The 557684-nt window shown below is 36.7% G+C and overlaps 8 protein-coding genes and 3 long non-coding RNA genes across 82 annotated transcripts in view; 2 read left to right on the forward strand and 9 right to left on the reverse strand.

Annotated features, from left to right (window-relative positions):
- Positions 1–1075: 1075 nt before the first annotated feature.
- On the reverse strand, positions 1076–3424 carry fkbp7 (FKBP prolyl isomerase 7). The gene is given in 4 exon segments (NM_001004506.1): positions 1076–1444; positions 1565–1692; positions 2886–3037; positions 3207–3424. Coding segments are annotated over 4 exon segments (660 nt in total). The 3' UTR covers positions 1076–1282.
- A 2376-nt stretch (positions 3425–5800) lies between these two features.
- ttn.1 (titin, tandem duplicate 1) lies at positions 5801–146735 on the reverse strand. 50 transcript variants are annotated; one of them, XM_087268323.1, is made up of 207 exons: positions 146512–146735; positions 144533–144636; positions 144156–144359; positions 143783–144070; positions 143588–143676; positions 143299–143507; positions 142774–143020; positions 139757–139819; positions 139330–139588; positions 139167–139242; positions 138862–139080; positions 137958–138100; positions 137688–137875; positions 137370–137600; positions 137031–137269; positions 136741–136949; positions 136492–136656; positions 136224–136392; positions 134415–136117; positions 134048–134329; positions 133686–133952; positions 133226–133498; positions 132829–133092; positions 132472–132732; positions 132094–132354; positions 131747–132010; positions 131394–131654; positions 131055–131315; positions 130708–130968; positions 130488–130629; positions 129132–129300; positions 128820–129048; positions 128047–128331; positions 127829–127954; positions 127553–127741; positions 126571–127032; positions 125789–126283; positions 125374–125418; positions 120760–121038; positions 118564–118833; positions 110910–111200; positions 110397–110684; positions 109839–109955; positions 109461–109734; positions 109191–109374; positions 109014–109076; positions 108651–108918; positions 108539–108571; positions 108027–108236; positions 107876–107953; positions 107763–107789; positions 107543–107599; positions 107403–107447; positions 106994–107050; positions 106602–106673; positions 106173–106235; positions 105882–105962; positions 105332–105559; positions 105034–105135; positions 104433–104840; positions 104203–104289; positions 103166–103792; positions 102920–102976; positions 102698–102784; positions 102471–102530; positions 102195–102281; positions 101950–102033; positions 101271–101315; positions 99101–100891; positions 98551–98601; positions 98065–98460; positions 97668–97937; positions 97307–97582; positions 97078–97217; positions 95312–95438; positions 94940–95206; positions 94437–94703; positions 93936–94199; positions 92662–92801; positions 92438–92564; positions 92074–92340; positions 91707–91973; positions 91351–91617; positions 91106–91245; positions 90268–90394; positions 89634–89776; positions 88428–88551; positions 87840–88106; positions 87656–87753; positions 87300–87468; positions 86960–87226; positions 85383–85649; positions 84987–85265; positions 84499–84907; positions 84293–84417; positions 83928–84194; positions 83574–83843; positions 83197–83496; positions 82345–82647; positions 82047–82234; positions 81837–81951; positions 81469–81753; positions 81234–81385; positions 81004–81151; positions 79835–80012; positions 79613–79734; positions 79238–79525; positions 78855–79151; positions 78581–78767; positions 78374–78489; positions 77994–78293; positions 77277–77576; positions 77092–77197; positions 76783–76979; positions 76365–76670; positions 75992–76270; positions 75597–75896; positions 75160–75462; positions 74682–75059; positions 74284–74586; positions 73899–74198; positions 73414–73710; positions 72969–73253; positions 72556–72849; positions 72178–72477; positions 71782–72090; positions 71382–71572; positions 70847–71276; positions 70451–70759; positions 70160–70341; positions 69942–70071; positions 69515–69814; positions 69113–69430; positions 68729–69025; positions 68331–68630; positions 67614–67928; positions 67143–67529; positions 66744–67025; positions 66322–66624; positions 65861–66163; positions 65488–65769; positions 65097–65396; positions 64707–65009; positions 64293–64601; positions 63811–64092; positions 63413–63712; positions 63029–63322; positions 59951–62920; positions 59547–59867; positions 58921–59205; positions 58438–58737; positions 57924–58346; positions 57017–57292; positions 56629–56928; positions 56223–56525; positions 55829–56128; positions 55454–55741; positions 55053–55355; positions 54669–54971; positions 54280–54585; positions 53896–54183; positions 53523–53813; positions 53108–53395; positions 52406–52996; positions 52191–52295; positions 51904–52101; positions 51509–51805; positions 50815–51402; positions 50394–50696; positions 32948–50113; positions 32556–32852; positions 31873–32460; positions 31482–31784; positions 31071–31367; positions 30703–30990; positions 30288–30587; positions 29894–30196; positions 29488–29793; positions 27616–29382; positions 27231–27524; positions 26844–27128; positions 26435–26734; positions 24289–26355; positions 23895–24197; positions 23476–23781; positions 23085–23375; positions 22695–22991; positions 22313–22618; positions 21918–22220; positions 21527–21808; positions 20807–21400; positions 20436–20723; positions 20048–20347; positions 19640–19942; positions 19229–19531; positions 18554–19138; positions 18162–18464; positions 17739–18038; positions 17019–17588; positions 16614–16919; positions 15934–16527; positions 10637–15831; positions 10390–10546; positions 8441–8937; positions 8143–8296; positions 7240–7524; positions 5801–7124 (listed from the first exon to the last, which is right to left on the reverse strand). In XM_087268323.1, exons 137-207 carry the CDS (start codon positions 67156–67158, stop codon positions 6826–6828), a joined length of 50283 nt encoding a protein of 16760 aa, XP_087124449.1. In that variant the 5' UTR covers positions 67159–67529; positions 67614–67928; positions 68331–68630; positions 68729–69025; positions 69113–69430; positions 69515–69814; positions 69942–70071; positions 70160–70341; positions 70451–70759; positions 70847–71276; positions 71382–71572; positions 71782–72090; positions 72178–72477; positions 72556–72849; positions 72969–73253; positions 73414–73710; positions 73899–74198; positions 74284–74586; positions 74682–75059; positions 75160–75462; positions 75597–75896; positions 75992–76270; positions 76365–76670; positions 76783–76979; positions 77092–77197; positions 77277–77576; positions 77994–78293; positions 78374–78489; positions 78581–78767; positions 78855–79151; positions 79238–79525; positions 79613–79734; positions 79835–80012; positions 81004–81151; positions 81234–81385; positions 81469–81753; positions 81837–81951; positions 82047–82234; positions 82345–82647; positions 83197–83496; positions 83574–83843; positions 83928–84194; positions 84293–84417; positions 84499–84907; positions 84987–85265; positions 85383–85649; positions 86960–87226; positions 87300–87468; positions 87656–87753; positions 87840–88106; positions 88428–88551; positions 89634–89776; positions 90268–90394; positions 91106–91245; positions 91351–91617; positions 91707–91973; positions 92074–92340; positions 92438–92564; positions 92662–92801; positions 93936–94199; positions 94437–94703; positions 94940–95206; positions 95312–95438; positions 97078–97217; positions 97307–97582; positions 97668–97937; positions 98065–98460; positions 98551–98601; positions 99101–100891; positions 101271–101315; positions 101950–102033; positions 102195–102281; positions 102471–102530; positions 102698–102784; positions 102920–102976; positions 103166–103792; positions 104203–104289; positions 104433–104840; positions 105034–105135; positions 105332–105559; positions 105882–105962; positions 106173–106235; positions 106602–106673; positions 106994–107050; positions 107403–107447; positions 107543–107599; positions 107763–107789; positions 107876–107953; positions 108027–108236; positions 108539–108571; positions 108651–108918; positions 109014–109076; positions 109191–109374; positions 109461–109734; positions 109839–109955; positions 110397–110684; positions 110910–111200; positions 118564–118833; positions 120760–121038; positions 125374–125418; positions 125789–126283; positions 126571–127032; positions 127553–127741; positions 127829–127954; positions 128047–128331; positions 128820–129048; positions 129132–129300; positions 130488–130629; positions 130708–130968; positions 131055–131315; positions 131394–131654; positions 131747–132010; positions 132094–132354; positions 132472–132732; positions 132829–133092; positions 133226–133498; positions 133686–133952; positions 134048–134329; positions 134415–136117; positions 136224–136392; positions 136492–136656; positions 136741–136949; positions 137031–137269; positions 137370–137600; positions 137688–137875; positions 137958–138100; positions 138862–139080; positions 139167–139242; positions 139330–139588; positions 139757–139819; positions 142774–143020; positions 143299–143507; positions 143588–143676; positions 143783–144070; positions 144156–144359; positions 144533–144636; positions 146512–146735; the 3' UTR covers positions 5801–6825. The 50 variants fall into 50 exon arrangements, with proteins under 50 accessions (XP_087124449.1, XP_087124453.1, XP_087124450.1 ...); XM_087268327.1 differs by lacking the exon at positions 118564–118833; XM_087268324.1 differs by lacking the exon at positions 108539–108571.
- Positions 116151–117697, reverse strand: spegnb (SPEG neighbor). Its single transcript, XM_087268375.1, has 2 exons — positions 116761–117697; positions 116151–116563 (listed from the first exon to the last, which is right to left on the reverse strand). The coding sequence occupies exons 1-2, from the start codon at positions 117212–117214 to the stop codon at positions 116271–116273; spliced, it is 747 nt and encodes a 248-aa protein (XP_087124501.1). The 5' UTR covers positions 117215–117697; the 3' UTR covers positions 116151–116270.
- Positions 146736–151813: 5078 nt separating the features above from the next.
- Positions 151814–161896, reverse strand: LOC141376192 (uncharacterized). The gene is made up of 3 exons (XR_015499820.1): positions 161827–161896; positions 153028–153140; positions 151814–152623 (listed from the first exon to the last, which is right to left on the reverse strand). It is a non-coding gene; the product is annotated as an uncharacterized LOC141376192 (long non-coding RNA).
- Positions 161897–167760: 5864 nt separating this feature from the next.
- Positions 167761–346967, reverse strand: ttn.2 (titin, tandem duplicate 2). The gene is made up of 240 exons (XM_087268376.1): positions 346740–346967; positions 344361–344464; positions 343616–343819; positions 340046–340333; positions 339884–339972; positions 339554–339768; positions 336407–336641; positions 336089–336244; positions 335765–335887; positions 332743–332970; positions 332529–332642; positions 330482–330721; positions 330101–330166; positions 328496–328754; positions 328112–328160; positions 327782–327994; positions 327554–327696; positions 327270–327451; positions 326947–327177; positions 326624–326862; positions 326282–326523; positions 325994–326158; positions 325738–325906; positions 323959–325655; positions 323595–323876; positions 323229–323495; positions 322862–323134; positions 322505–322768; positions 322149–322409; positions 321807–322067; positions 321460–321723; positions 321108–321368; positions 320765–321025; positions 320356–320616; positions 320120–320261; positions 319855–320023; positions 319522–319753; positions 318982–319266; positions 318773–318898; positions 317950–318138; positions 315210–315599; positions 314802–314852; positions 302077–305847; positions 300879–301157; positions 300182–300745; positions 299643–299924; positions 299273–299551; positions 298896–299177; positions 298520–298798; positions 298147–298434; positions 297689–297967; positions 297316–297597; positions 296944–297222; positions 296571–296849; positions 295821–296099; positions 295435–295722; positions 295034–295312; positions 294660–294941; positions 294291–294572; positions 293916–294194; positions 293554–293832; positions 293179–293466; positions 292786–293064; positions 292229–292510; positions 291554–291832; positions 291185–291466; positions 290819–291097; positions 290437–290724; positions 290064–290342; positions 289680–289958; positions 289311–289589; positions 288927–289214; positions 288523–288810; positions 287982–288272; positions 286452–286739; positions 285879–285992; positions 285484–285757; positions 283678–283861; positions 282266–282349; positions 280691–280958; positions 280334–280594; positions 279878–280087; positions 279714–279791; positions 279593–279619; positions 277677–277730; positions 277532–277582; positions 277203–277253; positions 276735–276806; positions 276234–276293; positions 276001–276072; positions 275436–275588; positions 275145–275255; positions 274707–274817; positions 274292–274402; positions 273842–273952; positions 273431–273538; positions 273087–273197; positions 272842–272946; positions 271246–272520; positions 266259–266339; positions 265979–266059; positions 265273–265347; positions 265104–265181; positions 264658–264702; positions 262672–264303; positions 262167–262211; positions 261604–262002; positions 261220–261489; positions 260862–261137; positions 260633–260772; positions 260422–260548; positions 260044–260310; positions 259662–259928; positions 259219–259482; positions 258941–259080; positions 258730–258856; positions 256982–257248; positions 256585–256851; positions 256233–256499; positions 256004–256143; positions 254132–254258; positions 253196–253338; positions 251850–251973; positions 251046–251312; positions 250871–250968; positions 250570–250738; positions 250218–250484; positions 249864–250130; positions 249476–249754; positions 247175–247583; positions 246958–247082; positions 246575–246841; positions 246210–246479; positions 245827–246126; positions 245438–245740; positions 245165–245352; positions 244924–245038; positions 244550–244834; positions 244318–244469; positions 244079–244226; positions 243811–243988; positions 243594–243715; positions 243209–243496; positions 242807–243103; positions 242519–242705; positions 242317–242432; positions 241904–242203; positions 241368–241667; positions 241175–241280; positions 239317–239513; positions 238769–239080; positions 238392–238670; positions 237937–238236; positions 237542–237844; positions 236929–237450; positions 236478–236780; positions 236088–236387; positions 235680–235976; positions 235285–235569; positions 234903–235196; positions 234506–234805; positions 234111–234419; positions 233751–233950; positions 233183–233612; positions 232785–233093; positions 232512–232693; positions 232296–232425; positions 231236–231535; positions 230811–231128; positions 230431–230727; positions 230033–230332; positions 228007–228321; positions 227742–227890; positions 227511–227661; positions 227131–227412; positions 226728–227030; positions 226328–226633; positions 225946–226227; positions 225538–225837; positions 225111–225413; positions 224712–225020; positions 224323–224604; positions 223884–224183; positions 223421–223714; positions 220362–223316; positions 219927–220262; positions 219563–219847; positions 219177–219476; positions 218791–219093; positions 218439–218714; positions 218056–218352; positions 217669–217971; positions 217270–217569; positions 216892–217179; positions 216490–216792; positions 215163–215465; positions 214745–215050; positions 214363–214650; positions 213991–214281; positions 213619–213906; positions 212737–213324; positions 212427–212531; positions 212134–212331; positions 211626–211922; positions 210945–211532; positions 210515–210817; positions 193284–210386; positions 192876–193172; positions 192184–192771; positions 191790–192092; positions 191047–191631; positions 190539–190838; positions 190144–190446; positions 189746–190051; positions 187887–189653; positions 187503–187796; positions 186935–187213; positions 186546–186845; positions 184396–186462; positions 183988–184290; positions 183598–183903; positions 183214–183504; positions 182823–183122; positions 182384–182689; positions 181993–182295; positions 181593–181874; positions 180908–181501; positions 180510–180800; positions 179486–179785; positions 179068–179370; positions 178654–178956; positions 177951–178535; positions 177554–177859; positions 177174–177473; positions 176509–177084; positions 176084–176389; positions 175390–175983; positions 169560–175277; positions 169174–169470; positions 167761–169088 (listed from the first exon to the last, which is right to left on the reverse strand). Exons 2-240 carry the CDS (start codon positions 344449–344451, stop codon positions 168790–168792), a joined length of 95364 nt encoding a protein of 31787 aa, XP_087124502.1. The 5' UTR covers positions 344452–344464; positions 346740–346967; the 3' UTR covers positions 167761–168789.
- LOC147835387 (uncharacterized) lies at positions 308999–314439 on the reverse strand. The gene is given in 3 exon segments (XM_087268410.1): positions 308999–309192; positions 309194–313797; positions 314364–314439. Coding segments are annotated over 3 exon segments (4725 nt in total). The 5' UTR covers positions 314425–314439; the 3' UTR covers positions 308999–309132.
- A 618-nt stretch (positions 346968–347585) lies between the features above and the next one.
- Positions 347586–415909, reverse strand: ccdc141 (coiled-coil domain containing 141). Of its 3 annotated transcripts, none has more exons than XM_087268377.1 (28): positions 415529–415909; positions 410955–411077; positions 406775–406966; positions 402141–402249; positions 400357–400610; positions 397776–397892; positions 391235–391429; positions 389573–389745; positions 389287–389428; positions 387262–387381; positions 386602–386793; positions 386322–386501; positions 383859–384038; positions 383620–383745; positions 383335–383523; positions 380725–380886; positions 380224–380373; positions 365238–365378; positions 364904–365101; positions 364450–364633; positions 363784–363896; positions 363615–363677; positions 361754–362299; positions 358172–359001; positions 355827–355999; positions 349688–349827; positions 348072–348182; positions 347586–347970 (listed from the first exon to the last, which is right to left on the reverse strand). In XM_087268377.1, the coding sequence occupies exons 1-28, from the start codon at positions 415628–415630 to the stop codon at positions 347959–347961; spliced, it is 5217 nt and encodes a 1738-aa protein (XP_087124503.1). In that variant the 5' UTR covers positions 415631–415909; the 3' UTR covers positions 347586–347958. The 3 variants fall into 3 exon arrangements, with proteins under 3 accessions (XP_087124503.1, XP_087124504.1, XP_087124505.1); XM_087268378.1 differs by having other exon boundaries at positions 347810–347967; XM_087268379.1 differs by lacking the exons at positions 347586–347970; positions 348072–348182; positions 349688–349827 and having other exon boundaries at positions 355056–355999.
- Positions 415910–423122: 7213 nt separating this feature from the next.
- On the reverse strand, positions 423123–487083 carry sestd1 (SEC14 and spectrin domains 1). Of its 5 annotated transcripts, none has more exons than XR_015498759.1 (19): positions 486976–487083; positions 481103–481166; positions 475436–475520; positions 470350–470458; positions 467011–467101; positions 465446–465559; positions 451418–451531; positions 449154–449248; positions 448881–448936; positions 445565–445788; positions 440473–440595; positions 435328–435522; positions 431925–432242; positions 429671–429878; positions 429500–429581; positions 428113–428235; positions 426494–426685; positions 425781–425902; positions 423123–424230 (listed from the first exon to the last, which is right to left on the reverse strand). XR_015498759.1 is itself a non-coding variant. In XM_087266047.1 (19 exons), the coding sequence occupies exons 3-19, from the start codon at positions 475488–475490 to the stop codon at positions 424056–424058; spliced, it is 2145 nt and encodes a 714-aa protein (XP_087122173.1). In that variant the 5' UTR covers positions 475491–475520; positions 481103–481166; positions 486976–487083; the 3' UTR covers positions 423123–424055. The 5 variants fall into 5 exon arrangements, 4 of the variants coding, with proteins under 4 accessions (XP_087122173.1, XP_087122175.1, XP_087122174.1 ...); XM_087266047.1 differs by having other exon boundaries at positions 429671–429830; positions 432128–432242; XM_087266049.1 differs by having other exon boundaries at positions 429671–429830; positions 432128–432242; positions 475436–475561; positions 481075–481166.
- Positions 478335–480278, forward strand: LOC137496430 (uncharacterized). Its single transcript, XR_015499851.1, has 4 exons — positions 478335–478430; positions 479109–479166; positions 479282–479350; positions 479465–480278. It is a non-coding gene; the product is annotated as an uncharacterized LOC137496430 (long non-coding RNA).
- A 22869-nt stretch (positions 487084–509952) lies between the features above and the next one.
- On the forward strand, positions 509953–514882 carry LOC141376191 (uncharacterized). The gene is made up of 2 exons (XR_015499867.1): positions 509953–512364; positions 513812–514882. It is a non-coding gene; the product is annotated as an uncharacterized LOC141376191 (long non-coding RNA).
- The window catches only part of znf385b (zinc finger protein 385B), a 299871-nt gene continuing 256606 nt past the window's right edge, over positions 514420–557684 (reverse strand). For 9 of the 17 annotated variants that reach the window (XM_087266091.1, XM_087266084.1, XM_087266085.1 and 6 more), the window contains 5 exons: positions 536078–536276; positions 527259–527570; positions 524302–524486; positions 520316–520417; positions 514420–517775 (listed from right to left, as the gene is read on the reverse strand). In XM_087266091.1, the coding sequence (XP_087122217.1) occupies positions 517563–517775; positions 520316–520417; positions 524302–524486; positions 527259–527570; positions 536078–536276 (1011 nt within the window). In that variant the 3' untranslated portion in view covers positions 514420–517562. Of the gene's footprint in view, positions 517776–520315; positions 522567–522696; positions 524487–527258; positions 527571–536077; positions 536277–557684 lie in introns of those variants that run through there. The other 8 variants (XR_015498761.1, XR_015498762.1, XR_015498760.1 and 5 more) reach the window with 3 other exon arrangements.

The following is a 557684-nucleotide window of genomic DNA, read 5'->3' on the forward strand; positions in this document are numbered from 1 at the left end:
TGACTGATAAAGTTTATAAATGTGTGTGTGTGTGTGTGCGTGTGTGTGTGTGTGTGTGTGTGTGTGTGTGTGTGTGTGTGTGTGTGTGTGTGTGTGTGTGTGTGTGTGTGCGTGCGTGGTTTAACATTGTGTGCTGTCTTAAAAATGCAAGCTAAAGTAAAAGAAAAGATATTTGCAGTGATGCAATAGAAAAATTTCTACCATAAATATAATCTTTAAACTAATGTTTAGGTTTCTTAGTAAAAATACACTTGCTTGTGAGGATTGTTTATTTTTTAAAGATGTAGGTATGTATCAGTAACTGTCAAGATCAAAATAGTTTTTTGAAATCATAATTTGTAGATGGCATGAAATTAATTTCAGTAATTTTAAAATGTCTATACAAAACATTAGTTGCATATTTCTGTACTTAATTTAAATTAGGGCTGCGCAATATACATTTTAGTGTTGATATGATAATGTGATCATTTAGTGACATTGTGAGTATAAATGTTGACTCTGGATTATAACTGATCATTTCGCAAGTGTTTTTTGAGGCATGTGCCTGTGTTCAGTCTTTTTATTATCTTTATGTAAGAAAGTTTATGTTGGGGAAAAAACTGTTTAAACTTGCTTGTTTTTACACAGTATATTTTAAATATTTTGCTAAAGAAAAATCTAAAATATTGTAATTTTTTATTATTTAATTGTTATTGTAATTATAAATGTATTAAATTATAATTTTTATTTCATAAGGCAAATAAAAATATTTTTCATCTGGGGCATTTGAAAATTTCCTTGGCATTTAGCCCTTTATAAGTCTAAAATTTCATTCATAACGGTCTTAATTTCATTTGTATATTTTTCTTTTTCGAAAATATCTATGCTTGTAGATTGTTTATTATATTTTGTGCATTACACTACAGAATCATCCCAATCAATCTAAGAATGATCAATTCTTTCCAAATATAGTAGGTATTCTCATCTAGTAAAATTGTAGTCGGATTGCAATATACTGTTTATCGCAGAGTAAAAAAATATTGCAATGTTAGATTTTTCCAATATTGTGCAGCTCTACTTCAAAAAGAATCTGTGGTGCAATGTAAAACATTTTAATAATACACTGAAGCAGATACAACTTGTTTTTTGTTACATGTATAAACAATTAGCATGACACATTTTGTACAAGTATTTAAGTCAACTTTATTCAAAATTTAGTGGTGTAAGATCTTCAATCACGATGTGAAAAGCATCTTGTGGAGATTGTCAAGTGCACTGATGGTGTGATAATGTCTCTGTCTGTTTACAGTTCATCATGGTTGTAAATATTGTATTCCTTTAGTGATAAGGTCCCATCAGCATCGTGATCATTTTTAAGAAACACATCTGCCACAACATCATCAAAATAGGATTCATCTTTGTGGGTCTGCAATTTCTTGGCTTCCATTTTCAGGTACTCTTTAATCTGCAAATCCAAAATGAAAATAAATGTAACAAAAATGTAAACGCTAAAGGAACATTTATTAATAAGACAAATATGAACACTTCAATTTTATCTATAAGCATTGTTAAATGTGTACTATACCTCTTCTTTTGTCAGTTCCTTGTTGTTGTCAACATCCATTTCCTTGAAGGCTTCTATGCTGCGTGGTCCTCTGCTTATGTGCAACAGCTCCACCTCAAAGATCACTGTTGCATTTGGAGGAACAGGACCTGCTCCACCACAAAAAGGTTAAACGCTCAATTCAAGTCTGAACGTCTCAATTATAAATATATACATCTATATTTATCTACATTCTATATATATTTTTTTGGATTGTGTGTTGAAATAATGAAGAAAGATCTAAACAAGTTAATGTGATCTGAAATGGTTTAAAGAACTTTAAAATGTTTCTATAACATATTAAATAGATATGTATAGCAATGGACTGTTTCAGAAAATATTTTACTACAGGGTATCCGCGGGGTCTTAAAAACTCCTAAATAAACTAAAATCTCAAAATCTAAACTTTAGACTTTAAAAAGTCCTAAATTTACTGAAATATTGTGTTGTAGGTCGTTTTTAAACAGGTCTTAATTTTCATTTGTTCATGTATTGCTTCCCAATCTGACCAACACCTATACAATTACCAACAATCCATCTCAATAAAACTTTATTTATTTAAAAAGGTCATTTTTAAATCTATTTATCATAATGGTTTAATTATTTCCTTACAATAACATTTGTTTAAAAGTACTCCATGTATTTACTACTGGGGACACTGACCTGGACAGATAGTTGTGCATAGATTTAGTTTTGTTCATTCTTTTTATTATATATTTTTAAAGAAAGTTTATGTTGTTTGTTGGTTGTTGCTTCTTTTTACACAATATGTTTAAATATTTTGCTATGGAAATATCTAAAATATTCTAAGTTTTTGTTATTAAATTATAATTGTAATAATAAATGTATTAAATAATTTTTTTTATCTGATAGGGCAAATAAAAATCTTTTCCATCTGGGGCATTTGAAAAATTCTTTGGCATTTACCCATTTATCTGTAAATTTAGTCTTAAAAATGTCTTAAATTTAATATGGTGAAACCTGCAGAAGCTCTGTACTATTAATCATAATTATTGAACATTTGATGTTTTTGAAATGTATTTGATCAAATAAAATACAGTGGGAACAGCAGTACTGTGAAATAATATTTACATGTAAAATAACTGTTTTTATGGGACTAAAATGTAGCCAGTGCATTTCCATGGTTTTCAATTTTCAGTAACACAATAACCTTTAGAAATCATTCTAGTAGCTGATTGCTGCTCTAGTTTAATAATGTATTGTTGGGGCTCAAGCAGACACTCTATTATTTTCCATCTGCCTATTATAGGCCGAGATAAAACCATTGGGTAAAACGACCTACCGTTTCCCTTCTCGCCGTACGCCAGAGAAGGAGGAATTGTAACTTTTCTCTTCTCGCCTGGACACATGTCTTGGAGCGCCACATCGAGACCTTTAATAATGTTTCCTACGCCTAACACAAACCAGTGTGGGTGACCCTTCTCTGTCGTTCGACTGGAGAATGAAAAAGAACAACTTTAAAGTTACTTAAATGCAAACGAAACGACTTTTTTCATCTGTTAGCCTAAGTTACGCAACTACTGCTAGAATCATCTTTATAACGTTGCCTGGAGCAAATTAATATCAGCTGAATTATATATTAAACCCAACAAAACATGTTTACCTGCAATAGAACTGAGATCCGTCTTTTGCCAGAAATCCATCATAATGCGCGTTAAGCATGTCTCCTCTTTTGGCTTTCTGGCTGCAGTTTTCTGGCAGAAACGTAACCTCAATTTTGACATCTTCATTTGTTTCATTTGCACGAATTATTGTGATGAAGGGATAGAGCGCTTGTAAAGACAAAATCAAGCAAAAATAAAATAAAAAGCGCAGGAACATCTTGCACATCTGTCGGCGTGGCGCCGGGCCGGGCAGCTGATGACGCGGCAGTACCGCCCACTGCTCAGATTTGGGGTGTTGGGTTTATAGGAGTTAAAGCAAACTCTACATTTGAAAGATTTGAGCTTTGAGTGAGAGTGTAATTGGATAGTTAACCCTTAATACGTGTGTTTTTAAGTACACAAGACACGAACGGGGTACAAAAAATATCCCATTAAGAACTGCATTTATTTATTTATTTTTGCGTTATTCAAAAATGTTAAATATGCAAATTATTAATAAATATTAGCCTATTTCTAACACAAAAATCTAGACAAGTCAGCTGAAAAAAAAAAACTCGTAAAACTTTGGTAAAACTTTAAACATTTATATTATTTAAAAAAATAGAAAGAAAAATGGAGACTTAAATAATATTTAAATCACTATACAATACTGTTCATATTATTATTATTATTATTATACAAAGTATATTTCTGCCTTAAGTCAGTAACTTAGGCAGTAATTCATTCATTTATTTTATTTTCAGCTTAGTCCCTTTATTAATCCGGTGTCACCACAGTGGAATGAACCGCAAACTTATCCAGCACATGTTTTACGCAGCGGATGCCTTTCCAGCTGCAACCCATCCCTGGGAAACATCCATACACACTCATAAACTGCAAACAATTTAGCCTACCCAATTCAGCTGCACTGCATGTCTTTGGACTGTGGGGGAAACTGGAACAGCAGGAGGAAACCCATGTGGACACGGGGGGAGCATGCAAACTCCACACAGAAATGTCAACTGACCCAGCTAAGGCTTGAACCAGCAACCTTCTTGCTGTGTGGCGACAGCACTACTGACTGCACCACCGTGTCATTAGGCAGTAATGCAAAATAATAATAAATAAGTGAATAAATAGACTAAATGAAAGAAACAAGCAGGACCAAAATCAGTCAGCAGGTCTAATTTAAGCTGCTAAAGTGATTCAAGAAGAAGAAAAAAAAACTACATTTGAGAAACGGTCTTTTAAATCATAAACTATATGTAAAATCAGCAAAAATAAAGTGCAACTAAATAAACACTTAAAAGTGTTTTGGCTTTATTACAAGCCAAAAGGCTTTCACTGTCATGAAAAAAAAGAAAGTTTAGCTTTTTAAAAAAGTTATGTAACGACCATATGAACATATTTTGTTTGAACAGTCATGCAGTCAGACAACATTAATATTTATGGTTTTTACATTAATACTCAGTTGTTAATATATATTCATTTCCATATTGTCACATTAGAGAGAAACTCAGATGTGACTCATAAGGTTTTTAACTCTTGCTAGTATCCTGCAAATTTTAACTGACAAAAAGAGATGTTTGTTTTCAAGGCTTAAAATAGTGATTTTGGAATGTCAAAATATGAATCTGAATGTAGAATGTTAGCATTATTGTTAGGAATAATAGGGCTACAAATGGGAAATATAGGCCAATAAGTAATCCTCTACAGCCATCGACTGGTTACAGTGGTAACAATTTAAAAGTATTGTTTTCCATGTGGCAAAAATCTTTCACTTATGGATAGCACGAGGATTTATCTAACTTTTTAATTAATCTTTTTTTGTAGAAATGTACAAAAATATAAACTGTAAGGCAAATATTTAAAATAATAACAACATAAAACAAAGCATGTCCTTTTGGCTGCAGTCAACAGCTGCTAACAGGTTAAAGGTGCTGTTAACACCATGTGGTATCCACAAATTCTGGAGGTGTGATTATATTACTTTAGAACCGTTTGCAAATAAGCAGTTGCGCCCCTGATTTAAATCACAGGACTGCTTGGGCACCAATGAAAAATAATATTCTACACTACTTTTATTTTTATTCTATCCAAGCATCTGACAATCTGGGAACCTCTCTGCTCACATTTTGGTTGTTACTACATTTACATTTTTACTGTTTACGTAGCGTTTTTTGTGCAATAATACATTGTATTTTAAGTAAACACCTAATAAATAACTATCAGTAAACAATATGCAATTTGATTAATCACATTTTTAGATATTTAACTATCTTTATGAGACTAACAGTATTGCGTCAACACACCATTGAAAAAAAAATGCGAATGAAGCTTTGATTTTTGTCTGGTACGTAACTACAGAGCTACAGTCTGCGTTTATGTTTTCAAAGAAAAAAAATCGTATGTAAAACTTCCAACTGTACTGTTGGATAAAGCACAGAAACGAAGTAGGCTGACAGTATATGCTAATTCAGCATTCTCATTAATAACAAAGGAGCATTTGTAATAGCTATGTGTCTGTAAGCACCTCATTATTACTGTAAAAACCATGGGCTGGGCCAATCCATCAAGTACAACTGTGTTGTGGAAATCAAAAGAACCAGGCGACTTATAGTGCTGAAAACATGCTTTATTAAATCAGTCATTCATAAAACTCAAGGAGGCTGAATATATGGGTAATACTACATAAATTAATTCTAATCAATCAATGTGCAGGGTATTACATTCATGTATCTCTCTTTTCTTTGCACAGCACATGAAGTCTACTATACTAGCACACACAAAAACACACACAATAGAATCTAACAATCCTCCAAGAGCTGGCACAGTTTCTGCAAATGAGTACTTGAATTGAGTTTACAATTAATGGCCAGGTGATGGTAGTTTTGTAAAAGCTAAATTCAAACAGTCTTTCGACAGAAACAGTGCACATACATTATTATGAACTCAGTGTGCAGGCCGCTCGCACATCGAGTTTGTCATTAAAATGGCGGTATGACTTTGTCGCCCTGAACACAAGACCCAGTTGTCCTGCTTACATGAGGGTAAAATGCAAACAGCACTCAAGGTCTTACATTCAAGTCATAAATTCTTGTGTACTGCATTACTGCACACAAATGTGCAGCGCATGGCTTAGTCTCTCTGATTTTAGTAAACGTCAACAGGGAGCCTCTCTACCTGTTGAGGCAATCTTAAGACTTCAACTTATTGTTGAGGCACATAGTTTCGTTTCGTTTCAGGTTTTACAGGGTATTCGTTCCATGTGAAACTTTCTCCTGTTAAACATTTAGTTCCTTTTGTTTCATTTGTTAATATTGTCATAAATAACATTGCATACATTTTTTCATAACCGTTAAATTCGGCTATATACATTATGTACATGTCACAAAATGGTGCAGAACTTATGGTCATAATTATCCAATATGGCACATTTTATAACAGCTTTAGACTTTAGTCTAGTTTGGCATAAATGAATGTCAAGTTTGGTATAAAAATAGTTCATATTTACAAGAACAGAAATCCAGGTCTTTATCAAGAACGGAGTATTACTTATTATTTTTTTCTCATTCTACAAATAAAAAGGTTTTGAATGAGGGAAATAGGGTGAGGACTGTATTACTATTATATAATTTTTTACATAGATCGAATGCTGACATTGACGGTAGTGGTATCAGATCCAAACTCGTTAGAAAGTTTCAAGGTGTATGCACCAGCATCAGTCTCTTTCACTGCACTTATAAAAAGAGTTGTGACATCCTGAGAATTCTCAATCTGCAATCGTCCACTCTCCTCCTTGCTGGAAAGTGTTTTCCCTGAATGTGACCACTCTATGCAGGGAGTTGGGTCTCCAGTGAAGGCACAAGCTACAGAAAGGACCTTTCCTGGCTCAATGCTGATATCTCGAGGGGCAGCCTCAATCTTTGGTGGTACACCTGGTTAAAAGACAAAAGAACGTCTGTCATTATGGTGATAGATGGCCTCGTTGATATTTGGTTTCTTGCACTGTAAATGCTTTTTGGGAAGGATGCACAGATTTTTCCATCTCACCTTTGCGGCCATGAGAAATGGCTTTGATGGATGATCCCTCAACATGCGAGTGACTGGACATTGCCATCATACTGCTGGAGCTCATAGCTAGCATACTCTCAGAAGTCATGGAGGTCATGCTAGACGCGGACATGCTCTCAAATGAAACCTCAGACATGCTGGAACTGCTGAAGGACGATTCTTGCATTTTTGAAACCACGTGCTTGGCAGAAAAACTGCCCTGCATGCTTGTAGCATCAGAGGCTTTCTCCATAATTATCATTCTTGCAGGTTCCTCAACCAGAGCTGTGAGAGTACAGTAAATAACGACCATGTAATTGAAGTAGATTATTAATATATATATATAATAAACTGAATTAATGTTACTATAGCGAATAGTGCTGTAGTTGCACTAGCTTTGTACCTTTAAGGAAAAACAATTGGTCAAGGCTAATCAAATACGCAAAATTTTAATATTCTTAATATGATGTTATTTTTTTGTCACATAAACATAAAATGAGTTGATGTTATGCTATGTGATGGCATGGCTAAAGGCTAATTCATAAAATGGTTTGGGCATTTAAACCTTTAAAAATTCATGCAGTAGCACATCATTGCTTTGTAAGTGCATTCACTTTATGCAGTGCTTTATCATCATATGTTGGGATTGATAAATCAGTAGGCAACTAAGAGTGCAAATAAAGCCAAAAAAGGCAAAACAAACTCAAAAGAGCAGTTTTTTGCTAAAAAAAATTGTTAGATTTTGTTAACTTGATTAGTGAGCACTGATTGTTATTGTGTGTAAAAGTTTTGCTTTGAGATAATGAACATACTGTTTGAGTCTGGTCTGATCATGCGTTTAATGTACTGAACAGGATGCTCAGACAGAAGTATTGTAAACATGTTAGGAATGGAAACACTTACTGAGGACATTCAGTGATGCTGTTGCTGAGCACTGTCCAAATTTGTTCTTAGCTTTAACTGTAAATTTTCCACTGTCTTCAATGGTAGCGTTGTGAATCTCAAGTGTGTAAACATTTTTAGACCGGCTCAATTTCATGTTTGATGTGATAGATATCTGCAAAGATAACAGGAAATGAACAAAGTTACCAGACTGTTATTAGGGAAACAGTTGTTTGATTTTTTTTTTTACTCCCACAACCCAGCCCCAGATAAGCGGTTGAAGATGATAATGATGAAAATACAATTTTAAGCTACTTACAACTGCATTATCCTTGAGCCACTCAACTTCAGGAGAAGGTTCACCAGTGATTTCGCATGTGAATGTGACATTTTGTCCCTCATTAACGTTCTGGGAGTGTGGCTGCACAAGGAAACTTGGTGAACCAGAATGCGTTGCACTGACAGTCATGTCAAACTGGCACTTAACCACACCCTGTTCGGTTCTGGCTTCACATGTGAGAATTCCCTGGTCATGGTGGCTTATGCTTTTAATTGTCAGGGTGTGATCACTTCCTGACACGCCATATCTGTAGCTCTCTGAATTTGAAAGCTCAGCTCCATTCAGGATCCATTTTACATCAGAGGCTTCAGGGATGCTTGCTCGTAGTGTAACAGTTTGACCTTGACTTATTGTCATTTGAGTTTTTGATGCTTTAATTTCTGTATAGGACTGCACTTCCTCATAGGTATTCTCCTTTTTCACAATTTCTTCTGTCAACTCTGATTTTCCTTCCAGGGCAGCTGCTGTTGTTCGTGCTGTATCAGGAAAAAAATAATCTTTTTATTATTTAGATGTATTTCCTTATTCATTAAATAGCTTTTAACCTTTAACTTTAATTGTACGTGTAGGTTGAAACAATATATGAAGAGTTCTTATGCAAAACGCCACTTCCGCCAAAAATTAGATAATGATATTGACTAAATGCTTAAGGCACGTAGTACATGTTCAACAAAAAGATCTGCTTCAAATCATCTAAATCCCAGGGTCAGCTCATTCAGAAATAACAGTTTGTCGGCAAAAGCTGCTAAACGCCACTTGCCTTTGACAGCAAAAGACACTCTATCCCGGGAACCAATCAGAAGGAGCGAATTGAATCATATATTTTCAATGTAACGGCAATGTTTTTAAGAAAACACACTGTACAGTCGGAAGTGTAACATGCATTCATAATGTTTTTTATTTTTTTTGCGTATTGTCGATACTTTGAATGAGTCTGATTTACTATACAATAAACGGCAACTGCGTTTCACGAAAGACAGAGTTAAGATGCCGTTCTTTTATCCCACATGGATGCTATGAGGATAAACAAGGGACCAAGACTCTAAGTATGGTGAGAATGAATGAATGACAGCTTCTAAAATTGTCTGAGACACATCCCCTTTTTGCCCAGTAGGCCTACCTTGTGTTTTATTTGCTAATTTAAGATATTTTTTAAATGATAAATATAAAGTATAAAACTATACATTACTTTATTACTTCATAATACCTATACATGTGATAAGCTTTTTATATTTATGGACAATGCACAGATATCGATGTTTCGTAATGTTTTAGACTACATTATTTGAATCTACCAAGCTTAGTTTACAATGTTTACACTGATCTACTTATGTTAAATATAAATCCCAAATATCAGAAATGACAGCAGATTGTTAAGATTTTATTATAGTCAGTTTTAATGTTATTGATTAATGCACTTACCTGACAGTATTCATTCATTCACTTTCCTTCTGCTTTTTCCCTGGTTTATCACAGTTGAATGAACCGCCACTTACTTGTCAGATTTATGTATTTTAGGTGGTTTGTGTAATGTATTTTATGTTTGGTAAAATATTTAGCTTTAGTTATTTTTTAACTAATTATACTGTCTTGTCCTAATAAGAGGATTTAGAGGTTTTTACAAAAAAAGCACAAGTGGACTTAGCTGGTTTTGGCGCAAAAGAAAATCTACCTTGTTAAAAACCAAAGAATTGTCTAAAGTTTAGACATTTAAAAAAAAAAAAGGTATTTTATTTACTAGCTAATAACCTTATCATTGCATATCAAATGAAACTTCTGAACCTAATCAGAGGAGCCTGATAGAAAATGCTCATTTATAAAAAAAAAGAGGTCTGATGAATTTAGAAGGTTTTGCATCTGAACTCTTTATATATTATTATGTACAGTATGTAAATGTTATTTACAGTACTGTTAATGCAGTATAATACCTTGAATGGTTAGAGTGCAGTTTGTAGAAACAGATCCAACACTGTTTTGGGCTGTACATGTGTATACTCCACTATCTGAGAGATCAGCATCATAGATTTCAAGATGTGCTGAACCATGTTCTTCAAAGATTTCATATTTTCCACCTTGAGAGAGGTTCTAGGTGAAAATGTTCAAATAAATTTGTGAATCTATTTGTATAAAAACAAACTAAATCAACTAACTAAAATATATATAAATTTTTTTTACCTTTCCATCCTTCATCCAGGAGATTGATGGTTTAAGGTCACCTGAGAGTTTCACTGTCAGCTTTACAATAGTATCTGCAGAGGCTGAGATGTCTTTTAGTTCTGTTGAGAAGCTCGGCTTGGATGTTTTATCCTTTGGAGTAGGAGATTTTACCATGGGTGGAGACTTAACTCTTGTTGGAGATTTGATTGGTTCAGGCGATTTAATCCTCTGTGGAGACCTAATTCCAAATGGTGACTTTATACGGGGAGACTCTGGAGACTTTACTCTTGGAGGTGAAGCAACAACCTTCTGTACAGGTGTTGGTTTACGGATAGTTAGACTGAACTGTGCCTCCTGTTTACCTTCAGAGTTCTCTACCACTACAGTGTAATTACCCCCATCTGACATTTCTACCTTGTTAATCTCAAAGGTAGATTTATATTCAGTTGATGTAATAAGGTGACGTTGAGATGATACAATAATCTGTGCCTCTCGCATCCATGTTACAGAGGGTGCAGGTTCACCATCAACGTCACATGTGAATTTGACAGATTCTCCCTCTGATACTGTGAGTGACTGTGGTTTAGTCAAAATTGTAGCTGGAAGAGTTGGCTTCTTTTTCTCAACTACTTCTTCAACAACAGTAGTAGTAGTTGTTGTTGTTGTTACTTCTGTTGCTTCAAGCCTTGTCTCAGACATTTTCTCAACCACAACTTCCTTAATGGCTGTCACTTCCATGGCTTCCAGTTTAATCTCAGATGTTGCCTGCTTCTCATGAACAGCAGTCTCTGTTGTCTCTTCTATCTTTTCTGTTTTAGTTTCAGATACTTCCACTTGTGTTTCTGAAACGGTTGCTGCTTTTGTGGATGAAATGTGATAAACATCTGTTTTAGTCATCTCTGGAACAAAGGGAGTTGGTGGCTCCTCATCTTTGCGTTGTGAGGCATATGCAGAAAATCCACCCCCAGCAACATCAAGAGTGGCATAATCAGAGGCTTCTCCCTTTTCATTTGTGCAGACGACACGGTAAGTGCCACTGTCCTCTTCCTGGCAATCAATGATTTGAAGAGACAAAACACCACTCATGTTAAACATACGGTATTTTCTGCTTTCTTCAATCTGCTGTCCATTGTGGTACCATTTAATATGTGCTTCTGGCTTAGATTGGACATTCAGTGTGAACTTAGTGTTTTGACCAATAGGCACTCGGTGAGAACGCATTCTTACAGTCACCCTGGGAGCATGGTCAAGAGTAAAAGGCTGCTGGGTCACCATTTCAAACTTCCTCTCAGTTTTTAGGGCTTTCTTCCTTGACTCATACCTTGACATATAGTCAATTTTTGTTGACAAGTCTGGTGAAGTGACTGCTTTTTCGGTGAAATCAAGGCTGGGGGAACGTGGGCGTGTCTTTTCAGGTGAAGCTTTTCTGACCACTTCTTTTTCTGCCACAGTTGCAGAAGGTTTCTTAGGAACAGTTACTGGAGCATAGCCAAGAGAGAATGATGAAGGTATATCAGTTGTAACTGTACTCCCAGTCACTCTTGTTTTCTCTTTTCTTTTGACCTTTGTTTTCTCCTCAAACTCAATGTGTTGCAGCTTGCTCTTGTAGGAAGTTAACTTTGTTGTGGTAGATACTGACCTAAGCAGTTCCTGGTCCTCTTTTTCCTCATACAGTCTTTGCTTTTCTCTTGGAGGTCTGTAAGTTGCCTTGTCGTGACGTTGACGCAAGTCAATATAGCTTGGACCAGCCTCATATTTTGATGGAATACGATAGGAGTCGTATGTTGGAACTTCCTCCCCTTCTTCCTCATCATGTGCAACTCTCTTAGGTGATGGGTGACGCAGTGCAGAAAGCTCAAACCTTACTGGACTCAGACTTGGTGGAGAAGCAGAATAGCCCAGCTCGAGTTCATCTTCAAGTTTAAGCCTTTCTTCCTCTGTTATCTTCATTGAGAGGTATTCTTTAACAGGCAAAAGCAGTTCCTCATCAGAAAGATCACCAAGAGAGCGTCTCCTAATTCTGTAGTAAGCCTCCACTTCTGGAGAAGGTGTTCGGTGTCTTGCTGGTCTTACAGTCTCGAGGTCATCCTGTGAAACAGGAATATGCCACTTTGGCTTGTATTGGTCTTTAATTCTTGGCAGGGGTACTTCATAGAACTTATCCCACCTTGACAAACGTATGCGCTTGAGCCTTTTCTGGGGAAACTTTTCTATTGGCTCTGGGAACTCATACTGATCACGGAGTTTTTTGTACCACTTCATATCAGAGAATGGCACAAAGTGTTTGATTTCATTGTCCTCTTCAAGAGCAGTAGGAGCAACAACACGAGGTGGAGGAACAACATAAGGCATTCTCAGCCTCTTTTCTTCTGCTCTCTTCTTTTTCTCTTCTTTCTCTTTGGCTTCCTCAGCTTCACTCTTTCCTTTCTTGGTAGTGATTGCTGGCTTGAACATAGTTGCAGCTTCTCTAAGTGCCTGTTGTGCAACGGGAGTAAGTGGGGTAACATCTGCCCCTGCCAGTATCTGGCTTAGCCTTACTTTCTTGTCCATCTCTTGCTGTTCAAGATCGTGCTTCTTCTTCTTTTCCTCCTCACTCTCGTCCTTCCTGACATGTGTCACACGTTCAACCTTGAGTGTGGCTTGACAACTTGCAGACCCAGCTGTATTAGTTGCAGTGACTCTGTATATGCCAGAATCCTCTGGAAGAGTGCCCCTTACGTGTAAGACATAGTAATCTAAGCCTTCATGCACAACTTCAATTTGTGGACCAAATGCTAAAGGCATACCATCTTTCTCCCATTTCAATGAAGGATGTCCGGACACTCGCATTTCAAAACGTACACTCTGGCCTTCTTTGCATTCCAAGTTAGCAAGAAGGCGTTTGAACATAGGTCTCAAGGTGTTATCGGCAGGAGAAGGACGAGGGACTACTGTGAGACGAGCCTTGCAACTGTCATCACCAAATCTGTTGCGTGCAACAACAGAATATTCTGCATCATCATCTGGGTCAAGTTTGCGAATCACTAACTGATACAGGCCTTTGTCACTAACTAATGTGTACTTCTTGTCATCATCATCTGGCATAATCTTTTGTCCGTTTTTCAACCATATTACACGGGGTTCAGGATGTACTGTGATGGTGACACCAAAGCGCACATCCTCTCCAATGTAAGCAGTGCGGTTACACAATGGCAAAGTAAACTCAGGAGGTCTTTGGAGTAGTCTTGCTGTGTCAACTCTGCGTTTGACTTTCTTTACTACACGCGCAGTGTAGAACTCACGATAGGATCTTACCCCTTCGACAAAGAGCTCAGCATATGCGCTGTCTTCACCGTACTCATTGACAACTTTACATCTGTATGTTCCATCATCTGTTCTGGTGATTCCCTTGATAGTTATGGTAGCAAGTCCATCTTCATAAGTGATTTCACATTTAGCGCCTTCTTCTAGTTGTCTTACTCCACAGTACCATGTAACTTCTGTAGTGCTGTCATAATTGTCAATATTGCAAATCAATTTGATATCATCACCTTCATTGGCGATGCTGTGTTTAATTTGTCCTGCAACTGGTCCATGTTCAAATGGTGCAATCTTCACTTTAGAGATTGTTACTCCTCGCTGACTTCTGATAGATCCACCACTGGCAACACGAGCAGATGAGACAACAGTGTTCCATTCTTTCTTCACCATGGCCTGGTAATATCTCTTATGACGTGTAATCTTGATGGACCTAGAGCTTAGCTGCTCGGAGCCCATTGTCAGCCAAGGATGATTTAATGCCTCAGTAGCTGTCATACGATGCTTGCGCTCTTTGGTTAGTAGGCGGTCAATAAAGTCTAATGCTTCAACACTTACATGCTTGAAGGCTTCATCTTCAAAACTGTACTCAGCATTGCAAATGCTCTCAATCATTCTCTGATTGGTTTCAGCAGCAAATGGGTTAAGTCCGCTGAGAAGCACATAGACAAGGACACCAACAGACCACATATCTGTCACTGTGCTAACCATCTCATTTTGATGAATCTCAGGTGCTGCAAACTCAGCTGTTGTGTACTGAATCTTAATTTGGTCCCCAGGTATTAGGTGCCTAGATTGCCCAAGCTCAATAATCTTGACATTATTTCCCTTTCTTGTGGTGTACACTATATTTTCAGGCCTAATGTCAAAATGGCCATAACTCTTGCTGTGAAGGAATTCAAGAGCTTCACACACTTGTCGAATATAGTTAACAATTTCGCACTCACTGAGCTCAAAGTTGGCTGTGCCAAGGCGCTCAAATATGTCCACTCCAGAGATGAATTCATAAATCATAACTAGTTCTTCAGGGCTGTCAAATGACTCGTGCAGTAACAAGAAGTTCTTGTGGCGTGCCACATTCAGTGTGGCAATTTCTTTTTTCACTAGTGCCTGATCTGCACCTTTAACTTTGACAAATTTAGCCATGTAAGTTTTCTCAGAGCTGGTCTCAATACACCGGTGAACAATACCAAACTGTCCACGGCCAAGTTCTTCAGCAATCATGTATTTGTTGTGAACATTTTTAGCCTCTGAATGAGGAGCTTTGCCTTTGGATACTGGCCTGGTGTCATCAACCTCCTCATCATAGTTAAGAACTCTTGATTTGTCTTCCTTAGTTACAACAGGGCCACTTGGCTCAGATGGTCCGCTCTGGCCAAATTTATTCTCAGCTATGACACGGAATTGGTAACTTGTCTTTCCAAACAGATTGACAACAGTATAATGGGTGTCCCGAGACTGGCCAACACGAATCCATCTTTCTGCTGTGGTTGCACACTTTTCTATGATGTAGTTTGTTACTTTACTTCCACCATCATTAGCAGGTGCTACCCAGTTGAGTGTTACAGAATCTCTTGAAACATCAGTGGCTTTAATACCACGTGGTGGATCAGGCACATCTGCAACGTCAAGTTCAACTGTTTGCTGGTCAATTCCAAATCTGTTTTTGGCACAGACAATGTAGAAACCAGCATCATTCCTTTCTACTCCGTTTGCAAATACAAGAGACGTAAAGGATCGTGTAACAATAACTTGATAGTGTCCATCATTATCAAGAAGGTCTTGTCCTTTCTGCCAAGTGATAACTGGATCTGGTTTTCCACTGAATGGGATCTTGATGTTCACCACTTCACCACGAAGGGCAGGGATAGCCTCCTTTCCTTGCAGATTTTTGGGTAGATGAATCTTAGCAGGGACTGAAAAATAAATAAAAAATGTGGATTATCTTTCTAAAATTTTCCAACAAATTAGTTATTATGTGTAGCCAAGTAAAATCTATAAAAGCTTAAATTACTTACTTTCAACATCTAGAGAAACAGTAGCAGAAATGGATCCACCCTGGTTGGTTGCTCTGATCTGATATACAGTTGAGTCTTCTGCTTCGCAATCAGCAATAACAAGCTGATGGTAGCCCCCCTTAAATTCTTGAATCTTAATTTTGGTGCCATCAGCTTGAATTTCCTTACCACGCTTAAACCATTTTATTACAGGTTTAGGCTGTCCGGTTATCTTGCAGACAAATGTTGCATTGCTCTTGAATTTTACACTCAGGTTTCTGAGGTCTTCCTTGAATGCCGGTGCACGCACATCAACATCAGTCTTTGGAATGGCAGGGTCAGATATTTCACTATAATCACTTTCTCCACCAAGATTTTCACATTTCACTCGGAATTCATATTCTACACCCTCTGTCAGGCCCTTGACAGAATAGACAGTCTGGTGAATTTCATCTGTTGTAACTGCAACCCATTCACCCTTCTTCCTATCTCGCTTTTCAAGACAGTAGTTCTTAATTTTAGAACCTCCATCACTGAGTGGTGGCTTCCAAGACACAACAAAAGAGTTTTTGGTAATGCCTGAAACAACTGGTTTTAATGGAGCTCCTGGTCGCTCTGTAAAATATAAATGTGAATATCATTAACGTTACAAAATAACAACAATATTGTAGTTATGTCAGTAATCATGTTACATTACTTACCTAGCTGACTCTTTATGAGGATGGCAGATGGAGTTTCCAGTGATTCACTGTTGCCGTAACGATTTTGTGCTGAAACACGGAAGTGATAACCCTCATTTTCAACAAGGTTAGGAATTCTGCATGAAGTGCCTGTGATGGATGATGAAACTAATTCCCACTCTGCTCCTTCTTTGTCTTCACGCTTTTCCACTATGTAATTTGTGATCATAGATCCTCCATCATCTTTAGGTGCTTTCCAACTAATAATCACAGAATTCTTCAACAGAGCATCAAGAACAAGTGGACCTTCTGGCATAGCAGGTTTATCTGTAAACAAAGAAATTTTTAATTACTCTTATTTTCTCTCTCTTAACTACTACTCATTCAAAATTTAATAAATCATGAGTCAAATTCTGAAGCATATACCTAAAATTTCAACTTGAGTTACAGTATCTGCAGCCCCGAAATGGTTGTTGATCCTGATTCTGTATTTTCCTCCATTTATTCTGCGCTGTACATTCTTGAGAATCAAATGAGTGTATTGCTCTGTATTTTCAATTATCACATTCTCAGAGGGCTCCAATGCTTTGGTTCCATAAAGCCACATGATCTTAGGTTGAGGTCGACCAATGTAAACAACATGTATGCGTACTGTGCTACCACATGTTGCAAAGATTTTATCTTTCAGTGGTACTGGGAACAGCGGTGCTGCTTCAAGGACCAGAGCTCCACTGGTCTCACATTCACCGGCTTCATTCACAGCTTTGCATGTGTAAAGACCCTCATCCTCCTGTTGATCTGTTGAAATGGTTAGAGTGTGGTTGCGGCCATCAGAGGTTGCTGCATATTTGCGACCTTCTTTGATTTCCTTTCCACCTTTGTACCATTTAATTTCTGGAACAGGTCTTCCAATGATCTGACATTTGAGAGTTGCGGTCTGTCCAAGTTTGGCAGTGACTTCATCCATTTCCTTCCTGAGAGCTGGTTTAGTTCCAGCTGAAAAAAAAACAGCAGGAATAGTGGTATTAAAATTGATTTCATTTACACAGGTAAAAATGCACTGAAATAAATTGGCCATATTTTATTGTACTGACAAATCAAAACAGACAACACATTCATTCTAATGTTATTTCATACTGTATTTACCACTCAGTTTAGTTTTGATGCCAGTTGCTGTTCTGCGTGGTCTGCTGATTCCAGTTTCATTTTCAGCAAATACTCTGAATTCATATTCAGTTGCCTCTTGTAGTCCACCCTGCGTGTACTGTTTGTCCTTTGTACGCTCCTTATTGCATTTTTTCCAAGCACTGTCTCCAGACTTTCGGTATTCAATCCAGTAGCCTAGGACTGGTTTTCCACCATCACATGATGGAGCCTCCCAGTTAATTGTAATGTAATCTCTGGTTACAGTCATAGTGTCAATTTCTCCTGGTTGGCTTGGTTTATCTAAATAAATGGAATATGAAAGTGTTATTTTAATTTAAATCAAGGATACTTTAAGTCCATCATCTATCACTTTATGAACAGATGACTATTAAATAGATGGACAAATTAAGAGTGAGGACATACCAAATGGATCTTTGCATATTACTGAATCCGATGCTGGTCCTGGTTCACTCTCTCCAATGTCATTGACAACAATTACACGGAATTGATACTCAGCATCAGCAGTGAGCTGACTAAGCGTATACATTGTTGAGATAATCTTTGTCTCATGACGAATCCACTTATCAGATGACACTTCTTTGTACTCAATAAAATAACCTGTAATACGAGATCCGCCATCATCTTTAGGCTTAGTCCAAGCCAAAGCAGCAGAACTCTTAGTAACGTCCATGATTTCTGGTGGAGTGCCTGAAGCCTCTGGGACACCTATTAGTAACAGATTATTATTATTATTATTATTATCAGTAAATAAATAAAAAAAATCATGTTTAATTACTAAATAAATAATCACTTACAGATGGGAGTCTTTGGTGCAATAGTTCCCTCTGATTTCAGGGAGCTGCTGATTCCAAATTGATTCTCTGCTGTCACCTTAAAGTGGTATTCAATATTCTCTTCTAGTCCTTTAACCACAAGAGAAGTGTCAACCACCCGCGAGTCAACAGTGTACCAAGCTGCTTTTGTTGATTCACGTCTCTCCACAATGTAGCCAACAATTTCCGAACCCCCATCTTCCAGGGGTTGCTTCCAGCTAACTCTTACAGAATGTGCTTGTATATCGTCAAATCTAAGAGGACCTTCGGGTGCAGATGGGCGGCCAATAACCTTGACCTTTATAGGAAGCATCTTTTTACCACACTTGTTTTCCAGGTGGAGATAGTAAACACCAGAATCAGATCTTTCAGCCTGTTTAATTACAAGCTCAGATACATCTTCATTGGAGGCAATCATTGCACGGCTGGTCACCTCTGATCCATCCTTGGTCCATTTGCTCGTAGGAGTAGGTTTTCCTTTGATGGGCACTGAAAGTTTTATTACTCCTCCAGATCTGACTACAAGGACATCTTTGTATTTTGCCTCAAGATCATAACTTGGAGGATCTGAAAGACATTACAATTTATAAATTTTTTCCACACATATAACATTTCATACATGACAAGGGAGCCAATGACTGGGTCAAGAGATCTTACCAAGCATCTCTGTTATAGTCACAGCTGCTGGAACTTCAGCTGGTTCACCTGGTCCACCAGCATTACAAGCCATGACACGGAATTTGAACTCCTCTCCTTGTGGCATTTGTGTCAAAGTATATTCACAGATCAGTGAAGGTGTTGTGTTGCATTTCATCCATGTTACAGAACCAGCCTTTTGCATCTCAATTAGATAGCCTGTAACTTTAGAACCACCCTCCTCATCGGGAGGACTCCAGGCCAAGGACACAGAAGATTTAGTGGTTTCGGTGACTCTTGGATTTTGAGGTGAACCAGGTGGATCTGTAGGGGTTTATTAGGCAATAGTTTAATAACTATTAATGATTAAATCCACCAACCATTGGATTCTGTTTAAGAAAAAAAGTGCATTATTGGCAAAGGTTTGCTCACCAACTGGATCAGTTGCTACTGCTGGTTTTGAAAGAAGGCTAGGTTTTCCAACACCACGAGCATTGATGGCAGTCACTCTGTGCTCATATTCCAGGCCTTCAATTAAATCAGTGGATCTGTATCTTGTCATTGTCACTGGATTTTTATTAGCACGGATCCACCTATCAGCTCTGACCTCCTTGCGTTCAATAATGTAGCCAGAAACCTCTAAGCCTCCATCCTCATCTGGTGGCTCCCATGCAACAGTCATGCCGTCACGTGATACATCAAAGACAATGGGTCTTCCAGGTGGCCCAGGAATGGCTGTAACAGCAATTCAACATTGTAATAATGTCTGTCTAGGATATACATCTATACAGAAGTATTTATAAGCAGATGACTTTTTTTTTTCAAACTTGTTTTTCTTACATTTAGAGCTCTTGCACATTACGACTTCTGATTGTAAGTACTCTCCAGTACCATACCGATTGGCTGCTGCTACACGGAACACATATTCATCACCTTCTGTCAGTCTGTTAAATTTGAATGTTGGTCTGCTAACTGATTCTGACACTGGTACCCATCCTGGCCGATGAGCATCACGTTGTTCAACCACATAGTTGCTAATTGGTGCACCACCATCTCTTGCAGGTGGATCCCAGCTTATTGTGACTGATGTTGCATCAATTTCGTCAAATCGGATTGGTCCTTGAGGCTCATCAGGTTTAGCTTCAGTGAAAGAACAGACATAACAATTGTATTACTACTCAGTCTCTTGAAACATGTATCTGTTTTCATGTAAATAGTGTGTACTTACAAAGAATGATGACTTTAATGTTTTCAGTAATTACACCTGTAACGTTTTTCACCTCAAGAGTATACACTCCACTGTCATCAATGGTGGTGTCAAGAATAGTTAACTTGGAGAATTTTCCAGTTGACTTTATCTTCACACGCTCTACAATCTTTAACCTGTTGTCATTGAAAAACCATGAGCAAACTGGTGGTGGTCTTCCTATGATTGGCAAGTCAAGGTCAAGGGGTTTGCCTGCCAAAACACTGATCATCTTCTGTGGAATAGCTGAGAAATCTACTTTCGGCATGACTGAAAGAGGGGGAAAGGGAATATACAGTGAGACATAGCTAACAAATAGCAAAATATTTTATAATTATTATTATAATACATACCTCTTTGTTCTTGAACTGTCACAGCTGTCACAATTTCTTTTGGCTCACCAGGTCCTCTGCTGTTGACAGCACGTACCCTGAAGAGGTACTGCTCAGTTTCATTCAGTGACACAACAGTGAACTCAAAGTCTGTAAGTTTCAATGTTGCCACCTTCATCCACTTGTCAGTACCAGCCTTACAAGCCTCAATAATGTAGCCAGTGATTCTGCTACCTCCGTCATGTAGAGGTTTCTCCCAAGCAAGCGATACAGTGGACTTGGTTACATCTACAACTTCAAGTTTGGCTGGTGGTAATGGAACTTCACACACCAACACAACATCACCTGTCTCACAAGGTTCTCCAATTCCATAGATATTCTCTGGAAGTACCCGGAAGTAATAGAGCATTCCTTCTGTCAGACCAGTAATTTTATATGATGTCTTGCTGCATTTGGATGTGACAGTTTTGTATGCTCTCATTGATGCCTCTCGTCTTTCAATAATGTAGTTGTTGACAGGTGCTCCACCATCGACCTCAGGAGCATCCCATGTAATATGAGCAGAATCTTTTGTGAGTTCTTTCATCTTAATTGGACCAGGTGGACCAGGTGTATCTAAGAAAAAAAGCATAAGCATGCTGGTTAGACCAAATTTCATGGCATGCTGTTATATGCATCATATGCTTGGATAATTTTATTAAGTTATCAAGACAAAAAAATAAATAAATACATAAAACATACCATAGATTTTGACAAGAATGCTTGCATCTTTCTTTCCAGCTGAATTTGATGCTTCAATTGTATATCTGCCAGCATCATACCGGTGCACCTTGTCAATAATGAGAGTTGTTGCAGTATTGGTCACTTCAATAAAGCCACGATTTTGCAGGTCCACACCAGGTTTGCTCCAGGTTACAGTTGGGATCGGTCTACCAGTGACTGTAACATGCAGGCGCAGTGAACTTCCTGCTCTCAGGCAAATTGTCTTTGTAAGTTCATCAGACAGCTCAAGGTCAGGCATTTCTGAAATGAAGAACAATTGGAATAAAATATTTTAGACACAAGACATTGGGCATTACTTTTTTCTTGCATTCAAAGATATATTTATGTAAGTACATTTGCTTTAACATACCGATTCTCTCTACAGGCTCAGTCTCTGCGCAAGGATCACTGAAGTCACCTATTCCGTTTACATTGACTGCTGCAACTCTGAAATAGTACTTTTTGCCAGATAAAAGACCTGTGACTGTGTGTTCTGTCACCCTAAGGTTCTTCTCATGCACCTTTGTCCATTCTTCTGCACCAGCTTCTTGCATCTCAAGAACATAACCAATAACATCAGCACCACCATCTTCAATTGGTCGTGTCCAGGCAAGACTAATACTTTCTTTGTGTGTGTCTATTACCCGTGGAATTGTAGGTGGATCTGGAGCGCCTAAAAATGTAATTTTACATCATTAAGTGATTTTTTTCTACAGTTGTATACAGTTTAAGATGTTTACATTTTAAAATATTTTATAAACACACCTGTAGGTTCTTTGCATACTGCATACATTGACAATTCACTAGGTTCACTATCACCAGCAGCATTCATGGCTGTAATGCGGAACTGGTAAATGTTGCCTTCATGGAGACCTGTGACTTTAAAGGAGGTGTCCTTGAGAATAGAATCTCTGTTAACCTTGATCCATCTAACACTCTTTCTTTCACGGAATTCAATCAAATAGTTAGTGATTTCACTGCCACCGTCGTTCTCAGGCTTCAGCCACTCAATTGTTGCAAAGTCTTTTCCAACTGCAAGGATCTCTGGTGCTCCAGGGGGTGATGGGACAGCTGTAATTGGAAATAAAGGTGCAATACTGTACCTTGAAATAATGCAAAATATTTTAAAATTAACCATGGTACTTACTGAATGTGTTTCTGGCAAAGATGGGATTGGACTGTACAAGTACACCAGGTCCATACTTGTTCACACCTCTCACGCGGAAGATATATTCATTATTTTTGAAAAGTCTTCTAATTTCACACGTTAGGGCTTTGCATTCAGCTTCCATGATAACCCAGTTAAGTCTGTTGGTATCCCTTCTTTCAACAATGTAATGTGTGATGGGGTCACCACCATCTTCTTGTGGCACTTTCCAAGAAACTGTGCATTTTTCTTCAGATACATTGCTTACTGTAATCTCTTGACAGGGACCAGGTGTATCTTATAAAAATAGAAAAAGAAAGGGTATTGGATGAATGCCAAATTTAAGACTGTGTCTTGTTTATTTATGTTATGGCAGTTTAGCACACTTACCAAGTACTTTAACATTGACCTCAGCTGTCTTTGTTCCACTTGCATTCTTAACTGTCAGAACATATTTGCCAGTATCATCTCTGTCACAGAACTTGATTATTGCCATTGCACGAGTACTAGAGTACTGGAGAGCATATTTTTCACAAAGTTCTAGCTCTTTGGTACCCTTGGCCCAGCTGACCTTTGGCTCAGGTTTTCCACCAACAGCAGCATCCAGGACCAAATCAGATCCAGCTCTGACTGTAACTGTGTCAACGAGGAGTTTGCTGTCCAGCTCTGCTTTAGGAGGAGCTACAAGACAATTTAATTGCCATGAATATTTACATTCTTGTCAATAAAAAACAAATATTAGTCTTATAAACAATGTGTAAGAACCATGCATGATACATACTGTATTCTGCTTTGCAGGTCACTGGCCCTGTTGAAACTGATGGCAGGCTCAACACACAATTGGCATTTTTTGCAATGACACGGAATTCATATTCCTCTCCCTCTCCCAATGCAGTTATTGTGAAATTTGTGTCAGTGACATTAGTGTAGTTACACTTAAGCCAGCGACCCTCTCCAGTGACAGTATATGGCTTGCGCTCAACAATGTAGCCAGTGATTGGGCTTCCACCATCATTTAGGGGAACAGACCATTTGATTGAGACTGTTGATCTTGATACATTTGTAACTTCTGGTTTTCCTGGAGGATCTATATATTTGCATCATCAAAGAACAGAAGTAATTTTTAATATCAAACACTTATCAGCATTGTTTTTGCTTATTTAAAAAGTATGAATTACAATTTGATTGCAATGAACTTACCAACTGGATTTTGTGCCACAGCTCTCTTTGATGCTTCACTGGCTTTGCTGAGGCCAGCACTGTTCATTGCATACACTCTGAATTGGTATTCAAGTCCCTCAGCAAGACCTTCCACCTTGTAGTAGCATTCAAAGCAGGGAATCTTGTTTTCTCTCACCCAGAGAATTGTGTTACGCTCCTTCTTTTCAATCCAGTATCCAGTGACCTTGCTGCCTCCATCATGGTACGGTTCTTCCCAACGAATGCTCATGCTGTTAGCGGTTACAGAGAACACTTCCGGGCTTGTTGGAGGGCCTGGAGGAACTGTTAAATTGATAACATACAGCAAAATGTTTAATATTTTACAGGCATACATTATCACAAATATAGTAATTTCTTATTAGTTCCTACATACCAAATGGATGCTCTGCAACAATCGTCTCAGATTCTGTTGGTTTGCTCACCCCAAAACGATTTTCAGCACAGATACGGAAAGTGTACTGCATATATTTAGTTAGATGTGACACATGGAAAGTGGTATTCTTTACGCTTGAGTTAATAAGTTGCCAAGCAGTGGATCCAGATTCACGCTTCTCAACAATGTAATTTGTGATGTCTGTTCCACCATCATCATCAGGTGGATTCCATGAGATTACACATGATTCTGATGTAATTGAGGAAATCTCAATAGGACCCTCTGGAGGGCTTGGTCTGCCAATAACATTAACAGTTATGGTGAAAGTCTTTGAGCCAGCTACATTCTCAAGACTGAGGAAATATCTGCCTCCATCACCCCGCATGCTTTCTTTAACTGTAAGAGTGGTCCTGTTTTTTGTAGACTTGATGGACACCCTGTCAGTATTTTTCAGCTTCATTTCCTCAAGCTTCCAGGATATTTTTGGCGTTGGTCTTCCACTAATTGGAACATCAATCTCAAAAGATTCACCAATCCTGCTAGTAACAAGCTGATTGGTGATGCCACTGAGATCAGCAGTCGGTTCAATTCGTGGCTCTTTAATGATGACTGAAGAGAAAGCTTCCCTCGGTACACTGAACCCAGCATCATTCTTTGCCTTGACACGGAATTCATACTCACTGTTCTCAACAAGTTTTTCAATTACAAGGCTTAGATTTTTTGTTGTGCCACATACAACCCATTTATCAGTGTCTTTAGCCTTTCCCTCCACACAGTAGCCAGTGACACGGCTTCCTCCATCATGCTCCGGCTTAAGCCAGGCCAAGGTTACAGATGTGTCAGTTGTATCAATGATATCAAGTCTCTTTGGAGCAGCAGGTTCAGCTGTGGCAATAACTGGGTCAGGTATTTCATATGCTTCACCTATACCATACTGATTCTCAGCCATGACTTTAAAGAAATAAGGTACACCTTCCAGAAGGTCAGCAACTCTCAAGCTTGTTTGAGTAGACTTGGGAGCAGCCTCTGTCCATGTTCGACGGCTTGCCTCACGCTTTTCAACAACATAATGATGAACACGTGCACCACCATCATTGGTAGGAGGTTCCCAAACAATTGTGAGTGCACCTCTCATGACTTCTTTGATAGAGACAGCCTGTGGGATACCGGGTGTGTCTAGCACTTTAACTGCCACAGAAATAGACTTATTGCCACTACTATTTTCAAGAGTGAGAGTATATTTTCCAGTATCATTTCTAGTGCAGTTTTCCAGTGTCAAAGCTGTAAATGTATCAGTGGTGGTAATGTCTGCCATAACACCAAGTTCCCCATCAACTTTTGTCCAGGAAGCTGTAGGTATTGGCTTTCCCTTAAAGCCTATACGGATGCATACACTTTCTCCACTTTTTACAACATGTGTTTGTTTGAAGGATGCATCTATGTCTATTTCTGGTGCCAAGAACCTGTCTACTGCCTGCACAGGCTCTGGAATTTCTTTGGCTTCACCTTTTCCAACAGAATTGACTGCACAAATACGGAACTTGTACTCTTCACTAGTTTTTAAACCAGTAACTGTGTATTTTGTTACAGCACAGAGATCTTCATTGACTCTGTGCCATTCTTCTTCAGATCCCTTGCACATTTCAATAATGTAGCCATGGACTTCCATGCCACCATCATAAGCAGGTCTGGTCCATTCCAAGCTGACAGATGTATTTGTAGTGTCAGTAACATTGATGATAGATGGGGGATCAGGTTCTTCAGTTGGCTCTGCACATTTAATTGCCATTGAAATGTTGCTTGGTGCTCCAATTCCAGCATCGTTTACAGCATACACACGGAATTCATACTCCACATTCTCAGTTAGATGTGTTATTCTGTGCGCAGCCTCAGTAATGGGCTTCCTTGTTAGGACTTTCAGCCAGCGACCTGTCTTCTTTTCACGTCTTTCCACAATGTAATATTTTATTGGGTTTCCACCATCGTGTGTTGGAGGAGCCCAGTTGATTGTGATGCTCTCTCCATCAACATCTGTTGCATCTGGAGTTCCAGGAGAATCTGGAACAGCTGCATGATAAAAAAACAATGAGAAAAGTTTGTACAGAAATATGGAGGGTAATAGTAAATTCTTTTTGTAATATCTTACTGTATTGCATCTGTGCAATCACAGGAGCTGAATCCAGTGGTCTGCTGACTCCAAACCTATTGACTGCAGAAACACGGAACTGATATTCATTTGTCTTGATCAGTTTGGTGGCAGTGTAGGAAGATTCCAAGCACTCATCCGTAACAAGTGCCCATGAAATTTTTGAAGTTTCACGCTTCTCAAGAATGTAATGAGTGACTTCAGAACAGCCATCATTCTCAGGTGGATTCCATGATAGCGTTACTTTGCCCTCAGAGATATCAGAGAATGTAATAGGACCAACGGGTTCTCCAGGTGAATCTGAAAGATAGGAATTATACAAGCAAAGCTTAACGATCGGGAAGAAGGTCTAGTAGTTTAAGGGTGAGATAAATAAATAAGAGTTATAAGGTATACAAATTATTCATACCAAAGACTTCAACTTTTATAGATTCCTTTTTAGTTCCTGAGGGATTTTTGGCTTCAACAGAATAAAGACCACGGTGACTACGGTCAGCATCTCTGATAAAGAGGGTACTTGATCCAGAAATTGTTGTGATATCAACCATTTTCTTGGTTAATTCAACATCACCTCTGTACCAGGTAACTTTTGGCGCTGGTCTTCCAGAGATTGATACTTTCAACCTGATGTTTTCTCCAGCTTTAATTGAGACTCCCTCAAAGTACTCCTTGCCAAACTCAATGTTTGGAGCAACTGAAAGTGAAAACATTTTTAATTTTTTATCACATACACCCCAGCATAAAATATATTAAAATGTTAACATTCAGAAACACAATATAAACTGAAGGTACTCACAGCTCTCATCTCTGATTACAACATATCCAGAAGACTGAGAGGGTGGGCTTACTGTCCCAATAGCATTCCTTGCTATGACTCTAAATTCATAGCGTTCACCACAAGCAAGACCAGTCACTGTAAATTCTGTGTCAGTCACATTTGAAAAATTACTTTTCAACCACCTTCCTTTGCCCTGTCGTTTCTCCACGTTATAGGCCACAATTTTGCTTCCACCATCACGCTTGGGTGCTTCCCATTTTAATTTAACTGATTCACTTGTTACATCAACATAGTCAGGGGTTCCAGGAGGATCTGAAATTACAATATGTCATTAAGTTAGATTACATTTAGCAACAACTGTTTGCTGTCTAAAAAAAAAAAAACACGTTAAAGATGAACTTACCAACTGGAGACACAGCCGTAACAGGTTTGCTTGCATCACTCATGCGACTGTATCCAGCATCATTTTGGGCATAGACTCTGAACTCATATGCCAAGCCTTCAATAAGACCATTAATTCTGTACTCCATTTCTTTGATCAAGATGGTGTTAACCTTTTGCCACATTATGCTGTTTTTCTCCTTCTTTTCAACATGGAACCCAAGAACTGGACAACCTCCATCAAAGATAGGTGCATCCCACTGAATAGTCATGCCATCATTTGTTACATTGTAAACAAATGGCATGCCTGGTGGACCAGGTGGTCTGAACTCATGCTTGGCAATGACATTTTGTGAAACCAAAGGTTCGCTTACACCATATCTATTTTCTGCACAGACTCTAAACTGATACTGAGTTCCTTTGATAAGGTTGGGTACCTTGAACGATGTTCCAATCACACTTGAACAAGCCATTTTCCAGTCTGTCTGAGAAGTGTCATGTTTCTCAACAGTGTAGCAAGTGATTTCTCCACCTCCATCATCATTTGGTTCATCCCAAGATATAGTTATACTTTCTGCTCTGACCTCATCCAAGCGAATGGGACCAATAGGTTTAGAAGGCGGTCCGAGGGTAATAACCTGTACATGAAATGATTTTCTGAAGAATGTGTTGTCAAGTGTAAGTGTGTATTTTCCTTCATTTTCCTTCTCCACATTTTTAATCATAAGAGTGGCCTTGTTTTCTGTCTTTTTGAAGCGGACTTTTTCACTCTCCTTTAGTGGCAAGTTGTCCTTTAACCAAAGAAGTGTTGGTCTAGGTTTACCCTTGTAGGGCAATTCAAGGTGAACATTGTGTCCCAAACGCACACTGATTTGTCCGTTAGGATAATCTTCAAGGTTTGCCTCAGGTGGAATTATGAAGTCCTTTACTTTAATTGGTCCAATTTCAACAAAATCACTAGTTCCCTTTTCATTTTTAGAACAAACTCTGAAAAACATTTCAGTGAGTTCTTTAAGCTTTGTAACTTCATGTTCGCAATGCTTGTTTGTACCAGCAGGAGCCCATTCTTCTTGACCTTGGAGTTTCTTGTCAATTATGTAGTCTGTAATAATGCTACCACCATCATAATCTGGTTTGTTCCATTGTATTGTTACTGAAGTCTTTGTGGAGTCTTTCATAGAGAGGTCTTTGACTGGACCTGGTGTCTCAGTGGCTTTAACTGGCTCTGCAGTTTCACATGGATCTCCAACTCCATTCTCATTTTCTGCTAATACACGGAAGAAGAATGATGACTTCTCAGACAGTTCTTCAATTGCACATGTGGTTTCTTTGCATTTATTTGTTACACAAGCATAGGTTCGCTTTGAAGAGTCTCTTTTCTCAACAACATAATTGGTGATTTCAGCACCACCATCCTGCAGAGGTGGTTCCCAACAAAGCGTAACTTTCCCACGAGTGACTTCTTTCAGAATTAAATTCCTACAAGCAGCTGGAGTGTCCTGTACTTTAACAGATAAAGTTAGTGACTTTGGTTCTCCTACACCATTTGATATATTGATGGTGTATTTGCCAGTGTCCTTTCGAGTAACTTGTGTAATTATGAGACACGATGAAGTGTCTGTGCTGTGAATATTATATTGAGGATCGTTGTCAATATTTTGGTCTTCCTTCTTCCATGTAACACTTGGGGCTGGTCTGCCTTTGAGGGGCACCATGATTTCAACATCTTTACCAGCTTTCACAATGTAGTGTGTTCTCATTGCAACATCCGTATCAACCTGGGCTTCCTCTGCAAAATATCAATCAAAAATAATTAATTTTGTTGGTAAAATCAGAAAAAATAATAATATCAAGTACACAAAGATATCTAAAACTTTACAACATGAATAAATACCAAGTATGTCCTTGGCTTGGACTGGTTCTTCCATTTCCATTGGGTCTCCACGACCAGCACAATTTACAGCAGATACGCGGAAGTAGTAGTCAACATCTGGTTTAAGATCTGAAGCAACATATTCTGTGGTTCTTACTTCTCCCTTTTGGCTAATTACTGTCCATTCTCCATCTTCACCAACTCTTTTTTCTACAACATAACTGGTGATTTCACTGCCTCCATCATACTCTGGTTTTGACCATCCAAGTGTGATTGATGTTTTAGTTGAATCAACCACCTTCATCTTAGTTGGTTCATATGGAGGGTCTAGGAAAAACGTACAAAACTTAATTAGAATTTTCAAAACCATTGGACTCAAAATTACACACAATGTATGTAAAATTAACAGCTTAGTGAAAATACACACCGACTGGATCAGCAGCTTTGTAGAAGTCAGAGGCATCTGTGTATGGACCTTCCCCAGCTTTATTGATTGCACATACACGATACTGATATTCATTTCCCTCTGTGAGATGATGGACCTTTGCTTTGGTGTCACTAATGGGGTCCTTGTACACTTTTACCCAACGCAGGCTTTTCTTGTCACGTCTCTCTAAATAGTACCCTGTAACCATGCTACCACCATCCACACCAGGTTTATTCCAAATGACCTGCATTGAAGTTCTGGTGATATCCGTTGCTTCAGGTGTAGAAGGTTGTCCAGGAGTCACTGAAAAGCATGTTGTTGAGTGGTTATTCTTAAATGCAAAATCTAGATTACTGAAACATATGTGAACTATTTCAGTTTATGATTTCCTTACCAAATGCATTTTTGGCAATAACAGGCTCAGACTCCAGAGGATCCCCAACTCCAAATTTGTTGACACCTCTGACACGGAATACATATTCATTTCCTCTGATCAGCTTTTGCACAGTGACCATACGTGATTCCATTGCCTCCGAAATGACTGACCACACTACTCTACTTGTTTCTCGTTTTTCTACAATGTAATGAGTTACTTTGGCACCTCCATCATCAGTCACTGGTTCCCATGCAATTGTTATCTTGTCAGCAGAAACTGATTTGAATTCAATGTGTCCAGCTGGTGGTCCAGGTTTGTCTGTTTACAGAATGAAAATGTATTTTAATTTACAATTAGGAAATGAAGAGACATTGAAAAATCATTCACATTGAAATTGCATTTAAATATTTATCGACCAAAATGAATTACTTACCTAAAATCTGTACTCTGATAGAAGCAGATGCAGTGCCAAACGAATTCTTGATTTTAAGCTCATATGTTCCAGTATTAAGACGTGTAGAATCTTTAATCAGGATGGCCGATGAGTCAGTTGTGTTCTCAACTGACACAATAGAGCTTGTCACCAATTCTTTTTCATCTTTGAGCCATTCAAACATGGGTAAGGGTTTAGCAGATATTCCCAGTCTGATTTTAAATGATTCACCAGCTTTGTATTGCACAACATCCAAATACTCTGGAGGCAGATCAATAACTGGAGCACCTAATAATAGGACAGAAAGGTAAATTGTAATAAAATTGCTGTCCATTTTAACACAACATAACCAGAAGCAGCAAACTTACCAGAAATGTCTACACATGTTACTGGTCCTGCAATTAGAGATGGGTTGCTAACTGAGCCAACCACATTCTTTGCAAAAATCCTGAATTCATATGACTGATCCTGAGTCAAGCCTGACACAGTGAAGTTAGTATCAATGACATTGGTAAAGTTTGCCTTTGTCCATCTGCCATTTGGAGCATCTCTTCGCTCAACCATGTAGCCTGTGATTTTGCTGCCACCATCAAAAGGTGGTTTTTGCCATACAAGGCTAACTGAATTTTTTGTAACCTCTGAAATTCTCACATTTGCTGGTGGGTCTGAAATAAAACAAGATTTTTTTTATTCAGTGAAGAAATTTATAGACACTACATTTGGTTAGACTCATACTTCATTTGCACAATATTTTGAAACAGAACAATAATTAAGCTTACCACAGGCATCAATCGCTAACACTTCTTCTGATGTCTTGCTGAATTTTCCAATACCAGCTGCATTTTCTGCAGCTACCTTGAATTCATAAATCATTCCAGGGCATATATTTGTCACTCTAATTTGAGTTGCAGAGATTGCTGTTTTGTTCAATGTCTGCCAAAGGATGCTGCTTCGTTCTTTCATTTGGACATGGTATCCAAATACTGGATTTCCTCCATCAACAACTGGATCATTCCAGCAAACAGTGAGGCTTTCTCTTGATACAAAGCCAACCCATGGTGTTGATGGTGGTCCAGGCACAGCTAAAACAGACAACAGAACAGCAGACATTTAACAAAAATGTAAACACAACTAGAAATAATTTTGAGTGTGTATTATCGAAATACTCACTGTATGGAAGCTTCACTGTAACTGACTGACAATCAAGGTGGTCACTTATGCCAAAACGATTCTCAGCTTTAATCCTAAACTGGTACTCTTCTCCTTTTGTAAGTTTGGTGACTTTAAATGCATTTCTTGTGACTAAAGATGACACTTCAATCCAAGCTGGAGTACTTGTTTCACGTTTAAGAACAACATAGTTAGTGACAGGACTGCCACCATCATACAAAGGAGGGAGCCATTTGAGACACAAGCTTGTCTCTCCCACATCGCTAACCTCAACAGGACCAACTGGTGGGCCTGGTCTATCCAAAACCAATATGATTACAAACATCTTGGTGGTTCCACTTGTGTTTGAGGCAACAATGTCATATCTTCCAGCATCACTTGCAATACTTTCCTTGAGATTGATATTAAGACTTTCAGGAGTTACTTCAAAACTAAATCGCTTGCCACACTTAACTGGAGCATTGCCTCTAGTCATTGTGACCTTTGGCATTGGTTTGCCAGAGAGAGGAAGCTCAAACGACAGATTTGATCCTGCTCTCACATAAACAGTGTTATGTGGAAAATTTTTCATATCAAATTCAGGGGGATCTGTAAACCAAATTAAACAAAAAAGTAATCATTTATGATAAATAGATCATTCAAATATGATACATTTTAAAGTAATTAAATGAATTAAGACTCACCAAGTTGTTCTTTCACAACCACAGGGATTATCATTTCTTTGGGCTCACTGAGTCCAGCATGATTCTCAGCCCGAACTCTGAAAAAGTACTCTCCATTTTCTCTTAGGCTCTTAATGATGTGCATGTTTGTTTTTACTGTGGCACATTTAACCCACTTCTGTTGACCCTTTTCGAGGGCATCAATGAGGTAGCTAGTTATTCGGCTTCCACCATCAAACTCTGGTTTTGACCATGCAATGGTGATGCTATTCTTTGTTACTGCAGTAACGCCCAGTCTAGCAGGTGGACTTGGTTTTTCTGTAGGTGCAAATGTAAAATCATTTAAGTAAAATATAAATGAAAAATTATGATTAACAATCAAAATACTAGGCTATAAAAGTTAATGATTTTACCTGCAATCTTGGTTCCATCTTTAGTGTCAGCAGGTACACCTGTACCAAACTCATTTTCACCACTAACTCTGAAGTAGTAGATTGCACCTTCTTGTAAGTCTTCAACCTTGTATGTCAGACTGTGACAGTTGCTTGATACACATACCCAGGCCTTTTTGCTTGCTTCACGTTTCTCAACATGATAAGCCTTAACAGCATCTCCTCCATCATTTTCTGGAGGTTGCCAAGTAACTGTAGCAGAATCTTTGGTGACTTCTGTAATTTTCACATTAGTTGGTGGTCCAGGGGTATCAAGGACTTTGACCACCATTGGCAAAGACGCAGTTCCAACACCATTGTCCAAAGTAACAATGTACTGTCCAGAGTCATTTCTTGTTGCATTCTCAATAGTAATGGATGTGTACGTTTCTGTTGATTCTATGCTTGCTCTTGCTTTGAGATCAACTTCCTCTTTATTCCATGTAACTGAAGGTACTGGCTTTCCCTTAAATGGTGCCATCAAGGTAAATGAACTTCCGTGCTTGACAATTAAAGTCTTTCGCATCTCAATGTCAACATCAAACTCAGGTTCCTCCTTTCTCTCTGTTGCTGACTGCGGCTCAGAGGTAGGTGACTGTTCACTGACACCAACTTTGTTAATTGCTTTAACAGCAAATACATACTCAACATCAGTTGTAAGACCAGAAACGATGAATTCATTGCTTTTTGTCATTTGAATAGCCACAATCCATTCCTCATCCTCAGATTTCTTGTATTCAACGCTGTATCCAAGGATTTGGGCACCACCATCTGATAATGGTTTTTTCCAGGCAATAGTAATAGAATTTTTGTTATAATCCAGAATCTTCGGTTTAGTTGGTGGGGATGGTGCCAAAAGTGCATCCTCCGCCCTTGCTGAAGGTGATGGGTCACTGGCTAGACTTAAACCTGCTGCATTTTCAGCATAAACTCTAAACTCATACTCACATCCTCGTCTTACTTTTGAAATCTCAGCTGTGGTGTCTTTCACAAGCTCTCTGTTCACACGAACCCAGTGAAGACCAGATTTCTCTCGTCTTTCAATTATATACCCCAGGATCTCACTGCCTCCATCAGATGTAGGCTTTGCCCAAGATAGAGTCATTTCCTCACTTGTTACACTTGTAATTTCAACATTTGTTGGAGCTGTTGGGATAGTGTATGGATCAGTGACCCTGACGATTTCACTTTCTAGGGCTTCACCAAGTCCAAACTTGTTGACTGCTAATACTCTGAATATGTACTCATTTCCTTTCAGGAGCTTAGTAACCTTTAATGTTCTGGTTTTAACCTCTCCGTGTACAAGAGTCCATGCCAATCGACTGGTTTCTCGTTTCTCAACAACATAGTGTGTTATTTCAGCACCCCCAATTTCTTGTGGTGGTCCCCATGATAATGTGCACTCCTCTGCTGTGAGTCCTGTAACTGACAGTGGTCCCGCTGAAGGCCCAGGTTTATCAAGAATAACACAGTTTACTGGTGTGGTGACACTTCCTACAACATTCTGTAAAGTCAAAGCATACAGTCCAGAATCGCTCCTTTTGCAGTCTTTAATTACTATTACAGTACTAGTATCTGTTCCAGTTATCTGTATTCTAGCTTTGCGTTCAATTTCATGTCCATCCTTTGTCCAAGATGCAACAGGAAGAGGGCGTCCTGCAATGTCAGCATTAATCTTCAGGATTTCCCCAGATTTTATTAAAACAACATCTCTGAACTTGACATCCATCATAATACGAGGTGGATCTACATTATCCTTAACAGTTATGGGACCAGTGTTATCAGATGGTTCACTAAACAGTCCAGCAGCATTCTTTGCGGTGACACGGAAATCATATTTTTCATCTACTGTAAGGCCAGTTACATCAAAGTAAGTCTCCACAACATTGGTAAAATTGCATCTTATCCAGCGGCCCTCTGGGAGATCTCTACGTTCAATTATGTAACCAGTGACTTTGGCTCCACCATCATATTCAGGCTTTGTCCAAGAAAGAGAGACAGATGATTTGGTAATGCTTGTTATCACTGGTTGGCCAGGAGGATCACAGGGATCACGTGCAGCTATGGGCTCACTTGCTTTGCTTGCTTTGCCAATTCCAGCAATATTTTCTGCATAGATTCGGAATTCATACATCATGCCTTCCTCAATGCCAGTCACCTTAAATTCAGTATCTTTGATGAGTGTCCTGTTAACCTTTGTCCAAAGAATACTGGTTCTCTCCTTGCGTTCTAAATGATATCCGATGACTGTACTACCACCATCATTAACTGGCTCATTCCATGTTACAAGCATAAAGGCCTTGGTGGCATGAGCTACTCGAGGTGTAGAAGGTGGACCAGGCTGTTTGAATGTGTACTCTGCAGTAATGCCTGGAGAGTCAATTTGCTTACCCTTTCCATAGCGATTCACTGCATAAATGCGGAATTGGTACTCAGAACCCTGTGTCAATCGAGGTACCTTGATTGAGGTTCTGGCAACATTTGTTGAAACAATCTGCCACTCTGTTGTGTTGGTATCTCTCTTCTCAACTATGTAATTGCTGATAGAGCATCCACCATCATATTCTGGGGGGGCCCATGACAATGTAATACTGTCAGAAGTCACAGCATCAACCTTCACTGAAGCTGGTGGGCTAGGTTTATCAAGAACAACTATGGCAATATCTGTGGACTTGGTGCCTGCCGTATTAGCTAGAGTGATTTCATATTTCCCAACATGTTCAATTGCGGCTTCTTTGATTACAATTTTGCTGGATACCATAGTATTGATAATCGATAAAGAGGTTGTTTGCCTTAAAGGAAGGCCGTCCTTCTTCCAAGACACAACTGGCTTTGGTCTGCCTCTCAAAGGAACCTCCACAGTAAGATCATCTCCAGCCTTAACACTGTATGTGTTGAACAGCAAATGAACAGAGGGTTCAATCTCAATATTTTTAGCTACTACAGGTACACCAAGCTCTTGAGGCTCACTCTTGCCTTTCTCATTCATTGCAATAATCCTGAATGAGTATGTTTCATTAGGTGTGAGGTTGCTTACAGTAGCCTCTGGGACTTTAACTGTACAACTTACACCCCATTTATCACTACTCTTGGGTTGCATTTCTACATTGTAGCAGATGATTTTACTGCCTCCATCATGGGCAGGCTTTACCCAAGTAAGTGTCACACTACTCTTTGTGACATCCACAAGAGTTATTTTTCCTGGAGGCATAGGTACCTGTGCAACCTTTATAGGATTCTTTGTTTCTGCCATTACACCAAAGCCATACTCATTTACAGCACATACACGGAAGTAGAAAATGCCTCCTTCTTGCAGTTCATCAACTTTAAAGGATGTCTGTGTGCAGTTGCTGGTAACAGTCGTATAAGCTTTCCTTGTTGACTCTCGCTTTTCAACAACATAATTGGTTATTTTAGCCCCACCATCTGTAAGTGGTGGGTCCCAGTAGAGAGTCACTGAATCTTTTTTCACATCTTTCACTTCAAACTTCTGTGGAGAACTTGGTGTATCAAGCACCCTCACATTCACAAATGCAGATTTTGTGCCACTCTTATTCTCAAGAGTTAACACATACTTTCCACTGTCAAATCTATTGACATTGTCAATTACAAGCATGGTATATGAACTAGTGGACTCAATCTGAGCACGTTCAGTTAGAGTCCCATCCTCTTTTTCCCATTTGACAGATGGCTCAGGTCGACCTCTAATTGTGATGAAAAGACGAAGTGATCCTCCTGCACGTACAGAGACAACCTTTCTGAGGTCAGCATCAAGTTCAATCTCAGGGGCTTCTATCTTTTCAGATGCAGTTACCGATCCATGAACATCTGAAGGTTCACCAACTCCCTCAGAATTAATTGCGCAAACACGGAAGTTATATTCAGCGTTTTCCTTCAGGTTTTCAATTGTGAGGCGTGATGCTTGAATACCAGCTGGAGGTGTGCATATTATCCATTCCTCTGAAGAAACCTCTTTCATCTCTACAATATAACCCTTAATATACGCACCACCATCAGAAGCAGGTTTTGCCCAAGACAGGGAGACAGAAGAGCTTGAGTAATCTGTCACTTTAGGATGATGAGGTGGGCCTGGGGGGGTTGTAGCATTTATTGCCCTATAAAACAGAGATAAATCACTACATTCTCCCACGCCAGTTTCATTCTCAGCAGACACACGGAACTCATAGAAATGTCCCTCTGACAGACCAGTTACTTTGAAGTGCAGATCAGTCAGCTTCTGACGGTTGCATTTAGTCCACCTTACTCCATCTTTGTCACGCTTCTCCAAGTGATAGCAGGTAATTTCTGCTCCTCCATCACTCTCTGGGGCGTTCCATGATAGAGTTATTGAATCCTTTGTTATTTCACTTGCTTCTGGTGCAGATGGTGCACTTGGTGGTTTGTATGGATTGCGTGCAGTAATTGCCTCTGAAAACAGAGGTTCACCAATACCGTATTTGTTAACAGCCATAACTCTAAAGATGTACTCATCACCTGACAGAAGTTTGGTCACTTTATAAGTCACAGTAGGAATGTTGGAATCAACAACAGTCCATGAGAGCCTGCTAGTGTCCTTTTTCTCAAGAATGTAATGAGAAATATTAGCGCCACCATTCTGAGAAGGCTCAGACCAAGACAGATGGCATTTATCAGACATGATGCCAGCAACTCGTAGTGGTCCTGTTGGGGGACCTGGTCTGTCAAGAACTTTTACTGCTATTGGAACTGTTTTTGTTCCTCCACTGTTACTTAAAATGAGGTCATAGTGTCCACCATCCAATCTTGTACAGTCTTTTATTGTAATAGAAGCATATTTTTGTGTGCTTCGTCTTTCAATGCGCAGTGTCTTATCCATTTCCTTTCCCTCTTTTAGCCATTGAATATCAGGTGTGGGTTTTCCATGTATATCTGCATCTAAAACCAAGTTGTCTCCAGCATTGACAACAATGACATCTTTGTACTTCGGATCCATTGAAACACTAGGAGGTTCAATTTCATCTGTAGCAGTAATTGGTCCAGTGCTGTCTGAGGGCTCGCTAAAAACACCCACTGCATTTCTTGCAATTACTCTAAATTCATACTGATTGTTTACTGTTATGCCTGTTACTGTAAATTCTGTCTCAATTACATTGGTGAAGTTAGCCCTCATCCATCGACCCTCAGGCAAATCTCTTCTTTCAACAATATATCCAGTCACTTTGCTGCCACCATCATATTGTGGCTTTGTCCACTGAATTTTAATGTGGTCCTTTGATATTGCAACAGCCTCAGGCGTTCCGGGTGGATCACATGGGTCACGGGCCACAAAGCTCTCTGAAACTTTGCTTGCTCTACCAATACCAACGATGTTTTCAGCATATACCCTAAATTCATATCCAATGCCTTCTTCAAGATTGCATATTTTGAAAACTGTATCAGTAATAAGGGTTTTGTTTAATTTTGTCCATAGAATGCTTGTTCTTTCTTTACTCTCTAGGTGGTATCCAATCACTGAACTGCCACCATCAATCACAGGTTCATTCCACTCAATTGTCATTTGATCCTTAGTGGCAGATTTCACGTATGGAGTACCAGGTGGCCCAGGTGGTTTATAAGGATATTGCACAACAATGGATTTTGAATCCAAAGGTGCACCCTTACCATATCTGTTTTCCGCAACAACTCTAAACTGATACTCAGCACCAGTTTTCAGCTTGGTAACTTTGAGGGATGTTCTGGCAACTGATCCAGCAACAGTCTGCCAAGTACTTTCTGTGGTATCTCGCTTTTCAACAATGTAATGCTTGACTTGGCAGCCTCCTGTATACTCTGGTGGTTCCCATGAGATGGAAACAGAGTTGTTGCTTACTTCATTTACTTTTATTGGTCCTGTGGGTGGACCAGGTTTATCCAGGATAACGATATTGATATCTTCTGTTATGGCACAAACGCTGTTTGTTGCAGTAACTGCATACTTTCCAAGGTCATCTTTACAGGCCTCTGTTATTTGCAGGATTGTTGATGTTGGTGTGTTGGATGTTGTAACTCTAGATGTTACTTTAAGTTGTTGTCCATCCTTTGACCAAGTGATCTTTGGTTTTGGACGTCCAAAAATGGGTATTTCAAGTTTGAAATCTTTTCCAGACTTGACACTGTATGTGTTAAACTGTAACTTTAGACTTGGCTCAATTGTGAGGTCATTGGCAATAACAGGAGCAGCAAGAGGCTTTGGCTCACTTTTTCCTTTCTCATTGTATGCCAGCACACGGAACAAATATTCATGACCACTAGTCAGTCCAGTGACTGTTCCTTCACATGTTTTAACATTTGTTGCTACGCCCCATTTGTCAGTTCCTTTGGGCTGCATTTCAATCAAGTATCCTGCAATCCTACTACCTCCATCATCCTCTGGTTTATCCCAGGCAAGAGATGCACTTATTTTTGTCACATCAGTCAACATCACTTTTCGAACAGGCAGAGGGACTTCAGATGCTTTTGAAGCAGTTTTTGTTTCAACTGGCACACCAACACCATATTCATTTTCAGCCATAACTCTAAAGTAATACATAGCCCCCTCTGCAAGGTTTTCCACCTTGTACGTTGTCTTACTGCACTTGGTTGTTACATTTGCATAGGCTTTTCTTGTAGATTCACGCTTGTCAACAACATAATTCTTAATCTTTGCTCCTCCATCAATGAGTGGTGGTTCCCAAACAAGTGTGACAGAGTCTTTCTTGATATCCTTAACTACAAGGTTTAATGGTGCTCCAGGTGTGTCTAACACTTTAACTGTCACAAATTCAGATACAGAGCCACTGCTATTCTGCAGAGTCACAGTATATTTTCCAGAATCCCTCCTATCACATGAGTCAATAGAAAGATGGGTGAAGTTAAGGCCCTTTTCAAGCACAGTTTTTTCTGACAATTCACCTTCATCTTTAGTCCATTTGATATCTGGTGTTGGTCTACCTCTGAATGGTACATTTATTCTTACTGACCCTCCAGCACGAACAACAATACCTTTTCTTAACTCTGAATCTAGGTGAATTTCAGGGGTCTCCAGTTTGTCCTCAGGCTTTACAGTTCCTGGAATAACCACAGGTTCTCCGACACCTAGTTTATTAATGGCACATATTTGAATCTTATATTCTTGTTGTTCTACAAGCTTAGTGATTTCAAATTTATTAACACGTAAGCCAGTAGGGGGGGTGCACATAGTCCATTCTTCTTCTTCAGCCTTGCAAATCTCAACAATATATCCTTGAATTGCGCACCCTCCATCATTAAGAGGTTTACCCCAAGCCACTGTTATTGAATTCTTGGTGGTATCAACAACATTGGCATGCATGGGTGATCCAGGTTTATATTTGGGATCACAAGCCTTGTAGTAGGAAGTTGGCAAGCTTGGTTCTCCAATTCCAGATGCATTTTCAGCTGACACTCTAAATTCATACTCATGATCCTCAATTAGGCCATGCACCCTGAAGCACACATCAGTTACTTTTTGCCTGTTGCATCTTGTCCATCTAATTCCAGATCGGTCTCTCTTCTCAATGATGTAGCCAATAATTTCACTGCCACCATCACTATCCGGTGCACTCCAGCAAACAGTCATGGAGTCTTTTGCAATATTTGTTACCTCAATAATTTGGGGGGATCCTGGATGAATAAATGGATCTTTCATTATTATAGATGGTGCATCAATTGGCTCACCAATCCCATAACTGTTGGCAGCCATGACACGGAATATATATTCGTTGCCTTCCAAGAGCTTTGTCACTTTGTATGTTGTTGTTTTGCAATCATTACAGACCACAGCCCAAGCAAGTCGACTTGTCTCACGCCTCTCAATTATGTAATGAGTGATAGTGTTTCCTCCATCATCAAGTGGTGGACGCCATATCAGTGTGCATTTATCACTCGACACACCTGTGACACGGAGAGGCCCTTCTGGTGGACCTGGTTTATCAAGCACTTTCACACTGAATTGAACAGTTTGAGAGCCAGCAATATTATTGAGCTGGAGAATGTAATTTCCACCATCTTGCCTAACTGCATCTTTTACTATAATCAGTGCTCTGTTGTCTGTATTCTTGATGTCACATCTAATAGTGTTTTCAAGCTCCTTGTCATTTTTAAACCACTGGATTGTAGGTACTGGCTTACCATGTACATCAGCATCAAGTTTGAATGTATCACCAGCATTCACAACAAGAGCCTGAGTATATTCTGGGTCAATTGAGAACTTTGGTGGCTCTACCTCATCCAATGCAGCAATAGGTCCACTGTTGTATGATGGTTTGCTGATTGTACCAACTGCATTCTTTGCGATTACCCTGAAATCATACTTGGCACCTTCTGTTAACCCAGTGACAGTAAAATCAGTTTCAATCACATTTGTAAAGCTTGCTTTCATCCAGCGTCCTTCTGGGAGATCACGTTTCTCAACAGTATAACCAGTAATAACACTTCCACCATCATACTCTGGCTTAGTCCATTGGATAGTAATAGCATTTTTGCTCACGCGGACAGCTTCTGGGGTTCCAGGAGGGTCACATGGATCACGAGCAACAAAGCCTTCAGAGATTTTACTGCACCTTCCAATGCCAACAATATTTTCAGCATAAACTCTGAACTCATATTCGATACCTTCCTCTAAGGGACCAGTTTTGAATTGTGTTTCTTGAATCAGTGTCTTGTTTATCTTTGTCCAGAGAATACTGTTTCTCTCCTTACGTTCAAGATGATATCCAATAATGCTACTGCCTCCGTCTGACACTGGCTCATGCCATTCAACAATCATGTGGTCCTTTGATAGGCATGACACAAATGGAGTTCCTGGTGGTCCTGGTTCTCTATATGGATACTGAATAACAACGGCTGAAGAGTCCAAGGCATAGCTCTTGCCATACCTGTTTTGAGCAATAATTCTGAATTGATATTCAGCACCAGTTTTCAGTCGTAGTACTTTAAGTGTTGTTCTTGCCAATGAAATTGCAACATTCTCCCATGTTGTAGTAGTTGTATCTCTCTTTTGCACAATGTAATTTGAAATTGGGCAACCACCAGTAAACTTTGGAGGATCCCATGACAATGTAACACTTGTCACAGTTACCTCATCGAATCGCACAGGGCCAGTTGGTGGACCAGGTTTATCAAGAGTGATAATTTCAATAGTTGCATCCTTTTGTCCAACAGCATTGGACACATTGATACCATACATCCCTCCGTCTTCTCTAGCTGCTTCTTTGATGCTAAGAACGGTGCTGCGTGCTGTGTTAGAAATGTTAACCCTTGTTGTGAACTTCAGGGCTGCACCATCCTTTGTCCATTGGACCTTTGGCTTTGGACGACCAAAAACTGGGATTTCAACTTGAAGGTCTTTTCCAACAAGAACACTGTAGCTGCTAAATGTAGGTCTTGCATCAGGCCCGAAGACAAGATCCTTTGCTTGCACTGGGACAGCAAGTGTTCTTGGATCACTCTTTCCTTTTTCATTGACAGCAATTACTCTGAAAGTGTATTCTTCTCCTGGATTCAAATTACTGATTACAGCTTCCAATGTTTTTACATTAGCACAGCCAGACCATTTTTCATTACCCTTGACTTGCATTTCAACAAGGTATTGTAGTATTCTACTGCCACCATCATGAATGGGCTTCTCCCAAGAAAGAGATACACTTGTTTTGGTTACATCTACAACGCTTAATTTTCCAGGACACTGTGGCACCTCTGAAATCTTCAAAGGATCAGCAATATCTGCAGGTAGCCCTACACCATGTTCATTTTCTGCAAGCACTCTAAAATAATAACTGCAGCCCTCTTGAAGCGGTTCAACTTTCCATGAGAGTTTATGGCAGTTTGTGACAACTGCAGCGAATGTTTTTCTTGTGCTCTCACGTTTTTCAATAATGTAATTTTTTATTTTTGCTCCACCATCCAAAGATGGAGGCTCCCATGTAAGAGTAACAGATTCCTTTGTGATTTCTTTAACTTTGAAGTTAAGTGGAGCACTTGGTGTATCAAGGACTTTAACCATAATTGTTTCAGATTTAGCACCGGTAGAGTTTTCTGCAGTGACAGTATATTTACCACTGTTGACCCTACTGACTTTGTCAATCACAAGAGAAGTGTAACTGCTGCTGGTCTCAATCTGTGCTGATTCCTTAATCTGCTCACCATCCTTTTCCCATTTAATTTGTGGGGTTGGTCTTCCTTTGAAAGGAATGAACATCCTAAGAGAACCTCCTGCTTTAATACGTACAAGCTTTCTAAACTCAGCATCAATATCAAGATCTGGCTCCTCTGTTTTGTCCTCTGGACAAATGGGCCCTGCAACATCAGCATGTTCCCCAACACCAAGCTTGTTAACTGCACAAACTCTGAATTTGTATTCCTGCTTTTCTTTCAGATTTTCCACTGTAAACCGTGTCAGTTTAACACCTGTTGGCGGAGTGCACATTGTCCATTGTTCTTGTATTTCTTCGGCTGCCTTTCCTTCCTCTACTGAAGTTTTTGTCTCTTCTGGTGCTGCTCTTGCTTCACATGCTTCGACAACATATCCCTGGATTTCACAGCCTCCATCATAAATCGGTTTTCCCCATGCTAGTACAACAGATGATTTGGTCATGTCTAACACTTTTGGATTATGCGGTGGACCTGGCTTGAAAACAGGATCCAGGGCTTTATAGAACACAGTTGCAGAACTTGCCTCACTAACCCCAGCAGCATTCTCAGCAGAAACTCTGAATTCATATAGGTGGTTCTCCATGAGACTGGTAACTTTAAATGTAAGGTTAGTGACTGATTTCATGTTGCATCTGGTCCATCTAACACCTTCCTTGTCATGTTTCTCAATAATATAACCAGTGATGGTTGTACCGCCATCATTTGTTGGGGCCTCCCAGGTTAAGACCATTGAATCTTTCTTCACATTAGACACTTCCAGTCCTTTCGGTGCATCTGGGGGTGTGAATGGATTCTTGATAACAACTGCACCTGATTGGAGGGGCTCTCCAACACCAAATTTGTTGACTGCTAAAACTCTGAAAATATATTCATTTCCTTCCAGGAGTTTTGTTATTTTAAGACTTACAGCTTGGACTTTTGGTTCAACAACTGTCCAAAGAAGTCTGCTAGTTTCTCTTCTTTCCACAATATAATGAGTGATTTTGCTTCCACCATCTTGTTTAGGGGGTTTCCAAGCAAGGCAGCACTGCTCATTGGTTACACCTGTGATAGAGATAGGTCCCTCTGGTGCTCCAGGTTTATCTAGGACACAAATGTTGACTTGTACAGCTTTCTCTCCTCCAGGGTTTTGCAGCAGTAAAGTATATTGACCTCCATCAGCAAGTTTGGCCTCCTTTACAGTCAAACAGGTATAGCTATCTGTGCTTTTAATTTCACGATATATGGTGTTTCCAAGTTCCTGCTCACCCTTCTGCCAAGAAATTGTTGGTATTGGTTTTCCATGCACATCTGCATCTATCTTGAAGTTGTCTCCTGCATTTACAACAATTGTTTGAGTGTATTCTGGATTTATGCTGATGCGTGGTGGTTCAATCTCATCTTTTGCCATGATAGGTCCAGTACTATATGAGGGATCACTAAAAACTCCAGCAGCATTTCTCGCAATGACACGGAACTCATATTTCTCATTCTCTGTAAGACCTGTTGCCGTATACTCAGTCTCTATGACATTGGTGAAATTTGCTTTCATCCAACGTCCTGCAGGTAATTCCTTCTTTTCTACAATGTACCCAGTGACTTTGCTTCCACCATCATACTCTGGCTTGGTCCATACAATTGTAATAGAATTCTTAGTGATTGTAAGTGCTTCTGGTGTTCCAGGAGGATCACAAGGATCTCTGGCAACAAAGCCCTCCGAGAGCTTACTAGCCTTCCCAGTGCCAACAATGTTTTCAGCATAAACTCTGTATTCATACTCCATGCCTTCTTCAAGGCCTGTGGTTTTGTAAGTTGTATCTTGAATTAGGCTTTTGTTTAATTTCATCCAAAGAATGCTATTTCTCTCTTTTCTCTCAAGGTGATATCCCAAGATTGTGCATCCACCATCAATGACAGGTTCATTCCATACTATAATCATACTATCTTTTGTGGAAGACTGCAAGAAAGGGGTTCCTGGAGGTCCCGGTAGTTTGTATGGGTACTGTGCAACAATACATTCAGATACAAGAATAGGGCTTTTGCCATATCTGTTCTCTGCTGATATTCTGAATTGATATTCAGAGCCTGTCTTCAGCCTTCCTGCCTTAATTTGAGTTCTTGCTAGATTCCCTGCTACAATCTGCCAATTTGTAGTGGATGTGTCCCTCTTTTCTACTATGTAATTATTAATGGTGCAGCCACCATCATACTCTGGTGGTTTCCAAGAGACTGTAATACTATCAGATGTTACTTCATCAACATTAACAGGGCCGGTTGGGGGACCAGGTTTGTCAAGAACAACAATTCCAATATCCACTGTTGTTTCCCCAGCTGTATTTGATAGTTTGATGCTATACTGCCCAACATCATCTCTACATGCCTCTTTAATAACCAAATTTAGCTCTTTATCGGTGGAGGAAAAATTGACCCTGGTTGTTCGTTTAAGTGGTACTGCATCCTTAATCCATGAAATGGTAGCTTTGGGACGGGCATTATATGGAATATCTATGGTCAAATCCTCTCCTGCAAGTACAGTGAAGGTGGAAAACAGCATCTTAACAGAGGGAGCAATTACAAGGTCTTTGGCAATCACAGGTACACCAATTTGACGAGGATCACTGGTTCCCTTTTCATTTCTTGCAGAAACACGGAACATATACTCTTCACCAGGTGATAGACCACTAATGACTGCTTCAGGTACTTTGACAATCACAGCTTGTGACCATTTTTCACTTCCTTTGCTCTGCATCTCTACAACATATGCAACCACTCTACTTCCTCCGTCATGTTCTGGTTTTTCCCATGACAATGTCACAGTTGTCTTTGTAACATCCTGAAGTGTTATCTTGCCTGGTGGAAGTGGCTTCTCAGACACTTTAACAGATTCACCAGTCTCAATAGGAAGTCCAATGCCATATTCATTTTCTGCTAAAACTCTGAAGTAGTAGTTGCATCCTTCTTGGAGCTGGTCAACTGTCCAATTAGTTTTATGACAATTGGAATTTACTGTAGCATATGCCTTCCTTGTAGCCTCCCGCTTCTCAACAATATAATTCTTAATTTTTGTGCCCCCATCATTAATTGGAGGATCCCAAATAAGTGAAACAGATTCTTTAGTAACCTGGCTTATTTTTAGGTTCTGTGGTGCTCCAGGTGTGTCTAAAACCCTAACTATTACTGAGACTGTCTTTGTTCCAGAACTGTTTTCTACAGTTAAATTGTATTTACCACTGTCAAATCTGTTAACATTGCCAACAACCAGTGATGTAAAAGATGATGTAGTTTCAATGGTAGCCCTGTCTAATGGTTCATCATTCTCTCTTGACCATTTTACCTCTGGTGTTGGTCTACCTTTAATTGGCACAAAAAGTCTTAGTGTATTGCAAGCTCTAATATTCACAATCTTACGAAGATCAGCATCAAGGTCAGCTTCTGGTGCTATGAGTCGTTCTTCTGCTTTGGGTGAACCTGGTACAGGTGCTGCTTCCCCAACACCTTCACTATTTAGAGCTGACACATTGATTTTATATTCTTGGTTTTCTTTAAGATTTGTGATTGTAAATGATGTCCCTTTTACACCATCCTTAGGGGAGACAATTGTCCATTCCTCCTCTTCAGTTCCAGGAATACAGGTTTCGACCATATATCCAGTAATTTCAGAGCCACCATCATAAATTGGTTTGTTCCAAGCAAGTGTGATGGAAGAACTTGTTGTGTCCAGGATTCTTGGATTACCAGGTGGACCTGGTTTGAAAAGTGCATCTGTGGCCTTAACAAATGGTGACGAAGGACTTGGTTCACTTATTCCAGCAGCATTTTCAGCAAAAACCCTGAATTCATATTCATGGCCTGGAACAAGAGCTGTAATCTTAAAATGCAAGTCAGTAACTTTCTTTTTGTTGCATTTTACCCAGCGTAAACTTATCCTGTCTCTTCTCTCAATACGATAGTTGGTGATTTCACTTCCACCATTGCTAGCTGGTGCACCCCAACAGATGACTACAGAATCTTTGGTGACCGCTGTTATCTCTGGTGTTTGTGGAGGACCTGGTGGTAAATATGGATTTTCTGCAATTATCGCTTCAGATTCAATAGGCTCTCCAACACCATACTTGTTAACAGCCATAACTCGGAATATGTATTCATTTCCTTTGAGCAACTTTGTCACTTGGTACTGATTAACCTGCAATTCTGATGCCACATTTGTCCAAGCAAGTCTGCTTGACTCACGTTTTTCAATAACATATTGTTCGATATTTGCACCACCATCATCTGTAGGTGGTTTCCAGGTGAGCACACATTTTTCTGCTGTAATGTCAGAAACAGCCAGTGGTCCTTGTGGGGGCCCTGGTCTATCAAGAACCTTTACATTGAAGACATGCTTAGCAAAGCCACCAACATTTGTTGCAGTCAGAATAAATTCCCCACCATCCTTTCTGATAGAATCTTTGTTTATCAATGCTGCTGTAAGTTCTGTCATTTTGATCTGTAGTTTGGATGTGTTTTCAACATCTTTTCCATCTTTTGTCCAAACCATGGATGGTAATGGCTGACCTGCAACATCAGCTTCAAGTTTGAACAACTCTCCAGCTTTGACAAGGACAACGTCTTTAAATTTAGCATCAACCATTATTCTTGGTTCTACAACATCATCTTTGCAAATAATTGGATCTGATGGTTCTGATGGATTACTAACAGCACCTGCTGAATTTCTTGCAATGACACGGAATTCATAAGATGCCTCTTGTGTAAGACCACTTATTGTGAATGTAGTTTCAATGATATTTGTAAAGTTAGCTTTCATCCAGCGACCAGCTGGAAGATCTCTTTTTTCAACAGTATAGCCAGTAATTTTGAATCCACCATCATACTCTGGCTTTGTCCACTGAATAGTGATGGCATTTTTGGACACAAGGACTGGGACAGGTTGACCAGGTGGATCCACTGGATCAAGAGCTAGCAAAGGTTCAGATGCTTTGCTTGGTTTTCCAATTCCAGCTATGTTTTCAGCAAACACACGGAATTCATATGCTACACCATCCTCTAGTCCTGTGGATTTGAACAGATTTCCAACCACCATTGTCTTGCTGATTCTATGCCAAACAATGCTGTTCCTTTCCTTTCTTTCAACATAGTAACCAATAACTTCACTTCCACCATCAGAAACGGGCTCATTCCAGCCAATTGTCATTGTGTCCTTAGTAAATGCAACAACTTTAGGTGTTCCAGGTGGTCCAGGTGCCTTAAATGGATATGCAGCAACCACTGCCTCTGAGGTTATTGGAGGCCCTGTACCATATCTGTTTTTGGCCCTTACCCGGAATTGATATTCAACTCCTGTAGTTAAACGTGTTGCTTTGAATGTTGTACGAATAATCAATGAGGACAACTCTACCCATGACTGGCTAGTAGTTTCCCTAATTTCTACTACATAGTTATTGATTGGTACACCTCCATCATTTTCAGGAGTTTCCCATGAAAATTCAATAAATGTACGTGTTATTTTGTCCAGTTTAATTGGTCCCTTTGGTGGTCCAGGCACATCATGCACCTTTACTGTTATGTTCTCTGTGACTGAGCCAACAATGTTCTTTCCTGTCATTGAGTATATTCCACTGTCACTTCTTAAACATTCATTTATGATCAAGATATTTGAGGTGGCAGTATTTTCAATCATTGTCCGTTGTGTTAATTTGAGGGCTTGATTATCTTTCTGCCAGGAAACTGTTGGTTTAGGACGACCAGAAACAGGCACCTCAACTTTTATATTTTCACCGGCCTTGGCGATAACTGTCTTCTGACACACACCTCGGAGGTCAAATTCTGGTTCTGAATTTTGTTCTCTGATAACAACATGCTTGCTTACACGAGGATGACTTCGCCCAGAACTATTTACAGCCATCACACGGAATACATATTCTTCATTTTCATTAAGATTTTTCACAGTTAAGTCCAAATTCTTAATGGTTGTCACGTGGGACCACTGATCTGTTCCTTTCTTTTGTGCCTCAATTACATACCCAGTTACTCTACTTCCGCCATCATGCTTTGGTTTAGTCCATGTAAGTCCAACTGTGTGCTTTGTGACATCAGTAATGGTGACATTTTCTGGAGGAGTTGGTGCTTGAGATACTCTGATCGGGTCTGGGGTTTCAACTGCTTCACCAATGCCATATTCATTTTCAGCAGAAACTCTGAAATAATATTCCAAACCCTCTCCTAGATCTGAAACTCTGACAGAGCATTTCTCGCATTTTGTGATAACAGCAGCATATGCCTTGCGGGTAGACTCTCTCTTTTCAATGATGTAATTAGTGATCTTGGCACCGCCATCAATAAGAGGCATTTCCCATGCCAATGTAATGCTTTCTTTGTCAATAGCTGTAGTTTTCAGATTGAGAGGAGGCCCAGGTGAGTCCAAAACCCTAACAACCACAGAAGTAGTCTTCTTTCCAGCTGCATTCTCTAATGTTAAATCATATTTTCCAGCATCACGTCTATTGCAGTCAGGAATAACCAACAGGGTGTATGATTCAGTATTGTCAATAATTGCACGGGTCTTCAATGGTGAATCCTCTTTTGTCCATGTCACTGTAGGGGTTGGACGTCCTTTAATAGGAATAAATATACGAATTGAAGCACCTGCCCTAACAACTAAAGTTCTTCTTAGTTCTACATCAAGTTCTAAATCAGGGATTTCTTCACGTTCTACTATTTGAACAGCATCCGCTGTTTGTGCTGGTTCACCTACACCCATTGCATTCATTGCACTTATTCTAAAATGATACTTCAGTCCAGCTTCCAAATTTGGGACAACAAACTCAGTGATTCTCAAAGGTACAGATGTATCTTTTATCCATTCTTCTTCTCCCTCCTTTTTGTGCTCAACAAAGTATCCAGTGACTTCCATGCCACCATCACTTAGTGGTTTGCCCCAATGCAGTTCAGCTGTTGTCTTTGTTGTGTCTGTGACTCTTGGGTTGACTGGAGGAGCAGGTACATCTATAAAGTATACATGAATGTGAGCAACATCTTTGCTATTACATAAAACATACAATTAATAAAAAGTGATACATTGATATTGAATAGTGCCTTTAAAAGTAACTTTCTTAATTTCTCTAAAATACAATTAAGCATGACACATAGCACTGCACAATGCGAATACAACAAAATAAACATAAAAACAGAATTTAAAGCAGTCGCAAAATAACATTGAAAGCAAACATTTAATGTGTTTAATGAATTTGCTTCCCCGGTGTGTAAATGATAATCTTTTACTTACATGCAACAAGCTTTGTCATCACAGGAATTGAGGGTTCACTAGGCTCACCAAATCCAGCCTTATTCTCAGCAGCTACTCTAAATTCATATTCAACTCCCTCTTTGAGCCCTTTCACTTCAAAGTGAAGGTCAGCAATTGTTTTCTTTGATGCTCGTGTCCATCTCATTCCCTTCTTTTCTTTCTTTTCAACCATGTAGCCTGTTATATCACTTCCTCCATCATCAGCTGGTCGTTTCCAAGCAATTGTAACAGAATTTCCTGCCACATTTTCAACTTCTGGTTTAGCTGGTGGGCCTGGGGGACCTGAAAGAAGTAAAATATATTTTTAACCGTATTGCATGCACATATCCAGCTTTCCAGAAGCATACACCTAATTTTCAAATAATAATTACTATCAATAATATCAAAATTATAAACATACCATAGCTATCCACCATTTTCACTGGCCCAGAGTGAGAGGCATCACCAGCTCCAGAATTGTTGACAGCAGAAACCCGGAATATGTACTCATTTCCTTGGATTAGCTTATTGGCAACAAAATGGCAGTCAATAACATTTTCTGCAAGAATGGTCCAAAGCAGGCGGCTTGTTTCTCTCTTCTCCAGTATGTAGGATTTAATTGGAGATCCTCCATCTTCGTGAGGAGCTGTCCATGTCAAAGTGACCTTTTCAGATGAAATTCCACTTGCTTCAACTGGCCCTGGTGGACCAGGAACATCTAAAATTGTAACTTTCACATTTTCCTCTTTCACACCAAATGGGTTGCTTGCTGTAATTGTGTACTCTCCTGAGTCCTTCCTACTTGCGTACTTGATAAAAAGTGTAGAAGAAGAAGGAGTAGTTTCTATCTGACACACATCTGATGGCTTGAAATACTTTCCCCCCTTTGACCACACTGAGGTTGGTTGTGGTTTTCCCAGGATGCTTGTTGCAGTAATCACAATTGTATCTCCAGATTTAACAGTAAGCCCTTCCTTGACTGTTGGATCGATTATAATGGTTGGTGCCGCTGCAAGATAGTCAGTAAAACTAATTAGCACAATAATTAAGGGTAAGATAACATGGAACATAATATTCTCAAGATGCATGGGATTGAAAAAGTAAAAGAGTCTTACCATATTCATCTGTGCACATAAGGGTATCAGTTTGTTCAGAGGGTTGACTTATGGCTCCAGCTGCATTCTTTGCTCTTATTCTAAATTCATATTTGCATCCTTCTTGCAAGTCTGCTACAGTATATGCACAGTCTATAACATTTACTGTATTAGCCTTCACCCAGACCTTGGCTGGAAGGTCACGTCTTTCAACAATATAGCCTGTAAGCCTGTGTCCTCCATCATATTGAGGTTCAGTCCATTGAAGTGTTACAGTACTTCTAGTGATGCAAATCACATCGGGTTTGCCAGGTGCATCTATAACATATTGTGTTCAAGCAAATGATTAAAAACCAAACTTCAACAAAACAGTGTGTATTAATACTCAGGACTCAGGATACTCAGGCTGTTCTTACCTATAGCATCCAAAGCAACCAGAGGCTCAGTTGGAGGGCTAGGTCTACCAACACCAGCCAGATTAATAGCCATAACCCTGAATTCATATTCTAAACCCTCTGTTAAGCCTGTTACTTTGAAATCTCTCATCTTCAAAGGTGCTGAGTTCGCTCTTTTCCATAACATGCTGTTTCTTTCCTTGAATTCAACATGGTAGCCTGTAAGCAAAAGAAAAATATTAAAATATCCTATTTTAATTTTTTTTACTTGTAGCTTAGCTAATGTCTTATTTTCATTTTTTCAGTACCTGTGATTGGTGAGCCTCCAGTTTTTCTTGGATCAAACCATGTAAGAGTTGCTGAATCATGGCGCATACTCATGACTTGTGGGGGAGGAGGTGAATCTGGTACATCTGGTGAAATGCGAATAAGAAATTGAGATTTTTTACACATGATATTATTTTTAATACATGTTTAGTACGTACTTTTGACTCTGATAACAAAAGTTTTAAAATTTACTCACTGAAAGGATGCTTGGCGACCATAGGTTCTGATTTGAGGCCTTCACCAATTCCATATTTGTTTTCTGCACTAACTCTAAAAATGTATTCTGTTCCCTCATGGAGTCCAGTCACTCTGAAACTGTTTGTGACTACAGATGAGGACACAGTAACCCACATGTTAGTAATGGAGTCACGTTTCTCAAGAATATAGTTGATGACTTCAGATCCACCATCATCTTTAGGAGCACTCCATTTTAATGTTGCACCATCTGCAGTCACCTCCTTGAACTTTATTGGTCCATTTGGAATTCCAGGTTTACCAACAACTCTGACAAAAATTGTGGACTCTTTTGTTCCAGCAGAATTGCGAAGAGTGATCGTGTATTTTGAGGCATCTGTTCTTTGGCAGTCACGTATCAAGAGAGTTGTGTTTACAGCCGTTGATTCTACACACACTCTTCCTGTGTCTGTGAGATTTTCATCTTCTCCCTTCTTCCATGATACAGCAGGGGTGGGCTTTCCAATAATAGGAATCTTGAGACGAACATTGCTTCCTTCTTTTGCAATGTAATTTAAGTTAGGCAAATCCCGTAAGTCACAGCTTGGAAGAACTAAAACAATATAAAAAAATAATCTTTAAGGAGGGCAGTTTAAAGCACAATACACTCAATGTATCTCAAGAGCATTTCTTATCCATGTACAAACTAAATTAGAAATCTCACCATTGATATCTTTTGCCAGTACAGAGAGTTCTTTCACAGGACCATCACCAGAATCATTTGTTGCAAATACTCTATACTTGTACTCCCTTCCTTCTACAAGATCCTTTGCACTATATTGCATGTTTTTTGATCGGAGAAGCTCCTTCCATTTGTCTTCGCCATTAAGGACCTCAAGCACGTATGCAATGATGCGGCTTCCTCCATCACTGATGGGTTTTTTCCATGAAAGTGTACAAGAGTCCTTGGTTACCAGTAAGGTCTTGAAGTCCATAACTGGTCCAGGTTGTTCTAGAAGACATTTATTAAGTTAATTATATAGAAGATATAAGAAGATAAGACTTTTCTAAAAATACACAGTGGCAATTTTTTGTCTGCAAATAAAAACTAAATGACCAATATTTATCTCTTTACTCACCAGAAGCTCTGACAGCATCCACTGTTTCACATGGCTCACCAATACCATACTGATTTTGAGCCAGAACCCTGAAGCAATATGATCTGCCAGGCTCTAAATCTTCGATCTTGAAAGATGTCTTTGTGCAGGAAGTTGTAACATTTGACCATGCTTTCCTTTCTGCATCTCTTTTGTCAACAATGTAACCTGTGATTTCACTTCCACCATCAATTAGAGGTTCATCCCATAGGATGGAGGCACTGTCCTTTGATGTTTCTTTTATCATCAAATTCAGTGGAGGTCCAGGAGTATCTGTATTTTAGAGTTACAATATACTTTAGTTAATATGAAATATTACATACATTTTAAATCTGGTTAATTTCACAGAACTTACCGAGGACCTTGACAATGACAGTGTACATCTTCATTCCGCTAACACTGTCAAGATTCAGAATGTATTTCCCTGCGTCATATCTGTTTACTTTCTCAACACAAACCAGGGTATCTGTGTCAGTCGTCTTGATTATGATTCCTTGTCTGTCCTTAATGTTTGTGTTCATCTTGGCCCAGGTCACCCTGGGGATTGGTCGACCCTTAATTTTGGCATGAAGTTTCATTTTGCTGCCAGCTGTAAGCACCAAAGTATCCTTCAGCTCTGCATCAAGCTCAGCCTCAGGAGTAACTGGAACAACATAGGAAAAAAAATCACCAATAGTATTTGAACAAATAAAATATATATATACCATTAATTATTTTAAAATTAGAAATATATTTGTACCAAAAACGTCCTTCGCAATGTGTTTTTCAGGAACTTCGCAAGGCTGGCTGAATCCAATTTTATTTACAGCACTAACACGAAGTTGGTACTCTGAGTTCTCCAAGAGTCCAGTCACAACATAATTTGTATCCTGAAGGTTCTTTGGTACATTGCATCTTATCCAGTCTGTTGTGTTAATTCTCTTGCATTCAACAAGGTATCCCAAAATGTCACTTCCACCGTCATTTGCAGGTTTAGTCCAAGTTAGTTTTATGGTGCTGTTGGTGGTATCTATTGCCTTGGGAGAAATTGGTGGGCCTGGAGGATCTGTAAACAAGATAAATCAGAGTTATTAATAAATTCTCTCACATATTAGGGCATATAACACATATTGTACTTCTGATGCGTACATAAAGGATCAAGAGCTGAGGCAGCATTGGATGGATCACTGGGCTTGCCAAGGCCAGCTTTATTAACAGCAATAACTCTGAACTCATACTGAGCTCCCTCAGAAAGACCTCCAACCTCAAGGGTTCTCTCCAGCAAGGGTTTTCTGTTTATTTTCGTCCAGTTCACTTCCTTGGTTTCACGTTTCTCAACTAAATATCCAAGAATAGGTGATTTTCCATCATCAGAAGGTTCCTTCCAGCTCACAGTCATATGTTCCTTTGTGATATTTGTGAGGACAGGTGGGTCACACGCTCCAGGAACAGCTATAAATGACAAGTAGATTACAACAAAGAAATTTTACAATACTTTACGATAATAACAATTTAAGAATAGAAAAGCCTTACTGAAGGGATTTCTTGCAACAACTGGTTCTGATATGATGGCATCACCAGTACCATAGTGGTTTTCAGCACGAACACGGAACTGGTACTCATGCCCCTCTATCAGTCTCTCTACTGAACATTCTGTTGTATCACGGCTGATTTTAGCAGAAACTTGGGCCCACTCAGCCCTACTTGTTTCACGTTTATCAACAACATAATTTGTGATTGGAGAGCCACCATCAACAAGTGGAGCCTCCCAGCTCAGCTTGACCCGATCTGAAAGTATCTCATCAAGCTTGACAGAGGCAGGCGGGCCAGGTATATCTGTGTTAGGGAAAAGTGTGATAAGTTATGCCAAAAATATTTTGTTATATCTGTTGTTTTTTAAATCAGCAAAACAATACAAATACAATAAAACTCACCTAAAATTTTGAGTTGTATTTCTGCAGTTGTATTACCACTTGCATTTGCAGCATGAATTCCATAATTTCCAGCATGAAGTTTAGTAACTGCATCAAGGCTGAGAGAAAAGAGATGTCTCTTTTGAGACATCTTGAATTCTTTGTCAGCTTTCAACGTTTCTCCATTTTTGCTCCAAGTAACCTTGGGCATTGGTTTACCAAAAACTTCAGCTTCTAGGCAAACATCTGACCCAGCTTTCACTGGCAACATCTTCTTCATCTGTACTGAAAGCTCAATTCTTGGAGGAACTAAAGACAAGCAAACATGACAAACACAGTTAGGCAAATTACATTTAGAAAACATTTAAATGATATTTTAAAACATAAAAAACTTACCATTTTCTGCAGACACCAGAATGGGATCAGTGATTTCAGAAGGTCTACTAATGTTAACTGCTGTCTTGGCAATTACCCTAAACTGATAATTAGCACCCTCTTCTAAGCCAGTTGCAGTGTACTCCTCACGAGGCACATTTTGACTACTTGTGTTGCAACGCACCCAAGTGTCTCCTGGAAGTCTCATCGCTTCAACATAGTAACCAATAATCTTGCTACCACCATCATTTTTTGGTTTGGTCCAAACCAGTGAAACTGCATTCTTAGTCACATCCAGCACCTCTGGTTTTCCAGGAGCATCTAGAAATAAATAAAAAAACAAAAGAAAAACAGTGAATGTAAACATCTTATATGCAAATATTTATAGATGGCAATGTGTATTACATGGACATACCAACAGGTGTTCTTGCGGTGATGAAATCAGTTTTCTTGCTTGGTTTGCCCTGTCCAGCTCGGTTTATAGCTGACACTCTAAACGTGTATTCAAGACCCTCAATCAGGCCAGCACAAGGATATTCAGTTGTGCGGACAACAGAATCATTAGCCTTAACCCAGAGGAGACTGTTTCTCTCTTTGCGTTCAATGTAGTATCCAGTAACTGGACTGCCACCATCAGACTCTGGCTTATCCCAAGCCACAAACATGCAGTCCTTGTTCACTTTATTGATGCGGCAGTTCAAAGGTTCACCAGGAACATCTTAAAGAAAATTAAATTGTTAAACAGTGACACATAGGCTGCATAACTATTTTTCATCAGTTGCAAATTGACAGCTACTGCACATGCTAAAATGTCAACTCACCGAAGGGGAACTTGGCAACCATTCTTTCAGATGCAAGGGGATCTGAAATACCAAATCTGTTCTCAGCACGGACACGGAAGATATATTCCTTTCCAGGAATAAGCTTTCCTATTCTGCAGCCAGCTTTGCCACAGCTGGAAAGAGCAGTAACCCAGTCACCTCTGCTGACATCGCATTTCTCAACCACATAATTTGTGATATTGCTACCCCCATCTTCAGTAGGTTTGTTCCAGGATAGGGTACAGGCATCAGAATCAATGTCACTGATCTCAAATGGTGGCTCAGGTGGTCCAGGAATATCTGATACAAAGAATGTTACAAACATTTAACTACATGATGACACAGGCATTTTTGTTGGATGGTGATGATAAAAATGATAGGCTCTAACCTCTGATGATGATTTTCAATGTCTGCTCAATTTTTCCACTGGAATTCTCAGCAACAAGGCTATATTCACCACTGTCTTGTCTTGAAACATCCTTAATGATGAGCACACACATGTTCTGAGATTTGTGCACAGCAAGACGACTTGATGAGACAACATTATTTTCTCCTCGTTTCCACTGGCACGCTGGTGCTGGCTTTCCAGATACAAGAGCCTCAACCCTCAGTTTTGCCCCTGCTTTTGCAGTGACAAGTTCTGTCATAATAATTTTGGGTTCAACTGGGAAGAAAACACAAAATTAAATAATTTTAGTTAGAGTCTAATTCAAAATATGTTCTGAAGATTACACACGCACACACACGCACACGCACACACACACACACACACACACACACACACACACACATATATATATATATATATAGTTAGAGTGAGAATTTTTTTCTTTCGGAGAAAGTCTTATTTGTTTCAGCTAGTATAAAAGCAGTTTTTAAGTTTTTAAACCCATTTTAAGGTCAAAGATATTAGCCCCTTCAAGCTATATTTTTTCGATAGTCCACAGAACAAACCATCCTAATACATCACTTGCCTACTTACCCTGACCTGCCTAGTTAACCGAACTATGTTACGAAAAACGTCACTTTAAGCTGCATAGAAGTGTCTTGAAAAATATCTAGGAAAATATTATGTACTGTCAAAGATAAAATAAATCAGTTATCAGAAATGAGTTATTAAAACTATTATTTTTAAAAAAGTCTTCTCTCCGTTAAACAGAAATTGGAAAAGAAAAAAAAAATACACGGGGGCTAATAATTTAGGGGGGCTCATAATTCTGACTTCAACTGTATGTATGTGTGTGTGTGTGTGTGTGTGTGTGTGTGTGTGTGTGTATATATATTCTGTAACTTACACATCTGCTCCTTTATCTCATAAGCTTCTCTGGTCTCTGTAGGAAGACTGGATCCCATGGAATTTCTTGCTGCCACTCTGAAGCGGTATTTTCTTCCCTCCTTTAGTCCAGCAATGGAGATGCTCAAACCTTTTACAACTGTATATGGTGTCCATTCCTCTTTTTTCTCCTCTTTCTCCTCTTTCTCCTCTTCAGCAGCCACAGGTTCAGGTGGTGGCTGAACCACAGGCTCTACACCAGGTTCAGCCTCACCTTCAACCTCCACTGGTTGTTTGGGAGGTTTAGGCATTGGGAGTTCAAGATAGTCAATAACATAGCCATCTATTTTAGCTCCTCCATCACGCATTGGTTTTACCCATCCAACAGTGGCACTGTTCTTAGAAATCTCCAGAACATCAACTTTTTGTGGTGGATCAGGCTTACCTTAATAAAAGAAAAACAATTGTCATATTAATACACTTTCAAAAAGAATTTCAAAGCATTGAAAATTTATTGAGCTAAGAATTGCACTTACTGACTGGATCAGAGGCCAGATAGGATTTTGGTGTAACTCTTGGGACACCAGGACCATACTCGTTTACAGCTACTACACGGAAGTAATACTCTGTTCCTGGGACAAGATTGCTAATTTTAAATGTGGTCTTTTCAACGTTAGCTTTCACTGTTGCCCATGTCTTGCGATCAATTTCTCGTTTCTCTACAATGTAATGAGTTACGTTACTGCCACCATCAGTTTCAGGTGGAGACCATGTGAGGTTACAAGACGACATTGTCATGTCAGTAACTTCAAGACCATCAACAGGCCCAGGTGTATCTATTTATGAAAAAGAAAAAATAAATAAATGTATGATTAATACATATTTGGAAAGTTTAAGTATTGCTGTGGTTTAAGTTTTCCAATATCTTATTTAAAGTTAATTCAAATGTTTTGGTTGTTATTTTTTGTTATCAGAAATCATATGACAAAGTGATACATAATGCATTTTTTTTTACTTACCAAGTACTTTGACATTCACAAACACAGCTTTCTCTCCAGCTGGACTGGATACATTCAATGAATATTTGCCTGAATCATCACGAGTACTATCAGAGATAACAAGGAATGTCATGGTGTCAATGAGATCGACGTGGCCCTTCTGAACAACATTATCTTTTCCCATTCTCCTCCATAAAACTTTCGGAGCAGGTCTGCCTCTGATTGTTGCAACTAATCTTATTGGGCATCCTGCCCTAACAGTAAGTCCTTTCTTCAGTTCTGCATCCAAATCAATCTCAGGGGCCTCTGAAATGGCGGAAAAGCATCAAGACAGGGAATTAGGAACACACATGCACACAGAGAGAGCATACACAGAGAAGTGGGCAGCAATTGCAGCATTCCAGAACCCAGGGAGCAATTTCAGTACCTCATGATCAATTAGCCTTGCTTGAGAACAACTCAGCTGGGTATTGAAGATGGAGAGAGTGTGGTTTCATGCACTCCCCCATCTTCAATTCCCGCCAGGACCAGGAATGAAAACTGCAACCTTTCCATTACAAGTCCAACTCCCTGACCATTAATTCCCCACAACTGAACTAGAAATTAATGTTGAGTAAAAATGTGAAAAAAAAGTCAAGTAAACTCACCCAAGACTTCTTTTGGTGTGACAGCTCCTTCAAGATTAGTTGGCTGACTCATGCCAACCTGATTTTGTGCTGACACACGGAATTCATATTCAAGCTTCTCGTCCAGGCTAGAGACTGTGAATTCTGTACCAATCAACTGCGCAGCAACGTTGCATCTTTTCCAGCCCTCATCCCCCTTCTTTCCTGTACCCTTGACTCTGATCTCAACAACATATCCAATAAGAGGAGCACCTCCGTCATATGTAGGCTTTGTCCATGCAAGAGTAATTGATGTCTTTGAGCTGTCAGTAACCTTTAAGTTACTAACAGGACCAGGAGGCTCTGCAAAAAAGAAAAAATGAAAATGGGACTGCAAAGAAAAAACAAGCCAATATTTGACCAAATATTTTACTGACTGGACATACCAACTGGATCTCTTGCAGTGAATGTTCTGGATGGCTTGCTTGCATCACCAACTCCAATTTCATTTTCAGCCTTGACACGGAACTGGTATTCATGATTTGGCAGTAAACTTGTAACTGTCATTTGTGTTCCTGCATATGGAGATTTAACAACAGGAGCCCACCGAATGGCATGTTCTTCTTTTTTCTCAAGAATATAACCAGTGATAGGTTTGCCTCCATCATTATCAGGGGAGCACCACATTACAACCATTGTGTCTTTTGTAATTTTTGTCACTTCTGGAGCATCAGGAGCACCTGGTCTACTGAACTGGGTCCTTGCAATAATAGACTCGGATTCAACAGCAGGGCCAGCACCCATCTTGTTTTCAGCTCTCACACGGAATATGTATTCATTGCCTTCAATAAGTCGTGTAACTTTAGCTGAGTTGGTAATTATAGCAGCAGAATGAATTGACCATACTCCTCTCTTTGCCTCACATTTTTCAATAATGTAGTTGTAAATCTCACAACCGCCATCATCTTCTGGTATCTCCCATGCAAGCTTGCATCTGTCAATAGAAATATCTGAAACTTTTAGGTCTCTAATAGGGCCTGGTCTATCAAGAACATTCACCTTGGCCTCAGCAGAACAGGTTCCAGCAGCGTTTGTTGCAGTGATTATGTATTTTCCAGTATCCCCACGTCTTGAATTTGAGAGTTGTAATTTTGTGAAGTTGGTGCCCGTTTCAACCTGCACTCTTAGACCTTTGCTGATATCTCTAGTGTCACCTTCTTTAGACCATTTAACCTCAGGTTGAGGTTTTCCTAGAAGCTCTGCCTCAATTGAAACTGCATCTCCTGCTTTAACAACAAGAGTACCAACCATTTTGACTTTAAGCTCTGGCTGAACAAGTTCCTCTTTTACAAGAACTTCAGCTGTTGTCACCCAGTTACTCTCTCCACCCTCATTCTTTGTTTGAACTCTAAATTGATAAATTTGGTTCTCAATACATCTGTCAGCCATGAAATAGGTTTCTTTGATAGCGCCTTTGTGTAATCTTTCCCATTCATCTGCTTCTTTAGGCTTCTTTTCAACATGGTAGGCAAGGTTACGGCTACCACCATCATATTCTGGTTTCTTCCATTTAAGGAAGACAAATGTTTTGCCAATTTCAGTGATTTGGAAGTTCTCTGGTTCACCAGGTTTCTCAACTGGGTCAACAGCAAGAACTGGTGTTTTGGATTCTGTTGGTGGACCAGCTCCAATTTTATTCTCTGCACTCACACGGAAGAAATATTCACAATTCTGAACGAGTGGAGCTTTGACAAGTCGTTTGGTGCAGTCAGAAGATACAACTGTCCACCCCCTTTGACTTGGTTGTCGGCACTCAATTTTGTAGTTAGTAATTTCAGTGCCACCATTATCCTCAGGATTTTCCCAGGACACCATACATGAATCTTTAGTCACATAAGCAACCTTCAAATTCTGACAGGCTCCAGGAATATCAAGCACATTGACTATAATTGTAGCTTGTGCTTGACCACTGCTGTTCTTTGCCTGAATTGCATATTTCCCATAATCAGCTCTAACCGCGTCCTGAATTACCAGCTCAACAAGAGGGAAGTTATTGTTCATTTCAGTGCGTTTATCTCTGCCTAAAACTCTTGCATCTTTAGTCCAAGTGATTTCAGGATCAGGTCTGCCCTTAACACGGGTCACAAGGTTGATGATCTGGCCTGCTCTTACTGTTAAGAGGTCACGACAAGCAACATCAACCGTCACCTCAGGAGGAACAAGAATGTCCTTGGCGAGCACAGTTTCAGTGAGTTCTCTTGGCTCACCATCTCCAACTTTGTTTGACGCTTTTATACGGAATCTGTATTCTATGCCTTCATTAAGACCAGGTACTCTAAATGCACAGAATTTAATCAGATCCTTGTTTATTTTATCCCATTGTGCAGAACCTGATCTTTGGATTTCGACAACATAGCCAAGGATAGGGCTGCCACCATCTCGGGAAGGTTTGGTCCATACCAAATCTGCATATGACTTACTCCAGTCCTTCAGCTTAATGTTACTGGGAGGCCCCGGAGGAGTAATTGGACGTTTTGCTTTCATTGGGTCTGATGGATATGAAGGCTGGCTCACACCAGCAACATTTTCAGCAAATATTCTGAATTCATAGCTGTTGCCCTCAAACAGACCGCAAACCCTGTATCTAATATCCAACACTGGTGTTTTATTTACACGAATCCATTTTCCGGTCATCTCCCTGCGCTCAACTATATAGCCACTTACAGGACTTCCACCATCTGTTTCTGGTTCAGCCCATGATACTGTTACAGCATTTTCTGTAATATCAGAACATGTTGGTTGGCCAGGAGGACCTGGTGGATCAAACATTTGCTTGGCAATAGTAGGGGGACTTTCAAGACCAGCACCAATGCCAATTTTGTTCTCAGCACGTACACGCACAATATATTCACGTCCTTTTTCCAAACGGGGAACTTTAGCCTTTGTGCTGGTACTTCCAGAACTTACTACTGACCATGGTTCCCAAGGCTTTTTGACATCCTTCTTCTCTACAACATAGCTCATCAAAGGTGAACCACCATCATCTTTTGGTGCACGCCACTGGATTATCATATGATCAGGAGTAACTTCAAGGATATTTACAGGACCAACTGGAGCAGATGGAACATCAAGGACTGTGACATGTAGAGCAACAGACTTGCTTCCAGCAGGGTTTGATACAGTAAGACTATACTCTCCGCTGTCAGTTCTGGCACATTCACTAATGGTCAATGTTGTTGAATTTCCTTCAGTAACAATCTTAAATTTGCCTTCCGTTTTAAGCTCATTTCCTTCACTTTGCCACTTGGCTGTTGGAGTTGGGATTCCTAACATAACTGCTGGGAGGAGGATTGTACTGCCTGCCTTCACAACAAGGCCTTCAATAAGTTTCACATCAACTTCAATAGTTGGAGCCACTGAAAAATAAAATAGTTCATGTATTATTGTAACATAAAATCTAATTATATGTTTTCAATATTTATTTTTACAATTTAAAAAAAGATGATATAATAACATTATCTTACAGGTTTTCTCCTGACACGTTATTGGCACACTGGTGTCTGGTCGACTAATGCCGATTGCATTTTGTGATTTTACTCGGAATCTGTAGGTTTTGCCCTCCACAAGACCAGTAACATGGCATTGAGGATTGCTGACAGTCTTGAAAGTCACCCAGTCAGTGGCACCTTCTTCTTGATGTTCAACAATGAATCCAGTGATCTCACTTCCACCTGTGCGATCAGGCCACTCCCACTGAAGCCACACTTCAGTTTTGTCTGCATCCACATGATGCAGATTCTTAGGTGGACCAGGGGGATCTTTAGATGCAAATAAAAAATGTAAATACATTTTAATATTTATTTAAAAAGTCAAAAATACATGTTAAATACTAAAAAATAAATACTTACATAGAGGATCAACTGCCTTGATAGGTTTGTTAGTTTCAACAAATGCACTCCTGCCAAATTGATTCTCAGCTGCAACTCTGAAGAGATACTGAGTTCCCTCCATCAGATACTGAGCCATGAGGCTAAGTTTCTTAGACGCAGCACATACTGGAACCCAGTTCTCAGCTGCTACATCTTTCTTTTGCACAATGTAGTGGGAAATTACAGCCCCACCATCATCTTCTGGCTTTTGCCATGTCAAGTAAGCTGATTCACTTGTGATTTCAGAGATGGCAAGATTCCTTGGAGGTCCAGGTTTATCTAGATCAAAAAGAGAAACAGTCATCATGGTGCCACGATTGTTTAAACATGCACTTTACACACTGTGTGTACTTTAAAAGTATGATTTTTAAAAATACCAAGAGCAAGAACAGCGCATGTAGCAGATTTTGATCCAGCTGCATTCTGAATAGTGATGGTATAATTGCCACTGTCCGCACGGGTACATTTCTTAATGTGAAGTTTGCTTCCGGTTGCTGTGACCTCAATAAGGCAATGGGCAGGAACTTCACCATCGTTCTTTTTCCAAGAGACAGTGGGAATTGGCATGCCTTTAAGTGTAGCACTGAGTGTAATATCTGTCCCAACCATGGCAAGGTGGTCACGTGACATATTGGCATGTAACAACAACTCTGGCTCCTCTGCATAAAAATTCAGATTAGAAAGTTAGAAAAATAAATGATAAATTATGCAACTATGATTTTTAAATATGACTGGTTCCAATTACATTCATAGGTAATTGCTTTTATTTAATATCATAAAACAGCTACCCTTCAGTATTCATATTATGTGTATTAATATGTAAAAATTAAAATTATAAACAAAATAAGGAAGAAATTACCAAGTCTGTCATGAACTTTTACTGGTTCCTTGACATATGCAGGCTCAGATTTTCCAGCTGCATTTACTGCCATAATTCTGAACTGAAACTCTTCACCTTCTGGTAGATTGGTCACAACAAACTTGGTGTCGGGGCATGATTCAGGAGTTTCATTTGCCTTGACCCATTCGATTGCACCTGGCTTCTGATACTCGATCAAGTAACCAAAAATTTTGCCTTTACCATCATGACGGGGAACTCGCCATGACAAACTCACAGAATCTTTAGTCTTGTCAACAGCTTCAGGCAAAACAGGTGGGCTTGGCAGCACTAGTAAAGAATTGATTTGAATGAATGAATGAATGAATAAAGAATGATGAAATTATTTCCTGATTTGCATTTACAAAATGAAGTCGTCAATACTTTAAGACTTACCAATGGGATCCTTAGCAAGAATAGGTTTACTTGGAACACTAGGATCTCCGGTGCCAATTTCATTTTCTGCTGTTACACGGAATTCATATTCACAGCCTTCAACAAGTTCTTGTACCCTGTACTGTGTAGCAGGGTAGATTGGATCTCTCGTTGCACGAGACCATCTCTTTGCAGAGGGCTCCTTCTTTTCCAAAATATAATTTGTGATGGGCTTTCCACCATCACGAGGACGGTTCCAAATAACCAGTGCTGAATCATTATAAACATCCTTTACAGTGGGTTGCTCAGGTGCCTCAGGTACTCCTGTAATTATGTGAAGGATATTAGGAACAGTGAAGGATGATAGGAAAAAAATACAGCTTTAATGTTTGATGTTTTGTTTTTACTTACTGAATAAATCTTTAGCTTTCATCTCCTCTGATTCCAGTGGGTCACTTATGCCGTACATGTTCTCGGCACTTATTCTTAAAATGTATTCACGGCCCTCTACAAGCTTGGGCACCTTGCAGTGGGTTTTTGTAGTGGCAGATGTTACAGTTGTCCACATGTCCCTGTTTACATCTCTCTTCTCAATGATGTAATTAGAAATTTCAGATCCACCATCATCAAGAGGGGGCTTCCAAGAAATGACCATGTGATCTCTGTGAACTTCATCAAAGACAACTGGGCCTTCTGGAGGCAACGGTCGATCTAAAATAATGCACAGAATTGTGTTGTACGATGTTTATTCATATTATATTTTATTTTTCAGTAAACATTTTCCTAATTTTATGACACTTACCTGCAACTATGACATTACAGATGCCTTTGCGAGCACCAGTACAGTTTTCAACTGTCACACAATATTTGCCACTGTGTCCACGTTGAGCTTTCACAATACCCAGGCACATTGTGGTAAGAGTATTTTTAAACTTTATGTGATTGTCTGCTTTCAGTTCTTTGTCATCCCTTGACCAGGTGATAGATGGGGCTGGTTTTCCAGTGTACCGGCCTTGGAGTGCAAAGCTTTCACCAACTCGCACAACCACTTTATCACGGAAGTCCAGTTCAATTGTAGGGGGTTCTAAAATCGGAAAAAAAATTAAAAATCATTATTAATTTAGATGAGTGAAAAAGAGTTGTGGATTTAAAAATAAATAAATAACATAACATACCAAGTTCATCTTTGCATGTAATTGGCTTAGTGGAGAATGATGGTTTGCCTGGTCCAACTTCATTCACTGCACTGACACGGAATTCATATGTTTCGCCTTCACGGAGACCATCGTAAGTGTATCTCCTCTCCATCAGTTTGTCTTTAGTAAGTCTGACAAACTTGTCCTTGCCAATCGTGCGTGCTTCAAGAATGTATGATATCACTTCAGATCCTCCATCATTTTTAGGTGGTTTCCAAGTCAGACTAATATGGTCTTTAGTAATGGCAGTCACCTCAAGCTCTTCTGGGCGGTCTGGAACATCTAATCACAAAGAGGTCAAATGTTGATTTACCACAATCAATGCTGAATATTATTTTAGAGCTGTGTAACTTAGTCATATACTTTATTTTAGAACCAAAGAAATGATTTAGAAAGGCTTACTGATACTGAAAAGGCTTACTGATTTAGAAAATACTTACTGATGCGATCTTTAATCACAATTTCACATGCTGTTTGGTTGAAAGGACCGACTCCAATTGCATTTACAGCTGCAACTCTGAAGAAATATGCCTTTTTAAGCACCAGATTATTTACTACAGCATTTTGTCTTCCAGCTGTGTAGGAGCAAGAGGTCCAAGCCTTGCGCTCAGCTTCACGTTTCTCAATTATGTAGTTGGAGATGGCAGATCCACCATCATCATCAGGGAAAAACCAGTTCAACTTGCATGATTCACTTGTAAGATTTTCTGCTGTGAATGGAACACCCACTGGACCAGGGACATCTGAAGAAGCAAAATAAAATAAGGAAATGTCATTTTTGTAATGCCCCTTTTTCAATGTAATGTGTGGACTATTTGTACTTAAGTGATTATGTACCTTTTACTGTATCATTCTCACTTACCAAGTACTTCAACAATGACAGATTTCTTCACCTCTCCTCCATCATTTTTGGCTGTTATTGTATAAACACCTCGTTGTGCTCTAGTACAGTCTTTAATTACCATGGAGCAGCTAATTGAGGTCGTTTCAATGACAGCTTCTGATGGAACTGGATATTCATCTCTGCTCCATGTTATCACAGGGGGAGGTTGGCCTGACACGTAAGCCAGGATACGAATAACACCTCCAGCATGAATAACCATCTTCTCCTTTACTGAAACGTCCAGCTCAAGGACCGGCAAAACTGAAAAAACAATTGATAAATTAAATTCAAAATGTATCTAAATCATTAGGCTTTTGTTCTTACACAAGCAAATAAACAAGACTTAGTTGAGTTTAATATTGAATAACTGAGACTTACTTGTACGGTCCTTCATTTCAAGAGCATCAGCAACTTCACCTGGTTCACCCAGACCAGCAGCATTCAATGCAATGACTCTGAACTTAAACAATGCATTCTCTTTCAGTCCAGTGATCACAAATTTAGTTCCTCTAACTTCCTTGTCTTTGGCCTGTAACAGAGTTTTTTTATTTATTGTGCAACTATAAAAAAAGTATACCTTTTTGCCAAAATGTTAATATTCAGCTCTAAAACAAACCTTAACCCATGCTTCTGTGCCCTCCTCTTTGTATTCAACAAAGTATCCAATTATCTTTGAGCCTCCATCCTTCAAAGGTGGAATCCATTCCAAGTCTGCTGTAGTCTTTGTCCAGTCTGTGACCTTAGGAGTTGGAGGAGAAGGAGGAGCTGCAAAAAAACAGTTTGTCATAGTGTGAGAGCACATTTTTTTTAAATATTTAAGCTACTCTGAATCCTGAATGCTTCTCCTACCTATAGGTTCTCTGGCAAATGTTGGTTCAGATGGCTCACTTGGAGGTCCAACTCCTGCTGCATTAATCGCACTTACACGGAACAAATACTGAGAACCCTCAATGAGTCCCGTGACTCTGTGAGACACACCCATTGGCATGGGTCGGACTGGATCACGGGTTACTCTGCTCCAGCGTTTAGATGTAGTTTCTTTACGCTCAAGCCAATAGCCTGTGATTGGACTGCCTCCATCTGACTCTGGCTCTTCCCAATTCACAGTCATGGAGTCTATTGTGACGCTAGAAATTGTTGGCTTTTCGCATTGGCCAGGTGGCACTTTAAAAACACATAACATAATCAATGTTATGAAGTCAATGTAATTTTAACATACAGAATATTTTTAGAGGGATAGTTCATCCAAAAATAAAAAATGTTCTCCCTATTTTCTAACACTTTTGTATTCTGTAGAACACTAAAGATGATTTGGAAGAAAGTTAGAATCATGTAACAATGTAATCAATAATCCAATAACTTCCTTAGTAGGAAAATCAAATAATTTGAAAGTGAATGGTTTTATATTTCCAGCTTTATTTTTTCTACTGAATACAAAAGAAGATCATTTAAATAAAGCCAAGCATGTTTGAAACATGAAGGGTAAGTAAATAATGAAACTATTTTGATCTTTTTGAATGAACTGTTCCATTAATAGCACCTTTAATGGTCTGAATGAATACTTACTAAACACATTTCTGGCTACTTCAGGTTCACTATCAAGAGGATCACCAACACCATATTTGTTTTGAGCCCTAATCCGGAAAATGTACTCATGGCCTGGCATTAGATTCTCAATTGTATATAATCTCTCTTTGGGTTCACTAGTGACAGGTATCCAAGTCTTTCTGTTGACAACACGCCTCTCAATAGTGTAGTTTGTAATTTTAGAGCCACCATCATCTTTTGGAGGCAACCATGACAGTGTAATCTGTTCAGCACGAATTTCCTCAAATTTGATGGGTGCAGATGGAGCTCCAGGACGTCCTGTTTTAAAAGAAGAGAGTGATGTTATGTCTTCATATATATATATATAAAAAACAATTGTGTCTACATATATAAACAAAATAGTGACTGCCATTTACCTAGAACATTAAGCCTCATTTCCTTTGAAACAGTGCCAAGGCTATTGCTAGCAGTAAGTGTGTAGAGGCCAGTATCTGAGCGTTTGCCTTGCTGGATCAACAGTGTGCAGCTATCGTCAGCAACAAGCTTGTTGATGTGCTCATCATATTCAACGTCAACCTTGTTTTCACCCTTGTGAGGTGGAGCCTTCTGCCATGTGAGAGTTGGGAATGGGCATCCCTTAATCTTGGCAACAATATGGGCGTCTGTACCCTGTTCAATCTCCATGAATTCTGGAAGCTCAATGAAAGGTGCCCCTGAAAGTGAAAGGAAGGAAGATGATTGGTATCAAATGCAACTCTAAGACTCATTCAATTAGTTTGCTTGTGTTGTTCTGTACATACTGTTTTGATCCTTTACAATGATTGGCCCTGCTGTAGAGGATGGTCTGCTTGCACCAACTTCATTCACAGCCTTAACACGGAATTCATATTCAGCACCTTCATGAAGATCCTCCACTTTAAAAGTAGTGGTATCAATATCACGGCGGTTACACTGTCTCCAGGACTCTTGTTGGTTTCCACTGCTATCCCACCACAAACGCTCAATATTATAGTGAGTCACAGGTGCACCACCATCATTCTTAGGTGGCTTCCATGTCAGAGTTACAATGCCCTTGGATACATCAATGATTTTGACTCTTGTGGGAGGATCAGGAGGATCTGCAAAAATATGTATTTTTTTTATAATCCGGATAAAATATTTTTAAACATTTTTATTGAGACTTATTTACAAAATATACTTACGAATAGGATCCCTGGCCTTAGTCCCCTCAATAGTTGTGGTATGGGGCCCATAACCAAAGCGGTTCTCAGCTCTTATGCGGAACAAGTATTCTTGCCCTTCAATAAGGTCTGGCACAACTAAGGACTGTGTTGTGCAAGCTGGGTTGACCTTTGTCCAAGCCTTTCCTTCAACAGTCTTTTTCTCTATAAAGTAGCTCTTAATTCTGTCACCACCATCACAGTCTGGAGGCTTCCAACTTAGTCTACATGTACCACGTGTGATGTCACTTATTGTGATGTCTTTAGGAGCTCCAGGCAAATCTAGACAAATGAGACACATTAGGTGACATATTGTGATACATAATTCTAGGATGTGCATTGTAAGGATTTTGCTGCTGTTTTAGGTTTTGATGTTTTCAGAATTTGAGGAAAATTTAATGCTGCTTACCAAGCACATTCACGCGAACTTTAACAATTTTAGTGCCAGCCTGGTTATTGGCAGTGATGATGTATCGTCCAGAGTGGTGTAATTTACTCTCAGGGATTGTCACTACTGATGTTGTATCACTGGATGATATCTGCAAAGTTTAAATGACAATATATATTGTTTAAAATGCAAGTTTGTATGAGCTCTGTGTTTTGAAAAAAAAAAGAGACTTCTCCTACATCTGAATCCACTGGCAGAGTGTGACGCTCATTCTTTTTCTCTGATGGGGCAGTTCCATCAAACTCCCAGGTCACATTTGGAAGAGGTTTACCAGAAATAGTGGCTGGAATCTTGAGGGTTGTTCCAGCACGACAATTCAAAAGCTCCTGAGATGTGACATCGATGGTAATGACAGGTTCCTCTGTGAACATATCAAGTCAAATATATATTTAATCAAATATTACTTTCTACATGTATGCTTTAAATATTTTTATGTAATACTGAAACACATGTAGACAGCAGTACATTACCCAGAATATCCTGTACAATTATATCAGAAGTTCTGGGACTTGGCTCAGATTCACCAGCAGCATTGACGGCAACAATCCTGAACCTGCATTTCTTATTCTCTTTAAGACCAGGCACAGTGTAGGAATTAGTCAGGATCAGCTTGTCTGGTGTATTGATCCTTTTCCACTCATGTGAACCCTCATCCTGAACTTCAACAATGTAACCCTTGATTGGACTTCCTCCATCTCTATCTGGTGGGGTCCAAGAAAGACTCACGCTGCTTGGAGATTTGTCTGTTACTACAGGTGCTGGTGGTTGACTTGGTGGGTCTACAGGTAATATTTAAACATGCAGAATTTAAATTATTACTATGATCTGGAACTCATATTCAGAACAGCATCAGAGTGATTACTTACTTCTTGGATCAAGTGCAAACACACACTCTGTGGCTTCGCTGGGAGGTCCAACACCAGCTGCATTTTGAGCCATCACTCGAAACTTGTACTCTGCACCCTCAATAAGGTGCAGCACATTGTATTCCAGGCCCTTCACTGCTGGTTTTGTTACTGGAGCCCTATTAACACGACTCCAGTATACAGCTCCACGCTCTCTCTTTTCAAGCCAGTAGCCTTGAATGGTTGAGCCACCATTGTCTTTTGGAGGCTCCCAAGTGACCACCATGGATGAGCGAGTGTGACTAATAATCCTTGGCCTCTGAGGTGGCCCAGGAAGACCAAATGGATCTTTGAGGACAACCTTTTCTGATTCACAACCATCACTTATGCCGTATTTGTTCTCGGCTTTGATCTGGAACTGGTAAGTACCATAGGCCTCCAACTTGTACACCTTCAAAAACGGATAGAATAAAAAAAAATATGAGAATTGCAAGTACATAGCACAGTCTTGTTTCGAAAGGCAAACTCTCATATAAACAAGATTAATATTATTTACCCCATATCGTCTGTCCATGATGCAGCATGTCAGCTGATCCCAGTCAGACTTCTTTTTACTGGCATCTCTTTTCTCAACGATGTAGTTCGTAAGATCGCTTCCACCATTGTCCTCTGGAGCATCCCAGGTAAGGTAGCAAGACTCAGCTTTGATGTCAGACACCACAATGTTTCTTGGTGGCAACGGACGATCTGGAAAAACAGCAATACTATATTTAAGACATCCCATCAATGGATCATAACGATAATCTAATACAATCACTTTAGGTAGATTTGTTCCCTCAGCAACGTAATTACAAGAAGTATGATACAAGTACAGTACAATGAAACATCTAATACTTCCCCTATCATAGAAAATTAGCAAGCTTAAGTAAATACGGATACTGAGTGAAAAGCCTTACCCAAGATATCCACTCGCATTGTGCGTTGCCCAACTCCACGGGTATTTGTAGCAGTTAGCTTGTACATGCCTGTATCTTGTCTTACAGATTCAGGAATGCCAATTTTAGTAGTAATAGTTTGCCTGTTAATCTCCTCTGATTCCAAGGTCATTGCCTCAGTGGGTTGGTCAATAACTACTCCATTCTTTGTCCATTCAAAAGTAGGCAAAGGTAGGCCAACAATTTCAGCAGGAATTTCAATAGCTGCTCCTTTCCTGACAATAATTGCATCACTCTTGAAGAATTTCATCCACTTAACAGTTGGTGAATCTAAAATAAAAGACATTATAAAAACTAATTGTATATACATACGTTTAAAAGTTATAAATGATTTGTATTATATGGAGTGATACGTACTTTCATCTTCCTGAATATTGACACTGATTGCTTTGGATGGTTCTCCATTACCAACCTCATTGACAGCTTTCACTCTGAAGTCAAACATCATGTTCTCAGTCAGATTTTCCAATGTTATCGTGAGGTCTTTGCAAAGATTGCGGTTAGCAACATCGTATTCATTGCTGTCTTGTCTCATCTTTTCAATATAGTAGCCTATGATTGGAGAACCACCATCGCTACGTGGAGCTTCCCATGTCAGAGTAATAGTATTCTTGGTCCTTTCAGTGTAGCGCAATTTCTCAGGGGCAGATGGAACTCCTAAAATGTAATAAAATAAATAATTTGAAAATATTTCGGTGCAAGATATGAATTCTATAAACACTTTGTTGTATATACCTTTGGGGTCCACTGCTAAAACAGGGCCAAGTTCAACAGGAGCACCAAGGCCAAACTTGTTCCTTGCAACCACACGGAACATGTATTCTTCTCCATCAAGAAGGCCAACAATGTCACATTTGCAAGCAGCCACTTCCAGGGGTTGTCTGTATATGTGCATTTTGGCATCCTTTCTCTCAACAACATAACCCATGATGTCACTTCCACCATTATCCAAAGGATCTGACCAGGTCAGTGAAATCATCTTCTTGCTCACATTAACTGTTTTAAGATCAACCACTGGTCCAGGAACATCTTTAGTACAAAAATAATAAGAAAACACCCCAACGATTACATTTGAGGAATAAAAAGTAAATAATTTGACTTAAACAGGAATAAAGCAGGAATAACAGGAGAAATAAAAAAAAACTTACCCATCACATCCACCTTAACAGAGACAGACTTGGTTCCGCTAGGGTTTGTACCAGTGATCTGGTATATGCCATGGTCAGTTCTTAAAGCTTTTTTGATGCTTAATGTGCTGCTTTTAATTTCTGCCTCAATAACTACATGTTCCTTGTCTGGCTCTGCACCATCCTTTGTCCACTTAACCTCTGGTACAGGTCGTCCAGTAACAACAGCAGGGAGACGCAATGTTTCTCCAGCTCTAATGATGACTCCATTCCTTACAGAGATATCAAACTCAACTCCTGGAGCCTCTGTTAAATTAATTCAGATATACAATTTTTGTGAACTTCCTTTACAACAGGTATAACATTATCTCAAGTAACATAAAAAATATTGAAAAAGAATAACATTTAATAACTATAGTCAGTTCCTCTATTAGACGTTATATTTAGATGCTTTTTTTCAACAAACCTTCAGGTTCTTTAGCCTGAACAGGTTCAGTCATGCCTGGGGCTCCATGTCCACCTTCATTTACAGCATATACACGAAGGTTATAATCAGCTCCCTCAGTTAGTCCAGTTACAGTATACTTGCGGTCTTTGCATCTAAACTCAGTGCAGCGAACCCAGTCCTTCTCTCCAACCAGACAGCGCTCGACATGATATCCAAGGATTTCTCCACCACCATTGTACAATGGAGGTTGCCAACTGATATCAATAGTTGTATTTGTGACATCAACAATTTTTGGTACAGGTGGGCCAGGGGGCACTGCAAAAAAGGTACATTTATGAATATAATTCCGATATAATTAATTTGATTCACGAGTTTTAATTAGACTTCTATAAACCCAGAATATGCTATGCATATGCTATGCTAATGTTTTGATAATACAAAAATGATAAAATCACAAATAAACATTTACATCAATTTTGACAATGAAAAAAAATCATGCTTACATATTGGATCCATTGCTGCTTGAGGGTCAGTTGGTACGCTGAATTCTCCTGGGCCAGCTAAGTTTTCAGCACAGACCCTGAAGACATAGACAAGGCCTTCCATAAGACCCTCAACCTTAACATTCAATGCACTCAGAAGATTGCTGTTCACTCTGATCCAGTATTTGCTGTTGACTTCACGTCTCTCAACCCAATAGCCCAAGATAGGGCTGCCATTGTCCTTTGGCTCATGCCAGCTAAGAGCAACTGTGCTAGATGTGACCTCTCCAATTCTTGGCACGTTGGGAGCATCAGGTGGTTCTAAAAAACAACAACATAAAAACATCAATAAACTGCAACATAGGCCAGCTACTGTTACGAATAGAGAGCTAAAATACAGTTTTACCAAATTGATTCTTCGCAACAAGTGGTTCAGAGTAGCATGGATGTCCACAGCCGAATTTATTTTCTGCGGTGACTCTGAAGATGTACTCTTTTCCTTCAATAAGCTTGGTTACAGGATAATTGTATCCCTTGTGGGTCGAGGTCACAGTTACCCATCCAATATCATCACTAGTGTTGTCTTTCTTTTCCAGTATGTAGTTGATGATCTCACTACCTCCATCATCAAGAGGTGCATCCCAAGTGCAAACAACTGAGGTGTTCCTGATCTCATCAAATCCAAAGTTGACAGGGGGGCCGGGCTTATCTGTAAGTTTTAACAAATATTGATATATAAATATAAATATATTGGTTGAATACATGGTTCAGGGGAAATTCATAGTTGTTTCACAAGTCACTTACCAAGAACATTGACATCACAAGATGCTGTTGCAAAACCATGGGCATTCTCAACTCTAATAGTGAAATTTCCATGGTCAGTTCTGATGGCATCACGCACCATCAGTGCAGTCTCACCCTTTTTGGTTTGTTCATATGACAAGCGATCTACAAGTGGTGGATGGAATTCTTCTTCAGGTTCAGGTTGAACAGTCTTCTTTTTCTTCTTCACAATTTCTGGTTTCTTTTTAGCTGGTGGCTGCCTGACATTCTCATCATTTCTGAGCCATGTCACAGTTGGGTAGGGAGATCCAGATATGTAAGCATCCAATCTAATCTCTTCTCCCTTTTTGATACTAAGGCCAGATGCAATGCGTGCAAAGAGTGTTACTTGTGGTGGATCTAAAGCAGAGACACGAAACAAAATATATAATGTTTTACTTGACATAAGCAAAACAAAACATCTGCACACTCAAAATGGAACTCTAATTTTGTGACGTACCAACAGGATCAGCAGCCATAATCAGTGGTGTACTGCGAGATGGGTCACTTGCGCCAGCAATGTTTTCTGCACGGACACGGAACTGGTATTCTTTTCCTTCTGTCAAGCCAGTGACGGTATAGGAGAACCCTGGTACCAGATTTGGAACACACCTCTCAAATCGGTCACCATCTTTTTCAATCTTCTCAATAATGTACCCTGTGATTGGGCATCCACCATCATATGGTGGTGCCATCCAAGTAACTGTGATCGAATTTGAGGTCGGATTGAGTCCTGCAACCTCAATTGGTGGGTCTGGATGTTCTGTATTACAATAATAATAATAAAATATAGCTTATTCAAAATATAAAAGAAATAGTAAGACAATGTAATCATAGAGAATGTACAAAATACAACTGCACATAATTTATTAATAATAATTAAAAAATAATACTCACGTTTTTGTTCTTCTATTATGACAGGATTGCGAAGTTCTAGAAATTCACCACTGCCAATTTTATTAACAGCCTTCACTCTGAAGTGATATTCACTATTAAGCATAAGATCTTTGACCACAAAGCTTAAAACATTTTCTCCAGACATCACAGGCAAAAATGTCTTCTTCTGAGCTTCTCTACGCTCCAGAACATAGTGCAAGATTGGGCTACCACCATCATTCTCTGGAGGCTCCCAGGAGATCTTGCAAGAGTTCTTGGTGAGCTCACTGGGAGAGATGTCTTTACATTGTCCAGGCAGGCCTGTTAATGGAAAAAATAATGAGGCGCAGAGCTCAATTTTGAACTGTTCAAATGATAAGTGTGACTTCAGCTCATATAGTTACAAGGTCTCTTACCAATCACTGTTACACTGACAGTACCAGTTACTGAACCCAGACTATTCTCAAGTGTAACCGTGTACACTCCAGCATCTTCATGTTTGCACTTGAGAAGCTCAAGGTGAACACGATTAAGTTCACATGTTAATGTCAGCCTGTCTTCAGTCTTTAATTCAGTATCACCCTTTTTCCAGACCATTGATGGTTTTGGTATTGCTCTGTATGGGATTTTAATATCCATCTTCTCACCCTCAACAACTACAATGTCCTGGGTCGCAACATCAATGGTTGGTGCACCTTTAAAATATTTTTAAAAATAATAATGAATAAATACCAGTACCAGATCAGAGACAAAACATGTATGTACATATATTAATTGTATTGTCCTTACTATCTGGGTCTTTGGCAAAGACACCATCTGAAATTTCAGAGGGATCACTGACTCCAATAGCATTGATAGCACGAACTCTCAGAACATATTTTTTCTCAGGAATTATGCCTTCCTCAGCCTTAAACCTGAGCTCTTTAACAGGGCGAGGATTAATCCTCATCCACTTCTCAGTTTCAGCTTCAGACAGCTCAACATGGTAGCCTGTGATTGGACTTCCTCCATTCTTTTCTGGAGCTTTCCATGTAATGTTGATATGCTCTCTGCTGGCATCAACAATCTTGACTTCAAGTGGAGGAGAAGGTGGACCTAAACAAAAGCCATATTAATTAATCCAAATTTTGTGGTGCATATACAAATGTATCACAACTTGAGCAATATTATTATTTGTTGCATGTCGTGTGATTAACAATCAACATACTTATGGCATCCTCAATGGTCATAATAACAGTTGGTTCACTTGGGTGGCCGACTCCAGCTTCATTCTCAGCACGGACCTGGAACTGCACCTCAGTGCCTTCATCAACATCAGTCACCCTGTACTTGGATTCAGGGCCGGATGTCTTTCCAGACTTTACCCAACGTGTGCCTACCTTCTCCTTCTTCTCAATAACATACCTATGAAAAGAACAATTCATGAGTTTTTTTGTTTAACATTAAACACCACAAACTCTTCCTTTTATTTGCATTTAATAAAACTATTTCTCTACTACTTTAAATATATCCTTACTTTGTGATGGGTCTTCCACCATCACTGTTGGGTGGCTCCCATTTCAGATCAACATGTCTCTTGGACACTTCAACAACAGTCAAAGCATATGGTGGTCCAGGGGTTGCTAGAGAAAAAGATAATAATGAATGATTGTAATAAAACATATTATATATACACATTAAGAAGCATGTAGTTTAACTTACTGAAAGTATCCTTGGCCAAAACACTGTCCTCTAATTCACAGAACTCACTTATACCAACTGCATTCTCAGCAGCAACACGGAACACGTAAAGAGAGCCTTCACTTAGTGGAGTGACAGTATACTTGGTATCTTTCACAGTGGTGTCCACAGCCTGCCAGGTTCTGCGTCTAACGTCTCTTTTCTCAACAACATAGTTGGTGATTGGAGAGCCACCATCACTATCTGGTTCAGTCCACTTGAGGTCACAGTTGATTTTAGTTATGTTAACCACCTCAAGCCAGCGTGGAGGATTTGGAACATCTATTGGAATGAAAATAGCAAAAATAATAGAATTGTGTGCAGTTTAAATATATAAAAAAAGAGTTGTAAGTTGTATCAAAAATTTAAATTAAGATCGAATGTAATTACACTATATAAATCTAAGTATGTACTTTGACCACAGGCACTGAGTATACTGTCTAACTACTATTCTGGTCAATTTAGAACAAAGAAAAAACATATATATGCTTTAAAATATATGATGCACATAATTTTTTTATAAGCAGATGTATTTTAATTTATTTGAACAATAAATTAAATGTAGTCTGAATAAGATAAATATGCACCTAGATAAAAATGTCTAGATGTGCTCTTAATTAAATTATCTTTACATATAATTAGTTAACTATGACAATTCAATTTGGACATCACTTTTTAAAATGTTCTTTCAACACTCACAAAGTCTCTCTTTGCAGACAACCGGGTCACTTGGGTCACTAGGTTCACTCTCTCCAGCAACATTGATGGCCTTCACTCTAAAAGAATACTCCTGTTTCTCCATCAGACCCTTCAATGAATGCTCTGTTGTTGGCACATCCTCAGCTACACGGACCCATTCCTCAGTTCCAGTCTTTTGAAGCTCAATTATGTAGGACTCGATCTTGGCGCCACCATCGTGCTCAGGCCTAGTCCACTGCAGGTCTGCTGAAGTCTTCGCAATGTCCTTGACAAATGGTTTTCCAGGGGCCCAGGGTGGATCTAAACAACATTTCAGATTCATTGAGATAATGAAATGTAATTATAAAACAATAACAATAAATAATAAAGCCATAACATACCAATTGGATCCTTGATCAAAACTGGATCAGTCTCAACACTGGGCTTTCCTTGTCCTGCAAGATTCTCAGCTAAAACACGGAACTTGTACTTCTTCTTTGTAGGCAAACCTTTCACCCTGAAAAGGAAACATTATTTTAAGACTTTCTACTCTTTTTAATATTCCTTCATCATTTAATTGCATATACAATTTAATACAATTACTTTACCTGAATGTTGTGTCCTTAATTGGCAGTTTATTACTCTTGATCCACTTGTCAGTTTCAGGATCAAACCTCTCAACCCAGTAACCAGTGATGGGGCTTCCACCATCTTCATCGGGCTCATACCAAGTCAAAGTTACAGCATCTCTTGTGATATCAGAAGGCTGAACCCTGGTTGGTGCCCCAGGAGTATCTAAGCCAAGAAAAAAGATTAGTTATTAGTTTTGTTCCTAAAGGTATATAAATTGATTAATAATAATTTACTGAAGTGTACTCTTACCAAATGAATACTTTGCAACAATAGGCACATGCTCCGCTGGAGTACCAATGCCATACTGGTTTTCAGCTGAAACTCTGAAGACATATTCTTTCAAAGGCACCAGTTTGGTTGCTTTAAAAGCAGTTTGTTTGATAGTAGCAGACAGTTTCTGCCATTCCTCCTTATCTGTGGGCCTCATTTCTACAATGTAATTAGCAACTGGGGAGCCACCATCATCTCTGGGGGCATTCCAGGCCAGACAGCAGGATTCGTTGGTAATTTCAGAAATATCAAAAGCAGCTGGAGGACCAGGTTTGTCTGTAAGATAAGATATGAATTAAACTAACTGTAGAGGATTTGTTAGATTATGTTGAAATGACAGGTAATGTTAGGCAACGCCATACCAAGAATGTTGACGTCAACAGTTGCAGTAGCACGGCCACTAGTGTTGACTGCCTCAATAATGTAGGTGGCTGTGTCAGATCTGGTTGTATTTGCAATGGAAAGTGTGGAATGACCAGGTTTTGTGTCAATAGTAATTCTTTCTTCTGGTTTCAAAACAAGGTCTGCTTTTGTCCATTTCACTCTTGGCTCTGGTTTGCCAAGCACATCAGCAGGTAGGTCAATCTTAGTGCCAGCCCTGGCAGTTAAACCAGCCAGAAGTTTTGCATCTAACTGGATCTCTGGTGGCTCTGTAATATAACAAAAAAAATAAATACATCAGATAGTGTGAATGTACAGTATACTGTTATTGACTAATGTATTGATGGGTCACCAACCTTTAGGATCTACTGCAAGGATCTCATCTGTAGCCTTGCATGGTCGGCTGGCTCCCAGTCTATTTACTGCTCTCACACGGTAGGCATACCACTGACCTTCAATAAGACCAGTCACCTGGAACCTGAGATACATGTGTTTCAGATTATAATTAATAAATACAATTGCAGGTTTAGTTATCGTGTGTTCCACTATAAAAATGCACATGCAGAATCCACACTCACTTAAGCTCAGGTATGGGATCTCCACAGGCCTCCCATTTGTCAGTTCCACGCTGGCATTTATCAACAATGTAACCCTTTACAGCTGCACCACCATCATATCTGGGAGGTTCCCAGAGCAGGAAGATGCTCTTTGCTGATTTGTCCCTCCATTTTAGGAGCTCAGGAGGGTCAGGCACAGCTGTATTTCAAAAAATGTATTTAAAAACCATCATACTAATGGAATGACACCGTCAAGTAAGAATTATTAAAAGTGACATATACTGCACTGATTCAATAAGTTAAATTGTTCTCTGATGTATGCATAGAAGGTATGTGGCTTAGGTAAGTTTAAAATTTCTCCAGAAATGAATTATATGCTCTTTTCTCGCTTCAAAAAATGCCCCTAAAATCAGAAGGTCTTTATTGACCGTATTTGGATCAGTCATAAATATTAATGAGCTCAGCTCTGATACTGTTCTCAGTGCTTGCTCGCTCTCTCTCACACAGCATGAGATATTGTCTGAAATATTCATGGGCAAAATAATATCATTCTTCATTTGTCCAAAAACATTTTCAAAAAATTGAGTAGATGCCCTGTTAATTTTTTTTTTTTAATTTAGGTGGTGGAGAGGTGTATTTTAGCATGGAGTGAGGCATCTAATTTAAACCCCCAGACAGAATAACCTAAAATGAAATATCGGCTAAATTATAATTAAACTCAACCAAAGAGACAGGGAGAGATGTATTATGTTGTATTTAGAAGCTATAATGTAAATGTAAACACAGCCAAAAATAAATATCAACCTCTACATAAACAAATAATTTTTAATTAAATGTATTGCCTTCTTTCCCTTCTGAAAAATGACAGTAAGACCTGAGTGACAAGACACGTGCATTAAACACAATACTCAGCAGTCTATATGTGTTTGTTGGTGTGCATACTAATGATCCTATGTGCAATATATCAGTCTGTGTTTTGGCTGGTGATCTCCTGATGACACTGCTGCTCATCATGTCTGGATGTGACTTAAAGTACATTCTAATTAGCAGGACGTACCCTGTTACTCTACTGGGTTCTGATAGGCGTTTTGTCTACCAGGGTTTTGCACTTGTGGAATTTACATTAAACAAACAGTGTATATATGTATATATATATATATATATTGTGAGTAAAAATTTTGAAATCTTACTTGCAGGGGAGGACACATTCACAGGTTCATCAATGTATGCTGGCTCTCCTGGTCCACATTTATTGCAAGCAATAACACTGAACAGGTATTCCTTGCCCTCAATGACATCTGTGACAGTGTACTCAAGGTCCTGTACACCAGATATCACCTAAAGAACAGATGTTGTTAGAGCCTAGATGTTTTAATAAGTATACAAATACTGAGAAAAAAGGTTCTAAAGAACAGCTTACCTTGACCCATGTCTTGCGGGAGACCTCTCTTTTCTCAACATTGTACCCACTTACAGGGCTGCCTCCATCATGTTCTGGTGCTTCCCACATTAGATGCACATGATGTCTTGTCACCTCTGCGACTTTGAAGTCTTTGGGTGCACTTGGGCATGCTGAAAGTTGCAAAAATGGGATTGTACATTAATTATTGTGCAAAGACAATAATGAAATAGTAAAGATAGTTGGTATTGCATACCAATAACATTGACTTCAATCTCTCCAGATACAGATGTCACATCGTTTTCCAATTGTAGGGTGTATGTTCCTTTGTCTGGACGAACACTCGGAGCAACAACCAGTTCAGTGTATGTAGGCTTTGTGACCATGGAAACACGATCACCAGCAGTGAGCTCTTTGTCACCAAATGTCCACTTGGGTTTGGGTACGGGATATCCCGTAATAGGAACTTTGATGATAAGGGCATTGGGCACAATGACTTCCAAACCATTTTTGAATCCACTGAGATCAATGGTTGGACCAACTAAGGATGGAATAGAAAATACACAACACATTAATGCGTACACATGTTATTTTCAAACTTTGAGTCATTTTAAATTAGCTTACCATGAGGATCATCAGCCAGAAGTGGCCCAATTGCATCAGCTGGTTCAGACACACCAGCAGCATTTTCTGCACATACTCTGTAGTGATACTTCTGACCAAACTTCAGTCCAGAAACCTTAACACAGGTAAACAAACAACCCATTAGAAAACAGTCTATTCACAAACTAATACAATTACAAATTTAACACAAAATTTAACAAAAGGACTTACCCTATAATACAGGTCAGGGCAAAGTCTAGCATTACATCTTAGCCACTTGTCAGTGCCATCTTCACATTTCTCAATGATGTAACCTGTAATCATACTGCCCCCATTGCTGATGGGAGTTTCCCATGACAGCTGAACTGAGTCTCTGGTTTGATTTGTGTAATTGAAGTTCAGAGGTGGACTTGGTCTCTCTGTAATTGAAAATAAGAGTTTAAAATTTGCTGCTTTTTTGCCCAGGACATAAAATACATACACAACACTAAAAAAACACTAACATTAAAAAAACATAAACTCTACTAACCAATTGGATCCATAATCTTGACTGGATCTGTGGCAGCACTTGGCTGGCCAATTCCAGCTTTGTTCTCAGCTCTAACCCTGAAGATGTACTCCTTGTTTTCAACAACATCACTGAGTGTAGCTGTGAGATCCTCAGCTTTAACAACCATTGCAGGCTCCCATTTCACAGAGGTTCTGTCTCTGAGCTCAATTATGTAAGATGTGACCTCAGATCCTCCATCAAAAAGTGGTGGTTCCCAAGACACTGTGGCACCAAACCTATTGACAACTCCAACCATAAACTTCTGAGGTGCATCTGGCACATCTGTTTGAAGCAGAAAAATTTACAAAACATTTATGACAATGTGATCGGAAGTATGTAATATATGGAAACTGACTCAATTATAACAATTTATATAAATCATGTATTTTTGGAACACACTCAAGCTAAACTTTTTGAATGTGCAATGTTCCAGACACCAACACAGACACACACAGAAATAAAAAAAACAAAAAACTGCTGTCTGGCCATCTGAGTTTTGGGTTCAGAGATAAAGGTTATAATATTTTTTTGTAGTTTTTCTTTTCTGTTTTCATTTTACTTTTCTTTTTAGCGTTTTAATAATGTAGTTGCTAATTTCTATTTTATTTGTAGTTATTTTAGCTTTGGGTTTTATCATATCAATATAAAAGCATTGAGCTTTTTAATTCAAAGTGTTTATTTTATTTCGAGTAATAAAATGTACTTTAATTTAATAATTTAAGCTCAAGTTAACTTAATCCCTGATTGGCACATTGTTCATTGTTTGAATTTGGACCCAAAAATTAGATCTGCATCATATAGTATTTGATAAGTTTGATAAGATTATCTCACCAAATTTGTTCTTGGCTTGAACTGCCTCATCTGTTGTAACGGTCTCTCCATTTCCAACTCTATTGCGAGCACAGACACGGAAGAAATACATGTTGTCCCTGTGCAATCCACCAACACAGTACTCTGGAATGTCTGCACGGTCTGTGGCCATTGTCCAGGTCTTGCGCTTGACATCTCGTCTTTCAACTACATAAGCCAAGATCTTACTTCCACCATCACTTTCCGGTTCTTCCCAAGCGAGGCTGACCTCACCATCCGCAGTATCAACAACATGAAGGTTCTTCACAGGTCCCGGAACATCTACAAAACACATTTTTATTAGATATGCAGAAGACTTAAAACTGTCTATAAATCTGAAAGTATGATTTTCTACTCACCAATCACATCCAAATTAATAAAAGCCTCTCCAGTTCCATGCTTGTTCTTGATGACTATCTTGTAACGACCCTGGTCTGACTTCTTAGGTTCCTTTAGCCTATACTCTGTCCGTTCATTGGATGTATCAATGTTTTGCCCTGGTAGGCTTATGTCATCAAAAAACCATTCAGCCTCAGCACGAGGATAAGCATCATAGGGAACAGCCATGACAAAAGGTTTCCCGGCATCTGTTACAAGATTTTGATCTGTAGTCTTGATCTTTGGAATAGCTGTAATGAGAAGTATAAAACATTAGGATAGATATTTCACTTTCTATGAAAAGCATAATAGCGTTAGTGCATACTCTATGATACCTGCAAGCTCAAGCTTGGCTCTGGCATCTTTCTCCTTAGCAACTATTCTGTATTCTCCCTGATCACGAGGTCTGATCTCACAGACCTGCAGCCTGTGAACTTTGCCCTCACTGATCATCTGGTATTTGTCACCCTGGACAATGATCATGTTGTTCCTCATCCATTTGACCTCAACTCTGTCCTTATTTAATTCAGCTTCAAACACAATATCTGATCCTGGGGGCTCAAACACATCTGTAGGTGGCCTGACAATCTCAACTGGAATCTCTGTTGAAGAAAAAAGAAAGAGTAAGCATAAGCAAATCAAATAACTTGGCTATACTATTTGATTGTGGATACAGGTAACAGGTTGTGAGAAAAATTACCTTCAACAAAGAGACGTGCCCTTGACCTTTTGTCTTCCACTCCACAGGCATATTCACATTCATCGTCTGGTCTGCACTCCTTGACTACGAGCTTGCATTCTTTTCCATCTCTTTCCAAATGATATCTGGAAAAAGTGAGTATAAACTTTAGCAAATGTTTTCACATTATCACAAAGTAATAAAATTGATAAAAAGTTCAAATTCACCTTGGTCCTTCTCTGATTTCACGTCCGTTCCTGTACCATTTAACGTGAGCTTTTTCCTTAGACAATTTACAAGTGAATTCAGCATCCTCAAACTCAGTGATGGTTTGGTCTCTGAGCTGAGCGGCGAAGTCAGCGGGGGCTTCACTGATGATCAGTTCGGCTGTGGCCTTGTCAGTACCAGCAACTACAGTGTATTCACCTTCATCTGCAAGACTGCAGTCCTTAATGGTCAGAGTGTGCTTGTCCTTGTCCACACGATACAGAATGCGTTTGCTTAAAGTGATCTCTTGACCAGCCTTCATCCACTGAACTGTCACATTTGGTCTGTTCACTTTGCAAGTGAAAGTAATGGTTTTCTTTTCCTCTATTTCACAGTCCTCCAGTGGCTCAATGATCTTGAGGGCTTCCTCTGTGAAAGCAAAAAAAAGTATGCAGTATGTGTAGAATTAAACATTGTATAAAAAGGTAGACATATAACAATGACATACCATGTACGCTGATGTTAGCAGAACACTTGGCTTGCTCTCCGCGTTGGTTTGTCAGTGTGATGGTGTAACTGGCTTCATCTGATTTTTCTGCAGCTTTGATTCTCAGCGAGAACACAGTGTCTCTTTGAGCCATCACAAACTTGCTACTCTCAAACATTGTCTCATTGTTCTTCAGCCATTTGGCTTTAGCTCCCTCTGAGTTCACCTCGCAGTTGAGAACAATCTCTTGTCCTTCCTTTACTTGGGTATCCTTGAGGGGAGTGATAATCCTCAGTTTTTCTAAAGAGACAAGTAAAGATACACATTTTTAGGCAAATGCTTCAACAGAAACATTATAGAAAAATACAAAACAGAAAGAAAGACAGCAAACAAACAAAACAAAACAAAAAAACTTACCTATTACCAACAAGTTTGCTGAAGCCTTTACAGAGCCAATGTTGGCAGTGAACGCACCCTCATCTTTCAGCTCACAGTTTTTAATGATGAGGGCCCTCCTCTTGCCATCAACGACGATTTCATACTTATCATCAGTTGTAAGTTCTTTGTCTCCTTTAAACCATTTGACTTCATAGTTGTCTTTTGACACCGAGCAAACAAACTCAGCCTTTTCACCTTCAACGGTCTCTTGGTTTTGGGGTCTGGCAATGAATTCAGCTGCCAACTCTGAAAAAATTAGTTTTAAGTACATCAATAAATAATTCAATCATTGCTATGATTATTTAGTACATCATGATTTACATCACACACATTTATGAGTGAGCTTTGACTTTTTCCACAGTCATTTGAGATGGGTGTGGATTAAAAAATAAATAAATAAAAAATTTATAAAGATTGCAATAAAATGGCACTAGGATGCTAGACAATTCATACTACAATTCATTCTTTTTTTTTTTTTACTTTTCCAGCCATGAAAATAAATTTTACTTTGCAGTTGCAGAACTTTGGTTCTTTTTATTTTTACTTCCAAATAAAACAAAATTTAGGTTTTAAATATTGCTATGTGAAAAAAATAAAATAATGAATGTTATTTTAAAAGATTAATCTTACAAAATACATTCCATTATACTGGAAGCACATGGATGCTCCATCCATAGAATTGTGGAAAAAAGAAATATTGAACTGTATTGAACTGGAGAGACTAACATATATCATCATTGGCAAGCAGAACTTTGACTATCTTTGGGATCTATCTATCTATCTATCTATCTATCTATCTATCTATCTATCTATCTATCTATCTATCTATCTATCTATCTATCTATCTATCTATCATCTATCTATCTATCTATCTATCTATCTATCTATCTATCTATCTATCTATCTATCTATCTATCTATCATCTATCTATCTATCTATCTATCTATCTATCTATCTATCTATCTATCTATCTATCTATCTATCTATCTATCTATCTATCCATCCATCCATCCATCCATCCATATATATATATATATATATATATATATATATATATATATATATATATATATATATATATATATATAACTTTATGTAGATTGTGTTTGCAAACATGCATTTTTATTTTTTACTGTATTATTGTTTCTATTTTGTCATTACTTTTCGATTTATTATTTATATTTATTTATTATTAGTTCATTTACTTATTTTATTTCTTCCTTTTTTGTTGTGTTATTTGAACAGTACAGTGTACAGTGCTCAGCATAATTGAGTACACCCCATTTTGAAAATGAATACTTCGATCCATTTCTCAGTGAATATAGGCAATGCATTTTGGTGGATTTAAACAAAACAGATTTCTTAAACAGATATATTTATCATAATACTATTTTAATCACCAATAATATTTAGAAATCGAAAGATAATACAATCAAAAATGTAAAAAAAAATGTAACTGTTACATGTATTTTGCTTCTTTTCATTTTACCTATTTTTTCAATATAAAAGCTTATAATTTTATTATAAAAGTGAATTTGAAAGAATCTAAGCTTTACCACTGATCTTTAGAGTTCCTGTTGTTTCCGAAGCAGGGAGCTTGCAATGGTACTCTCCAGCATCATCCATACGAAGGTCCTGTATGATGAGAATTCTCTTTTTTCCATCAGCAACATGTTCATATCGACCACCCTCAGGGATCTCCTGGTCACCTTTGTGCCATGTGACCTCTGCACTTGGTTTTGAGACCTCACAAACCATCTTAATGCTGTCAGTTTCTGTACCCTCAACATTGGCAAGGTTCTTTGTGAATCTAGCTTCCTCCTCTGCACAGTGAAAGAAACTGTCATTAATGCTTGACTTCAGCTTGGCTACTATAATAAATGAAACAAAACTCACCAACAACTGTCAGCATTCCAGAGGATTTGGATGTCCTTGCATCACATTCATATTCTGCTTCATCATCAAACACTGCCTTGCTAATGATGAGAATACGCTGTAATCCCTTGGCAATAATCTCATATTTTTTGCCTTTTCTGATTTCAGCGCCGTCTTTGAACCAGCGAACCTGTGCAACAAAAAATTAGGAATTCATCCTGTCTTTATCATGAGTTTGGGTTAGTGCTGTTGTTAAAATAAAAATAAATTTTGAAACTTCAAATTATATTGCTATGCTAATTATATAATTTACAATTAAAACAAATGCATTTGTTTCATTAGTCTTTTAAACTCCACACAGATTCTGTTGTAAATACCTTGGCACTTTCACGGGACACTTCGCATTCAAACTTAGCAGATTCCTTCTCCTTAACCTCAACATCATGAAGAGGCTTAGAGAATTCCACAAATGGAGCTAAAAATAGATGTACACATTTGTTACACAAATTCATTGTTTCACTCAAATGTTTACATGCCAGATTTTTTTTTCTGAAGACTTACGTTCAACATTTAGGAAAGCAGATGTCTTAAACTCCTTTGCATCACAGGTATATGTCTTGGAATCATCAAGGCTACAGTCTTTAATGATCAGTCTTCTTATGCGTCCCTCAGCCACCATCTCATGCTTCTTAGTTTTACGGATTTCCTGTCCATCTCTGAACCACTTCACGTCAGCCTTTTCCCTGGATAGTTCACACTCCAGAATGGCAGTGGCTTCCTCCTCAACAGTCTGGTCTTCCAAGGGCTTAGAAAACTCCACTGGTGGCTCTGTGATATGAAACATGATAAATGTTAAAAACCCACTGAGAATAAACTATTATTAACATCAAAGACTAAATTAACAATATATGATAAAATAACAATAATTACCAAGGCAACATTTTATAAAATAAATAAAACTTAAATGCAATTAAAATGTTCAAAATCTAAAGGCTAACAGAAAGGATAACACAATTTCTACAATTTAAAATTAAAACAAAAACAAACAATTCAATTAACAACTTATTCAAAATATTGCTAAAAATTTCTCTTAATTTTACTCACATAAAACAGATGTGTAAATATTTTTATTTATTTATTTAATCATACCATTGACGGTAAGTTTGGCCTGGGTCACAAAGTCTTTAGCAGTAAGTTTTACTTCCCCAGCCTCTGTCATTATGACATCTCTCAGGGTCAGGGAGTGCAGTCTTCCTTCAGCCCTGGTTACCACCTGCAAATAGCATAGTACTTTATTTAATTTTTTGTTTGCTCCTTTACTGGTTGCTTCATCGAAATGATCTTTTTACTGTTTTACTACAAAAGCAAATTACTATTAAGCAACTGGTATGTGTATGTATATATATATAGATAGAATAGAAGTGAGAATTATTAGCCACACTGTTTATTTTTTCCCCAATTTCTGATTAATGGAGATTTTTTTCAACACATTTCTAAACATTTAGTTTTAATAACTCATTTCTAACAACTGATTTATTTTATCTTTGCCATGATGACAGTAAATAATATTTGGCAAGATATTTTTCAAGACACTTTTATACAGCTTAAAGTGACATTTAAAGGCTTAACTAGGTTAATTAGGATAACTAGGCAGGTTATGGTAATTAGGCAAGTTATTGTATAACAATGGTTTATTCTGTAGACTATCAGAAAAAAATTTAAAAATTAGCTTAAAGAGGCTGATAATTTAAAAAAATAAATAATTTTAATAATTAAAAACAGCTTTTTTCTAACCAAAATAAAACAAATAAGACTTTCTTTATAGGAAAAAATATTATCAGATATGCTGTAAAAAAATTCCCTGCTCTGTTAAACATAATTTGGAAAATATTTAAAAAAGAAAAAATAAATTCAAAGGGGGGCTAATAATTCTGACTTCAACTGTATATATATGCATGAAAAATATCACTGCCTTTATATTTTAAACATATTTCATCGAATGTCTATAACTAACCCTATACCACCTCCACTTCAACAGCACTTTTGAAGAAGTTAAAAATAACCAGAAAGGCGCCTACAGGGCAGACTGGACCAGTGTTATCATAAAAACTCCAGCAAGTACTGCCAGAAATCCATATATGCCAACAAATATTTATGAAACGCTTTTCACTAAGAATTGTCAACCTTGACCAACAAAATATACATTGTATGTACACTGGTAATCTACAGTCTATTATAATATTCAGATGCTAAAGAAGATACAGTTACTTAAAAAAGGTAAAGATGCTGCAATTAGCCAAAAATAAATAAATAAATAAATAAATAAAAAGTTTAATCTTAAGAAAAGGAACTTACCCTATCACTTGGCTCCATTTTTGTTGAGCCCACAAACCATTCAACAGGAATGTCTTCATATGAGAGCTCACAGTCAAAGGTGGCAGTTTCTCCCGCAGTGACAGTGACATCACGTAGAGGTCGGAGAAGGCCAATTGTGCGTGCTTTAGAAGCAGAAAAAGCCATCCTTAGTATTACCAAGAGACAATTCTACTACAAACTGTCATAGTGCTCTAGTATTAAGCTACAATTAGCAAGACAGAAGTACTACTCAGATTTTCGGTTTATCACACAGGTCCCTGGATCATTAGCAGGTTGAAATTCCTTGCACTGCCTGTGTTCAGATAAACTAGGAGGCATGGTTCAGTTCTGCCTATAACCCCCATCCTCTCCTGATAAGGTATGGGGTTGCTAAAATAGTCTTGACTTCTGATTGGCTGCTTACTCATTCCCACTATGTTATCTGTTGCTGTCCTTCAGCATATATTGTTTTACTAACTAAACAAGAACAAACTTTATTAGAATCAAACTTATAACAATTATTAATAACTGAAACAATTGTTTTTTTCCCCGCTAATAATAGTAATAAGAATAATAATAATAAAGAATAATTTCGGAAAAGAGCTCATTTCTTTTAATTTTTTGGTTAACTCACCTTTCACTCTAAGCTGAGCAGTTGATTTAGCATTAGCAGCACTGAAGTCCACAGCACCAGCCATGTCCATGCGAACATTGTAAAGGATAAGCATGTGTTTGGTGCCTTCCTCCTTAATTTCGCAGTCCTAATAAATAAACAAAAACATGCTTGAAAAATAATTTAGCACAGAGACCAATTAACTGTAAATGAGGTTTAACTGCAAAATGTATTGAATAAGAAAACATTCAACCAAAATGAAAACTGTAATGATTAAAGGTCCCATGAAGTTCTTTGAAACCTGCATTTTTTTTGCGAAGTTTAAACTAATCTTAACTAAAACATGAAGATATATTAGCTCCTCTCTTTTTTAAAAGCAGCCAATAGCATTTTATTTTTATCACAGCTGTGGCAGAGAGAGTTGTTGAGTTTAAACGCATAAAATAAAAAGCAAACAAGATATGTCAAATACTAAAGAGCATTTTATTGGTCAGAAAATCTGATGAGAAGCTCAAGTAAAAAAAATCATTGATCCATTCATGTGTCAATGTTTATATTTTCTAAATGTGTATTTTGTCACTGTTTTGGAGCACACTAGCTTATAGATATCCTTAAATCTAACCTAGTGATTCAAACATCTAAAAAAAAGACATATATGTATTTAAATTCCACAGGACCTTTAATACAAAACATACATTCAAAATTATATTTAGAAATGATTATTATGAAATTCATTGTTACAAATATAATTCTATTTAAATTATTCTAATTATTCCAACACCGATAAACAGCAAAACGCATCTGTGCTAAACTGCTATTGAGAAATAACTATTTGGTATTTTTGAGTAACAGAAATTACAGGTGACTGGTGCAGGGCGTCTCCTTTGAGTTTCCAGTGACCGTGAACATCTTCCTCAGAGATTTCAGTCTCAAAGCGAGCAGTCTCTGTCTCTGTGACCTCCACACTATACAGTGGGCGTGATATCTTAATATCACGTTCTGCAAGAGAATAGGAGTGGATAAGGAACCAGGTTATGGAATTTCTATCTATATTTCTGTATATACAAAGACTTAACGAATAAATACATGAATAAAGTTACAAACCTTCAATGTTAAGTTTGGCTGCGGTTTTGTCAGAGCCACAGTCACACACATATTCGCCAATGTTTCCCTTTTCTGCCTTCTTTACTGTCAGGATGCGTTTCTTTCCATCAGCCTTGATGAGGACGTTCTTGGAGGGAGTGATCTCATTGGTGTCTTTGAACCATTTCACCTGAGCAGATGATTTGCTCACTTCACACATCAGGACAACCTCATCCTTCTCTACCGCGGTGTAATCCTGCAACTTGGTGGTAAAGTAGGGTTCTCCCTCTGTTGAAATTCAAGGGAAAATTAAGTTAATCCATTATTTATCAGTATTGGAGAATGCTGTAGGAGAGTCTATGTTTTTTTAAGCATACCAAGTACAGTGAGCATTGCCTCAGAGGTTTTTCCAAGAGCCTCAACTTTAATGAGAGATGTGTCGTCAATAGACACCTCTTTGAAGGACAGAGTATGAATCTTGCCATGCTCAGACATGTGCACCACTTTGCTTGGATGCAGACGAACATCGTTCTTGTACCAGGTGACTTGGATCTTCTCATGAGAGAGTTCAATACTGAACTCTGCAGTTTCACGCTCTTTAACGGTGACATCTTTAATGGGTCTGACAAATTCCAGACGAATTCCTGAGTAGAACAATAAATGCAGATCAGAAAAGTTTTTAAAAATAATGACTGCTGTTCATCACGCAGCAGATAACAATGTGTAATATAGTATTATAATTACCCTGAATAACAAGTTTGGCAGATGTTCTCTTGTCCTCGGCTTCAAACATGTACTTGGCCTCATCCTCATAGGCAACGGATTTGACCACTAAAATATGTCTTTTCCCTTCTGCGAGGATTTCAAACTTTTCATCGACTTTCAACTCCTGAGATCCCTTTAGCCAGCGGACAGTTTTAGCTTCTCTTGACAATTCAATCTCAAATCTTGCTTCATCTTTCTCATACACTTGTACATCGCTCAAAGGCATGACAAAAGAAATAGGCAACTCTATGACAGAGAAGAACGGAAAGATTAGATTACAAAACTAAAATAATCTATATAACATTAAAGACATTTTCAGTAGTAAGTTTACAAATTTAAATACCTTTAACTTTAAGGTTTGCAGAACACTTAGCGTTTGCTCCCTGGAAGGTAACCTCTCCAGACTGGGAGACTCTGCAGTTGTAGAGTGTTAATGTGTGTTTTGCCCCATCCTCAATAATTTCAACATCCTGTTGACAAAATAAAAGTTAGAAAAAAAAGACCTCTTTTTAAGTTGCAAGTTTAGTATGTCCATGTAAAAAGACTTGTTAATGCAAATATACTCACAGGTGATGCAGATAAGACATCGCCCTTCAGTTTCCACTGGCCATGGACATCATCTTCGGAGATTTCCACCTCAAAACGTGCCGTCTCACCATCAAAGAGCTCAACACCATAAATTGGTTTGACTACTTTGATGTCACGAGCTTGAATAAAATAAAATTTGTTTAAAATAAATCGCTATTTTGCATTTAAAAAAAATAGCAAATATAACACAATACAATTTTCAGTCTTTGTACTGCAGATAGGATTAAGATATAGTATGGGTGTACAGATCCCAACTCAGGAACACACATGACCCGCAGATGAATAACTTTTTTGAACTTGTAGGTTAATCCAACATTTATAGCAATTGCAGATAGATTGCCTCCGACACCATTCAAATCATGTGTATGAAAGCATTTTGGCTTCCCTGTAAAATATAATGATGATGAAAAAAACTGTGGTTAAACCTAAATGGTTTCTTAGGCTATTAATTAAAGGGGTTTCTGTCACTGCTTGTTTATCCTGCATTAACACATTCAGTGTAAATGCTGCACAATTAAACATTAAAAGATCGTGATCTCAATTCAAACCCGCACAACATGAATGATAGATGATTAAGATTTGCATATGTTTATTAATCCTTTGAAGCGCTCCATTCAAATCTGATTTTGATCGAGAGAGATTTAGTTTTTACAGTTTTTTAGTTGGTTACAAACAATTTAAAGTTCAGATATAAGCACTGATGTTTATGGTAAAGATTAAAATCACCATTTAATGGGACTTGACGCTGGTGAATGTTGCAGCAATTTCATAGTTTGCCCAATAGGTGGCGACAAACAACTATTAGAATTATGTCACTGAATAGGTTTTCAAAATGATACACTTATAATGCAACATTAAGTTTTATGTGTGAATTGTTGAGTCATTTATTTAAAATAAATATGATATGTTGTACAAGATGTTATTTTTCTATATTTAGCATTATCAGCAACAGTAAACAAAGATCATATTTTATATTGAATATTTTCCTTTTTTTCAGCTGGTTCTTTTTTTAAATATATGTTTTTTTATTAAAATTACAAGTTCTAAGTTCTGTTTGCTAAAACCAATGGTTTTTGCAGTAATATTTTTGTATAAATGGAAAGCAATTGACTTCTCCCTTTTTGCTGATCCAAAAAATGGTCCGATCAGTGATTCAAAAACCATAGTGTGATTTGAATCGTGAGATTTGTACACCACTAAAGGATTGTATCTAGCTATTACCCAGTTAACTATGAGAAACCCTGATTACATACCTTCAATGTTTAGGTTGGATGAAGTCTTGTCTGTTCCACAGTCGCAAACATATACTCCTTTGTCTTTGTTCTCAACTTTCTTCAGATTAAGGATTCTTCGTTTGCCTTCGACTTTTATGGTAACCATCTTGGAGGCTTTAATTTCAATTTCATTGTGGAACCACTTCACAGGAACATCCCTACTCAGCTCACAGTCAAACGTGACTTCATCTTTCTCAACTGCAGTGTAATCTTGTAACTTGACGGAAAAAAATGCATCGCCCTCTGTAAAAACAGATTGCCATGTTAAAATTCAGAAACTGGAACATGAAAAATGATCTACGCAATATATATATATATATATATATATATATATATATATATATATATATATATATATATATATATATATATATATATATATATTGGTTAAAAACAAAAATAGGGTTGAGAATAAGGGAATAGGGGACAAGAATTTGTTCATTTGATGAAATAAATATGATAAAATAAAAATACAATTACCTATCACCAGCAGATTAGCCGTTGTGAATATTCCTTTAGCTTCTGCTTTTATTTGGCAAGTATCATCTAGTGATACTTCTTTTATTTCTAGTGTATGTTTCTTTCCCACCACACTGGTGAACACAGTTCTGCTTGGATGCACTTTTATTTCATTTTTGTACCATGTCACGGGGACATTCTCATGAGAGAGCTCAAGCTCAAATACAGCTGTTTTACCTTCCTTCACTGTTAGGTCCTTTAATGTTGAAGTGAAGTTCAGCCTCATACCTATGACATTAGTTTATTGCATAAAAAATTTACTATGGGCGCAATAAATGGTTATACAATAAACTTGGAAAATGAGTGAATTTATTAGTGAGTTTATTAGAAAAGTAATTTTATTAGCATTTTTGTTTATTATTTGTTATTTGTTAGGCTACTCATTAATAAACACGCTTGGTTAAATTTTGTCAGAAAATAATTTGACCAACAGTTCACTAACCAAGATGATAACCAAGACTTACCCTCTACTATCATTTTTGCTTTTGACGATTTTCCCAAGACCTCAATACTGTATTCTCCCTCATCCTCAAAGGCACAGTTATTTATAATGAGTATGTGTTTCTTTCCATCATCAATGATTTCATACTTATTTCCTTGTGTAATAATATCAGAACCTTTAAACCAAATCACTTTAGATACATCCTTATTGATGGTGGACTCAAACTTTGCCTGTTTCTTTTCATGCACAGTAACGTCTTTCAGTGGGACTGTGAACTCCATTTCCAACTCTGGTAGGCATGAATGAACATTGTCCATAGCAATCACTCATCCACATTTGAAACACAGAATTTGTCTTTTATTTTGTTTAAGAAAAACATTCATTGTTCTCTTACCTTTCACGTTGAGCATAGCACTTGTCACAGCATTAAGAGCTTGATATGTAACTTCGCCAGCCTGGTCCAGCTGAACATTCTTGATTGTGAGGAATCGTTTTGTTCCCTCAGATCTGATGTCGCATGTCTAAAATAGATTTTAAAATTACATTTAAAATAAAAATAATTCTTATATTCATACTGCTAGCTGGTACATTTCTCAGATGAGAATTTAAATTCTCAAAACTACCTGTTCAATCTTCACATCATTAGTTTATCCTACTCAGTTTTGCGCGTATGTTTTTTTATGCACATTTTTAAAATGTATGTGCATCTTGGCATTTCCATCCAGCTATTTTTATACACATAAAAAACTGGTTGATGGAATCGCCAAGATGCGCATAAATTTTGAAAAACATATGCGCAAAACTGAGTAGGATAAACTTTTTATTCCATAAGAAAAGATATGCATAAACTACGACAAAAACACTTTTACCAAACAAATTCCAGTAAGCGTATTAAAAAAAGTCGATTTTAAAAAATGTGATTTTGTTATAAAAGATTGTGTGATGATTAAAATGTGTGTGAATGGAAAAACCAGCAGGTGGAGCACATTGTAAAATATCTGAAATGTTATTTTGGTCATTCTAAAATGTCTTAACCATTTCAGTATTAGTGTTTACTATATCATTAATTACATTCACAATTGTCAAGATCGCCTGTGCTTCTAGTCTGATGCCTTTAAACACCACCGCGCATTCATTGCAAGTCAGGATTGTCTTCTGAGGTGCAAGTCATTTACTAAATAAAGAAAAGATTGACCCAGCTTCTCCTACTGCAGCAAATTCAGTTTTTACTTTTGATATAGGTGACCGTTAATCAGAAAGTGACAATTTTTTTCTCTTTGGCTACTTATTATATGCGATATTCCAGTTATGCACATACATTTAATTAGCATCTTTGGATGGAAACACAGCTATTATCACTTGTGCACATTAAAAAACAGCTTCTCAGTTTTTTTGAACAAGTTACAAATGCTTTGGTACTACCATGCAAATGATGATGAGGTTTCCTACATTATAAGTAGCTTATGTCATGTTGATCAAAATGTTTTATAATAGTTCTCTGTTGAATAGTCTAATTCCCCACAACTGCACTGCATGATGGATTAGCGAAAAAGGGTTTCACACTGCATGACTTAACAATAGGAGAATTGCAGACAACTGTGTCTCGTTCTACAAACACAAGTGACATGGAAACAACCCGAGTTCACGTAGTATATCTTTAGTAATTAACTACATAATAAGAAAAAAGCCTTTATTGGGGTAGAACATGAGCTTATTTTGCTCACATGGCCTTTGAGAGGAATTAGCAATTTCTCCTCAACTTTATTCTTTTTTGACCCAGTTGTAATATTGCTCAGATGACAAGTCAAACAGGCACAGCTGCTCCTGCCAAATTTCCACTAGTTTTCCTCCATTTCTCAGGTCCAAATACAGCGAAAAGAAGCACTTTTAACTTCTCCCCCAACCACAATGACATAAAGGCTTCTCATTCTGATGGCACTGACATGCTCATTGACACAAATATTTATTTTTGAGAGATTATCTAATGATTTTGATCTAGATACTAATGCATGTTGTTTTGAGAAATTCACTTACTGTTTTGCAAATTTCAATTCTGATCTGAGAAACGTACCAAAGTGTTTGAGAAAAACTGTAAAGTAAATTCCCCAACATGGCGAATAACTATTGGAGCACACCTTTGGAGTTTAAATGGAGTCTTACCGGTGATCTTGTCAGAACCTGTCCTTGAAGTTTCCATTCTCCAGGCACATCATCCTCCGAAATTTCAGTTTCAAAGTTGGCTTCAGTTTTCTCAACCACCTCCACACTAGCAAGAGGCTTCAGGATCTCAGCTTCGCGCTCTGAACAGGTAGAAGTTGTATACAACCTTTTTAGTTGGTAGAACAGTCCACAGTCATTGTTTATATTTATTTATATATTATTTACATACCTCCAAGCGTTAGCTTTGCTGCATATCTGCGGCCTTCAACCTCTACAGCATACTCAGCAACATCATCAGGCTGGGCATTTTTAATTGTAAGGGTGATCTCTTTACCCTCCTTCTTCACCTCAGTCTTGTCTGTAGGCTCATTAGGGATTTCGTCATTACCCTTGTACCACTTCCAGTTCGGGGTTTCCTTAAAGAGCTCGCCCTTGAATGTAGCAGTGGACTTGGGTTTCACATGCTGATCCCGCAATGGTTTCACTAACCAGTCCCTAACGATCTCTGTTGAATACATGCATGGGTGAATTCAAAAGGGCTGTGAATTCACCAAAAGAAATTGCCAAAATAGATTAAATCAAATACATACCAATAACCTTGACATTTGTTTCAGTTTTGATGTTTTCACACTCGCATGTGTAAACACCAGCATCATCATCGTTCATGTCCTGGATTGTGACGGCACGCTGCAGGCCAATAATATTGATTTGAATTTTGCCAGGAATCTCCTTCAACTCTTTTCCGTTCTTCTTCCAGACCACATCTTTGTCCTTGCTCAATTCACAGGTCAAATACATTGGCTGTCCCTTGAGCACGGAGGTCTCTTCTTCCAGATTCTTTGTGAATTTCACAGGTAATTCTATATAAGAATAAATAAGAAATGCAACATTAACGATAATACATTTTTTCTAGACTTTACAGAGCGCCACAACATCAATGTTAGAAAGAACAGAAATTACACATGGAAAAATATCAGTTGCAAATACCTTCAACTACAAGTTTAGCTGTTGAGGTCTTCTCCTTGTTGCCAAGCTTTGCAACACACGTGTACTCTCCAGTGTCTGAAAGCTGTACATCAATGATTTGCAGCTTGCGATCTTTGCCATCAGATGTGAATTTGTGCTTTGGACTCTCCCTGATATTGCTCCCGTCTTTCATCCAAGTGGTGATAGCAGTAGATGGAGAGATCTGGCACTCAAATACAGCAGAAGATCCAATAGACTCAGCCTCTTGCAACACAATATCTTGAAGCTCCTTCACAAACTTCAAGGGGACAGCTTTGAGCTGGAACCCAAATGGTGATTCTCCAGGTGGCTTATCACCACCACCACCAGGTTTCCCTCTACCCCGTCCAGCATCACCAGGAGATGGAGTTTGTCTTGCTACAATAATAATAATAATACAATTTAACAATTTTGGGCCAGCGACAAGTTATTAAATTATGAACATCTCAATGCACATTATGAACATACGTCTCAGTCCTCTGCCTCTGCCTGGGGCTGGTTCCTCCTTTGGCTTTCCATCTATTATTGAAACAATGTTATTCTAGTAATTAAAGCTTAAAATGTTAAATTCAAGATGTCTGCTTTGTTGGTAGACTATGAATACATTTCAATGATTAAATAAATGGGATTAATGACAATTATTTAAACAAAAAAAGCTCAGGACAAATGAAAGCCATGAAAATGACAAATGAAGATGAAGGAACGAATGACAGAGAATGACAGTGAAACACATATTTGACAGACAAACGGATACATTACAGAACAGGACTTATCAACATATAACATTACATCAAGAGGGTACGATGAATCAAGAATGAAAGAAATTCAACAAACAAGAACAAACAACATCAAAGGAATGACATGAACAAACGAAAGGAAGGACAAACAAAAGACAAACATTAGAAAAATGAAGATGTGTTAAAGGGTATGTTTGAAGTTGGGTTGAGTGGATATTATTTGGAATAATTGTAAGGAGCGATGAGAGACCAGTTGTGAGCATTTGGTGTCACCATCTCACCTTTCTTGTCACCCATTCCTGGGGTTTCCACAACCCCATCCTCCAAGATGTCATCATAGGTTTCAGACCCATAACTATCCTGAGGAGTAAGTTCCCATCCCCAAGTTTCTTCCTCTTCATTATCCTCTGCATCCTGCTCATGTTCATAAACTACCTCCTCTTGCTGTGTAGGAATCTTTTGTAGCTCCAAAACACTAGGTGACAACTCCTTCACCACTGGCACCTTGCCTTTGTTTGTTTTCAAAGGAGGTTCATTGATCGTCTTTTCTTCTTTGGGGGAGACTGCCTTTGGGACCTTCTTCAGAATTACTGACTCAACTGAATCTTTTGGTGAAGTTTTCTGGGGTAATTTTGCACTAGATTTTCTTTCCATTGCAATTTTTTCAGTGGGTTTAGGTTTTGAAATCTCAGCTTTTGGCGAGGGAGTCTTTTTAAGTTCCACAGGTTTTAATAATATTTCCTTCTTATCCTCCATTTTCTTTGGTGTAACACCAATCTTTTTTGACATTTCTGGTTTATCATCACTTCTTGGACTCTTTTTAATCAGTGATGTGACTTGAGGACTTGGTTTATCTACCTTTGGCGATGGAGTTTTTTCTGCAGTTCTTCCTTCTACAGGTTTTAATGATACCTCTTCTTTTTTTGCTTTATCTACTGGAATACTTCCATGTTTTTTGATCATTTCTTTCTCTTCTTCCTTGGGTCCTTCCTGTGTCGTCTTTTCTGGAGTAGACATGCTCTTCATTGGGAGATACTCATGTGGTGGCTCTAGCTGTTTGATCTTTTCAGTCTCTTCCTTTAATTTGTCACTTTTTCCTGGTTCTTTTACCTGAATGTGAGGTTCCTTTAATTTTTGATGTGGTACTAATTTCTCGAGCTGTTTATCATCAATTTTCTCTTTTTGTTCATTAGGAACTTTTTCAGCAGTTACATTAGCCTGTGATTCTTTGGAAAATGGTTTTAATGTAAAAGTTTCTGGCTTCTGATCTTGTGGTGGAATTCCCCTTCCTTTCTTTGGAAATTTCATAGGTTCTTCAGAAATTTCATCTTTAGCAACAGATAATTTTGGCATTACAGATTCTTCAGCTTTTTGGTCTGTAGCTGCCACTTCTATTTTCTTCTTTGAAAGAGGCTCGTCTTTTAAAAGTCTTTCATGTTTTTGAACACCAATACTGTCTTTGCTTCTGTCAATGTTGCTGTCTTTCTGTGGACCAGCAACAGCTTTATCTGGTTTTTCAACTGGTTTTAATTTCACAGCCTCCTTTTCTTTCTCAGCTGGTATTGATCTGATAACCTTTTTTAGAGTTGGTTGAGGTATCTCAGGTTCCTTTTCTTTTGGAATTTTAGTTTCCTTTTTACTTTTGAATTTATCTTCTTTTACTCCCATTTCAAGAGTCATTTCTTTCTTCTCCCTCACATCCTTGTACTCCTTTTTCTTTTCTTCACACTTAGACAGTTTCTCAGCTTCTGTAGATGTTTCATAAGACCAAGTATCTTCTGTGACTTCATAACTGCTGCTAAGTTTGACTTCAGTAACAGCTTCTGAATACTTCATCTCATCTGCAACTATCTCAGCTTTCTTAACATTTCGTAGAAGTGCTTCTTCTTCTGTTGATGGTTCTTCATGGTGAATTTTGATAGCTTTCTTAAGTGATATAAGATCACGATCTTCCTGATGTTCCTTGGATCTTTTGGTTACTTTCTTTAGAGTTGCCATTTCAATTTTTCCATCTTCCTGAATGTGAATTTTACTTTGCTGCTTAAGAAGTGCTTGTGTGGTGCTAGTTGTTTCTGAGACGATAAATGTCACAATATCACATAACATGGACAGTACAATCAAGACATAAGACACATGTACACCCAAAAGGGTTGAAGCTAAAGTAATCAATGTAATCCTCTTTTTATCAATTTGTAATTAAGATGACATTAACTTCAACCCTGAAAACGACACTGACTTAAATGTACAGCATACAAATAAACTGCAAAAACTAATCAAAATAATTGGTAAAAATAAATAAACATATACCAAAAATTAAAAATAAAAGCGACAAAACATACATAACACCAAGCTGACATGTGAACTGTGATGCCTGAAAAGCTGAGTTAAATATGTTTGAGAAATAAACCTTGGACGATTGATTTCTGGAATGTCAGTCACAATGTAACATACCTTTGGGAGCAGGTCCAGGAGCTGAAACGGGGCCCTTGCCTGCATCTGTTTCAGAAATCATTTCAGATTAATACGATAACCACAAACATAAAAGATATAAAAGGTATATTTCAATCGCATCACCATTTACTCTCCTATTTTTTTTTCTAAGTCTTTGCATAACTTCACAGTATGTCTATGGAATTCAGAAAAAAATACCTGAAGCGAAATATCCAAATATCTATTTTTCAATGAAAATGAATATTCTGTCATTGTGTCATGTGCAATTTTGTTTGAGTATTTTGTGTCTTGACAGTCCCTGGTCTTTATCTAATTTCATTTTTATAAAAGACAGTATATCAGCCATTCTACTAATATCTCCTTCAAGGTTTTTAAAATACAAAAGAAAGTAATGGAGGTTTGAAAAGACATTAAGGTAAGATCAACTTTGAATGTACACATTAACTTATGGTACATTTTTAAACATCATTAGCCACTTCACAAACATAACTGTGAATAAGAAACATAAAACATTGCCAATGTCAAGTAATTATATTCGGACAAACATGTAATCACACAACAAGATTTAAAAGATAAATATTAAACACATAAGACATTGAAGAGCACAAAGACACGTTAAAGCTATGGAACACCAAAACAATAACATTTGGTAAAGATGACATGAAAACAGGCACTCTACCTGTGGGAGGAGAGACTTTTTGTTCAACTGGAGTTGCTGTTGGCTTTGGTGCCTCGGGAGATGGTTTCTTTTCAACAGCTGGCTCTTTAAATAAAACAATACCACAATCAAAACCAACAACAGTGAAATAAGCAGAATAAGAAGTTATCTGACTGGACAGGGAACACTTAAAGATGAACACAAATAAGAACAATCTCACATACTAAAGGTGAAGACCAGCAAAATGCTTTCCAGTTTTGCTTTACCTTTAGGGGGAGATATTATTTTCTTTTCGACCAGAGCCACAGTTGGCTTTGATTCTTCAGGAACTGAGGTCTTTTCAACAGTTGGCTCTTTAAATAAAACAGTGACATAATCACATGTACGGACAACATCGAAAAATGTGGAATAAGATGTTATTTGACTTGACAAAGACCATGTAAAGATGTGCAAAGAAAAAGATTGTTAGACTAACATCAAACAACACATAAACACATAACAAAGACAAACAGTTCAGAAAATAACTTTGCCACAATGAATACCTTTTGAAGCCACACTTGGCTTTGGTGCCTCGGGAGATGGTTTCCTTTCAACAATTGGCTCTTCAATTAAAACAATACCATAAGCACAATTAAAAAAAAAAAAAAAAACAAGCACATGTTGAAAAGGTGTAACTGGAGTGACCAAAGAAAATATAAGTATTATGACAAGAGAAGAGAAAAAAGACAGTGACTTTTATCACAGGCTTTCTTTCAGTTTTGTTGAATACCTTTTTGTGGGAGTGATGTGTTCTGTTCAACTGGAGCCACAGCTGGCTTAAGAACATCTGGTTCAGGTTTCCTCACTATTTCTGATTCTTTAAATAAAATAAGTAAACCATGGTCACAATCAAGAAATAAAATGTATAGATAATTTTACAAACACATTATCACACACTGATTTAAGAACTAAAGAGAAATAGCACCAATTCTCACAGCCCTCCGTTATGTACCTTTTTTAGCTGATACAACTTCTGAAACAAGTTCTGACACAGCCTGGGTCTTCTCATCTAATTAAGAATTTTGACATATTTAAGATAAAAGACACTAAAGAAGAACTTGCTAATGCAAGTGCAATGTATAAAGACAGATAAAACTAAATCACAATTGCCTATTCGGCAAATACCTGAAGGCAAATAAAATCAAGTAAAGACTGCAATATACCATTTGAGGCATTTGCTGAAGATTATAATCTTTACCTCTTTCAAGTGCGTTACGCTCTTCCTTCAACTTTGTTTCAGTTTCCTTTGGCATCACTACCGGTGATGTCTGAGGGGTTTCTTCCTGGTATCTCTTGTTTTCATGAACATATTCTTGCATATGAACTTCTATTTCTCTCTGAATGGCCATTTCTTTTCTTGGGCTATCGTCTATGTTTTGCAAAGAGACATTTTTAGCCATTTTCTTTTTATCTGCCACAGTGTCATGCTTTTTTAATGGTGCCTTAATGTTGGGTTTCACCACAGTTTCTGGAGAGGTTTCAATAGTAGATGTCTCTAATTTCCTTTCCTTTTTCTCAATGAGGATTTCTTGTTTGGTCTGTTTCATCTCAGAAATCTCTTCTGTTTTTATTAGTTCAAAAGAAGGTTCTGGCTTCTGGCGAAGCTCTGTTTCAACTATCCTCAAATTGTCAGATGGTGATTCTGTACTGTGATGACTTGCATCCACCTTTACAACATGCTCATGATGAAAAAATAAATCCTCAAGTTGAGAAGGCATGTCTTCTACAATTCCCTCCTTCAACAGCCTTTCCTCCATGCAAGTCTTCTTTGTAACTTCCACAGTACAGGGAATTTGGTCAATTTTCTTCTCAGAAGCTGAAAAGACTTTAAAGATGAAAGATTTTCAAGATTGCACCATGCAACGGTGGCAGAAGAGATTTTTAACAAATCATGCACGCCAACATTGAAGCAAGCAAAGCATTATAAAAACAAATCTCATATTAATATTCTATTAATTTGCTTATTTTAACCTGGGGTAGTCTTTAATTTTACAAATGAATAGCCATAACGCACACTTTTCTATAATTATTGATTGAAGGCACTTAAAATCATTTATCTACTGCTTATTAATATATTAATGATACTAAACATAATTCTCCAGATAACTTTGATTAAAATGTTAATAATTGTTATGCTGGAAAAAAAAATGGGAGATCTGTTTTTGTAATGCAAACAGATCTAGTAATCCAGAGATACAAAAATAATTTGTATCTCTCATGACCAACCAAGCATACCTTTGGCTGGGGGCATCTCTGTCTCCATTTTTGCTTTAGTCACAGGCTTTTTCTCAGATGGTTGTACTGCAGCCTTTACTTCAACCACTTTGTAAATATAAAGGTAATACCAGACAAAGAACATTACAAAAACAAGAGTAAGCAAGATCATACACCAAAAAGTGTGTACTGATTACTGCCCCAATATTGCAGGACATATTAAAAAGCATAACTTGAAGTTTTAATAATACCTTTCTCTGGATGAGCAGGTTTTGGCTCACTGATTTTGGGGGTTGGTTCACTCTTCGGTGTAACTTGCTTTTTAGGTAACTCTGAAGTTTTAGATGAAGGCTCAACCATTCTGGCTGGTTCTTCTTTGGAAACTTCTTGGGTTGGAGGCTTTCTTGTTGGTTCAATTTTAGCTTCTGGTGAACTTGTCATAACCTCTTGTTTAACTGGCTCAGGTAGTGTGGGTTTAGGTCGACTAGCAGGCTGTACACTTGAAGACTCGTAGAGAATTGAAGAATTATCTTTGATAGATTCATTGAGTATTAGTCCAGAGACTTCTTTTTTTGGAGGCTCAGCGGCAACAACTGCAGGTTGTGGTTTTCTATCTAGCTTTTCTTGAGGTATTTCTATTTCTTTCATCTCCACAAGAGCTTCAAAAGAACACATTTGTTAAAAAGATACTGCAATCATGGTATAATGCAGAAGATAAAAAAGAAGATCAAGAGTTTCACATGCATTCCAAGAGCACCATTTACAGACAACAGCCAAAATAGATTTTTAAGACCGCTCACAAGAATTATACTCAATAATGATGCTTTTTAACTATCAAGATTTAAGAGTTACCTTTTATTTGAGCAGTGTCTGGCTTTGCAGTTAAAGCCACATCTTTTTTAATAGCTAAAGATGATTGAAGTGCAACTTCTGGCTTCTTTGGAACTTCAGGAACTTTTAAAGAACATCAAAAAACAAAGTAGCATGAAGTATAACCCCAAAGTAAAAAGCAAACAAGACTTTAAATAATTAAGTTAAGAAAGAGATTGATCCTATAAGTTGAGGACAACACATATTTTGCAAAAACACGTCCGTAAAACATAAAGACATGCTGACTCACAAAACCAATAATAATAATCACACACAATACCTTTGACAGATGGTGCAAAAGCAGGCTTTGGTTCAGGCTTAAGTTCAGGCTTTGGCTCTGGCTTTGGAGTAGCTTTAGGTTCAGGCTTGGGCTCAGGCTTTGGTGTAGCTTTAGGTTCAGGTTTGGGCTCTGACTGAGGTTGTGGTAAGGCTTTTGGCTCAGATTTGGGTTCAGGCTTTGATTCAGTCACTGAAGCCTTTGGTTCTGCTGTCATCTGAGGTTTAGGCTCTGAGGGTGTAGGTTTTAAAACACCGTAAAGTAACACTGACACTGCATTCAGTTCTCAAAGAAGAATGACAACAAAACAACATAGGAATAGTAACACAAGAGTCTTTTTGATTAGTATATTAAATCTCAAGATGTTAAGATTATTTGACATATTACAATAAAAATGACAACAACAACATCAACAACATTTTACAAATGCAAATCACAGTTACACATAAACAAACACAAATAATACACAAACAATTAAACTCAACATATTTAGATGTGCAATCAAAGTATATAACACAGTATACACACTGAAAAGACATACTGGTGATAATACCTTGCTGTGTGGGTTGTTCTTTTTGCTCTGTCACCTTGACAGTAGAGACTTTTTCCTCAACAGGTTTCTTGACTTCAGGTTCTTTAAAATATTATGTCATCAGGAAAAGTTATTCGTGAATTTAGCATCTTCAAACCAAAGAACTACATTTATAAAAGCACATAAAGACATGGTAACATACAGACATACATCTCACAAATAAGAAAACAAATTTGATCTAAATTATTTCATACAAAATACAAAGATTATAGCAGAGGACAATGTTTTTTCCAAGCAAAGACACATTAATACCTTTCTCTGGAACTGTAGGCTTTACAAAGGTTGTTTCAGGTTTCTCTTCTGCTTCCATCATAACTTTAGATACATAAAAGACATCAGCTTTGTTAAAAAAACAAAAACTGCAAGGCTTAAGCAGAGTTCATGTAGCCAAAGCATCTATGCTCTGAGCATGATTGCACAAGCAATAAGAAAGAACATTCATGATATATAACAAAACTACAATCACAAAAAAACAATAACTGTACAACACACAACTGCACAATGACACATACACAAAGAATGAACCAAAAAACATTTTTGGTTTAGCACAGACAATATGTTGTAAGTAAACAAATGAAGGAGAAAAAATAAGCAGCTGGCTTGGCACACGTAAATGTTAAGAGATAATCGAGGACAGCCATAAGCAAAATCTGCCACAAGCATTTTGCCTTTGGTCAATACCTTGTTTAGGTGCCTCTTCTGTTCTTTCCACAACACGTTTTGTTACAGTCTCCTCAATGGGTTTCTTCATTTCTAATGAGAAACAAGAACATACTTTGGCATGAACATAGACAAATAAATTCTGTTTCGAACATACTGACAGACAGACAGAGTTTACAGCACAATACCTGTGAATTAAACATGTTAATGATAAAGGATGGGTGGTGATGATGTTTAATATAGTCAGTATACATATTCATACAAATAAAAAAAGAAGGAATACACAAAACAAAAGACAAAATATAGAGAAAAAAGAATATTAAAAGATGAAGATGAGTGAAGGAAGTTCACACAAGATGAGCAAAATGTTATGCTCTTAGTTAAAGAATCTAAGACTGTTAGGCACAGTATACCTTGCAATGAAGATGCATAAGTAACGCTCTCCTCTTGAAATGTCCAGTTCTGACACTCTACCATACCATAAAAAAAACATTTGCTTTTAACAGCAATGTTGGACAATATCCTATTAAGATCTAATGTTAGTGTAAAGACAAAGACTACAAAAAGAAAGAAGGAAACTAACACACACAAACACAATTATGATGGGACTATTAAATTAGTTTCATTTTAATTAAGCATCTTTTTAGGTTTTGTTAGGGTAAGCTCAAGGTGGGGTGCTAATTATATGGTAATATTAGTTTATCAATCCAATCTAGAGTTGAAATTATGAACACTTAGTATATTTTAGGGACTTAGTGCACTTTGCAAGATCATTTTAATTGTTAAGAAACATCAGAAAGTATTTTTAATTTGAAATAGTACCTGTAGTTTCAAACGTCTCTTCATAGTGAAATTCTGAGGATTCATCTTTTAAGTAGAAGGTAACAATTAAATTGTTATCAGGTGAAGTGAAACAGCAGGACTTTGTGGACTTCTCTGATATATATTTAGTTTAGTCTTACCTTTTAAACTAATCACGGATGATACATCAGGCACATGTATCGATGTATCAGGAACATCTGCATAGGTCGAGATCAGTCTTAGTTTAGTTTTAATGTTTTCAGTTTAGTTTCTAAAATCTTTAAATAAATGTAGTTTTTGTTAAACTTAGCAGATATTAATTGGGGTAGGGAACAAAAGGATGATTAATCCTCAGAAATATTTTCGTGCACAACCACTTACCAAATGAACGTGTTCTTATTTCAAATTCTGCAAAAGAAGGTCAAATATAATTGCCGTTGACTAAACTCTAGCAAACAAGCCACAAAGTGATGCTGCTGATTTTTTAGATTTACCTTTTCCTGACAGATAAAGCTCAGCTGTACTTTTAGTTTCACCAACGGGCTCCAGGCGCGCAATCACAGAGTACACGCCTAAAAGATTTTCACTTAGGTTAGTTTAAATTGGTTTTATTCTGTATTTACAGACAAGGGCTAATGTACAAACCTTCATCATCAGCTGTTACATTACGGATGATCATAAAGTGCCTTCGTCCCTCACACTTGAAGGTATATTTCAGGCTCTCTTTGAGCTCCCATGCATCTTTATACCAGGTGACGACTGCGTTGTCAAAAGACAACTCGCACTCAAAAGTGGCAGACTGACGCTCATTCACCACAATATTTTGAATGCGCTTGGTGAATTGAATTTGATCAGCTAGAAATAAAATAATTGGAATGATTAAATGTCTCAAAATAAATAAACAAGAAAAATAAGGACATAAGAAGAAATATACATGTGCTTAAAATAAGCACACACTCACACATTATACCCAAGCGATTTTTAAAGTATTAAGAGAGCATTTGCTAGTAGAAAAACAAGAGGTTAGTCACTTCTAGTCCTTACATAAATGAAAATTCTATTGGCCGTTCCTTCTCATTCTGACATACTGTCAATCTGTTGTTTAATATCTGTCAATATACACAGCACTACACTACAATGCATCTACACCCTCTTACCAGGTGATGGTTTTTGCACACGATCTTGACTCTCTGTAGAAGAGGTAAACGTGCCTTAATGTGTAATATGCTAATTTAAATAAAAAGTTTAAGGTCTTTAAAATGGACTTACCCAAAACTGTCAATCTGGCACTGGATATATGTGGTCCGCAAACGACACGGTAATTTCCTTGGTCACTGGTCTGACAGTTCTTGATCTTCAATATTTGACGGTCTCCCACAAGTTTAATGTCGTACTTATCATTAGTTTCTAGCTTCTGTGTATCTTTATACCAAGCCAGTGTAATTTCTGGATAGTTTACTTTAATCTCACACTCAAACACTGCCTCTTTGTTAAGTTGTGTTGTCTGATCTGTGATGTCTTTAAGCAGGGTAACAGGCTGCGAAAGCAAAAATATGATAAATTTAGGTCATTAATATATTTAGAGTGAAAACTGAAGCAGTGGTTTTTGAACTTCCCGAAGAAGGAACATACTTCACTGTTTTCCATTCTCCTTTGCAAATCAGACACAAGCTTAGCCAAATCCTCATCCTCTTCCTAATTCAGAAAACAAGAGTACTGATTAAAGCTATTTGTAGTAAATGTGTACCTCAATAAGGTGTACAAAAACACAAGATTAAGATCATCAATTAAGGCAAAAAATGTATATACCGGTCTTCCACTTTCTTCACCCTTCTCCTTCTTCAGAAACTCGATAGCTTGAAGCAGACCCCGGAAGTCTGTGATGCCGTACATGCGAGCATATTTTTCATACTCTTTTGGATCTACATTTCTTAGTAACTCAACAATGTCAATGTCTTTATCTTCCTTAGGACTTTTCTGCTTTGAAGGAGTCCTGAATGTAACGAAAAAGAGTGCAAGGTTATAATTATTACACAGTAGAGATTCTGAGCCTTTCTTGCTGAAGAAAATCCCACTCACTTCTTCAGTTTGACCACCTCTGGCCCAGACTCTTTCTTCTCATCAACATTCAAGTCAGTGCTGCACTCAATTTCTCCATGTTTGTTGGAGGCGACACATCTGTACTGACCAGAGTCAGATTTGGTCACCTCTTTGATTTCCAGCTTAGACTCTTGACCTTTTTGTTGAATGTTGATGCGGCCACCGTGAGTCATCTGCCTCCATTTGCCCTTCATCCATTTCACATTGGGAATGGGATCACCACCGACTTTAGCAATAAAGGTAGCTGTACCCTCTGTAATCCAGAATATGATGTGATTCCATCAAGTAAATCAGCATTTAGCTCTTATCTACTGCATAAATGACATATCTACACTGTTGTAAAGAAGCAGAACTTACTTTCAACAATATGAATGCTCTTGGGCTCCTCAATGAAGAACAAGTTATCCAGTTTTTTAGTTGCCTGAGGTGTTGTGGGAGCTGCCGGGGCAGCTGCAGGTGCTACACCTGCTTTATCTGAGCAATTCCAGCAATGAATAACACATTAATATATATTTATATAAATGTATAAACAATTTGCGCATTGCTTTAAACCATCATAAATGTGAAAAACAACAAACAACGATTATCTAAAAAGATCCTTCGACAACTCAAGAATAAATGCACATGGAAAAATGAAAATACTATTAAGACCAGAGTAAAACATAGCAACTGAGTAATAAAACTTTACAAGAAACAGCAAGATCCTTATGATTCATAGGATTTAAAAAGATTTGGAAATTAAGATGATAAAGATGTTACTTTGTACCACTTGAAAGGTTGTGAATACTACAGGACACCCAAAAGTAGAAAATGAAACGCTAATGAAGTCTTCAAACCAAGAATTATGTTTAAATAAAACATTTTCTTTAACTGAATGCATTCACAATGTCAGATTCATAGTAACCTTCTAATTACCTTTGATTGTGACTTTGGTCTTTGAGAATTCACTGCCAGCGTTGTTGGTTGCCTTGCACAGATAATCTCCTGCATCAGTTTTGGATGCCTGGTTTATTTCCAGGGTGGCTGTGCCATCTACAAATGTCATCTTGGTGCTAGCAGAGGATGTAACCTCCCTCCTGTCCTTCATCCACTGAATCTTCACTGGGGGAGACCCGCACACATGACAGCTAAGGTTTAGCCTTTCACCCTCACTCACTGTCATTGGTTTGAGGGGAATGTCAAAGGTTGGAGGCCTTTTTTGCTCTAGATATCAAAAAAGTGAATAATTTTAGTATTTCATCTGTGCTTTAAAGTAATAACCAGGAATCATTTCAGTTTTTGATCTGTGCTTTATAGTGAAAATGTTTATGCAATAAAACATGATGCACAACAGAAATAAGTACAATCACAGAAAGAGAATTTCCCAAAATAAACATGCAAAGAGGAAAAGAGAAATAAGAAATCATGCAAAAAGATTTTATTGACTACCTGTGATGTTAACCACCACCTGGAAGGAGGCAGTGCCAGCTTCATTAGAAGCGCTGCATGTATAAACGCCACTGTCAGTGACTGTGGCTTTCCTGAGACACATCACAGCCACGTTGCTCTTGAAGGAAACGTCATAGATGTCAGAAGTGTTGATTTCTTTGTTGTCTTTATACCAGATTACAGATAGAGGTTGTGACCCAGATACTCGACTCTCAAGCTTCACCAATTTTCCCTCTGCATCCTCAATGTGCTCTGAGGGTTTCTTGGTGAAGGTTGGTGGAATTTTGCGCTCTGAAAGCAAAACACATTACATACACAAGGTCACTCAATTTGAATGCAAAACTCTTTTTTAATGTAACATTTTTTTTGTTTCCATTAAAAAAGTATAATTATTTGCATGACATGACAAGCATCTGACATGACAAGCATCATACATTCTGTTTACAAAATTGCAGGACGTGCAGTTGTATCCACAGTTGCAATTTCTCTTGTATTAATTGTTGTGCTCCATTTTGCTAAATGCCCCTGCCATTGCACTTTTAATCTAGCCTTTCAGACTTGATGCCTCTTAAATGTACAGCAGAGAAGTGGACTAGGAGATCTTAAAGTAGAAATGCTGATTAAAATATGCATATTAGACTAGTCACAATTTGTTAATTTGATTACACATATTACATGTTTAATATTTATTAAATATGTAATATTACATGTCAGATTAAACATTCAAATATTACAATTTAAGCCATAAGTGTAAGCAGTGCACTACAAGAAGCAGTCAGTTCTACTAAATGGATTATTGAATGCATTTTTGCTAAATGTTTGGGTTTGCACTGGGGTGTTACGGATCATGATTGATCCATGACTCGTACGGATCACAACCCATGGTTTGTGACTCGTGGTTTAATAATTTTCTTTTACTTACAGATTAATATTTAATTTGTAATGAACAAAGAGAGATTGTTTCTCGCATCGTTTAAATCACATGTATGAAAGCATTTAGGCTATCCTGTAAAATATAACGATGACAGAGGAAGTCGTGGTAGGTTATTCTGGTTGTGGCGGGTTTCTTAGGTTATTAAATGCGTTTTCTGTTACTACTCATTTAGTCTGCATTAATGCATTCAGTTTAAGCTGCACGATTAGTTAGACCGTGATCTCAACACCCACGTAACATAAATTATAAATGATGGCATCCTTCAAATCGCTGCATTCAAATATGTTTTGAAAAATGCAAAAATCAAGAAAGAGATTCAGTCTTTACTCTTTTGAGTTATGAAGTAACAGTCAAATAACACAGAAGTGCTGGGATAACAGTTTATAGTTTAGATAGAACCACTGATGTTTATGGTAAAGATTAAAATCACCATCATGAAAGTTGTAGGCAGAAATTATATTATTTTACCAAAAGGTGTTGACAACCAGCCATAAAAAATATGCCACTGAATAATTCTTTACAAATTCAATGCTTCTATCAATAAAAAAGCTTTGAGTGCATTACTAAATCAGCATTCATACATTCATTTTCTTTTCAGCTTAGTCCCTTTATTAATCTAGGGTCGCCACAGCGGAATGAACCGCCAACTTATCCAGCATATGTTTTACGCAGTGGATGTCCTTCCAGCTGCAACCCATCTCTGGGAAACATCCACACACACTCATTCACTCATACACTACGGACAATTTAGCCTGCCCAATTCACCTGTTCTGCATGTCTTTGGACTGTTGGGGAAACCGCAGCACCCGGAGGAAACATGCAAACTTCATACAGAAACACCAACCAACCCAGCCGAGGCTTAAACCAGCAACCTTCTTGCTTTGAGGCGACATTTTATTTTATGAAACCAAAAGTGTCTTGCAGTATTGTTTTTTAATAAATGGAAAGCAAATTACATTTGTCTCCTCCCCTTTGTGGCTGATCCGAAAAAAGGTCAGATCACTGATTATAAACCATAATGTGATCCAAACCGTAAGCTTTGTGATATATTACACTACTAGTTTGCACTAGTGCTTTTATTGTAAATTAAAAATGTATAAAATTAAAAATAAAATAAAAATCTTAAGTGAGCAAGTGCTGCTTTGAAAATTAGTTAAAATGTAAAACAATAAAAATGAAAAATAAATAAATAAATAAAAACTAAGCTAATTCAGTATGGATAAATATTAGTTATAAAAAAATATGATAATATTATTAACCAAATATTAAATGTTTTCATTCATTTGGAATGATTTCCTCTGTTAATGACTCCAGTGTTTCATTTGGATTTTACATCTAGAAAAAAAATTTCTTTATGGGATTAAAGAAGTCTTTGAGGACGAAACGGAGCATCTAGAAAGTTATGGTAAAAAATAGAAAAACTGATTACTGATTTGCAAACACTCAAATTAATAGCATCCAACGAACCTGTCCCAAGGGTAACCAGCGCATGACAAATATCCGAACCATCTTCATTCATAACCTCACAAGAGTATTTTCCAGGAGTATTCTCATCACACTCATGAAGATATTCCAAAACGCAAGTGTTTCCGATAACTTTTGTGTTGCATCTATATGAAGCATAGGCCTGTTTGCCATCCTTGTACCAAGTGACAAAGATTTTTCCAATTCCTTTGAAGGAGGCCTCAAGCCTCAGCTTTTGTCCCTGCTGAAGACTCTGGTCAGTGAGTGTCTTCACAAAACGAGCAGGTCCTAAGAGGAACAACACCATATGAACATCCTTGCAAAATACTGCCTTCTTTTAAGGAAACAACATGAAACCGTCCAACACTAATTATCTTTTTGGATAAAGAGCCTTTTAAAAATGTACTAACCGGAAAAAGTGGTCACTTCAGCATGACAAATATCCTTTCCATAAGAATTAGACACCTCGCATGAGTATTTTCCAGGAGTTTCTTTAGTGCATTCATGTAGACACTCTAGAGTGCAGGTGTTTCCAACAACTGTAGTATTATATCTATAAGAGGCATAGAGTTGTTTGCCATCCTTGTACCAGGTGACAAAAATTTTAGGAGCTCCGGTAAATGTGCACTCAAGCTTCAGGTTTTTGCTCATGGCGACTTGTTTGTCCTTAAGCTTCAATTCAAATCGGGCAGGTTCTGAGAATATTAAATAAGCGAAATTATATTTATCCCATGTCTGCCAGATCATGCAAGAAATCTGTAACTATGTAGACCATGATGGTATACCAACCTGTAAATGTAGTTATATTGGCATGACAGATATCAGTGCCAATGGAATTTGATACTTCACAAGAATATTTTCCAGGAGTAGCATCGTTACATTCATGGAGGCATTCCAAAATACAAGTGTCCCCAATGACCTTTGTGTTGTATCTGTATGATGCATATAGCTGCTTTCCATCTTTGTACCATGTGACAAAGATCTTTGGCGCTCCTGTGAATGTACACTCAAGTCTCAGTTTCTGAGTGACTGGGATTGCCACATCTGTCAACTTCTTCACAAAGCGGGCAGGCTCTAAGATAAGGAGAGCATCAAATCCATTTAAATGACTTCCTTCACGACAACGACAAAACATATCAACCTTTACAACATGCAGATTGCTCTTCAGAAATGTAAAACTTCTCAAATTTGGCGAAGTATGCAATATCTTTCAAGCGTGCCTCAAAAAACTTGCAGATGCAAAAGCAAGTTGATGAATATCCCACAACAAGCACTCAAAAAACATGCCAGCTCTCATTATAGCCTTGATACAGATCAAGATAAACTTCAATAAAGACAATTCAACAGAGCTACTTCAAGGAACGTGCAAAATTTCACAGCCGCACAAACTATTGTTGCTTAAAAAACCTATAACCAACCAAATATACACCATTCCAGATGACATGCGGTCCAACGCTGCAATATCAAACTATTCCTTTCATATCCATGGGCAAAATCTATGGGTATGGAACTTTTGAAGACGGGCAGGCAAGAGTCCAGTACAAATTACAAACCTGTGACTGCCACTACTTGAGCATGACATTTATCCGTTCCATAAATGTTTGAAACTTCACATGAGTATCGTCCTGTAGTCTCATTGTTGCACTCATGAAGACACTCCAGAATACAAGAGTTTGATGTAACTTTGGTGTTGTATCGATAGGATGCATAGAGCTGTTTGCCATCCTTGTACCAAGTGACAAACAATTTTGGAGCTCCAGTGAATGTGCATTCAAGCCTTAGTTTTTGGCTCATTGGAATAGACATATCTGTCAATTTCTTCACAAAGCGGGCAGGTTCTGAAGTGAAGAGGATTAAGATGTTTTAGTCAAGGAATGATATATAAGCCTATATACTGGAGAAGTGTCATTTGCAATTCAGTGCATATAATTATTGGTATCCTTAAATTAAACTGTGAAGGCCAAAATTAGTAGTCTAAATGGATAGATCACCCAAAAAAATTACATTTACTCACTATGTGCTCATTCGCAAATGGTTTCAAAATATTTTCCGTTTTGATATTTTGAAAAATGCTAGTAAACTGTAACCACTGAAATCCAAAGTAGAAAAAAATAAAAGTATGGAATCCAATGGTTTCAGATTATTTAGAAGTTTGCTCTAGAAAAACAACCTCAAACAGGTTTGTGAAAAGGGAGATAGAGTAAATGATAACATAATTAAAATTTCCATCGAACAATCCCTTTATATTTACATTTTTTAAATAAAAATTTTATATAAGAATAAATGACTAAATACACTATCCCAGGTGACAAACAGTCTAAATTGGTATTGCCTTGTTTTCACTGAGCGGGATGATTCAGATCAGTATAGTGCTGTGCTGGTCGCTATGGGTCACACTGATAAGGTTTGCTTTTCTACTTCCAACAGTGCCCTTACTCGGTAGGCATGATGTGTGGCAGAAAGTTGTGAATTGACATCATTCTGGCTCAAAGAAGAAAACTGAATAGGCCATTTACATATCGTGTCTGTTGCACATTTAAGTTTATTATATAAATTCAAGAAGTGTGGCAAATAGAGAGGAACAGCACCCTGTGTGATTTCCACATGTTTATATATGAAGAGAACAGCCACAAAAACAACAATGGAGGACATAATGTAGATGTGTTTGCTTCATGGCATGTGGCATGTTTGTCACAAGAAGTTGGCAAGTTTTTTCAGTATGGATTTTTGCTGCATGGTATCATTGTATTAAGGTGTCAAAAATTACACTTCCTGTGTTGCCATTCAACAGCATGTCTAGTTCCACCATTATGAGGCATCTTGGCACCTCTGACTCTGTGGACCTCTGTTGAAACGAATGGAAATGCTTTCCATACTTGAATATTTTGAACCAAACAGCTCAGTGGAAATGGGCCAAATGAGTATAAATGTTTGAAAGACTAGCAGGCAAGTGTGCAGCATAATTACAAACCTGTGACTGCCACTACTTGAGCATCACATTTATCCGTTCCATAAATGTTTGAAATTTCACATGAGTATCTTCCTGTAGTCTCATTGTTGCACTCATGAAGACACTCCAGGATGCAGGAGTTTGCTGTAACTCTGGTGTTGTATCGATAGGATGCATAGAGCTGTTTGCCATCCTTGTACCAAGTAACAAACAATTTTGGAGCTCCAGTGAATGTGCATTCAAGCCTTAGTTTTTGGCTCATTGGAATAGATAAATCTGTCAACTTCTTCACAAAGCGGGCAGGTTCTGAAGTGAAGAGGATTAAGAGGCTTTAGTCTAGGAAATAATTTACAACCCTGTTTCTGTTTCATTTACAGTCTGATTTCCATTTTTGAGGTTATAATTACTAATAACTTTCTTTAAAATTGAAAAGCTCAAAATAATTACCTAAAGAATCATCAAATAAAATATATACAGCATTACCGAAATCCTAGTATACAAACCAGTCACTGCAGTCACAGTAGCATGGCAAATTTCTCTTCCGAAGGCATTTGAAACTTCACACGAATATATCCCTGTGGTGGTGTTGTCACATTCTTGAAGGCTTTCCAGTGTGCAGGAGTTATCTGTGACTGTTGTATTGTATCTGTACGATGCATAGAGTTGTTTGCCATCTTTGTACCAGGTCACAAACAATTTCCGGTCTCCAGTGAATTTGCACTCAAGTCTCAACTTTTGGCTCATTGGGATGGAAATGTTGCTCAGTTTCCTCAAAAAGCGGGCTGGTTCTGATGCTGTGAGAAACAGTACAGCTGAGGTTATATTTCTAAAAATGGGAGATTGAAGATATAAAATTTTGTTTCCGAAGGCATTATATCTGTTCACCATAATGAGCCTAAAGTATTTCAATGCAAGGTCATGATTACAGAAATGCATGTTCAACAAAGTAACCATCATGTGATTTAAAGGATGACAGTTTTTTTTTTTTGAAGAACACTGACATCCACATTTCTATTGCTCTTGAGGACATTTTAGTACAAACATAGTTTTCCATTCCTCTGCCATTTTCATAAAATTTCTTCATTACATTTAAGAGGTAAAGCTTTGAAGAACAACATGAGGTTGTGTCACTTGAGCAGTGCATGTGGCTGGTGACATCCAAGAATCCAAGATCCAAGAAGTGCCAAGACAATTTGTGAGTCATATTTCATGTATTCATCCTTCAAGAAATTGTAGAAGTTCCGGTAAAGTCAAGATGTCAAGAAGTTGACAATTAGCCGACTAAGACAAAGAAACAGACTAAAAGCTGTTTTCCATGATCAATGGCACAAGATTGAATGACTCTATTTTGAAGGTTTTCTTCCATTGAAGTTTCTTCGAAATGCAAGATTCTCTTGAATTCTCTTCAATTTCAAGACCATTTCAATGAAGTTGGGTAGTTTCCTCAAAAAGACAAAGAACATTTTTAAGAAGATAAAAATATTTTTATGGTGTTCCAAGAGTGATACCAAGGGGCATTTCCATTAGGTTTTACCAGAATCCACGGTCAAGACAACCATTATTCATAAACCAAGAAAACCACCATTGTTTCCAACATCCACAACAAGATGATGAAGCAAATCCGGATCAAGAGAAAACAAATTTTTCAACAATCATATACCATGTATTGCCAATGTATCTCTTGACAGAGGCAAACACAAATAAAACAATACAAACTGTGATATTCAGATATACAATGAAAGAGTGAACAAAAATGTTTAGATAGCAAAGAGCCTGCACCCTTGTGCCAACCTTTAACAACAAGAGAAGCTAAACAACTAACTATAATCCAGACAAATTCAACACAAATTACAGTACAAACCTAAAAACTGATTTCTACGGAAATCCACTGGCCTTGAAAATTTAATGCAATAAATACTGTCAAAATGTTTACAAAATAGCCAAGTCTAATCCAGTGTCCGCAAAAAGAAAGTTATTTACAATATTATGTGGTCTCCTGACGTGATGTATAAGTTGATTGAAAAGTCAAATCTTATAAAAATTCTGAAGTTGTACTGTACTTTTACCCTTAACTATATTGCACTGGAGTTTTTAATCTCAGATTGTTAAAAATAGTGATATTGCAGGTCAACCATGAAAATGTAAAAGTGAAAATAAGTCATGGCAACAGCAACTGCTTAATTGTCTGAAAGCACTGTTAACAGTTTTAGCTAGCTTTTTTAGCCCGCGCTGCCTGTTAGTATCACACATGTTAGTGCTTGGAACCTGAAGCGATTATTCTTCTTGTCTTTCTCAAGCATACTAACCTTTTACGATTGCAACTGATTTTGAGGCAATTTTTCCAACTTCGTTTGATAGGGTACATTGGTACTTCCCAAAATCAGAACTTTCAAGAGGACGTTCCTCCAAACACTCAATTAAATCTTCAAATATTGTTTTGTCAGGATTGGCAAATCTTTTACTCTTCAACACATTTATTTCAAATGGGGCAGTACCAATGAGCTCACTTCCAAATAAAGCATTGGTCACCTTCTCTACATCCAGCATTGGTAATTCTTTTGTGATGGAGGGGGTTTCTGAGAATAAAAATTAAACGGATTTCAGCAAAACCATATTTAAAACCTCTCTGTTACTATCAAAAGTACTGATCGTCTTGATAACAATAACTATAATAACTTCACTAGCTATCTTTATTCAGACTATGATTTTCATTATCTAACAAAAAATGTTTCACATATTTTTTTTTTTATATTTTTTTATGGGGCCCATCCTTCACTAAAACTTACTGTATACATAAAAATCTGCATATAAAGCTCAAGAGCTTGCAATGGTATAAATATGGCTGCTTTATTGTTGGCAAGTCATAAGCCGTTTTGATTCTAAGAAATGCAAAGTGTGTGGAAATAATTTAGTGGGTAGGTGGTGAAGTGCTGAATAACCAGCATTGTCATCATCCATACCATTTTACATACACACACACACATACACTAAAGCACATGACAAATAAAGTAACACACAACACATATTTTCGTAATGTATGTTTTTCTGCACAGGACTAATTTCCTGTCACAAAAGAAGAGTTTAGTCCAAAATCTTTATAAGAAAAGCAGTAAAGTCCCCAAAATTTACAGAATACTATTTGTAATTTTTTACAGTCTTTTTATCAGTCTTCTTTCCTTCCTACTTGCATCTTTCCATGCTGATCTTATTCTAGTTTCCAAGTTTCTCATTTACTCTTGTGACCTGTTCAATTTCAGCTCATTTTCCATATTTATGACAATCAGTTGGCTGAACTTATGTCACTGATACAAAAGGAAAAAAAACCTTTTATGCCAACTTGCAAAAAAATGTTTTGGGACTTGAATATGGATCAAAACCATATATATTCTCTATATATAGAGTTGAAATCAGAAATATTAACACCCCCCCCCCCCTTCCCTGTTTTTTTTTCCAATTTCTGTTTAACGGAGAGAAGATTTTCTCAACACATTTCTAAACATAATAGTTTTAATAACTCATTTCTAATAACTGATTTATTTTATCTGTCATGATGACAGTAAACAATGACAGTAAACAATATTTTACTAGATATTTTTCAAGACATTTCTACACAGCTTAAAGTGACATTTAAAGGCTTAACTGGGTAAATTAGGTTAACTAGGCAGGTAAGGGTAATTAGGCAAGTTATTGTATAATGATGGTTTGCTCTGTAGATCGAAAAAAATAAATAGCTTAATGGGGCTAATAATTTTAACTATAAAGTGGTTTTAAAACAATTAAAAACTGCCTTTGTTGCAGCCAAAATAAAACAAGTAAGACTTTCTCCAGAAGAAAAAAATATTATATGTGAAAATTGCCTTGCTCTGTTAAACATAATTTGGGAAATATTTGAAAAAACAAAAAAATATTTCAAACAGGGTTTAATAATTCTGATTTGAACTGTACTTTGCCTAACCAACGGCATAAATTTAGTAAATGAGCAGGAAAATGTCACATCACAACAAACAGATGAATCCCCAATTATAATCCAATGTGCACTCTGAGTATTTGCTAATCTGTATTAAATATGAATTACAAATATTTACAGCTAGTTCACATATGAGAAAAGACAATATCTGCCCTTTTCAGAAGTGATTTACAATTGGGGAAAATCTAAAAAGTGTCATTTAAATTTCTGGTTCAGCAGAAATTATGTTCCACAAGTGATTGGATGAATTAATTAAGGCAAAACAAAGACAACAATATTCAAAAGAAGAGCTTGAAAGATTGGAAGATTTCTATCTTTAGTGATCTAATAATCACTACACACACTAAAAGAATTAAAGACGCATCATATATTGCTTATATATGATTACAAAACGTACACAACTCAAACAGACGAGTGCAGATTGGATTTCAACAAGAACGTCAAACAAACACTGAACCGTGAAATCTGAAACTTTTGTTAAAAGAGTTGTAAGCAACAAAAGCAAAGCATATAAATTTAAAACCAGTTCACTCACCAGTGATGTTCAGCTGAGCAGAACAGGTGTCACTACCGTGTTTGTTTGAGGCGCGACAGCTGTATTCACCAGAGTCATCTTTTGTTGGGCTGGGGAGCTCCAGGGATGATGTGGTTTGCCTGCTGATGATCCTGACCTTGTCGCTCTGTTTAATCTCTGAGCCAGCCTTGAACCACTTGAAGGTGACATTGGGTGTCTCTTCTATCTCACATTCAAACTTCACTGGGTTGCCAATGTTGCTCTCCATGTTACAAATCTTCTTCTTGAAAACCGGAGGCACTGGATTTTAAGAGATAAACAAAAACAAATAACTACAATGACAATAACATGACAACTGTTTTAAGTGATATCAGAATGCATCAAAGGCGGAAAGGGAGGAACGATGGTTATCCTAGGATGACATGGGGGGAAAAAAAGAGTAATGTGAACATAAGCAAAGTTGTAAAGAAGAGTCACACATGACAAGGTCATGCTTGAAGAAGATGAAAAATGTGCCGTTACATTAAAAGAGGATGGAAAGAGGGTTGAGCACACATAGTGTACTGTATGCTGAAAAAATCTTGGTGAGAAACAGGGAGATGATATTGCAGGTGCCCGCTAGTTAATTAGTCATGGTCTGAATGGAATTGTTAAGAATTATTTATCGTGTCAAATATGACAAAATCCACACAGTCCAACCTCTTGAGAAAACCGTGAGCCTTGATGATGATGAAATCTTGCCAGCTTCACTCACAGCTTCACAGGTATATTCGCCTTCATGTTTTGTCCTTATAACTTTGTTGATTACGAGTGTGTAAGAGTCATTGTCCTTTAAACATTTGAACTCTTTGCCAGACTTGATTAATACTCCATTGAAAAGCCAGTTCACACTTTTTACACCTTTTATTCTTACAGAAAATGTAACCTTCGAATTCTCCTCTGCGGTAATGTTGTTTAATGTTTTTTCAAAAAACAGCTCTTTAGGTTGTTGCTTAATTGAAACATCCTCTGTTAAACCCCATCCTCCTTTGTCTTCCTGATCAAGAACATTTATTGACTCTTCAACAGTGATCTGACTGGGATGAACATCAACTGTTAAATCTGAAACACACACATCTCTCTTAAAATATTCGACTGATCCTAATTTCATTTCACTTTTATGTTCAGTTTCAATGATACTGTAGCTCTCCATTTTGGATTCAGCAGTCTTCTGAGTTTCATGGTGACTTGACTCAATAATAGAAGTAGGCTTTTGAACCAATGCAGATTGGGACAATATTTCAGATTCTGTTTGTAGAACAGCAGATTGCATCTTCGGTGTTGCAAATACTTCTACCTTCTCTGATATAACAGCTGAGGATAAAGGATATGAAGATGCTTTGTTAACATGCAGTCTCTCAGGTCTGTCAAGTGTTAAGATGTTTGAATCTTCAGACATGAAGATGGGCCTCTCTTCATTAAGCATAGAGTAAAATGCAGCATGAAGCTCATTTTTAAGAGTTGCCATCTGAGGGTATTCTCCCTCCAAGGCAATTGTAATTTCCATGGGTGGGCCAGCTGTTGTGATAAGGTAAGTGAACATCATAGATTTCAATTCCATCCGCACCTTGACCTCCATTACTTCAACAACTCCTAAACTTTGCACAACATCTGCCAAAATTAAAGGCTGATCACAAGCTACGGCAGACTTAAGCGTCATTTTCAACTGTTGTTTGATGTCCAAGCTGTGAGATTTTGGTGCAGGAATTACAAAAGTAAGCTCCTTTGGAAGAGTTCTGCTTTCCTGAGATTCGCTTACCAAAATAGGTTCTAATGGCTGACTTGTAATGTTTATTTTACCCTCCTCTGATCTGGTAAATCCCTGAGACGTTTCACCTGTCAGGGTATGTTTTTCCTCCACATGTATTGACTGCCTTACAGATTGACCTTCTTGAATCTGAACTGCAAAGTCTTGCTCTGCAGCCTCAAGAGCAAGACAACTTTCTGTTGAAATGGCTTTTTCTTCTACATGAATAGGCTGAACCGGTATTTTTGGCTCTACATCTGCCATACAATTGAATTTATCAACTGCTTGGAAACTGTCTGTAAGACCCTCTTCTATAGCATGAGACACAGACATAGATGCTGCATGCATGTTATTCCACCAATCCTCTTTCTGCACAACTGCACTATGCGGTTTGACTTTACTGACAATAGGGCTTTCCTTTAAGAGCAAAACAGGCTGCGAGACAACCTGAAGAACACTCAAGGGTTTAGCTTCTGTTTTGTGATCAATCTTAAGACCTTCTACCATCATATCAAGGTCTTTGACATGATCTGAAGTTAGTTCTACTCGCTCTTCTTTGATTGCTAGACATTTACGGTCTTTTTCTTGTCTCTGGATGGCTTTCCGTTCATCTGGCTTTTCAATTGAAAGTATCCCCTCTTTACTTAACATTATTTTTGACTGTGCAAAGGGAAGATGTAATTGTGCAGGAAGCTCTTCCTTGGGCATTCCAACCATTGTGCTATCATTGGATGCAAACTGTGTTACATGTTCACAACTAGCGGTTTTCTGGTCATCAGTGGAAACTGCGTGCAAATGAAGTGCCACTTTTCTGACATCTGTATGCTCCAATCCAAGCTTCTCACTTGTAAATCTTCCCTCAGACAGAAAAGTCTCTTGGTCACTGATAAGCTGTAAATGAAGTACCTGATTCAATTGCTTCTGGGAACAGACTGAGATTGGTTGCTCCAGGACAGGTATTTCAGTGGCTTTGTCAGCTTGAAACTCTTTATTTTCTTGAGAAATCAGAGCTGATTTTATTATTGGATCTTTAGATAGCTTAGCAGTTTCCTCTACTGGTCTATGCATTTCAAAGATTTCCTCTTTTAAAAGAGTGTGCTTAGTATCACTGACTGATGCAAGCACTGGTTTGGTTTGTTCCTTTTCTACCAAACATTGAGTGGAATTCACGGTTGCTAGCTCTGAAGTATGAACTTCTGCAAGCACTACATTCTCTGACGAGGTTGCAGTATATAATAACTTAACTCCTTCGGTGACACTGTAGCTTTTCTCCTCTTCGGGACTTTTAATTTGTATGCATTGCTCTTGTGGAATTGGCAACTTCATTTCAACTTGAGGACCACTAACTATAACCTCCTGCTCAAAAGTTGCGTGCAGCTTTTCTTTCTCACTTTTTATCAGATCCTCAGATTTTACTATACAAAGAGGTGTAATACTTTCTGAAACGGCAGACATAAGATTTGAGGACTCCTCAACACTCAATTCGAGCTGCCTGACTTCTGGACTAGCGATCCTATAACAGTGCTGTTCAGTAAATCCTTGGTTTTCTTGAACGGCAGAGGTCATTGCAGTCATATGCAGCTGTTTTAGAGAAGTTGCCAATGTTGGTGTTGTCTGTGCAGAGGCAGGTTTTACATCCTCCTGAACATAGTGAGATTGCAACACTGCTGCTTGGTGAGTCACCTGCTCTGTGCGCACACTGGCTGCAGATATGTCAAAAGCATGCAATGTATCTATTTGCTCACTTATAAGAGTTTGCCTGTCTTCAGCGACAACGGCAAGAGCCATTTTGTGTTCCTGCTGAAAGGTAGTTGTGACTTCAGAAGGGCTGACACTATATGATTCAATCTCTAAGAATGCTATAAGTTTTGCACAGCAAGATGTTTCTCCATAAGGATTAGTTGCTTTACAAGAGTAAGTACCACTGTCACTTTGCTGAATGTCCAACATCTTTAAATAGCCAGATCCATCTGCATTGTTCACAATGATGCAGTACTCACTAGGCTGCATATGATTGCTGCCTCTGTACCAATGAACATCAGGAAGTGGAGAGCCTGCTACAGTGTATTCAAAGAGAGCCTGGCTCCCGACTGCACATTGAATATGCTCAATTTCTTTGATGAAATATGGAGGCTGCCCGATAGTCTCTCCTTGTTTCTTTATGTCTTTCACCTTTACATGGAGATATGATGTACATGTTGACTTGCCAAATCGGTTGCTTGCTGTGCAAGAGTACTCTCCCTCCAGTTCTTTAGTAATCTGAGTTATAACAAGACTGTGTTCTTCCTTCTCTTGGACAAATGTATAAAATGAAGAGGAATTTATGAGATTTCCATTGTGGTACCATTGAATAATTGGCTTAGGAAATCCAGACACAATCACAGTAAACTTAGCTGTCTCTCCTAGAGCTGCACATTCTGATGACAATTTAGTTATAAAAATTGGCTTTTCTGGCTTTTTCTTTATAGACTCTGAAAATAATTGAGACTCTGGCTGGAGTTCAAATGTTTGGTATTTTAAACGAAGACTTGTTGCGTAAGAGTCCTCCTCTGTTGGGATAGGCAAGGTAGAAAACGCTGAATAAAAAATGAAAGATTCAAAAAAAATTGACATAACATATGCACAACATATAAATAAATTACTTTGTCAGGATTGGAAAAGCTTTGGAAAAGATGTTTATATATATATATATATATATATATATATATATATATATATATATATATATATATATATATATATATATATATATATATATATATATATATATTCTTTTTTTTTGCAGCAAAAAAATCTCAGAACCAAATCAAATCAAGTAAAGAAGTGATTAAAAAGTCAGCATAATTTACCTTTGGCTTCCTCTTCATAACTGGCCTCTTCATCCACTGTAGATACTGTGAAAACACAAATCAATATTAGATATGTGACAGCAAGGTTTCAGAAGTAGCATTTTGCATCTCTGCTATCTTAATGTATAAAACTATTTAAATAAAACCATTGTCTACTTTAAACATAATGAAAATGGACCACATCTACCTAGTAGGAAACCCATGACAGGTGTACAGTAAACTGTAGTCACTGTCAAATTCCATTAAAAACAACATTTGCATGTTGTGATTTTCTGTATTTTTTTGAGAGAGAGAGAGATGACCCATTTCTTATTTTATGTCTCTTATTATAAAAGTGAAAAAATATAAGAGAAAAAAAAAGTGTGCCCTGGGCTATCATATAAGGTGGTAATGACCAAAGCATGCAAATGCCAACCTGTCTTCATTTTCAGATGAGTGCTGCAAGTTTTGTCCCCTGCAGCATTGATAACTTTGCAAGAATTTGAGCCCCCTTGCTCAGTATTGACATTCTTAACATTTAAGCAGCACAAAGGCCCGTCATGTTTCAAGGAATACGACCTTGGCTCTTCAACATTCAACTGGTTGTATAGCCATACAATGAATGGAGAGGGGCTCCCTTTGTTTATATAATAAATAGAATCAATTTCCCTTTGTTTGGCAAGGAATTCTGGGGACAGTTTCACAAGGAACTCTGGCTGTATTGCATCATATTTGTCACGCTCCAACAAAGTCGTTACATCAGGATTGTAATGATGGCTTATCTGCCACTTTGTTGTCAGGGCTCCGACATTCTGTAAGGACTCCACCTTTTCTTGGTCAGTGGCCTTTTTACTTGATTCACTTTCAGTTTTAGCAGATTTACTGATAGAATCAGAGGGTACAGGGGTTTCTTTGGGGTTCGCTTCTTTAGCTGAGTGAGAATAAAGTTAAGGACATTTATTAGGGATTATTCAGTAATTCAGCAAGATTTTTTAGCATTGATAAGAACAAAAAGTTAGTAAGATGGAGGATGATGTTAGGCCAGCCTTGTGAAGGATTAAACTATTTAAAGTATTAAAATAGATTACATGGGATATTACATTGTAAATTAAATTCAAATAAAGTTGGTTAAAACCACATGGAACATATTTTAGACAAAACACCAGCAGGAAGCAGATGGGATGAAATGAGCATCAAAGACATAAAATCTATAACCACCTTCCACTGTGAGCTGTGCAGATGTTCGGCTCTCGCCATTTCTATTTTTAACAGTACAGCAGTAACTTCCCTGGTCCCCAAGATGGACATTGAGTATGATGAGAGAAATGAGCCCGGCCTCATGTGCATACTGCACCCTTTCTGTATTTGTGATTGTCCTTCCATTATGATCCCATACAATTTCAGTAAATGGCTGTCCACTGAAGGAACAGTTAAATTGAGCCACGTCACCCAGGCTGACAATGACATCGCTCATTTTCAGGGTCAAAACAGGGCTTGTTGAATATTCTTCCTCAGAGGTCACTTGTTGGACCTCTATGCTTTTAACAGACGTCGAGGACATCATCACCGTAGAGACACTTTCAAAACTTTCCATAGTGGAAGAACGAGTCTCAGTCATGGTCTGGGAGGTGACCATCTCTGAATGAGTAGAAACACTAGCTACTGTGCTCACACTGTGATCTGAGCGATAAAAAGAATAACATTAGACATTTAGAATTGCCAAATTGTTAATTAAAGATTAAAAATAATTATTGTAGGTCAAAGGTAGTGAGAGATTTCACAGAAATCCGTAAGGATGATGGCACACAAATGTGCTTTTTGAAATGTTGTTAATATAATAAAAAACTATTTGATGGAAATTAGTTTGGTTATTAATGTTAGTTATCCCAATGTGGCGATGCAATTTTAACATTTGATCTTCATTGTTTTTGAATGAATTACAATATTCTGATGCTTTTTGACATGCACAGTAAGTAATCATGGGATATGGACTTATGGATATGGAACTATTTTATTATGAAATCCATAATATAATGAGTTCCTTATTAAAAAAAAAAGTCCCGGGTTAATTCCTTGAAGAACAATAAAGATATTTAAAACCTGCATTAAGCAATGGAGCATGCCAAAAACAAAGAAAAAGTTAGGTTGATGAAGTCTTCAAAGAAAAAGAGGGTCAAGAACCTAAAATGTTGCCACGTACCATTGACAGTCAAAACTGCTGAACAAGAGACCATTCCTCCAGAATTGCGTGCAACACATGTGTATTCTCCAGCATCTGCAACATATGCTCTGGAGATATCGAGCTGGCACGTATCACCAAACTGAGTCATTTGGAAGTTGTCAGACATCACAATTTCCTTATCTCTGCGATACCAGGTAATTTTCAAATCTGCAAGAAAACAAATGAATGTTTGTTAACTTCACAAAATAATCAAATGCATTCTATACATATTTTATCCATGGGATTGAGCCTTACCATCTCCAGAAACACGGCACTGGAATCGGGCTGATTCTCCCTCTTCAACAGAGGTATCTTGCAGTGAGGTAATGATTACAGGTGCAGACACTGGAGCCACTGTTTCTGGCGAAACCACTTCTGAAACTGTATTACCAGCATTTTAATGCAATTGTTCACAAACAAACACATTTTAACCAGTCTTTAATACATAAATGTCTAAAAGAAAATAAGCTCACCTTCCACATTAAGCGAAGCTGAGCTTGTGGCAACTCCATAGTCATTCTTAGCTTCACAGTTATACTGAGCTGCATCTTCTGGGAAGACTTCGATGAGCAGCAATGTATGCTCATTTCCCTCTCTCTGGAACTTACATTTGAATCCAGAGGACAGGGCCTGAGAGTTCTTATACCAAGACACTTGAGGCTGAGGAATTCCAGTCACCTCCACAGAGAAGCGTGCAGGTTTGCCAGCTTCAACAGACAAGGGCTGCATGTGCCTGATGATCTGAGGAGCCTCAGGGACTGGATTAAATAAAAACATATATTAAAAAAAATACTTCATAACTGTAAATAAAACACCGCTGTGATATTGTGGTACAATGGAAATCGAATAAACTGGTCTGTCATGTGCAAAGTTGAAGAAATGTATCCAGATGAAGTATTCTATACTATTTAATGGTCAGTATGTATCAAATAGTTCAGAAGTGACATTAAAGAGATTCTTATAAACGGTCTATTCAATATGTACGCAGTTTTTTTGCAGAACTTTCTATTTAGATTTGATTATAATGGTTTCGACCAAAAATTCGCATTTTTATATTAAGAAATTATTTTATATCTGTGTATTTATTTCAATGTATATCTGATCAAATAGCCTCAGTAAGCAAAATAGATTTTGTCTGGAAACTATTTTAAAGTGACGAATTTGAAATGCACTTTACATACGCATGTACAAAAATCCCCAATATTCTGTGTGTATTAATATATAGGCATTTCAAATGTATACTCACTCTGGACATGCAGACTGACTGTGCTCCTGTTCTTTCCGGCAATGAAAGTATATTCTCCAGCATCACTTCTGTATGTTTCTGTGATTGTTAAGCGATGTGTCTTTCTAACTGTCACATAGTTGAAGCGCTGATCAAAAGATTGAATTTCAACACCATTTTTCTGCCAGCGGCCGTCAATTTCATCCTCATTAACTTCAAATTCAAATGTAGCTCTCTGTTTTTCAACCACCTGCAAAGCACAAAAAAGGGTTCTTATTATGGCACATATAAAGCTTTTAAACAGTTGACTGTAAAAAGGCTAAATGTAGTTACAGTGATGTCCTTCTCAGCAGGCTCAGAGATGTGGACATCCTTGCCCTCCACTACGAGGTTTGCCTTTGAAACACTTGCACCAGCAACCACAGAGTATTCACCAGCGTCAGACATACGCACTGTCTGGATCATCAAACGTTGCAGGAATTTGTCGGTGGTGGCTCTGAACCTAAAACAATGAGGTCAAGTTTTTTAGGACTGCAAAAAACATTGTTTTACAGTAGTAATAATTAAACACTCATAAAACAAGATCAAAAGTGTATAAAGTTAATGAAATTTTAAGGGTTTTATAATTAGTAGTAGTATTCCCAGTACTGGGTTGTGGCTGGAAGGGCATCCGCTGCATAAAATATATGCTGTAATAGTTGGCGGATCATTCCGCTGTGGTGACCCTAGATAAATAGGAGACTAAGCTGAAGAAAAATAATTGAATGAATAAATTATTATTACTGTTATTTGTTTTAGCTTTGAAAGGATATTTCACCCACCCTACATTTTCCAAGCCATTGTGAATTACCTTCTTCTACAGAACACGAAAAAAGATATTTTGAAAAATGTTAAAAACCTGTAACCACTGACCTCTACAGTACTTGTTTTTTTTTCCTACTTTATAAGTCTATGGTTAATGGTCAATGGCTCCTAAAGGTTTGGAAGCACTTTATTTTGCGTGAATTTTCCCTTTAAGTGTTAATCAATCAAAACTTTAATTTTAATTTAAAATTAAATATGTATAATATTTATTTAAATTAGGGGTGGCCAAAGTTTTTTACATGAAGGGCAAAACTAAATAGGATTAAGAGCCATGGGCCTAAGGTAAATAAACCAAAGTATATTAAATTAAATTAAATTTCCTAACTTATTTTATAATATTTACAAAAATAAATTGAAAACATTTCAAATTGTGTTACCTATTGCAGTAAAATATTTAATTTTATTATAACTTATTGCAAATCTTTATTTTTTTTTAATCACATTTAAAGCACAGTAGAGTTCAATGCTGAATACATTAGTCAAGTAGAATCTGCCTTTGCCTACATTTGCTCACTGATATCTCTGGATTGTCCTCTATTTATAGGGTGACAGTATGTACATTGAGAAAAAATCGGATTCATTTAATTTAAGCATTAATTTACATTCTATTTTTAAGCAATTAGCAATAAAACTCTTCTCAGATGGGATGGTGGGCCAACTTTGCATCTCTGATTTAAATAAATGTATTTAAACAATAAAATTGTCTTATGGCAGTCTTAATATTTAAAGCTGAAATCATAAAATTTGTGATACGGATTAACAAATGTTTTTGGTTTAGCTAATTTAATTTATAAATGACAGATAACACTAAAATAAAAAAGCTACCTTTCAGACAATTCCAGTTCTTGCCCATCCTTCATCCACATCACAGGCACGTTGGGTTCAGAAAGCTCACATTCAAATGTAGCCTTCTTCTTCTCAGTAACCTTGATATCTTTAATGTGCTTGGTGAATTCAATCACACGAGCTGCAGAAAGCACAGGATTTTGTTAGCCGCTCTATTAGGTCACAATAATCAAGATGTGAATATATTAAAAAAACTAACCATCAACAAAGAGTTTTGCAGATGTTTCAGCAGATCCAGCCACAAATTTGTACTCTCCAACATCCCCAAAGTGTACATTTCGGATAGTGAGAGAGTGAGTGAATTGTTTGGTGCGAGTTTGGCATCTGTCACTGGATCGGATTTCTACTCCATTTTTCAGCCATTTGTAGGTGATGCCTTCGTAGTTGACGTTTAGCTCAAATGAAATGGTGTCTTTTTCTTTAGCATTGAGGTCTTGAAGCATGGATGTGATCAGAATTGCTGAAAATATTTGAAAATGCATTCATGAGTATGCTGTGGATTGTAACGTTTTACAATATTTTATTTGTACACAAAGTATTACTTACGTTTTACAGTCAGATTAGCAGAAACTTTGTCATTTCCACATATAAATGTGTATTCTGAAACATCCTCCTGGCTGACGTTCATGACTTTCAGCTGATGAATTTTGCCCTGCACCACAATTCCAAACTTCTCGCTCATCTCAATCTCAACTCCATTTTTCAGCCAGGCAGATGGAACATTGAAATGTGAAACTTCACACTCAAACGTGGCCACATGGGTCTCTGGAACCTCAATGTTCTTCAGAGGTCTGGTGACTCTCAGATCTGAATGCGAGAGAGATTACACCACTTTAGAAAGTCAAATTTAGGTCAACACTACTTAAAAAGGTTGCTTATACTTACGTTCAACTTGAAGATGTGCACTGCACTGCAGGTGTCCAATCACAGCAATGTATTCACCTGCCAAGTCACTTTCAACACTCTGAATAATAAGTTTGTGGGCTTTTCTCTCAGACAGTATTTTAATATTTGAACTTGTTGTGAGCTCCTGATTGTTTAACATCCATTTAACTGGAATGTCATCGTGGGACAAACTGAGCTCAAATGAGGCAGTGGCACCCAGCAGAGAAGTCACATCCTTTGGTTTCTTCACAATTTTGATAGCTACAAAAAAAGGTAAGAGAGTATTAATATGCATCTAATAAAAAGAAACAAATTTATGTAACTATATATTTGACAGATAAATTAAAACATACTTTCAACATTCAGTCTGGCGTTAGCAGAGAGTTTTCCAAGTTTAAACCCATAAACTGATTCATCTTGAGTGTTGCAGTTCTTGATCTTCAAGGTGTGAACCATGCCATCGATTGTTATATCAAATTTGTCACTTGGATGAATCTCAACACCATTCTTGATCCATTGGGATCCTTTTACATCTGAATGGGTGAGTTCAATACTGAATACTGCCTCCTGGGTCTCAGTCACGGTTTGGTTCTTCATTGTCTTCCTGATTTTCACAGCTTGAAAACAAAATTACAAATTAATATCTACACCTCTAATAAGTGAGGAAGATAAATCTTTTTGCAAAGGCCAAGCAGTTTACCTTCAACCTTCAGATTGCCAGATGTCTTGGAATTTGCCACCTGGTAGGTGTACTCTCCAACATCCTGTGGCCTGGTGATGACAATCACAAGCTGTCTGACAGCACCATTATTTTCACTTAGGATATTATCGCTGAAGTCAACAGGGTTGCCATCTTTAAGCCATTTGCCTTCTGTTGTAGGATTAGCAACTTCACATTCCAGAACAGAAGTCTGGGATTCGGCTACTGTCACATCATGAAGTGGCCTGTTTATAGCACCGCCTAGTGGAGCAAAGAAAATTCAACATAAAAACTCCAGTCTGTGACATGATTCCCATATTATGCATGGAAAAACAGAAAGTACTTTGGTGTTAAAATTAAGTTTGAATGCCTGCTTACCTGATACAATCAGCCTTGCTCTGGATTCCTTCTCACCAGCCATAAACACGTACTCCCCTTCTTCATCCTTCATGGCATTCAAAACAGTAAGACTATAGTGTGTACCTTTGCTCTCGATCTTGTATTTTGGGCCTGCCTTTAAAGCTTGACCCTTGAAAGTCCAGAGAGCGTCAATGCCAGGATGAGAAACCTCTACTTCAAAAGTCACATTCTGGGTCTCAGTGCAAACGCAGTCTTCCATGTGCTTAATGATAGCTACAGCTATAAAACATAATTAACAATACAATCATTACCACCCATTTTAAAATTCATTTAACCAAAACTAAGGAAATGCAAGTATTTTGAAATGATACTCACGCTCGACAGAAAGTTTACATGTTGAGTCTACTTTTCCAGCAATCAGTTTATACTGTCCTTCATCTGATGCATAAGTTCGATTAATGGCCAGTCTCTGTTTGGATCCTTTGACAACCATCTGGACTCTATCACTAGCTGTCACCAGCTTGTCATTTTGGAACCATTTTATTGAAGTGATATCAGTTGCAGAGATTTTAGCCTCAAGGACAGCTTTAGTCCCTTCCACAGTGGATACATCTTTTAATGGTGTCAAGAAGCCAATAGCTGTGTATGAAACAAAGTGATTACTAACCAGTCACTGTCCTCACAATGTAGCATGTACTTTAAAAATGTAAGAATTCAAAATAAACTTTAAAAATCCATTGAATATTCATTGATAGATGTAAAGCTGGCTTACTCTGAACTATCAGTTTTCCGTTTGTAGAAATGTCCTGAGCAGGAACAACAAATGAGTACATTCCTCCATCATCCTTAGTAGCATCCTCAATGAGAAGCTTATGGGTAACTTTGTCAATGACCATGTGAATCTTATTGGAAGCAGAGATGGCCTGACCATTCTTCATCCATGAGCCCTCAACATTTTCCTGAGAGAATCGCACCTCAAGTTGTGCGATATCACCCTCACAGATTGTCAAGTCAGAAAGACCTTGCAGCAGAGTAACAGGACGCACTGGAGTGATAGAAAAACATGCAAATAAGATTAAAATGACTTGTAATATTAAACTATTTGCGTTGATTATCCAATGATGTTATACATTCTCTGGCGATCAGTGGGAATGACATAGAACAAATAATTTTAGATAGAAAAGCCAGAGCTTAACACCTTTAAACATGGTAATCAGTTGCCTCATACTCACATTTCATCTTCAGTGAGGCGCTTGTCTTAAGATCTCCTGTTTTGAAGGTGTACTTTCCTTGGTCTTCCTTTTTGACATCTTTCACAGAAAGACTATGACGACCACGACGTGCAGACACAACATATTTGAGGCTAGGGGTGATTTCTTTGTTCTCAAAATACCAGGTGCCTTCAGCATCCTCGCGGGACAATACACATTCAAACTCTCCAGAGTATGTCTCAGGTACTTCTGTATTCTCAAGATTCTTTACTATTTCAAGTGGTGCACCTGATTAAAACATCAAATGACCAAATAATTAAGTATGTGTCTCTTTACCAGATAACCAAGAAGTTACAACATTGTAGTGTATGTGTTGTACAAACCTTCAACATAGAGTGACGCACTGGTTCTTATTTGGTCATCATCAACAACCACACAACTGTATTCTGCTTCGTCATTCATAGTAATAATCAGCACTGACAGGAAGTGCACCTTTCGGTCGGAGTGCATTCTGTATTTGTCACCAGAGAAAATCTCTGCGTTGTTCTTCATCCATTTGACCTTGACAAATGGTTCGTTTGTCTCACACTCAAAAGTCACCATGGTGTCCTTCTCTTTAGCACTCTGATCTTCTAAAAGTTGTGTGAATGTAACAACTTGTTTGCCTAAAAAACAGAAGAAAAAAATAATGACTGAAATCTATGTAGGACACAAATACTATACAAACAACAAGTAAGAAAAAGCTTTTACCTTGAACCAGCAAGAAAGCATGGCTTGAGGTCTCTCCAACAATGTTCATGGCTTTGACCATTACACTAGCAGAATCCTCAGCTAAGACATTTTTGATTACTAATTCACAGACATGGTCCTCTGGCCAATACCAGTAAACCCGGTCTGACTTCTCCAATAGAATACCATTCTTAAACCATTGACATTCAGGGTCTGGTTTACCAGTGACTCTACAACGAAAGTGTACTTCATCTCCAAGACCAACTGTCTGGCTCTGGATCCGTTCAATGATCTTTGGAGCTTCCATGCTTGGAGAGAGCACAATTTTCTCTGGTTTGGGTTTGGAAATAGAGAGTTTAGCCTCCTCCTCTTTCTTCTTCTCAGCTTCGGGACCAAGTTCTTTGGTGTGATGGAGAAGTTTTTCTTTTCTCTTCTTTAGCATACCCTCATAAGACTCATCCTTCTTACGGGACTTCAGCTCCACAGCAGTAATTGCTTCATAGTAGCCCTCTTGGGTCCTACGCTTAAATTTGCTTCTTAGTTCCTCTGTTTCTTCTGTTAATTTCTCATGGATCACTCTCTCAGTTTTCTTCAGCTTAACCACCTCTTTGGGTTCTTTAGAGGTGTCAGCTGATTTCTCAGCTTTGACAACCTCAAATGAAACTCTACCATGCTCTTGTGATGGTGCAGGAGCAGGAGCTTTAAATTCAGGAGCACGGCGCAGGATTGATCTGAAGTCCTCTTTCTGCTGGATCTCAAATTTCACAACATGCTCAGTAACCCCTTCAGGGTTTTCAGCAGAAACTTTGACATCTCCTGAATCATAAGACTTGGTGTCTACAATTTCCAAGTAGTGAATACCATCAAATTGAAGCCTAAATCTTTTACTTTTGCGGATAAGCAGTCCATTGAGATACCAGTTGACTTTCGGAGTAGGGTATCCAGTCACCCTACAGCGGAATTTAGCTGTCTCCCCCTCCATAACTCTTACTGGTTCTGGAAGTAACACAATTTCTGGTTTAGTCTTCTCAAGGTTATCATCTCCAGTGACTCCAGAAGGACCACCCTCATGAGCAATACGCTCTATTTCATCTATTCTTTGCCCTCGCCTTCCCTCTGGCAATTGAGTTTCCTCAACAAGGCTTTTCTCATCTTTAACAATTAGTGTAGCAGAGGTCTGGTCAACTCCAAACTTATTGGTGGCTCTGCAAGTGATGACACCACTATCTCTTGAATAAGCAGCTTCATAATCAAGACTGCAATAGCCAAACTCATTGACCATGCGTAGCCTGTTAGCAGCTGCCAATGGCTTGCCATCATGCAGCCACTCAACAATCATGGTCGGGTCACCAATAGGGGTCAATCTACACTCAAAGTGTGCAGGTCCAAATCGCTTCAGCCTGACTGATGTAAGCTTCTTTTTGAAGTGTGGCTTCTGTTGCTTCTCCTTATCATAGAGGTCACCGTCTTCCCACTGTTCCTGACCATAGCGAAGATGTAGTGGTTCTAATTCTGGTGCAGCAATTTCTTTAGCCTTGTAGGTTCCCTTTGGAATGACAAGCTTTTTCTCAGGCTGAGGCTTTACTGCATCCACCTCAACATTAACTCTGCAACGTGTGGTGTCTCTACCAGCTTTGTTGATAGCTGTAGCAGTATACCATGCACTGTCAGAACCTGCACTTGATGGTATCTTGAAATTAGCTTCTCCTTTACCACCCTCAATCCTAATAAATAAATAGATTCAGTTAGCTAAAACACAGTTTTTCAGTTTTTCATTACTGGGAGCAATATTTATCATAAACCTGTTTATTTTAATGACTGAAAACATACCTAATATGTGGATGTTTGTGTGGGGAGATGATATCACTATTCTTCAGCCAAACAATGTCAGGAAGAGGATTGCCAATGGCTTTAACAGCTAGCTCAACCAAAGTACCCTCTTTAACGCTGATGTTTCGTAGCTTCTCAACAAACTGTGGTCTCACCAAGTTTTCCTTGGCTGAAAATTACAACAATGTAAGATTTAATTAGAATTATTTCATCACATTTGCCTGAAGTGACTGTCACACAAAACATTATTCTTCAAACTAAACAATACCTTCAACAGTGAGAGTCATAGAAACAGTTGTCTTTCCAGCTCTGTTTTGAGCAACAACTGTCCATTCTCCAGAGTCCAGAGGCATGGCAGGAACCACAATCATTGACTGAGTTCCATCCTCCTTGACCACGATCTTGTGAGTGTAGTCATTGACCACTTGTTGTCCTGAAATGAAAAATATATATAGTTGCCACTATATTGCAATAAAATTGTAATGCAGCTAAAAAAACTGAGTTGCAGAACACTAACCATTGTGGAACCAGTAAGTTTCTGGCATGGGTCTTCCAACTACTTTCAGATCAAATCTTGCTGTCTGTCCCTCAGAGCACTTAACGGATGAGGGCTTCTGTACAAACACTGGCTTGTAGAGTCTTTCTAGCTGCGCCTCATCTGTCTCGTCAAGCCTACGAGAAGGAGAACGGCCAGGAGAACGACTTGTGGAGCGTGGTGATGTAGACCTGAGAAGAGCAACAGAATAAAATTTGCTGTGGCAGTATTGCAACCTAATATTAATATACCTAATATTTTTCAGAACCTACCTGATTCTTTGAACTGCCCCTGGCTGAGAAAGCTGTGTTTGTGCTACACCAGCTGACTCCACATACAGCTTTCCAGAGCTGACAGCATTACCCTTTATGTTACTGATCAAAGCAGTGTAGACAGCCTCATCTTCTGCAAGCACAGTAGGAAGGCGCAGACTGGCTCTACCATCCCGCAGAACCTCCATCTGATAGCGGCCTCCATGTATGATGCGCTTGCCATCTTTGTACCACACAATCTATTGTTCAAATAATATAATGATAGGTCAGGTTTGCTAATTGGTTTGGCCAAGTATTGATGATTTTAATAAATGTAAATATATCATGATTCAAGCTTACCTTAGGTAGGGGGGTTCCTGACATCCTACAATGGAATGTTGCACTCATTCCCTCCCTAAGTCTGTAACCTTTAACCGGAGTATTAAAGACAGGAGAAACAGCATCATGTTCAGGAACACTCATATCCAGCTGTTCCCCATCCTCAGTCACCAGCTCCTGATAGGTAATCTTGAGTAGGTGAAACTCAACTTCTTGGATGAATCTCTGCTCCAAGCTAGACATCTGTAACTCCTTCAAGAAAAGCCATTGTAAGGCTCATATAAATCTTTTCAATTTAACATTTTAACAGGAGGTTGAGCAGCTTAAAGAATTTCATACCTGTTCTGAAATGAAAGACTGCATCATCTGGGTTTGTTGAGCCATTCTCCTCTGCATGAGCAATTGGTCTTTCTCGGTTACTGTTTCAAAAGCAGCAGGTACATCAGCAACTTTTGGCTCCTCTGCAATAGTAGGCACTTCTGTCTTGAAATGATCTTCCTGTTTCTTCACATATTGGTCATATGACTCTAAACATTTCGAAAAGAATACATACATTAACATTTCTATTCTTCTAATGTCTCAAAACATTGATCACCAAAAAAATACAACCTTCATCAAGCAGTATGGCTGAAGCAGAGGATTCTCCAAGTGGGTTTCTAGCAAAAACGGTGTACTCTCCTGCATCATCAGCAAATGTCATGGAGATCTCAAGCTTGCATGCTCCTGTGTCCTTATTATAGGCTACTCTGTACCTAGATGACACAAGATTCATACAAAATCATATTAATATATTTTCTTACAAGAAACTTAATGTAAAGTTTGAAAACTTTGTAAACCAAATAGACACAATATTACCACATAATATTATTAGTTTACTATCCAATAAATGGTAATTAATTTAAAATCATACAAAAAGTGCTAAGGGGTAGCTTAAATAATGTGTTGGTGCTCTTAGGGTAAGGGATTCATCAGCATAAACAGCAAAAATCAGTCCAAGCCACTCGAAAAATGTAAAAAAATATAAAAAATCCTTTTTTATTTCTCAAATAGGGCAACGCGGCGGCACAGTAGGTAGTGCTGTCGCTTCACAGCAAGAAGGTTGCTGGTTCGAGCCTCGGCTGTGTCAGTTGACGTTTCTGTGTGGAGTTTGCTTGTTTAACCCCGCATTCACATGGATTTCCTCTGGGTGCTTTGGTTTCCCTCAAGTCCAAAGACATGCAGTTGCAGGTGTATTGGGTAGGCTAAACTGTCCGTAGTGTATGAGTGTAAAATGTGTGTATGGATGTTTCCCAGAGATGGGTTGCAGCTAGAAGGGCATCCGCTGCGTAAAACATATGCTTGGCGGTTCATTCCGCTGTGGCAACCCCAGATAAATAAAGGGACTAAGCCGAAAAGAAAATGAGAAAAATTTTAGAGTGCCTTGGGCTGATTTTTGCTGTTTATTCTGATAATTAGTTTGTCAAATATTGACTTGAGTTTAAAATGTGCAAAATATGTACTATATAAAACGTACCTGTATCCAGTAGTAAGAGGAATTCCACTCTTTTTCCAGTAAATATGAGGCTTAGGGGTACCTCCGACCTGGCAATCAAAGACTACTCTATCTCCCTCCACAAGCTTTTGCACTGTGGGTTTCTTCACAAAGAATGGAGCAGCACCAGCACCAGCCTCCACAGGTTCAGAGACAGCACTTATTTCAGACATGGTCTCCTCTTTGGCTTCAATTGCACCCCTGTTTGTTAAACATCAATACGTAAGATTGCAAATTCCTATATTAATTATTATAATACTACAATACCAAGAATTTGATCAACTTACTGTCTTTGTTGAGCAGACATTTCAACGTGCTCAGGGACATTAGAGAAATCTTCACGACTTTCAATTTCTTCTGAGACTGAAGATGAAAATAGGTAAAAAAAATTAATCTGTAATTGCAGAGATAGTTTTGTTTAAAGCCAAATCATATTTTATGATTTGTTACCTTTGACAAGCAGGTAGCAGGAGGTGCTGATAGTTCCAGCCTCACTTGTAGCAGTGCAAGTGAAGCGGCCACTATCTTCAGCAAAGGCCTCACGAATCATCAAGCGGGCATAACTTTTTTCATAAGTGATCTGGAAGTCAATGGAGTTCTCGATTCTGTAATCTTCTCTGAACCACATAATGGCTGGAGTGGGGTAACCTGAAATCTGGCATTCCAGAGCAACAGTTTCCCCCTCTGTGACAGTCACATTCTTCAAAGCCTGGACAAAGCAGAAAATAATTTCAAAATGCAAGGAAATTACTTGCAGGATATCTGAGATCTATTACAAATAGTAAATACTGAAAGAGTACTCTGTAATTTGCAAATCTTTGAAACAACACATTTTATGTGTAGTAAATGAATGAGGAAATAGTGATAATTTACTCACAGCTACTATAGTTGGCGGCATCACTTGCTCTTTTGTGATAGATGGGATTGCTGCAGTCTCAAACTGTATAGCAAAAAGAAACAATCACATGAAAAACAACAGACAAAAGGCAGGGGGCGATATTACATCTGGATTCATTCAGGGTGATTGCAGTCAAATAATAATAATAAATAATAAAAGCACTGTAAACAATGCAATGACCCCATAAATAAATCAGCATATTTTGTAGCAACCACACATTATACTTTTATAGCAAATTATCAATTCATCTGCAATAAAAGTATAGCATTTTACATAAGAAACATCCAAATTATCCAGGTGAAGTTGAATCCAAAAATTAAATAAAAAAAATATTTAGTTAGTACACTGGTAAAACTGGTCATGTAAACAGTGACTGATTTTAGGGACTCTTATATTATCATTCTATTATAAGACCATCACATGACACGAGCTATGTCTAGAGCTCGGCATCTGTGCACATCCATCACAGTCAGCTTAAAAACTCCCACTAAATTCGTATCACTTTTTGCTCAGACACTTAATTACATGTAACTACTGTTGGCTTCTCAACAAAGCAATATTTTTTCAGTTGCTCCATATTATGACAAAATATTTTGTGCTACAGTTTTTTAAACTATGCCTAATTAACTTAGAGAAACCATTTATCAAATAGGCCTTGATTTTTTTCAAAAAAACATTTCCAAAAGAACATACAAACAAAAAAGACATCCAATAATAGAGTTAAAAGTCAATGAATACAATCTTATTTACATTTGGATTTATGGTTGATAAAATGTTGCTATATAAAATTTTGTTAAGAGTTACATGTCAAAGACCAACATGCTCCAGATACACTGTAGGTGACACTTTAATATGGTCATTACCTCACACCTTCTACCGTCACCACTCTAAAGGAGTAAGAATGTGCTTTTTAGGTATGAACGCAGTTTGCGACTATGCCGCCAGGGGGGACAAAGGGATGGGATGCAAACTGACAGAAATTATCTATACATTAGCTGTAAATTCTCTGCTACTTATAAATAAAAATAAACAATAAAACTAAGCATTTTAATTCCTTCATTAATTATTAAAAAGACAAATAGGCTACATTATTTAAAGGCACCTGTTATGACATTGATAGGATCAACTTATGATTTCTTTTTAATATTAAGAAGTTTCTTTGAAATCTAAATGAATATTTTCCTGCCAATGTTGCTATTAAACACTTCGCCTGAACATGCTGCCAGCAGCTGTGAAGCAGTGAAGCATTAATTAAATGCTTATTTTCCAAATCTTTGTCGCACAGTTGAACGGGCACAAACAAAAATATAATCTGTATATTTTGCTTGGAAAAAATATCTTTTTGAAATGAATTAATTTCATTGGATATAATTTGTATCTTAATTTTAATTTAGTATTCTTTGGTCAGTGAACTACTAGATAAAAATGAATAACGAATAAACTTTGAGGTGAAGTGCTTCAAAACAAGTCCGCTATATGCTTCAGCACCAAAACACGAGTTGCAGTGAGATTATGTTGGTTTGTTAAATAAAATAATAATCTAGCCTAAATAAAATTAAGGTGAAATATTCACAGATTCAGAGAAGCCTATAATAACTGTTTTCACTGTTAATTACAAATTTGAATAAGCAGGACAGGCTTTTACAATGTATTACAACAAACTCTGTTGGAAGGATGAGAGCAGTGGTGCCTGCAGCCATATGTCTGTATGCATTGTGCGTACCTGCCATGAGAGGGCGTGAATTAATGCACCTTTTTATTTACTTCTTTATTTTTTTTTACATACATCTGTTTTTCCCAAACAGTTAAACACCCCTCTTTTGTTATAATTATATTGGCTTTCTTTTCCCATTTCAGTTTTACATACATTGTTGAGTTAATGTCAGACAGGAATAAATTCTTGATACTAGTTTCTTATTTATCTTCTTTTTGTATCTATAAATACCTGCACTACAGTTGTTTTTATGTCTTCTGAATCTCTTATGTTTTTATTGAAATAATCTCTAACTTGAAAAAAACAGAAAAAGTCTTCATTTGGAACTTTCTGATTTAAAAAAAATGTCAAAGTGGTTGTGCAGCAATCATAAATCTATCCATATGAGTAAAATATTTGCATGCATACAAACAACTAAAACTATAAAATGGAAAGATAGTTACACAAAATTACAAATAAATCCATTTAAACAGACAAATGTGTGAAAACAAGTGTAAAAACAAACATTCCTGCCCTCGTTGCGTATAATATGCTTTCCTTTGCACGTTAGGTAGCAAAAACGCAATGTACAGTTGAGGTCAAAATTATTAGCCCCTCTTTGAATTTTCTTTTCTTTTTTAAATAAGGAAAGCAAGGAAATTTTTACAGTATGTCTGATAATATTTTTTCTTCTGGAGAAAGTCTTATTTGTTTTATTTTGACTAGAATAAAAAACACTTTTTAAACCATTTTAAGGTCAAAATTATTGGACCCTTTAAGCTATATTTAATTCAACTGTCTACAGAAAAAAACATTGTTATACAAAACCTTACCTAATTACCCTAAACTGCCTAGTTAACCTAACGAACATAGTTAAGCCTTTAAATGTCACTTTAAGCTGTATAGAAGTGTCTTGAAAAATATCTAGTAAAATATTATTTACTGTAATCATGGCAAAGATAAAATAAATCAGTTATTAGAAATGAGTAATTAAACTATTATGTTTAGAAATGTGTTGAAAAAATCTGCTCTCCGTAAAACAGAAATTGGGGAAAAAATAAACAGGGGCGCTAATAATTCTGGGGGGCTAATAATTCTGATGTCAACTGTATATGTGTGTATGTGGTCTCCTTTCAGTAAGGCTCTTTTTTCAGTAGAAAACATATAATTTGATCTGAAATTACTATATTTGATTATTCATTAACTTTAAAATGCAAGTAATTATTATTTGTTGGAAAATTATCACAAAGACAAAATGCAACTTTCTACCCACTAGAGGTCATAGTAGCAAAAATAGACCTACTTCTTTGACTCCGTTGGGTTGTTGCTGCAAATGACCTTCCCACTGCTGTTCCTTGTGAACAAATGTAGAGGAGGACTGGACATAAGAGCTTTCAGTAGTCATGCTGGTATAGCTGGACTCTCCAACATAACCCTCCTGCTTCCATGGAGGAGGAACTTCTGCACCCTGGGCTGCTTGTTTGTATGTAGCCACTGGAGACTTCACTGGTCTGATAGGAGACACAGACAGTCTTGAAGGGGAAGCAGGCCTAAATATAAACAATAGAAAATTAAATGGGGACAATCCTACATAAAAAAATACAAACAGTATAGTTTTTAAAGTTTATAGTTTTTAAAGTTAGTATAAACACCGGATCCTTGGAAAAGAGGTTCAATACATCCTCTTTGTACTTATACTTTCAATAAGAAAGATATTACTCTCCATTATCAATACTTTTTCTTATTTGCAAAATGTGCACTCGTGCAAGTCTTGGTAGCTTAAGGTATCAACTAATAAATTGTATTCACAATGAAAAATATACTTCACCTGTGAGGTGTGTGAGCAGGAGCTTTAACAGGCCTCACAGGAGAGGGTGACTGATGGCGTGGAGCTGCGACCTTTGACACTCCTATTGGTGGAGTTGGGGACTTGGAGGTTGGCTTTGGAGGCACACGAGGTGGTGCCTTATGAGCCAAATCACCATCCTCTATCAGCATTTCCATTGAGGTTGTGGACTCAAAGGAGGCCTCCACTCTCTGTGAAGAACACATTAAACTAAGTAACCATGGTCTTTGGCTGTCAGTTTCAAGTGTAATTGTGTGTGGATGTTGACTACCTTTTCAACCCTAGCCTGGCGAGTCTGTGAAATTTCAGAAGTTGAAACAAAAGTCTTAGTCTTCTTTGCAGGCACTGCAACTTCCTCACCTGAAATGAAAAGAAAGTAACAATAAACATATAGAAATTGAATATGTTTATATTATGAACTTTATTATAAAATGACAAGTGAAATTTGGGTGAAACCAAATCAAACCTTGAACCAGAAGTTCAGCGTTAGAGGTAGTGCGTCCGCTGCTGTTAGAAGCACTGACAGAATAGGTTCCAGAATCCTCTGGAAAGGCCTCAGCAATCAACAAACTGTAAAGGTCTCCATCTTGAACAATCTGAAAGTCAGCGGAGCTCTGAATCTCGGCTCCCTCTCTGTAGAACTTCACCACAGGTGTAGGGATTCCTGTAACTCGAACATCCAATCTCACTTGGCTCCCTTGTGTAACAGTTACACTCTGAAGTCTCTGAATGAAGTTTGGTGGAGCAGTTTCCGCTGTGAGGCAAGCAAAGAAATAGCGTTTGCATGATAGAAACTGGCAGAAAAGTACACAGATTTACTTTATTAAACGGCTGCTTACCTGTAGCCAGCAGTTCAGCAGTGCTAGTGGCTTGTCCAGCACCATTGGTGGCTCTGACAGAAAATCTTCCACTGTGTGCGGCTGTCACGGCGGGGATCATCAGAACAGCGCGGCCATCGCTGAACGAGATCTGAGCGCCGGGCAGAGCGGCAGCAGTAAGAACCTGGCCATCACGAAACCAGCTCACCTCTGGAACTGGATTACCTGTGGGAAAACCAAATTTTAGGTGCGTGTTTTATTGCTGAATGCTTGCTCTTATATGCCCCTAAATCATCAATGTTCAAGTAGTTATTCATAAATGCCAAAGCAGATCTTTTACAGGGCTAAACAAAGCCAAATCAATGTATGCATTTGTAATTGTTTTCTTCTGTCCTTACCACTAACTTGAGCCTCGAACGTTGCAGCACTACCCTCAAGTGCCACAACGCTCTGAAGCGGCTGTGTAAATGTTGGAGCTTGCGTTGACATGATAGAAGGCACCCTATAAAAAAAAATCAAGTTAGGAATTTCACATTACAGACAGATTTTTTTTAATGCCCACTGAATTGAATATAAATATAATAGCAATACTGGCTGTTTCTTGACAAACTAAGAGGGCTAATAAAAGAACTGAACTGACTAATCACTTGCACCCCCAGCCCCCATCCGCACCTGGCCATCAGAAGCCTGTCATTTGTGAGAACTGCACAGCAAAGCTGTTGAGTGTCAGGTCAAGCACCCAATTGAATATGTTAGAAATGTGTGAACAGCAACTGTGAGGTGTAAGATAAGGCTGAATAAAACTCCTAAGTAACTTAACTACAAAGTCATGATAAAAGTCATGTTTTGCTTTTATTATTAAAACCACTGGCAGAACAGAATAAAGTGATTTTTGCTGTTTACAGCTTACAAATGAACATAAGACTTTTAAATCTGCTCCATAAGACCTTCATGTTTCTTTTGATAGTTGACATAGGGTATAACAGTGAAACTTAACACTGAAACTAAAATCAAATAGTTTGCATAAATGCCTCTATATTAAGTCAATTTATTTTGATATATTCACCATCACATTATTGTGTGTTGATCTCCAAACATGATACAATCTATTTAAAATGACTAACTACAAGATAGTAACATTTAAAAGCTGAATTAAAACATCACACAGGTAGTTTGCAAATGATTACAGGTAAAACAGACAAGTATCTGAAATTTGAGGTTACTATAAGAACAACTCTGGATCATTTTCAAGTCACTGCGTTTGTCTATTACACGTTTGTTTGCTACACAATGTAAATTTAAATATATATCTAAGAAGATAATTTAGTCATTTAAATTAAAGCCTTCAGCAACAAATATGTTGTAAACCAAATAATTTGTATTGTATTTTTCTTTACCTGAAAAATTATCAAATAAATGTTGGATTAGTTTAATAAATCAACAAAATTACGCTAACCAACCTCAGGTTTAATCTATCCAAAATGTTGCAATGAGAAAATTTGAAATGTTGTCAAGTACTTAATTATAAAAAAATCCATAAAAATACATAATAGTCTTAATAAAAATGTGATGTGAACAAAAAATTAACATAAAATTGAACTAATAAATCTCATACCAGCATTGCAAACAGGTTCACATGTGCATAACAAATGTTATATCCATGTATTGTAAAAAATTACTAAATCGGCTGTATTTTACAACACCACAATCGATATTGTCTTTATTAAAAGGTTTAGCTCAGAAAATAACCAATACAGACATAAAGATAAATCATCCCCATCATAAAGCATATAAAAGAAACCAACAGGTGAGAATAGATTCAATGACACATTCATTGACACATTGCCCACAGCATGACTTGAAGTCAGAGTCTACGTATTTTATCCAATAAATTTCAAAAACAGACCAGAAACGCCAATATAAATGCATTTCAGACTAAATGGCATCATGTTTGAAGGCTGATATTCAGTATGACAGAAATGGCAGTCTCCAAAAATAATCTGTCCCTTGTTTGATTGACAGTCACCATGTGGCACATAGCTGGAGGTGCAACTGATATCTCTGCTGCCCATTCCCTTAAAAAGACATCATGGCCCTGCTGGGTCACCACTCTAATGCTATCACCGGCTATTCTTGGCTATTCTGAAATCATTGCACCATTTAATAACCTTGACAATATTTATATTTTAAACATTTATTCAAAAGCTACATAGAATGACTACTCAATCTCATCATACTCGTAAAACCTGAATCGCATAGCACATTGCAAGAAACAGCACTTTTATTTTGCTTTAAAAAAGTGTGCAAGCATGTATCATTGTAGCTTATCGAAAGACTTGCTTTAACTGCTGTGTTTTACAGAGGAAATGGCACTTACTTGTATCACAAGGTTGCCTACACTTGATGGGACTGTGCCCAGGTGTCTAGCGCCTCAGCAACAATCCTCTTATCCAAAATGTTTCCAGAAAATCCAAGGTGAGAACGGTTGGGCCCCGTTATAACCCAAAAAACAAAACTACACAGGGTCTACACCGTGTAGTTTTGCTTTTCCCTTGCAATCCCTACACCCGAGGCAAGGCTGGGAATGCTCCAACTGCTCAGAACTGCTAACATAGTTGTTTTAGTTTATATACCTCGAGCCTAGTCTGCATCATCACTTCCAAGCCACTCCCAATTGGTCTCCAAGCACAAAGCATCATGGGAAAGTGATGCATTTTATGCAACTTCACACCTGTTTGTCAGTGGTCCCCCCTCTCTGAAGTTAATGCTAGCTTGATATCCCTTAGCCTCACTGTGGAGTTTTCTACGGTTGATTTGTGCTTACATTGTTCATGCAAGTAAATGCCAGTGCTCATGCCCCATTCAATGATATGCCATGCTGAAAACTCTAATGGCTGGCATTAACCTGTTGATGACCAAAAGGAGAGACTGGCTGTCCCTGTCACTCAAAGGAAGGGCAAGGCAACCCCCACTGTAAGGGAAAGATATACCGGTTACAGAACGCTTGCTAACTGTGACTATTTTTGCTATTTGGTACAATCATCCACATTTCTAGTGTCTTCATGAACAGAACATTACTTTGTTTTAATGGAGAACAACTTTTAAAAGTGCAACGCTTTTGCAAAATTAACAGTTTGGGGTCACTTTTTGAGGTGTAAAATCTAACGCAACTAAAGCCTTAAGTACTTTTACTCATAGGCCCATTTAGCCTACTCTTTATACTGTAAATGATTTTACTTTTGTATTCATGTCTAAATATGTTCTGTTTTTAGCTTAGAGTGTTAATGCTACTCTGGGATGGGATATTGAGGGTAACTGCTTTATCTCCTTAACATCCTAGCTGACTTCAGAACTTACTCTTTAATTATTAAAGGCTAGTATAATAGTTATAATAAATCTTACTCTAGGAAGAATTGGTCAAATTTCTAGCACCAATTCTTTCTATTAAATAGTGGCTTATTATAGTCATATTAGTAAGATATTGACTGTTTATTTGTACTTAAAGTATATACTCTGCATGATCTCGTTCTACACCCCTAATCCGACCTATTGCCCAAACCCAACTACTACAGTAAGAACTATCAATTTACAACATATAAGGAGTTGAGAACTTTACAAATTTGCAGCTTTGTAAAGGCAACATTTTGGTCAAACTAAAGCATACTTTCTAGTTAGAGTGGTAAACAGCTGCCTAGTGCTCTTGGTGGTAAACTAATGATGCACAAAGGTCCAGAAATATGACATGAAAAGAGATCAGTGGGGGGAAATGGTGGGATAAAACATACAAGGGATACGAATTATACCAGATTTTTGATTGCCTTTTAGGTATCCTTATTGTACCACAGAGTTCAACCTAGTTTTGCAGCAAATAATACAAAATCAAAAGCTGCTGCACACAGTTTTTTCTGGTGTATCACTTCATGCTCATTCATTCATTCACTTTCTTTTCGGCTTGGTCCCTTTATTAATCCGGAGTCGCCACAGCAGAATGAACCACCAACTTATCCAGCACATTTTTACGCAGCGAATGCCCTTCCAGCCACAACCCATCTCTGGGAAACATCCACACACACTCATTCACACACACAATCTTACACTACAGACAATTTAGCCTACCCAAGTCACCTGTACCGCATGTCTTTGGACTGTGGGGGAAACCGGAGCACCCGGAGGAAAACTCTACACAGAAACGCCAACTGACCCAGCCGAGGCTCGAACCAGCGACCCAGCAACCTTCCCACTGTGAGGCGACAGCACTACCTATTGCGCCACTGCGTTACCTCTTTTCATGCTCAAATGCTCTTAAATAAACAATTATTTGTCATCGCCAACACCACAACAACAAATAAATCAGCAATCTTAGTAAAATCTCTGAATATCATTTAAGGCACAATCCCAATTCTTTCCCTTAGCCCTTGCCCTTAACCCTACCCCTCGTTTTGGGTGTTCATATGAAGGGTTAGGGGTGTCCCAATTCTCTTTAGCTTGAAGGCGTTGGCCTAACGCCCCATTCACATGGGGCTTCAGCGCCAACGCTTGAATGAAGGCGTGTCTGAAGTTGGGGCTGACGCGATCGTCATAGCAGCGTCAGCCAATGAAAATCAGTCAGCAATAGGCCACTGTCTAGCTGGTGTATTTGCATACAGCGATCTGATTGGCTGACGCTTTCGTCAATCCGCCGGATCTACAATGCAGTTCGGCAACGCCTGACGTCACCCATTCAAAGTGAGTGGGAAGCGTTGACGCTGACGCCCCGTGTGAATCGAGCGCAAGGGGAAGGGGTACATACTCCTTCGAACTGAGATTTTTCAGGACCACACTCAAAACCAAGTGGTATGAAAATTTCCCAGAATACACCAGCCACAAAGGCAGGATAGCTGCACCCAAAAGTAAGGAGATCCACAAAATTTGTATTTTTTTGCCATCATTAAGAATTTTTACATCAAAAAAGCACGTTTTAATATATTCATAACCGCTTTCATGTTTTTACCGTCATGCTTTTAAAAAACTCCTAAATTTCGCGACCTATAATTCATAATAAAAACTCCTGTATAGCAGTCCCACAACATTCTGACACTCGATGACACTCAAATGCCCTGTCTAGTGGCTGATAATGATCTTTTTACAGTGCCTGCTATAATGTTAGTGCTTTCAATGATTTCCTCAAGATTAATACCAAAAAATAACACATATGGAAAAACTACAGTAGTCACGATCGTCTGATCTCGTATGAATCATGAGATCGCGATGACATATGATAACTTGTGCAGCTGCTGTAGTGGTGTCTCACTTCTTAGAGGTAAATTTTGAAGCTCTTAACCTTAACACTCAGTTTTAAGGGCCAAGAGGAAGGGGAAGGGGTAGGGGTACAAAAACAGAATTGGGATTGGGCCTAATTGTTGTGAAAAGAAATAATTTTGTCCTAAATTTACAGCTGTAATTAAAATTTTCTTTGTCTACAGATCAGATTTAAAAAAAAAAAAAAGAACTAGAAGAACTGGCCTCAGAGATCTTTCAAAACAATCCAATAGGTACGTTGTGACCGAAATAATCAAAGGAATAAAGTGACTAAAAAAGTTTGCACACTCCTAAATTCAAAAAGACACCAGCATGATGCAGTGATATAAGCAATTTACAAAAAAATATATACATCGATTTTTGAGAGTGCAGACTTTTTTCAGTCACTTTATTCTTAAAAATGCAGGGGTTCGATTTCAGTAAAATTTCAGCACGATTTCGAAACAAGTGTTTGTATTTTCCCTTATTACATTTATCCTGATGCCTTGCCTAAAATTAATGTTTTTATTCAAAGAAAGACACTCTTTCAAGACATTCTGGTTTTCTTTGATGTCCTAAAATATTTGTTTTAAATATATAAAAATGCATATTCTTAGAACACGGTGTAAATGCTATTTTGGGAAATGTACCCATTTCATTGAAAGATACCAAACCATAGTCCTTCTTTTAAATAAACATGATCAAAAGTGGAAAATAAGGACAGATTAAAACATCTACTTGTGATTAAAGGGTAACAAAGAAGCATGAAAGATTATTACTCAAAATGAGAGTAATTGATTGCAGAAAGGAAAATAATTGTATTAGTAATAATTGTGTGTCTTAGAAAATTTATTTACACCAAAGAAGTGAAATGTTTATTAAAATTAAAATAACTGATAGACAGTTCTACAGTGGCTGAGGGAGCTTAACATGCTGCAATTTAAGAAAACACAAGCAATTACAAAAAACGTCAGTAAATTGAGAAAAGATCGTCATCCGTTTGACAGTATATGTACAGCAAATCCTCATAACGCAAGCACATTAAAAACATGCTGCATTTTCCCACAACACAAACAAATGAATAGACCACACTGCATTATGTCGCAACGCAAATTTCAAAAAGAACAGAACACAACAGAAATGTTTCAAGAGGACCCTAAAATGTGACAGATGCTGCTGTGCCATGACTATTGCTCAGTGAAGTTGTAGGTGATGTTTGAAAGGCGAGTTTTTTGTGTGTTTATTTTAACCTCCTGATTCCTTTGTCTTTTGTATTTCATTAGCCGAAATAACCATAACCTAAATAGCCAGGTATGTCACATTTTAGGGTCCTCTTGTTCTGTGTTATTTAAAAGAATTGGGAGAATTTGCATGCGTTTTCATTATTTGTTTGCGTTGTAAGAAAATGCAGCGCATATTATTAATTTGTTTGCATTGTGAGAAAATGTAGGGCGTTTTTTTAAAATGTGTTTGCTTTGTGAGACTTTGCAACACGTGCTGTCAAACAGATTAAGATTATTAAACAGATTATTCTTTCCTTTGCAGTCATTTTTTGTAATGGGGTATATACCGAAGCATGCTAATAGGACTTTTAATTTGCCAGTGACCTGGGTTAAGCGATTCCGGCGAATTGAATGCCAATGCAAAATCCGGTGCGTTTAAGGTCTGTTTTCTTTAAAAATCAGCGATCTCCACTAGCTGAGTGATATCTGATTTAAAGTGTCTCAGATTGTACAAGAAGCACTGCATTAAATTACATTTCCCCCGCCATATCCTCATAATATGAGCATTTATTTTACCCCAGTATATTCAATGGAGCTTCTGCGTTAGCCTGCCGATTCTGACGGGCGCGTGCGAGTAAACAGCTTTTTGTCTCGTTTTACCCTTGAGCAACCAAATAAATGCGAAAGTTTATTTAACTGAATGTATTTTAATGACATTACAACATCGATGCTGTATAAGGAACCGTATTAAATGGAAAAAAGTTCACAATAACAGGTCACCGGAAGTGTATCAGCATGGAAACAGCACTAGCTCGGCATATATCCTATTGTATGTGTTTTCTTAAATTGCAGCATGTTGGGCTACAATTCAGCTCTGGATGAGAATAATCAGTTTATAATGGACCATTACATCCTCAGTTAGACCTTTGAGTAAATTACAGTTTAATGTCCACAGGCAAAAGGAAAGACTGTCCAAAACAAAACAACAAAACAGTGAACAAGAAAACTTACTTTTACGGTGTAGCTCTATCAACACATTTAACACAGAGAGACATCAAGAATAAGGATATGAACCTCAAACTGGGTTCCTAAAAAAAAAAAAAAAACTGCATATTTTTTTCATGCCACAGTATGTTTTTAAGTGTTGCCATAGTTCAAACGTTTTCATTGTGAATGTAATGTGTGTATTTATATAGTGCATTTATTGTGTATGGCCAAACACCCAAAGCGCTTCACAATCATCGTTTCTCTTCACCACCACCAGTGTGCAGCATCCACTTGGATGATGCGAAGGCAGTCACAGGACAACGGCGCCAGTGTGCTCACCAAACACCAGCTATAGGGCGTGTGGAGAAACAGTGATAGAGCCAATTCCATGGATGGGGGATGATTGGGAGGCCATGATCGATAAGGGCCAATGGAGGGAATTTGGCCACGACACCAGGGTTACACATCCTCTCTTTACAAGAAGTGCCATGGGATTTTTAAGGACCACATTGAGTCAGAACCTATGTTTAACGTCTTAGATTTGGTGAGTTACCAGGAATGGTGTATTTATGTTTTGTCAGTCTCTGAAGCCCCAGTGGTATATATAATTGAACTATTTTAGTAATTTTTTACACATAACTAACAAGATATTAAATAAGTACTCAAGCAAGTGGGAATGGTTATAACATAAACATAGTCATTCTCATCTGACTGATTTGTCATCTGACTCTGCTTGTTAAAAGAAATTTAACAAGCTCACTTTTTCCCAATCCAATATTAATGTTGAGTGTCTCTAGAGTAGCACCATCTTTTCTCTGAAAATGATTTAGTTTTTGGATACTTTAAAGACAAATTTACAGCTTTCAGATTTTCTCCAAAAGAAAATTAGTGTCTGGAGGCATCCCATGAATAGAGATATGGAGTCAAAAGGGAGCAAGCACAGCAGCTTCACAGACACGAATCAGAACTCGAAATCAGCCCTCGCAGTGGCTAGAGCTGAGCCTAAGAAAAGAAACACATGTTGCAGCACTTGTCAAAGATCAAAACTAATAGTCTTTTCAATAAAATAATGTTTACTTAGGTTGCAGACATTTAATACAGAGGTTTACTTGCTAAAAAATAACATTTAATTTAAAGAGCTTTTTAAAATGTCAATGGAATTCAGCAACAAAATCATTTTACACATAACTCTACACTGTGTTGCTCAAAACAAACACTGTTTGGATAACTAGATCATTTACTTTATTCTTCTGCTAATTAAACTGCCACTAACTTCAGTGTAGATAAACAGACATTGACTGACATGTACTAGTAAATCCAGCAGTTCTGATCTCTTCTGAAATTATTAAAAGCTAAATTAAAATGAACCCTTTCCCTGCCATTGAGAGAGAAAAGAAAATGATTACCTGCCATTGATGAGTTTTTACGGCAATCCATATTTTAGGTACTGTAAGAAAAGCCATAACGTACATCCTGGGCATATACCGTAGTGAGGTAAACATGCTCTGGAGAGTGAAATCTGAGAAAGAGAAAGTTTGAAAAACATTTTACTGACAAAGACATTAGGCAAGTATTTAATGATAAAAGTTATGCCAAGAGGGACATTTTTATTGGAATTCTTTATTATGGGGGATGAACTGGAGAAAAGCATAGCTGCTACCATGCAAAGTTTGCATTTAAAAAAGTAAGAGAAATTAATTTTACAAAGATTTTACATAAAATAAACCCAACCAACTTGTTAATCTATACATTTGTTAGATACTGAGAAAGAATATTTGTTTTACAAAAACACTGAGGAATCCTTATGTCACTGATTTGTGGATTGTCAGAATGTGCAATTATTTTGGAAAGACTTTCTAATTATTCTGCTAAAAATAATATGTTGATGACATTGAATGCAAAAGAAATTATTTCTTATTTTGAAAATGTAACAATTTTGTTAATTATATTATTTTAAATGGTAAATTCTTTATCCACAAATGTAGACTTTCAAAAAAAAAAACTTATACAAGGTCTTTGTCAACAAACTTATTCTTTTAATGAAGTCTCTCAAATCTCTAAAAAATCTAAAAGCTCTTGTCTTTTGTAAGTTATTATGAATCTGTATTTGGCATCTTGTGAATGTTTTTTTTTTTTTACTTTTTTATTTGAATTTCAATTATCTTTGGAATTTTTTTGTTGCCTGTTTTTGCTGTTTAAAAATTACTAATGCACAATAATAAAAAAGAGAGACAGAGAAAGTAAGATCTTAGGTAAAAATGAGTTATACAACCTGCATGAGGTTATACATTTGTTTCACACATATACTCTCTTCCTTGAATGTATGCATGTATGTATGTGTGTGTGTATGTGTGTGTGTGTGTGTGTGTGTGTGTGTGTGTGTGTGTGTGTGTGTGTGTGTGTGTGTGTGTGTGTGTGTGTGTGTGTGTGTGCACATTTACTGCAGGGAAATGTGTTTACCTAATAAAAGAGACAGATATATTGTGTTGAATTTATGCTAAAATGTCAAAGAAAACATAGCCAAGAATTAATATCAACCTCTGCATAAACATGACTGGAGCTGAGTGATACAACACCATTCAATCTAACTGTAACATGTGTTTGTTAAAACACGAGTACTGTATCAAATTTCACAATAAACACGATAAATTTTCAGAAGATACAATTATTATAACGTTACCTTATGGCTCTTCGGAGTGGAGCTGAATAAATAAATATATATATATATATATATATATATATATATATATATATATATATATATATATATATATATATATATATATATATATATATATATTCTGTAAATCCTGCATTTTGTATCCTGACTCGAGTTTGAACTTGTCTCAATAGTTGTGAACAAATATTGCCTTTAGATATAACCTAAACACATAAGTGTTTAGATGGAAGGGCATCAGCTGCGTAAAACATGTGCTGGATAAGTTGGCGGTTCATTCTGCTCTGGCGACCCCAGATTAATAAAGGGACTAAGCTGAAAAAAAAATGAATGAATGAATAAATAAAATAGAGTCAGAGGTGTGCTCTCGGTGGGCAATATGACAAGCGATGCCTACTGACACTCTGAAAGTCCAAACTCAGAAAATATGCAAACATATTAAATAGGCACTATCCCTATAAATAAACCTATTAATAATTTGCAAACTACGTTCTTACATAAAAAGTCTCAAAATTAAATTATGTTCTCCAACATTTGTCAGACTGTGGTATTTAGTCCTTTGCTTTCCATTCAATGTGGCTGGCAGAGTAAAAAAACAAGGGTGAAAAGGATGGAACAGTCATGACACTAGTGGAATATTACATTATCAATCAGATTCATGAATACACACACAGTGGTGGGAAAAAATGTGTTTGCCTCAATGATTTCTCTTTGCATGTTTGAACATATCCGAAAAAATCTAAAACTGAACCATGGTTTTACAAATTAACATTCCAAGAGAAAACTTTCTTAAGAACTTTCTCTAAAGAGGAAAGAACGGACATGTCTCTCACAGCACAAACAACTAAATACAATACACCTTTGCCTAAAATGTATCACTGCAAAATTTGCAAATCTAAAAAACAGACCTTCTATTCACACTTGTCTATAAGAAACTTTAGTTTTTATCTTTTTTTTTTTAGGACAAATGTTCAGTAAATCTAATTTTCCTTAAATGCATACGAAATATCTGAAAACAAATGGGAGGAAATAGAAAGTTTTGTTTTCCATTCGGCGAGAGAGAGATCTTGCTCTTCTAAGGCAGAGGGGTTTATTTTGGTAGATCATCACTGTAGTCTAAAGATGTGATTTAAACAGCAGCCATTTCTGTCCCCCACACCAAGCGTTTGCAATGGTATCATGTCTCCAAGAGGGGAGCTCATGTGTCACCAACGAACAGCTGCGGCCTTCTAAATTCAAGTTTGGGAAACTTAGAACTGTAACTTTGTTTTTTTTTTTCCTTCAGCAAAACAGAGAAGCATTTTTCAAAGACAGCAAAGCAACTTCATTTACATTTACAAGCTGACTTTTGTACTCTGTGTTCAAAGATAGTGGAGCTAAATGTGTACCAAAAAATCCACCAAGATTGCAGTCTTGGACTCTGGAGCAAAGGGGGCCACTGCAGTGCCTCATTACACATAGCACAAACATGAAGGCTTCGGATAGGCCCTACGTAGTGTTGTTGTTTTTTGTCAAAATAAGATCATTAGGCGTTTACCACCTGGGCAAGACATTTGGTGATAGGCTGACATAAATGGCAGCTGTGTGGACAATCACTTCAGAGTGATTAAGGTTAGAGCATTTATATTTAATGACTGAAAAGAGTTTTTATACCAAAGACATATAAAGAAAATACTTTTCTGCACTGTGTACAAAACATTTGCAAAAACAACAGTCTAATGTAATTTCTTCCTAGCAAACATTCTCAAAAAATATCTTCTCATCCTGTCAAAATAGCACGCCATATCACCTGACAGGCAGCAGCAACTGCACCTCCTGGGTGTCAGCATGTTTATGCATGCATATTCAAAAGGTAGCTCCAGTAGGAGTAAATCAAGAGACCTGCCACATTGCTAAATTAGAAAGCTGTTACACAAAGATTAAGCTTATGCATTGTCATTACTACTACTTTAATTGACTTAATTGTGTACTATGTTTCTATTTAATCTAAATAAATCAAAAAAAAAAAATACTTGAAATGAATGCGTACTACATTGCATTACACATTCTCTTGCTTAGTGTGGTAAATCTAATGTTTTCAGAAGTTTAATTACAGTTTTTTTACTGTCAACTTGGGGACAACCAGTTGAATTTCTTTTAATATGATGTCTTTAATAGTAGACATTCTATTAAAAGAAAATCAACTGGTTGTCTTCTGCCTTGCGTACATGAAAAAAAAATCAGATGTAAACTAGACATACACTTCCAAAAGCTGCAAGTTTATAACAGGTATCTGCTCTGCTCATGAGTCTGCATTATTAGATCAAAATATGATACAAACTGTGCAATATATTTCTAAAAATATAAAAGTTGCTAAGACTTCAAATTCTTTTACCATATCATGTATTCTTATAGACTCATCATCATTGTTCCAGCTTTCAGTGTGATGTTTGATGCATGAAGTTGTCTTTCTTTTAGGCAGATTTGCTGCTTAATAAAAAAACAAAAACAGTAATGCAAATCAATGAATGCTGTTATTTTGGACCTTCTAATGATAAAATTATCCTGAAAAGTAAAAACACTGTTTCCACAAACATATGAGACATGTTATTTCAATTAAAAAATTAACTATTATTATTAAGGCCTTAGCACCATTACAGTTATTCTTGTTTGCTTTGACCTGGTTAAAGAAACTAGGTTCCACTTCATTTTCATTATCACTATCCCAGCAGAGCAGAAGGCAGGTCTTGCAAATGAGTAAACCCTTTCTCATTAGATTCACATTTTCCCCACCATTTTTCAAAACAGTTAACACGGATGTCATTCAAGCAGTCCAAACTCCATTGTTTTATCTGTGGTAACCAAATAGAAACCATTTATTACTAACCATTAGAAACTACCAAGATCAGTATGAATTCCCCGAAGCACCAGTTTGACACTCCTTCACACAAATCTTCAGTTATTAATCAGTCTGCAAACATTAAAAATGGTGAAAGGTCTGTGTTGTTCTGTGCCAGCATGGATGGAGGAGGTCATTAGCTATGTCCTTTACTCCCAATAAATTTGACTGTATATTGGTTTACATGTGTTTTCTCTAATATTTACAGTATTTTATTACTTTTGTCTGTTTTTTTTTTCCTTTACAGTAGTTCAGTTTTCAGCCACAGTTTGAAAAATGTAATGAATTTAATATAAATTTAATCAAAGCATTTCTTATTTTGGATCCAATTCTTTGCAAAAAAGACAAATTTGACAGCCCAAATAGAAAGACAACAAATGACATTGGCAGTAGACTACAATGGTAAGCAATGGTGCACTGATTCACACGGTTCAGATTTTGTATTTTGTAGTCCATTGTGTGATGATTAATTGAAAGAGCTCATATACTTGTTTGCAAGTTGTGTTGTTTAAAGGTAAAACTAGCTTTTATTGCATATTTTAAATGTTTTGACATGTTATGTGCATTTTGCCAGCAAAATGTGTCATTTTGACCATGAGTGCCGCTGTTCAGGCCTGTCTTTTAACTGTTCTGAAAATGTGGAATTTCAGTTGACGGCTGCATCAATGCAATCAAGAAAAACTGTAATAATATAAATATTATTATTATTTACCACTATAATATTTAATTATCTTTTATTTCTAGCATTATTATCATTATTATTATTATTATTATTATTATTAGCTCTACTGTATGGTCTGCTTTTTTAATTTTAAAAAAAGTTGGTTGACTTGAGAGTATGGCTGTATATTACAGTTTTTCTCAGTGGCTTTGGTGCATTTCTTACAGGACTATTTACATTTGCACAACAGTTCATGCTTTTCTCAAAACAATCAGGCTTCTGTGCTCATCATAGTAGCAGTTTTGCTATTTGCATTTGCTTATGTCATGTCAGCCAAAATTAACTACACTTGTGAATGCAGAATAGTCAATCCATATAAAACTAATAGTCCTCATTTCATTACTTGAGTCATTACATACAAAAGTGTTGAACTAGTTGTCAAAATCTGCCAAGATAATTTTATAAAGATTTTTAATCTTTTTTTTTTCCTGTAAATGTCTTGTAAATTGAACAATTTCATGAATGATTTACAGACCTGTGTATGTTGTAGGTTCAGTTCCAATATGTACTGCAATATTGTTAACAGTTGTGCACAGCTCTGCCTAAACGAGGTTTATGTGTAATGTATTGTTGTGAATAAGGGTGTGTTTATTGTTTTGCACAATGCTGTGAATAAATAGAATTGCAAAGAGCATCTGCAGTAAAAATGTGGAACATACATATTCAGTGTCTTGTACTCAGATACCTCACGAAATGCAGTGATGCCTAACTTTACTGTAGTTTTTAAACCGCTGTGCAAATATAGTACTGTCTTGAGCATTTTCAGGAAGTGTCACCAAAATTAAAAAAATATATAATTATAAAGACTTTTTTTTACATTAGAAAAAATGTACAGAGTAAACTGCCATAATGAAAACATGACCATATGACTATCTTGTTCATAAACAATGGTGTCAGGAGTTTTCATCCTGATGACACTGACATTGACATCAATACTTGCTTTTGGGGAATGAACTTTTTTGAACTTTTGCGGGTTATCAGGTTTTGCAGTTTGCACTAATTGTTTCGAGAAATGCATTAACTGTTGTGCAAATGTAAATAGTGTTGTGAAAAATGCACCAAAGTGACTGAGAAAAACTGTAAAATAGTGCGTCATCTAGTGGTAATATAAAGTAACAGCACCAATGGCCCACAAATCTGTTCTGACTGAAAATCTATTGCTATTGGTCTACCTAATATTACAGTTACTAAGCCACATTTCTTTCTGCTCTCCTTTCCTCTAAACTGTAAACCCAAAACCCAATTTTCAAGCTACATTTACAAAACCTCTGACTCTTCTTGCAAAACCTCAAAACAGTTCAGTCTGTGGTCAAAACAGAACTGTGCCCTGAGTCAATCAAAATTAAAAATACTACTGAACAGTCACTAAACACTACGTAGAAAAATAGAATAGAAATATATAAATAAACAGAAAGCTCAGGACATGAAGCTGGAGAAACAAAACTCTTATTGTTCACTGTAGGCTAAATGCAGAAAAGCTGTGCATTTTGCACTTGTACAAAAAGACAAATCCAAAATCTTGTGCATTTACAAAAACAAACACAAATCTTATGTTTTTGCCACTTGTGTACAGTAAGCCCATGTAAAAATAAAGTACAAAAATATCATGGACAAGAACATGATCAATCACAGTAGCTCTGATTTCATCAGATATTACTGTACTGTCTTCGCTGATCACCTCTCACAAAAACTCTTCCTCTCAGATTTCTATCCAATGTACATTCTGAGAAATAAAAATACGCACTCTGTTGCTGGGGTGGTACCTTTTCAAAAGGTACACATTTGTACTTAAAGGGTCTATATTGGTACATCAAAAATACATATTAGTACCTACAAATTTTAAGGGGAACACTTTTGTACTTTTCAGGTACTAATATATACACTTGAGGTATTAATATGGACCTTTTAGGTACAAATTTGTACCTTTCGAAAAGGTACCAACCCAGTGAAAGATTGTGTACCTTTATTTCTGAGAGTGCAAGGCCTCACAAACCAGTGCTCTCTGAACCTGCTTACTGTATATGTTCCCTCACAACAACAAACCACAAGTGTGATCAGATTTGAGTTGTTGTGTTCAAGTGGTGACACATGTGCTTTAATTGTGTTTGACTTTTGTCAACTGTGCTCACCAATATGCGGCCTTGGTGCATCACAACATGTTGGCAAGTTGTGTCTAAACAGGTGAAAAGTGCTTATGGTTTTGCCAAGAGAGATTGATTCAATTAGTGGGTTCAGGCAACTGAGCATTTGGTTCAGACAATAGAGTTTAGTGTTTTAGCAATTGAGGAAAAATTGTAATTTCTATTAAACATTATTTACTTATTTTTTTATATACTTATTACTTATTATTTTTAAGTAGGTCTTCGAATACAGTATTTACTAAAAGTGTATGAAACAAACTATTACCACCAAGAAAACAACATGCTCTTTATCAAGGCGAACTTTATTATCTTTAAGCAATGGCTGGAAGACATAATTTGTTTCGTTCACAAAGTTCATACAGATTTGAAGTGCAATAATATTGTTTAATAATAAACATTTGCTCCAGCTGAATGGTTGATACTCTTTAGCATTCCAACACATTCTAGTAAGTAAAGACAAATGATTAGAATATGAGTTTCTCATTGTAAAGCAATTGAAAAGCACTGAAAATTACACACACTGTCCCAATATGTGCGTACAGGAGTAGAGGTGAACAAGGTGGCAGAGAAGCTTGATCAGAGAAAAGCTGTTGCTATCAGTTTAATGGGAAAGGGGTTGATTGAATAGGTTTGTGCAGAAAAACCATGTTCGCCTTGGTAAAGTATTTTGATACATGTTTGGCTGCTGTATTTTGTAGTAATTTTGAAAATGCTGTTTTATATATATATATATATATATATATATATATATATATATATATATATATATATATATATATATATATATATATATATATATATATATATATATTACTTAAAAATAAATGTTAACCTATTTTTGTCCAACTTTGATCTCTATGCGTGCAACTAATATTCCCAAAGATTTAATAAAGATATTATGAGTGCATTTTTAGTAAAAAGCTATGAGTTTTCAAATAACAATCGGGTAAAACCACTATCAAAAGAACAACTTAATAACATTAAAGATGGGAACATACGATAACACTGGATTTAAGTATTTTCAGTATTTTTATTTATTTTTTGACATGGACATCACAATTACACTGGACAACCAAATGCATTTGTTTAAGTGTTTTAGCAAACTTGCTAATTCTCAACACCTGTCCACAGGAGGTTAAAAATTGACAAATATGAAATAAAATAAAAACACAACCTTACAATTCTTTAACGTTACATAAAATTACTGAAGGCAAAAGCAAAGGCGACATGATCCAACCAACCAACAGTAGACTAACACTGCTGTTATGTTTTTAACCACTTTTCAAGGACGCTACCAAAAATATTTATATTACTTTCTGATTTTAAGCTAACTGGTAAATCATTCCAGTGTGGCTTGCTTTACAGAGAACACAGATTGATAAAGATTTCTGTCTTTATTCACAGTGGGTGTCCCTCCCCAAAAAGTATTAAGCCGATTGGGGTATAAAGTATCAGATTAAAGTAATTTTATTTACAAAAATATATTGCTGAAAGCGTAGGCCTAGTTGTTAATGTGAGTTTGCAAACGAAAAAGCATTATCGACTAAAGCTACCTGGTTCAAAGGGCATTGGTGTATGTGATTGGCTGTCACAGCTGTGAGGTGCCTCACGTGATCCAAGTACACCTTAAGGCTTAAGTAGTATCCCTCATTTCTAGAACACATGAAGAGTGTTTTACAAACGTTTTTATGCGCAAATAATCCCACATCGTTTTCTAGACCTGTTATATTGTACTCAGAGAACAACAATTCTGCAGAATAGAAGATTACTTAGTTTGTTTACGCCTACCTTGATACCGGCGTATCATAGCTTGCCTTGCAATTCTACACGTGCAGCTGTGCGCCCCACGCGGCCAAGTAATCAATCTCGCAGCGCCCTCTGTTGGTAAAGGTAATCAGTTGCTCCGGTGGTCAAAAGCACCATTACAATGCCCTTTTGTTAAATATGAGCATAGTTAACTTATTTTTTAATGTTTTGTCTAAAACCTTTCTGCACAATAGCAGAGTAAACGAATATATTTGCTAAATATGCTGTATGTGTGCCTCAAATATAGGCCTGTAAAATGATATGAGCAAATTATTTTCTATGTATATTTCAACTTATATTTTACATTTTATCGCTGTAAGAAAAAAAAATTTACCTCTTAGATATTGTTTTAGGAGGCCTCTGATGTAGGAATTAAAGATTTATTATTATTATTATTATTATTATTATTATTATTATTATTTTACATTTTGGTAATACTCCAGTGGGGTGAGGGAGGTGGCAACATTGGCGATTTCTGCACAAGAAAAATGAGTATTGAGACTGAAAAACTTCTTTTCAACCAGCAAAACATTTCATGTGGCATGGTGTGTTTATTTGGTTGGGGCTTGATGTCCATATTATCATTGGCAGAGCAGTCAATGGGTTGGTGGTTTTATATGTTTATTTCACCTGCATCTTTTTTCTCCGAGTCGCTTTCATCCATTTCAAAATCCCTTTGTCCATTTTGAACTGTAGAAATCACATCCTGCACACTGCATAGATGGCCTTTCTGCACCGATGGCATTCTGAAACTGAAAGAGTTTGGGAAAGTTTTATTAAATATGTGAATAACACATAATAGCCTATTTGTATTGTAGTAGATTTACATTTAGCAGATAATTTCAATACAAATGCTGATCAAAATTCCACTACATTCAAACAATACTGTCTAAATGGCCTATTATGGTCTCTACTTATCATATTAAAAGGGACACATGCATATCCCCAGAGCACTAACAGGTTTACATTCAAGACTATTCACACGGTTCCTGAACAATGCAGCAGGCTACCACTCTGACCCAACGTTGCAGAATTACATTCATTCATTCATTTTCTTTTCAGCTTAGTCTCTTTATTAATCTGGGGTCGCCACAGCAGAATGAACCGCCAACTTATCCAGTAAATGTTTTACGCAGCAGATGCCCTTCCAGCTGCAACCCATTACTGAAAAAAAAATCCATACACACTCATTCACAAACACTACAGACAGTTTTAGCTTACCCAATTTACCAATACCATGTTCGAAACATTGTAATAAACACACACAAAATGTAAAGAATTTTACTTACTTAAATCTTGACAAATCCTGATGTGCAACAAAAGGAGATCAGCTCTGTGCAAAAATTGGAGGTGAAGTAAGTTTGTGGCAGGATTACCAGACCTGTAAACACTCTTTCTAACCAATTTCATTGTGAGGACAAACAATCTTCTTCCTTTTCTTTGGCCTTAGTCCCGTATGGTTGCGGGGTCGGCTCTTTATAACAAGCCATTTTAGACTTGTCCATATGATAATGACTTTTTTTTACACATTCCGGCCGGCCTGTCGTCTGGGCCTGTCACTGTGAGGACATAGAATAAGCCACATTAATCATGTTAAAAAAAATGCTTGCATTTGTTTGGAATTGTTTAAAGTGATGTTGTAATTCTGCAACAGTGGGCTTTCTAGGGTTAATACATGTGAATAGAAACAGGAATTTGATCAGCCAATGATCTCATGTATAAAGGTACATACATTTGAAACATCACAACCTATAAGACCACAGATCAAAGCTGTGATTTCTGGCCTAAGGTTTAGCCTCAAAAAATGGGACTATGATAAATATTTGAGTGGCTATAAAAAAAATAGCTGAAACTCTGAAAAGGAATGGTTCCAAAACTCCCAGTCAAATGGATGATGTTTTAAAATGTAATAATTTCCACAACTGGAAACTAAAACTATCTGAGGCCCCGAATACACTAATACGTTATAGTTTTATAATGCAAGTTTTGCTACGGTTACGCTATCCCTCCACTCTATGCTGGAGTTTTCACGTGCTGAAAAAGGAGCGTTTTAGGCCCCGTGGCGTTCACACTAATACATTTTAGTTTTTGGTTGAAAGTTTGTAGTTAGTTTGGTTAAAACGATCCATGTCCAGGCGACGCAGTGCGCAGTAGGTAGTGCTGTCGCCTCACAGCAGGAAGGTTGCTGGTTTGAGCTTTTGCTGGATCAGCTCCTGTGTGGAGTTTGCATGTTCTCCCCGTGTTCATGTAGGTTTCCTCTGGGTGCTCCGGTTTCCCCCACAGTCAAAGACATGTGGTACAGGTGAATTGGTTAGGCTAAATTGTCTGTAGTGTATGAGTGTGAATGGATGTTACCCAGAGATGGGTTGCAGCTGGAAGGGCATCCGCTGCTTAAAACATATGCTGGATAAGTTGGCGGTTCATTCCGCTATGGCGACCCCAGATTAATAAAGGGAATAGGCTGAAAAGAAAATGAATAAATGAACGATCCACGTTTCTAAACAACTCTGTGTCTACATTACACAGCAGAAAACTTGCATCACGTGACCACACACGCACGCACACACACACACACAACGGCATGCACTGCAGCGTGCTTTAAGCACATCTACCCATATGAGAGCTGTGCATGTTGGACTACACGTCTACTGCTGGATCTAATCTCACTTTATTTGTTAAAGATGATATTTAATTCATCGTGTTGTCTATATCTAACGACATATTCCCAGACTTTGGGCTTTTGAATCCATTGCTTGTTCTCAGGTAACGTGTTTTGGCTGAGCGCAAAGATAAGTGAAGTTAATATATTAATTAATGTAACCGCGGACACTGACTCTGCATATTAACTTTGCTTGCCTGTATTTCCTATATTGTATAAACTTATTGTACATTACTCTTTTATAATGGCCATATTGATTATTAAACTGATATTCAATGAAAGAGAAGGGGTAGGCTATGTTTTGCATTTTCAATGAAAATTAAAGGAGGCAGTAATGTTTTAGGCTCTGCTTTGTTGTAAATATGCATGAAGATGACGGTCATATAAATGTGCAGCTACACGATGCCTCAACATTTTTGATGTCTGTTAAGTTGCTAATATCAAAATGAAAATAGGCAGTTCCTTATATCATGTTTTTCATTTTATTGTTAACGGCCTCTTCATATTAAAATTTCTAATATCTGATATCACCTACATCACCACACGTTGTTTTACTGGGAAAGAAAAAGAAAGAAAAATACTCATCCAAAAACAAACTCAAGCATCTTTAGTTTTTTTGTTTAACATTTGGAGTAAAATATCAAAAGTTTAAACAATAAAGACATATTTCCAGACTTTTTAAAAAAATTTTTATTAATCGTTATATTGTGGGTTGTTTCTATAAAGCATGGTTTTTATAGTAAATTGTGATCACTCAGTGGAAGAGCAGTGACTGTGGTTTGGGCTGATTGAAGTATATTTGCAGGGTGTTTGCTTGGAATCAGTGTGGAAATTTAGACACTTCCAGTCTGGGAAAGAACAACAAATCTAAATGAAAATGTATGCTGATGTAATTTGAGAGGCACTTTTTGTCTCTAATCGCTAGGCTGCTTGTGTAACAACAAACAATGAGGCTGTTAGTTAAGCTAAATCAAAACTTCCTACTTCTTGCTGAAACAATGTAGTTATTCTGTATCAAATGCATTTTAATAATAATGATCAAAAGTATATGTGCTGCTAAATGCTTCATTGTGTGTTCTGCACAATCTGTGCTAGTGACGATTCTTTTCTCATGTCCTAAAATCTGTACCCAAACCAGAGGCATACATTTAATCAGAGGGAATATAAATGAACATTTTTAAAAGGACCCATATACAATACAGTTACTATTGTAATTTACTTACCACGATATTTTTTTTTCTGTGTGCAACAGCTGTCAGAGTAGACCAAAATATTATTCAAGCTTATGTAGTAATGCCGTGACAATGGTAGTGTCTGTGCTAGGGATAAGTTGTTATTGCTAACATAGAAGGTTCCAAGTAAGAATAAATTGTGTGTGTGTCGTCTGGGCCGGTCACTGTGAGGACATAGAATAAGCCACATTAATCATGTTAAAAAAATGCTTGCATTTGTTTGGAATTGTTTAAAGTGATGTTGTAAATCTGCAACAGTGGGCTTTCTAGGGTTAATACATGTGAATAGAAACAGGAATTTGATCAGCCAATGATCTCACACACACACACACACACACACACACACAGCTGAAGTCAGAATTATTAGCCCCCTTTGAATTTTTTCTTTTTTTTTAAAATATTTCCCAAATGATGTTTAACAGATCAAGGAAATTTTCACAGTATGTCTGATAATATTTTTTCTTCTGGAGAAAGTCTTATTTGATTTATTTCAGCTAGAATAAAAAGTTTTTTTTTTAAATGTATGAACCATTTTAAGGTCAAAATTATTAGCCCCTTTAAGCTATATATTTTTTGATAGTCTACAGAACAAACCATTGTTATAACCTGATTAGTTAACCTAATTAACTTAGTTAAGCCTTTAAATGTCCCTTTAAGCTGTATAGAAGTGTCTTGAAAAATAAAGTAAAATATTATGTACTGTCATCATGGCAAAGATAAAATAAATCAGTTATTAGAGATGAGTTATTAAAACTATTATGTTTAGAAATGTGTTGAAAAAATATCTCTGTTAAACATAAATATCTCTGTTAAACATGGAAAAAACTCTGTATGTCCCAGATCACAGTTTTTTGTGGACATACCTTATAATTGTAAAAGTATAATTTTCTTACAGTCATAAATTATATATTTCAAGTAACAGGAAAATAAAACAAATATGAAAATATATATTTTCTCACTCAGCCTCTCGCATGCTGCATGTGCCCCATTAGTGAAAGGTTTGTTGGCCAGGGCCACTTTTTTACATATTATTTTTATGGTAGACATTTTGTTCTGCGGTTACGATATATACCGTCACACCGCCCAGCCCTAATACAGACTATTTCAGAGTTTGGACATTAGTCAGGTTCATTTCACAAAAAAGGTGGTAATTTCTGAAAAGTATGCTCACTTAACATTACCACTTTATCCCAAATGTAGATTGTGGTTATACAGGGAGAATGATTTATGTCTTTTTTCCTTCAAAAAAGGGGATACAGGGGCTGGCATTCAAATTGAGCCCTGTATATGATAGTCAAGTAACAAGTAACACAAGTTACGTAATATTACTTTTCTAAGTAACAAGTAAACTTTTTTTTTTTACATTTCAAAAATAGGTGATAATATTTGCATTTAAAATTAGTCATGATGAATCACGCAGTCAATGAGAGAATGTGTTCATTATTTTGAACGTATCGAAGAAGAGGAAAAAGGGATTGTCTCAATGGACAGTGATTTTACCTAGGGAAAATAGCACAATGGTAGCAAACACATTGCTTTAAACTTTCAATAATCTGTATATACGGCATGTACCGCTCTGGGGTCAGAAAGTTCTCAAATAACATTATCCAAAATGTCTTTTTAAAGGTAAATGTAGGTGTAGGTTATACAGTGCGTTGTTAATTGCAAAACTCTGTCAAAAAAGAAAGAAAAAAAAGTTCTGAAAGAGATTAAGCCTCAGCCAGGTAAAAAGTAAAAAAATAAATAAAAAGTAATGTAATGCATTACTTTAAGTAACTAACTAATGTAACTAGTTACTTTTTAGGGAGTATTTTAACATTGTAATGCATTACTTTCAAAAGTAACTTTCCCCAACACTTGTCATATATTCTTGAATAAAGTGTGCACATGCCCACAGGATTTAGTCAGAAATGCATTTCAGTACTGTTCCGTCTCTGTCAACTGTACATTTGTAAGAAAAATTATCACTGTGTCATCCATAAATGACACACACAGGGAACGTTAAATGAAAGCAAGACAACAATCTTTTGTGCTGAGAACATGCTTTATTGAATCATTAATACTCGAGGAGGTTGCATATATAGATAAGACTACAATTCTACATAAAATCAAACCAAAGTGCAGGGCATCTAAACCGTTTCTTCCCATTGCACAGCAGGTGGTGTTGCTGCGGCACACTGTCTTGATGTTTGCCCAACAACTTACAAGATGAATTCTAAACTAACACACAAACACGCAATGCATCAAAGCAATCCTCCAAGAGGAGGCTCTGTTTCTGCAAGGGAGTGCAAGACATACTTTCCTTATTGGCCAGGAGATGTTAATTTTTCAAGTTTATTCAAGCAGTCCCTTGCCAGAAAGAGAGCACATTAAACATTTTTTGCTCATATTGTGCAGGCCGCTCGCACCTTGAGCATGTCATTAAAATGGTGGTATGACATAGTCAGTCTGAACACAAGGCCTAGTTGCCCAGCTTACATGAGGGTAAATGCAAACAGCGCTCAGGGCCTTACATTCAAGTAACAATGCATAAGAGTATGGTTGTAATATCGCTGCACATGTAAACATGCAGGTATAACTTAGTCTCTCAGAGTTAAAGTAACGTCAACAGGGAGCCTCTCTACCTGTTGAGGCAATCTTAAAGACTTCAACTTATTGTTGAGGCACAGAGTTTAGTTTCAGATTCATCAGGGTATTCGTTCCATGTGAAACTTTCTCCTGATAAATATTTAGTTCCTTTTGTTTCAGTTAATATTGTTATAAATAACAATTCATACATTTTCCATAACCGTTAACTTCGGCTATATACATTATGTACACGTCACAGAAAAATGGATCAAAAATCCTAAGTCATAATTATCCAATATGGCACATTTTATAATAACTTTAGACTTTAGTCTAGTTTGGCATAAATTAATGTCAAGTTTGGTATAAAAATAGTTTATATTTACAGGAACAGATATCCAGGTACGTATCAAGATTTTCTTTTCTCTCTCTCATTTAATAAAAACAAAGTTGCTTAACGTAGGAAGGGGTGGGGTATAAATTATGGCTTTACTTTGATCGAATACTGATGGTAACAGTTGCCAAGTCAGATCCATGCTCATTAGAAAGTTTGAGTGTGTATGCCCCAGCATCGGTCTCTTTCACACCAGTGATAATGAGTGTGGTGAGGTCCTCGGTTGTCTCAATATGGAACCTACTGCTATCTTCTTCTCCAGGCAGTTTCTTTCCACCTCGAGACCACTCAATATGAGGTGCTGGTTCTCCGGAGAAGGCACAAGCCACGGTAAGAACCTTTCCAGTTTCAACGCTGATATCTTCAGGAAGAGCTTCAATTCTCGGAGCTAAGCCTATAAAATATAAATTAGTTTGAAATGATAATAAGCCATCATGTAATAATTGTGCATATTTGTTTAGAGTCAAATTGGTTCTTACCTTGAGCACTGTGAAGGGCTGCTCTGACTGAAGTTTCTTCAGCATGTGAATGACTTGACATTATACTGCTTGAGCTCATTGCATACACTGACTCTGATGTCATGGATGACATGCTAGACATTGACATAGTTTCAAATTTCATCTCAGCCATTGCTGAACTGCTGAATGATGCCTCTTGCATTGTGCTCTCCATGTGGATGGATTTTGAGGTAAAACTTTCATGCATGCTGCTAACTGCAGCACTTTCCCTCTTAATAACCATTTCACTTCCTCCTTGGATTTTGGAAGACACGGATTCTGGAAGAAAAAATATTTAAAGTACTGACATTAAGAAGAGCAGAAAACAAAAGGAAAACTAATCTAATTTAGGTCAGATAAAACGTTACCTTGAACAGCCTTATGTGCAGCGACGAATGCAGTAACTTTTGTGTAAATTGCTTGAAACACTTGCCCAACAAAAGAGAATGATGTTCTTGACACTGCTCCTCCCTCACTTATGATTTCACATGAATATTCACCTTGATCGTCCTCTGAAACATCGGATATATAGAGACAGCAAGTTCCATCTGCAGATGAATGAATCTGGTAGTGACTGCTTTGGCTTAGTTTTCTGCTGTCTTTGTACCACACAACTTCTCTCAGTGAGCTCTCAGCAACAAAGATCATCCTAATTTTGTCTTCAAAAGCCTCAGCTTTGAGTTGCTGAATGATCTTTGGTGGTGCTTCCTTTGATGGGGTTGGGGACTTCACTGTAAGTGGTGATTTCATTCTTTTAGGTGACATAATTGGTTCAGGAGATTTGACTGTTGGTGGGGATTTGGCTCTTTGAGGTTCAGGAGACTTAAGTCCTGTAGGGGATTTTACTCTCAGAGGCGAAGCAATTGGCTCAGGAGACTTAATAGGAGGAGGAGATTTTACCCTGGGAGGTGAAGCTATTGGAGACTTCACTCCTTGAGGTGTGGTTGGTTCTGGAGATTTAAGAGGAGGTGGAGATTTAACTCTCTGAAGAGAGGTGGCTGGCTCTGGTGATTTTACTCTGAATGGTGACTTGATGCCCTCTGGAGATTTAATTCGAGGTTCAGGAGACTTAATGCCAGTGGGTTCTGGTGATTTAATTTGGGGTTCTGGAGACTTTACGGAAGGCACAGGGGATTTGACTGAAGGCTCTGGAGATTTCAGTGATGGTACAGGGGATTTTACCAAAGGTTCTGGAGACTTTACCGATGGCACTGGAGATTTCACAGAGGGCTCTGGGGACTTTACAGATGGCACTGGAGAAGTAACTGATGACTCTGGAGATTTAATTGGTGGCACCGGAGATGCCACTGAGGGCTCTGGTGACTTCACTTGTGTTGGTGTTACTTCCTCTTTAAGTATTGGTTTATTAATAGCCAAGGTACATCTTGCCTCTTGCTTTCCTTCTGAATTTTCCACAACTACAGTATAGTTGCCCTCATCTGAATATTCAACTGATGAAATTTCCAAAGTAGACTTATACTGTGTGGTAGACACATGAATACGATGTGAAGAGACAACTGTTCTTCCCTCATGCATCCATGTGACAGTTGGTGCTGGCTCTCCATCAATATCACACACGAATCGTGCAGAGTCACCCTCAGACACAATCAGAGAATGTGGTTTTGTGAGTATTTTGGCTGAAAGGGTAGCTTTAATTTTCTTTACCGATACTTCAGCAGATGTTTCTGATTCTTTTAACTTTGATTCAGATGACACATGCTTTTCTGATGTTGTATGTCTCTCAGAGGATGAATATGAAGCTGATGATAGGTATTCAGTTGATGCATATCTAATTGGAGATGATGCAAGCCTCTGAGATTCATACTTTTCAAAGGAAGAAACTTCATGTCTCTCGGTTAACTTTGTTTTGAATTCTTGAATCTCCAAGTGAGTTCTTGAGGCAGAGGAAGCTCTGATTGTTGTTGAATGATAATAATCTGTTTTTGTTATATCAGGTACAATTTGTGTCGGGGCCTCCTCATCTCGACGTCTTGAAGAGTATGTAGTAAATGCTCCACCTGAAACATCAAGAGTTGCATAGTCTGATGCCTCACCCTTTGAATTTGTGCAAAGAGCACGGTATGTGCCAGTGTCCTCAGCCTGACAGTCATTAATCTGGAGAGATAGGACTCCACTCATATTTGTAAACTGGTATTTGTGGCTCTCTTGTATTTGTTGTCCATTGTGGAACCACTGGATATTGGCATCAGGCTTGGACTGAACATTCAAAGTGAATTTAGTGTTTTGACCACATGGTACACGGTGAGAGCGCATTCTTACAGTGATACGTGGAGCATGGTCAAGACTGAATGGTTGCTGTGTTACAACCTGGTATTTGCGCTCAGATTTAAGAGCAGCTTTCCTTGCTTCATATCTAGACATGATGTCAAATCTTGCAGACCTTTCAAATCTAGAAGAGGATCTGGAGGATCTTCTTTCTGGGGATACAGGACTTGGTGATCGAGGACGAGTTCTCTCAGGGGTGGGTGATCTTCTTTCAATTATTTCAACTTCAGCCTCTGTTGGGATGCGTGCACGAGGTTGCCTGATGAGTTCAGAGACAGGGCGCATCAGTTCAATGTATGTTGGAGACAAGGATCTTCTCCTTCTCAAGAAATGTGATATAGGAGGAGGAGAGCCTCGAGCTTGCTCCGTTGTTACATGTTTTGTCTCTTCTACACGTCTCACTTCAGCTCTGTGAACAGGTCTTGGTGAGGCACGTCGCAGTGCAGACAACTCAAAGCGCACAGGGCTTCCACTAGGTGGGGAGGCAGAGAAGCCCAGTTCTAGTTCTTCTTCAAGCTCTCGTCTTTCTTTTTCTGATAATTTTGTTGCCAGATACTCCTCTTCCTTAAGCAGCTCCTCATCTGAAATATCACCAAGTGAGCGTCTTCTCAGTCTGAATGATGCCTCTGATTCAGGGGATGGTGAACGCCTGGCTGGTCGAACAGTCTCCAAATCATCTTGTGTAAGTTTTGGAATGCGCCATTTCGGTCTGTACTGATCAGTTATTCTAGGCAGTGGCATAACATAAAATTGCTCCCATCTGGAAAGACGAATCCGCCTTTGTCTCTTCTGAACTATTCTTTCCATTCTCTCAGGAATTTCATACTGGTCACGCAACTTTTTATACCATTTCATGTCAGATAGGGGCACAAAGTGTTTAATCATTTTATCTTCATCAAGAACTGTTGGATCATGTGCACGGGCTTCAGGGATTTCATAAGGCATACGTATCTTCTTCTCTTCCTCTATAATTTTCTTTATTTCTTGATCCTCTTTATCAGAGATATCAAACTCACCCTGCACATGCTTGGTGCTAACTGCCGGTTTATATAATTCCGCAGCTTCTTTCAAAGCCTCTTGTGCTACAGGATTGAGTGCAACAACTTCAGCTTTTGAGAACTCTTGTGCCATTTTCAGTGTCTTTTCTATTTGGTTTCTTACATATATATGTCTTTCTTCCTCGCTCTTGAACTCCCTCCTTGTGTATGTTAGTCGTTCAACTTTGAGAGTAGCTTGACAGCTTGCTGATCCAGCTGTATTTGTTGCAGTGACTCTGTATGTTCCTGAATCCTCTATGAGAGTTTCTCTAATATGTAGAATGAAATAGTCTACATCCTCTTGAACAACTTCAACTTGTGGTCTGAACTCAAGAGGTTTGCCATTTTTCTCCCATTTCAAAGTTGGTGCTGGGGTTCCTGATACTCTCAAGTCAAAGCGGACGCTCTGCCCCTCAACACAATCAATATTGGCTAAGAGACGTTTAAACATTGGTCTCATAGTATCCTCAGCAACAGCATGTGGTGCTACATTGAGACGGGCTTTGCAACTGTCTTCGCCAAACTTGTTGTTTGCTACAACAGTGTATTCAGCATCATCACTGAGGTCAACATTGTGTATCATGAGCTGATAAAGACCCTTGTCACTTGTGAATGTGTATTTTTTAGGATCTGGCTTGATTCTGTGCCCAGCCTTTAACCATGTAACACTTGGCTCTGGATGGACAGTTATGGTCACACCAAAGCGCACATCTTCACCAATGTATGCTGAACGATTGAATAAAGGCAAAGTAAACTCTGGTGGCCTCTGCAAAATTTTGCTTTTGTCAATTCTACGCCTGGGTTTCTTCAGCGAGCGTCCAAGGTAGTACTCACGGAAGGACCTGACAGTCTCAACAAATAACTCAGCATATGCATTGTCCTCCCTGTCTTCACTGACAACCTTGCATCTATATAATCCATCATCACATTCTTCAATGTCTTTAACATAGATGCTAGCAACACCATTAGCATATGTAATTTCATATTTGTGGCTTGCAGTTAATTTGCGGGAACCAAAGTACCAGGTCACTTCAGTGTTTCGATCATAGTTTTCAATGCAGCACACAAACCTGACATGTCCTCCCTCTTCAGCAGATCCATGCATGATAGGTCCTGCTCTCAAGCCTTGTTGAGGATGTCCAATTTTCACTCTTCCAATGGAAACATTTTTCTGGTTTCTGTAGCCACCACCATAGGCAACACGTGCTGATGAAACAACAGTGCTCCATTCCTTTTTCACAAGTGACTGGTAGTATCTTTTGTGTCTCAAAGTCTTGATGACTTTTGAACTAACATGTTCCAATTTCATCCTGAGCCAAGGGTGCTCCAAAGCTTCTGAGGCAGTCATACGTAGCTTGGAGTCTTTAGTTAACAGTCTGTCAACAAAGTCCATAGCCTCAAGGCTGGTCTCTTTAAAGGCTTCACTATCAAACATATACTCTGCATTTGAAATGTGCTCAATCATTTTCTGGTTTGATTCAGAAGCAAACGGATTAAGTCCACTTAAGAGGACGTAAGCAAGAACACCTACAGACCACATGTCAGTGGCAGTTGTTACAAAATCACTGGTGTGGATTTCAGGTGCATAGTACTCTGGGGCAGTAAACTGAATCCTAATGTTTTCTCCAGGTGTAAGCAACCGAGCCTGGCCCATTTCAATGATCTTGATTGTATTGCTTTTCCTTGTGGAATAAATAATGTTGTCAGGTCTGATATCAAAATGACAATAGTTTTTGCTATGCAAGAACTTCAGGGCTCCACAGACTTGTCTCAGATACTGAACAATTTCTTGCTCAGTGAGGTCAAAGTTTATACCAAGACGCTCAAAGATGTCCATACCAGAAAGGAATTCATAAATAAGAACGTATTCTTCCAAGCTATCAAAGGATTCATGAAGATACAGAAAGTTTTTATGTCTTGCAATATTGAGTGTCTCAATTTCTCTTGCAACCAGCTCTCGATCAGCACCTTTAACTTTGATGAATTTTGCCAAGAATGTTTTCTTAGAGCTAATTTCAATACTGCGATGGACAATGCCAAACTGTCCATTACGTGCAAGTTCCTCAGAAACTGTGTACAGTGATGGTACGTGTTTGACTTTTGAATGTGGTGCCTCTTCCTTTGTAACTTCTCTTGTTTCGTCCACTTCTTCATCATAGTTTCGAATTGCTAACTTGTCTTCTTTGGTAGTCACAGGGTCAGTTGGTGCAGATGGATCACTCACCCCAAACCTGTTTTCTGCAATCACTCTAAACTGGTACTTTGTTTTGCCAAAGAGACTCATGACGGTATATTGGGATTCAGATGTCTGTGCAACACGAATCCATCGGTCTCCAGTGGTAGGACACTTTTCAATAATGTAATTAATAATTTCACTTCCACCATCATTGCCAGGACTCCAAGTGAGAGTGAGTGTATCTCTGCCAATATCACTGACTTTAACATCTTTTGGTGGATCAGGCACATCTGCAACATCGAGTTCAACTGTCTGCTTATCCATGCCAAAGCGATTTTTGGCACAAATAATGTAGTAGCCAGAATCCTTCCTTTGTACTCCCTTTAGGAACACCAGGGAGGTGAATGACCTTGTGATAATAACCTGATGGTAAGCTGTGTTGTTAATAATCTCTTGTCCCTTTTGCCACGTGACTACCGGATCAGGTTTGCCACTAATTGGAATCTTGATGGTAACCACTTCACCACGAATGGCATGAACAGCTCCCATGCCTTGGAGGTGTAATGGTAAGTAAATCTTGGCAGGAACTGGAAGAAAAAAATGCTGATTAGACAAGTCATGATATCAAATAGAAAAAAAACAATAGTTTGGAAAAGGAAAAGAAGGCTAGGAAAACCATAAACCATCAGAAACATTTACCTTCAACATCTAGGTTCATACTTGTCGAGATTGATCCAAGCTGGTTAGTAGCTCTAATTTGGTAAGCAGCTGCATCATTTTCATCAGCGTTGCTGATAACTAGTTGGAAGTAACCTCCTTTGAATTCTTGGACCTTTATTTTCGCTCCATCAGCTAAAATTTCTTTGCCATTTTTGTACCATTTAACCACTGGCTTGGGATGCCCGACAACCTTTGTGACAAAGGTTGCGTTTGCCTTGTATTTTACACACATGTCTCTCAATTCATCCTTGAAGAATGGGGCACGGAGAGCTGTATCTGATTTTGGAATGACTGGTTCTGAAATCTCACTCCAGTCACTCTCTCCGCCAATATTTTCACACTTGACACGGAATTCATATTCAAATCCTTCAAGAAGACCTTTAGCAGTATAAGATGTCTCATGGATTTCTCCTGTAGTAACTGCAATCCATTTGTTCTGTTTCTTCTCTCTTTTTTCAAGGAAATAGTTCTTAATTTTGGCACCTCCATCACTTGTTGGTGGTTTCCAAGAAACAACACATGAATCCTTGGTTACAGATGAAACAAATGGCCGTTGTGGGACTCCAGGTTTCTCTGTTGAATTAAATAATGGATTTGGTTATGTTGAAACACACACACACACACACACACAAACATATATACAGTGTAAAACAAATTAATGCATGACACTCACCGAATGGACTCTTGATAATGACAACAGATGGAATCTCAAGAGATTCACTAATTCCGTACTGATTCTGTGCAGAAACCCGGAAGTAATATCCAGAGCTTTCAATGAGGTTTGGAACACGACATGTGGTTCCTGAGACAGCCGATGATACAAGATGCCATTGCTCACCCTCTTTCGCTTCACGTTTCTCTACAATGTAATTTGTGATCATTGATCCACCATCATCCTTTGGTGGTTTCCAACTAATGATCACAGAACTCTTCAATAGAGCATCAACAACGACTGGTCCTTCAGGCAAGAGAGGTTTATCTAAAAGACAAGGAGTTTTTAAACTTTGTAACATTTGTAAACACATTGTATGCATAATAAACATTTGTAATGCCAGTTCAGGTTTTTTTTGTTTTTCATTAAAACAGACTCTGATTTACCTTGGATTTCAACACGGAGGACAGTGTCAACTGTGCCAAATTTGTTGCTGAGTTGCACCTTATATCTTCCAGCATTTGTTTTACGCTGGACATTTCTGATAACTAAGTGAGTGTAACTTTCCGTGTTTTCAATGATAACATTCTCTGATGGATTGAGGGGCTTCTTGCCATAGAACCACATGATTTGTGGAATAGGGCGACCAATGTAAACAACATGAAGACGTAGGCTAGTTCCACAGCCTGCATAGTATTTTTCTTTCAATGGGAATCCTGGATGGAATTGTGGTGCAGCCTGCAATAAAAGTTTTCCACTGGTCTCAATTTCACCTGCCTCATTGACGGCTCTACAAGTATACAAGCCTTCATCCTCTTGTTCATCTGTCATTACTGATAAAGAGTGGTTTCGGCCATCAGAGCTCATCTTGTATTTTCGGCTCTGGATCAACTCCTTTCCATACCTATACCACTTAATTTCAGGAAGAGGTCTTCCAATAATCTGGCATGTTAATATTCCAGACTCTCCTAATTTAGTGGTAGTATCTTTGATATCCTCCTTCAGGCATGGAGCCTCTCCAACTAGAAGACAATTTAAACATGTTAGTTACTTCGCATTTGTGAATTTGTTTCAGAAAAAAAAAAATCTAAGTGGCATTGCATTAACTTACCACTCAGTTTGGTTTTAATGCCCATTGCTGTTCTTCTTGGTCTACTCAGTCCAGTTTCATTCTCAGCAAACACTCTGAACTCATACTCTGTTGCTTCCATGAGTCCACCTATGGTAAACTGCCTGTCCTTTGAACGTTCTTTATTGCACTTTTTCCAGGCACTTTCACCTGCTTGCCTGAATTCAATCCAGTACCCAAGGATCTCTTTTCCACCATCAGATTCAGGACGCAACCAGTGAATGGTTATGCTGTCCTTGGTTATAGAGATAATATCAAACTCACCAGGCTGCCCTGGTTTATCTGTTGAACACAAAGAATAAGTTAAGGATGCAAACAAAAAGAACATTATATATATATATGGGGGGGGGGGGTGTACATACCAAATGGATCTTTGCAAACAACTGACTCGGACACAGGACCAGGCTCACTTTGACCAATATCGTTTTGAGCAACCACACGGAACTGGTACTCTGCATCTGGGATTAGGCCAGTGAGAGTATACATTGTTGTTGTGATATGAGTCTTATTATGACGCACCCACTTTTCAGTGGAAATCTCTCTTCTTTCAACATAGTATCCAGTGACACGAGAGCCTCCATCATCCTTTGGTCTTGACCAGGACAGACCAATCGTTGTCTTTGTAACATCCATAATTTCTGGAGGGAAACTAGGAGGTTCTGGTGGACCTTGAAAAGCAAGCAACAAAATAATATTCATGCAATTATTTAAAAATAATTATTGTAAAACTATAAAAAATACAAATGATAAAATGCTTACAAAGAGGTGTCTTTGGTGTGACAGATTCATCAGATTTGAGAGATTTGCTAATGCCGAACTGGTTCTCTGCTGTGATCTTGAAGTGATATTCAACATTTTCCTTCAGTCCCTTCACCACAAGTGATGTATCAACCACACGTGAGTCCACAGTGTACCAAGCTGCTTTAGGTACTTCACGCCTCTCCACAATGTAACCAAATATATCAGAGCCACCATCATCTGATGGGGGTCTCCAGCTTACTCTGACTGAACGTGCCTGAATATCATCAAATTCAAGAGGACCCTCAGGTGGATCTGGGCGACCTATAACTTTTACTTTAATATAGACAGCCTTCCTTCCACATTTATTTTCCAACACAAGATCGTAGGTACCGGTGTCATCTCTATGGGCTTCCTTGATTACAAGCTCAGTACGTTCTTCACTGGTTGCAATCATAGCTCTGTGAGAAATGTCACGACCTTCTTTTGTCCACTTGCATGTTGGTAAGGGTTTGCCTTTGATGGGCACTGATAGCCTGATGACGCCACCTTGTCTGACAACATAGCCTTCCTGGTAGATTTTTTCCAGCTCATAGTCAGGGTATTCTGAAAAGAAAATACATTTGTTGCATAACAAACAGATAATGCAATGTATACGACATACTAATATAAGTTTACATTCTTATTCTCGGGATTTAGAATTTTTCTCTGAATTTTAGCTTACCAAGCATTTCTGTAACTTTTACCACTCCTGGAATCTCAGCTGGCTCACCAGCTCCACCAGCATTGCAAGCCATAACACGGAACTTGTATTCAGCTCCTTGGGGCATATGTGTCAAAGTGTATTCACAAATCTTTGTTGGGGTTGTATTGCATTTTGTCCATTCAACCTGGTCAACTTTTTGCATCTCAATGAGATAACCAGTTACAGCAGCACCTCCCTCCTCTTCTGGAGGAGACCAAGCAAGAGAAACTGATGTTCTTGTGGTATCTGTAACTCTCGGATTTAGTGGAATACCAGGAGGCTCTGTTAAAAGAAAAAGAAAGAAAATCACAACCACATGTTTAGTCTACTAACAAAACAGTTCCTTCTATAAAATTTTTATAAATTTGTACATTTTTACTCCTTTGTACGTACCAATAGGATCCATTGCAATAGTTGGTTTAGAATTTGCACTTGGTTTTCCAGTGCCTCTAGAGTTTATAGCTGTCACTCTATACTCATATTCAAGACCCTCGATAAGTCCTGTGGCTCTGTATCTTGTCATAGTCACTGGATTCTTATTGATGCTAAGCCACCTGTCAGATCCAGCCTCTTTGCGTTCAATAATATAGCCAGCAATAGTAGAACCACCATTATCCTCGGGTGGTGTCCAAGTAAGAGTCATGCCATCATGAGACACATCAAGTATTTCAGGTGTGCTGGGTGCTCCAGGTACAGCTTTAAAAAGAGGATTGATAACAATTTTATTTGAATTTGAATATTTGAATATTTTAAAGGTAAATTTGAATAAATGAAAATAGAAAGCATTTGGATTATGAAAAAAAAAACATACTTTTGACACTCTTGCACTCAACGACCTCAGATTGCAAGAACCCGCCGATACCAAAGCGATTTGTTGCTGCAACACGGAATACATATTCAGTTCCCTCCACAAGTCTTGTAAATTTGAACACGGGTCTTGTGACCGATTCAGAAACAGACATCCATCCTGGTCGATGTGCGTCACGTTGCTCAACAATGTAGCCACTGACATTTGCACCTCCGTCTTTTTGTGGTGGTTCCCAGCTGCATGTCACAGATGTGGCATCAACCTCTTCAATTTTCATAGGCCCAACAGGTACTCCAGGTTTATCTTGAGAAGAAATACATATAAAAAATAATTTAGTTTTCACCAAAATAGACAAACCGTTTCTACATTTTTTGTGTTAGCAAGTATTTTACAGTACTTTAAAAATACTCGTAAATGTATCTGTCAGTATTTCAAACTATTATATTTAATTTGCCAAAATCACACAAGTGGCTATTTTACAGCTGTCACATCCATAACGGAAATGTGTCACATCCATAACGACACTTTTTCTTCATAAATGCAAAAATCTCAAATAAAATAAAATCAATCATTTTAATTTTATAGTGAGCCGACTCATACCTGTTTGATGAGCATTGTTTCTTTTGGGTTGTGCAGTTTAACTGTCAGAATTCCTAAATAATCTGTTGTCGACTATAAATTCGCAAACTTTTTTTGTCATATCCATAACGCATGTTTATTTTTCTAATTTAAAATATAAAACATGTTTACATATTGATATTTTTCTGCTCCCATAACTCTGTGGTGAGCTATTTTGGAAAATATAAACAGAAATTTCAATATAATGTCAACATATACTTTCTGTGTGAAATTATGTTTTGAGTTTTTACCGCAAATGTCACATCCATAACGCTGGAATTGCTCATATATTTATATATATATATATATATATATATATATATATATATATATATATATATATAATAAAAAACATAGCTTATAGCTGTGGACCTATAAAACTGGGATAAAAAAATAAAATGTTTCTTACCAAGAATGATAACTCTGATGACCTCCGTTGCTGTTCCGGACACATTTTTCACATTAAGAGTGTAGTCACCAGTATCATCAATTGTGGTTTCACGGACTGTCAGTTTGGTGAATTTCGCAGTTGTTTCAATCTTAATGCGGTCAAGCTTGTCTTTCATTTTAACTCCACCAAATGACCATGAACAGACTGGTGCAGGTCTTCCTTTAATGGGAATGTTGAGCACAATTGGCTTACCAGCTGGCACATTGACAATCTTTTGTGGGATACCAGTCAAGTCAATCTTTGGCATTTCTGTAATGACAATAGAAATACTCATATTCAAACATTCAAACAAGCAACACATTATGTGAAACTTTCATTTTGACTTTCTTGTGTCATTTAAGTTTCTAATACCTTACCTCTCTGTTCTTGAATTGTTACAGGTGTCATGAGATCTCTGGGCTCACTGACACCTCTGCTATTTTCAGCTCTGATTCTGAAGAGATATTGCTCATTTTCAGTCAGTGAGACAATTGTGTGTTGCAGCACAGATGATTTCACATGTGCAACATTCATCCATCGATCAGTTCCAGTTTTGCAAGCTTCAATGACAAAGCCTGAAAGTCTGCTACCACCATCATGAAGTGGTTTTTCCCATCCAAGAATGACAGTAGACTTTGTTGTATCAATGAGATATAGATCTTGAGGAACAGATGGAACTTCACAAACCAGTACTGGTTCAGGTGTTTCACAAGGTTCTCCGACACCATATATATTCTCAGGCAACACTCTAAAGAAGTACTGTGTTCCCTCTTCTAGTCCAGTGATTCTGTATAATGTCTTTTTGCACTCTGTTGTCACTGTTTTGTAAGATTTCATTGAAGCTTCACGCTTCTCAATTATGTAGTTGTTGATGTGAGCACCACCATCAATAGTAGGCACATCCCATGTGATGACAACTGACTCTTTAGTGTAATCTTTAACATTTACTGCACCACATGGTCCAGGAGTATCTACAGGAGACAAGAATACATTAAAATTATATTTCGAATACAGTAATGTTAAGAATACAGTATTCATTATTAATAGTACTCAATTACTTACCATAAATCTTGACGAGAATGGTAATAGTTTTCTTGCCAGAGGGATTTTCTGCCTCAATTGTGTATTTTCCAGCATCATAGCGATGTACCTTCTCCACTATTAATGATGTAGAGTTTTCTGTGGTATCTATGAAACCACGGGACTGTAGGTCAATTCCAGTCTTTCTCCAGGTTATAACTGGTGCAGGTCTTCCAGATACAGTTACATTAAGACGTAAAGTGTTGCCAGCTCTGATGCAAACAGTCTTCTTAAGTTCATCAGGTAGCTCAATATCAGGGATTTCTGAGAACATAGCAATAAAAAATTATGCAGAATTTCTATATGCAAAAAATAGTGTTTAGGAGCAAGAATTAGCTTGATGATGGCTTTTAACCATGTGGATCCATATATAAGAACTTACCAACTCTTTCAGAAGGTGCAGTTTCCATACTGCCTTCACTGAATTCCCCAGTACCCATAGCATTGACAGCAGCCACTCTAAAGCTGTATTTTTTATTACTTGCCAGACCAGTTACTGTGTACTGAGTACTGGTCAATGTCTTCTGTGTGGCTCTATACCACTGCTCTGTTCCCTCCTCCAGAATCTCAACAATATAGCCTGTGACATCAGATCCACCATCATACATTGGTCGGGTCCATGTCATACTAATACTGTGCTTTGTGGTATCTGTAATACGAGGAACTGATGGTGGTGCTGGGGTATCTGTAAAATAAAATGGCAGGTTATTAGCATGTTTCCAAAATATCTAAGCCTTTAAATATTTGAAACCACGCTGGTCAGTTTTACTCACATGTTGGGTCTTTACAGTGAGCATACTGAGATGCGTCACTTGGAGCACTGGTGCCAGCAGCATTGACGGCTGAAACGCGGAACTGATAATCACTACCCTCAAGGAGACCAGTGATTTTCAGGCGTGTATCATAAATGGTGTAGGTTTTGTTTACTCTTGTCCATCTAACACTGCTCTTCTCACGTTTATCCACAAGGTAGTTTTTGATTTCACTTCCACCATCATTCTCTGGCTTAAACCACTCAATAATAACGTGTTCTTTTCCAATAGCAGTAATATCTGGAGTTCCCGGAGGTGTTGGAACAGCTATAATTTAAATTATAAACAAATATTAATACTTAGATTTTAAAATTCTAGATTATTAACAGAAATGTTAATAATAATATTATAATAATAATTTTATAATTTTATATGTTATAATAATTTTAACCATACTTACTGTATGCATTTCTTGCAATAACTGGTTCAGACTCCAGGGGTACACCAGGCCCATATTTATTTACACCTCTGACACGGAAAATGTACTCATTGTTCTTGATCAGTTTTGTGCTGACACAAGACAGAGTCTTGCATTCAGTTTCCATAATGACCCAGTTGAGTCTGCTTGTCTCGCGTCTTTCAACAATATAGTGACTGACATGATCTCCACCATCCTCTAAAGGAATCTTCCAGGAAACTGTGCATTTCTCGTCTGTGACCCTGCTGATTGTTATTGTACCCGCAGGTGGACCAGGTGTATCTTAAACAAAAAATATATTATCATGAAATATGCAGTAAAAATTTATTTTTTAATAAAACACTATGAAGACTGTTATTTATTATGTTCTTACCAAGTACTTTAACATTGACAGCAGATGTTTTGATTCCACTTGCATTCTTTACAGTAAGGATGTATCTTCCAGTATCGTTTCTGTCACATGATTTAATGATTGCCATCGCTCTTGTGCTTGTGTATGTCAGAGAGTATTTCTCTCCAGGATCCAGCTCCTTGTCGCCCTTAGCCCAAAAGACTTTAGGTTCTGGTTTTCCACCAACAGCAGCATCAAGAACAAGGTCTGATCCAGCTCTAATGGAGATTGTCTCACCCACAAGTTTACTGTCCAGCTCGGCCTTTGGTGGTGCTGCAATTAATTAATAAAATGTATTAATAAATATTCGTATCAGCACATATTTATGTTGTACACAACTGTAAATATTAAGAAATCCCATCTTACTATATTCATCTTTGCATGTTATAAGTCCTGATGATGCAGATGGCATACTGTGAACTCCAGCACCATTTCTGGCAATAACACGGAATTCATACTGCTCTCCCTCGACGAGCGATGTAACAGTGAAGAAGTTTTCTGTGATTGTGGTGTAGTTGCACTTCAACCAGCGAGCTTCTTCGTCATCACTGGATGCCTTGCGTTCAACCACATATCCAACAATCTTGCTGCCACCATCATTAAATGGCACAGACCATCTAATAGACACTGAGGTCTTGGTTACATCATAAACTTCTGGTGTGCCAGGTGGATCTAAAATGCACATAAAAGCACTGGATAAATATTAAGCCACAAACAAATATATAAATTATAGGAGAAAGTAAAACAAAAACTTACCAACTGGATTTAGAGCCAATACTGGTCTTGATGGTTCACTTGCTTTACTCAAACCAGCAATATTCATTGCATATACTCTGAACTGATACTCAAGACCCTCAATAAGGGTGGAGACCTTGTAATGGCACTCAACACAAGGAATCTTGTTCTCCCTCACCCAAAGAATGGTATTACGCTCTTTCTTTTCAATCCAGTATCCAGTTACTTGGCTTCCACCATCATGATATGGCACATCCCAACGAATAGAAATTGCATTAGCACACACAGAAACTACATCAGGACGAGTTGGTGGGCTTGGTGAGACTGAAAACACATTAGAAATGTTACATGTATTAGAATAAAAACAAGAGAATAATAAAAAAAAATCAGTTAAAAGTCAGCTAATATTATATCATGCTAAATACTCACTGAATGGATGTTCAGCAACAATAGCTTGAGATTCAATGGACTTGCTAACACCAAACTTGTTCTCAGCAGAGACTCTGAAAGTGTACTCCATGTACTTGGTGAGATGAGTTACTTTGATGGTGGTCCGTTTCACACTTGAATTCACAACCTGCCATGTTGTGGAGCCAGACTCACGTTTCTCAACAATATAGTTGGTTATGTCTGTTCCACCATCATCACTAGGTTCTCCCCAAGTCAACACACAGGATTCTGATGATACTCCTGAAATTTCAACAGGTCCAGTTGGTGGGGTTGGTCTACCAATGACAATAACCGTAACAGTGAATGTCTTTGATCCAGCTGCATTTTCAAGCGTGAGATAATACTTTCCACTGTCGCCCCTCTTGGCATCCTTAACCAGCAGAGTGGTTCTGTCTTTAGAGATCTTAATCGAGACTCTGTCTGTTTCTTTAAGTTTCATTTCTTCAAGCTTCCATGTTACCTTGGGGGCTGGTCTGCCACTTATTGGAATATCAATGGCAAAAGAATTTCCAGTTTTGCAAGTAATGAGTTGTTTATCTATACTACTCAGATCTGCGGTTGGCTCTATACGTGGCTCCTTTATAATGACAGAGGCTAGTGCATCTCGTGGTTGACTTATGCCAGCATCATTCTGAGCCTTTACACGGAACTCATATTCAGTGTTCTCAACCAGGCCTTCAAGAACCATTTTCAGAGATTTAGTTTGACCTCCAAAAACCCAGTTAGCAGAGCCCTTCTTTCTAGTCTCAACAATGTATCCAGTAATTCGGCTTCCGCCATCATGCTCAGGTTTCATCCACACTAGGCTAGCTGTTGTGGATGTTGTATCAATGACATCCAGTCGCTTGGGAGATGCAGGCTCTTCTGTGGCTATAATAGGCTCTGTCATTTCATATGGCTCACCTTTGCCGTATTGATTTTCAGCTGTAACTCTAAAAAAGTATGCCACACCAATATCAAGGTTGATGACTCGCAGGATTTGACGTGTGCACCTTTCACTGACCTCCTGCCAACTTAATCGACTTGCCTCTCGCTTTTCAACAATGTAGTGATGAACACGTGCCCCTCCATCATTTGATGGTGCATCCCACATAAGTGTCAGAGCACCCCTTGTCACATCCTTGAATGAAAGAGGTCCTGGAGGTCCAGGTGTGTCCAACACTTTGACTGTTAGTGTAATGGTTTTACGGCCACTGTTGTTTTCAAGAGAGAGTGTATATTTGCCAGCATCATATCTAGTGCAATTTTCAATTGTCAAGGTGCTGAATGTATCGGTTGTATTTATATCCACCATTACACCAAGATCTCCATCTGCCTTTGTCCATGTGGCAAGTGGAACTGGTTTTCCACGGAAAGGAATATGAAGTTTGACAGTTCCACCATTCTTTACAATATGTGTTTGCTTGAAGTCTGCATCTATATCAATTTCTGGCGAGGTCAGTCTGTCAACTGCTTGTACTATATGTGGAGTCTCAGAGAATTCTCCCTTGCCAGCACCATTGACAGCACAAACACGGAATTTATATTCTTCACCTGATTCTAACTCTGTTACTCTGTAATGTGTCTGGATGCACGTCTGATTGTTGACTCGGTGCCATTCCTCAAGGCTTGCCTTGCACATCTCTATAATGTAACCAATGATTTCCAAACCACCGTCAAACACTGGTTTGGTCCATGCCAGGGTAACAGACGTCTTGGTGGAATCAATGACCTTCACCAAAGTTGGTGCACTGGGTGCACTTGTTGGCTCTCTGCACTTGAACAATCTGGATATACCACTTGCAGGTCCAATTCCAGCACCATTTTCAGCCATAACACGGAATTCATATTCATTCCCTTCTGTAAGGTTTGTTACTCTGTGCCTAAGCTCAGTTATTGGTCTTTTAGCTGAAACCTTCACCCATCTTAAACTCTTCTTTTCCCGTCTTTCAAGGATGTATTGTTTAATTTCATTTCCACCATCATGTCTTGGTCTTGTCCAGCACAGAGTAATACTGTTTCCTGTCACATGAGTACAGTCAGGTGTTCCAGGTGCATCTGGCACAGCTGTGAGATATAAAAATGTGTTAAAGAAAAGAACAATCAATACTAAATAAGCAAAGAACTAGATCAAGAACAACTTTACTTACTGTACTGCATCTGAGCAATGATTGGATCAGACTCTAGTGGCTTGCCAACTCCAAATTTATTGACAGCGGATACACGGAACTGATATTCATTTCCTTTAATCAGTTTTGTGGCATTGAAGGAGCAGGCTTCACACTTGGATGTTACAAGTGCCCATGAAATTCTGGAAGTCTCACGCTTCTCAATCACATAATTACTGATGGCTGCACAGCCATCATTTTCAGGTGGGCTCCACCAAAGAGTTGCTTTCTCTGCAGAAATATTTGTAAAGCGAAGTGGGCCTTCGGGTGGTCCAGGAGTATCTGAAGAACACAGAATACATATAAGCAATGAAAAAGATGAAGACCTTTCTTTGTAATTTTTATAAATCCAAACTTTTTTCAGACCATACCTTGTACTCTAACAAGAACATCCACTTTTGTTGTGCCGGAACTGTTCTTGGCCTCAACTGTGTAGATACCACGATGGTTACGGTCAGCATCTCTGATGAACAGTGAGCTTGATCCAATAACAGTTGTGATGTCAACAAGCATTTTGTCAACTTCCTTTCCATCTTTATACCAAGTAACTTGAGGTACAGGACGTCCACTTATACTGCAGCTGAGTTTAATATTTTCTCCTGCCTTGATGGTGAGGGATTTCTCAGCTTCAAATTCAATCTGAGGGATGACTAAAAAGAAATTAAAAGTTATTTATTTATTACTAAATAACTCCTTTGGGAAAATTCGCACTTATTAGAATATGTTTAATTCTTAACAATCAGAACATTCACAACTTTTAGCAGTCCTTTACATTATACAGAACTGAACTAAACTGAAATTCAACTGTGAAAACTGGACAGAAGCAGTTTCAATTTACTAGAACTTCATCTATGTTAAGCCGCTTTGACAAAATCTACATTGATGAATTGCAATAAAAATGTTGATCAATATGCACTCGATGCCTTTGCCAGTACATACCACTTTCATCCTTGGTCATGATGTAGCCAGAGGACTGGGATGGTGGACTAACTGTTCCAACAGCATTTCTGGCAATTACCCTGAATTCGAAGCGATCTCCAGCAGCAAGGCCTGTTACTGTAAACTGACATTCGCTAACATCAATGAAATTGCATCTCAACCAACGTGCTCTTCCTTGACGTCTTTCAACACTGTATGCTACAATCCTACTGCCTCCATCACGTTTTGGTGGTTCCCATTGAAGTGTTACAGAGTCTCTTGTAACATCAATGCAGTTAGGTGTGCCAGGAGGATCTAATAAGAGAAAAATGGCACAATTACAAACCTAAACATTGTAAAATATCATCACGGATTGATGTGACAATAAAAATTATTAAAACTTACCAACAGGAGAAATTGCCAGTTTGTGTTTGCTCTGTTCACTGACTGGACTCATTCCAGCATTGTTTTGTGCATACACTCTGAATGAATATTCCAGACCTTCAATAAGTCCAATGACTCTGTATTCTCTTCCAGAAATAACACTGGTATTCACTTTCATCCACAATAAGCTGTTCCTGTCTTTCTTCTCAAGGTGGTATCCAGTGATTGGAGAACCACCATCAAAACCTGGGGCATCCCACTGAACAGTCATGCCATCACTTGTAACATTGAATACTACAGGTTTTCCTGGTGGACCTGGTGGCTTATATTGGTGTTGAGCGACCACATCTGGTGAGGTTAGAGGATCACTTACTCCATATTTGTTCTCTGCACGCACCCTAAATTGGTATTCTGTACCCTTAACTAAATTTGGTATCTTGAATGTTGTCCTGACCACACTAGAGCAAACTATCTTCCATGCTGCTTGAGATGTCTCTCGCTTTTCTACACTGTAGCAGGTGATCTCTCCTCCGCCATCTTCTTGGGGTACATCCCATGAGATAATAATACTCTGGGCTTTAATTTCATCAAAACGGATTGGGCCTATGGGCTGAGATGGTGGCCCAAGTGTAATGACTTTGATGTCAAAGAAGTTCTTGACAAGTTTGTTATCAAGTACCAAGGTGTATTTTCCTGCATTTTCCTTTCTTGCATTTCTTACAATGAGACTTGCCTTGTTCTCTGTTTGCCTGAAACGAACTTGTTCACTTTCCTTGAGTATAACATCGTCTTTCATCCACTGAATAATTGGTTTGGGTTTACCTTTGTAGGGTAAGTCAATATTCACATTTTGTCCAATGCGAACACTTAATTCTCCATTAGGATAATCAATAAGGTTTGCCTCAGGAGGTATAAGGAATTCCTTTACAGTGATTGGCCCGATTTGAGAGAAGTCACTGCGACCCTTCTCATTTTTTGCAAAAACTCTAAAGTAAACTTCAGAAAGCTCTTTAAGTTCAGTTACTTCACACTGGCAACGTCTGCATGTGCCACCAGAGCTCCATGTTTCTTCATCCTTTGTTTTTTTCTCAATAATGTACTCATTAATGTGACTTCCACCATCATGATCTGGCTTTGTCCATGCCAGTGATACAGATGTATTAGTTGAGTCCACCAGTACAAGATCTTTTATAGCACCAGGCATCTCTGTTGCTCTCACAGGCTGCTCAGTCTCACAAGGATCGCCAACACCATATTCATTTTCAGCAGAAACACGGAAGAAATAAGAAATTTCTTCAGACAGTCCATCAACTTTATAGGTTGTATTGGCACATTCATTTGTCACAATAGTGAATGCCTTCATTTTAGCATCCTTCTTTTCAACAACGTAATTTGTGATTGGAGAGCCACCATCAATATAAGGTGGTTCCCAGCTTAGAGTAAGTTTACCTCTTGTCACATTCTTCACTATCAACCTGTTACAGGCAGATGGTGTGTCCAATACTTTAACAGAAACTGTGATGGTTTTTGGCTCCCCAACTCCATTTTCAATTTCAAGAAGATATTTGCCAGTGTCATCCCTTGTGACTTTTGGAATGATCAGTGTAGTTGAGTATTCTGTGTTTCTGATGGCATATCTTGCATCACCACTAATGTTTTTGTCTCCCTTTCGCCATGTAACATTTGGGGCAGGTCTACCCTTAAGAGGAATTACAATTTCAACATCTCTACCAGCCTTAGCTATGTACTGAGTTGACATTGAGATGTCAAGATCCACATCAGCTTCCTCTGTTAAATTGAAAAAGAAACATATTTGATTAGGCTATTGTAAGAAAAATCAGTAAAACATTTTATAATTTTGACCGTTAAAAAGTACAAACCCAGAATATCTTTGGCCTGCACTGGCTGCACAATCTCAATCGAACGTCCAGTTCCAACACAATTCACAGCAGAGACACGGTAGTAGTAGTAAACTCCAGGTTTTAAATGGGACACAACAAACTCAGTAGTTCTTACTTCTCCTTTAGAACTTATAGTGACCCATTCTGTCTCATCAGCTATTCTTTGTTCAATAACGTAGCTTGTGATTTCGCTCCCACCATCATAAACAGGCTTCACCCATCCAAGAGTAATTGATGTCTTTGTTGAATCAACAACTCTGAGCTTGGTAGGCTCACTTGGTGGATCTAAAACAGCAATTTATATGTTTATGATTGCATACATTATACTCATTTATATTCACATTCTTAAAAACAGTCTAGAGAAAAAAAAAACATACCAATTGGGTCATAAGCTTTGTAGAAGATGGAGACATCAGAATATGGACCTGCACCAGCTTTGTTGATTGCACAGACACGATACTGATATTCATTTCCTTCTGTGAGGTTGTGGACTTTTTGTCTGGTATCACGGATTGGATCTTTTATAACCTTGAACCACTGTAGACTTTTCTTCTCTCGTTTCTCTAAGTAATATCCATCAATGTCACTGCCACCATCCAAACTTGGTCTTTCCCACACCACAGTCATTGTTGACCTTGTAATCATGGTGACTTGAGGTTTAGAAGGCTGACTAGGATGAACTGTGAAAAGAAAAAAAAAATACATTAAATCACAATAGATAACAAATGTAATAATAAATAAATAAATAAACAGTAAAAAAAAAACTTCTTACCAAAGGAATTCTGTGCAATTACTGGTCTAGATTCCAAAGGATCACCAACTCCATGTTTGTTTACGCCACGAACACGGAAGATGTATTCATTGCCCTTAATTAGCCTTGGGACTGTGACAATGCAGTCTTGTAATTTTTCTGAGATTATGGACCACATAATTCTGCTTGTCTCACGTTTCTCCACAATGTAGTGGGTGACCATTGCGCCACCTTCATCAGCTGGAGGATCCCACATGATGGTCATAGTATCAGCTGTGATTTTCTTAAACTGTATCTCTCCAGCAGGGGGTCCAGGTTTGTCTGAAAAAGTGAGCAAAAAGTCAGAGTAATTCAGATTAGGGCTTTTAAAGTTGATGCATCGAGGCATACAATTTATTAAATGTTTTATACATCCACTTTTTAATTAAATTAAAAACATGTTATTCAAAAAACAGAATTATTATTAGATGTGATGATAAATATGATGCAAGTTATGAAAAGTTATTTAGCAGTAAAAATTTAAACTTACCTTGAACAAGTACTCTAACCGCAGCATATGCAGAGCCTAAAGAGTTCTTGATCTTGAGTTCGTATGTTCCAGTATTCAGACGAGTGGCTTCCCTGACTGAAATGCATGTAAACTCAGTGGTGTTGGAAATAGAAATCTGTGCTCCAGACTCAAGTTCTTTTCCGTCCTTGTACCATTCAATTGTTGGTTGAGGTTTAGCAACAATACCAATTTTAAGCTGAACCGTAGCACCAGCTTTGTATTTCACAACATCGAGATATTCCTGAGGAAGATCAACCTCAGGGGCACCATAAGTGTCCACACATGTGACTGGTCCAACAATTTCAGATGGGTTACTGACTGAACCAACTGCATTTTTAGCCATGACTCGGAATTCATAAGATTCATTCTGAGTCAAGCCTGATACAGTAAACTTGGTGTCAGTAACATTTGTCAAATTAGCTTTTGACCATCTGCCTTTTGGACCATCTTTCATTTCAATTAAATATCCAGTAATTTTACTTCCACCATCATATGAAGGTTTCTGCCAGGCTAGACTAATAGAGTTCTTTGTGATATCAGTGACTCTAACACTGTTGGGAGGTTCTGTAAAGAAAAAAAAAATGGTTAAGAATAATTTGTATTTTATACATATACATATATATATATATATATATATATATATATATATATATATATATATATATAAACTAAAATTAATTATATAACAATATTAATTCAAATTAATATGCAAAAATACTTACCACAAGCATCGATTGCAAGCACAGGATCTGAGGACTTGCTAATTGGACCAATACCAGCAGCATTTTCAGCTGCAACCTTGAACTCGTAGATCAAACCAGCATTCACATTTGTTACTTTAAAGTGTGTAGCACGAATAACAGTTGTGTTAACTTTCTGCCAAAGAATACTGTTTCTGTCTTTCATTTGAAGGTGATATCCGAAGACATGGCTTCCACCATCTGAGGATGGCTCCTTCCAGTTTACAACGATACTTTCCTTTGTTACAGCTGACACCCATGGTTGTGAAGGTGCCACAGGAAGTGCTGAAACAAAATGGAGTAGTTTTTCATTAGTGCTTAATAGCCATGAATTTGTACTTGTCAGTTTGTATATGAAGATATATATTTTACTCACTGTATGGAAGACTGACTGTCACAGTTTGTGAATCAATGTGCTCACTGATGCCAAAGCGATTCTCAGCCTTGATTCTGAACTGGTACTCAACGCCAGTATTCAGCTTCATGATCTTGATTGTGCACCTTGCAACAGCAGATGAAACTTCTATCCAGTTGGCAGTAGTGGTCTCACGTTTGAGAACAATGTAGTTGGTGATTGGGCTTCCACCATCATATGCAGGAGGCAACCACTTCAGACTCACACTGTCCTCTGTGATATCACACATTTCAACAGGCCCAACCGCTGGACCTGGTCTATCAAGAACCACAACATTCACAAAAGATTTTGTGGTTCCATTAGAGTTAGAGGCTGTGATATCATATCTGCCTGCATCTGAAGCAACACTCTCACGCAAATAAATTATAAGGGAGTCAGTTGTCACATCAAAGTTGAATCTCATGGTAGACTTTAGAACCTGTCCATCTTTAGACAGGGAAACTTTTGGTAAAGGTTTACCAGTAAGGGGGATCTCAATCTTGAGATTTGAACCTGCCTTAACATAGGCAGTATTGTGTTGGAAGTCCTTCATATTAATTTCTGGCGCCTCTGTTGATTACAGAAAGCAACAGCATTAGATAATAATTCAACAAGTGGTATTTAAATATTACATATGTTCAAAAATAAAAAACAATCCATAATAAATAACTTGCCCAGCTGGTCTTTAACAAGCACAGGTAAAACCATGTCTTTGGGGTCGCTTAGCCCAGCATGGTTTTCAGCACGAACTCTGAAGTAGTATTCAGCATTTTCTCTCAAACCATCAACAACGAAATGAGTGGATTTGGTGGAACCACACTTTATCCACTTTTGTTGTCCTTTTTCAAGGGCCTCAACCAGGTAGTTTGTTATTCTGCTTCCTCCATCATGTTCTGGTTTAAGCCATGCTAGTGAGACACTTTCTTTTGTGACATCAGTTACCCCAAGCTTGGGTGGTGGGCTTGGTTTTTCTAAAAGTAAAAGTAGCATATGAGGAAAAAAATATTCATTAAAGGTTTGAGGAAATCAACAGATATTTGTGCTGTAGTAAAGGCTCAGTTAATATAATTATTTAATTTTACCTGTAATCTTTGTTCCTTCCTTGGTCTCAAGTGGCACTCCTACGCCATACTCATTCTCACCAGTAACTCTGAAATAATATACACCCCCCTCTTGTAGATTAGTCACTTTATAAGTCAATCTGGGACAACTGTTTGAAATCCTGCTCCAGCCCATCTTAGTTGCCTCGCGGAGATCAACAAGGTAGTTTTTGACTGGAGCACCACCTTCGTTGTCAGGAGTATCCCATGTAATAGTTGCTGAACTCTTGGTGACTTCTTTTACTTCAATGTGAGCTGGTGGGCCTGGAGAATCAAGGACCTTTACACTCAGCGTCAGTGTAGCAGTTCCAGCAACATTTTGGAGAGTTACAGTGTATTTCCCAGAGTCATCTCTTGTAGCTTGCTCAATTGTGACCGATGTGCAGGTATCAGTTGTGTCAATAGATGCCCTCACTCTCAGATCAACATCTGGTTTGTTCCACATTACATGTGGGACAGGCTTCCCTTTGAATGGGACTCTAAGGGTAAATGAGCTTCCGTCTTTCACAACCAGTGTCTTCCTCATTTCATTACTGATTAAGAAAACTGGCTCATCTTCTCTTTCCTTTGCTACCTGTGGATCAGTTTCAGGGCTTGGCTCACTTGGGCCAATTTTGTTAATTGATCTGACTACAAAGACATACTCTGTTCCTGATGTGAGTCCCACAACAGTGAACTCTGTGCTCTTGGTGTTATTGACACCAACTGTCCAATCATCATCATTGGTATTTCTGTATTCCACCATGTATCCAGTTACTGGTGAACCACCATCAAATAATGGCTTGTTCCAAGACAGTGTTACTGATGTTTTAGTAGAATCAATTATTTTAGGTTTAGCTGGAGGTGATGGCAGGAACAATGGATCCTCTGCCTTTGTCAGTGGGCAAGGCACACTTGGTGCACTCAAACCAGCAGCATTTTCAGCAAATACTCTGTATTCATACTCACAGCCTTCACGGAGATTAGAAGCTTTTACTCTTAGGTCATACACAGGCTTTTTGTTCACACGTACCCAACGAAGACCAGATTTCTCACGTTTCTCAATTACATAACCAGAAATACTACTGCCTCCATCAGAGATGGGTCTTTCCCAGCAAATTGTCATTGCTTCACTTGTAACACTTGTGACTTCAACATCTGTTGGTGCAGCAGGGACTGTGAACGGATCCATTGCCTTTGCTGGATCACTCTCCAGAGCTTCACCAGTTCCATACTTATTAACTCCTCGAACTCTAAATATATACTCATTACCTTTGAGCAATTTTGTTACTTTACATGTTGTGGCCTTCATGTCTGCATAGACCAGAGTCCAGGCAAGCCGGCTAGTCTCACGTTTCTCAACAATGTAGTGTTGAATTTCAGCGCCTCCATTTTCCTGAGGTGGTCCCCAGGTCAATGTACATTTTTCTGCAGTCAAACCAGTTATATCCAATGGTCCAGATGATGGACCAGGCCTGTCCAGGACCTTACAATTTACTGCCAAAGATCTGGTGCCTGCAACATTCTGTAACGTTAGAACATACTGTCCTGAATCACGTCTAATGGCATCTCTCACAATTAGCGTTGTACTAGTAAGTGTTGAAGAAATCTCAAATCTGGCCTTGGCTTCAATTTCTTTTCCATCCTTTGCCCATGAAATCACAGGAATTGGACGTCCTGATATTTCAGCATCAATTCTCAGTATTTCACCAGCTTTTATTACAACAAGTTGTCTTAGCTTGTCCTCAATTGTTATGCGTGGTGGATCAACATCATCTTTTACTGTTACAGGTCCAGTGCTTTCTGATGGTTCACTGAATAAGCCAGCTGCATTTTTAGCAATGATTCGGAAATCATATCTTTGATCTTCAATCAGACCAGTCACATCAAAATATGTTTCTTGAAGATTGGTGAAATTACACTTTAACCAACGTCCATCTGGAAGTTCACTACGCTCAACAATATAGCCAGTAACCTTAGCTCCACCGTCAAACTCCGGTTTTGTCCAAGAAAGAGAAACAGATGTTCTTGTGATGTTCATAACGCGTGGCTGACTGGGTGGTGCACATGGATCTCGGGCAGAAACAGGATCACATGCCTTTGTGCATGGTCCAATGCCAGCTATATTTTCTGCATATACTCTATACTGATACTGTAGGCCTTCTTCCAAGCCAGTTACTTTGAACTGAGTTTCTGTTATAAGTCCTCTGTTCATCTTTGTCCAAAGAATGCTGCTCTGATCTTTGCACTCTATGTGATATCCAACAATAGGACTCCCACCATCACTTGCTGGTCTGTTCCATGTAACTAACATTCCTGATTTAGTGGCATGAGAAACCTGAAGACTGGTTGGAGGGCCTGGAGGTGTAAAGGGGTATTGTGCTACAATTGGGGCTGAGTCAATAGCATGGCTTTTACCATAACGATTCTCTGCTGCAATACGGAACTGATATTCTGTTCCTTGTGTCAAACGAGATACTTTGATTGATGTTCTTGCAACTGTTGCTGAAACAATTTGCCATGCTGTAGTAGTCGTATCTCTTTTTTCAACTACATAATTATTAATTTGACAGCCACCATCATATATCGGAGGGTCCCATGAAAGTGAAATAAAATCAGCGCTTATTTCCTCTACCTTGATTGCACCTGGTGGGCCTGGTTTATCAAGAACGATGACCGATATTTCTGCAGACTTGACCCCAAATGTATTGGTTAAAGTAATTTCATATTTTCCAGCATCTTCTCGTGTAGCATCCTTGATGGTGATCTTGGATAATGTCTTTGATGTCAAAACATTAACTCTGGTTGTTTGCTTTAGCGAGTGACCATCCTTCTTCCATGTAACCTCTGGAGAAGGTCTGCCTCTGAACGGAACATCTATTTTGAGATCATCTCCAGCTTTTACACTGTAGGTATTGAACATCAAATCAATAATGGGTTCAATAGTAATATCTCTTGCCACAACAGGTGCTCCCAGTGGTTTAGGATCGCTCTTTCCTTTGTCATTAATTGCTGTAATTCTGAAGCTGTATTCCTCTCCTGTTGTAAGTCCTTCAATTGTGGCTTCCAGTGCCTTTATTGTGACACATGCAGTCCATTTATCTGATCCCTTAGTCATCATTTCCACCATATAGCCTGTGATTTTGCTGCCACCATCATGATCTGGCTTTTCCCATGACAAAGTAACAGTGTGTCGAGTTACATCAATAACTGTAATTTTACCAGGTGGTAAGGGTGCTTGGGAAATTTTGACAGCCTCTGTAGTCTCTGCAGGCAAACCAACACCAAGTTCATTGACAGCCAATACACGGAAGTGGTAAAGACCTCCTTCTTGGAGATCATCAACCCTGATTGAATTTCTGACACAGTTGTTTGTTATAGATGTGAATGCTAGTCTCTTGGATTCACGCTTTTCTACAATGTAATGGGTTATCTTGGCTCCACCATCAATTTGTGGAGGCTCCCATTGTAGCTGGACAGAATCTCTCTTTACATCCTTAACTTCAAAGTTGACTGGAGCACTTGGAGAGTCAAGAACTTTGACATTAACAAATGCAGATTTTGAGCCAATATTGTTTTCAAGTGTTAAAACATACTTGCCAGTGTCAAACCGGTTAACATTGTCAATAACAAGCCCAGTGTAAGAGCCTGTAACCTCAATTTGAGCACGCTCTGGTAAGGTGCCATCTGCCTTTTTCCACTTTACCTCAGGCTCTGGTCTACCCCTTATTGTGACAAATAACCGAAGTGTTGCACTGGCACGCACAGTAACACATTTTCTAAGATCTGCATCAAGTTCTATTTCAGGAGCTTCAAGTTTTTCAGCTGCAATTACAGATCCTGGAACATCAACATGTTCTCCAGCCCCCTCTATATTAACTGCACAAATACGGAAGTTGTATTCTGCATTTTCCTTTAATTTTTTAACGGTGAAGTGAGTTGCTTGGACACCAGTTGGAGGTGTACACACAGTCCATTCATCTTCGTTAATGTCCTTTGCCTCAACAATGTATCCTGAGACAGGTGCTCCACCATCATAAATTGGTCTACTCCATGCCAAAGAAACAGTTGTGCTGGAATGATCTGTCACTTTAGGATTATTAGGAGGACCAGGAGGATAGGTTGCATCACAAGCTTTGTAATATTCAGATGGTTCACTTGGTGTGCCCACACCAGCAGCATTTTCAGCAGATACTCTGAATTCATAGAAGTGTCCCTCTGTAAGCCCAGTGGCTCTGAATCTCAGGTCATTTAGTCTTTTCTTGTTACACTTTGTCCATCGAATACCCTCTTTATCACGTTTTTCAAGAACAAAGCCATCAATTTGTGATCCACCATCATCCTCTGGTCGTTCCCATGTGAGGACTATGGAGTCTCTGGTGATTGCACTTGCTTCTGGAGTTGAAGGGGGTCCCGGTTTATTAAAAGGATTTTTTGCAAGAACGGGTTCAGATTCAAGTGGTTCACCAATACCATACTTGTTCACTGCCATTACTCTGAAAATATACTCATTACCAGGTAGGAGTTTAGTAACTTTGTAACTGATTGCTTGAATTTTAGGTTCCACTACTGTCCAAGACAGCCTGCTAGTTTCTCTTTTTTCAATAATGTAATGTGAAATACTAGCTCCACCATCATGTGAAGGGTGGCTCCAGTGCAAATAACATTTTTCTGCAGCGACACCAGTTACTTTTAGAGGGCCATCAGGCGGACCAGGTCTATCAAGAACCTTGACATTAATGGGTACCTGCTTTGTTCCACCAACGTTACTGAGACTTAAGACAAAATGACCACCATCTACTCTGATGCAGTCTTTAACAGTCAAAACTGTTCGGGTAATGGTGGATTTAATCTCCATTCTGGGTGTAGCACTATCAATTTCCTTTCCATCCTTAAGCCACACAATATCAGGTAGAGGTTTGCCAGCAATGTCAGAGTCAATACTAAAGGAGTCACCAGCCTTTACAATAATAACATCTTTAAATCTTGAATCCATGGAGACAGATGGAGCTTCAATCTCATCCTGAGCAGTAATTGGTCCAGTACTTTCAGATGGAACACTTAAAATACCAGCTGCATTTCTGGCTATTACCCTGAATTCATATCTTTGTTCTTCATGTAATCCAGTTATTGTAAATTGTGTGTCTATAATATTTGTAAAACTGGCCTTCATCCAACGACCATCAGGCAACTTCTTCCTTTCAATTATGTATCCTGTAATTACACTGCCACCATCATACTGTGGTTTAGTCCATTGAAGAGTTATGAGGTTTCTTGTGATAACAATAGCTTCAGGAGTTCCAGGTGGATCACATGGGTCACGTGCAACAACACTTTCTGACACTTTGCTTGATGGACTGATTCCTGCAATATTTTCAGCAAAAACCCTATATTCATATTCAATTCCCTCCTCCAGACCATTTGTTCTCAATCGAGTGTCAGTGATAAGAAGTTTGTTAAGTTTGGTCCATAAGATGCTGTTCTTTTCTTTACGCTCCAGGTGATATCCAATAATAGGGCTGCCTCCATTATTGCTGGGGGGTTTCCATTCAATTGTCATGTGGTCTTTTGTGACTGATGAAACAAATGGTGCACCAGGAGCTGCAGGCTCAGTGAAAGGATAACTGACCACAACTGGCGTTGAATCTATTGATCCGCTCTTTCCATATCTGTTCTCAGCAAACACTCTAAACTGATATTCAGAACCAGTCTTCAGCTTTGAGATTTTGATTGTGGTTCGAGCAATTGTTGCAGAAACGGTCTGCCAGTTAGTCGTGGTTGTATCACGTTTTTCCACTACATAGTTGTTTATCTGACAACCTCCTGTGTAAACTGGTGGCTCCCAGGAAATGACAACATAGGTGGCACTTACTTCATCGATTTTGACTGGTCCAGTTGGTGGACCTGGTTTATCAAGAATGATTATGGCAACCTCTTCTGTGACTGTACCTATATTGTTTGTAGCTGTGATTGTGTACTTGCCAGAGTCCTCTCTATTTGCTTCTTTAATTTTAAGAACCGTTGACGTTGCAGTGCTTGAGACATTTAATCTGGTTGTCTCTTTAAGTGCTTGTCCATCTTTCATCCATCCAATCTTTGGAGTTGGACGCCCTTTAAATGGTATTTCCACTTTGAGATCTTCGCCAGATTGAACACTGTATGTGTTGAAAGTTAGTTTGAAGCTTGGTTCAATAGTAACATCTTTGGCAATGACAGGAGAAGCTAATGGCCTGGGATCACTTTTTCCCTTCTCATTGTAAGCTAAAACTCTTAAGAGATATTCTTGTCCTGAACTAAGTCCAGCCACTGTACCCTCACATGTTTTGCAGACTGTGGCAACAATCCATTCCTCTGATCCTTTTGGCTGCATTTCAATGTAATAACCCAATATTCTGCTGCCACCATCATGATCTGGTTTATCCCAGGATAGTGATGCTGTGGTTTTTGTGACATCAGTCAAAGTGACCTTGCCAACTGATAAAGGGGGGTCTGCTGTCTTAACAGATTCTTCTGTTTCTACAGGCAGGCCAATTCCAAATTCATTTTCTGCCATGACTCTGAAGTAATAAATACCACCCTCTGTCAGATCACCAACACGGAAGCTGGTCTTCGAGCACTTAGTAGTAATGTTTGTAAATCCTTGTCTAGTTGATTCCCTCTTGTCAATAATGTAATTTTTGATTTTTGAACCACCATCAATAAGTGGAGGTTCCCAAACAAGTGTAACATAGTTTCTTGTTATATCCTTTACAAAAAGGTTCTGTGGAGCACCTGGTGTGTCAAGTACTTTTACTGAGACAAATGCTGATTTGGTGCCAGCACTATTTTGCAAAGTCAATGTATATTTTCCAGCATCATTTCGGTCGCATATATTAATTGTCAGATGGGTGAAATCTGGTCCCTTGTCTATTTGGGCTTTATCTGGTAAATCTCCGTCATCCTTGGTCCAGTTTATCTCAGGAATAGGCCGTCCTTTGAATGGTATGTTGATTCTCATAGATCCTCCAGCATGCACAACAATGCCTTTCCTTAACTCAGAGTCAAGTTCAATTTCAGGTGCATCCATTTTATCCACTGGTTTGACACTGCCTTGGATGGGCACTGGCTCACCAACACCTAGTTTATTTAAGGCACATATGCGGACTTTGTATTCTTGGTGTTCAGTGAGTTTAGTTATCGAAAATTTAGTATCATTTAATCCAGTTGGTGGAGTACATGTGATCCATTCTTCTTCATCAGCTTTAGATATCTCAACAACGTAGCCTTGAATATCTAAGCCACCATCATATATTGGCCTACTCCATGCAACTGTGACTGAATTCTTTGTAGTGTCAACAAGGTGTGCATTAGTTGGCTGGCCAGGCTTGAATGTTGGATCGCAGGCTTTGTAATAAACTGTTGGTTGACTTGGTTGTCCAACTCCAGCAGCATTTTCTGCTGATAACCTGAATTCATATTCATGATCCTCTGTCAAACCTGTGACTCTGAAACGTAGGTCTGTGACTCTGCGTTTGTTACATTTTGTCCATCGAATTCCAGCTCTGTCTCTTTTCTCTACAATGTAACCAACAATCTCATTTCCGCCATCACTCTCAGGACGAGTCCAGCATACAGTCATAGAGTCTCTTGAAATATTTGTTATTTCTAGATCTTGAGGTGGGCCAGGTGCAACAAAAGGATTTCTCATAATCACTGCTCTAGATTCAAGTGGTTCACCAACTCCATATTTGTTGACAGCCATGACACGGAATATATATTCATTTCCTTTTAGAAGCTTTGTAACTTTGAACATGGTTGCTCCACAATCACCTGAAACTACAGTCCAAGCAAGACGACTTGTTTCTCTCTTTTGTATAACATAATAAGAAATGCTACTGCCACCATCATGTCTGGGAGGCAGCCATGACAATGAACATTTTTCATTTGTCACACCAGAAACAGTCAATGGACCTTCTGGAGGTCCAGGTCTATCAAGCACTCTCACATTGAAGGAAACAGATTTTGATCCAGCCACATTGGAAAGGTGCAATGTGTATTGTCCTCCATCAATTCGAATGGCATCTTTGACAACAAGAACTGCTTTAAAGTCAGTGTTCTTGATCTCAGCTCTTGCTGAGTTTTCAACCTCCACGTCACCCTTAAACCACTGCATTGCTGGAATTGGCTTTCCCAGCACAGATGCTTCAAGGGAAAATGTGTCTCCAGCATTCACTGTCAAAATCTGACTATACTCTGAAGCAACCTCATAGGTTGGTGGTTCAACTTCATCCTTAGCTGTAACTGAGCCTGTGCTCTCAGAGGGTCTACTGACCGATCCAGCTCCATTTCTTGCTATTACTCTGAAATCATATTTGCAGTCTTCTATAAGACCTGTGACTGTAAATTCAGTTTCAAGAATGTTTGCAAAACTGGCTTTCATCCAACGGCCCTCTGGCAGGTCTCGTTTCTCTACAACATATCCAGTTACAAGGCTGCCTCCATCATATTCTGGTGGTGTCCATCTAAGTTTCACTGAGTGTCTTGTCACAATGACTGGCACAGGGGTACCTGGTGGGTCACAGGGATCACGTGCAATGCAACCCTCAGAGGTTTTGCTGCATTTTCCAATTCCAACTATGTTTTCAGCATATACCCTAAACTCATATTCAATGCCCTCTTCCAATGGAGATGTTTTATATCGTGTGTCTTGAATGAGTATTTTGTTAATCTTTGTCCAAAGAATGCTATTTTTCTCTTTTCTCTCAAGATGATATCCGAGAATAGCACTTCCACCATCTGAGACTGGTTTGTGCCATTCAACAACCATAGACTCTTTATTGAAAGCAGACACAAATGGAGTTCCTGGAGGCCCGGGCTCTTTGAAAGGATACTGGGCAAGAACTGGATCAGAGTCAATGCCATAGCTTTTACCATATCTATTTTCAGCAAAGATTCTAAACTGGTATTCAGCTCCAGTTTTTAAATTACCAACTTTGAGTGTAGTTCTTGCTACTGTGGCAGAAACAACTACCCAGTTTGTGGTGGTTGTGTCTCTCTTTTGAACAATATAATTTGAAATCTGGCAGCCTCCAGTGTATGTTGGTGGATCCCAAGACAATGTAATACTCTCTGCACTTACTTCATCAATTCTTACTGGGCCTGTTGGTGGGCCAGGTTTTTCCAGGATGATTATTTCAACAGTAGCTTCTTGTTGTCCAAGTACATTAGCCACAACAATGTTATACATACCACCATCTTCTCTTGTTGCATCTTTTATGGTAAGAGTGGTATGATGTGCAGTGTCAGCAACATTTACTCTTGTGGTCTGTTTCAAAGCTGAACCATCTTTGTTCCATGTAATAGTTGGTTTTGGATGACCAGAAATTCGTGCTTCAATTTTCAAATCATATCCAACCTGTACACTGTATGTACTTAGTTTTGTTCTTACTGTGGGCTCAATAGCGAGGTCCTTTGCAACAACAGGACTTGCCAGAAGTCTGGGATCACTCTTTCCTTTGTCATTGACAGCAATGACTCTGAAGATGTACTCCCCACCCTGTGCTAAATTAGTTACAACAGTATCAAGGGCTTTTACTTGAGCACAAAGAGACCATTTATCTTGATCCTTTGCTTGCATTTCAACTTCATAATAAGTGATTCTGCTGCCTCCATCATGCTCTGGCTTTTCCCATTTTAGAGAAACACTCTTCCGTGTTACATCCACTACAGAAACTTTGCCAGGGGGTTGTGGCACCTCTGAAATTTTCAGTGGTTCTGGAGTCTCTGCGGGCAATCCAATGCCATGCTCATTTTCAGCAAGAACTCTGAAGAAGTAGATACTTCCCTCTTCAAGTGGTTCAATTTTCCATGTCATCTTGTTGCAAGTAGTAACAGCAGAATATACCTTTCGTGTACTCTCTCGTTTTTCAACAATGTAGCTTTTTATTTTAGCACCACCATCCAGCAAAGGAGGCTCCCAGGTAAGAGTAACCGAGTTCTTTGTTATTTCCTTCACACGGAAGTTCGCAGGCATATCAGGAGTATCTAATACTCTGACGCTAATAAATGCAGATTTTGTTCCACTAGCATTTTCCAGGGTCAAAGTGTATTTTCCACTGTCAAACCTGTTAACATTTTCAATTACAAGTGAGGTAAAACTGCTTGTAATATCAATCTGTGCTGCCTCATTGATTTCACCTTCAGTTTTTCCCCATTTGACTTCAGGAGTTGGTCGTCCCCGGATAGGAACAAACAATCTAAGAGAACCTCCAGCTCTGACAGTGATCATCTTTCTCAGGTCAGCATCAAGATCAATATCTGGTGCCTCAAGTTTATCCTCAATGATAACAGATCCTGGGATATCAGCAGTTTCTCCGACGCCAATCTTATTAACAGCACAAATTCGGAATTTGTACTCATGCTTTTCAAGCAGTTTTTTAGCTTCAAATCTTGTTTCAGTTATTCCTGATGGTGGTGTACACATCACCCATTCATCTGAAGTGACTTCACATGCCTCAACAATATAACTTTGAATCTCACAGCCACCATCGTAAATTGGCTTGCTCCAATGCAGTACAACAGATGCTCTTGACACATAAGCTACTTTAGGGTTGTTGGGTGGGCCAGGCTTAAAGACTGGATCCGCTGCTTTGAAGTACACTGTGGGTGGACTTGGCTTACCAACTCCAGCTGCGTTTTCAGCAGACACACGGAATTCATAACTTCTCATTTCAAGAAGTCCTGTTACTCTAAATCGTAGTTCACTCACTACACGTTTGTTGCACCTTGTCCACCTAACACCTTCTTTGTCTCTTTTTTCAACAATATATCCCGTAATTGCACTGCCACCATCATTAGTGGGTCTTTCCCATGTGATAACCATGGAATCCTTTGTTATGTTTGACACTTCAACATTACTTGGTGCTTCAGGTGTGACAAACGGATTTGCTGCAATCACTGGATCAGATTCCAAAGGCTCACCAATTCCATATTTGTTCACAGGTATTACTCTAAAAATATACTCATTTCCAGGAAGAAGTTTTGTAATTTTGAGATTAAGGGTTTGTACCTTTAATTCTACAACAGTCCAAACCAATCGACTGGTTTCTCTTCTTTCCACAATGTAATGAGACACCTCTGCACCTCCATCATGCAATGGAGTTTTCCAGGAAATGCAACACTTTTCACTTGTAACTCCATAGATTGAAATTGGACCATCTGGAGGCCCAGGCCTGTCCAGAACCTTGACATTGATGATTACTGATTTCTCTCCACCAACATTTTTCAGTAATAATGTATACTGGCCTCCATCAACACGGATAGCCTCCTTGACACTTAAAGTTGTCGTGAAGTCAGTATTCTTGATTTCAAGCCTTGCAGTATTTGTAAGTTCTTCGCCAGATTTTATCCAGTGCACTGAAGGAATAGGTTTGCCAAGTATCCCTGCATCAATTCTGAATGATTCACCAGCATTAACAACAACATTTTGAGAGTATTTGGCATCCAAGTCAATTTGGGGTGGATCAACTTCATCCTTTGCTGTTATTGCACCAGTGCTGTCTGATGGAACACTAGAGACACCTGCAGCATTTCTTGCAATGACACGGAACTCATATTGTTGCTCCTCTACCAACCCACTGACAACAAATTCAGTCTCAATAATGTTAGCAAAAGAGGCTTTCATCCATCGACCATTAGGCAGTTCTTTCTTTTCAACAACATATCCAGTAATTTTGATTCCACCATCAAACTGTGGGGGTGTCCACCTGAGTGTTACAGAGCTTCTTTTCACGATAACTGCTTCAGGTTTGCCTGGAGGATCACATGGATCTCTAGCCACTTGAATTTCAGACACTTTGCTTGCTTTGCTTAGACCAACTATATTCTCAGCATACACTCTAAATTCATATTCAATGCCTTCTTCAAGACCACCTATCTTGAATCGTGTGTCTGGAATGATTGTTTTGTTTTGTTTCACCCACAGCAAGCTGTTTTTTTCTTTACTTTCAATGTGATATCCCAAAATCTTGCTTCCACCATCACTGCTGGGTTTGTTCCATACAACAACCATGCTTTCTTTAGTAGCAGACTGAACAGCTGGAATTCCGGGTGGATGTGGAATTTCAAAGGGATACTGCGCCACAACATGCTCAGACACAATAACTGAACTCTTTCCATATCTGTTTTCCGCAGCAATCCTAAATTGATACTCACAGCCAGTCTTGAGTCTTGCCGCTTTAGTTGTTGTTCTTGCCACTGTTGCAGAAACAATCTGCCAATTTGTGGTGGATGTGTCTCGCTTTTCAACAATGTAGTTATTAATGCTGCATCCTCCTTCATACTCTGGAGGCTGCCATGACAATGTAACACTGTCTGCAGTTACCTCCTCTATTTTGATTGGGCCAGTTGGTGGTCCAGGTTTATCAAGTACAATAACATTGATGTCTGCTGTTGCTTCACCAGCTGAGTTTGTAATTTTAATAGTATATTTACCCACATCATCCCTTGTTGCCTCCTTTAATAAAAGGTAAAGATGTCTCTCTGCTACTTCAGTATTTACTCTTGTTGTCTCCTTCAAAGAAATGCCATCTTTTTGCCAAACAACTGCTGCCTTGGGCTGAGCAACATAAGGCACGTCAATTTTCAGATCATCACCTGCCAGAACACTGAATGTGCTAAATAACAGTTTGAAGGCAGGGGCAATAACAACATCCTTAGCAATGACAGGGACGCTAAGTGGACGCGGATCACTTATTCCTTTTTCATTGGTTGCAGAAATGCGGAAGGAGTATTCTTCACCTTGTGTAAGGCCAACAACAACTGCTTCTGTTACTTTAACAGTCATTACCTGGGTCCATTTGTCACTGTTTTTTCCTTGCATTTCAACAATATAACCGGTAATTCTGCTTCCTCCATCATGGTCTGGCTTCTCCCAAGAAAGTGTAACACTGTTGCTAGTTACTTCTTTTAGAGTAACTTTTCCTGGAGGAAGAGGTCTCTCAGAGATTTTTATAGCTTCCATTGTCTCTACTGGAAGACCTACACCATACTCATTTTCTGCCAAAATTCTGAAGAAATACAAATTTCCTTCTTGTAAATCTCCAATTCTCCAACTTGTTTTAGGACAAGAGGCATTGACAATGGAATATGCTTTTCTTGTAGATTCACGTTTTTCCACAATGTAATGCCTGATTCTTGATCCACCATCAATGACTGGAGGGTCCCAGATGAGTGAAACAGAATCTTTTGTGATTTCTTTGATGGTAAGGTTTTGTGGTGCACCAGGAGTGTCAAGAACTCGGACATTGATAAATGCTGTTTTTGTTCCTGAACTGTTTTCCACTGTTAACATATATTTTCCACCATCAAATCTATCTACATTTTCAATGAGCAGTGTGGTAAAAGAAGGTGTAATTTCAATGGATGCTCTATCAAGGGGTTCTCCTTTCTCCCTTGACCATCTGATTTCTGGCGCAGGTCTTCCTTTAACTGGTACAAATAATCTTAAGGTACTGCATGCTCTGATGTTCACAACTTTGCGAAGGTCTGAGTCAAGCTCAATTTCAGGTGGAAGGAGTCTGTCCTCTGCTTTAGGCGAACCAGGCACAGAAGCTGGCTCTCCAACACCTTCACAGTTAAGTGCTGAAATGTTTATCTTATATTCCTGGTTTTCAGTAAGGTTGGTTATGGTGAATGATGTTGCTGTCAGTCCCGCCATTGGGGTAACAATTGTCCATTCATCTTCCTCTGGGAGGCATGTCTCAACAATATAGCCTGTAATATCTGAGCCACCATCATAAACTGGTTTATTCCAAGCAATAGTAATAGATGATTTAGTTGTATCCAAAACCCTGGGGTTTCCAGGTGGTCCAGGTTGGAATATCGTGTCACAGGCTTTGTAGAATGGACTTGAAGGGCTTGGAGCACTTAAGCCAGCAGCATTTTCAGCTAGGATTCTGTATTCATACTCATGTCCAGGTGTTAATCCTGACACTTTGAAGCGCAGATCAGTAACAGTCCTTTTGTTGCATTTTACCCAACGAAGACCAGTTTTATCTCTCCTCTCAATGATGTAGGTATTAATGCTACTTCCACCATTGTACTCAGGATGTCCCCAACATACCACCATTGAATCCTTTGTGATAGCAGTTACTTCTGGTGCCTGTGGAGGATCAGATGGCACATACGGATTAGTAGCAACAGCAGGTTCAGATTCAAGAGGTTCTCCCACTCCATACTTGTTCACAGCCATGACTCTGAAGATATATTCATTTCCCTTCAGCAATTTGGTAACTTTATAGCGGTTTACTTGTAAATCTGTAGCTACATTTGTCCATGTAAGTCTACTTGTTTCACGTCTTTGAATGATGTAATATTCAATCTTTCCTCCTCCATCATGAAGTGGTGGTAGCCATGACAGAACGCATTTCTCTACTGTCATGTCTGTGACATGCAATGGGCCCTCAGGAGGACCAGGTCTGTCAAGAACTTTAACATTGAAGACAAATTTAGCAAATCCTCCAGGATTGCTAGCAGTTAGAGTGTATGCACCACCATCTCTACGCAAAGAATCTTTGTTGATCAAACAACTGTAGAAATCTAATGTTTTGATCTCCATTTTTGCAGTGTCCTCGAGTTCCTTGCCATCTTTTGTCCAAACTATGGAAGGTATTGGTCGGCCTGTAACATGTGCATCTAGCTTAAAGATATCTCCTGCTTTCACAACCACAACACTACTGAAACTTGCATCTGCATCAATCTTTGGTTCTTCAATGTCATCTCTGCACACAATAACTTCTGAAGGTTTAGATGGTTTGCTGACAGCTCCAGCTGAGTTTCTTGCTAACACACGGAATTCATAAGAAACATCTTCTGTGAGACCACTCACAGTAAAATTTGTTTCAAGAATGTTGCTGAAGTTGGCCTTGAGCCAACGACCATTAGGTAGTTCTCTTTTTTCAACTGTATATCCGGTTATAGAGAAACCACCATCACCTTCTGGTTTTGTCCACTGAAGTGTAACTTCATGTCTAGTTATGTTAAGTGCTACTGGTTGACTTGGAGGGTCTACAGGATCAAGTGCATATGTCATCTCAGATGGCTTGCTTGCTTTGCTGAGACCAGCCAAATTTTCTGCAATAACACGGAATTCATATGCTATACCATCCATTAGACCTGATGATTTAAACATATTGCCAACAACCACAGCTTTGCTTATCCTCTGCCAGAGTATGCTGTTCTTCTCTTTCCTCTCAATGTGGTATCCTAAAATTGGGCTTCCTCCATCTGAAGAGGGTTCATTCCAGCTGATTGTCATTGCATCCTTGGTAAAGGCAACTATCTGTGGAATTCCAGGCTGTCCTGGAACATCAAATGGATAAGCAGCCACCACTGGTCCTGATGTTATGTAGGGACCAACACCATATCTGTTTTGAGCTTTAACTCGGAATTGATATTCGATACCAGTTGTAAGACGAGCAGCTTTGAATGTTGTACGGATAACAGTAGCTGCCAGTTCCATCCAGGAAGTACCCGTGGTCTCACGCATCTCAACAATGTAGTTATTAATAGGTACTCCTCCATCATTTTCAGGAGCTTCCCATGATATGAGAACATAGTCACAAGAAACTTCATCCAGCTTAATTGGTCCAGTTGGAGGTCCTGGGATATCATGTACTTGAACAGTAATGTTTTCAGTCACAGTTCCTAAGATATTCTTTCCTGTCATAGAATACTGTCCACCATCTTTTCTCTTAATTTCATTAATGTTAAGAATTGTAGAACTTGCAGTATTTTCAATGTTTATCCTCTGAGTTTGCTTCAGTTCCTGATCTTCTTTCTTCCATACAACAAGTGGTCTAGGACGACCAAGAACAGGGATCTCAACTTTAAGATTATCACCTGCTTTAGCTACCACTGTCTTTTGATATATACTTCTGAGGTCAAATTCTGGAGCTGTGGTTTGCTCCTTTATTACAACTGGTCGACTTTCTCGAGGTTCACTTCTGCCTGAGCTATTTACAGCAAATATGCGGAACACATATTCTGCATTTTCCACCAATTCTGTTGCAATGTAGTCCAAAGCTTTTATTGTTGTCACATGGGCCCATTGATCAGAGTCTTTCAGTTGAGCCTCAATTACATACCCAGTGATTCGACTACCACCATCATGTTTAGGTTTTGTCCATGCAAGAGTTGCAGTGTCCTTGGAAACATCAGTGACAATAAGATCATCTGGTGCAGAAGGAGCCTGGGAAGCTCTTATTGGATCAGGTGTCTCTGCTGGTTCACCGATGCCCATTTCATTTTCAGCTGAAACTCTAAAGTAATATTCAGCAGCCTCTTCTAAGTCTGGAATCTTGTATGAGCATTTCTGCCAGTTTGTTGTGATAACTGAGTAGGCTTTTCGCGTTGCCTCACGCTTCTCAATAATATAATTTTTTATCTTTGAGCCACCATCAATAAGAGGAATTTCCCACTGGAGAGTAATGCTATGCTTTGTGATTTCTCTTGGTTTTAAATTTACTGGAGGTCCTGGGGTGTCCACAACACGGACATTGACAAATCCTGTCTTCTTTCCAGCAACATTTTCTAATGTTAAGACATATTTACCTGCATCATATCGTGTACATTCCGGGATGACTACTAAAGTGTATGATTCCGTAGTATCAATGTGAGCACGCCCTTTAAGAGGTACATTTTCCTTATACCATACTACTTCAGGAGCTGGCCGGCCCTTAATTGGCACAAATATACGGATTGAAGCACCCGACTTCACAACAAGTGTTTTTCTCAGCTCTGCATCAAGCTCAAAGTCAGGAACCTCCTCTCGATCCACCAGTTCAACAACTTGCTCTACTTCAGATGGTTCACCAAGCCCTTCAGAATTAAGCGCACTGACTCTGAAGTGATATTTTCCTCCTGACTGTAGATTTGATACCACAAATTCTGTTATTCTCAAGGGAATAGTTGTGTCTTGAACCCAGTCATCATCACCTTCCTTTTTATGCTCAACAATGTATCCTGTCACATCAAGTCCACCATCATAAAAGGGTCTACCCCAGTTAAATGTTGCTGTTGTTTTAGTGGTGTCAGTAATCCGTGGGTTTGATGGAGGCCCTGGTGGATCTGAAAAACAATCAAATAATACTGTTATCTAAATATAAAATGTAACAGAAAATAATGAGTAGCTAAAAATTTTCAAACAAAAATGTGTGTGAATTACTATCTGGAAATGTTGGCAATGATCATCTTACATGCAATATCCTTTGTCATTACAGGTTGTGATGGCTCACTGGGTTCACCAAAACCAGCTTTATTCTCTGCAGTCACTCTGAATTCATATTCAATTTCCTCTGACAAGCCTGAGACCTTAAAACGTAGATCAGAAACAGTCTTCTTTGAAGCTCTGACCCATCTCATTCCTCTTCTCTCTTTTCTCTCAACAATATAGCCTCTAATGTCACTTCCTCCATCTACAGTTGGTCTTTTCCAGGAAATTGTTACAGCATTTTTGCTGACATTATCAATTTCTGGTTTTGATGGCGGCCCTGGGGGTCCTGCAAAGAATGTTAAAAAGTTAGAAATAATAATAATAATAATATATTTTCACATTTGTGTGTTAGATTTCACAATAAAAACTGCTTGAAAGTAAATTAATATAATAAAATATAAAGATAACCTCACCAAAGCTATCAACCATTTTGACTGGTCCAGACTGTGTCACATCGCCAGTGCCATACTGATTGACAGCTGAAACACGGAATATGTATTCATTTCCCTTTATCAGCTTGCTGGCAACATAGCGGCAATCCATAACATTTTCAGCAAGCTTTGTCCAGAGAAGGCGGCTGGTTTCTCTCTTTTCTAAGATATATGATTTTATACTGCAACCACCATCTTCTTCAGGTGGCAACCATGTCAATGTGCATTTTTCAGCTGAGACACTGCTGGCTTCAATAGGACCTGGAGGTCCTGGAACATCCAGAACTTTCACTTTAACTTTTTCGTCTTTGATACCAAATGGATTGCTTGCTGTAATTGTGTACTCTCCAGTATTCTTTCGGCTGGCATATTTGATCGACAAAGTTGAAGATGTCGGAGTGCTACTAATTTGGACAATATCTGAGGACTTGAATTCTCTTCCAGCCTTAGACCACACAGCAGTGGGAGGAGGTTTTCCTAGAATACTAGATGCTGTGATGACAATTGTTCCACCAGCTTTCACAGTCACTCCATCCTTCATTTCTGGGTCAATTGTGATTGTTGGTGGTTCTGTAGAAAAAAAGGTTGCGATATAAACCTTGACAATGTTTGCCAAAAACAAAAAAGTTCACAAAAACTTGACACCAAAGCTTTAAAGCTTACCATATTCATCTTTGCAAACAAGAGGCTCAGTTGTCTCTGAGGGAGCACTGATAGCTCCAGCTGCATTTTTAGCCCTGATTCTGAATTCACAAGTGCATCCCTCCTGTAGATCTGTAACAGTGTAGGCACAGCTTTGGACATTCACATGGTTGGCCTTCATCCATGTCTTTCCAGGGTGCTCTAATTTCTCTACCATGTAGCCAGTAAGTTTGTGGCCACCGTCATACTTTGGTGCAGTCCACATAAGTGTCACACTGTTCCTTGTGACATTGATCACATCAGGTTTGCCAGGTGGATCTACAAAATAATAATAACAATAATGATTTGTTATCTCTAAAATCGTTATCTCCTTCTTGTATATGTATGTATATATACACACACACACATACATATATATATATATATATATATATATATATATATATATATATATATATATATATATATATATATATATATATATATATAATATATATATCAAAATGACAAAAAGTACATTTAGACTCACCAATTGGATCAAGAGCAACAAGTGATTCAGTTGTTCGGCTTGGTTTTCCAAGTCCAGCCACATTTATAGCTATGACCCTAAATTCATATTCAAGGCCTTCAACCAAGCCAGTCACTCTGCATTCCTTCACTCTCAACTGGGTTTTGCTGGCTCTTTTCCACATCAAGCTATTTCTATCTTTGAATTCCACGTAATATCCTGTGAGCATTTTTTAACAGATAAAAAATATATATATTTTTGATGTGATCCAACAGAAACAATCATTATAATTAATGGTGGTAGAAATGTTTAACCTGTGATGGGTGAGCCTCCAGTATCATTTGGATCAGACCATGTTAACATAGCACACTCGTGACGTATGCTCACAACTACAGGTGGTGCTGGAGCCCCCGGTGCATCTTGTAATGGAGAAAAGAGCAGATTTAATGTGAAAAAATGTAAAGAAGTACTTTTAACCATATTTTTAGCATATTTATTTCAATCCAAGATTTATTTTTTTTCCAGCATATTTATTCCCCTGGACTGTTTTATTTCATAAAATAAATGTATATTTAATATAATACAATGCAATAATACAAATACAAGTTACTAGTAAAAACTTACTGAATGGATGTTTAGCAAGCACTGGATCAGATCTGAGAAACTCTCCAATTCCATATTTATTTTCAGCACAAACTCTGAAGATGTATTCTGTTCCATCATGAAGTCTGGTAACTCTCATAGAGTTCTTCTGAATTGCAGAGGCAACTGTGACCCACTTGTTAGCAGTAGAATGTCTTTTCTCCAAAAAGTAGTTGGTAACTTCTGATCCACCATCATCTTTGGGTGGACCCCATTCTACAGTAATTGCTTCGGCTGTGATTTCATCAAATTTGATTGGCCCAGAGCAGATTCCAGGCTTTCCAACCACTTTAATGTCAATGGCTGCTTCTTTAGTTCCAGCACTATTTCTTAAAATGATAGTAAACTTGCCAGCATCTCCTCTATGGCAATCCCGAATCAGCAAGACTGTGTTTGTTGTGGTTGATTCAACTGAGATTCTTCCACTGTCTGATAAAGTAACATCACCCTTTTTCCATATGACTGCTGGAGCTGGGATTCCAGTAATAGGGATATTAAGACGAACAGTGGTCCCCTCTTTTGCCACATAGCTAGAATCTGGCAAGCCTTTAAGGTCACAGTTTGGAGGGACTGTAAAAAGATAAGAAAAATAGACTTTTTACTGTACTTCCATATGATGTATAACCACTAGGACACAAATGCAACTATTGGGTAGACCAGGTATTATCAAGGTAAACAGAGCATAGAGTTATTGTAGAAACAATTCATGGAAACTTGGAATGGAATGCTTAATATCATGTTATATAAATGTAATCATTGAATATAGAATTGCTTACAATGACATGTTAAAGTGATGATAAAAATGTAAGTGAATCAGAAAATGAAAAGCATTTTGAAAACATCTGCGGGAGACTATATGAATACCTATTTGATCTTTAGCCAAGATAGTGAGCTCAGTCGGGGGTCCTTCAGCTGATTCATTAATGGCCTTGACCCTGAAGCTGTACTCCTTTCCTTCTACTAGATCACCAATTGTGTACTGTGTGACCTTAGACTTCATTAGCAACTTCCATTTGTCCTCCCCTTCACAGATCTCTAAAGCATATGCAACAACATGGCTTCCACCATCACTAATTGGTTTCTTCCAGCCAAGAGTGCAGGAATTCTTGGTGATCTCCATTGATTTAAATTCTGCAACTGGTCCAGGTTGTTCTGCAATAGACATCAAAGTTAGAATATGGCTATATGCATATTTAAACGTTTAGCTAAATTATAACATTATTAAAGAAGTCCCACCTGAGGCTTTGACTGGCCCAGCTGTCTCACAACCTTCCCCAATTCCATATATATTTTCAGCAAGGACTCTGAAGCAGTAAGCTTGACCAGCTTCAAGATTAGTAATCCTAAAAGATGTCTTGGGACACTCAGGAGCAACACAAGTCCATGCCTTTCTCTCAGCCAGACGTTTTTCAACCACATAGCTCTTCACTGGACTTCCACCATCAATTAATGGAGCATCCCAAGTAATGGATACATGGTCCTTTGAGGTCTCCTTAACAATCAGATTGACTGGAGGTCCAGGTGTGTCTGTGCACATTATTGAATACAGTTAGGTACAGCAAAGATTAAAACTCAAATGGCATGTTTTTTAAGAGAAGAGAGTCTTACCTAGTACTTTGACAACAATGGTGTATGACTTGGTACCACTACTGTTTTCTAAAGTTAGAACATATTTGCCAGCATCATATCTGTTGATATCCTCACAATAAAGGAAGGTATCCCATTCAGTTGTCTTAATCATAAGACCTTGCCTCTCTTTCAAATTTGCATTGACCTTAGTCCATGTTGCCTTTGGAGCAGGACGCCCTCTTAGAGGCACGTAAATTCTCATTGTTACTCCAGCACGTAAAACAAGTGCTTTTCTGAGATCAGCATCAAGTTCAGCCTCAGGGGCAACTAAAAGAAAATTAACATTAAAATAATGTAAGTGTAATCTACATTGTACTCCTTTTAATAAAAATAAAAAAAATCAGTTGTTAGATTTACTTACGTAAGATATCCTTTGCCAAATGTTTTTCAGGAACTTCACTTGGCTCACCAAATCCTATCTTGTTTACGGCACTAACACGGAACTGGTACTCAGTATTATCTATTAGACCAGTAACATTAAATTTTGTTGCCTGGAGATTCTTTGGCACATTGCACTTCATCCATTCTTCTGCATCTGCTCGCTTGAATTCAACAAGGTAGCCCAGAATTTCACATCCACCGTCATATGCGGGCTTGGTCCAGGACAAACTGATTGAACTGTGTGTAGAGTCAACAACCTTTGGAAAAGCAGGTGGTCCAGGAGGATCTATGATGAAAGCACAGAAATGCATGGATTACAATGCACAAACTGTAAAACGCCATTATTTTTTGTCAAACAGGTTGTTAATAATAATTAATGGAGTAATGTTAGTACTTACACACTGGGTCTAAAGCAAGAACACCAGATGATGGATCACTTGGTTTACCAAGACCAGCTTTATTTAGTGCAATGACTCTGAATTCATACTCTGTTCCCTCAGTGAGGCCTCCGGCTTTAATTGTTCTGTCAATAACTGGTCTTCTATTCACTTTAACCCAATTGAGGTCTTGAGTTTCACGCTTCTCAACCATGTATCCAAGAATAGTGGCTTTGCCATCATTAGCAGGAGCTTTCCAAGTAACAGTCATGTGATCTCTGGTGACATTGGTGATAACTGGAGGTTCACATGGTCCTGGGACATCTAAATTGTAAGATACAGGGCAGAGTTTTTAATAACAATTGATATACATGGATTTAAAAATATTATACATTGATATATACAATGGTGTAAAAAAGTAATTATCCCCTTACTGATTTCTTATTTTCTTTTGCATGTTTTTGACTTTAATCATCATCAAATTATCAAAGATCATCAAACCAGTTTACATATTAGTAAGATAACACAAGTAAACACATTATGCAGTTTTGAAATAAAGTCTTATTTATTTAGAAGTAAGTTTATTAAGGGAAAACTAAATACAAAACTACATAGCCCTGCTTGAATTTTTTTTTACTTTTAAACTACAATCAAGTGTTTTCAATAACTTGCAATGAGTCTATAACGGTGTTATGGAGGAATTTTGGACCAGTCATTTTTGCAGAAGTGTTGTAATTCAGCCCTATTGGAGGGTTTTTGAGCATGAACCATATTTTTAGGGTCATGACACAGTATCTCAATGCAAACAAACATCTTTTCACCTTGCACCTTTTGCAAGCAAACACCTTTTTACACATGGCTAGTAGTTTTGTATTTTGTTTTCCCTTAATAATAAAAACCTGCATTTTAAAATTGCATGATGTGTTAACTTGTGTTATCTTTGACTAATATTTACATTTGTTTGATGATCTGAAATATAATAAGCAAAAACAAAAAGGAAATCAGTGAAGGGCAACACTTTATTATATATATATATATATATATATATATATATATATATATATATATATATATATATATATATATATATATATATATATAAAAAGAATATTAACAATTAAACTATTGGTCATTACATGCTAGAACAGTGTTTTTATCTAGCAAAGCAAGCTTTAGCCTTAATTTAGGAATTCTGGTTTCTTCTGTTATTTCACTAAGCACTGGCATTAGGAAAGAAAATTCAAATAAATAAATCAATATTTTTTAAATTCTATATTGTTGATTTAAAAATAAAGAATATCAGTACTGCTATGATACATAAATGCAAAAGAATGAAGAAAAAGGTTACCAAATGGATTCTTGGCCATCACAGAGCTAGTCACAATTGGGTCTCCAACACCATACTTGTTCTCAGCACTGATGCGAAACTCATATTCATGGCCTTCAATCAATTTCTCCACAGAACAGTCAGTTATCTGACCATTAATATTAGCAGTAACTTGTGCCCAGTTTGCTCTGCTTGTTTCACGTTTGTCAACGATGTAATTTGTGATTTCAGAACCACCATCCGCAAGAGGTGGCTCCCACCTAAGTTTCACTCTGTCAGCAAACACATGGCTTATCCTCACTGATGCTGGGGGTCCAGGTTTGTCTGCAAAACAAATCATGAATTTTTCACAAAACAAATACACTTTGTAAAATGTTTTAAATACAAGCCATGATAAGTCTTGTTTTTGGCATATTTACTTACCCAGAACCTTTAATTTTATGTTGGCAGACTTTGATCCACTTGGGTTCTCAGCAGTAATTGTGTACTCTCCAGACTCCTTTCTTGTAACAGAGAAAAGTTCCAGGGAGAGGTGATGCACCTTTTGAGTCATTTTCATACCTTCAGCCAATTTCAGTGGAGCACCATCTTTTTTCCAAACAACCTTTGGCATTGGTTTGCCATAAACCTCAGCCTCCAGGCAGACATTTGCTCCAGCTTTGACAACAATTAAGTTTTTCATTTCAAGACTAATCTCCACTCTGGGTGGAACTGAAAAAAACCCAAAAGAGAAACATTAAATAAGATTTAAAATCCACCTAGTAGGAAATAATTTTATTGACATTGGATCATTAGACTTACCATGCTCTGCAATAATTGGGATAACATCAGATTCCTCTGATGGCACACTAACATTAATTGCTGTCTTTGCAATTATTCTGAACTTGTACTGGGCTCCCTCCTCAAGTCCAGGAACAATGTATTCTTCCTTTGGTACATTTTGGCTGTTTGAGTTGACACGCACCCATTTGTCTTCTTTAAGCTTGAGAAATTCAACATAATAACCAATGAGTTTGCTTCCACCATCATGTTTTGGACGGCTCCAGACAAGGGAGACAGAACTTTTGGTCACATCAATAATTTCCGGTTTTCCAGGTGGATCTGAAAAAACATTATAATAATGTAATTTTTAATGTTTGATTTTATTTTAACTTCCATTATAAGTGACAGCAGTACTTTGTTTCCTCCCAGAACACATACCAACTGGACTTCTTGCAGTGATAAAATCTGTCTGCTTGCTTGGTTTTCCTTGTCCTGCCTTGTTGACAGCAGACACTCTGAATGTGTACTCCAGACCCTCAATGAGACCAGAGCATGTGTATTCAGTTGACCGAACAAGAACTTCATTTGTCCTGACCCACAGGAGGCTATTTCTTTCTTTACGTTCTATGAAGTATCCAGTGAGGGCACTGCCACCATCATTTACAGGTTTCTCCCATGACAACACAACAAACTCCTTGCTGACTTTGTTAACACAACAGTTCAATGGTTCACTGGGTGGATCTGAAATCATAACATTTGTATTAGTATAACATAAGCCTAATTATTTTGCTTGACAGATCAACCATGTTAATTTATAATACTTACCAAATGGATGTCTTGCAATCATTTTCTCTGAGTAAATTGGTTCTGAAATGCCAAAACGGTTTTCAGCACGGACACGGAACCCATACTCCTTGCCACATGTGAGCTTCCCAACTCTGCAGCTGGTCTTGGTGCAAGATACAGCTGTGACCCAATCACCTCTGGTCACATCACACTTCTCAACAATGTAGTTTGTAATGTTGCTGCCACCATCTTCAGCAGGTGTATCCCATGCAAGTGTGCAGGCATCTACATCCACCTCAAGAATTTGTAGAGGACCCTGTGGGGGACCAGGAATGTCTAAAAAGAGATAAAATGTTTTATTTAGCATTACAATATAAAATAATCATGCATGTGATGTATGGTAATATATTTAACAAACTCACCCATAATGATTATTCTGATGATCTGGTTGACCTTAGCTGTGCTGTTTTCAGCAGACAAACTGTAATAACCACTATCCTTCCTTGTGACATCTTTGACCATGAGTAAACTTGTGGTTGGTGTCTTTTGTATGACGACACGATCAGAAGTAACTATGTCATCACTTCCTCTTTTCCATTTTGTTACTGGTGCAGGTTTTCCAGACACAAGAGCATCAACAATAAGTTTTGATCCTGCTCTTGCAGTAACCACATCAGACACGATAATCTTTGGAGCCACTACAAAAAAAAAAAAAGGATTTAGAGTGGAATTCACAGCATGAACTGAAATTTTATGAAAAAAATATATACATACTTAGCTGTTCCTTGACCTCAAATATGCCTTCAGCTTCTCTTGCCAAACTGCATCCTATTGCATTTCTTGCTGCAACCCTGAACCTGTATTTAGTGTTTTCTTTCAGTCCAGCAACAACAATTGTTAAGTCTTTCACAACAGAGTATGATGTCCACTTGTCTTCAGGTTGGCCATCCTGCTGGTATTCAACAATGTAGCCATTAATTTTTGATCCACCATCTCTGAGTGGTTTCAACCACCCAAGGGTTGCGCTGTTTTTAGTAATTTCTAATACATCCATCTTCTTTGGAGGATCAGGCTCACCTTTGAAGAGTAGAAATATATGCATTATTTACTGAAAGTATTATAATCCAATGCAATATATTACAATACTGTGGTGGACTTACTCTTAGGATCTGTAGCCAAGTATGATTTCGGTGAGTCTTGAGGTAACCCAATACCATACTTGTTAACTGCCATGACTCGGAAGTAGTACTCTATTCCTGGAGTCAGATTTGTGATTTTGAAACTTGTCTTCTTCAAATCGTTTGTGCAATTTGTCCATGTTTTCCTGTCAACTTCACGCTTCTCAACAATATAGTTTAGGATTGGACTACCACCATCATTTTCTGGAGGCAACCATGCAAGCTGGCAGGATGTCTTTGTGATATCAGTTGCGTCCAGTCCACCAACAGGTCCAGGAGTATCTGTTGATTAATTTCAGAAACAACTTTGTAGAAGATACACACAATGTCTATCTTAATTGTAAAATGCATTTTAATTTGAAGATTACCTAAGACTTTGACACGGACAAACACAGCCTTCTCTCCAGAGGGATTTGAAAGAGTCAAAGAGTATTTGCCAGAGTCTTCTCGTGAGGATTCGGGAATGACGAGGAAGGTCATTGTATCAATCTGATCCACGTGACCCCTCCTTATGACATTGTCAACACCAATGCGCTTCCAAGTAACTTTAGGTGCTGGCCTTCCTCTTATTGTAGCAAAAAGTCTGATAGGACATCCTGCTCTGACACTAAGACCCTTTCTTAGACTGGCATCAAGATCAATCTCTGGATGTTCTGTTGTAAAAGAAGAAAAAAAGAATATATGTACTGAACTTCAAGGGCAGTCATACATGTGACTCTTGTCAAAACTTACCATGGACCTCCTTTGGAGATACAGCATCCTTGACATTTGCAGGACGGCCCATACCAACTTGGTTTTGAGCAGACACACGGAATTCATATTCCTGTCTCTCATCCAAGTTACTGATTGTGTATTCAGTTAAGACAAGCTGTCCAGAAGTATTGCATTTCTTCCAGCCTTCCTCTGGATCACGTACTTGTTCACCTTCCATTTCCACCTTATCCCTCATTTCAACCAAATATCCAATAACTGGAGCTCCACCATCATACACAGGCTTTGCCCAGCTAAGTGTAATCGATGTCTTTGTGCTGTCAACTACTTTAAGGCTACCAGGAGGGCCAGGAGGCTCTAAAAATGAAACAAAATGTTGTTTTAGTTTAAAACACAATAAAATTATTATCTAATAAAACAAAATACATACATATATATAACCCAACCTACACATACCAATTGGATCTTTTGCAGTGATGGGTCTAGATGCTTTGCTTGGTTCTCCCAATCCAACTTCATTTTCAGCTTTGACACGGAACTGATAATCGTGGTTAGGGATCAGATTAGTAACCTTCATACGTCTCTCAGAAATAGGGCTCTTTGTGACTGGGACCCAGCGAACGGCACGTTTTTCTTTTCTTTCCAGAATGTAACCAGTAATAGACTTTCCACCATCATTTTCAGGTGGAGCCCATACCACTGTCATCTCATCCTTACCAATTTTGGTTACCTCAGGTGCATCAGGTGGACCAGGCCTGTTGTATTGTGTCTTAGCAATAATAGGCCTGCTCTCCATTGGTGGCCCAGTTCCCATCTTGTTTTCTGCTCTGACCCTGAATATGTACTCATTTCCTTCAACAAGGCGTGTTACATTACAGTAGTTTGTGACGAGAGATGCAGAGTAAGTGGACCAAACCATTCTTCTGGTCTCACATTTTTCTATTATATAGCTGTCCACTTCACAACCACCATCATCCTCTGGAGGATCCCATGCAACTCTGCACTTGTCTGTGGAAATGCCAGAAATTTTCATATCTCTGACAGGTCCTGGTATATCTAGCACTGTAACGTTGGCATATGCTGTGAATGAACCAGCTGGGTTTGTAGCAGTAACTACATATTTTCCAGTGTCACTACGCTTGGTTTTAGTCAGAAGGAATTTGGAGTAATCATGTCCGGTGTCAATGCTGATCCTTGGATTATCACCCGTAGCCTTGTCCTTCACCCAAGTAACCGTGGGCTGTGGTTTTCCTCTAAGTCCAGCTTCAAGTCTAACTGATTCACCTGCTTTGACCACAATAGTGCCAACAAATTTCATGTCAAGAACTGGTTTCTGAATTTCTTCTTTGACGACAATATCAGAAGTGCTAACCCATGCACTTTCTCCTCCATCATTGGTTGACTGGACTCTAAATTGATAGATGTGGTTCTCAACACATTTGTCTACCATGAAGAATGTCTCTTTCAGAACTCCTTCATGTAACTTCTCCCATGCTTCAGCGTCTTTTGCTTTTCTCTCCAGATAGTAGCCAAGGTTAGGACTGCCACCATCATAATCTGGTTTTCTCCATTTAAGGAAAACAAAGTTTTTACCAATATCACCGACATGGAAATTCTCTGGCTCGCCTGGCTTCTGAAGTGGGTCAATTGCAAGGATAGGAGTTTTGGTTTCTGTAGCTGGTCCTGGACCGCACTTGTTCTCAGCAGACACACGGAATAAATATTCATGGTTTTCCATGAGCTTGGCTTTTACCATGCGATTTGTGCAGTCAGATGAGATCATTGCCCAGGTTCGTATACTTGGCTCTCGGCATTCCACAATGTAATTTGTTATCTCACTACCTCCATTATCCTCAGGAGCATCCCAGGACACCATGCAAGAATTCTTAGTTACATATGTCATCTTTAGATTCTGGCAGTGACCAGGTCTATCCAGAACATTTACTGTAATAGTTGCTGAGGCCTCTCCAGCTTCATTAACAGCCTTTAGTACATACTTTCCATGGTCTGCTCTGGTTGCTTCCTTGATACGCATTTGCACGACTGGGAAGTTGTTTGTAAGCATGGTGCGCTTGTCCCTTTCCAAAATGCTTTCACCTTTGCTCCAAGTGATTTCTGGATCAGGTCTTGCTTTTACATATCCTACAACATTAATGTTATGACCAACACGAACAGTCACACGTTCATGGCATGTGGCATCCATCTCAATTTCCGGAGGAATGATGATATCCTTAGCAATAACGGACTCTGGGATTTCTCTGGTCTCACCTTCTCCAATCATGTTCACAGCTTTAACACGGAACCTGTACTCAGTGTCTTCAGTCAGTCCTTTCACCCTATAAGCACACTGTTTAATCAGATCATCCTTATTGACTTTCTCCCACTCAGCACCTCCTTTCTGGCATTCAACAATATATCCCAAGACTGGACTGCCTCCATCTTTTGTGGGTTTGATCCAGACTAAGTCAGCATATGTGCAGCTGTAGTCTTTTACCTTAGGGTTAACTGGAGGTCCTGGAACAGTTATTGGTCTGCAAGGTTTGGCAGGATCTGAGACAGGTGAAGGTCCACTAAAGCCAGCAATATTTTCAGCAAATACTCTGAACTCATATTCATTACCTTCAAAAAGACCAAGCACTCTATATCTAAGTTCTTTGCAAGGAGTTTTATTCACTCTAATCCATTTGCCACCTTTATGTCTTCGCTCAATAATGTAACCACTGATTGGACTGCCACCATCAAACAGAGGCATTGTCCATCCAAGTGTAAGCGCATCTTCAGACAAATCAGAAGCTACAGGTTTTCCAGGATGGCCAGGGGCCTCAAACTGGTGCCGAGCTACAGTTGGTGCACTTTCAAGAGCTGCACCAATTCCCATTTTATTTTCAGCACGAATTCTCACAACATATTCAACTCCCTGCTGCAGACGAGAAATCTTCAGCCTTGTAGAAGTGCTGCCAGAACTTACTCCTCCCCAAGTTTCCTTATTTGATTCCCTCTTCTCAACAATATAATTCATGACAGGACTTCCACCATCATCTTTGGGAGGGCGCCAGTCAATAACCATGGAGTCAGGAGTTACCTCAAGAATATTAACAGGGCCTATAGGTGCAGCTGGTACGTCAAGCACAGTGACGTTCAGAGAAACAGTTTTACTTCCTGCAGAGTTAGATACTGTGAGTATATATATTCCAGTGTGATTTCTTGTGCAGTCTGCAATGCTCAAAACAGTGGAGAAGTTGTCAGTGTCAATTTTGGTATTGCCTTCACTCTTGATTTCCTCTCCATCAATGACCCATTTAGCAGTGGGAACAGGAAGGCCTCTCATTAAAGCAGGCAATCTAATTGTGCTTCCAGCTTTCACAATGATTCCCTCAATCAACTTAACATCCACCTCAACAATGGGCGGTACTAAAAAGAATTAAAACAGACAATAAAAAAAAGGTTTAACACATACAAATCATAATCATATTTCCTTTAAATAAACATATTAGATGTTAAAATGTGAATGTCACCTAGTTTTTCCTGACAAAGAACTGGCACAGTGGTGTCTGGTCTACTTAGACCAATTGCATTTTCCGTCTTAACACGGAACCTGTAGGTCTTTCCCTCTTCCAGTCCTGTCACATGGCACTCAGGAATGCTGACAGTCTTAAAAACTATCCAATCCTTTTCACCTTCTTCCTGATACTCAACCAAGAACCCTGTGATGTCACTTCCTCCTGTGCGATCAGGCCAGTTCCACTGAAGCCACACCTCAGTCTTGTCAGCATCTACATGATGAAGGTCTTTTGGTGGACCAGGTGGGACTGAAATTTGTAAGTGAATAATAAATATTATTATTAGTTTTTTTTATTATGATCCTTTTTATAAATTAAACATTATCAATATATATATATATATATATATATATATATATATATATATATATATATATATATATATATATATATATAATTTTTAATAGACCATACATACACAGTGGATTCATTGCTTTGATAGCTTTTGTTGTCTCGACATATTCACTCCTTCCAAACTGATTTTCAGCTGCCACGCGGAACATGTACGACGTTCCTTCAATCAAATGTTTAGCCATCATGCTACGTTTTTTAGATGATGAGCAGATTGGCACCCATTGAGGAGATGCTGCATCCTTTTTCTCAACAACAAAATTGGTGATGCGTGCACCACCATTGTCTTCTGGATCTTTCCAAGACAGTTGGGCAGAATCACTTCTGACATCAGATACTCTGAGGTGCTGAACTGGTCCAGGCTTGTCTATAAAAATAAACAAAGGTACCACCAACTTAATACTGGCTTAAAAAGAATGGCATATTCATATTTTTTATGTTATTTGTTATTAATGGTTTAAAACACAACAATGTCTCATTGCTCAAAGTCCTTGAGATATTCATACCAAGTACAAGAACAGTGCATGTGGCTATCTTTGACCCAGCTGGATTTTCAACAGTAAGTGTGTAATCTCCACAATCAGTACGGTTGCAATAGCGCATCTCTAGTTTAGTTGTAGTTCCAGATGTCTCAATCTCTGCTCTTGTGGGAACATCCGCCTCATTTTTCTTCCAGGTGACTTTAGGGAAAGGCATCCCTTTGATTCCAGCCATGATATTAATATGGGTTCCAGCCATTGCTTTCAACTCACGAGGCATGCCCAAATCCAGTTGAAGTTCTGGGGGCTCTATGGTCAAATGTACAAAAAATATTGTTACATTTTACACATTCTTGGTTAATTGCAAAAGCATGCATAAATAATTATAACGATAGATATATGAGTACACAAAGTACCAAATCTGTCTTGTGCTCGAACAGGCTCTGGAACATATGCAGGCTCTGATTCACCAGCAGCATTCACTGCCTTCACTCTAAATCTATAAAGTGCACCATCCTCAAGGTTGATAACCTTAAATGTAGTGCTCGGGCAGGAGTCAGGTGTCTGATTAACTTGAAGCCATTCCTCATCACCAGCTTTCTGATACTCTAGCAGATAACCAAAGATTTTGCCTCTGCCACAGTCTTTTGGAGGCTGCCAAGAAAGAGTAACAGACTCTTTTGTCTTATCAATTGCAACTGGAAGTACAGGTGGGCTTGGAATCACTGTGACATGAAAAGAGAAAAAAAGAGGATTAATATTTTAACTTAGCAGAAATTGTTATTCTTCAATGAGAATCCTCATTAAACACATACCTATAGGATCTTTAGCATAGATTGGCTTTGAAGATGGACTGGGGTCCCCAATGCCAATCACATTCTCTGCCATGACACGGAATTCATATTCGCAACCCTTGAGAAGATCAGGAACCCAGTATTCTGTGTTGGGGAAAATGCGATCTTTTCCAGCTCTAGCCCACATGTTGGCCTTGGTTTCCTTCTTTTCTACAATGTAGTTTGTGATTGGTTTGCCACCATCAGCTGGTTGAAGCCATGAAATCAGAGCTGTATCTTTATAGATTTCTTTTACTACAGGTGCCTGTGGAGCATCTGGAACCTCTGTGTGACAGAAATGTGTTAAAAAATTGAGAACATGAGTCACATTTCTTATCTTTAATTAAATGATTCTAGTTCAAATAATTTCTTTACTATTTTATAACATTACAAATAAAAATGTTCTTACTGAAAACATCCTTTGCCTTTGTCTCAGCAGAGAGCAATGGATCACTAATACCATGAATATTCTGAGCACAGATTCTAATAATGTATTCTCTTCCCTCAATCAGTTTTGGAACTTTGCATGATGTCCTTGTGCAAGATTCTGTAACAGGCATCCACAGATCCCTGTTGGTGTCTCTCTTTTCAACAATGTAGTTAGAAATAGCAGCTCCACCATCATCTAGTGGAGGATTCCAAGAAATGACCATATAATTCCTGTAGATTTCATCAAAGATAACAGGGCCTTCTGGAGGTTGTGGACGGTCTAAAAAAGGTGAAAAATAAAATAAATAATGATATGTTATTAAGTTTGAAAAAAATATTAGTTAGAAAACAAAATAAAGTTTTTGACAAAACGCATAGTTTCACTTACCGACAACATTGACAGTACATATTCCCTTGCGTGTCCCAATAGAGTTTTCCAAAACCACCATGTATTTTCCACTGTGATCACGTTTTGCCTTTTCGATAGTCAGGCTCAATCTGTTCTTTGCAGTGGTAAGAGCAATTTCTTCATTTGCCTGAAGCTCTTCATCATTTTTGAACCACTTAATAGTTGGTTCCGGTTTGCCTGTGTATCGGCTTTGAATGATGCAAGTTTCCCCAACACGAACAACAAGCTTGTCACGGAACTCCAAATCAAGGTTTGGTGGTTCTAGTAAAGATTATAGTATACAATATATGATCTCGATCACAGTTAATAAAAATGTGCTTTAATTTTATGAAATCACTTCTGCTTTAAAGTAATTACTTACCAAACTCTTTTTTGCATGTAACTGGTTTTGTGCTGAATGACGGTTTGCCTTGACCAATTTGATTAACAGCACTAACACGGAATTCATAAGAAGAACCCTCTTTAAGACCAGCATGGGTGAATTTACGATCCATGAGTTTGTCCTCTTTGGCAATGCGGCTGAAGTTGTCCTGCCCGATTAGACGAACCTCAAGAACATAGCTTGTAATGTCTGACCCTCCATCATATTTTGGAGATCTCCATGCGACACTGATTGAATCATTTGTGATGGCTGTCACCTCAACATCCTCAGGGCGCTCGGGTACAGCTTGAGTTAAAAAACATAAGATATGATATAAGGTAATGATATTTCGAAATAAAATAAAAAAAAACTGTTCAAAAACAAAACAAAAAAGGCTTACAGAGTGGATCCTTGATGACGACTGGAGCTGCAGTCTCAGTGAATGGACCCATTCCAATTATATTTTCAGCTGCAATTCTGAAGAAGTAACCCTTTCCATCAATGAGACCCTGGACAACAGCATTATGTCTTGTGACAGTATATGTCACTGAAGTCCAGCCTCTGCGGTCAGCTTCTCTCTTCTCAATTATATAGTTGGTGATAGCTGAGCCACCATCATCTTCAGGGGAGTACCATGTCAATTTACAAGAGTCATTGGTAAGATTCTCACCAGAGAAGGGTAGACCAACAGGACCAGGAACATCTGTGAATAAATAAAAGAGGCAATTTTAAATATTTTATTGATATATACACATATTAATCAGCCAACATATTATTGGCCTATCGATAAATAAAACACTCACCCAATACTTCAACAATGACTGCTTTTTTCCTTTCTCCACCTGCATTCTTAGCAGTTAATGTATAAATGCCTTGGTGTTGTCTCAGGCAACTTTTGATAACTAAAGCTGAACTTATAGAAGTTGTCTCAACAGCAGCCTCCTTTGGCAATTCGGCATCATCTCTATTCCAAATAATCTCTGGTGCAGGCTTTCCAGAAACATAAGCTAGGATGCGGATTACCCCACCAGCATGAACAACTATCTTTTCCTTGACAGTTGCATCCAGGTCTACCTCTGGGGGGACTAAAACAGATGATAAATTAAATAAAAACGTGAAAACATTTGCTAAAAATTTAAAAAGAAGCAGATAAAAGGAATTGAAAATGTGAACTGATGCTTACTTGTCCTGTCCTTGACTTCAATCACATCAGCAACTTCACCAGGTTCTCCAACACCGGCAGCATTTACAGCTCTCACTCTAAATCTATAAAGTCCAAGCTCTTTAAGTCCAGGAACAACAAATTTGGTGCCTCTGATTTCCTTGTCTTTAACCTAAAAAAATAAAAATGAAGTTGAAACAAACTACAAAAAAAAATAAACAAACAATTGCAGACACACACTTATGGAAATACCTTCTCCCATTCCTCTTGCCCCTCTTGTTTGTACTCTACAAAATAACCGGTGATCATAGATCCACCATCATTAAGAGGAGGAATCCATTCAAGATCAACAGTTGACTTGGTACAGTCTGTTACTTTTGGCGTTGGAGGACCTGGAGGTGCTGTTAGGAAATGTTAATAAAAATGTTAATTAACAATATAAAATGTTAATAAAAAGACATAGGCAACAAAAAGAGAACAAAGCATTCCTATAGTGATTGAATAAAGCACAACATACCTATGGGGTCTCTACATGCAACAATATCTGAAGGCAAACTAGGTAGGCCACATCCAGCTGCATTAATTGCAATAACACGGAACTGGTAGATCGCTCCCTCCAAGAGTCCTGTCACAATATGTGAAACACCTAGAGTCCTAATTCGGATAGGCTCACGATTCACTCTTGTCCAGCGCTTGCCTGTAGTTTCCTTGCGCTCTAGCCAGTAGCCAGTTACAGGAGAGCCACCATCATATTCAGGCTCATCCCAGTTAACTGTCATTGATTCAGCTGAAACATCTGTTACAGTTGGCTTCTCACATTGGCCAGGCACAGCTGTTAGGGGAAGAGTAAAGTCAGAATAGATTAAAACAATACTTTTTTAAGGAACTCAGGGTGTTTAATAAGCATAATTACAGAATTTGACATTGTTATGGTTTCATTCCACTTTCCAAAGTCTGGAAATCAGAAATCATTTAATTAGGACTGCCCCCTAATTGTCAACTAGTCGATAGTCAACCAGGACAGGCTTGATTGACCAAGTTTTATTTAGTTAAAAAATAACTACATATTGAGTGGCACAGCCAGTGTGCACTGCAAAAAGGCCTTATTCACAAGCATTTACTGTATATGCAAATGTGTGTTGCATCTCATAATATGAAACAATGAGATCAAGAGAGACAGTCAGTAATAATTAATAGTTATTAATTTTTGCAATATTTCAGTGTCCTGATAGCCTATATTTTATTTAACGTATATGATTTATGATTTTTTTTGTTTTGTTTGGCAACTTATTAAAACTATAACTTATTTTTAATTTGATGTTTCATTTGCAGGATCATGCTTAGGCCGAGTTGCAGGTATTATTGTCCATAACGAGTGTTGTTATTTTGTTTTCAGTGTTTCATTTTAAGTTTCGTTCTTCGGGCTGTGTTTGCAGTTTTCAACGTTATTTTCTTTAGTCTTTTCAATTTGCAGTATATTCCTCTAGCCCCTTTATATATTTGACCTACATAAATATGTAAGAGCTAGAGAAAGACTTTAAGATTTTGCCAACGTTGTTTTTAGATGACTTTACCTGTAGACCTAGTAGTCTATCAAAGTTACACTTTGTGATATATTTATTTGTTTTGGTTTCTGTGTTTTGTTGTTAGCAAGTTCATAAGTTCTAACTTGTGTGAATGTTATCCTTTTATTTTATTAACAAATAATAAAAATTTAGTAAAGCTCTATGCTGTTTTCCCCCACACATAATTATATAATTTGTCTATGCCATTTTATGTACTGTCAAGTTCTTAATATTGAATATTAATTATGGTATTTCTGTACAATGTAAAACAATTGACAATTGTAAAACAAAATTACATTCTCAGCCCTCAAACTCAAACCGTTTCCCCATATTTTTTGAGGCAAAATTAAATTAACTTAATAAACAACCCTAATAAAAAAATTACTTGTTGACTAAGAAAATATAACTACGTATTATTCATTCATTTTCCTTTGGCTTAGTACCTGAATGATCAAGTGTCGCCACAGTGCAATTAACTGATATAGTGAAACTAACCCATATGTTTTACGCAACCAATACAATTCCAGTCGCAACCCAGCACCACGCTAGGAAACACCCATACACTCTCTCATTCACACTCACACACACACACACTTTTTAATTACAATTTAGACCATCCAATTTACCTATGTCACATGTCTTTGGACTGTGGGGGAAACTAGAGGAAACCCACACGAACAGGGAGAACATGCAATCTGGCCCAGCCTGAATTCAAACCAGTAACTTTTTTTGCTGTGAGGCAACAGCAATAATAATAATAATATTAATAATAATAATAATAATATATTTTATTTATAACGCGCTTTTCTAAAACCCAAAGCGCAGTACTAACCACTGAGCTGGTCCATAAACAATTATTGTATGATTTTTCAAGCTTAATGGTCTCCTCGCACTGTATACAATGAACCATTTATATCATACATGCATAAACACACGGTCCACAAGGCAAATTTAGAGGTTTTGGTGAATAAAACTTACTGAAGAGATTTCGTGCTTTCTCGGGTTCACTGTACAAAGGTGGTCCAACTCCATATTTATTCTGAGCCATAACACGGAACTCATATTCATGGCCCTCTGTTAGCCTTTGTACTATGTACTGGCATTCCTTTGGATCACTAGAGACATGGACCCATGTTTTTCTGTTTTCCTCACGCTTTTCAACAACATAGTTTGTGATCTTGGAACCACCATCATCTGCTGGTGGATTCCAGGAGAGGCCAATCCTTTCAGCAAAAACTTCCCCAATCTTAATTGGTCCTACAGGTACACCAGGACGTCCTAAGAAAAGAAAAACAGAATATTATTTATTTTGACCTTTGAAATAGATTAATTAAGAAATTAGGGGAAAATGAAACCCATGACAATTAAGAACTTACCCAAAATGCTGAGCTTAATGCTCTTGGTGGCTGTGCCCAAGCTGTTGGTTGCTGTGAGTGTGTACATTGCGCTGTCATCTCTCTTTGACTGCTGGATAAACAGGCTGCATTTTTCATCAGAGACAAGTTTATTGACATGTTTGTCATACTGTACAGGAACTTTGTCATCAGGCTTGTCTTGTGGAGCTTTGTGCCAGACAAGAGATGGGAATGGACAGCCTTGAATCCTGGCAACAATGTTGACATCAAATCCTTCTGCGCCTTCCAAAGCCTCTCTGAGATCAATACTTGGAGCACCTAAAACGTTTCAAAGAAAAAGCAAATAAATAAAACATAACTTTTTTAAAATAGCAAAACAATAACATGACCCATTTACTCACATGTCTGGTCCTTAATGACAATTGGTCCAGCGGTAACAGAAGGTCTGCTTGCACCAGCTTCATTTACAGCTTTAACACGGAACTCATACTCGCCACCCTCTTTAAGGTCTTCAATGATGAAGGTAGTCTCTTCAACATCTCTCTTGTTGCACTGTTTCCAAGTCTCTTTCTGTGGACCACTTGTGTCCCAGCTCAGACGTTCAATAATGTAATGCTTTACTGGTGCACCACCATCATTCTTGGGAGGCACCCATGTAAGGGTAACAGTATTTTTGGTAACAAGGTTAATTTTAACTTTGGTTGGAGGATCGGGAGGATCTTTATTTCAAAAGAAAAAATATATATTGTTAATAACAAATTTAATTATAAAATTAAACAAAAATGCATGTGTAAAAATGTTGAAAACATTGGGTAAACCAACTTACAAATAGGATCCCTAGCCCGAACAGGTTCTGTAGTCTCTGTAAATGGTCCAAATCCAAGGCGATTCTCCGCACGAACACGGAAAAAGTAGTCCTGTCCCTCAAGGAGGTTGGACACGACAAAGGCCATGCTGGCACAAGTAGCATTGGCAACCGTCCAAGCCTTTCCATTAACAGCCTTCTTCTCAATAAAGTAACTCTTGATTCTCTCACCACCATCGTTATCCGGCAACTTCCAAATGAGTCTCATTGTGGTTCTGGTGACATCAGTAACTTTAAGCTCTTTAGGTGCTCCAGGAACATCTGAAATGACATTATCAGTTTAAATCATATATTTTATCATATCATATATCGTGTTTTGTGTAAAGTTTAAATAAATAGACCATGTTATATGCCACAATGACAAACGTGTGTGTATTAATTATTATGTATACCACAATACTCAAAACAATACCGAACCATTCGGTTTGACCTCAGCAGTTCAATAGGCATATGTAATTGCCATTTATTACTCTCTGAACTCTAATATCACATCACTGTCAAATATATATAAAAAAAAAAACTTTACAAGCAAGATACAACACAAAATGAATACAATATAGAAAAGATATCACTGAGATAAACAGCACTTTTCAGTTTTTACATGTATCTAACAGTAGTTTTCAGTTAAATAAACTGGAAAATATAATCAATTATAACACAGCATACTGTATCTTCAATGTATGAATTAAATTAAAGGTTAATGATTATTCCTGAGCTATAGTAGCTTATATAGCTACTTAGTCAAGAGGAGAGTGAGTGATTTCATTATTATGTTGTTTGATAAATATTAAAAACCCAGACAGCAGGAATAAGATGTTTTACTTTAAGATGCATCACAATGAAAAACACTTGATATTTACCATTTGCCATGATTTAGCTGTTTATGCATTTTTTTTTTGTATATTTATGCATTCTAACAAGCATAGAGCCAGTTCAGAGAGTAATTAAATAAGAGAGGAAAAATGCAAAATACATTTTTTATGTATAATTTATGTTTTAAGCATTTAAGGTGCAGACTCACCTAGCACATTTACTCTGACGTTGACATGTTTCTGTCCTGATTTGTTCTTTGCTGTAATTGTATACCTGCCAGAATGACTTCTCAAACTCACAGGAACTGTAACAACTGAAGTGGTATCTGTAGATTCAACCTGTTGGCCAAGAAAAATCATAGTCATAAATGAAATCAAAGATTAAAATCTATTTATTTGTGTCTAAAATTAGGGAAATATGTTACCTGTGAATCTACTGGTAAAATATGGAGACGATCCTTCTTTTCTGTCTTTGCTTTTCCATCAAATTCCCATGTAACTTTAGGAGCGGGACGTCCTGTGATGGTAGCTGGAATCTTAAATGGAGTTCCAGCCCGAACACACAGCAGTTCATCAGCACTGATATCCATGAAGATCTTTGGTGCAGCTGTGAATTTAAGAGAGAGCATAAGGTCAAGAAAATGACTCTGGAAGATGCTTAATTACATTTACGTTTTAAAAAAAAGTGAGACATTTACTTTTAATATCTTCTATGCGAACTTCGCTGGTTCTGGGACTAGGCTCAGACTCTCCAATTTCATTGACTGCAATGATTCTGAATCTGTATTTCTTAAGTTCTGGGAGGTTTGGAATGGTGAACACAGTAGAAGGATGTAGATTTTCAGCATCATTGACCCTGGCCCACTCAGAAGTACCTTCATCTTGAATCTCAATAATGTAACCCTTGATGGGGCGGCCACCATCTTTAGCTGGTGGGGTCCATGCAAGGGTGACACTATGCTTGGTTTTGTCAGCAATCTCAGGAGCTGCAGGCATGCTAGGTGGAGCTGTACACACACAAACATAGACCATGATGTACAATTAAAAAAAGCCTTCAATACAAAATTTAAAAAATGCATTTAAATTATGCTCTTACTCAGGGGATCGTCAGCAACAGCAGACTCAGAGATGGCACTAGGTGGCCCAATACCAGCAGAATTGCAAGCCATTGCACGGAATTCATACTCTACTCCCTCAAAGAGACGTGTAACCTGGTATTCCCAGCCTTTCATGCCACGTTTTGAAACCAGGATCTTATTCACACGAGACCAATACGAAGTGCCTTTTTCACGCTTCTCAAGCCAGTAGCCAGTAATCATAGAACCACCACTGTCCTTAGGTGGTTCCCATGTCAATAGCATATGTGTCTTGGAGCGCTCTGCAATTGTGACCTTCTCAGGCGGGCCAGGCAGAGCAGAAGGATCTTTAATCTCAACCTCCTCTGTTTCACATGCCTCACTTATTCCATACTTGTTCTCAGCTTTAACTCTGAACTTATAGTTGCCACCAGTTACCAGGTTCCACACCTGCAAAAACCACAATTTTTATGTAACTTAAAATATAAACAACACCATAGCACAACTTGTGTTGTACAATAAATATCCATTTTGATATAATTTGAATGACAAAATACAAAAAGGATTTGAAATATATCTTTTTCTTACCCCATATCTCTTTTCAATAATAGACTTAGTAACTTGCACCCACTCAGCCTTTTCAGGATCTTCAACATTAAGGTCTTTCATCTCAACAATGTAGTTGGTAAGCTCACTGCCACCTATATCCAATGGGGCATCCCAACTAAGGTTGCAAGACTCAGCTTTGATGCTTGAAACAGCAACATTTCTTGGTGGCGTTGGGCGATCTAGGAAAAGAGACATGATCAAGTGATTAAGACAATGTAAAATAAGCAAACACTCTAAACTTACAGCAAGACATTGATTAAGAAAATATTATGTCATCATTTAAAATGGTTTTAAATGTGAGTTATAATACTTATTGTTGTACAGTATATCATAACTTACCCAACACTTCCACTGTGACCGAATGACTCAGCGTTCCCAAACGATTGGAGGCAGTAACAGTGTATGTGCCCTTGTCTAGTCTTGTAACACCAGGAATGGACAGTTTTGTATGTGACGTCACTCTGTCAATCTCTTTGGTTTCAAATAGAAGTTTCTCAGTAGGCTTTTCAATAACAACATCATCCTTCAGCCATTCAATCTTTGGCATTGGCAAACCAGTGACTTCTGCAGGCATCTCAATAGGCTCATTTTTCCTTACTCGAATCAAATCACCCTTGAAGTGTTTCAGCATACGCAAACTTGGAGCCACTATATTCATTAAAAGACACATGAAATGCATGTAGTAAGACATCTGAAAACTGTGTGAGGAATAGTGGTGTTCAACAAGGACATACCTTCATCATCCTGAATGACAACAGTCATGGTTATTGAAGGCTCACTTTCACCAAATGCATTGACAGCCTTTGCACGGAACTCATACATATGAAGCTCATCTAGATTGTCAACTGTCATAATTTGAACAGTGCACAGCTCTGGGTTGACCCGCTGGAAGGCCGGTTGATCTTGTCGCTTTTTCTCAATGATGTAGCCAATGATTGGACTACCACCATCATTACGGGGAGGCCTCCATTCAATTGTAACAGAGGACTTGGTTCTCTCTGTATAGTGGAACTTTTCAGGAGAAGTTGGTGGACCTGTCATTCAATAAACATTTGGCAGTGAGCACATGGGAACAGTCATAATACTGAGTGCTTTTAATACAGCAAAACAAATTGTGTATGTAAAGCTTACCTTGTGGATCCACAGCACGGATGGGTCCAAGATCGACTGGAGGTCCACATCCATACTTGTTCTTAGCCACAACACGGAAAATGTATTCCTGTCCTTCAATAATACCTACAATCTCACATTTGGATGAAGGCGTCTCAATGGGCTGTCTCCATGTGTGCATCTTTGGTTCCCTCCTTTCAATGATAAACCCTGTCACATCACTACCACCATCATCGTCAGGATCTGACCAATTTAACATCATAAGTTTCCTGGTAACCACAACAGGTTTCAGGTCAAGAACTGGTCCAGGAACATCTGAGGACAGATTTGAGAGTATATATGTTATGCATGTTTAAAAAGGAGCTTACACTTCAAATTCGGATAACAGTTTTAAAAATCTTACCCATGACTTCAACCCTGGTCCATGCAGATTTAATACCACTTGGATTTGCTGCTTGGATTTGGTATTTGCCATGGTCACTTCTCTTTGTGGTTTTAATGACAACGGTGCTGTCCTGTCCAGCTTCTTCAACCTCCATACGATCTTTTTCTAAGTCACCATCATCCTTTGTCCATTTCAAAGATGGAGGGGGTCTACCAGTCACATGTGCTGGAATTCTCAGCATTTCTCCAGCTCTAACGACAACACCATTTCTCACAGAGATATCAAGCTCGATGACTGGAACCTCTGTTTTTGCAAATAAACAGAATCATTTACTTAGCTATGTAGAATACACTTAAATTGCTTCAAAATTAAACAATAGTTTGTATTCATGAGCATCAATTTCAGATTTATACCTGCAGGGTTTCTCACAATTACTGCATCAGTCAAACCAGGTTCTCCTTCACCAGCACAATTGATTGCCACAACACGGACTATGTATTTAGCCCCTTCTCTAACACCATATACAGTAAATGTGCGGGTTTTGTGAGGTCTCTCTGTAGCCCGTGACCAGTCCTTGGTACCAGCAACAAGTTTGTCAACATGATAACCAAAGACCTCTGCGCCACCATTGTCCGCAGGAGGATCCCATTCAATGTCAATTGAATAGTCTGAGGTGTCAACAATTCTTGGAATTGGTGGACCAGGAGGCACTAAAATAAAAATAAAAAGTTATATGGCAAACATTAAGTGTGACATTCATTTGAAATTACCTTTATTTATGAAAAGTTAGTGGTTTATATAGTCCAAATCAACAAACTTACTGATTGGTGCCTGTGCTGTTTTTGGTTCTGACGGGGGGCTGAACTTTCCAGGTCCAGCTATATTTTCTGCACATACTCTGAAAATATATGTCAGACCTTCAAGAAGGCCTTCAACATTTATTTCCAAGTCAGGAACCATAGTGCGGTTGACTCTTGCCCAGTGTGTGCTGTTGATTTCTCGTTTCTCTACCCAGTATCCCTCAATGGCGCTGCCATTGTCATTGGGTTCTAACCAGGTAACACACATGCTGCTGGCAGTGACATCCTTAATTTCAGGTTTCTCCGGTGCATCTGGAGGATCTAAATTTAAAAGCCAAATTCAATTCTTAGATTAACTGTGAAAAACAACATATGTTATGTGCTGAAGCAAACAGGTGAAAACCATAATACCGAATGGATTCCTTGCAATGACTGGTTTGGTGATGCATGGTTTTCCAGGACCATATTTGTTTTCTGCAGTGACACGGAAGAGGTACTCTTTGCCCTCAATAAGTTTTGGCACAAGAAATTTACATCCTCTAAGGATGGATGTTACAGTGATCCATCCAAGCTCAGCCTTGGAGTTATCTTTTCTCTCCAATATGTAGTTAAGGATTTCACTACCACCATCATCCAGAGGAGGATCCCACTTACAGAGGATGGAGTTCTTCCTTATCTCTTCAAATTTGAAATTTACTGGAGGTCCAGGAGTATCTGAAATACGAACAAATAATTATGAACACTCCCTTTTCAGTTGTACATGCATTGTGGATGTAAATATGGACAGTTTTTATGAATTTTATACATCACATGAAAACCTCAACAAGTGTTGTAACCATATCTCAATAAGAAAAACACTCACCAAGGATATTAACTTCACAGGAGGCAGAGGCAGTTCCATGATCATTTTCCACTTTTATTGTGAAAACACCATGATCGCCTCTGATAGTATCTTTTATAATAATATAGGATTCACCCTTTCTCTTTGATTCAATGGTAAGACGTTCATTTAAGCTTGGATGGTATTCTTCTTCAGGCTCTTCGGGTTCCTCCACCTCCTTTTCTTTTTCCTTTTCTTCCTCCTTCTTTTCCTCTTTCTTTTCTTTGTCCTCCTCCTTTGCCTCTTTGTCTTCCTCCTTCTTTTCTGCATCTGCCTCTTTCTTTTCTGCTCCCTCCTCCTTCTTTTCCTCCTTTTCCTTCTTCTTCTTAATGGGCCTTTCTGGCCTCTTCTTTAGTGGTTCTGGCCAAATTGTTGCATTGTTCCTCATCCATGTAATTTGGGGGTAGGGAAATCCAGAGATGTTGGCATCCAATCTGATTTCTTCACCTCGTTTCACAGCCAAGCCTGATTGTAGACTACCGCTAAGGAATACCTTAGGACGATCTGGAAGCAAAATACCAAAGAATGTTTAAATATACCAACGATTTGCTTCAGAGGGACTTAAGATTTGCTAAAAAGTAACAAAAGTTCATACCAGTTGCATCTGTGGCTTTGATCAAAGGTGTGCTGCGAGAAGGATCACTGACACCAGCTGCATTCTCTGCACGAACCCGGAACTGATATTGTTTTTCATGTGTCAACCCCTTAACAGTATAAGACAACACCGGCACAAGGAAGTCATTGCATCTCTGGAAGTTCTCTTCCCCTTTCATCATCTTCTCAAGAATGTAACCCATAATTTTGCTTCCACCATCATACATGGGAGGCTTCCAAGTAAGGGTAACACTCTCAGATGTTGGGTTATGGGTTTCCACATCAACTGGTGGATCAGGACGTTCTGTATTTTTGAAGAAAAGAATGTGATAAAAAAAAGTTATGTAAAATGAAAAGTAGATACAACATGCTTTCACAGAATCCCACTATACATACGTTTCTGATCTTCTGCAATTACAGGGTTGCGAAGCTCAATAAATTCACCACCACCAATCTTGTTGACAGCTCTGACACGGAAGTAGTACTCTCCATTCTGAATGAGATCCTTTACAGGCCAACTCAATTTGTTTTCGCCAGACATAACTTTGACATAGGTTCTCCTGCCTGCTTCTCTGCGTTGCAGCACGTAGTGGAGAATAGGGCTACCACCATCATAGTCTGGAGGTTCCCAGGACACCTTGCAGGAGCTCTTGGTAATTTCACTAGCAACAATATCTTTACATGGTCCAGGAAGACCTGACAATTGCAGAAAACATTATAATTATAATCAAAGCAAATGTAGCATTGGTTTAAAATGTACACATTTTCACTGTTTTGTCAGCATAATCAGTCATTACACACAGATAAAATATTGCAATAAAGAAGCTGATATACAGAAAACTAAAACATACCAATAACTTTAACATTGATCGTTCCACTAGTGGCACCATTTCTGTTTTCCAAGGTAACTTTGTATTGGCCAGCATCAGCGTGTAAGCAGCTTGGAACTTCCAGATGGCAGGATGTGTACTCAGCTCTGAAGAAGGTTCTGTCATCAGCCTTCATTTCATTTCCATCTTTGTGCCATGTAATCTTAGGTGATGGCACAGCCCTAAATGGAATTGGGAGGTGCATCTTTTCACCTTCTACAACAACAAGATCCTTGGTCTGGAAGTCTAGTGTTGGGCTACCTGCAGTGATGTAATTTACACAGAGGAGTCAGTTACCAATATGTTTCATGTCTAGCAAATCATTGCTTCTAATAGTTTCAACCACAAAAGTAGCTTACAGTCAGAGTCTATGGCAAATACATTCTCAGAAATGTCAGAGGGCTCACTGGCACCCACAGAGTTAACAGCACGAACTCTGAAGGTATACTCCTTTTCAGGAACAATTCCCTCTTCATCTCCTGCTCTGTATTTTAACTCTTTGACAGGACGAGAGTTGACTCTCATCCACTTCTCTGTTCCAGCCTCGCATAGTTCAATATGGTAACCAATAATGGGACTTCCTCCATTCTTTTCTGGTGCCTTCCAGGCAATACAGATATGATCTCTTGCTGCCTCTGTGATATGCAATTCCTGTGGTGGTGATGGTGGGCCTGCAAGATAAAGTGATCGTCATGATTATTGTTCAATAACTAGAAAATCCACAAGTTTTTCTTAATTAGTTATTCATGTAAAAACTCTAGAAACATCACTATTTGTTAATAAATAATGTTTTAAACCTCTGACCACACCAAAACCATGTTCTGTTGATTCACAAAGCAGATCTCACCATCCACCATAAAAATTTGACCATCCACTTAAAATAAAAGCTTCTGTTAGCCTACAGTACCTGTTGGATCCTCAATGACTACAATGTCAGTAGGTTCACTTGGGTGACCAACTCCAGCCTCGTTTTCAGCAGAGACCTGGAACTGCACTTCAGTGCCCTCAATTACATCAGTCACTCTGTAATGGCAGTCAGGACCCGAAGTCTTTCCAGATTTCACCCAACGGGTACCAAGTTTCTCCTTCTTCTCAATGACATATCTGAGAAAGATGCACATAATGCAAAACATTAAGGATTTACATTTTAGATGGATAGATAGATAGATAGATAGATAGATAGATAGATAGATAGATAGATAGATAGATAGATAGATAGATAGATAGATAGATAGATAGATAGATAGATAGATAGATAGATAGATAGATAAGACAACTACAGAGAACTTTTAAAGAGCTTGGTTTCTGCTACAATTATTCTTCCATGGCGGGGACCAAAATGCATCCCCCCACGGCTACATCACCCATTCAAAACATTCAGTCATTGTTGTTGTTTTTAATAGCGGATTATAATCGCACCAAAACGTATTAAAAGGTAAGTGAATCATAACAGCGCAAACTTCAGTAACCGTATAGTGCTGTTTAACCCTTTGGCGTTACGTGCTGACTGACTGACTTTCAGGTGTGCGATGCGTGAGGCCAGCAAACACGACGAAGCTTTCAGCTAAGATGAACACAGTTTCTATAGTTATACTTTATTTATAGATAAAGGTAGGCTATATGGCTCTGTATATAATGACTCAATCTTGCTGGAGTTTATAGCCATTTTGCTTTACTTCAGGACGCATTGACACCACTCTGAAGGTCTAATCGCTGTTTTAAGTTATCCAGAGCTGTATGAATGTACAAATCTTGAATATCACGATATTATTAAATATTACAATTGTAACAACACATACAGCAACACTTTTGCACAATCGATACCCAGCTGATTCAGTCGTTTCATAAGAGGACAGCGTTTCTTCTCTTCTTTTTCCTTGTCAACATAAAGGCAGTGAGATGCGCCTTATTTTCGGCCCCTTGTTCAACTGCAAGACATATTTAACTTGCGGGACGATAACGTATAACCCGTGCCTACAGACACATTTGTCAAAGAAGCAAAATGAAAGAAGAATATTGCTGTTTAACAGACGTGTTGATGCCAAACCACAGCGCTTATGTTGACCTGGATCTGCGTCATAAACGCAACAAATAGGCTTTACCTTTTATTTTACAGCTTATAAAGCATGCATGCACATTAATACAATGTCATATTTACACAACAAAACTGTTTACAAAAAGTCAACATACGCACGCGTTGTTGTCTTTTCATCACGCAGCGCGCACTTAAACCGCGAGGGAGAGAGAGAAAACCACATAGCAAGACATAATCTTTAAAATAATGATTTCAATTAAAAATGTAAAAAGGTTTTGTGATTTATAATAATAACAGCAGGGCATTAAATAAATGCATATTTTCCGTGGAGCAAGCAATTTGAGGAAGTCTGCGATTTTTATTTGACGGAAGAAAAAAACATGATTGGAAAAAAAACAGCCTATGCCAGTTATTAAAAAGAATCAGTCAGTATTTTTGTTTTGTAATATAAATTAATTATTTAAGTGAAAATTATTTAGGGCAGTCCTATTTATTTTATTCATTTTATTTAGTTTTATTCTGCTCTTCTGTGCTAAACACTGAAGGTGCGTGAATTATGATATTTATTATTATATTATATTTATTCATTATATATTAATGAGCGGCGGTTGTCGGTTAGCAAAATTAACCGAAATGAGCATCCCTAATTAGTACCATATAATGCATACTATATTATGATGTATGAATAGGGCTGACACTGATTTGCACCAGCCAGCGGTATTTTTTTTACCTCAAAACAGGTCTTCCACCATCATTCTGAGGTGCTTCCCATTTCAGATCAACATGAGTCTTGGAAACTTCAGTGATAGTCAGATTATATGGAGGTCCAGGGGTACCTGTAGGGAAAAAAGCAGACGTGAAAAAAATTCAATAATACACTTCAAAAAATAAAATGTAAGAAATAAGAAAGACTAAGTACGCACCGAAAGTATCCTTGGCAAGAACAGAGTCTTCAAGTTCACAAAATTCACTCGGCCCTACAGCATTTTCAGCAGCAACACGGAACACATATAGAGATCCTTCATTTAGTGGGGTGACAGTGTACTTCAGCTCCTTCACTGTGGTGTCCACAGCCTGCCAGCCTTTGCGCCTGACATCTCTCTTCTCAACAATGTAGTTTGTGATAGGAGAGCCACCATCTCTCTCAGGTGCAGTCCATTTCAGTTCAGCGCTGTTCCTGCTACTAGAAACTACTAGAAGCCATCTTGGTGGTGATGGAGGATCTAAAAGAGAAAGATAATTGTTGAGAAAAGTCATACATGAATCATGCACTTGACCAGTTAAATGCTAATCAAATAGTTAAACTCTAATTGATAACAGAATGTCACTTCATATTAACTTAATTTAATCTAAACCTGTATAAATTTCCATCATATCTTGAAAGAATATTAAAAATTGCAAGTGCTCATTTCAACAAAAATTGTGACCGTTAAGCTCTAAAACAAGCTTTATGACTTACTGAGTCTCTCCTTGCAGAGCACTGGATCACTTGGTTCACTGGGTTCACTCTCGCCTGCTACGTTGACAGCTCTGACACGGAATGAGTACTCTTGCTTTTCCATCAATCCCTTCAGGAAGTGCTCAAGAGAGGGGATATTATCAGCTACACGGACCCACTCATCAGTTCCACTCTTGAGGAGCTCAACAATGTAAGACTCGATCTTTGCACCACCATCATGTTCAGGCTTTGTCCATTGCAGGAAAGCAGAGGTTTTGGCTACATCCTTAACAGTGGGCTTCCCAGGAGCCCATGGGGGATCTAAAATAAAGATTTACATCAGCTTCATACTGTATGCTGTCTTCAAATAAAGAATAACGTAATCATTTTGTCAAAATAAACAAAGCACGATATTTATCCAATGTTTAACCTACCAATTGGATCTTTAATCAAAATTTGGTCTGTCTCTTTGCTTGGTTTTCCAGGTCCAGCAAGATTCTCTGCCAAAACACGGAACTTGTACTTCTTTCTTGTGGGTAGTCCTTTCACTCTGCAAGTGAATGATTATTTAGGAATGTTAACAAATTTTCATTTATGAAACACAAGCAATGGCTTACTAGGGCTAATTCACATTACCGAAAGTTTGTATCCCTGATAGGCAACTTGTTGCATCTGATCCATTTGTCATGGTCAGGCTCATATCTTTCTACCCAATATCCAGTAATAGGACTTCCACCATCCTCATCAGGCTCATACCAGGACAGAGTTACGGCATCCTTTGCAATATCCGATGGTTCCAATTTGTATGGAGGACCAGGGGTATCTATCATAATGTGAAGATACATATTAATTTCTAATTCATGTTGAATAAATGTTAGGAAAAAATAAATAGATAAATTGTTGATACGGCATTTAACAACATACCGAAAGGGTATCTGGCAATTATTGGGGCATGTTCAGCTGGGGCACCAATGCCAAACTGATTTTCAGCATACACCCTAAAGATGTACTCCTTGAAAGCCACAAGCTTGGTGGCCTTGTAGGTGGTCTGCTTCACAGTGGAGGACAGCTTGTACCAGATTTCACTGTCTACAGCTTTCCTCTCAACAATATAGTTGGTCACCTTTGACCCACCATCATCTCTTGGAGGATTCCAAGCCAACACGCAGGACTCATTGGTAATTTCAGAGATGTCAAAGGCAGCTGGAGGACCAGGCTTATCTACATGGGATTAGTAAAGATTGGATATTAATCATTTCCAGAAACTAATCACAAAAAAAATCTCTAATTCTAAAATATAACAATAAAATATTATAGTCACACTACCTAAAATGTTGACATCCACAGTTGCAGTTGCACGGCCACTGCTGTTGACTGCCTCAATGATATACGTGGCTGTGTCATCCCTCTTGGTCTTAGCGATGGACAAAGTTGAATGGCCAGGCTTTGTATCAATGGTGATTCTGTCATCTGGCTTAAGGACTAGGTCAGCCTTGGTCCATTTGACTTTAGGCTCTGGTTTACCAGTGATGTCAGCTGGAAGTTCAATCTTTGTGCCAGCTTTAGCAGTCAGACCAGCTAGCAGTTTTGCATCCAGCTGAATCTCAGGAGGCTCTGTGAAAGTAATAGGGAAAAGGATAACACGTTCCACTTAGAGTCTAATTTAATAGCAAAATGGACTAAAATGTAAAAGCGTAATCTGATAAAGTACCTTTAGGATCAACAGCCAAGATCTCATCTGTTGACTTGCAAGGCTTACTAGCACCCAGTTTGTTCAAAGCCCGCACACGATAAGCATACCACTGTCCTTCAATGAGACCAGTGACTTCGAACCTGTTTGTAGAGAGGATTAAGATAATTATTTAGAGGTGTAATGCATTCACCTCAATTAAGTTTGCAGAATAAGTACTTTGAAAATGGTCACTCACTTAAGCTCAGGCATAGGGTCTCCACATGGCTCCCACTTGTCAGTGCCTCGTTGACATTTGTCAACAATATAACCTTTGATAGGAGTTCCACCATCCCACTTGGGTGGCTCCCATGACAAGAAGATTTTGCTAGCAGACTTGTCTCTCCATTTAAGATTTTCTGGTGGGTCTGGTACAGCTGTGAACACACATAAGTGATGAGTTTTTCATGTATTTAACATTGTGAATGTTTAACACTGTCTGATCTCTTTGTAGAATTGACACATACTTGCAGGTGAAGACACATTCACTGGATCCTCAATGTAGGCAGGTTCACCTGGTCCACATTTGTTGCAGGCAATTACTCTAAACAAGTATTCCTTGCCCTCAACCACATCTGTGACTGTATATTCCTGGTCTTGCAAACCAGACATCACCTAAAATCACATACACACAAGTAAAGTTATCACTGCAGTTCCAGCAATAGTTCACGGACATTAATGGCCAAAGATATTCTAATGTACATACTTTCACCCATGTCTTCCTGGACACTTCACGCTTCTCAACCTGGTAGCCAGTAATAGGACTGCCTCCGTCATGTTCAGGTGCCTCCCACATCAAGTGGACATGCTTTCTGGTTACTTCTGCAACCTTTAAGTCTTTGGGTGCACTTGGAGATGCTGAAGAGCAAAATAAAGCAACACTTTTTCTTTCTGAACTGGTAACTGACAATTATATGTCTATAAAATATTCTACATACCAATGACATTAACTTCAATCTCTCCTGAGACACTGGCCACATCATTTTCCAGGGTCAAAGAGTATGTTCCTTTGTCAGCACGCACACTTGGGGTTATAACAAGCTCTGTGAAGGTTGACTTTGTGACCATAGATACACGATCACCAGCTGTCAGTGCATTTTCGCCAAACGTCCACTTTGCAGTTGGAACTGGGTACCCAGTGATAGGGACGCGGATTGAGAGAGGGTTGGGGACAAAAACCTCCAGACCATCCTTAAAAGCACTCAAGTCAAGAGTAGGTGCATCTGTGTCACAGGAAGAAAATCATGTAGTGGAACATTTTGAAAGTTTCAGATATAAGCGAAGCATCTGTGGGATTTAGTAAGACACTTACAGTGTGGATCATCTGCCAGCACAGGTCCAACTATGTTTGAGGGGTCAGACTGCCCTGCTGCATTCTCAGCAATTACTCTATAGCTGTATTTTTTCCCAAACTTCAGGCCTGACATCTGTGGAAAAGATGTCACAATAAGCATTAAGAAACAATACTCATACACATTACAAGCAAGGACAAAGTCCTGCCTCGAGTAAAGTTCATATTTGAAACTTTAGTAAATGTGAGTTATTGAATTTACCCTGTAGAGCAGGTCTGGACAAAGCCTGGCATTACACCTGAGCCACTTGTCTGTACCTTCTTCACATCTTTCAATGATGTAGCCAGTGATAGCTGTGCCTCCATTTTTTAAGGGAGTCTCCCATGTCAACAAACAGGAGTCCTTAGTCTGCTCAGAATGGGTCAGATTTAGGGGAGGGCTCGGCCTCTCTGTGAATCAAAACATTGCGATAATTAAAATAGGCATGATAGATTTCATGTGTGCTAAAATAAAGATATTTGAGATTTTACAAACCAATGGGGTCCATGATCTTCACTGGGTTAGTAGCAGCACTTGGTTTCCCAATTCCAGCCTTGTTCTCAGCCTTAACACGGAAGATGTACTCTTTGTTTTCAATAACATCATTAATGATGGCTGAACGTTCATGTGGCTTGGTCACCATAACTGGAGCCCAGACCACAGAGGTTCTGTCACGAAGTTCAATAATGTATGATGTGATTTCAGATCCACCATCGAACAGTGGTGGTTCCCAAGAAACTGTAGCACCAAACTTGTTGACATTTCCAACAATAACATTCTGTGGTGCATCAGGAACATCTGGAGTGAGTAAAAACACACATACAATTAGAACCCCTGGCTAGGATGCAAAAAAACAGGATATTCTTGACTTTTTTCTGACTTACCAAATTTATTCTTTGCTTGAACAGCTTTGTCTGTCTCAACATTAGGTCCACTTCCAACTCGGTTGCGTGCACAGACACGGAACAGGTACTTGGAGTCTCTCTGCAAGCCAGTTACAGTGTATTCTGTGCTGTCGGCACAGTCAGTGGCCAGAGTCCACGTCTTGCGTTTAACATCACGTCTCTCTACCACATAAGCCAAGATCTTGCTGCCGCCATCACTTTCTGGCTCCTCCCAAGCAATGCTGATCTCACCATCAGCAGTGTCAACAACCTGAAGGTTCTTCACAGGCCCAGGTACATCTGGGAAGATGAAATATATGTAAGAATTATTATAATCTCAAGATGAATTTCTAAAATAAAATGGTAAACTGAAAATATCCCACCGATAACTTTGAGGTTTATGAAAGCCTCTCCTTTTCCATGTTTGTTCTGGACGATGATCTTATAGCGTCCCTCTTCTGATTTCTTAGGGTCCTTAAGCCTGTATTCTGTCCTATCAATAGAGGTGTGAATATTGTCTTTTGGAAGACTTATGTCATTGTAGAACCACTCAGCCTCTGCAAGGGGGTAAGCATTGTATGGAACCCCCATAACAAAAGGCTTTCCAGCATCTGTCACCAGATCTTGATCCAATGTTTTAATTGTTGGTACAGCTATGGAACAATATTGTAAACAATGATTAGGTTTGATTGTTATTTTCTTGAAATTTGATTTATTTTTATACCATAATATGTATAATGTGTCTTACCAGCAAGCTCAAGTTTTGCTCTAGCATCTTTGTCCTTGGCAATGACTCTGTACTCGCCTTGATCACGTGGCCTAATTTCACACACTTGAAGCCTGTGAATCTTACCCTCGCTCATCATCTGGTACTTATCACCTTGAACAATGGTCATGTTGTTCCTCAGCCATTTGACCTCAACTCTGTCTTTGTTGAGCTCAACTTCGTATACAACATCTGAGCCTGGTGGCTCAAACACATCTGTGGGTGGTCTAACAATCTCCACCGGGGTCTCTAAAGAGTTAAATAAAACCATTTAAAATTTTACTACTTTCTATGCCTGCAAATGACACATTTTTTAAAATGTCCATGCTATTTCTGTTTTCTCATAGACACTGAAACAAACCTACCCTCGACAAAGAGACGAGCTCTGGTTCTCTTGTCATCTACACCACATGCATATTCACACTCATCATCTGGTCTGCACTCCTTTATACGCAGTCTGCATGTTTTGCCATCTCTCTCAAATTGGTACCTTAAAATTAAACATAAAATGCATATTTATTCATAAATGCAATCATAAATTAACAAAAACACTAACTCAAAAACAACACAAATGTCGTTTACCTGGGCCCTTCTCGGATCTCCCTGCCATCTCTGTACCATTTGATATCAGCCTTCTCTTTAGTAAGTTCACAACTGAATTCAGCATCCTCAAATTCAGTGATGGTTTGGTCACTGAGTTGAGCGGTGAAGTCAGTGGGAGCTTCACTGATGATCAGTTCGGCTGTGGCCTTGTCAGGACCAGCAATTACAGTGTATTCACCTTCATCTGCAAGGCTGCAGTCTTTGATTGTCAAAGTGTGCTTTTCCTTGTCCACGCGATACAGAATTCTCTTGCTAAGAGTGATTTCCTGGCCTGCTTTCATCCACTGTACAGTTACGTTTTGTCTATTCACCTTGCATGTGAAACTGATGGCCTTTTTCTCCTGCGTGTCAACATCCTCAGGTGGAACAACAATTCTAAGATCTTCCTCTGTGGAAATGAAAGTGCATTATAAGTTAAGAAAGCAAATGTCTTTGAAACACTGTCTACTGGTGCGTCCCAAATCGCATACTTATTCACTATTCTACTCCATTTTGTAGTAGAAATAGTGCAAGTAGTGAGTTCACAGTGAAAACTCAAAAAATAAAAATAAATAAATAAATAAATAATAATAAAAAAATAATAAGTGCACTTTATTTACAATTAAATGAAGTGTAAACTGTTGGACACTTCACACACTCAACGACTGCAGCTTTGCTCGCACAGCAGAAGGGGCAGAGCGTTTGGGGCACTCGTTAAATTACTTTATTTATTTTGGATTGTGGAAAAAAAATTCTCCTTAGAGAGTCATTACACCACCTCTCGATGGTGAATGCGGTTATACTCTTGGCAAGTATTATTTGGTAGTTTGGTTATTTATCTCACTAACTTTGCAACCATCAAACGTCATCAGGGAAACAGTTTGAATTTCCTCTAATTAAAAAAACGTTAGTGTTCCATTTGAGACACTACATACATATACTATAATGTTGAGTTTGTAAGTGAATAAGCACATAGTGCATAAGTACATAGTGTGACATTTGGGATTGCAGCTTACAGTAAGTCTCAAATCCATGTCATAAAACATTCTCGATATTTTGTTGGTTAGTTGTATAAACTGTCATAGGGAAAAATAATATCACATTTAATAGTAATATATGACAGTAATAAAGTATATTTAATATTCAAATATATTATATAGTAATAATTCAATATATTGTGTTAATGAACATGCATAATATAGATAGTCAGCACTTTAAAATACATCGATAAATAATTATTATTTGAGTGCTTTCTAAGAATATTCAGATTTTATTTGCAGTGGTGTTCATAACACCGCCAAGTAGATCAAACAATTCAGTTCTGCCTACCAAATGAAAAAATGACATACAATTTTGCTATTATTCGTAGGGCAATTGTACATTAAAACTGTGCAATAATAAGGCTCCATTAGTTACAATAGGTTAATTAAACTAAACTCACAATACATAACCTTCTATTACTCTTAAGCGAGGTTACAATAGTAATCATAACGAGTTTTATTAAATGGAGTAAATAAATATTAAGATTCACTCATTCATTTTCTTTTCGGCTTAATCCCGTTTTTAATTTGGGATCGCCACAGCGAAATGAACCGCCAACTTATTCAGCATATGTTTTACACAGCGGATGCCCTTTCGGCTCGAACCAGCGACCTTCTTTCTGTGGGGCGATCAAGCTACCCACTGCGCCACCGCAGTGCCTGCGCATCCCTATTAAGATTCAGTAGTATTCTTTTACTAGTGTTAACCTAATAACTGTAATATACCTACCTTTTTGTAAATAAGCAAATCTGTTTACGAATGGTACTTTATTGTAAAATGTTACCTTTTGTACTTTATCATCGTTTTGCAATTTATTTTAGTTAAAACATTTGTTTACTCTGAACATCTATATACAATAAAGCAATCCACTAAGTATTTTTTGTTATTATTTTTTGTTAAAGTAACCTTGTTTAGAGTTTAGGTTAATGCTTTGATAGCACTGTATACCTTGATAAAAGTTTCAGCAATTAATTACAACAGAAATTCACAGAACACAATAAAATAAACAGATGCATCAAAAAATTTTAACATTTAAAAAAAACAAAAAAAACTGTCCACTAAATGGACAGTCAATGAGGGAGTCACATTCATTTTCATGTTAGTTAGTTGTAGGTATTATTGCAAGAAAGTATTTTTGGATTAGATAGTTTAGTAGAGTTCAGTTTAAGCTGGACCATTGATTTGAGACTGAATGTTGGGCTCACGATACAAATGTCCCTAAATGCTGAAGAAAATTAAGCAAATCAGTATTTGTCATACCATGCACAGTGATGTTGGCAGAGCTCTTGGCTTGTTCAGCACGCTGGTTGGTCAGTGTAATTGTGTAGTTTGCCTCATCTGACTTTTGGGTATCTTTGATTCTCAGAGAGAATACATTGTCCTTCTGAACCATGATGAACTTGCTGCTTTCGAATAATGTCTCATTATTCTTTAGCCATTTGGCCTTGGCCCCTTCAGTGTTAACTTCACAATTGAGGACAGTCTCTTGCCCTTCATTTGCCTTTGTGTCTTTGAGAGGAGTGATAATCCTCAGCTTTTCTGTAATAAAACACAGCAAACCTTCAGAATTGTCATATTTCTTCAGAATTGTCATATTTCTATTTCATATTTTCATAAGAAAATCTAGATAATAACATGCTGCACGTACCAAGAACAGTCAAATCAGCTGAAGCTCTTGTGGTTCCAATGAGGACTACAAAGCCTCCCTCATCTTTGAGTTCACAGTTTTTGACAATAAGAACTCTCTTTTTGCCCTCAGAAATAATTTCATACTTGTCATCCGATTGAAGTTCTGTATTCCCTTTAAGCCATTTTACTTCATATGTGTCTTTGGAGACAGAGCACACAAATTGTGCCTTTTCACCTTCAACCACCTCTTGGTTTTGAGGCCTGGCAATGAACTCAGCGGCAAGTTCTAAGGGGAAAAAATGAAGTTAGTTTATAAAAACAATGTTTACAAATGTTATGAGATATAAAGCCAGTTTGCATGGACAAGTCGTACCATTAATCCTCAGGTTTCCTGTGGTTTGTGAGGTGGGCAGTTTACAGTGGTACTCTCCAGCATCATCCATACGGAGACCCTTAATAATGAGGATTCTCTTTTTGCCATCTGTAATATGCTCATATCTACCAACTTCAGGCAATTCTTGGTCACCTTTGTACCATGTAACCTCTGCACTGGGTTTGGAAACCTCACAAATCAGTTTAACACTGTCGGTTTCAGTGCCTTCAATGTTAGCCAAGTTCTTTGTGAATCTAGCCTCCTCCTCTGTGGTAACAAAAATCGTACAATCAGTATTATGTACAAACTAATGTGTTGAAAAATATATAGACAGAAAATAAACAGGACTTACCAACGACAGTCAACATGCCAGAGCTTTTGGAGGTCCTGGCATCACATTCATATTCTGCTTCATCATCAAAGACAGACTTGCTTATGATGAGAATGCGTTTTACTCCTTCAGAAATCATCTCGTATTTCTTGCCTTTTCTGATTTCATTGCCATCTCTGAACCAGCGAACCTATTTAAAATGCACATAGGAATTTTCAGCCAAATAAGCTTTTAATAATCGTTTTAGAATGCCACTAGTTTGCATAATGCATTTACTGATTTTGAATTTGGATTATAAAAAGCTAATTAATATAAGGCAAACCTTTGCACTCTCACGAGACACTTCACATTCAAATCTGGCAGATTCCTTCTCTTTGACCTCAACATCATGGAGTGGCTTTGTGAACTCAACATATGGAGCTGTTGATAAAAATACAATCATATTTAGAGTTTTATTTGTTTCATTACACCCATACAATCCAATCTAGTTAACTTACGCTCAACATTTAAGAAGGCTGAAGTCTTGAAATGCTTAGCATCACAGGTGTACGTCTTAGAGTCGTCAAGTGTGCAGTCATGAATAACGAGTTTTCTTTTACAGCCATCAGCGACCATGTCATACTTCTTGGTTTTGCGAATTTCTTGTCCATCTCTAAACCACCTGACCTCTGCTTTCTCTTTGGAGACTTCACACTCCAATTCAGCAGTGGCTTCTTCCTCTACAGTCTGGTCCTCCAAAGGTTTGGTGAATTCAACTGGTGGTTCTGTTTAGAAAATGAATGTATGTTTTATTGCAATGTACAGTATATTTTTAATGCAAATAATTCAACCCAGATATGACTTTAAATCAGTTAAAGACACTTTCGTAACACACACTTTCAATCAAATTTTGTGTCTGTGGCAATCAAATGAGCTCCTATAAGAGTAGTAACAATACCCAGCACAGTCACTGGTGTACAATGTTGTATTTGAATGGTTGTTATTTTCATACATCTGAGCGGTGTTGATTTTGTCAATAAGGGTGAAAAATAATTGTTGTCCTCTGTGCTAGTAACATGGTGGAAAACTATAAATGTGGGTTCTTCTAATGGATGTACAGTGCATTACTGTTGAATAAAAAAGATGAGACTAAAATGAAGTTAACAAACACTAACAGTATTTTTTGTTATAATCTGCTCCATTGTGCTGTTCATTCATTAGATTAGAAGATCATGCTTAAGTCCAAATAAATATTTGGGTGATGTTTGTTAGCAACAGGGTGCAAATCAATCAGCTTTTAATAATAAACAAATGGCACCCACCATTTACAATGAGCTGAGCCTGTGTCAGGAAGTCCTTAGCGGTGAGTTTTACTTCCCCGGCCTCTGTCAGCTTTACATCCCTAAGGGTTAGCGTGTGAGATCTGCCTTCAGCCCGGGTCACCACCTGTGCAAATCAAACCAATTGATAAATGAAGGCCCTTTGCCGTGTCAAGAGTGGGGGAGGCTATTTACTGCCCCACTGCCATAGACGTCAGCAGCTGAGCAGTAGGAACCATTCTCAATTTCACACCTCTACTTCTACTGCCCCAACTATGTACCCTGGGAGTTTAGACACGCATGCATTTGGCTTGTGTTCTTTAACTTGATATAAAGCTAAGCTAAGGCTAAAATAACAAAGATGAATGAGCAAACTAAACCACTATGTTAATTGTTTACAATTAAAATCATCATTAAATCATCATTAAAATTAATACAGGCTTAATTTTGAATATTCACTGTTTCGATTGTAAAGTAAGAATAATAACACAGCGTTCATTAACCAATTAACAATTAAATATCATCATAAAACCAATCTGTACTGAAATCCAAAGCTGAAAACATATCTGCCCAAACAAACTCCAAACTGGAAAAGTTTACAGTACATTAGTTTATTATAATTAACTAGGATCTCGTACAATCATTTCCATAATACAAACTGATCTTGAATCACAGCTGTTGTCACAAAACTGTTACAGCCTTATACAAACACCATTTGTTACACAACATTCAGTAAGATCTGAAAACTTAATTATTGAGGCTATAACTGAAAATCTAACTACCACCCATCTAATATTCCATAACAAGCACAGTTCAACTTTTCTAACCAAATGTATAAAAAAAACATACATTACTACATATATACACAAGCTATGGCCTCTTGCCACCTGCCACTGTACATGAGTCTTGAAGCAGTTAAAAATAACCAGAGGAACGCTTGCAGAGCAGAATAGCCCTGTGTGTTATCTCAAAACCCAGATCAAATGCTCAACTGGTAGCCTGATCCCCCAGGCCCTTATATGAGGAAAGCGTTTAAACTGACAGATCTGAAGAGCTGTCATGCAATATGCTAAAAATCAAAAAAATATTCTTGCAATTGTTAATTTTTCAAAGCATGCTTGATCCCAGAGTTTAAAAGTAATTTTGTAAGTCATGTCAATCAGGAGTAATTTCCCTGTATTGGAATAACATTAGCAATGTATCACTTTAAGCGTCTGAGCAATCATCTTGAATTGATTAATATATTAATTATTTGATCATGATATACAAAAACAAAGTGACATCAACCCTTCTTTAAAAAAATCCCACAAAAGGCACATGCATTGACACAGGCCAACAAGCACACTTACTCTGTCACTTGGTTCCAGCTTTGTACCCCCTAGGAACCATTCCACAGGTATGCCCTCATAAGACAGTTCGCAGTCAAAGGTTGCAGTTTCTCCCGCTGTCACCGTTACATCCTTGAGAGGCCTCAAGAGGCCTATCACTCGTGCTTTGGATTCAGGAGAAGACATTGTTAGTCACCTCCAGGTTCCAGGAGACACAGGTAATCCCTTAACTACAAATCCACATAGCGCTTTCCCCCTGACGACAGGCCACTGCTCTGGAGCCTGTAAGCCTCCAGGACAAGTGGGATTCAGCAAGAGATGGACTTGTGTTGGGGGCCTACTTCATTTGCATATTGAGTTTTCTTAAGATGTATATGGTCAGAAAAAAAAACTGGAGGTAGGTCTGCTATGCCTCTGCCAATCACTGACAGAGCCTCTCTAGATATGGCATGCAGCTTCTAAAATAACCGCAACATCTGATTGGCCACTAGCCCACCCCTGTAATGATACTCTGTGAGGGAATCTGTTACTGTCAATCAACCTGCCGGAATTTTCCAGGAAAAGAAGAATGTTAGGCAATGTGTTACTTAATTTATAAAAGGAGGAAAAAAAACTCCCACCTCCTGGTTGCCGATTTTAAGTCATAACAATTATTCTGCTTGTTTCTAAAGCAAGGGTATTCAAAAAAACAATATGATAAAAAATTCTTTGGCTGCCAAAGCTATCTATAACATTAATCCCTGTCATAATAAATGCTTTTCACACCCTGTTATCACTACATATCATCTTTCAGAATAATTTATGAGCTAATCATTAACTGTTAAGAGCCTTTAATTCACATGCTAAATTCAAAGCAACACACTTCATCTGCCTTTGTAGTTTAAAAAATATTGCTTCTGGTCTGTCCACAGGAATTTTTTGAGGTTATCCAAGAAAGAATATAATAATCAAACTTACCTTTAACTCTGAGCTGAGCTTTGGATTTAGCATTAGCAGCACTGAAGTCCACAGCACCAGCCATGTCCATGCGAACATTGTAAAGGATAAGCATGTGTTTGGTGCCTTCCTCCTTAATTTCACAGTCCTGAAAAATGACATTAAAACACATTTGAATTAACATATTAGCTAATAATTTACAGAAAATGAGATAAAACAACCTAATATAACCCAGAATTTATCAAGCTTTTTAAAGAATCTTTCTTCTAAGTCACAAATTACTTTCTTTTTTCCTTCAAATATAGACTTAAATATTACTCACAGATTTTTTTAACAAGTTAGTGCTTTTGTGGCCTAATATTAAACAGAGTGACCCACACATTGTTCACAATTTCTCTTCATATTTCAAACAAGTTTAAAACAACATGAATGTGAGTAAACGACAGATTAGCATTTCTTGCTTGAAGTATCGCTTCAATACCATTTGCAGTAACACTATAATAACTGCACACCATAAACCATTTATTAAGCATTAGCAAATAGTTCATTTTCTAAGATCATTCAGAATGAGTAAATAAATTATTATTAAACTATTCAAATCAACATTTTTACACATTATTCAGGCAAATAGTAACAGCTACTTTGTATATTAATAAACGCTTTATTAACGCAACTACATGCAGTTTTGTAACCTAAAGGACTATTTATGCTTTGTAAATCTCTTATAAATGACAATTAAAGGCCTATCTATTATCTATAGAAATAAATGACAGAGTGATCCATAATAAAAAATTATAATTTCAAGGTACACAAATGAAACATTATCGAATGAAAAATCTTTGCAAATTTGTCTAAAATAAAATGACTGTCTAGTTTAAACATAGCAGAACAACACTGAAAGTTGTATCAAATTGTTATATTGTTCAATTATTATATTGTATATTATATTATAGACATGCACGAATTGTATGTCATATTTTGAACTCCCAATATTCTGCAATGTTTAAAATGCACAGTAGTTTTTTTTATAAGATTATTTTTTTATTTGATAATGAGACATTAATTGTCACTTATAAGGGATTTACAAAGCATCAATAGCCATCACTAGATTAGTCCACAAAACTACATTAAGTTGTATTAATAAAAAATTTATTTGCATACAAAGTTACAATTACTGTATGCCTGAAAAATAAGATGAATAAATTTTAATTTCAATAGTTTATTAACCATTTACTTACTCATTCTGTATGATCTTGAAAAAGACAAACTACTCTAAAGTAAATTGTTTGTAAATAATGCCATACTTAATTTAGTGGTGAAAAATGAATCATTAATCACCTTAGAATTATAAGGTTCTATCTGACATTTTTGTCAAAATTGAGATATTGACATATTCTTATTAAATAAGTAACCTATTTACATTATGGGATATTTTTTTATAAGTTGTTTACATTTTAAGACCTTTTATTAAAAAAAATTTTTACACACATACTGTTTGCTATAGAATGCAAGAACTTTGAAGCTCAATATCTCAAAATCATTCAGAACGCAGATAGAACCTTATAATTCCAAGGTGCTGGATTAACAAAGTATGAAAATACAATCATTAAGCACATTATACACATGCTTATAATTGAACACAGCATTTGTAGCTGTAACTGTAATCTGCTTAATTATGTTTGTTAATGTTGAGTTAATGCCTAACAATCAATGACTTAACTATTTGCTAATGCTTAATAAATGATTCATAGTTGTGTAGTTATAAAGTGTTGCAGAACAGAATTTGCAATTGAATAATTCAAAATAAAATAACTAAAAACACTGCAAAACATCAAAGTTTTGAACTTTCATCAATGTTATGCTAAAGTGATGTTTTTGGGTAAAAGAAATTACAGGTGATTGGTGCAGGGCGTCTCCTTTGAGTTTCCAGTGACCGTGAACATCTTCCTCAGAGATTTCAGTCTCAAAGCGAGCAGTCTCTGTCTCTGTGACCTCCACACTGTACAGTGGACGGACAATCTTAATATCACGTTCTGCAAGAGAACAGGAGGGCAGAAGAGGTGTTATGAAAATCTATAGGTAATCTAAAATATCTAAAGCATAAATAAATAATCTTACAAACCTTCGATGTTAAGTTTGGCTGCGGTTTTGTCAGAGCCACAGTCACACACATATTCGCCAATGTTTCCCTTTTCTGCCTTCTTTACTGTCAGGATGCGTTTCTTTCCATCAGCCTTGATGAGGACGTTCTTGGAGGGAGTGATTTCATTGCCATCTTTGAACCATTTCACCTGAGCAGATGATTTGCTCACTTCACACATCAGGACAACCTCATCCTTCTCGACTGCGGTGTAGTCCTGCAACTTGGTGGTAAAGTAAGGTTCTCCCTCTGTTGGAATTCATGGGAATATTAAGTGAATTTTTATCAGTAGTGTAGGGTGCAATAAGAGAGTTTACAATTTTTTAACACCTACCAAGTACAGTGAGCATTGCCTCACAGGTTTTTCCGAGAGCCTCAACTTTAATGAGAGATGTGTCGTCAATAGACACCTCTTTGAAGGACAGAGTATGAATCTTGCCATCCTCAGACATGTGGACCACTTTGCTTGGATGCAGACGAACATCGTTCTTGTACCAGGTGACTTGAACCTTCTCGTGTGAGAGTTCAATGCTGAACTCTGCAGTTTCACGCTCTTTAACAGTGACATCTTTAATGGGTCTGACAAATTCCAGACGAATTCCTGGTAAAGTATGCAAGCATGAGATTTAAACCAGCAGTTTGTCTTTATTTAACAAATGTAAACAAAATGTAACTAAATATAAATAATTGTGTTATTATTATTATAATTTCTCTTGGTTTCCACCCCTTACCCTGGATAACAAGTTTGGCAGATGTTCTGTTGTCCTCAGCTTCAAACATGTACTTCGCTTCATCTTCATAGGCAGCAGCTTTAACTACCAGAATGTGTCTCTTGCCCTCCTGAAGTACCTCAAATTTATCATCAGTCTTAATCTCTTGAGATCCTTTCAACCAGCGGAAGCTCTTCGCTTGTCTTGAGATTTCACACTCAAACCGTGCTTCATCCTTCTCATATACATGCACATCAGCAAGAGGTGTTACAAATGAAATTGGAAGCTCTGCAAAAAATATATGAAGAACATCACGTTATTTAAATGACAAAGTTATTTAAAATACCAAAAAAAATCCACAAATTCACAAAACATATTACATGCAACTATATATAAATACAGCATATCAGAAAAAAATATTTAATTATTAACAATAAGTAAATTGCAGTATAATAATTACCCAAAAACAATTAATCAACAGATAAATCAATTAATAACTGTGACTGCTCTTACATTACTTTGTGATTAATTGTTCTGATCTGTCACTTCAAAAACACTTATTTTGCAATTCACACACACACACACGCACACGCACACACACAAAAACAGTCATAGATAAGTGTAAATCTTGTTCTTAAGACTCTTGGGAATTTAGCATTTTAAATTTGTAATTATTCATCTTTATTCCTGACCTTTATATTCATGGCACAGTGTAAACCCCGCTGTTGTCATTACTAAAGATATTAAGTTAATAAAACTTGTTAAGTTCATAAAGCTTAAAATATTAAAAGTTTTTTTTGCTGCCAAATGAGTAAACTAAACACACCTGTTTAGGTTTTGATGTCATTTTAATTTCTTTAAGTGATTCACCATGTCTGTTTAAAATAATTGGTTGCGCTTGGAATGAATTCTGCCTTGACAACTACGCTGATTAGTCGATATATGTTATATGACACAAGGTGGTCATTTTGCTTGTGATGCTGAATTTTGCTGAAGCGCAGCAGGACATACACACTACCTGAACCCATCTGATAAAAGAGAAAAGTTAAGTAAATAGATATTTAAATACTTATATAGATTTTTCTTAATTGATATACATGCAGAGGAGACATGGTGGTGAAGTGGGCAGTGATGTTGCCTCAGACAAGAAGGTTGCTGGTTCGAGTCCCGGCTGGGTCAGTTGGCATTTCTTTGTGGAGTTTGCATGTTCTCTCAGTGTTGGCATAGATTTTTTCCACAGTCCAAAGACATGCGTTGTAGGAGAATTGGGCAAGCTAAATTGTCCATAACGTATAAGTGTTTGTCCAGGTCCTCCAGTTTGGGAGTTGAGCTTTGGGCTAACAACTCGTATAAATTAGATGTTGCAAAACACCAACATCGTGTGGCTAAATATCAACTTTGATATAAACGGTCCAGGGAGTAAGAAAGTAAAGAATATAAAAGCAGAAAATTTTGGAAGTTTAGTCTTTTAGCCCTTTTAAGTTATCTGTACTTAAAAATTTAAGCTATCTTTAATTAAACATTTAAGTTAATTCAATGAAGAGACCACATTGGTCAACCTAATTAATTGAGTTGTCGATTTCCCATTACCCAAACAAACTGAGGGAATCACTTTCCTCAAATCATTTGAGTAGTTTCAACTTATTAGGGTTGACAGTGCACTGGCTTTGTAAAAATGCGAGTTTATTATTGGTAAAAGATGATAAGATCAGTCATCTAAAAAAGCTTGGGACTACTAAGTAAGAACATAACATTTTGGCATGTGGTACCTTTCACTTTTAGATTTGCAGAACATTTTGCATTGGCACCCTGGAAGGAAACCTCTCCAGACTGGGACACTTTGCAGTTGTACAAAGTTAAGGTGTGTTTGGCACCATCTTCGATGATTTCAACATCCTGTCACCACAAAATCAAAAATTCAATTATGCCAATGACTTAAACATTACATGCCACCATTTTGAATAGCTTCAGAAGTCTTACAGGTGATGGAGAGAGAACTTCTCCTTGCAGTTTCCATTGGCCATGGACATCATCTTCAGAAATTTCCACTTCAAATCGGGCCGTCTCACCATCAAAGAGCTCAACACCATACATTGGTCGCACCACTTTGATATCACGGGCTAAAATATATGACAGTTGAGAAACAAATGTCATATATTTTATTTAAAACATAACACTGCTTACTGAAAGTTTGTAGGAAAATGTAAAGCAAAAAGCAACCCTTTCAATATTTTATGCACATAATCTTGAACACTGACCTTCAATGTTCAGTGTGGATGAAGTCTTGTCTGTTCCACAGTCGCAAACATATAAACCTTTGTCTTTGTCCTCAACCTTCTTGATGTTTAGGATTCTTCGTTTTCCTTCAACTTTTATGGCAACCATCTTGGAGGCTTTAATTTCAGTCTCATTGTGGAACCACTTCACAGGTACGTCTTTGCTTAACTCGCAGTCAAGAATGACTTCATCTTTCTCAACTGCAGTGTAATCTTGTAGTTTAACTGTGAAGCAGGCATCTCCCTCTATATTAAAATAAAATTTAGAAAGTAAAAAAATTAGAGCATGTTATCATTTATGGAATAAAACAACTATTAAGACCACCTATTTTGTCACCACTCCCAAACACCAGCATTATTTTTCATTATTATCTTCAAAACAAAGATAAAAACAAAAACAGAATGCAAAAAAAAAAAAAAGTTACCTAGCACCGTCAAGTTTGCTGTTGTCGACATTCCTTTAGCTTCTGCTTTTATTTGGCAAGTATCATCTAGAGTGACATCCTTGATTTCTAATATATGTTTCTTTCCATCAACATGCGTAAGTACAGTTCTGCTCGGATGCAGTTTTGTTTCATTTTTGTACCATGTCACCGGTACACTATCATGAGATAGTTCAAGCTCAAACCGAGCCGTTTTACCTTCCTTTACAGTTTGATCCGATATTGGTGAGACGAATTTCAGCCGCATACCTATAATGTGTTAGTCCAGGGCAAAACCATTTTATCTTGTTGATGTTCTGAACAAAACAAATTTTCAGAGCACCCCATGTTGACTGAAACATTGCCTGGATAAAAAAATACTTACCCTCAACTGTCAGTTTGGCTGTTGATGTTTTACCCAACACCTCAATAGTATATTCTCCCTCATCCTCAAATTCACAGTGGTTTATGACCAACATGTGTTTCTTTCCATCATCAATGATATCATATTTTTGGTCTGATGTTACAATATCAGATCCTCTCAACCACAATACTTTTGGCACATCTTTCGTGATCGTGCACTCAAACTTAGCCTGTTTCTTTTCATGCACAGTAACATCCCTCAATGGGACTGTGAAGTCCATTTCAATTTCTAAGGGTGTGAATAACAGTCATCACAAAAAAAGTTATTATTCACCCTCTACAATTTGTTCGCACTGCATTTCCTGTTTGTACATTCAATTAATACTCGTTATCAACCTACCTTTGACTGTTAGCATTGCACTGGTCACGGCATTCAAAGCTTGGTAAGAAACCTCTCCAGCCTGGTCAAGTTGAACATTTTTCAAAGTAAGGAATCTTTTATTTCCCTCAGCTCTGATGTCACATGTCTGGGGATGAAATATTATAAAATTACTGAGGAAAAAATAGATTATATAAAGTGACAGAGCCTCTTCAACAAAATACAAGCCTACCGGTGATCTTGTCAGAACCTGCCCTCTAAGTTTCCATTCTCCAGGAATATCATCTTCTGAAATTTCAGTATCAAAGTTGGCTTCTCCTTTCTCAACCACCTCCACACTAGCAAGAGGCTTCAGAATCTCAGCTTCACGCTCTATATAATTGAGACAAAAAGAGTATTTAAGAGAAAACAAAAACAATCTTCTTCAATAAGAAAATTAATTTAAATACTTTTAAACAGACCTCCGAGAGTGAGTTTTGCTGTATATCTGCGGCCCTCAACTTCTATGGCATACTCTCCAATATCATCAGGTTGAGCATTCTTGACTGTAAGTGTGATCTCTTTGCCATCTTTTTTGACATCAGTCTTGTTCGTAGGGTCAGTGGGAATTTCTTCATCTCCCTTGAACCACTTCCAGTTGGGAGTGTCCTTGTAGAGTTCACATTTGAATGTGGCGGTAGCTTTTGGTTTTACATGCTGGTCCCTCAAAGGTTTTGTCAACCAATCTCTGATTATTTCTGCAATAGATATTTAGTGATTTTATTGTGGTATAGAATTACATTTTATTTAAACAACCATAAAGAATTTCTGTAGGCATACCTATAATTTTGACATTGGCTTGTGTTTTGATGTCTTCGCACTCGCAGGTATAAACACCAGCATCATCATCATTGGTGTCCTGGATCGTTGCTGATCGCTGCAGTCCAATAACATTGACTTGAACTTTGCCAGCAATTTGCTTGAGCTCTTTTCCGTTCTTCTTCCAGACCACATCTCTGTCCTTGCTCAACTCACAGGTTAAGTACATCGGCTGTCCCTTAATCACAGACATTTCCTCCTCCAGAGTCTTAGTAAATTTCACTGGTAATTCTATTAAACCAAATAAACAGAAGAAAATCTCATTAAATCTCATGGGGTAGTGTTTTTGTTTGTATTTAATTTTAACTTCTTACTCATTATTTTTATTCATGATTAATGCACAACCTTCAACAATAAGCTTAGCAGTTGAGGTCTTCTCCTTGTTGCCAAGCTTTGCAACACACGTGTACTCTCCAGTGTCTGAAAGCTGTACATCAATGATTTGCAGCTTGCGATCTTTGCCATCAGATGTGAATTTGTGCTTTGGACTCTCCCTTAGATTGCTTCCATCTTTCATCCAGGTGGTGATAGCAGTAGACGGAGAGATCTGGCACTCAAATACAGCAGAGGAGCCAATCGACTCAGCCTCCTGCAACACAATATCTTTGAGCTCCTTCACAAACTTCAAGGGGACAGCTTTGAGCTGGAAACCAAATGGTGAATCTCCTGGAGGTTTGTCACCACCAGCGCCAGGCTTCAGCCCTCTACCCTTTCCACCTTCACCAGGAGAAGGAGTTTGTTTTGCTGTAATGCGAAAAGAGATTTATTAGTCCTAATGCTTCAGAATTAGTAAAGCATATGCCATAATGATACATTAATTCCAGAGCTCTCAAAAGTGAATGTACAGACAAGATCTTAAAATGTTTGGGAAAGAACCATAAAAAGACAATGTAATACAATTAACATACGTTTCAAGCCTCTGCCTCTTCCAGCTTCCTCTTTGGGCTTTCCCTCTGGACAAACAATAATTAATTAATTCCAGTTCATGGACATACAAATATATATTTGAAGTTAAATTAAAATATCTAGTAATGAAACGCTTAAGTAAAAAAGGGAAATATTAATGAAGGGTCATGAAGATGATAAAATCATGCTTCCAATTTATGGCAAGTTAGATGACAAATTATGATCCCAACAAAATGACAATTTTTCCACCAGTAGTTATATTTATAGCTCAATGAAGACACAGACAAACAACAAACAAGATGAAAGACATTAAATACAATACAAAACACATGCCACAATGAAGACTGAAGAAGATGAAGAGGGAGGCACAAGATTTACAGTAAGTGAACAGACATGGATGAAGACATGGGAATTATCTGGGATGAAAAAAAAATGACAACAGGGCGCTGATGTCCATACCACGGAAAATGAGGCATTCATTGATGTAGTTTACAGGGACCCTCTCACCTCGTCTACCCCCTGGCATTCCAGGAGTCTCAAGTGCCCCTTCCTCCAAATATTGTTCTTCAGAGCCCTCTGAACCATAACTGTCTCGAGAAGCAAGCTCCCATCCCCATGCTTCTTCTTCTTCATCTTCATATTCAGCTTCATATTCAAACTCTTCTTCAAATACTTCTTCCTCAAACTGAGTTGAGACTTTTCTTAACTCTACAGCTCCCGGAGATAGCTCCTTCAGGACTGGTATCTTGTCGTCTCCAGAAATCTGAGGAGTTTCCTCAGATTTTTCCTGCTTGGGTGAAATCTTATGCGGTACTTTTTTCAAGATAACTGCTTCAGTTGAGTCTTTTGGTGAAATTGTCTTTGGTGTTTTTGTTAAATCATCAATAGGTTTCCTCTGTACAGGAACTGATTCAGCTGGCTTTGTTTTCTCAACCTTGGGTGAAGGAATCTTTTCAGGCTCTATTCCACTCTTTGTACGTTCAACTGGTTTTAGTTTTATTTCTTCTTTCTCCTCAGCCTCCTTGGGTAAAACACCTTTTTTGATAACAATAGGCTTCTTCTCATCTTCCTTGGGTGTAATCTTCTTTACCGGGGTAACCTTTTTAGGAGGTGTCGTTTTGTCTTCTACAGGGACTGGAGTTGAAATCTTCTCAACCTCTTTAGCTTTGTCTGGAGTTTCTTGACTGTCAATTTTTTTGGTTGGAATACTTGGCTCTTTTTTAATATCATCTTTTGGTGCCCTACTTAGCGGTGACAACTCAATTGGTTTTCTGTCTTTTGGCTCTGCGGCCTCCTTTTCTTTAGGTGATCCAGCTGAAGGCTTCTTCGTAAAAGGTTTTAGTTGAACTTTCTCAGGGTCCTGGTCTTTAGATGGAATCTTTCCTTTACCCTTAACTAATTTCTCTTTAGGCTCTGTAGGGACTTCATCTTTTGCAGGTCTGGTTACAGCTTTAACAGCGACTTCATCTGGCTCCTTTTTGTCAGGAATAGAAGGCTTTTCTTTTTTCACAGGCACATCTGGTTCCTTTGTCTTCTCATCCTTTAAAGGCAGCTCTCCTTTCTGAAAAGTAATCGGTTCCCTACTTTTGTCAAAAGTTGCAGGTTCCCTTCCTTTTTCGTCTTTTTTGGTGTCTTTCTCGGTTTCAGGATGCGTTTTCACAGGTTTTTCAAACGGCTTTAATTTGACAGATTCAGGTTCTCCTGTGTCTAATGGTAACTTTTTAACCTTTTTTAGTGCTAAGCCAGGCTCCTCTGGTGTGACTTTTTTTGGAACCCTCGCAACTGCTGTTTTCTTTGCTTTGTCTTCTACTTCACTTTCTGGTTTTATCTCAGGTGGTGCTCGGTCAGGTTCGGCAGATCTCTTTTTGTCAATCTCAGGCTGAATTTTCACATCCCTCTTGGTAGCTTCATAAGTCTCGAAATGCATTTCTGCCTCATAACTTTCAGTTATCACAACTTCTCTGCGAGCCTCAGCATACACTTTTGGACTTTCCTTATATTCCTCTTCTTCTGGTTTGAGAACTTTTTTCAGTTTTACCATTTCTGGATCTTCGTCTTTATCTTTAGATAATCTTTTAGCTTTTTTCAATGTGGGAATTTCAAATCTTCCTTCTTCTTCCTTAATTTTAAGAACTTTGCCTTTAGATTTGGAAATGCATCGCATTATAAAGCGAACAATACATACATGACAGACATAGAATACATACATACAGACCATAAACACAGCACAATTAACATATTGACACAAACATCTACTGGCATTCCAGTAGAACAAAATATGACGAGACAAAAAACACAATACAAGACGGAAGGACACAATCAATAACAAACAAACTGACAAAGGTACTGACAATATACAACATATTTTCAAAACAGATACATTTCAACATCCCACATAATACAACTGAAAAGAACATATCATCTGAAATGGCTCAACAATCTGGGAGAAAAAAAATGGAGTTCTGAGATTTTATTTTTTTTAAATATTGTTACCTTTCTTCACTGCTCCAGGTGCAGAAACTGGTTCCTTCTCACCATCTGGTTTAGAAACGTAGTCATAAAAAGTTAAAACAAGTTAAAAATAACAATGTTTACTTAAATAGTGCAATAAAAAGAGTCTAAAATATAAAAATTCAAAATCTACAAATAAGAGCTTTGATTTAGTATGCACAGCATAAATCTATTTAGGCATACTTTGATATTATCATTTGTGAGTAATTGGTTGTGTGAGATAAAGGCACCCCTCTTTATTGAGTGGAATAGGAATGCTGTGTGCATCTTACACATATAAGATTCTCATGCAAGACACATGACATACATAGAAGCATGTTATTACCTACCTTTTTTTAGAAGCATTTTCATTTTTTCATTAAAGATCATTTTTCAAAGATATATATTTTAGTAAAGATATTTATGAAGAAGTGTTTCTATTTTAGTACCTTCCGCTGGTAGGACAATTGGTACTGGTTCTTCTTTTGAAGCAGGTTTTGGTTTCTCTGGTTCTTTAGGTGTAGGTACTTCAAAAAGAATTTCAAAGACATGATAAGATTTGTAAACCTTTCCTTTTCAGGAACTTACAGGGGTGCAGACTTGAGGTTAACATAATACCTTTTGTTGGAATTGTCTTCTCTTCCTTGGGTTTTGAGATGAGTTTATCTTCAGCTTTCTTATCGACCTCTTTAACTTCAAAAAAGAGTTTTGTTGGATGTTGAAAGATGTTTAAGATAAAAAGTGATGAAAGAATAAAGTATTTCAAACCTCTATCGAGGCTAAGAAACTGACAAAGAGTTATTACATGCATAACATACATGAAATGCTCTGCTCAAATCTACTCTATATATGTGCAAATCAATAGAAAGAATCAGTCATTTTAGTAAAAAACCTTTATGCGGCAGAATAAGATACCAAACTGTAGATTAGAACTTATTTACAGATTAAACACTGCTATAAGATAAATACAAGTGGACATCAAGGTCTGGTCAAAAGGAAGTGTGGAGGTATGTCAAGTAGTTGAAGTAGTTGAAAAATTAGACCATTCTCATTCATGCAAACATGCATTCATATAAATTTGGAGCATGTTTCAGCAACTTTTAAGTGCTTTAAAGATTTTTCATAATAACTTGACAAGAATGGCTCACTAAGCATGAACCTTCCGGTACTAAACACACACAGAGCCCAAATGAAACAGAAAAAAAAAACAGCAGATGTGCAGTTTGTTGCAGTTTATCGCCTCTACTGAGGTTAAAATTTGCTAAAAGAAACAAGTATTGCTGTTAGACAAAACATATCAAAAACATATTAAACAAAGAAGTACCTTCTGGTGAAACCGTCTTTGCCTTAGGCTCTGGCAAAGGTTCTTTCTTTCTTTCAGGTTCTGGAGATGGTTTCTTTTCAACTGTGAAAATTACAAATTTGAATGTTACGATGAGAACAAAAACACAAAGTTAGGATGAACAGGTAAAGTTTTGAGTACAAGATGTTAAAGATAAAAACAAAAACAGGACAAACAACAGAAATGTACCACAATGATAAGACTAATTGTAATAAAATGTTGTATGGAATAAGAAGATTTTGTTGAAGATTCCCCATAGTACCTTTTGGGGGTGCAACTTCTTTCACAGAAACAGGTGTCTCTGGTATCTTATCAGGAGATGGTTTCCTCTCTGGTTCTGCCACTTTACATCACAGATAAAATTGTCCATTATAACCCCACATTCGGCAGCTTTATCATTAGACTTAACAAGCACAATATATAACAGTTTACACACAAAACAGAGAAAATGGCAAAGATCTGCGTTTGTAAGATTATTTACGACTTCAGGCACAGAAGAGGTTAGTAAGATTTTATGAATGTTCTTCTTGTTGTAAGAAATTTCTGTGTTAATTATCTTGATCAACAACAGACAAGTGACACACAAGACCACACAAAAATATAAAAACCATTTAAGTTTCAAAAATCTTAAGCTTAAAAAAAATAATTTCTAAGAAATCTTGTTCTCTAACAAGAAACAGGCTGTTGAGATGTTGTCTGGCGTCAATCTACCTTTCAAAGATGTCACCTCTTTCTTATGAGGCACATTTTCTTCAAGCTTTTTAGAAGAAAGAATGACATCTTTCTTTTGATGTACTATACAATCTGCTTTGTTAGTGACAGCAAACGATTCCTTTTTTTTGGGCTGAACATCATCTTTCTCCTTTTGTTTAGCCTCAGAAATTACTATTTTCTTTTGGTCTTTTGGTCTTTCTTCAAGGTGCTCTGGTTTAGCAAATGCAACAGCCTTATTTGGCTTATTGTCTTTATCTTCCAGTTTTATTGTTAGGGGCACTTCCTTATGTTGATGTGCAATTTCTTCCCAATCGGAAGAGAGATAACCAGTTCTTTTAGGAGCACTTTCTTCTTTTTCTTTCAAAATATGTGTGGGGGTTATTTCTTTCTTCTGACGAACAGTTTCTTTTGTTTGAGAAGCCTGCTTAGTTTTCAGTAGAACTACAACTTCTGCTGTTGGTGTGGAAGTCATATCTTCAGTCTGAGTTACTGTTTCTTCATCCATATTAGAAAGAAGAGGAATGTCTTTCTTTTGACTGACAGATATTTCATCCTCATGAGGAAAAGAAACTGGTTTCAGTTTAGGTAAAATTCCTTTATCCATTTTGAGAAGAGAACCCATTTCTTTCTTGTCAAACACAGTTACTTCATCTTCCCTTTTAGGGGTCAATCCCTGTTTAATGGGAAGAGGAACATCTTTGTTTTTAAATGCATTTTCTATTATTTTTTTATTAAAAAGAGGACCTTCTTTCTTTTTAGATACAATTTCATCCTCTTTTCTGTGAAACATTTCTTTCTGTAACATGCTGTCATCCTGTATAACAGGAAGATGAACCTCTTTCTTTTGAAGCAAACATTCATCTTCCTTTTCAGAGGGAAGATACACCTTTTTCTTTTCAGATACAGTTTCACCTTCCGTTTTAGAGGGAAAAGGAACCTCTTTCTCTTGATCCCATATTTTCTCATCCTGGTTGGTAGAAATTTCTTTCTTTTTAGGAAACATTTCTTGATCCTTATCAGCAGAAAGAGAAGCCTCTTTCTTTTTATAGGCAATTTCCTTTTCTTTTTTAGAAAGAACATCTTTTGCTTTAGACTTGTCATCTTCCATTCTGGGAGAAATCTCATTTTTTTCTAATAAAATTTCATCACCCTTTATGGGATGATCTTTTTCATTAAGTAGCATTTTCTTATCCTGTTTAACAGGAAGTTGAATCTCTTTCTTTTGAAGTGAAATGTTATTTTCCTTTTTAAATGGAGGATCATTTTCTCTCATTTTAAATGCAGTTTCATTTTCCTTTATAAAGGGATAAGGGACTGCTTTCACTTTAGAGATTGTCTGTCCATCCTTTCTAGGAGAAACTTCTTCATTTTGTTTAGCAGGAAAATGAACCTTTTCCTTTTGTGCAACTTTCTCTTCCTTTTTAGAGGGAAGAGGAACCTCTTTTATTTGACCTGTAGTTGTATCTTCCTTTCTGGGAGAAAGAACAATTTTGTTCTTTTCAAATACAGTTTCGGCTTTTTCTCTTTGATGAATAACTTTCTTTTTAAGTAAAATTTCATCATCCTGTTCTCCAGGAAGAACATCCTCTTTCTTTTGAAATTCAATTCCATCTTCCTTTTTATGGGGAAGATAATCTTTCTCTCTCGATAAAATGCCATGTTCCTTTTTGGTGGAATAAGGAACCTTTTTTTCTTTAGTCAACTGTTCCCCACCCTTTCTAGGACAAATATCTTGGTATCTAGAAGATATTTCCTCCTCTTTTCTGGAATGAACATGTTTCAATTTAGGAAATGTATTATTATTATTTTGTTCAATAGTAAGAAGAACCTCTTTGTTTTGATCAGCAGTTTCCTTTTCTTTTTTATGAAGAGGTTTTACCATTTCTTCATCCTGTTTAGCAAGAATATCAATATCTTGCTTTTTGAATACAATTTCATATTTCTTTTCAGAGGGATAAGGAACCTCTTTCTCTTTAGCCAATGTTTTCCCATTCTGTCCTTTGGCAGGAAGAGGAGAGTCTTTCTTTTGAGGTGGCACTTCATCTTCCTCTGTATACGAAAGATAAACATTTTTATGGGGAGAAGGAACCTCTTTCTCTTCATGCAAAAGTTGAAAACCTTTTTGACTAAAAACTTCTTTCTCTCTAGGTAAGATTTTCTCATCCTGTTTAACAGAAAGAGGCTCCTGTTTCTTTAAAAATTTGATTTTGTCTTTATTTTTAGGAAAATAAGAATACTCCTGTTTTCGCAATTTTTCTTCCTCTTTTCTAGGATAAATATTTTTCCCTTTAGGAAACTTTTTCTCATTCTGTTTAACAGAAAGAAAAACCTCTTTCTTTAGATGAGCAGTTTCCTTTTCTTTTTTATGAAGAGATTTTGTTTCCTTTTCAGATTCAATTTCATCCTCCATTCTGAGAGGAAGAACAATCTTTTTCTCTTCAAATGTAATTTCCTCATCCATACGGAGATCAAGATCTTTCTCTTTAAGTAACATTTCGTCATCGTGTTTAGCAGGTAGATCAACCTCTTTCTTTCGAAGTGTAGTTTTATCTTCCTTTTTATCTGGAAAATAAATGTCTCTCTTTTTGAATACAATTCCATATTCATATTCAGACAGATAAGGCGCCTCTTTCTCTTTAGCCATTACTTCCTCATCCTGTCTTGGTGAACAAATATTCTTTTTAGGCAATATTTCCTCATCCTGTTTAGCAGGAAGAGGAACTTGTTTCAACTGAAGCCCAATTTTGTCTTTTGTCTTACAGAGAACGTCTTTTGGTTTAAATACAATTTTATCTTCCTTTCTAGAAGAAAGACCTTTCTTTTCAAATGCACTTTCCTTCTCTATATTGGAACAAACTTTTTTCTCTTCAAGTAAAAAATTGTCATCCTCTTTAGGAGAAGGAGGAAACTCTTTCTTTTGAAGTACAATTTCATCTTCCTCTTGATAGGGAAGATAAATATTTTTAGGGGGATAAGGAACATCTTTCTCTTTATGTAACACTTCATCATCCTGTTTAGGAAGAAGAGTAACCCGTTTCTTTGGAAGTGCAATTTTCTTTTCACATGACATTTCCTCAGCTTTTCTAGACCAATCATCAATCTCTTTGGGTAACATTTCCTCACTCTGTTTAGCATCATGAGAAATATGTTTGTTTTGAAGTGCCTTTTCATTTTTAGGAGGAAGAGGAACTGCTTTCATTTTAGGAGTTAATATTTCATTCTTTCTTTGGGAAAATTCTATTACAGCAATGTCTTCATTCTTTTGGGGAGAATCAGCAAATGGTTTGCTTTGAAATCTCTTTTGAAGACGTTCTTCATTTTGAAGCACAATTTCCTTCGTTTTAGGGTCAGTAAATGTCTCTTTTTTAGAAAGTATCTCTGTCATTTCTTCTTTTTTGGGGAAAGCATCTGTCACTCTTTTTTGAGGTAATTTTCCATCTCTATCTTTCTTGATTAAATTTCCCTCTGTAGCAATAAACAGAGCAACCTCTGGATTCATGGAAGATTCTTGGAATTCAAAGGAATTTTTTTCATAGGCTGAAGGCAAAATAACATTGTCTCTTGAGGTGCAGCTAAACAAAACTCTCAATCCACAATTTCAAAATCCTTTTGTGAGCACTGTTTAGCTTACCTGTCATTACAAGTTCTCTAGGGAGCCCTTCATGAGAAAATGATTCATTTGTAAATTCTGAAGAAAATATACTTTCTTTTGATGAATCCTCCAGTTTTGTAATATGTAAATTCTCAGTCTCTTTGCTACCTATTGCTCCATGGAGTATTTCTGTTTGTGATACAAGTTCTAAATGAGAGGTGTCCTCTTTATGGGTTTCTTCCAAAAGAAGTGGCTTCACTGCAATTCCTTGACTGTCTGACTGAATGGCGTCATCATTCTTTAGAGCAGAAGTGACATCTTGAAGATTTTGGATGTAAATATAAGTTTGTATCCAACAAAGAAAGTACAAAAAAGTATATATTAAAACATTAGGTTTGCAAGGGTGATGTAACAATAAGTTTTAGCGAAGGAGCCTAAAAATGGCTTCACCATGTCTCCATTCGAATTAAACAGAAGATGAAAAGAACAATGTTGTCCAAGAGAAAAACAGGCTAAAAGAGCAACAATTTAAAATAAAAGGGCAACAAAGAATACAATGGAGTTTGATTTATGTACCTCCAGTTATCTCAAATTTTTGGGAAAGAAAAAGAGTTGTATCCAACTTTCTTTGCAGGTCTTCTTTAGGAGATTCTTTCCATGGTGACTCCAAAACATCTTGAGAAAGCAAGATTTTCTGTTAGCACACGTTTATAATTAAGAGAAAAAATCTGTTGTATAAGATCAAGAGATCACTCTGGCGAGTGGTAAGAGGTTAATTGAGAAAACAAAGAACAAATGATAAAAGACAATGGACAAACATACGTGACTCAACAGACACAAAGAAATTAGTACAATGAAATAGCTAAAGATAAGTTCAAGAGAGTTTCTAAAACATAAAGACAAGGAATAAAAAAGACTAAGATGTTGTCAGATATCTTTGTACCTTTTGTAGGGGTCACCTCTTTCTTTTGGGGTACTTCATCCTTTTTAGCAAGAAGAGGAATTTCTTTCTTTTTGGGCATTATGACCTCCTCTTTTTTAGTCATGGCAATTACTTCCTTCTTTTTAGGCAATATATCTTCTTTTTCTTCCAGCTTTGGTTTAAGAGAAGCTTCCTTTTGAAGATGTTTAATTTCTTCTTTAAGGAAAATTTCTTCCGTTTCTTCTTTTTCTGAAAGAATTTCTGCAGCAAGTACCACTTCCTTCTGTAGACGTGTAACTACTTGTACGGAGAAAGTTTCTTTTTCTTCTGTCTTCTCTGGAATTTGTGTGGGAATCATCTCTTTCATATGAGGCTTAGTCTGAGATATATCTTGTTTAGGAATCTTTTGAGGTACTATGTCATCCTTTTTAGGAGAAGGTGGAACATCTTTCTTTCTAAGCAACAGTTCATCGCTCTGTTTAGTGGGAAAAGGAACATCTTTCTTTTGATTTACAATTTCCTCCTTATTTGAAGGAAGAGGACCCTCTTTCTTTATAGGTTCATGCTCTTCATCCTTTCTACGAGGATAAGAAACGTCTTTCTTTTTATGTTCAATTGCCTCCTCCTTTTTAGGAGGAAGAAGAACCTCTGTCTTTTTAGGTATTATTTCCTCATCCTGTTTAGCAGAAAAATAAACATCTTTCTTTTTAGATTCAACTGCTTCATCCTTTTTAGAAGGAAGAGCAACTTCTTTCTTTTGAGGAAAAATTTCCTCATCCTGTTTAGCAGGAGGAAGCATTTCTGTCTTTTTAGGTGCAGTTGCCTCATCCTTTTTAGAAAGAGGAGTGACCTCTTTCTTTTGAGGAACAATTTTATCTTTCTGTTTAGCAGGAATAACAACATCTTTCTTTATATATTCAATTGGCTCATCCTTTTTAGAAGGAAGTGTGATGTCCGTTTTTAGAGGAATAATTTTCTCATCCTTTCTAGGAGAAACATCTTTCTTTTTAGGTACACCTGCCTCATCCTTTTTATCAGGAATTGTTGCCTTTTTCTTTGGAGGAACAATTTCCTCATCCTTTGTAAGATGTACATCTTTCTTTTCAGGTAAACTTTTCTCATCCTTTTTAGGAAATAGTGGAACATCTTTCTTTTGAGGTTCCATTTCTTCCATTTGGGAAACAATTTCCTGCTTTTTAGGCATAGCAACAGTCTCTTTTTTAGGCCGTTTTTCCTCAACCAAATCTTCTCTCTGTGTAGCCAATAACAGAGGGGCTCCTGGCTTCTTGGAAGGTTCTTGTATTTAGAAAGAATATTAAAGTTATGAAGAATGCTTCAGTTTTAAAAGTGACAAGATAAAAGACAAGATGAATGAAAGATCATTCAGGCCGATTTTAAATACTTAAGATATTTAAGAAATCAAGAAGTAAGATAAAAGATATGGTAGAAGCTACCAACAAGAATGCATGCAATCCCAAAAGACAAAGACAAGAATATACAATGAACAAAATCCACTTTGAGTTCTTCAAATCCACTTGGTGTTCTTCTTAGAAGTGTCGAATTAATAAAAACAACAGAAAACTAGTGCTTCTTAAAAAACCTAGTATGTGTCTATACCTTTTTTGGGAGGTTCTTCTATTGTGAAGGCCTGCTCAGGTTTCACAGACACTTTCTTTGGTGGTTCTTGTATTGCTGGTTTTGGTTTCTTTTCTTCCATAAGAACTTCAAAGAACATGCATTGTTTTAAAAATAATTCTGATAAGCATATACCAACTTTCATTTAAGGCAATTCTTTGAGTATGACAATTTAATAATGAAAGGTATAACAAAAAAAGCCCTGCTTACAAAGAGTGAGTTTATACCTTTCTTGGGAGGTTCTTCAGTTGGAACTGCATGGGTTTCATCAGGCTTAGTTGATAATTTCTTTGTTGGTTCTTGAATTTTTGGTTGTGGTCTCTTTTCCTCCACAAGAACTTTAAAGAACATGCATTTAATTATCTAAGATTTGTTTTGATTTGAACAATGTCACAAACAATATGCTTCTTAGTGAAAGCTGGACAATTACAACAGAGATGACAACATGTTAGAAAATTAGAAGCAAAAGCCACTGAAAGGCCATTTGTTTCTCAGAAGAGCGTGACAAGCTAAAAGAAGAAACACGTCTGTTCAACAAAAACAGCCCTTCTTTCAAAAAGTGAGTCAATACCTTTTTTTGAAGGTTCTTCAATGGGAACTGCAATGGGTTCAGCAGGCTTAGCTGGTAATTTCTTTGGTGGTTCTTGAACGGGTGGTTTTGGTTTCTTTTCGTCCACATCTTTAATTGTTTAAAGATTAATTTTCATAAGCAAATGTCACAGAACACACAAAGTCGCACAAAAAACACTTCCTATCGGAAGCTAGACAATTACAACAATAAAAGCAAGTATATAAAATCCTCTTAAAATCCACATAAGAAAAACACACTACACAACAAGCATACACTAACATACTATTATACAGCCGGACAAAGACATTGACATACACAAAAGGCACAATGAGGAAATGTGTTCCTCTTAAGAGTGTGTACATCCGTACAACAATAAAAATAAAAAAAAAGATTCAAAAAGTGAGTCAATACCTTTTTTTGGAGGTTCTTCAATGGGAACTGCAATGGGTTCATCAGGCTTAGTTGCCAATTTCTTTAGTGGTTCTTGAATGGGTGGTTTTGGTTTCTTTTCGTCCACAAGTACTTTAAAGGACATGCATTTAATGGTTTAAAGATGCATTTTCATAAGCAAACATCACAGAACACAAAACAATTCTATATAATACACTTCCTAGCGGAAGATAGACAGTAAAAGACAACAAAAAAGACGTAAACATAAAAAATCCCTTTAAAAAGCTACACAACACATAAACAGCACACAGCAAGCATACACTAAAATGTAGTTATACGGCAGGACAAAGACAATGACATACACAAAGGCCACAATGAGGACACGTGTTCCTTTTAAGAGTGTGGCAAGTTAAAGATAAAGAAGCACACAACAATCAGTGATACACTGAAAAAGTAAGTCTATACCTTTACCTTTCTTTGGAGGTTCTTCAATGGGAACTGCAATGGTTTCATCAGGCTTAGCTGGCAATTTCTTTGCGGGTTCTTGAATTGGTGGTTTTGGTTTCTTTTCCTCCACAAGAACTTTAAAGGACATGCATTTATTTGTTGAAAGATTCATTTTTATATGAACGTCAAAGAACTCAAAGTGTCACTCAAATGGAAGCTAGACACTTGTACCAATAAAGACAAATGTATGAATACCCTTTAAAAAAATTAATGACAAAGCATATGCTGTAAACTTTAACAGATACACAGCACACACTAAAACCAAACAATACTACAGGACAAAGACAAACAAAGCCACAGAAAGTTTGTTACAAATACAAATAATGAAGTTACAAATAAAAAGTTACAAAAAAAAAAGTTACAAATAATGAGGCAATACCTTTCTTTGGAGGTACTGCAATTGGAACAGCAATGGCTTCATCAGGTTTAGTAGGCAATGTCTTTGGTGGTTCTTGGACTGGTGGTTTTGGTTTCTTTTCTTCTACAAGAACTTTAAAGGATATATATTGCATTTTTAAAGATCAAGGTTTGTAACCAAACATCAAAGAACACACAGTGTCACACATACATGCTTCCTAATGGAAGCTGGACAAATGCAACAACAAAACGTTTATAAATTGCAAGTAGACAAGAAACACACACAATGCAAACAACGAGAATAAAATATAACAATAAGAGTACAGCAAAAACAAAAAATAAAAAAGAACTTGTCATGCAGAACAAAAACACTGACAGAACCAGTCATGTGGTCCGTATAAGAGTGTGGTTGATTAAAGAAATACACATACAGAAACAAACAAACAAACAAAGTCTATACCTTTCTTTGGAGGTTCTTCAGTTGGAACTGTAATGGCTTCCACAGGTTTAGCTGGCACTTTCTTTGGTGGTTCTTGGATGGGTGTTTTTGGCTTTGTTTCCTCTTCAAGAACTTTAAAGAACATGCATTGTATTGTTTACAATTACAGTTTTCCCTACCACATGCCAAAGAACATACAGCATCCCAGTGCATGCACTTCCTTGTGGAAGATAGACAATTGCAACAACAAAGACAGGTACATGAAATGTTTACAGACAAGAATCCTACACAACATGAAGCATTTAACAATACCTTTGGATGGAGGTGACTCAGGTTTCTTCACCGGCGTAGCCTTAGGCTCTGGCTTAATTTCAGGTTTAGGCTTTGGTTCTGGTTTGGGCTCAGCTACTGGTACAGCTTTAGGCTCTTCAGGTTTAGGTGCTGGAGCCACAGGAGGCTGTGGCACTTTTTCATATAACACATATTTTTAATATTAGTACATTCGCAGTTCAGAAGAATTAAGACATGAAAGAACACAGTTAAATTCATACCTCAAACAGAAAAACACAATAAGAAATGACAGACAAAAGATTTGATAATTGGTTTAACATCTAATAAGATTAAGGACAAGGACACAAAGCATAAGTAAAAAAAACTGACAAAATTAAGATGGTAATGTGTGAGATCCAAAGAGCAAAAAATAAACAATTTGGCCACACAACATTGTTGCAATAACACATAAAAACAAACTTTTAAATGCCTGCATTCACAGGAAAACATAGAAAGACTTCAGTTTAAGAGGTGTATTATGCACATATGTATAACCAGCAAATGTGACATTTAACACTGAACATAATGCCATGTGATCTTTCCATACCTTTTGCTGAGGGGCGTTCAATTGGCTCTGGCACTGTAACTGCAGTAACTATTTCTTCCACAGGAATTTTGGCTTTTTTGGACAAAAATTCATTACAATTGTAAGAATAACTTAGACAAAATAAAGACAGAACATATAGAATTATAAGAATGTTTATAAAGTTTTAGACACAAAATTATGTAAAACAACATATTAACACTGGAACAGACAACACGGGACAGACATTCGCATACCTTTCTCAGGTACTTCAGGTATTAGCTCCACTGGTTTAGATGGTTCAGGTTCCTCGAATTCTTTGAGAACATTAAGAAGAATTACTCTATAATATCAAATCTACTGGCTAGTTTCAAAGCAACTATACCATGCAAGAACATCAAGACAATTAAGAAAAAATCATTGAATACATGGACGAAATGACACATCCACAGATTACAAGACAGCATAGAAGCATAGTTGAAGATAACAAAAAAACTTTCAAACATAAAAAATGTGCAGTTTAATGTACATATTTGTGAGAAAAATGTCATTTTTAATGTGTATGAGTGTATTGACATTGTTTTATATTGCAGAAGCACATATGACTAACACGCAACATTGATAAGGCATGACACAACATAACTAACGACAAAAATTAAACTCTTTACAGACAGACATATAAACATGAAGGACATGAAGATGAAGCATGTTGGACAACAAGAAGCAAAGCAGCGAGTTACTTTATACTCTTTCATTACCTGTGGTTCGAGCCTCCTCTCTCATTCCCATGGTTTTTCTAGTGACGGACTCTTCGATCGGGACCCTTGGAGCTGATGAGAAAAAGAACGTACTTAGAATAATAGCCATAAGTATCTGGCTTTGAAGAAACATGAAAAGACAAAACATAACATAAATTACTTAAAAAATGTTGACACATTAACCAACTCACACTGGAAAATCTATGACAGCACACACAACAACACACACAGGACAAAATAATAGTGTATTTTGAGGGAATGGTGAAGACACATGGAGATACATACAGATTTTACTATGAATGAAACAAATACACACACATACATACATACATACATACATACATACATACATACATACATACATACATACATACATACATATAACATTATGAGGGCAATCAAAAGATTAAAGAAGGTTAGAACATAATGTTGAATTATATTTGTTGACCCAAAAGCTCTCAGTAATACCTGTGCATGATATTTCCTCTACAACACTCTCCTCTGCCCAGCTCACATACTCTGGTAAAGGGTAAAAAGTTGTTACACATGTCCAACGATAAGTTCTTTCAAATTTGACGTTATTTGGTTATTTCACGCAAGATGTTGAGGAACAGACAAAACTCGCACAAACGTGTTATTCTTTTACATTAGTTTTTGTGTGTGGTTTCTTAATAGATGCTTGGTTAAAAAATGAAGTTAATAGATCTACAAAGATATTTTGGCAGTTTTAGTGAATGACACTATATGAATATGATGACATGAGAAGTTAGTTTTATACTCATAATAAGGCAGTTTACCTTGCGTTTCCATTTTTTCCTCATAATGATAGTACTCCATTGAAGACTCCGCTTGTTTTGAAAATAGTAAATGTATGAGTAACTGTCTGTAGATACTGATTTGGATCATGTAATTGTGTAAACTTAAATACGATCACAATCTTACCTTCAATGGTTAATGTAGCTGCCTCAGGCACTTGTATTGATGTATCTGGGATGTCTGTGTGAGTGTTATTTAACATTCTTTAGTTTGCTTACAGAAATTAATTCTTTGTGTGAGAAAAATTGTCAATATGCACTACTAACCCAGCTGAAAAATCCACAATAGGTTTGGTAAGGTATGTTTTAATGCTGGTTTGCTTGTTTATGCTGGTTCATGTTGGTCCCGGTCTAATATCGCCTAACCAGACCTCAGACTGACAGCTAAAGATCTGGGAACTTTAGCCGCTTTGAATGGTCAAGGACAGCACACTATATTAAATGACTGACAGGTTAACCAAGTAATCACATTTTGTTTTGTGCTGCATCATGTTAAGAGGCATGGAAAGTCCTCAGAATCATGCATCATTTATTCTCAAAAGTCTTTAAAAGCTGCATTATTCATTATTTTGGTGACAGATTTCTACATAAAGCTCAGGCAGACTGAGAAGACAGATGCAGTTTTAAACTTTTAAACTGAGTTACTGTTTTAAACAATGTCTTTCTCTAATCTTTATGACCAAAATGGCATATTATTTGAAAATTTTCACAGCCATTAAAAAACAAGAATATAAGAATACCCACATTTTTGTTGACATCACGGGTTCTATGAGTGAGTATTGCAAACTTTTAATAATCCAGCAAGAAAGTCACATTGATAAATGCTAAATGTCAAAACATTATCTTAACAATAACAGATGGATTTGCAGGCACTGATTCATCAATGTCAAGTTATTAATAAGCACTGTCATCGGTATAAACATCACTACTTTAATAAGCACTCAGACTTGTTTCCAGGTAGGCTGATAAAGATTGCTGCACACTCAACTTCTGGATATCCTGAGGTGGCTGAAGATCGGTTGAAGTGTGCCATATCCATCAGAAAAGTGTGCCATATCCATCAGACATTTAGCCAAAAGTCTGTGGGCAGTGCTTGTCTGAGGCCAAGGCCCAATGCTAATTTTATTTTTGTTCTCCTACCCCTTCCCTTTGGCCCTTGAAACAAAGTGTACGGGGGAAGGGCTTCAAATTTTACCCATTAGACATGGGAGAGCAGTACAGCACCTGTACACTTCATCATTTGTCATTATGATCTCTTGCTTCATATGAGATTGAGGATCACTACTGCTGTTGCATTATTTTTTGATATTTATCTTCAGGAAATCACTGAAGGCACTTATAATGATAAAATGTGGCAATAAGCTTATAACTGTACTGTGCATTTACAACGTGCCCATATAAATTTATGTAAACAAAAAAACAACATTAAAATTATAGCAGACACTGTAAAAAGGTCATTCACAGACACTAGACTTTTCTGACAGGGTATTCACGTGTCAGAGTGACAGATTTGAAAGTACTGCATGTTTTGGGACTGCTATACAGAAGTTATTATTATGGATTATAGATAGCTGAATTTAGCTGTTTTTATTTTAGCATTTTTTTTTTCAAAGCATGGCGGTAAGAATAAGACTGTGTTTATGATTGTATTAAAACATGTGCTTGTTTGTTTTTAAAATTGTAATGTCTTCCGGGTGCAGGCCTGCATTTTGGGTGTATTCTGAGAAATTTTGGTACCCCTTGGTTTCAAGTGCGATCCTGAAAAATCTCAGTTTCAATGGCTATCTACTGTAGCCCTTGCCCTTAGTCCTACTACGCCTGTAAGCTAAAAATAATTGGGACACCCCACCTCACATGAAGGGCAAGGTAAAGGGAAGGGTTAAGAATTAGAATTGGGATTGGGCCTAAGACTAATCGCGGTCAGACATGATCAGCAATAGACCAACAAGGACCAGCATCAAAACATTCCATACCAGCGTATGGTGTTTTTTCAGCATGGGATATACTGTAGGTGTTTAAAAATTTTAAATGTCACATACTCACCATAAGGAACCCTTTCTATTTCAATTTCTGAGAAAAAAAATAGAAAAAATAAACGTGAGGAGCCTTCATTTACTAGAGAATGTTTGTTAAGTGAATGCTAGAGCACGACAGCTGTACCGACCTTTGCCTGACAGGTAAAGCTCAGCTGTACTTTTAGCCTCACCCCTGGGCTCCAATCTGACAATGACCGAGTACACGCCTAAAGAATTATTAATTCGGTTAAACGGGCCTTATGATGTAATAGTATTAAAACGAAAAATGGTCCCCCACTGGAACTCCACAAACCTTCATCGGCAGAGGAAACATTGCGGATGATCATGAAGTGGCGTCGCCCTTCACTTCGGAATGTATATTTGGGGCTCTCTTTAAGCTCCCAAGTGTCCTTATACCATGTTACAACTGCATTGTCGAAAGACACCTCACACTCAAAAGTGGCGGACTGATGTTCTCTCACCACAATGTTCTGGATGCGTTTGGTGAAATGTATTTGCTCAGCTAGAAAGGAATAACGCAAGGTGGATGATTAGGAGCGGAATCTATTTGTATTTGCCTAACATACTCTCTTATGTTTTGCGATAAAAGAAAGCCAGGAAAATATGAAGACAAAACATTCCTGGCATTTAAAACAAGAAGAGTGTGGTTAAGAAGAGGTTAAGAAGAAGTCACAGATGATGATGATGATAGAAGAGGTTAGTAGATGGTCTATTTTACAATCTGACAGTTCAGTTAATCTATACCAACCTTCGATCCAAAGATTGGCAGTCGTTTCAAGATTTTTATATTTGCAGGTATACTCTCCTTGATCTTCTGGCCTAACATCTTTGATTGAGAGCTTCTGAGTGTAATTGGCCACAGCACATGTATATCTGCTGTGAGGCTCTAAAAGCTTCCCATTTCTAAACCACTGGGTTTTTACATTAGGTACAGACAACTGGCAAGTCAATGTACATGTCTGGCCTTCCTTACCAGCCACATCCTGCATAGGCTTTTCCACCTCAGCTTCTGCAGAAAGAATAAAGGTTGTTATTTTAAAACGCATATTTGATATAGCATGAGGCATATTCACTAAAATAAACCTCAAAAAATGTTTCTACATACCCAACACTGTCAGTTTGGCACTGGAGATATGTGGGCCACACACAATACGGTAATTTCCCTCATCTCTTGTCTGGCAGTCCTTGATTTTTAAAATGTGACGATCACCCACAATTTTGATGTCATACTTGTCGCCACTGTCAAGTTTTTGTGTTCCTTTATACCAGGACAGAGTGATTTCGGGGTAGTTAATCTTGATCTCACATTCAAACACAGCTTCCTTCTTAACAGTAGTTGTCTGGTCTGTGATGTCACGTGCCACAGTGACAGGCTGCATGCAAAACAAAGAGACAAATTAATATGCTGCAAATCACATGATGTGGATTGAACATGATTTACACGCCTCATTTAACTGTATGCTCATTTAACAAAACATGTTTTGAGGATACGGTTCTCAATATTGTTTTAGCATTTTTTATTTACTTTATATTATCATTAAACAACACAAACTTGACAACTGAAAAGTGCCTTAATATTCTTGCAAATCTTTAAACAATTTAATAGGATAGGTAAATTACTATCACATATTGCAGGGGTCACCAATCTCGGTCCTGGAGGGCCGGTGTCCCTGCAGGGTTTAGCTCCAACTTGCCTCAACGCACCAGCCTGGATGTTTTAAGTATACCAAGTAAGACCTTGATTAGCTTGTTCAGGTGTGTTTGATTAGGGTTGGAACAAAAATCTGCAGGACACCGGCCCTCCAGGAACAAGTTTGGTGACCACTGACATAATGGATTGATATAAACCCAAGAAATCTCTATAAAAAATAAAAAAAGATAAAAAAATGAAAAAAACGTTTTTCAGGCCCACCGAAATAGGACGTAGAAGTATGATTTCCCTGCCCACCAAATTGATTGGCAGATGCCATGTTTCTATAATAACAAGCATACACATGCCCACAGAATTTAATATTATTTTTTTTGCAAATAAACTGGGATTAAAACTTTTGTTCAGATTTTTATAAGTTTAAAATTTTTTTTAAAACAGAGCATGTTTGAAATAAAGACAGTACAATAGCTATGTAATTCTTAACCAATATAATCACCACAGCCACATGGTGTCAGTAAATGCACACATGTTTGTGTGTGCTGCAAATGGCATTGGTGTGAGACTCATCATTTCAAAAAGGCTTGAATAAACTTATTAGTATTTTAGCAATTCTGTGTCTGTCACTGTGCTATTCATCTGAAGTAATGCATGATGAGAACCAGACATGCATGTGGGAATGGTGGGCGGGGAGAAGCAGTTCGTTATCATTTAAAGCCACAGGCTACAAAAAACGGCTAAAGTATATTAAATTATCTGATGGGTTTTTTAAGCTGAAACTTTACAAACACAATCTGGAGAGACCAAAGGGTTATCTTACATTTTGTAAAAGGGGTAAAATAGATGCCCTTTAGCACTCAACAGAGGTTTTGTGAAATGCTTTGTCTGAAAAGTATGCTTACGTTATAATTCTTTCAAATTTTATATTAGTGATTAGATCATAAAAGTCATAAACTTATATGAATTATAAATTTGAGGCTGCACTACACTGCACTGGCTGAAGTCTTATAAAATACAAATAAAAATTCAAACCTCAGTTTGTTCCATCCTCTTTTGCAAATCAGCAACAAGTTTAGCCAAATCCTCTTCAGACTCTCTTCCAACAATTTCCCCTTCCTGAAATGTAACAAATCCAAGCATTCAAACAAGTAACATACTTCTCTTTTATTCCTGAGATACATGCTTTAAAGTTTAATGTCACTACAAACCTTTCTTGGTCATAGTAAATGTAAAAAATAAATAAAAATCAATTCAAAGAAATTTAATAGCTGCCTAAATTGCAAAAATCTTTCATTGCACTAAAATGCAATCCCAAAATATAAATCACATGAACCAACTCACCCAACATAATGGCACATGAGTTTGGAATAAAAAAAAAACATATTTAAGCATAAATTAGCATAGTTCAACAGCTACGGAACAATCTAGCAAACATTTATTAACTAATTGGATTCTAAAAGTATTTTTCCAAAATGTATTTTAAATAACATGATAAAAAAAAGTTGTTGTTCATGAATGGGGACGGCACGGTGGCTCAGTGGTTAGCACTGTCACCTTACAGCAAGAAGGTCTCCGGTTGGAGTCCTGGCAGAGCCAATTGGAATTTCTTTGTAGAATTTGCATATTCTCCCCTTGTTCGCATGGATGTCCTCCAGGTGCTCTTGTTTCCCCCACAGGCCAAAGACATCCAGTATAGGTGAATTGAATAAACTAATTGGCAATAGTGTGTGAATGCGAGAGTGTATAGATATAGATGTTTCCCAGTACTGGTTTGTGGCTGGAAGGGCATCTGCTACGTACAACATATGGCAGAATAGGTGCCGTTCATTCCGCTGTGGTGACCACTGATATATAAGGGACTAAACCAAAGGAAAATGAATGAATGCATAAATATTCATGAATACCACTAGGAATGTTCTACAATGGGGGTGTTCTGACATCATCAGAGTGTAGAGAGCTAGGATCCTAACTCGACTTACTAGTGGAGGAATTTATGTAGGACTTCAGGAGCTAGGGAGCTCATTTAGACAATGACTAATCAAAGAGTGTCATATTTCTTTTTAAATCTGCTAAGACCTTAGTATTTGGAATATTCAACATTTAATTTAATAATTTTCATTAAAATCAGTGGCATTATGTAAACAAACTGCATTTTGAAGGGTTAAAATCCTTAAAATAACAGAATTTTTGGTAGTTATGATCGGGACTGAAAAAAAATTAAAGTATAAACCACATTAAATGGTTATACATGTAAGTTTTATTAATTGACACACAAATGGGTTAGTTTGGGTTAGTGTACTTAAGTGGTAAGACACTGGAATGTCCCATGGAGAAACTTTTTATAAAACATGGAGAAATGTTTTATAGTTTCAATGTACACAAAGTTTCCGAAATTGATAAATTGATCATAAATTAATACAAAGGAACAATAGATGTAATCTTACCGGTCTTCCACTTTCTAGTTCTTTTTCCTTCTTCAAAAACTCGATAGCTTGTAGGAGACCCCGGAAATCTGTGATGCCATACATGCGAGCATATTTCTCATACTCCTTGGGATCAACATTTCTAAGCAACTCAACAATGTCAATATCCTTTTCCTCTTTAGGGCTTTTCTGCTTGGATGGTGTCCTGTAAAACAAAACAACTTAATTATGTATAATCCAAACCCGCAGTGGTCCATGGCATAATTGCAAGCTGTCTATTAGAACCACTAAAGCATAGGTCTCAAACTCAATTCCTGGAGGGCCACGGGTCTGCACAGTTTTGCTACAACCCTGATCAAACACAGCTGCGTTTGATAGGGTTAGAGCAAAACTGTGCAGAGCTGCGGCCCTCCAGGAAATGAGTTTGAGACCTATGCGCTAAAGAAATAGTTCACCAAAAAATAAACATTCTTTTAATATTTACTATTTTTATACTTATTACAAACCTGTTTGAGTACAAATTATGAGTTCAAGATATTTAAAATAAATGTACACAAGATATTTCAATATATCACTGAAAATAAATAGAGCAATTATTTTGGAGTAAATTTTTACTCACTTTAAGCAATCTAAAAATAAGATTTAGGTACCGTTATTGACCATTTTTTAAACCTTGAGACAACTGTCCTGCTGTGTGCAAGAAGAAGCATCAGCTTTCACATTGGACCCAATATGCTTATTCTTTTCTATCATGCTTTACTGAGTCTATTCTATCATTCGCTGCTCTGGTGGCATGGTTTGGAAGTATGTCCCTTAAAAACAGGAATAGACTGAGCCAGGTTATTAGGTGGTCTAGCAGGTTGATTGATGAATCACAGCTGAATATTGAATCCCTGTATAGTAGTAGTAGGCAGCTTTCATGGATTGCCCAGAACATTAGTAGCTGTAACTCTCATCCACTGTCTGAGTTTATCCTGCTCCCTTTCAGGTTGAAGTTTCAGATGTTTTTTAGTATTACAAAACATTACAGGAACAGCTTTGTAAAAACATCTGTTGTTGCTCTGAATAAATTGTCATATTTTATAAGGTACTTTTGTATGTGTATATGTGGGTATGTACAGTTGAAGTCAGAATTATTAGCCCCCTATTTATTTGATTTGATTTTTTAAAATATTTCCCAAATTTTGTTTGACAGAGCAAGGACATTTTCACAGTATGTCTGATAATATTTTTTCTTCTGGAGAAAGTCTTATTTGTTTTATTTCGGCTTGATTAAAAGCAGTTATTAATTTTTCTAAAAACATTTTTGGGACAAAATTATTAGCCCCTTTAAGCTAATTTTTTTTCAATAATCTACTGAACAAACCATCGTTATACAATAACTTGCCTAATTACCCTAACCTTCCTAGTTCACCTTATTAACCTAGTTAAGCCTTTAAATGTCACTTTAAGCTGTATAGAAGGGTCTTGAAAAATATCACGTAAAATATTATTTACTGTCATCATGTCAAAGATAAAATAAATCTGTTTTTAGAAATAAGTTTTTAAAGCTATTATTTTTAGAAATGTGCTGAAACAATCTTCCCTCCATTAAACAGAAATTGGTGAAAAAAATAAACAGGGGCACTAATAATTCAGGAGGGCTAATAATTCTGACTTCAACTGTATATGTGTGATTTAATTGTTTCAAATAACAAACCTTGCTTCAAAAAGAATCAACCTGCGGATACCAATAAAGTCAACTCAGCTCAATAAATACTGCTCACATGCATGCACAAATGGCACATCATTATAACAATAACAAGGTTTCATATTTGACAAACTTACTTCTTCAGTTTGACCATTTCTACAGTCGTCTCTTTCTTCTCATCAACATTCAAGTCAGTGCTGCACTCAATTTCTCCATGTTTGTTGGAGGCGACACATCTATACTGGCCAGAGTCAGATTTGGTCACCTCTTTGATCTCCATCTTGGCTTCTTGGCCCTTTTGTTCAATACTGATGCGGCCACCGTGAGTCATCTGCCTCCATTTTCCCTTCATCCATTTCACATTGGGAATGGGATCACCACCAACTTTAGCAATGAAGGTAGCTGTACCTTCTATAAAAAAACAGGAATCACACATAAATTCAATTACACTTTGCATTTGAAAAGAGTCCACCACCATCAAAAAATAAATAAATATTAATAAATAAATAAAATTTAAAGAAGAGTCACTTACTCTCGACGATGTGGACACTCTTTGGCACCTCAATGAAGAACAAGTTGTCAAATTTCTTAACTTCTTGTGGTGGTGATGGTGCCGCCTGTGCTGGGGCAGGAGCACCTGGTTTATCTGAAATTTTGTTAGAATACTGCAGTGAGATACATGCATTTTTAAGATCTTAAAATAATCCAAATCCAGGGCTAAACCATGGTAGACATAAAAATTTAAGTGTGTTACACTTTTTTTTTTTTAAAGCACAGCTGCAAGAAGAGTAAGAGTTGCCATTAGACATTTGTAAGGAAGCGAAGGCTTGTTTGTAAGCAAAAAGTAAGTTTTTGGCCTGACAAAAGTTTGTTAAAGTTTGAAAGACCAAGACCGGTTGAAAGGCCAAGAAAGATCCAGAAAGCAGAATTAAAGAAAATAAATACATTATTAGATTATACTAATAACAGCAATCAGAATGGCAAGGTTAAGATAAAGCAAATAAAAAAATCCAAGGACTTAAAACCAGCAAAAAAATAAAAAAAAGAGAGAGAGAGAAAGCATGATAAAAAAAACACTTTGATCCTTACATACAGAAACAAATACCTTTGATAGTGACTTTAGACTTGCAGAACTCACTACCAGCCTCATTGGTAGCTTTGCAAAGATAATCCCCGCTATCTGTTTTAGACACACGGGTCATCTCCAATGTGGCAGTGCCGTCAACAAATGTGATCTTTGTGTTTGCAGATGAAGAAAGCTCCCGCCTGTCCTTCATCCACTGAATCTTTAAAGGAGGAGACCCACGTACATGGCAGCTGAGGGTAAGTGTCTCACCCTCATTCACAGTCACAGGTTTAAGAGGCAAGTCAAAGCTTGGTGGAACCTTTTGTGCTGTATTTAAAATGAATAAATAAACATCAATTATGACCATGGTTTCATATATTTTCAGTCCTTTTGAAAAATGCATGCATGGTTTCATATCAAGGATCATTTTAAAAAGACCTTAGACATTAAGACTAGAACATTACAAAAAGACCTTAGACAAAAAATACTATGGAACTACCATGATATTTACCAAGGTACTTACAGGAATAATGGGTAATCCTTTATAATAACTGCACACTATGAATCATGTTAAGTTAAATAATCATTTGTAAAGCATTAACTATATTAATAGACATTTGTAAACAGTTGTCTTACTGCTGGTAAGGGATTTTCCAAGAATAAATAGTCTTCACTCTGTATTAGATTAGATCATAAAATTGCTTGAAGTTACTGCATTTATTAACACCCAGAGTAATTATTACTATATGTCTGAATAAAAAGATATATAAGTATTCATTTGAATAGATTATTAATTTACTTACTCACTCTGAACAATCTTTAAAAAAAGAGTTACTCTTAAACAACAGCTTTGTAAATAATGCAATACTTAATTTAGTAATGAAAAATGAATCTTTGACAACGTATGAATATACAATCCATTCATTCAGTTTCCTTTGGCTTAGTCTCTATGTCTGAGCTTGCCACGGCGAAATGAACCACCAACTAGTCTGACATGTTTTATGCAGCGGATGCCTTTCCAGTCACTACCCAGTCATGGGAAACATCCATACACACTCATTCACACACACACTTTTACACTATGGCCAATTTAGTTTATTCAATTCACCTATAGCGCATGTCCTTGGACTGTGGGGGAAACCGGAGCACCCGGAGGAAACCCATGCCAACAATGGGAGAACACTCAAACTCTAGACAGAAAAGCTTATTGACCCAGCTGGGACTTGAACCAGCGACCTTTTTGCTGCGAGGTAACAGTGCTAACCAATGAGCTACCATGCCGCCAAACATGCAATACTTAACAAATTGTACATGTGCTTATGAGAATACAGGATTTGTATCTGTGCTTTTAAACTGCTTACTAATGTCTATTAATGTAGAGTTCATGTTTTACAAATGATCAATTACCTATTCATCTAATGCTTAAGTGATTAATAGTGTGCAGTTGTTATAAAGTGTTACTGAATAATGACCATGGCACTGCCAGAGTACACTTTTTAAAATGAATAGCACATTCATAATTAATAATAAGACCACAAGACAATAAGAACCACAGACACAGTAGTATACCTGTAATGTGAACTGACACTTCAAAAGAGGCAGTGCCAGCTTCATTGGTGGCTTTGCACACATACGTGCCACTATCTGACAGCTGAGATTTTTTGATGCACAGGACAGCCAGGCTGCTCTTGAAGGTTACATCATAAAAGTCAGAAGTGAAGATTTCTCTCCCATCTTTATACCAGTTGACAGTCAGGGGCTGTGATCCAGCTACACGGCCCTCGATCTTCACCACTTTGCCCTCAATGTCCTCAATAGTTGTTGAAGGCTTTTTGGTAAAACTAGGTGGAATTTTGCGTTCTAAAGAAAGAAAAAAGGTGCTGTTAGACAAAACAGACAAAACAGAAAAGGTGGTTTGTTGATCTAAATGCATGGGCCGAAACCACAAGAGTTTGTTAAAGATGTTCAACACTATCACATGTTGAGTGATTGCAAGCAAAGAAAAACATAAGAACTGCAAAGGTGAGAAGAATGGAAGACAAGCATAAAAAAAAATTTGTCAATTCAAAGACAATGAAGACAGTCACACCACAAAGCAGTGACCAAATACCTTTCACAGAAACCTCAGTGGAACAAGAGTCCTTTCCAACATCATTACTAGCATGGCATGAATAACGGCCAGAGTCTGCCTTATCAGCCTTCAAAATAGTCAAATGGGGGGTGTTCTCCACACATGATATCTTATAATTGCCCCCTGTACGGATGTCTTTGTGATCCTTGGACCAAGTGACTTTTATTGGCATTGATCCTGTCATATGGCATTCCAGTTCGACAGTATCGCCCACTGACACGTCCACAGGTACGAGCTTTTTATCAAACACAGGTGGATATCTTGGCTCTGTAAAGTTAAATAGAGATAACAGCACAATTGTATAGACATTGTCATATTCATGAGTGTTTCACAACACAGGGAACACATTAATTCAAAGAAAAACATGAAGGAAATAAACAGACCTTGAAGTGTAAGTTTGGCTCTACAAGAAGCACTTCCAACACTATTGGTTGCAACGCAAGTGTATTCTCCAGAATGTCTCATTTCACCCTTGGCTATGTTTAGGACAGCAGAGTTATCATCAAAAGACATTGTGTATTCTGAGTCGCTCCTAAGAGCTTCACCATCTTTTAACCAAGAGACCTCCATAGGAGAGGATCCTGCAACACGACACTCAAACTGGACAGGCTGTCCTTCAATTTGCATGATGCTAGTGATCTTTTTGGGGAAAGACGGGGGTGTTTTCACATCTGAAAAGCAAAACATTTAGCAAAATACATTGATAAAACAGTGCAATTAAAAACTTTAGAGACATTGAAAAAACAGATTTAAAGATTTAGCTTCACCTTGTACAGTTAAGTGACAGCTGGAAGTGGCAGATCCTATGCTGTTTTCTGCCTTACATGTGTATTCACCAATGTCAGATTTAGCGACTTTAGCTAGTTTCAGGCAGGCGATGCCTTTGAAGAACTCCATCTTGCAGGTCGGAGAAGAACGAACTTTGCCGTCTGCCTTGAACCATGATATTTTTATTTCAGGAGTGCCACCAATCTGGCACTTCAGGCAAACTGCATCCCCAGCAGTGACCTCCATAGGCTCCAAACTCTCAATAAAGAAAGGTGGTTCTAAGAGTGACAAAAATACATGTATATCATGAACAAAAGCATGCATATCTCCCGATGGCTTATATTAAATGCTTCTGCTCTTTAACAAACCTAATATGGACACTGCTGCTTCACAAATGTCGTGTCCAGCATCATTGGAAACCTCACAAGTGTATTTCCCAGCAGCCTCTTTATCGCTGTTTAGACATTCTAGTATGCAGGAGCTCTCAGTGGTCGTAATGTTGTACTTGTATGAAGAGTAAATCTCCTGGCCATCTTTATGCCATTTCACAAGAATCTTTGGGCTCCCCGCATATGTGCATTCAAGTATCAGTGACTTGCCCATTTCAACTGAGAGGTTCTTTAGCTTCTTGACAAAGTGTGCAGCCTCTGAATGAAGGATGGCATGTATGAAGATGTAAGACACAAAGTTCTGCTATATCAAGCAATGAAGAAACCTTTAAGCCTCTATAGTATTAACAAATTAAAACTAACCTTTAACAAAAAGATTCACAGGGCAGTTTTCTTTCCCTGCATCATTAATGATCTGGCAAGTGTACTCGCCAGCATGAGATTTGTCAATGTTGTGGAGCTCCAGAATTGCAGTATCTCCTCTTAACGCAATCTCACAGCTTCTTCCAGACACTATTTCCTTACTGCCTCTAAACCATTTCAGTTTCATTGGGGTACTTCCTTGAACAGTTGCTGTAAAAGTAACAGTTGTGCCTGGAAGGGCTTCCACTGGTTGAGGTGTTGTCACAAAAGAGGGTGGTTCTATAGCAAATACGACAGGGAAAGGGGTGTAATAGGTGATTTAACTAACATATTTATACTTCTAACTTATTTCAAATTACAGCAAAACACTAACCTTTAACAACTAAGGAAGCAGATGTCTCTGCTGCTCCTGCACTGTTCACTGCTTTACATTTGTATGTACCCGAGTCTGAAAGCTTCAGAGTAGGCACTTTCAGGGTGCAGGTATTTTCAGTGAAAGTAATCTCATAATTTGGTCCACTCATGATCTCCACTTCATTGTGAAACCAAGAGATTGTGAGAGGTGCAGACCCCGAAGCTTTACAGTCCAATTCCATAGATTTTCCAACAATACTCTGCGTATCTTTCAATTTTCGTGAGAACAAAGGCGGGACAATTTTGTCTGTTCGACAAAAAACAGAATACTTAATGTATAGCTTCATAAGAAATTACATGCAGTTTAAAGAACGTAAGAAACCTTATAAAAAATTACTGACCCAAAACAGTTAGCTGCATTGCACAGCTGTCACTGCCAACTTCATTCTTGATACTGAAAGTGTATTCTCCAGTATCACTCCTCTCTGTTGACAATAACTTAAGACTGGAAATCATCTTTGAAAAGGTAATTTTGTATTTTTTCCCTGAAGACAGCTCCACACCATCCTTAAACCATTTTGGTTTAAGTTCTGGAGTTCCAGATACAGTGCATTCTAAGGCTGCGGCTTCACCAGCAGTTACACTGATTGAATCTGTCTTATCCACAATTGCTGCAGGTTCTAAAAATTTAGAAGAGTCATTTAATTAAAAAACATAATAAACATGAAATATATTTGTGTGAAAAGCATATATATTTTTACAAGTACCTAAGACAGTTAGGTTCGCTGTGCATTCAGCTACTCCAGCATCATTTTTTAGCTGACATGTATACTTTCCAGCAGTAGTAGAATCAGCTTTAAAGACCTTCAAGGTGACCTCATTATTCTCAAATGTAATTTTTCTGTTTTCACCATCTCTGAGTATGTGGTCTTTATCCTGAACCCAAGATACAGTCATAGGCTGAGAGCCTTTGACTGTTGTCAGCAAAACTACCTCCTCACCAGAGATGGCTGTCGTATTGGATAATTTCTTCACAAATGCAGGTGGTTCTGAATTTTAGGAAGAGAATGGTTAAACTAATATGAAAAAAATTTGTTGGAAAATTATTCCATACTTTGAACTGCTATCTTACTGACCTCGTAGCTTTACAGAGCCTTGGCACAAATCACTTCCAACATTATTTGTTGCTTTGCACTCATATTCTCCAGCATCTGATGCTTCCAGTCCGAGAATGTGGAGAGTTGCTGAACATCCCTCAGAAACAAATTTATACTTCCTGCTCTCCTTTAACTGTTTTTTATCTTTAAACCATGTTATCTCAAATGGTGCAGAGCCTTTCAGCTCACAGTTAAGACTGGCATCTTTGCCTTTCAGCCCCTCAACTGGTGTTGGCAGTTTGTAGAAACTTGGTGGTTCTACAAAAACATAACAGGAGAACATATGCTAATTGAAACAAAAAGACCAGGGATTATGTATGAACTATCTTCTCAATTAATCTAGTTAAAATAAATGAAAACAAAATAGAATAATAAAATTAAATATTAAATAACTTTAAATTTTAAAACATTTTCTTGAAAACTAAATAAATAAATAAATTTGTAATTATTTATGTATAAAATAAGACTAATACTAAATATATACACACACAAAATATAAGTGTATAATGAAAACAATTGACAATGAAATCTACTCTTAATTATTAAAAACTTTTTTAATTAATTTAATTTTTTTATTTTATTTATTGAAACACAATTCCTGTCAGACAATGCTCATAATAAACTAGTAAATAAAATGTTCTTCCACTATCTAACCTTTGATTGTGAGAGCTGTACTACAACTCTTAGTCCCAGCATCATTCTGTGCTTCACATGTATAGACACCATTATCATCAAAGCTTGATGTGGAAATTTCGAGGACTGCCACAGAGTTATCGAAAGTCATTCTCAAGTTGCCACCATCACTGAGTATGGCATCGTTTTTGTACCAGCTTATTCTCAGAGGAGCTGTCCCAGTAACTTTGCATTCAAGCTGCAGCGGCTCCCCCATTTTTACGACTTTTGCAGCTGGCAGTTTCTGTACAAACTCTGGAGGTTCTGTAAAACCAAAATTACAACATGTTAGAAATGATTATTGCAATGTATAAAATAGAGCGCTGATGATGATTTCAAGAAGATGGAAGATAGCAAGAGGAAGATGATAGCTGAAAGGGAGTAAAGCGTAATGAGCAGCAATGGTGAAAGATGATGATGTAAGGTACAGTATATATGCACAATGTTCACAAGCGAAATAAGAACATGCAGATGGTAAAGCATGAAAAAAAGAATGATAATGAAGAGCATTGATAAGAGTACTTGAAAAGAGGTCCAACCTTTTACCAACAAGGTTGTGGTGCATTTTGCAGTACCAGCATCATTGCTTATCTGACAAGAGTAAGTTCCACTGTGTGATATTCCAACGGCAAAAAGATCTAGGAAGCATGAGAGGCCCTCCAGGCCAGTAAAACAGGAAGGTCCACAAATCAACTCAGTATCATCTTTGAACCATTTCACTGTGAATGGAGGAGTTCCCTTAAAAGAACCCTTAAAGCGAACAGTGGTATTTGGTATGACAGCCTGTGATTCTGGAACCAGCACAAAGCTTGGTGGCTCTAAATCATCAATGGGACAGAAAGACAAATACATCTGTTTAGAAACTGGCAGCCTTCAGAGATCTTAGGATAAATGTGAGAATATACTATTAAATACTACAAAAGCCATCTGACCTTTCACCCTCAGTGTACCACTGCATTCACAACTTCCTGCTTTGTTTGCAAGTTTGCAAGTATAAGTTCCAGTGTCAGCTTTTTCTAAACACTCGATATCCAAAGACATGCTGTTCTCATCCTGAAGAATTTTGTGTTTGGTTCTCCCTGAAAGTTTAGTTCCATCTTTTTCCCACTCCACAGTTATGGGGAGCGAACCTGATATTTTACATCCAATTTGCACATTTTTACCAATTATTTCTTCCATCTCCATCAAAGGTTTAATGAAGGATGGGGGGATTATTTGCTCTGACAAAGACAAAGTGAAGATCATGAGTATCAAGTTATAATATAACAAGTACTCCATTGGTATTCCAATAACGAATGGGTACAAACCTAGCACATTTAGTGTCACTTTACACTGGCAGGCACTGATGTGATTGGAGACCTCAAACACATAAGTCCCTTTATCTTCCAGTTGGACCGACTGAAGTTTAAGTTGGCTGACATTATTGATATAGCTGAGGCTGTGCTGTCTTGAAGGGATCACTTCCTTGCCATCTTTACTCCATTTTACTTTCAGCTCAGGAGTGCCTGACACTTTGCACTCAAAACTTACTGGATCTCCGGCAGTGACATTAATCACCTCAGGCTTTTCAATTATCTGAGGCGGCTCTGGAAATATCATTACAATTATTTTAATAACAGTAATCTTTAGGAAGAACAGCTTTAAAAGCACTCATAAAAAAGTAACCAACCTTGCACTACCAGGGTAGAAAAACACTTCTCTTGCCCTGCTTCATTCATAGCCTGACACGTGTATTTTCCACTGTGGATGGACTCACACACAGGGATTGTCAAAGTAGCAACATTGTTCTCAAAAGTCCTCTGAATTGAAGGATCCTCCAAGATCCAGCTCTCATCTTTCTGCCATTGTATGGACAGGGGTGGAGATCCTCTTACAACACATTTAAACTCAACCATTTTTCCAAGAACTGTGACAACATTCTCAATTCTCTCCACAAATGATGGGGGCTCTGACAGGAAGTGCAAAATATGTTAAAGCTGATAGATCAATGACAGATCAATTCATTTATAAATAAAACTTTTGCTAAATAAACTCCATACTAAACCTTTTATGCTGAGTGTACTCTGACTCGAACAACTTCCAACTTCATTTGCAACAACGCACTGATATTCTCCAACATCTAAAGCATCACACTTCTGTACATCCAGAGTAATTATGGAGTCATTTTTCTGCAAAATCACATGCTTAAGGCTCGATTTGATGTCCTTTGAATCTTTTTGCCAGGTCACTTCAAAAGGAGCTGTGCCTTTTACCAGACATTCAAAATATGCATTTGAGCCATTCACAACCTCAAGAGGACTCAATGGCTTGACAAGAACTGGGGGCTCTGAAAAAAAAAATTGTTCCGGTCAAACCTTTTGGGAGAAATGACACTAAATCAATGAATCGCCTAAATATTTCAATACATACTAACCTTTGACTCTTAGATCCATACTACAACTCTCACTGCCTGCCTCATTGCGAGCTTCACAGTAGTACACACCACTGTCTTTGATATCACTGCTAATTATTTCAAGCCGTGCAAGAGAATCGACAAAGGTCATTTTATACTTGTCACTTGGGCTTATATCATTCCCATCTTTGAACCAGTACGTGTCTATCTCCGGAGTGCCTGTAATCTGGCATTCAAAAACTACCAGTTGGCTTGGTTTCACCACTGTTATTTTTTCAGGCTTGCGGGTAAACTTAGGAGGTTCTGGAAAAAAATAAATAAACAAGCACTTACAATGCAAAATAATAAAGGTTTATGGGGAAAAAAGTTAAATGTGATTATTGCTAAAAAAAAACCTTTCACGAAGAGAGTTGCTTGGCAAGAATCTGATCCAACGTCATTACTAACTTCACAGACATACTGTCCTGAGTCCGAAGGCTTAGCAAAAAAGAGCTCTATAGAGCTGGACGTGTCATTTTTCTGAACTGAACAGTCAATTCCTGATGAAACTTCTTTCTTATCTTTAAACCAATTAATGGTCAGCGGTGGTGTTCCAGACAAAAGCACGTTAAACTGAACTTTGGATCCAGGTATAACATCTTGTGATTCTGGCTTCTCAATGATTGATGGAGGTTCTGTTTATAAAAGAGATTAAAGATTAAACGAAGACACAATTCACGGTTGAATTCACAATTCAAGATGGTATTGTAAAATGTAAAATACAGTAACTTATAAGTTGTCAGAGGTAATAGCAAACCTTTGACTTTCAGTGTGCCCGAACACTGATCAGAGCCTGCTTGGTTTTTAGCAATACAAGTATAATTGCCACTGTCTGAACTATCGAGACGACTGATTTCCAGAGATGCCGCATTCTCAAAGAATATGCATTTGTGCTTTTCATCAGCCTCTATCTCCTTATTTTCCTTGAACCAAGTGACATTTATAGGAAGAGACCCAGATACCAGACACTCCAGCTGTGTGAATGATCCTTTTATACTCTCCGTTTCCTTCAATTTTCTTGTGAAGGAAGGCTTGATTATTTGATCTGTTACAGTGAAGGGAAAATAAAACAATTTTACTCTTTAAGTATTGATCTGAAATTCCTTGTAAACTCGATTAGAGATGTCTATGTTTTTGTCATACCTAACACAGTTACAACGGCCTCACAACTGCTCCTTCCAGCATCATTCGAAACCTCAAAGGTATATTCTCCAGCATCACTCTTCTCAGCCGAAAGAATTTTTAATATGGAGCTTGTATCAGAACTCTGTATTTTGTATTTTCTGCCTGATGTCAGCTCATTGCCATCTTTGAGCCATTTTGCTTTAAGAACTTTAGTACCAGAATACCTGCACTCTAGAGTGGCAGGATCACGTACTGTTACACTGACAGACTTGGCTTGCTCTGTGATGTTTGCAGGCTCTGTAAATATGGTAAAATATGTGTGAATATATTACAATTCTGCAGCATTAACACCAAAATACCTTGTGTATTCATAAAATAACTGAAGAATAATGTAGAGGAAAAAGGCATGACTATAAGTTAATCAGAAGTGTCATTAAAGGGTTAGTTCACCCAAAAATCTAAATTACCTCACTGTTTTCTCTCCCTCATGTGGCTTTATTTTTTTTTCTATTGAACACAAAAGAAGATATTTTGAAGAATGCTGGTAGCTGAAACCATAGTAGAGACCACTAACTTCCATAAGAAAATAATTATAATCCAGTGGGTACCAGCAACCAGCATTTTTCAAAATACCTTTATTGTGTACAACAGAACAAAACCAAGTATATGGTGAGTGAATGATAAAATAATTTTTGGACGAACTATCCCTTAAAGAAATCAAGTTGCATTATAAATATGCAATTCATCTTAAAAGCTACTACTACGCACCTTTTACTGTCAGTACTGCTGTACATTTCTGACTACCAGCTTCATTCTGAGCATGGCAGGTATACTTTCCACCATGTTTTAACTGCACACTAGAAATATATATCACTGCAGTCTGATTCTCAAAAGATATCTGAACATGCTCAGATTCTTTGATCTCATGGTCATCTTTCATCCAAGAGATGGTCATTGGCATTGACCCCTTCAATACACACTGCAAAGACACATCCTTGGCAAGAAGGACATTTGTATTATCCATCTTCTGCACAAATGATGGTGGCTCTAATTGAAGAATGTCACATATAAAGTGTTGTTAGCACAATGTTCACAGGCACTCCTAAAAAAAATCATTCAAAAATTACCGCTTGGTACTAACCTTTCATGGTAACAAGAAAGTCACAGGAGGTCTGCCCTACTTCATTCCCTACAGTGCATTGATATTTTCCAGCATCTCCTGGTTCAAATTTCAGAATCTGAAGAGCTGCAACATCTTTTGTCAGGCTTATGATGTGCCTTCTATCATTTCGGATCTGCTTTGAGTCTTTGAAACAGGAAATCTCAAAAGGAGCTGAGCCTGACACAGTTCCTTCTAGCACAACATCTGTGCCTTTAACAATTTCTTTGGATTCAAAAGGTTTCACAAATTCGGGAGGTTCTAAGATGAAAAAGTACCAATTAGCTAAACCCGAGCAACTTCAACAAAGAAGAAATACAGTAGGATCCCTGAAAAGTAAGATGGTTAACAAACCTTTGACTGTAACCAAGCAACTGCATCTATCACTGCCAGCATCACTTGATGCTTGGCATATATAATCTCCACTGTCTTCAATGCAGCAACTGGAAATCCTTAGTGTAGCAACTGAGTCGGTGAAGGCCATTTGGTATTTATCATCTGAGCCAATTTCAGTCTCATTCTTATACCATCTAATACTGATCTCTGGGCTGCCAGCCACTTTACATTCCAAAGTTGCAAGACTTCCATTCAATACAAGTTTAGTCAAATCAAGTTTCATCACAAATTTTGGAGGTTCTAAAGAAGAGAATGATACATAAAGATGAAAAAAGTATTTAAGAAAATACCAATTGTGTAAAAAATAAATATAAAGAGTAAGAAAAAGCACCTTTCACAAACAAGGCAGCTGTGCATGAGACCTTTCCAGCATCATTAGAAACTTGGCAAGTGTATTTTGCAGACTGAGATGGCTTCAGAGCGTGCAGCTCCAGTGAACTTGAGTTGGTTTCTTTTTTGATGAAACAAGTTCCTCCAGTTAACATTTCTTTGTCTTCTCTGAACCACTTAATCATGAAAGGTGCTGTTCCAGTGAATGCAGCTGTTAGAACAACTGTAGTTCCAGGTATAACATCTTGGCTTTGAGGTTTCAAAGAGAAGACTGGGGGTTCTAAAATTCATTTAAAGAAGTGGGGAACAGAAATCATTTAAAGTTTCAGTCAAATTTTAAGTAGACAGCAAAAAAGTATATATATATATATATATATATATATATATATATATATATATATATATATATATATATATATATATATATATATACACTAACATAGAATATAGTATTCTAACCTTTAACAGAAATAGTTCCACTTGTTTCACTGTGTCCTGCAGCATTAGTTGCATGGCATGTGAAAACCCCAGCATCTGATGTCTCTAAATTTGTTATTTTGAGTAAGGCAGTGCTTTCCTGCATTTCAGTTTGATATTTTGTTCCAGTTGTAATGTCCTTTCCCTCTTTGAACCAAGATATTGTTATGGGCTGGGATCCTGACACTTTGCACTCCATTTGAATACTAGCTCCAACATTACCGTCTACCTTTTTAAGCATTTTTGTGAAAGTTGGAGGTATTATTTTATCTGCTCAAAACAGTAAAACACTCTTGTTAGAAAAATGCACAGACACACACAAAAAAGTCAAGGCAATTCAAAAAATAGCACTAACCAAGAACATTGATTGAGCAAGAACACTGCTCTTTTCCAACTCGATTGGATACTTCAACTTTGTATTCACTGCTATCTCCTCTCTCTGCCGAGAGGATTTTCAAGACGGCCACATTCTCTTTGAAAGTGATTTTGTACTTTCGACCCCCTGCCATCTCTTTGCCATCTTTAAACCATTTAACTTTGAGATCTGGACTTCCTGAAACCTTGCACTCAAGAGTTGCAGAGTCACCTGCAGTCACACTGATGCATGGGGGTTTCTCAACAAATCTAGCTGGTTCTTTAAAAAAATGAAAATCATTAATATGCCAATCAGATAACAGTGAAGAATAATAATGATAAAGTATTTCATAATAAAACAGTATTAAAATTCTAACCTTGAACTGTTACAGTGGCCTCACATTTTTGTTTTCCAGCCTCATTTTCAGCTTGACAAGTATATTTCCCACCATGGTTAATGGCCACATTGGAAATAGCTAAAACAGCAATGATGTTTTCAAAGGTTGTGGTGATATTAGGATCATCATCTCTGACTATCTCTGTATCTTTAAACCACTGAACTGTGATAGGAGCAGAACCCTTAATAGTCCCTTGCAGTTTTACAGCACTGCCTAAAACCGCAGTAGTGTTCTCAACTTTCTTTACAAAGGATGGTGGGTCTGCATGAAAAAAAATGCATATTCATTTTCACATTAAATAAAATAGTGACAGCAACAGCTAAATGATTTGTTTAGTAATCACTGACTGTACTAACCTTTCAGTTTGGCCACCGCTTTTGTAGTTATTTTACCAACATCATTGGAAATGCAGCACTGGTAATCTCCAACATCTGCACTTTCAAATGTTTTGATTTCCAAATAGGCTGCTGTCTCCTTTGAGACAATATTGTACTTTGTGTCAGATGATACTGGGTTTTTATCTTTAAACCAGGTTATTTCAAAAGGAGCAGTGCCTGTCATTTCACATTCAAGATGGGCTGTGCACCCTTTGACTACTTCCACCAACCGCAGCTCCTTTTTAAAGGCAGGTGGTTCTAAGAACAATAAAAGCAACAAGATTGAAGCTGATCTCTCCATTTAAATACAATGATCAACAAGAAAGATTGGAAGAGTCTTGTGTGTTACCTTTTACTGTCACTTGAGAGCTGCAGCTTTCACAGCCAGCCTCATTCATCACTTCACAAGTGTAATTTCCACTGTCAGACTCAGACAAGTCAATAATTTCAAGAGTGGCTTGATTGGTTTTGAAGGTGATCTTGTGTTTTTCTGAAGAGTTTAGTGGCTTGTCATTTAAAAACCAGGTCACGTGGAGTTCTGGTGATCCCTTGACAGTGCATGACAGACGCGATGACATTCCTTGCTTCCATAAGATCTTAGGCTCTAGTCTTTTAACAAAGACTGGAGGTTCTAATGATTAAAATGTAACGGAAAAGATAATTTGATATGTTTGCAAGAAAAATACAAGTTAAGAAATAAACAACTTCTAAAAGCTATAATGCTTTATATGACAATCAAGAGCAGCATCAGCTGATGCTTAAGATTTGTCATCTCTGTCTCAGCAAAATAAATACAAATCTGCTCACACAGACAAAAAATTAATACCCTGTCAAACAGATTTGTTTCAAATACTGCATTTACCAAGGGTATTAATTTCAGAGTCTTACCTTGTACTGTCACACTAGAAGAGCAACTGCTGCTTCCTGCTTCATTGGCAGCAGTGCAGGTATATGTGCCTGTATCTTTGAGTTTGGACTTCTGAATATCAAGACAGGCTATTTTCTCCTCAAATGCTAGTTTACAATCCATTGTAGTATGGAGTTTCTTGCCATCTCTCATCCAAATGATGGAAACACCAGTGTCCTCATCTACCTGACACTCAAGACGTAGTGGGTTTCCCACAGCAACAGTGGTAGACTCAAAGCTCTTCACAAAGCTGGGTTTATCTACAACCCTCAGTTCAGTGCAGCATGTTGCTGTACCAACACTATTGGAAGCTTTGCAAAGGTATGTGCCTTGATCACTGTGCTGTAGATTCAAAATTTCAAGAAAATACCGGTTCTTGTCAGAAGACTCTTTGTAGTGGTCATCAAGTGAAATGGCAATATTGTCTTTATGCCAGACAACATTCATTGGCTCAGAACCAGAAATAACACATTGAAATTTTGCCTGCTTGCCAACAAATAAAGTCATCGAATCAGGCTTTGATACAAATTCTGGTGGGAAAAGCTCTACAAAAAGAACATACCAGTAAGAAGATATCAATAACTTAGTCAAAAGAGTATCACACAAAAATCAGATCAACCCCAGATTTGAATATTTCAAGAAGTCCAACAGCCAATAAGAAATGTATATTTTTCTTACCTGTCACAGTTAGTTTAGCAGAGCAGCTATCACTTCCATGGCGGTTAGAAGCTTTGCAGGTATATTCTCCACTGTCAGCGACTGCTGGGCTAAAGATCTCCAGCGATGATGTGTGGTGTCGGCTTATAATTCTGCATTTTTCACTGTGCCTGAGCTCAGTACCCGATTTGAACCACTTGAAGGTCACACCAGGAGCCTCCTCAATCTCACATTCGAACTTTGCAGAACTGCCAACATTCACCTCCAGATTCTGAATTCTCTGCCTAAAAACGGGTGGCACTGAATAGTGCACACAGATAAAAAAAATAAGTTAGTACATTATTTTTAACATGTTTACTGACAAGCAATGAGCATGAGTATGAAAAGCAGAAACCACTGATTGGCACTTTCAAACACCTGAAATGTCTTACAAAAATATTTAGCATGAAGTTTAGCAGGTTAAATTTATCCATTGTAACCATTAATTTTTATAGCCATTGTGTTTTCAGAAAGTGCCAATTTTTGTGGTTGAAAGAGTGGGTAAAGAAAAATATTTCAGGAGTGACGTTGAAGAGTGATGGTGATCTCGCTATGAGAGAGAAAAACACTGAATGAAGTGAAATAATGACTTGACATCCCAGCATGCATATAGAGACAAGATCAAGAATGAGGTTCTTGGTGACTGATGATACCAAACAATAACTGATTTCATAAACAATTCTCAGTGATGAACAAAATGAAAAGTGAAACTCTGCAAGAGTGAATAAGATGACAAATGTTGAAATGAAACTGAATAATCCAGCAGGTTAAGAGTTGGTGTAAAGAATGTGAAGACATGCTAACATTTCAGAAATGTGAAAATGGTGACAAAATTCACAAAGAGAAAAACATGAAGATATATTCAAATGATAGACAGTGATGAGAAAAGTTACTTTATAATACAATCTTTAGTCATAATTTTTTAAAATTTTTAAATAATTAAATGATTTACTTTTAGATAATGTGCACGTACATCATGTTTTTCTTAAAGATTAAGACTTCATAAAGATTAAGGCTTAAGACTGTGTTGCAGTATATTTATTTTAAAAGTAACTTTACCCAACACTGCTGATATTTGTGGAGATCTTGAGAATGCGTGTCTAATGAAGCATTTCTATTTTAGCTATGAACAGAGTTAGTCATGTGGGATGGGATGACAAAATATTCCCATAATTCCAACCTCTTGGGATCACAGTGAGGTGGGACGATGTAGAGGTCTTGCCAGCTTCACCTACAGCCTCACAGGTATATTCTCCTTCATGATCCTTCATTACCTTGGTGATTACTAGTGTGTAAGTGTCATGTTCTTTAGAACACTTGAACTCTTTGCCAGATTTAATACATTTTCCATTAAAGAGCCAATTTACTTTCTTTACGTATCGGATAATCAATGAAAACTTAGCTTCTGAATGCTCCTCTGTTTTAATATCCTCCAAAGAGTTTTCAAAAACTGGGTATCCCTCTTTATCTTCTTTCTCTAATTCCATTAATGCTTCAGTTATGTATTCCTCCTTTTCCTCTTTCTGAAAGGCAATTTCAGTGGACCGTTCAATTGGAAGAGGTCCTAAAACAAGCTCACTTGTCATACTTGTAGCACTTTTTACTGTCACAGATCTGGTTTCCTGTTGCTCAACTTGAATGGACTGTTGAATCTCAATTTTTGATTCACTTGCTATATGAATTGACTCTTGCACAAAAGCTTGCTCTTTAGCAGTCACAGATTGAAAAGATGTTTTGGCTTCAGTTTTCACAGTTGCTGACTGAGACGTTGGAGATGTGAAAGGCTCCACATTTTCTGAGAGCCTAACCATTTCCACCACAGGTGAAAGCATTTCTTTTGTAGAAGCCTTTGTGACCTGTAGTCTTTGGGGTCTATCAATTTGTAATGTGCCTGGCTGCTCTGAGGTCAGAACGTTCTGCTCTCGATAGACAATAGAGTAAAAAGCAGCTTGAAGTTCACTTCTGAGATCAGCAGTCTGAGGATACTCGCCTTCAAATGCAATTGTAATTTCAAGTGGAGCACTTGCACTTGTAATAAGATAAGTGAACATGAGATATTTGGGTTCTTTCCTTACTTTTACCTCATGAATTTCTACAACTCCCAAACTCTCCACAAAATCGGCCAGGATCAATGGCTGGTCAAGAGCGACTGCAGTTGCAAGTGTACTTTTTAACTGGTGCTTAATGTCTAGTGAATGTGATTTAGGGGGAGAAACGACAAAAGTGAGCTCCTTGGGTAAACTCTGGCTCTCTCTTGACTCTGACACTAAAAGCGTACCCATTTTCTGCTCACTGACAACTGCTGTGGTTGTTTCAGACTTTGTAATATCCTGAGAAAGCTCACCTTTAATAACACGTTTTTCCTCCATTAACACTGACTGCCTAACAGACTGACCTTCCTGAATTTGAAGTGCAAAGTCTTGTTCGGTGGCCTCAAGGGCAATGCTACTCTCTGTTGAGATAGCCTTTTCTTCTACATAAATTAATTCAGATGGTATTTTTGGTTCAACTTTGATATTAGATACAAATTTCTCAATTGACTCTATGGTCTCTGAGTGTCCCTCTTCTATATCCTGACTCTCAGACACAGATGGCACATGTACAATATTCCAGTGGTCTTCTTTCTGAACTAGGGCACGCTGCTGTTTAACATCGCTTACAAAAGGACTTTCCTTCGGCAAGGGCACTGGTGTTGAAATGACTTGAAGAATACTTTCAGGTTTGGGCTCTTTTCTGATTTCAGACTGCACACCTGTAACAGACACAGCGAGATCTTTGCAATAATCTGCAGTATGCTCTATTTTCTCCTCAGTGCTAGCAGCATGATGCCGAGCTTTTTCTTGCTTCTGTACTGCAGTCTGTTCATCTGGCTTTTCCATTGAGATTATCCCTTCTTTCGTCAACAAATTTTCTGAATGAACTGCCTGAAGATGCAAAGGGGCAGGCGCTGCCTTACCAGGCTGAATAGAAAGCTCTGTTACTTGTCCTGAAAACTCTGAGGACTCCTCACATGTCACTGTCTGCTGTAAATCCACTGACACTGTATGCTTAAGTAGAGGACTTTTTTGAGCATCTGCTTTCTCTGGGCTTGGGTTCTCACTGCTAAACCTTCCTTCAGCTGGAAGAATACCTTGATCTGTGATAACTTGCAAATGTTGAACTTGTTCTTCTTCTCTTAGGGGTTGCACTGAAATTGCACTGTCTAAACCTGGAATCAAACTTGACTGATCAGCTTGGAGCTGATGCTTTTCCTCAGCAACAAGAGCTGATTTAAAGACACTGTCTTTCACTTGAGATGCAGTCTCAACACCTGGTTTCTGCACTGATAAGCTCTCTTCCTTAGATAAGGTCTGAGTTGTCTCATTAACTGAAAGTACAACCGGTTTGTGTTGTTCTTTTTTCACCGATGTCTGAAAAGTTGGTTCTTCTGTTGATAGTTCTTTAGAGTGACCCTCTGTAAACTGTTGTTTCTCTGATGAAACTGCACTGTAAAGAATTTTAACTCCCTCTTTAACTTGATAACCCTTTTCTTGCTGAGTATGGGGTATAACCTCTGAATGTTCTTTAACAATTGGGAGCTTTGTCTCAACTTGGTGACTTGATATTGGATACTTGGGCTCAGGAGATGCCTTAATCTTTTCTGTTTCTAAAGTGGATAATGGCTCTGCTTTGACAATCGTTAATGGAGTTACACTCTCAGTTAAGGCAGACATTACTTGCGATGGGTGCTCTTTGGCAATTTGTATCTCTGTAACCTCAGGACTTTTGATTCGTTCAAAGTGCTGTTCTGTGAAGCCTTGGCTTTCTTGAACTGCGGAGGTCATAGTGGCCATTTGGAGCTGTCTCAAAGGAGTTGCTACCACTGGTTCTGGGCGAACTTGAGCTGATATTACTCTCTCCTGCACTTCATGAGACTGCAGCAAAGCAGCTTGATGAGTCACCTGCTCTTTGTGCACGGTTGCAATGGAAACATCCAAGTCGTGCAGTGTATCAACCTGCTCACTCTCAACCATTTGCCTGTCTTCAGTACCAATGGTGTAAATTACCTGATGGTCTCCCTGCAAACTAGCGCCTGCCTGTCCAGGCAGGCTAACACTATACAAACGAGATTCGGTGGCTTCCTCTTTCATCGACACCTTGTAACTTTTTTGTTCTTGAACTAATTGTTGTTTATGAAACACAGAGACTTGTTTGTGGAATACAATCAACTCAGCACTGCAGCTTGCCTCCCCAAAAGGATTGACAGCCTTGCATGTGTAGAGTCCACTGTCTCTCTGTTGAATATTACTCATAATAAGGAAGCCAGAGCCATCTGGATTGCACACAACAGAACAGGTCTGGCTTGACTTAATTTGAGAATTGCCCTTAAACCACTGAACATCAGGAAATGGTGTACCAGTAACTTTATACAGAAATTTTACCTCGCTACCTTCCACACACTGAACAGGTTGGATTTGTGTAGTAAAGCATGGAGGTTGTCCTGGTATTTTGAACATTTTTTCCACCCACTTTTCTGCTGCTGATAACTGACTCAGTTCTACCTTTAATATTGTCTTGCAGGTAGTCTGGCCAAATCTATTACTTGCAGTACAAGAATACTCTCCTTCATAATCTTTCTTGACTTTTGTTATTATTAAAGAGTATTCATCTCTCTCCTCTACAAACGTATAAATTGATGATGAAGTGATAGCCTTTCCATTGTGAAACCACTGAACCTTTGGCTTTGGAAAACCAGATACTGTGACAGTAAACCTAACCGACTCTCCAATAGTAACTTCAGCAGGTGTAAGCTTTGACTCAAATACTGGTTTCTCTCTTTTTCTTTCCAAAGAACTAGAAAAACGTTTTTGCTCTGGCTTAAGTTCAAGTGTTTTTGATTTTTCAGGCAAATGCAGTGATGTGCTGTAGGTTTCTTCCTCTTCTTCGGTCTTCACAGTCAAACTAGAAAATTCTGTATAAAAATAATGGGATTAAAGATTTCTCCAAAATGTCTCATAAACTACAAGAAAGATAAACATGATAATCAGTCAGTACTAATCAAGAAGCGGACATAACAATGCCCCTTAGATTAAGAAATAATGTCAGAACAAGAGTAAACAGTTTGATTTAGAATTTTATTTATTTTTTCATATACACAAAATTACAACAAAACAGTAAAACACAGTTACATTCAAGATCAATTTAAAGCACACTCATTCAGTTAATGCTTAGTTCATTTTTTTTCTATACCTAAAGGTTTGACTAACTGACCTACAATTTTATCCCAAAATAAACAAGAAAATTGAGAATACATCAAACAAAGACAATCATCACATTGTCCTTTAATCTAAAATATTTAATTTTCACTTTTATTTACAACCTATTAAATCTTTAACCCACTTTCCACTAATTTAGAAAAACAAGATCAAACTATACAACACAAATGTTAATTAACACGCCGCTGCTTTACTAATCCTTTAAATATGAACTTGGGCAAGAAAAATCTATACTTTTCAAACAAAATCTAATCTTAGTATTTAAATATTTTTATAATCTTTTTTTACTGCTGATGAAAACTACTGATCCCTATTTTACTGAAACAAAAACAAAAACTGATATTGTGGTGGTGTACAAGGATTTTTTTGTTTGTTTTTTTAGAACTGACACATTTTGTAATGAAATTTGTTACATTTACTTCTAGCAACAGTTCAATGTTTTCAAGCACAGTTTTTAATAATTTAAACTATTAAATAATAATGCAAGCCCAGGGTAGATTTCAAGCCAACATTTTCAAGTTTCTTAAATTCCATAAATATGTTTTAATATCATGACTTCTCTCTTTGTTCTGTAATGTCACATACACTTAAATTAATATTTTGATTCAACAACACAGACTGAATAAATTTCTATACACAATTTCACAATAATTTACAACTGTAATACATAGAAAAATAATGTACTATATCGATTCAAAGTAAACAAAAGAACAAACCTGTCTGTCATTGTTTCATAAACTGCATGTTTAAGCTGCTGTCAAATTAAAAAACCTTTAGCAGTGAAGTTGTTTCAGTGCAACCAGCTTTGTTTTGTATAATACATTTGAATTCACCAGCATCACTTTGAGTTACATTTGTTATAAGCAGATTAAAATGTCCTGATGCTTTTTCTTGGATAATATATCTTGAATTGTTTACTGGAGCACCATCTTTGTACCACTCTGCAGTAGGATTTGGTTTACCGCTCACTAAACACTGAAGCATCACAGGAGTACCTACAGCTGCAGTGACATTTTGTAGAGGGATTATACATTTTGGGGGGATTTCAGTCACCTGAAAATGAAAGCTACATGTGTTTGTTGATTTGCCTTTGAATTCGATTTTGTCATCTTTCGAGGGTTCTGCAAAAACGTCAAAATTAATACTAACATATTTTTCTCCCTGTTCACTTGTCTCATTATCGGTAACAGCAACCAGTCTGACAGCTTTCTGAGACTCATCTGATTCCTGCTGAAACTCAAATTCAAGTTCTATCTCTGATGTCTGTTCTCCATCGAACGATGAATTCCCAACAACCAAGTCAAATTTCTGAGGCTGAACCTTTGCACTGCCCAGAGAAACTGCAGTTAGTTCTCTTCCTCTTGTCTTACCAGAGAATGACTGTGGATTCATAACCATAAGTGAGGCCCTGCAAAGCGTTTCACCAACAACATTAATGGCTCTGCAGGTATATATGCCACTGTCATGTGTGTTGGCTTTAAGAATCTTCAGGAAATGATTATCACCATCTGAACTACATATATATTTTTTCTTATCCAAAGGAATCTTCATATTACCTTTATACCATGATACTATTGGTGAGGGAATACCCATTAAAGAACATTCAAACATTACACTTGTGCTTTCAGGAGTTTCAATGTCATAAATAGGATTTATGAAACGTGGTGGCATTTCTGTTAATTCAAAAGCTATTTTTAAATCATCACTTTCTTGAGTAATAAAATCCACAGCTCCTTCCTCAAACATGCTTGGCAGAACATCAAGAGAAATGATCATACTTTTATTATCCGCTGTATACTCTGGAATGGTGACAATTTTTACTTGTTTCTCAAACTCTTTCACCTCATTTTCATCTAACTCAACCTCCAACAAGATCTCTTGAGGAGATGGAGATCTTGATGGATCCTCATCTTCCTCTACATCAAACTCGATTACATGCTGATGGGTAACAGCTGGAGGGGGCAGCATTTGCCTTGCTTCCTGAGATATAACAACAACCAAAGCAACGCTTTTTGCCTCACCAACATAATTAAAAGCCTCACAGATATATTCCCCTTGATCAACTTTTGTGACATTCCTGATTTCCAGTGCAATGTTATCACCATCCCTTTCAATTCTAGTCCTTCCACCTGCCTCAAGCTCAGTTTTGTTTCTAAACCATTTTACTTCGGGAGTGGGAAGTCCAAATACTTCAGCACAGAACTGTAAGGTATCACCTTCAAAAACTCTTCTTTTGGTAAGTGGCTTAAGGAATGCTGGAGGTATTCCCTGAACCTTTTCCTGAAGTGTCCCCAAACCTAGTGAACCACGTCCCTCTGGAAGAATCATACCTTCATCAATAGTAAACACAGGGGGGGTTGTTTCAATACCCTCATCATCTGGAGAACTGAGAAACTTAGCTGGTGAATAAAAACTATCACTAGAGCTAGCTGCATGTCTCTTATGTTCCACAGGAGAAAATGGATACTCAGGAGGTGTCATGACACCACCTGGAGTCTCAGAGGGTGTATGAAAGGATGATGGGGACTTCTGAATTTGGGAAATTTCTGTGGACGAAGCCGGTGTATAGAAACGTTCTATTTCCACCATCTCCTCACTGAATGTGCTACCTACTTCAATAGACATTTCTGATTCTGGTGACAAAGGTCTACCCCAATCCGTTGGTAGGTTATAATAGTCATAAACAGCACTAAATGTTACTTCTTCTTCTACAAGTTTTGCCCCAATCCTAGCAGACTTTTTCTGTTGTGTTTGCTGCCTCTGCGGTGGATGTTCTGACAAAGCGTAATCTGAAATTCGGTCAACTTCAATTCTTGGTTTTATACTAACTGGTTTTGCTTTATCTGAAGCCTCCATCTTATCATGCTTTATAGCAACTGGACTGTCGTGATCTTGTGCTATGTCCTCAGCTTCTATTCTATGATCACTAACAACTCCCATTTTCACTGGCTTGTTTGTTTCAACCAACTGTACCTTGGTTTCTACCATGGCAGCTTTTTGATCAGAAATGTCACTTTGCCTAGCCCATATCTCATCCTCTGTATCTCTTTGCTCAGCAGCGCTACCCAAAACTGTTTTTGGACTAACAGAACTGTCTTTCGGGTTAATTTTTACTGGTAATATAGCCTGAGGCCTCACTAATGTAGGCGACTGCTGAACCTCTTTAACATTCGCCAAGGACACAAAATGTTGTGAGTCAAATAATTTAGATTCTATAGAAGGCACTCTCAACTCTGACTTTTCTTCTGAAGTGTATTCTGTGCTCTCCAGAGCAGCCTCTGTAAAATCTGGTTGAGGGAAGGTTTTAGCAGTAGTCAAAGTGGGATCTTTCCCATCCTCTTGAGACAAAATTGAAATTGTTTGTTCTTTTTCATATTGTTCAGGCTCAAAAGCAAACTCTGGAATATCTTCAACAGGGAAAGAGGACCCATCATTTGATTTTGCTGTTGGCTCAACGGGCTCATGTACAAATGTTTCTGGTGCTTCAAATGCTTGTTTTAATCTTGATACTTTAACCTCTGCTGCCGATGATTGCAAGCCGCACCCTGTTATCACAGGCATGTCTAAATCTGGTCTCTTAATGCGTTTAGGTTTAGAAGCATCTGTGTGTGGAATATGGGGTTCATGGATTTTGCTAATATCTTGAAATTCAGCAGGTGTCACTGAATGATCATATTCAACATCCTCACTTGCAACTACAATATCTGATGCCATGAAAGAACTTGATAAAGGCTTTGTTGTAACACTGGACTTTTCTAAAGACAATCCAAGAGATTTTGATTGGCTTTCCACATCTGACATTGCAATGGATGAAAATCCAGAGTCTAAAGTTGCAGAATCAAAAGACACATCTGAAACACTTTCAATGTGCCCAAGTTTGTTAGAAGCAACACACCTATATATTCCAGCATCATGACATGTGAAACTGTAAATGTAAAGTCTGTAACTTTTGTCTTGTACCTCAAATCTATATTTCCTGGAATTAAGATCAAGGCAAACATCATCATGGAACCAGGTGGCTTCAGGTGTTGGATGGCCTGTTATGATGCACTCAAGAATAGCAGTCTGACCCTCTGATGAACTAATGTTCTGTAGCTCTCTAACAATCTGAGGAGGCTCACAACCATTTTCAAAAGAAAATGTAAACTTGTGCTTTACAGTTTGAGGATCAGCATCATCAATGGGAGATTCTGAGGTTTGTTCAACAGGTCTATATGTGCATTTAGCATCATCAAGAATATCTAGCACTGGAGTGGGAGCAGTTATTCTGATCTCAACTGGTGATGTGTGAATAAATGAGCCTGAAGTTTGTGGCATGTGTATGACTGCCTGAGGTACCTGCAATGTGTATTTGCTATCAATCACAGGTGTCATTAGGGACTTAATTTCTTCCTCTATTAATTCTTCTTCAGTGAATACAGGCACACTTGTTACTTTAACTTCTTGGGGAGATCCAATCTCTGTCACTGAAGGTACATCTTCAGTTACTTTAAAGCTGCAACATGTACTAGCTTTTCCATGTTTATTTGCAATATTACAAGTCAACACACCTTGGTGGTCAATGGTGGGATAATAAATGGTCAATGTTGATGAATTTGCTTTGGTACGAACGTCAAAATCAGGGTCTCTCATTATCAAATGTCCATCTTTAAGCCATGAAACAGATGGCTGTGGATCTCCCTGAAATTGACAGTTTAGTTCAGTCATCTCTCCTCTCTTTACCACAACTTCGGGCATTAATGTCACCACAAAGGCAGGTGCTCCTGGTTTTACTACACTTGAAGATATTTTCCCTGCTTTTGGAACAACACTGGGGATTTGTTGCTTTGGGAGGGTTTTCTGTTGCTCTGTTACACCATGTTCCTGTCTAGACATTGCCACATCTTTTACATCACCGTGAAGCTGTGGATTTACATCCTCGTGGGACAAATATTGCTTTCTAAGACCTCCAGAAACCTCTGTATTGATTTTATCATCCATAGACCCTTCAGGATTTGAATATGAATGAATGTTTTCTGTTGATAAAACTGTAGATTTTGTCTCAGGTGTTGTCTCTGGTGTTACAACAGAAGCTTGCAACTGCTCTGCAATGGCCCAGTTTGATTCCAATTCACTTTCTTCTTGCTCAATTGGAATGTCTTGTTGCCAATTTTTAATGCGCTTTGCAAGAGCCTCCTCCTCACTAACAAAATAATCACTTTCAGTCCGTAACTTCTCACTGTCAGCTTCAGAAATAATTTGCTTGTGCATTTTGGACCTATCGGCTAAATCGGACTGAGGTGAAACATCACTAAAGAACCTCTCCTTTGCCGTTCTCTGTATTGATTCCCTTTGCATACCCAACTCAACATCTTTATATGCTGTACTTTCTAAAGGATTCTCAGTAACACCACCCCATTCAGGATCGAGTTCAATGGCCTGTCCTTGCTCAGTCAAAACATCTTGTTGCCATTTCATTATACGTTGGGCCAATGCCTCTTTTTCACTGACATGGTCACTCTCACTTTTTAGTTCATTTATTCTTTCTCGTGATAAATGTAATTCACTCTCACTTGACCGTTCACGTGAACGTCTTTCTTTATATGGAGATCTTGAAGTCTTTGTGAATGTGGGTTCCTTTTGAGCTTTGAAAGCCACTCCTTCATCTTTCTGAACTTTTCCAAAAGATTCATGAGAATAAGAGGCTTTTTGAGCAAAAGATTCAGCCTGATCAACCTGAACATCTTGTTGACATTTTTGAACATGTTGAGATAATAACTGATCATCACTCTCCAAGCGATCACTCTTCAAGTTTTTCTCAAGTATATTCTCCACAGATCTCTTTTCCAGTTCATGTACAGCAGCCTTTTTATGGTGGTCATGTTGTAGACCATTATCAGCAAGTGATTGTTCCTCCTGTAACTGCACAGCCCTTGTTTTTGAAGACAACACAAATTGTTCCTTTGCTTTGGTCTGTGCTTCTTCATCCCACTGGACATCCTGTTGCCATTGCTGAATGCGTTTGGCTAAAAACTGATCTTCACTTTCTAAGCACTCACTCTCCAGGTTTTTCTCAAGGATATTTTCCACAGATATAGCTCTCTGCTCTAATTTATGCACAGGGACTGTTTTACCTTCATCACCAAAAAATATTTCTTTCATTGGCTTCACTGCCTTGGTTCTTAAAGACTCTTTTTCTTGCGACTCCTCGTGTGACACACTTTTCTCTTTTGCATTGCTTGCTTGTTTTGAAGCTTCTCCTGCTTCCAACCATTGCAACACAAATGGTTCTTTGGCCTTGGTCTGTGCCTCTTCATCCCACTGATTAAGACTAGCTTCATCTTTGCACACTAAAACGTCATATTCTATTTCCTTTTCTGAATCCCCTTTAGATGTGATACTTTGGTCTATTCTTGCATCAGAAATATCAACCTGAATGTCTTTCCTTAAAGTTTCTGCAGCGGGAAGTTCACCCTTCATCATTCGTAGTGTTCTAGATCTTGATTGAGGTTCAAAGGAGTGCCTGACTTTTCGTTCTGTTGACTGGGAGCCAATTCCAGTAATTCTCTCCAGTCGGCTCTGATAATCTGCTGAATCTCTACCACTTTCAGTTTGCTCACCAGGGCGAATAACGTGTTGAATTTCAGGCAATGTAGAAGGCTTGACTCGCAGTCTCTCAACATAATCAGTGTAACAAGGCTCACTTGTAACTGATTCTACTTCAAACTCAGATGAAGACATTGTAGATATAGAAAGTCTCTTTTTCTTTTTGACAGCCTTTTGCAAGAGGCTGAGTTTTGCTTTAACTTCTCCATGTAGGCTTTCTGTGTCACTAAATCTGTCGCTGTACCTATCACTACAGCGGTCACTGAATTTATCACTAAACCTATCACTATATCGGTCACGTCCTGTGAATCTGTCGCAATATATGTCACTGTACCGATCACTGAACCTCTCATATCTCTCATACATAGGAGTAGGTGAGCGTGCACGTTCAGATGCGGTCTCAAACTTCATATCTTTTTCTGGTGTTCTTGATGGAGATGAGGTTCTAAAATACATTGTGCGGTATAGAGTGCTTTTTGATCTATGACGCCCCTTGGTTTGCCCTTTACCTGTTTTATCAAAAGGAGAGCCGACACATCTTAGATCAACTCTAAATTTCCTCTCTTTTGTAGAATCAGCTAATGAATCTGAGCTTGAGTGGGCTTTGCTTGAAGATCTAGAATGGCTAAAATAAGTAACATCTTGCTCTTCCCTCAGTGAAACAAGAAGTGATGCTGTGGTCTCAGCAGATCCTTCAGTGTTAATGGCCATGACTTTGTAACTACCTGAATCTTTTTCCTTAATTCCTTCAATTGTTAAACTGGTTGCGTGCATATGCATTTTACTAACTGTATATATTTTACGATAGTGCTCCTTTTGTATCTGCCTGTTATTATGAAACCACAATATTGTTGGAGGTGGCATTGCAATAAGCCTGCACTTAAAGGCTGCAGTGTCACCTTCCACAACAGACTGAAATTTTAACTTTTTGGTGAAGGAGGGTTTGATGTTTTCAGATGGGGCTACAAGACCTTGATCTAAACTTTCTTCTGGATCTGAAAATGCACCACACTGCGGTCCTCCACTTTCTGTGCCTTCAGCTCCTTCATTATAAAACAACTCTGGAAAAAAGGGAGACAAATTTCAACAAAATGCCCAGTTTGCTAAAGAGACTTAATTATATTTCAAATAGAATATTAATAGATATATTAAAAGCATGCATCAAGTCACAAAGCCATAAAAAAACAAATTCACTCACCATATTTGTTCGAATAAACGCAACCCTTGAGTCTTTATTATAGATTCTGACACGAAAATCGCTTGATGTTTTGTTCCTTCTTCTGTGGACAGTTCTTCAAAGCATAAATTTCTTTTCAAAGCATTAATATGTATCCCAATAATACTGATCTGGTTCGCAAAAGAGTCTCTTGGATGTTTAACTTTGTAGATGTATATCCTAAAATATTCCTTACCTGACTTGCAGAATGATGAATAAACGCCCTTTCTAATCCTTAGAATGACGAAAATCTTTCATACATATAGAGAAAAGTCACTCTCTATTGATAAAAACAAGAATGTGGTCATTAAAACAGCTCTAGAATTTTTTTGAGAAGGCGTTTATTCGAACTAATACAGTTTACATATATAACCATGTTATTTTAAAAAGCAAACAACATTAATCACATACCGCTATCTGCAAGCCAGTCTAAGAAATATTTGCAGGAAGGTGTTCCAGATGCAAGAAACATAAGAAACAATTAAAAGATGTGGCTAATTCCATATCTTTTAAAATGTAATTTCCTGTTGTCTGGAACTTTTAAAGGACAAACATCCTGCACCTTTTATTTCTAGAAACAACCAAGTACCACCAAATCCTTCATGCTTTTCAAGGGGAATAGATAGATGCAAAACTTTGCAAAAGTGCTTCACAGCAAGCATTTCTCCCAATCAAATTGCTTGCTATACAAAACATTTTATTTCAATCATACACATGTCCAACAGTACAATGTAAAAGTTGTTCCCATTAAAGAGGATTTGTTTCATGCAATACAATATGCTTAGAAATGTTAAAGTCAAGAGTTTTATCATTATTAAAAAATAAATAAATACTGTAAAATCATCCTACCTTTGACCTCTTCCTCAATTTTTGCTTCAATCTCCTCTCGTACTCTTGTAACTATAAAAAAAAAATTCATATGAATAAACTGAAGTTTCACAAATATCATGAAAATACAAAAAAAGAATACTTTAGCAACAATCCAGCAAGGACAAAATTCTAGGGAAACCAATCTAAAATTCTTAAAACGAGGCGAAACATGAGAGTTGCATTTGAAAATGAAAGCATGCACCTGACACCTAGACATCACTTTGTGATACAACTGCGGCAAAACTTAAAAGGTTTCTTTTGAAGTGAAGTTAGTAAAGGTGATCAGGATATTCATCAGATTTTGATTGTGAAGCTTAAAAAGAATATGACGTGAATTATTTGTGATCTGTTAATCGAAAAACCATAAACTACTTTGATCTTAATTACCTTCTTCAGTTACAGCAAGATTGGCTGAGCAAGCTGCCTCTCCTCTGATATTGACTGCTTTGCAAGTGTACTGCCCAGCATGCTCAGAGAAAGTATCAACTATGATTAGCGTAGCAGTGTTTGTCATCTCGTCAAAATGATAGACAACGTTTTTTGTAGGCTTTATAGGCTGCTGGTTATGGAACCAACTAATCTCTGGTTTGGGTATGCCAGACACACAAGCATGGAATCTAGCCACTTCTCCATGAGCCACTACAGAACTCATAATAGGTTGAAAAAAACTGGGTTTCTGGCCAATGGCATCCTTCTGAATGGTCTTAATGCTTGTGAGAGGACTAGATGTTGCTTGCGGTGGAAACTTGGAAGAATAATCCATAACTTCTGTTTCTCCTGAAAAGGAAGTATTGATTTTTCCTCAACTAATTAGTAAACATATACTTTATTGAACATTAAACTTTGTTTTCTTGTATGAAACTTTGTTTGCACAATAGTTCTAAAGTAACAGTAGGGCTGTCAATCACAGCTTTTTAAATGTGATTAAATTACACCTATTACCAGTTAATGTAAATACTAATTTATAGTGCATTCGAAAAGTGTTCGAAGCACTTTACTTTTTCGATATTTTTATGTTACAGCCTAATTTCAAAATGGATTAAATTAATTTATTTCCTCAAAATTCTAGAAACAATACCCCATAATGACAAAGTGAAAAAATATATTTTTTAAATTGTTGTAAAATTATAAAAAATTAAAAGAAAAAAAGAAGAAAAAAAAAGAAAAATCACATGTACCCAAGTATTCACAACCTTTGCCGTGAAGCTCTAAATTAGGCTCAGGTACATTCTGTTACCACTGATCATTCTTGAGATATTTCAGCAGCTTAATTGTAGTTCACCTGTGGTAAATTCAGTTGATTGGACACAATTTAAAAAGGCATATACCTGTCTATATAAGGTCAAAACCAAGCATGAAGACAAAGGAATTGTCTGTAGACCTCAGAGACAGGATCATCTCGAAGCACAAGGCTGGGGAAGGTTAAAGAAAAATTTCTGCTGCTATGAAAGTTCCAATGAGCACAGTGGCCTCCATCATCCATAAGTGGAAACTGAACCACCAAAACTCTTCCTAGAGCTGGCCAACCATCTAGGCTGAGTGATCGGAGGAGAAAGGACTTAATCAAGGAGGTGATCAATAACACCATGATCACTGATCGATCACTGAGCTCTAGTGTTCTTCTGTGGAGAGAAGAGAACCTTACAGAAGGACAACCATCTGTGCAGCAAACCACCAATCAGGCCTGTGTGGTAGAGTGGCCAGACGGAAGCCACTCTCTGCCTGGAATTTGCCAAAAGAAACAAAACTTTCTCTGGTCTGATGAGACTAAAATTAAACTCTTTGGAGTGAATGCCAGGTGTTACATTTGGAGAAAATCATGCACCGCTCATCACCAGGCTAATACCATCGCTACAGTGAAGCATGGTGTTGGCAGCATCATGCTGTGGGGAGGTTTTTCAGCAGCAGGAACTGGAAGACTAGTCAGGATAGTGGGAAGGATTAATGCAGCAGTGTACAGAGACATCCTAAATGAAACCCTGCTTCAGAGTGCTCTTGACCTCAGACTGGGGCGACGGTTCATCTTCTAGCAGGACAATGACTCAAAGCACACAGTCAAAATATCACTGGAGTGGGTTCACAACTACTTAGTGAATGCCCAGCCAGAGCCCAGACCTAAATCCTATTGAACATCTCTGAAGAGATCTGAAAATGGCTGTACACTGTCGCTTCTCATCCAACCTGTTAGAGCTTAAAAGGTACTTTTGGCTTCATATTCTAAAACACTTGAGGCTGTAGTTGCTACTAAAGCTATTGAGCAAAAGCTGTAAATACATATGTATATGTAATTCATCAGATTTTTTATTTTTAAATAAATTTGCAAAACTTTCACAAAAAAAATTGCATTGTCACTATGGGGGATTGTGTGTAGAATTTTGAGAAAATAAATAAATTTAATCCATTTTGGAACAAGGCTGTAACTTAAAAAATGTGGAAAAAGAGAAGCTCTATGAATACTTTCCTGATGCACAATATTTGCATTTCATGGTAACATTTTACAATACGGGACACATAGTTAATGTTAGTCAACGATGAACAACACCGAATTAATTAACTACAGTTAATGATTTACTAACACAATAATGCACTTAAGTTAACATGACCTAACAATGAACAACTCTACAACAACTCTATTTGCAATAATTAATGTACAGCAACTCTATTTGATGACTCTAATTAATGTTATAAATAAATACTGTAATAAATGTATTGTTCATTGTTTACTCATGTATTTTGTAAAGTGTTATCCATTTAACTGATCTTATTGACACAAGCAAACTGCAACACAATGCACAGGAAATGTGGATTGGAAATCAGTAATTATACCAGACATGTAAAATGCATGTGTAAAAATCCATTTTCTGCATTAATGTTTCTATGAGTGATGAAATGGAAATTATCATATGCATACTAATGACTCAGTAACTGACATTATGTTCATGCAGATTATTCTGAATGTCTTTTATAAAACATTATGATAGCTTTGACATCCCTAATTAACTGAGTTACCGCCAAATACCAAGACAAACAAATAACAATAATTTAATTGATATTAATAAATAAAAATGATCACTAAAACCTAGAAAAATTTAAAGAAAAAAAGAAAAAGACAAAAAATTAAACTCACCGTCAACTTTCAGTAGAGCAGAACATGAGACCATTCCAGCCGAGTTACGGGCCACACATGTGTACTCGCCCTCATCCTCAGGATAAACTCTGGTGATCTCCAGCTGACAGTTTTCATCAAACTGAGACACTCTAAATATGTCTGACTGCTTGATTTCCTTGTCTTTGCAATACCATGTTATTGTCAGATCTATATAGGAGTTAATCAGAAAAATAATAATATCAGTAAATAAAAATTCTGTAATATGGACCAGCATACATGAGCTCTGCAAGCGACTATTAGATCAAATTAATGTAGCTGAAATACAAAAAATAAAAATAATAAATTTACAGTTTATTATTGCAATACTAGACCATTTCTTTTGTCTCACCTGAAAACAAAATAATTTGATCAAACATCTTTGTATTGATATGAACGCATTAACTGAGAACATCAGTTGTGATCAAACCTTAATAAAAGTAAGGATAGAGATGGCACTACCATCTTTTGTAACAGCTACATTCATCCATTTAGCAATCCAAAGTGACTTACAAATGAAGAAAATCATGATGAAAGCACACATAATAACGCTGTTTTAAAAATATATATATATATATATGAATTTGTTTCCATAGCCAGTTTCCAATAGTTTTTACTAAACATTTTCTGTGGATCTATGTGAAACTGCTTTATTTTAACTGTATATAGGACTACAGAAATAAAGGTCACCTATATACAGTTTACAAGAGCAATTGATCTGGAGCCTCTGAAGAACTAACTTATAAAACAGTTGTTGACATGGAAAATAGGCAGAAAGGTTTTGGTTATTAGTTTTTGACTTTACCTTCTCCTGAGACTCTGCACTGGAATCTAGCAGATTGTCCTTCATTGGCAGAAGTATTTTGTATTGGTGTTAAGACCACGGGAGGTGACAGTGGTGCTCCAGTGTCAGGGGAAACAACTTCTGGAACTGAGGATTAAAAGACGAGTATAATTAAAACATTTACAAATAATTATTAATGTGATTTTTTTTTTTTTTTTGATTTTCTTTACCTTCAACATTTAGTGAAGCTGAGCTTGTGGCAACTCCATAGTCATTCTTAGCTTCACAGTTATACTGAGCTGCATCTTCTGGGAAGACTTCGATGAGCAGCAATGTATGCTCATTTCCCTCCCTCAGGAACTTGCACTTGAATCCAGAGGACAGGGCCTGGGAGTTCTTATACCAAGACACTTGAGGCTGAGGAATTCCAGTCACCTCCACAGAGAAGCGTGCAGGTTTGCCAGCTTCAACAGACAGGGGCTGCATGTGCCTGATGATCTGAGGAGGCTCAGGGACTAAACAATGCAATAATGTTGTATGAGAATAAGTTGTAAACAACAAATGTATATCCCATACAAGACGACACCATGAAAGCATCTACAAAACATGTTAGGGCTTTAAAATATCTAATAGAATATATTTATTTTAATGAATGTCTTTTATAAAGTTGTTAATTTCATTTAATGTAAGTGCAAATAAATAACATACCGTAGAAAAGTTAGTATTAACATATTAACAGTTTGCACTAAACCTTCCAAGATCAAACTTACTGTTCACATGCAGGGTCACAATACTCCGGTTCTTTCCAGCAATGAATGTGTATTCTCCTGCATCACTTCTGTACGTTTCTGTGATTGTCAAGCGATGGATTTTTCTAATAATGGCATAGTTAAAGCGCTGATCAACAGAAAACTGGATCTCCACTCCATTTCTTAGCCAACGACCTTCAATGTCATCCTCATTGACTTCGAATTCAAATGTACTTCTCTGTTTCTCAAGAACCTGCATTAAAATTGTGATTTAAAATGGAAATTAATTAATCCCTAATGACTAATACTACTGTTGGGCATTATTTTAAATATCTAATACAGCTTTATACTTACAGTAATTTCTTTCTCTGCAGGCTCACTGATGCGCACATCCTTGCCCTCAACTGTGAGGTTGGCCTTTGATACACTGGATCCAGCAACCACAGAGTATTCACCAGCATCAGACATGCGCACAGTTTGGATCATGAGACGATGCACGTGTCTCTCTGTGGAGACCTTGTACCTAAAACGTGAAGATTATGTATCCATCAGGATGCTACTTTTAATATACTAAAGTCAAAGAGCAAAATTTTGATTAATATGGAAAACCGTTATATACCTCTCAGATAATTCAAGCTCCTGACCATCTTTCATCCATGTTACTTGGACATTAGGCTCAGAGAGTTCGCATTCAAAAACAGCCTTTTTCTTCTCAGTGACTTTAATGTCCTTGATGTGCTTGGTGAACTCAATGACTCGAGCTTAAATTGATCATAATAAAACAACTTGATCAGAATCAACCAAATTACCCATAAAAAAATAAGAATAATAATTTCATAAAAAAGCTAGTGTTACCTTCAACAAACAATTTTGCTGCTGTTTCAGCAGATCCAGCCACAAATTTGTAGTCTCCAACATCCCCAAAGTGAACATTCCGAATGGTGAGGGAGTGAGAGAGCTGTTTAGTGCGAGTTTGACATCTATCACTGGATCTTATTTCTACTCCATTCTTCAGCCATTTGTAAGTGATGCCTTCATAGTTGACGGTCACCTCAAATGTGATGGTGTCCTTTTCTTGTGCATTCAGGTCTTTGAGCATAGATGTAATCAGCACAGCTGGAAGAGAAGGAAGAAACATGTGCTGAATTCATATTTTTAAATCATGTTTACCTTTTTTTACCATTGTTGTTATTATTTAAGTTTTAATAAAAGCATATCCAGGTAAACAATTTTGCATTAAAAAATCAAATAAAAATGAACTTACGGCTGACTGTCAAGGTGGCTGAGACTTTGTCATTTCCACACACAAAGGTGTATTCTGCAGAATCATCTCTGCTGGTATTCATGATCTTCAGCTGATGAAGTTTGCCCTGCACCACAATTCTGAACTTCTCACTCATCTCGATCTCAACTCCATTTTTCAGCCAGGTGGACGGAACATTGAAGTGTGAAACTTCACACTCAAATGTGGCCACATGGGTCTCTGGAACCTCAAGGTTCTTTAGGGGTTTTGTGACTCTCAAAGCTGAAACAGTCATGATATAGAGTCAGCAGTGTGGTAGGCAATAAACAAGTTTGATTAGTTAAATCTTTACATTCATACTTACATTCAACATGCAAATATGCACTGCATTGTAAATGTCCAACAACGGCTGTGTATTCTCCATCATTGCTTTCTTCAACATTCTGAATAACCAACTTATGTGCTTTCCTTTCAGACATTATCTGAACATTAGCACTAGGTTTCAGCTCTTGGTTTTTGAACATCCATTTAACTGGTATGTCATCATGAGATAAGCTCAGCTCAAAAGAGGCGGTTCCATTTACCAGGGAAGTCACATCTTTTGGCTTTTTCACAATCTTGATGGCTGGAAAAGATTTAAATAAAATATAAGGATATGCTTATATATGCTGCTTTAAGAAAAAGCTATTTTTGATTTTGCCAAATATTACACTTACTTTCGACATTCAGTCTGGCATTAGCAGACAGTTTTCCCAGTTTGAATCCATAAACTGATTCATCTTGAGAGTTGCAGTTCTTGATCTTTAAAGTGTGAACTAATCCATCTACTGTAATCTCATATTTGTCACTAGGTTCAATTTCTACTCCATTCTTGATCCACTGGGATCCTTTCACATCTAAATGAGTGAGTTCAAGACTAAACACTGCCTCTTGAGTTTCTGTGACTGTTTGGTTCTTGAGTGTCTTCTTGATCTTCACAGCTGTGAAAGACACAGTTGTAATCAGTTGCAAATAATAAATGTTGAAAAGGACATAACTATTCAAAACATGGCAGTACAAGTACCTTCAACTCTTAGGTTGGCAGATGTCTTGGAATTTGCCACTTGGTATGTGTACTCTCCAATATCCTGAGGTCTTGTGATAACAAAAATAAGTCGACGGACAGCATCTATATCCTCACTCCTGACAATATCACTGAAGTCAACAGAGTGGCCATCCTTAAGCCACTTGCCTTCAGATGTAGGATTAGCAACCTCACACTCCATAACAGCAGTTTGGGATTCTGCTACAGTCACATCATGGAGTGGTCTGTTTATAGCACCACCTAGTGTACAAAAATTGCAAGCATTAGGCAGTATCTGTTTATCAACTAAACACATATTTGCGCAAATGCTAAAACTCATACCTGACACAGTTAGTTTTGCACTGGAAATCTTTTCTCCTGCTGCAAATGCATACAAGCCCTCTTCATCCTTCATGGCATTGATGATGGTCAGACTGTAGTGCTTTCCTTTGGACTCAATTTTGTATTTGGGGCCAGCCTTGAGAGGCTGATTCTTGAAGGTCCAATAAGCGTCTATACCAGTGTGTGATAATTCAACTTCAAATGTGACATTCTGAGTTTCTGTGCACACACAGTCCTCCATGTGCTTGATGATGCTGACCTCTGTATGAAAAATATGTTTGTTAACAAAGGGTTCTCATTGTTCAGTATGATGTGCAATTTGGTTTCATTTATATATATATTTTTAAAAAACTCACTCTCAACTGTCAGGTTACAAGTGGTTTCAACTCTGCCCACAGCCATCTTATACTGTCCTTCATCAGAACCAAAGGACCTGTTCAGGACCAGTCTCTGTTTGGTCCCTTTAGCAACCATCTGGATTCTCTCACTAGCCACAAGAAGCTTGTCATTTTGGTACCATTTAACAGCAGCAACATCAGAGGCAGAGATTTTAGCTTCTAGCACTGCCTTTGTACCCTCGATAGAATGAACGTCCTTTAGATGAGAAATTATTTCAATTGCTGTAAAGAGAAGGGGAAAAAGTTAAATATAAGCATTTTCTTAATGCATTTGAGCTTTCAAAGCCTATGCATCAGCATCAAAAGCCAGCTTACATTGCACAGTCAGTTTTCCAGACGTAGAAATGTCTTGAATAGGAACAACAAATGAGTAGATTCCAGCATCATCCTTATTGACATTTTCAACTAGAAGTTTGTGGACAAGTTTATCAATGACAATGTGAACTCTGTCTGAGGCAGAGATTGGTAGGCCATTTTTCATCCATGTTCCTTCCACATTTTCCTGAGAGAATCGCACCTCCAACTGGGCAATATCACCCTCACAAATTGTCAGATCAGAGAGTCCTTGCATCAGAGTTACGGGGCGTACTGAATACAGAATAAATAATACAAATAATTACATACAATTCTATCACTCCAAATCTGTTCTTCATATATTAACTATTTTTCAAATTCCACTTACATTTCATCTTTAGTGTGGCACTTGTCTTCAGGTCTCCCACTTTAAAAGTGTACTTTCCTTGGTCTTCCTTCCTGACATCTTTTACAGACAGGGTGTGTCTGCCACGACGAGAGGATACAACATATTTTAGACTTGGAGTGATTTCTTTATTCTCAAAATACCAGGTGCCTTCAGCATCTTCCCGGGAAAGTTCACACTCAAACTCTCCAGAATATGTCTCGGGTACTTCAACGCTCTCAAGATTTTTAACAATTTCCAGTGGTGCACCTGTGTGACAAATCAGACAGCACATGTGAAAAAGACATTCAGAGATGACTTTAAAAAATTTTAATAAAAAGCAACAAATGAGAATAAGTGTAAGCTGACCTTCAACATAAAGTCTGGCAGTGGTTCTTATGTGGTCATCATCAACTACAGCACAGCTGTACTCTGCATCATCTTGCATGTTGATTATCAGCACAGACAGAAAGTGAACTTTTCTGTCTGAGTGCATCCTGTATTTGTCTCCAGAAAAGATTTCAGCATTGTTCTTCATCCATTTAACCTTGACAAATGGCTCATTTGTCTCACATTCAAAGGTTACCATTGTGTCTTTCTCTTTAGCATAGGCATCCTCCAGTGTTTGGGTAAAAGATACAACTTGCTTGGCTGCAAAAAGCAAGACAGAATTCATTAGATGAAGTAATATTGATCATTAGCGTAAGACTGATTTAAACATAACAATACTTACCTTGCACCAACAAGAAGGCATGGCTTGAGGCCTCACCGGCAATGTTAATGGCTTTGACCATGATACTGGCAGAGTCTTCAGCTAAGACATCTCTGATTACTAATTCACAGACATGATCTTCAGGCCAATACCAATAAACCCGATCTGACTTCTCAAGTAAAATGCCATTTTTAAACCACTGGCACTCTGGATCTGGTTTACCAATTACCCTACATCGAAAGCGTACTTCATCAGCAAGAGCAACTGTCTGGCTCTGAATTCTTTCCAAGATCTTCGGAGCCTCCATGCTAGGAGAGAGTGCAACTTTCTCGGGTCTGATTGTAGGAATGGTAAGTTTGCGTTCCTCTTCCTCTTTCTTCTTTTCTGCCTCAGAGACCTCTTTGGTCCAGTGCAGAAGTTCTTCCTTTCTCTTTTTTAGCATTCCTTCATAAGACTCATCTTTCCTGCGAGACTTCAATTCAACAGAAGATATGGCTTCATAATAGCCCTCTTCAGTCCTGCGCTTAAATTTGCTTCGCAGCTCTTCTGTTTCTTCTGTAGACCTTTCATGAACCACTCTCTCAGCTTTCCTCAGTCGGACAACTTCTTTTGCTTGAGAAGCATCTGTGGGTTTATCTACCTTTACAACATCAAAGGATACTCTGCCCGGTTCAGGGCCAGGTGCCTCTGGAGCCTTCAGCTCAGGAGCACGGCGCAAGATTGTCCTGAAATCTTCCTTTTGTTGAATTTCCAGCTTGACAGTATGCTCAGCTGTACCCTCTGGGTTCTCAGCCAATACTCTGACATCTCCAGAATCATAGGACTTACAGTCAGTAATTTCCAAATAGTGAATGCCATCATAGTGTAGTCTGAATCGTTTGCTCTTTCGAATGAGCAGACCATTAAGGTACCAATTAACTTTGGGAGTGGGGTAACCAGTCACTCTGCATCGATATTTGGCTGTCTCGCCTTCAAATACTCTTATTGGTTCAGGGAGTAAGACAATCTCTGGCTTGGACTTCTCAGACATGTCATCCCCAGTTACTCCAGAGGGTCCACCCTCATGGGCAATTCTCTCCATTTCATCCATTCTTTGTACCTTTCTTCCTTCTGGTAATTGACTGTCCTCTACCAGACTCTTCTCATCCTTCACAATTAGTGTGGCAGAGGTTTGGTCGGCACCAAACTTGTTTGTAGCTCTGCAAGTAATGACACCACTATCTCTGGAATAAGCAACTTCATAATCAAGACTGCAATAGCCAAACTCATTGATCATCCGAAGTCTGTTAGCAGCTTCGAGTGGTTTGCCATCATGGAGCCATTCAACAACCATTGTAGGGTCACCAATAGGGGTAAGTCTGCATTCAAAGTGCACAGGTCCAAACCGCTTCATCCGGACTGAAGTAAGTTTCTTTTTAAAGTGTGGCTTCTGTTGCTTTTCTTTGTCATAGAGGTCACCCTCTTCCCACTGCTCCTGACCATAGCGAAGATGCAGTGGTTCAATCTCTGGTGGTGCAACATCCTTAGCCTTATATGTCCCTTTGGGGATGATAAGTCTTCTCTCTGGTACAGGTTCAGTGTATTCTACCTCCACATTGACTCTACAGCGAGTAGTATCTCTGCCAGCTTTGTTTATAGCTGTGGCTGTGTACCATGCACTATCAGAGCCAGAAGTTTGAGGAATCTGAAAATGTGCCTGTCCCTTGGCGCCCTCAATTCTGCAGAACAAATTTTGCATAAAACATTGCTTTGTGCCATAAAACTGTTATTACACAACAATTTGTAAAGCAAGTCACTTACTTGATGTGAGGATATTTATGAGGAGAGATGATGTCACTGTTTTTTAGCCAGACAATGTCAGGCAGGGGGTTTCCAATGGCTTTTACTGCCAACTCAACCAGACTTCCTTCTTTAACACTGATATTCTTCAGTTTTTCAATGAACTGAGGTCGAACTAAATTCTCTTTTGCTGTAATGTAAAATACATGAGTTTATACAATCTGCAACACAACCAAGCGTAGCTGTTAATATTTTCAGAAAAACAACAGAAGGTTACCTTCAACAGTGAGAGTCATAGAAACAGTTGTCTTTCCAGCTCTGTTCTGAGCAACAACTGTCCACTCTCCAGAGTCCTGAGGCATGGCAGGAACGACAATCATTGACTGAGTTCCATCCTCTTTCACCACAATCTTGTGAGTGTAGTCATTTACCACTTGTTGTCCTTAAATAGAAAATTTAAAAGAGATTAATTCTTTTCAGCACTATAAAGATATCAACCATAAATTAAGCACAAATATCAAATCCTAAATTTTGGAATGGTGGAACAGCTCTGAAACACACTTACCACTGTGGAACCAGAAAGTGTCGGGCATAGGTCTTCCAACTACTTTTAAGTCAAACCTTGCTGTCTGTCCTTCAGAACACCTGAAGGAAGAGGGCTTTTGTACAAAAACAGGCTTATAAAGCCTTTCCAGTTGACTCTCGTCCGTGTCATCAAGTCTACGTGCAGGAGATCGGCTAACAGAGCGAGCAGGAGAACGTCCAGGGGAGTAGCTGGCTGAGCGAGCAGACATTGGAGATGTGGACCTAAAAGTGTCAACATAGGTGTGGAATATTACCTTAAACATTTTATAGTCATAGAATTACAAATATAGAGATGAAGCTTGGTAAGGTGAAGAAAACTCACTGGACTCTCCTCACAGCTTCAGCCTGAGGATAGTAAGGCTGAGCAGCAGCAGTGGACTCCACATAGAGTTTTCCAGAACTGACAGCATTACCCTTCATATTACTGGCAAATGCAGTATAGATGCCCTCATCTTCTGGCAGCACCACAGGCAGACGCAGACTGGCTCTACCATCTTGTAAAACCTCCATCTGGTAGCGTCCTCCATGCTTTATACGCTTGCCGTCTTTGTACCAGGCAATCTATTTATCACAAAACATGCATAATTACTAGCATACATTGTGCTGCTGTGCGAATACTGTTTTTAATTGATTTAGCATTATTACCTTTGGTAATGGTTTTCCTCCCATTTTGCAATGGAAAGTAACACCCATTCCTTCAAGAATTCTGTAGCTTTTCACAGGAGTGCTAAATGAAGATGCAACGGCCTCATGCTCAGCAACATTTATGACCATCTCCTCTCCGTCCTCAATCACCAGCTCTTGGTAAGTAATTTTAAGGATGCGGATTTCAATTTCTTGGATAATTTTCCTTTCAATTGCAGATATTTGAAACTCCTGAAAAAAAAATACATTTATATAAGTGCATAGTATTATGTTTTCTCATTACATACAATTTTTTAAATCAGTGTTTCCATTTAAATTCATACCGTCTCTGAGATGAAGGTCTGCATCATTTGTGTTTGCTGAGCCATCCTCCTCTGTATGAGCTCTTTTTCATATTCACTTACAACTACAGGAGGCACATCTGCCACTTTGGGCTCTTGCACCATTGCTGTCACCTCTGTTACATATGTCACATCCTGTTTCTTCATATAGGCTTCAAACTCCTCTGTAAAAGCATCATGAAATGTTGATTTTTCTGTTCATATGTTTTAAACTTGTGACTTGTGAATTTAATAAACTTGTGGGTTTATTAAAAACCCCAACCAACCTTCTTCAAGGAGACTTGTGGAAGCAGATGTCTCTCCGTGTTGGTTTTTGGCAAAGATTGTGTATTCTCCAGCATCATCAGCAAATGTCATAGAAATTTCCAGCTTGCATTCACCAGTGTCCTTGTTGTGGCTAACTCTATATCTGTTAATTCACAAGGAAAGTATGAGCTTTCTGTTTCAGAGTGCATTGACCAACTAGATGTAAAACTTTTTTTTTTAATCTGTACCTGTATCCAGTAGTGAGTGGAACTCCACTCTTCTTCCAATAAATATGAGGCTTAGGGCTTCCACCTATCTGGCACACAAAGACAACACTCCCTCCCTCAACCAACTTCTGAACCACTGGCTTCTTCACAAAGAAAGGAGCAGCAGGTGCTCCAGTGTCCACGGAGACTGAACTTATTTCAGACATGGTCTCGTCTTTGGCTTCAACGACAGTCCTTGTTTAAAACACACACACACACACACACACACACAATTAATTACAGCATATTTTAATATGTACCTTTCGGTTTTATGTTTTTACTTGTTAAGGTCCTCTTGACCTTGTAACTTACTGTTTCTCCTGGACAGTAATCTCCTCTCTGCTCTCAATCTCTTCAGATACTGTAAAAAAGATGACATTTTTGGGCATTGAGCTTTATTTTCTGACAATATCCTGCCTATTTTATTTAAATGTCTATTTTCAAAGTAAAAAAAAAACTTACAGCATACTATGCGATTAGCATAAATCGAATTAAGGGTAAATTAATTCAATGTAATGTCTGTTTGAACATTAAAAACAATAAATTCCAAATTGGGTTCAGTGAAATCCTTATTTAATACAGAAAATATATGTTGTTTTTTTATAGCTACCCATTATTGCTATATTACATTGTTGTACACCCCAAAATGAATAAACAGGATTTGATTATTCCACATAAAATTATTTTAGGTTTTACCTTTAACGAGCAGGTAGCAGGAGGTGCTGATAGTTCCAGCCTCACTGGTAGCAGTGCAAGTGAAGCGGCCACTATCTTCAGCAAAGGCCTCACGAATCATCAAGCGTGCATAACTTTTTTCATAAGTGATCTGGAAGTCAATGGAGTTCTCGATTCTGTAATCTTCTCTGAACCACATAATTGCTGGAGTGGGGTGACCTGAAATCTGGCATTCCAGAGTGACAGACTCTCCCTCTGTGACAGTCACATTCTTCAAACCCTAATGAATAAGACAGATTTTTTTAATTTGTCAATTTATTTAACAAATAACTAAATTCTTAGACAAAAAGGTAACACTTTACAATAAGGTTCATTAGTTAATGCATTTACTAACATGAACAAATCATGAAAAACAAATGTACAGCATTTATTACAGTTTTTCTCAGCCGCTTTGCTGTGTTTCTCACAACACTAGTGCATTTTTGCACAAAAGTTAATGCATTTCTCAAAACAATTAGTACAAACTGCAAAACCTAGCTGCAAGTATTCATGTCAATCAAAGTGTCAATGCCATCAAAATGAAAAGACCTGACACCATTGTTAATGAACGAGATAGTCAAATGGCTTAGTCATGTTTTCATTATGACGTTTACTCTCTACATTTTTCAATGCTCAAGACAGCACTGTATACTATTCGGACAGCCATTTGAAAACTACAGTAGAGTTAGACATCACTGCATTGAGTGAGTTATCTGAGTACAAGACACTGAATATGTATGTTTCACATTTTTACTGCATTTGCTCTATGCATTCCGAATTTATTCCCAGCATTGTGCAAAATAATAAACACACCCTTATTCACAACAAACATAAACTCACTTTAGGTAGAGCAGTGCACAACTGTAAACAATATTGCAGTACACATTGGAACTGAGCCTACAACATACACAGGTCTGTAAATCATTCATCAAATTGTTCAATTTTAAAGACATTTTCAGGAAAATAAAGATTTAAATTTGTTTTATAAAATTTGCTTGACAGATTTTGACAACTAGTTCAACATTTTTGTATGTAATGACTCAAGTAATGAAATGAGGACTGTTAGTTTTATATGGAATGACTATTCAGCATTTACAAGTTTAGTTCATTTTGATTGACATGACATAAGCACATGATAATGTTATAAACAGCAGAGAGTTGTAGGAAAGCAATTGATGCATGTCCAAAAGCATTCGCAATTTGTTGAAAAGAATGAGAAACTGCTACTAGGATGTGCACAAATGACTAATTGTTTTGAGAAATGCATTACCTGTTGTGCAAATGTAAATAGTGTTGTGAGAAATGCATCAAAGCGACTGAGAAAAACTGTAATAATAATTGAACATTTACAAATGCATTACTAACATCCAAGTCCATGCTTGTTAACATTAGTTAATGCACCATGAGTTAGCATGAACTAACAATGAACTACTGTATTTTCATTAACTAACGTTAACTAACATGAACAAATACTGTAGTAAATGTATTGCTCATTGTTTGTTCATGTTAGTAAATGCATTTATTAACATTAACTAATGAACCTTATTGTAAAGTGTGACCCACAAAAAAATCTAACAAAGCACTTACTGCTATCAGTGTAGGGGGCACAACAGGCTCTTTGACAGCTGAAGGGATTGCTGCAGTCTCAGGAACCTGCAAAGGGAAAAAAAACATTTTCCTTACAAAGTGACTACTATACTTTTTGTTTGTTAGCGAAAAGAAACAAATGATGTTAAAAAGTACAGAGCATGTGGGGAAAAAAGATAAAGATTAGAAGAAAGTGATGGGAGAAAAAGCCACAGTATTTCAGGTGAGATCTGTAAGGAGAATGGTTAGCTTTGAGGAGTTTTTTGCACGTCATAATCCAACCACAAAACAAACAAAAAAAACTCAACGTAATGAAGACTATCTTGATGATATTTAGGCAGATGTTAGCTTTGCTAGAGGGAAACATGTTAGACCACAAACCTTTGTGTCCCACTCTTCACCAGCATATGAAATGCCTATCTTTCTGTGCAACTCTGTGTCAAAATGAGTCTGATATCTCTCTGTAGTGTCTCTAAAAGGAGATGGGGTCGGCTCTGGGGTCACATGAGTCTCCACAATCTTATGTGATGGAGGCTTTACAGGCTTGATGATCTTTTGAGAAGCAGTTGTTGTGGATAACTCTTTTTGAAGTGTGGCAATAGCAGAACCTGCCCTTGAAACCTGACCAACCCAAGAAGAGCAGCATTACCATCAAATACAAACAACAGTTTCACATTTGTTTAGCCACACAGAGAGGAATGGTCAGGAAACTATTAGAAGGAAGGTGGAGAAAATTAATTGGTTAGCAATTTCAGAAAACTTGTATACTCAATGGTTTATATACTGATGGGTTGACAAAAGGGTGATGAAAAAACTAATGGATAGACGATACGTTGAATGTTACTGTGAAGCTGAAATATGAGGTATTGAGGGTGGGTTTTTATTTTTAGATTGGTCTGGAGAGGCAGCAGTTGTTAAAGGAGGGTGATAAAATATTGAAATAAGATCTAACACATTAATAAGTGGCACCACAATTCTGAGACCACTAATGAAAATACATATATTTTGCATTTTGTGACTTGATACAAAAGATTAAAGTATTTTGTGTTCTATTGTACTTATGTCATTCTTTTGCAATAATGAATTTAGCGGTGTTAACACGACAATCATATTCACTTAAAGTTAGTACTTTAATACTCTGCATTTCAATGAAATGACAAATATTTGCATGTTTAAGTATGAAAACCATGCAAATTATTATTTCTTCATTTTCCGAGAATTTTTTTTTTTTTAACTTTGATCAACTTATGTATATTTCAGATTTTCATAGTGGTCTCATATTTTTGGAACTCACTACAAATAGATCTACACTACCTGACAAAGTCTTCTCACCTATTCTGTTTTAGGATCTAAAAATAATAACTTGTCTTCTAGTTGATCATTTGGTATCAGAAGTGGCTTATATGAAAGGCAAAGTCCTCTATTTACGCTTATTTTACCAAAATAAAATATGATCATGCCTTCATTTTTAATTATTTCATTAGGTATTATTTCAGTAAGGTTTATTATTTCAGTAAGGTCTGACTTTGCTTAGACAAAAGTATTGTCACGTAACAGACATAATGTAAAGAATGGAATATAAAGTCATGGAGCAGTGGAAAAATAATTAATATTGTGTATGACTCCCATGAGCTTGGAGGACTGCATCCATACATCTCTGAAATGACTTATATACCTTAGTAATAAAGTCATCTGGAATGGCAAAGAAAGCATACTTGCAGGACACCCAGAGTTCATCAAGATTCTTTGGATTAATTTTCAATGCCTCCTCCTCCATCTTAACCCAGGCACGCTCAATAATATGTATGTCTGGTGACTGGGCTGGCCAATCCAGGAGCACCTTGACCTTCTTTGCTTTCAGGAACTTTGATGTGGAGGCCGAAGTATGAGAAGGAGCGCTATCCTGCTGAAGAATTTGCCCTCTCCTGTGCTTTGTAATGTAATAGGCAGCACAAATGTCTTGACAAATGTCTTAGTCTGTTGATGTTGCCATCCACTCTGCAGATCTCTCGCAGGCCCCCATATTAAATGTAACCCCAAACCATGTTGTTTCCTTTTCCTTTTTACCAAACTTGACTAATTTCTGTGAGAATCTTGGGTTAATGCTGGTTCCAATAGGTCTTCTGCAGAATTTGTTTCTTCTGCTACCTTCAGCCACTTTTCCAAATGATCAACTAGAAGTCAAGTTATTATTTGTTGCTCTTACAAGTGGGATCAACGTCAAGACTTTTGTCAGGTAGTGTACTATCGAATTCTTAAAACGTGTTTCAGGCAAGCAGGAAAACAGCTTAAATTAGATTTTAGATGTATTTGTTTCATACACATTTGTTAATGTTATATGATTAAGCAACCTCTTCATTAATAATCTGAAAACAGATATCTTAGAGATAGAGGATTTCACTGCTTGCATGTAATCACCAAATCTTACCTCATAGCTATGGTCTGGTTTTGGTACAGTAACTTTTGATACTGTGAAATGTGGAACTGGTGATGGTGCAAGGTCAGTCTCCACCTTGGAGCTTACCTCAGTAGCTCTTTGAATCTATTACAAATCAAAGTGGAGTATTTAAATGCAGATTTACTACAAATAACAAAAAAGCTTTCACGTTTCACTTTTTTTTTTTTTTTTTAATGCTTCTAACCTGGGTGACATGCACAGTCTTCTCAGTAGAAGTAGTTGTCATTTCAGGGGGAATTAGCAACAGCTCCTTTTTACTTGTGACCTGTTGCTTAGTTGCAAGCATTTCTTGATGTCTTACATCAGTCTCTTCTTCCATCTGAGGCCCTTCAACATGCATGGGCTTTCGTATACGTGCATGATCAACAGCAGCAAGCACAGTGGCCACAGCCTCTGCTTTTTTCCCATCACCCTGGCAAGAGTAATCACTGATCAATATCGACAACATGTGCATACATGAGCCATTTGCATATAAAAATACAGAGCTTGAATACTGTTAATGAAAACAACAACAAACGTGGAGCAATCGCTGGAAAATACACCACCCAGTGAAGTTATCTACTAATGTTTAGTTTGTTGAAAATGTTGAATAAGAGATTATCTATTTATTTAAGGAAGACATTTAAATGGCTTGCATTTAAGATCCATTAAACGAAAAAGCTTACATATTCATATTAATCTAAGTCTACTGTTAGATTTTTAGTAGGGCTGCACAATATGTCGTTTCAGCATTGGTATCGCAATATGTGTGTCCGCAAGCCTCATCGCAGGATCTGCAATTTTGAGTTGTGATCATAGTTGATCAGCACAACTGTTGAGAATATGTGACATTTGTGGAGTCATCTCAAAGTATGACTATAACAGAGTGAAAGTTTAATTTGCAAGTGTTTTAAAGGCATTTCCAGAAAGTTTAAATCATTCAGCACAAAAAAAGTACATTTAAGACTTTAATGAAGAACTATTTTACTGAATGAAATCAATAAAGACTAAACAGTATTATTTTCCATTAAATTATTCAATTTCTGTACCTGAATACGGTTTGACTCTACGGAGAACCATACTATTTACTATTTTTGTTGCTCTATTGGAACATTTTTTTGTTTGCAATTATTTTTTATTTTATTATTATTTTTTTTATATTTAAATTACACCCTTAGAAATCACCCAATCAATCCTAATTAAAACACCTATGATGAAAATCCTCTTTTGTAAGCTGTTTGGATAGAACTGTGTGTAGGTATAGTGTGTCCACAGTTATATTGGGGTGATATAAAGACAATAGCCCCTTTCACACAGTGATACCGGTAAATATCTGGAAAATTTCCGGAACGACTTTACCGGTATATTCAAAAAAGCGCTGTTCACACAGGCGAGGACGTTACGGAAATTTTTCGGAAAAGAGCATTCACACATCCATTCCAAAATACCGGTAAATTCGGACATCATTCACCACAAATGAGCTTTAAACGGCTGCGCTTGTATCTGTAAACATTTGACTAAATTACAAACTCTGTGGATGATCAATATTGTGAACAACTTTCGCAGGATCACTTTCGCATGTCGAGATGTTCATAATATGTGCGTGTGCAGGCGCTCGCAGGCTGAAGCTTAAAAGTAAACAAACATATGCATCTCATCCATGATTATTTACACAGTTGGCATAAAGAAGAACATATAAACGTGATCTGACTAACTTCTAGCAGCTAAATGTGTCTGGAAAAATATTCAAAGGTTTTTATTCTCACAAATTGCGCGGACGTAAATGCGTCTGACTGTTGTGATTGGCTAAAGCAGACGTCTCACGTCAGCACGTTCTACACGTGCACGCGCTCATTACGGTAATCTTCCTTCTGCATTCACACAGCGCAGCATTCCGACAAATTGCCGGTAATGTTACAACTTCTCTTTCCGGAAAATAGCCAGAACGAATTTACCGGTATTTTCAAAAAGGACCTGTTCACACATACAACTTTTCCGGAAAATTGCCGGCAATTTTCCGGAAAGGTCTCTATGTGTGAAAGGGGCTAATAAGTCTCTTTTTTATTTCCTGATGTTAAAATAGGATCCAAATCCCTCCCGTTTTGAGGTCCACCACAACGTGATGTAGAAATGGGGTTTCCCTGCCCACCAAATTGATTAACAGCCGCGTATTAACATGTCCCCGTAGTAGTGCGTATAATCATATCACCAAGACAGGATATGCGCAAAGCAACTGGGCTTAAAAGATATGTTCAGCTCGTTCATTTGGGATGACACTATACATATCCTATGCTGTTGAGTGTGTAAGTGCATAAGTACATTGTGCAAAAGTGCATAGTGTGTCATTTGGGACGCAGCTATGTGCAATGACATTGTAACAACATTGTGTGATTCATGGTCGCAGAAAGGCTTGAATTAACTCCACAATAAATACATCAAATAATCATTGGGAAAGTTCTTACAATAGTATTTCTCACAAACGTTACATGAGATCTGCTTGCTTCATGTCTGTCACTGTTCTTTTTATCTAAAAGCAGCCGAGGCAGAGATTGAGGCACACTCTGACAGGAACATGGGAGCAGTAGGCAGGGAAAACTAGCATCAAAGGCACAGGCTACAAAAACAGCTATATTGTGTTCAGAAATATCCAATATTCTGAAAGGTATAATAAATAATCTGATGGGTATTTTGAGCTGAAACTTTACAGACACATTCTGGAGACACAAAAGACTTATCTTAAATCTTGATAATCGGTTAAAATAGGTGCCCTTTAATGATTTCATTGCAAAATTAAATTGTATTCATATCGCATTATATTTTGCAGAAAAACAAATATTGCAATGTCAGATTTTTCCAATATCATTCATTCATTCATTTTCTTGTCGGCTTAGTCCCTTTATTAATCCGGTGTCGCCACAGCGGAATGAACCGCCAACTTATCCAGCAAGTTAAAAAAACCCATCTCTGGGAATTTTTCCAATACCATACAGCCCTAATTTTTTATTAACATTTTATTAACAACTAAAAATGGTTAGAAAGGCAATGAAGTTGCAGATTTTTTAAGTTCAATCAAACTTTATTACATTTTTCAAACTATCCATAGCTGAATATATGCAGCCTTTTAAATGTTGCCCTTAAACACAAAAACAGAAGGTGCTCTTTAACAAAAGTGCATAGAAAAAAAATTATTATTGTGGCCAAGTATAATTTATTATCCTAGACTCTACCTCTGCAGTTGCTTCGATCTTTTCCAAGGATCTCTCACTAGTGGTTGAAACATCAATACTGATTTTATGAGTTGTCAAAGTTTGAGTTGTCACAGATTTCTCCTGGATTCCCTGACATGATATCTATGAACATGTGGAAAGAAACCTCTAAATTGTTGCTTAATAAAGAAAAATAAGTTTATGTTCAAGAATAAAGTAATGGGTTGGGGGAAAATTGCGAGTAAAAGTTGTTATGGTTGGCTATTAAAAATCTATGTGGAGTCAGTTGGGGTAAATAGGAGTATGAAGTTTGGATGGGTGACGACCACAGCACTACCAAACTACCTGCTCATTTTGAGATGTAATGTGTACTGCAGTTATGCCGGTTTCAACACTGGGCTGTTCTACATAGTCGCTGAGTGGTCCACGACTACGAGCATGGTCCACTGCCGCCACTACAGTGGCAACAGCAACACTTTTCTCATCCGTGTTTTGCTGCTCCTTTATACATGCAAGTAGAATTGAGGTTGCAAGATGTTGTCAAACTTAACAGGACATACAATTTCACTGAGAAACAAACAGTTTGTAAGATAGAATCCTGTGGAGAGACATCTGTAACATGCAAAAAATGAAAACTGTTTTGCCTAATGGGAAATGCTTTACCTCTTTGACACCTGCAACCGATCCCTCCCAACGCTGCTCCATTTGGACCTGGGTGGAGGTCTGGACTTGTGTTGTTCCAGCAATCATTTGGGTGTAGCTGGCCTCTGAAACATACCCTGCCTGCTTCCATGGGGGCAAGACCTCAGAGGACGGCGTGACCTGTTTGCGGGTCATCACAGGGGACTTGACAGGTCTGATTGGGGAAACAGACAATCTTGTAGATGGAGACACAGCTCTGAAATTAGAAGAAAAAAGCATGTTATGTTATGTTATTAAAACATGAACACACAACCTTATGAATATTTACAGTTAAAGACACAATTATTAGCCTCCCTGTATAATTTTCCCCCCAATTTCTGTTTAACGGAAAGATTTTTTCATTACATTTCTAAACATAATGGTTTTAATAACTGATTTTTAATAACTGATTTATTTTATCTATGATTCCTAGAAGAACTGAGATTCATACTAAATGAAAAATTGTCCATTTTTAACAAGATTTGGGAACCATTCATATTAATTTTTGCAGATAGACTGACATTATTTATTTCATAATTATCTTATAATTGTTTTATAATGTCTCTTTTGGTTTCATTGTCCATGTACACCTTGCCTCAATTTTAAATTTTTGTCCCAGCCAGATCCATATATGATTGTAAATGTTATGCATGTATGCCTTTTATTTTTATGAACCTTCCACTAACATTTTGATCAATGTTAAATGGGTGGGGTGGGTGGTAGGGTTTTGCGTTCCTTTTTGTAGTAAGTTAAATTCACCAAAAGAATTTTGATGGTATATTTCTTTGTAAGAACTCAGGCAGTACTGTATATAATGTATGAAGGTTTTTTCAATGAAAATGAAAATAAAGAGTTATTTTATCTATGATGACAGTACAGAATATTTTACTAGATATTTTTCAAGATACTAGTGTTCAGCTTAAAGAGCATTTAAAGAGTTAATTAAGTTAACTAGGCAAGTTGGGGTAATTAGGCAGATTATTTGTAAAACAGTGGTTTGTTCTGTAGACTATCAGAAAAAAGTGACAAGGCTAATAATATTGACCTTAAAATGTTTTTTATTAACCTGATCTACTCTAGCCGAAATAAAACACATAAGACTTTCTAGACTTTTTATTAGCATTAGTAGTGACCATAAGGGGGCAAACAACACAACAGGCTTTTCGATTGGCAAATAATATGAATAGAGCTGAATTATTCTAGATAGTGAAAATGTTTAAAATGGAGATCACGGTTCTCCTACTATTCTGAACAGACCACTTATAAATAATAATTTACTAGAGGTACTGACAAGTTTTTTTTACAAGGTTATTATTAATTCATTCAATTTCCTTTTGGCTTAGTCCCTTTATTAATCAGGGGTCACCACAGTGGAATGAACCGCCAACTTATCTAGCATATGAGGGCGCACTAGGGCTCAGGCACGGTACACTTGGCCGGCCCTGGCCTGGTTGGAAGAGGTGTGCCACAGCGTGGTTCACTTGGGCTTTGGCGTGGTACGCTTGTAGTGTGAGTGCAAAGCGCGCCTGAGCCCGAAACTGAAGACAAGAAAGAACTTTTAAGGAACTTAATATGGATATGGATTTAATATTCATTCTTACTGTTCAAGAAATGCAAACTGTTGTAGATTATTAAAGACGCCTCACTGCACGACAGCTGCACCTTTAGCAAACCTACTAATTCCTGCAGCACGAGGACTTTATGATTGTTTATGAGCATCAAAAGTGGCTGATCTGTTCAGCGAAATATTTAACTATATGTTACTGCATATCAAACGACTAAAACAATATAACTAGAGAAATCTCCTCTGCGCTGAAAGAGAGGGCTTACTGAACAGCGCATCATCGATGATGTAAGCATGCCCAGGCCCGAATGCAATTTGAGTGCGGGCCATCAAGAGGAGACGGGAGGGGGGACAAGCGTGCTTCGGCCTGGTTCAAGGCAACTGTACATAGTGTGAGTATGCCCTCATACACTAAGAACAATTTAGCTTACCCAATTCACCTATAGCGCATGTCTTTGAAGCACCCAGAGAAAACCCATGTGAACACATGGAGAACATGCAAGCTCCACACAGAAATGCCAACTTTTTTTTTTTTTTGCACATAAGCCAATTGCACTAGGCACTTTTTGCATAATAAGCACAATTTAAGAACCACTATACATTGTTTAAATCTGTTTCATTACTCCAAAATCAGATTTATATATTGTTTACTTTCATGGATATTTATATACTTACATTTTATAATTATACTTCAGTCACTTCTGTGTATATATGTGTGTTTATGTGTATGTCGTGTATGATGTGTATGTTGTGTGTATGACTTCACTGTGGACAGCAAAGTAAGAATCTCATTGTACAGGGAAACGTGTTTCCTTACTGTGCACATGACAATAAACAATTGAATTGAATTGAATTGAACTGGCCCAGCCGGGGCTCGAACCAGTGACCTTCTTGCTGTGTGGTGATTGCACTACCCACGCACCACCGTAATACCCCACATATTTCATGAATTTGATTTTTTTTTTTTTTTTTGGGACTCATTCGTTAAAAATTGCTTTATTACTAGATTAATTTGCCTTTTGAAGAAATATTTTAAACATTTTAGTGGAAAATTAATATCTGTTGAATATTTGTTGTGATCGCACTTGTCAAAAGTTTCATAGAAATGCAAATGGAAGACATTTAGAAATAATAATGGTGGTGAATGAGGAGATTCCCCAATGTGTAAAGCATTTTGAGTGTCCATAAAAAATGCTATATTAATGTCAGGAATTATTATTAATTATTAATTAATATAAACAGCTCTACAATATACATCTTTTTCAGATTTTTATTTTAGACAACCAAGAAAAAAGAAAATAGAAACTTGCAGGGATTAAATGTTTACATCAATAATAGCAATGCATGTTAACAAACAAAAATAGTGGCAATTTTTATTCCAAAACAACATTTATTTTATTTTGTTAGCAATTATGACCAAAAAGGTGTATCACTTCAAGTTTATTATTTTGAAAATATCCCTTTAATGCTTCCATTAAATTAACATAAGTATTCAAGCCCAGTGAAATGTACTATATTAATTGTCAAAAGATGTGATGTGATTCAGAAAACTTCAGACACGTTACCTGACAGGAGTGGGTGTCGGGCCCTTAACATGCCTCACAGGAGAGGGAGACTGTTGGCGAGCAGTTGAAACTTTAGTCAGTTGTGAAGGTGGAGATTTTGAGGTTGGCTTAGGAGGCACACGAGGTGGAGTCTTATGTGCCAGATGTTCTGTAACAACTCCACTTTCAACCTGCATTTGCATTGTGGCAGTGGCCTCAAAACGAGCTTCCACTCTCTGTCAGAATAAAAAAAAAGCAATTAACACAATGATCATAGAGGTAAATGAGACTTTACTGTGATACTCTCAAGAGAGTTGTGAAGGCTCGTTCACTGTTGCAACTGATACTCACCTTCTCCACCCGAGTCTGACGAGTTTGTGATATCTGAGAGGCTGAAATTATAGTTTTAGACTTTTTTGCAGGTACGGCTTCTTCCTCACCTGTGAACCAATGAAATGCATGTTAAGTCACTTATTAAAAATAATGTGAAAATGTGAAAAAAAAAATTCTTACCCTGAACAAGCAACTCAGCAGTTGAAGTTGCACGTCCGCTGCTGTTAGAAGCACTGACAGAATAGGTTCCAGAATCCTCTGGGAAGGCCTCGGCAATCAACAAACTGTAAAGGTCTCCATCTTGAACAATCTGAAAGTCAGCGGAGCTCTGAATCTCGGCTCCCTCTCTGTAGAACTTCACCACAGGTGCAGGGATTCCTGTAACTCGAACATCCAGTCTCACTTGGCTCCCTTGTCTCACAGTCAAACTTTGTAGTCTCTGAATAAAATTTGGTGGTGCAGTTTCGGCTGAAATTATATACAAAATACACATTAATAAAATTAAAATGTAATAAAAATATCAACATTAAATATTTTACATTAAATACTAAATTATAATCTTTAAAACACTGATCAGTATCACACATTCTGTTAGCAAGAGTAAATAACAGCAAAGGAAATGCAACTGTGTACAAATCAGATACACACAAGTTAGTAAAACCAATATAGCTGAATTTCAGTAAATGCATTAATTTATGAATATATGTTTAGACATATGAATCAAGAACATTTTCAGTCAGCATATCTGAAATTTCAGAAACAAGGACTTTTGATTTTGCATAGGCCAGCTCAGGTGCTCTGTTACACCATTATAAACTCGCTGCAGATCTGATTTTTAAAATCAATGATCTTCGCTACCTGCTGCTCCTGGCGACCCTTGCAACTAAACTAAATGAACAACTAAATAAATGCTTGTGTCTATTTAAAGGATTATATTTTTATTAAATTACATTATCAATGCTGTAAAAGAAACCTCAAGAAATCGAAAATGGTCAAAAAATAAACCTCTCACTGGAAGTTTATTGGTGGCTGAACTACATAAAGCCATTTTAGTAGCCTAGTAGTAACGTTAAAGAAAATACAATCCAGTAAAAGCTTTGTACATTTAAATGGATTTTTTTTTTACTATGTAAAAATGGTTTACAAAATAAACACAATTACACGACGTGAATATAGTAAACAAACAAACAAACAAACAAAAAGGCTCAGTCAGTGTAAGCTATCATTTCAGAACAAGCTGCTGTCTCGCTAAACTAATGTTAGCTGATTTGTTTTTGGCACCCAAACCAACCAACTTATAACGTTAGTCCATAAAGTTATAAACAAAACATTTTGTGACTTATGATATGTAATGTGACAAGTGATAACAGTACACCTACATTTTGCCGACACAACGTCCAGTCCTGACAAACTGAAACCGTTCAGACAACGCGCTTCGTTGAAAATGAAATTCATCATTTTCTGACTGTTTGGTTGGGTAAAGCATTTTCAATGAACATAAGGGGGCGCTAATAAGTTTGACTGTTGACACAACCACATTCTTTTTTCCATATCATTCACGAGTCATCATAACCACACGGACGTTGCCATAAATGAGTACAGTACTTTTAAAGTTTTTTTTTTTTTTTTGACGAATCTGTCTCCTTTGACAAATGTACATTATATTATATTAAATTAAACTAAACTAAATTATATTATATTATATTATATTATATGATATTATTACTATTTAATTTGTTTATTTTATTTTAGAATTTTATTATTTCATTATTTAAATACAATTTCATTATCTTAAAATAAGAAAGCAAGCAGAACTATGCAGTTTTGTAACGACTTTAATTTGTATAACCTACTGTAATTAAATCTTTAACATCTTACCCTCAAGTTTTTTTCTTACTCTCTGTTTGTACCTTTTTCTACTATGAATGTATTTATATTTTGTAAATCAGGCCTGTAGGCTGCCTGGTGAAAGAGGTGGTTCTTTTTTTCTTAAAAAGAGGATCTTTTTGCAGTTACTTGCATCATTTTCTATTTAATTAGAAAGTTTTAATAAGTTGCATTTTAGTGACATTTTAAGCACATTTATTTGCTGGAATAGCGGGTTGGTTGATCATCATAACCAAACTTTTTGATGTACCAAAAGCATTTCTTAAAGATTTAGAATGAAGAAAAATGAGAGCAATACTTCTTTTTTAAATACAAATTGATTACATGATATATCATTAAACAAATAGGAATTTGTTAAAGTTCTAAATTAAAACCTACTATATTGTCATTTAAATAAAATTAATTTAAATAACAAACTGGCCAGCACGTATTCCGTTTTCCTCAGTCACACTGAAGCGACAGACAAAGCCTTCTTCACTGGGTTATTTTCACAATTTATTATGGCATAGCAGTCGAAATGGGACAATCGAGCTTTTGCATAGGACAAATTCTGGACCTTTGTCAGTGAAGGGTGGGTCTTTCGAACCACCTGAACCCCCAAGCCTATATATTCTGTACAAATATTGTTTACATTTCAACTTTGCATTGTATTTGTATTAACAATCATTTAAAAAAAGAGAGTAATGTTATTAATGTTATGTTACATTCTGCAGTTTTCTTTTAACTTTGAGTTTGGGGCCATGGCTCTGGCAGATGCAATAGATCAGGTAGCCTAGAAATATGAACGGTAGCCTAGATGCATTGGCCTACTAATTTTGGTCAGCCTATTACAGTTAACTATAAAGCACTATCAATCATTTGACAAATTCCAAGCAAAACAAACCGATTCACATTTATAATTCTTTTTGACTTTTTATTTTATCTATTGGTACATAAATAAATTTACATTGGTAAATAAATTTTAAAAAATGTGAAAAAATGCTGAAAACCTGACATTAGCAATTAACTAATTGGTTACTAATTTCACAGAACATGAAATAAGCTACTTTTTTATTTTAATATGTGGACAGATTGAAAATATTTAAGGTAATAAATATGTTTACAAACTAGAGAGCACAGGTTGGAACTTGTGTACAGTTTATTAATACAAAGGCAGACTTTATTAAACAGAGGAAACAATTTAAAAATTTGTACAGCTGATAAACTGAGGGTAACAAATTACAGTAAAAGACTTAACTATTTTTAAATTGATAGAAAATAAAATTGAAGATATCGTATTTCCCTCTGCCTGGTAATACGCTTAATATATGCAAATCATTTCAAAACAAATGTTCTAAACTTTAGAAGCCTGATATATGAACTATATAAGAAATAGAACAGGTGTACTTTTAAGTCACTTTACCACAAAACTGGCCTATTTAACTGTTAGTGGTTAATAAATGTTGCTTAAAACTTTAAAGGTGCATGCACTTGTTTATGGCATGGCCCCAACTCTTGGCTCTGAATAAATTCCTTTCCATAAATTCTCCAAGCAATGATAGCATGTGTCATTAAATATTATCACTGGAGATCTTGACCACCTTCTATAACAAGCAACAGTTGCTAACTTTATGAGCTGAGTAGTTAATCCACCGTTTTGCTTACTGTAGCTTTACTCAAGGGTGCCAGCATATAGTAGAATTTGTGACTCATGTTTTGATAATTCCAACATATTAATTCAGTTATAATTTCAGTCATTATGCAGGCACAGCAGATATTTAGGTATTTGGATTTTGATTGGAAGATCAGTTAGGGTAAACATCATTATTATTAATACTATTTTGATGACAACAGCTTAAACTGAGACACAAACTGTGTTGTTACCTGTAACCAGCAGTTCAGCAGTGCTAGTGGCTTGTCCAGCACCATTGGTGGCTCTGACAGAAAATCTTCCACTGTGTGCGGCTGTCACGGCGGGGATCATCAGAACAGCGCGGCCATCGCTGAACGAGATCTGAGCGCCGGGCAGAGCGGCAGCAGTAAGAACCTGGCCATCACGAAACCAGCTCACCTCTGGAACTGGATTACCTGTTGGTAATGGTTTATGTTATTACACTATAAAATACTTAATCTGAGATTTGACAAATACAAATACTATTTAAAAATGTCTCCTTGGTTTATAAAAAGAGATGCTGTACATTCAAAAATACTTGAATCCTAACCTAAACATGCCTTAATGGCAGTAATACAGCATTTAAAATAGCATGATGCTTAACAATTGCATAATAACATATATAATTTACTTGTTTCCGACATATAATGCATTCTATTTGCTAGAACATTTAGCTTAACTTTAACTTTGATTGAAAATATCTTAAAACTGTATTTTATTGAGATTTTTTTTTAAATAGTCTAATGTCAAAAAATGATACAGTTTGTGGGTGACAGTGTTCCTAAAATCCTATCAAACTTATGATTGACATAAACCCACCAAAACCAAGTCATATAAACAGTCTACAGATTTATGTAAGTACAAACATTTCCATGTTGCACACTCAAGTGCTTGTTTTAGCATATATCAATCATATTTCTAAGTTGTAGCAATAACATGACAGAGAAATGTTCTTACCACTAACTTGAGCTTCGAACGTTGCAGCACTACCCTCAAGTGCCACAACGCTCTGAAGCGGCTGTGTAAATGTTGGTGCCTGTGTTGTCATGGTGGAAGGCACCCTAAAAACACATAAAATAAAATTAGAGCATCAATCTCAGCTAAAACAAAGAATAAAATGCCAACAAAACAATAATAATAAACAGTAAATTCAGCTGCTTCAAAACAAATTGATCATTTGAGTGATCCCAGACAACCTGGAAGAAGGATGTCACTTGAGATTCAACGGCTCAGCTGGGTGTTAGGCCAGACATTTGGGCCTCGTATCAACTGACAGCTCATGGGACATGACAGTAACAACTGGTGCGGTGAGCTCTTTTTCTGGCATGACGAATAATTTAGAATAGCTCTGCAGTTTATAATAGTCATACAGGCCTATACTGTCAAACCTTATCTCTCATAATTCCATAAAACTAAACACAAACTATTGCCTTTCAGATCTTAATTCAAATTGTGTTTTATCAGAGAATAATTAAACAAGTAGTCCTCTACCAAGCAATACTGAAAGTGTGTGTGTGTGTGTGTGTGTGTGTGTGTGTGTGTGTATATATATATATATATATATATATATATATATATATATATATATATATATATATATATATATATATATATATATATATATATATACACACATACAGTTGAAGTCAGAATTATTAGCCCCCATTTGATTTTTTTTTCTTTTTAAATATTTCCCAAATTATGTTGAACAGAGCAAGGAAATTTTCACAGTATGTCTGATAATATTTTTTCTTCTGGAGAAAGTCGTATTTGCTGTATTTTGGCTAATAAAAGCAGTTCTTAATTAAAAAAATAAATAAATAAAAAATAAAAAACATTTTAAGGCATTTAAATATATATATATATATATATATATATATATATATATATATATATATATATATATATATATATATATATATATATATATATATATATATGATAGTCTACAGAACAAACCATCGTTATACAATAACTTGCCTAATTACCCTAACCTGCCTCGATAACCTAATTAAACTAGTTAAGCCTTTAAATGTCACTTTAAGCTGTATAGAAGTGTCTTGAAAAATATTATTTACTTTCATCATGGCAAAGATAAAATAAATCAGTTATTAGAAATGAGTTATTAAAACTATTATGTTTAGAAATGTGATGAAAAAAAAATCTACTTTTTGTTAAACAGAAACTGGAGCAAAAATAAACAGAAGGGCTAATAATTCAGGGGGGCTAATAATTCTGACTTCAACGGTATATATGCATACAGCAAGGTCATTTAAAATTAACATGTAAGGTTCAAACACTCTGGACTTACAGTATGCTGAACAAATCTTGATTTTCTAAAGCAACAGAACGTAAGGAATAGACCTAGTTTATAATTAGAAATAAAAATGGCTGACAGGAACTGATGACCTTTACCTAAAATAGATTGTACAACACCGACTGAACAAAACTCTGGTATAAAAATATGTATAATTTCCTTCATGATAAGTTCTGTTTTCGAATAAGAAGTATGTTAGTAAGCAAGCTTGGGATATGCTTCAGGAAATTTGTTATACTATTTTTAATTTACAGTAAAATTTATAAAGCACAAATTGAGAAATCTTTGCATTTTTCTGAAATGCACAACCACAACAAAGCATACTGTGTTATATACATACCACGGTTTTGTTTGCACTTTATGTGAGATCAGCAGTTTTTTATTTAATTAGTAGATATTCAAACCAGAATAACTTGCTAATTATAATGATAATAAATATAATCGGTATTAATCAGTCCCCAAAATCAGTTAAAACACCTTGTGAATGGTTTTTGCATAGCACCAATTCTGCTTCTAGTACAACAATCTGCAAATAACTGACATAAGATTTGCCAAGCAAAACTATCAAAAAATTCCAGAAATCATTTGACGAAAATCAATTTACAAAGTGAACCAAACCTAGCTTCACAAAAGGCATCCTCTAAAAATAGCCTGTCCCTTGTTTGATTGACAGTCACCATGTGGCACATAGCTGGAGGTGCAACTGATATCTCTGCTGCCGATTCCCTTAAAAAGACATCATGGCCCTGCTGGGTCACCACTCTAATGCTATCACGGGCTATTCTTGGCTTTTCTGAAATCACTGCACCATTTAGTAACCTTTAAAATCAAATGTGTTGCCTCAAAATAAATTAATTGAATATTCAAGTCTTCAGCTTCAGTCCTTTCACTTGGTAAAACTCTAAAACCAAACATCGCTTTTACATTGCCACTCTCTTTATTTGTTAGAATCACACAACACAGCATAGTTAGAAAGCAATACACTGGCACACGGGTACAAGAGCACAAAGTGTACTTACTTGTATCCACAAGAGTGCCTTGAACTGGAGGGACGAAGCCCAAAAGGGTTTGGTCTTCTGAAACAAAGTCCTTATCCAGATATGATTTCAGAAAACACAGTGTGAGAACCGTTGAGCCTCGAAATATCCCAAAAAACAAAACTACACAGGGTCTTAGCCGTGTAGTTTTGCTTTTTCCCTTGCAATCCCTACACCCGAGGCAAGGCTGGGAATGCTCCAACTGCTCAGAACTGTTAACATGGTGGTTTTACTTTATATACCCCTAGGTACTCAGCATCATCACCACATTGCCATGCCCCATTGGCCATCCCCCCATGAGGCATCATGGGAGGTAGTAGCCATTTTATGCAAGCTCACACCTGTCACCCACTTTACTTAACATAACGCAGAGGACTCATTATCACAGGGTGGCTGAAAACCCCCACACATCAAGAAACAGGAAAATGCCACTCATTAAAGGAGAAATCATCACTGGATGTATATCTGATAACATGGTCAATTGATCAACTGCATGCTGAGCCTCAATAAGTGAAGAACCAAATTGGGGAGAAAGGCAGTCTTTCTTACTAAGATGAGATAAACAGTCTAGATCACTGTCAGTATTTACACATCAGTATTTCTTTCTTTCTGTTATATATATATATATATATATATATATATATATATATATATATATATATATATATATATATATATATATATATATATGTCTATTAAAACTCGAAAATAAAAAAATATTTTCAAAAGTTGCCATCATGGTGACAAAGTAAATTTAAGTGAGGAGACTATGTTAAAGATAGGCAATGACATGCAGAAGTGGAATGCCAGACTACTGATAGCACAGAGTAGGGCCTGCAAGTGTTAACTTTTATTGGACAACAATTTCAGGACAAAATGTGATACAGTGGTAACTATAAAATCACAAAGATCACCAAAAACTTGCACGCTAATGCTTAAATCTTTTGAATATTCTTTTGTCACCATTTATTACATGCAGTATATATACACATAAGGGAATTTCATCTTTGTAAGTTTTCAGCAAGAAGCACTGAACAATAATCAAGCTGCTGTTCTTTTACCTGTTTATTATTATCATTATTATTATTATTATTCAGAATGTGGTTATGTGAACTTTTTATTCTTGTGCCTGTGAATGCAAGGATTCAGGAGTGATGATGAGTTTCCAGATGCTTCTTATATGCTCCATAAGCAGTCGTCTTTATGTTGGCTTCTGATAAAAAATATAGATAAAATAATATTATTATGATTATTATTATTATTACTGTTTTTCAATTTTTTTTTTTTTTTTTTTGGTATGCCTCAAATAACCACCTTGTTAGAACTTTCAACTTTCTCCAGATTCACTGGACAGATAGAGGCTCCAATATCTGATACATCAACACATCTTGTGGAGGAAAGTGATGGATAATTTTGCTTCAGACTCTGCAATATATGAAACATAACACAATTTTCAGTCAAAAGTGTCATGATTAACAGAAAAAGCACAAAATAATTTCACTTTTTTTATTCAAAGTAAAATGTTTTTAATATTACATTTTAAAGGTCAAAGACCTTTGTTCATCCGTTAATTAAAACTAAATCTTCTTAAAGACTAAATTTTGGTCATACTGTTTACAGCTGAAGTCAGAATTATTAGCTCTGCTTTGAATTTTTTTTCTTTTTTAAATATTTCCCAAATGATGTTTAACAAAGCAAGGACATTTTCACAGCATGTCTGATAATATTTTTTCGTCTGAAGAAAGTCTTATTTGTTTTATTTCGCCTAGGTTAAAAGCAGTTTTTAATAAAAAAATAAAAAAAAAAACACATCTTAAGGTCAAAATTATTAGCCAATTTAAGCTATTTGATAGTCTAAAGAACAAACCATCATTACACAATAACTTGGCTAATTACCCTAACCTGCCTAGTTAACCCAATTAACATAATTAAGCCTTTAAATGTCACTTTAAGCTGTATACAAGTATCTTGAAAAATATCTAGTGAAATAGTATTAAGTGTCATCATGGCAAAGATAAAAGAAAAAGTTCTTAGAAATGAATTATTAAAACTATTATAACTAGAAGTGTTGAAAAATCTTCTCTTCATTAAACAGAAATTGGGGAAAAAATAAACAGGGGGGCTAATAATTCTGACTTTAACTGTATATCAAGTGGCCTTAACTTCTATGTACTTACAATTAAATTAGCTACTTATAATGCACATATTGTGTATACATGTTTGTTTTTTTAACTGCATGTAATATATTTGTAGTACGATTATTAGCCCTCTTATTTAAAGGCCCAGAATTAATATTATTTTCCCCAAGTTCTGTTTAATGGAGGGAATTTTCTTTCAACACATTTATAAACATAAAAGTTTTCCTTTTAATATTTATTTTTTGGCCTTCATTAGACAAGAAGCAAAGTGGAAGAGAGAGGGGGGTTGGGACATGTCCTCGAGCCGGGAATCAACCTCGGGACGCCCTGACGTGCTACTGCACCCGGCGCGCTAACTACTAAGGTACTGCGCTGACTAAAAATAATAGTTTTAATACCTAATTTCTAATAACAGATTTATTTTATCTTAGCCAAAAAAAACGCAACAAAAAAGCACAAAATATTTTACTAGATATTTTCCAAGATGTATTCAGCTCAAAGTGCAAATTAAATGCTTAATGCCTAATTAGGTTACCTAGGCAAGTTAGGGTAATCAGGACATTCGTTGCATAACAATTTGCCAATTGAAAAACAATATATTTCTTAAGGGGTAATACTATTGACTTTAATGTGGTTTTTAAAAATGTAAAAAGCTTCTTTTATTACAGCTACAGGTTAAAGTTAAATATTTTATTGTGTTTAATAAACAGTGCAACAACATCAAACAATGATTATAACTAGTGCTCTTAGATTATATACTGCATTTATTTAAGTTTACACCATTTGACTCACTGGGCTTTTGTCACATGCTGCAACCTTAGAATCTTTCAGGCAGAGCACTTGAGGATAAGTACAGTGTGAGCTGAGGTCTTCTTCCACCAGTACATTTTGCCCATCCACTCTGGAGAGGAAGTGTGGACTGTTCCTACAACCTGAGGAAATCAGTTTACATTATAACTGCACTGAATAAATAAAGCAGAAATTAATGCATTAACATCACAAAAAAAGTGGCTGACAATGCTTTCAGAGTTCAAATAGAGTTGTCAATATGTGCCTCATTAAGCCTCCATTATTGTTTACTCAGGCCTGTAGCCAGCCTATTGAAAGGCATGGCTCTTTTTTCAGAAAAAGTGGACCTTTTTTGCAGCTCCTCACCTCATTTTTCAATTCATTTATGCATTTTAGTGATATTTTAAGGACTAATCTTTGCTGGATCCGGTTGTCGGATGGTGATCGGATGGTTTTAACACACCAAAAATGTTTCCTACAATTTTGTAATATTTACTTACTTACAATTTTGTAGTATTTACTAGTATTTATTTACACATTTGGATTTAAACTAAGTTAATCCAGTTTTATAAATATTGTTATGAGATTAGCATTTTAAATAAAAAAAAAGATAATTAGGAATTTGAAAAAAAAATTTAAAAAAAAAATTATTATTATTAATTATTATTTAAAAAAAAAAAAGCAGTTTGGTAAAAATTGTTTTTAAAATAAAATATGATGCCTATGGGCAAATATAATCTTGCCAGCTTATTTATCTTTCCTCAGTCAAAATTTGAAATTTGGCCAGTTGAATAATAAAAAATAATTTGTAATTTGTTTTCTATTTATAATTTTCTCAATTTATGATAGCATACAGTCAAAAATGGGATAAATGAGCTCATATAGGGGTCAAAATCTGGACTTTGTCAGCTGAGGGTGGGGGTGGGTTGGTTATTCTTGTAAAAAGCAGTAAGTAAAGAGCACTTGAGGAGATGTTAAAAGTGTAGGACCTTTAGATCTGTGAGACAGCTGTATCTGAATGCAGATCGGGTGAGGAATGACACCCAGACACCTTCTCAGTAGGGCGACATAGCAGGAAAGCAAAGATGTAACTTGAGAGACACAAGTTATGCTGTGTGATAACAGTAACATACCAGTGACTAATAGTCACCCGTACTTTCCTTCAGCAGAGAACTTTAACACAACCATGAAATAAAGTTTTTAGGTTTTAGGGCTTTTAGCATGTCATCTGTATGCTAATGTTCTCCTTATGGGTATAATCATTATTTTGCTCCTCAAGCAAATCAGACCAAAACTTTTGAGAGCTCATCTTGATCTCAATGGAGTGTCCAAAATGTTATAAAAAAAACAAAATTATAAATATATCCCTGTAACATGTTCCTTCTCAAGTCAAGAATAAAAACCAAACATATTTAAAGCATCTAGGAGGGTAAGGGTTGTATAGGATGTTAAATGAAGTATTTAAGTAATATTTCTTGGCAATAATAAACATATATATAGTAACAAATACTAGTATTAGATCACTTGCAAATGTCAGAAAATATAGAAATTCAGATCAAAAAGAAATCTTATAACACGTAACAGCAAACATGCATGCATTGAAGTTAAACAGGATGTGTCTATGTGATGGTAATATTTGGGTGGGTGAAGGTACAGTACATACCTCAGGTCAAATTACAGACTTACAACCATGAGTACATATATGTTGAAGATATCATACTGACTACAACATGCTTGTTAACAAGTGTCTGTATGAAACAATATCTGTACATAATGTATTTTTGCAATGGTATAATGTCCATATAATGATCACTCTGACTCGGACTGAACTGAAATCATTGAGCAATAAAAAACAGCTGATATGAATGGCCACTAAAACTGCGTAGCCGGTGCACAGTAATGAACAGTTAAAGCCAAGATTATCAGCTCTCCTGTAAAATTGTTAAGTCTTTTAGATTATCCCAAATGATGTTTAAAAGAGATACCACCTTTTAATCACTATAGTTTTAATAATTAATTTCTAATAGAAAATCTAGATTATTTTATCGTTACACTCTCAGAAAAAAAGGTACACGGGGGTACAAATAATGTTCCTTCAGAAACAGTTTTGTAGCTTTGTAAAAGTTGTACTTTATAAGGTACAGAAAAAACCTCTTCTTATACGGTTCTGTATCTTTTATGATACAAAACTCGTTCTTTATTACAAATATCTATGAAAATTAATATGACTGGAAAGCAGTGGTGTAAAGTAACTAATTAGAAATACTCAAATGACTGTAATTGAGTATTTTTTCTCAGGAAATGTAATTTATTGAGTAGTTTTAAAAAAGTGTACTTATACTCTCTCTTGAGTACATTTTTTTGTGCTGTATCTGTACTTTTACTCCACTACTTTCCTTCAACCTGCAGTCACTACTTTTTTTTTTTTTTTAAGGGGATTAGAAAGTTCAGTCCTGTGATTCCTGACCAATCAGATTGCACATAGAAGGTAAATCGCATCATAATGAACTACCTCAAGACATGGGTGCTTTATAAATGCAGCAAACTGTTTGGAAGCATTAAAAGTGTCCAAGAAGATGTCCAGAATCTTTGCACGCATTGACCCAGAGACTGTTTAGATGCAGGTCACTGATGAGAAGATGACAGATGTTTACTGTATGATAACAGCCAGCAAGCACAAGACATCAACATGACGTCAAATTGACATTCTACCCTAACGTCACGGGGACATTGCATTTTGTTTGAATATGAAAATCATGTTGACGTCAGAACTTAACGTCAGACCAATGTCCAACCGAAACCACCAAATATCAATTTCTAATGATGTTACAGCTTGACGTTGTGTTGTAGTTACCACAATGTGTATCACACGTTTGGATTTTGGTTGCCATACCTGATGAATAAATGTCAGTATTTTACATCAGTAGGACGTTGGTTTAAGATGTTGGCTCATCGTTGGATTTTGGTTACTTGACATCACAAACTAAATCTAACCTAACATAACATCTTATAATGTTGTGTACCTGCTGGGCAATAACTAAATGCACTACAGAATGTTACGTATACACACATCCACAGATTACATGTAAATATGCATCAGCTTTTCACAGCGTAAAACTCACTACTCTTGAGTACTTTTAAAAGGGTTACTTTTTTACTGATACTTTGAGTAATATTTACAACAGATACTTTTACTCTATTTACATTTTAAGGCAAGTAATGGTACTTTTACTTGAGTATGATTTTTCAGTACTCTTTCCACCACTGCTGGAAAGGCATATTGATGATTTTATGAATAATTTCCATATTAAAGTGAATCATCATTTAAAAACATGTTTAAAGAAACTCATAAACATAATGTTACATTCTATAATACAAAACAACTAGTAAAACAAAACTATAGCTATTGTAAACTAAATATTTTAGGCATTTTTAGTAAACATTTGGAAAGGATTTTTTGAAAAATACAGTTTCATTATTGATATCTGCACCTTTTGGCGTTTGCTTTTTTACATACGCACGTGAGCTGGCAAAAGGCCTACATATGCAAAGTGTTCATGCAGACATTTTAGTATTGTAAAGCTAATCAAACATTGTGCATATCTCGTTACAATACTTTTGCATAATTCTATTTTAAATTAAGTAAATTAAATAAACTTTTAAGTGATTACAAAGGTATTGTGTGAAAATTGGAGAGAAAAAAGTTTTATATTGTACATGGGAAAATGTGTTTGTTACATTTTTGTGAAAAGTGTTGTGAAATGTTTAGGAAAAAATAGATATTTTTATTTGTGTTAAAGTATTTTTTATTCTTTACTGTAAATGGAAAAGGTGCATTTACACAAAAAGAAACTTTTTTTAAAAACATTGTTTAAAAATGTATTTGATGTTTTTGTTTACTGAAAATAAATTGACGCATTTTGAATAAAGCAAAACGCCTTTAATTTGAAGAAACTCATTTGACACTGTTAAGGTACAAAGTGTCTTGTCACATAGTGCCCTCATGGATCAGATTTGTACCTTTGATGAAGGTACAATATTGTATCTGCATGTTTTAAAAACCAAAGGTACATTTCATTTTCCCATGTCACAAATCATGACCTTAAAAAACTGCAATGGTACAAATTTGTTTCGTTGTCTTTAGGTACAATTTTGTTCCATAAAAAGTTACTGCCCCAGTGACAAGGGTTTGTACCTTCTAAGATACAACATTGTACCCTTTTTTTCTGAGTGTACAATGATGACAGTAAATAATATTATTCTAGTAATTTTGACAGATACTATTCAGCTTAAAGTGCAACTGAAAGGCTTTACTAGGATATTTTATGAAAGTTAGATTAATTAGGCAAGTTATTGTATAACAGTGTTTTCCTCTTTACCCAATTAAAAAAAATAATAAAAATAATAAAATATATATATATACACACACATTTAAATATTTCAGTTACAAACACCACAGTACAGTTAGCTTACTAACCCGGCCCTCAACAGTGTTATTCAGAAACTCACCCCCGAAACAACCAACCCCCCCACTCTCTGGTCGTATTTGTACAAACTAAGCATTGTTTAAACCACACTGTCTACCTGTGATGTTGACCACGACCATCCCTTTTTGACAATGGCGTACACATCTTGTAGGGGCAAATTCCACCAGGAAAATACACATATTTTTTTCTCAAATATGACAACAAGCTGATCTAAACTCAAACAACATTTACAATCAGCAGATTTCAGTTCAGTCTGAGATTTAGCATTTATATTTATTCATTTAGTCAAGCTCAATATGATCTAACCAAACAACATATTGTTGACACAAAAAATGGTAAAGGGGTGGATCATCAGAAATTTACATTGTGCTATCCCAGCTTTAGTTGAGAACAAAAGTTGGTGATTGAAGAAATGCCTCTAAATGTATTTATTTGTTCACAACCAAAGTATATGGAGACTTGTGTTAGAGATCCAATTTTTACTGTTTAAGCCTTCAAAAAAGTCTTCCAAAAGAATCTTTAACGGAAAATTAAACATTTGCATAGATGAGTGAATAAATGATGATGAAGGGACAGTTCACTCAAAAAATAAACTCTGTCATACCTGTTTGAGTTTCTTCATAGGCTATTTTGTGGAAAGAATACTTTGATGAAAATCGGTAACCACTGACTATCACAGAGTCTATTACATACTATAAATGTTGATAGTTTTCGTTCAGCTTTATTTTCAATATCTTCTTTTGTTTAACATAAAAATGAAACTCAAAAGGATTGGAAGTACTTGAAGATGGACACAATTTCATTTTTAGGTGAACTTTTCCTCAACATTATTTTTAATAAAACAGAAGTGAATTTGTTCAAATGAATACTATTAAAGCAGAAACTCTTTAAAAATAAAGGATTTAATAGTAAAATGCTGAACATGTTATTTCATAACTGCAACTATAAATAACTGGAGAGCATTCCATGGCTTCATTACCATCACAAAGGGAACTACATGCAGATCAGTTGCTACTTGCATAATATAATAGGAAAAACAGAATAACTTGTATTCATTAACTACGTCAATTATTGCAAAACATTGTTACAGTGATTTCAGTGTTTATGAACAAATCAATGGGTAGTTGATGAAGTATGTCAATAAAAAACACTCAACAACAATGTTTTGTGGTTAAAATGTATATGAATGTATAAGGTAAAGTGTATATTTAGGTCCTGTGACTGATCACCTTATCAAAGCACCATTTTAACTACAATAATGCACTGCATGCTCTTACAGTATGGCAATTTAATTTTTTTACCTACAGATATTCAATGTAGTCAAACAATATCATAAGAGCTGCATGCATTACAACCAGATTATACTTACTAAACTGCCAGCATAGTTTTAGATGAAGAAAACGAACAACAACAAAGAAAAAAAAATATATATATTTATATCAGCTACCCATGTGCTCGATTACTTTGTGCAGCCACCACACACAGTTAATTGTGTGCACATTAGCGGTTGTGATGTGGAGTCCAACATCCATGTGTTTTTGCTAATGACAGTGTCCATTATAGTAACAGCAGATAGAGAAGCCACAAGAAGAAGCAAAGTGTGCCAAAGCAGGTGTGCCAGTCCAGTTTGAGTACATCAAGGTCAGTGCCGTTACCTTTGACCTGCAGCATGGAGCTGGACGACACTGTGCCGGCTGAGTTTGAGGCAGTAACCACATATTGGCCAGAGTCTCTCACTGCAGAGCTGTGAATGAACAACGCATGCTTGCCTTCTTTATGGGACAGTTCTATATGCTCATCATTGGCCAGTTTGTGTCCGTTCTTGAACCTAAACAAAGAGTGGATTATTATGTCACACAATCACACCACAGCAAAATAAGCACACATTAATACACACACACAATGGAAGAGAGACATTAGAGGAAATGTTAAAGTAGAAAGTCTTATTGAGGTTAAATACAATGGAAAGGTTAGCTAAAGGAAATGTGGATGAAGAAGTTAGTATAAATGGAATCTATGCATGACAGTGGAAAAAACAATGGACAATTAAAATGAAATACTGCATTTTTTCAACAACTCTGCCTTCATGCACAGACAAAAATGTGTGTTTATCTACATCAACAATCCTGTGAAATTAGTCTTTAAAAACTGCAGTGTCGATCAATGGTTTGTATAATGAGGATTTTCCACCAATTTAGATGTATATACATACACATATATGTATACATACAGTTAAAGTCAGAATTATTAGCCCTCCTGTAATTTTTTTTTTTCAAATATTTCCCAAATTATGTTAATCAGGGCCGGGAATTTTCCACAGTATTTCCTATAACGTTTTTTTTTTTTTTTTTTTTCTTCTTGTGGAGAAAGTCTTATTTCTTTAATTTCAGCTAAAATAAAAGCAGTTTTTCATAAAAAAAAAAAAAAAAAAAACTTTTAAGGTAAAATTTATTAGCCCTCAAGCTATTTTTTTAGAGTGTCTACAGAACAAACCACTATTACACAATGATTTTCCTAATTACCCCAACTTGTCGAAATAACCTAGTTAAGCTTTTAAATGTCACTTTAAGCTGTATAGAAGTGTCTTGAAAAATATGTAGTAAAATGTTATTTACTGTCATCATGGTAACGCTAAAATAATTAGAGATGAGTTATTAAAACTGTTTAGAAATGTTTTGAAAAAAAAATCATTCCAATAAACAGAAATCAGGGAAAAATATACAGCAGGGCAATAATTCAACTGTAAATGTATACACAATATAAATAAAGAACATTTATCTCATTAAAATTATAGTAAAGTAGAAAAGCTATACAAATAGAAAATATCTATGGATTTTAATACATTTAATTATTTTTAATGTTTAAAATGTATTTCCTATAATGAGGCTTTAGCAGTCACTGCTCCATTCCAATGCAGTCATCATTCTGGATGATATTTTATTTGATTATAAATGTTAAAATATCTAAATTTTTATCTTGCACACACTGTGACATTACTATTTGATGCCAAGAAATTAGAAGAATTGAAAATAAATGTTTATTTTCAAATATAAATATTTTGTTGGATTATAAATTATCCTTTTCCATCACACTAATTTAAACCAATCTGCTGGATAAAATCATTTATTTCAAAATTTCTATTAAAATACAAATAAATACACATTTTCAATGACCCCAAAATCTTAAACTGTTATGCACAAAATATATTATATTATATTATATTATATTATATTATATTATATTATATTATATTATATTATATTATATTATATTATGAATAGCAAGCCTCACTGTTGATGTGATTGCTAAAGTTTATTTATTTATTTTTTGTTGAGCATTGCTTGTGTTGTTTTTCATGTGCTGTTTTTGTGTTATCCCATAGGCTCCCATGTTAATGTGATCTAGGCTCTGATTGGCTGCTGATTGCAGAGATCTATAAAGGGGAACTTTCGGCAAAGTTCTAGGAGCTCATTTGTGGTGCAATGGTTGCTGGGAAAGGAGAGCTCCTGGATTTTCCTACTCCTCCAGCCAACGACCAAACTTTAGTCTTGTACAAATGTCCATGCAATGAGAGTTTGAGCTTGTATGGGGTGACCTGCCTATTAATTTGATTACTTTTGACTTTGTTTATGTTTAGGGAGGAAGATAAGCTTCCTCTATTTTTCTTTAAAGAGTTTTTAGGTTATTTAGATCATTTACTTTGCAGATTCTTTTGTTTGTCATTTTGGCCTGTGGTCACTCTAAAGAGATGCTCATTTAAATGGCTACTTTTCTTTTTCTATGATAAATCTGTTCAGTTACACTCAACTGAGTGTCTGCATTTGGTTGTCGACCAAAGGGGAGCCTTTGTATAAGTTTTTTGTTTTTGTTTGGGAAATCCACCATCCACCATCTTTTTTGTTTATTATGCCCATGTTGTTTTCCCCTAGACTTGGGGCGCAATGGTCGATTAGCAAAGAATGTTTACATTTATAGGTCAAGTTTGTTATAAGCTACCCACCAGGTTAATGTAGGCTCAGGGAATCCAGTGACTTCCACCTCCAGGGTCACCGGAGAGCCCTCCATTACTGTGGCATTAGACAAAGGTTTGGAGAAGTTTGGGCCTGGGTTGCTTTCTAGTTTGCCCATAACCTTTTTGGAAGACGCCCGCTTGATTTCCTCTCGGATGGCTGTGGGCTTGCAGAGATCTGACTCTGTTGTTAATGGGGTGGGGGTTGCATGCGTGTTATTGGCCCGAACGGCGTTGGACTGACCCAAACTGGAATCATGCACACACTTTTGTGTCTCGGTATGACTCTCATGCACTGAGTAATGAGTTTCAGTGACACTGCATGGCGGTGGGTTGGCAGATTTGTTCTTTAAAATAGTGGAGATGGTGTTTGAAACAAGATTAGGAGCAGGGACAGTGAGAGGGCTTTGAACAAAGGAGGACGATTCTGATCTAAATTTGGTCCCCATGACAGCAGTTGGTGATGGGTAACCTTCAGCCTGGCTTGACATCCAATCCTGCTGTCTCTGGTGCAGGGTTTCACCATGATGGGATTGGGACTGGTGGCTATATTGGTTTATGCGATGGCTGTGCGAGCTCACACAATAACCATCATCAAAGTCATTTTCGGACTGGATAATGTTGGATTCTGGGGTCTCGGATAAAGGAGGCAGAGAGATGTCATCTGGAGAAGTGCATTCGTATTCGTCATTGGAGAATGATTCCTCTGTGAGATGGTCAGGATGGAAGTCACCCTCGTGTAGACTTCCTGAAGTAGCTGCTGGCTCTGGTGTTCCATGTGGTAAAAAGTCTTCTTCTACAGAATGATGAGCAGAAGAAATCTAGAGGGGTGAAAAATAGCAAATAAATGAAAGAAAAACAACTAATTTCCCCTTTAAATTCAAACTATTCACCAATGTATGTATATATGTATGAATGTGTGTATGTATTCTGTATGTAAAACTCCAATACATAACTTACCTCAAAATAAAACCAAGATTTCATTTTAATTGACAGTTGTAATAAGTTCATTATGTAAAATTAATAAAATTTTTAATTAAATGTATTTAATTTCCCCCCTATAAAAGTCATTTCTGTTGAGCACGTGAACACAATGGCAAAACAATGCTGCTGAAGAGCACACTCAACAGACTTAAACTATGCACAATAGTCTGTCCAGGCCAGATCACCAGTTAACTTTACATAAATGGAGAGTTAGACATATTGAAACAATCATAAACTATAATTCTTATCTTTAATGACTAGCCAGCACTAACAATTTAATAATTATTTTCAACCAGCCAAAGTGGCTAGTAGGCATGGCTGTCTTACATACAAACCCACTGAAATCTACCCACATTTGGCAGGTTAGCTGATGTTAACATAAAGCCCTAAATTTATGTACAGTGAGTGACAGATCAAAATCACCCCTACCACCGTGTGTGAAACTGCCGCAGGACAAAGTAAAACGTTTTTAGGTGTAACAGCAGTTTGCAACCATGCCGCCAGGGGGCACAAAGGGACGGGATGCGAACGGACAGAAATATACAAAAGCTGTCAATACCCCGCTGCTTGTAAATGAAGATGAAATAACTGTAATTTGAATGATTTAGAGCTGCACAATACTGGGAAAATCTGCAATATTTTTGTAGTTTGTTGTGATGATATTTCCTATGATATAATATTTACAGGGGGAAATGCTATTTTAATAGCTATATTTTAAAATTATTAATTTATGTAATGATCATTTTGAGAACAGATAATAGAGAAATATTTCTGATAAATTAATTCTATTTAAGGCTAAAATAACAATGTCAAGGTGCAGAAATTTTAAAACATTATGAATGACTGTTTTATTGGCTGTTGTTATTTTCCTCTCGTTTCTGCTCCGACCGTTAGTATTTATGTTCAGCTCTCTGATTTGAGGCGCCAGGTTCACTTTGGGCCTGTTCTACCTAAAAACACACCTACTGGAGAGGCATATATAAAGATAAGGTGACAACTGATTGATCAAATTTGGAAAACCTATGCATGCAAGACACAAATGTTTGGCACATAAAATGAATTTAACTTGTAAATAATAATTAAATTATTAAAATTTAATACGCTATCATAGAAATAAGCGTAACTGATCACACTTGACAATTCCGTTAATGTACTTACTAACATGAACAATACTTGTACAGCAGGGGTGGCCAATTCTGTTCGTGGAGAGCCACCTTCCTGCAGATTTCAGTTGCAACCCATATTTAACACACCTGCCTGTAATTATTACATGGGCTGCGTCCGAAACCACCTACTACTCAGTAGGTACTGCATTTGAATTTAAACGTACTACTCGGCCATTAGAAAAGTATGTTCTATACAGTATGAACGTGAAAAGTATAGCTGCGTCCCAAATCGCATACTTATGCACTATTCTACGCCATTTTGTAGTATAAATAGTGTAAGTAGTGTGTTCACACTGAAAACTCTAAAAATAATGAGTGCACTTTAATTACCCGGATGATGCACTCATTCAGCTGCTAAAATGAAGTGTGGAATGGACACTTCACACACTCAATGACCGCAGGTTTGCTTACGTTGCGGAAGGGGCGGAGCTATCGGACGCACATGTTGAATAGCTTTATTTATTTTGGATGGTGAAAGCAAAATTCTCCTACAAGAGTGATTATAGCGCCTCCCGATGGTGAATGCGACAATACTCACGGCAGGTATTATTTGATAATTCGGTTGTTTATTTCACTGATTTGGCAACCGTCAAACGTCATCAGGGAAACGGTTGGAATTTCCGCTTAGTAAAAAAACATTAGTGTGCCATTTGGGACACCACTACATACGAATACTTTCCTGTTGAGTGTGTAAGTGCATAAGTACATAGTGCATGAGTGCATAGTGTATAGTGTGCCATTTGGGATGCAGCTAGTGAATGGAATTCGGACGTACTACATCCACCATTTTGTCATGGTCACGTGACGTACCTGCGTCAATTGCGTCGCTTTACTCCCATTCATAAATTTGCTCGCGGGGCATCATGGGATAGCGCAGCATGCATAGGATGCGCACTCTAGAATCTTGCTGGAAGTAGTAAGTCATCCGGGTACTTCTCGCATACTGATTTTGGGATTCTATGAATTCGGACATACTACTCGCCTCACATACTGATTTTAGCGTACTATATAGCATGGAAGTATGCGGTTTCGGACGCAGCCATGGTGTTCAGGTCCTAATTAATTGGTTCAGGTGTGTTTGATATGGGTAGCAACTGAAATCTGCAGGAAGGTAGCTCTCCAGGAACAGGATTGGCCACCCCTGTTGTACAGCAATTCTAAGTTCATGCCTGTTAATATTGGTTAATGCACCATGACTTAACATGAACTAACAATAAGTAACTATTTTTATTAACCAACATTAACTAACATGAGAAAAAACTGCAATAAATGTTAGTAAATGCATTAACTAAAATTTAATTTTGACATTAGCTGAATAATTTTACAATATATTGTGCAGCCCTAGTATGTTTACATTCTTAATTAAAAATATTTAACAAGGGATCAGTTTCACAGAATGCCTCTAATGTCAAAGCAGGCTCACCTTGGAATATGAATGTAAAGGGGGATTTCTATTACAGGCCTGATACTTGTCCTCAGAGCTGGTCTTCTGAACAGGGCAAGGTTTTTCCATACTCTGTAACTCTTTCTGTATGTTTATGATGCTGGGGCGAGAAAGACCTGGATCTCGTGGAGGAGGAGGAGGAGGTGGTGGTGGTGGAGGAGTTTCTTGCGAGTCTCTCTTTGTTAGCATGAGAGAGTGACTCCTCTTCTCTCGCTGCACAGGGGAACGGCTCACATTAATGGTGTGGGAGTGAGAGAAAGATGTGTGCATTTCCTCTCTTTTCTCTATGGTAGATTTGCTGGTGATGGTCTCCACTTTGCTGGTCTTGGAATAGGCTTCCTGTGTGTAAGATCTAGTCTCTGACAACACTTTCTGATGCTCTGTATGATGTTTGTCTGGCAGATCTTGGCTCCGTGTTTTGCGGAGTTGAGGTTTCTTGGTTTCTGGACTCTTGCCATCGGGCATCTCTTTAGTGCAGTGTGGACCTGTCATCTCAGGGGTATGTCCACTCTCCTTTTGTTCAGGCTGAAGTGGTAACAAAAAGGAAAGAAAGAAAGAATTAGAATCAAGGTTTGAATCTGGGTCATTTTTCAGACATGCATGGTAGATTCATAATGCATTTTTGCAAAAAATTTCAAATGAAAATTTCTTGAATAATGATTTAAACCTATTTTTAATAAGTTGTATCCTCAACAAACTTTTTACAGTTTTTTTTTATTTTGTCTTGTGATTTGTCAATGCTACATTAAATTTAACATTGGAGTATGGAAGTGTAATTTATCTGTCAGGGAATCAAGGTTATTGTAGTTCACAAAACCACAAAATTGTTTTAGTAAACTATTAAAATTTTAAATAAATTTAAATAAACAATTTATTTTCAATAGTTTAAGTTTATCTTAACTACAATTGAAAAACAAAAAAAGTATTATATATACACAATACATATACACATAATATACAGTATATACTTTATACACACACAAACACACACACAACAGTTTTGTCTGTTTCTCGAATCTGATTGGCTGATAGCCGTATGATATTCCCCTTCCCCCTACCCCTCAAAAGAACACGCTAAAAACCTATCTATAGTTCCTAATAATAACTCCTGTATAGCAGTCCCACAACATACTTTCACATCTGACACTCAAACACCCTGTCAGAAAAGTCTAATGTTATTGTTGTTTTCATGATTACATAGATTAATATGGCTCCGGTGTAAATACACGATACAGTTACGATCTTATAGCTACATCATATCGTCATGATAACATGATATTTGTTGCCTTCAGTGATTTCCTGAAAATAAATACCAAAAAAATAACATAACTGGAGTAACTACAGCAGTCGCAGATCGTCTGATCTGATATGAAGGAAGAGATCGCGATGACATGATGACGTGTTCGGGTGCTGTCCCATTTCTTAGGGTTAAATTTTGAAGCCCTTCCCTTTCAAACTCTGTTTCAAGGGTAACGAGGTAAGGGTACAAAAATAGAATTGAGAATGAGCCTTATAGCCAATCTGTTTTATATTCTTGGGAGCAAAATCACCCGTTTTGTCATCCCTTCAAACAATATACCAGAGAATCATTCAAATACTAGCTCTAATGATGATGGTGAATTAGTGACTCTGAAGATTCATTGACTGTGAATTTATATTAAATTTTTAAAGATCTCATAAGATTTTAATACAAATTAATCATGATAACAAATAATTTATAGAAGTGTGGAACGATGTCTTGAATATAATTTCCACTTTACTTGTAATCATAAAATTTTAAAAATGTAGAACAATATAAATATAGCATGATTGCAATTGTCAAAGTGTTATTGGTGTTTACCGTATCAATAGTGTCTCGTTTTTTGTTGTCTTCAGGTGTTAAAGGCTGTTTCAAGGTCTCCAACTATAGAAAAAGTCCATCAAAAGTTATGTCAAGTATATTTTTTATATAGTTTTGGAACTGTACAAAATCTCTTAAAGGGCAAATAAATTAAATTGCATGTTTTCACCTCAAGTTTGGCTTCAAGGTCAAGAAGTCCATTTGACAGCTCTTTTATTGATTCAACAATTTCATGGTGCTTGTTGATTGTTTTCTCCATGTATTTCTTTCCTTCCTCAGCACCTGCATAAACAAAATAAACAACATATAAAACAAACTATGAAGGATTTTTGTATTTATCATAATATAATATAATATATTCTAATTTAGCTGTTAAACTGGAATAATCATATTGTCCCACTGTTTTGAAAACATCCACAAATATGAATATGCATCACTTTTTTCAGTGAGCATGTAATTCTTGTTTACTGGGTTTTGAAATGACCAGAGGAACATAATGACGAATGAGGGTTCAAAACAACTACTTAAAAATACTCTTGGCTTTCTTACACTTTAATTTAAGTACTGTATCAATTCACACCATTTAAAACTGACTTATTACCTGCCTATTAACTGTACATGAGCACTTGATCTTATTTAAATTCCCTAATTCAACCCACTTCTTATCCTAGTTATAGCCCAATAAGCAGCTAATTAGTAGTTTGAGTTAAAAAACTTAGTTCATTGTTTGTTAATGGTGTGAACTGTACATTAAAGTAAGGGTTGACCATTATTATATACTGTCCTCATTGAAATGGTAAAGAGAATCAATCAGATTGTATTGTCAGTTTCTCACCATGCAGCTGCACTGCCAGCTCTGTGATCTGGCTAATTCTCTCCTCTTGCTGTGGGATTGTGGGCCACACAAATTTTTCAAACTGTTTGTAGAGACAGCTGACCGCTTCCTTAGTCTTACACTGGGAGGAATATTTACCCACACGCACAATTGTGGAGCTTGCCTCGTCGCACCAGAACTGATACTGCATTTAAAATGAAAGGTGAGAGGAGAGACTATTTTCAGAGACTATTTATAGCTGTTCTGAAGTCATACATAAGCGAAAGCAAGTCATAATCATGTTGTTTTCTTAGCAGCATTAACAATGAAAGGAAAGCAGAAAACGAAATTGGAAGCTAAATGCAATAAATGAGTAAACACAATCCACAGCATGATTATAAAATGAGTGTCAAATTGCTGCTGAATTGTTTTAGTAGCTGGTATTATCTAATTATGTGTTCCTGGTGAACCCCACCTCCTCTAAAGCCTGCTGGAGCTTGACATTCATGTCCAGGTTTTGTTTGTACTCCTCCACTGCCCTGTCAAAGTCGCCCACCTGTCTCTGCAGCTCATTTAAGGCATCCTCAATCTCTCTGAGGCTGTTGCCAATTAAATGTCTCTCACTGCTGCTGGACATTTTCAGAGTGAAGGCCTGCAGCTTCTTCTTTAAAAGCTAAAACATTTTAGAAATAGATTGTCAAAACATTGACAGAGGAAGACATTTCCTGAGGTATCAGCGTGTATAATTAACTAAGATTTGTCACACAAAAAAAATCAACAGACACTTATAATTTAATATGTTTCATTACCTGTAGCTTTTCAATGTATATCTCAATTTGCTGGATCTGATTTTTTACCGCCTTGAAGTTTCTTGACTTTTCGTTTTTCTTCATGTAGTTGAATTTCAGATTGTTGAACTTCTTTTTAAGATCTTTAAAGGACTCCCTCAGCTAAAAAAATAAAAATAAAAATAAATGTTTAAATACTTTAAAGGCAAATCATGCAAAAGAAAACAAAAGATTTGTTCTGGATTAAAGCAAGAGAAAAGCATAAATATTTCTATGCAAATATTTCTAATGATTTAGGACATTTTTGATAAATATTTAGATAGATGTAATACTGCAAAAACATCAGTAGTAAAAAGTAATGCTGTTATGTTGCTTTGTTATAATAATTAATAGACCCTTTTCACATTTCCAGGTTTCTCAGTAAAAGTAGGCATCAAAGCTGGGTACATTTAGAGTGCAGTGAATGGGAAATACAACAAACATTTTTTTTACAATCCTATTTGCTGAAATAATAAAATGAAAACTCCACAATGGTGTTATCAAAACGCTGAGAAAAAGGAAAAAAAATGTGTGAGACTGATGACGACAGCTAGAGGAGAGAATAACTTCAAATTTACTCTCAGCCCCATAGAGACTGCATTAGAAACGCCTCGCATAAGCAGTAATTTAGTTTTTATAATTTGATGCAAAGATGATATAATACATTCATAAACACATTTAAATGTTCATACATTTAAAAAAAATTTAAATATTAAAAACTTTTAAAGATTTAAGATTATGATGAACGCCAAATGTGTCATAACAGTCTTGTGAAAAGAGTCTATTATTAAAGGTCCAAGACTCCCTGGAGTACTTTTTTTTTTTTAGATTTGTGTGTTATGCATCAGTTAAGGCAATGTTGGAAAACTGGATAATTGAGCTTTTGTCAGCTAATTTTATTTTCCGAATTTAAAATAATTTTTGAGCAGGATCCAAATCGGGGACGTAGCGCAAATCTGCTAGTGGAGTGATGATGCGTCGGTTTTCATTATTATTCATAGCTGAGTTTTCTTATCCTATAACAAAACCCTGCTTCTTAATTATTCATGAGAGCACATGCTTTCCCTTTGCGGACTCAGCGTATGGCTCACAGTATTTAGCTGTTCATGAAGAGTCGTATGTGCTGTTTGTTTTTTATGATCCACAGAGTTTGTTGCATGGTTTTCCCAGCAATGCTGTCAGGGGCGGGTACAGAAAAGCTGTTGGTGTGCAGCAAGCATTTTTGTCAGGAGAGCTGTGTGAGAATTGAGGAATGGCGGACTTGTCTTTTATCAGTTGACTTTGTTACCATTTAGACACATTGCCTATATCTGTGAAGCTGTGTTTGCCTATGTTTAAAATCCTCCGGATTACCAGCAGGGTTAATGGTTGAAATAGACAGGGCAAGAGACCTGCTGCACTGCTATCCATTGTGTCTGCATTCAGACCCGGGGATTCAGGAGGAGAGAAGTCCTCCTTATTTATAGTATTTATATAAACATGATTATCTTTCTAATGATATAACAAATTGTGGTTATGTGTATACAAAATTACGAATAACAAATGTTGCAGGGCATTAAATTACTTACTGTTTATTTCTTTGCATTTTAACTTTGTAAACTATAAAATCATGCATCTCCTCACGGTTTGTCTCATTTTTTTGAACCAACTGACAACAGTTGTTCACTCCCCTCGTTCTCCCGTGCTCTGCTGGCCATGCACACTCCTCCCTGTGGTCGCTGCGCTTAATGCCCATTATGATGCTTTTTTTTTTTAATTCTGAGATATACTTGAACCGTAAGAGGGGAGTTTAATGGCCCTTTATTGATGTTCAAAAATAACTACATTTATTTTAGAAAACATGAGTGCATTATAAAAGCAACCATCAGTTTTGGATGTTCTTTAAAAATACAAGTATTTTCCACAAAAAAAAAAAAAAAAGCAGCATTACTGTAGTCAACACTGATGATAATAATTAGAAATGTTTCTTGAGCAACAAATCAGTATAACAGTAAGAATTCTGAAGGATTATGTGCCACTAAAGCTCATTGTGAAATTCCACTATGAATCAGGAATAAATTACGTTATAAAATATATTCACATAGAAAAGTGTTTTTCAAAATGCAAATACATTCATTCATTCATTTTCCTTCAGCTTAGTACCTTTATTCATCAAGGGTCACCATAGCCAAAGCAACCACCAACTTAACTAGGATATGCTTTACGCAGCGGATGCCCTACAAGCCAGTACTGGGAAATGCTCATTCACTCTCATATTGACACACACTCAAACTCCGGCCAATTTAATTAATTCAATTCACCTATAGCGCATGTCTTTGGATTGTGGGGGAAACCTGAACACCTGGAGGAAACCCACACAAACACAGAGAAAACATGCAAACTCCACACAGAAATGCCAACTGGTCCAGCCGGGACTCGAACCAGTGACCTTTTTGTGACAGCGCTAACCACTGAGCCACCGTTCCACCAAAATGCAAATAACATTGGAAAATCAAACTGCATGTCTGATAAAAATAAGTGCGGCCTTGATGAGCTTAAGAGATTTAATTAAAATTATTAAAACATGATATAAAGATAAGCAAATGACAATTCCTTTGTGAAGAATAACTTTAAACATATTATAAAAACAAAAAATTTAAACAAGCCAGTTGTGAAATATGTTGCCAAATTTAATAAGCTTAATCAAATATAAGAGTTACAGTAAGTGTGCATGGATGTGGGCAGGGTCTCTATCAGAGGGCAAAGTGAGGTTCGGCTGAGTCCAGGGGGATTATTTTGGAGGGATTAATTGTCAGGCTTGTGGATGATTTATAATGCTGATCCATTTCTGTCCAGCCTGATGAGCTTTTGCAATGGTGTCGTGTCTCTAAATGACAGGCTCAAGTGTCGCCCCAAGGACAGCTGCAAACCCAGCATCTACAGTCAGTTAAAGAGACTCATAACCGTCTTACTGGACTTTTCCAACAGAGGGCTGTAGAAGACGTTTCTAAAAACACCATAGATGAAAAGTTCAGATACACAAACACTAGTGACTTTCACAAGGTTTAAAGAAACAACTCTTTTTTTGTTGTTTTTTATTGGGAAATTAAATTTTACACAGTTAAGTTTTCCACTTTTATATACATTCGAGAAGATCTCTGGGTCTGTCAGGAGAACTTTTAGTTTAATATAAATCACTGAATTAGATTAGACAATTAGCATCTTGCTTAAAAAAAAAAAAAAACAACAGTTTTGATAATTTCCTATTTAAGGCTTGACTCTTCAGTAGATACATCATGTACTATGATTAAGAGAAAATAAAAAGTTGCTATTTTTTTGGCCAATTCACTTTCCCTCTAGCGTAATAATCAAGGAACTTTGCTACCATACCATGACTGCAGCAGGCGCAATGATATTACGCAGCTCTCTTATCTAGTTATGCAACATCATTAAAATTAGCAAAACTCTTTTTAGCAATTTAAGCGACATGCTGCTCCTTCCAACTTGCTCTTTTCTGAGTTAACCGCATCTTCAACAATGCTAATGCGCTCTTCCATCTTATCCATGGGCCCAAAAAAATCTCACATATTTTTTAACATCATGAATGACACTAAGCACTCCACCAATCTTAGTGATAGTCACTCATCATCAGATCCAGTTTTTGAATCACATCTAACTCTTGGCAAGCTATGTCACAGGTGGTCTTTCCCTAACCTTCTATAGGACATCTATCATCTATAAATGACACTAATGCTGCGTCTCAATTCACATACTATCCGTCCTAATTAGTAATTGAAATTAGAACTAGTATGTTGCAAATTCTAGTATGTTGAAAAGAGGTTCCAGGATTGTTTACTATTTCTGGTAAAAGTTTGAAGTGTAGAATCGTCAATACTCTAACTGCTGATATTGCCCACAATACATTGCACGTTGGACGTGAATTCGATTAGAACTACAAATGCGGGTAAAAAGTGTAAATAAACCACAAACACGATGGACGCGCGAGATAAACCATCAAGTAGAGAGGCTTTGGTAAAGATGTTTGTATGACTGTTTATTAATATCTACCCAACTGTAAAATATTTAAATTGCATTTTCCGTGTTACATTTCATCTGCAACAACAACACTGAACTTATAAAAGATGTGTTTGGACATTAACATCTGAATGCAGAATTATCCGGCAAAGACCTGAGGAGATTTCTCTGCATGAAAAAATCCTAAATGGCAGATTAACCTGCTGCTGCTTCTCCAATAAGGTATAAAATAAATGTGAAAGAAATGTGGATGATGTGTGAATGATTGACAGGGCTCATGACTAAGCAACATGACAATCTATTAATTAAGAAGTAGTGTGTCCCAAAGCTTGCATACTCTTTTGTCACACACTCAAAAGTATATATTTTTCCTTTACAAAAAAGTACATACTTTTAGGGTGTAATTTAAGTATATGAATTATTACGCAGTATTAGAAAATTCCATTTTTAAAAACACTTATTATATTTAACCAATACAATTAAATCTTAGTAATGTCACATGACATCTCCTTTAGCTAATAAAACTAAAAGATAGTTGCCATTGCTTTACATAATTGGAAAACAGGAACTAAACGAGAGATGAGCACACATTAGTTGACATGCTCTGAAGGCAAGATGGTGAGTTCATTTTTAATAGACAGCTACACAGGAAATATGCATCCTTAAAGGACTTTGTCATTTTTACATAACACAGATTTTTGTCTTTTTTAGTTATTGTTTTTCTAAAATGTGGATAGAAAATTACACAAATCTTTAGAAAACATCCTAAAACGTACAATATATATTTTTAGTTAAGATTAAGATACCTGTCTATGTTGTTTAGTACTATGACCTGTGTACGGTTTCAGAAGAGCAGCATCATCCTCCACACCATGTTCCATAACTTGAGAAAATTACAAATTTGACTTTCCTTTTTTTATTGATGGCATCTTGATTGTTAAATTACCACACAGAGTTGATAAAACAAGCTGAAAACTTGTCAGTGAATAAAAAGGCTGATATTCAGAATTATAAATGAAAGACATCAGCAAAGTGTGTGCCTAGCACTGAGTCATAACCACTCCCCACCCTTGAGTGACATGCTACTGGTCTATTCCAGATTCAGTGCTAAGCTTAGCTAAAAGTGTCCCTACCTGAGGCTGAATAAATACAAAAAAGATGAAACTCAACTGTTGAACTATCCCAGTTGTAAATAATCAGCCAAATTCCCCATCAAAAAAAAGGAATGTTAATTTAATGGTGACTGTTAATGTCTAAACAACTTGCTCAAATTGTGCAAAGCTAACATTTAGGGCGACAGCTGTTTCTTAGGGCTTTGCAACCTATAAAAACAGCAATGAAGTGTTGCTTCAGACCAAAATGTCCAATCTGCCTAAACTGAGAGCATGTAGATTCACTGCTAAAGACGATAGCAGGATTTTTGACTTATACAGTAGTTCCAAATCAACTAATCTAAAAGTATGAATAAGTCAAAGTGGCAGCAATAAAAAATAGTATCCATTTAGTAGCATGTGAAAGCTTCTGTAAGCAGTATGGACGTGAATCACGGTGAGAGAAACAGAACCACTTTTCTTTGCAGATGAGCAGCAGCAACTGTTTAAGCTAAAATGTCAGCTTGTTTACTCATGCATATTTATGACTAGGTGGCTGTTCAACTGGTATGACTGACAACATAAGGTGACTCACATAGACATTAAATGAGAAATTGTTAAATCATTTAGATAACAATAATTCATGTTTAAGGACACAACATTAATGTAATGTAATGTGTATTTATATAGCACATTTATTGTGTATGGCCATACACCCAAAATGTTTCACAATCATAAGGGGGGTCTCTCCACACCACCACCACCAGTGGGCAGCATCCACTTGTATGATGTGACGGCAGCCACAAGACAACGGCGCCAGTGCGCTCACTAAACACCAGCTATTGGTGGAGTAAAGAGACACTGATAGAGCCAATTCGGTGGATGGGGATGATTAGAAGGCCATGATGGGTTAAGGGCCGATTGAGGGACTTTGGCCAGGACACCGGGGTTACACCCCTACTCTTTACGAGAAGTGCCATAGAATTTTTTTAATGACCACATAGAGTCAGGACCATGGTTTAACATACCATCCGAAAGACGGCGCCAACTGATAGTGTAGTGTCCCCTTCACTTTTACCGGGGCATTAGGACTCACATAGACCACAGGTCGAGTGCCCCCTGCTGGCATGTCTAACACCACTTCCAGTGTAATTTTATTTACAAAGGACCCATTAGGTACCAAAAATAAATAAAAATGTCAATTTAAATAAATTAAATAAAACATTTAAAACTTGTATTTCGTTCTATCAACATTTGTATTAATGTATATTATTTGACAATAAGAAATTAATCTTTCCTGAGTAACAACTTTGAATATTTGAATTATTCTGAAAGATCATGTGATGTGTGCTGCCATCAAAAAATAAACAAACAAACAACAACAGGTTTTAGATGCATTGAAAATTCATAAATTTTCTTTTCAGCTTAGTCCGTTTATTAATCAGGGGTCGACACAGCGGAATCAACCGCCAAATTATTCAGCATATGTTTTATGCAGCGGAAGCCCTTTCAGCTGCAACCCAACACTGGGAAACACCCATACACTCTTGCATTCACACACATACATTACAGCCAATTTAGTTTATTCAATTTATCTATAGCGCATGTCTTTGGGATTGTGGGGGAAACAGGAGCACCTGGAGAAAACCAACACAGAGAGAACATGCAAACTCCACACAGAAATGCCAACTGACCCAGCCAGGGCTCGAATCAGTGACCTTCTTGCTGTGAGGCAATCCAGCTACACACTCCGCCACCATGACGCCACAACATTGAATATAATTAGAATAATTAAACAAATTTTGGAATATTTCTTTATATATATATATATATATATATATATATATATATATATATATATATATATATATATATATATATATATATATAATTAATTTTTTATTTTTTTTACTTTTTTATTATTAAATAAAAGGCAGCCTAGGTAAACATAAGAGATATTCTTAAAGAGAAAAATCACCAAAATCATCCATTGATTTTAAGTCTCTGCACTATTTTAAATGCCACTGTAGTGGAGAGGGGTTGATTAGCATCATCAGAAAAGGAAGCCTTTTAACTTGAAGGCTCATTAAATGCTCGATAAAGTGAAGACACAAATTCTCATATGCTGGAAAACTGAAACGTGGGCTGAATCAATGGTGCCAGACAGTGGACTGCATGTGCAGCTACTTTTAGTTTCTAGTTTCCTTGCTCTATTTTAAAGTGTTGCAGCAGTCATGCATTGAAATAGCATTACATCATGTGACACCCAGAACTTGAATAAAAAGTTTTAAAAGCTCTAATTCCTACTACTGCTGTTTCTAGATTACTGATTTATCTAGACCTCTGATCTTCAAGAGATGCAGTTCACCATATGTTGTGTGCATATGTGAAATCTGAGAACATCAAATATAATTTGATAAACAAGGATTTATTTTAGTAAAATACTGTTATTCACAGCTTCACAGTAACAATGACTTCCACACAATCAATTTGTGTTGGGACAACATAATGAAATTAAGTTAATTTATTCGTTTTTGCAAATTTATATGGATTGAACATGAAACAATTAAGGTGTCAGTTTCAGCTCAATTTAAATAAGTAAAAAAAGAAAAAAAACTCAAGCTGTTTTACTTAATTTCATGGCATGTTCTGTCTTTAGTTTAAGTGATTTAAGCTCAAAGTGCCCATAAAAGTTTGCTTGGCCAGTTGAGAATCCCTGGTTTTAACTGTGCTTACTCATAAACGTGGGAAAATTGAGCTAACTGTCCTCTAGAGGGAGACAGAGATTATTATTATCACAATAGTAATAAAGAATTCTTTAAAGTTATAAATAACACGTTTCTGAATATATAAGATGGAAAAAATCACCTATACAATGCCATATATTCCGTTAAATAAAATTACAAAATAACATGCATATAGGTTACAATGTCAATTAATTTTAACCAGTAAAACTCAATTTTGTTACACTGTCATGGCATCATATCCTCATTACCCATGCAATAGTATAAAATATAATAGTTATAATTTCTTATTTCCATAGCAAACTAAAACATGAGGATGTTAAAAATTGTAGCAGATAACTGTGTTGCACATTATTTTATGAATTTATTTTGCAGTTAGTCACTATTCTATTAAGCTTAGGGACAGAACGAGAGGTAAAGGGATTAAAGCAAATCCTGTCAGATTTCAGTCAACTGTGGATGGAAAGATAACTATGATTCAGCGGTCCTTTATGGCTTTGTCAATGTACTTTAACAATATGTATTGTCCTGAATCATTCCCTTTCTTAACAGGGAAACTGCCTTTTAACAGTAAGTGATAAAGCTTTGATGAAAGATCTGTCATGAGCATTATTGTATATGCGTTTATTGGAGCCAATTTATCAGCTCAACTTCATGTATGAATTCAATGGAATTTAGCTCATGAAAATGAGTTGGATTCCCCATGCTTTCAGAATGCATACATATTTGTAAATGGGTGGTATATTTAATCAAATGCACAGATACAGGTAACATTATTAGCCCTCCTGTGAAACTATTTCTTTTTCAAATATTTCTAAAGTAATGTTTAACAGAGAAAGGGATTTTCCCATAGTATATATCTTCTCTGATGAAATCTTTTTTTTTTTTTTTAGTGTGGCTGAAATAAAAGCACTTTTTAAAAATAAATAAAAAATATATATCTTTATGTTCAACATTATTACCCAGATCAATCAGAGTACTGTTCTGTAAAAGTGAAGATTTATTCAGCAAAAAACAACCTCATGGATGCATGATATCTCACTTACTACATGGCTACTTGCCACAATACATAACAATTAGACATAAAACATTGTTCTGACCCATAATATTTTAGTATTTCTTTAATAAAAATGCAAAGCTGACAGAAACTATACACTAACTAGCACGTTAGCCATTTTTTTTTCAAATGGCTACAGAACAAACAGCTGTTGTTCAGTGACTTGCCTAGTTAACCTAACTCACCTACTTAACCCAATTAAGCCTAAAGATTTAAGCACTTTAAAATGAATACTAGTATCTTGCAAAATAATTAGAAATATATAATGCAATGGCATCATGGCAAAGACAAAAGCAATTATTATTATTACTGTTATGATTAAACATCTCCTTTCCATTAAAGGTGCAGTATGTAAGTTTGACACACAGTGGTGGAAATAGGTATTGCATTCCTTGATCAAAACAAATGCAAGCACAGGCTACCAGATTGAGGATCAAGAAGCAAGTCTGACAATCGAGCCTAAAGGCTGATTTAAACAGTGTTCTCAATAAATGTAATGGCATGCGAGAGGTTTTTGTTCTAACCAACACCTCGAATTGATATATTAGAAACGGCTTCTATTTTTTGTAGCTGAGCATCAGAAAACAGACAATGATCACCTCAGGTAAACCGCATGTGCTTGATTCAGTGCTAACACTGAGTTTGAATGCCATTTTACATGACATTTATTGCAAACCAACACATATCAGTGACTCAGCATCTTCATTTAATAATGTTCAAGAGGTTTAATATTTATTAATTAGATTATAAACTTACCGTTTCTTTGGAGTGCAGTACGTGCACTATTCTGTGTTTCTGAATGGCTGTGTATAAATTTCTGTCGTGTTTCGTCTGGTGCAAAGAGCAAAATGGCTTTTCACTGCAAATCTCGCCATGTAGCGTGTTGTTAGGACACAGGGTTACAATGTAACCTGCTCACCTAATATTTACATTATTTGCTAAATAATAACCTCACGTGGAACTCTGAATCTGCTTCTCATTTCCGACTCTGCTATTGTCCACCAGATGTCGCATTTCGATCATGGGCTCATGCTTTAAGAGCCTTTTTGAATGAAAGAATGAATGAATGAATGAATGAATGAATGAATGAATGAAATAGCTTTTTTTCCATCAAGGCAACCCGGGGTGCTGAAATATAATAGTCTAAACTGGCATTGGGCGGGTTAAAAGAACCAAAACAAAGTCAGCTTTCTTCTACTTCAGCATTGCTTTTCAGATCAACAAGTATGTTCATTTGGAATGTTTCCTAAATAGGAGCAAACATATGATGGTAATTGTATGTTTTAAAGGAGTCAAAAACGTAAAGACAGCACCTTTAAACAGTACTTGTGAAATATTTGACAAACAGTAGGGCTAATAATTTTGCCTACAACTAACTTGCTTAAGATCAAAGTTCGTAAAGTGCCATCACTACTAAGGGAAGTTAGCATTAATGAACTTTTCTGTTTTGAATAAACAACCTCAATTGTCAACCTTTACATACTGTAACTTTAAGAATGCATAAAATGTTTTTCAATTGTTTTTAGTGCCTCTAAACGCCAGCCACTAAATCTAAACTATTATTAACAATTGCAATCCATCTGACAATAAAAAGAAACCAAACTAAGACAAATGAAATGAATATGTTCCCTTTATACACAGAAACTAATTTGTCTCCTAATCAAAAATCAGACACCATGAAACCAATGTGTGGAACTCTGAATCTGCGTCTCATTTCAGACTCTGCTATTGTCCACCAGATGTCGATTTCGATCATGGGCTCATGCTTTGAGAGCCTTTCTGAATGAATTAATGAAAAAAATAGCTGTTTTCCATCAAGGCAACCCGGGGTGCTGAAATATAATAGTCTAAACTGGCATTGGGCGGGTTAAAAGAACCAAAACAAAGTCAGCTTTCTTCTACTTCAGCATTGCTTTTCAGATCAACAAGTATGTTCATTTGGAATGTTTCCTAAATAGGTGCAAACATATGATGGTAATTTTATGTTTTAAAGGAGTCAAAAACGTAACGACAGCACCTTTAAACAGCCTTGTGAAATATTTGACAAACAGTAGGGCTAATAATTTTGCCTACAACTAACTTGCTTAAGATCAAAGTTCGTAAAGTGCCATCACTACTAAGGGAAGTTGGCATTAATGAACTTTTCTGTTTTGAATAAACAACCTCAATTGTCAACCTTTACATACTGTAACTTTAAGAATGCATAATAAAACGTTTTTCAATTATTTCTAGTGCCTCTAAACACCAAACACTAAAGTTAAACTATTATTAACAATTGCAATCCATCAGACAATAAAAAGAAACCAAACGAAGAGAAATTAAATGAATATGTTCCCTTCATACACAAAAAATTATTTGTCTTCTAATCAAAAATCAGACACCATGAAACCAATGTGTAAAGAACCCTATCCGATGTTCTGTGCCCCAGGAGGTTTGCAGCGTAATCCTGGGGATTGATTGTTGGATTTTGTGGTTTGGGTGCAGTAAGTATGTGATAAGGGTGGAATCCTTCCTGCTATCTGAAGTGATGAGAGACAAATGGCAGGATCCCTCAGTCAACACAGCGAGAGACAATCCCTGCAGTTCACAGACTAAATTTAACAAGGGCAGACAAGCTATAAATAATTCAGGGTGAGAGACAATGAGAGTCAGCCACAAAAGCCCTGCACGATTGTGTTGTTGAGCCTTGGATCTGTGGGCCGGGAAAAAGTTAACAAGATCTTTAAAGTAAAATGACAGACAATAAGGGCAGACCAAAATCCTTCTTCATACAGTTAAAAGGGTCACAGCCATGAGAAATAAAGTGATCTTTTGAGATAAGATATTTCGTCGCTGACTTTCAGAACTCAAAACTTTCTCACCAGGGAAAAGAAGCATCTGTTGAAGCTAAGTTGAAAAGGGGTCACATATGCTTTTTTTACAAGATGTAATGTAACTCCCAGGTGTCCCGATGTGTCTTAAAATTTTTGACTGAAAATATCTGATCTTTTTTTAAACCATGCTGTACCTTGTCATGCAGATGCAAAAACACATCGTTCCTGCTGCTCCCACACTTGCTGCGTATCAGAGAATTACTCCCTTTGGAGTGACTTTGTAACTTTACATTGAATCTTTTCATGCTCAAACACTCAAACTTTACGCATTACAGAAAGTTGAAAGCACGAACAGCATTATATAATCTCTTTAAAATTGTATGTTTTATACACATGCTGCTATACAGTGTCTTTCAGACGAATACTTCTGAAAGGATGAACAGAGTATGACTATTCATTTATTTCACACTTTAAAACACCATCACCTTATACAATTCCACGCCTTTTACAAGATGTAAAATAAACATTTGGTGTCTCCAGAATGTGTCTGTAAAATTTCAGCTCAAAATACCCATCAGATTATTATTATAGCCTCCAGAATCTGCCCCTTTTGGTGTCTGAATACACTGCTGATTTTGTAGCCTGTGGCTTTAAATACAAATGAACTGCTTCTCCCTGCCCACCGTTCTAAAGTGCATGTCTGCTTCTCATCGTGCCTTACGTCAGATAAACAGCACAGTGACAGACAAAGACTCAGATGAAGCTAAAATACAGCTCATTAGTCAAAAATACCGAGTAATCTTATTTGATGTATTGGTGGTGGAGTTGATTCAAGGTTTTCTGAATTAATGAGTCTCACACAAATACCGTTTGCAGTACAGACACATACACATGTGCGCGTTCACTGACACCATGCAGCCGTGGTGATAATATCAGTTAAGAATTACATAGTGATATTACTGTATTGCAAACATGCTCTGTTTTAAAAACGTTTTAAACTTATAAAACTTATAAAAATCACAAAGAGTTGTAACATATTTAAATCCCAGTTTATTTGCCAAAAAATGTTCTGTGGACATGTGTATACATGATGTTATATAAACATCGTGCCTGTCAATCAATTCGGTGAGCGGGGAAAACCGCACTCCTGCGTCACGTTGCGGTGAGCCTCAAAATCATTGGGATTTGGGTCCTATTTTAACGTCAGGAAATTTTAAAAAGAGACTTATTGTCCTTATATCACTCCAATATGACTGTGGACACACTATACCTACACACAGTTCTGTTCAAACAGCTAACACATTTGATTTTCATCATAGATGCCCTTTAATAAATTATTTGAGAATTCTTATATTTTGAGAAAATATATATTTTGTTCAGGATGTAAACATTCACTGAATTATACTGCTGTAAAAATGCATCAGATAAATATTTAATATATATATATATATATATATATATATATATATATATATATATATATATGTTTTTTTTTTTTCATAAATCTTAGTGCTGATCAAAACTATACTAAATTTCTTAGAAAATTACAGGATTTTAATTTTAATTGCTAAATTCATAAATTATGTCACTGATTTGGTGAAACACACACAAAATGACGTATTTTTAATAAGTAATTATGGATTAGATTTTTTAAACATTTTATCACAGTCTTGAACATGTAAAACAACATTGCCTTTGATACGTGGTTTTTAATTAATTTCCTTTTTTTCTTCCTAATTTTTTGTTGGTGGCTGTTTTTGCTCCAATAACTTCCATTATAACCACATTTTTTGATTACAAAACCATGACTCCATATAGTCATGCATTTTTGATTGTTAGGGGTTTTCCTTGTTGGGAATTTACCATGTTGCATCGTTAACCCTTTAAATAGGTCTGTGCAAAAAAAAGCTTGAATTTTAAATGGAGAATAACTGCTAATTAAAGTGTGTGTATACTTTTAAGGACTTACCTCGATGTGTCTGAGAAATTCAAAATATGCATCTCAGCTCTCAGAACTACATGTAGTAAATAAAAACAAAGACTGTGTATGTATGCACCATCAAATGTGGTTATAATAAAAGTCAATGGGGAAAAAACAGCCACCAGTAAATTAGGAAGAAAAAAATGAAACTCTAACATACAGTTGAAGTCAGAATTATTAGCCCCTTTTTGATTCGATTTTATTTTATTTATTTTTTTTATATTTCCCAAATGATGTTTAACAGAGCAAGGAAATTTTCACAGTATGTCTGATAATACTTTTTCTTCTGGAGAAAGTTATATTTGTTTTATTTCGGCTAGATTAAAAGCAGTTATTAATTTTTTAAAAACAATTTTTGGGACAAACTTATTAGCCCCTTTAAGCTAATTTTTTTCAATAATCTACAGAATCGTTATACAATATAACATCGTTATACAATAACTTGCCTAATTACCCTAACCTGCCTAGTTCACCTTATTAACCTAGTTAAGCCTTTAAATGTCACTTTAAGCTGTATAGAAGGGTCTTGAAAAATATCAAGTAAAATATTATTTACTGTCATCATGTCACAGATAAAATAAATCCGTTATTAGAAATAAGTTTTTAAAGCTATTATTTTTAGAAATGTGCTGAAACAATCTTCCCTCCATTAAACAGAAATTGGTGAAAAAAAATAAACAGGGGCACTAATAATTCAGGGGGGCTAATAATTCTGACTTCAACTGTACATCAAAGCCAATGTTGTTACTAATCATTCACATGTTCAAGAGTTTGATAAAAGTGGAAAAAATCCAGTCCACAATTACTTCTATATTAAAAATCTGTCATTTTGTGTTTTTCACCAAATCAGTGACATCATTTGTGAACTTAGCAATTGAAGAGTACAATCCTGTAATTTTCTAAACAATTTAGTAGTTGTGATCAGGAGGTTGATTACCAAATTCAAGCAAATAAATAAATATACAAATAAATACAAATGCATGTCTGTATGTATGTATGTATGTATGTATGTATGTATGTATGTATGTATGTATGTATGTATGTATGTATGTATGTATGTATGTATGTATGTATGATGCATTTTTACAGCAGTTTAATTCAGTGGATGTATTCATCCCAAACATAACAAAATGGTAGTAAATTTGAACAGTGCACAAGGGTTAATTCATGTTTTTTTTTTTTCCTGAATTGTTGCTCAGATGAGATTAAGAGGGCAGCTTACTCATTTGGGAAGTTTATATAATGATCCAAACCCTGGCCATCCTTACCTCACTGATCTCTTCCTTATAAAGACAGAAGTGGACATTGCTCGTCAAACTCTCTTCACATTTGCTGGCCTTAACGATCCAATCAGTACTTCCTTTATCCAACTTGACCAGTTTCTCCTGCAACTGCTTTACTGTCAACACCAGCACACGCTTACAGCATAAGACAGGGATAAAGGGAGAATCAAGGTCATTTGTGGCACTTGTATAATATTATTTCTACCAAAGCAAAAACAATTGTTAAGCATGATGTACAGTAAATGGAGAAGCATGGTTATTTGTGGCACTTGTCTCATATTATTTCTACCAAAGCAATAATAACTGATATGTATGAGGTAAATGGACAAACATTTGAAGCATATTATATCAAAGTAACAAGAATTGATATGCATTTATGCATGAAAAACAGAAAATAATCATGATGGTGTCACATGTTTCTGTTATTATTTTTATGCTAAAATAGTCTGGTTCAGGTAAGGGCATGCAATATTGTAATCAACGAACCGACTGCTGCACATTGCTGGTGAGATCTGCACCCAGTGAGAGAGCGAGCTTGTAGAGATGGCGGATGTGTCTCTGCCTGTCTTGGTGCTGGGTCAACTGTGCCCTGGCCTGGCTACTGTCACTGAACACACTCACTGGTTCCGCATGCAACACTGTCTCCAGCTAAAATAGAAAACATATAAAACAATCAATTATGCTTTAATTATGGAATAATATACAGTTAAAATCAGAATTATTATACCTCCTAAATTATTAGCCCACCAAATTTGTCCCAAATTTCTGACAGAAAGGATTTTTTTCAACACATTTCTAAACATTATATTTTTAATCCCTATTTTCTAATAACTGATTCCATGATGACAGTACATAATATTTTATTAGATATTTTTCAAGACACTAGTATTCAGCTTAAAGTGCAATATAAAGGCATAACTAGGTTAATTAGGACCTTAAAAATAATAACTACTAGTTTTAAAAAACTGCTTTTATTCTAGCTAAAATAAAACACTGAAAGACTTTCTCCAGAAGAAAAAATATTGTAGGAAATACCACAATAAAAACCTCCTTGCTCTTTTAAACATCACTTGGGAAACATAAATAAAAATTTAAAGGAGGGCTAATCATTTTGATTTCAACTGTATACTCAGCCGGTTGTTCTCCCAGAATAAAACCCTAAAGCACAGGTGTCAAACTCCGTTCCAAAAGGGCCGCAGCTCTGCACAGTTTAGCTCCAACCCTAATTAAACACAACTGATCAAACTAATTGAGTCCTTCAGGCTTGTTTGAAACCTACAGGTAAGTGTGTTGGAGCAGGGTTGGAACTAAACTGTGCAGGGCTTCGGCCCTCCAGGAATTGAGTTTGACACCCCTGCCCTAAAGGCTCATCAGCAGCCCAATTGCAAAGTGACAAATAAGCAAATATTCACCGATGGTCAAGATGATTTTAAGTACCCAAATTAGCCTGTGTTATTTTTTTAACCGGGGACTATTAGGGTTTAGAGCAAGGTTTTGCGTAGAATTTTTACATGTTGTGGCAACTATGTAAAGAAAAAGAGAGATAAAGGTACATGGTGGTTGTTTTAATAGAATGAAGCCCTTCAGTTACTTACAACATCCCTCTTGTGTGATTACTGTATCCTTTACTCATTGTCATAACTTATAGTTCTGGGTTCCCAATCTAAGGTAACTGTCAAATTCCTGGATTTTCCTTGACTTTCCCTGATTGAAAGCTGAATTTCCATGACCTATAATAGTGGTTCCCAACAGGAGGGTCCTGGCCTACAAGGGGGCCTCAGCAAGCTCTGTGGGCGGGGTCGCGTCATATTTAAAAAAAATAATAATAATTAGCAGTGGACAATTAGGAGACTGATCATGCTACCTTAGTTAATTTTAGCCCCTGGCTGACCAAAAAAATTGAAAAATTTGTAATTCGTTCTCCACAAAATAGATAGCAAAATAGTAATGACCCAAGCATACTGGACCCAGGTGAGGAAGCCCCAAATATTTCGGGTCACAGGACTAGCAATGCGGCAAACACAAAATGCAGGAAATATCAAGATAGTTACCTGAACTATGGTTTTATTCCATTATTTCAAAGCAGAGTCCCTGACCAAGCCACAGTGTATTATTTGCGCTCAAATACTTGCTAACGAATGCATGAGGCCATCCAAATTAATAAGAGATTTGCAGATGTCTCGCCCCCAGTACTGCAAGGTGCACCCAATACAAAAGGCCTACTGATGTTTTGCTTTTATATTTTACATTAGGCTATTATTTGTGCATAAACAGATCTAGATATAGTAATAAACACACAGTTTGTTTGAAAACAACCTTTTTTGTCATACCTACAGTAAACTTATATGAGAGATAATATCATTAAACTTGGAGGGGGGCATTACAATATTTTCCGGGGAAAAAGGGAGTCTCAAGCAAAAAAAAGTTGGGAACCACTGACCAATAATAAACAGACAGCATATGTCCTGCAAACCAAGCAGAAAAAATCTAATTGAACCAAATCAAAACTGTACTGAAATTGCAAGGGCATCGCCTTTTTAATTAGCTTTTAACATTAATACAACATTGAACAAAGCATTAAAAACATGACTAAATACCTGTAGTTGAGGCCAATAATGTCAAGAAGGTGAAGCTTCTGTAAACTTCATATATGTTATAGAAATATTACATTTTGACTTATGGAAAGTAACATTAAAAACAAATAACAAACAAAAAAATATAAACAATAAAACAAATACAAAATCCAACATGAAATCTGTTAACAAAGTTTTATGTTATTCCAGGAATTCCTCGACCCGTGGGAACCCTTATAGTAGTCAGGATGCTTGTGACTGTGTTTAACAGGGTTTATTAAATAGATGGAAATGAGAAGTTTGGTGCCTTTGAATATGCTTTCAAATGTTTCATTTTCTTACATTTGTTATTTATTACTCTAAAACTGAGAATATCAATATTAAAGAATGCGATTTAAGAACCATCATTAAAAAAAGAGGTGTCTGACTTCTATGTTATTCTGATTTAGAAATCCATTACAGTCTGTTTTCAGCCTAAGCTTACACTGATTCTCTAAAGTGTTGGACAGAAATGAGCCTTTACCTCTTGATAAAGCTGATGAAATTTGCTGGCCATGCTGAGAACAGTTTCATACTCTCTAATTTTATCTCTGATACGCTGATGCAGCAGCAGAAGCTCTGAGACTTTCTCGTTCTTCTCTTTCGCAGGTACTCCTTTCAAGCTGAGCAGCTCAGATGTCTTAACCAGGAATTCCACCTCTGCATTGAGTTGCTATGTGGTATTTGAAATAGAAGTTAGCAGTGAATTAAAAAGTAATATTAAGAAAACAACCATGAATGAATAACTAAAATAAAATGCACATCTAACCAGGAATTCTGGCTTCACAGAGGTGAATTTTTCCTGAAGTTTAAACACAGACTGAGGATCACCTCCCAAATCAATTTTTGATGCCGGAGCAAAAATATCCTCCATGGCCTTTAAATCATGATGAACCTGCAGAGAATTAACAAAGTTTAACTGATTATGTTTGCATTAATTTTGAAAGCTAGCGAATAACTAACACATTTACATTATGTGATATGTTTCCAAGTGAAATCAATTGTTACCTTTTTAAGCTGTTCCTTGAATTTTTTCCACTGCTTCTTCACAGATTTTATCTGACTATAATTAAGTTGCCAGGATGTCCACAAGTCTGCTAGTTCACATTTCTTCTTGGTCAGTATCTCTATATGCTTTTCTACAACATGCCCTGCTGCTTTAACATTTAGATTCAGGTTGCCACTGATCTGCAATAAAATTAAAAATAAATAAATAATGATAATAACTTAAGAATAAAATAAAATTTAACTAAATAAATAAATAACAATAAAAATAATCAAAGTTGAACATTTTTTTGAATGCTGAACTATGTCAGTACAGGTGACCATAGATCAAGGTGGACAACCATGACATGTGGAGACCCACACAAGGTTCATTTCTGGCACCTCTCCTGTCCAACCTTTATATGCTCCCACTTAGCCAAATAATGAGTAAGAACAAACTCTCCTACCACAGCTATGCTAATGACACACAGATCTACTTGGCCTTTCTGCCTAATGACAAGAGCCCCATTGACACCCTCTGCCAGTGCATTAATGAAATTAACAGTTTGATGTGCCAAAACTTTCTTCAGTTAAACAAAGAGAAAACTCAAGTCATTGCATTTAGAAACAGAGATGAGGTTCTCAATGTGAATGCGTTCCTTGGCTCTAAGGATCAAACTACAACAAAAAAAGGTCTTGGATCTTGGTGTTATTCTAGAGTCAGATCTGAGTTGCAGTGGTCATGTCAAAGCAGTAAATAAATCAGAATACTATCGTCTCAAAAATATTGCAACAATGCTTTGTTTCCAGTGAGGACTTGGAGAAACTTGTTCATGCTTTTATCACCAGCAGAGTGGATTACTGTAATGGACTCCTCATTAGGCTTCCTAAAAAGACATCCAGAACGCTGCTGCCAAGATTCTGACCAGAACCAGAAAATCTGAGCACATCACACCTGTCCTCAGATATTTACACTTGCTCCCAGTTACATTCAGAATGAATTATAAAGTAATATTACTAGTCTACAAATCACTAAATGGCATAGGACCTCAATACATTACAGATATGCTCACTGAATGCAAACCTAACAGATCCCTCAGATCTTAAGGAACAAATAAACTTGATATTCTAAGAGTTCAGTCAAAGCAGGGTTAATACGCCTTCAGCAACCGTGCCCCCCACTGCTGACATCAGCGTCCAGAAAGGATCAGATATGCTCCAACAATAGGCACATTAAAATCAAGACTTGAAAAATATGCATAAGTTAACAGTTTTTTTTTTTTGTATTTTGTCAATCATGTTTTCTTTATGTTTTGAATTGCATTATGACCTTGATCTTTCCTCTAAGAGTAAGAAAGTTACAAAAATTGACTGACATTTTAATAGTGAATAGTGAATTGAAGTGATATATTTACTAGTTAGCAGAAACACATTGGTGTGCATGAGGGCTGATTTTTTATTTTTTTTTAAACCTTTCACTAATTTTTCAAGTGCATTTGACTAATTATTTTGTAGGTTAGTGGTATAAATTACAGTACTCAAACTGGTAACAAACTGCAAGTACCTAATTTTATTTTATAAACTTAATTAATTTTCCTCTTGCTTAATCCCTTATTATCAGGTGTCCCCAGAGCAGAATGAACCGCCAACTATTCCGACATATGTTTTACACAGCGGATGCCTTTCAAACCTCAACCAAGTACTGGGAAACACTCATACACTCTCACATTCACACAAATACCCAAACACTATGGCCAATTTCGTTTACTCAATTCAACTATAGTGCCTGTTTTTGGACTGTGGGGGAAACCAGAGCACCTGGAGGAAACCCACGCCAACATGGGGAGAACATGCAAACTCCACACAGAAATGACAACTAGTCCAGCTGGGACTCAAACCAGCGACCTTTTTGCTATGACACAACAGTGCTAACACTGAGCCACCGTGCCACCCACAAACTTCATTTATTTTATTTTCGGCTTAATGCCTTTTTTAATCTGGGGTCGCCACAGCGGAATGAACCGCCGACTTATCTAGCATATGTTTTATGCAGCGGATGCCTTTCTAGCTGCAAACCATACTGGGAAACTGGAGCACCCGGAGGAAACTCAAGCGAACACGGGTAGAACATGCAAACTTCACTAGCCGAGGCTTGAACCAGCCACCTTCTTGCTGTGAGGCGACAGCACTACCAACTGTGCCACCGCGTCCCCCAAACCTAATTCTCTCTGTATAATTTGTTAAACAATATATTGTTTCAAAGTGTGAAAGTATTAACATAATCAACATAAAAAGTCAACAGAGCAAAGATCAAACAAAGATCAAGCTCCCATAATGAAATCCATAAGTGTAAATAAATTTAAAATCTGTAAATCATGAAATACGGATCCTGGTAATCAATATTGTTTACAATGCAGAAAGAGGAAATTAACATAAACCTTTCATTTGACAGTGAACCGTTTCTTCAAGCTCTGCAAATTTTCTTACCATGTTAGAGGTGTTAATAAAGTTGTTCCCCAGATCCTGCATGGTGAAAAAACTCTGCAGCAATGACTGCCACTCAGCATCCATCATTTCCTTCAGGGAAGCACCTGCCCCTTCATTTTCCTCCTCTTCCTCTGGTCTGTTCTTATAACATTCCTGAAGCGCACTAATCTGCTCCTCGACCTGCGCCAACACATCGAAAATCAACTGTACAGTATTGATCCTGGTCTAACTAAAGACTTCAATACTTAACATAAATAATTCATCTATAATCGTACAGTACCTCCTCTGCACAGTGGAGAAAGTCCACATAGGGTCTGAGGCTCTCCACATGTGATGAAATGTTTCTGACCAATGTCTTCATCTCCTCTGCCAGAAGTGAAGCTTTGTTCAACAAGTCAAGTGTCTCTGTAGCTTTCAGCATCTTCAGTTCTCTTAGAAAACCAGCTATAGCCTCTGATTCTTTCATAAAGTCCTGCAGGACAAAAATCACAGCTCAGAGAAACACATGGCTTGCACTGTAAAATACCTGTAAACTAACAGTATTTTGGCATTCGTGTTTTTTAAATTGCATTATGAGACCTTCATCTTTTCTCCAACAGCTTTTAATGTTGAAAATGTAAAAAAAGTAACTCTTTTTTTTATATTTAAAAGCCTGAAGGGATATATTGTCTGATTGGTATTGTAACTTACATACAAAAAGCTGCCAATATAGTTTTGTTCAGTTATTTTACACACAATTCAACCAAAATCGTGTTTCAAACTACTAAAATGTCGATAAAATTCCCTAAACTGCAGTTAAATTTTCAACATCCAAAGTCAACAGAGCAGAAAACAAAGTCTAATAATGTAAATATTACTACGAGAAGCTCTTAGTTTGCAGCACAATTTGCTTTGACTTTTCTGTATCATACTATAATCTCATCTAGGGGCAGGAATTCACCTGAGACTGTGATAGCAGCTCAACATGCTTGTTCAGAGCGTCTTCAGCCTCAGTTAGAGATGAACCGGGCTCTGTGCTGGCGGAGAGGACACTGCTGCTGCTCTTTATCCAAGCCGAGATCTGAAGATTCAGCAGTTTGAGATAAAACATAATATATGAAATGGAAATATATGCCCTTTTCAACAACTTACCATAATAAAAGCACACAACATACTGTATGAGAAACAATGTAATGATGCAATAAAAAGATAACTGTAGAGAATCGCAGCAAAACATATTAAGGTTAATTGAATAAACAAGCATGATTTGTTCTTTATTGCGATGAAAAAAAATTAAAAAGCATTTGCTATTTTTGTGATAATCTTTCGTACATTTGTCTATTACAATGTAAAAAATGTCCTATGAAAAGTAAATATTACATGTCAAAATTATATAAAGTATATTTAGCTTTTCATATATGCCCTTAGGTACAACAATAAAGCGTAAAGGCTATATATAAATAATATATCTAAATAGATTTTTCTTTTGTTTTTATTTTCATGATAATAAAAGTGCAAAAACTAGTAAAAAATGTAGTAGTGCTACTACATTGAAAATAAATGCAAAAGATGCAAACAAAACATACATATAGTTTTTTTAATCTGTTAAACATTAGTAAGAAGAAGAGTAACAGCATACACAATAATGATAAAAAATAGTATAAGCAATAATAATAATTATAATATGCTTCTAATTTGAATTCAAGTAAAATACTGTATTGTACATTTTATACAATAATTAATTTCAATAATAATTATTATTATTACTATATACATATACAGTTGAAGTCAGAATTATTAGCCCTTCTTTAATTATTTTCTATTTTTAAATATTTTCCAAACGATGTTTAATAGAGCAAGGAAATTTTTACAGTATGTCTGACAATATTTTTTACTTCTAGAGAAAGTTTTACTTGTTTTATTTCGGCTAGAATTAAACCAGATTTTAATTTTTTAAAACCTATTTCAAGGTGAAAATTATTAGCCCCTTTAAGCTATATATTTTTTCGATAGTCTACAGAACAAACTATTATGTTTAGAAATGTGTGCTAATAATTCAGGGGGGCTAATAATTCTGACTTCAACTGTATATTACTATAAATATTTTACTTTAAATGTGGCAAAAACTAAATTATTACAACACTTAAAATGATAATAGACAGACTATATGCAAACTTCATCTTTCGTGTATAAGGTTGCTGCAAACAACATGTATGGAAAAAATAATCATTTCAGAAATGTTTGACAGAAAGACTTAGAGGTGGAATTTGGAGAGGGTGACTGGGAAGCAGTAGTTTTCAGTATAGGGGATCCTGTGAGAGATGTACAAGTAAACTCATATATTACATGATAATTAATCAATATTACTGGACCCAGTAAGACTGCATATGGATTAATGAAAAATAACCACTGTTGGAAATGTGGTCATTCTGTGAGCACCTTTCACATTTAATGTGGAACTGTCATTTAGTGGCTCCGTTCTGGACAAGAGGTATTTAAAACCTTGAGAATTATCTGCGATAACCTTTACCTTATTCACCAAGAGTTTGTCTTCTTGGAGATACATCCACTCTATGGAAGGGGATATCTAAAGCACAGGCAAGGCTAGTGGTTGCAGGATATATTATGGCTGTGAGAATAGTGCTGCGAAATTGGAAGAACTAAGATACTCCCTCGGTTAAGGATTGGATGGAGCTTCTCCAGCATCACCAGGACTACACCCATACTTTCAATCAGAAATGGTGTAGCTTTTTAGAGTTTTTATAGAGCATGTAAAAATAGTCATTGTTGTCATTTTGGCTTGGTATTATTTTATATTTATTTTATATTTAGTATTTGTTATAATTGTTGTTTTGTTAATATTTTTATTATATTTTGTTTACATTGTTTACCTGAATGTTGATTTTAGGCAGTATATAAGCTCAAAATAAAAAAAAGTTCAATGACAAAAAAAAAAAAATAGACAGACCACTGTATTTTCCTATACCTTCTCCATCAGTTCTTCAACTGAGGCCACCAGCTGCTGTCGCCTGCCTGTTAACTCTCTGTGCGCATGACAGTCACGACTCAGAGCCTCCATCCTCTCTTTGATGTATCCCAGCATCCTCTGCAGCCCTCCAGCTGGTGCACTGGCAAACAAACAAACACACAGACAACACTATAAGTATGCCTGACACTGCACAGAACACCCCAATCCTTTTGTCTGGATATCTACTGTGATGAGGTCTATTTTTTACACTGTGTACTGCAGCGTCTGCTCTTTATCTTCTCACCTCTGTGGTTCAAGCTTCTGGAGTAACAGATGACCTCTCTGAAGAGACTCAGCAGAGGCGTCTTTAATTCTGCATGAAAATTCTTCATGTTTCTTGGCCAGTTCAGGTAAAGCCAGAGGTTGAGTCTTTAGTTCCTTAATAGCACTCTCTATAGTGGCCAGCGCCTCAAATGCCTGAAAACCAAAACAAAAAATAGTGTTAGATAATCCTGTGTGGTTTAATGCAGTTCAATGAAACAACATAACATAAAATATCCGGATAATTTCACCAAATTCTGTGCTTTTTCTGTGGCAGTTACTATCATTCATAATGCATTTATTTGTTTGGTTTTTAAGAGATTTTACAGAAAATACATTTCAAATTTAGGGAAAATCTCTTGTATTTTCTATAATTAAATATACATTCTGTTCCTAATGACTCAACACACAGACTGACGTTATAACATAAACACTTGCTGTTTTCTATGAAAATGTATACAAAATTAGAAAAGATCACGTCAGGCATATTTAGAGCAAGAATCATTTGATGAATGAAAGATTAAAGATCACAGTACAGTGCAATAGTTGTTTTTACACATTAAAATTACCAGCCTTTGAAATGATTTCTATGTAAAATCTAATTAATGTTTTAAAGTGTTTTAAATAGGGTATATGCCGAGCTAGTGCTGTTCCCATGCTGATACACTTCCGGTGACCTGTTATTGTGAACTTTTTTCCATTTTATACAGTTCCTTATAAAGCATCGATGTTGTAATGTCATTAAAATACATTCAGCTAAATAAACTGTAGCATTTATTTAGTTGCTCAAGCGTAAAACGAGACAAAAAGCTGTTTACTCGCACTAACTACTAACTAACGCAGAAGCTCCATTGAATATACTGGGGTAAAATAAATGCTCATATTATAAAGATATGGCGGGGGAAATGTAATTTAATGCAGTGCTTCTTGTACAATCTGAGACACACTTTAAATCGGATATCACTCAGCTAGTGGAGATTGCTGATTTTTAAAGAAAACAGACCTTAAACGCACCAGATTTTGCATTGGCATTCAATTCGCCGGAAGCGCTTAACCCAGGTTACTGGCAAATTAAAAGTCCTATTAGCATGCTTCGGCAATAACCCCATTAATTAATTTTATGCAGACATGATGATCTCATGTTGTTCATAATAGTTCACTTCTAAAACTCACAATGAATTAGTAAGAAATAAACTAAATAAATTAACTCAAAAAAATTACAATTCACAATATGCTCAGTCTGTAGTCAATCTTGCTCTTGCTAGAGCCTCAGCATCCTATATTTTAAAAGTACACAACAAAATTCAAGCATCTTTAAAATTCAAGTATCATTTGTATTCATATCTTATTTAATTAAAAGCCTCCATTCTGAAATAAAATAAAATACTAAAGAGAACCCATTAAAATATCTTAACAGCTTTTTATCATTGTACAAAAACTCTTTACAGTAAATAAATCTACCATCTTTTATAGTCATCTACTTCTCCACCAGAGGGAACTATCTACAGCAGAAAACATATGACACATGAGTGCAGTCAGAAGAAATAGGACCGCTGGAGTGTTTACCAAGAGTAAGGACTCTGTCAGCTCAGTTATCCAAACCTCAACTTAGTCAAAGTATGTGAAGTGCTACTTGATTACGTACTTTATTAGCGCTGCTGTAAAAAGTATTGCTCTCTTGCAGATGAGCCTGTCTACTCATCATGAGGCTCCAGAACTGCTGGTGTGATGCTCTGAGTTTTTCACTCTTCTCTGACAAGCATTGAAGTTGTGTGGACTCATTTGAGGAAAGCAGATATGATGCCTGCTCTAGTAACTTCTCCACCAGAACAGCCCAGTCCTGTTGGAAGAAACACAGTGCAGTGATTTAAAGTGACTTAGGTGTCCAATGAGTTATAGTATAAACGTTTATTGGCATAATAGATGTATTGACTATTACATAACATAACAAAACATAACAAAACACAACACAACACAACATAACATAACATAAAATAATGAAACATAACATAACAAAACAATGAAACGTAAAACATTTGAAACATAATGAAACAACATAACATAATGAAATATAATGAAATATAAAACATAACAAAACATAACGAAACAAAACAAAACATAACAAAACAATATACCATAGCACAACATAACATAATGAAACATAACATACATGTAACATAACGAAACAAAACATAAGGAAACAGCATAACAACGAAACAACAATATAACATAATGAAACATAACACATTAGTCGCTCCTTAAGCGAGCGAGCCAGGGCGAGCCAAGGCCAGTGGCGTTTCCACTGTCACTTCCGGGGCCTAATCGGGCCAAAGCGGGGCTTTCTTGGGGCCAGTGGCCGGCCTTTTTCGGCCCGCCGAATACCTTGGGCCAAAGAGGGCCAGCCGGGGCTTCGGGGCGGAGTGAAAGGAGAGGCGGGCACAGTTTTCCGATCGCACTCGAGTACATGCGCCAAACAAATAAATAAATAAGGGAAAGAAAACATCTGGAACAAATTATAGGCTGGGTCTTTTTCTTTTGCTTATGATCGCCCTTATGTTTCTCTTTTCAAAGGCTGTTGCATAAAATGATCTTTCTTTGCTGCATCTTTGATGTTTCAATAACGCATAATAATCTTTACACCATATTAAAGACACAGCTGACAGTAAAGGTTTTCAAGAGGTTTTGTCAAGTTTAATAAGTGTGTTTTTGCGCGTTTAGATGTCTGTGTATGTGTGTGAGACCGAGGAAAAGAGCGCTCCATTCATAGCTCTGTTGATGCCGCGAGCGGCTTTTTTCTTTTATTTTTATTGTTTTAATTTATTTTGGTGATAATACACTATATAAATACAACAGTAAGACATTAAACTTTACACATTTCATGTCCACTTTTGTAGGCTCAAAACAATAGTGTCATATCTAGATAAATAGCCCTATATTGAGATAATTTAAAGAATTACAAATATCAGGCCTATAATAAAATCACATTAAATAAATAAACAAATATAAAACTAACAAAAGCTATAGCTATAACAATTAGGTACTATATCAAACTGTTTCAAATTTATATTTAACTTAAATCTTTAAAAAAAGATTTTAGATATTTTCTAAAAATAATAAATAAACAAATAAATAAACACCGGAGAATGTTTTAAATATTATTTATAAAGTATTTGGATACGATGAAATTAATCAAATCATGCAAATAGAGCATTTTCGGGGTGAGTGAAAGCAGAAATAGGCGACCTTTTTTTCTGTCTGCAGCCGCGCAGCACTTTTTTGACGGAGAAAACTGCAAGTTCAAAATGTGTTCTGTGTCCTCAAACAAGTGTGTGTGTTTTTATATAACGTGGTAAAATTAAAAAATGAAATTTTAAATACATAGCTCCATTGAATATACTGGGGTTAAATATATTGCTCATATTATAAGGATATGACGGGGGAAATGTAATTTAATGCAGTGCTTCTTGTACAATCTAAGACCCACTTTAAATCGGATATCACTCAGCTTGTGAAGATCGCTGATTTTGAAAGAAAACAAACCTTAAACGCACCGGATTTTGCATTGGCATTCAATTCGCCGGAAACGCTTAATTTACACCATGGATGCTGTAAAAGGAACCGTATAAAGTATCTCAGAATATTACACAGCACCAAAACTGTAAAAATATATATTGAATATATTTAATATATTTTTGTCCACAGCAGACGGCAACTCGCCCTGACGCAGATTCCCTAGTCTCTGTGGTCCAATCAGGTGAGCCCTCCTCAGCGCTCGCCATGACAACGAGACAACAGTGACGTGCCTTGTAAAAATTTGCATATGCATTCCTATAAGGGCCTACTCACACTATGCCATCCGTACCGTGCCCAGGCCCGTTTCCCGGATCGTTTGAGAAGTGTGAGTGCGCTGAATCGGGCTCAAGCACGATTCACTTGGCCGGCCCTGGCCCGGTTGGAAGAGGTGTGCCTGAGCGCGGATCACTTGGGCTTTGGCGCGGTACGCTTGTGTGTGAGTGCAAAACGTGCCAAAGCCCGAAACCGAAAGTGAGACGTGACTTTTAAGGGGCTGTTTCATATGGATTTATTAATCATTCTTACTGTTCAGTGAACACAAACTGCGGTAGTTTATTAAAGACGCAAACTCCTCACTGCACGTCAGCTGCGTGGCTTCAGCAGACCTCCTCATTCCTGCAGCATGAGAGCTTTATGCAGGGGCGTTGCTAGGGTCGAAAGGGATAAGGGGCTTTTGAGTTTGAAAATAAATATTTCTGCATGTCTTCAAATCTGAAAAATATGATTTATTTTATAGACCAAGTTGTTATCCAATGTGATACAAAGCTACACACATGTTTGATTATGAGTGATTAACTGAGGTTTAGTGTTGTCAAGATACTGGAATTTCTAAATTCAATACCTCGCAAAATATTGATATTCAATGGGCTTTTAAAAAAAAAAACAATTGTATCAAAAATAGTACAAAAAATAAAGAATTAAATGCTAGAAATGTGTTTACTTCAAATTTCTTTAGAGGGAGATTTTTTGTTTTCCTCAAAATAGGTTGATGTGGGCATTGTAGCACTTTGAATGCATGTAATGCCTGTTTAATTTCTTGAGCAGAAATTCCATATATGCCTCACAAAAGTTGTAGAATATTCCAGGAAAACCCTAATATTATGGATGAAGGAATCCAGCTATTGCTGGAGTTGAATGAAAATAAGATCTGAATAAACATAAAAAAGGCTTAAACTGATCATTTACACGACTGTGACAATAAATGTAGATGAAGTCAGAATTATTTGCCCCCTTTTAATTTTTTTTTCCTATTTTAAATATTTTTAAAATGATGTTTAACAGAGCAAGGACATTTTCACAGTATGTCTGTTAATACTTTTTCTTCTGGAGAAAGTCTTATTTGTTTTAGAATAAAAGCAGTTTTAAATTTTTTAAAAACCATTTAAGGGTCAAAATAATTAGCCCCTTTAAGCTATATTTTTTTCCGATAGGCAGCATAAAAAACTATCGTTATACAATGACTTGCCAAATTACCCTAACCTGCCTTTAAATGTCACTTTAAGCTGTATAGAAGTTTCTTTAAAAATGTCTAGTCAAGTACTTAGTCATCATGGCAAAGAGAAAATAAATCAGTTATTAGAGATGAGCTATTAAAACTATGTTTAGAAATGTGTTAAAAAAATAAACAGGGGGGCCCGGGGGCATTAGGTATTTTCATAAGAAAGTGGATTTATAATCCTCTGCTAACTGACATAGCATGTTACTGTAGAATATAGCCATAAAATAATAATATGCTAGATACATGAACTCACTGTGATTTAACTATTACAGAAACAGATGTGACTGGCTATATCATATCTAATAAAGATGTCTAATGATATATATATATATATATATATATATATATATATATATATATATATATATATATATATATATATATATATATATATATATATATATAATCTAGAAAGCAAGTACAATTTACATTTTTCTGACTAATTTGCATGTATTTACATTAATGTGCAGCACATTTTATTGATTACCTACAGTTTTGTTATTTCACCAAACCTACACACATTTTCTGCTGTAAAAACAAATATTAAGCTTCATCTGTAACTTAGCTAGAACTATTCAGTTTTGTGAAACAGTTGTATTATTACCTCATCAGCTTTAGCTGCTCAAAATAATGAATGATGTGCAGTGGCGGAATATTTTTAAACCATGTGACAACAAAGCCACTCCCACCTGGCGGTAGAAACAGGTAACTGAATGCTGAATAGATTACTTTTTAAATACCCGACACAAACGCTGCTTTAGGTAGAATACGCGTGATATACACGTGTTAATTGTCAGAACTTTAATAACAAAATAAATGTTATACAACCTATTTTTATTTAAGTGCAACATATTCCAAAAGATCAGGGGCTTTTGACAATACATCAGGGGCTTAAACCCCCAAAGCCCCCCCCCCCCCCCTCCTCGCAACGCCCCTGGGCAAGACCACTGGATTTCGATGCCAACAGTCGGTCGGCGAGTAAATTAATATGATGAATGAAAACACACAGGCATGTGCGTATAGACATGCGTTGTACTGCTGTACAATAACGTGTCATTTGTTTGTTTTGGTTGTCCTAATTTTAATAGTTTCGTGATGGTGTGCTTTATCTGCATGATTCTAGCTGAAGTGGGCGGTTTGAGTGACGTTCGATTCGGGGGATGTTCTGGAGGCGGGGTTTGCGTGACGCGCTGCGAGCTACTAGCCCCACTGTGGAAACGCGACATGATTTCAGCCTCACTGCTCAACCTCCCGGGCGATTGGCCCGGCCTGGCCCGATATAAGCCCTGGCTCGCACTGGCCTGATAGTGGAAATGCGGCTAATGAAACAACCTAATAAAACAATATAACCTATTGAAACATTACAATACATAACTTAATGAAACATAATGAAACATAACCTAAGCAAACATAACAAAACATAACCTAACAAAACATAACATAAAACATAACCTAATGAAACATAAATTAACGAAACAATCTAACGTAACATAACTTAACAAAACATAACATAATGAAACATAACAAATAAACATACCCTAATGAAACATAATGTAACGAAACGTAACAAAACATAACGAAACATTACTTAATGAAACATAACAAAAGATAACAATGAAACATAATCTAACGAAACATAACCTAACATAAAGAAACATAACCTAAGGAAACAACCTAACAAAACATAACAAAATGAATCGTAACATAACGAATCATAACGAAACATAACCTATTGAAACATAACATAACAACGAATCATAACATAATAAAACATAACATAATGAAACATAAACTAACAAAACATAACATAACATAAAATGAAACATAACCTAAGGAAACATAACAGAACGAAATATAACCTAACAAAATATAACCTAACGAAATATAACCTAATGAATCATAATATAATGACACATAAGCTAATGAAACATAACAAAACATAACGAAACATAGTCTGACGAAACATAACCTAACAAATCATAACATAACAAAACATAAGCAAACGAAACATAACATAACAAAACATAACCTAAGGAAACATAACCTAACGAAACATAATGTAACATAATGAAACATAACCTAACGAATCATAACATAACGAAACATAAGCTAACGAAACATAACAAAACGAAACATAACCTAACTACACAAAACGAATTGTAACAAAATATAACAACGAAACATAACGAAACACAACATAACGAAACATAACAAATAAACATAACATAATGAATCATAACATAACGAATCATAATCTAACAAAACATAACATAACGAAACAAAGTAAAACATAACCTAACGAAACATAGCATAACATAACATAAGGAAACATAACCTAACATGAAGTCACAATGATCAAATATTTTTTACAAATATCTGATTTGATAAAGATTTTAATAAAGAAGCTGTCTTTTAATAGGTTGTGTTATAATATTAAAAGGCATTTAAAATGTCAAAATATGGGTAAAATAACATTTCATTGTCATTCTAGATTAAATATTTATGTAAAAATACAACATTAATTTTAACCTGTTCTCATTAATGGATAAAACAACAGATTATCATAAGGTTTTTAAAAAAACATATTTTAGGCAATTACAAACTTGATAAATGGGTAAAATGTAATGGTTTAAAAGACAGTGGCAAAGATTATAGACATAACATGAAAGACACATTTTTTTTTTTTAGGTTTTTTGAGGCTCCACTGTCCTAAAATGCAGTCTTTTAAGATGTCAGAAGATCAAAAGATTATCAAATGATTCTTGCTCGAAATATGCCTGACAATATTTATTTAGTATTAAATCTTTTGTTAGACTGAATTATATTTTAGCTAGTGTCAATCTTTATATAAATGTATAATAATAATAATAATAATAATAAAAATAATAATAATTATTATTAATAATATTAATATTATTATTAATATTATTATTATTATTATTATTATTATTATGTTACTTTGCCCAGAAGAGGATAAAAAGAAACAAAACACATCAATCTATATAGAAAAAAAGCATTGAACATATATTGTTTTGATACTATTTGACCAATTTTGGATCTAGACTTTGAGTTCAAAGCTTAATGTTTACTAGAAAGTGTATTGATTTCGGTTTACCTTGGCTTTCTGTTCAATTTCTTTGTATTCTTGCAGTAGCTTCTCGTTTTCTGACAAAGAGAATCCCAGATTACTGTTTTCCAAGAACAACGCGTTTTCCTTAAACTTTTGTGTTACCTGTTTAAAAACAAATACAGATCAGTTTTGAGATGCAACAGGTTTTAAATTGTGAGACATATAGTAAAAAAAGAAAATGCATGTACAAAAGTATTGATTATACATATTTAAATTGTCCTACTTAGTTAGTGACCTGTAAATAGTTTCTAATATTAAATATATTCTCGTTCTTTAAAATAGCTTATTTGGTTACAATTTTAATTCAATGTAAAGCCCTGAATTTAGACAATGATTTAATTAAAATACAAGGAGCTCTCTAACTTAATATTTAAAAAATAAACGATTGCTCACGCTATGTAACTATTACAGAATAATAAGAAGTTAATTTGATTTACAATTTAAATTTAGCAGTTTACATTTAATAAATCTCCAGTTTAGTTTTAATAGTATTTTAAATGTAACATTGCTATTCAAAATATTAGCAAAAGCAGTAAGCGGTTTACCACAGGGATCATATCAAACCCAAGCATGTGCCCTGTCCCTCTCTCAGCATGCCAAGTATGCTGGCCAGTTATTTTTGTTCAACATTTTTAAAAAGGCAGCCGGTCATCAGCATGTTTTTGCAGAGCCTGAATAACCTTTACCAGGTCAGAGTTTGAAGCATCTACGTAAAGTGTACACAAATAAGATAATGGCTACGTTCTTCAGATTGCATTTCATTATCAAGGTATTGTTTACACAGTGGCAATAAAGTTATTTTTTAGGCTTCTGTAAAGTACTTTTGTCTTCAGAGATCTTTCTTTCAGGACTGAGACTGCTATTTGCTGAACCCTTCACACATCACAGACAGATATTTCCTGCTTGAATTTAATCCAGCTGTTATGTGATAGATGTCTTATTCACTTATTTCTAAGTGAATATATTTTCAGTTTCTTGTTTTGAACACAAAATAAGACTAATAAAGAATTCTGGAAAACAATAAGAGGTTGATTTTCATAAGTGTTTTTTTATCTTTAAAAGAGCAATCAGTAAAAAAAAGTAATAAATAATAATGGTCACACTTTACAATAAGGTTCATTAGTTAATGTTAATTAATGCATTTACTAACATGAACAAACAATAAACAATACATTTACAACTGTATTTGTTCATGTTAGTTAACGTCAGTTTATGAAAATACAGTAGTTCATTGTTAGTTCATGTTAACTCATGGTGTATTAACTAATGTCAACAAGCATGGACTTGGATGTTAATAATGCATTAGTAAATGTTCAGTTATGATTAATAAATGCTGTACATGTGTTGTTCATGAAGTGTTGACACCCATGTAAAAAAAAATAATAATATTAATAATAAAAAATTATTTAAAAATAAAATACCTACAATAGGTTCATTTCACTACTCCACTAAAGTTAATCAGTTGAGTTTTAACATTTTTGCCTTACCATGGCTGATACAATACTAGCTCCAAAATAGTTCAAAGCTAGGTAATTAGGTAACAGTGCAGCGTAATATAATTTATGCCATGATACAACAGCAAATTCATTGATTATGATGCCAGAATCAGATTATAGTTCTAGCCATATCAGCGTAGAAATTAGCAACTTTTCCATTCAGTCTTATTATACTATGTAGAAGAGTCAAGCTTTAATTAGGAAAATGATCAAAACTCGCGGGCCAAATGCTAATCCTATTCAATGGTTAATGCTAAGCTATATGAATAAATATGAAACATTTAAGGATAAAAAATATATATAGTTCACCAAAAATGTAAATTCTGTCATCATGTGCTCACCATTTAGTTATTTCAAACCATTATGAGTATTTTTCCTATTAAACACAAAATAAGATATTTTGAACAATGCTGGAAAACTGTAACCATCAAATTCTATAGTATTAGTTGTTTCCTACCATGGAAGTGAATGGTTACAGAATTCCAGCTTTCTTCAAAATAGCTTATTTTGTGTTCAACAAAATAAAAGAAAATCATAAAGCTTTAGAACCACTTGAGGCTGAGTAAACAGTGAGCCTTTTATAACTATTACTATCCCTTTAAAAAGAACAGCATTAACTTAATGTTATATATATATATATATATATATATATATATATATATATATATATATATATATATATATATATATATATATTTATATATATATATATATATTTATATATATATATATATATATATATATATATATATTTATATATATATATATATATTTATATATATATATATATATATATATATATATATATATATATATATATATATATATATATATATATATATATATATATATATATATATATATATATATATATATATATATATATATAAAAGTACATGCCTTTAAATGTTTTTGTTGTCAGATTGGATAACATTGCATCTGAATAATAAAGAAACATGTTTTCCAGATCTATTATAAACAAAGATTAAGCTGATAGCACATGTCTGAACTTTTAATTTAAGACACAATACATCTGGTTTCTATAATGAAAAGACTTTTCTGTGACTTACCTCCTGTTCCTGTTGCTCCCATTGGCAAATGCAGTGGATGGCTTCCAGCTCACGCTGCTGTTGTCTCATGCAGAGGTCCACTTGCCTGCGTCTGTCCTGTAGAATCTCCATTAAACCTTCAACCTTTCCAAAGCTGCTCCAGGCGCCTTGTGAAGCTTTGCCATACTGCAGGGCCTGCTGGGACTGGAAGTCCTTCAAAAAATCCAGCAACTCTCGACTCTTATTCAACACCAGCATCGACTTCTCCAACATCCCTAAAGACAGAGCAAACTCTTTATCACCACTTCAGACCTGAATAATGTAAGTACATTATGAAGAAAATGAAGGCTTCAGTAAATGAGCTCAGGTAAAAGTAAAATTTCTTTGTACATTTCAATGGTGAAAACACAGTTGTACTTTAAAACAATTGTTACGACCCTGGTCTAGGGTCAAGACCACAACATAAAAGAACACCGGAACTACCTCGGAGAGGACCCACAGAAAAATGATAAACAAAAATACACTCTAACTAAACACTTAAATAAAAATTAACTACACTTAACCAAACAACAAAATTCCAAGACCTATCCCTACCTCCATATGTATAAAAACAGAAGAAAATATTTACATAAAATGAACAGAATTCAATATTTACAATATTAACAAACAAACAAGAGGGGGAAGCACCGATGGATATACAACAGAGTCAAAATTTACACACCAACATGGGAAACGCAATAAAAAGTAACACTTAGCAACAAAATAGTTTTTATAGCACACCAACCCAAATTCGCTCTCCCGACCCACACCCGCTTTCCCTTTTTAAAGGACGCCCTGGGACACTTAAGCCAATCCCAGGGCACATCGTCTGCATAATTAGGGCAGTGCATGTAGATGTAAAGAGAGGGAGAGAGAGAGACAGACAGACAGACAGACACAGACACAGACACACAGACACACACACAGACACACAGACACACACACAGACACACAGACACACAGACACACAGACACACACACACACACAGACACACACAGACACACACAGACACACACACAGACACACACACACACACACACACACACACACACACACACACACACACACACACACACACACACACACACACACACACACACACACACACACACACTATATAGTATACTATAAACTGATAGGTTCAAATATTTCTTTCCAGTTATCAAAGAAATAATTTGTTTCTTAATTATAATTTTGTAACTATTAAATTGTGTTAAATTCAAAATTGTAATATAAACATCAGTGTAAAACCTATGAATAGTGGAAAACATATTTCTGTACCTGGGTCTCCACTTTTGGCTTTAACAAACTTATCTCTCAGGTTTTTACAAACTTTTTAACAAAAACTTTCCTCCTTTCCCACGGCTGTTGCAATTTTTAGCCAAGAATTATTGGTCATCTGGTTATCTCTATTATCACGGACCATAAAGATGTCTGTACAGTCGTACTGTTTCAAACTAAAACTATTCAAAAAGTGGTTCACATTCAACTCAAACGCAGCGATGCGCACACAGTTCGCTCAAGTCTCAAAACAAAAAAAACATGCGCTCTGATGGCCGAAATCATGTTGTGCACACGCAAAGCGAACCTCCGCAAACTCAGAAACATCCTATAAAAGACTTTAATCCTACTTTTACTTCTCTGTAAGTTCAAGCCATTAAGTTTAAGCCATTGTTAGGGAGTTGCAAAGGTTTTTGGTGAGTAGGTGTTCAGATGGTCAATTATAGAATGAAAGACAGACAGAAGTGAGAAACAGAAATCTTACCTCTTCTAATAGCGCTGTGTCTCTGAACCAATTCATTCAAGTTGTCTGTGACTGCAGACTTCTGGCTAACACTCTGAATGTCTTCAGCTTCATCTATCCTGATGGCAAACTGTAATTATAAAAAGTTCAAAAAGTAGCAGAAAAGTCTTACATGAAAACTGTATAAATTATAATTCAAAACTATGAATAAACTCAATACAAGCATTTAAAGGTTGTGGTCCACAGTTTTGAACATTATTAAATCTAATAAACCTGAGAATAGAGCAGGGGTACTCAACCCTGTTCCTGGAGATCTACCATCCTGCCGAGTTCAGCTCCAACCCTAAACAAACACACCTGCACCAATTAATTAGGACCTGAACAGCACTTGATAATTACAGTCAGGTGTGTTTGATAGGAGTTTCAACTGAAATCTGCAGGAAAGTAGATCTCCAATAACAGGGTTGAGCACCCCTGGAATAGAGCTTTTTGTGAAATTTGTATTAGCTTCTTCATTTCTAAATTTTCTTTGGGTAAAAGTGCCTATATATGCAAGTGTTGTGTGCTCACCAAAGCTGTGAAGTATTTAATCAGTAAGTTTAAAAAAAAACAGTTTTATTTTTATTTTTTTATATTACTCAAATGATGTTCAACAGAGCAAGGACATTTTTACAGTAAGTCTGATAATATTTTTTTTTTTCTGGAGAAATTCTTATTTGTTTTATTTTGGCTAGAATAAAAGCAGTTTTTAATTAAAAAAAAAAAAACATTAAGGATGAAATTATTAGCTCCTTAGCTATCATTTTTTTTCGACTGGTCTACAGAACAAACCATCGGTATACTATGACTTGCCTAATTACCCTAACCTGCCTAGTTAACCTAATTAACCTAGTTAAGTCTTTAAATGTCACTTTAGGCTGTATAAAAGTGTTTTGAAAAATCTAGTCAAATATTATTTACTGTCATCATGTCAAAGATAAAATAATTTAGTTATTAGTGATGAGTTATTAAAACTATTATGTTTAGAAATGTTACATTTTTTCTCTCCATTAAACAGAAATTGGGGAAAAAAATAAACAATGGGGCTAATAATTCTGACTTCAACTATATGTATATATATTTACATATATTTTTTTTAAGTTTACACAGGGATGGTGACAGTATCGTTTTCAAAAACATGCACTTTAAAACCAATTTTAAATGTTTCCATTTTCATAACCAGTAAATACTGCTGTTTTGTAAATGAATGACTAATTGCTTATACGTTTAGCTACAAAAATTGCCGCCAAAAATACTGTCCGCATTGTCCTATAGACCCTGCAATGTTACTTTCTTTCAGAAAATAACTTTGCTGCTTCAAATATGTGAAAATCTTATTTAAAAAAACTATTGAAAGAAATTAACAGCAGGAGTTACTTTTCAGATTTATTTGCTTTTAAAAAAAAAAGATTTGCTGAAATAAAATTAGTGTAGTCATGTTGAATCACACTCAATGAGAAAATAAGCTCCCTACAGACAGAAAACAAGATAGCAGAGCGTTACATTTATGTGATGGAAGTTTTCTCATTATATTGAACACATGGAAGAAAAGGGGATTGTCTCAGTGGACAATGATTTTACTGAACTAATAAGACAAAAATACAAAAGTAGTAAACCCTTTCAACTTTCATTAATCTGTATATACAGCATGTATATTTCTTGGGTCAGGAAGTTCTCAGAATGTAACATTAGTCTCATTTTTAATTACTTTTTTTAAAGGTAAATGCAGGTGTAGGTTATACAGTGTGTTGTTAAATGCAGAGCTCCTCTATTTAAAAGAGATCAAGCCTCAGTCAGGTATGGAAAAGTAACCCAAAAGTAACATAACCCATTACTTTCCATATAAAGTACAAAACTAGTTACATTTTTTGAGCAGTAACTCATTATTGTAATGCATTACTTTCAAAAGTAACTTTTCCCACCACTTCTGATAACCAATTTATTTTACCATCTCTGCACAGCATAAATATTTACAAAATAACTCATCAAAATAAAAGTTTGCATTGAATGTAGGAAGAAATATACAGGGCAATCACAAACATGTGACCAGTCATGTACAAATATCGATAGTTGTCATTTAATAAATAATTCAGTCAACTCAAAAATAAATAAATAAATAAATAAATAAATAAATGCTGTTACTAGTCGCCAAACTATTATTGTTTGTACCTGTATTACTTTTGATTTAAGTTTAAATATTTGGTGTGGTGGTTATTTCTAAAGTACTAAATCTGTTGTTAATGGAAACAATGTAACTTTAACAGTTACATTTGTCTGATTCTGCTTTGTCACATTTGTTTTTCAACATCTGCTTGGAAACACACAACCATTGCATAACCACTTTTTGTTGAATGACAACTATCATGTTATGTAAATGACAGCAGCAACCTTCAACAACTGAATGCAGCCGACATACATCATCAGACTAATACAGCAGGAAGCACATCTGTTGAAATGTTAGCAGTGAAACTAATATTGTTCTGAAAGATGTTCAATATTTGTTTTCCTCATGAGTTTATTTACACAACCACTGCCTTTTGATCCCGTCAAAACATCTGCGTGTGCCATTGATGATGATGATCTTTTATCAAGAATTTCTGGCTAAGGGAGATAGCAAAGTAATGTGACAAACATGTTTCAGATTGCAAAAAATTTAGGGAAACAGTGGCTCACTTTGTAAAAAATCATGAACAAATAGACAGTATTATGTTTTCTTTGAGTATCAAATAGCACCATGTTTCCTAAGTTTAAAGCTGTGAAAACAAAAACCATCCATTGCACTTTTAAACAGAAACATTGCTTTAATACAGTACACAGTGTAGAGCACTCCCTGCAGCATGTTTAATAATCAGAGACCATTTTTTTCCCTAAATTGTTTAGAAAAGCTGCTGGTTATAAAATACTGACGTTACATTTGGGAAAAGTTGCAAAACTATTATAATGACCTTTATTTGTTAAGTTATTATGCACAAATTAATTACACTTATAACACATAATTCTTTTCATTTATTGCATTACTCTGTAAAAAGCAATACTCACTTAATAAAGGTGAGTACACCCGTTGTAACTAGTTTTAATTAATTAGTAAAGTAAAACATTACTTTTTAATTCCCAAAAAATATTGGAGCAATACATAGAGCAAGCCCAGGCCAGACGAAAAACACAATATTAATGTAATGCATCACTTTACCTCAAAGTAAGAAAAATTAAGTACCACATTAAGTTTCTTTTAAGAAGTAGCTCAAGATTGTAATATGTGACCCTGGACCACAAAACCATTCTTAAGTTGCATGGGTATACAGTGCATCTGGAAAGTATTAATAACGTCTTTAGTCTTGAAGCTCTAAATTGGGCTCAGGTACATTCTGCTTCCACTGATCATTCTTGAGATGTAAGCAGCTTAATTGGAGTTCACCTGTGGTAAATTTAGTTGACTGGACATGATTTAAAAAGGCATACATCTGTCTATGTAAGCTCCCAGGGTTGATAGTGCAATTCAAAGCACAAACCAAGCATGAAGACAAAGGAATTGTCTGTAGAACTGAGACAGGATTGTTTCGAGGCACTAGCTGGGGAAGGTTACAGAAACATCTTGCTGCTCTGAAAGTTCCAATGAGCACCGTGGCCTCCATTCTCCGTAAGTGGGAGATGTTTGGAACCACCAGGACTCTTGCTAGAGCTAACCGACAATCTAAGCCGAGTGATCAGGGGAGAAGGGCCTTAGTCAGGGAGGTGATCAATAAGCTGATAGTCACTCTGTCTGAGCTCCAACATGATTCTGTGGAGAGAGGAGAACCTTACAGAAGGACAACCATCTGTGTAGCAGTCCACCAATCAGGCCTGTAGAGTGGCCAGATGGCATTCAGGATAGAGAGAAAGATGAATGCAGCAATGTACAGAGACATCCTGAATGAAAACCTGCTTCAGAGTTCAGATTTGACCTCAGACTGGGGCGACGGTTCGTCTTCCAGTCGGGCAATGACCCAAAGCACACCGCCAAAATATCAATGAAGTGGCTTCACAACAACTCTGTGAATGTCCTTGAGTGACTCAGGCAGAGCCCAGACCTAAATCCTATTGAACATCTCTGAAGAGATCTGAATGGCTGTACACCGTCGCTTCCCATCCAACCTAATAGAGCTTGAGAGGTACTGCAAAGAGAAATGGGCAAAAATTCCCAAAGACAGGTGTGCCAAGCTTGTGGCATCATATTCAAAAACACTTGAGGCTGTAATTGCTGTTAAAGGTGCACCAACAAAGTATTAAGCAAAGGCTGTGAATACTTCTGTACATTTGATTTTTCAGGGTCTTTTTTTCTAATACATTTGCAGCAATTTCAAAAACTCTTTTTTCACACTGTCATTATGGGCTATTATGTGTAGAATTGAGGAAATAAATCAATTTAATCCATGTTGGAACAAGGCTGTAACATAAAAAAATGTGGAAAAAGTGAAGCGCTATGAATACTTTCTGGATGCACTGTACATTGTAAAAGTAGTATAGAAATAAAGATGAATTAAAAAGAGTTTAAAATAAACTTTCCTTAACCTTGTATATAGTCAACTGAACATTATTAATAAAATTTGCTACAAAAAAAAATTGAAAGTCAACGTTACCTCCAAAGCACACTCAAAGAAATGACATGCCAAAACCAGCAGTGATCTCCTCTTCTCCAGGTGGTTCACCAGTGTTGTCCAAGCCTCGCTGAGAGAGACCGCCATGGCCTTATATACCAGCTCCTCTCCTTCCTTCTGAGCCGCTGTTTTATCAGCCTCCTTCAGCAAAGCCCACACACCTCCTTCATTTTTCTGAGGTAAATTGAAATTCAATTATTAGCCCCCAGCACAGCATTCTAGCATATTCAATGTGCACAGCTCTTTCTTTTATTTAAACTGTAAACAAGAAGCAGTTCCCACGCTGATTAGAGGCGTCTGGTGGGCAGATGCATATAAGTACATGATGAAATGTTCAGTAATGCGCGGTGCTGTTTTAACTGTGGTGCATGGAGGACTTTGTTTGCTCTGATTAAAGGCTGCAGTCTCTTATTTCTGGGTATGTAGTTCCTTTGGTCAGATGGCGGTTCTGATGCTTATACTTTCAAATATAGCATGGAAATGATTCTATGGCATGTAACTGTATGATGAAATCAATATTCTGAAGGCAGCTCAAAGCTGTTAGCAAGCATCACTTTGTGTGGCATACTGTCTGTCAGAAGTAACGCCAATTCATGCGAATCTGGCGGTATAAAAAATAAATTATTAATTACAATTCAAAAGTCCTTTCTTTTTACCATATGTATACCTTCATTCATTTTCCTTCAGCTTAGTCCTTTTAATCATCAGGGAATGACACAGTGGAATGAACAGCCGACTTATCAGAGCTCCTCACCCTATCCATAAGAGTGCGCCCTGCCACCCTTCAAAGGAAACTCATTTCGGCCGCTTGTATCCGTGATCTTGTCCTTTCGGTCATGATCCAAAGCTCATGACCATAGGTGAGAGAAGGAACGTAGATTGACCGGTAAATCGAGAGCTTTGCATTTCGGCTAAGCTCCTTCTTCACCACAACGGACCGGTACATCGACCGCATTACTGCTGCCGCTGCACCAATCCGCCTGTCAATCTCACGTTCCAACCTTCCCTCACTCGTGAACAAAACCCAGAGATACTTAAACTCCTCCACCTGGGGTAAGGACTTTCCTCCAACCTGGAGATGGCAAACCACCTATTTCCGGTGGAGCATCATGGCCTTGGACTTGGAGATTCTCATCCCAGCCGCGTCACACTCGGCAGCAAACCGCCCCAGTGCATGCTGAAGGTCCATGTCTGATGAAGCCATATATTCAGTATATGTTTTACACAACAGATGCCCTTCCAGCTGCAACCCAGTAGTGGGAAACACCCATACACTTTCGCATGCACACACATACACTACGGCCAATTTAGTTTATTCGATTCAACTATGGGGCATGTCTTTGAACTGTGGAGGAAACCAGAGTACCAAGAGGAAACCCACACAAACACAAGGAGAACATGCAAACTCCAGACAGAAATGCCAACTGACCCAGGCAGGGCTCGAACCAGTGACCTTGTTGCTGTGAGGCAACAGTGCTAACCATTGAGCCACCGTCACGCCCTACTCTATGCATATCTTTATAATTGAATAGCTTTGATCTTGAATGAAATCAACCTATTGAAGAGAGCAGATTTATAACAGTCATATTAAAAATGCTCAGCTGTAGAACCTTGACGTTAAACTGGGTCTTAAACAGGCATTAAAGCTGAGGAGCTATAATGATGCCTCCAACAACCACAACAAAAACCTCAATGGAAATGCTGTAAATACTCATCTCGTTATTCTTTGAAGAAGCCGATTCGAATGCTATCACTCGAATGAATGGACATTATCAGTGAATATCAGCACATATGGGCCAGTAGAGGGTCTTCTGCGCCTACTAGTAGGCTCAGCGAGCTGTTATCCAATCACATGGTTAATCAGCTATACTAATAGAGAAGACTCCAGATCCAGATCTGCTTTAACATTACTGTGACTTTTGGGTTTGTGGTTGGGGTAGATGTTAAATATTAATAATACTCTAATGATTAACCACGAGTTTAAATAAAACTCATGGTTAATCATCTATACTAATAGAGACAACTGCAGATCCAGATCTGTTTACAGTTGGGGTAGACATCAATAAAACACACTTAACAGTAAATTTACATAAATAATATAAATAATTCTTGTTAACTCCCGCCTCAGCCGTATGTGACCTATAGTCGATTCACCATGTGGATGGATGATTACAGCCTTCTGAGCCTACTAGTAGACACAAAAGGCCCCTACTGGTCTATATTTATCAGCTGATAGCCTGTGATAATGCCTGTTTAATCAAGTGATAACATTCAAATCGGGTGTTTGAGGACCAGACTAACACTCCCATTTATGCTAGATATGTTTATTTCTGTATTTTATGATTAATATTACAATGTAAATGGTTGGAATGCTAATAATTCTATATTTAACAAATGTCTCTTCTGCTAGACCAGGGGTGTCCAAACTCGGTCCTGGAGGGCTGATGTCCTGCCAATCTTAACTCCAACTTGCCTCAACACACATGCAAGGATGTTTCTATAGAGCCTGAGAGCTTGATTAGCAAGCCCAGGTGTGTCTGATTGGGATCCACCAGTCCTCCAGGGCCGAGTTTGGACACCCCTGTGCTAGACAAACTAAAAGAATAACATTTAAGCATTTGCTGAAATAGATTTTTATGCAGTCTTGCCCATCATGTTTGACCAATTTAATGCACCCTTGCACAATAAAACGATTCTTTTTACCATTCTAAAATATTAATATTAACTCCTAGAGTTTGAACAGTGGTGTATGACACCACTGATTGGCTGTCTGGTGTAACTTAATCAATTAAAATCTATCTATTATCTATTTTATGGTCCAGCAGTTGCCCTATTTATTAATAATTTTAATTCCAAAGTCCTTTTTAAGGGTCTAAACATGCTAGAAAACTGACAAACCTATAAACACTCCAGACAAATTGCATTTTAAGCTTTGTTTCTATACTTGTAACAATTGACACAGAATGGCAGAATATCTGCAAAAGTCTCCTGGAGTGAAATCTGAAACCTAACAGGAAGTTGGATATTTTATTTATTTATTTTTTTGCTAATTTAGGCCTTGAATTTTAATAAGTTCCTAAATATTTAATCAGATTAACACCAAAATGTAGGCAGTTTAAATTAAAGACTTTTTAGAAGTAAAATTGTGAAGATCTTGACTTTTCGTTGAAGTGGAGCATGGTAGCCTGACAAATTTTTATGTTTTGCCAAGAGAAAGGAAGTTACTATAACTATAAATAATAATTGTCAAAGTCATTTAAGGGCATCACGGTGGGTAGCATAATCGCCTCATAGCAAGAAGGTCGCTGGTTCGAGCCTCAGCTGGGTCAGTTGGCATTTCTGTGTGGAGTTTCATGTTGGCGTGGGTTTCCTCCGGATGCTCTGGTTTCCCCCACAGTCCAAAGACATGCGCTATGGGTGAATTGGTCAAGCTAAAATGTGTCCATAGCGTATGTGTGTGTGAATGAGTGTATATGGATGTTTCCCAGTGATAGGTTGCAACTGGAAGGGCATCCACTGTCTAAAACATATGCTGAATAGGTTGTTCGTTCATTCCGCTGGGGCGACTCCAGATTAATAAAGGGACCAAGTTGAAAAGAAAATAAATGAATGAATGAATATATATATATATATATACATACATACATACATATATATATATACTTCAAAAAATAAAATATTTATTCAAAAATGTTTTATTTTGATTATTTTTTTAAACAAATTGTTCTTACATTTTATATCTTCTGATTTTCATACTGTACGTATTTACTACGGTACTTACCATAAACCCATTTTAGTAAAGACTTATATTTTTAAAATTATGTAATGTCTGTAAAATAAAATGCCTTAAGTTTGTTAACTAGTGACATTAGGAGTTAAAAAATGCAATCAAAAATGTTTTTCTTGGTGGGGCAGTAAAAGGGTTAATAAAGCCCTGACCTGAAGACATGTACATACCAACATTCAGCAACAGTCATATCATCACCTGCTGTCAGAGGAAGTTTGGTATATATCAATAACTTTTGACATATTTTACAAACTTTTGGCAGAATGCTTATTGAAAACTGTTCTCTGGCAACCTAAGGCAGTGAGCCTGGGTCCAAAGGCTCTTTCACAGCTGTTGCAGCTTTAAATATTTATTATTATTGTTGTTTGAGATCACCTTAAGTTTGGCAAGGAGCTGCTCGTGTTCCTGCAGAAGCTTTTTGGTCTCATCTTGGTTGTTTCCAATCTCCAGGAGGTTAGGCTGTGCCTCAGTCAGCTGTATATGCACCAGCTCCCCACACTTTAAAACACACACATACAGAGAGTGAGAGTGAGAGGTGTTAATGTATGGCTGTGCTACTGTACATGCATCTCTTGTATCCACGTGGCCTCAATTGCATTTGACAGACTGTAAACAAGACTGAAAGCAGGTTCTCTCCACTGGCTCCTGCCCAAAAAGGACTTTGATGTCAATGCAAAGCTCCCTCTGTTAGTCCTCATCCGATCTATTGCAAGTCCCAATGCAAACTTTGGCATGCAAATTGTGCTGATCTTAAAATCGCACTGCAATTTGCAAGTACGAGATTCTGAGCCATTCTGAGACCGAATGAAATGTAAAGCTTCCACAGCTGCCACAGCCTGTCAAGTTTGTTAAACAAAAGCAAAAATACGGTTTCAGGTATGTGGGATGATGGCTAATTATCTGTGTATATATTAAGGCCACTTCTACAGTGTGCTATGCAGGAATGTTATGGTATTTATTAATACCAAAATTGCATTAACTGCTTTAAAACTTGCCATATAAACAACAAGGTGGAAAATCTAAAAACGTAGGACAGGGAAGATTATTGGTAAATAAATACTTCAATTTACTGTTTCCTTAGGTATCAAATGATTTAAAATATATTGTGTTTAAATATAAATACATGTAAAATTCAATCTGAATTAAATAGTCACAATAAAAAAGTGATTTTTTCTTTCGTTACTAGTCAAAATATCAAAAAATTCTTGGATCTAGAAGGAATATTGTTTTGTTTTCACCTTTAGAAGAAATAAGGCAAAATTAATGTTCTTTAAAACAAACAGGATCTTTTAATCTTGATAACTGCTCTCTGGCTAGTTTGGTTCTTCAAACAAGTTCATGAATCAGATTAAAATGTCTTGATAAACTGATCTGAGGTCGCTGCGCGTGTTGTGAAGGACAGATCTATTGATCCTCGAAATCATGATCAGCAATGCAACTATTGGCTGACGGCACAAAAGCGTAATGACATCATCTGATTAATATTCAATTACCAATGTGAGCAAAATTACACAAAATCTGTAGTAAACGGTTTGTTAAATATGATGCGCAATAACATTCCACCTTTGAGCTAATTATTTCATTTTACAGTTAGAGTGTTTTTTTTTTCTTGATTAAAGTAGGCATAGTGGTATTATTGTAGCCGGTTTCTTAATCGATGTAAAGAATAACTGTATGTTTACAAAAGCATTTTGATATTGGTAAAGGCATCTGCAACTTTTGTGAAGCATCAAATCACCTTCATATTAGGTGACAGCTCAAAACATGTGCATGACTGCATAAATGTATTATTGCTTAAAAAAAAAGTCACATATTGTGCATATCTATTATAATACACAAATTGTTCTAAAGAGATCTAAAAAGTTCATATCAATAAATTCTCTTTGAACCACCAAGTGGTAGTCTTTGTACTTTTATTTCGGAGTGCAGATTGCATAAGTTTTATTAATATATATATTTTTAACTTATATATTTTTAACTTTAAAAAGTCTTAGTGCCCCCACCAGTGCCGATATACAGCCATATCCCACTGCTACTCGTGTGATATTGCGTTCATACAACAGTTTGACTGCATAATTGTGTATATAAAAACAAAATCAAACATGGAGAGTCTCAAAAACCCTTTTGTATGAGGAACTACTTTCTTCCGGATTCAAATCATAAGCTGACAGTTAAACAGTTGAGCATGCATCTTTTAAATTTTAAATCTGTCGTGTCTGCTTTTTGCTGGCTGTATGTGGGCGGAGTAATACACAAAGGGTAAAGAGGCTGTAGGAGTTCTGATATTGCAGCCAATCAGATTTGAGAAGCAGACAGAACTGTTGTGAGTGTGTGTGTATATATATATATATATATATATATATATATATATATATATATATATATATATAGTTAAAAATATATATATGTTTACTATTTTCCCAAGTGTATAACTACTGGTACTACTGTAAGAAAGTATAAGAATTTGGTACATACTTTTAGAATTATCTTTGCTTGAACTGACTCTATCTAATCCTGTGCCCATGAAATTAGCCTGCTCCCTAGCAGGTTTGAGCTACCAGAACTGTTGCTATGACAACAACTTAGTTTTGAAAAAACAAACAATCCTGGATCGTGTCAAATCGTCAATAACCAAATCCAGCTAACTGAGTAATCCACGTATGAAGAACAGACCCCAGTGAAGTAAAATAATCTTGTTTTGGATTTGAAATGTGGGTAATTGGACAAGAAACAAGACAAAAATTCTAAGTAAAAAAACAGTTTGTATAAATTCTGTATAAATACAGTATTTAAATACAATTCTGTAGCTCCTGGTCAACTAAAATTAAGACTTAATGCATATCTGGCGATGTGACTATTGTGGATGCACACATTGCAATATCGATGCTAAAACGATATATTGTGCAGCCCTACTTAGAAGACAAGCTTTTATGGACTACTTAAAAGCTTTCTGAACACATGTTCACAGAATATAGGTTAAAAACAACAAGAGATCGAAATTTTGTTCGGCTTGATATCTTCCTCGGAAAAACCACATGAAATCTGTAGTACCAACTAACCAGTACACTTTAGACAATAACTTCAGTCTAAAATCTAGTCATGTCATTACAGAGAGTCATTATGAATAATTCAGGCCATCAGTTGTTTGGATCATTATAGAGCTCTGTGTTTTACTCCCAGCTGTTTTTACTTGCCCATTAAGTCACTACGCCAGGCATTATGGAAACTTCACACTCCATGGAAGTCTCTTATGGAAACAAAACACAAAGGTTTTATTGATAATGCAAGCCAAGGGTGTGTTGAACAACCTAAACTGCGCGCTCATGACATCACTAGTGTAAGTAAGCTTCTTTCCGTGTTTAAAATAGTGTTTTTGATAAATCAGTGAACATCACAAAATCCAGGTGATGTGCACTTATTATGCTAAGAGAACAGCAGCTGCAGTGTTGCTATTGTATTACAAATCAGTAACTGTTCTTAACAATTAAATACATACAGTTGGTCAGAATTATTAGCTTCCCATTGATTTTTTTTTTCTTTTAAATATTCCCCAAACTATGTTTAACAGCATGGAAATTTTCACAGTATTTCTGATTTTCTTTTTCTTGTGGAGAAAGTCTTATTTTTTTATTTTGGCTAGAATAAGACATTTAAAAAATTTTAAAAGCCATTTTAAGGTCAAAATTATTAGCCCCTTTTTTTTCGATAGTTTATAAACCCTGTTATACATGATTTGCCTAATTAACCTGCCTAGTTAACCTAATTAACCTAGTAAAAATGACCCTTTAAGCTGAATACTAGTGAAAATATCTAGTAAAATGTTTACTGTCATCATCAAGATTAAAAAAAATCGGTTATTAGAAATGTGTTGAAAAAATCCTCTCTCCATTAAACAGAAATAGGGGGAACATGGAGGCTAATAATTAAAGGGGCTAATAATTCTGACCTCAGCTGTATATACAATGTAGTTTCTGCTTTATTCTGTAAGCTACTGTAAGCTAATTCATTTAGAGCATTTTGGCATAAAATAACAAAAACATTGTCTAAAGAAAACAAACCATTTTTTTTCACTTCAGAAGAGTGAATAACCCAGATTTTTTTTAAATTACATTAAATGTTAATGCAATGAAAATAATATTTGTATTTGAAATTGGGAAGAAATGTTATCAGACCTTTAGAAGATAATCAAACACTTTACCCAAGCCCATACCATATACCCAGGGAATCTTAAGAAACTGAGAATTTTTAAGGGGTCTTTTAAATATTTCCTCATGTTTATAATTCACACTAAATTAGACATTCCTTAACTTGTTACTAACTCTAACATGGATTATTATTATTATTATTGTTGTTGTTGTTGTTATTATTATTATTATCATCTTTATTAGACAAACACAAAATACCTAAAAAAGAAAGCTAATTAAAAATAATGAATACTACATACACTGAGAATAAAAACGATTCATTGGATTTACAAAAATATTTTTAGTAAAATGTGGTTAAAAACAATGTATATGGGTTTAATTTAAACATATACAACTCAGTAATGTTCAACAATTTGCTTGTTTAAATTCAGTGTATATAAAGTATTTGCTACCACTAAACCTTAAAAACATTTAGTAAATTCAACAATTTTTTTCAGTGTACTGTATTTTACAATTAATGCTAAAATAAAACTGCAGCTGGGACATTTTTCTGAATCTTCATTTGTACTGCATGATATGATCTGATTTAGAACAACAAATGGGTAAAAATTATTGATCCTTCAAATCTGACAGAACTATGATTTCAAATGTATTGAACAAAATTTTCAACAAGTCAAGAACTTAAAGCAGGCTTAAAAAACTGCAAAATGATACAACTGATATAAAAAGCAACTCCATTTAAATTATTGCCAGTGTCATATGCACAGAATTCAATTAATCGTAGAATAGTTTACATTTAAATACCTTGAGTATGGCTACAACAATCTGTGAGTCTCCAGCTTGTACGGCCACAGTGCTGATGGTTGTTGTGGAAGGCTGACCTCCAGCATCACCTTCACTGGACATTGTGGACTTTTCCCCTTTGGGTCCACACGTCCAAGAGCAGAAAGATCAGAACAAAGCCCAGTACACACAGGTTCTTGCTGTAATCCAAATATCCTGTTCAGAAGTCCACAACTGACGGCCAAACAAAAACAGAGCGAAGTCTCTAGGGTTTTCAAAGAGACACAACCCACGTCCACATCAAACCTCCACTTGCCCTGCAGGTAAAAAGTCTGCAACCCCTTAAAGGTCTTTCAGCATTGCTGGGCTCTTGCAGGCTCCTCTGGGGCCACTGGCCTGAATGAACAGTATGGTGCAAACACAGCCGTCTATGTTGACAGGACAGAGAGAGGCGTGTTAAAAATAGACATATCCACTAAGTTTATCACACACTGTGCACAGAGCCATTTGACACACCCCCCATTTAGTTGCTTTGGTGCGTCTGTTGCTTTCCCTCCTCCCCTTGAATGTCTCACTATGCCTAACCTTTGCTTTTCATTATAATAGTGGAAACAATTACATAAAGAAAACAGTTGACTATATTACCAAAAAGCCCAGGTTGTCCATGAGTGTACAGTAAGTACCCTCTTAAAAATAGAAGTTCTTTTTTTATCAATTTGAGTGTAATTTTCACTTTACAAACAGGTTTCAGCAAGTACTGTATTTACTAGCATGAACAAACACTTATCAATACATTGCAGTATTTATTTAGATTTGTTACCTTATATTTGAAAATTACGTCATTCATTGTTAGTTTGTGTACACAGCTCTTATAGATTGGTCAGTCACAACATTCTAAGGTATGTTATTTCCAGATAACAATTACTGAAACTAACACACATTCATCCAAATGGTGTCAAACAGTTAAAACAGTGGCATGACAGACAAGCATATGCAGTTGAAGTCAGAATTATTAGCCCACGTGACTTATTAGCCCGCTGTATATATTTTATAACGTATAGATTTTTTTCTACAAATTTCTAAACATAGTTTTTATACCTTTTTAAAATGTTCAAAAGTACTCTCCTTTAAAAAAAATCTCTAATTATATTTAAACTTTCACATTTCAACAATGTTTCATGGTAAAAGCAGCTTGGCAGTAATTACATTTAGGTGCCTTCGTTATTCAATAAATACAAATGAGTTAACCAAGAATGTCCAATTCGACATTAGTATAGACAGTTTGTTCATTCCTGGTCTCAAATTTATCATTTGTAAAGTGCCTTTCATTTGTTTTTGGGTTAATTCCATGTAATTTATTATTTATGCAGTTGTCCCATTCCCTTTAGCATTCAGCTTAAATCGCAATTTAAAAGTGAATTAGGTTAACTACGCAAGTTAGGGTGATTAGGCAAGTCGTTGTATAACAATGGTTTGTTCTTTAGGCTAATAATATTAAATCTTAAAAATGGTTATAAAACAATTAAAAACTGATTTCATTCAAACAAAAATAAAACAAATAAGACTTTCTCCAGAGGAAAAAAATACATGGGAAATTTTGCAAAAAAAAAAAAAAAAATGCTGTTAAACATCATTTGGGAAATATTTAGAGAAAAAACAAAAACACAAAAACAGGAGGACTAATGATTTTGATTTCAACTGTACATGGATGGATAACACGTAGAAACGTTACATTCAACTGTATATGGATGTATAACACATATCACATACATGAAATGTATTCATATTTATGTAATCGTAACATATTCAATGATGGTCCAGATGATTTTCATTACCTGGATGAACCTGTATTCAAGGGTTGTTATCTTAAAATAACATACCTTGGAATTGCAGATACCTATCCCAAATAGCCGTGTAACAATCCCAGATAAAAACCACTGAAACTAATAACTCAGGCCTGATCCTTTGAATCATCTTGATCATCAATGAATATGTTTACATCTATCTGTTTTTGACTGTCTGCTTCCATGTTATGACTGACCAATAACTAGGTTGGTGTATGCTCCGTTCAGCCATTTTTATTTGTCAGCATTGCATTTAATTAAAGATTTAATAAAGTATTATGGCTTAACACAATGTTGTGTCAAATTGTTTTCTTTTGCGGAAAGTAGCCATGTAATAAGTGGGATAAAGTACATGCAGGTGGTAGTCATTGCAGATTCTTACATGGCTGTCTGGTGTACTTGATTGTGATTGATCAGTTGTGACAATCCATGGTATGTTTTTTTCAAGATAATAACCACTGAATAATACAGGCTCATTCGAGTATTATGAATAATCTTGGCTATCAGTATGTTCACATCAATATTTATGCTATTGATTAATGACTGAATAATAAATATGTAGGTTAGTGTATGCTCCATTCAGCATTTTTTCTCTCTCACCTTTAACTATAGATTTAATAAACTATTAGGGTTCAGATCAATGTTTTGTGTCTAATTTTTATTTTTTGTGGCAAGTACCCATATAAAAAGTGGGATTAAGTACACCCAGAAGGTTGTTTTTGCAGAATAAATTCAATCAGTCTCATACAACGGCTCTCTATGGCTGACACTATCTTGTGATTGAATAATACACAGGTTAGTGTATGCTCTTCAGTCGTTTTCGTTTCTGTCAGCTCTGCCTTTAAAAAAATTGTAAATTGTTAATAAATTGGCTCAGAACAATGTTTTGTGTCAAATTTTTACATATTACAGAAAGTAGATGTAATACATGGTATAAAGCACTAGTAAATAAATAAATAAAGGGCTACTAAAACTGTACTAAAAAGGGCTACAAAACACTAGCAGTACTAAACTACAGCCTGACAGGCTTATCGGCAGCCCAACAAAAAGAAAAGTACTGTTGCACAAGACTGAAGGAGTTTATTCTGTGATAACAACTGCCTGGATCTACTTTATCACTTACAAAAAGCCCTTCAGTCTTATACAACAGCCCTATGGATTACATTAAACTATTATAGTAAACTATTCCCGACTCAATTAGTACAAAAACTAGTTCTTTGTTCATGTTACTAAATATATTAACTAATGGAACCATAAAGTACACAGAAATCAGAACTGAATCAGTTTCACAATTTTGCACTCTACAATAAGTTTGCACAGTTTTGAGTTTTCATTCTACCAAAACAGCTGTTGTGCTGTATAAAAATAAATCCATGAAACACACTTTTGTGCAAACATCAATTATCAATTATGATAGAATGTTAATTTTGCCGTGAACTAACTGGATCAAAAGTGTGTATTTTCACTAGAAATAAAATTAGTCGTCATAAACATAATTAAAAGGTCAGAAATGACAGAAAAGCATTTTTCCAGTGATCATAGAAGAGGTCTATTCTGTCCATAAAGGTCTGTTCCAAACCACAGACCACCAGAAAGCCAAATAATGATCCCTCTATTAAATGTAATGGCTAATAAATTATTTAAATACATGCTTTTAGAAATACCTTGTTTTTCAAACGTATGCTAACACGTTTTTTTTTTTTGCTGAGCAACAATAATGTACAACAACAAAGTGCAAACAATTAAAAAAATAAATAAATAAAGTACATTTACAGTGACAAAGGCATCTGTCATTTTAAGAGTCTAGTATATCTCAGCAAAGCACAATGAGTGGAAAAGGAGTCTGATTGCGAAGTGGCATAAAAAATAAAAACAGTCTGTTGCTAAAAGTTCAACCAACTAAAAAATAAAAATGCTCATCCTAAATTCAAATGCAATTCTTTCTTCTGTTAAAATAAAAGATATAAATTTTTTTTGTTTTTTTTATTATTATAATACTTAATATGATAAAGGTAAAAATGTCTAACAGGTTTGGGGAAAAAAATAATTGATAGAATTTTTCTTTTTGGTAAATTTAAGCTAAAGTCCAAACACTTTAGCAGCACATTTGACTTATTAATCCTAATGCTACATCAGATAGTGTTAGGATCAAAATCAATGCTAGCTGTACTGTACTTACAAATGCATATTCACATTTGAAATAAAGATTCAAGGACAAGGCATCCCACTTTGATGTCTGATTGAAATGTACAGTTTTTTTAACAGTAAAATGGATGAAAAACATTGATAACTCATTATAATACAGAGACATTTGTCAAATTAAATTTAGAATGTAGCAAACACTTTACCAGGTAGCAGCAAATCATGACTTTCTGCACCTAAACCATTCTGGCTCTTTATTAAAATATTAATGTTTTCAAACTTCAGCCACATGCAAATAAATTGCCTTTTAAAGACCTACTCACCACAAACATAATGTCATCAAAGCATAACCATTTTAGTATAGACAATAGCAACAAAAAAACAAGTATGGACATATAATGCTTTGTATACCAAAATTAAATTTCATGAAGACTCTTTTCTTAAGTATTATCAATTTCTAAAAAGAGAGGAAAAAGTTACCTCTCGATCAGCATCACCCCACATACTTTCTGTTGAAAAATGTTGTCTTTTCCATTGAGGACAATAGTGGCTGCACTCTGCAGAACATCCTGAGCTCGTCCTATGGGGTCTTCCCATCAATTCCTGATGGAGGAAATGTTTGCAGATAAAAAGAGTGGGGGAACTGATAAAAAAACAACACAAAATGAGCAAGTACGTGCAAAACTATTTGCACATTAAATAATGAACCAGCACTTTATTATACAGCTGACTATAGACGAGTTATGATGTCATTTCAACAAATTGTTTGTGTAAAACAGGATAAAATGGACAAAGTAGAAAGAAAGAAATACCAGGTTCTCTAGATTTACAATTTTACGTTATGTTTGAGTTTGTCTTTGCTCTATAAACTACTAATTACATTTCTTCCAATTTTATAGTAAAAATGTTGTCATTACAACACCAAATGTCAATTGATGACAAAAGAAACCAAGTCTTCATGTTTTAAATTAAAAAAAATAGATATATATATATATTTTTAAATTGACCTTATTCTTAAATGCAGAAGTGCAATGTTTTTTCGATTGTTTTAGAACTTAAAACCCAACAGTCAATTTATCAAGTAAAATGAGTGTAGTTAACTTAAAATTTACAGGAAGTTAATTCTACTCATTTGAAAAGAGTTTTGTACACAATTGTTGAACGTAATGCCTTAACTAAACACCTCATTACTTCAACTTAGGTGTTTTTTACATGTATTTTTTTATGTCCCTTTGCTATTCGGGCTTATTGGAACCTAATTAGAATAAAAACCCAAGTTTCAGCTTTTGATATGGTGTACTTTTAGAGAAAAATTATGTCCATATGTGTGGACACATGGTCGAATTTACAGAAAACACTTTTTTCTGATTGTTTTTAATGCATATATAACATATAATTTTTTTATATGTTTTGACTATCAGAGAGTAAAAAATTTATTTTTTTTTGCCCATTTTGGAAAGTTAAAAATAGGATTTAGGACATTTCATATGCTGCAAAACAGTTGCAGGATGACACTGTATGTCTGTAACAAAATATAAAACATTCAAAGTATTTTAAATAGCCACTTCAGAACTAAAATGTACAGTCCACATGTGGCCACTAAGCCCTATAGAGGTTAAATAGAGTAAATTCACGGTACTCCTATAGATTAGTTTAACTAGAATGGTTTGTTGCAATCGGTTTGAGTTGCCCTAACTTAGTGGGTTTTAGAGTACTCAGTTGGTTTGAGTTCACTTTGTTTAATAAGTTTTACTGTCCTTTAATTGCTTCGTTTACTCAAATGGATTAAGTTCACAGTACTTATGAGGATCAGTTTTTGAACTTGAATGGTTTGCTGCAAGTGGTTTCCTCAAACGGTTTTAGTTACCTTAACTTTTTGGGTATTACAGTGTAGGAATAATTAACGGCAGAAAATGGCAGGTCTAAACAAGTGTGTTCTTGACTATACAGACAAAGTAACATAAAATAATATAAGAAAATATCAGTTCGTAACATTAAGCAGCAGAACGAGCAGTTTTTAACATCTTAAAATGAATGGAAGGGAACGAGACTGATGCCAAAAAGATTCAAATGGCTGCCTCCGTTTGTATGCAAAGAATCAGGTCAATAGAATACATCGATTACAATATTCTTAAACGCATACCCCTTTTTAAAAATAAACAAATGAAACAAAAGAATCCAGGGAACTTTCACTTTTCATATACACAATTCTTTAAAAACAACATAGTTGAATATTTTAAACCAGAAAACCTCCATAACAGACATCCATAGCACAAACTGAAAACTGGGAAAGTGATTAGGAGGTTGCAAACTACAAACTCTTCTAAAGGTTTCCAGGAAGTGCCACAGGGCCTGTTTTTTTCTTCTTCCACTGTTACAGACATACAGAGTCCTGCAGCTGCTGGGACAGCTGAGAAACTCAATAGAATTTGGAGAGAACCAATGGGCAGTACAGGACTTAGTAAGGCCCCTGCAGGCCCCTGACAACACCCGTGCCATCTGTCAGGGGCCCTGATAAACTCACAAGTTTATTATTAGAAAGAACTCTGATTCCCAGACCGGTCATCACACAAGCTCCATGACTAAGCTTTCTAGAAACCTGACAGGACACCCCTTCACTGCCTTAGACAAAAAACATAACAAAATGACCTCATGAAACACTTTACATTAATACTGACATATAAAAAATAAACATAATAAAATAATATACATATCTAATGTGAATTATATCAACACCAAGACAACTTATGTCTGTTATGAAAGTCATTTTCAGTCTAACCCGAATGAACACTTTAGAGCAGGGGTCTTTTATTAGAATTACCTTTATTTATGATAATATTAATGATAATAATAATAATAATTAACATAAGAGTGAGTTGTGAATTATAATGTGACTAGAGTCTGGAGTAATGAAGCTGAAAATCCTTCTCTAAAATCACTGGAATATTTAATATAATAATACTATAATATAATTAAATAATATAATTAAATAATACTATAAACTACTTTTGAAGTTATTTCATAGTGCAATAACATTTCACAATTTAGCAATTTGTACTGTATTTTTGCTGAAATAAATGCAGCTTTGGGAAGCAGGAAAAGCTTATTTTAAAACATTTTTAAATCCTACTGAGCCCAAACTTTTGACCGGTAGTGAAGGTCTCCAGGAAGAGGGTTAGAGCACCCCTGCTTTAATATTTTACCCCTGTAAATATTCAAAAAGCAGAAGCTTCAAGGTGAGCTGCTGAAACCACCAATATAAATATTGATGCATCATAAAATTCAGTTTATCAAAATATTTGAACTAAAACTGATAAGGACTTTCTCCTGAAATGAGCACAGGGCAGAGAGACTGAGCGTGAAAAGTAATGCCCGAGGCAACTAATGACCTGCTGGGCTCAAGACTTCTCAAAATGACATCTTGGGCAAAAAAAAAAAAAAAACATATACAAAACACGCCAACATAATTGCAGATTTTATAAAATGTGTGTTCTGCACACAAACTAGCCCGCAGCAGAAGCTGGAAACAAGCTGTTATTTTACTTTGCTTTTAGTTGAAACCTTTTCAGTGTATAAAATCAGTCTGAAATATAAATTATTTGTCAACATAATAACAAAATCAATCAGCATAATATTGCCCATGTTTATTGAATGGGTGCTAGAATGTTCCTGTACAGCAATGGACATTATTTTTGCAAAGCAAACATACAGTAACAAAGTCCTGTAAACTGTAAAAACCTGCAGGCTTTATGACAGTAAAAGAGAAAGCCTCTCCTCTTCTGTTGTGGGCGCATTTCGTTTCTTCATTTATTTTATACAACTTATATTTTCATAAAATACAATATAGCCTTTAAAAATGGCAAAAAAGCAATTATACAATTTAAATGGTATGCAAGGTACAAAAAAAGGAAAATAAATATGAAATGAATATTAATGACATGCATCCTAATGCAAGCAGCGTACGCATAGACTGACAATTCATGAGATGAAACCGTTGCGTTTCACATTTGACTTATTTTGTACCTTCATTGTTAAAATTACAACCGTTTTTGATGTGTCGTCGAGTCCTGTTTCAACACTGCTTCTACATCGCCATCTTCAGCAAAGGCCTTGCGAATGGATATTCATACTGGCACAAGAGAGAAGACTTGGTAATTCTCAACAAAGCAACTGAAGGAACGCAATAGAAAATACAATGCTTACGGTCAGGAAAGGCCTACAAATCTAGAGCACCAGGTACAGATGGGGTAAAGATGCCGCTTTATGTACATTCTACAGGTTTAGTAGCACCATTACAAGCTCAAGGCGCCTCGCTGGGAGGAGAAAGACTGGACAGGTAAAGCTTTAAAAGAGGGCGAGAGTTCATAGTAGTGTGGTCTATTTAGTGCAGCATAAGGCTGTGGAGTCTCTTTAACTGCGCTCTGTAAGTTAAGATGGTTTGGTGAGGTGGAGGACAACAGAGACGGTGGGTTTTTCAAAGTCAGTTCTGGACCGGACCAGACGAGCATGTGAAGATCTGCGACTCCGCTTCCTGCAAGGAGGGCATAATGGGTAAGTGGTCTTCAACTCTCCCTGGGTTCCACCTCCAGAGCCGCCTCCTCTTCCTCCTCCTCCTCCTCCAGCCTCTGCTCTGCTTCCTCCTGCAGGAACCTCTTCTCCTCCACCAGCTTCATTCGCTCACGAATACTTTCAGCTGAGGAGGCCATGTCACCCGGACTACCGAAAAACTGTTCGCTCCTGCAGCCGGGATGAATGGGGATGTTGGAAAAGGACAAAAAAAAAAAGGCATTTCCATCTCAGTGATTGTTAAATAACAGGTCTAGATCATATTGAAACCCAATTAAGGACGATAATATAAATTGGTAATATTGGTATATACTATAGTATATTAGTATTTACTATTAATAATATTAATATAATGGCCACATTATTAGGTACACGTGTACAACTGCTCATTAACGCAAATTTATCATCATATGGCAGCAACTCAATGCATTTAGGCATGTAGACATGGTCAAGACGATCTGCTGCAGTTCAATCAGAGCATCAGAATGGGGAAGAAAGGGGATTTAAGTGACTTTGAATGTGGCATGGTTGTTGGTGCCAGATTGGCTGGTCTGAGTATTTCAGAAACTGCTGATCTACTGGAATTTTCACGCACAACTATCTCTAGGGTTTACAGAGAGTGATGTGAAAAAGAAAAAATATCCAGTGAATGGCAGTTCTGTGGGCTTAAATGCCTTGTTGATGCCAGAGGTCAGAGGAGAAAGGCCAGACTGGTTCGAGGTGATAGAAAGGCAACAATAACTCAAATAACCACTCGTTACAACCGATGGTCTGATGAGTCTCGATTTTAGAATTTGGCCTCGAAACATGAAAGCATGGATGCCTCCTGCCTTGTAAAAGCCCTGTAACAGTTCAGACTGGTGGTGGCGGTTGTGTAATGGTGTGAGGGATATTTTCTTGGCACACTTTGGGCCCATTAGTACCAATTAAGCATCATGTTAACACCACAGCCTACCCGAGTATTGTTGCTGACCATGTCCATCCCTTTATTAACATAGAGTACCTGTCTTCTGATGGCTACTTCCAGCAGGATAATGCACCAAGTCATAAAGCGCAAATCATCTCAGACTGGTTTCTTAACCATGGGAATGAGTTCACTGTACTCAAATGGCCTCTCAGTCACCAGATCTCAATCCAATAGAGCATATTTGGGATGTGATGGAACGAGAGATTCGCATCATGGATGTGGAGCTGACAAATTTGCAGCAACTGCGTGATTCCATCATGTCAATATGAACCAAAATCTCAGGAATATTTCCAGTACCTTGTTGAATCTATGCCATGAAGGATTAGGGCAGTTCTAAATGCAAAAAAGGGTTTAACCTGGTACTGGTAAGGCTGATGATTAACATCAAATCTTTCATTAAAGTTGCCATAAAACTATTGAGTCCTGGGACAATTTCGAAAAATATGTTTAATCCACTTCAAATGTTGACTATTTATTCTTTAACTATAACTATTAATTATTTACAATAGTTTCAGTTGTTTAATGCATTAATACATGAAAATAATAATATAAACAAAACAAAAAAACATGATTTTGGATGCAAGATGATCAATTAAAAATTAATTCTCTCTCCATCTATCCATCCATCTATCTATCTATCTGAATTAAATGCATGGCCATTAAGTGTAATAAATTGTTCTTCTTATTAGTAGTATTAAGAGTAGTAGTAGTAGCAATAATAGTTTGTGTTGTACTTTGTCCTTTCAGCTCTTACCCATCAGGGAAAATGACTGGCACAGTGAGCCTGTCCAGTAGCCCTTTCCCCAGCGTCTCCACCTCTTCATAAGCCTCCACATCTACCAGGAGCTCTGCCAACTCTGGGCTCTCTCTCACAATCTGAAAACAGAGAGAAAGCCAATTATATACATACATACATACATACATGTATATGTATGTAAATGTATATATATATATATATATATATATATATATATATATATATATATATATATATATATATATATATATATATATATATATATATATGTGTATATACACACACACACACACACACACACACACACATACATATATATGTATATACATATGTATGTATGTATGTATGTATGTATATGTATGTATATATATATATATATATATATATATATATATATATATATATATATATATATATATATATATATATATATATATATATATATATATACACATTATGCAAACAAAGGCTATACTAATATTTTCCCAATGTGTTAGCTGAAACAAAATGAGAAAAAGTGATAACCTGTCATTATTCACACACAGCCATTTGCAGTTATATTTCCCATTAAAACTCAAGAGGGAGAAAATCCTATGTTGCTGGTCAACGTTTTGTCTTGTTGTGTTCAATGGAACATTCATGTTTTCATAGGCTCTCTAAATGATATTTCCTACAGAATTTTCCTTTTCAAATCTGACATTGGCACAAACCTTCTCAGCAGCCGTGTGAAAGGCGCTGGCCATCTCCAGCCGGTGCTGGCGCTCATCAGACGTGACGGTGAACTGTTTCCACACGCGGTTGAGTCTGGGCAGCGTGTCTCCTGAGGAGCGGGTGGTACAGCGCAGAGACTGGCACAGCACCACTGTGGCCTGCAGCAGCTGACGACCGTAATCATACGTGCTCTGGAAACACAACAGGACACAGTTACAATGTTGTACAATAACAACAACTCGTGGGCTGGAAACGAAAGCAGATTACTCAAACACACAATTATTATTTCAGCACGACTAATTTATTTTTGTTGCGCATTGCAGGTGTCTTTTATTTGTCCCACCTTCTTGTGTTGTTTTTGTGTTACCCCATAGGCTCCCATGTTAATGTGTTCCAGGTTCTGATTGGCTGCTGATTGTGGAAAGCTATTAATACAGAACTTCCGGGACTCATTTGTGGTGCTGGGAAAGGAGAGTTTCTGGATATTGTCTGAATGTCCACCTATGATTGCAACTTTTTAAGAGTTTGAGGTTGAAGGGGTGGCCTGCCAATTAATTTAATTACTTCTGACTTTGTTTAGGGAAGAAGGTAACCTTCCTGTATTTTTCTTTAAAGATTTACAGGTTATTTAGTTTATTTACTCTGCAGATTGTTTAAAAAAAATAGGATCTTGTTTTAGAAATACTGAAAAAAGAAATCATGAAAAGACATTAACCTCCTGTAGAAACAAAAGGGAGGATTTTATTTAAAACATGAGAATTCGAAAATTAAAGTAAAAAGTGGTGGGGAAGATTAAATGACTGAACAAAGGATATTGGATTTAAATATTTTGGAGCACAAAAAATTAAGGAACTTTTTCAACCACTTTATAGAATAAAGTTTTTTATTTATTTTATGTTTACATGACAAACTTATAAAATAACTGCTCAGATTAAAGAAACTATTTAAAAAAACATCCCAAAAAATATTTTTTTAAATATTTAAATATGTTTAAGTATTTAAAAAAAAGTCCCAAGATGGGTTAAAATAACATGAAAAGACGCATTTGCATTACAGAACAGAAGAGCCAGACAGAATCTATGGATGTTTTTTTGCTACTGTCAAATAGAATTTTGTAAAAAAAAAAAAAAAAAAAAATTGCGGATTTGTGCAGAATGATTTTAGGAGTATCATAACTAAAGATTTAATTTCTGAAATCAACAAATAATATTTTTTTTAACTTTTATTTAATGTTCACAATGCAAATCCAATTAGATCCACTTATTTGGTAAACAAAGCCTCTCATTTGATAGATCAACAAAAAGACAGAACATATTACTTTACAAACTGTATTGTACATAAATCATATGTACACTTTAATATTATTATTTAGATAATATCAAAATAATATTAGTGAAATGAATTTAAAAACGAAATAAATATAAATGTAAACACATTTACAAGTAAATACATAGACTTAATTACGGGCTAAAAGTCTGTGGACAGTGGGGCCTACCCATGCTTCACAAAACAACAAGAATGAATTTATTACATTTTAGTCAGGAATTTATTCAGTCTATTCTGTTTTAATATTACTCTGTGTTTCAATTAACATTCAGTATAATTGAGCATCCAATACCTGTGCAACATCCACAAACTTCTTGTGTTTCTCCAGCAGCACTTTGGTTTCTTGTGAATCATCTCCCAGTCGGATGTGGGTCTTCAACAAAGCATCGAGCAACTCTCCCAACCACTCTACTGCCTATGAAAACACCAAACACCACTTACAGAAACTACAGAGACACCTCAGTGAGTCTGTTCACATTAGGGCTGCAAAAAAACATCTGCATAAATACCCCAATGTAGACATCCACAATAGTCAGAGAATATGCAATGACCAGTTGTGATTCTAGTTGATCAGGTACAATAGTTTGTCATTGCAAAGTTCATCCATAATGTAGTAAACATTTATCACTTGCATAGCATTTTTTAAAAGCACTACTCTTCTACTTCTCAGAAAAACAGAAAAGCACTCTTCATTTCAGTTGCATCTTTGCTCTTTTGCATCGTCCTGTAATTTAATTATTATGTATTATGCAGAATAATCCTAATCAACCTAAAAGTATAAATTCTTTAAAAAAAGGTGTAATGCTGCTTTCACACCAGACGCAGAACTCGCGTCAAGCGCAAGTGATTTACATGTTAAGTTATTGCAAATGCGCGAATAGACATCCTGTGGCGCGATACGTGTGAATGGCATGGCACGAATTACGCAAATTGCGCGAATGGCGTGGTGCGAATAGAGCGATATGCACGAATGGCACGGGGCGAATTGAGCATTTTGCGCGTTTGACACGCTTAACGCGTGAATTTCTCGAGTTCGAAAATCTGAACTTCAGTGGACAGTCACGCCGCGTTAACCAATCAGAAGCTTGCTTTTGTGGGGGCGTGATTGTGACGTAGAACTTGTTGATGGTTTCCCGGGGGAAATCCTCCAGGCGACACCGACAACAAGTCATCAAACTGGGCTTGGCTCAGTCAGAAGCACCGGTTAAAGCCTCCGTGATCCAGGTTCAGTTTCTGGAGGAGTTTATGAGCTCACACAGCTGGATGCACCTCTGAAAGCATGTAGTGGACTAAGACACGGTCCTAAACGTATCGACGGTGTTTTTCAGCCTTCATAAAGTACATGAACAATGTTATTTTGTTCATAAAATCCATGTTAGCCTTTTAGCAACGAAGCTACAGTCACCGGGCAGACAGAAGCCCTGCCCTTCACGCGAATGAAGCAAATTTCACGTGTGAATGAAGCGGGGTTTGACGCGAGAATGAAACGAGTAAATTCAATATCGTGATTTATCCATGCGTTCCGCGTCTGGTGTGAACACAGCATGAGAAATCTATTAAAACTGTTTTTAACAAAAAATATATTATTGCAGAAAAGTGATTTTTTTAAAATAAATTTAAATAAAACTATTTTTCCCGATATAGTGCAGCCCTAGTCCACATGAATGTCATTGTCTGACCTGTGAAGCATCTTCCTCACACTTGAAGAGCTGAACCATCTGCAGCATCTTCAGTCTCCTGACATCAACCATATCCTCACACCTGGAAAACACAGGTTAACATCTCAGCCACTTTGTTTTTTGTTCTTTGAGTAAGCATCATATTCATGATGGTAAAAATGTAATAGGAACCTCTGTTTGCGGAGCTGCATGTCCTCCATGACGCTGTGAATGTGGTCGATATTCTCCTTGTTCTCAACCCCTACTTCCTTGCCGTAGGAAAAAGATGTCTGGTTGGACATCTGGTCAAGCAGCGCTTGGCCTTTTTCTCTCAAGGTCTGCAAGGCACTCTCTGGAAAACAGTGGAAGTATTCAATACACAGAAAGAAAGGAAACTCAGCTAAATGGGATTTAACATTTCCACTGTTTGGGTTCATGCATAAGCAGAGTAGGCTGATGAATAAACAAATCCAATTTAATTATGACTATGTTTTAGGCAACTTATTTGCAGTCAAACCTGGAAACAAAAAGTAATTTTCATTCATTCATTCATTCATTCATTCGTTCATTTTCCTTTGGCTTAGGGTGCTTTCACACCTACACTTTTGTTTCGGAACGTGTCTCGTTTGCCCAGTTAGCGCGGTTCGTTTGTGAACAGGGTAATCGAGCTCTGTTCCGCGCCAAAGTAATCGCCCCGAGATCGCTTGAATGAGGTGGTCTCTGCTCGATTGAAACGAACCCTGGATCGGTTCGATTACAGTGAGAAAGCGATCCGATCCGAGCGCGGTTATATCACAGTGTTTTATGGATATGTAATAGGCTTACGGCCATATGAAGAGAGAATTATGAGTATGGCGGGAAGTTTCGCGAGTCTCCGGATACCCGCAAACGAGTGATGATCTCCCGGTAATCTCGCGTCTCCCTCCCGGTCCTCAAATAGGCATCGTCACGCACCCTTCTCACCCCTCCCCACCCCGTCTCTCCTCAGACACATCGCGCACACACCCTGTCAATCACCACCAAACCACCACCTCTCCTGACAGCTGAGCGGGACGCTGCAAAATAAACCCTGACACTCTGACCAATGTGAGAAGAGTTTACTCACACGTGACTTGTTTTAGCTATTTTGGTCCGATTAGAAACTTTGCAGTTTAAAAGCGAACCGCTCCAAGAGCAAAGAGCAACAATGTAACATTTGTAATCTCTGTTTCGGAACAACTGAATCGATTCACAGGTGTGAAAGCACCCTTAGTCTCTTTATTTATCAGGAGTCGACCACAGCAGAATGAACCATCAACTTATCCAGCATATGTTTTACACAGCGGATGCCCTTCCAGCTGCAACCCAGTACTGGCAAACATCCACATACACTCATTCACACGCATACACTACGGCCAATTTAGTTTACCCAATTCATCTGTAGCGCATGTATATAATCTAAATAAAAACATGCAATGTGTTTGTTTGAGATGCATCACTGCATGTTCATTATTATTCATATTATTGAATAACACGTTTCGTTTCCATCATATAATGAGAAGCATTCCTTTGCCTATCAACTGGAAGAAAAAAAAACTTATTTATACATTAACATGTTTATATTTATATTGTATCATACATTTTTGTTTAATTCCATGTCAGCAACAACCACTATTTTCATCGCAAAAACATTTCATTAATAAATATAATTAAAAACCACAAACAGATACTACTTATAATTTAGATAAGATTTTTAACATCAATATGTGATAAAACAAAAAATAATAATAATCTGGGTGACTATACACAAAGCACTAAAATGCATAAAATGATTTTTTTGTTGATAATAAAAAGACATTTCAATCATTTATAAATTAAAAAAATTATGAACTGAATAAAAAGAAAATATTAAAACAAATGAAGAGTTCAGATGCAAAAAAAATGCCGTCTGAAAACTTCTAAAATGACATTTAACTCAGGATCCTATGTTTGTGTTCAGTTGTTGCACTTTAAATGCAACGTAAAGAACATATTATTTGCCATATAACTGACTTTACTGAACATACACAGGAGCTTGAAAAAAAAATCCATTTTAGGAGAAAATTAAGACAGTATTTAGAGGTTTTTGCATCTGAAATGTACTAATGTACTCTTTGAATAACTAAACACAAAAACAGCAATGTCACCTCAATGTCTTTAAAATAACAAAAGAATACTGCATCTACCTGGAAAAAAAAAATGAGAAAAGAAAATATTAAAAGTAAAAAAAAATATATATATATATATATATATATAATTTTAATAAAATACTTTAGGTCAGTCAAAACATTACATTTGACTTTTTCTTGGTTCATGGTTGGTTTGAAATTTAGTGTCAGGCAAGTTTCATTAGACTTTAGAAATTATGTAAATGTTTTTTTTTTTTCAGATGTTTCAGATGAGTAATAGAACTTGCAATATAATTTACTTTAGAAAATTCTGGTATTTGATTCTAGACTGCTTTATTCAATTTGTTAATAAAGACTATATAAACTTCACATTATTTATAAAGACCTTAAAGGAAAAAAAACTAATCTGCTTATGCATAAGACCCAAAAGCTTCAGTTTAATCAATCATTTATGATATGAAGCAGGATTGGGCCTAAAGAAAAAACAACACAGCTTTCTGACCTACGCTCTTGAGCTTCTCCTCCAGATGTTTGAGAGTTTGCTGGATTGCAGCTCCATCTGCAGGGGCGACGTCTGCACAGAGCATTCCCAACAGCCCATCTAACTGCTGAGACAGCTGATACAAACACAGATATAGAGACGTCAGACAGAAGCTAAATATACATTTATATTCACACACCGCTCACTGCTGGATAATACAGAACACACTTATAAATGCCTTTGACGCATATGACGAGGCTGCAAGTAAGAATTTCCAAATTATTGTCACGCATTTTTCTTTCTTTTTTTAGTTTGGGAGAAAATCTAAATGTTTTGACATTTACACACATTCCAAGAACTTTATTTTGCTTTCTGAAGCATAAAATGAATGATTATCGTGTTAAAATTGTCAAGAGTTAGTCTGTGCTGAAGTCATGTTTGTTACATGGATATTAAAAAAAAGTATATATATATATATATATATATATATATATATATATATATATATATATATATATTCAAACTACATTCACACAGTCAGATCTATAAAGTCAATGTCAATATAATGATGTCAAAAACACTTCATTATCAAAAAAAATCAATAGTTTAGTTTTAATTACCTTGTTTTTTTTAAAGGTATAGTTCACACAAAATGTTATTTTTCTCACCATTTACTCACATTAAACTGGTTCTAAATATTTATACATTTCTTCTTCTGTTCAACACAAAGAAAAAACAATGATGGAAACCAGCAGCCATTGCCATCCATAGTCAGAACAAAAATATTATGCAATTTAATGGGTGCCTTTTCCGGACATTCTTCGGTAAATCTTCCGTTGTGTTCAACAAAAAAAGAACCCAACAGGTTTGGAACAAGTGAAAAAAAGGAGTAAACAAAGAGAGGATTTACTCTATTTTTAGTGAACTATTGCTTAAACAAGATGACAGTGAAAAGCAGAGATTGTTTAAACATTTCCACATCACTATTATCAGATGCTTTCTTACTTGCAGGATTCTCAATGCTATCATTTTTGTTGTGCATACATTTTAGATCTATTTTCAAATTCAGAAAAAAAAAATCTTTTCCCCGAGGGGCAATTCAAGGCATATGAAACAGCACCAAAAGAAAACAATAATTATTAACACACAAAACACAATGTACAAATAGATAAATTACAACAATAAATACTGACAAATATATTAATTTAAAATTTCTAAAATGCATCCTGAAATTTGTTACAGTGTACTTTTTGGAGTAAAAGTGTTTAATTTGACAAGAGATGGGAAGTAATGAAGTACAAATACTGCTATAATGTACTTCAGTAGATTTCTTTTCAATCAGTACTTCAATATTTATTTTTCTGACAACTTTTTTTTTTTACTCATTACTTTGTTAAATAAATAACTGTACTTTCTTCTAATATTTTTTTAAACAGGCTCGCTATTTTCATTTGAATCTGTTTGGTGGCACACAGCCTATATTACGTTTTGTCATTGTGCAATTTGAACTCCAGGTGTTGCTAACAGAGTTGGGTGTAATGCATTCCACAGTAATGCTTTACTGTATTCTAATAACATTTCTGAGAAACGCTGTAATGTAATGAATTAAATTTTAAATGTCTGTAATTTGATTACAGGTACTAAAGTCAGTGTAACTGCATTACTTATGCTAAAATTTAGTTTTTAGAAGAAAAAAGGCTTATTTTAAATAATGTTTTGTGCAGCATCATCAGTTAATGAGCATGCGCTTTTAAATAGCTGGAGAACGCCAGCTGAAATAGCTGCTGATGAGATAATCTGCTTTTTCAAGTAGAAATACAGACATTACTTTTATTTCATTGAGCATAAAAATAAAAACATTACTGTGAAATTCAGTCTATATCTAGTCTCCGAAGAACTTTCGACTGCTTTAACTCAACCAGCAGCTTGTTCAAGCACTTGAACAGTTACCAAGAAGAACACCAGCATCCAAAATCACGGTGACGAAAAGTAATGAAATTCAGCCAAAATAGGCTAAACTCATTTTTTTGTGCCAGATAGGGAGTGAAAGTATCTTCTGAACGTGAAGAGAAGCATAGCTGCTTATGGGGGTCGTTTGCAAATTCCAATAGAGGGCCACAGCTTGCGCACACAATGCACACGTTAACATTTCACACAATAAGAGCTGACTAATCGGCTTCATGCTTTGAATGGAATGTACAGATTTCAGTAGACTAATTACTTCAGACAAACACGGAACACCGAAACACTGCAGTGCTTTTGATACTATAAAATGTCAATGGTTAGAGGTATCCAGTTTTCTTCATGTCTTCTTTTGCGTTTAAAATTTTTTAAAATGACAAACAGATATGAAACGACACTTTAAGACTTTTGAATTTCTGAAGCTGCTATGATCAACCCATTGTAATGTTTTTCAGTGAATATTAAATTACTGAAAGAGCTGCAGTTTATTTTGTATTTTTATAGGTTTTATATGTTTTAAAAGTAACTTCATAGTAATTAGTAATCTGATTACTTTTTAGTAATGTAACCAAATTACAATGTTCCAGTAGTAATCAGTGATTTGTAATCTATTACTGTTTAACCCAACTAACCCAACACTGGTTGGTAATAATAAGAATTGGTGAATTAGAAAATTTCTTTATATGAAACATCCCAAAGAATGTGCCAGCTATCTGTGCAGATTTTGAATCAGAAAACCTGTGGCTTAACTTTATGCACAAACTAGTCAATGGCTTTTCTTTTTGACTGTGAATTTTTACAAACATGTTTTGTATTTTGAAAACCAAAGTAAAGCAGCATTTTCAACAAGAATAAAACCCTCAAATAATACTTGAACTAGACTGTACAAAGTGGGTTTTAAATACTACAGGTCAGTTAGGTGATTGGAATGGATGGGAAGAAAAATTTTAAAAAGGAATTTATGCAATGAATCAAACAAAGAAAAGCTCCTGATTACACAAAATTTGAAATAACAAAAAAACAAAACGAAAAAAAAAACTGTTTGAGAATTATAAATAAATAAATTTCATATCGACTTTAAACAGATCTGATAGCACTACATTTCATCTACTGACAGCGAAAAATACAGAATAAAAAATAGCCAAAACACTGACAACAGGTTTGTGTTCTGTGGATGATAAACCTGAGATGTATCTGGAATTCTGGGAAGTCAGATTCCACAAGAGCCAGTGATATCATCTGATGTTAAAGCATCTTACATCTTGTGCGGTCATGTGGAACTCATATGCAGACTGCAGGACGTTCTGTCGGAACTCTAACTGGCTGGCCTGTCGGTAGCAGACGTCACTGAGCTGCTGCTGCAGACCCTTGAGCTCCATCAGGTCCTCTTCATCTCCTGCACTCAGCAGTGCCGCAATCTGCTGGTTCAACTCCACGTAAACAGCAAACCACTCCTGCGGAAAACAGCATGAACTGGGCTGTTAATGCAGTTAAATAAACCATCAGGGCCGTAAACAAAAGCCCATAAATACAGTGCACCACTCCTGCAGGACAATAGCAACAGCATGAAACAAACATACTGTTACAAGACTCGTGCACAACAAAACATGTAAAACGTAAAACATTTGCTCCTTATGGACTGGTGGAAAAACATTATTTTCCTGCATTCAACATTTGAATCATAAACTGTTTAAGTTGAATGAATTGTTCACCCATAATTGAAACTTCTGCCACCCTCAAGCGGTTCTAAACCTCTATGAGTGTCTTTTTTTCTGTTGAATTTAGGAGGACATTTGAAGAATGTGGGCAGTCAAACAGCTGCTGCTGTCCATTGATTTCCACAGTATGTTAAAAATACTATGGAATTCAACAGGGACTTGGGGAAAAACTCTGCAACCATCGTTGTTCTTCAGAAGGAATAATGTAATGTGTTTTTTATTTAATGCCATATCAGCAACCACGGCTATTTACATGGCAAGAACATTACAATAATAAATATACAATTAAAACAACTGACAAATGAATGTAGTGCTTAGCATATATAAGTACACATTAGATTTGTGCATATACGTTAGATTAGTCAGTACTGAAGCCAAATCTGGAGTTAATCTAACAAAATAACTTGCAACAATAATCCAAAAACTAGTACACCCAAATTTATATCTTATAAAAAAATATGAAAAACTAATTTTTTAAAAAGAGGAAAAATTAGTAGAAGTTTATTTGAAATTTTGTAGGGTTTATTTTTTTATTAAGCTTTATTAAGTTTAATTGAATAATCTTTCCATTTCTAAATGCGTTTTTGGACAAAAAAATATTATTTTAATAAATATATCTGTTCAATAAATCTGTTTAGTTTAAATGCACCAAATTACATTTCCTTTATTCACTGAGAAATGGACAAAATATAACTTTTCAAAATGGGGTATACTCAATTATGCTGAGCACTGTGCATAAATAAAATACGATTTTTAGCGCATGATAAATATATACATAATAAAAAAAAAAAATAAAAAAAATTCAACTTTTCCTGGTGTCACTTTGCTTAAAATCTCCTTAAGAGTTCATTTCATAAAAAAAAAAAAAAAAAAAAAAAAGTGTTCTGGAATCATTATAAGCAGGACAGTCTAGTAGTTTTACTGTAAGAGGAATTGTGCAGCACAAACACTGAATGGGGTCTTGACCTTCACCTGATTTCTGACGGTATGATAACCTTGAATAAAAATACCACGGTTGCGCGGTATAGAGATTTCTTCTTTAAAATAAGGTATTTTTAAATGTCTGTCTAAAACAAACAAACAAACAAAAAAAATAACTTTCCCCATTGAACAGTTTATTTTCTTTTAAGAAACATGTAAATTATTTTTGTACAGCAAATCAGCAAATCAGGCTAAAGAGTTAGATAAGTAAATCCTTGATTTCTGCTCTCTTGATTAGTTTAAAAAACACAACAAATAAAAGATACATAAAAGAACTTGTATATACTACGGGAACGGTATAAAAAAAACATTTAGCGTTATTAAAACCTTGACTGTTTTAAAATCGCGGTAAATCTTAAACCGGTTATCATCCTACTTCACCTTCACAAAGAAAAAAAAAAAAAAAAACTGTGTGTGATTGTGTGTCCAATATAACATCTGGTAAGATGTACTTAATCTGGTCTTTTTAATTTCTTAAAACTCTGTTTGAGATTTCAGGTTGCATCTTTATTCATTTATTTTCTTTTCGGCTTAGTACCTTTATTAATCTGGGGTTGCCACATTGAAATGAACCGCCAACTTATCCAGCATTAGTTATATGCAGAAGATCCCCTTCCAGCTGCAACCCATCACTGGGAAATCAGGTTGTATCTTATACAATTTATTATTTTTCAATGCATCTCACTCCTCTTGCCACTTGTTTAAAACGTAAACATTGCGTAAAGAAATAAAAAAAAGAAAATCAGTAAACCATCATGATCAAAATTCCTATTTAGAAATGTTGAAACTACACCAGTTATAAACCATCTTCACAGAACACCCACAACAATGCCAACACTTCCCACGCTGACTAACACCAAATCGCTTTTGCATAACCTACACTATGAGCCATGTCTATAATTGGCGTAGTTCCTGACTCAACATGACAAAGAGGTCACTGTTCAACAAAGCATAAAGCCACTGATTCACACACACTCCAGAACAACTCTTTCCAGTAAGAAAACATCAATACCAACAACTCTGCGTCACAGAAATCCCTGTAAATCAGAGAAGCCGTATGAGAGCCGCAAACCACACTCGAGAAATACAGAGGCAGAAACTACTTCAGACAAGCCAAGAGCAAACCGCAAACCACTCCAGAAACACACAGCCCAAGAGCTGACCTTCAGGGAAAAAATAAGGGTGAAAAACCACAGCTTTACAGCAAATCAAGATCACATGAGATTTTCCATGACTGTAAACATAACAATACTTTGATTCAAGAGAAGTATGTACTTAAACCTCCTAGGTAGCCTTAAGCAAAGATTCAACATCAAACGTTATATGATAGAGTCTTTATTTCCTCCAGCCAAGTTTGCATAATCAGAAACAAAAACATTCTAGAAGAGCAAAAGCTTTCTCCATCAAGAAAAACGCATCAATACTGCCCTCTACTGGCAGGACATAAACTGCAGCATTTCAAAAAAGTCGTTTATGGTCAGACAAAATCAACTTTAATGCAGAGTTCAGACTGCAGGATTTTCAAAGTAGTCGTGTCACAGATGTTTTCACACTGCATGACTATCTGGGTAGCGTTCTGTCTGTGCTGCGTTTACACTGTGGGATGGATCTGCGACAGGAGAGTTCACACTGCATGACTTTAAAATAGGAGGAATCACAGACAACCTTGTCCAAACTACATCTCACAACCAAACAAACGCAAGAAGTGACATAGAAACAACGCGAGGTCATGTAATGTATCTTTCGTTATTAACTACATAATGGAAAAAGAAGGCTTTAGCTTTAGAAACTTGTGTTCCTCTCCTAACTTTTGAAGAGAATTACGACCTCTACTTAACTTTTTTTTTTTTTACTTTTCGACCTGATTGTGATATTATTCAGATGACATGTCAAACAGACACAGTCCTCCTGCCAAACTTCCAGTAGTTTGACTTGCTTTAAAGGGACTTTGGCATAATCCTCACCTTTATGAGATATGCAGATAATGAGTTAAACTGATGTTATTTCTGATTTGTGAATGGGTTCAGTCTGCTTTACTAGCTGGATTCGCTGTTCTAGATCCACCGGTCAGTGGTGATTCATAAAATGCAAATCAATGGTTAACGTCAATTTGAGAGTCAAAATAACACCAAACTAAAACAAAATGAATACCCAAAGCTCTTGATTATACATTGAGCCTTGTGAGAACTGGACATTATTTACAAAATAATTTCCGTTTAATCCACAGAGTAAGGTTACACTTGTGTGTGGAAGATTGACTTTACAAACTTCCAGCATTTGATACACAGCACTGCACAACTTATTTTCTTAGACCTCAATGTATTGTCAGCAATCACAAGTTCTAACTTTCGTTTGCTTGGAGTGGAGTGACAGTGGGAAAATAATACGCTTGTGCCTCATCCCGCTCCATTTTCAACCATGCAGACTTTGAGTGAACTTTAAATCTTCAGACAGGTACAAGTTAGATGGCTCCATGCAAATACCCAAGAGACCCTTGTGTAGCGATCAATGTGTTGACTTCAGTTATCAAGCAGTTAAACAAGCCCCTGCTAATAGCATTATTAGTGAAATGACCAGGGTTAATAATGCATTTGTTTTTGAACAAAAATTAGTCCTTAATAATGTTTCATTTTATTTGCAATGTGCTTTGAGCTATCAAACAGATGTGCATATATTCCCTGCAAACAAAATAGCTAATTGTGGCATGCTGCGAAACATTTGCATCTTGTTTTTTTATTGATGACATCACCAACAAATAGTCAACGTCGACTTTAATAACATAAAAGTTGACTTGCAAAAATCTAAAGTTGTTTAACACCTAATTAGCACTGATGTAAACCCTGGATGTTTGAGTGTGACTTCCTTTGTTTGAAATAAAACACAGGTTCATCTGAGATATACATCATGTTACGCAAGAGCGTATTGGGTTGTTTCTGTGCCGCTGTGTGTGTGTCTCTCTCTTTTTCCCTCTCTCGTCCTGTTCTGTTCCTGTTTCCAGGTTGCCCCGCCCTAATTGGACATGCTGCGTGCATGTGCTGTGGTTGGTGCTGGGAGAAGTCAGCATCTTTTGAAAAGGAACCGACGGAGTCAGATCGCTGGTGGGAGAGACGGAGAGCTTTTCTAAGAGTGTGGCGTTCGTGTGGAAAACATATCATAGTGCTTTTTTCTGGTTGTTTATAAATTGTGAACATTAAGGTGTTCTATCCCTTTTTCCTCTCCCCTCCATTTTTTTGTGACTGTCAAATACCCTGCGACCGATTGCAACACGAGTATGGTGTTCGCATGAATGAGCATCTTATACTGACACTAAAGAGAAGAAACTGTTGAATATAGCCATTATTTTCATTTTATGTGCACACAAAAAGTATATTTGTAGCTTGATATTATTCTGATTCAACCATATGGTCTGTTTTGAGAATGTTTTTGGTATTTTTCTGGACTTTGAATGAGTGCATTGCTAACTATGTAGAATGAGGGAACTTCCAGAAGATGAACAAAGATCCTGTGGATCAACATGAAGGCGAGTAACTATTGACAGAATTCTAATTTTTGGGTGAACTAACCCTTTAACATACATGGTTAATTCCAGCCACCTCCTATATAACATACCTTTGTAAAAAATCTTCCCCCACCAAAAAAACCATCCATTTACACTTTACAGAGGCTATACAAACCCCCAAAAACAAACCAGAGAGGACCACTCACACTGTGTTGACTCTCGATCTCTTCATGTTTCTGCTGCAGGGCCTGAGAGGCGCGAATGGAGTCTCCAATCCCCCACTGTGTGCGGAGCTGGTCTGTACCAGGACCCTCCAGCCAATTCACAACCTGCTCACAAAGTCACACACACAGACAAACACATACACACACAAACCTTTAATTAGTCAATCGCTACCACATTTGACCCCCGAACCAATGAGCAGACACTAATCGGAAATAAATCAGGAGGAACAGAGAACAAATCTAATTAACCAAATGACAGGATCAGGTCAATGAGAGCTCAAATTAGAGATCTACTTAATTAACTATTTACTTGTTTACAAAAGACAAATGTAGGTTGCACGTCTCGAGGGCTGAACCATCATTTAGTCGTCTGATTATGAATGAACATCAATGACAAATGACATTTCTGAGCTAAAGCAAAACATTATCAGTGAAGAACAGCTTAAATTTCAGCCGCATCTTCTTAGTATCTTGTCATCTATTGCATTTATGGATGTTCATTTGATCTCACTAAGGTTTCGTTTTTTGTATTGTGCAGTAATAAAGGCCATAGTTTTCAAACAACATGAAAAAGTATAATAATAAAAAATAGACGGGTGAAGTAACTGTTTAATTAACTTGCTTGATTCAAATGCTCAGGCTCAATTTGAAAGGTAAAAATGGGAATTACAACTGAAATTAATTGAACTTCTGTGGCTCTGTGAACTTGGGGGATCAAATAAAAGTCTGAAATGGCAGCAAGTGAATCTGCTTTGTGAAGTAAGCCATTAATTTATCTAATGCTGAAGTGACTGAACTTTTTAAGAATCGCTGCTTAGCTTGCAAGGCTTCCCGTCTGTAATTGCTTCAGGCACTGCGGCTTACAAATGATCTCCCTCTTCCCTGCGCAATTTTTCACAGAGGATAAAAAGTAGGCCATACTATTTTTTTTTTTAGATGCACCTCCCGAATCACCATGGAAACAGATGATTTATTTCATCTGACAGGAGTAATTCTGACAGACTTGCATACCATAAACAACCTCTCTTTAATCACCTTACTTGACCTGAACTGTGTATTCGCTGAATCTGGATAAAACAGAGTCTGAAATTACGTGGATATGATTTGTTAAAATGCTTAACAAGGAACAGGAAATTATAAGCACAAACAAATATTAATATTCAATTTAGTTCATGTTTATTTCTATAGCGCTTTTACAATGTAGATTGCGACAAAGCAGCTTAACATCGAGGTTTTAGTCAATTTAAACGGTGTCAGTTCAGTTTTCAGAGTTGAAGTTCAGTCTAGTTCAATGCGGTTTAAATTCCACCGCTGAAAAAAATCCATCAATGCACAGTTTCACAAGTCCCAAACTATTCAAGCCAGTGGCGACACATTAATACATACAAGATATGAAACAAATACATCTCTATCCGACATATTGTATAGACATTTTTATTTGCATGTAAAAGATCAAATATCCTATACACACATGGTGCCACATAAGTGGATAAAAGCAAAAAAATTAATAAAATCTAAATCATTGTTTTTAATTGTAGTAATATTGCATTGTATTTTATGTGTACAAATTCAATTATCAAAAAATATTCAGGGTTTCCACTCTTTTATGAACTTCAGATTCAAAAATTTTTTAAAAGCACTATTAATTTTGAATCATGGACTTGTACTTTATTCTCTTGTACTTTACTCTCCAGCTTGTACTTTATTCTCCAGCATATGTAGCACCATGAAAGTCCTTACTGTACTTAACATTTCACTTACACTTAATATTTACATTAAAAATATCATTGTATGTTTAAAGAACTAAAATGACTAAAATACTGGTAATACTCAAATATTAATCAAATGTGTATTATGTGTCCGTTCTTGTGATTTAAAGTTAATATTATTAAATGAAAAAATTTTTAGGTTTTTTTTTCATTCAGTTTCTAAAAGCAGAAAAAAAAATTCAAGCACTTTCAAGAACCTACATTTGTTTTTATGAACTTTCCAGGGGTCTGTTCTTCGTACCTCGCTTAAATGATCTAAGATGATTTGGCAGATCCTGGATCTTTTAATCGTGATATCTGATCTCCTGCTAAATTGGTCTCTTTCAAGTTTGTGAATCGTATTAAAATGTCTGGATGAACTGATCTGAGATCCCTGCATGTGTTGTGAAGGACAGATCTGTCAATCCTCGAAAACATGATCAGCAATGCAACGCTTGGCTGACAGTACAACAGCATAATGACATCATCTGATTAATATTCAATTATCCATGTGAGCAAAATTACATCAAATTTATAGGAAACAGTTTGTTAAATATGATACGAAATACCTTTACACCTTTGTTGTAGGCTGCAGGCTTTACACTTTCAAGTGTCAAGAGTATTTAGCAATTAATTTGGTTTTAGAGCAGATTTTCTTTACTATAGTAGCCATAGTAGTATTCAATAGCCGGTTTCTTAATTGATGTAGAGAATAACTGAATGTTAAAAAAAGCATTTTGATATTGGTAAAGGCATCTGCAACTTGTGTGAAGAATCAAATCACTGTAATATTAGCTGTCAAAACAAGTGCATGACTGCATAAATGTAATATTGCTACAAGAACTGTTGCTATGACAACAACTCTCGGATCAGTTTTAAAGAACGAAACGATCCTGGTTCGTGTCAAATCGTCAATAACTAAATCCAGCTAACCGAGTAATCCATGTACGAAGATTGGACCCCAGGTCTTAAATTCATATGTCTGAAATTCAAGCACTTTTATGTACTTTCAAGAAGTTTGGGAAGCCTGAATATTAATAGAAGACCATAAACAAAAGCTACACCATATTTAAAAGTTCTACAGCTGAAAATGGAAAAAAATCCGTCCTGCTTAGTAAAGAAAGATTTTTTAAAATAAAATGTATATTTATTTAATCTAAAACACTGAGAAAACAGTGATAATGTGAAATGTATCAATTTAAATCAACTACTTTTCATTTTAACATATTCAAATGTAATTTATTCCTGCGATTCAAAGAAAGGTCAGTCTAATCATCCACACTTTTACAAATCATTCTAATAGGCTGATTGCATGCTGTTCAAGAAACATTTCTGATTACTAACCATGCTGTAAACAGTTAAAGTGCTGCTTAATATTTGTTTGGAAGCTGTGATTCTTTGATGAATGAAAAAAAAGACTGCTACTTCTATTTTTTTTTTTTTTTACATCCTGACTGGTGTGATATTTTTGGTAAGTTTTTATATGTCAATTTGTCGGTTTAAAAATCAAAGCAAAACACTTTAATACAAAAATTGAATCCAATTCAATTCATATGAACTAATGAAGTGGACAAAAAGCACACTATATAGATGTACTATTGGCACAATACTCCTACCAGTGACTCTCTACGGTAATCAGTTTCTCAGGGAGAATTGTGTTGGAGTGCATTTTGTAATCATTCAAGAAGACAGCACAGCACTGTGGTGACTAATCATTTTTATAGAAAGATTGAAACTGTGATGCGGAACACCACCAAAAACTGCTCTAAAAACTGCTGATTCGGTCGACAGCACAGCCACAGTCGGAACAAACACCTACTGGTAATGTTTACTTTTTGAAATCAGAATAATATTTAGCAAAATATCAAAAACCAAAATGGTTTGCGGATAATATTTTAAATCCCTCATACTTTACAACATCCTGCGCTGAGTCTGTGGAAAGATCACAGCACAAAGACAAGTCTCAAGCATATTTGGCAAGACCAACACCTGACATTGACATGTATTTTCAACCCCTCTACAAGGGGTCAAAGTAACCACAAATGCCAAATTTCAGCGTGAAGTGGGTCTAAGGGTGTACTCACTCAAGGCATGGTTGCGATTGAGCACTCACACTACTCAAACAAAGCATGATTTGGAGGTCAGACATGCTCAATTACGGTTCGGCGAGTACACCGTAAATTTAAATTGAGCTTATCCACATTCAACTAATTCTAGAGGTAGTTAAAAACACCTCAGATCACATTGCTTTCATACTGTAAACACACACAAGGTCACATTCATGCAAAGAGCCACAAAAGTCCAGCTACAGAATTAATATGAGATCATTATGTGTGACGAACCAGCATATCCAAGTCCAAAAAAAAAAAAAAAAGTAAACCATGTGACATCAATTGTCTATTGTGCACTGTTCATACTGTATTTTCTATATTTTAAACAACAACAACAGGTAACTTAAAAAAAATGCTTAATATTAATCTGAAATTTCTGTTACTATATTAGAAGTAAGATTATCAAATCTTTAGTGGTTTATAGTGATCTGATGAATTGGAGTTATTCCACAATTACTGGATATAACAATAACTTTAGATTTTTTTAAACAGACGCTGAAAATGTTATCTCGTTAGAATAGAGAAGCTTTTGTTGTCTATCTTCAAGCAAAATAAAAAAATATATAATGTTCACAATCCAAATGAAAAAATCTTAATACTCAAAATTTGAAAAGGCCTTAATTATGGGACATGTTGTGAGAAAGAACAACAAACAATCATACATTGATGTTTCTCACCAAAACACATGGTTTATGATTGTAGTTGTCACTCTTGTCACTTTTCATTCACTTGCTTTCCCACTCATTCAATTGTACTTGTGTGCTGAACTAATCAGGGAGTATGACAGAGTACAAACTTTCCACCTATTGTATTGTGCGCTTCCAATGAAAATGCATCTATATAAAAACAAACTTGATGGAAGAGTTTTTGCAGCTCCAAGTAATTTATATGCATTTAATTGAAATATTTACTTAATTGGACCACTTTAAATCATAATTAATTCAGAAATTATTTCACATTTATTCTGGTGTACATTTACTTTTAGGAAGGTCTCTCATGCAGATTTTCTAAATTAGACCACCCGTCACTAAAAGCGCACATTAACACTAGCTGAAAAAAAACCTAAACCAAGAGAACACAAAAATGGCTGACTGATAAAAGCACCAGAAGTAACCCATGGACAATTTTTCTACAGCACAAGCCAATTTCCTGAAGGCGATCTCTCTCAATTTTTTTCCCCCATGTACTACTCCTAAAAATCCCCCAGTGTTTTACCTGCATGACCTTGGTCTGGATTTCCTCTAGCTGGGAGCGTTTGCTGCGCTGCCGACAGACTTCCTGATACTTTGTGTACTGCTCCCTCAGAGAGTCCAGGAGCTTCATCACCTGAGGCTGAGCGAGCAGCTCATCGTCCATGGGTGACCAGGCTGTTCCTCCACCTCCTCCACCCTCAGAACCATTGAAACGCCTCTGCTGGAGCTCTGAGAGCAGTTCGTGTCCTGTGACAGAGGAACACAACAAAGGATAAAAATATTGTTTAGCAAAAAATCCACGTCAACAACATAAACGGCAACGCAGTGTTTTAAAGCCACATGTCAAGCAGGAAGAAAGTGATGAATGCTAATGTGATAGCCCATCTGTGCTAAAATATAATTTACACAATGTTACATGAATACATCAAGTCAGTTGTTCACATTATGCAAGTGAATCAAATACAGAATAAGTAATAAAAAATGATTTTGTGCCACAGTTGCATTTGCATTTGTGCCGCTAATCAAAGTAAATTTTATAATTCATTCAAAATACGATGCTATTCAACCCACTCGCTCACATTTGAGAGTGTAAATAAGATTTGAAAGGCTCTAAAGGGTCTTAAACTGGCATTTTGAATTGTGCAGGAGGGGAATTTAATAAGTTGCAAATCAGAAGCAACAACAAAATCAGATTTGCAAGAATCAATGTAAACAAGGAACTGCATGACTAGAGTTTTATAAAGCTGCAGTTGAACTTCAGCAGCTCATCATCTAGCGAGACAGCAGATACTGGCTTGCTTGGTTTGGGACTTGTGGAGCTGCACATTGATGGATTTGATTTAAGTGTTTAGACTTTCAGTAGTGAAAATTAAATCACACTGAACTTCAACTCCGAAAACTGAACTGTCAGTTTAAATTAACTAGAACAACTATGTTAAGCTGATGTGACACAATCTATATTGTAAAAGTGCTATAGACCTTTTTCTTGGAACGCAAAATTACCCATTAGGCTTTGTGTGTATGCGCAAGGAGAATGCGAAGAACTTCAGTCGGCAGCTGATGAGTGTAAACAGTCACATTTGGACAGCTTTGAAACGATAGTTTTAATCTATTTTACCTGCTTTTATCCTCTTTGAACTAACACTGTTGTCCATCAGCACCATCTCCTGGACTGATCATTTAAACAAATGCAATCTAATAGGATGGAAAACAGCTGCTGTGAGGCGTTTTCCCCTCGTTGTCAGACAACATCTTCTGCAGTTTAAATGAAGCCTTGTCATCGCTAAAGTCAACATTTTCTCTTTATTTCAAATATATAACCAGCCTAAACAAATGTAATTCACCAAAATGTTTGACACACACGTAGCCTGTACTGTCCCACTGACACACTGATTTAATAACTGTGACAAAGTGAAAATATAGGCTAGTGTCATTTCGAAATGACAGAAAAACACAAATCGTGGTAAAAATAACACACAAAATAAAACACAAACGGCTCGCGATTAGAATGAACAGCAAATCAGCCAGCAGAGTATCAATAACAGACTTTTATTGGTCAATTTTGCAAATTGCACGACTTTCATACCTCTTCAGTTTCATGCCAGTACTCTGGTTTGCTCTCTCTCTCTCTCTCTCTCTCTCTCTCTCTCTCTCTCTCTCTCTCTCTCTGTGTGTGTTAAAGAGCCGCTGAGCTGACAGGCTGACACACTGTATTTCTGACGGCAGACACGTGAACTAGGATAACGTTTTTCTCGTATTTCTGACGCGCTTGAACCACATGTGACAGATTATAACGGGTTACCCGATCAAATTACCAGTTGTACACGCTGTAAACGGAAGTTTTTAGCATTTTACCGGAAGACGCTGGTCGCTATGGCGCCCTCCATGCAGCAGCCATGAAAAAGGTCTATAGAAATAAAGATAAATTTAATTGAATATTGAAAACATTATTAACTTCACTTATGCTTGAGTAAGTCCATTTTAAAAGCAACCATGCCATTCATTGACACAGACAGGCATGGCGTGTAGTCTTCATATTAACATAGTCTTTTTACAGTCTAACATTCACAGTTCATATCACAATTTGATTAAGTATTGGTACAGTGCATTTTTATTTATTCATCCATAATTACCCAAATTATGTGACATTTCATGTTACACTGGGGCTGGGTGATATGGCAAAAATGCTATCTCGATTATTCTTTTCCATATTGAACAATAAGGATATATATTTCGATATCCGCTGTAAATACTTCCAGATTTGAGAGTATCCTAACAATTTCTGAAGCCACAAAAATGAGAGGGTCCATTAAACAGCAAGACCTATTTTCAGTGGCTGATAATTTTTGGAAAATTCGGTGCATCTCTAATATCAACAGACTTCTACATTCCCATTGTTGCACATTTCTGCTGTCCGTTTGGCTCTTACATCAATGGAGTTAACAAAAGTCCAGAGCTTATCATTGTTTTTGACAAACTTTTATTGTGATTAAATAAATTGTTTATTGGCCCAGCCCTATGTTACACAGTAAATTCCACTTAGCTAGTTACATCTTTGGGGAGTAACTCAATATTGTAATGTATTACTTTGAACAGGAATTTTCTCCAACACTGCTGATGACATATAGATTGTTTTAAGGATCAGTAAGCGCTCACATTTCATCAAAAAATATCCTCATACCTTAAAAATGATCAAAGGTCTCAGGGGTTTGGGATGACACACTATAAATTTAGAAACAAAAAAACACTAAGCTAATAATTTAGTATGATTATAGTCGCAATGAAACTGAAGATTGTCTTTATTTACTCCATCTTACATTGTATCCACGTAAAATGGTGGAGTACATTTTTATTTCCTTGTGACTAATTCAAATAGAACACAGAAAACAACAACATTCTCAAATAAATGCTGAATGGTGCACAATCATGTCTGTAACTATTTAGTTGAAGCATAAAAGATTATTGCAAGTGCCTTACACTGGGGACTCGAGTTCTTTAGCACAGGGCAGAGCGTAGGAGACCTCACAAGGGTAGAGTCAACATACTTTACAAACCAGATTTAACTTCAAATACAAAAGCTGTGAAATCACTTTAGAGTGTTAAACAGCACTAAAGCCAACTTTTTAGCTCTACCCCACCAATAAAACAGAATGGAGTCACACACCAGCTGGAAAAACAGCTTCAGCGTTGACATCACATGCTGGATGCAACATTACAGTGAAAATCCCCAAACCAAAACCTGATTTTCCAGACAGTTTTTCCAAAAAATCCCAATATTTTTGAAATGACATTTAAAGCCTACAAGCAGAGGAACACAGGAAGAACAGATCAAGACTCACCAGTTTGAAGAACCGTTTCAGGATCAAATGAAGGCAGAATATTGCTCTCCGAAGACCTATAAAATGTAACAATACATGTGTTGTTGTTACTAACTATTATGAACACATTTAATTAAACAGTTTGATTTCGCAGAAGAAATGAACTGTTTGGCAGATTCAAACAACATTAACTACACCTTTAACATTAACTAATAACTCTTAGAAAAACAGTGGCTCTTAAAGCAGCAGTGCTAATTAAGAGCTCTTGTCTGGAGATAATGAGACATAAAATACCTGTCCTTCTCTGCCTGGCTTCCCTTCTCGTTTTCATTGATGACGATAAGCTCATCCAAAAGAGACGTGGATTCTTTTGTGAATTTTTCAAAAACCTAAAAGAGGAACAAAATGAAAAGACCTGCAGTTAAAAACAAATCGCTAAGGAAACAGACACAAAGGCAGGGTGATGTACTGTAGCTACACACTGCAATATCTTTCAGTTTCTAGATGCAAGGTTTCTGCAGGTTTTACCAAGTTAAATTTAAGACTTTAAGACACTAAGACCATAAAAAATGAAATTTTTGACTTATTTAAGGCTAAATGCTAAGGATTTTTCAATGGCCCAGCAAAAAAAAAAAAAAAAAAGTTGTATACCTAAATATTTCTCAACATAACTTAAAAAAAAAACACTCTTGTTGGTGATAGAATGCGTGTTGGATCGATTGGGTAGCTTTACATAGTCAAGGGAAAATTAAGACCAATTTAAAATGATTTAAGACCTACAAGACAATATTTCAGTGAATTTAAGTGACTTTTTAAGGCCATTTTAAGACTATTTAAGACCCTGCAGATACCCTGGGATGATATTTAACATTTTTATACATTGCAAAATTATGAGAGATGCAGACTAAACTGGTACTTTTTCCAAAAAAGGAAAATTTCCTGACTATTTTACTCAAGTAGCTCTAAACTTTTATTAATTAATTTCTTCTGTTGAACACACAAAAAGTTATTCTGAAGAGTGTTAGAAACCAGCAGAAATTGCATTATTATAAAAAAATGAATTTGTAAATCAATCAAAAAGTAAATAAATTATTTGTAAAAATAAATAAATAAAACATTGTCTGCAAAGTTTCATTTCTAAAATAAAATGTGTAAAATTATGGGAAAAAAATGTAATTATCTGAATTAGATTTTTACATTACATCTAAAAGAACAATTCAAGTTATACAGCATTACAAATGTTATATTAAAAGATTAGTCTTATTTCTTATTGCAGAATTTAAATAAACAGGAAACTAGACAGTTTTTAAAAGAGGTCAACCATATAGATATAAACATTAATAAAATGACACTGAATTTGACTAAATATATTTTATCTTTTGGAATTGTGAAAAAAATAACAAAGGTATTTAATGATGTTTACTTGTATTCGTCATTAACAATTCAAAGAAAATATCACGTTTATTGAACATACAGTGTTCCTGAAACGCATCAAAATGTCAGCGATCTTTTAATAAAGGATAGTTCCCCCAAAATAGTTCATTTTTTCTGTTAAACACAAAATAAGATATTCCAAGAAAAAAATTAATATCTTGTGTGTGCAACAGAAGAAATAAACTTAAACAGGCTTGTGACAAGTGAAGAGTGATAGAATTGTCAGCTTTGATGAATGAACTATCCCTCTTTTAAAATCACTCCTTTTTATCAGTCAATGGGCTTTATGCACAGCTATTGTTTTTTAGGCAATGATAAACTTCCAGTGAAAGCTTAATGTAACTACATTTAATTTTATAAGGTTCCTTTTACAGCATCAATGTTGTAATGTAACTACAATAAATTCAGTTAAATAGACTGGTCACACTTTACAATAAGGTTCATTACTTAATGTTAATTAATGCATTTACCAACATGAACAAATGAAGAACAATACACTTACTACAGTATTTATTCATGTTAATAAACGTTAGTTTATGAAAATACAGTAGTTCATTGTTAGTTCATGTTAACTCATGGTGCATTAACTAATGTTAACAAGCATGGACTTGGATGTTAATAATGCATTAGTAAATCATGTTGTTCATGATTAGTTCATGTAAGTAAATACATTAACTAATGAACCTTATAGTAAAGTGTTACCAATAGACTAAGCACTCCATTGAAAATACTGGGGTAAAATAAACTGTCATATTTTAAAGACATGGTGGGGGAGATGAAATTTAATGCAGTGCCTCTTGTCCGGTCTGAGACTTACTTTATATTGTATATCAGGCAGTGTAGATCACTGATTTATTTAAAAATCAGACCTTAATTGTGACAATTTTATAAAGGAAAGATAGTTTACTGGAAGTGCTGAGGTTGGCTGGCTAAAATTAAAAGGCCCTGTGCATATACCCCATTCAATTAAACAGTTCAGTTGAGCTCATTTATGGGTATCAATTTCAGTAATCTGCTGATTTTCACAATGCTGTTTAAATTTGATTAGCAAACTATGTGAAAACACATTACAAACTCTGAATCACTGTGGTTGACCAATACAAATAAAGTGATTTATTTCTCACCAATCGTTTGTTCACCCAGTCCAAATGATCATAAAGCAGACTCCCACCAAACTCATCTGTAAGCTGGCATGGCTCGATGTAGCGTGTGAGTTTGTTGGCAGACACCAGAATCACCTGAAACAGAAAACATTAACTCTGTTAACTCTGAAGACCAAAGTCATTTTAACACTACTGCTGAAAACATAAAATCCCCACCATCTCTGTGAAGAAATGGAGAGCAAAGTGCACCGTTCCCTAATGCTAGCAATTAAACAGACATCTGTGTGTAATGTAGCATAATCTGAAAACCGCTAGAGACCTCCTGCAGCAGAAAATGTCACGCAAGGTTAATATCCATGAATAATTTATTTGATGTTTGAGGTATATAGGACAAACTCTGCAGGTGAAGCAGCTCTTCTGCCGAGTCAAAATCAGTCACGTGATGTCAGGCAGACTCATGTTAAATGAGGCTTTTTATGTAGAGTTTGCTGCCAGTTTTAATGGAGAAAATGTACAAACTCGATTAAAATAAAGAATAAATAGATATTAAATACTTTAAAGAATATAAAAAACAATACTTATTTCATGTATGCATTGTTTGTTTAAATTAAAAGACCTTAAAACAAATGCTAATAAAAATATTTACAAAAACAATTTATACTTGCTGTTTATTGACAAACTATACCATTAACTATACCAGGGGTGGCCAACCCTGTTCCTGGAGAGGCACCTTCCTGCAGATTTCAGTTGCTACCCATATCAAACACACCTGAACCAATTAATTAGGACCTAAACACCACATGATAATTACTGGCAGGTGTGTTTGATATAGGTTGCAACTGAAATCTGCAGGAAGCTGGCTCTCCAGTAACAGGTTTGGCCACCCCTGGACTATACTGTTATAGGGCTGGCCAATTAATCAAAAAGTAATTGAAATCGACATTCAGAACCTATAATCCATAACATTTTTTCAGGTAAATTTTTTCCAATTACTTTCCATAACAAGTGTGGAGTCGAGGCTAATTTATACTTCTGCGTCAAGCACACCTCTCAAAAAAATGTAACTACACGTTGCAATGACACGTATTGCAAGCTCTGTGATTGGTCGGTTTGGTAGCACTGACGAGTGTGGGCGGGACCGATGATGCGGTTGTTTACAAGTGTGGAGTCTTGTGAAGGAGCTCCAGAGGGAAAGTTTTGTTTTGTGTTTACCTCATGATTAAAGTTGATGCACGTCCGCCAGTTCCTGCCTCAAAATGAGCAAGCTTGAACCACTTGTAATTTAAGGAAGTATTCAGATAAAACAAAACACCAGTGAAGAAACTCGACACAGAGGAACAAACACCTCACTGCCAACTAGCATTTCGGAAGTGTTATTGCAGAGTAACAGAAACAGTGCGCAGAAGTATGAATGCACAGCTACACGCGTTGCATGTGCCGTGGGTCATGCCGATTACTTGACGCAGACGTATAAACCAGGCTTCATGTGACATCGCACTGTTAAGGCTTATTTATACTTCTGCGTCAAATGCACTGGTATGGCCTGGAGCAGCCTTCGTGCAGTCGCATACCGATGAACTCTCTCTCAAAAAAAAAATGTAACTACATGTTGCACGTTTGCACTACATTGACGATGACTGGTAGCTGTACCAGAGATGCCTTGAGACAGTATATTTTCTATTACAATAAAATTATTATTTACATTAAAATTCCTTTCATTTAAAAATCTTTCACTTGGCTTGGATTGATGGCTATCAGATGGATGTTACAGAAAATTGGAAGAAAGTGTTTTTTTTTAAGCGCAAACATTATTAATCAATACCCGTTTTAAACTAATCCAATATAATTGAATAATGATAACATGTATAACAACGGAAATGTAAACAAATTTAATTGAAATATTTTGGACGTTTGTGGAAAATGTTTGACATACAAGGGCACACTGTTCCATTGTGTTAGGCAATGTGAGCACTTGCAATCCTTTTGGAAAGAATTAATAGGTGTAATCTCAAACTATTGGTAAAGAAATCCCTGCTTGCCCTAAAATCTGTGTTCTTAATCTTTTCCCACCTGTCTTATCACTGAAGTCATATGAACAGAACTTTATAAATCTGTGACTACTGTATTGCATGTGAAGCACCTGATTGCCATTCACTGGAAAACTAGTCATCTTTGTCACAAGAAATGTCTGTGTATAGCAATGGAAAGATTGACTTAATCAAACAAAAAATGCCCATATTTTACAGATTTTTTGTTTTTTTAAATAAGAATGGACTGACCATTCAATAATCCCAAACAATGAGACTGTGTTAATGCGCACTGTGTTTGGAATGAATTACTTTAACATATTTTTTCACTTTCATTGGAATGTATGTGTTGAAATGTCAATGTCTTAAAGGTTTTTTTTTCTTTATTTTCACAAAATTGCCCTTTTTCATTTATATTTATTATTATTATTTTAGTTTCCATTTATTTGTTTATGTATTTTTTTTTTTTGCATGTGAATACATACTTTTTTTATGGCTCTGTCAGGATGGGGGGGGGGTCTTTGATTGGTATTTGGTTACTAAAACAGTTTGTATGCATCACATTTTTCTAAAACACAAAGTATATATATAAAAAAGCAACATCTCTCACTTGTAGTATGTGAGCACATTTACTGTACAAAACTTATCAGTGAAGTATGAGGGTAAAAAATAAAATAAAATAATCGTTTATTAATCGTAATCAAGTTAATATGTTCAATTAAATAAAAAATGGATGGATTTTAGACTAAATTGCCTAGCATTACTGTAACCATACTATTGTTTTTCCCCTTCACAACACTAAGCAGTTCCTCCTCAAATAATAAAATGTCAGCTCAAATCAACATTTCATGTCTACTTAATAACCTAATTGGGATGCATCCATGTAATATGCAGGATAAATGTATAATCAGTAGGCCATTAATGCAAAACAAACCTGTTTACAGATGTCAAGCAGCGTCAATGGTTACAGGTTTACTTCAAAATATATTATTTTACATTTTCATACTCAAACTCATAAAGGTTAATAACCGCTTTAGGAAGAGAAATTAATTAATAATGTAAAATATTACATTTTGGGTGAACTACCCCTTTAAAACTTAAGTTATTGAATTAAATGACAAATAAAATAAGTCAAAGACCTACTATAAACATACATGCAATTAACAACAATAAATTATAAATTATTTGTAGAGTAATACAATTACACTACTTGTAAAAGTAATTAATAAAAGTAACTACTATTTAAAGCGGTTTCTTCTTTGGTTTAAATTGTTAACCCACTGAACCGTGGAAAAAATAAATAAAAATCCGAGAAACAACTTTTTTAATAAATCTAGCTCGTTGACTAGATTATCAATATTTTTTTTTTGGAAATTTTTAAAAAGTTGTTAAAACCCATGTTAAACTTTCAAGAGCATGTTACTTTGATTCCATAGCATTGAATGCACTGAAAACACTTGAGTTTCCATCCTAATTACAAAGTTGGCAAAAAATAAAGAAATAAGTGAATAAATAAATAATAATTCACAAATGTAGAGCTATATTTCCATCAAGTTGTGGGAGGGGCTGACTATAGTATTGGCAACCTAGCAACCAACAGTAAACACGACAAGCATAACAGAGACAGCGGATTAGTCACATGTGTGTGATATTTGCTATGTTTATTTGACAAATGCGTTTGCATCTGCCATTATTCACAATAAATATTTTAAGCAAGTCCAAAACCACCTCAATGCGATGAAAACCCAGTTTCAGTTATCATGAGCTGCTAACTTGACACGGAGCATGTTTATAGAATTACAATATAGTCTTTGGAATCTAATAATCACACGAACCACATTATTTCTCAGACATTCATTCATTTTCTTTCGGTTTAGTCTTTGATTTATCAGCTAATTCAGCATATGCTTTACACAGATTGGATGCCCTTCTAGCTGCAACCCAGAAACCGGAAACACCTATAAACTCATTCACAGGCACACTCATACACTTCGGCCAATTTAATTCATCCAATTCACTTGTACCGCATGTCTTTGGACCGTGAGGGAAATCGGGGCATCCAGAGGAAACTCACCCGAACGCGAGGAGAACATGCAAACTCCACACAGAAATGTCAAATGGGCCAGCTGGGACTCAAACCAGCGAGCTTCTTGCTGTGAGACGACAGTGCTAACCACTGAGCCACCGTGCCAGCTTTTCTCAGATATTGTTACTAGTATTGTTCAAATGTATTGTCCTACTGGTGATCAACACATTTATGCTACACAATTCCTAATTTGACTCTTTTGGTACTTGGTTAGTGTTCATTTCATGTTATATAATGCACACAGACATCATTTTTTTTAGTTGTGCTTTACATGTAAATGTTTACGATTGCCATGTCTGTGCTTACTGTACGCAGTGTGAAAAATGAAGAGACTCTGCTTTCCACAAGTGGTGTGTGTGGACAGGAAGAGAGAGAAAACACAGCTGTCTTTACAAATATGCTCAGCTGAATCAACACACTGGATGGAGGGACAAGGCCTTGCTGCAAAACAAATCCAGCCAGAGTAACTGAAGAGGAAAATATTTTGGATTCATAATGTCTGAGGAACATTTTTCACAGGATATCAGAGGCGTGTTTGCCTGCACCGTCTCCATCTGCTTGGGACATTTTCAGCAGGAAAAAAATAAATAATAATAAAAATGGCTCATCAAACATGAGCCAGAGTGAGGTTCGTTTCATGACTGTTTCACAAACTCTCTCTAACTGGAGTTCTTGCATCAAAAAAAGTGTTGTTTTGAGCAGTGAAGTTTGTGTGGCAGATACTAAAAAGCAGTTTGAGGATGAAAGCATACGAACTGGGTTGAGTCTCATCTCCTTCTGTCATGATGTCACTGCACAGTCAGAAATGGAAAACGTGCAGAGAAAGTAGAACAAAGAAAAGAAAAAGAAAAACCCAACACCTTTGCCTGAAGCCTTAAAAGGAAAAGTTCGCTCAAAAATAACAATGCTGTCATCTCACATATATCAAATCTGTGTGCTGGTGTATTTCCACTGTAAAAATGTGAGAAAATAGACTAAAAATATATAAAACAAAGAGAAAAGCAAATGTCAGAGAAGCACTCTGAAAAACAGACCAGAGCATGTCTACCATTTCTAAAAAAATCATTGGTAAGCTGCGCAAGAATAAACAGGCAAAAGCATTATTATTGTCTAATATCATTATATATTTCATTAATGATGTGAATAAATAATTGTTGGATCTCTGTAAAGCTGTATAATGTACAAAATAAAAATAAAAAATAATAATAATTAAAAAACATTTAAAAAAAATAAAAACGCCGATGGCCAAGACAACACAATTTTTAGCCGGCCTCACCAATCCTGCACCCCGCCTCGTCGCAAACCCGCTCGTGAAAAATACACTCTCAGGCCACGTTTACACCAATACATCTTAGTGTTAAAATGGCATTTTAGAACAAATATGATCCACATACACACCTTGTTTTACCTACCTTTTCTGAACAGCCCTCCATCCGCTAAAAACACATATCACGTGACCACACACAGCCATACACACTGTCATGCGCTCATCTAAGCTTCTTCAGAGAGCAGTGCACATTGGACAGTTTATCAAGGATGTACTGCTGGATCGCGTCTTACTTAAGTAGTTAAACCTGATATTCAATTAATCTTGTCTCTCTAACGACTCTTCGGTCTTTTGAATCTATAGGGTAACGAGTGACAGCATCAGTACACTGCTTCAACCTTTCACTTTTACTTACTACATTTGTTGTGCACTTTTTTTACCGACCAACCTCCCACAAAGTGATTGACAGGTGGTAATTTGTGTGCAACTTAATTTATTCATGATTTGTTTATGGGTAAAACAAAGGCCATGTGGGTCAGGTAGTTGAACCAGAAGGCTACAAATAATAATTTGTTATGAATGAATTAATTATTAATAACTAATTAATTCACCTCCGCCTATGACGACGATGTCATCGTCCATCGCAATGTTTCAAATCAGACATTGTTTGATGCCAAATTGGTCGACATCGCCCAACCCTAGCTCCGATAGAGCTTTATCATGGGCCCACCTTCTTACCTCAGCATGTTTTGTCCATTTACATAATTATAATTCAATTAATCTTTTTTTCTATAGCACTTTTTACAATGTACATTGTGTCAAAGTAGTTTATCCAGTGATGGGAATAACTGCATGATAAATCACTAACGGCAATACTTTTTTCAGTAACGAGTAATCAAATGAATCACTGCTTCCCCCGTTACAACGATGTTACAGTTACTAACAATAAAATGCACAATACTACAATTATAAACACTGAAGCAGTTTTCATTCATGCAGTGTCTCTCTCAGTCATAGGGCCTCTCTTTCTCTGGGGTGGGTGTGTGTGCGTATTCAGGGATTAGGTGGGACACATAACCAACCAGGGATGCTGATTGGTGTGTCTGTGAATGTGTTGTAACTGAGAATGTGATGATTGGCTTAAAAAGAGTACATTTCCATCGTTTGTCAACACAAGTGCACGTGCAGTCAGTGCACACACTAACGACCAAAAGTCAGAACGATGGCAATTCCAACAAGTTCCAAGGCTGCACTTGCAAACTGGAAATATACGCACTACTTTTCCCTCGTTGATGTGAAGACAAGATTGTTTATTTTAATATTTATAACAATATGCTGAATTTAATGGTTGTCTCTCACATAGTTCCACAACAACATTAAAATAGTGTGGATTGGTGTACAATGTTTATAATATAATAATAAATATTATAGTCATTTGACAAATTAGATTTTTTAAGTAACACAATATAGTTAATTTCCCTGGTAATTGGTTACTTTTATAGTTATATAACTCAGTAACTATTTGTGGAAAATAACTAGTAACTATAACTAATTACTCTTTTAAAGAAACATGCCCAACACTGAACTTAAAAACAATTATCTAATATTAATTTGTTAGTTTTTTTTCTTCACAAATAGCATGAGACTGGTAATTTAGGTCTTTTTATTATATCAGAAAAACATGTTCAATGATACTGGTACTATGAATTACATAAGAAAAAAATACTTGCACAAATTGTTCCTGTTTAAAAATTATACCTTATGAGGAATGTACAAGTAAAACACTTGTGATTTTTTAATATTGATTCTGACATTAACTATAGGCGTACTGTAACACTGTGGAGAATTAAGATTTAAGAACTACATAAAAATGAAATAAGGATCATCCAAAACTATCTTCTGATTTCAATGTTTTGGGCTTCACATACAGTTAAAGTCAGAATTATTAGCCCCCATGTGATTTTTTAAAAAAAATTTTTAAATATTTCCCAAATGATGTTTAACAGAGCAAGGACATTTTCACAGTATGTCTGATAATATTTTTTCTTCTGGAGAAAGTCTTATTTGTTTTGTTTTGGCTAGAATTAAAGCAGTTTTTAATTTTTAAAAACAATTTTAAGGTCAAAATTATTTGCCCTTTTAAGCTATATATATTTTTTTCGATAGTCTAAAGAACAAACCATTGATATACTATGACTTGCCCAATTACCCTAACCTGCCTAGTTGACCTAAATCACCTAGTTAAACCTTTAAAAGTCACTAAGCTGTATAGAAGTATCTTGAAAAATATCTAGTAAAATATTATTTACTGGCAAAGATCAAATAAATCAGTTATTAGAAATGAGTTATTAAAACTATTATGTTTAAAAATTTGTTGAAAAATCTTGCTCTGTTAAAAAGAAATCGGGGTGAAAAATAAACAGGGGGCAAATAATTCTGACTTTATCTGTATGTAGTCACTACAAATTGTGTTTGTGTTAGATAAAAAAAAAAACAACAACAATGTTGATGCTTTGAATTAGGGCTGCACATTGATTGAGCATCGATATCGCAATGTGTATCCACAATAGTCACATCACAGGATCTGCATTGTTAAATTGGGATTATATAGTTTAGCATTATATTTATTATTTTGGGATTATATAGTGACAATTCAAAACACATGATATTTGTAAAGTTACGGCAGAGTTTAACTATAATGGAGCAAAAGTTTATCATTTGCACATTTTTAAAAAGTTCTAACAGAGTTTACAGAATTCAGACAATTTCAGTAACTTTTATAGAGATTTTTTGAACAGTAAAGTCTTTGCAGTGTTATTTTATATTTGATTTGTTTCCATTTTAGTACCTGAATACTATTTGTATAGCCTGAAATCCATAAAGCACTGTTAATTTCACTTTTATGTTTGATCTATTGGATTTAGCTATGTTTGTTACATTGAGCATGATTTGTTCTACAGAATCCTGCTAAATCAATAAAAATAAAAATAAAAATTAATAAAGTGTTTCCAAAATAGAGGTATTCAATTCATCTGGTGAAATTTTATGCATATAGCAATATGTATCACACAAGTACAAAATATCGCAATGTCGGCAGCCCTGTTTTGAATGACATCGGAGAAAATAAAAGACTAAATGTTAATTCTAAAGTGAACTACTGCCTTTAAAAAAACATCTGCTCTTCAAAATGTTAATCTGAAGTGTATTTAATCAAAGTAATGTGTGCTCTTTGAAATCCTCTTCACGCGCCGTGACCCAGAACACAGGCCCGGTGCTGAAGCAGGAACGCAAAAGTTTGGAGGAGAGCCAGTAGTGCCCTCCCATCTGCAAGGTTAGCTAGAGGAGATTAAACACTGCGTCTGCTAAAGCTCTCTGATCAATACAGTGCCTTTAATGCAGCTTGCTATGTATAAAAACTGATTTTTTTTTTTTCCCAAAAGTCCAAGCAAAAATTTGAAAAAAATGCTGTTCTGCATTGCATTCAATTTGTTGTTTTTATTTTAAAGTCTGTCTATACAGAAAAAAATGAATTAAATTGATCTAAAGTGCTAGCAGTGACTATAGAATACACAAGTCATGTCACTTGTATTTTTTTTAATGAGAAAAAGTGTAACAATTGATATGGTGAATAAAGCCCCGCCTTCTAATACAGGAGCCAATCATTAATCGCTTTAGACTTATGAAACTCCGGGGGAGAAGCTTGGACCAGACTTGAGTTTTTGCAGACTTTGTGTGATTTGGATGTTTAGAAATGAAAACTAAAAACACAGTTGTTGTTTCATTTTATTAGTTATCTCTAATATGAAATGGAATAGTAAGCTTGGCAAGCAGTTTTGGAGAATTTGATGTTTCCACATTCAGACAGAATGCCAAAGCATACCGTCCAGGAAGTATTCCAACTGTGTACTCTTAACAGAAGTTTGAAAATGCAACATATGAATCACGTGACCCAAACCAAAGAAAACGAAAAACAAGACGTACAAAAAATAATTAATAAATAAATCCTTTATTTATTTATTTTTAACATGATCAAACATAGCTAGATAGGTTAGGAAAAATCTAGCAAACATTTATAATAGTTTAATGGTTGAAATGTTGCTGGTATGTAAAGGAAAAGCGCCTGCATAGAGAGACACTGCACAGTCTCTCTATGCAGGCGCTTTCCCTGCGGTCTATATCTCAGATAATGAACTCGCAAAAGATGAGAACAATTTAAAAAACTTACACATGCTTATTCTGAATACATGTGAAAGACACTTGTCAGATTTTATTTTAAAGAGCAAGCGTGAGAAGCAGCTCTGTGCTCTTCATTTTCTGTCTGATTCAGCTACTGTTTACACAGTGCAAAATCGTAAAGAAGTAATACCGATCCGCGAATCTCTGCAAATTATGTTAGCCGACCAATCAGAGCCTCTTGAGGGTGGGCCTTTCAAAGGAACTAGGAAATATGACATTTGTTTTCATGTTAGCCGAGTAGCTGTATATAATCAAAGATGTACGAAACATGAGCACACATTGCTTTGAATCGTAAAAACACAAACAAGCCATAAAATACACCATGGACCACCGTAATGCAAATCATAACACATGAATAAAAATGCTGACAGATAGCTTACTGTGCTTAGTTATGAGCTCTTGAATGAGAAAGCTCTATGATGCCTAGCATATCTATATTAACCCCCTTTGTTCTAAAGGAAAACAAATCTCATTAGCACCAGCATCTACTGTACAGTCACTTGGAGCCCTTTAAAGAATAGAAAATCTGCAATAATAAGCACAAAATGTGTTCAGTCTTGTAACAGATGGTCCTATGGACCCTAAGTGGCAGTGAAAGAGGATCCACTTATTTAATAAGGCCTCCGGGTCTCTCTCTCCCCATATGCTCACTTACGCCTGGCCAAGCACCAGCATTCAGAAGGATCTTGGGCAGAATGATTAATGCAGAGCACACGTTCCTCATGCACCTCAAATATCGGCCGCTGATACAAAACCCCCATTGAAATATGGATCCTCAAGTAGGTCAAGAGTACAGTAATGACCATTTTCGTTTGTAACTGTACTCGCTTCCTCATGCTGATACACTGACCTCCATTCAGCCAAAACTGTGCCATCTGGTAGTTGCAGTAAGCTAGAGGGGCATGCTGGCCCAGATCACAGCACAAACAACACAGTGACCTCAACAAACATCCACAGACAGAGGTTTCTATTTACAAAACAGTGGTTTGACTGTCCTCCTGGACACACGTCATCCGGCTCTTGGCTGGATCAATGTGAGGGTTGCCAGGCAGCATGGCATGACTGGTTCCTGCCCAGCGAGCATGCAGTTCAAGGCCAAGACTCAGCAGTGCAAAGCTGTACATTGTAGCGCACATCTGCATGATCACGTTACGGTTACGCTCACATGTAGGCCCCCCATTTCCTCCACCAACAATGTATGCAAGAGGCCTAAGTGTTCAACACAAACAACCTTCTGCCAACTTCACATACCTTTTTCAAGGCCCAATTAGAAGGAAACACCAAAGTCTGCTCTGATTTATAATATAACAGGAGATGTGATGAAATGGTAAGATGCATTTAAGTGAAGAATCAAAACCAATCCCTAGTATCGTGTTTTATGCTTCCGAAAGTATGATTTGATTAGGATGCACAAAAGATTAAAAGCAAAATGACATGTAAATAATAATAATAATAATAATAAACATACTACATAAACATTGCATTCAATTTTATTTTAATAGAATAACCTTTGTGTCACCTAGAACTAATTTATTAATTAGTTTATAATAATTAATTTATCCTTAAATTAAAACCAATATCTAAACTTAACATCAACAAACAATTAAGTGAAACATTTTAAATGTAAAAAACCTGGTAACCCTACTGAAAAAAACTGCTCAAACCAGCCTAGGCTGGTTTTAGTTGGTTGACCAGCCTGGCTTTAGAATGGTTTTGACCATTTTTGACTCTCGGTAGTGATTATTAAACCACACTGAACTGAGCTAAACTGAACTGAACTTAAACACTGAAAACTGGAAATACTTGAATTGAATTTCCAGGCTGGTTTCCAGCCATTTCCTGGTCAGGCTGAGAGATGATCAGCTAAAACCAGCTTGACCAGCCTTGCCAGGCTGGGAGCCCAGCCAAAACTAGCTTTGTCCAGCTTAAACAAGGCTGGTCAAGTTCATTTTAGCTGATCATTCTCCAGCCTGACCAGCTAAGACCAGGCTGAGATGGCTAAATACCAGCCTGGAAATGGCCAAAACCCCTCTAAAACCAGGCTGGTCAACCAGCTAAAACCAGCCTAGGCTGGTTTAAGCACTTTTTTCAGTAGGGAACACTTTACTGGAATTATACGTTCATGAGACTGTCATGAAACCTTCGTAGTCATGACATGACAGCTGTCACTTTTCATTCATTTTCTTTTCGGCTTAGTCCCTTTATTAATCTGGAGTTGCCAGATCAGAATGAGTTACCAACTTATCCAGCATATGTTTTACGCAGAGGATGCCCTTCCAGGTGCAACCCATCTCCGGGAAACATCCATACACCCTCATTCACACACACACTACAGACAATTTAGCTTACCCAATTCACCTGTACCGCATGTCTTTGAAGTTGTGGGGGAAACCGGAGCACCCGGAGGAAACACACGCAAACGCAGGAAGAACACGTAAAGTCCACACAAAAATGCCAACTGGCCCAGCCGAAGCTCAAACCAGTGACCTTCTTGCTGTGAGGCGACAGCACTAGCTACTGCGCCACAGCGTTATCTAGCTGTCACTTTTAAAATGACATGACTAAGCTAAAGACACTTAATGACGTGTCATGAATATGCAAGCTAATGACGTCTTATGCATACTTACGACAACTGTCATTAAGTGTCTTTAACTCAGTTATGTAAATTATGTAGATTACTAAAAGGCATCATAAGAGTCTTAAGAACAAGTGCTACCAAAAATCTATTATGCTGACATTATACACCCATCTACCACTTTATTAGGTACACCTGTCCAGCTGCTCATTACTGCTAATTTATAATTAGCTAATTAAATGGCAGCAACACAATGCATTTTGGCATGTAGACATGGTTTAAGACAGCAACTGTGTGATTCTATCATGTCAATATGGACCAAAGTCTCTGAGGAATATTTCCAGTTGTTGAATCTATGCCACAAAGAATTAAGACAGTTCTGAAGGTAAAAGTGGCCGGTGAGTATAAATCAACAAGATTCTTAAATATCAAAGCCTTGGAAAAACTACTGAAAGCAAAGAACTAAAAAAGCTGGATTAATTAGACAAGCTCGGATGTCTTTTTTGACCTTTAAAGCCCTAAAATCCATCTTCAAAACCTTACTTCCCTTACAGCACAACTCTTTAAGCCCTGATAAAAGAATGAGAAAAGCGCTGCAGAAGCTGCTGCATTGGTGTCAATAACAAAAGCCCTGTCTTACAGTGAAGCTCCAGACTATTGTGAATGAAGAGACACAACTTCTGTATATAGACTTTCATTATTCACTGTGGGAAATTACCTAGTTACATGCTTGAGATGCTTTGGGTGTTACTAATTAAATATGCCACTGTGTGTATTATCTACTCCTTTCCTAAGTGTAAAATGATGATGCTCTGGTCTGATGTATATGGAAAACATTTACACAGCGGAACCATTCTTACTGGTCCATTTAAGATGAACAATTAAAGCTGAATGCGTTTAAATGTAAAAATAAAAAATACAGAATACTGAGGATTACAGAACTTTTCTTTATTGAGTTTAAATATGTGTCTAACAACTACATGTTAAAAAGGGGACCTTTGGTAATTCATGAAACAAGTTTTTTAATGTTTAATAGAATTTGACTAGTATAATCCAAATTAAATAAAGAAGAGATATATTACACTATGGGTGTCACAGTGGGTAGCACGATGGCCTCATAGCAAGAAGGTTGCTGATTTGAGCCTCGGCTGGGTCAGTTGGCATTTCTGTGTGGAGTTTGCATGCTTTCCCTGTGTTCGCGTTTCCCCCGATGTTTCCCAGTGATGGGTTGCGTGGACTTATTGTGGGATAAGTTAGCGGTTCATTTCGCTGTGGCGACCTCAGATTAATAGAGGGACTAAGTCAAAAAAGAAATTGAATAAATGAATTTGAAAAAATGAAAAATAAATATTAAATATAAACAATAATAATAATAACAAAATTATAAATACATATAAATAAAACAAATATATAAAAAAATTAAAATATAATGAATAAAAAATAAAATAATAAATAAAAACTATAATAAACAAACTAAAATAAAATATAGTAAAATTATTGTGTGCCCAAACCTTTGAATGGATGTGCAAACTGCGTGAAACAAAAATAGGCATTTTCGTCACCAATATCAGGTTTGACTTAGTATACCGTTTGCTGTAAAACTTCTTTGAACAGTACGCATAGCGAAAAGTCACTATGAAAATAAATCTGACTCCAAATTTGTATACACTAATGATCCCATATTCATTCAAGACCCAATATTCCTCTGTAACAAACCCACAAATGAAAAAAATGAAGTATAAAGTTGAAAAGCAACAAACATTGTTGCCATGTTCAATGACCTTGATCCTTCAGTGGTCATCTCTAACATCAAATGCAGTTTTTTTTAGTGCTCAAAGTGTAACTCTAGCACACTTACCTCAAAGCCAAGCCTGTCCTTCTCCTTCCAGAAGCAGAAATGGGTCACTTTTTTGTCCCAGAATTCATCAGGTTTCACCACACACACAAGAGAAACTTCAGCTGGGATCACGTTCTATGGAGAGAGAGAGAGAGAGAGAGAGAGAGAGAGAGAGAGAGGGGGAAAAAAAAAAAAAAAAGGCTTACAACCTAGCTTTGTTAAATTTTTAAACTCATCCAAAAGCACATTAGCCACATGCACACAACATTTACATGTATGAATAAGACCAGAGGTTAGATTATCTCTGTATTTTTTTGTTTTTTGTTGTTGTTGTTTTACTTCCTTAGTATTGTTTTATTATCATCAGGGCTCGAGATTAACTTTTTTTATCACCAGCCACTGTGGCTAGTAGTTTTCCAACATAACTAGCCACTCTGTATTTTTACTAGCCACAATTTTGTTGTCGGGAAAATATGTTGGATGATTACACACACACGGTAAAGGCCAATTAATAATCTGTTCAAAGCGAAAACAACCGCTTTTTGCTATCAGAAAAATCTGCAGGTCATGCAGAGGACACCAAGCAGAAATGGAGGAATTTTTATTTTGTTAAGTCTACGAGAACAACAGCTCCAACTATATCTTTTGGCAAAACAATATTTCAGCTTATAAAAAAAAGCAATTACAAATCCTGCATTCCATTTAAAGTGTGAATGTGGACGGTCATTAGGGTTTCTCAAATTTAGCCTCTCTTCACAAATATTTGCAATAAAGTTTAAAGTGAATTATGTATTATATTTAAAAATTCACATAATATTTAAACTGATATATATACATATATGTATATAGTGAGATGCACAAGATAAATAACTGGGAAATATCGCAACACTCAACACATGTCTTATGTTATAAGACATATCTTTCAATTTTAAGAACCAAGCACCTGATTTTGACTGAAAACGTGTCCACACTGCCACAGCCTGAAATAAAGTGTTTAACACAATTTCAGAATTTATGATGCGGCCGTTGTCAAATTTTATTATTATTGCCTAGAAAATAGATGTCCAGAGGCACTGCCAAAGTGGCCACAGAGTGAATGCACTTACTTGCACTCTGGGACTTTGATGAAAAACCCAGAATATGTCGATGTAATAAAAAAAAAAAGAAAGAAAAAAAATACTAGCAGCAACCAAGTTAACAGCAGAGATTCAGCATCGAGTGCCATAAACAGGCAAATAACAGGGCAGAACAAGCATTCATTCAGTTGAACAAAGCTCTAAGTGAACAATTTCCAACAACACAGAGCGCTCTACAAAACCAGTGAAGGCCGCCAACAAATAAGCAGCATGGGCCTCTGATAATGGCATTAAATTTACAGGTATTTAATTAGAAGCGAGTTGAATTAGAGCAGAGTTAAGCGCTCATTAAATAAATAATCACCACAAATATTAACGGGCTTCATTAGTAGGAAAAAGCAAGTACCAGATGTAAAACAAACAAGAACAGACATGTGTTTTACATAATCTACTTTTTCTGGCATTATGTACTAACCTAAAAGTGGGCAAATAAAACAAACACCTTCCTACCTGTAACATCAAAACAACAGTCTTCACTATATTCCATTGAGACTTCCTCCCATCGACGATGACTGTGAAACCCCGAGCTTTGCATTTCTCGCTGCAGAGATACAACAGAAAAAAAAACATGACATTTATTCTGTTACATAACACAAATGATAAGCCAATTCAGATACAATGAATCAATTACAAAGACTCCACTGTGGCGGTGTTGTTAAACAGATTAATTTGTTTGTTCTGTGGTGGCATTTTAAAATGAATAAACCGAGTCTGTGTGAGTGACTCACAGATTCCAAGAAACATGAATTCAATCATGCAGTTACTATTTTGGTTTGGATAAAAAGAGAGAGAGAGAAAGAGAGAGAAACATTTTAGGACTGAACAACATTTCATTCTTTGAGGGGAAAAAAGAACAGCCAACTCACCCAGTAAAATGCATCTAAAATGCCACTAGAAAGCCATTTGGAGAAGGTCACTATGAAAGTGCTGAAAACTAAAAGGGACTACAGAATCAGTGATGGTGAAAACAATGATGTCAAAACTCAGATGACCACTGCAGCTCATAATTAACCCTTACTGGGCTCAGATGAGAAAAAATACATAAGACTGTGGAGTATTACCTTGATCTTAATCTAAAATTTCTTAATTTGTGATTTGTGAAGATAAATGACTGTCTCGGGTGATTGGACTGACATGAATAATTGTGAGTAATTAATAACAGAATTAAAATTGTTGGGCTAACTAACCATTTTTAGTGGGTTGATTGTAAAACAGTTTAAAGCCCAAGACCAAAGACTTTTAAGAATGGTGTTGTCTCAGTTTAATTTAAATAAGTACTTTGAACAAACTTGAAAATTAGTATTTTGGTCGCATACAGTTACTTTTTTGGCTCTATACATCAACCTAATGGATTCGAAATGAAACGAATAAGATGTGCTTTAACTGCAGACTCTCAGCTTTAAATTGACGGTGTTAAATCAGGTAAACGGTGTAGGAATTAAAACAGTTTGGATGTGCCTCTCACTTGTTAAGGGTCCAAAAGTAACTGGACAATTGGCTTCTAATCTGTTGCATGACCAGGTATGTGTTATTCCATCCTTATCCCATTTACAATGAGCAGATAAAAGGTCCAGAGTTAATTTCAAGTGTGCTATCTGCATTTGGAATCCGTTACTGTCAACTCTCAAGTTGAGATCTAAAGAGCTGTCACTATCAGTCAAGCCAGCTAACAAAAGAAACCCATAAGAAAGATGGCAAAAACATTAGGTATAGCCAAAACAACTTTGGAACATTCTTAAAAAAAAAAAAAAAAAAAAAAAAAAAAAAAAAAAAAAAGAATGCACCAGTGAGCTCAGCAACACCAAAAGATTGAGAAGACCATGAAAAACAACTGCGGTGGACGACTGAAGAATTTTTCCCTGGTAAAGAAAACACCCTTCACATCAGTTGGCCAGATCAAGAACACTCTCCAGGAGGTGTATGCGTGTCAACGATTAAGAGAAGACTACACCATAGTGAATAAAAAGGGTTCACCACAAGATGTAAACCACTGGTGAGCCTCGAAAACCGGAAGGCCAGATTAGAGTTCTAAAAAAGCCTTCACAGTGCTGGAACAACATCTTATGGACAGATGAGATCAGGATCTACTTGTAACAGTGTGATGGGAAGAGAAAAGTATGGATAAAGAAAGAAACTACTTATAATCCTAAGCAGTGAAGCATGGTGGTAGTGACATGGCGGAACAGGTACTCTTGTATTACTGATGATGTGACTGCTGACAAAAGCAGCAGGATAATTTCTGAAGTGTTTCAGGCAATATTTTCTGTTCATATTAAGCCAAATGCTTTGGAACTCATAGGACGGCCCAAAGCATACTGCAAAAGCAACCAAAGAGTTTTTAAAGGGAAAGAAGTTGAATGTTATGCAATGGCCAAGTCAATCCCCTGACCTGAATCTGATTGAGCTTGCATTTCACTTTCTGAAGAAAAAACTGAAGGATAAATGCCCCAAGAACATGCAGGAACTGAAGACAGTTGCAGTAGAGACCTGGCAGAGCACCAGGGATGAAACCCAGCGTCTGATGATATCTATGCATTCCAAAATTGAGGCTGTAATTGACTGCAAGGGATTTTCAAACAAGTATTAAAAAGTGAAAGTTTAATTTAGTATTATTATTCTGTCCAATTACTTTTGGTCCCTTAACAAGTAGGAGACACATATGCAAACTCTTGTAATTCCTACAGTGTTCACCTGATTTTGATGTAAATACCCTCAAATTAAAGCAGACAGTCTGCAGTTAAGGCACATCTTGTTCATTTGATTTCAATTCCATTGCGTTGGTGTATAGAGCCAAACATTAGTTCGTTAACCCCACTGAGAAAGAGCAATGAGCTGCAGTGGTCAACTCAATTGAGATCATCGTTTTAACCATCATTGTTTCTGCGGTCCCATTTAGTTTTCAACACATTCTTAGTGACCTTCTCCCAACTGCTTTCAAAGTGACATTTGTCACATTTAAAAATAACTCTTTAAAAATCTCTCCAAATAAAAAAGTTGTCTTAAACATTAAATAGGGCATTTCTTAAGTACATGTTATACATTTAGATGCAATACTGACATTTTTGAGTAAATACTCCTTTAAGTAAATGTCCACGTGCAATGCTAATGTGACCATGGCATCTTCTATAAATAACCTCATCATGTCTAGAGTTAAAAGAACAATTAGATTTTCTTCCTACTAAGGTCTGGATTTTAAAACATTTATTATTTGATCACTGATCACATTTGGCTTTCCAAATTAAGTGACTAAGATGAAACGGCTCAAGAGTAAACTTTGCTCCAAACTCAAATCTAAAAGGTCATTCAAATTAAAGTCATCTGACATTATTGGTTCAAAATGATCTTTGCTCTTTGGTTTCAAGAATTTGTTGCAATATTGCAATTCAAATGAGTGAAAATGTCAGAATTAAATTAAGTTCCACAAGCAATTTATTTTTTCATATGTCGTAGAAAACTAGGAAATCCAAACATTTAAAAAAAAACATTTATACTGTACAACCAACTCAAATGTAAAAGACAAACTAAAAATAATATCTTCCCAGACCCCTCAGAGTACAAAAGGCCTAGAGAAATCAATAACAGCATTTTCAGCCTCCAACCACAGTCTGACCATGAATTATGGCCACTTTCCATTCCATGTGTAAATACAGTAACAGTGTGCTTTATAATTACATTCATAAGATTAATGCTCTATTTCTGCTCTCAAAGCTTTTAAAGGCATTTATTGTCGATACTTTACAACGGACTGACACCTTAACTTTAACAGGCTTCCAAAGCTGTGTGCTTTACCTGGGAATACCAAGAAGGTAGTCCAGAGTGGTGCTGAGCTCCTCCATGCTGGTCTGTTCGGTGCATAGTGGGATGGTCAGGATTAAACCACTGCGCCTGTCCTTGCCTCCTGGAAAACCAAACAGGCAGAGTCAGGAAATATGCAGAAAATCCAGCAGCACAGAATAAAATATGATGTTGGAATGGAAAAATGGTGTCAGAATATGAGGCTTCAAGGACAAAACTGACAAAAACATCACTGAGGCAACACAAAATGATTTTTAGAGCCATTAAAACCTGTAATTAATTCACAGTATGTCGACTCCTGCATGGGAACATGAGCCGTTTCAAGGACACAAGGCATCAAATTCCTTCCCCTGAAAGCTTTCATTATCCAATTTATTACAAAGACCTTGATAGATATTTATATATATATATATATATATATATATATATATATATATATATATATATATATATATATATATATATATATATATATATATATATATATAAAAATAAAAAACGTTGAGGCAAAGTCCATTTCAACAAAACGCAGAATTGAGTGAATTGAGTGCCTTTAAGATTGACCTTATTTTGCTCCCGTTCAACTGAAAATGTCATTCAATAAACTGTCAGAAGCAGGAGCCATGCTAATGCTAAATACAACCTTCAGTGGACGATACCAGATAAAGCAGACCCATACTCTGGTGTACTGTGTTATTGAAGGCATATAAAATAATGTGAACAATATCAGCTTCACATTGGACGAAACATAAGTGAAATCAATTATTTATGGGTGCCATTGCAGTCAGAGATGTGGCCTAAAGCCAAGTTTTTTCAGAGCATCTTCAAAGTTGTCGGATCACAGTTGTTTTCACACTGCACGACTCTCTGGGGTGGCGTTCAGTGGCTGCTGTGTTTACACAGCATGATAGATCAATGACAGGAGGATACACACTGCATCATCATACTAGAAACAATTACTGATAATTAGGCCCATGGATTCCTCGGATTCACGCAGATTTGTAGCCAATAATGGAGTCTATTTATTTACTTGTGTAAATGTGTATAAATTTATTCAGTTTTTAAATAAATTTCAGCAATATTATTCACCAATATAAAAATGTTCAGTGTTTGCTCAGATATAATTAGTAATATTTTCTGTCTTTTAGTAGATATATTATATAAGACTTGCTTTGTTTACCAAATAAGTGGATCTAACTGAATTTGCATTGTAAACATAAGTTAAAATCTATTATTTTTTATTTCATATATTAAAGTTATGATATTCCCAAAATCACTCCGAATAAATATGCACATTTTTGACAAAATTCTGTCAGAAATAGCAAAGAATGTCTATAGATTCTGTCTGGCCCTACTGATAACTGACTAGTAAACACATGCAAGATGTGATAAGCAAATAACTCAAGGTCACACGTGAGATCAACGTTGAGAGTTGGAAGTCAATAAATATTTAGCAATGCACTGCGGCAAATGTTTCCGGTGTGTTTCTGTTTAATGTTAGTGTAAAGTTTGTTTATTCTGATATTCTGGTCTTTTCCACAAACTTCACAGTGTCAGAGTAGGAGGTCAATAAATAATAGGGGTGTAACAGATCATGGCTGATTCATGATTTATACGGATAACAACCCACGAATTAATACATTTTATCAACACATGGCCTGCAGATTAATACATTTTTGTTACTAATAGATTAATCCTAAATTTGTAACAATCACAGAGAGGTCGCCTCTTGTGTAATTCCAATCACATTTATGAAAGCATTTAGGCTTTCCTGTAAAATATAATAATAACGGAAGAAGCTGTGGTAGGTTATTTGAGATGTGTTGGGTTTCTTAGTTTATTAAAGTAGTTTCTGTCACTACTTGTTTAGCTTGCATTAATGCGTTCAGTGTAAGCTGCTCGATTAATCTTTAAAATATCAGAATCTCAACACCCACGCCACAAATTATAAATGGTGGTGATTTGCATGTTTATTAATTCTTCGAATCGCTGCATTCAAATGTGAAAATGCAAAAATCAAGAAAGAGATTCAGTCGTTGGTTAGTTATGAAGTTGCATACAGTCAAATAACACAAAAGTACTGGGGTAACAGTTTATAGTTTAGATAAAACCACTGATGTTTATGGTAAGTATTAAAATTACCATCATATGCACTTAATGCTCAAAAATGAAAGTTGTAGGCAGCAATTACATTATTTAACCGATATGTGGCCTTCAAAAAATGCCACTGAATCATTCTTTAAAAATGACCCATCTAGCAATGAAATGGAGTTGAATGATGTCGACCAATTAGGCATCGTACGATGTCTGATGTGAAACATCGCAATGGACGATGTCATCGCCGTCATAGGCGGAGATGAAATATTTAGGAATAATTATTTAATTCATAACAAAATATTATTTGTAGCCTACAGTTTCAACTACCTGACCCGCATGGTCTTCGTTTTACCCATAAACAAATCATAAATAAATAAAGATAAGTTACACACAAATTAGCACCCGTCAATCACTTTATTTGCGGGACTCTAGCATGAATAGGCAGAGTGATCGGTGTCGTTATAATGGCATAAGCAAACATGGTCTGTAAAAAGGTGCCAAACCTCAGTGCCCAACCTCAGATACCACAGTATCTGAGGTTTTCACAAAAATTTGCATTTTACAAAAAATGTGCATTTTCAGCGGACGGAGGGCTGGTCAGAAATGCTAGGTAACACATAGCGTAGATGTGAATAATTTTTGTTCTAAAATGCCATATTAAAACTAAGACGTATTAGTTTAAACGGGCCTGAGTGTATTTTTCGCGAGCGAGTTTGCAACGGGGGCGGGGGATCGGCGATGCCGGCTCAGCATAGTGTTGTCTATCAGCCATCAGCGATGGACGATGGCATCGTCTATCGGCAAACCCTACAATGAAACCAAGTTTATGAGTAAATAACTGAATCACTTATTATCATTTAGCGTCATCAGCAATAGCAGTAACAGTGAATTTTTCAAACTACTGAATATTTTACATTTTATTTTTAATTAGCTGATAATTTCTTCATTTTATTTTTAATAAAAATTACAGGTTCTAAGTTATGCTTGTTAAAATAAAACATTTCTTGCTGTGCCTTTTTAGCAATAAATGGAAAGCAAACTCTCTTCCCCTTTATGGCTGATCCGAAAAATGGTCCGATCCGTGACTAAGAAACCATTATGTAATCCGTTTTACCACTAATAAATTTATTAGCAATGTACTGTGGCAAATGTTTCTGGTTTTATTCTTTGTGATGTTGTAAAGTTAGTTTATTCTGATATTGTGGTCTATGACTCCTCCCCAAACTTCCTGCACTCCTGTATCTTGCCCTCTCATTGGCTGTAGCTGATTGTCAATGTGTTTTTCAGTCAGAACTCATTACACAGCATGATTTTGGATCAGCAACAGGTCCAGATATTTAGCATGCCAAATATTTCACAGGCATTGGCGACACGTTGATGATTCTCTCCGATCATATCTTTAATAACTCACACTGCGTGATTGTCGTTCGCATGAAAGAACGATTTGGCTCTGATTTTAGGCATTTTGTTTGCTATTTTACAAAACCTGCCGGCCAGTGAAAATCAGGGCTGAAACTGTGCAGTGTGAACTTGGCATAAGACGTAGTTCATGTCAAACAAGAATTATATTCTCACCTTCATTATAAAAAACAGGGCTGCACTTGACCAGGCAACACAAAGTGAATGTTTATCATAAGGTTTTTAAAGGTAAATACTGTGTTAACTTTTCTAGTCTAAAGCAGAGATGCCCAAACTAGCGCCCATGGGACAAAGTTGGCCCTTTGTAGTCTTTGATTTGGCCCACCAGAGGGAAAAAGATTGGGAATGGATTGTGAATGGTTAGACAAAGCCTTTAACATTAAGGCTGCGTGCGAAACCGCATACTTCCATACTATATAGTACGCTAAAATCAATATGCGAGCCGAGTAGAATGTCGAATTCATAGAATTCGAAAATCAGTATGCGAGAAGTACGCGGATGACTTACTACTTCTGGCGAGATTCTAGACTGCGCATCCCATGCATGCTGTGCTATCCCATAACGCCCCGCCAGCAATTGACGCAGGTAGGTCACGTGACCATGACCAAATGGCGGATGTAGTACGTCCGAATTCCATTCATACTTTTCACGTTCATACTGTATAGAACGTACTTTTCTAACGGCAGAGTAGTACGTTTAAATTCAAATGCAGTACCTACTGAGTAGTAGGCGGTTTCTGACGCAGCCTAAGATTTCCATTTCTCTTTAAATGTAATCGTTTGTATGTTTGTTTGTTTGTTTGTTTGTTCTATTAAAGAGCTACAAAAAAATATTACTTAAATTAAATGTTTAAATTAAATGTTGTGAATGAATAAATTTTTTTTATATTATGAAATAAATTAGGAAATTATCCATGGCAACTTTAATGTAATACAGTTTGCTTTAATTTACTTGTGGCCCACAGCTCTCAATCAAGCTTGGATTTTGGCTTTCCTTCATAAAAAAAAAGTTTGGGCACCCCTAGTCTAAAGGATTCGTCAAATTGTTAAAATAATTTAATTTTAACACATACGGTAAAGAGTGTTATTTTATTATTAACTATTCAATTTCTGAATACTGTTTACCACCAAAAAAAGAAATATAATCTGTTGTGGAACAATAAAGCATTTAGATTCACCAAGCTTAAGCAGAAAGTAATAGCAGAGCACATAATGATCTCGGACTACATTATATAGAGATGAAAATGAAGCTGCCCGAGATGTTTTTTCCACTTCTAACAACATAAACAAAAAAGCAAGTGAAGGCTTTCAAAAAAAAAAATAATAATAAAATCACTTGGGCATGGTCCTTTTTATAGGATAGCATTTTATTTCTGGCTCAGTGCTACAGTCACATCTAATATTCGCATCACATCCTAGAGCAGAAAGGAGAGAAGCCTGCAGCAAATCTATTCTAAGACATTGTTTGAAACTATTTTAGTTTGCCATGCTGCTATAAAACATGTACAGTAATAACTTGGAATTGAAATTCGCAGCATTTATTTATTCATGCTATTAGTCTTTACCTGACAGAAAGGCCAGCTTCTTCTTCAGCACCGGCAATATACAGGAAGCTTCCATCCTGGATGAGTCTATTTTGTACTCACACAGCTGCAGGAAGATGAACAACAGCACAAGACCATGTTACACAACTCATTTTTAAAAAATGGCCCAATGAATAAAACTACATCTGTGCCCATGACTCAACACACTTCATCAGAAAGAAATACTCCTAGCAGACAGAGACATGCACTTCTTTAAAAATGAAGAGTTTGCACAACATCAAACATTAACACTACTACATTGCTGTTATGAAGGGACCACTTCTGTCGTTTAAAATATATTCATTAATTCATTCATTCATTTTCATTCGACTTAGTCCCTTTATTCATCAGGGGTTGCCACAGCGGAATGAACTGCCAACTTATCCAGCATATATTTTACACAGCAGATGCACTTCGAGCTGCAACACAGTTTTGGGAAATTTCCATACACTCCATACACATTCAATTCAATTCCTATAGCTCATGTTGTTTTTTTTCTCCGGAACAGCAGGAGGAAACCCAAGCAAACACGGGGAGAAAATGCAAACTCCACACAGAAATGCCAACTTACCCAGCTGGGACTCGATCCAGTGACCTTCTTGCTATGAGGCGACAGTCCTAACCACTGTGCCACTCTCATTTAAAATAAATAAATAAATAAATATAATCCTAAAAGGTTTGCATGAGGAGCCAACCAGCCAACATTTAAAAGAATGTTAGGAACCAAAACATTTTCATATAACAAAAACAAGAAGTCAATGATAACCAAAACCAAGAACATCATCTATAATGTAGTAAGTCAAAATGGTTTGGAACAACATGAGGCTTGTAAACAATATATTGGATGAATCATGCCTTTAAACTGTGGCTTGCGTTTCACTTACAAAGCTGTCGTTTGACCACAGATAATTTGGAGGACTGCATGACAAATCAAAATGAAATCATGAATTGTGATTTCGCAAAAGCTGCTTTTCTCATGCACATCTTGTCAGCAAACATGGCTCTGTGATCAGTTGTAAATCTCCGTCGAAGGGCAGAGGGCGCTCTCATGCAGAAACTACAAATATACCGCAAATAACAGACCCGGAATATTAAATAGAGGATTTTATTACTTTTATGGACTAACATGACTAATAAACACACAACTACTGAATCATCTCACAGAAGATTTATTTCAGACACTCAACTTAAAAGTGCAGTAGGTGATCTGCCAAAATGTTAACCGGTTATCATGTTATCTTTAGACGGCATGGGAGGGACTGTGTTTCAAAGCCGCGCCTCCTGAAATTGCGAACGCATGCCCCACGACATGACAGAAGACAACCAACTAGTTTACGTCATTCGCCAGTTAAAAATGTAGTAAGGGGTTGGCCGGCGGCTTGCAGGAATCATACTAAGCCATACTTAGATGCTATTTCTGTCCGAATATTCAGAGTAGCATGGTGAACAATGTAAGGAGGGCATCACAGGTTGTCATTGTTCAAATATGACCCAAAATGAATAGAAATCCAACTTTACCTCAGTAAAGCAGGCTTGGCGTAATAGCACTATTTCTTAAAGTTTTGTTGGTAAAACAAATAAAAATCTACATTATCAATGCTGTAAAATGTCCCTTATGAAACTGTGTCTTTCGCCGGAAGACTTCAGTAGCTGAACAACACTTCACTGCATATAACCCATTCGGAAAACAACTAAATCTACATCAGCTTTGCGTGACTAAAATAGTTTTAAAACAGAACATTACTTGTCTAAAAGAAATACTTTAGCCATGGTGTCGTCCTTCCTCGGGAATACAAAACTACCTTCAATATCGTTTCAGGAATTTAAAAAGTTGATTTAGCATTTTATTTTAGCGCAACTGTCTCGTGTACACATGATGTGAACGGGCGGTGCGCATGCAGGCTAACACACGCTAATGGTGGATTTGCGTGAACAGATGCGCAAAAGCCCAAATCTACATTTGTTGACAGTTTGGGCTATTTATCGGAATTATGGAAGATGTCGGCCACAATATTTAATTGGATAAACATTTTTATGTTTTATGCCTCATCCAGAATACTGTAATTATTACTACTGGAATGTGAAGAGATGCTTAATCAGCACAACAACAAATGTTTCTGAAGACAATCACCTACTGCACCTACCTGAGCTTGGAGTAAAGCTATATCATTAAATGTGGTATTTTCACACATGTAGTAGCAACACAGGGCCATTTGGATCAATGGGAGACCATGCAAAGAGCTGTCCAATCTCACAATAATTGTATTCAATTTTGCACTGATTAAATCATCTGCAAATAACTTGTCAGTGACAACTAGATAACGATAATGACAACTAAAAGCAAAGTTCACTCCAAAAAGTGTATTTTTCCCATGTAAATCATTAAGGAAACATATTTAGCTGAAATTGTGATCCTTCACAACTCATAAAATTCAAGTCAATGGCTATTTGCACTTTGAGTCAAAGTTATTTACGTACACCTCAGGCCATCCTAGATGTAAGTGATTGTTTTTCTTTAGTAGAATAAACAACTTCATAACTGAAACTGTGGGCATGAATCACAAGTTAACAGCTACTTTGAGAGTAAAAAAACATGCACACACTCAAAAAAATGAATTATGGCTTTAGTTGGTCCAAAGAATGTAACTATGTTTAAATTAAACAATTCACTTATGTTTGTGTATTAAAAATAAAAGTGTTGTGTTGGAAAAAATGAGAAAAAGTAAGTTTTCACATTTAAACAGCTCGCTTATGTAACATGAATGCAAGGGAGTTGTGTTGCTTCTGCAGTACTGCATTTTGGTCAATAGGTGGAGTAATATCTGCTCATGCGCAGTTTCAAAACAACACAGGAAGTAAAAAGATTCAAACCACAACGATCACTCTCAGCTCGGCGCCATATTATGGGAATCAAAAGATGAAGATTACAGTACAAATTGAGAACGTGCACAAAGCTTTCCCCAATGTGGACACACAGGTGAGATTTTTTTTTTACTTTTTATGTATTTATACTGAGGCTGTGACAACATTTGAATCATAAATGTACTCTCTTGTAATACTATGTTGTGTTTGTGTATAGTATTGCTATGAAATTGCCATGTTGCCTGTGTCTTTTCCACATTATAGACAGATAAATGTATAGTTTGTTTTGCATTCCTGTGAAATTTTATACTTGGTATATATTAACTCCCCCAAAATAAAGTTGCAAACGTTGGTAGTAAGGAATAGTCATGTTAGAATAACTTAGTCTAAGCTTTTCACTCATCATAGCACACATGCTGCTGATAATGTGACAATAAAAGTGATTTAATTTTTTATTTGATTTGATAGTCTTTATTTTAAATGAGTGTCAAGCAGTTTGTCAAGTTTGAATGCCAGTTTTGATAACTTACATAATATTAATTAAAATGGTGTTGGCACATTGTTATTTATTATTTAATTGTATTCAAGCCTGTTAACTTAAAAAAAAAAATCTTGACAAGCATATGTGACACTTAAATAGCATCACATCTAGCATGATGACATATGTAATGTAAGCTTATTTGTTTGGTCATCTAACACGTTTAAATTTTTAAGTTTAGTAGTTTGCTATTTATATTATTATATTTTATTATTTTAAATCTTTGCTCACTCACATCTATTTTCTCCCTCACAGGTTTACAGCTCAACCTCTAAAGTCCCATATCTGGCTGAGGAGACTGTGGATCATCCAGGTACTATGCCTTTAGATGCCTATACATACATTAAAATGATGTACAGTAAAAATTACTAGTAATTTTAACTAATAATTATTTAGTAAATTACTAATTGTCATTTCATGTCATTTAGAACATCACCAGTGGAAAAAAAGGTGTGAATGCAATGCATCCTCAAAGCCCCTAAGTGAGGGAGTAAATGGTAAGCTATTTTATTTTATTGTTTTAAACATTTTGTATTTTCCTCTTAAACCAATTACTCCTTTCACCTTTGATCTGTTGGTAAATGTTTTATTTTTTTACCTGACTTTTTTAGGATGCTGGGCATGATGAAGCACAAACCTTGATGTGCAACGCCACCTTATGAATCTACAGTGGTTACATTAACATTTAGCAGACTTTTTTGTCTAAAGTGACTTACAATTGAGGAGACATTCAGCAAATCAACAGGAAGAGGCGATACACCCAAGATGTGCTAATTATACAAAAAATTTTAAGAATTAAGAATGCTTCTACATGTGGTTTGTCAAGCCCACACACCTGTGTGAAGCAGACTTCATGCACAATGTTTTGTTTTTTAGATATAGGGAGTGGTTGTAAGAAAGTGTCTGGTGCAAATGTGCAGAAATGGTGCAAATGTCAGAGAGATGAATGTGTGTAGCTATTGCATGTTCTGTGACGGTTGGTCTAATTTATGGTTTAGTGCTTTTCGTGTTACTTTGCTTTAAAATGTTAATCTTTCTTTGAACAACTGAAGTGTTATCTGCTTTTTCAGTTTAAAGAAGGTACAGTATAGTTTACAAAAGAAGACTTGATTTTTCTAAGTATATTTTTGATATATCATTTGAAGGCAGAATATTATTTTTGAATGTTTTTTGTAATATATGAAAAGTATTATTATGAAAAGTGTATTTTATGATGTTTTTGTAAGCATATTTTTAAAATTATTTATTGTTTTCAATTTACTTCATACTTGTATTACTATTATTTTTACTAGTATTAATATTTTAACTTATTGTAATAAGTGAAGATACAGATAAAGACAGTATTTGGATTTTGATAATCATTTTATTGCTGGAAAATGTGTAAAACTGTAAAAATGCTTTTGAATAAACTCAATGAAACGGAAACTGTTTTTTTATTTGGTTAAACATAACAATATCAATTTTAGAATAATTGAACTTAAATAACTACAATGATTAAAGCTAAATTATAAATGTTACATTGATTGAACTAAACAACATTACATTACCTTTATGTAACTAACTTAAGTTCACTAAAATTAATATTCTTTCTTAAAGGTAACTTAACTCGGTTACGTGGAACCAGTGGACAAAATAAAGTTAATTAACGCCAACATATCATTTTTTTGAGTGCAGGCAACCAAGATTATTACCAGAAGCTTGTCAGTGAACCTTGTCAGTGAACTATGGCTCGGTGTTGCTACTTCTGTATATGCTCCATCTGAAAGCTGTTTCTGGAGATTTACAGATGATTGCAAAACCTGCTTTCCTGACAAAATGGGCATGAAAAATAGCCTTCGATTAACCATGCGGTCCTAGTAAAAACTCTTCAGTATTTCTAAAGTTTCAGGGAAAATGAGAGATTTAAACCTTTAACATTTGAATGAGCTATTAAATTGCAGAATTGTAACTTTTGGAAAATTCATTTATGGCAACTAATAGACTACTCTCTTGCTCAATTTTTATGATAAAAACAAAAGCAGGATATTAAAGAAGGACTTCCAGCAAATCAGTTAACAAAACAACATCTCACTATGCCAGAAATAGCCAGAACGATACAAAACAGCACAGACAAACTAGCAAAACAAGCAGAAAAGTAGGTTAAATCACTATAATTAGGCAGCACAACAAAATTCACATCATGCTTCAACCGCGCAGAGTCCTCAAACGCAGGCTGATCTACATTTCAAAACGCTGACAGTCTCACTCACCTTTAACGGTGATGCAGCACATCAGGTACATCCCAGCTCATGCAATTCCCTCCTGGTCCATGATCTGCAAACATGAAGAAGAGCAAAGGGAATGGAGGAGGAGAAAGAAGAGTTAGGAGGAGAGAGACAGGGAGGGGAGAAAAAAAAACCTACAAGACCTTCTTTGGCGATTTGGATTTAGGCATAGAGCTTACAGCAATGACATCTGACAATCTAAATACTTTAAAATTAATCAGAGCTCCTTGTGACCTGATGAGAATAGAAGTGGTCCTACAAGCATCTGATAACCGTCATTTTCCATTACCAAGAGTACAAATCATAAAAAAATACTTAGATAAAAAAAAAAATCATTAAATGCAATAAAAGATTAAAAGGAGAAACATGACTTGGCAAACTCATTTCAATATAAGCTGATGCACAGAAAAGCACCACATCATTTAGAAAAGGACAGCTCAGCAGCGATTACAAGGGTTGCTGATGTGTCTGGAAGCCAGGAGTGAGTGTTAGCAAAAAAAAAGAGGCCTTTGGACCATTTGAAGTATTGCATTGCACTGCTGCACAATGTAACCATGCAAGCCACTGGCCCAGCCCAATGCAAATTTCTGCCAATGCTTGCACAAATGGTAAGAGTTCCTGGACACAGCACTCATTTTGTAAAGTCATTGTATGCAAAAGGCTTTCCAACATATTTCAAGATGGCTTGAGCGGTCTCACTTAACCTTAAATGTCAAGAAAACAGTTTCTATGTGCTTCTCCATAAGAAACAGGCCTGCAAGGGATAAATTTGAGGTGCTGATTAAAAAAAAAATTATTGAAGAAGCGAACGAAGTATCTTGGCATAACTCTAGCCTTGAATTTAAATTTTGATAGTCATGTTAAAAATGTGTAAGAAGGTCAACCCAAGTCTAAACGGTTTTTGTTTTATTACATTTTTAACAAATCAAGCTGCAAAATTATACATGCCTAAAATGATATTCTCACACTTGACATATTGCATTACATCAAGGTCACAAGCCCCTTTAACCACATTGAAGACTATTGATTAGATATATAAACTAGGCATGGGCCAGTATAAGATTCTGACAGTAAAATAACCTTGGATATAAATATCACAGTTTCATGGTATTACGATATTGAGATTACTTCTCTTAAATATATATATATATATATATATATATATATATATATATATATATATATATATATATATATATATATATATATATATATATATATATATAAATAAAAATATATATATATATACATATATATATATATACATATATATATATATATATATATATATATATACATATATATATACATATATATAAATAAATAAATAAATAAATAAATAAATAAATAAATAAATAAATAAATAAATAAATAAATAAATAAATAAATAAATAAATAAATAAATAAATAAATAAATAAATAAATAAATAAATATATATATATATATATATATATATATATATATATATATATATATATATATATATATATATATATATATATATATATATATATATATATATATATATATATATATATATATATATATATATATATATATATATATATATATATATATATATATATATATATATATATATATATATATATATATATATATATATATATATATATATATATATATATATATATATATATATATATATATGTCTGGGTAAAAAACAAAACCTTCCCCCCCCTTTGTACACAATACAATTTAATTTGGGAAACACTTAAAATATTTCGAGCAGTAAACATGTCAGGTTAAATAATTCAAATGAGTTATTGACTTCTGCTGTCTGTTTCAAAAACACAGATTTCTTTACAGTTCAAAATGACATCTTTGGATATCTTTTCTGCTGGATATACTGCTGTCCAAAACAACTAAAAAAAATCTTTTCATACCATAGGAACGGCGTAGCATAAAATTTTTGGTTTTAAAACCTTGACTTTTTTTTCAAACCGCCCCATTAAACACGGTTATCATCCCATGCCTAAAATAAACAGGCAATTACAATTATGGACTTAAATGGCATCATAGTTCGGTTTTATGTAATCATAACCTTTTTAATTTTGAAAGTTTTATTAAATTTAATGATCTCAAATTGTTTTTTAAACATTTAAATAATCATATTCCAATGCCGTTTTCAGATCTAATCAGTGGGCATCAAACCTCTCAGTCACACCAGCAACTGCTAATGGTGACTGTCTTGTCCCAAAGTGTAAGACCTCTTTTGGTCAGTCTGTTTTCTTTGTTAAGGGAACCCAATTGTGGAATGATTTACCTGTTAGCCTAAAATTAGAAAGTAATATAAATTAAAGTAGTGTACTTAAAAAGTGGTTAAAAACAAAATGTGAACAAAAAGTGTTTACAAATAGTTTCCTATTAGTTTGTTTGATCATGCCGCCTTTGCTTTTGGCCAATAGCAACTTTATGTAAAGAATTCTAATGTTTGTGTGTTTATAAAGTGTTTTAATGTTTATAATAGTGTATATGCATCTATTTTATTTTCATCTTATGTTCAGACTCCCCTGGACAGGTGTTGAGAATTAGCAAGTCTGCTAAAACACTTAAACACATTTGGTTGTCCACTGTAATTGTGATACCCATGTCAAAATAAATAAATAAATAAATAAAACAGATTTGAACTTTTAAACACTTCAATTTGTAAAAGGATGGCATGGTTTGACAAAGAATAAACTGTTAAATATAATAACAATATTATAAATAAAAATAAAGATGCTTTATGCATTCTTACACATTACATTATTTTCTAAATTTTCCAACAAATTGTTAGCACCATAATGCATTTGGATGTTTCACCTCAATTGATGTTTAATAATAATATTTTATAAAGGACTTTAAAATGTCATTTCTATTTAGACAAACTAATCATCAAACTAAATTAAGTAAAAATAATAGTACTTAAACACTTAAATAGATACTTTAATTTTATGTGGATTAAGATAATGACAAATAAATGGACAGTTCACCCCAAAAACCAAACTTTGCTGTTTGTTTCCTCACCCTTTCACCAGACATTCAAGACGTTGGTAACTTTTCTTAAGTAGAACATTAAGAAGATATTTAGCTAAAATTGTAATCCTTAAAGTCGAGGGCTTTTGGGACTGAGTCAAAAAAATATTCACGTACACCTCAGGCCATCCAAGATGTAGGTGTATTTTTTTAGCAGGATAAATAACTTAATAGCGGAAATTGAGGTAAAGTTGGTTTTCTATTCGTACATTTGTTCCCTATATTGTTTACCATGTTAATTTGAATATTGAGTCTGAAATTGCATTTAATTATGACTTCAAAACAATTTTAGTACTATTTAATTGACCATAAAATGTTAATATATATATAATTATATATAATTTATATAATACATTTATTATATAATTTCCCCATTTAGAATTTACAAATTAATACTTTTCTGAAATTGAATTATTAAGGAGAAATTCAGAATGTGCGAATATAAAACCAACTTTACTTCAATCTAGCTAAAATGTGGTCATGAATCACAAGTTAGCAGCTACTTTGAGAGTAAAAAACATACACAAGCAAAATTAAATTAATACCAGAGTCTACTGATGACACAATGAATTTTTACAAAACACAATAAATAAATTTTATAACACTACATATGATTTACATCACATGATTACATTGTTTCATGTTTTGTCTCTGAATTGTTTTGATGTGAACATGGCATACTCTTGATTTTTTGCTGACTGTATGATTAAAACAATAACAACATTGTAAATAATATTCAGTACTTAAACAGTACGATGGTTTCACATTTACACAGTTACACATTTCACAGTTACGGTTATTATTTTGCATGCATGTTTTTTTTTACTCTTAAAGTAGCTGTTAACTTTTAACAGCACATTCTTTACGTTAGTTGCGCTGAAGCTATGAACTACATCTTGGATGGCCTGAGGTACTGAAAATGTGTTAACAGCAATTTTTGATTGAACTTCAGTTGAACTAGTTTTCCCCCCAATTACTAATGCACATTCCCTAGATTCTCCTGACTGTAATACAGAACTCTTGTAGCATTACAGTAAAACTAATAATGCAATGTTTTAAATACTTCATCATAAAATACTAAATAAATACTGTCCGCCTGTACATTAATAAATAGACTGATTTTGAAATCACAGAGATCTAAACCTTAAAGTGATAGTTCACCTAAAACTGAAAAGTCTGCTATTATATACTCACTCTCTTCACTGGTCTCAAACCTATTTGAGTTTCTTTCTTCTGTTAAACACACGTTATTTAGAAAAATCTTGGAAATGAGTAACCATTTACTTCCACGGCATTTGCTTTTCCTACTATGGAAGTAAATGGAGAGTTCAGACGCAAAAACCTCTAAGTGCGCTCTGAAATTTCCCCTCAAAAATGAAAATTTTTCTCAGCCTCCTTTGTTTATGTTGAGATATTTTACTTTAAAGTCTTATTCTTTGATATAAAAGTGATAATACTGAACATACACAAAGGAGCCTGATGAAAATACTTAAATTAGAGGAAAATTTCAGATGAAGTTAAGAGGTTTTAAGATATTTCACTTTAAAGGACTTAATCTGTATTGAGGTAAAGTTGGTTTACATTCAGACATTCTCCTTAACAACATAATTTCAGAAAAGTATTCTTTGCAAATTCTAAATTAGGAAATTATATTAGCAGCCAATGATTATCTAAGTACAGCTATTGATTACAGTCAATTAGATAGTGCTAATGTTGTTTTGAAGTTATACTTGCATGCTAATTCTGACCAAAAATTAAAATTAGCGTGGTAAAAAATAGAGACAGTTAAATGAACGAATGTGCAAATATAAAACCAACTCTACTCCAATTTAATCTTTGCCATCAAAGCGATATTACTGAACATACACACAGGAGCCGAATTAAAAATAAAAATTTTAGAGGAAATTTTCAGACAGCATTTAGAGTTTTTTTTGTATCTGAAATCTTCAAATTGTTTCCAGTTTCTAACATTCTTCAAAGTATCTTCGTTTATGTTTAACAGAAAACTTTACTTAGAAACCACTTAGAGATGAGTATATATATCCATTTTTGGGGTGAAATGTCTCTTTAGGCTGCATGCAAAATATCTATTAAAATAAACTACTGGACTTTTTTAAGCTTAGCATACTTGCATTTAACTTTATTATGTGAATATGACTTTAACTCGTTCTTGGCGCGTCTTATAAGATTCAGTCACGCCTGTGACGCTTTTATAAACAAACAAACGTGTACAATTAAAAATGATGATCAAAAGTTTAGACTTTGAGAGTCATTGTGGACACATAAGGACAACAGTTGGCCAGTTCTGGGAATCAGTGTCTGAAATCAAACCAACAGCTGGCTAGCTGAGAGTTGCAGGAATGAGCCGCGCGTGTGAGACAAAGACGGGGATCCACCTATATGGCCTACATAATATTATGATTACAGGTCATTTGCGCAGTAAAACAATCGTCCCAGCTAACGACAACACACGAAGGTGGATGTCATGTGAAACATACATTGAAATACAGTTTAGCATGAGTTCCATATGAGAATGAAGCATATTTTCTGGCAGCGCGCATGGCTACTGGCACGCGCAAGCCGCGAATCTGCATGCAATGACCTATATTTCATAATATGGAGGTTAATGCTTGATTACTAAGACTGCGGTTTATTTTCTGGGTGAATCTGAGGACAATCCCTGACTAACTTACCTCAGATGGACGCCGATGATAATGCTGTGATTGTTAGCCCTGCTAAAGACGCAACTGCATAGCCCATGTGCTTTCGCTCACAGCAATTTCAGTCACACTGATAGATTATGAGTAAGAAATGAGGTTACCTTTCTCCGCATTGAGCTCCGGAGTCGATCTATGTTATTGATAATCGTCTTTGATACTGAGAAAACGTTCAGCGTTGCGTTTTGTTAGAAAGGGGCTGATACTGCGCCTGTAGCTCCTCCCAGATGACGGTACAGGGCGTTTCTCCCACTGTAGTGGGCGGGCTCTCCAGTTTCTTTTAAACAGACAGTGCATCGTTCAAATACATGATATCTGAGATTTGTGGGGCGATTGAGGGGAGCACTTGCATCAAATGGACCAAGAACATTTTTAAAACATGAACTAAACATGGGTTGAATTTTTGCTAAAGTAAATGTGTTTATATGGGAGTCATTTCAGTATTTTTAGCATGAAAAGTAACTGAAACAATTTCTACATCTACAATAACAGCCTACTTTAATACATATTCCAGGTATTAATTTTTTCTATAATAAATACAAATAACTATTTTATCATTATTTTTTTTATTTCAACATTGGCATCTGTTTTTGCGTGGGTTTCCTCCTGGTGCTCCAGTTTCCCCCACAGTCCAAAGACATGTGGTATAGGTGAATTGGGTAGGTCACAGGTGTCAAACTCAGTCCCAAAAGGGCCGCAGCTCGGCACAGTTTAGTTATAACCCTAATTAAACACACCTGATCAAACTAATTGGGCCCTATCATACACCCGGCGCAATGGGGCGCAATGGGGCGCAAGGCGCGGCGAAATACTTGTTTGGTAGTTTCAGCTTGGCGCAAGAGTCATTTTGAGGCGCTGCACTACACTGTTTAAATAGCAAATGCATATGCGCTCAGATATGCGCACATAGGCGTTCTGGTCTAAAAAGGGAGGCGTTCTGAGGCGCACTGCTGGCGCGTTGCTATTTTGAGAAACTATAATAGATTTTTCATTAGACCAAAACTAACCCGGTCTAAACTCCGGCGCAGAGTTGCGCCTCGCTTACACACTGCTTAATACGCACAAGAGAGCAATAGGCAGATATCTTTACATATGAAAAAAAAATTAATATTAGGGATATATATATAGGATATAATAAGAATAAATATAGGATATAAATATAAAGGATTAAAATATTACAAAACATATTATTTTCTAGCCTACATAAATATGAAAAACCACTGCTTTTATGTCTTCTTCATCTCTGGAGGCTTTTTCAGTTCATTCATAACAATTTGCTTTTGTATAATGTTATTATTATTATTAGCAGTATTATTTAATATATCCATATTTATATTTGTTTTATTAAAAACAAGCTTAGATTTGCCCACCTGTCAGGTTTTAGACCAAGAGGCACAGCATGTGTATTAGGATATAACTCAGGTTTTTGTACACACTTCGTTAATATTAGAACTGAATTTAGAAATAGTTTTGAAACGAATATTTGCGCTTAACAAACGCAATTAATTATTTATAGACTAATTGATGTCTGTGCATAAAGGTTTCCCTATCCAAGAGCGAAAGTGAAAGTGATCCAATATCTCTCATTCTCACGCAGTAGATGCTCTGTTTAACAGTTTTCTGTTAAAAAAAACTGTTAACTGTTTGCTTGTGAAATGCTCAGTTTTTCCACTTAGACTTAATTTGCGTCATGTAAATAGCGAATGGCTTATGGTGCGACGCTGCTGGCTCTTAAAGGGAATGGGAGATGAGACTCTAATTGGTTTATTCTCAAAACACACCTATAACTCATTAAGAAAATAAACTCAACCCTTTTAGACCATGCGCCTTGGTGCAAAGCAGATTTTCCCATCCGTAAATTAGCAAAAATGCGTTCTGACACGCCCTGAAAGCGTTTGCGCCCTGCGTTTTGCGCTCTGCGCATGGACCGTCAAAATAGAGCCCATTGAGTCCTTCTGGCTTGTTGGAAACCTACAGGTAAGTGTGTTGGAGCAGGGTTGGAACTAAACTGTGCAGGGCTTCGGCCCTCCAGGAATTGAGTTTGACACCCCTGGGGTAGGTTAAAGTTGTCCGTAGTGAATGTGTGTGTGTATGGATGTTTCTCACAGATGGAATGCGGCTGGAAGGGCACCCACTGCGTAAAAACGTGCCGGATAAGTTGGCGGGACTAAATAATAAAGGGACTAAAGTTAAACCGAAAAGAAAATGAATGAATGAACATTGGCATGTATAAAAATAACACGGTGTTGTAATCAATAAAGTTTAATAAAATTCCCTTACAAAATAAGTACTAAATATTAGATTTGTGTTTGTAAATACAAATAAAGAAGTTTGTGAAAATATTATTTTGCATTATTTATCCTGTTGATATTTTAATTCAGAAAATAAGTGATAAGTGAGCAATTACAGCGTTATAGCTGTGACATTTGCTGTAAAACTCACAACATAAACTCACAGAGAAAGTATATTGTTAACATTACGCTGAAAAATCTGTTTATGTTTCACAGAACCACTGACCACAGAGTTAAGGGATCAGAAAAATATCAATCTGCAAACATGTTTTGTACTTTAAATGAGAAAAATGTGACTAAAAACGTGTGCGAGTTTACAACAAACTCGAAATTTTGTGAAATAAACTGCACAACCCATAAACATTAATGATAATCAAAAGGATAAAAGATGTCTATCTAAAACAAACATAAATGACTTTATTTTATTTGACATTTTGCATTCATGAAGAAAAAGCTCTGTTATGGGTGACACCTCTTCGTTATGTGACAAATGTGAAATTGGCAGTTGTGTGACTATAGTAAATCAAATATAATTGTTTAAAAACATTGACGGAGATATTTTTGAGTATTTCTAAATGATTATAAAATACAAGCCTACAAAAAAAAAAACTAAAAACGGTTTACGTATTTGGTGAAAACTTAATAATTTTTTATGGCAAGGTTGACATTTGCATGGAATTGCATAATTGTTAAATAAAGTATTTTAATCAATAATGGTGGCAACATTTATTGTCCCCAATTTCCACCAGGAAAAAGATCAGAAGGAACATCTCTCCATTCCCTTTACATTTTCTGATCTGTGTCATACACATTCCTCTATTTAGCAGAGGTCTCCAACTCTGTTCCTGGACACCTACCGCCCACGGGTCTTACAGTATATATAGAGAGCATTCCTACACAGTGGATGGAAACGTGTGTACACAACTTCCCATGCTAAGGTTGTGATCTATGAAAAAACAAACTTGATGAAAGAATGTGTGCAGCTTTGAGTAAACTTTTAGTAATCAGTCATTCATTCATTCATTCATTCACCTTCGGCTTAGTCTCTATTTCAGAGGTTGCCACAGTGAAATAAATCGCAAACTATTTCAGCATATGTTTTTTAACAATGGATGCCCTTCCAGCTGCAACCCAGTAACCCAGTAACCCAGAAACACTCATGCCCACTTATTCACACACACTCATACACTACGGTTTTAAGCTTATTAAAGCTTATTAAATTCACCTATAAATTAAATTAAGCTTATTCAATTCACCTATAGCGCATGTCTTTGGGCTGTGGGGGAAACCAGAACACCTGGAGGAAACCAACACGAACACAGGGAGAACATGCAGACTCCACACAGAAATGCCAACTGGCACAGTTGGGACTCGAACCACTAAACATCTTGATGTGAGGCGACAGTGCTAACCACTCAAATGAGTAATAATTAATAAATTAATTAATTAACATTTATTCTGCCATGCCGTATTATTCTGTTTGCGTGGGTTTCTACTGGGTGCTCAGGTGTACGAAATCCATGATTCAAGATGTCCTGGACCATTAGCCCACAACAGTATATAGTCTTGTGTATCAGTTTAAACCGGAGATCAAAACTCTATAGGACAGCTTAGGTGACCCCTGATTTAAACCCATCTCAAAATCAGTTTTAGTTTTTAATAGTTTCATCTGACAGGTTTGAAGGTCCAATAGTTTCTATTGACCAACTAACTATATTCCTGAAATTTTCCAGCCGTGATCCTTGGAGAATGTTTGGCCTCTCAATGTGCATTAGGAAAATACACTCTTCCAGGCAAAATTTGTAACATCTTCAGTCGATTGCAATGTCTTAATAAGCAATTACATCATTTAGAGTTGTGCTCAGGTTGGAAAAAGTTTTCTCGTTCACCCACTCACTAGTAGCTTAGCCCTTGATTTATCATGGGTCACCCCAGTGGAAAGAACAGCCAAATACTCTGGCATATGTTTTATGTGGTGGATGGGAAACACCCATACGCTCTCTCATCCACACACACACACAATCACACTACAGTCAATTTAGTTTATCCAATTCACTTATGCCACATGTCTTTGGAATTTGCACCAGGAGGAAATCCACATGAGGAGATCATAGAAACTCCACACCAGCCATGACTCGAACCAGTGCTAACCACTGAGTCACCATGTTGCCGTTCAAAGGAGTTTATTTTGTAAACTTTCTCCACACCAACTCCAGTGAAAAGCTTTCTTATGTCCATTTTTAGAATGAAAGATTAAAATATGAAACAACACAGATTATTTTTTACAGCTCATGCTTACCAACAGGACTACTAATTCTGACATATACTTTATCTTAAAGTTAAAAGTTTCAATATTGAGCAGATTATATACTACAGTGCATCCGGAAAGTATTCATAGCACTTCAAAATTTCCACATTTTTTATGTTACAGCCCTATTCTAAAATGGACTAAATTGATTTATTTCCTCAAAATTCTACACACAATACCCCTTAATGACAATGTCAAAAAATATGTTTTGAAATTGTTGCAAATTTATAAAAAAAAAAAAATACCTGAAAAATCACATGTACAGAAGTATACACAGCCTTTGCTCAATACTTTGTTGATGCACCGTTGGCAGCAATTACAGCCTCAGGTGTTTTTAAATATCATGCCACAAGCTTGGCACACCTGTCATTGGGAATTTTGCCCCATTCCTCTTTGCAGTACCTCTCAAGCTCTATCAGGTTGGATGGGAAGCGACGGTGTACAGCCATTCAGATCTCTCCTGAGATGTTCAATAGGATTTAGGTCTGGGCTCTGGCTGGGCCACTGAAGGACATTCATAGAGTTGTTGTGAAGCCACTCCATTGATATTTTGGTGGTGTACTTTGGGTTGTATGTGCTTTTGCATTGTCCTGCTGGAAGATGAAGCATTGCCCCAGTCTTAGGTCAAGAGCACTCTGAAGCAGGTTTTCATTCAGGATGTCTCTGTACATTGCTGCATTCATCTTTCCCTCTATCCTGACTTCCTTCTGGCCACTCTACTACTCTATTGGCCTGACTGGTGGATTGCTGCACAGATGGTTGTCTTTCTGTAAGGTTCTCCTCTCTCCACAGAAGAACTCTGGAGTTCTGGAGTGACCATCGGGTTATTGATCACCTCCCTGACTACGGCCCTTCTCCCCCGATCACTCAGCCTAGATGGCCAACCAGCACGGGAGAGCTCGGTGGTTCCAAACATCTTCCACTTATGGATGATGGAGGCCACTGTGCTTTCAGAGCAGCAGAAGATTTTCCGTAACCTTCCTCAGCCTTGTGCCTCAAGATAATCCTGTCTCGGAAGTCTACAGACAATTCCTTTGTCTTCATGCTTGGTTTGTGCTTTGACATGCACTGTCAACCCTGGGACCTTATATAGACAGGTGTATGCCTTTTTAAATCATGTCTAATCAACTGAATTTACCACAGGTAAACTCCAATTAAGCTGCTGAAACATCTCAAGAATTTTCATTGGAAACAGAATGTACCTGAGCTCAATTTAGAGCTTTACATCGAAGGCTGTAAACACTTCTGTACATGTGATTTTTCAGGGTTTTTATTTTTGATAAATTTGCATCAATTTAAAAAAAAATTTTTTTCACATTGTCATTATTGGGTATTGTGTGTATAATTTTGAGGAAATAAATTAATTTAAGCCATTTTTGAATAAGGTTGTAACACAAAAAGTGGCAAAAGTGACGCGCTATAAATACGTTCCAGATGCACTATGTTTTAAAATTTTCATTTTATATTTTCAAGTTTCAAATATACTGCAAAGAAATATTTAACATCTTTTCCTTAGTCAATACTACAAACGTCTAAAAATAGTATACTAGCTTTTCAAGTAAACTACCCAGGAAGAATTTGTGTGTGTGTGTGTGTGTGTGTGTGTGTGTGTGTGTGTGTGTGTGTGTGTGTGTGTGTGTGTGTGTGTGTGTGTGTGTGTTGTTAGTGAAAACCTATGTCTAAAACAGTCCAAAAAAACAGTCAAATACAATCAAATACACAGGAATCAATGACTACATATGTGAAGTCTAGTGTGCATTTGATGAGTCTTATGGACTACTGTTAGGTATATATTAGATTTTCACTGACATCCCAAATCTAGCCTTGGTTTAGCCAATATATCTATGTTTGGACATCTATTAGATGTCTATTAAACACAAACCTGCTTGTTGGGTATAATCTGGAAAAAGTGTAAGCCCCAGTCTTTCTGATAATGTATATAAGGTATACCTGTTTATATAGGCCAACAAGAAATCTAATTTAATTTTTACACAGGCCTAATATATTGTTTCACTCCCAGGCAAATCAAAGTTTAAACAAAACTGTATCGGTTTCTGCCTCTCCAGTCTCCACAAAGATGGAAATGCATCCTGATTGGTTCTTTGATATTCTTTTGAATACAAATAAATGACAATAAATAGAGTAAACTAAAGAAATAGAGATGTGATGTAAACTATGTGGGGACACAGTGGCGCAGTGGGTAGCACTGTTGCCTTTCAGCAAGAAGGTCGCTGGTTCGAGTCTTGGGTCAGTTGGTATTTCTGTGTGGAGTTTGCATGTTCTCCCCGTGTTCACGTGGGTTTACCTTGGGTGTTCCAGTTTCCCCCACAGTCCAAAGACATGGGGTATAGGTGAATTGAGTAAACTAAATCAACCGCAGGATTTGTGTGGATGTAATTGCAAGAGTGTAGTACTGGGTTTTGGCTGGAAGGGCATCCACTGCGTAAAACATATGCTCGATAAGTTGGTGGTTCATTCCACTGTGTCAACCCTTGATTAATAAAGGGACTAAGCCGAAAAGAAAATAAATGCATGTAAACTATGTAAACCTAGCTGACTGCAGTCAGTCTCACCAATAGGTTCACTGAGTTTGCCTTCACAATCAAAACCACATGCTGTTCATTACACTCCACTATCTTATCTATAGTATTACAGACAGCAAACTAGCAGAACAATTACATGACAAAAAATGCGGTGCTGGTAAATGCTATGTAAAATATGCTGGTAAGTTTTATGTGAATAGATTTTTCAGTTAGCAACCTCATCGATTTTGGCAGAAGATCAAATATCATGATTGTAAACCACAATAAGAGCATTTCTAAACTGCATGTTGTGGTGAATATGTGAAATGTGTTCAGTTAATTATGATTTAATTTAGGTACTGATTTAATAAACATAATTCGGTGTAGCGAACAAATTAGATTAAAATGTCACTCATTAACTGATGTTAGACTCATGTACACCCTTTAAAATGCATGAAAGGGAATTGAAGATAAGTAGGTGTAAATGTATGGGTTCCAAAAATAGATGAGCAAGGAAAGATTCAGTTGCTATGGTAATAATAATATTACCTCAGAGTAGCCTAATTATCGATGTTTAAAAAGGCGCAGAAAAACGCCACTAGATGTCTCTGTTTGCTCATTGAGTCTCTATGCTACTGTGGCTGTTTTGGGTTGTCACTTGTCAGAGATGAATAATTTCATGCTTTGTCCACATAGTCCTTGTAGACTGAGTGTGGATTGCTTTAAAGCAGACGTGCACAAACTCCTTACTACAAAGTCCTTAAAACACTCTTGATAAAGAGCCAAAGACTCTGAAAGAAAAATATTTAATTGAGAAACAGACTTTTGTTCCTATCTTTACAATTTGAGGCATTAAATTGCAAAAGTCAGATGTGTGTAATATAAGAATGCTCAGTGTTAGAGATATTACAGTGACTGGCTACTTTAATAAACCTCATTAACTGCTTGTTAATATTGAATCGGTCAGCAAACCCATTAATTCAAATCAAATTCATTTAAATGCATTCATTTGGCACTATAGCATAAGGTTCCAATGGGCCAAACATGGCCCAGGTTTGGCAGAGGTGACTCCATCTTTAAGCCGGCCAAGAAGACATGGGCTTAAACTTGGCCCAGACATGAACCATGTTTGGCCCTTGCCTGCAAGCCAGACTTGGTCAAACTATGTACCGTAATTCACTGCGGAGCCGGGCCAGAGAGCTAGGTCGCTACCCTCATTCACTATTCCAAATGCTACTAATATGGTCCACTTTAAGGAGTGACTGAAAAAAGTGAGTGAATTGTGCGCCAGAAGGGATGGCGTTTTGTTTCTGAATGCTTTACTCCTTGATACCACATACTTTACTCCTTTAGACACAACTAGAAATGGCTGCTCCCTAGAATAGTGTGCTATTTAAAGGGCATCTATGATGAAAGTCAACTTTTGTAAGCTGTTTGGACAGAACTGTGTGTATAGTGTGTCCGCAGTCATATTGGAGTGATATAAACCCAACAGGTCTCTTTTTTAAATTTCCTGACTTTAAAATATAACTCAAATCCCAGTGATTTTGAGGCCCACCACAACGTGACGTAGGATATATGCAACCCTAGCTCATTCTGAAAACCTAGTCCCACGGACGTTTCTAGAGACTGTGATTTATGTAGCCAGCATGCAATGAGAAGCACAGCCAAATTCAATTCAAAATACAGTACGCGAGATGACAGCCCATTCTCAAATGACTGGTGCAGCCACGATACAGCAGCAGAGGTTCTTGATTAATTTTTTTCATTTACCGTTATTGCACAAAATACTACTTTTTTTCCTTAATTTTCATTTTGTAATTATTTCCTGAATTTTACAATGGTCAAATCGGATTCAATTCATTATGCTAAGCTAAGCTAAAAGTGACCCCTCTAAAACAAGAAATCAGCTAAACGGATTCAAAAATGATTCAAGTCAACTCTAACTATACTGCGTCCCAATTGGCATACTATCCTAAAAAGTATTCCAAAAAAAAAAAAATTAGTACGTCCCAAACTGGTGTATATGGTAAAGAGTATGCCAAAGGGTACCAGATGGTGTACTACATAGAAATTCGAAGTGTAGAACCGTTCGTACTATAACCGCTAATATTTCCCACCCTACATTGTGCTTTGCATGTGAATTCGATTAGAACTACAAACTCAGGGAAAGGTGCAAACAAAATACGAGCAGACCAACGTCAAAACAAGCAGTAAAGAGGCTATAAAGTTGTTTGAATGACTTTTAATTAATATCTAGAGAACTGGAAAATATTATATTATATTATATTATATTATATTATATTATATTATATTATATTATATTATATTATATTATATTATATTATATGATGACACGGTAGCTTAGTGGTTAGTACTGTCGCCTCACAGCAAGAAGGTTGCTGGTTCAAGTCCCGGCTAGGTCAGTTTATTTCTGTATAGAGTTTGTATGTTCTCCTCGTGTTTGCGTGGGTTTGCTCCTGGTGCTTCAGTTTCCGCCACAGTCCAAAGACATGCGCTGTAGGTGATTTGAATAAAACTAAATGGGCCATATATCTGAAAATGAGTGTGTATGGATGTTTCCCAGTGCTGGGTTGCAGCTGGAAGGGCATCCGCTGTGCAAAACATATGCTAGATTAGTTGCCAGTTCATTCCACTGTGGCAACCCCTGATGAATAAAAGGACTAAGCCGAAGGAAAATGAATAAATGAATGAATTGAATAACAGTGTTACACTGTTAAAACATTATATTATTTACATATTAACGGTTGGACATTAATTCTGAATGCATCATTATCCAAAGACCTGAGGAGATTCCTCTGCTTGAAAGACTTGCAAATAGCAGATTAACCTGCTGCTACATCTCCAAAATTGTAACTAAATATGAAAAAAAATATGGATGATGTGTTGAGATGATTGACAGGGGACATAACCAAGCAACATAATGGTCCGTTAATAAGGATAGTTGAATACTTTTCTGTTACACATTCAACAGGTACTTTTCTTTACAATAACATACTTTTAGAATGTAGTGTAGTGTATAAGTGTATATTTGCGAATTGGGGTGCAGTTTTTTTAATAGTATTTCTTTAACTTGGTCATATTTTGAACAGGTCGCATGCCACTGGTGCATTTTTGAAAATTGTTGACAATTTGAAAACAAGAATTTCAATGATTTGGCATGATAAACGAGCTGGTCAAATAAAGCCATGGGACTGAATGGACTGGCAGAGGAAATTATAGGCAGTCACCACAGTGAAACGGTTGCTGCTGGATTACACAATGAGCTTACTGCGGTAATGAGCAGATGCAAAGGATACGGCCAGCTCAGCGTATTGTTCTCATGGCAGTGTTGGGTAATTGTGCTGATATGTAATTACTGCCCATCACCCCTGAGGACCGTTTGACAAGAGCAGACTGGCAGGGCATCTGTATTCCCCGCGCAGGGGTTTCTACCGAAACTCAAAGTGCAAGGACAGTGTCTCCAGCCACCATTAGTGCTGCTGTTTTCCTCAGGCATCAGCTAAATTGGATCTGATCCTATTTCGGACGCCTCAAGTGCTGGTGCTTTTGAATTATTCGATATTATTATAAAATATTTAGGCCCTTTATTTTAAAATATACATTAGGCATGGATTGGGATAATTTTTTAGGCTTTACACCCACAGTATTGAATCATGTATGCTATCGTACCAAGACATGATTTAATGCTGACACATTTTGAAAGCAAAACATTTCATACACTTGACACCAGCTGATTTAAAGTCAATGCACAAATGAAGATCTATCTATCTATCTATCTATCTATCTATCTATCTATCTATCTATCTATCTATCTATCTATCTATCTATCTATCTATCTATCTATCTATCTATCTATCTATCTATCTATCTATCTATCTATCTATCTATCTATCTATCTATCTATCTATCTATCTATCTATCTATCTATCTATCTATCTATCTATCTATCTATCCTCAGTAGAGTTCAAAGTTAAACACTCACTCATATTGAGTTGATGAACTAAATGCAGTCAATAGAGGGCGTTGTAGTCTGTGTCTGTATGGATTCTGGATGCTTCAAATAGCCGCAATTAGCAGTAATTATGTGACTCAGTCATGACCACATCAGAAGCACATTTTAGCATATTGTCATTAAGTTGTGAATTCACATGCTGAAAGCTCGCCAAGACAATAATTCATGATATTAGGTATGTGAGAAAGCAATGGTCATACATGGGTTTTGGGGAGGAATTTCTTTGAATGTGTCAATCTAATCTTGCAATGCAGAAAAACTAGTTTCATGTACAAGAGTTTTGAAAAATTAGCCGCTATAGTTAAATATAGTGTTTATAATAACATGAGATACTTAGGCCTGTTACAGTTTTTCTCAGTGGCTTTGGTGCATTTCTTACAGCACTATTTACATGTGCACAACAGTTCATGCATTTCTCAAATCAATTAGTCATTTGTGCACATCATAGTAGCAGTTTCTCATTCCTTCCAACAAATTGCAAATGCTGTTGGACATGCTTCAGACAAATCTCTACTGTTTATAATATTATTTGCTTATGTCATGTCAGTCCATTATCTAAACTTGTGAATGCTGAATAGTCACTCCATATAAAACTAATAGTCCTCATTTCATTACTTAAGTCATTACATACTAAAATGTTGAACTAGTTGTCGAAATCTGTCAAGCTAATTTTATTAAAAATTTAAATCTTTTTTTTCCTGAAAATGTCTTCTAAATTGAACGATTTGATGAATGATTTACAGACCTTTGTGTGTTGTAGATTCAGATCCAATATATACTGCAATATTTTTTACAGTTGTGCACAGCTCTACCCAAAGGGAGTTAATGTTTGTTGTAAATAAGGGTGTGTTTATTATTTTGCACTTTGGTGTGAATAAATACAATTGTAAAGAGAAGATGCTGTAAAAATGTGGAACATACATATTCAGTGTCTTGTACTCAGATACCTCACTAAATGCAGTGATGCCTAACTTTACTGTAGTTTTCAAACCGCTGTGCAAATATAGAGCTGGCTTGAGCATTTTCAGGACGTGTCACCAAAACCTGGCTTTTTTGCATTGGAAAAAACTTACAGATTAAACTGTCATAATGAAAACATGAGAAAGCCATTTGACTATCTTGTTCATAAACAAAGGTGTCAGGACTTTTCATCTTGATGACACTGACACTTTCATTGACATCAATACTTGCTTTTGAGGAATGAACTATCCATTTTGAGCAATTGACATGCTTTTGCAGGTTATCAACTAGGTTTTGCAGTTGGTACTAACTGTTTTGAGAAATGCATTAACTGTTGTGCAAATGTAAATTGTGTTGTGAGAAATGTACCAAAGCGACTGAGGAAAAACTGTAAAAATATCCAGATCACCAGTTTGCAAAGCTCTTGAACATAAAGTGAAATCATCAAAATAATTATGGCAGATATTGTATGTTAAAGAGCCCAGGCTATTTTTGTCAACTGAATGTCGCACGTTGCATTTAAGTTATAGTTCAAAACCCCAAAGGTTCACAAAAAATAAAAATAAAAACCATGCCTGCCCATGCTTTGACCCAAATTTACTTATGCTCATTTTGCTCCTACTCTTTAAGTTTCTTTATAATCATTGCAGATTATTACTGTATACTCTTTGTTTTGAATGTTTTACAAATGGAGTCTGCTGACAAACAGAAAAAACTTCCGCTTTGACTTCTGAAGAATCCCAGTGTCAGAAACAAGTTTACTTTTCCGCCATTTTGAATTTGTCATTTTTTTTCAGAGCTTAGAGATTACAAAGAAACATGCACATTTGTAGAAAAATGTACTGGAACTGAGCAGCACGGTGGCTCAGTGGTTATCACTGTTGCCTCACAGTAAGAAGTTCTCTAGATTGAGTCGTGGCTGGGCCAATTGGCATTTCTGTGTGGGTTTTCTCAATGGATGCTCCGGTTTCCCCCACAGTCCAAAGACATGCACAAATCATGGGTAATTAAATTAAACTAAATTGCTGTAGTGTGTGAGTGTGTATGGGTGTTTGCCAATACTAGGTTGCACTGCGTTAAACATATGCAGGAATAGTTGGTGGTTCATTCCACTGTGGTAACCTCTGAGATAGAGTTTAGGCCGAAGAAAAGTTAATAATTGTACTGGAACTGACAACACATGCTTCATCAGCTACTTAATAATTGAATAATAATAAAATAATTTAGCGATGCTTTGTCTGTAAATTATTTTTATTACAGTAATGTTTTCATAACATTTGATGTGCACCACTTTGATTCCTTTTCCTATGCAATGATGTTAGTCAATCAAAATACCCAGATAGCACATGTATCTTCTTCCAGCAGGGGTACGGCCCTTGTAGAGTCTTGGCCTCCAGCGTTCCCGATCCAATGCTCGATATCTCCAAACACACACTCCTAGGAAATGTAGATCTTCTTCTACATTGTCTAACCACCTCTTTTGTGGCCTGCCAGGATGTCTCCTTCCTTTCGGCTTTAGCTTGTATATTTTCTTAGCAGCTCTCTGTTCGACAGGGGTCTGAATGCAGATCTGGTGCAGTGCAATCTGAGCTGCATCCAATGCTTTTTAATGCCCTCACCTAACCCCACCCCTAACCCTACCTGTCACAGTGACGTCGCTCACTCCATTGAGTGCATTATGTCTGACATTGCATCGCTGAGTAATGCAATCTCAGCTTGCATCAAAAAGGCTGCATCCGGATACAATTGCTCTGTTCGTGCAATCTCTCTAAGTGGCCCAGCCATCTTAACCATGGTCTGCCACTTCTGAATTACTCCTTATCCGCCATTCACTTTGGTCACAGACTGGTTCATAGATCCACCTCAAGAGCTTTCTCTTCAGTTCGTCCCGAGCTATTTATACCCACATTAAGCTGGCATACATCACCACTGCTCCCAATGCCGTTTAGCCTAGATCCCGTATATCATACATCTGTTTATTTGATGTTTATGTTTATTTATTATGGTGCTGGCTTATCTATTCAACATCAATTTTAAGACGTTTACAACATGTCTTTAAGATTTTTAAAATTCAGAATGTTCATTTGGTAGACCCATTGATAGTAAGATGTTTATCTGATCTTTAAACACACAGATGTCTTCCAGATCAAACAATCTTTAAAACATCTTGCAGATGTACGCGTGCAGTTGTCTTTTACTAACATTTACCTCAGGGGACTTCAAAAAATAATTTCAGTATGAGGGTCGCAAATGTCTTTCCACATAAATCATTCGGTCATTTTCTTTTTCAGCTTAGTCTCATTATTAATCTGGGGTTGCCACAGCGAAATGAACTGCCAACTTATCCAGTATATGTTTTACACAGCGGATGCCTTTCCAGCTGCAACCTATGCTTGGGAAATATCCATGCATACTCATTCACACACATGCACTATGGACAATTTAGCCAACCCAATTCCCCTATAGATGCATTACCAGTTTGCAAACAATCAGGATGCGTGTGCAGCGAGGCGGCAGAAAAAAAACAGGAGCGCTAACATTTACAGCGAGGGAATGACATCCGATGCGGTACAGAGTTTGTTGTTGTCTTAGAAATAAATTATATTGATTAATCCATATTATATATTATTTACATAATGCTTTCAGCGTATTAAACCAGCTTGTCACCCAGTGATAAGCACAGTTATTCTGCAAAATTAACGTTAAAGTGAGCGGAGTTCATCTGACAGGTCCATTTTCGATAGCACCCTCCCAATGGATATCGGATATGATCAAATGGCCAAGCATCCAACCCCAAATATACAACTATCTCATTGAAGCTCCAAGTGTTTTAACAAGAAAGAAAGTAAAGGCCTAAAGATCTTTGGATGCCAACAATTTTGTTCAGTGTGGTCATGTGCAAGAAATAATGTTCCATGATTACCAGATTCAAAACTTTGTAGTGCTAAAAACCGAGGTTCTGTCTAGCCAAAGACAAGGAAAGAAGACAGAGCTGTACAAGGCCTGGGGAATCATCAACAAGCAAAACAACTGCAGTCTGACAGTGAACTGCACCTGTACGACAGGATATGTGACCTTACATTTTTACGTTTCATTCTAAGCATTCAGTGTCCGCAGTTTAATTCACCATATTTAACTGTTTTTGCTGAAATCATTGCTGCAATTAAAAACGAGTAACGTGTATGATTCAGCATAGCGTGAACTGACCTGAGAGCTGCAGAGTCCACCATTTTTAATTTGAACCTCACTTCATTCAGCTCCCTTTTAGCCAAAGACGCCTGCGGTTGGCATTAAAAGTCTTAGGACAGAACCCCAGACTTCCCTCTCCCCAGACACTTCCTCCAGCTCCTCCTGGGGGATCCCAAGCCGTTCTCAGGCTAGCCGAGAGACATAGTCCCTCCAGCGTGTCCTGGGTCTTCCCCGAGGCCTCCTCCCAGTGGGAAATGCCTGGAACACCTCCCTAGGTAGGCGTCCAGGAGGCATCCGAAACAGATGCCCGAGCCACCTCAGCTGACTTCTCTCGATGTGGAGGAGCAGCTGCTCTACTCCGAGCTCCTCCCGGGTGTCAGAGCTCCTCACCCTATCCATAAGAGTGCGCCCTGCCACCCTTCGAAGGAAACTAATTTCGGCCACTTGTATCCAAGATCTTGTCCTTTCGGTCATGACCCAAAGCTCATAATCATAGGTGAGAGAAATCATTATTAGGAAAAACAAACAAACAAAAAAATGTTATGAAAACATTATACTAAAACTGAACCTCATGGAACATATTAAAATACTTAAATATCAACATCATTACTCTTTTCATGTTTTCTTTCTTTCCTTATTCAAGTAGCTTGATTGGCTGTAAATAGCACAAATGAAGTGGAAAATAGCTATAAAATGGTTGCCATGTGAACTGACCTTTGCTTATTCATTGTTGAATTGTGAATGCAGATTAATTATTTGTTTACGAATGATTTTTGAAACATTTCTCTAGCATAATTTAAAGCTGTAGTTACTTTACATACAGCGTTTCTGCAGTTTCCCCCTCTCATGTGGCTCTAATTTATTTGACAAATCTAATTTTCTGAAGAAAAGTCCAGCAAGTCTGAATGAAATCAATTCTTTGTAAATAGGCGGTCTATTGGGAAATTTAATGTAATTCTGTAGGTTAGCACTGGAATATTATAGGTCATTTTATGATGAAAAAACAGCATTGATCAGTCCTACAAATTGAAACGAATTACATTAAAGATTTACTGACAAGAAGCAAGCTATTGTGCAGTGCCAGTGCAGTCACATGAAAAATGCCTGCTGATTTTCTAGAAATCCGAAATGCTCAGTACAAAGATGCTAGTTGCTTTATAGCACCGTTTTTATAGCTCTACATTTAATTAGCTTGCGACCTATCCCAAATACATTTTCCAAAGACTCATTTACGACATCTCATGAGTGTTTTTACTGTGAAGCAAATTTATAGTGTGACCTGAAGAGCTGACTGATGTTTATTAGAAAAGAGGCCTTGTAGAAACTGTCTTACTGCAGTAAATGACAGTGAGCTTGATTCAGTCTAACAGCCTCAGAGTCGTGTTCTTTAGTTAGTTAACATGTTGGCACACAAGGATTTCAAGAGTGCTTGTCAGAGAAGAGCTGAATACAAGCAATTTCAAGTTGTGTAGGCCGTGTGCTTATATGAGCACAGAGGAATTATAGGAATGAAATGAGTTTAAAGAGGAGCTGGGATAAAAATCACACACAAAATCTTTTTAAAGAGAGTTCACTCAAAACATTAATCACTCTGAGTGGTTCTAACAGCTGAACACAAAAGAAGATATTCTGAAGAATGTTGGAGACCAGCAGCTTCTTATTCCAGGACATTAATCATTCATTTATTTTCCTTCAACTTAGTCCCTTTATAAATGAGGGGTCGCCACAGTGGAATGAACCACCAACATATCCAGCACATGTTTTGCACAGGATACTGAGAAACATCCATACACACTTATTCACACACATACACTACGGCCAATTTAGTTTATTTAGTAAAGCACCCAGAGGAAACCCACACCAACACAGGGAGAACATGCAAACACCACACAGAAATGCCAACTGTCCCTGCAGGGACTCGAACCAGTGACCTTCTAGCTGTGAGGAGAAACTCAGCATCATTTCTGAATACAGCTGATCAAATATAAAACAGGTAAGTGATATTCTAAGTTGATCTCTCTCTTTTGTATGTTGTAGTGCTGTGTTTATACCATAGTAATCTAATAGTGTTTGCTTTGCTCTAGCTTTTTCAGGTTTAATTATTGTAATATCTCTGTTGCAACAGAGAAATACTGAGAAATCTCTAGAGACTGATGGCATTTTATGCTGTTCAGCCTTATAGTCTTTAAACGTGAGCAAAATCACCTGTTTTGTCATCACTTCAGACATTACGCTAGAGAGTCATTCAATATAGTTCTAAAGTGACGTTGGTGAAGTAGCAAGGGTTTCTGCTGTTTTGATTTTAGCTGCAGATGTGAATGAATGGTAGTAGTTCCTCTTACAAAAGGATTTTTACACACTGTGTGTTTGCTTTTCTTTTTTATATACACAATTATGCCGTCAAACTATTGAATAAAAGCAATATTACACTGCTAGCAGTGCAATTTGGCCATATATTGTCACTGTTGGGACAAAGGCACTCGGCCTGCAGCCTTGTGCCAACACATGCCTCCCAATGGTACATAAACAGCCATATCACTTTACTACCAAAACTCCAGATATGAACTAGTGTGTGTCAGATATGTAATGTGCATATATTTCCATTTATCATATTTCAATACAGGAAGACTAAAATCTTAAATGAAGAGAAAAAAAAACGTTTAATAAGACCAATCAGCGACCTTGAAATGTACATTTTAGGTTGTTTTCTAATATAGATCTCTACTGCATATAAAGTAATACCACAGCTCTTCTGTATATTAATAATGCACTAAATTTCATGCATTTATGCACCTGAAAGGATTAAAAAAACAAAACCTGATATTTTAAAAGTCATAAACTAACTCCTGAGTGATCACAACCTCTGAGCAATAACATTTCTTCGATATGTCAGCGAGGGCCACAGGAGATGGAGAGTATTACTTCCCACCAGATCCTGTCCTAAGCAAATGATTTGAGTCCTAATTGAAATGCTGAGCAAACAGTGAGGATTAGCTGCCCTTTCATTTGAGCCTGGCGACAAAGCTGAACTTTTTCACAGATTCAGTCTCTGAGGCTCAATGTTGTGTCCATGTAATGATCTCAACAGCTGATTTATACGCTACAGAAAAGCATTTCTGTCCAGCTGAAACACAGAAGACCACATGCTCAAATAAACCTGGACTGTCCATCAGGAGGATTTACAGTTAGCCAACATTAGCGGATGAGTATTAGATTTCATTAGTTGACCGCCAGCGGCTCTTTATGTATTTTTGGAGGGAACGGGACGCCGATATCCGCTGACAATAATCCCTCTTCTTTTTTTAACAGCGATTACAGAACCTATACATAGACAGAAGAATGGTGTGTGTAACTATATAAGCATCTAGCACAATCTATCCTACACTCTCAGAGCCTTATTAACTGAAATGACTGACTCTAAAGTTACAGCTTAATCCCAACTTGTTGAATTTGATGTAAAACGCTCTCTCAATACTTGAAAATGAGATGAAATAACTGGGGCTGTTAAAATGAGCTGGCTGCTGCATCAGAAACACAGTACGATTCAACGGAGAACATCATGTACATTGTGTTTAACATATTATGTGACAAACAAGAGCGTTTTTGGATGTACTTTACAGACCTATTATAGGTGAATGTTTTTGTGGATGAAATGTCTGGAAAATCGTCAATTCCTTTTATCAAATCCTCTTTCTGGATCAGCAGTCACAGTACCTTTCTGCCAGTAGGAAAAGGAAAAAAAAACATTATGAAAAACATTCAAAAAAATAGACAAAAAGCTATTGTGAAACTGATGAGACCAGGCGGTTTCCAATCACTCGCTCCATACCGAGCCTATTCTTCTCAAAAATGACTCTTCTTTGCTATTGGGATTCATTTTTGCACTTTCCTGGGCATCGAAGTTACAGAATAAAACACACACAACCCAAACATATTACTGTCAAAGTCAGACAACCTCAACAGTGATGTCAGAAATGAACTTTGTGTTACAATATGTGCAGTCTAGAAAGCTCACCGCTCAAATCTTTACATTTGTCAAACAACAAAAATGTGTCAGATGGTTGGTACTACATAAAGAACTTATCTATTGACTCTGATTAGGGTTAGGTTTCCTGTAATGCTCTTAATTTATTTCTTTATTTGTATACACGTATAATTGTAATTTACCTACAGTTGAAGTCAGAATTATTAGCCTCCTGCTTGTTTTTTCCCCAATTTCTGTTTAACGGAGAGAAGATTTTTTTCAACACATTTCTAAACATAATAGTTTTAATAACTCATTTCTAATAATAACTGATTTATTTTATCTTTGCCATGATGACAGTAAATAATATTTGACTAGATATTTTTCAAGTAACTTCTATGCAGCTTAAAGTGACATTTAAAGGCTTAAATAGGTTAATTAGGTTAACTAGGCAGGTTAGGGTATTCAGGCAAGTTATTGTATAAGAATGATTTGTTCTGTAGACTATCAAAAAAATATAGCTGAAAGGGGCTAATAATTTTGACCCTAAAATAGTGTTAAAATTTTTTAAAACTGCTTTTATTTTAGCTGAAATAAAACAAATAAGAATTTCTCCGGAAGAAAAAAATATTATCAGATATACTGTTAAAATGTCCTTGCCCTGTTAAACATTTTAAAAAAGAAAAAAAAAGAGGGGTGGGCTAATAATTCTGACCAACTAATATATATATATATTATAATAATTCTGACTTTAACTATATATATATATGTCATATATATGTATATATATGTATATATATATATATATATATATATATATATATATATATGTATATATATGTATATATATATATATATATATATATATATATATATATATATATATATATATATATATATATATATATACATATATATATATATATATATATATATATATATATATATATATATATATATATATATATATATATATATACATATATATATATATACACATATATATATATATATATATATATGTATATATATATATATATATATATATATATATATATATATATACATATATATATATATATATATACATATATATACATATATATATATATATATACATATATATACATATATATATACATACATATATATACATATATATATATATATATATATATATATATATATATACATATATATACATATATATGACATATATATATATAGTTAAAGTCAGAATTATTAGCCCCCTTCAATTTTTTTTTCTTCTTTTTAAAATATTTTCAAAATGCTGTTTAACAAAGCAAGGAAATTTTCTGATAATATTTTATCTTCTGGAAAAAGTCGTATTTTAAAAGTCTTTTTAAATTTTTTAAACACTATTTTAGGGACAAAATTATTAGCCCCTTTAAGCTATATTTTTTTTCTCGAAAGTCTACAGAACAACCCATCGTTATACAATAACTTGCCTAATTATCCTAACCTGCCTAGTTACCTTAATTAACCTAGGTAAGCCTTTAAATGTCACTTTAATCTGTATAGAAGTGTCTTGAAAAATATCTAGTAAAATATTATTTTACTGTCATCATGGTAAAGAGAAAATAAATATATTATTAGAGATGAGTTATTACAACTATTATGTTTAGAAATGTGTCGAAAAAAATCTTCTCTCTGTTAAACATACAGTAAATTGAGGAAAAAAATAAACAAGCAGTCTATTAATTCATGGGGGCTAATAATTCTGACTTCAACTGTATATATATATATATATATACAAATGACATTGTAAGTGGTCTCCAGTGGTGGAAAGAGTACTAAAAATTCCTACTTAAGTAAAAGTACTATTACTAGTCTAAAAATCTAGTGCAAGTAGAAAAAATGTTGTATTACTCAAAGTAAGATTAAAAAGTAGCCCATCAAAAGTACTCAAGAGTAGTAGCGAGTTGTATGCTGTAAAAATGTACACATAATTTGTGGATGTCTGTAAAAGTAACATTCTGTAGTGCATTTAGTGATTACTCAGTAGGCACACAACGTCATAATACATGAATATTAGGTTAGATTTAGGGCGTGAAAAAAAGACATGAAATGACGTTGATATTTGGTTGATTTAGGTTGTGTTGGAAAGTGATCAAAATCCATCATTGAGCCAACATCTTAAACCAACGTCATATAGACGTCAAATACTGACATTTATTAAGGCAACCTAAACCTGATAACTGATAGACTTCATAGTCGTAACGTCCACAACATCAAGCTGTAACGTCATTAGACATTGATATTTGGTTGATTTTAGGTTGAATGTTGGGTTCTGAAGTCTTTTTCATTTTCAAACAAAATGCAATGACCCCAAGAAAGGTACAACGTCAATCTGGTGTCGTGTTGACGTCTTGTGCCTGCTGGGTGTTTAAGGCCATTTTAGTCATCATACAGTAAATGGCTGTCATCTCATCAGTGACATATATCTTAACAGTCTCTGGGTCAATGCGTGTAAAGATTTTGGACATCTTCTTGGACACTTTTAATGCTTTCAAACATTTTGATGCAAATATAAATCGACATGTCTTGAGGTAGTTGATTATAATGCGATTGACTGTATCTTATGTGCAATTTGCGAAATCACAGAACTGATTTTTCTAATCCCCATAGACAAAAAATCCCCATATGAATACTCACTTCTGAGAGTGAATATCTGCCAGCTACAGGTCTCCAGACTTGGACAGATCTACTGCAGGTAAGTCCTAAAGTAAAGCACAGAATGAAATGTTAGAAGCAAAAATGAGAAAGAAGAGGAATCTATTCTCAAAGTAATTTCTTGTGGGTTTGTCTGCTGCATGGCCGCTTTCTTCCCCTGGTAAACTGAGACTGTCTTTTCTTTAAGCCATCGTGAAATTGAACCCAAGACTTACATCTCTAAAAGTCCTGTAGAAGGAATGTAGCACCTTCATTTTATTAATGCCAAGGGTGACAGTGCTGCAGGGCAGGGGGTGTTTTGTACCCGCTGAACTGTTGTTTTTGACCGCCTCATCCCAGGGTTTGAAGGAGTCTGTCAGAAGGATTGAGCGTCTCTCTGAGAGCCGGACATCTGTCAGCCGGCATTAATATCACAATCCCTGTGAAAAGCAGAGGTGAAGGCCAATGGCGTTATAGCAGCAATCACACGTCCTGATCCGCCACTTATTGCACTTGTCATTACATGCATAATCACAGGCAAATTATGATGACAAATGAAGACACAATATGGCAGAAATAGCAAACTGCTGAATCGAAATGCCACAACAAACACAAATAGCATTGACACATGTGCTTGACACACAAATGTTTTCTCAATGTCGACTTGAAAAGGACTTCTCAATCATCAATAAAAGTGTAATATTTGTTTTAATTTTAAACTGAATGGAGTATTTCCCGTTTCGTATTTGTGAACATTTAAATTTTTCTAAGCAAAGAATGATGATTAGATAGTGTGTCAGTCAAATCTGATGTTTGATTTAGCTAGCAAGCTGATCTCAAGAGGAAATGTAACTCTTTCACAGTGAGGGAAATTGAACCCGTCATGTTTTTTCCTGGGAATAATATTTCTAAAGGAGCTGTTGACATGGGATTGAACCAGATTTTGGAAAAAACAAAAAACAAAATAATACATACATAAAAATAAAATAATGTGTAATAACAACGGAATGACATGAGGAGAAAGAACTAAACCACTAGGCTTTTTTAATGATGACAGATTAAAGACTCCTCTCATATGGAAAACAAAGTCACATGCACTGCTCAGGTGTGTTTTTTTTCATTCATTCATTTTCTTTTTGGCTTAGTCCCTTTATTAATCTGGGGTCGCCACAGTGGAATGAATCGCCAACTTTTCCAGCATATGTTTTACACAGCGGATGCCCTTCCAGCTGCAACCTATCTCTGGGAAACATTCATACACACTCATTCACACTTATACACTAAGGACAATTTAGCCTACCCAATTCACCTGTACCACATGTCTTTAGACTATGGGGGAAACTTCACACAGAAATGCCAACAGCTGATGCTCGAACCAGCTACTTTCTAGCTGTGAGGCGACAGCACTACCTAGTGCGCCACCGCGAATTTTGTATTTTCTATTGGATTCAGGTCAGGGGATTGGCTGGGCCATTCTACAGCTTGATTTCAGCTGCTGTCTGGGCTTTCACTGCCTTGCTACACCTCCCTTTTTTCGTGTGTTCAATACTATTTCCCTGCATCATTTAATTTTATTATGCATAACTTAATTTGTAAACTACATTTGTTTACTCTGCGTATATAGATTTCTTTGGTTGATACCAGCATCTGGAGAAAATTTCAAGTCAATGACACTTTTATAAATGTTTACTGAGAAAAATGGTGACATGTTCAATAGCTATGCATGTATTGTCAAAAAAGTACCTAATTCTTACAAATTCTTACAATTTTAATTAAAAGTATTCATGGCATCAATCCTTACCAATCACCCTCATTAGGAGAGGAGAAAATCATAATAAAATGCACAAATGGGATCAAACAAATTTATATGAATTTGCATAAAAAAAGAAAAGAATTGATAGCATTTGATTTACTCTACTGAACACATCGACTAAAATGTCATTCAGTTTAGCAATAATTCAAATACCAAAACTTTCATGCAGAAGATAATATATACTCACCGGTCAATTTATTAGGTACACCTGTCCAACAGCTCGTTAATGCAAATTTCTATCAGCCTATCACATGGCAGCAACTCAATGGATTTAGGCATGGTCAAGACAATCTGCACAGTTCAAACAGAGCATCAGAATGGGAAAGAAAGGGGATTTAAGTGTCTTTAAACGTGGCATGGTTGTTGGTGCCAGACAGGCTGATTTCAGAAACTGCTGATCTACTGGGATTTTCATGCACAACAATCTCTAGTGTTTACAGAGAATGGGCTTAAAAAGAGAAAATATCCAGTGAGTGGAAGTTCTGTGGGCGCAAATGCTTTGTTGATGCTAGAGGTCAGAGGAGAATGGTCAGACTGGTTGTAGCTGATAGAAAGGCAACAGTAACTAAAAATAACCACTCGTTACAACCGAGGCCTGCAGAATAGCACTGAACATGTTGAATCTGGAGGCGGATGGGCTACAGCAGCAGAAGAGCACACTGGTGCCACTCCTGTCAGCTAAGAATAGGAAACTGAGGCTACAATTTACACAGGGTCACCAAAATTGGACAATAGAAAAATTTGAAAAACATTGCCTGGTCTGATGAGTCTCAATTTCTGCTGCAACATTCGCATGATAGGGTCAGAATTTGGCGTCACCAATAAGAAAGCATGGATCCATCATGCCTTGTATCAATGGTTTAGGCTGCTAGTGGTGGTGTAATGGTGTGGGGGATATTTTTAAGTCATACTTTGGGCCCATTAGAACCAACTGAACATCGTGTCCATGCCACAGCCTACCTGAGTATTGTTGCTGACCATGTCTTTCCCTTTATGACCACAGTGTACCCATATTCTGATGGCTACTTCCAGCAGGATAATGCACCATGTTATAAAGCGTGAATCATCTCAGACTAGTTTCTTGAACAGGAAAATAGGTTCACTGTACTCAATCGATCTCTACAGTCAGCAGACCTTAATCCAAGAATTTTTTATAATACATAATATTCATATATTCTTAGCATGACAAAACAAATAAAAGCACACATATTAATCTAAATGGGTGCTCAGCCAAACAACAAAAAGAGCAAAAATATTCATAAAGACGGCAACACCAAAGCTCCAAAAATACTAATTTCTTCACTTAAAAAGGCGAACACAAAGCTTTATAATAAATGTTTATTTTTGGAGCTTTGGTGTTGCCGGCTTTATAAATACTTTTATATATTTTGCATGACCACTATGATTAGCAAATATTTTATTATGTTATTTTATTTGAAATGTAACTTTTTTTCATATTTTGAAATTTCATTTAATTTTGACATTAAAAAAGGACACATTGCATGTTTTTAATATGGTTTCAATGTCTGTAAAACACTTTTGTAGGTTTAATTTTAATGCAGACACTACATAGGAGCGTTTAGTCTTTGACTCTACACTAGAGAACAAGTAAAAAAGTTAAAAAACACATTTATAATGTGGTTTTTCATTGCAGCTAATGCACTTTAAAAAATAAGTAAACAAAAATACAATGATAAAATATGCTGGGAAATAATCTAGAGGGAAAAACCTTAAAGGGTCACGAAACACCAAAACACATTTTTTGAGCTGTTGACAGTCGTATATGTGTCCCACACTGCTAAAAACACTATTAGGACACCTATATTTCACTAAAAAGTGTAAATTGGTTGTTTTTGCGTTATTTCAAGCAAATTCGTACTTCCTGTTTGAAACGAATTTTTGAAGCTGCGTCACGGTCATGACATAATAGCGTTGTATTCCAGCGTGCAGACTGGACGTCTGTGCCAGAGTGAGTCTTATTACGTCTTACAGTGTGATACATTAATGCATGAGTAAGGCTTGGTTCAAACCAATCAGCGCGCTCTATTGTGCAACTTCATTAATATTCATTACTGTCACAGTGTAGACGGCAAAGACGCCACGTTGTGTTGGCAAAACAAGCGTGAAGTGTTGCTTTTATAGTTTGCTGCAGTTAAGTTTCGTTTTCATTTTGTCTCTGTGAGACCGCAGACTCACGTGTGGATTAACAGTGTACGCGACGCACGACAACAATAACTTACGTGTCTAAGGAGGATTATTGTTTACCTGAGAGCTGTTCTCATCTGCAAACGCTGAGATCCAGATTGTAGTCTCCTCTAAATAAAGACGCGGCTCTAGTTGCTGGTGATTGTCCTGTCTCTACAGATTTGGTAAGTGAGCGACCAGTGCTCTTTGTTTATTCAGTTCGTATTTTATTCGTATCAAATAAACTATTGCACCGAGTGCAATAGCACTAACAGTTACAACCAAACTATAACCTCGTGTTGGATTTTGTGACTGGAATAACACACGCGGCTTTCTGACGCTACCTGCCGTGTGTATCTAAGTTTCCGGGAAATGCTGAGTTTTTTTTTTCTCTCATTCGCCGTGCGGTATCAAACATTGCATGAAAAATACACGCTTAGAGCAGCGCCTCGAATCAAATATCACGTTTGTCGGGAGGGACATTAATGAATTCCCTGAATGAAAGAGCCAAACTGCAGTTAAAGTCCACCATTTAATAATTTGGCTAATAATTCGACTACAGATGTCCATGTAAACACAGTCACATTGTCCGCTGTGGTTGTGTGTTTTGACTCTGAAATTCAGCGCACCCAAATAGACACTCCCATACCAAGCCGCTTTTCTTCCTCCGACACTCCCCCCTAAACAGAGCTGGACACGCCCACTTTTCTGACTTTTTCCAAAGTAGAGGTGTGAAAACACCCTGCTGAAACGAGGGGGTTTCATGGCCCTCAAAGTAAAGTTCTCAAAGTAAAACCATTAATTTGACTCAGTTAATTTGAGTCAATTTATTCACAAATGGAACTTGCGAATCTATGCGACAAAGCTCCAAACACAAACAACGAGGCAACCGTAACCACAACGACATTACTTGAGTATGCACAGAACTAGCTCTTCAAGTAAAATAACTAATTTGACTAAATTGATTCACAAATGGAAATTGCAAATCTACGTGACACAGCTCCAAATAAAAAAATAGTTTGAGAGTCTAAAAAATTACAAATATCTAACAAAATGAAAAAGAGAACTATTAAATTTCTAACATTGATAATACCAGGAAACAAAGGCTTTCTTGAGTCCACAAGCAATTTTTGAACTCAAGATGATGAAATAATCATTTGTAATGAAAGAAGGATGAATAATTACCAGTAAAAAAGCATTAGACTTTTAAAGCCCGCAAAAGGCACACTGACTAATCACATTCCTGATTTTAATACTAATGCATAAAAGCGTGACTGCATTATTTCTCGATTCATTAATTTGCTGTGCAAACAGAGAACTGAGATACGATCATGTTAATTATATCAGTCATTCTTCTAGGAGATGAACATATACAGAAAAAGACTTGAGACTATGAAAAACCATTTAAAACAATAATTAAATTACACAACACTGAAAGATTTAATCAATTTAAACAAACAAACCTCCTGCACCAATGAACCAACTCAAAACATACAGTAGAAACAGCATCATTAAAAAAAAACGGTGTTTGAAAATATGATTCATAATTATAAAGCTAAACATTGAATTACGACTAAAAGAAACATACAGTATCAATTCATGAAGAAGTCATGAATTAAATATATTATTTTATTGAAAATGTAGTTTCTTTATGTACAGACTCTCATACATACATACATAGATTTATATATACTATGGACTATGAAATTCCACAGTCAAATAAAGAAGTTCTCAGTGAATGGAAATTGTTCTTTCTTGTTCTCTAAAAATAATGTACCTAGTCCTCTTAGTGCCTCCCCCAGCTCATAAAACACAACTAGTATTGCAACCTGGTAGGTAAACATTAAATACACTATGGAGAATATCAATATTTAACCATCTATACATTATTGCATCGTCAGAGATCTGCCAGTCTCATGACGAATAAGGAAATCACAGAGAGGTGAAAGGCCCACAATTTCCTATTACACGCACAAAATAAAAATAGAGTTTGATTTGTGATGAAAACGGGTTGAATTTATTTATATGACAAAAAAAATGGAGGATGCCGAACACACATGGAGAAGAAAAACGCTGCGTTTCCAGTTAGAGAAAAGGGGGAAAAAAGTGGACTGAAGTACTGGTGATTGAGCTTATTGACTACACGATACAAGACAGCACACGGGCCAAAAAACTGCATCACAGGCTCCCTGACAACATCAAGCCTCTGACTGAACACCTACGGTGAGATCTGGGATTGTTTCCGACAACGCCTCAAGACGTGTGCTTGTCCATGGTTGGTTGAGTTGAATTGAGTTGAAAAGGAAGACCACGATAATTCAAGTCTTTCAGGAAGCAGTTCAACTATTTTTTTTTTGGTTCCACTTTATATCACGTGCCCTTAACTATGTCCCTACATTAAACAATAAAAGCAATGTACTTAATGTGTTATGGAAACATGGACGGATATTTTAAACACTAAAAGCACCAAGGGTAATTGTCAGAGGTCGCGTTAGACTTTCTCATTGTCTGTCATTTTGATGGAGAGGGTTGTAAAATTCCCGTCATAACCTATTATTGATCGTTATTTAATTTGCAGACTTTCTACCCACTTTTTTCATTCATATTTTAATAATCAACTCGCATGATGAGCATATAGGCTAAATTATTCATTTATTTATTTGACAAATGAACAATAAGTCCTATCTGCCTTAACTCATATCTTCCTCCTGCGTTGACCTGAACTGGGTGCTTGCCTGTGCGTAATCAAACGCATCAAGGGAGACTGATGCAGAGGCAGTTGTCATTAAATTCTGTGTCTTTGCCTCGGAAAGTCGACTAGCGCCACTTCAGCCAGCGTTTTGTAGTTAGGAAACATTCCTCCTAAGGCTGTGATCAGAACCAAGTTTGCTGGATTCTCTGAATGTGGGATTTCCCGATCCTTCAAAAAATACTACAGCATGCGCTCCTTCTGCACCCCTCTACGTTCGGTAGTGCTCACAACGCACTCCAAACCATCTGACCTCCTTGCTGCCGCTGGGTTGTTTCGTGACAGCTGTCGGTGCTGAGGATTTTTGTCTGTTTTTTCTTCATCGTCCACAGCATCCCTTTCTCTTTGTTCCCCTTTATTATTAATATCACATCTATTTGTCCGTTTAAAGAAACTTCTCACACTCGGCTGTTGTGAGATTTTTGCAACTGTATGCAGCGCAGCGGTGACATAGAGGACACAAAACAAGGATAATCGCCATCAGCTGGACAGGAGTGGGAATTACAGTTAGCTACAAATTACAATAGATCACCCTCAGCATAATAAGTCAAAATGACGGATCACCTTTCCGTCATTGCTGAAAAGAATCCGTCAATGACGGAAAATATTCGGTTAACGCGACCTCTAGTTGTTGTACACCTACTTAAAACAGCCATTGGTTAAAACTGATCCATGCACATTACTACTGTTATTACTGTTACTTAAACCCAGCATCATATTGAGTCCAAATACTGACATTTATTCATCGGGTGTAGCAACCAAAATCCAACATCTGATAGACGTCATAGTGGTAACGTCCACACAATGTCAAACTGTAACATCATTAGATATTTGGTTGATTTAAGGTTGGACGTTGGACATTGACGTCGGCCTGACTTTTAGTTCTGACCTCAACCTGCTTTTCATTTCCATACAAAATACAACATCCCCACGGTGTTGGGGTACAACGTCAATCTGACATCATGTTGACATCTCATGACATCATGCCTGCTGAATGCTAAAACACAAGCGAGACAAAAACGACAGCATGGATATAAAGGCAGTACATTGATAAATATGACTCGCTGTAGCTTAATGGTATAAATGCCCCATTTTTAATCAGGTTTATTCAAATATTCTTTAGCAGCAGGGGATTGTAAGTAAGATCATTAAACATTAATGATTGCGTGACGTCCCAATCTTGCTACTTATACAACATCCCAAAATACTTTTGAGTGTGTAACAGAGAGTATGTAAGTTTTGGGACATCCTACTTCTTCATTAATGAACTGTTATGTTGCTTAGTTCAGTTCCCTGTCCATCATTTTGTCTAAACATTTTTTTCATATTTAATTGAATTTAAGGGTCTTTCATGCGAAGAAATCTCCTCAGGTTTGCATACGCAAATTATTAACACAAATTAACGCAATTGTCAAAATAAAGATTGCTAAAAGTGAACGGTAAAAATACTTGGAAAGCATCTAAGAGAGATGACTTTAAAGTTTTAATTTTTAAATCACTCCAAGTTTAAATGTTGGGAGGTTCGATATGAATAGGGCATAGGGGGGATAACTGGAAATAGAACACAACCAGGAACTATGCTTCTATTTTCAGCTCAAGAGGTGTGGTTGCAAGCATGCAAGTTTGCAAATGTTCGTTGGAACGATGGATTTGGGAAATGCCCAATCAACAAACTATGTAAGTAATAACAGAACTTGCGACCTTAGTTGGCTACCGATGGTTTCGCAAACGCACTTCTGGTCAACCAGCTAAAACCAGCCCAGGCTGGTTAAAGCTGTTTTTTTTCAGCAGGGTTGTACCAACTTATGAACTTAAATCTAAGCACACGGTAGTTAAGGTCATTTAACTTAAAGTGGAACCATTTTTTTTGTTGATTTTTTTTTTTTAATTTTTAAATGCAAAAGTCCTCACGAAGACGATATCCTTATTGGGTTTTCGTGATGGTGAGGACAGTTGAGGATAAAGTTTCAATAAATACACCACTGTTTCAATATCCAGCCGCTCAGTAAGGCGCAAAGAGGATGGAGCCGGTAGTGGGTCGAATGGGTCCGGGAGCGGCACGGAGAAACGAGTGCGGAAGTGAAGCCGTCTGGAAGATGGAGGTGTTGGGGCGAGGGTGGAGAGAGATGGACGGGACTGTGGTCGTAGAGAAGGGTGACGGGAGGAAGGCTGGTGAAATGGGCTTCACCAAGTCATTCTGCAGGGCGAGTTTGGCCTGGAGGAAAAAGAAAAACACTGAATCACTCGATGGAGGAGGAAGAACGGTGTCCATGTCAATAAAGAAATTAGGGCTGTGTAATTAATTGAAGAGACAGTGATTATAAGGCCTAGAGTGATATTTAATTACAGGAGTCTGATGTTATTAACCATGCAGTCTGCATACACCGTGCACTTCTGAAGTGTGATGAATAAAAAAAAAAAGAGATTTGCAATTAGAAGCATATTAATAATAGTCAATTATGAGCAAAAACAAAAAAGAAAAAAAATTATAAAACTAATAAAAAAAAACTAACATTTTTGATAAAAAATGATCATAGTACATTCATAAGTTTAATATTTAAAAAAATGATGATGAATATGATGAAGAATGAGAATGAGACTATTTTAGTATATGTATATTTTTATACTTTACTGATGATAAAAAATACAATTTAATAAAAAATGATACTAATACATTTATTAGTTTATTACTTTGAAATTATAATAAAAAGATGATGAAGAATAAGCATTTAATAAAACATTTTTTTATATTTTTATACTTTACTGATGATAAAAATTCATTTTAATAAAAAAAAGATACTGATAAAATGATACTGAAAATGATAAAAAATAGATGATGAAGAATAAGCATTTAATAAAACATTTTAAAATATTTTTATCCTTTACTGATGATAAAAACTCATTTTAATAAAAAAAGATACTGATAAAATGATACTGAAAATGATAAAAAAAAAAGATGATGAAGAACAAGAATGTAAGAAGACCATTTTTAATATTTTTTATATTTTTATACTTTACTAATGGTAAAAAAAATGATACTAATACATTTATTAGTTTAAGAATTTAATAAGACATTTTTAAATATTTTTATACTTTACTGATGATAAAAATCATTTTAATAAAAAAAGATACTGATAAAAATGATACTAAAAAATAATAATAAAAAGAAATTAAGTTAAGTAAATTAAATTAAATAAGAATTTAATAAGAACTTTTTTTACTTTACTGATGATAAAAATAATTTTATTAAAAAATTATACTAATACCTTTATTAATTTAATATTTATAAATAATAATAAAAATATGATGAAGAACAAAAGTATAAGACCATTTTTAATAATAATTAGTAGAAGAGAAAGAATAAGAATACCATTTATATACCAATACATTTTATAAATATATTATTTTCTAATGACAACAATCCCCTTTCTTATCTGTAATAAAAATTAATAACTGTTAACATTTTTATTATTATAAATATTATTATAAATATTCTTATTATTCATTCATTTTCATTAGATTTAGTCCCTTTATTCATCAGGAGTCACCACTTTATTCATCAGGAGTGAACTGCCAACTTATCCAGCATATGTTTTACAAAGCAGATGCCCTTTCAGCCGCAACCCAGTACTGGGAAACACCCATACACAGCCATTCGCACTCATACACTATGGCCGATTTAGTTTACTTAATTCACCTATACCGCATGTCTTTGCACTGTGGGGGAAACTGGAGCCTGAGGAGAACATGCAAACTCCACACAGGAATGCCAACTGCCCAGCCGGGACTCGAACCAGCAATGAATATTTACTAATGAAAATATTTTAAGAATAACATATTGTAAATAATAAAACATATACAACTACTATTAATATTATTGTGAATACTAATATTATTAGGGCGAGGCAGTGGCGCAGAAGGTAGTGCTGTCGCCTCATAACAGAAGGTCGCTGGTTCGAACCTCGGCTCAGTTGGTGTTTCTGTGTGGAGTTTGCATGTTCTCCCTGCTTTCGCGTGGGTTTCCTCCAGGTGCTCCGGTTTTCCCCACAGTCCAAAGACATGCGGTACAGGTGAATTGGGTAAGCTAAATTATCCCTAGTGTATGAATGTGTGTGTGCGTGGATGCTTCCCAGAAATGGCTTGCGGCTGGAAGGGCATCCGCTGCGTAAAAACTTGCTGTTTAAGTTGGCGGTTCATTCTGCTGTGGCGACCCCGGATTAATAAAAGCACTAAGCTGACAAGAAAATGAATGAATGAATGAATGAATGAATATTATTATTAAAATATTCATTATAAATAAATGATTATTATTATTTGTTTAGTGTTAATTTATTACAATTATTTACCAATCCAAGTACTCAAAGGTAATTTACAAAAATGATACAGTATAAAATATGCAAATAACTAGAGAATATAAAATATAATAACTTGTATTTTTTTTTATTTTGTCAAATGAAATAAAGTAATTAAAGCAAATCCTCTGCAACTCCGTGTAATGCTCGTTTGAACTGAGCAGCAGTAATCACAGGAGGCGGAGCTTAGTGAAGGGCCAGCTGGACTACAAATGGTAAGTTGTTTCAAACATATTTTGCATATAATTTGAAAACTGCCGAGTGAGCATTAAACCCTTGTGATGCATTAGCATCCCAAAGAGGCTAGAAAGTGTGGAACAAACTCCTCACAGCACTGCTACTTGAGATGCGAGCAACACTTGATGAAAGCGCTTGATTATAAAGAGCATAAATAATGCATTACTGCCAGAGAGCTGGAGCTGCGCTGCTGTTTGTTGTATGGGCTGTATTTGGGTTTGGTGGGTTTGCCTGCCACTCTGTCCTTGTGCCGCCTGCTGGAGATGTGCTGCGAACAAAACACCTTACATTAGTGATCCATACGCATGTATGACCTAATTCAGTGCCAGTTATTAAAGCCTAAACTGCATAACAGGAAGCACAACTCTTCAGAATGCAAATGGTAAAGATCAAGTAACAGAATCACATCAACACTTCCATTATTTATCACCGCATGCATTATGTTTTGTTGTAAACTGCATAAATAATGATCATGCAAAAAGCAGGCAAACATTACAGTAGCTATGTTTCCTTCCACCTTTGTTTATGTGCATTTTGAAATATTGCATTAAATAAAATAAAATTAAATTGCAAAGATGTGCAAAAAGTTTGAAAACGTGCAAAAAAAATGTATGCACATAGCGCAGTTAGATAAACTTTTTAATTATTAATAAAGAGTATGTGCATAAACTATAGCCATGTTTCCATCCAAAGATGTGATTTAATTTTATGGGCCAAACTGGAATATTGCATCAAACATTTGCGAATTAAGTACTGTTTTCATCCAACAAGTCCAAGAGAACAAAATCTTCCTGATAAACTGGCTCCAAATTTCAAAAGAAAAATGGAAGATGCCCTGTTAGGAAAAGGCCCTTTTTCATATATAATAACTTAATGGGGTTTTTGCACACAGAGTTTAAATTTCAGTCAACCAGCCCCAGGGCTTCAGGTTAATTGTCATCAAATACAAAATCACTGCGTTTAAGATCTGATTTCTTTTTAAAAAACAGCGATCTTCACTGCCTGGCTGAGATGCAGTATAAAGTGGGACCAGCAGACCAAATAAGAAGCACTGCATTAAAGCATATTTTTATGGTAATTTATTTTACCCCAGAATTTTCAATAGAGTTTCTGTGCAAGCCTGCTGATAATGACGGCGCCTGCATTTAAACGGGTTTTTCGTCTCTTTTTACGCTTTAACAAGCAAATGCATGCTTAAGTCTTTTTACTGATTACATTTAAATTATATAATTCAAAATTATATAGGTTCCTTTTACAACATCGATGCTGTAAAAGGAACCTTATAAAAATATCCACATAAAGCTTTCACTGGAAGTTCATAATAAAAAAAACATGAGCTGTGCATAAAGCCCGTTGCCACAGAGATAAAACGCAATGTGCGCAGTCATGTCATCTTGCTTTTGAAGGCAAGAGATCATCTCTGCTCACACTTCTTAAAAGATTTGCACGTTCCACTGATGTTTTCCAGGATGGAAAACCACATGGGAAAACTAGGTTGCTGTTGGAAGTGGTGTTAGAGAGGCCAGCAGGTGGTACTCCACCTGCGGTCTGTGCGAGTCCTAATGCCCCAGTAAAAGTGAAGGGGACACTATTCTGCCAGTGAGCGTTGTCTTTCGGATGAGACGTTAAACCAAGGTCCTGAGTCTCTGTAATCATTAAAAATCCTATGACACTTCTAGTAAAGAGTAGGGGTGTAACTCCGGTGTCCTGGCCAAAGTCCCTCAATCTGTCCTTAAGATCATGGCCTCCCATTCATCCCCATCCAGTGAAATGGCTCTATCTCTGTCTCTCCACTCCACCAATAGCTGGTGTGTGTTGAGTTGTTCTGTGGCTGCTGTCGCATCATCCAAGTGGATGCTACACACTGATGTTGGTGTGGAGAGACCCCCCATCATGATTGTGAAGCGCTTTTGGTGTATGGCCATACACAATAAATGCGCTATTTAAATACACATTACATTACATTACTTCTTTCTTATGTATCACATTTAAAAATGTTCGGACCTCATTGTCCACCCAAACATATCCGTCACTTTCCGCCATTGTTGTTATCACATGATCTGTTGAAGCAAAATCACATGACCTTTTGATGCGCATGCTAGAATTTATTCAATAAATACATTTCCATCATAGTTTATGCACATTTTTTCTTATCGGATAAAAAGTTTATCCCACACAGATTTTTTTTTAGGCATTTTCAAAATGTATGCACATCCTGGCATTTCCATCCAGGGATATTTGTCATCATCAAAATTGTGCAAAAAAATAGATGTAAGTAAACGCAGTTACTAATAGACACACTTTTACAGAATAAATTCCAGTATGTGAATGAAAAAAGTCATGTGATTTTGTTATAAGACAGGGGTGTCAAACGCAATCCCTGGAGGGCCGAAGCCCTGCACAGTTTAGTTCCAACCCTGCGCCAACACACTTAGCTGTAGGTTTCAAACAAGCCTGAAGGACATAATTAGTTTGATCAGGTGTGTTTAATTAGGGTTGGAACTAAACTGTGCAGGGCTGCGGCCCTTTTGGAACTGAGTTTGACACCTGTGGCATAAGAGATCATGTGATGATAAAAATGGGTGTGATGGACAGTATTAATTGATAAACTAGCTGTCCGACCACATTGTAAAACATCCGAAAAGTTGTTTTGCTCATTCTATGCTTTAAAAAAGTGCTTCATCAAAGTGGTTCAGAAATATCCCTTCCAGAACTTTCTTGAGAGTCTGTGCTACCAAAGAGCGTCTAATGCAGTGGTCACGCTAGAGTTTAAGCATGCAAAATTCTGTCATACATTGCTGCAAAGAGGGGCAGGATTATACAAGATGATTAGAGCGAGCGATTGCTCCATATTTAAAATTTCTGTCCAGAGCGGTCATGCTTTGACCTTCGATTGTTCTCACGCAGTCACGTGATGCGATTTTGCAGGTCAGAGTTCAACAAGCTTGAACTTTGCAATGTAGTGAACTGCAAAACTTGTCACACGAGCTTGCATTTCTGGTCTGTTGCATTCGCTTGCGTATGAATGGAAGTCTATGAAAAGTGCAGTGTGACCAAGGCCTAATCCCAATTCTACCCCTCAGCGCATGCCCGTAAAAGGGTAGTGATGTCCCAATTCTCTTTAGCTTGAAGGCGTAGGGTTAAGGGCAAGGGGTATACACCCTTTCAAACAAAGATTTTTCAGGACCACACTTGAAACCAAGAGGTAAGAAAAATGTCCCAGAATACACTAATCATAGCTGCACCCGGAAGTACAGAGATCCACAAATTAGTATTTTTGTCATTATTATGAATTTTTACAACAAACAAACACATGTTTTAATATATTCATAACCGCGTTCGTGTTTTACCGTCATGCTTAAAAAAAAACAACTCTAAATTTCGCGATCTATTCCTGATCAATAATTCTTAATAATAACTCCTGTATAGCAGTCCCACAACATTCTGACACTCGATGACACTGGTACACCCTGTCAGAAAAGTCTAGGGGCTGTCAATGAGCTGTTTACAGAGTCTGCAATAATGTTAATGTTGTTTTTGTGTGTTTATATAGATGAACATGGCCACTGTGTAAATGCACAGTACAGTTACGATCTTATTGCTACACTAGATCGTTATGATGACACGATATATGCCCTCAGTGATCTCCTGAAGATAAAAAACAAAAAAATAACACAACTGGAATAACTACAGCAGTCGCCATCGTCTGATCTCATATGAAGCAAGAGCTCACGATGGCTTATGATGACGTGTGCAGGTGCTGTAATGCTGTCCCAATTCTTAGGTGTAAATTTTGAAGCCCTTCCCCATAACCCTCAGTTGTAAGGGCCATGGTGAAGGGTAAGGGGAGGTGGTTGGAGTACAAAAATAGAATTGGGATTGGGTCCAGGACTTAACTCCTCTAAACACCATCACATGTTTATTGTGTATTGTCACTAAGGTGCAAGTAATTTATTATATAAGAAAAAGCCTAAAGGAGCTTTTCCATTTTTCTTTTTTGATATTTGGCGCCAGTGTATCAGAAAGAAATTCGACTCATTGGATGTAAACGTTGCATTATTCGCAAATCTTAAATGTGATATTCCAGTTTTGTGCATAAATTTAATTAGCATCTTTGGGTGGCAACATAACAAGTGAAACTCAAGTGAATACCTGTTTAAGCTGGATTTCTGAGTTGACGTGGACATCACAGATTTCGCAATGAAACGTCTTGTTCTGTAAGCCTGAGCCTTTGTTCAGCTGTGTGGCCTGAACTTTGAGTTTGGACCCGGGTCTGGGGTACGCTTTAATGGGACCTGCTCCATTTCGTGCCTCCAGCATGGTTTTGTGCTTTGAACCTGATGAAATAGACAAACAGGGATGTTTTCACTGGGGAAAAACAAAAACAAATCAGTTGATTCAGTGCCACTGTTTTTTTTTTTTTTTTTTTTGGCAGGTTGATTTTACTTGGCACTTGTTAATTACTCGCAGTGGATATCTGAATTGAGTCTGCCAAAATCTTTCATTTATGTGCTGATTGCTGCTTATTTTTACAGTCTAGGGTTGTGGAATGTACAAGCACAGAGTGATTTTGTTGTAGGTATAACAATATTAAGCAAACTGTGATGATTTCATGTGCATTTCATTTGCCATTGACTCACAATTTCTTTAACTCATTAGACTCCTTGTCTCTCAATTGGCAAGAATGAGACCATCACCGATTAAAATGTCAGAGACATGAAGAGTGCCATTAGGTTTCCTGGCCTGATGTGTTTCCATGAATCAGTTCAAACTGTGTTTAAGGGTGTGTTCACACTTGGCAGATTTAGGTGTTATTAGCACAAACTCTAGTGTGATTGCTGTGCTGGTGTAGTTCAGCTGAATTAAGAAGTCTAAGACTTCTGAAACGACAAGCTTCTGTCCGCTTCAAATCTCTAATGCAGTTCAACTGAAATATGAACGTAACATGGAGCAAACACATCTAAACAAACCAAAAACAGGACAAGATTAGACCCTAAACTAGTTTTCCAACACAATCCAACACAACAGTTTGTAACTTTTTGACTTAGTGGCTAATTTATATGATCTCATTTGTACATTTTAGTATGATTTACTCATTCCCTAATGAGGGGTGTGGTTTGGAGACATGCCTCCCTTTATAAATCATACATTTTTATACTAAAGAATTTTATGAATTCATATGAACTAGGTTCTTTTTGAAAATACGTAAAAAATCGATCTTAAAAAATGAGAATTAGATGATGGCCTCCACTCGTTTAAAAGTTTTAAATATGGACAAATTTCTTACAAAAGCGTATGTATTTGCTACAGGAGACCTTTATTCCACCCATTTTTACAATGGATGGTTTTGCTTTATTGGACTTCTTTTGGACTGTTGATAAAAACAGCCGAGCGCTGCTATTGTAGATCCGGAAAACCCAAGATAATTTTTAACACAACTCTCATTTAACTAAAAGAACAAGGTCATATTTACCTAGAATGTCTTAAGGGTGAGTAAATCATGGGGTAATTGACATTTTTGGATGAACTAAACTAAAAAAACAATGTTTGGTAGATTTAAGTTAATTTAAAAAAGCAAACGAATAAATATAAATATCTTACAAATGAATGAGATACAGTGAATTGGGTAGGCTAAATTGTCCGTAGTGTATGAGTGTGTGTGTGTGAATGTGTGTGTGGATGTTTTCCAGAGATGGGTTGTGGCTGGAAGGGCATACGCTGTGTAAAAACTTGCAGGATAAGTTGGCGGTTCATTCCGCTGTGGTGACCCCGGATTAATAAAGGGACTAATGTCGAGTTCAGACTGCATGATTTTCAAAGTAGTCATGTCACAGATGTTTTCATACTGCATGACTATCTGGGCTAGCGTTTCGTCGCTGCTTTGTTTACACTGCAAGATGGATCGGCGATAGGGACTTTCACATTGCATGACTTTACTATAGGAATAATCGCCGACAACTTCGTCCAAACTACATCTCACAGCCAAAAACACGTAGTATATCTTTTGTTATTAACTACATAATGAGTAAGAAGCCTTTAATGGGGTAGAACATGTACATATTTGCTCACCTGGGTTTAAAGGGAATTAGCCATTTCTCCTCAACGTTGATAATAAACTAATTTCTTTCTGTATGAAACGTCAAACAGACACGGTTGCTCCTGAGTCCTGTCAAACCTCCACAGTTTTTCCTCCATTTCGTGGGTCCAAATAAACCGAAAAAGAGCGATTTTAACTTCTTCCCCAGCCTCCCGCTGGCCTGCAGCAGGTATACACACACGCACACACAAGTAAATGCTGCTCTCTCATTGGCTGTAGGCGATCGCCGATGTTATTTTCATTCAAAACTTAATTCACACGGCATGATTTGAATCGCCAACAGCTCCAGATATTTAGTATGCCAAATATCTCACAGGCATCGGCGACTCATCGGCGATTCTCTTTGATAGTTCATACTGTGTGATTGTCACTCACGTGCACGAGCACCGATTTGCCTGTGATTTCAGGCATTTGTCGGCGATTTCTCAAAACCTGTCGGTGAGCCAAAATCGGGGCTAAAATCACGCAGTCTGAACTAGGCACAAGCCGACAAGAAAATGAATGAATGAATGAATGAGATACAGTACATACCAAATGTCATCTATAGGCTGAAAAACATTAAAATATTTTCGCAGCTATATCATCAGCCCAAGTCTGACTCCAACCCACAGATCAAATTCCTCCATGTGTGTCTGGATAATGTTTTCAGAGGCAATCTCTTGTAGATGAAATACATCAAAGCTGAGCCAAACTACAAAAAATTATATTGACTACATAAATGTCCATGACTTCTTAATATTTAATTAGTCTCCATGACTTTCCCAGGCTTTTTAAAAAATTCCTCAATATCTCAGGTTTTCCATGATCGTGGGGGCCCTGTCTACATTTTCCAGCTCTTCATGCATTATCAATGATGAGCCTCACACTAGTTGTGATTTATGTTGTAACGGTGAGTACATTTCCACATTCCCAAGCCTCGGAGGGTCACTTCATGAAACATTTAAAGAAGAAGGCATATCGCAGAGAAAGCCGTAGGAAAGAGATTGCTCGCGGAGGCAGATGTTCTACCCACCTGTGTTGTGGGCCTCCAGCTGAGAGAGGGAGTTGACAGCCACTTTGCACAACGAACAGTACAGGAGCTTTTTGGCTTTCTCCTCCTCGGACTCCACGCTGGGCTCTGACGGGGCCGTTGGCAACGCTGCTGGTTTGGAGGTGTTCTTCAGGGCCACTGCGAGTCCTGTCGGCTCGGTGGGTGGGCTGGCATGCACGGGTGCTGTCTTGCAAGGGCTGGGCACTAATGCCACCGCGGGCGCAACAGGAGCTGGCACAAAAGCTTGCGGGGAGGCTGGGACTTTGTGCGCAGCCAACGGCTCTGTACTTTTCTCTGGGAACATAAGAGAAAGACAGAGAGAGAGAGAAACAAGGAAAGAGCAAATCTGACAGTTAGTGGTGAAGGGCTCAGAGTGTTGTGTAGTGTGCTGACACATTTTCAACTCCTTTCAGTCTTTTTTTTTTCACGATTTTGTGTTCGGGTTTGATATAAGGCCCTTCGCTGCAGGCAACCACTCAAGTTTAAATGTCAGATCAGTTACAACCAGAATACTTACAAATAGTTGTGCACTACTGACAGCAAATTACATGCAAAAAATAAACAGTTGATAATGTAATCTATTAGATTTGATCCCTTCTACACTGCAAAAAGGCTTTTCTTCCTTAGATTTTTTTTTGTCTTGGTTCTAGTCTAAATATTTAAATATTCTTAAATCAAGAAGAATTTTCTAGACAAGCAAAACATATCGTCTTGTTTTATGAAATAATATGCCAAAATTAAGTGAGTTTTACCTTTAAACAAGCAAAATAATCTGCCAATGGGGTAAGCAAAATAATCTTATGTCAAAAAGAAAAATAATATTATTTTCCCTACCCCATTGGCAGACCTAATATTGCCATATTATTTCTTTTCTTAGATGTTGAAATGTTCAAAAATGAAATGTCCTTATCTAACTTTTTTTTTTTTGCCCTCACACAAAGATTAAAAAAGAAATGTATTTTAAGTATACTGGGGCCTTTAGAATAGTTTGATTGAAAGGGATAGTTCATCTAAAAATTTAAGAAATTCAACATTTACTCACCCTCAATTGGTTCCAAACTTTTATGTGTTTCTTTCTTTTGTTAAGCACAAAAAAAGATACAGTATGTTGAAGAAAGTATAAAGCCTGTAACCATTGACTTCAATATAGGAGAAACAACTACTATGAAAGGGTTTCAGTATTTTTTTCAACAAAAAAAAGGAACCTTTAAATATTTGAAGCAAATAAAAGGTGATTAAATGATAACATAATTACAATTTTTGGGCAAACAATCCGTTCAACTCATTTAACACAGAGCTGAGTAGTATTTCTTTGTATGATATTCATATTATAAAAAAAATCAAAACTATTTAAACAGAGAAATTTAAATATCTATAGTTATAAAGTACAAAAATATTATTTAGATTAAAAAAAGAGATTGAGGAAGAAACTTGGGTTTGGGAGTTGATAAAAAAATGAAATAAATAGCTAAATACATTTATTTATGTTCAAGTCGTGTTAGGATTAAAGTCAGCATGAAACAGAAAATGTGACAGTTTTTTCTCTTTTTATAATTATGTATACAGTAAGTGAAATGACAGAAGAAAAACTGTAGGACAGAACTAACTGTTCAATCAGGATTTAATTGAATAATTGTGTTTTGCTATTGGTGGATCTCATTTAAGTGACAGGTTGATCCCGCCCTCATGCCAGTAAACACAATCATTGAAGAGTGTCATCAAGGGGAAAGAGAAGTTATTTTAACAAAAGTAACACACATTAAAATAGTAACATTGATGTGCATGTATAATTCAATTATAATAAACGTTGCAATATTCCAGTCCACCATGAAAATGAATTATTCACTCCCACTATGTGAACAGAATATAATTAAATAATAATAATAAAAATAATGTTTTAAAATAGAAATAAAATCCAGCACATAATTTTTTAGAGATGATCCGATACCCTTTTCCCCTTCCCAATACAGATTCTAATACCTGAGCTCAGCAATATCGAGTACTAAACCAATACCAGAGTGTGTCTCTACAGAAACAGTTGTGTATACTACTAGCCCTGTAAAAGGATTAATTTACGCTGTGCTTCACACTTATGCATTAAAAAACCACAAACAAATACATACAGTAAACTAGAGTATTTTTATAATTGACATTTTTTATTATTAGTCATTTAACAGTAATATTTTTTGTACTTTACTTAGTTTAGCCACAAATCAAATGTAGTTTGAAAAAAAAAAAAAAAAAAGTAGTTTTACAGAATAACCAGGGCTTATTTTGTGCCAGAACAAGGATCTGGATCCTCTGAAATTTGGCCCGCCACCTCATTTTACCAATCCCCCTCTTCATATGCCTACCCCCTGGCTTGAAGTATTTGGTAAAGTCTAGTTGGATACAGCTGCGGATACGCACATCAATATAGCATCATTTTTGTGACATTGTATAACAATAATTATTATTTATACATTACTGTGACGGTTGGGTTTAGGGTTGGGGTAGATGTTAAATTTAATAAATCATATAAATAACTCTATAATTATTAATCAAATAAATTAATTATTATTTAATTATATAATTAAATAAATAATTAACTTCCGACCGCAGCCCTATCTGATCTAGCAACAACCCGAGTACGTCAGCAGTCTGGAGGTATTATAAAGTTAATGATGACAACATTGCCATAGCAAACTGTGAGATATGTAAACGTGGGATTGCAAGAGGTCAAGAGTTTGTTTTTTTTCTAACTTGAATGTTCAAGCTACCTCACAGAAGTGCTCCGTTTGTTAACAGAGTTTTACAATAATTTGAATTAAATAAAAAATAAGGAACATCAAGGATCTGTTTCTTCGCTCTTCTTTAATCTTTTTTAAAATTTATTATATAAGTATCGGATCAGGATTTGGTATCAGTAAATACTCAAAATCAACTGACTAGGACTAGGACTTGAGGGCACCAAAAAAAAAACCTGATCGGGACATCCCTAGTTTTAGTGTTAAGCAAAGCTAGCGGGCATATATCTCATTTAAAAAGATGGTATCGGAACAGTTTATGGTTTTAAATACTCACCGATAACGATGCCAGAATTTTTGCAGTATCAGCGAGTATTTCAGATACTAGTATCGGTATTGGAACAACCCTATAATTTTTGCGATCAGATCAAATAATTCAGATTAAATATAACGCGTCACTACCCAACACTGGTTACAGTGGAGCCAAGTAAGGTCAGACTCTCTCCTAACACCATTGAGGGCTTGGGTCCCGCGTGCAGTAATGTGATAGGACGTGACCCCTGGATCGCCCACAACCCTCGCACCCTTCTCATAGCGTCAGATGCCGCTGGAGGCCCCATGAAGCACTCAATGTCGGATGCTTGTACTCTCCACCCACTCTCCAACAGGCCTCTGAGGGAATGCTCTGCTGCTTTATATGAATGTCACTCTCTGCTCCTGCTTTCCCCGAGGACTCAAAGCAGCCAGAACAGTCTAATGTTCCCCCATACAGTGACATTACACCCGCTGACACTAACCTGAACCTCTAGGCTGGAGCTGCTGCACTTTTGCATTTTTCTGTTTTCTCCAAGTTTCGGTTTAGATTCCAAATCTCTCAATGCGTGGTAGATAGACGTGAAGACATATGCCCCTTTGTTCTGGATCTCGCTATTTTTTGCAGTGAGTCATAAAGGAAGCATTGTAGCTGAATAACAAAACAGATCAGAGATGAAGTACAAAGTTTTGGTAAAACTTTTTATAAAACTGACGGAAATTATAGGCTCTGTTTCAAAACCTAGTCGGCTCAGTTTGGAACTAATCTTACAAATCTCAAGCTGATGCAAATGTGATTTACAGCTGATGTTAAGCTAATGCTATGATACTCTAATGATAATTAAACATGCAGCACATACAAATATGAAGTAAATATAATCATTACGTTTTTGGTGTGAAAATATATGAATATTTATAAGACACTTTTGTAGCTTGAACAATAAGTGTGATTGAACCAATTAAAATGATTTAGTAATATAATATTAAATGCTTGAATATACCTAACAACATGTACGGGAGAGCAGTGATGAACGTAACGTGAGATGAAAGCAACAAAGCGATTTTCTCGAAGCCTTGACAACATTTGATTTCCAGGCTATCCGCTTGTTAAGTGTGACGTCATGCGAAGCGGCTTCCGGGTCCAAGCACTCTATTCAACTGTATGGGGAGACTCATGAAATTGTAATAATAAACGTTTACAAAGCGATGTAATACGTTATATTTATTCGTATATGTCCATGCCTAATATCCGATGGCCAGAAAGTGATTCATTTTTTTTATAAATTGTTAAAATTTTGGTATTTGTTATGCAGCAAGCCCAGAGATTGTTGTGTACAGTATGACTTTATACAAAATTAACTTTAATGTGTGATATAAATAAAAAGTGATCATAAACATAATTTCTTAAGTCAGATGAGTGGCGGCTTGGACCCGGAAACAGTATTACATACGTCACCAACACGTCACCACCTAACAAGCGGATAGCTGCACATTTAGCATGCAATTCTTGATGCAGCTGCCAAATGTCATGTGATTTTGGCATTGCGTCCCGCAGTTAGCTCCAAATATACATATGCAGTATATATTAAGTATATATGCAGAGCCAGTGTTTCTTCCCATACTAATAAACCTCAGGTGAATGGTCAATGTGACTTTTTTCCATTTTATACAGTTCCATTTACAGCATTGATGTGGTAAAGTAATTAAAATCCATTCAGTTAAATAGACTTTGGCATTCATTTAGTTGCTCAAGCGTAAAATGAGATGAAAAACCGTTTACTCGCATGCGCCAGTTAGGATCGGCAGGCTAACGCAGAATCTCCATTGAATATACTGCGGTAAAATAAATGTTCATATTTTAAAGATATGGCAGGGAAAATGGAATTTAATGCGATGCTTCTTGTACAATATGAGACCCACTTTATATTGGATATCACTCAGCCAGTGGAGATCACTGATTTTTAAAGAAAACAGACCTTAAACGTGCTGATTTTGTAATAGCATACAGTTCACCGGAAGCGCCTAACCCAGGTTACTGACAAATTAAAAGTCATTCCGCATACTTCCGCATATACCCTTGTAATAAGGTTCACGGCCCTTTGGCCGCCGGGAAGAAGGAGGCAGAGAACCGACGCAGTTTTTAAAATATTTATTAATAACCGCGACTCACGGAGACTGCCGTCTAAACCAAAATAAACGGACGGCAGCTCCTCACGGAGACTGCCGTCAAACTGAAAGCAAAAGTAAAATAATATGCCCGGGCCTCTCTCGGCTTCCTCTGCCATCGTTCCTCCTTTTATTGTCCAGAGCTCCTTCCGTGGGATCCGAGGCAGGTGCGCACCGCAGGTGTATTCACTTACGCGGTGGCCTCACTGCATTCCCACGGCTCTCGGCCACGCCCCCTCGCCACAACCCTATTTCTGTTTTTAAGTGCAAAAAGTAAATTATTGTAGCGGATATTTTTCCTCATTACAAGTTGCGTTTCTGTTTTCATGTGTCACACTAATGATCAATTCACTGGTTATTTAGTGCAATAGCAGATCCTTGAGTTTAAAATGTCTGAATTTTTCAGTTTAAAAGTAAATCAGGTTTAAACAGCAAGATATCTGTGTTACTTTTGTCCCCACAGAAAATGTTCCGCAGCTAATAGTCAATTATTATTTTTCACTTCCATATTAGAGTTTGCAGTGTTTTAGACAGTGGCTCAGTGGTTAGCACTGCTGCCTCACATCAAGAAGGTTGCTGGTTTGAGTCCCAGCTGGGTCTGTTGGCGTTTCTGTGTGGAGTTTGTATGTTCTCCCCATGTTCGCGTCGGTTTCCTCCGGGTGCTCTGGTTTCCCCCCACTGTCCAAAGACATGCGCTATAGGTAAATTGATTAAACCAAATTAGCCGTAGTGTATGTGTGTGAATGAGTGCATATCGATGTTTCCCAGTACTGGGTTGCAGCTGGAAGAGCATCGCTGTGTAAAACATATGATGGATAAGTTGGTGGTTCATTCCGCTGTTTTAAAATATTTTTTATTATTATTGGCAATATGCACTAATTTTATGAAATGTTCATTCATTCATTCATTCATTCATTTTCCTTCAGCTTAGACCCTTTATTAATCAACTAAGTACAGGGTTGCTGCTGGAAGAACATCTGCTGCGTAAAACACATGCTGGAATAGTTGGCGGTAGATAATAGACTAAGCCGAAGGAAGATGAATAAATGAATGTACTCTAGTCTTCAGTAACACACAATCCTTTAGAAGTCATTTTAATGTTTCTTAAGAACCAAATCAGCCATGATGAAAACAGCAGTACTGCTAAATATTTTAACAAATGCTTAATTTTTGAGGACCCCCCTCGGAAAATAAGATGTTTTATATCAATAATAAATTAAAATATGTTTTTTTATTTTGGTAGAAATTCAAATGTTGTTACAATTTGATGAATAGAAAGTTTAAAAAGAACAAGGATGCAAAACTCCTCACTGGCACTTCTGATGCTTCTAGTACACAGTGTATGTACTTTAAATACAATCTATGTAGGCAGCTCTCTAGGTTTTGGAACAGAGCCACAGTGATAACAATTGCTTATTTGGATGCAGCTCAAGCAGTGACTGCAATGTTAATCTGACCTTGCCATATCCTTTTTGAAAAAGCCAGAGAGAGTAGAACATTTCTAAAAAATAAATAAATAAATAAATAAATAAAGGCTGAGCAATTATTGTGAGCACACATCCCAGAATATTCCAACACACGGAGTTCTAAAACATTACATAAAACTGGCTCTTACGTAAAGCACTGGAGCTAGCAATTTTAATGATTTAGTGCTTGAAGTTTCCCCATGTAAACTAAATCTGACTGCATTGTGTGTTGCCAGGGTTCAGGGAGAAAGAGACGGCAACAGCAGCCCCCCTTCGAGTCTCGGTCCGAGCTCAACGCGCTGCTAATACGATGGCGTGACAGCGAGGACCCATAAGCCATCTGTGAATCAGGCTGACATTCATTTGGCCTGATTTGTGCAAAGACACTGCATATCAATGAGGACCACCACTGCCTAATAAATGAGGTGCGCCCAAATCTGTCTCCAATTCTGCAGCTACAGAAAAGAGCCAGCTCGGAAAAAGTATGCGCCGACTCAGATTTGCCCCCCGTAGGGCACGTGTCTTGGTACATCCCAGTCTTGATTCTTAATCAGACACAAGGGCCTGAAATCGAGTGGGTCACAGCATGAAGCAAAGATCAGATGATTATGTTCTTTGAAATGGAACACAAATCTAATTCAGTCAAATCAAAGGCCAAGCGGGAGGAGAAAAAAAGAGAAAATAACAGCATCCAAGCACGCATTCGAGCGCTTGTTTCAATTCTGTATGCGTTTTTTCGTAATTAAACGATTAGACGCAACACACAAAGATGATGTGCAGGGAACTCAATATGCAGGTAATGATGAAACAAGCAAACACAGCTGCGAGAAGAGTGATCTGCTGTTAACATTATAAAGCATATGGCAGATTACTGCCGCAGCAGGGCCGCTTCTTACCTCTACACGTCAACAACAAGCATGTGTTTGAGCTTGAAGGATAGCCCTGGTCAACCTCAAGTGCTTTTACGAGGAGAAATACAACTACATATACAGCAGGACACAAACATATAGATGGAGAGTATAAACAGTGGCAGGGGTGAGAATAAAAGCAGGGGGGTCAGGGTCAGAAATGAACTTTTCTGGCAATAGGCGATCATGACTTTAAATTTGACTTAAAAGGAGACTTGACTGGTGTAAGTTAACATGACTACAAAGGTTATGTTGATTCAACTAAAAAAAAAATTGGCAGCAAGTTTTTTATACAGTGTTGACATCTTCATTTTCACATTTGATTTCAATCATGATTGCATTTCAGATTTGAGTTTAATAAGCTGCTTTTCTTTCATTTTTGCATCATTTTGGTTTATTTGGGGGGCATTTCTGCCACGAGCCCTGTTAATTTCTGAACTCTGATGAAAGTGAACACATTCACAGAGATTTTATTTATTTTCACAATTCATATATATATTATATATTTTTTTTTAATTTTTTTTTTATATATAACTTAATGTAATTTTCAAATTTACATCAATGCAAGTGTGATTTTAAAATAATAGCTTCAAAAATATTGGATGAAGCTTACTGGTAAGTGGCTATGGTAAGCTATTTTTAAAACAGGCCCACAGGCAACTCATGTGATCCTCATGGGCAACCTGGTGCTCTGCTCTACCAATAAAATAAAGGTTTTAACCTATTTTTTATCATCTTACAAAGTGTAACTTAATACTTTAGATCAGTTTAATTAATGTTAGTACACATCACTAAAAGTTAAATTGATTTAACTAAAAAAATGGCAGCAAGATTTTTTTTATCCAATATTGACAAATCTTCATTCACTTTGACATTTCACTTTAATCTTGATAGCAGTAAATTTGAGTTTAATAAGCTGCTTGTCTTTAATTTTCTCTTTAATTTGCTTGTCTTTCATTTGAAACATTTTGGTTTATTTTGGGAACATTTCTAAACTCTGATGGAAGTGAACACATACAGTTTTCATTTAATTTCACAATTCACTGTAATCATTTTTACCAATATCTTGCTTTTTTTTGCTTGCTTTGGTGGAATTTTTGCCTGTTTTGGTGGCATTTTTACCCAATTGTCTAATTTCCGACCCTGATGTAAGTCAACACATAAGGAGTGGAGAAAGAAGACAGGACAGTTGATGTGGAGCAAGAACAAAAGGAGCTATTAACCTGTTTGGTCAGAGCAGCTGGCAGTGACTGCAGTGCAGGAGGAGGTGGTGGTGGTGGTGGTGGTGTTGGTGGAGGTGCTGGTGATTGTCTTAGTGCCGCTGTCCTGGGCGACTGCACTTTTCTGCTTATTTTTCGGTGACTCCTGTGCTTTGAGCTTCTTGGCATGTTTACTGCCTTTGTAGTGCGCCTCGGCTTGGCTCTACAAAGGAGAACAAATGAACCATCCAATCAGGCTCATTTCTTGCATCTACCATCATGGACTGCAATCACACGCACACACACACACACACATTTCTAACATGCTTTCAATAGCAGGCACTGTTCCAATCAAGGTAACGGTGGGATCGAAATGTCCAGAAATAAAGCCGGATGCCAGGTGTGTTTGGACTCCCAATGGGGAAAACGAAATGGGTGTCAATTGGTTGGCACTCAATGACGTTAATGGAGAGTTTAATCATATCTTTTAGTTGTTCAGCTTCCAAGTGAAAATGACTACTTCATACTTGAAGCGAGCGAGAGAAAGAGAGAGCGAGCGCTTATGAGGGATTAGAATGCCTTTGAATATCTGACTGCTAAGAATTAGAAGCTCAAATTCTCATTTTTATGACATCAAAAGTGACAAAGTCCCAAAAGACCTGCAGATGGATTTTTTTTCTCTCCAAATGCTGATTCTCTGTCACATTCACTAACTGCAAGTTTAAGGGATTTCTGACAGTGCCGGGAGAAGTCAGACACTGCTCACGGATGTTTTTTTTTTTCAGCAGAGGAAGATTATTCAGAACTGAAGCCTGCAGTTTTCATCTTTCTAGTTGCTTAAATAGCAATTACAGTAATGTAATGACATGTCACACTTTTGTTGTATGCATTAGCGTCCTTCAAACGAAACAAATGAAATTCATTTAAAGCAACATAGTAACTGTTTTATTCTATGTATCATTAAAATTGTTCATAGTAAATCAGATAAATGTTAGTTAAGTTCCATTCAGACTATCAAAGGTAATAAATACAAAACAATATATTTTTCAAAATCTTCATTTTATCAGAGTTTACCTACCTAATATATAAAATAAAAATAAGTAGATTTTGATAAAATGAAGATTTTAAAAAATATAATGTTTTGTACTTATTACCTTTGATAGTCTGAATGGAACTTAACTGACATTTATCTGATTTATATACAGTTGAATCAGAATTATTAACCAACCTGAAATATTAGCCCAGCTGTGTGTTTGTTTTCCCCTATTTCTGTTTAATGGAGAGAAGATTTTTTTTTCAACACATTTCTAAACATATTAGTTTTAATAACTCATTTCTAATAACTGATTTATTTTCTCTTTGCCATGATGACAGTAAATGTTTGACTAGATATTTTTCAAGACACTTCTATACAGCTTAAAGTGACAATAAAGGCTTAACTAGGTTAATTAGGTTAACTAGGCAGGTTAGGGTAATTAGGCAAGTTATTGTACAACAGTGGTTTGTTCTGAAGACAATCAAAAAATATATAGCTTAAAGGGGCTAATAATTTTGATTAAAAAAATTGGTTCTTAAAAAAATTAAAAACTGCTTTTATTCTAGCCGAAATAAACTAAATAAGACTTTCTCCAGAAGAAAAAAATATTATCAGACATACTGTGAAAATTTCCTTGCTCTGTTAAACATCATTTGGAAAATATTTTAGAGGCTTAATAATTAGGATTTCAATGATATATATATATATATATATATATATATATATATATATATATATATATATATATATATATATATATATATATATATATATATATATATATAAAGATAAAATGAATCAGTTATTATAAATGACTTTAATGTGTCGGGGGCTAATATAAATGATATGTTTGTTTATTGTTTATTTGATCATTTTATTTATATTTTATTAATAGAATATGTACTACTTTACCCAGTTTCATATAAAATTACTTTACTATATGCCTTACTATTTTCATTTCAATAAATACATAAAATATTAGATATATCAATAAGGACAAATTGCAGATATTTGACAAAACATGGGGCCAGATATTAAAACATCTTAATGCATTGGAAGAAACACAAGCCAAACAGTAACCCCTTTCAATAACACAGTAACTAAAGATTAAGAGTGTAATCGATATTCACAATTCATAACCTAAAATATTCTTAATAATGTGCCAAACTATTATTTGACAATAACACTGTAGTTAGGATAATGCGTTTTTCTGGTGATACAACAACAACAATAATTTATAATTGCTTTTATTTATGCATCACCTGACCAGCTAAATAATATTTTGCTTTCGTGTGTATTTGTCCCCTTGTGTTCTGTCGTTCAGTTATTCTGTCATAGATTAGTATTTTTTCTTATTTTTTTATGTATTGTATTTTATATGTATTATATTGTAGTGTATTGAATTGGGTGTTTTTTATAGTTTTTTTTTTTGTTCTATAATTTGTTGTAGTTTTATAAAAAGCAAAAAGCACATAAATAAACGTTTAAAAAATACATAAACTATTATGAATAAGTTATTACATATGCAGTGCTTCCCTTAAGTTTGAAATATACTTGCAGTGGTAGCTTGATTGAAACACACCATTTACCCACATCACATAAATAGTTAACTATATGTGACAAACAAATTATAATTTAATTTTTAACAATAATTGTATTTATTATTACATTCTAATTTAAGTTTCTAAGTTCAAAGCAAACTAGATAATAAATAGCCTATGTAATATAGCATGATGACATCATCAAAATAACAAAACATACAGCAAAAAAAAAAATGACAGAAAAAGGAATTACAGACAATCTCTCAAAAAATTATAAAAATTACACATCAAAATGTGTAGATCATTTAAATAAGGCAAATGCGTTGATTAACTGTTACTAATGGTGTACATATTTTTTGCGGCCAGTTTAGACTAGTCATTTTGTAGTATATAGTTACAGTAAAATTTTTATGAGTCGTTTACATTCAAGAATGAGTTATTGAATGTTTCTCTCGCTCTCGCAACTGTGCGCCCAAGTAAAGTCTATGTGCGGGAAGCGCTGCATATGAAACCCAGAGTAAATCTTGGTTAATGAATGTTAGAGTTGTAATGCAGCAAGCTTTTGTACATTGTTTATACCAGTTTAGAGGTTGAAACTTTTTAATAAACTCTCCATTCACAAACATTTTTATCATCACTTGATCTCTTATAACAAAATCACATGAACTTTTTTAATGCACATACTGGAATTTGTTCTGTAAAAGTGTTTCCATCGTAGTTTATGTGCATCTTTTCTTATCGAATAAAATGTTTATCCTACTCAGTTGTGCACGTTTTTTATGCACATTTACAAAATGTACATGAAAATATGCGTATCTTGGCGAGTACATCAACCTATTTTTTATGCGTATATCCAAAATGCACATAAAAATAGGTGGATGAAAACGTAGCTATTGAATCTGTATTTTGGAGACATCTACAGTTCAGTGATTTCGGAACAGTATTGGATGTGCCTCTATTGAAAGAAACATATTAACTTCACTAGTTAATACACTTATACATTTGATAACAACAAGCACACAAACACACAGACAGACAAAACAATATCTAACACAAAGCATGCACCAACACCATGTTGTAAAGTTGCTGTGATTAAAGTGGGCTCAAAGTTTTTGTTGTTGTCGTTGTGTTTTCATTCTTAAAGACAAAATGGCTGCCGTTCGCTTGAATTCTTGTGAATGTGTGTTAAACCATCTGAGTCAGATCTGGAAAAACATGAGACAGGATAACAGAGAAGAAAGAGAGAGACAGAGCAAGCGAAAATGAGGTGCGGAACGTCCATCTCAACAACAGCACAGATTGCTTGTTGAAGTGACAGGCATGAGAGTCATAATGACACACAGTGACAGGAGAGACTGATGGGACGACCCGGGGCGTTTGTCTTCTCTGAACTGTGCAAATGTTAGCAGCTCCTGTGACCTGGATTAAGTGCACTTGACATTTATAAATTGACTTTCTTCCCAGCTAAGTGTATGCTTCAGTTTTAATATTTACAAAACATTCACACTCTGACCGTAATTTCAGTCTTTATAACATCAAGTGTCTTCCAGCTTAGTTCTGGTAATCTCAAGGCCTCAATCATGGAACACAAGCAGCGCAAATGTCTGTGTAAAATAATAGGAAAAGAAAAAATTACAATGCTGTCACATTTCAGATACATTATGAGGAATGTTTGGGTCCAAACGACACTGGACTTAACAGAAGAAAGTTGTCAATGCATGGAGTTAAAATTTTACATTAGCGAGAATATTTTCCACTACTTAATCGATAACGGATGTTTGGTTATATTAGGTGTATACAATATAGTGTAAAAGGAGAATAATATAATAGAATTATATGTCACTAAATATACTTGGGCGGCCATTAATATACATGGGCCGTGCGCCCAAGTGAAGTCAGAAGCACTGCTTATGTGACCTCGAGTAAGCAAGCTTTTGTGCTGTTTTTATGCCAGTTTAGAGTGTGAACCCTTTTTCTAAACTCTCTATGCAAATATGGTTAGGGAAAGTCTCTTCATCTATTGGCTTTAAATGTTATTGCCACACCTCCATTCCAAAAAGGACATTTCTGATTGGAGTGTAGAGAGGGTGAATGGGAATATAAATAAGGTTGCTAATTTAATTCTAAAGTCAAGGTTATACTATACTAGAGGGGAAAAATACATTTATTAATAGTGACACAATCTTATTATCAGAACCTGGTGCTCTGCCCAAATAGAACTTAGGATGTGCAACTCTTCAGATCATCAGATTTTTTAAAAGCCATTTAAGGTCAAAAGCCCCTTTAAGCTATTTTTTTCCCGATTGTCTACAGAACAGACCATCTTTATACAATAACTTGTTTAATTACCCTAACCTGCCTAATTAAACTAGTTAAGCCTTTAAATAGCCCTTTAAGCTGAATACTAGCATCTTAAAAAATATCTAGTCAAATATTATTTACTGTCATCATGGCAAAGATAAAATAAATCAGTTATTAGAAATGAGTAATTAAAACTATTATGTTTAGAAATGTGTTGGAAAATGTTTCTTCCCCTTAAACAGAAATAGGGGAAAAAATAAACAGGGGGGCTAAAACATCTGACTTCAACTGTATCAACTTCAACTTTTGGCAACACCAAAAAATGTCAAATTTATTTATATAAAAAACAGCTCACAGTGTGTAATGTTTTGAGTACACCAGATCTTCATCAGTTGAAATGTTACATGCTGTGAGCTATCTTTTCATTTACTTTCACCGGCCACTTTATTAGGCACACCTTACTTGCACTGGGTTGGACCCCGCTTTATTTTCAGAACTGTCTTAAGCCTTCATGTCATAGGTTTAACAAGGTACTGGAAATATTCTCAGAGACTTTGGTCCATATTGACATTGACATAATAGCATCACGCAGTTGCAGCAGATTTGTCAGCAGCACATCCATGATGCGAATCTCCCGTTCCACTACGTCCCAAAGGTGCTGAGTTCTGGTGACTGTGGAGGCCATTTGAGTACAATTCTGACCCTACCATCTGAATTTTGCAGTAGAAATCAAGACTCATCAGACCAGGTAACATTTTTTCAATCTCCTATTGTCCAATTTTGGTGAGCCTGTGTGAATTGTAGCCTCAGTTTGCTGTTCTTAGCTGACAGGAATGGCACCTGGTGTGGTCTTCTTTGAGTGGTTATCTGAGTTACTGTTTCCTTTCTTTCAGTTCAAACCAGTCTGGCCATTCCCCTCTGATCTCTGGCATCAACAAAGCATTTGCGCCCACAGAACTGCCACTTACTAGATTTTTCACATTTTCAGACCATTCTCTGAAAACCCTAGAGATTGTTGTGCATGAAAATCCCATTAGATCAGCAGTTTCTAAAATACTCCGACCAGCCCATCTGGCACCAACAACCATGCCACGTTCAAAGTTACCTAAATCCCCTTTCTTCACCATTCTGATGTTTAAACTGCAGCAGATCGTCTTGACCATGTCTGCATGCATAAATGTATTGAGATGCTGCCATGTGATTGGCTGATTAGAAATTAGCGTTAACAAGCAGTTAGACAGGTGTACCTAATAAAGGGGCCGGTGCGTGTATATGCTTACTTTTGTTTGGCTGAGCACCCAGTTAAGATTGATGTGCACACTTTGGTTAAATTATAATAGATAATAATAAAAAAAATCTCTTACTGACCCTCAAAACTTTACAGTTTGGAAATGGCTCCCAATGCTGTAATTTGTGTGAAAATAGCTTTACAATCATTTTACACAAAAAAAAAATAAAAATGTATTCCATCCTGTCACTCGATGTAGTTTACTTGCAGGATGTTTTTTTTTTTTCCACATGAATTATTTGAACTTGCATTTATTACACAATTGAGGTGAATTCTACATGTTCACAGTAAACACCTTATGAATTCTGCCTCATTCATACCACTGCATCCTGGTGGAAATTTATCTACATTTGCACTGACTTTGTATGTAATGTACTTGTGCAAATACTTTATTTCGCTTTTGATGTGAACCCAGCATTGCATTCTATTTTTTATTAATTTATTTTATAGACTTTTTATTTATTATTAGCGATTTTAAAAACAGATGTGCTGCTTAATGGGTTAGAAAAAAATGAGCCATGCATTTTCATTTGCACAATAAATGTATAAATAAATGTAAAATAAAATTCTTATTAACCCCTAAATATAATTGACAGCACAGTTTATACAAATGTATGTACTTGCATGAGTTGCCACAATGCTGCAATTTAAGTGAAATAAGTTCACTTCACAATCATTGTACACAGAAATGTATTCCATTCAGGTTTCACGAGCGAGGCCCATAGGGCATATATGACATTCTTCAGTGAATTGGCAAACACATACACGCTTTATTAATTGTTATGTTGCAAAAACATCTTTGCAACAAGAGCAGGACATGAACGAGCAAACATAAAAAGGCTTGCATTGGCAATAAGCACCAATAAGCCTTTCTGCTGATATTTGCAAATAGAAGCCGCCAGCAATATCAGTGCATTACCCTACAGCTGTCTGTGTATCCTCCAGTTCAGCGCTCATGTACTGTACAAGAAACCTGTCAAACACATACACCTACACATTGTAACAGCTTGTTGTTTGAAAGTGCACAGTTGATCTTGTAGGGAGTCTGTTTTCTCATGCATACATGCTTTGACTTTGTGGATTCATTCACAGACCTGGCTGATGCAATAAACAGACTACCCTCACCTTGAGCATCACTTTGCTTTTCGATTTCTTGTGTTTTGTTTTCTCTTTTAATTCTATTAAATCGGTCTTGTAAATATATATTTTTGGCCGAAGCAGTGGCGCAGTAAGTAGTGCTGTCGCCTCACAGCAAGAAGGTTGCTGGGTTGCTGGTTCGAGCCTCGGCTCAGTTGACATTTCTGTGTGGAGTTTGCATGCTCTTCCTGCGATCGCGTGGGTTTCCTCCGGGTGCTCTGGTTTGCCCCACAGTCCAAGTTGGCGGTTCATTCCGCTGAGGCGATCCCGGATTAATAAAGGGACTAAGCCGACAAGAAAATGAATGAATGAATATATATATATATATATATATATATATATATATATATATATATATATATATATATATATATATATATATATATATATATATATATATATATATTTTTTTTTTTTTTTTTTATGTTATATTTTATATATTTATTATTTGCTGGTGCACAATGTTATTCTTTAAATGAACAATTAATCTGTGCAAGTTAATCCACTGAACAAAAGATTGTTTGGTAATCTTCAATCAAAATCTGACCAGGTGTTTTTCTGTTGATGTCAGTTTGACAGCTTCAGCCATAACATTCTTAGCCCCACCCCCTCTGCACTGTTAGTTTACTATGTGGGAATGATGTGCAAAAGGAAGTCCCACCCCCTATCAATATTCTGTTTTAATTGGAAGTACATTAAAACACTGAGATAAATGTGACAATCATTCATTCATTCATTTTTCTTCGTCTCCACAGCAGAATGAACCACCCACTATTCCAGCATATGTTTTACACAGCCGATGCCGCAGCGAACACATTTATTTACACATACACTCATACACTATGGCCAGTTTAGTATATTCAACTCACCTAGAGCACATGTGTTTGGACTGTAGGGGAAACTACAAAACCTGGAAGCAACCCACGTAAACATGGAGAGAACATGCAAACTCCACACAGAAATGCCAGCTGACCCAGCCGTGTTAACTACTGAGCCACTGTGCCACCACATTTTGATTTATTTCATAAATGGGTAAAACAAAGTTGAATAGTAGACGGTTCATTTCACTGTGGCGACCTCTGAAATAGAGACCAAGCTGAAGGAAAATGAATAAATGAAATCAAAACGTTTTGGCCATGAGCCTTGATTAGTGTCTATTCTTCTGTCATTATTTAATATAAAATTAAGCACGGACCTTCATTGATACAGTACTTGTCAAAAAAAAATCTTATAATTGCCAAAATTAAATTTTTATAATGTATTAACCTTATTTTTGTCATAAAAGAAAAAAATACATAATTGTAATCCATACAATATATTTTTAGCTTTTAACAGCTGTTAAAAGTTCTTTCTTATCTAGATTACTGTGGAATGGTATGGTCGAGTACATCAAGTAAAGACTTAGATAAATTACAGTTAGTCCAGAATAGAGCTGCAAGACTAATTTTACACTGCAATAGAAGAGGTAATATTATGAAAATGAATTAAACTTTAGGTTGGTTATTGGTGAAGGATAGGGTAATTGTTTCCTCTGCTTTGTTTTATAAGCAACATTTCTGCGTTGAGATTTGCAAGTGTATAGTACTGTCATTTTTTGTATAGTGATGCTAGTCATCATTTTTACACCAGGCATGCATCAAAAGGATTTTGTTTTGCTTCCCATTTCAAAAACTAATGCAAAGCAACGAACTGTAATGTATAGAGGAATGAATACATGGAATGAATTGCCATCAGACATTACATGCTTTGTAACAATTAAAATGAGGTTTAAAAAATTGTTTAAGAAATATTTAATGGCACAATATTAAGTGGATTGTTGATCTGGATGTCATGTTTGAATATTGTATTTTAATGTAATTTTGTGTTGTGTTCGATGGACCCCAGAAAGAACAGCCACAACCTTGGTAGTGGTTAATGGGGATACTGATAAAATAAATAAATAAATAAATGTCTTTATTTATTTGACAAAAGTAGAGATTGTGGGAACAAACACACTTATTTTAAATAGTTTAAATCTCTCTGGATCTCCTAAATCTTTTCACAATATTAAATATGGCAGTTGGTTGTAAAAAAAAATATATATATATATATTCTTTGTCATTTTGATTTAAGTAATGTCCACATGCTGAGCAATGATGAGCAACAATTTAAATTTGATTGCAAAGACTGAGACGATGCTTTTATACACAAACATCACCTATCATCAGTCCACATACATTTTCTATATTCTAAAATTTACTTATTTACAACTTACTAATAACTTTTAGGTGACGCGGTGGCGCAGTGGGTAGTACTGTCATCTCACAGCAAGAAGGTCGCTGGTTTGAGCCTCGGCTGGGTCAGTTAGCATTTCTATGAGGAGTTTGCATGTTCTTCCTGTGTTCGATTTGGTCCCCCCCAGATATGCAGAACAGGTAAATTGGGTAAGCCAAATCGTCTAAAGTGTATGTGTGTGAATGAGAGTGTATGGGTGTTTCCCTGTGATGGGTTGCAGCTGGAAGGGCAGCCCCTGCATATAACATATTCTAAATAAGTTGGCAGTTCATTCCGCTGTGGCGACCCCTGATTAATAAAGGGACTAAGCCGAAAAGGAAATGAATAAATGAATGAATTAATAACGTTTACTTATATATTGCCTGTGTAACAACTTTTTAGTTTGTATATTTGTTTATTAATAATACTAAAAAAAAATTAAATAAAAGATACAAATCATTTTTTACCAAACATACCAACTTTTTCATTTTTGAAATAAAGATTGTAGTTGAATGTGCAAGACAGCTTGAAAGCAAGCCATTCCAATGCTATTCTTCTATTACCTGCAATTCTAAACAACTGGACACATGTGGAGAGCAAACCAGTCTTTACATTGAAAATTCTTGCTTTGTTACAGCTAATAAAACAGGTATGACACACTCCAGCTTTGAGTATGTGTGTACCTTGCAGCCTTGTAGTTGTGCATGCAACAAATGTGGCCCTGCACTGACAGTCTCATATGATTCAGCCAATTATGCAATACAAAGGTTATTAATGCCAAATTCTGTTGTTTTTCCGAGGCCACAGGTCTCTGCCACAAAACCTCTGCACACAAACTCGCTCGCTGAAGTCATGCAGCAATTATGACATACTCTTTCCCTAACCCCTCACTTCAGCCTTTAAAATAATTTTTCAGGACAATAACAACCTTAATGTGATGACACACACTCACACTCACGCACACAAATTATTTATTTCAGAGCACAGCTAAATTGTGTTTGTGTTCAACTGTACATTACTTATTTATTTTAAAGATTTGCCCTCCTACTCGAAGCTCAAAACATCAGAGGATTCCTTAAATGTGTGAACTCCAGATTAATCTTTCAGCTGAACATCCCTTGATCTGAACTCCCACCGGTAATCCATCTTCCAAATAACTACTTTAAAAAAAAAGACAAAAGAATTCGTTTAAATAGGAATTAGATTCACACGGCATTGATTCAAGTTAATTAAAGACTCTGTTATTGATTCTTTCAGTACTTTGGAGCAAACATCCATTCTTGTAATTAGTCCTAACAATAAGGCTTAAAACAAAAATATACAAATAACAAAGTATATGACAAATATGCAATAAAAAACACAATTACCTCCTAAATGCAATTTTAAAAAACAAAAACAGATATCTAAGTAGTTTGATCTCTAATGTTTTATTTATTTATTTATTCATTTATTTATTCATTTATTTATTAAATTGTATTTTTTCTGAACTGCACCTTAAACACATCATATGATGTAACAGTAAAAATGAAGAAAAACAACTACCTAACAAAAGTCTTGTCGCTTATGCAAGTTTCAGCAACAACAAGCAATAACTTCTAGATGATCACTTGCTATCAGAAGTGGCTTTTATGAAAGGCAAAGGCCTCTAGATTACGCTTATTTTATCTAAATAAAATATGATCATGCCTTGACTTTTAATTACTTAATTAGGACAGTAACCTCAGCTCAGTTGGCGTTTCTGTGTGAAGTTTGCATGTTCTCCCTGCCTTCACGTGGGTTTCCTCCGGGTCCTCCGGTTTCCCCCACAGTCCAAAGACATGCGGCACAGGTGAATTGGGTAGGCTAAATTGTCCGTAGTGTATGAGTGTGTGTGTGTGTGTGAATGTGTGTGTGGATGTTTCCCAGAGATGGGTTGCGGCTGGAAGGGCATCCGTTGTGTAAAAACTTGCTGGATAAGTTGGCGTTTCATTCCGCTGTGACGACCCCGGATTAATAAAGGCACTAAGCCGACAAGAAAATGAATGAATGAATAATTAGGACAGTAAGGTCTGACTTTGCCTTCACCTTCATCTTAAATGCTCAATAACGTTCATGTCTGGTGACTAGGCTGGCCAATCCTGTAGCACCTTGACCTTCTTTGCTTTCAGGAACTTCGATGTGGAGGCTGATGTACTGTATGAAGAGAAGCGCAATCCTGCTGAAGAACTTGATACCACCTGCGGTTGTAATGTAATGAGCAGCACAAATGTCTTGATACCTCAGGCTGTTGATGTTGCCATCCACTCTGCAGATCTTTCACACGCCACCATACTGAATGTAACCCTGAACTATGATTTTTTTTTCACCAAACTTAATTCTTCAAGAATCCTGGCTCCATTCGGGTTCTAATAGGTCTTCTGCAGTATTTGTGATGATTGGGATGCAGTTTAACAGAAGATTCATCAGAAAAATCTAATCTTGTGCCACTTTTAAAAATGATCGACTAGAAGTCAAGTTATTATTTGTTGCCTATCCAACTGGGATCGATGACAAGACTTTTGTCATGTAGTGTATAAAATATTAATATCAGATTATAAAAATGTATAAAATTATGAATAATATTTTTTCTTCACGAATTATCTGACTTGTTGGACATTTTTAATAAATACAGGTGTTGCACCAAAGGACAAGAAAACTATTTTATGGCTCAAAATAGTGCACATCCCAGGCTTCACAGTGGACTTTCGTAACGATCTTGAATGGAATCCTATAACTAATGAAAGTTTTCCATGGAATTGCCAAATTTAAAATAAGCATACAGTGTCATGGGCAGTGCGGTGGCGCAGTGGGTCACCTCACAGCAAGAAAGTCACTGTTTCGAGCCTCAGCTTTGCATGTTCTCCCTGTGTTTGCGTGGGTTTCCTCCAGGTGCTCCGGTCCAAAGGCATGACCTATAGATGAATTAGGTAAGCTAAATTATCCATAGTGTATGTATGTGAATGAGAATGTATGGGTGTTTCCCAGTGATGGGTTGCAGCTGGAAGAGCATCCGCTGCATAACACATATGCTGGATAAGTTGGCAGCTCACTCTGGTCTCGTGAACTCTGATTAATAAAGGTACTAAGCCGAAAAAAAAATGAATGAATGAATGAATGAATAGTGTAACCCGAGAAGACATTGTTTTCAGTGACAAATTTATCACGTTATGTTTTTAGAAATAAAGGATAAAAATAACGATTGGCATTTATAAAGATATCCACTTGTAAAGTATTTATTACTGATTTTTATCATTTAAGAACTGTAATTTATTGAGATATGTAAACTAAACATGTCTTTCTAAACATGATTAATATGTTTTGGGTGCTGTAGAAAGCAACGCAGCACTGTTTTTACAATAACATTTGAATCTAAAAAGCTGTATGCAGACGGACAACTTAAAAAGTTTCCAAAGTCGTTCAGTGCCAGGAGTAATGGAACTGATCTTTAATTCCCATAAATACAATAGTGCAGAAGATTTGCTGAACATTCCCATCTTTTTTTCTCTTATCTCCAGACATGTAAGCACAGCACACATCCGGTTTTAAGATCTGTCTGTGATACAATCATGAGTAGTCATCCGGGAAATATCACTGTTTACACCTGTTAGTAAAGCATGCTAAAACATGGTTTATGTTGAGGTTTTAAAATTGGTAAAAACCTGAAATCTGGCAGAGATTCTGATGCTCATCTCAAGATATGATACAACATCATCCATCCATCAATAAATAAATAAATAAATAAAAATTACTAATACTGCTGTTCAGATGTTTTGGGTTGGTAATATTTATTTATTTTATATTATATATGGTCAAGCCAGAGATTATTTATACCCCAGTGGTTTTTTTATATATAATACTACTATTTTTTACATACATTTATGTATACATTATTACATACATTATTTTGAATTGAAACGTGGATGCATTTGTTTGATATCATGTACAGCCAAAACAGTAATATTGTAAAATCCTACAGTTTGATTTACTTCCATTTTAATATATTTTAACACGTAATTTATTCCTGTGAGGGTCTTTAATGTAACATGATTATTTTTTTCATGAATGCTGATGAAGAAATAACGGGGTGTGAAACAAAAATCTAAACAAAACAAAAAAATAACAATTGATGCTATTTTCATTGATGAAACAGAAAAAACAACAACATTGCATATAAAATGTAACTCACTCAACATTTTATAAAACAGTCCGAAAACAAGATCCCCTTTGTGATCATTCTTAACATACTGAGAATGGTACTCTTTAGTTTAAGTACCACTTAAATCTCACTATACACTACTATTACTATTATTCTTATGCCTGTTTATTAATACTTACTAAGTACATATTTTGTATGATCTTATTCTACATCTCTAATTCTACCCAACACCAAAACTACTACCAACTACTACTTTAATAAATGTTAAAACTATCAAATTACAAGTTTATTGAGCCAAAAGCCATGGTGAAATGGTTAAAAGTGTGTCTGAAACATCTTGTTATTAAGATAAGCTAAAAAAGTTATTTCTAAAAAAGATTATTAGTTAAAAGTTAGAAAAGTTAGCTATTAGAAAAGTTATTTCTCAAAAATTACTAAAAAAGTATTTTTTTTCTGACCCATTTAGCTTAACTCATTCTTATGAGGAAAAAAGACCCCAAAATTTGAATCACTAGTGCATTAAACACACATTAATTTAATATGGAACAAAATCAATGCCACAAGTATTGAATTAAAAAGCTTGTTGAATAGCACAAACTGAAAAATAATACATTTTATATATTATTATATGACATTTATTTATCCTATTGCGCTTAAATAAGTCATCCATGATTCTAAATCAATATTTCTTTTATCCTCCTTATAGAAATGCCCCTGAATTCTCCTTGAATTTATGGAAGGAAATTTTTTAACTGAAATAAAATGTACTGAAAATTGTCTTTTGAATATTATTCATCATATTTTTTAAAACAGTATTGAATATTTAGTGAGTGAAATCTGGAAACTGAATATGAATTATTGAATTTATAAGTTTATAAAAAGTGTTTAAAATAATTTTAGCTGAAATATTCTCAGCTTAAAAAAACAGCTTTGTTAAATTTCCTAAAAATTCAAACCCTGGCAATTAAAGTCACAAAAATGCAAGCACTTTATAAATCAGTGTGTATGTATATATATATATATATATATATATATATATATATATATATATATATATATATATATATTTTATATATATATATATATATATATATATATATATATATATATATATATATATATAAAATTTTTTTTTTTAGTTTGTGCCTATTAAACAAGCTTTTTAATTCAATAGGATTGGTATTGATTTTGTTCCATAGGTTAAATACACACATTTACATGACAAATTATATAGGAACAACAAATATGAAATAAAAATATAGCACCCAAAACGACTACAGTTTTAAGCGATTTCCAGCATCTTAACACCAGGTGTAAACTGAAATTAAATTGCAGTAAATGTGCTCTCGAAATTTGAGAGCAGGCCATCTTTATGCTGCTCTGTAACTTTAGTCAAGCAGCGACACGACAGTTGGACACAGACAACGTGTTGCAAGGCTGTGACGCCTGTAATGACACAGCATGTATAAGAGAGCATCAAGCTTTAATGAGATGTGCTGGTTATCTGCCATATTGGCTTGTTCTCGCATAAGGACTGCATGTCTCTGGAGGGAAGCCGCCACTTCACCTAATGTCACATCACAGCACGACACACACCTTCAGATCAGGTGACTTCAAATGAAAATGGCCCAGGCTTCTCTGTTACGCCGAGCGCAAATGGAGATAAAACAGCTCATTTACAGGAGATAAGGGAAACCTAAGAGCGGATACGCCAGCCATTATTCTCATTTCTTTAATGCAGTCTTCAAAAGAACACACTACTGCTTCACCTTCAAAACCAACACCTTATGAAGGCAAAAAAAAAACAACATCAGACAATAACGTAACTGACAAAAGACAAAGCCGTTGGGGGAAACAAAAAGGTTGTACTAAAAACAGCTTGTGTGTGTGTGTGTGTGTGTGTGTGTGTGTGTGTGTGCGTGTGTGTGTGTGTGTGTGTGTGTGTGTGTGTTTGGAAAAAAATAAAACGTAGAACTCAGCTGCGATTTTCCCACAATCGTTATTCAGGCCACATCTGCAAGAATTTATTTTAACAGCTAAACAGAGGGCCAAGATTTGAGACAAAATATGAAATAAAAAACACTATATCAAACCCAAAACGGTTTATTGAACTGTCAGCTGCCTGCAGGCCTTGCCTAAAGTGTAATTGCGGCATTAAAAAACGAAGAAGTTGCATTCTGCAGTAAATGGGAGCGTGTTTAGTTTGTGGAAAGCACATAAAACCTAATGCTGAACACATTAATGGTAAGGTCATTTGTATGAGGAGTTTCAGAGGCTGGAGTTGAACTGTAAACTCGCGAGGGGTCAGTAAATTACGTGTGCGGATTTGAATTGTTAAAGACTGTAATTATACGCCTGGCAAAGTTTTTAAACATAATGGACGTAAATGGCGCTTAAGTTATGTGGCCTTTTGCACACATTGATCAGAGCCATTAATTAGCACTAATCTATAGTGATGCAGGGAACATGTTGTGCGTTTCCATTTGTACACATTAGCCTAACAGCACTGATGACGCTCAGCAGCATGGCACACTGCAAGCATGTCATGATTTTGCCAAGTATGATGCTATCTAGGATAACCATCTACAGTTAAATTTAGAATTATTAGCCCCTTTTTGATTTTGTTTTCTTTTTTAAATATTTCCCAAATGATGTTGAACAGAGATGTTGAACATTTTCACAGTATGTCTGATAATATTTTTTCTTCTGAAGAAAGTCTTATCTGTTTTATTTCGGCTAGAATAAAAGCAGTTTTTACTGATTTGAACTATTTTAAGGTCAAAAGGATTAGCCACTTTAAGCTATATTTTTTTCGTAGTCTACAGAACAAACCATCGTTATACTATAACTTGCCTAATTACCCTAACCTGCCTAGTTAAGCTAATTAAACCTAGTTAAGCCTTTAAATGTCACTTTAAGCTGTACAGAAGTGTAAAAATATCTAGTAAAATATTATTTACTGTCATCATGGCAAAGATAAAATAAATCAGTTATTAGAAATGAGTTATTAAAACTGTTATGATGGAAATGTGTTGAAAAATATATCTTCGTTAAACAGAAATTGGGGGAAAAAAACATTGGGGGGGGGGGGGGGGGGGGTAATAATTCTGACTTTAACTGTATGTTCAACCTGGAATGTAATCCATACTTATTCCCTACTCCTAAATCCAACCATAACTGTAAATTCTTCCCCAAATCAGAGGGAAATAATAGTTATATAACGAGTGCATACAAGTGCATAAACCTAACCATAAGCCTAAACTTGACACAAATGGTAAACGTATCTCTTAAATGTAACCCTGATTGGAATGTTGTTCCAGGAACATGTCCTGCATGGTTAAATCAGGTTAGGGCACACTGCAAATTTCAAATGCTTAGTGTCACAGCAGTTAGTGTGGAGCTGCACATTGATGAACTTTCTCTTCATTGTTTGGAATTTTAGCAGAGAAAATTAAACTACACTGAAGTGAACTTCAACTCTGGCACGGTTTCCATTTACTAGAACTTCTTTGTTAAGCTGCTTTAAAACAATCTACCTTGTAAAAGTGCTATAGAAATAAAGATGAACTGAATTGAAGTTACACAGCTGCTCCAATCTCTCTTACTGCAATGGGATCTCATAAGAATTTATATACTGTTAAAATAATTCTTGCTGTCTAAACTTTTAAGTTGAATCTAATTAACCGTTCTAGTCATCTGAACTTATTTCAGTCAAACTGACAAAAATGTTATATTAAACCAAACTAACCTATTAAATTAAGTTAAAGTAGCATTAAACATTTTTGTAATGACTTTTTTCATAACATTTTTTACAGTGTATGTACTTTATGTAAAGTTTGATTGTATAAACACTCTAAATAATGCTAGGTTGTTTCATCCTCCATTAAAACATTCATTTATTCAATTTCCTTCAGCTTAGTCCCTTTTTTCATCAGGGGTCGCCACAACGAAATAAATCACCAACTTATCCAGCATATGTTTTACACAGTGGATGCTCTACCAGCTGCAACCCAGTACTAGGAAACACCCATACACTCTCATATTCACACTCATACACTACAGCTAATTTAGCTAATTCAATTCTATAGTGCATGTCTTTAAACTGTGGGGGAAACCTGAGCACCCAGAGGAAAACTACGCTAACACGGGGAGAACATGCAAACTCCGCACTAAAATGCCAACTGACCCAGCTGGGATTTGAACTAGCGATCTTGCAGTGAGGCAACAATGCTAACTATTCAGCCACCGTGTCACCCCCCAAATAACAAAATTCTTATGAAATTCAAAGACTGGTCAATGAAAAAAAAAAAGAAAAAAAACTGTAAGAAATAATACACAATTACTATTCCTAAAAATAGCACCAAAAAAGTGAAGTTAATTTATAAACCAATTTCGAGCGGATTACATGCTCATGACTAATAGTCCAATTAGATGATTCCCAACTCGCTATAAATAACCAGAGTTTCCTTATCTCAATATCTTTATTTCGAATTCGAAGACCCAACCCTACTTTCCCTCTTACCCTCCTTCCCTCCAAGTCATCGAGATCTACCTGAGCTCAAACTCCCCACTCGCTCTGCAAGCAGTAGGGAGCCCAGAGCTTGACGATCTCATAAGTCATAAGCTCAGGGCTCTCTCCTGGGAAATGTCAAACAAGCTTTATTATCAATCATCAAGTGTGAACTCTTGAAATACCAAAAAAACCTATTCACCCTCAAGTGGTTCCAAATCTTTATGGTGTTTTTGTCAAACATAAAAGAAGATATTTTGAAAAATGTTAGAAATTCGTAACCATTGACTTCCATAGTTTTCAACATTTTTCTAAATAACTTCTTTTGTGTTCAACAAGGAGAACGCAAATTATGTAGCCAGAAGTACGTATGGCTGCATTTCATCTTTAAAACGGATGCTACGTGGCGGTATGATGCCATTCCTTTTCGCGCTTACAGCTGACCAGTTACCTCCATATGGATGGCTTTCCTGCTGTTATCAGTTTGTTCAGCAGCTCCCCATGTACGTTGGCGGACTTGAGACGCAGGGAGGAGTTGACTACGACAATGGGGTGAGAGTCCGGTAATAACGGTTTCAGAAAGCGGGTAAGACAATAACAGAATCCAAAAAATAAAATGAACAAGTAAATAACAGAGTAAGAATGAGGTAAAATGGTAAAAATCAGGCGAGGGCTTTTCTTTTTCAGGACTGCTTTTTAAAACTGTCAGTTGGGTTTAGGGAAGTGGGTGGGCGGGTCAATCAGTGCTTTTGAAAACACTATTGGTTGGGTTTAGAGAAGGAGGAGGGTGAGTCAGTCGATCGGTCAGTCAGTCGACAGCTGCCTTTGGTGGATTTACGTAAGGACAGCTGGCGCGCATGGAAATTTGAGATCAGAAAAAAGCATACACAAAGGCCTCTGCTGGATTCAAAAAACAAAAACGGCAAAAAAAAAAAAAGATTGGAATGTATTTGCCACTCTGCAGAAATGTATATAGCGGTACATTTTCAGAATGAGCCTGGGTTGGAAAGAAAAGACTCACACAAGCAAGTTGACAAGCAAACGACAAGTAAGGGCTGATTAAATTGTGACAAATTTCAAGTTTGGGTGAACTATTCCATCAATGAGTCCTTTCTAAACAGAATTATACAACAATAAAAAAAACAAAACCCCATTCTGATATATTTTAGTCTTCCATATCTTGAATTACAGGGTCATTCTAACCGAATTCTAATACTTCATGATACTGTGACTGCTTTTGGACTCTCTAGTATATTTTAGGCTAATTTAGTGAGTGATATATTTGATAATGTTGTTCTCATTGTTGAAACAACAATCATAACATCATCTCAGATGCAAACAAATCATTGTTAATTTACACTACTATGGAAACAATTCACAGTACAAGCAGAAGGGAATTTCACACTCTGTTTATCTCATCCGTTTATGTCATTTATTTAATGAAAATGCCCATTAGACACTTCACAGCAGCACACCACGACTCACTATGGAAACAAACGCATTGAGTGGAACAATTGCTTCCCTAAAATCTTCATTAAAGCCTGGCCGAGGATGTGTTCAGCTTTAGTTGCACAATGTTTTTTTTTTTCCCCTCTGGCAACAGGATTGGATGACACAGTGAGTCCAGAGCATGCACTAAAGCTAGGGATTAAATTACATCGCAAGACTGTGGCAAAACGAATAGGCGTTTGAGCTTTAATAAAGTCACGGATAAAGTTTGTAGCTTCCGAAGGCAAATGCTAATCTGCACGAGCAAGCTGCGAGACCAATACAAGCCATTTTCCCTCTGTATAATGTACTGTATGTGGATATCTGTTCTCCCACTATGCCAACAGCGCAGCGCCTGACAAACACGGTGTCTTCAGGCCTGTGGAGAAAGAAGGTGAACACAGGACGTGGCCTGATTCACTCTGACACGCCAACCAGAGCATCACATCCACTTAAGCGAGATGTGCTTTGGACTGGGCCTGCAGATGAGCATCTCCAGGGAGCACGGAGAGCAGGACAGACAGCTCTATCAGTGGAGATCACAATCTGGAAACACATGCACCCTCAATTAGCATCAAAGAGCCCGGTGCTCTGGAGAACATCCGCTGACACTTCTGCTCACACAGATACACCGTTTAATCTTTAAGAGCATTGTTCAAACGCCTGATGGTGAGAGGAAACTGTTTTAAATTATCGCAAGAAGGGAAGTCATTTCACTTTCCACTTTTATTGTGCCTGTTTAGAACAAGAGAGACGATAACAGGAAGCCAAGACAAGTTAATCTCTAGCAGTCGCTTCGATTCAGAAGGCCGTGTTGGAAAACGAGGGTTTCAAACTCGATAGCAATCAAGCAATTATGCACCGCAGGAGAGAACAACAGGGACACCCGACGGACGCCCCCATTGAGAATCCACGTCTGGATTTGCTCAGAAGTCCAAAGGGGTTCCCCGGGTTCCTGTGCTGCATTCCTGCTTGTTTGTCATGATGAAGATGAAAAAGAGCTGGAGGAGACAAAACAGATGCACAATGCGTCTGTTTTCCACTCTGAGAGAAACCTTTTCTCAATTACCGCTCGCAGTGGGAGCCCTCTGTCAGCCAGGGCTTATTGCCACCCTGTGCCATTCATCTTAAATTAAATGGCTTAATCAATGCCAAGACAGAGTGGAACAACATGGCAGTACAGTAAGTAATTACCCTCTCTCCCATAGAGAACAGCACAGCTCAAGCCTTCGCCAGCTAACTCAGGAGCCCACACCTGTGCGCACACTCGTAAATACAGCGATAAGGGTTAGTGAAACCGCTGGGATTTTTAGAGCTTTGCCAGTGAGTAAACAATGGCACATTTTATTTTGGACATTATGCAAAAACAATCTATTACTAAAGAATGAAAGCCTGCTTAGCCACAGAAAAAAAAACTTTAATTATTTATTTAATTATTTTATATCTGTTTTTCTAAATGATTTCTTGCAATTATAGGTTTTTATGCCTTCACATATTCCTCACACATTTTTCTTTTTTTTTTTCGATTCTAAGTGATTATTTTAACCTGTTAGCCAGAACTCACTTAGTGAAGTTTGTTTATAAGCTAAAGAGGATCACATGCTTATGATTGATCACAGCTGGTCCTGCATTAGCCAGTTCAGACTATTCCTATTTCACCATAAACAACCTAAGTTCCATACCACAGTCATCTTTGTTTTGAAGATTTCCCCTTCCATCAATACAGACCAGTGGTTATCACTGTCTCAAAGCAAGTACGTCACTGGTTCTAGTCCTTACCAAGCAAGTCGACGTTTCTGTTTACATGTTCTTGCTGTGCTCGCGTGGGATTCTCCCGGTGTCCTCCCATCATCCAAAAACATGCAACTTAAGTTAATTGACTAATCCAAATCAGCACCATAAA

Source organism: Danio rerio, chromosome 9 (assembly GCF_052040795.2).
Source record: "Danio rerio strain M-AB ecotype USA chromosome 9, GRCz13ab, whole genome shotgun sequence".
Lineage (NCBI taxonomy): Eukaryota > Metazoa > Chordata > Actinopteri > Cypriniformes > Danionidae > Danio > Danio rerio.

Bases quoted from the DNA above. Each gene is read 5' to 3' on its own strand.
- spegnb (XM_087268375.1), bottom strand. From the start codon at position 117,214: ATGATGGTTACTTTGTTGAACATGCATTTCTGTAATCATGACCTTGCA. The intron at 116,564-116,760 runs GTTTGTATACTA...TCTTCACTTCAG, and splicing joins TACTGTGACTGCAGTGACTG to AACCTGCCCGCTTTGTGAAG.
- ttn.1 (XM_087268354.1), bottom strand. From the start codon at position 144,623: ATGTCAACGCAAGCTCCAACATTTACACAGCCGCTTCAGAGCGTTGTG. The intron at 57,293-57,923 runs GTAAGTTACAGA...TTTTCTTCCCAG, and splicing joins TGAGATAAAGGAGCAGATGT to TTGAACCCAAAATTATTATG. The intron at 53,814-53,895 runs GTAAGTTCTGTG...TCTAAAATACAG, and splicing joins TGTCATTGTCAAGGTCCTCG to ATACTCCTGGACCTCCACTG.
- ttn.2 (XM_087268376.1), bottom strand. From the start codon at position 344,451: ATGACAACACAGGCACCAACATTTACACAGCCGCTTCAGAGCGTTGTG. The intron at 262,003-262,166 runs GTATGTTAATTG...TTCGCATTACAG, and splicing joins AAGAGGCAGAGGCTTGAAAC to CAAAACAAACTCCTTCTCCT. The intron at 254,259-256,003 runs GTAATTTCTTTT...GTCATTTTTCAG, and splicing joins ACGCCCTGCACCAATCACCT to GACTGTGAAATTAAGGAGGA.
- ccdc141 (XM_087268377.1), bottom strand. From the start codon at position 415,630: ATGTCCAGTGAAGGTGATGCTGGAGGTCAGCCTTCCACAACAACCATC. The intron at 365,102-365,237 runs GTAATGAAACAT...AAAATGTTTTAG, and splicing joins TATACATTGAAAAGCTACAG to CTTTTAAAGAAGAAGCTGCA. The intron at 364,634-364,903 runs GTGGGGTTCACC...TTTTAAATGCAG, and splicing joins TCCAGCAGGCTTTAGAGGAG to TATCAGTTCTGGTGCGACGA.
- sestd1 (XM_087266047.1), bottom strand. From the start codon at position 475,490: ATGGAAGCTTCCTGTATATTGCCGGTGCTGAAGAAGAAGCTGGCCTTT. The intron at 467,102-470,349 runs GTAAAGCACACA...GTATCTCTGCAG, and splicing joins TACCTTCTTGGTATTCCCAG to CGAGAAATGCAAAGCTCGGG. The intron at 435,523-440,472 runs GTGAGTGGTCCT...TGTTTTCCGCAG, and splicing joins AGATCGAGAGTCAACACAGT to GAGTGGTTTGCTGTTTACGT.